Source organism: Xiphophorus maculatus, chromosome 19 (genome assembly GCF_002775205.1).
Source record: "Xiphophorus maculatus strain JP 163 A chromosome 19, X_maculatus-5.0-male, whole genome shotgun sequence".
In the NCBI taxonomy this organism is placed as follows: Eukaryota; Metazoa; Chordata; class Actinopteri; order Cyprinodontiformes; family Poeciliidae; genus Xiphophorus; species Xiphophorus maculatus.
Genome location: NC_036461.1, coordinates 13,120,538 through 13,663,069, shown reverse-complemented (window position 1 = coordinate 13,663,069; position 542,532 = coordinate 13,120,538). Strand labels below are relative to the sequence as shown.

At 38.2% G+C, this 542,532-nt stretch overlaps 15 protein-coding genes, 2 long non-coding RNA genes and 1 other non-coding gene across 32 annotated transcripts; 8 read left to right on the top strand and 10 right to left on the bottom strand.

Annotated features, from left to right (window-relative positions):
* Positions 1-14,022: 14,022 nt before the first annotated feature.
* Positions 14,023-24,250, top strand: kcnk5 (potassium two pore domain channel subfamily K member 5). The gene is made up of 5 exons (XM_005799170.2): positions 14,023-14,511; positions 19,550-19,661; positions 20,759-20,925; positions 21,010-21,178; positions 21,522-24,250. The coding sequence occupies exons 1-5, from the start codon at positions 14,326-14,328 to the stop codon at positions 22,463-22,465; spliced, it is 1,578 nt and encodes a 525-aa protein (XP_005799227.1). The 5' UTR covers positions 14,023-14,325; the 3' UTR covers positions 22,466-24,250.
* Positions 24,251-32,212: 7,962 nt separating this feature from the next.
* Positions 32,213-44,707, top strand: rab3gap2 (RAB3 GTPase activating non-catalytic protein subunit 2). Of its 3 annotated transcripts, XM_023352574.1 has the most exons (36): positions 32,213-32,387; positions 32,478-32,603; positions 33,197-33,288; positions 33,509-33,626; positions 33,719-33,800; positions 33,887-33,934; positions 34,008-34,083; positions 34,170-34,271; positions 34,372-34,471; positions 35,062-35,160; positions 35,906-36,054; positions 36,146-36,225; positions 36,502-36,594; positions 36,686-36,825; positions 36,945-37,140; positions 37,243-37,386; positions 37,588-37,670; positions 37,756-37,820; positions 37,939-38,029; positions 38,142-38,263; positions 38,338-38,551; positions 39,330-39,427; positions 39,519-39,627; positions 39,707-39,867; positions 39,961-40,135; positions 40,357-40,527; positions 40,620-40,726; positions 41,236-41,302; positions 41,412-41,482; positions 41,653-41,688; positions 41,763-41,837; positions 42,081-42,296; positions 42,372-42,461; positions 42,548-42,772; positions 43,359-43,523; positions 44,078-44,707. In XM_023352574.1, the coding sequence occupies exons 2-36, from the start codon at positions 32,495-32,497 to the stop codon at positions 44,234-44,236; spliced, it is 4,128 nt and encodes a 1,375-aa protein (XP_023208342.1). In that variant the 5' UTR covers positions 32,213-32,387; positions 32,478-32,494; the 3' UTR covers positions 44,237-44,707. The 3 variants fall into 3 exon arrangements, with proteins under 3 accessions (XP_023208342.1, XP_023208344.1, XP_023208343.1); XM_023352576.1 differs by having other exon boundaries at positions 32,213-32,603; positions 33,200-33,288; XM_023352575.1 differs by having other exon boundaries at positions 32,213-32,603; positions 38,341-38,551.
* Positions 44,586-54,753, bottom strand: iars2 (isoleucyl-tRNA synthetase 2, mitochondrial). Of its 3 annotated transcripts, none has more exons than XM_014468789.2 (24): positions 54,355-54,753; positions 53,769-53,891; positions 53,477-53,630; positions 53,244-53,392; positions 52,811-52,860; positions 52,613-52,722; positions 52,451-52,541; positions 51,818-51,933; positions 51,544-51,713; positions 51,332-51,422; positions 51,103-51,254; positions 50,842-51,002; positions 50,236-50,338; positions 49,865-49,958; positions 48,617-48,697; positions 48,062-48,170; positions 47,877-47,979; positions 47,383-47,505; positions 47,169-47,300; positions 46,969-47,075; positions 46,738-46,883; positions 46,466-46,656; positions 45,644-45,788; positions 44,586-45,363 (listed from the first exon to the last, which is right to left on the bottom strand). In XM_014468789.2, exons 1-24 carry the CDS (start codon positions 54,622-54,624, stop codon positions 45,218-45,220), a joined length of 3,117 nt encoding a protein of 1,038 aa, XP_014324275.2. In that variant the 5' UTR covers positions 54,625-54,753; the 3' UTR covers positions 44,586-45,217. The 3 variants fall into 3 exon arrangements, with proteins under 3 accessions (XP_014324275.2, XP_023208345.1, XP_023208346.1); XM_023352577.1 differs by having other exon boundaries at positions 52,451-52,538; XM_023352578.1 differs by lacking the exon at positions 48,617-48,697.
* Positions 54,754-55,708: 955 nt separating this feature from the next.
* Positions 55,709-56,547, top strand: LOC111612288. Its single transcript, XR_002754520.1, has 2 exons — positions 55,709-55,826; positions 55,968-56,547. It is a non-coding gene; the product is annotated as an uncharacterized LOC111612288 (long non-coding RNA).
* A 1,959-nt stretch (positions 56,548-58,506) lies between these two features.
* Positions 58,507-59,415, top strand: LOC111612270. The gene is made up of 2 exons (XR_002754505.1): positions 58,507-58,623; positions 58,925-59,415. It is a non-coding gene; the product is annotated as an uncharacterized LOC111612270 (long non-coding RNA).
* Positions 59,416-69,050: 9,635 nt separating this feature from the next.
* LOC111612222 (probable serine/threonine-protein kinase clkA) lies at positions 69,051-71,087 on the top strand. The gene is made up of 3 exons (XM_023352715.1): positions 69,051-69,057; positions 69,623-69,706; positions 70,096-71,087. The coding sequence occupies exons 1-3, from the start codon at positions 69,051-69,053 to the stop codon at positions 71,085-71,087; spliced, it is 1,083 nt and encodes a 360-aa protein (XP_023208483.1).
* A 6,192-nt stretch (positions 71,088-77,279) lies between these two features.
* qrsl1 (glutaminyl-tRNA synthase (glutamine-hydrolyzing)-like 1) lies at positions 77,280-85,870 on the bottom strand. The gene is made up of 11 exons (XM_005799173.2): positions 85,758-85,870; positions 84,862-85,021; positions 84,686-84,784; positions 84,511-84,607; positions 84,261-84,422; positions 84,009-84,184; positions 82,814-82,926; positions 82,177-82,369; positions 81,964-82,081; positions 81,657-81,862; positions 77,280-80,799 (listed from the first exon to the last, which is right to left on the bottom strand). The coding sequence occupies exons 1-11, from the start codon at positions 85,779-85,781 to the stop codon at positions 80,582-80,584; spliced, it is 1,566 nt and encodes a 521-aa protein (XP_005799230.1). The 5' UTR covers positions 85,782-85,870; the 3' UTR covers positions 77,280-80,581.
* A 66-nt stretch (positions 85,871-85,936) lies between these two features.
* Positions 85,937-94,384, top strand: rtn4ip1 (reticulon 4 interacting protein 1). The gene is made up of 9 exons (XM_005799124.3): positions 85,937-86,446; positions 87,146-87,297; positions 88,795-88,863; positions 89,119-89,243; positions 89,931-89,979; positions 90,546-90,682; positions 90,795-90,978; positions 93,676-93,768; positions 93,852-94,384. The coding sequence occupies exons 1-9, from the start codon at positions 86,164-86,166 to the stop codon at positions 93,969-93,971; spliced, it is 1,212 nt and encodes a 403-aa protein (XP_005799181.2). The 5' UTR covers positions 85,937-86,163; the 3' UTR covers positions 93,972-94,384.
* Positions 94,385-94,450: 66 nt separating this feature from the next.
* On the bottom strand, positions 94,451-142,774 carry crybg1 (crystallin beta-gamma domain containing 1). The gene is made up of 23 exons (XM_023352995.1): positions 142,384-142,774; positions 123,203-123,341; positions 115,233-116,560; positions 112,493-113,571; positions 106,385-111,861; positions 105,550-105,588; positions 105,351-105,469; positions 104,367-104,544; positions 103,136-103,275; positions 101,363-101,489; positions 101,249-101,284; positions 100,035-100,177; positions 99,808-99,934; positions 99,563-99,708; positions 97,783-97,909; positions 97,660-97,689; positions 97,446-97,558; positions 96,825-96,957; positions 96,601-96,740; positions 96,077-96,200; positions 95,743-95,901; positions 95,350-95,512; positions 94,451-95,081 (listed from the first exon to the last, which is right to left on the bottom strand). The coding sequence occupies exons 1-23, from the start codon at positions 142,674-142,676 to the stop codon at positions 94,993-94,995; spliced, it is 10,449 nt and encodes a 3,482-aa protein (XP_023208763.1). The 5' UTR covers positions 142,677-142,774; the 3' UTR covers positions 94,451-94,992.
* Positions 142,775-142,791: 17 nt separating this feature from the next.
* On the top strand, positions 142,792-151,442 carry LOC102234769 (C-C chemokine receptor type 6-like). 2 transcript variants are annotated; one of them, XM_023352997.1, is made up of 3 exons: positions 142,792-142,831; positions 145,707-145,785; positions 148,394-151,442. In XM_023352997.1, exon 3 carries the CDS (start codon positions 148,403-148,405, stop codon positions 149,483-149,485), a length of 1,083 nt encoding a protein of 360 aa, XP_023208765.1. In that variant the 5' UTR covers positions 142,792-142,831; positions 145,707-145,785; positions 148,394-148,402; the 3' UTR covers positions 149,486-151,442. The 2 variants fall into 2 exon arrangements, with proteins under 2 accessions (XP_023208765.1, XP_023208764.1); XM_023352996.1 differs by lacking the exon at positions 142,792-142,831 and having other exon boundaries at positions 145,634-145,785.
* A 6,150-nt stretch (positions 151,443-157,592) lies between these two features.
* Positions 157,593-205,418, bottom strand: pxdn (peroxidasin). 2 transcript variants are annotated; one of them, XM_023352892.1, is made up of 24 exons: positions 205,155-205,418; positions 197,488-197,559; positions 194,534-194,605; positions 189,646-189,717; positions 186,740-186,811; positions 186,013-186,084; positions 184,111-184,280; positions 181,232-181,349; positions 180,443-180,612; positions 178,940-179,212; positions 178,312-178,587; positions 175,086-175,361; positions 174,687-174,799; positions 174,058-174,214; positions 173,470-173,578; positions 168,860-169,017; positions 166,343-167,349; positions 165,722-166,218; positions 164,786-164,920; positions 164,473-164,681; positions 163,301-163,412; positions 163,051-163,183; positions 162,065-162,178; positions 157,593-160,699 (listed from the first exon to the last, which is right to left on the bottom strand). In XM_023352892.1, the coding sequence occupies exons 1-24, from the start codon at positions 205,337-205,339 to the stop codon at positions 160,556-160,558; spliced, it is 4,716 nt and encodes a 1,571-aa protein (XP_023208660.1). In that variant the 5' UTR covers positions 205,340-205,418; the 3' UTR covers positions 157,593-160,555. The 2 variants fall into 2 exon arrangements, with proteins under 2 accessions (XP_023208660.1, XP_023208661.1); XM_023352893.1 differs by lacking the exons at positions 186,740-186,811; positions 189,646-189,717; positions 194,534-194,605; positions 197,488-197,559; positions 205,155-205,418 and adding an exon at positions 186,407-186,482.
* A 4,820-nt stretch (positions 205,419-210,238) lies between these two features.
* Positions 210,239-335,806, bottom strand: myt1l (myelin transcription factor 1 like). 7 transcript variants are annotated; one of them, XM_023352840.1, is made up of 24 exons: positions 334,840-335,101; positions 289,334-289,447; positions 288,186-288,249; positions 280,740-280,785; positions 277,834-277,867; positions 250,092-250,531; positions 245,382-246,557; positions 240,849-240,983; positions 237,585-237,675; positions 234,846-234,953; positions 233,845-234,071; positions 232,483-232,769; positions 226,131-226,361; positions 222,582-222,703; positions 221,274-221,336; positions 218,199-218,267; positions 217,111-217,173; positions 216,939-217,022; positions 215,876-216,097; positions 214,827-214,921; positions 214,380-214,483; positions 214,135-214,278; positions 213,255-213,317; positions 212,760-212,900 (listed from the first exon to the last, which is right to left on the bottom strand). In XM_023352840.1, exons 4-24 carry the CDS (start codon positions 280,783-280,785, stop codon positions 212,760-212,762), a joined length of 3,945 nt encoding a protein of 1,314 aa, XP_023208608.1. In that variant the 5' UTR covers positions 288,186-288,249; positions 289,334-289,447; positions 334,840-335,101. The 7 variants fall into 7 exon arrangements, with proteins under 7 accessions (XP_023208605.1, XP_023208611.1, XP_023208612.1 ...); XM_023352837.1 differs by lacking the exon at positions 288,186-288,249 and having other exon boundaries at positions 210,239-212,900; positions 334,840-335,100; XM_023352843.1 differs by lacking the exon at positions 288,186-288,249 and having other exon boundaries at positions 210,239-212,900; positions 233,845-234,005; positions 334,840-335,099.
* Positions 335,807-421,112: 85,306 nt separating this feature from the next.
* eipr1 (EARP complex and GARP complex interacting protein 1) lies at positions 421,113-470,854 on the bottom strand. Its single transcript, XM_005799125.3, has 9 exons — positions 470,632-470,854; positions 470,471-470,554; positions 462,609-462,741; positions 460,051-460,207; positions 450,656-450,755; positions 442,122-442,258; positions 427,609-427,776; positions 424,564-424,731; positions 421,113-421,422 (listed from the first exon to the last, which is right to left on the bottom strand). The coding sequence occupies exons 1-9, from the start codon at positions 470,671-470,673 to the stop codon at positions 421,248-421,250; spliced, it is 1,164 nt and encodes a 387-aa protein (XP_005799182.1). The 5' UTR covers positions 470,674-470,854; the 3' UTR covers positions 421,113-421,247.
* Positions 470,855-470,915: 61 nt separating this feature from the next.
* Positions 470,916-501,099, top strand: trappc12 (trafficking protein particle complex 12). Of its 2 annotated transcripts, none has more exons than XM_023352671.1 (12): positions 470,916-470,961; positions 471,987-473,277; positions 474,095-474,211; positions 489,099-489,212; positions 489,584-489,722; positions 492,675-492,787; positions 494,483-494,555; positions 495,458-495,531; positions 496,854-496,952; positions 497,887-497,990; positions 499,070-499,157; positions 499,345-501,099. In XM_023352671.1, exons 2-12 carry the CDS (start codon positions 471,997-471,999, stop codon positions 499,585-499,587), a joined length of 2,445 nt encoding a protein of 814 aa, XP_023208439.1. In that variant the 5' UTR covers positions 470,916-470,961; positions 471,987-471,996; the 3' UTR covers positions 499,588-501,099. The 2 variants fall into 2 exon arrangements, with proteins under 2 accessions (XP_023208439.1, XP_023208440.1); XM_023352672.1 differs by having other exon boundaries at positions 470,929-470,961; positions 471,990-473,277.
* A 399-nt stretch (positions 501,100-501,498) lies between these two features.
* On the bottom strand, positions 501,499-504,705 carry adi1 (acireductone dioxygenase 1). Of its 2 annotated transcripts, none has more exons than XM_014468801.2 (4): positions 504,480-504,705; positions 504,208-504,327; positions 502,436-502,615; positions 501,499-502,052 (listed from the first exon to the last, which is right to left on the bottom strand). In XM_014468801.2, the coding sequence occupies exons 1-4, from the start codon at positions 504,651-504,653 to the stop codon at positions 501,882-501,884; spliced, it is 645 nt and encodes a 214-aa protein (XP_014324287.2). In that variant the 5' UTR covers positions 504,654-504,705; the 3' UTR covers positions 501,499-501,881. The 2 variants fall into 2 exon arrangements, with proteins under 2 accessions (XP_014324287.2, XP_023208441.1); XM_023352673.1 differs by lacking the exon at positions 501,499-502,052 and adding an exon at positions 502,945-503,225 and having other exon boundaries at positions 502,525-502,615.
* A 1,371-nt stretch (positions 504,706-506,076) lies between these two features.
* Positions 506,077-515,334, bottom strand: LOC102235552 (kelch-like protein 10). Its single transcript, XM_014468811.1, has 5 exons — positions 515,183-515,334; positions 511,720-512,203; positions 509,410-510,012; positions 508,465-508,614; positions 506,077-506,463 (listed from the first exon to the last, which is right to left on the bottom strand). The coding sequence occupies exons 1-5, from the start codon at positions 515,332-515,334 to the stop codon at positions 506,077-506,079; spliced, it is 1,776 nt and encodes a 591-aa protein (XP_014324297.1).
* A 700-nt stretch (positions 515,335-516,034) lies between these two features.
* On the bottom strand, positions 516,035-516,116 carry trnas-gcu. The gene has a single exon. It is a non-coding gene; the product is annotated as a tRNA-Ser (tRNA).
* Positions 516,117-517,724: 1,608 nt separating this feature from the next.
* LOC102222432 (MARCKS-related protein-like) lies at positions 517,725-520,547 on the bottom strand. The gene is made up of 2 exons (XM_005799127.2): positions 520,204-520,547; positions 517,725-519,126 (listed from the first exon to the last, which is right to left on the bottom strand). Exons 1-2 carry the CDS (start codon positions 520,285-520,287, stop codon positions 518,596-518,598), a joined length of 615 nt encoding a protein of 204 aa, XP_005799184.1. The 5' UTR covers positions 520,288-520,547; the 3' UTR covers positions 517,725-518,595.
* Between the last annotated feature and the right edge of the window lie 21,985 nt (positions 520,548-542,532).

Sequence of the window (542,532 nt, the reverse complement as noted above, 5' to 3'; positions counted from 1 at the left end):
GTCAAACCTCAGTTTTTGTTATTTTTTTTCCTGTCAGAAGAAAAACATCTTCTTGTCCACACATCCTCATTCCCTGCTGAACAGCTGCATTTTGCCAGTTATCCTCCTTCAGCAGTAACTGACGCACAGGATGTGCCAATAGTAAACGCCGACAGGAAACATCATTCTTGTTTATCAACATCTAACTGGGATCACAGAGACCAGAGAGGAGGACATGGATAAGCTTCAAATTCTTCCTTCAGACTGCCTTCTTTAATTATCTTCTACATGAAGACCAAAATTGCAAAGAGAAAAAAACAACAAAGGATAAATATATTAAAAAAATCACAACATGCCCACTGTTGTGCATGAGGGAGGATCTATGATGCTGTTGGCCTGTTTCTTGACAAAAGGCACCGGATATCTTAGCAGGCTGTAAGTCGTCACCTCCTTCCAGCTTCTTGATTATTGGATTTTTATTGTTTTGTCAAAGTTTGGAAAAATGTATTGTCAATCAAATAATTACCATAATCAGCCTTTTAGTTTATTTTCAAAGCATATCAGTCATTGTGAAGTGCAAAACATATCTGAAACCAAACATCCACGAAAATTGAGAGTCACTCACTTATATGAATGACGGCAAAACTTCCCTAATGAGACCATGTAAAAATCTCTCAAGGAAATCCCAAATTGACTGCAAATGAGGATAAGTAAGCTCCGATGTTCTGTTTATTTCTAAAAAAACAAAAAACATCCTCTGCATAGCATTTGTCTTAAGTGGCTTTATGGGGCCAAAAACATCTGTTGTGCATAAATTAAAAGTAAATGGACTTATGGAGTTTGAATCCTTGGAATTATGTTTTGACCGCTACATAATTGAACAGTAGTTTTACACTCACAAGTAAAATATGTACTGATGTGGGAAAAGGTGAAACTTAAAATCACAATATTTCCCCCCAATGTAAAAATATTGTAGAAACAATTGTTTGAAGTGATAGGAAGGTATTAATCCTATAATGTTGTCCTTTAATGCTGGTCAGAAGAGGAGCAGCAATTGTGACATCTAACCTTAATGCTGCCACATTAATGTTCCAAATTAGAGTTTTTGTCACTAGTGGTCATTCACTACAGCATGCATTTATACAGATCTTAAATTACATGAACCTAAATGTATTTTGGATTCTGTAACAATATCTCATGGATAATTTATAAACCTGAGAGACTAAATTTTGTGCAAATAAATCTCTCAAGTTTCTACAATGTTTAAAAAAAGCTAACTTTTTATTTGATTAAATAAACAATTATGATGGTGCCACAAGGAATCAAACTAACAAATGCTCTCCATCACTGATGTCACATAAAAGTTTTACTTATTAAAGTTACCTTTTCCTTGCAGAACAGAAAACAACATTCAAACATCAGTCATTGACTAGAAAACATTAAGGTTGACCTCAACTTGACCTGCGAGGCTGCAGTCATGAATTTCAACATTTTTCTTGAGCTGAAACAGTGGTCAGTTTACTTACCTCCTGATAACACACTATTACTACTGCGAGTCCAGCTTACTGGCCGCAGGCATCAGCAGCATATACACACAAAAAGGACCAGTCTGTGTATTTACAGAGTCTGTCTGCCCTTGGTTTTCTCTGCTTGTGACTGTGAGTGTATTTGCATGTCTGTCCCCAAGCTATCCCATATAGTCTGAAGCTAACTCATAGTAAAACAGTATAACCCTCCAGTGATGGTGGATGATTGGATTCCATGTTACTACACTAAACATGTTTTTGTTTTTGAAACTGTGAAGTCTGGAAGTCCTGACAGCTCATAACTGGGTGTGTTCTTATTGAACCTTAAACATGTTTGTCTGGCTTCCAGCAATGTGGTCTTTGTGTTTTGGGTCGTCTCCCCTGTCAAGCACAAACATTACACCTTTTGTGAACTCCTCCTTACTCCCTGCCTCTAGAGGAAGGGAATGAGTCCTCAAAAGGCTGCAAAGAATATGACACCTTTAAATCCCAAGGCAAGCAACTCTAAACTAATACAAGCACAGGGTAACTATTCACTTCTTTGTGGTCTGTTTTTGCCAACTACATTAGTGTATCAAAATGTGTGTCCATCTCACAAACTCATGCACAAACCATTTACCCAAAAAAAGCACAAACGTACGGCCCAAATGCAAAACCTACCAATAAATGACCAAAGACATAAAATGACAGCTGAGGACATTAATAATGAGAGAATCCGCAAAGAAGTGATAACTCTGGAGGAGCTGGAGAGATCTACAGCTCAGGTGGGACAATCTGTTAACAAGACAACTATTATTGGTGCATTCCACAAAACAGGCTTTTATAGAGTGGTCAGAAAACAACCATTGTAGAAAGAAAGCCAGACGGAATCCTGTTTGCTGTTTGTGATAAGCAATGTAGAGGACACAACAAACACACTGGGGGAATGTAACGTTTTGGACTAGGTGCAAAACCCTCAATGTGTAGGAGGGTTTCCTAAGTGAAGGAAATCTAGGTCTGCACATCACCCTGAACACACCATGCTCACCATAGTTATGCATGGTAGCGACAGCATAATGTTGTGGCGTTGCTTTTCTTCAGCAGAAACAAGGAAGCTGGTTCAAATGTAGATGGATTTTGCTAAACACAGGAAAAGATCAACCCTCCAGAATGACTTCTTATGTGTTTAAATTTTCTACTCGAATTGACAATCTGTGACCAGATTTAAACGTATTTGCAGACTTCCCTGTAATACAGCCGACTTTGAGATAATTACCAAAGAAGAATTGTCAAAACGTTTCTGTATGTTGATGTCCAAAGCTGGTAAAAGCATGGCCCAAAATAGTGCAGCTATAATTGGAATGGAAGGTTGATCTAAAGCAGCACTGTCAAACTCATTTACGTTTTGGGCCAAATCAAGTTCATAAATGCTCTTAAAGGGCCGGTTGTGCCATAATGTATTGATACAACCTGATAAACTGTTAAGAATATCAATGACTTCTTAAAATCAAATAATACTGAACATCTTTTCAGTTCCTCCAGAATTTCGCAATTGTTTTTGTGACTTTTTTTATAGTACAAATCAAAGTGTTTGTGGTACTAATTTGGAAATATTTGCGTTCATTTATGACGGTAAATGAAACTTTTTATTACTCTCTGTACAGATCGTGGGACTATAATCTGACATCAATTAAGGCAGCTGTTTAGTAAAAGTAATAATGTTTTTGGAGAATTTTTGAGAAAAATCTGCAATAAACTCCCAATTATGTATTAGAGCTAAAAACGTGTGAGGATTTGTTAAATTCCATGATAATTTGCAAGAAACTGAATGCAAGAAACTGAATTTGCAAGAAACTATAATTTGACAGTAAATTTTAAGCAGACTTAATGTTTAGTCTAAAATTTAGAGGGCCACATAAAAAGCTACCATGGGCTAGATTTGGCCCACGGGCCTTGAGTTTGACACATGTGACCTAAAGTATTGGCTAATACTTACAGAACTGAAATGAATAGCATACCTTTAGATTTTTATTTGTATATATTTTGAAAACCGTGTGTCATTTTTCTTATACTTTACAGTGATGCCCTTTATGTAGACAAACTGTGAAATATATTCACAGGTAATGAGAGCGTAAATCATTTGAAGCCACAAACCTGCTGCAGGTTTATGTAACTTTTTCAGCTTCAGCACTTTTCGCACTAATTTTCAAAGCACAATCTGACAGTTTTCAGAAGAGGCTTTCTCATTTGTTAAACTTTAACTCTGACCTGAGAAGCATTCAAGCATATAAAAAGGCTGCCTCCCTCTTTACACACACCCCAGTTTTTCTAGGAATTTGTCACAGCCACAAACATAGGAACAGATGTGCATGAAAAGAATACAATTTGGCTGGCAAGACACAACATGAACTTTAAAGGAGGCATTAAATAACAGTGAATGTGATGTTTGCTGCTGCCATTCTGTTTTTATATAGAGTGTCCATAGACTCTCAACTTTTACTGCTTTGAGGTTTTGAGATCCAACAAGATGAGGGGAAAAGCTAGAGTCTAAATGGTTACAAGTTCAATCAAAATGTCAAATAAGAATTAAACAACTTACAGAATAAAAGTTTATTGTTAATACACTTGCAAACTTATTTACTAGCGCTTCTGGAGAATGAGAAAGCAGCTAAACAGTTTACAGAAGAAGCACTATGGCGCCTTAACAAGTTTTCTTGCTCTAATCTTAAAAGCTACCTCAGACAATTTGTCTTGCTGCTCAGCCAGGACAAAAAGCATCCTCACACTCTCCCCCCAGGCTACTGGCTCACATGTTGGTGCCTATTACTGAATAAAGATAAATTATTTCTCAGTATGCACAGAATTACAGTAACTGTTGTCTGCCCAGTAAACTTGTGACTGTTGTCATAAGAGGCTGTAATCAATGGCTTAATGTGTCTGTGGCAAATGCCTGAATAAAGGCCTTGTATGAGTTTTTCAAGTTCTAAAAGAGAACAGAATATGTGTTTTTAGTTGCAATGACAGAGATCTTCGAGAATTGGATGAATCTAGTTTAATAGTAATCCTACTTGACCTAAAGCAAAGAATTTATGGGGGCTATTCTGATTAACATTGGCGACACAGCTCTGTTTATTTCTGAGCAATTGCAGCTTAATTATCTATTATTGCTATTCAACGATAAATGTGATGGAACCCAGTGATAAAAAATTTCTGATACTGAGGGCAAACTTTGAACCCTGATAGGAAGGGACGTTCCAGTGCTTCAGTGGCTCCAGTGCACCGGGGAACACTAATCTTTGTTTCTAGAACGGTTGTTCCAGTGAAGACACTGATGAATCATGACATTTCAGACTGGGCTGCCAGTCGATGGCATGCCTTTGCTCACCCGACAATGTTTCCTCTTTGGCTTAGAGCCTCTCCGCAGTGTAGACAACCTCGACCACGAGATTTAAGCAACCCATGGCATTTAGCCAGCAGCTAACGGTTCTATCTTTTGCTTTAACCACAGATTGTAGAAAAGTTATCAAAATGACCACATATTCCTTACAATACAAGGCTCTGGGTTTGTGTACGTAGTTGTTTCTTTCATCCGTTTCTGTGTTGCCTTGTGATTAATTGCAACTTCGCACCTATTGGCTGCTGAACCTGGGCACCAGCACAACCCCAGCAACCCTGGGTGATTAAGGTATCTATGGAAAAACCAGTCAAACAGACTTTTATCTATTTATTTTGCTAACTTCAGAAACGACTTTACCAACCAGGCAGGCAGACAGCTGTTACTTTTGTTTTCTCCCAAAACGTAGTTATCTCCAACACCCATTTCTGTGAAGTGACTGAGTATGAAGTTGTGACAGCTGTCCCGACTGTCACAAGCAGACACTGTTGGTAATGGTTTTTTGTTTCCCCTTAATATTACTTTATATATTGATTAGTGAGTAGTTTAGATTTTTATCTTTAAATTTGTTTTCATTAGTCTGACTCTTTAGTTAACTATTTGTTGTGCACCCATTTAGTTAACTTTATGTGTCAGTTCTTTGTATATTTTGTTAAATATAACAAATTAATTTCTTTCTTTTGAGTTACCAGTTTCCTCTGGACCTGTGGCTGAAAATCAGAGATGAGCTCCAGCTGATTGGTGTCCATATATGGTTGTCAAACTTCCTCAGCGGACCATTCCATTTGTTCACCAGGGGAGGGGGAAATTTGGTCTTTAGTTTAATTTTACCATTTATTTAATGTTTCTTCTTTTGGAAAGTTAGTTAAATTCTGATATTTATTTCATTTATAGATTTAGTAATATTCTGACCAATATTTGTTAGGTTTTTGTGTGTTTAATTACCCCCTAGTGTGTGTTAATGGTCTGATCAGCCACTATTTAAGTTCCCCTCATGTGTTGTTTGTTAGGTCAGTTTGTGCTTGAGTTTGTTCTGTTACTACCTGAGTTGTACTTTGTTATGTTGACCTCAGTTTGGGCCCAATTTATCATTTTTGGATTCTTTTTGTTAATAAATTAAGATTATATTTTGAATTTTCATCAACGTCTCTCTGGCTGGTTCATGCAAAACCCTCACAGAAGTCAACAAAAATCTTTTTTACTTTATGAGTAGCAGTTCTGAATTTACCAGCTGCAGCTTGAATTAGCACTGGGTGAACACGCTAATATTCGCTAAGTGGAACATGCTCAGAGTAGTAGTGTTAAAAACAGTTATACAGAACAAAACTTCTCCAAACAAAAAGAAAAAAACAACCCACAGATCACAGCAGTCATAGACACAGTTTAGCAGTCTAAACAGCTACTGGCAGTTTGGTTTCAGTCTCCCATGGTGGGGCTGAGCGCCTCGGTAAAAATTAAGAAACTCAGATTGGGTTCCAGCAAAGCCTGTAGATAGGATATTTAACTGATATTTAATATGATGTGAGTCAGAGAGCAATGAAGCTAAAGTCACTACTATGAATATGAGTACCAAGAATAGGAGGAAAAACAAAAGCACTATGACATATAAACATAAATCCAAAGATGGTTTAAGTGAAAAATTAAATATTAATGTGCAAAAAGTTCAGTATATCGTCAGGTTGGAGCTAAAATGACATGGAACAAAAAGAAGTAACAAGGCAACACGCTGTCACTTATAATGGTGCAATATGATGCATGCAGATGTAAAATAATTAAGAGGATTATTACACTTCACTCCATCCAATCATCTGCAATCCACACAAGCACACCATGTTTGTTGTTCCATGTGTAAGAACCATTTTCAACCAAGTCATTTTAAGATACTACAGTATTGCTGGATCTTTCAAATTTCAGCAAAAATTACATTCTCATTACCAGTGCCATCTTTGACTCTTTAAAATATAAATGACTTTATGATCGTAAGTGTTAATCTCAAAATTGTCTTTGTAAGACTCTAAACACATACAATAATAGCTCTAAAAATATATACCCTTAGTAAGATAGGAATTTCTATTTAAGACATGGTCTTTTCAATATGTCAAACTAACTGGTTTCTACTACTTTAGTGTATTTCACAGCCAGAGATACCATCAATGTCCCTTTATATCTTCCTTGTAAAGCCTCTAGAAACTGCTGCTGTATCTGAACTGTCAATGGTGCCTCTAAAGCCAGAACACAGTGATTATGTTACATGGCTGCACAGAAGCAGCGCTCAAATACAAGACCTCCCTTGTTACACGGGACAAAGACTGATTGTCGGTTAAATGCTTTGCCTATTCTATGAATATTATCGTTACCGTGTAATGAACCTACATGAGTTTGTCAAGTCTCACTTCAAGAAAAGGATTCTTTTGTTTGAAAATAAGGATTTGCATTATGAACTAACCAGTTCTGCAGCTTAGTTTTACTCTTCATCCAGTTCATAGAAACCTTAAACCTATCATTGAAGTCTTGCATAGATTATTTATGCAAGACTTTGCAATGACAGAACACATTCCAACTTAAATGTGATTGCAGAGTTTAAGCCCAAGATACTTAGAATCACCCATTTCACAACAAAAAGACAAAAGATTACCATATTCATGATTTGGTGTAAAAATACAAATGGCAATGAGTCCTTTGGGGTCTAAAATGAAATCTGAAACAACTGTTTATCAAAGAAAGATTTCAAGGGATTTGTACATTTGTCCTGCTAGAATCCCAGTAAACAATTCTGAGGAATACCTTCAAGCACATCACTGGGCAAGCCTAAGCTTGAACAAGCTGAAATCTTTCATCTCTGAGACAGCACTGAGAAAGAATGAGCAAATGATCATTCTGGGAAATCTTTGTCGAGTGCTTGAAGTTACTTTTACTGTTTAAATTAAAGTTTACACTTGCCAAGCTGTGTGTTCTGGATTAAAAGGAGCATCAAAACTGTTGTCAGGTACAACTTCAAAAGCAAGGCTCAGTCATGGTACGATGCTACGCAGCCCTTCAGATGAACACAGCATGAATGCAGCAACATAGCAGAGAGCAATGTGTGTTGCCTTCAAAACCAATTTTTATTTTTATTTTTTTCCAGGCATGCCCATGTGTTTAGCAGAAAATTATCTTATTGTGAGTCGGTAGATAACATGAATTGAAACTGAACTTCAATCCATTATTCAATCCATTGTTCCAGTAGGAAACAGGTACTGGAGCAACCTACCCATACTCATGTTCCCAAATCTGAGATGTGTCATTTAAAGAGTTCTGAATTTGACCAAAAAAATCTCTAGCATCTCAAAGTGTGTTTGCAGGAAAAATGGAGCAAGACGGTACATTGAACTTCTCAGTACCAAAACGTTTTAACAGACAGAAAGGTCCGAATAAATGTAATAACGTTACTTAATTTCTATTTTTTTCTTATTAAAGAATGCACTCTAACAAGACACTTTGATTTTTTTATAAACATCTATATGCATAACTAATTGTGTTTATAGAACTTCCAAGAAAAGTTGGATTTCTCTAGCGTTGCATGAGCTATTGTCTCCCCGTCATCCAGGTTTTACACTTGGAAACTCATGATGACAGACATTGAACAAATTAACTGACTGATTGTGCAAGCTTCCTTGCCAGTAAGAGGCCTGGGTGGGTTGGGGAAGATGAAAACACAGCACAAACATAATACAATGGGACAGGGAAGCATATCTTTAGTTTCACATGGTCAAGCCACTGTACACACCTACATTTGCTAAAAATATCCCATCAGAAGGGGATGACATACTTTATTATACAACAAGGGAACATATACACTTACTTTTACATTAATTGTCAATTTTATTTCTCAATTCCAAGAAAACTTAGAGTAATTGATTTAAAAAGCTTAAATTCTCTGCAATAACAAGATGAGTACTTCCTGTTTATGACAGAAATGACTCTTATGTAAAAAAAAAAATTTAAATCCAACAACCTGTTAATCTCAGCCAGAAACCAAAAGAGTTTCTGTGTTCCAGCCTTGCAATACTTATCTAACAGTTCAAGTTCAAGTCTTTCCAAGATCCCCCTACAGATCAGCCAGTCTTTGGAGACTGCTGGTCACAAAATAACACATGTGTTAATGCATCCACAGTGGCTAATCTGTTATCAGATGTGCAGCTTCCGTTGTCTTATCTGGACTCCCAGAAATACGGAAGTCGAAATCCCAACAGAGTTTTCACCAGAGACCACCATCATGGACCTAGGGCAGCAGCAGCTTCATGCATGTGTGACTTATTTGCAGCCCAGATCCAAAGAATGATCATCTCCTGCTCTGACAGCATCTTAGAAGAAATGTTGGTAGTTTATTTTTTCACAAGTTGTCATAATACTTGCTGAGACAGAGTTGCAAAGTTGGAACATAAATATCTGTAGGAGAACTTGCTACCTTATTAAATAAATGCATGAAATGCTGTAAGATACACCGAGTTTTAGCATGCATTGCTAATAGCATTTGCCTTGGCCACTATGCACTGGATGCAACTCAGAAATCAGCCAGAAGGATGGTATAAATGGATATAGAGGACACAGCAGGTATGACTTTTATGTTATATGTAATGAGATGTAAGTGAATAAATTAATTACATGAATTGAGAGATTACTGTTCCTGATCAAATGGTGAGATTAAACTTTTTTCAAGGCATGCCCTGAAAAAAATCCCAATAAACAGGAAACACTGTTGGCCTGTTGGAAAATCATAGTGAAACACATATGAATAAACTACCAAGAAACAAAGCAAAACAGGCAGAGTAGTTACTGCAGGAGGTAACCACGCCTTAAATGTGGTAAAAAGAAACTTAATGTTTGCGGGTAACCCTGACAGAAAGAAAAACTAAATGAACATGGTGGAAAGCTGGTGTTATATATTGAACTATGACAACAAAACCAAAAACCATGAAATGAAGATAAACAAAACTGAGGATACTGAAACCAAAAGTCAGAAGCATTTACATTGAAAAACATCAGCTCAACCTCGCCATACTAACACACTAAAGTCCTGTTCCAGCATAAAACCACATGTAGGAAATCAATTATTTTTGGCTTTTATTGTAATTGCCAAAATGTAATTATTAAAACAATAGGAGAGAACTGAGCAGTTACAATTTATTTAGTCAGAAAATGCAGGAATAGTCTGACTCCCATTCACCTAATGTTGGTATGTCAACAAAAATTGGTAAGACTAGTAGAAGACATTTACATTTGATTACTGAATCATAATTTGGCTAAAATACTGCAAAACTGTATAAATAAATAAAATGTTTTGAAATTACATGAAATATGTGCTGATATGAACCTTGTGTTAGATAAAGTTAATGGAAATATTTCCACTGAAACTTTCCTAAAAGTTTGTTTTCCTTCTTATATACACTCATAAAACTTATACATAAAAGCACATTTTTATGACTACACCTGGAAACCTAAACAGATCCTCTTAAAGCTTCATTTCCACAAAGCTCTTTGCATGTAAGTCTAACATGGGAGAATCTCAAATTTAAAGCTGTTTAATCATGTCCAATCCTCCCCGTGTGAAACACCAATCGGTTTGTGAATGGGATGTGCTGCTAGGGTTTTAAAACCTCAGCATGAGGATCAACCAGCAGTCCAATCATTCCTGGGATTCTTCTTTCTGTCAGGAATCGCTGTGTTCTCGGATGGCTGGTTCGCTTTATTCCAGTTTGTTCGTATCTGGAATTTGCTTTCAAGTGCTGGGCATGCTGACAGTCCAAATGATCACTGCCTTATCAACGCTTCTTTAAACAGAATTTTTTTGTAATCTTACTTTCAGGTCATTTATGACTACTGGTTTTATCATAATAATTTTAGTTTAGAAAGTGTGATTAATAATTGCTTTTCTAACTCCATATTCTGGCTATATATACTGTAGATAATAAACATGTACTTTTCAACAGATGAAATATCATAAAATCACATTCATTAATAACATGGCCTTGTTTATTTTTTTCATTTTTGTGAGTACATTTTCCACAATATTAAAAACACAAACTTGAAGACGGTGTTTCGGTCAAATTAAGCCAGAGCTAAACTTTTAGCTGTTGGCAGCATCATGCAGTGAGAATGCCATATTTCAATATTAACAGAATAGAATAGGGGGGGGAAATCAAAAGGCAGACACTTTATCTAATTAAAAGTAATTTTAAAAAAAATATAGGTTGCATGCACTGGAGCTGCAAAGTATTTTAAAAAATGCAGCATAATTTTAAAGTAGATCATCTTTCTCTCTCTCTCCTTATAGCGCAATGTGCTATAAAAAAAGAAAGAAAGATAGGAGTGAGAGAAAGACAGCCTTTTTGCACATTAATAATATCTTTGGTATGTTCAAAGAACAAGTTAACACTTGCAGTTCGAGTGCCTGTAGCATAGAGCTCCTTTGGTATTATGTCCCATCATCAGAAATGCAGTGCTTTGCCAATGAAAGCATGTGTAAGCACAATTGCTACTCTCATTTTTAACTTTCAGTCCACTCAGCAAATCTTTTCTATACATTTCTTTTCTCATCAAAGCAGCACATGGCAGACAAACAGCAAATTCCCGTCCATTCTTTTCTTTGGCAACAATTTTCCAGCACAGTCTGATTTAATGGAGAGCATCTGTAAACATCAGTTTTTAAGTATTATCACAGATTCTGGATTAGATTGAGGACCAGCTTCCTTGTCCCAGCAGAATAATAGCATGATGTCGGTGGCAGCAGCATCATGCACAATGCATGATGTACCTGCCAGTGAAGCACTGTGGGGATGATATCTTCAGGCTTTTGGTCAATGACAGTTTTTTTTTGTATGCTGCATGAATTGCAGTTTGCATGTAGACCAAAAAGTCCACACTTGGTCTCATCTGTTTAGAGCACCTTATGCCACATTTTTGCATTTTGCACACTTCTTATGACTTTCTTCTTGCCAGATTTTCATGAAGGACCGATTTGCAGATTTGGATTTCTATAGCTAATCATTTCCTGTTCTTCCACCTGAATGGTGAATTATGTCTAGTTAGGTTTGAGGTTGTGCCAGACGCTTCAGTTTTTGTTTTCTAACAAACTTCTGAGGAACAACTGATTGCACTAAATGTTGTCCAGGAGTTTCAGAGTTCTATGTATGAAAACATAAAAGTTTTGTAAATACTTCTGCAAAGTACTGCATAAATGTGAGCGTGACTGTCTAAAGCACCTAATGAGTGTTTAGCAGAGAACCATCATAAAAACAACTTCAAAAATATACACTTTATCATCCTGATTGAGGTTCTGGGGTTCTCTATATTTACTAATCCATATTTTTGTTTCATCTTTATTGTCAACTAAATAAACTCATTTAATCCAGGCTGAAGCATATTAGTGGAAGCTCACTTTTCAAACAGGCCACGCATAGGTCTTATATGTCTGACAGGTTCAGGAGAATTTCTTGAACTTTTACTCCTGCACATCCAGTGATCTTTATCTGAGGTGTCTCTGAAAAGTCAACCCTGAAAGTGAACTTTCACCTAATGAAAAAAAGTCTTATTTCAACCTTAAACCATTCTAACTCTTCCACTACTTTTATTTAACACGTAAAAACAAACCTGTGAACAATTTGCCAAAAGTTTGGTGGAGGAGTAATATTCTACATTATGGAACGATATTGAATTTTCCCTTGTCTTGTAATCCAGGTCAGATGTGTCTGGGTTCATGAAAAGTCAGTTGGTACACATGGCACATGTGATGGTGTAAGATGTCAAAACTGCAAGAATCCAGCAGATGTTATCGTAACTATTCACATCTAAAATACTGCAGAAAACACTGGTAAACCAGAAATGAATTATTTGGATGCATTCAAGCTTATGCATGAGTTTCCTGGTGCATATGTAAAAACAGAGCAGAGATTTTCCATCTTTAACAGACAGACAGCAGGATGGAGAAACTCTCTTAAAACCTGTTAATCAATCAATCAAGTAACGCACTATACTTTAAATGATCTAAGGCATCTGCTTGTAAGCAACAATCAACGATCTGACCAAAACTTTTAAACTAAGTAAATAAAACAATAATAATTATAAAACAATCACAATACAAAATGTAGCAATAGCAGCTGTAAATGAGGAAATTCCAGAGAGCGTTAAAACTAATAGAAAAACATATTTGGAATTCTTAAACAAATAGACAAAACTTTAAATTTCATTAGTGATACATTTGAAAACAATGCCATGTAAAAAAGATAAATATTTTAAAAGTTTTAATTAACCACACAGTAAAACAAGGCAAAGACAAACCTGATAAAAAATGTGATAAACAGATGAATGAAACTGACATGTTTATTTTTATCAACCTTTTGAGTTTGCTTATTTTTTTTTCTTTTTCATCTTTTTTTCGTTTTAGATAAAAAACAGCATCCGTTTGATTATAAGAAATGTTAACAGTTTGAAACTTTCATTGTTCAAGTTTTATTATTATTTTAAATTTACCATGAAACTCCAGCGTGTTGAGCTTTTTGGATTGGTGCTGCCTGTCAGATTTTCTCTCCACTAAATAAACGTTGTTTTATTATTCAAGTGGGGTTATCTTTTGTCTTATTTACTTGAAGAAACAAATGCATCTTCAATAGCAGAAATGTTTAGCTTTTTAAAAGTTTGACCAGACTGACTGAACAGCAGAACCTTAGGAGCCAATTGTTTTTCAGGCCGGGCCAGTGCCTATTCAGCTCCTCCCATTGGATCTACCACGATATTAACTCATTTCTAATGGTGCAAATATTATTTTATTAGTCCTGATAATTGATATAGCTGGATACATTATTGAAGCGCATTGTATTATTAGGGCAAAAAGAGACACTATTACATTCTACAATAAATAACTATACGTGAATTTAGGCAGGGAAAACGTTCAGATAGTTGTTTTCTATCTAAATTCGTTATACTAAGTTTATTTAATTTGATTATGATGCAGCTTAGAGCAGTGTCACATACCTAAGTGTGTTTTTGTTGTCTCTGCGAACCGTGCACCTGTGCACAAACTTCACAGCAGTCGCAGCACCGGCAGTGTTTGCCCTCCCTCGGCTTGGGGCGGGTCTCCGCCACTCCACCCTCTGCTGCTCTCTGCTTTTAGGTCGCATTTGGCCGCCGGATGCGCACGTGGGAGCATATGCAACAAGTGAATAAGTTGGCACGCGCGCTCGGTCCGGCTTTTTAAACTTTTTTTTTGCCCCGCTATTTGTCTGTCTCGAGACCGATGCTGTCAGCTGCCGCGCGCTCCTCTATCTGCTCCCAGCTCTGTCGCAACGAAGGAGAAACTCTCGTGGGCTTCAACTTTTTAGAGGTTCTGAGAATGAGCTTCGCATAACGTCGACTTTTTCTTTGTTATCTACCCCCTCCTCTTGTGTTTTCCCCGCTCTACTGCATAGAAGTATGGTAGATAAAGGCCCCTTGCTGACTTCTGCCATCATCTTCTACCTCTCCATTGGGGCAGCGATATTTCAGGTCCTGGAGGAGCCCAACTGGAAGGAGGCTGTGAAGCAGTACAGGAAGCAGAAGGAGAAAATACTTGAGGACTACCCTTGCCTGTCCAAAGATGACCTGGACAAAATATTAGAGGTATGTTATTTATATTGGTTATCAGAGAAGTAGCTGTTTATAACTTATCTCTGCTTGGTTGCAACAAAATGAATGGGCGTGCTCTCATAGAGGGGTGACACAGGATGAGTCTCAGCTGGTTTGTAAAGCTTTGGTTGAAAACTGACAGAGTTCCTGAGGAATGAGCTGGTGCGAGGCTGAGGGTCAACATATCCTCCAAAGAGGCGCCTCAAGGCCTGAATTCTCTCGAGCACTAAAACTTTTAGACGTTGCCTTATCTCCCTGTGGCTGAATGATAAGTCATTTATGACATGCAGCTCTCAGCTGACTGATGCAAATTTTCTCTCCTTTGTCTGGAGGAGTCATTGTTCGAAAGGTTGCAGCACCCAATGGAGTTCACACTTCTCACAGTTTTAGTTCTGGTTTTTGTGGGCCCTGTGCTGGAGTCTTTCAGCCAGCAGGGACTGAATTTATGAGGGATTTTTTTTTTCATGACTTTTGGTTGACATATGATTTTTTTTTTTTCCCCCAAACTTTACATTTATTTGAGATGTTCAAATATGGCAATAATTTATCTTTCTCTTAATCAGGCTCTTTGCAGCTTAACTAATTTAATTGGGGAAAGTGTTGCCTTTTCCTTTCATTTTCCAATCCCAGAGACATGTCTAAACCTGTGTGCCCTTTTTGGGTCCAGTGTCAGGGGGATTTATTATTCTCCCCATCCCCCCTTCTGCCTCTCCTCTTTGTGTCCTGGTGGGGGACTGAAAAGGGATATGCCCATGAACCCCTCCAACCCCCTATTCATAACAAATCTGCTTGTGAATGAAATCAGCGGAGTAACCTGGTCGTATAATTTTGGAAATTTCCCATTTTGGCAATTGATTATGAAACTCAACCAAAAGAAGGAGGAAACTAAAACCCTAAGTTCTCATGCACGGTAAAAAGGACTATATAAAGTCATGGCACATTTAAAAGATCTTATCATGTTACTCATTAGGCATTTCACTGTTTTTGTTTTTTTTCACAGCCGTGCAGATAGCGGTTGCCATTTGCCAAAACACCTGCTGCAAATGTGCTGGTTTAGGTTTCCCTAAAGATTGTTGTAATTTGGCAGAGGTTGTTAGATTTCCATGATGGAAACTTTGTAAGCAGTTAAAACTTATAAAGCAGCTCAACAAGGAAGGCGACACTCGTAAAAGTCAGACTTCTCTGTTTTATTAACAAGAAGTTTACTATTAACCACAGGCATCCTTGCAGTGGGCACAGTTCACAGATTGGGTTTTATAGCCCATCAGCGTTGGTGCTTGAGAGGCGTTTATGAAGTACGATGAGGGTGCTGCTGGGCAGAGGTATTATGTCTACTACAAGTAAAGCATTAAGACCTCTTTAGTGTTGTACACTAGAATCCTTTTTTTCCCTTTTTACCCCCTCATTTTTCACAAATATTTTTGTAATGGTGATCAGCAACCCAAAAATAGTCTCCATTTGTATTTCCTTGTGCAGAAGAGTTAAACTTCTGTCCTGAAGGACCAGTGTCCTGCAACTGATATGCTTTGGTGAACTTAAGCAGAGAAACATCTAACAGTTAGAGAACATTGACTCTAGAGAACTGGAGTTTGACACCTCTGCCTGGATGTAGATATTTAACTTTGAAATTTCCAGAAGCTAGCCAACATTTCTAAATCTAGCTATCACCCATGTCAGACATAAAAGCTCCAAAGAATAACTGGTTAGCTGCTATTTGTTCAATCTTCCTGCTATCCCCTGAAATTCTTGCTCTCTCACACACACACATCTTTAATGAACCACAAAAAACATAGTGTGTTTTTAAAAACTCTTAGATCACAGACGATTTCTTGGTACATCTCAAGCGACTGTCAAACAGTGCTGGGAATGAAAGAAATTTAGCCTGTGGCAGCAAATACTTTCTCTAATACAACCTTAAACTTTTTTTCCCTTCACCTCCGCTTGTGTTTCGACTCATTAACCTCCCTAATTTTAAACACGAGATGAGGCAGATAATTCAGTTTAACCATTTTGCTGCAAAAGTAGGAGTCAAGCAGGATTTCAACACCCAACAATCACATGTTTGTGGCAAAACATCCTGTTGCTGAAATATGGGGGGAATGATCAGACAAGAAAGAAGTGGTGCAGTGTTTTCAGGAGGAGCTTTTTGTCTTGTGACCTGGATCTTGACTTGCTGTTTTCTAACAGGAAAATACATCCTTCCTCATTTTGAAAGTAGAATGAATGTAGGTGCCACCCTTAAGAAATGTACTTGTTAGAGCTCTCCCAAAGGGATGTGTTCATTTAATCTTTTCAATCAGGTTCTCAATTCCTCCTTTAAACCTCTGGAAAAATTGGGCAGTAATTAAAGTTTAATTAGTTTAACTACAGTATTGATTGTCTTTAAAAAAAATTGAAGAATTTAATCCAGTACCATGATTTAAAGCAACTACAGATGTTCAGTTTTAAGAAGTCCTTTCACTCACAGCTTTCTTCTTTTATTATATCAAATAAAAAGATCTGAAGGGTTTTTCTTTCTTAATCAATGAAGCCATAGTCCTGATTATTGTTAGTGTTAGCACACTGAATGGTGTGTACACTCAGATGCTGTTTATAACCCAACTATGGGAATTAATTCATCTTGACATGGAGGAGCTTAAGTGACTCTTTTGTTTGTAACTCTGTAAATCTTACAAGCAGCTGCTGCTGCGTTGCAGTTGGAAGTGGAAAAGTACAGAGCAACTGGAGCAACTTGCTATGCAACCAGCTGTCTTGGTAACCTTTTTTTATATTTTGTTTCATTTTTATCTCCCCCAACTGTGTGTTAGGCTGTCATAGAGTGACAGTGGATGATTAGTCAGTCAGGGTGACAGAAAACCAATCTGCAGAATAAATAGGAGAATCCTACTTACAATTTTGGTTTGAAACTTTCTTTGAATACTCTGGAAATCAGTCATATTGTTAACTCACAGTACGGTTGGTACGCGATTCTCATAATTGTAAAAATTGCATCTGTGTTTTCTTTTCTTTTTTTTTTTTGCTTATTTGTCCATATATAGATGTCCTTCTGAGCAACACAAATAGATTATAAAGGTGTGTGGATCCTCGCTTCTGTTGAGGAGGAAATGACCTGACCTTTTTGTGGTCATTTTACCCTTGTCTGCTCTGTTATGAAGAGAAGCACCTCTTGTTGGTATTTGTCCTGTCAGCTCACAAGCTCCTTTTAAAGTGCTGCAAACTGACTACCAGCATAAGCCCCCACTGTGTTTTATAAATTCAGCAGTTTTTCTCAAGAAGTCAACAATCATCACTTCCTTATCTGGCAAGAAAAGTGTCACCATGTTTGACTTTCCCTTATTAGGTTAAAATTAGGTGCAAAGCTAAAAACACACTAGCACAGAAAGACCACAGATGTGATACATGGCTAGCGTTACCTAAACCGCATGCTGTAGGAACTTAGATCCTTGACTTAAGTTTGATATTCCCAAATAGTTCCCAGTAGTAAAAACCCAACATGTACAGAAAGCAAGAGCAACTTTCTGTTATCCACCGATGGTCCTGCTCTCTTTTGCAGTCTGAATGATCCCCACATCTGCGTTTTTCTCCTTCTTCATTATTAAATATTTCTGATACGGAAAGTAGCTCACTTTATCTTCACTAAAGAGTTATTTTTTCCAGTTGTACATGGAAGTACCTTGGTGTGGGAGATTCTCTGTTTGTGTGTGTTGTCAACTGGCCAGTCACATGTTGGGACTGATAAAGCTGGAAGGTCAATTTCACATGTGCTCAACTGGTTCCAAATTATTTTATTAAATTTCAAGGATACCACAGATAACGATTAAAAAGTCATTGTCCTAAGAAATGGTGTCTAGGACCTACAAAAAGTGCCTTTAATTTAATAGCATTTAATCAAGACCACACAAAATGCGGTCTGTGTTGGATCATTACTGTACAGTATTTTGAGTTGTTTTAAGTTCCACAGCTGTGTTAGCCTTGGATCCAGTGAGATTTTTTTTACTATTTATACTAAAACTGGAACACTTTAAGGTCAAATGACATTACACAGATCACTGTTTACTTTAGCTCCTTGTTTATATAATGTCACCTGCTCCACAGTGCTGAATGGACTCCCGGATTTTCTTTCAAGTTACGTCTGATCGCTTCATCATCTGTGTACATTTAACTGATGCCAAAATGTATTTTATCTTATGAATATTTCTAAAGCAAACACCATTGTGACATGCAAATCCACCAAATTCTTATTAATTTACAGTCTGTCTTGACATAAATGTGATCAACACAAAGCCTCACCAGTCCAACATAGAAGCTTTGTTTTTCATGCCAAAGAATTGCTCCCCTTTGTCTGGTAATTACAGGGCAGAGATGTCACAGACCTGTTATTATTAAACAACCAAGCTTCTTCCAGCATGTTGGAGCATATGTGAATTTTGCTAATGTGTGCACATTTCCTCAGCTACCAATACACCAGGAGAGGGAGACCTTGGGGCAATGCATTGTCCCAACACACATGGTCTGGTGTTTGCTTATTCCCAAGAGGGGGAAAGTCCAGTTTTTGTTTTGGCAGCTCAAGGACGTGTATGGTCAAGAATGATTGATTAGGAGCTGTTCGTCTCAAGCTGTGGTTATGGAAGTATGACATGCATGGGGTATTTTGAAGACAACTTTCTTGAAATTTCTTTCTTGACATTTGTCATTGTGCAACTAAAGTTTAGAGAATGTGGCACTTGCTTTCCTGTTTCTTAATGATGAAATAAGCAGCATCCCATGGTTCTGTTGGTTAATTACCTGGAGATGCAATCAGCCAGGAAGGATATGATAAAACAAATTACATCTTCACTTATCAGATTTATCAGACTCCTTTGATCTTAGCTGAATTCAAATTTTTAAATTCACCAATGTTTATTTACAAGGCCAAAGTTGATAATGTTATGTTTACAAACCAACTCTCATTCAGTCTACCGTAATTCAATCTAATTCTATAAGATTCTATTCTATGCAGTTTCTTAACAATGTTGTTTTCTTGTGTCTTCAGGTAGTGTCTGATGCTGCAGGCCAAGGGGTCACCATAACTGGCAGTAAGACATTTAACAACTGGAACTGGCCAAATGCTGTCATCTTTGCTGCTACAGTCATCACCACCATTGGTACGTGTGATTTATCTTAAAATTCAATCAGGTTTTTTTTAGAAGCAGATTAAATTACATTTCAATTTTAGGACATTTTTTGCACCAACGCCCGATGCTGTCTGTCGTTATTTGCATCATTTTGAATTGGCACCTGGGTCTCTTGTACTGTAGTTTACAATTATAGCTTCAGACAGAAATTCACAAGGGGGTGTAACAGAGAAATCAAGCTTACACTGGACAATGAGATATTAAAGAATGCTAGAATGGGTGTGTTACAAGAAAAATGGAGGCAGCTTTACCATCCTGAGAGGTATTTAATCACTAACGTCTGATAAATATAGCTAATTTGCACAAAATGCTAAAAAAAAAAAAACTGTAGGAGAATGAAGGTCAAAAAAGCCACAAGATTTTGCGTAACCACTTCTCTCTTGTTTTTCCCACAAATCATGAAGTGGGAAGTAGAAAAAATATGACAAGATTTATTTATTTTTTTTATCCCGTAAATATCTTTAAAGTTTTTATCATATTTTTAAAGATGTAAGACCTGCTCATTTTTTCCTGATATCTTAATATTGCTTTGTGGTTTCACTCAACAGCATACTTTGGATTTATAGTGTTTCTCATCAAAATCAACAGGTTGGGCTGATGGATATATTATAGACAATTAAACCAAATTAAATGTAAGACTATCATCCATCCAGCCATCAATTTTCTGTACACCCTTGTCCCTAGTAGGCTCGGGAGGGGTGCTGGAGCCTATCTCCAGCGAACGTTTCAGGCGAGAGGCGGGGTACACTCTGGACAGGTCGCCAGTCCATCGCAGATAGACTATTGAATTGAAATTTTTATGTATGTTTTATTTCAGAAATTGGCTCATTAAATTATTACAGGTAAACCAATTCTCTAGAATGGATTTACTACATTTATTTATTAATTCGTGGCATTTTTGCCACCTGATAAATGTAATGCATTCTTTGCTTTTTGTCTCTCTCTCTTTTTTTTTTTTTTAAATGATAAAATCTGATTTGCGAGTTCTGGTATCTGCTGTTCGACATATCTGTCTAATTTCCTGTTTTAAGCTCATTTTGGTTGGTTTTTTTTTTCAATCTTTAAAGGATATGGAAACATCGCCCCTAAAACCTCAGAAGGCCGGGTATTTTGCATCTTCTATGGGCTTTTCGGGGTGCCCCTTTGTCTTACCTGGATCAGTGAGCTGGGCAAGTTTTTTGGTGGCAGAGCAAAGCACCTGGGACAGTTTCTAACCAAAAAGGGGTTTTCATTGGTAAGTTGTTTTTATGTTTAGTTCTTCAATCCTTCAAGAAACATCTGGTTTTCCCCCTATATAAATATTTGTTTTATTTTCCAGAGAAAAGCCCAGTTTACCTGCACAGCCATTTTTCTTCTCTGGGGTGTGCTGGTCCATTTAGTCCTTCCACCTTTTGTGTTCATGTCCCAGGAGGGCTGGACGTACATCGAAGGGTTGTACTTCTCTTTCGTCACCTTGACCACAATTGGTTTTGGGGACTTGGTTGCAGGTGAGGAGATAACTGAAACAATAAAAAATAGATTAGAGTTTCTTTTTTTTATTTATTTATTTTTTTAAAGTCTATAAAATGTCCTAAGCACAGTAACCCTAATTTTAGACCTTAAAAGGTGTAGGCTGTAAATGACATTCAGTAAGGTTTGATCTTTCATGGCTTCTTTGATCAATTGCTCTTAAGTTAAGAACATTACTGGAAGTGTTGAGAAATGGCTGTGAGAAAACTAATCCGTGTCATACATAAGATAAAAAAAATCTTATAGTTTTAAATTTAACTTCATTTTGTTCTTTTTCACCTGTTACACAGAGAAATATCAACATTTTCTCTATTTCTGTAGGTGTGGAGCCAAATAAAGAGTATCCAACTCTCTACCGTTACTTTGTGGAAGTCTGGATTTATCTGGGGCTGGCCTGGCTGTCCTTGTTCTTCAACTGGAAAGTTCGGATGGTGATTGAAGCCCACAAGGCTTTGAAGAAACGTCGCAAGCTGCGCAAGCTGTCTCTTGAAGAGATGCGCCATTACAAAGAATCTCACAAAGCTTCTCTTCGTTTGCCGCCCACTCCCAACGATGTGAACATTTTCAGCTTCTTGTCCAAGAAGAAGGAGGGGTACAATGACTTAATAAAGCAGATTGGTAGTAATAATGAAGGTAATCACAGGACCAGTGACTCCAGCAAGAAAGCCAAAGACATAAGTCGCTCTAAGAGTTGCAATGATGCACCAGAATTCAATGGTAACACCATTCTCAGCCTGGACCGTTCACCACGCCAAAAGAGACGCTACAGTTTCAGCGACCGTGTTACTGTCGTCTTTTCAAAGTCCAAAAATTATCTGCTGGGCTCAGATAATGGTTTATTACTAACAGAAGATCAGGGAGAGGGTGACCCAGAACGAGACCAAAACCAAATGTACGAGAACCAACTTGACAAAGACGTTGATGTAGAAAGCAAGGCCGCTGGAGACTGTGGGGCAGGAGGTCGGAGGACATGGGACTCTAAAGAGTACCATCCTCTAACCATTCAGAATGCAAACATAACTTTCATAGATGAAGAAAACTTTCTGAGCAGTAACTTGGAGGAGCCGGATGGCGAGGACGCAGATGATGACTCTAAGGCAAAAATCTCCATCACAACATGTGATGAAAACATCGAAACAAACTCCAGGGAGGATCAGAGTTCTGAATGCGACGGGTCCATTTTTACAAGTGATGGTTCAGAACACGGACACTCCTATGAGAAGCTCGTGGAGGAATACGCGAAGGAAGACAACACAGAATCTTGAGCTGTGAAAGCTGACCAACTTGGTCGAGAAATCTCTTCGGTCCTCTAGTGTCGGCTGGAAGTATTTGTATTCCAATGTGAAGCATCCAAGTGCATATCAAACATCTGAGATCAACTTTGAAATGGACAATCAAACTCCACACCAATAAAGAACAATAGAGCACGAGTTGTAACCTCATGAGGAATCAACATCTGCTCAATTAAAGATTTTCGTTTTTCAGTCAGTTTGAAGAAAAATCACGTTATTTTGATATATTCAAACCAGCAGCAGTTGTTTGTGAGTGATTTTTATTCCTGCTCATAGCCTGAAGTTATATGTGGAAATTGGTTTGATTTCCCATAGTTTCAACTATTTCTCTTCACCATATTGGTGCTTTTAAAGATATTTATTAACATGAAGGACAGTGTAGCCTTTGAGTTGCCGTGTGGGTTTATGCATCTGCTGTTGCACAATTTCAGTCATATCAGGGTGTATGAAAGTCCACTCCGGGGCAGACTTGCTTTTACAACCTGAGCCAAACCTTTGTCTTAAAATTAAGGGGTGAAGAATTTTTTTTTTACTGCATTTCATTATTAAGGTAAGCTCTTGATCTTGTCAGAAATTGGTGTTTATATTATGAGCAACCCAGCTGTGATGTCTTCCATCTGAGCCCTTACACCAACCGAGAAAGAAAATTATTATAAACAGTAATAAAATGCAAGCCGAGTTGAGCCTCTTGAACACTTTTTTTAGCCATTTCTGCCCTGCTGCCGTCTGCATCCCAGATGACAGATTTGCAACTTCAGCACTTGTAATTTTTTGTGCTTAACAGGGGATAAAGCTTTCACAGCAACAACATTCTTATGTGCTGTCTCTGTAGCATTCTTTGATTTGATTGTGTTTGCCATGTAAATATTGGCCAAGAGCCAGCCAGTAGCAGGTCTGGCTTTGTGGCCAGACCCGCTTGGGACGTGGCTTTGCTGCTTGTGTTTGCCTTTGTGGGGCTTGCACCAATGTGAACAAATGAAGTGCTGCTCTTGACAGGCAGCTAAGGTTAACTCGTGGCAAATCAATAAACTCTTGACGTATGTCCTTCATATCGGTGCTCCCCGTAAGTGTCATTTGAGCACAAAACCGAGTTCTCAAACATCTCCAATTTTCAGTCTTGCAGGCCTTTTGCACACAATGTCTTGCACAAAGATTAAAAATGGTGTTAGTTGGAATGGTTTAAAAGCAGCAATCTTATGAGGGATTCTTTAGGAGTCTTCTTTTTTTTTTTTTTCTTTCAAATTCCAGTTAAAATTTGTTGAACAAGATGCTTGTAATAAGTGGTCATATTTCAGGGTTGATTTTATTTTCCACGTGAACACGTCAAATGCACATTCTGACTAATATTACTGCCTCATTATGTGAATAGCCTTAAATCCACTGCAAAGCAGAGGATGCACAAAACGGAACATCTTTTTGAATGTATTCTGAGCAACTCACTGAATAGTTGTTTTTCACACATGGTGTCATTTGTTTTTCCTTCTCTGGTAAATTTCAACACAGTCCCACCATTTTTTGTTTCCCTTATGTGAACAATCTTTTTTTCACTGGTTGTCTATGCAGCAAGGTACTGCTTTGGACTGAATTGCAAAAACTATATCTAAGATTAGATATTTTTCTCTCCATTGTGTTAAACTCCAGTATAATTGTCTGTGTAGTTCTGTGTATTTTTTATGGTTAAATTATTTGTATTTGTAAGTTTGTACATAATTTTCATGAAAACTGTATATTTCTTGTAAAATAAACTTGCATCAAATATTTCTTTGTCCTACTTGCAGTGTTTCAATAATCGGTGTTAGTGCACATTTTCACAGCAGCTTAATATATCCCAAGTTTCACTTAAGTTTACATGTAGAAACTCATCCATCTGTAAAATATTGCATAACAGTCTCTGCACACATCTTAAAATCTGTTTATTGCCCATCCTGAGTTAATGTTTGAAATATTTTAGTCACAGAAGGACACAAATCTGGAAATGAAAACCAGTGGAAAATAAGATGATTTTAATAGGCTGAAATGGCATTGAAAGTGTGCATGCCTTTCTTAGAGTTCTTGAAAATGCAAAAAATGTCATGGTAAACATGCTGGAACATTTATTTAATTAAAAAGTAAATGCCTTCCTAGTGGAAATGCAATTAGATAGGACTTCTGGGGAAGTGAGTTCCCCACAATTTTAGGGAACTCCCAGTGTTCCCTAAACAGGCTAGAACTGCCTCCACCTGAAGGGCCCCTTTGTAACTGCAGCCTATCAGATATGTATTAGTGAGATGTTTGAATGCCGAGACACTATAAAAGATCAAGTGAAATTAATTGCAAATAAAAATGCCTGCAGCAAAACAAAATGAAACCATGATTAACAATCCTTCCTTCATGACTTGTGGTGGGGGTTGAAAGCTGAAAGATTTATAAATCAAAGCATCCATATGACTGTTATGGGAATTTCAAATGATCCTTTCTATGCAACCGTTTTACTTTGAAAATGAAGATTTGCTAAAAGGTGTTGGTTGAATTCTCTAAATTATATAAAATCTGAAAACAGTTTCAGACAACACGCTTAATAACTTAGTTTCTGCTGATTCTGGCAGCATTTGCTGTAACTGCTAAAGACATCAGACAGCCTGTGTTTGGCAACTATTGTCATCTAAACAAAGTCACTGGAGTTGTCAGGATGTCATGTCTTCATGTTGGCACGCGACATTTAATTTTTAGAACCAGAACAGGATAGCCTTTTGTTTTTAAGATTAAAAGAAAGTAAATATTGCAATAATAACTAAATGAGTTAATGAGCATATGACTTCTAAAAGTGTGGCAAACTTTTGTATTGTGCAGCAGTTGTTCCAGTTATAGCATGGTTACAGCTTAGCTTTTCCTGCTAAAAGAAAAAAGCATCCATACAATGCAGCCACCATAATGTTCTTTCTACTTTGTTATTATGGACAACTTTGTGTTGCAACTTTTTGTCTATTTTACAAAATCTCTATAAAATACAAAGATTTGTGTTACATGACTGCACTGTCTGGAAACTTTTGCACAGCACTGTATCAATCCACTATTAGCATTGGAATGAATTAAAATGCATTTTTAAATTTGAAGAATTAGAATATTGCTCAGAAAATAACATAATCACAGGTCAAACTGTAAATATTTCGCAAGTGAGGGCCTGTCAGATTTACATAACACCTGAAAGTTCAAACATGAGTTCATCCACCGTTAATGATTGCATTTTTGAGATCCTATTATATGTCCTTTCAAATTTATGCCCATATTATTATTGGAATGCATCTGATCTGTTTTGTCATACTGACAGTCATTGTTATCTGCCTTTATGGATATTGCAGGTCAATCTTGAAGACACATCCAAGCCCTATATTAAAAATTCTCCTTCTGCCCCAGTTTTTTTTTTATCCAGATGTATTTGCTAAAGTGGCATCCTGAAATGAAAGAGTACCGTAAAAAAATTAATAGTTGTGTTTTTAGGAAGTATTTATTAAATAAAAAGTCAAGTGTAGATACTGAAAACTGTATTCTCTCAAGTCAAATTTTTCATTTGAATATTTATGTAAACTAAATTCCAAAAACGTACCAGAGCAACTTCTGATCTTTTACCTGCTTCCATTTCATTCCCATTAATATTTCCACTCTGTAATTGTGTCCTTACCAACTGGATATTAGTTCAAATTATTACTTGGAACAAAAGGATCTAATGTATGCAGATAATAAGGCATGCACATTCCTGATCATAATGACCTTTTTTTTTCTTGATTGGATGATGAACAAAAATGAAATTATTCTTTTTAGAAGTGTTCATTTTTAGAGTTCTAGCCTTGATGCATATATTTTTATACATCACACGGCAAATGATTACAATCTCTTAATGACATGACAAATATCTGAAGTAAAAACAAAAACAGATCAGTTCTTTTTCACACTATCTTGTTGTCTGTTCTTTTTTTTAGCATATGGTGCACAACTTTATGATATATGATAAGGAGCCTTTGACTACTTACAGTGTAACTTTTCACCATTTATAAACACACCAATAGGAGGAAACTACTAGTTATCTTGCTTTAAAAGACAAAAATAGCCAAATTTCATCCTTCAAGTGTCAGCACGTTTAAACATGGGGTTAGAACAAAAGTTAATGAAAGTAGCAAGCAACATGAATGGGAATAATATGTAAATTAAAGCCAACATGAGATTTTAAACTATTAGCAATAGAAATAAACTCATGATGATTTTGATGGCTGCTGAGCCAAGCTAAAGACAGGACCTGGTCTGAAAATGTGCTGAATGTGGTGGAAACCAGAACGTCTGCTATTACTGTGGGATTCCAGGCACAACATTTATCAGAAATCTGTGACATCTTCATTCTCCTCACTCTGCAGCATGACCCATTACGTGCAGGCAAGGGACTATCAAATGACTTTGAAATTCTGAGTCATAAGTTTACAAGAATTCTGCAGTTAAGAACTTGTATTTTTGGATGATTTTCTCTGAAAATACATTTAATTTTCCCCCACTCAGGATTTACACTTTTACACTTTGGCTGCTCCTTCGCTGACCTGAAACTGGACAAGTTTAGTCTGATTTCATATCAGACAGTGGGAATAAGGTTCTGAGTCTTATTTAGTGTATGTAAATATAAAAAGAAATAGTGCCTGGGCCCCCAGCATGCCAAAGGAGTTTTCAGGAATTTCCAACAAGAATTATCGATTGACACTGGCATCATAGTGAATCTGACTCACCATCATTCAATTTAAAGACTGACAGTAAATGAAAAGGTTTGGAATTGCCTTGCCAGAGTCCACAGCTTAATTTTTTCAGAAGATCTGTGGAGTCATTTAAAGAGACAAAAGGTGTTCTCACAATGAAAGAATCTGAGAACTTTTCTAAGGCAGAGTGAGAAATATTGTCATGTGAGAGGCGGACAAATGATCTTCTAAGAAGATTGAATGCTGAAAATGAGTAAGAAGGTACTTCAGAGAAGTACTACGGACATGGGGCCATGTCATTTCACCTTTTTTGACAATGTGCTGTGTACTCCTTGACAGGTTCTGCATAAGCCTGATTAAAGAAAGATTAAAAGAAACATTCAAAATATTAGAAATCTTCCCGTAAAACAATCCCAGAGCCTCGATTGTTAAAGAATACCTTATATGGATATTTGTAATGAGACCCGTAATGACAGAAAGTTTCAAAACAACTCTAGTTTCACCTTAAAATAATCTCAGAGAGTTTCTGTCATCAGACTCGAAGAGACGATAGAAATATTTATTTTAAATAAGCTTGTAGAGGGAACGACACACGTTTGTTTTTCTGGCTTTTAAAGGCCTCATATTATTCTGCAATAGCCACAGATGTAGCAGGACCAAAGAATCTTGTTTCTACAGCTTCACAACATTTCCAACCAATTTAACATGTCAGCAGTGATTATTTTGTTTGGTTGCAGGATTTGCATCAGGGTCAGAGATTTAGAGATACTGTTCCTCCTCTTCTTTGTGATAGCATCTTGTGTATCACTATAAAACTGCAATAAAAGTTGCTAACTTTACAATATTGTGTAAAAATTGTTCAGTTCCTTAACATGCAAACATGACCTGGCAGTTACTTCAAGATCAGAGATCAGATTTTATTTGCCATAAAACATTTGGATGTGAACTTTGGATCCAATGTTACCCCAAGTACAACACTGATTATAAGGCTTCATATTGGAAAACCCCACAGATACTAAATGGATATTAGGGAAGGCAAACTTAAATTACAGGTGCAAATAAATTATAGATCATGCATGAAAGAAGAAAAATCAGCAACGTAGGGACAACATGGAAAATTGAGCCAAAGTATGATGAGCTGCTGAAATATTGCACGCACATGCCGAACGGGAAAGTACAGCCAGTAATCATGAACCAAAGGGAGAACATCATCTCACGACCACATGCGACAATAGTCCAAAAAACAAACTTCCTGACGGTTTTATTTTAAATTCCTACTTTTGATTGTCGGTGCATCAAAGCTTTGCTCCAAATGTGTTTCCAATGGGGAGTGTCTGCACTGTTCACTTGACAGGGTGTGCAGTGATAATTTTCCTCCACACAGTGTTTTGTATGTGGGACAAAAAGCTCTTTTTTGGGGGGCACATCTAACCAGAGTTGTCACTTCTACATGTCCCATTATTTCCCTACACAGCTCGTGAAAATATACAAGCACAAAAGATGTGGTCACATTTTAAAGATGTTTGTTAGTGTTGCTATATGAAGCAACACTAACACACCACCTGCATGCTGATGTGTTTTTGAACGCCAAAAAGTTTAAAGTCGTCATGGACTTTGTCATTTCAGCTTTAATACTTATCTTTTTAGGTGTGGCACTCTTTACAGTCAACAGGAAGAATACGCTATTTTACTTGTTAAAATGATAAAGACATTTTACAGCCAATGCAGCAGCAAATAAGCTGACAGTTTATTTAACCTGTTTAGCAGAGATAACTGTTGTATTGCTGCATATCTCAGACCTGCAACACAAACAGGACTTATTCTTAGTTTTTTATTCAACATACAGTTTTTGGTTTTTTTCACCATACTTTCCCAAAAGCCAAACTGGTATAGTGCATGACAAATAGTTTCTCCCACCTGAGCTGTGTAATCTCATCACCTCCTGTTGAATTACCTGATGAGTGTTCTTCTTGCTTGGCCTGTTCTTATAGGGAGGAAAGCTGTACCCCAGTAGTTTAAACATCTCCACATCTTTCTCCCTGATCCGCCTGCTGGGTTATTTGGTCTTCATTCTGTCTACTAATTGAGCAGCTTCTCTAAGCAATTGGTTGCACTGGAATTTATTTGAGGCAATCACAGTCAAGAGAGCTGAAAACAAATGACCTCTCCACTACACTCAGACTAAATGTGTTTTATTTGTAAAAAAAAAAAAAAAACAACCAAAACCCAAATATCGTTTTTCTGTCACTTCACAATAATGTGCTAGTTTATGTTGGTCTATCACATCAAGTACATTGAAGATACGTGCATTGAACATTGTGAGCAATATGCAACAAATTGCGAAAAAGTTGAAGGGTATAAATACCTTTATGAGGCCTTGTATGTTTTTAGTCTACCTGGATCCTTCTGACGTCACATCTTCTTGTCTTGAAACCTGCAAAACAAAACCCAAGGTCTTTCAACTCCCATTAAGTTTGAACAAATCAATGCCATCCCTTTTTGTGTACCAGTGATGCGTCTATCTTGCAACCAAGCATGCCAACTCGTTTTCTTGTCAACAAAGGAAGAGGGGGAACCAGATGGAGGGTTGTTGCCTCGGCCAGTAAAACAGAAGAAACGCCAACTGTTCAATAAGCAGCGGCACAGGATGAGGAAACGTGACGAGCCCAAGGACCTCTCTGACACCCAATTGTTTCCTGAGTTTCTGTGTCCGGCCTTCCGGATCGGAAACTTTTGGGCACCCCCCAGAGGGTGTGTTTGTGTGGTCTCAGCGCATGTGTGTGTTTGTGTGTGTTTTCTTTGGATGCGAGAGCTACGTAGGTTTGTAAATGAATACATAAGGAATACACTGGCAGGTTGCCCGTTGCTTTTTTAAGAAAGGATGGGAAAGAAAGATGTGGAGCAGTGTTTAACAATACCGAAAGCAGCTGCTCATGTTTACAACATTAGGTTCTCAGGACGGAAAGTAGTAACAGTGACCTTTGAATGACAAAGAGCAATATGCTTCTCTGTGGGGTTATGGAAGTCCAAACTTCACATTAGAAGAGTTCTTTTGTGTTCTTCAAAGACATCTGCACAAAATATCATGCACCATTAGGTAAGGCACCATGGGATCAACATTATATAAGACACAGCACTCCAACATCTCCAGATGCATGTAGTCATTAAAACAAGTTGGCATTAAATATTGCTGCCAAGACTCAAGTGATTAACTGAATTATCCAAACAAGCAAGTTTGTTGAAAATATTTTTAAAACCCCGCTTTAACCCTTCCAAACAGTGTCACACTGTTGTGTGGCATAATAGGAAAATCAAAAGAAATATTTTTATTAGCTTTTTCAAAATAATATGGGCTCTTATCTTAATTTACCCATGCAATTTGTCATTATTAAGTTAGAAATTGATTCTTACAACAATTGTTGGGTTCATGAAAGTGTGAAGCAAACTGTTGAGCAACAGTGTAACTGAGTTCATTAATTAACGACTCAATTTTGACAGTCTCAATAGGTAATCTTCTGAGTGGCTAGTTCTCTGAAAAAGGCTGAGTTTTTTAATAACTTTTTTCCCATCATGTTTCTCTTTTTACTTTGAATTTTGCTTTGAATTGAACTCTGGTATATAAAGACTTTGTTTTCTCTGTGAACATAAACAGAGGCATAAGTAAATGTTTCTAGTCAAGTCAAGAATAAATTAGCCGGTGTCACTGTGATCTGCGTAGATGTAATGGTCAGTATTATACAATAATATTTCATTACTATTATTAATATTTATTTATTTGGAGTAATATTAGTAATGCTTGGTCAGGAATGCATAGGCTCTAACATTAATTATGGTTGCAGTTTTAAAATATTTTCAATTTGTGATGATAATCATAAAGCACATGAGTTAATAAATTTGGTCTTTTGATCCAACAAGTAAAAACTTATTGAAGGATATGTTTTTGGTTATTGGTCAATGGTCCCAAATAAAATGCAAATGGCTTAATGCATGTATTTGAGCTATGCACAAGATTGGATGGCAGACTACTTGTCTTTCAGCTGAATATTAGAAGAATATTTAGTCTTATGTCTGATAATCTGAGACAAACTATTTAATGAAAATGCATGGTTTGAAAATGCATCACCAAAAAGCATAAACCGAGCAAGAACACATTCGAAATACAAAAATCAGCACAGGAAAAATAAACAATCTACCAGTGAACTTGCAACAATTCAGAGTTAGCCAAACATTTCCAGGAGAGAACCATTTTCTTTTGTTTTGCACATTTATGTACGCAAAAATAAAATTGTAAATCATCAGAGACGATTTTTCAATTCCTTTTTTATAAAAAAAAAAGTAAAAAAAGAAATAAACAAAAATAATAGAATTTACAAGTCTGCAAAATTGTTGTTCTACCGCCCTCTAGAGGAGAAATGCAAACCTCTCAGTCCATGGGAACTGAAATGCAAACCATTTCAGTTTCCATGGACACGTGTATTCAGCGATATTTATCCGAGTACAATTTTGAAGCAAGATATTCTCTTAGAAATAGTTATCATACTTACTGCTACTTGAAAATTGATTCTTGTTAAACATTTCATAGATACAGAAGGCCTACTCGGCAACCTCCTATACTGAACTCGTTGCAGTTACATTTGTCTGAAAAGAAAGTAGATAATAATAATAATAATAATAATAATAATAATAATAATAATAATAATAATAATAATAATAATAATAATAATAATAATAATAATAATAATAATAATAATAATAATAATAATTTAAAATTCTTTGAATTAATTAATAGCTAATTCTAGTAGTAACTGAACATAATCGATGGACCTGGCAAAACTTTGAAAAGCTTTGAAACCTCAGACCTGAAACAAAATTAAGTTGTTTTTTATTATTTACCACTGAGTTCTAGACATTTTCTCGACCAGCCTGTATGTTTTGACATTTAATGTATAGACAAGCATTTCTCATTAAGGTTTTATTTTGAAAATCTCCTACACAGGCCCAACCCGGAAACAGAAAAGTGTTGTTATGCTAATGATGTGTCATCAACAGATTTGGGTGGAAGCAGCAGATAATGGGCAAAATAAACCCAGCGGACAGTTATTGATATTTGTCTAAGGGCTTGTGCAAGTTTAATACGGAGCATTGTGTAGTTAACAAACTGTCATAAAGTTAAACTCGGAGACGTAAGTTGATAAAAGCAGCGCTTCTCTTCTGAACTGTTAGCAGGGAAGCTAACTGACTCTCTTCCTGGACTTCTTTTCGGTTCCTGACAGGACAGGACGGGATAGGGATGTCCTGCAGCTTGTTTGAGTTTTGTCGGCTCCAAGAGCTCAAAACAGTCCGGGACTTCTTGTTCCAGAACCAGAGTAAAGAATCAGTAGAAGAGAAGACTCAAACAGGTGAGCTTACCTGTGCTAAATGTCGGTGAAGATGCTCCAGCAGCAATGAAGCGGTTATATGGACTCCTGTAAGCTTAATGCAGCTACGAGGGAGCATGAATCCGAAATGTTCCCAAGGAAATGTTTGTCCTGATGGAAATAATGACATAGGTTTGATTGTTTTGTTAAATACCGAGGAATGTCTGAAATAATGTAGCCTGCTATATGTGTCGTTCATCCAGATGTTACCAGCGTCCTAACACAGGAAAACATGGCCCTCCTTTTGTCCGAGCTTTATGCAGATGTCTCATAGAGATCCTGTGACTTTTAATATTCTCTACATAAGAAACTATCACTGATCGCAGTTCTTCAAAGAAATATGTCATGCGACGAGAGATTTCGCAGTAAACAAAGAACACATTGAAATTGAATTTATTAAACCTATTGTAGATTGCTTTAAGCGTCTATCCTGTGATGTTAATCTTTTTAGTTTTATCGCTCTAAATGTGAATATGTGACTCCATTGAGAGTTTTTCTGTTTATTACTGTTAAGTTGTTGTTTTGAATTGATTTCTGGATAATGCAGACTTGAGATCGTCTCTCATGTTTCCCAGCAGAAAACGAGCTTTCCTGGGATACCTCTGACTGGGACTCGGGATGGGATAACGAAGAAAATAAGGAGGAAGATTCTGCTTCTTCCACCAAGGTCTGTGTTTTTTTTTGTCTCTATTTTGCTCTTATGTATTTGGGTGCAAAATGTCCAGAAAAAACTGAGATATAAAGGGAGTAAATGTTAATAATTTAAAGAGAAATAACTGAAAGTGTTTCAAATTGCACACAGAAACACTTACAAGTCCCAATTCTCTGTAACCATCAGTATGTCAGGTATGTCAGATAGTATTCTTCTTCATGTCCAAACTCTGCAGGCAGAGGAGGAGCCATCGGGACAGAACCAGCCATGGCTTCAGGACTGCGTTGTGTCCTTGTCGCCCTGCGCCGACCTGCTGGTTGTGGCTCGAGAACAGAAAGCTGCTTTCCTCTCAGGTCAGAAATTAAAACTGTCACACACACACAGTTCTCTGTAGTCTCAGTATTGGGAGCGATGTCATTTAATTGCAAGCTTTGGTTTCTTCCAGCAAAGTGGCGCACAGGTGACAGTGGCAGAGAGGAGATGACCCTGGCGGTGACCTGGAGTGGACACCTCAGCACAGAAGACGGGTGAGAAAAGGTCAAAACTCTGACAATAGATCAGCTGATGACAGGATAAGTAATAATAATCCACAGAGTAATGTGTTTCTCTTCAGAGAGAGTGTCAGCAGTGTCATCGCTATCCCCCTGGCCAGTCAGAAGAGGTGAGAATTGCCTACTTGCAAGTTGCAGAAGAACGTTATGACCATATCATAACCGCATAATTCTGGACTACAGGAGCTCCACAGGGAGGCCCGACTGGACCTGCATAGTTGTGGGCTTCACATCTGGTTATGTCCGCTTCTACACAGAGGTATCTTTTAGCTTCTGCTTCCCCAACTCCTGTAGTCACAGGCAGTCTGGGTAACGGTGTTTTTTCCTGTTGTGTTTTCAAATCAGAGCGGGGTTCTTCTCCTGGCCCAGCTGCTACACGTGGACCCTGTTCTAAGGCTCAAATGTCGCACCTACGAGATCCCTCGTCATCCTGGAGTAACAGAGCAGGTAAAAGGGAATCCCAAATGCATCAGTCGCAGCTGACACGTTTCACAATCCCGGTGTTGAAGTGTTAGTTATGAGCTAACAGATAAATCTCCCTCTGCAGCACGAGGAGCTCAGCATCCTTTATCCTGTCGCTCTGGTCACCATCGACGGCTTCAGCCTCTTTCAGTCGCTGCGGGCCTGCAGGAACCAGGTGGCGAGAGGTACAGCTGCTTTACTTATTACGCATAGCAGGGAGGCGTAGTGCTAATTGTTCCTCAGAGATAATCACAGATGTGTTTTTCTCTTGCTGGCTGGGTGGATGTAGTGATTGCTGTGAGATTTTCAGGTACAACTGAGGCATAACCGTTCTTTTAATGCATTCAGGTTAGCAGCTTTTTGCTATGTAGAGATCTGCTGTTGGGATTTGAGCTCATAGTGCTCTGAGGATCAGTGCTTCTAGTAGCTGCAATGCAGATGTTTAGGGCCTCAGTTTATCTCCTTCAGCTTACATGCTCTTCTGAAGGAATCATTTTATTAAGAAGGAGCTTGATTTTGACAGAAAGGCCTTGCGTGATTCTTTTATTTGGAGTTATGAAATACAGAAAAACTATGAGCATGTGTTCACCTGCTAAGTGGTTAGCATCTGTGAGTCTCCTAGCAAAGAAGCTTCTCCTCTGTGTTTTTCTTCTTTTATGTCTTCTCTTAATAAAGCTTTGAGGGCTTTAAATGGAAGTGTGTTTACCACACCGTGTCGGTTAATGGAAATGTTTAAAACATTGAACTGAAGGTATTACTGTCTCTCACTGTGTAGCTGCAGCAGCAGGTAGTGATGTTGTCCCTCCTCCTCCTTTGGCCTACAAGAAGTGGGGTCTGCAGGAGATGGACACCATCGTGGACCACAGCAGTGTGGGTAAGATATATTTCATAACAGGTATGAGTTGATTGCTCACAATCTGTCTTTCTTTTCTGGATTGTTGTGCCTTCAAAATATTAAAATGAATTCCTAAAGCATTTGAACTACAAACATAAGAGGCTCATGTAATTGTTCTCCTCTTGGTAAAGCTTGAACCTTTTCATATTTTCACATTACAGACCTGAACCTCAATGTACTTTATAGGATTTTATGGGACAGAGCAACACAAATTAGAAGAGAAATGTGAATTTGAAGGAGTCATTTCAATATCTTCAATTAAAATATAAAAAAGTGTGATCTGCTTTGGAATCCAGCTTTTCAAAGTTAGTACTTTGGGATGTTTTCCTGTTTTTGTAATTTTTCTTTCTGCAAAATAGTTCAGTCTCAGATACATCTGACGGATATCCTTTGTGAATATCACATTTCATGTCTCCTCAGATTCTTAATTAGATTTAGGCATGGACTTTGACTGAGTCATTCTGTATCTGATTTGATCTTGCTGTAAGCTTGAGGTTGATTACCTTGAATGTGAAATTCATCTCTAGTCTTAAGTCTTTTCCTTCATCGGTCAGATTTTCCTCCTTGATCAATCTGTTTTTATCTCCATCTATCTTCCTATCACATCTGACCAGCTTCTATTCCGGTGATGAAATCTTCCTCCATTTCAGTATTCTGTGTATTGCTTTCTATACTTTGTGTTGATGACTTTAACTGTACAATTACTTCTGTCCTCTGGTTGCAGGTGTGATGACGCTGTGTGTGTTTGACCAAATGAAGAATGCGTCCATCTTGGGGGGCTTTAATGCATCAGTCAAGGGGAGCCCCCCTGCCATGAGCCAGTTTGTGACTGTAGGGACTGGGCCGTACGCTGGATTTTACTACGCAGTGGAGGTGTGTGTGAGGAGAGTAGATAAGTGTTAAAGCTGTGTAATTGTTTGTCCTGTGGAAAGCTGTATGTGACGGTCTCTCTGTGTGTCTGTAGGGAAACTCTCAGCCTCTCCTGTCCCACGTGGCTCTGGCTGTGGCCAGCAAACTCACCTCAGCCCTCTTCAACGCTGCCAGGTTCGGAGATCTGCCAGCAACAAAAAGAATCCTGACACAATGAAGTAGCGAGAAAATGATGCACAAGGCAAAAATAAATCAGTGTAGATATTGTCCAGAATATGAATTTAAAAAATAAAGAGCGTGTTTAAAAACACAAAATCATCAAGTTATCATATGTTTCTGATTGGGTTGTCTTTAGGAGTAGTAAGTTTTGCCACTTCTACTGTTTATAATCGTGCTTTAATTATCTCCTCTGTTTGTCATATTGTTTTTCTCCTGCCGTTTTGCTCTCAGTGGGTGGTTAGGGTGGAACAAGAGCAAGAATGAAGAGGAAGCAGCTCAGAAACAGAAACCTAAAGTGGAGCCGGCGACCCCCTTAGGGATCAGGTACTGTTCATGATATCTGGACGTTAACTGAATCATATTGATATTCAACACTCTTTACTTTGTCCTTAAATCTGACAACCTGGACTTCCAGATTTGGTCTGCCAGATTCCCGGCGCCACGGTGAGTCCATATGTCTGTCGCCTTGCAACACGCTTGCTGGAGTCACGGATGACTTTGGTAGAGTAACACTGCTGGATCTGGCAAGGGGTGTCGCCATCCGCATGTGGAAAGGTGAGAGGAGAAACCAACACATAGGAGGCCCAACATGAAGTGAATCAAGATGTTCTCCATTCCATCTTTAAGTGAACAAACGTGACCATGTAAAGATGTTTATTTGGTCTGAATGTCAGGCTACAGAGATGCCCAGCTGGGGTGGTTGCAAGTTCAGGAGGAGCGTGGGGATCGGGAATTCTCGCCCTCTGCCTCCCTCCCCAGACGTCACGCCCTCTTCCTCATCATTTACGCCCCCCGTAGGGGGATCCTGGAGGTGTGGGCCATGCAGCGGGGTCCTCGAGTCGGTGCATTCACTGTGGGCAAACACTGCAGGTACACTTCATCTGTTTACTTCAACCAAATCTGAGCTTGAAGTAGCTGTGACATCTATTTGTTTCTCTTTTTTTTTAATGTGTGGACTTGATTTTCTGTTAGGCTGCTTTATGCTGGCTACCATCTGATGGGAGTAAACAGTGTGACCAGTCAGGGCTGGCAGCTCCACACGCAGCAGGTGTGTCTGCTGGATCCCACCACCGGAGCTCTGAGGACCATCAACATCCCCTTCCATCTGGCCCTCAGGTTGGAACAAAGCAGGGCTGTTGATCAGATGTCGCAAAGAGATATCAGCTATTATCTGAACACATACACATCACACTAGTCAATGATGTTGGAGATCTTCTCAAGCTATCACAGCTTAAGAAAATCTACAACTTAGTTTATTTCTCTAAAGTTAAGCTCTGACACCTGACCCTGTCAGCCTTCTCTGTCTCTTTATTTCAGTGATAAAAAGAACGAGCGCGCCAGAGACATGCACCTGCTGAAGAGACTGAGCGCCATACTGAAGAGCAGAGACATGGTCTCTGGTAATGGACACGTGACTGAGAGCAGAGTGAAGACCCAGAGACGCTGAACTGTTCCTCACATGGTTTCTGTCTGGTTGGTTTGCAGATTCCTTGGAGAGAGAAGCAAAAAGTGTCTTGTTGGAAATCAAACATCCTGCCATTAAGAAGCAGGTTTGTAAATTAAAAAATCAAAGTGTAATCAAATGATTCTTTGATTCATTTGATTACATTCATTTGATTGTATTTGTTATAGTTATTATTCTTAATCTTCTCTCTGGATTCCCTTCAGGCTTTGGAGTCTCTGCTGTCAAACAGGAACGCTCCGGTCTCTTGTCTAACTAACGTTACTAGTGCCTTACATGATGCTTTGAAGCAACAAGGTAGCGCAACAAACTTCCCTCTGACGAAAGTGTTCTGTGAACAAATAAAATTAAGCATATCTCAATTAAAATCTGTTTAAAATAAAACAAATCTTGTATTTCTGTCTGACAGATGCAGATGAAGTGGAAGCATCACTACTCCAGCTCTGCTCCTCCCAGTTGAAACTGCTTCAGCTCTACTCGGACATCCAGCAGCTGCAGTCGGCTGCAGACACAGAGGCCTGCTCTGCAAATGTCTGTTGCAAAACACCTGGACTACACCAAACGCAGCGTTCCTGCCCTCTAACTCAGGCTCCTTTCCCCTTCAGCAGGACTCCCTCGAAGGCATAGAGGAGGAGTTGTCTCGTGTCGGTCCCACCTTGCAGCGCTACGCACAGCTCAGCTCCAAACCCTCGGTGTCTTTTGCCCAGGACTCTCCCGACACGCCGCTGTCCGCTCAGACTTTCCTCACTCAGCTGGAGTGTGCCGAGGACGGAGAGGTGAAGGTGAATCGCAGGTCGGATGCAGAGTGGAACCAGCTTGGTGAGAGTTTGAGGCCTTTACTCCTGAACAGACACAGTGTAATGAAAGGATGGTAGAATAATCTCACTAATAAAATAAAAATTAGACATTTGTTTCACTTATAATAATGTTTATTCTTAAATAAACCGAGACAAATTACTACTAATTAATTATTATTAGTCACATTTAATAGTGTCATCTTTCCATGGTTTCTGTTTCCAGGTTCCATATTTAAAGTTTGAAAAATTTTAACATAAATTATTACTGATGTGTCAGATTTGGCTATTTAAATGGAAATAATTTTACTAAGAATATGTGAAAACTACAGAGTTTTCACTTGTAATATATGTAGGATCCTATTTTAGGTAGTTTAAGATACATTTGTTAACTAATAGACAGTTGTGTTTGTTCATTTGTAGCGAAAAGAGGGAAATATGTCAGGTTTTTATCTTAGTCTTGTTTAATAAACACTCTCCTGTACTTGGGAAGTCATGGACACAATATTCAGCCCATTTGCTCAATTGTAAGTTGCTTAGTTTCAGAAAACCTTATAAAAAAAATATTATTTTATATGTGTTACATCACTTGTTTGATCTCTTGAAGCTGCTATTGATTTAAAATGTGTAAAAAATAAAAAAAAGTTGCCAAAAATACAAACAAGAATTTCTAAAGAACTATTGGTGTTTAAATCAGATTGACTTCCTCTTGGAAAGTTCAACCTCTTTTGTGAGTTTGTGAACACTGCTTGATCTGCTCAAATCTTATTTTTAATCCAGCCTTTGTTGTTTGTTCTTTGCAGGAAATTTTATGTTTTGGGGCTGTTTATGTGGTAAAAGTCCCACCCATAAAGTGTGTGACACACTACAGCTGGCTGGCATCAGCCCACAGCAGCTACTGGTAAGATTATGTCCCACTGAAGGAGAAGGTAGAAATGTAAGTGCCATTTACTTTTCCAGAGTTTGGTAATACCTGTTGTCTATCCCTGTAGTCTTTGTTAATGAGTGTGTGGCTGCAAAGGGAGAAGGAAGTGCTTCAGAAGCCAGTGGAAACGGTCAGAAACCTGCACACGCTGCTCATCGCACTTAGCAACTTGGACGGTGTGTGTTCTTATCAATGAGTCCAGGGGAAATGGCTTTAAAAAACAAAGGTGACATTTTTTCTTTCCTTTGTTTTTAGGTGCTGTCGAGGAGTCATGGGATCCACAGTCTGTCTCCCCCTGGTGGCAGCAGGTCCGGTTCACATGCATCCAGTCTCACAACGCTGCTGCCGCTTTACTGGCTGCTTTAGTCGCTCACCGCGCCGCCAAGGCGAGCATCACAAGCAGGGCTGACAGCAAGGTACAGCAACGCCCTGCCAATGTGAAAGCTGTGAGTTTATGAGGCGTTCGGAGAAACACTCAAGTGTTTGGGCTTTACTCTGCTGGGTTACAGCTGCAGTCAGAGTGGGAGGCCGTGTCATTGGAGCTGGAGCAGTGGGTGGTGTGTGTCCGTCAGCTGGAGGACGTTCTGGTCCTTCAAGCTCTTCTGTTGGTGCCTTCTCCTCTGGGAACAGCAGGGGGAGCTGTAGTTCAGTGCTCCATCAAAACACTGCAGGAGGGAGGCAGAGGTGACACACGCAGGAAGGGATGATGGAGTTTTTTTGTTGAATGATTTCCAGTAATTCCACCCATTCATGCTCTCATAAGAATATGTGAACTCAGAAGATATATGGCCTTATGAATGACAAATGTTTCATGGATTATTTTTCATATTCACTGCTGGGGAGGGTTCACAACTGCTTTTTTTAATATCTTGGGTTTTCCTCCTTACCTCCTTACCTCTTTTAAGGTGGTATTGCAGACAGTGTTTCCAAGTGGGTGTTCAGGCAGAACATGGCGCCTGAGCGACTGAAGAAAATGCTCCAGAGGAAAGAAACTCAAGGTACAGGTGACCAAAAGGAGAAGAAAGAGGACGGAGAAGAGACAGAGAAGTGCCAGGAGGAGGCAGACAGGACAGCAGGTGGCGATGAGGAGATATTTCACACAGATTTTAGATTTTAGATTACTTATGGATTTTCACATTATGACACTTTTTCTGTCCTTGTTTCTCAGAGCTGTTGCTGGCAGTTTGTCAACGGTTTCCAGATTCTTTGTCTCCTGACTTGCTCTTCTCCCACTGCTGCTGGGAATATGTAGTGCAATGGAACAAAGACCCAGAGGTGCACAGATACACTGACTGTTCTGATTTTAGACTAGTGTTTTTAGGGAATACCAGCTTTATTTTTGAAACATACACTTTTATAAAGGTGACACAAAATGATCTCCCCTATTTTTCAAATGATTAAAAATCACTGACTGGTAGAACTCCAAACTGTTCCCTGACAAAACTTTGATTCTAGTATTTACATTCATTCACACCTCACTGGACCTGGACATAGTTTAACTTTGAGTCGTCTTTACTCAGTGACAGAGTCTTAAAAAAAAAGAGCCCTATTGTCAGCGTGTCCTGTTTTTTTATTTGTCTCTGGCTGGTCTCAAGCAGATCATCTAACTTCTCAGTACATCCCTAATAAATTTAATTAACTGCCTGCGAGAGAACCAGAAATGTTCATTGGTCAATGTTGACGGAACAAAAATGTGTAGTCAGGCTCCCAACTGTAATAGATACAGAAAAAGGAGGATAACTCTTGTTATATTTATACATATTATCATGTTTTCCACTGTGTAGGAGGGCCGATATTTATTCTTTGCTGTGGAACATTTAAAGTCGATCACCAGTCCTCACATTCAACTAGGTCAGTATTTTTGCTTATCAATAATACAAAGGAATATTCATCAGTCATTTGATGTCCCCTGCTATATATTTCCAAACGTCTTTAATGTAAATCCAATGATTCTTTCCAGGTATTTCCACAATGATGTGGAGTACCTTCATCGTCAAGCGTTTCTCAGCAGCTGCTTTCCTCATGGAGAAGGTAAGACACAAACTTACAGGCTGCTGTAGCCTCGATATACTTTGCCTCGTTATTTGTTTCTGTGTTTGATATGATGTAAAGCACTTTGAAATGCCTTGGTGCTGAAATGTGCTATACAAATAAAATTTGATTGATTGATTGAGCCAAAATGACACGCTTTGTTTCTTAAGGTGGGGAAAGCACCAAAAGATCGCTTATGTCGACGGGTAAGTTTGTCTCAGCACAACACAGTGTTTAGTGTTTAGGTTCACAGACTCAGGAATTGTGCTTCTGTTGTCAGGATGTTGGAATCGGAGACAAAGCCATGACGTCGTTCCTGGGCTGCTGCGTCCAGCTGCTGCAAATCCTCATGGAGGTGACTGGATTACTGGTTAAGAATCAGAGCTCTTTGTCTTTTATACCTTTCTATGTAAGTAAATGAAAAGAACACGAGCGAAGCATGGAGAGTGGACAACGCCTGGCATAAGAATATTAATTAGGCCTCACAGTGAGGATGCACGTGGAGGTGTGTTGGGTTTGACGCATGTCGCTCTGCTATGAATGCGTATGGAGGCCTGGTGAAGCCGCTGGGTTTACTGAAGCGGGTGGATGCTTGCAGGCGGACTCAGCCATGGAGGAGATTCCAACTCCGGAGCTTTCCGTGGAGGAGGTGTGGAGCGGAGCCGAGGGCCCCGCTTCCATAGCTGAGCTAGCGCTGGAGCAGAGAGGCGTTCACTACCCTCTGGTGCAGCACCACTGGCTGTTGGCGTTGCTTCTGCACGCTGCCATGAGCTTCAGCGTTAAAGTCAAACCGCTCAGTCTGTTTGACAGCAAGGTGAGCGCACACATGAACGCAGCAGGTCCTTGTCTTAGATTTTGATGCATCTCAGTGTATATTTGTCTTTTTTAGGGTAAGAATGCTTTCTTCAGAGATCTGACCACCATCCAGCTGATGCCCAGTGGAGACATGGATCCTGGCTTGGTCTCACTACGACAGGAGGTGAGTGGTGGAATGAAATGTAGAGGATGATTATTATAAATTATCTTTGAAGTCTGTCATCATTCATACTTCCTGTTCTGGTTAAGTTCCTCCTGCGGGTGCTGACTGGATGGGTGCAAGCGATAGACGACCCTTCCTGCTCCTCCCCAGCGCCTGCCTCCACATCGCTGCCCTCTGATGGACCGAAAGCGGACTGGTGGCCCTCCCTGTGCATGGACCTGGGATCCCTGCTGCAGGTCAACCCAGACATCCTGCGCCGGCACCTCGTCTGCGAGCTTTACAACCAGGGCCTCGACCTGCGAGCTGAGGAGGTGAGTGATGTTTTATTATGGCAGACAGTTTTGAGTCTTCCCATATTTCTAAACGTTTGCCTTTGAAACAGCAAGATTGTCTTTTAATCTTTTTAAATTAAAGTTCAGGAAGCCACAGAAAACATTTAAAAGGTTTGTAGAGCCATCTCTGATATTAATCTAAAACCAGGGGCCCTAAACTGTTTGAGAAAATCTGGAAAAGTATGAAACTTCAGTAAAGAATTTTCCAGCTCTCGACAAGTACGTTAGATTCTTTGTCTGTCCAAACTTTATTCCATCCTTCCATCTGCACAACCCATCCGACTATCTATCCATCCATCCTTCAATACACACGAAGTCTGACTGTTATAAAAACAGTTAAATTCATTATGAACGTTTGTATTCACGTTTTAAAAATTGACCAAAAGGTCTTAGGACCCTGGACATTTGAGCCTGGTAAACATTTGAATTGTGGATGTTTAGTATCAGCTTCAGTTTTATAAACAATAACAATTCCTGCATTTATTTTCTATGTTCCTGCAAGGATATTATATAGAGAAATCACGTCGCCATCTAAAATGCATCAACACTCACTGTTGCCTTCTAGGCGATTCTGCAGGTGGAAGATAAGGAAGTTCTGGGCTCCCATCTCTTGGTTCTGACCGGTCAGAGGCTCAGCTACTCCCTGCTTCACAACCAGAACCAGACGCAGGCTGCCATGGAGCTGCTGGCCCGCCTGCCTCCAACCCTCTGCACCTGGTTGAAGGCAATGGTAAGGCAATGGCAACGGTTACGAGGGGTGCAGCTCGGGCGAGAGGCAGGGTACACCCTGCACAGGTCACCAGTGTGTGTAGTTTATGTTTGGAGTTATTTCTGCTTGCTACGGTCACGGCGGCTTGTAGAAGACTCTAAAGCAGCATATCATGAGTCCCTTTAACTAGGCTGCCCAACATTCAGCTTAAAGAGCTGAAGACTATAAGTCAGTAGGTGCTTTATAACGTTGAAGCTTGCAGTTAGAATCTTTTATGTCTGTGTGCTGAGGCTGAGCTCTATAAAACTTCACATCAATCTATGCGTCTCTCATATTGTGTCTCTTCAGCTACGTGATCAAACACACAATTATTGTAACCAAAATATGTCAATTAAAAAAAAGCCACTTTTGAATTTAATTGACCAAGTTTCACATGGTAAAGGGGAAATTAAATGCTTTAATTTCTGGCTTTACTAGTCAAATTCGGTTGGGTGTAATTATGTTTGACATCTAATAATTCTCATTACATATGAGTAACTTGAATGGAAGGCTGATCTTGATCTTGTATGCTGCAGGATCCCAGCGAGTTGAGATGCCCTCTGGTCTCTCTGTCCAAGACCACCCGACTGGTCAGCCGTCTGGTTGAAATGCTACCAGAGAACCACGCCCAGTACAGCCTGGCCCTGCACCTGCTGGAAGCTGTGGACGTCCTCTCTCTGTCCACTGAGGACTGATTTCCACTGACTCGGCACTAAAACCCCACAGCTGAACATTAGAAATCATCATCATCATCTATGTTTCATCATTTAAATCATGTTGATTCCGATTTAAGTCCAGTGTTAAGGAAAATGGCTTTTAACTTTTTTTTTTTTGTTTTGCTTTATTAGCCCATCAGGTTTCTGTGCATGTAACATAAATGGTATTAAATGTTTGTGTATTGTGTTTTCATGATGAGTTATGTTGAGGATCGGGGCATGTTATTTTTACTGCATCTCATTTTCACTAAAATCGTCAGTCCTGTGGGGCATTTCAGACCCAAACCGGTCATTATGGCTTTCGCACAGGCAACCCATGTATCATAAATGAAGCAAAGGATGTTATTTTTATTTATATATATAGACAATTCCGTATTAGCCGCGTCTTGTGTTCTGTAATTTAATGTCCAGCAGGGCTCTGATACAGAATAAATAAATTTCTCAAAAGTTGGACTAGATTAGCTTCATTTTTCACAGAACATAAACAATAACAAAACTCTCTGCAGCACATCCAAGCATTTGTAGTGCGAAAGAAGGAACTGATTTTATTATACAAAGGTGGATTTACACAGGAATTCCCCCATGCTATCTTCTCTCCAGTACACATTCCTACTATAGTCACATAGTGACACTTGTAGTGAAATATTTAGCATCAACACATTTAAACAAGAGCATCCCTTCTACGCTCATGTACCATCTTTTTTATCTCCCAACTATTTACAGTAGACTTCAGTACTTCTGGTTTGAGTTCACTGAGGAAAAGTGAGCACATGGAATAGCTACAGCTTGAGACTTTGGATTATTCTACATCTGCTATGATTGTTTGTTTATTTAATATAAAACCTTTACTGAAGGTCTGAAGTTGAAGTTTTTATAAACAGCCAGAGCAACAGTTCCCACTGGACGTGTAAAGCAACTTCTTGAGCCTGACATGCGCAGGTTGTCCTGGTAACAAACATGTCATCCGCCATGTGAGACGACAGTCTGGCACCGCGGACACAAACAGTCTGTGGACTCTGAGGTGTAGCGGCGGCATCGCGGGCAGCGCGCCGCAGAGGTGGGCATCACGGCGATGCTGTAGGGGCTGTCCTCACGAATAACGCCACCTAAAATACACACCACATTACTGCCAGGTGCAATCTAATACAGAAGCTCTGACAGAATAAATTATTTTTTATTTCCCTTTATACAATAAAGAGTGAATGTCTTCATTTTTGCATATTTGGCTTCCTGTTAGGAAAAGTTGTTTTGTTTCATTTTCATTTCATCCCAAGAAAAACTGAAAAGCCTGAAACTTCTATTGATTAACACCGCTTTACAGGCTTAAAGCCATGCAGAACAACAAGTAATGCAGCCATCAGCACTTTAGTGCTGGACTCATCTCACCTTCCAGGTTGATGAGGAAGGTGCCGTGGCTCAGCAGGGCATCGGGATGCAGGTCGCGGGGCAGTTTGCTGGTCAGGTTGACTCGCGCTGCCATCATCAGCTCAACTAGCTGGGAGTCGGTGGAGGTGGGCTCCTCCTGGAGAGACTGAGACAAAGATGAGAAACAGGTGAGTTTGTTCCAATACAGACGATTTACAGAAGTTGCAGGTGGATCAGAGGATGGCTTGGTTTAAAACTTAAATCAAGCCATTTTTAAAAATAATTATTCAATATAAAAAAAATTATGTATGGGAGATTTCTTCCTAGGACTCTTGAACAACGTAAAAATGTTTCTAAAATTACAGAGATTAAGGCATGCGGTCCTTGATGAAAGCACCGATTAACACAAATTCTACAACATTCAAACAAAATTAATAACATATCTAAAAATGTGGTCTGCCACATTGGCTATGATCACCTTTTTCCTAATCGTTTTCTTTATTCTTTATTATTTCTTATTAATATCCCCATAAATCTTTAAGAACATGGTGGCCACTAATTATCCATCCATCACTTCAATGAGTTGTAGTCTTTTACGGAAGTACAGTTCCTACTTTGATTCTTTATCATGAAGGAAGGCAAACATGACAAGTGGTACATTTTTTCTTACTGACACAAAAGGAAAACAAATATAGAATTTTTTTTTCACCTTTTTTATTAAAATTTATTTTAACTCATTCCTTACCCACATTGTTAAGGAAGAGAGGCCTGAAAAATGTTGTTCCTCTAAAGTGAGGCCTTTTAAAAATTTTTTTTACCTGAGAGACTTGCAGTGATTCTTACCTCCATGAGCTCAAACAGGAGTCCCGGTTCGATGGCAATCGTCAGATCATACTGGGTGGCATTTTTACCAGGAATCGAAGACAGGAAGGAGTCCCGAATGGCGCAGGCTCCTTCCACAGCCTCCTCCAGACCCGGGCGCCGCCACACGGAGCTGCTTTTGATCCACCCGCTTCTGAATAACGTCTCCGCTTCTGCAGCAAAAGAGCTCTTGCTTAGAAGCAAACGGATTGCTAATATTTAGACTGTTTCGCTACGAAGCCATCGACACATACTGTTGTGTCCTGGAGCGTGGAGGTAGACCTCTTCTGCTAGGTGAGGCAGGATAGGAGCAACAGATCGAGTCACGCCATCCAGGATTTCCTCTAAAGCAGTCTGACATGATCGCCTGCCCAACGAGTCCTCAGGACTGCAGTACAGCCTGAACAAAGGAGGAATCAAGAAAAGATGCAAGAATGGAAATGTGAAAATATGCAGTTATGTTGTTTAGGAACGTAATCAATCACCTGTCCTTTATGGTGCTGAAGTAAAAACTGGACAAGTCTCTGGAGATGAAGGCTTGGAGGATACGGATCACTCTGCCAGCATCAAATTCGCTGTAGGCGTCTGTAATCTGGTCAAAAAAACGAGCATCAAGACCACTTAGAATGACCACAAGCCACTGGTATGGAAGCAAAATGTCAAGAAGAGTCCGACCTCAACACACCTTCATGCTGTACTCCCGCAGCAGGTGCAGCATGTACTGATCAATATAGTACATCTGTTGGGGGTCCACGGCTTGCGTGCGTTGGTCGAAGCCCTGCAGGTTGCCGAGCAGAAACCTGAGCGAGTTCCTCAACTGGAAGATAAAACCAGTCAGAGGAATGAGGAAGAGGAGACGCAGAGAGGAAGGCTTTGACAAGGTTACGTCCCTCTGGTACCTTGCTGATGCTGTCGCGGGCCGAGTTAAGGGCGCTGGGTCCAATCTGGACTTCGGAGAAAACGTTTGATTCTGCGACCCACCAGCGCAGAACATCGGCCCCGTACGCCGGTACGCTGCCGTCCTGAGAGAGACAAAGAGATTATCCAATCTGATCATCATCAACACAAAGAAACGAGAAGAAATTTTAAAAACAAGTTAGCAATAAACTGAGTGAATAAAAAAGAAGGACAGAGTTGTGACTATATAAAAAACAAATAAATAAAAGCTAGTAAACAAAATTAATCCCAGTTTCTAATTCAGATAATTATGTCTTCATCTTCACCACTCTTGTTTTTTTTTGGTGCCTTCACTTGAAATTTATTTTCATTATCTTGATACAAATATAATTACATTTCATCCAACATCATAAACTTAAATAATTTGAAAAAGAACCAAATATATTCCGACGGAAAGTTGAATTAGATTTTTATGTTTTATTTTTTCTCAACTCACCTCCTTTCCATTAATGACTTCATCAGGATCCACAACGTTCCCCAGAGACTTGGACATCTTTTCTCCTTTCTCACTGACTGCAAAGCCATGGACCATCAGAGATCTACAACAGGTGTATTTCATTTAGAAGAGATGAAACTTGATCTCTGGAGTTCTTACTTAGATTCATTCAGCGGGACACTCACTTATAGGGCGCTTTGTTCCTGACGGCTACGCTGGTGAGCAGCGAGGACTGAAACCAGCCTCCAAGCTGGTCCTTTCCCTCCACATATGCATCCGCTCTGGGGTCCGACTCTGTGGGGAGGCAGAGGAAAGAAGCAGTTAGTTTGTTTCCCAGACGACAGAACGGTCTGCAGAGATGACAAACACCAGCTGTTGTTAGTCAGAAAGGAGGTAGTTGTGTCTTTAAGTTGTTTTTGGTTGCTCCTAATCACAAATGAAGGCCCCCAGCCAACCTGAGTCATTCTACAAAACAAAGTGACAGCAAAGAGAAGCAGTTGGGCTCAATCCTGGAAAAACAACAGTCACAGTGCTCTGGCAAAGCAAAGTAGAAAAAAACATCCTGCATGCAGACAGCTGTGAGGGCTTGAGATTCATGCCGAGCACATTAAAGAGAACTTTTTCTCCACATCTGGGTTTTAGAAACACTCATTAAAAGGACAAAAAAAAGAGAGGAAACACGCAGGCAAAATAAAACTGAACAGCCTGCAGCGCCCTCTGCAGGTAAACATCTGAATAACCTGTAACTAGAGGTTTGCGGAGCGAGTCGGCGAGCCAGCTGAGACGGGAATCAGGCTCCTCCGATGCTTCCTCCATTTCTTCTAGAATCACATCCAGACAGGCAGATAATGTCATTGTCAAAGAAACAAGCTCAAAGAAAACAATTTGTTATTTTTGCTATAATTACACATATTAGTCATTGTTTAGCAGTTTAAAAATACACATATTAACACCCCTTGAACTTCTTTTATCAGAATAAAACCACATATGTCAATGTATTTTATCAAGATTCGATTAAATGGACTATCACACAGTTTGACAGTCAAAAGGGCTAAGAAAGATGGATGCCGCTAAAACACTCCAACCCTGTAAGAAAGACAACAGTATCTTTTCTTTCTGCTCTGTATTTTTAGCTGTGAAAAGCAGTTAGTTACACATATATTATGTATGTATTAGCATGTATTGTTATGCCCTGTGGTGGAATGGTGCCCTAAATAAGTTCAGGGAATATAAACACCTTGGCAAGGAATTACGAAGTACATATTCTCCTCTTTTGGCTGTGTTTAAAACCAACTAAAACCAAGTTTTACTGATCTATTTAAAGTACACTTTATTGTATAATTTGCATCCTATTTCACAGAAATTGTAATAAAAAATAAAATATTGATTTTGTCCAAAGGTACTGGAGCAGAACTGCTCATGCAGCTTCATAGTCAGAGGACAGAGGACATGGAGGGACAAAAATCTGAAAATCAATATTAGAAAGCATCTAATAATGTTTAAATGTTAAATTCCCAAACCGTTTCTGGGTCACTGTCAACCTGTCTTTCTCCAGAGCTACAGGAGCGCTGACAGAGCTTGACTCCATAATCCTGGATGGTAACAGCAGCTACTGCGGCTAATCACACCTCACCAAAGCAGCTTACTGGTTAAGGTGGATAAATCAAGTGGCCGTAAGCAGCTTTCTGTACATTTAAGTTAATGAAAGAAGAGTTGATTAAAAGCAGTGTGAAGGCTTTCAGGCTGAGCGGCTTCACTGAAAATGAAGTGAACAGATTAGAGGCTACATTTGCTTTTATTTACATTCCAGGAAACTGAAAAAGAAAATTATTGTAGCTTTCAGCTGCTGATGACAAAAGAAGTCAGTTTGTCATAAAAAAGAAATACATGTGCTTAATTTGTCAGCTGGGTGTCTGTGCCAGATGCTTCTCATGCAGTGTTTGTCCTCAAATCCAAGTGTTGCCACAAACTGGGATATTCCCTCATACCTTCCAGCACAGCTGCCCATGATGCTCCACTGTCAAACCAGATGTCCAGAACATCATCTCCTCGAACGTAGTCGCTCACCGGTCCTGCTTTACTCTGATGAAGCAAAAAACATCCCAAGAACAACGCCTTATTTCCCAACTCAACTTTAAATAACTCGATGATTAAATTCTACTATTAAATAAAAGCCCAATCCAATTGAATTTCATTTTTTTTTCTTGTTATCTTACAAGATTGTTCTACCTTGGGGTGATGCAAAGTGGATAAACATAGTTTAGCTGCAGTGATTCTGGAAGATTGGACCTAAATTTTCTCTTTATTTAAAATATTAATAATAATATTAATATTAATATTTAATAATATTTACTCTCACCTTCTTGAGAACCTCTGGGGGCAGCAGAGCCTCAATGGGAAGCTCCCACCAACAGTCGCTGCCTTTTTCTTTGAAGAGTTTTGCTATGTGGGAGACTGTGTATCTGCATAAGATCCAGGGGTGTTAGATGAAGTTTGTCATACTTCAAACAAAAGTCAAGCAATGCTGGATAGGATATTATTGGAGTAATCAACTTTTTACATAAACAGTCAGCAAATAACAAATAACCAATTTTCCTAAAGATTCCAGTACTACTTTATTTTTAACTTCCTTGTATGTTTGTAATTTTTTTAACACCAGAAAGCCAAAAAAGTTAAGACATGCGCTAATAAATCAGAGATCTCTAGGTCAAAAACCTTAAAAATCAGTAACTTTCGGAATAAGCGACAATGCATAAACAGCTGGTGCTACTGGTACCAGCTGTCATCTTCTAAATCCTTCATTTCCTATTTGGATTCAAAACTACCTCCTCCATCAAAGAACAAGCTCTTATGCACTACAGACCTAAGAATCAACATTAAATTATTTAAAACTAGAGCTTAGTGAAAACAAAAAACTTGACAATAACACAGTAATGACATTGTTTTTGTGTGACATTTAGCATACTTGTTAATGAGAGGTTCCCCGCTCTCTTTATGGTAGAAGACTGGGATTGGGACGCCCCAGCTCCGTTGCCTGGAGATGCACCAGTACGTCCGTCTGTCCAGCATGGTCAGCAGGCTGCCTCTCGCCGACTCCGGTAGAACACGAACCTTCTGCAGCGCCTCCTACAGGCACAGAGGCAGACTTTGTTGAAACACAAATCTAGATATCACCTGAACAGATCCGTATTCTTCGACAGATTGCAGCAGAAAGCGGTGACATTACCTTTGCCTTGTCTTTCAGTGATGCAGTGTTGATGAACCATTGTTTACTGGGCCTGATGACCACAGGCTGCTTCGTCCGCCAGTCATACGGGTAGCTGTGGACGCACTGCTCCTCCAGAACCAGAGCACCGCTCTCGTTCAGCATGGAAATCACTAAAACAAGCAGCGATGTAGGTTTCAAAAGATACAAAAAACCCAGAAACATTAAGGTTAACTCTGACTCCGTCTACCTGTATCAGTTCCTTCAGTCATCACCGAGAGGTTCTGCAGCTTCGGTCCTGCCAGCTCTGTGAACCTGCCATCTTCATCCACCATACACTCCTTCAACCAAAATACATTTGTGAATGTAAAATTTAAATGTTCAAAAGCTTTATTGAGTCCATAATGCAGCAGTACATGGATTAAAACGAAGTATAAATAAATAAGTAAATAAATAACACACCACAGGCAGTTTAAACTGTGAAGCGACGCTGTAGTCGTCCATGCCATGAGCAGGTGCAGTGTGGACCAATCCCGTCCCTTTCCCCATTGTCACGTGGCTGGCTGGCAACATCGGGACTTGCTTGTCAGGAATGGTAGGATGTTTGCAGATTCCACCTTCAAGTTGTGAACCTTCAAAAAGAAAAAAAAAAGAAAGAGGAAGTAGCCATGCTTAGGTTAGTAAATGACAAAAAGAGCCTACAGCCTATCCTTCTAAATAGATACCAGAGCAGTACCTGTGAAGGTGCCAACAGTCTGCAGTTCTGTGCCCAGCAGCGCAGCGAGGCTCGCTGTGCGTTCAGTTGCCAGCAGCAGCAGCTGAGAAGAGTCAGCCCTCTTCACCACAGAGTACCTGCAAACCAGAAACAGGAAAACGATGCTGCTACTGGTACCAGCTGTCATTTATTAGGGCGCAAAGAACCTACAGAAGGTGCAACCAAATATAAGTTCAAAACAGAATATGATGACAAATCTGATGGACGTGTTATTGGTTGACAGCAAACTGTAGTCCATATGTTGAATGTTATTTCTGGTGGTGAAAAAAGTTTTGATAAAAACGTTTTCTGTTGGGGTTGTACTGTAATTTACAAAAGCCATTTCATACCATCCTTTATGTAAAATGAGCTTAAATGTGTGTTTTAGAAGGATGGAACATCATCCTTCATAAAGTGAAGGTGAGATAATCTAAATCAATATTTGTGGATCTGATTTTATTTCTTAGCATAATGGCAAAAAATATTAGTTTCAGCTCAAAAACGTGTAACAAAATTGGACCAGAACTAATAAGATCATAAAATAAAGCCCATTGATTTGAAGTTACTGCTGAGAACTTTCCAAACTGAAAGCGTTCTCTTCGCAGGTGATCTTACTGGGCGTTGGGCATGTAGCACACGGCCTGGTTGGCAGGGATGGTCCAAGGCTGGGTGGTCCAAACCAACACCGAAACATTCTCCAGACCTGCTGAAACGCACAAAGAGAGTCAGAACATCCCTCCAGGATTGATCATAACTTTATGCGGATGACTGACTCACCTTCCTCTGAGGGAATCTTTGGCGGCAGCGTCGCCAGAGGGAAGGTGGCGTAGACAGCTCTGCTCACATGCTCAGAGTTGTATTCCAGCTCAGCCTCAGCCAGGGCCGTTCTGCAAAGAAAGCAAGAGCAGAGGGAAGGTTGGCAAGACAAAGTTTACATGTCTAAAGTCGGTCGGTAGCTGCATGTTGGTCCCATACCTGGATGAAGGAGACCAGAAGACGGGTTTGTAGTCCTGATATACCAGACCCTGAAGAGCAACATAGAAGGGTGGCAGTGCCAGAAAAAGTTACTTAAAAATAATGCAATTCAAAACCAGGTATAGTTTAAGTCTGTATCCACAAAATGAACTAGTTTGTGCTCATAGCTCACAATCTAAACCCCTAAAAAGTTTGAAATGAACCAGATCATTTTTTGTAGCATTTTTTAAGAGCAAAGTAGCTAAAATCTGCAGTAATTTGCGTAAATACTGTGCTTTTAATCAGGTTTTTTATGTGTCTGCGTATTTAATAAACACACTATTTCATGCTGCAAGAGTGAGTGGCAAACCCTAACAGTTTAAATTGAAGGAAAGTAGGAAGGCAATTCCTGGTTAAAACTCTGTCTGAAACTTAAATTTTAAAGAGGACCCACCTTGCCATGCATCTCCTGGAAGACCTTTAACTGAGCAGCCTCATAAGCTCCGTCAAACGTGTAGTAGCACTGCTCCCAGTCAGCCATCACCCCCCAACGCTGGAAGGCGGCTTTCTGCCGAGCTATCGCCCTTTCAGCAAACTCCCGGGCTGGAAGGAGCAAAGCACAAAAAGCTTTTATAGCAGCTGGAAACCTCTATAAAAAAAAACAGGCATCAACCTCTCCATCCTCACCTTTCTGTCTGATCTCCAGTGGACTGAGCCCACTAGTGCCTAGTTCTCCCAAAGCTTTGAGCTCTATGGGCAGGCCGTGGCAGTCCCAGCCGGGGATGTAGTGGACCTGACGTCCTCTTAGCATCTCAAAACGGTTTCGGATGTCTTTCAGGATCTGAACAAGATTAGTAAAAGAGCTTTAAGGTTCCAAGACCTAAGTAAAATATTTTTTAAATACTAATTTCCTGCAGCAGATTTTACTAAAAGGCGCAATACAAGCAGGTAACACCTAAGACAGAATTATAATATTTACTTTGTTGAGTGCATGTCCAACGTGAGCGTCCCCGTTTGCATAAGGTGGTCCGTCATGAAGGCAGAACTCTTTCTTGGCTTTCCTTTCTCTCTGCCATGAATACAACTCTGCAAAACCACATTCCTGCAAAAACAGATTATGGAATAAAGTAATTAGTGCATTTAACAAAAACACAGTAACTGCTTTGAGTTACGGTAAATGTTTTTGCAGTTACTAAGATGTTTGTGTTAATACTTGCTCTGAAAGATGACAGGACAAAGATCCTCAAGGTACTAATCCCAAATACAAGTTATTTCAAATTGAGTTACCTTGCAAATGTATTAATGCCTCTTTCACTTTTCCATATTTTGTCACTTTACAATCAAAACCATGTATGTATCATTTGGGGATTTTATGTGATATTACAGTATAATATGGTTGTCCCCGGTCAGAAACCTGTCAGGCTAACTGAGCTGTGTAGTCTTAGTCCCTCTTAAGTATGATTTTGAATTTAAAAAAGTATGAAATTATGTACTATGGTCTAGTTTTACGTCACTAAAACCTCGCATTTAATCAGGGGTGTGTCTACATGTAACGACTGCTGTACCTGCTGGATCTGAAGTTCTCGGTCCAGCAGCTTCTGTCCGGTCAGTTTCATGGGAAACTCAGTCCGAGGAAGAAGCACCGTGTCCCGGTACATAGCCTGGGCAGAACCAGGCTCTGCGGGCTGAGCGCTGCCTTCCCCGGGACTGACACCATGACGGCGGCTGGAGCTGCAGCCGACCGCACGGCTAAGAAAAAGGCCACCTCCCGGCTGTGACCTCCGTCCCCATCTCGCCAGCGTTTGGTACACTGGCGACACCCGGGTCAGCAGCATGGAGAGGCGAGGTAACTCTGTGGACAAAATAAAATAAAATAAAATAAAATAACTGAACGTGTCTGTGTCGGCTTGCTGCTGAGTTCAGTCAATGTGTTGTCATGTTTCGTCCTTCTGGTTGACTATGTTTCTTCCGGAAGAAATTGAACAAAGGACAACTACGGTGTCCCTGTTGGGACATTTTTCATCCATATTACCCGCAAGAGTGCGCTGTTGATTTGTCGGGAAGCCGAATACTTCGCAATAACAAAAATATTCTAAAAAAATATATAAGTTCTGACAGTTCATTTTAAAAAATCTGTAAAGGCAATAGTCAATCTTATTTTCAGTAGTGCTCACTATGTTACACCAGATTCTTGTTGTAACAATCAACTTTTTGTGCAGCAGCAACTGCAAAGAAAATAGGTTTTTTTGAAAGATACAAACTGTTTCCTACAAAACAGCTTGAACATACATTTTGTAAACACTTGGGTGAGGTTTAGGAGTTGATTTTGTGGAATTCGTCACCACATCTGTGACAAATTCCACCTTCAACTCTACCTCTGGCAGAGGACGTCAGGCAATTGTTTGCTCCTCTTTTCTGATCTTGATATTTTAAAGATGAAGACTAAACAACATATAAATAAACAACGTGATTGCAAAATAACAAATTAAGATAGAAGAAAACACTTTTCCACATCAATTTTATTTTTCAATATAAAAGTCATTAAATCAACACTTACAAACAAGGAGTAATGAAAGAGCATGTCTGAATAGGGTAAAATTCCTCCAGTGACTAAATGGTTTTTACTGTCTAAGTGACTCTTAACTCTATTACTAGACAGTATTTACAGATTTAAGTTTCAAGATCTCATGTTAAATGCAAATAAACTCATTATTAGGGTTTTTTAATGCAGTTTTAGAAGACTCCTCAGATTAAAAACATTACTTTTTGCAACAGCTCTATAACGTGGTTCACATTTAAATCAAAATGTTATTCCCCCATGGTCCTTGAAGGCCACACATAGACAACAGGTGTCCTCTATTAGTTGATGGTATCACTGGTTGGTATAAAAACCTGGGAATGGGCTTTTTGGACATTCATTTCAGGACTGATCAGAAAGGTGCAGCAGACATTGGTCTGGTGTACTGCTGCCAAGATGAAGCAAGTGTATGGTGTGGTCCTTACAGCTGTCCTACTGGCTTTTCAAATTTCATCTCAGGTTTGTTTATTGAAAAATCCTTTGGTATGGTATTTTGTAAGTCAGTTTGGACAATAGGTTTCAAATGACTTTTCAGAACTTGCATGCAGGCTTATTTTTTTAATTTATTTTTTTCAGTAATGAATGTTCTGACTATTGCAGGTGGTCTGGACACAAGATGATCCAAATATGCCTACTGCCAGCAGTATTACCCCACCTACTGAAGAGACAGACTTAACCAGTGTTGCTCCAACTGCTGACAGCTCGGTCTCTGCCAGTGTCACGCCAACTGTTGGCAGTACTGCATCGGTGACCAATTCCACCTTCAACTCTACCTCTGGAAGTACTCCTAGGAGGACTGCAGGCAATCCTTTGCTGCTTCTCGCTCTGCTCTTGGTGGTTCCTGTTTATGCTTGGTGCCAGTGACTGGCCGGACTGGACTCTTGCTGTCAGTTTAAGTTGCAGCTCTTCAAAGCTGGACAATCTTGAGCACACTTGGATTTCCACTTTCTATCTTGTGTTGAGTTTTCAGTGTCTACAACAAACTAGTCCCTTTCTAATGTCCTGGTTAAACTTGTATCATGGAAGTTATGTATGAGGGAGGTGAAATTGTACTGGCTACAAGACTTAACTCAGTCTTGGGAAGCTTTGTTTTGAAATGCTTCATTTGATAAACTTTGTATATTTATAAGAATTTCTGACTTTTAGGCTGACAGAATAAAGCTGTACATTGAAAAATGTGTAACTTGAGTCCATGGTAAGTGCAGTAGATTCTAGACCATAGAAATCAATGAGTGAAGGCTGTGGCTTTGCCTTGAGTTTTATCTTCCAATTTAAGGATAACTTTACATTGGAAACCAGTAAAGCTGTTTTGAAATGGTCCCAAGACTAAAGTGGTTTCCTCTTCTCAGTAGTTGGACTATTCAATTGTCGTGAATTGATATGAGCTTTAGTGTCAAACTAGTGCAGGTCCAACTATTATTTGCACCCATTTATCCTTTGCAGGTTTATAGATGTTGTGACTCTCCATTGGGAAGTGTGTTTTTTTTTTTTTTTTTTTTTTTCTAAACATGGCCTACCACAGAAGCTGAAAGTGTTTGGACAGACTTTCTCTACAAAACATCTCCATGGACTAAGCCTGTGAAGTAGGTAGGCCACGTTACTGTAATAACCTGTGCTTGGTGGGACTAACAAATTATAAAGTACTCTAAATAAACCAGTCTCTGATATTCAGGGTTTTCACTTTTAAAATGGGTGCTATTGACCAACCATGGTCCTCAAGGTACACTGTCCTACATGTTTTAGAAGTTTCTCTGCTTTAATGTGCCTGATTCAACTGATTGCAGTTCAACAAAAGCCTGTTAATCAGTCATCAATTGAAATCAGATGGACTGAAGCAAGGAAATACCTAAAACATTCAGGGCAGTGTGCCTTGAGGACCAGGGTTGGGAAACGCTGGACTAGGTAACCTAAGTGACCAGTGTACTAGAAACCCGCAATGGAAGACAATGCAGTCTATAATGACAATGGGAGGAAAATGAAAGTGTGCACTTCTTGCCAATGGGATTAAAAATATCAAAACATGGTAAACAAAAGCAGTACTTGTGAAATAGTCAGAGTTTACATACTGAGTTAATGAGAGCACGTTGGATACTGTCTTTATAGCATTTTAAATTGAAAGTCTACAAACTCGCCTTTAGTTCTAGCAACGATTTTCAGTGCTACAAAATACACCAGTATGTTTTGCATAACTTTCTTGTGAACCATATAAGCCAACCTGTTCTTTCAAAGACAGACCTCACTCACAGCTTTTGAAATGTCTGAGCAAAACCACATTTCACAATATGATGCCAGTGTGTTTACATTCAATGTTCTTAAACCCACAGACACTAGCTTTTTGGTACCAGTTGAAATGGCCATGTGCAACTTGCAGTTTGAATCCTAAGCATTTAATTTTGGGGAAAAGGAAAAAATGTTTTTATCACATTTAAAATTCTCAGAACAAAAGAAGTACCACCTTTTCAATTCAATTAGGAAGAAAATGAATGGTTTTGAACATTTTTTACAAATCTGAAAAGTGGGGCATAAATAGAGAGAGATTTTTCTTTTGCCCCCATACCAAAATTATGGAAATCAGCGCTGATAAATCGGTTGGTCGATAAATCAGTGCACATGCACCACTAACAAAATTATTGTTCAAAATGGATAAAAATGAACATCTGGACTACATATTCCTGAGTGTAATTAATATATAAAATATGTTTTACTTCTATTAGGTATTTATTGGTGAATTTAGTTAAATGCACCTGCACTTTCTGTGTGTTTCATGTGACTCTGCCTCCTAGTAATACAATGTGTGTATTTAATGAATACACTTTAAAGACTATTTATTGTTTTATTGGAGATTTTGTAGGATAATTTTCCTGCATTTGTGATGGTCATTATTAAGTTGTTTTTTATTAGGAAAACGACACAGCTCATTCACAGTCATGTATATTATAAACTCTTGGTTTTATTTATCAACATATTTTATCTTGAAAACATTAAAGTTGCGGCTAAATATATATTATTATAATTAATATCATTTGATTTGATAATTTCCATACAAACCTTGAAGGCAGCATGGGTTAGGGTTACGCTGAGGATTGTGTTGATGATGATGGTGCTGATGTCACTTGCAGTATAAAAAGCTCAGCAGCATCTCCTGTTTGAATCACTTACGAGCAAACTTGCTGCCTGAACATCAACCAGCAAGATGAATAATTTGCCCGTCGCCTTGCTGTCAGCTCTGCTGCTGGCTTTTTGCATCTCATCCCAGGTTAGTTTTTGTTTTGTTTTTTTCTCCTTGAAAACATTTCTCCTATTTTTATTGGCGTTCTTATTCTGACGGGAATGTTTGCGTGGCATTTCTTTCAGGCTTTATTATTTTAACGGTACCCCGTTTTTAATGTGCCAGTAGTACCATCAGACCTTTCTCTGCTGATTTTACGCTGGATTTAAGTAGAGCTACTTTCTCCTCATTGATCTCGAATCGATCGGTGTTTTGGTTTATGTTTTAACTACGTGAAGCTGTGATTTGCACGGACTAAATCTTGACGCACTTGCTGCTGTTTTTGCAGATTATCCAGGCAAACGCCGCCAACGGGACCACCATCAAACCCCCTGTCACAACCAACACCGCCAGCATGAGTGGAATGACCACCGCCGTCCCGCTGCTCCTGCTCCCTTTGACTTTAGCGGCTGTCCTCCTTCACGACTGGTCCCGGGGTTGGGACTAACTTCACCCGTACTGTGGACCCAGATGGACAGCGGATGCAAAAGTCTACCGCCTCAAGATGAAGTTCCCTAAAGAACTTTTTTTTTCATCCGTTTTACGCACCAAAGCAGGACTCGCCCTTTTCTTCTCTGGACGTCCTGATCCTTTCTGGGTGTCTTATGAGCTATAAATCAGGAAGAATACTAAATCTGTGTAGAAATGTTTGTGGGTGTGGGAGAAAATGTATCTATTAAGAGGATTTTAAAATGAAAGTAGTTCTGATCAACTTCATTGCAAATATTTGTATCTATTTAAGTGCTGTGAAACTTGAAGTAAATAAAGGTGTAAAATGTCTGCCTTCATTCACTGAGATTAAATTAGACATTTCAGGTCCTGCTGCTGAAATGAGACAGCTGGCTCAAATCCTGCTAGTTAAAATTGCCACTTTGGACCCCCCCCCCCCCCCCCCCCCCCCCCCTTTCCCCTAACCTGACTCTATTGCAGTTTGCTTGTCTGAATCTCTGTTAACCATAAAACAAATTTGCCAAAGCACTAATCGCAATGTTTGACTAATGTGGTGAAATTGCAATGGTGTTTGGGGCTGAGGCACACCAAGTAAGTAGGCACTTACTGGGTGTAGGCATTCACTGGGTAAGTAGGCACCCAGTAAGTAAGCACTTACTGGGTGTAGGCATTCACTGGGTAAGTAGGCACCCAGTAAGTAGGCACTTACTGGGTGCCTACTAACCCAGTAACAAACTTAAAAAAGCTAAACATTTGTAAGTTGGTCAGCTTGCAGTCCATCTGACTCTGATTCAGTTTTATTTACCCCAGAGTGCCAATGAGAACTTGGCTGAAACTCTTGTGTATTGCTGGGGGGAGTGGACAATATTTATGGTGCATACACTACAAAAAGTCTGACATTGACTTTACCTACTTTTAAACTGCACAAGAGTCACTCGACAGACTTCCCCAACCCGCAATCTTGACTGCAACTGACAGGACCTGCACTGATGGCTCTATGCAGAAGAGGTTCAATCAGAGGCACAGAAAAAAGTGACAGTTGTTGAGGGCTATACTGGAAGTTAACCAGATAACTAGTGCCTATTGTTTGTGAAAATTGCTTTTCTTTTGTGCTGCTTGTTGGACTGCATTGAATTTTATTCCATCCCAGAATTTAATACCCTGCAATTTAGTTGTTGAGCAGGAGGGATTTGATGGAGCAGTAGTCATGCAAAAACTGCCACAGAAAAGGAGTTTATTTCAACGGTAAAACTTGTCTTGTCACCCTGACAAAGGGACCAGGTGACAATGACATGAAAACTGCATTGCATAGATTGGTCAAATGTGAACTGAGTTGTAATACAGCTGTGATGGCAGATTCTAAAACATCTTTAGCTTTGTACTCTTAAATGAGGATTCCTATTTTTCTAAACAAAACTTAAAATTTGTAATCAAGTTAATTGCTGGGTCAGCAATCACATTTAAGTCAAAATATATATATGCAAAATAAGCACAGTTTATAATAAAAAACCCAGACCCTTTTTGCAGCTAGATTATTGAAGAAATAGACATATGAGTTCAGCAAATATATTTATTTTTTAAGCTGCTATTTAAGTTATTCAACCATCAGATTGGCACAAATGTTATACCCATTCAGCTTTTGAGTGTTTCAGAAATTGCTCATCTTTGATGTAACTTCTTTGAAGAAATACTTCAATAGAAGTGTGGATTGTGGACGCTAATAATAGCATTGGGGACTGTTAGAATAGCCCTTAGCAGCTGGTTTAAAGTCTTGAAGCAGAGAAATAGTGCAGACCAACCGGGTGTTTATTCTCCAACATTTAACACTTAGACAATCCTGCTTACTACGGCTATGGGTCTCAGCAGCAACCACACCTAACCAACCTGCAATGTGGCCAACATGCAGGTTTTTATAGTTCCTGGCTGCTCTAATTAACAACCCCACCAAGAAACAGGGTAGGACAAAATATATGTACAGAAACAATCTTGACAAACAACCAAATCTTCAACACAATATTAACAAATGCTCTTCATTTTTAAGCAGCCATTTCATTTCTAAAAATACCTTTTTATAAATATAAATCTAATCATTAAACTTCTAAAATGCATCATTCTATCTCTCCCCCTCTTCCATCTGCATTGGTCTCCTCCGGAACCTTTATAAGGTGCTCAGGCCCCTGGGGACTCTTTTAGCCTGAACACCCTGCAGAGGAAGAGACAGAGGTAAGCCACATTTACATGACATTTCATTGTATTTCAAACAGTTACAAGACCCATCCATTTGTTTGTTTTATTTTAACAGGTCACCATCAGTTCCAGCTGAGATGCCACTGCACAAAAACACACAAGAAATAAAATACTTCACTCTGTATCTGTCTCTTATTCAACACACCCTTTTAAGTGTTTTCATCCCAGTGCAAGATATTTTGCACTGGTATGGTGTTTTAGACTTGAGTAGCTTCAGTGGTGGGCAAACTCTTTTCTTGAACGACATGCACACAAAAATAGTCTTTTCCAGCATTCCATTTTCCATCACATCATTTTTTTGAAAGCAAAAATGAATCCCCAAAGGACCAAGTACACCGGTGTTGTCATCCGTTGCTGTTTGTGGATGTTGCTGGTGCATAGTACTATATTTAACCTGAGTGCAGTTTCACCCCCTCCCCTCCCTTCTTCTCTAAATCAAATTAAATTGGTGTCGTGGGGCGTGCTGTGGTGGCGCAGGGGGTCAGCACGCCCCACGTTTGGAGGCCTTAGTCCTCGACGCGGCCGTCGCGGGTTCGACTCCCAGTCCCGACGACCTTTGCCGAATGTCTTCCCCCCTCTCCTCACCCTCCTTCCTGTCTGCCTACTGTCGAAAAAATACGAGCCACTAGCGCTGCAAAAACTCTTCGGAGAAAAAAGAAATTAAATTAGTGTCAAATGTTTGTCCTGGCTTTGTCCTGGCATAAAAATTGCTTGCACTGCTGTCATTTTAAAGATATTAATAAATGTTTTAAGGGTCAACCAGCCCCCAACATTTTCAAATCAAACAAATGTATCAATCAACTGTGCTATGAAAATATTTAGCTGCACAAACTTGGCACAATTGGTTGATACATTGGATTTTGTTAATGTAGAGTGACAAGTTTATCTCTGATGACTTCTGAAAACATTTTAATTAAAGTCTTAAAAATTGTACTGGTTTGCTTCACAAACCAGCACAAAGGTAGCGAAGTTTATTGACACCAAATAGCTTTGCTTGTGTAAGACTGCCTTACACTGCTTGTGTAAGGCAGTCTTACACAAGCAAGGCTAGTGTAAGACTGCCTTGCTTCTTTCAAACTGTGCCAGGAAAGCTATAGCTACAATATAGTAGCTTACTCTCATCAGTGTGTGAATGTGTGTGAATCGGTGGATGACTAAATGTGGTCAAAAGCACTTTCAGGTCATTTGGACTTGATAAAGAACTATACAAGTACAGGCAATTTACCTTTTAGAGATTGTCTTACAAATGTGTCATAGGAGGGACGACCGATTTGCTCACCTTCTCATGGGTTGTGGCTTATTATGTTATGCAAAGGTTTGGCACAAGGTCAGTAAGTCATGGAAATAGATCTCAAATGGACACTTCTCTTCAAGATATTACAATAAGTGATCTAGTGGTCAGTCTTGCATTGACTGACCACTTACTGGTCAGTCAAATCAAGAATCATTTCCAGAGATGTTGCTTTTGCACCACCCATGCCTGGGAGAAATTCTAGGCTTTATTGCAAATATCATGGAAGGGATGAAATAATCCAAAATTGAAGAATACCAAAGTCACCAAATGGTGAGAAGGAGCTATACAACTGGCCTTTGATTCCAGGCCTTGGGGTCCGGTGTCTTTCAGATTGTGTCCTTGGTCCAACACACCTGAATCAAATGGATCACCTCCTCAGTATGCAGTCAAGTTCTCCAGAGCCCTGCTAATGGCCTGATTATTTGACTCAGGTGAATTGAAGCAGATAGATGGAAAAGATGTATGACACTGGCCCTCAATCCCTGGAGTTGAAGACCTCTGGACTAAGTCTATTACTGTATGACAGTTTGACTGACAAATGTTCATGATTTTCAATAACATAAATGAAGACCTATACTCTAGAACACATGTGTCAAACTCCAGTCCTGGAGGGCCACTGCCCTGCAACTTTTAGATGTGTCTCTGCTGCACCACACCTGAATAGAATAATTAGGTCATTAGCAAGGCTCTGGAGAACTGATCTACATGTTTTTCTTACCGTCCCAAGAAGGAGGTAATTAAGCCATTTCATTCCATTGTTATGTACCTGTGGCACATCTAAAAACTGCAGGGCACTGGCCCTTGAGGACTGGAGTTTGACACCCCTGCTCTAGAAGTTATCTTTATGATCTATGTTGCTGTGATGACACTACAACTGACCGAAGTTCAATAAAATTATGCATAAGCACATAAGCTCTCAAATTTACTTTGGTTTAGACAGGGGTGGGCAATCCTGGTCCTCAAGAGCCAGTGTCCTGCAACTCTTGGATATATTAGATAGCTGAATCACCTCCTAAGTGCAGTCAAGTTCTCCAGAGTCCTGCTAATGACCTCATTATTTGACTCAGGTGTGTTGAAGTAGAGATGCATCTAAAAGTTGCAGGAGACCGGCCCTCGAGGCCTGGAGTTGCCCACCCCTGGTTTAGAATATACAGATAGTCAAATGTGTACTTTACAGTGCAAATGTTGCACTAAAGTAATGATGTAGCAAGGTATAGGGAAAAAGTTTGGGATTGAATGGGTTAGTAGTATTTCCTCATCCTGGTCCACAGGGGTTGCTGTCCTTCATATTTTAGATCTCTGTTCCAATACACCTGATGCAAATGGTAGCATTAACTGCTGGATGGATGTGGAGGAGCAGGGTTTAATATCAAAGATAACATCACTATAGACAAAACTGTCTATGATTGATTTTATGATTTTATTTAAACAGAGGAACATATCTATCCAAATCAACGTGGACCATGGCTAAACAACTAATTTCCCTTACCGTTGTCCTGGTTATGCCATATTTGGGTGCAACAATTGCTAAGATAGTAAGACTTTACTCTTTGTTGGTAGTTGAATGTGGTTGAACAACCACATGGGAGGATTTTTGATCATGAATGGTGTGTTTCTAAATTTGGTGTGGACTTGCTGGCATTTGGATCATTGTTTGCAGTACTGTTAAGCTTAAGGACACAAATTTATGGCAGGACATATTCCATCTCCTTTCTGTTAGAGAGCAGAATTTGTGGCTCCGCTGATTAAATACACACTAACATGAGTTCTCAAATGTTCGCAAATGTAAACCGTGCCCACTTGAGGCTTGCAAAGTTTATCAGAATCCTGGAAGAGATGCAGAATATTTCCATATGTAGGCTACACAGAAACATCCCTCAGTCAAATATGGAAATGAGGCCTTTCATATTAAAAGAAAAATACAGACTTTCATCCAAATGGGCTAGAATAATGCATGAAAAAACGGGTGTGGTCTCCAGCTTGGAAAACTCCCACACCGATTAAAACATTGCAGGGTCCCTTCCATTCTTCACTTGAGAACACAGAATCCTACTGGAATCATCAAGCAGATCAAGATGTTGTTCGGTTTCTTTGCAGCTGTTCTGTTCACTTTTCATCTGTCATCACAGGTTAGTTTACATTTCAGTGTTTATTATTTTTAATATTAAACAAACTTGATTAGGTGCTTCTCATTTTTGAGGGACTGGTAACTTTCATGAAATTTTAACCCTCAGTTATGAAAGGAAGACTAGCTTGTTCTAATTAGAATTCTTAAACTTTGATCTGAAATATTTTCCTCAAAGCTAATAAGCACTAAATTTTATGCTCCTGTTGTGTTTATGAGCTTGAAATGAGTGGACTATGACCTTATAGTGATCTTCCATATGGCTCAGCACCTTGTGTTATTTAGATGTTTCCCAACTTCAGCACAATTTATTCATAAAAGTACTACTAGAAGGAACATTTTAACTTGCATTTAAACCATAATGACTTATTGCAGATGGTTTGGGCAGATTCAACAACCACCTTGGCTCCAACATCCCCCACTTCAACCAATGCCACGGCTTTGAATCGCACTGCATCTTCAGCCTCAACCTTCAAATTTCCACCAGTGCTGCTTCCTCTGGCTTTTACAGCTTCCCAACTTTATGTCTGATAACACAATCTGACAATTTGGAAAGTTGTCATCTGCTCATCTAACATTATCCTCAATGGAAATCTTTCAATAAGTTTGCTTATTTAATTTTGTGGAGGGAACTACATCAAGGTTTTAATGGACTACAGCAATCCAGCAATTCTAGTTGCTCTACACAAGTCCTGATTTTTACTTGGTGCTGTCATGGACTTTAAGATGTTCTTATTCTGGAAAATTCTTATATTTCTATGTGTTGGTGGGTTAAATGTCTTAACACTTTAATATGCTTTCAGATTTTAAGCGGTGTGCCTTAAATCCTTTCAGTTGAATAAAGCTGTAATGACAATTGTTTTCTTGCTGATTTATTGTAAGATATATGTAAGTGGATGCATCAACCATTAAATAAACTGCCAGTGAAAGAAATGCATACTGTGATGTTTATCTTCTGTTGCCTCTGGGGCTCCCTGGGTTTGCTTCAACTGTTGTAATGTGAGCAAACCTTTCATTCAACACTGTGCACTGAAGTGGCAGCAGTGTGGAGTGAGAGACAGTAGTATTTAAGGTTTCCAAAATACAAGTGACCCTTTCTTTAAAATGCTGATTTGCCATCTATTAAAATAATGCTTTAAACTCATCCTTCCATTCAATGGTTGGGATTTGCAAACAAGCTGTAATATGAATGAATATTTTTGTATCTCCTAGTTACATCACATTTATCTTTCATTTTTGGAAACTTTGCATTGTTGGAAACGACTTCACTGGCTACCTGTCACATTCAGAATTTAATTTAAAATCTTGTTGTTTACACTCAGTTCACAACCTTGGCCCTCCTTACTTGTCTGATCTTCTGCACATCACCACCCATTCACGTTCCCACCGTTCTTCCTCTTCCATCCACCTCAGTGTTCTTCCTGTCGGTTGCATCACCATGGGGAAAAGAGCCTTCTCTTACTCTGCTTCCCAACTCTGGAATACTCTTCCCTCTGACATCCATAAAATTGACTCTCTTCTGACCTTCAAAGCACAACGCAATTCTCATCTGTTCAAGTTAGCCTTCTCACTTTAATTGTGTAGTTAATTTGTGTCTTTGTAGCCATTTCTTTACTGTTTAATTTGTGTTTTTTAATGTTAAGTGTCCTTGGGTGTTTTGAACGATGCTGTCAAATAAAATGCATTATTATTGGAAACTTCCAGCTTATGTGTTTCTCAGTTTTGTAAATGTGGATTGGCTGGTTGACCTTTAATATGCATTCCATGACTGCCAGATTAAATTCACAACACATGTCATCTCAAGGCACAATCACACAGACAGATTTCTAGTGAACATTCCAAATGATCCTAATTATAAACCAGTGCAGTCAAGTTCAGTGTATTCAAATTGGTTAAAAGCTTTTCTGTCTCAGAAAATCCAGCAAGTTGCGTAGTCATGGAGTTGCAGTTGCATTTACAGTGGACAGTTGCTTGCAGTGTGAGTGACCAACTAGAGGTTTGAGAAGACAGAGCAGATACACAAAAAGACACAGAAGCACTGATCCATGAGTACCAAGAAAGGTAAAAAGTTGGTGGCAGTAGTTGCACCTTTAGTGGCTTCATCTAGGAGAGAAAAACAGCTAAACAGATAAGCTGAGACAGTATATTGGATGAAAAAGAGCAGTTAATGTATACAGTTAGATGCAGTAAAATTTCAGCCAAAAGCTTTGATTAGGAGAGAGACTGTCATGATGTTGGTTGTTGAAGTGTGGACCCAAAAGCAAAGAGGCAGAGGCAGCAACTGAGTTAGATGATCTAATGAAAAAATGCTAAACACTTACAAAAATAGAAGATCATAGATAACAGCAAAAATTAAACCAAAATAACTTCCAGCCAGGAGACATGGGGTAGAAACAGGGACACAGAGAGGACTGAGGTGAGTAGACATAAGAATCAGATGAGTAATGGGAGAGAATGAGAGGCTAAAATACTGGGAGGTAGAGAGGTAGACTGGGCTGATGAGCTAATTGATTGTAGGGGAGAGTGGTAAGCAGGAGCCATGGTGAGGGGTTTGGGAGAAAGTGGCACAGGACAATTGCATACATATACAGGGGAACACAAAAGAGTGAGGAAAGTAATATAAAGGAGCTGTAACTAATTCTAACGCTAAAAGAAAACATGATAAACTAGAAAGAGAGGGGAAACTATGAAAGTACCAAGACAGAAACAAGGCTGCTCTAAAAATAATAAGAGCTAGAACAACTAGGACTAAGCAAATAAATAACCTAACTAGAATCACCAAAGAAAGATGGACATGGATATAAAGAAGAACTAAACCTAAGGTAACAAGATAAGAAAACTAGACTATGAGGGAGGCTGAAATAAGGAATAACTAGACAGACGGAGACAGTGGTAAAAAAGTAACTAAAAGACAGAGGTCAGGGCATCATTATTAGCAGTGTTTCCTCATCCTGGTTCTCAGTTGTTCACTATCCTTCATGTTTTAGATGCATCTCTGCTCCAATGCACCTGATTTAAATGACAGCATTAACTGCTGCAAAGGTGTTGAGGAGCAGTGTTTAATACTAAACATAACATCACTATAAACAAAACAGTTTTTCAATGATTTTATTTAAGCAGGAGATAAAAGCTATCCAAGTCAACTTGGACCATGAGTAAAATCAAATCAAAATCAATTAACTTTTATTTGTATAGCACATCTCAGCAACAAGGCATTTCAAAGTAAAAACACAAAAAACACAAAGTCATTCAACATAGAATCAACAATTGAATCATTACATTTACTCAAGTGCCATCTTTAAATTCTTAATCATTTATGCTTCAAAGGTTACTCTAAACAGGTGAGTTTTTAGTTTAAATTTAAAGGCACTCGGTGTTTCAGCAGTTTTGTAGTTTTCTGGAAGTTTGTCCCAGATTTGTGGTGCACAGAAGCTGAATGCTGCTTCTCTTCATTTGGTTCTGTTTCTGGGGATGCAGAGCAGACCAGAACCAGAAGGCCTGAGAGGACTGGAAGATTGATACAATAACAGCAGATCTTTAATGTATTGTGGCACTAAACTGTTCAGTGACTTATAAACTAACAGTATTTTAAAGTCTATTCTCTGAGCTACAGGGAGCCAGTGTAGGCACTTTAGAACTGGTGTGATGTATCTTCTTAGTTTTAGTGAGAACATGAGCAGTAGTGTTCTGTATCAGCTGTAGCTGCCTGATTTGTTAGGCAGACCTGTGAAGACACTGTTGCAGTAATCAATGTGACTATAGATAAACACATGGGTTTCTCTAAATCTCGCTGAGATATTAGTCCTCTATTCTGGGAAATGTTCTTCAAGTGATAGAAGGCCGACTTTGTGACTGTCTTTATTTGGCTCTGAAGGTTCAGCTCAGAGTCCATCACTACTCCCAGGTTTCGGGCCTGATCACTAGTTTTTAGTTGTAATAATTGAAGCTGTGCATTGGTTCTTGATTGTTCCTGTTTAGGTCCAAAGATAATAACTTCAGTTTGTTTCTGTTCAGCTGTAGAAAGTTTTGGCACATCCACACATTATTTGTTCTAAGCATCTGTTCAGTGAATGGATGATTCAGTCATCTGTTCAGTGACATCATAATGTAAAGCTGTGCATCATCCACGTAGTTATGGTAATTAATCTTATTTCCTGTTGTAACCTGAGCTAGTGGGTTACAACAGGAAAAACTAATTGCACTTACTGTTGCCCTGGTTGTGCCATTCATGGGTGCAACAATTGCTATGGCTTAACTCTTCCTTGGTGGTTGAAAACATACCATTCCTGGTTTTTGACCATGGATGGTGTGTTTCTAATTTTGGGGTGGACTTGCTGGTATTGTTTGGATCATTGTTCGCAGTACCTTTAAGCTTAGGGTCACAAACCTACGGCTTGCTTTACATGTTCCATCTTCTTTCTGTTAAAGAGCAGAATTTGTGGCTCCGCTGATAAAACACATACTGACATGACGATTTCTCAAACTCACCATGAGCCTCAAGTGGGCTTGAGGAAACCTGCAAAGTGTATCTGAAGTCAGTTTGAGTAAAATCTTTGTTTTTCAATTTCCTGATTTTCAATGCCATGTGTACAATTAAATACACATTTGAAAAATGTGACATTATTTTTTTACTAATTGATAATATTGACCCAATCCTTGAAGAGATGCAGAACATTTCCATATCTAGGCTACATAGAAACACCTCCCCAGTCAAATATGAGAGTATATTTGTATTCACATTAACATACAAACATACACTCATCCAGATGGCTTTGAATAATGCATGATAAAACAGGTTTGGTTTCCAGCTTGGAAAATTCCCACAGCAATTAAAACATTGCAGAGTTTCCTACATTGTTCATTGTACACAGAATCCTACTGGAATCACCAAGCTGATCAAGATGTTGTTCGGTTTCTTTGCAGCTGCTCTATTCACTTTCCATCTGTCATCACAGGTTAGTTTACATTTCAGTGTTTATTATTATTAGACAAACTTGATTATTTACTTCTCAATATTGGAATATTTTCCTCAAAGTTTATATATTCTTAATTTAAGCCCCTGTTGTATTTGTGTTTTGTTAGTTTAAAATAAGTGACCTACTGCCTTATAGTGTTCTTATATACTGCTCAGTACCTTTGATTCTTTAGACGTTTCCTAGCTCCAGCACATTTTTTTCATAAAAGTTCTATCTGCTTACAGTTAATAGGCCAAAGGAGGTATTAAAACAATGGAACAGGACACAGTCTAATGCATCCATACAAAACTAATGTCTAATCCTGAATAGAGCCCAGTGTTCATGGGGAAAATTTTAAATTGCATATAAACCATAATGTTGTATTGCAGGTGGTTTGGACACAACCAACAACTATCTCTGCTCTAACAACCATTTTGGCTCCAACAACCACCTCTGCTTCAACAACCACCTCTGCTTCAACAACCACCTCTGCTCCAACAACTACCTCTGCTTCAACAACTGCCTCTGCTCTAACAACCACTTTGGCTCCAACAACTACCTCTGCTTCAACAACTGCCTCTACTCTAACAACCACTTTGGCTCCAACAACCACCTCTACTACAACAACCACCTCTGCTCCAACAACCACCTTGGCTCCAACAACTACCTCTACTACAACAACCACCTCTGCTCCAACAACCACTTTGGCTCCAACAACTACCTCTACTACAACAACCACCTCTGCTCCAACAACCACCTTGGCTCCAACAACTACCTCTACTACAACAACCACCTCTGCTCCAACAACCACTTTGGCTCCAACAACTACCTCTACTACAACAACCACCTCTGCTCCAACAACCACCTCTACTACAACAACCACCTCTGCTCCAACAACCACCTTGGCTCCAACAACTACCTCTACTACAACAACCACCTCTGCTCCAACAACCACTTTGGCTCCAACAACTACCTCTACTACAACAACCACCTCTGCTCCAACAACCACCTTGGCTCCAACAACTACCTCTACTACAACAACCACCTCTGCTCCAACAACCACCTCTGCTCCAACAACTACCTCTACTACAACAACCACCTTGGCTACAACAACTACCTCTATTACAACAACCACCTTGGCTACAACAACCACCTCTGCTACAACAACCACCTCGGCTCCAACAACCATCTCTGCTACAACAACTACCTCGGCTCCAACAACCCCCACTTCAACCAATGCCACAGCTTTGAAGGGCACTGCATCTTCAGCCTCAACCTTCAAATTTCTACCAGTGCTGCTTCCTCTGGCTTTAACAGCTTCCCAATTTTATGCCTGATAACACAATCTGACAGTTTCGAAAGTTGTCATCTGCTCATCTAACATTATCCTCAATGGAAATCTTTCAATAAGTTTGCCTATTTAATTTTGTGGAGGGAACTACATCAAGGTTTTAATGGATTACAGCAATCTAGCAATTCTAGTTGGTGCAGCAAGCACTTGGTGCTGTCATGGACTTTAAGATGTTCTTATTCAGGAAAATTCTTATATTTCTATGTGTTGGTGGGTCAAAATGTTTTAACACTTTAATATGCTTTCAGATTTTAAGTGGTGTGCCTTAAATCCTTTCAGTTGAATAAAACTGTAATGACAATTGTTTTCTTGCTGATTTATTGTAAGATATAAGTGGATGCATCAACCATTAAATAAACTGCCAGTGAAAGAAATGCATACTGTGATGTTTATCTTCTGTTGCCTCTGGGGCTGCCTGGGTTTGCTTCAACTGTTGTAATGTGAGCAAACCTTTCATTCAACACTGTGCACTGAAGTGGCAGCAGTGTGGAGTGAGAGACAGTAGTATTTAAGGTTTCCAAAACACAAGTGACCCTTTCTTTAAAATGCTGATTTGCCATCTATTAAAATAATGCTTTTTAACTCGTCCTTCCCTTCAGTGGTTGGGATTTGCATACAAACTGTAATATGAATAAATATTGTTGTATCTCCAAGATACAGCACATCTTTGGAAAATTCCACCTTAAGTACTGTTTCTCACTTTGATTTTTCAATTTTGAGTATTCTGTCCTACATAATTTACATTTTGTGACTTGAAAACAATGAGAATTTAGTTGAAGTCATCTTTGCAATATTCCCAATAATGAGGCTGCCGAACCATTTCTCCTCCTTCACCTGTCGAGGGGGCCTCAAAGGGTCTCTCTATCTTTGAAAGAATGCTGGAATTCACCTTTTCTTTGTCCCACCTCCTCCCGGCACCCACTTCCAATCTGGGTGGGAATTGTATCCTGCTCTGATCACCACACAAAGGCTCCATTCTCCACCTCTTCTTATCTGTTGGATTCCTATCAGGACCCGTGCTTCGTGATCCATAAGCCCCCTACCCTACCCAATCCTCAGTTCCAAATCAGAAACCATAGAGACCTTTTGAACAGACATTTGTGTTCATCTTGAATTTCTGTTTCTCCCTCTGAAGTCACACATAGTGAAAGAAAAAGAGAATTGCTGAAGCCGCAGTCAGATTCCTGCAACAGTCATTTAACTTGAAGTGTATTCAGGTGTTTTTGTGCGGTTAGTGTGTAACTACTGAAAGCATCACCTCTACTTCCTCATTTCTCTTTTAGTAGGGTAGATGTGAGTTCATGAAATGCAGTGGAGGACAGATGGACACTCCAGAGCATTCAGCACTGAGTTGATTTTTTTTTTGTCTCCTATTTAAAACTTATTAATGTTCAACTCATCCTATTTCTGAAATTTAGTTCTATTCTACACGTACATCTTAAAGCAATAAGCAGATGTGTGCACTCACTTATTGTGAGTTATGTTATTCAGGAGATTTCAAAAATGTATTAGAGCCATCCATTTTAGGGGTTAAACCTAATGTGGTCCAACAGCTTAAAACAGCGCCAATTTTTGAATTATGAAGTCAGTCTTTTGGCACTTACTTTTACTGATCATTTGTTAGTTTGGAACCAGTGTGAGCTATTTATCTTCACAAACATGGTTGATTTAAAACTGAAGGAAGCCAGCATAAGCCTTCCACTTACACTCTGATATCTATTGTAGTCTAGTTTTACACTTTTAGGGAAGGTTTCACACTGACGTCAGTTTCATTACAGATCGTCAGCTATTCAAAGTACTGAGAACCAGCTTTTACTGTATCTACGTTCTGGTTGAATGAGGTAAGTAAGATGCAGTAAAACTGGTGTCAAGAACAGTTTGACACCAGTCAGGCAAGAAAATTGGTTTAAATGTTGTTACATGTTTTTTTTTTGTTGGTGCCAGATGAGCTGGTCTGAGTATTTTAGAAACAAGTGATCTGCTGGGATTTCACCAACAGCCATTTCTTAGGTGTACACACAATGCTCTGAAAGAGAGAAACTATCCAATGAGAGCAGAAAACCACACTGGTCCTCCACTTCAAGCTAACAGTGGAAAACCTAGCCTGCATTTCACAACACGTCTCCAAAACTGAAAAATAACAGGTTGGTAAATTACTGCCCAAATCTTTTAGGTAGCATGGAAACTATGGAGTTATCCTTTCTTAAATCATTTACATTGGGATAAGTTCACAGTACTCCAATGTGGTACTGTGAACCAAATATAAGTCTAACAAAGCACCTATGGGACGTGGTGGAGCAGGATATTGTGCAGCCAACAAATTTCCCACAACTGTATGATGCAAGCATTTGAATACGGAATCTCATAGGAATGTTTTAGGTACATTTCTGAGCCTAGGAATCAAAGATTTATGGCAGTTCTTAATACAAAAGTGGGTCCAAACCAAGTGAAGAAGTACATAATAGAGTAAAATTCAATTGAGAAATCTTTGTCTACTGAACTCAGTGTTCTCTTTTGGTCAATACTAGTATAGTCACAAAACACATTATTGTTTTATGTGTTCTTTATTTCTGTCCATAAACACAGACACAAAAATACAAAATGCTGAAAAAAAAACATAAACAGGAGGGACTTCTTCTTTCCAAGAGGTCCATGCCACAGCCTATTATTCATGACATTATCAGTATGCCCTATACAGATACAGAAGATTAAATTAAATAAATAAACTAACAAACTCTTATATTTTGCAAGTCTTTTATTTTTTGGAATTTTGGGTTGCAGATTAAATCTGTAGTGAATGATAGAGAATGCATTGTAAAGCAATGCATTCACTATTGTTTTTAAGTGTTGCATGAATCATCCTCTGTGATCTCAGTAGGTGGAGGAGGATACAGACTTGTCAGTAGCAGAACGATAAAGTTTGTACTATTTCAGTGATGAGTATCATTGCAGTGTCTTGGCAACAATTCTCATATTGAGGAAGTTCTATCACCACATCCTGTACAAATAAAACGGTACTCATGAAAAAGTTAAATGAGAACAAAGACTATGGCCATAATCTTGTACTCGTGGAATTATTTCTAAACCCAACTTCACAAGAAAAAAGAAAGAAAATAAAAACACCATGCCAATTTAAATGGGCTCTCTTTTTTGTCAGTTTCGTTCTCATTCGTATGCTTCACTTCATTTTCTATTGTGTGTGAACTTTTGGGAACTTCTTTCAAATACAGATCACACAACCACATCCTTACGTTGAGCTGTCAGATCAATGTGCGAGCTTGTGAATTAGAATGATTGATGCTTTTGCACATTTAAATCATTAAGTTGTGCATTTATTCTACCAGTTTGTTCTGCTGAAAGGTTTATGTGCAGTCTGGTTTAAATGGTGTCAGAGTAACCAGTTTTATCAGATCCATGACAGAGTGATGAAATTGTGCAAATTTTTGAAACATGGAGTTAGTTTTCTAAAAATATTCCCCGTGCTTGCTTCGAGCCGCTGTGTGGGATATGTTCAGAACTGCGAGTACTGAGGCACACAAATGCACATGGAGAATTGCAAAGCAGAAGTCGAGTCTGTCACAACACGCAAAGTAAAATGAGCGCACGCACACACAAAAAAAGCTATTTATTTGAATATTTCACCACACAACTAACATTTGGCTGCTGTATGCTCAAGTTAGTTAAAACTTTGGATGATTTTTCTGCTTAGTTGCTCAGTGATAATTTTCACCTCATATGTGTTTTAGCACAAAATTGCATTTAGAACAAATAAACCAAGAATCCAACCTTGTTCATTACGAAACATCTCTAACAACTGTCCAGTACAAACTTGTATAGATTATGTAAAAATCTGTTTTGCAATTCAAGTGTTAAGTAAGCAGTCAGTCTGCACAGTTTCGGTTTTTACGAAAAGGGAAACAATAGAGCAAAGAGATATGTTTAACAGAAAGGTGGATGCTGTCATACTATTAGACAATATATGTATGTCTTCTGATTTAATTACTGTGAAAAGTAACTTGAAAGGACAATGGACAAACCACATTTAGACGTTTCCCATTCAGTACTGAAAATTCTGCTTAAATTGTAATCAAGGACCTTTACTTGATTACAATTTTTAAATACACAATGCTATTATATACAATCAAACACTTTTAAACCAAAATCATCTGATGTTAAATAGTGAAGAAGCACCAACATATGACGCCCTATCGACCCCCCACTGAGGCTGGGTCTTCTCTTATGATCTTTGGTTCACCACACAACTTTTCCACTCAGTTTTCTGTGAATGCTACAGGATAATGGCCTGACCCCAATCACCAGATTATTTTTTATGAATACATAGGTCATTATCCAATGAACTATTATTGTAGAAAAATATCCTTTTATTTTAAGATTTTTACTCATCTTTTCCAAGTTTAACAATAAGGAGGTTGTATGCAGTAAGTTGCTCCTTGAAGGGATTTTGTTAACTAGAAAATATGTTCACATTACATTAAATAAGATAAATGACGTGTGTTTTATCTTCTATTGTTTTCCTTAATTGTATTTAGGTTTGTTGATTTAACCTTGGTTTTATTCTTTATTTCTCTCTTTTTTTTTGTGCTCTTGGGTGACTTTTTTTAATCTAGATTGTGTTGGACATCTGTGCTGTTTTCTTTAGTACATTGCTCACTTTGCCACATCCTTGCTCTACCTCATGCTGGTCTTGTTTCTGCCTTGTTTGGTTTCGGATTCCTGTTTTTCACTTCCTGCCTTGCAGCTTCTTTGATCTTATTCAGTTAAACTGAATTTTGCAACAGTGACTGACTGATTTCATTTGGTTATCAACTAAATTTCATTGGTATTTCATGTAGATTGGCGGATTTTAAACAGTTTGAAATGAGTTTAGAGTGATGGGTAGTAAAAGTTGTTTCATTAAGGTCACTGCTGGTAGCGTTTCTTCTTGGCATTATATTACACAAACTTGTACTTAAATTTTGATACCCCCCATTATTTGTAAAAAAAAAAATAAAATAAAAATATTGTAAAGCTGGACATTTGCTAACTGTTTCTGGTTTGCCTGGATTGTTTTTGTACTTTATTGTACATTAGAATTTAAAAATGAACTAGATTAAATTAAAACTTAAGTTGAAGAAAACAGGACGCACCTGACCACAATCTTGCATGACACAACAATAACAGTCTTTGACAGTTTTGCCCACAGTTTGAATATCAATATAAATTTTACTTATGATGTACAAAAAGTACTAGAGTTACTCTTTCCTTGCATATTTCTATTTACTCATTTGTGAACAAGGAAACAATGCACACTGACGCTTGTTTTTCAATGAGGAATATAGACTCTCTTTTAAATATAATTTACCCCTTAATGTCCAAAAAGAAATAGAGGCAAACAGTATGTATGTGAAAAATATACAACTCTGCAGATCAGTAGTTGAAAAAATGCATTACATTTAAATAGGAGAAAGTTCATGCAGGTATTTCCTGCTTCTCTTTTCTTTAAAAAGGAACTACTACTGGAACTCATCATAATCGTTCTAAAAACACGCAATGTCTCCTGTTCAGTGGTAAATTCATACATATTAATCAACCAAGGTATTAATTACTGTAACTTATTAAGCACAAAGTATTGTTCACACAGGTAAAAAACCAACAAGTACATACTAGCATAATCTCTGTTAGCATGCAGAAATAGAATTGGGCTTCATTTGATGAACGTGATGCTGCTTGATTTTTTTTTAAAACATGTATTAACAATCATTAAACTTTCTCACATTTTCACTTGATATACACAAAGTTGATTAAGTCTTCTAGGATTTTTGAGAAAGACCAGCAATAAGTAGGACGTCATTGTGACGTGAAAGGAAAATGATAAATGAGTTAGTCTGAAAAGTGTGGCATTCATAGTGCTGCTGAGGCAGTACTTTGTGGAACCATCTTTAACTTCTGCATGTCCCACGCTTTCGAACTGAAAAAGGGAAGCTGGCATTCAGTGTGTTGGCCCCCACAGCGTGGAATCAGTTGCAGTCTGAACTTAAGATGTCGGAAATGATTTCACTGGACTTATTTTGAGCAGTTCTTAAAGATAGGCAACAGGATTCTATGAAACAGTGTTATTGTTTTTAAATTGTTTTTATTGTTTTATACTTGTGCATATGTATTAATTGTTTTTATCTTGTAACCAGGTTGCTATGTATTGCAATTTTTTGCTCAGGTCCCTCTTGAAAATGAGATCTCAATGGGGTTTACCTGGATAAATAAAGGAATATATAACTGTCTCCATCTGTTTTCCACATCTGCAGACTGAAAGTTTTGCCCATTCTTCTCTACCAAATACCTTAAAAAAAAAAAAAAAAAACATGTTTCCAATGGGATCTCCTGTGCTCTGTACCTGAATTTTGATACCCCCCATTATTTTCTCAAACTGCAGTACAAGTACAGATGGTGGTCCCTCGGTTGTCTTTTGTGGTGCTCAATGAGAAATATTTGTACCACTTAATTGCAGTGTGAATATACAACTCTACAGGTCAGTAGTTGAAATATTCTTTAGATTTAAATAGGAGTAAGTTCATGCAGTTATTTGCTGCTTCTCTTTTCTTTATTTAGGAATATTAAATATTTTCTAATAATGAAGTAGATAATAGCAACACAGGACGTGATGTTTTTTCTCTGTAGATGAAACTTGATTCAGGGAATGACATCACACTTTAATTCGATGGTAAAAAAAAAAATCTATTTCATACTCTTGGTGACCAGGGTAACAATTTATAACTCCTATGGCACAAATAAGTTGTGCTAAAGCTGGCATTATTCTGAATGTTTCACTTTTCTTTACAAAATTGACCCAACGTTTGCATTGATCAGAGATGTTCAATAAGGCTGGGTTGAGTTACCAACTAGAACTCACCTGCTGGGAATACAGTACTACTGTATTCATATTTAGACAGAACTGAGACTAAAATTTTTTTTAAAAAAAGACTACATATTTACATGTCCAGCCGGCTTTCACACGTATACGGCAAAAAGGAAAGAGTACAAGTCACATGGAAAAGAACACTGGGGATTTTTTTCCTTAGGAAGCATCATGAAAATTATGTAAAATTCTCTTCTCTAGCACAAAGCGCCAGTGATCAGTTTATCTAAAGCTTCAGACATCATTTACATATGCCATGGTCAAGCCATGACAACATCCTTGTTTATGTACGAAGTGGAAAACAGGAAGTATTTAAGTAACATAAATAAACGTGTTTTTCTCTTCAGGGTTATGGATTCCAAGGTTATACTGTGGACAGAAAGGCAGTCAAACTTGATCACTAGCAACCATGCACATGTACGACTAATGTCAGCTCATGATCTGCAGTTAGGGAAGATTCTATTTTTTGGATGATGGGTGGAAACCAACAGGAAACCCAAACATACACAGTGAGAATATTTTGCATGTCTTTTTTGCATCAAGTCACGCCACAACCACAGACTTTTCTGTGGAAGTTAAGTATCAAAGAAACACAAAGCAGTGTATAATTGTAAATTTTGGAGACACTATTAAGTGCTCTTGTGAAAAGAAGACTGAATAGTTTGGTTTTTTATTCTAAAAAATGCTGTGTGTGGAGGGAAGCTATTATTAAACATGTCCTAAACACACTATCCTTATGATGAAACACAGAAAACTTAAAACTGAGACAGGACAACAAAATACACACCATATACACATTACATACAGCCAGAGATGCAATGGAATGGTATAGATTTGGTATATGGTCTAGTTAAAATCCAGATCTAAATCAAACTAAGCATCTGGGACAAGAATTAAAAATTATTTTTCACAAATGCTCTTTGTCATGGTCATTTGTGAGTATGGGCTTCATACTTTTAAAATGTTTCCTTGAAATATGTTTTGGTTCCACATCACAGCAACTATCTCATGAAATCCCTAAAAGATATATTAAAGTTTGTGCCTAAGAAAAAAAAACAAACTCAAGAGGTATGCAGATTATTGAAAGACAATGCCAACTAAAATTAGGAAAATAATTAGTTCAACAATTGAGTTACAACAGAAGCCATTAAAGGACCGTACTTCTGTCCAATCAGCTTTCAAGAAGCTCCCCTTTGCTTTTGAGATAATAAATATAGTCACGTCTGTCTCCAAATATATCATTGTGCTGTGAGACTGCTCACCACATTTCATCCCCACAACTGCAAATTAACCCTTATGTGGGCTACCATTTAAAAAGGCACTCTATTATGTTGCCTAGACACAAAAGCCTTTTCATTTTTTGTTTCAAACTGTTGTAAATGCATATCACAGAGAAGACTTTAAGCTGAAATTATTGTTAAATGTCTTTTACTTTTGGTTTCTGAATAAATATGAGAACATAGTTTGAATTTGTCACACTGAAGTTGTTGCACAACACCAACAGGAGACATCAGAACCGGCTTGAACAATATGATCATGAAGAAAATCGTTTCAGTATACTTGCTTTTCATTTCCTACTAAAAAAATAATGAAGATTAGGTGCTTTTAGATGTACGAGAATGAAAGTTAGTAAAGACAAACTGCAGTTGAGACAATACCTAAGAAGACAGGAAGGTCACACCCTTCTGCTTTGAGCTTTATATGGCAAAAACCCAAGAGCATTGCTGCTGCTAGCAGTGACATGAAAAGTGCAACACTGGATGTGTTGTGTTTAATAAAATTAGCATCCTTATTTGCTTTTACCTCATAGAAGTCATAATATTCACGACAAGTTATTTCCATGATGAAAATACTGTAGTTTCCAGTTTCCAGAGGCCTCCAGTTTTAAGGAAGCCAGTGGTGTGGCTTGACCTTTGTATTTACTGATAGGAGTTCCTGAAAGAATAAATCAGAAATCTATAATGAAGATGTTTATGTTTTACCCTTCAATGTAAAATAGTGCAAGTCTGGTTTCTACCTAGAAGAGGAAACTCCTTTTTTTCTTTATCTCTGTTTTGATTCTAATGCTTGTAATGTGGCTAAATATCATTAGTAAATTAGCTATAAATGTCCTGCTACTTTTTGTTCTTTGTAAAATGACTGCCTCATCAAAACAAGAGATTAGAAAAAAAGTTTTTAAATTCAGTTTCTATTCACATTGCTGTGTTTTAATAATCAGACACGTGATTCCCGACTAAGCTGTGCCTAAAAAATAAGTATTTAGGATTAAATCTATGTTCTCTACGTACGATATAAGTGGAGTTTCTCAAAATGAATTTCATAGTCAACGACAAAGAAAAGAGCTCTAAAGATAGACTTGTACTCTAGTATGGAAGAACTTTGGCTCTGTGAATACATACAAGCTTAACGAGAATGGCCGGCTCTTACATTATGTCCATTTAATAGGATGTGATGCAACATCCCAGTTAAACAGTAGTCAGGTTTTAACATTCTGTAGTTTATTAAATGTACTTTATAAAGCATCTGTAATTTGTGATCCAATTACTCCATATAAAACTTCCTATAAGGATATCAGGAGTTGTTTTAGTTTTGATGGTATCGAAAGCGCTCCTCAGATGGCTGAAGTCTGCTCCCTCCTGGTCACTCCTGGATCCTTCCTGCTCTCCTGAGTGTTATCGCAGTCACTGATGGATGGGAAGTTCACCCTCTGCTCGACCCACTGAGCGACACAAAGCAGTTTCTTGTCTTCCAGGGCGGGGCCGATGAGCTGTAAGCCAATGGGCAGACCCCGCCGTGATAAGGCGATCGGCACAGAGACAGCAGGGAGGCCTGTGTTAAAACATTAAAAACGATGAGATCATTTCCCATTTATAATTTTGCAACAACGTTACATTTCCAGTTACAAGTGTCCCTTAAATTTCTCCACATTTTCTCATAATTCAGCCACAAAGCAATACATTGTTGTAAAGTGGAAGAAGAGAGAAACAAACTTACCAAATTTTCTTACAAAATGAAAGACTAACAGTTTGTCAAGCATTTGTATTCAGCCGCCTGAGTCAATACTGTGTGGAACCAGCTTTTTCTCCAATTACAGATGTACCCATCAGCTGAAATTCTCTTCAACTCAGATTAATTTTCATGGCGCTGCTCAAGAAAAGTATACAATTAGCATGATGCTGCACATTTCACTGTGATTATGGCGTGTCAATGATGTGCAGTGTTTATTTTCTGCTATAGATATTGTTTTGCACATTGGCTAAATAGTTTCATCTCAGTTTCATTGGTAATATGGAACATATCGAAGAGGAGCAGCTTCTTCCACATGTTTGCTCTGCAAATGGACTGTCTCCTTATGGAGACGGTTTGCAGTTTGATGTTATCTCATACCACTTCTAGTTTTGGATGATAATCAGAGTATTTGAGAAAAGGTGGCTGAACACCAATGCATGTCACATTTTCATATTTTTAAAAATAAATTCATAACTATGTATTTTTTTTTCTTCCACTTAAGAATTAAATGCAATTGTAATATGGTTTATCACATAAAATCTGCCCATTGCTGAAAAACCTCCCACTCGTGTTTGTGTGTGTTTCCATAACGTAAAGTCTATAAGGTTTTAAATCCTCCCACACATCCTACATATGCTGCCACTTATCTAGTCTAAAGAGAAGGTATGACTCCATACCTGCTATGTTTGCAGGTTGGGTGAAGACATCTTCCTGTGCGCTGCGAGTTCGGTTGTCTTCCTGTGTGAAGTCATGGTAACAGGCCGCATCAGTCAGAGTTGTGGGAGTCAGCAGCACATCGACCCCTGATCCAAAAACATGCCGGAAGTCGTCTGCGATCAGCCGACGGACTTTTTGGGCCTTCACAAAGTAGTGCTGGTAGTTCCTGAAAGGTGTGACATCTCCTTGGTCACTTTGCGAGTAAAGTACTGATGCCAGACACTGTAGGCGCCTAAGGCTGCTTATGGAGACAGTTTGCAGCCTTACTGTTTAAGCAGGAAGTAGTTCCCGGAAAGAATCCTCCCTCTGACTACATCGTTGAAGCCCTCGTGTCGGGTTGAAGCATACATCACCTCCGTGGAGCTCTTCATCTCACTCCGGTGGCCTGGTAGAGGAGAAAAACACCAGAACCCCCAAAACTTCACCACCATTATATAATATACCTGCATCACAATTAACTCCACACGGTTACGTTTGTACCGTATTCCAGCCCATCAAATCGGGCCATGTTTGACGCCACCTCGGTGTGGCAAAGGACGTGGTAGCAGACGATGGAGTACTGAGTGTGTGGGAGGGAAACCTGCTCCACCCGGGCTCCCGCTTTCTCAAACAAGTCTGCAACACGACTCCACTGAGCCAGGGTCTCCTCAGACAGGCCGGGGGCATGGTACTCCTGACAGATGATGGCAGACACCAAGCAAAGTTACACGCTCAGGGTTGCTGAACTTTTTTTTTTCTGTTTTACATTTTGTTTGTTTATAGCTACATTTGTAGGTACTAAAATTGAACATGCAGAGATGTAAAGCTTAATGGATGACTGAATGGATGGAATGGAAGAATGACTATAGTCAGCTGTAGTGGCTCTTTCTCCAACTTCTGTAAAAGCTGTAAACTGGGACTTTTTTCTAATAGAAAATTTGAGCTTAGGGTTTAAGCATAATGCACCATGACTGTTTATGTATTTGTCTCTCTGAGTATGTTTTTCCTATGGTACAACTGTTAAGAGAAAAAACAGACCGACTTAATATTAGGTCTGTGTTGGTAATAGGTGTGTAAAGGTCTCATGCCCAGAACAGCAGTTGTAGATAAAAGCATTTAATTGACTATATTAGCTCACCTTAGGGATGCCAACACAGATGTTCTTGACATCAAAGTCTTCAGGAAGCTCTGCTAGTGCTGATGGAGCAGGAACTGTGGTCGAGTCTCTAACATCAATGCCTTGGAGGACACCTGTTTGACATGTAAACACAGTTCCAGGTTACACCTGCTCTACTTTGTTCTTGCTGTTAAAATTATAACATTTCATTATAGTTTTTCTTTTGATTCTTGTTCATGTACTATCAAATTCATATTTTTACATGATTTTATAGCTATGCGAACGAAATGTGCATATTCCGCTGCTCAACTTCAAAAGATATTGCTCCAAAAACTACGACTTTAAATAAACCTGGTTAATGTAGTTATTTTTCTCATATTTTTACAATCACAACTACAAACCTGAATGGAACAACCAGGAGTATCGTTGTAGATACGGATTAATATTTCAGCAATGCTTTTAATCACATAATTTTCATAGCTTTAAATAAATGATTATTTAAGAAAAAATATATTCCAAGACTTAAGTTACAAATACACCATTTTTTTAAGGTGGTGGTATTATATGTTCCTGACACAATGTGCTATTTTTATGGCACAATCAAGTAACTAGTGGTTATAAAATTAACAAATAAAAAGAAATTTGATTTTGTAAATTGATAAATTTCCACTTTTTAAGAAGTCAAAATTCTTACAATGTTCGTGCCTTAAAAACTTTGCAAGATTTAGTGATAACTTGTGTGTAACTCTGCAAGGATGAATGGGTATAGACAATAAATGCATGAATGGAAATGCATTCGCTCTTTGAATGCAAATAGCATATTTGGCCATTGTAGAGGAGATCTGCCGCCCACCTGGTATATATTTTGAAAGCCTAGATGCTACAGCTCACAGAATCTGGTAGAAAGTGACTTAGGATGAACCAATACTGTTTCTTAGATGCAATGTAATGTTGTAATGTAATATTGTAGTCACATGTTTCACTAAATAATATGATTATTTACTTTGCTTTGGTGTTTATGTCACGTCAGAGAAGCATGGGTAAAAATATTCCTGAAGCTATGCAAAACATATTGGAGGTTATTTGCTACAACTTCTTCTCAGATTTAATAAGATCACACCTATTTCGAATTACAGTTGTAAAAAGTGGATGCAACGTTATTTTATTTTCAGAATATGTCATCATCCTAAAAAAGAAAGAGACAAATGTCCCCTACCTAGGGCGATAGCTGCGTCACTGACGCTGCGTGTAATAATTCCAGGGACATCCATGGAATTAACTAAGGGAATGAGCCCATGCCTTGACACCAGGCCGTAAGTGGGCTTCAGGGCGAACACTCCACACAGCGCTCCGGGATTACGGGTTGAACCGCCTGTGTCTGAACCCAAAGCCCTGTCAAAACATTTGCAAATATCAGTGAATATTTTTCGACTTTTTCTTCATTGTTAGTATCACTGCGCATCCTCACAGGTAGCTTGTGCATGAGGCGACAGCTGCGGCACTTCCTCCAGAACTTCCTCCAGTGATGACCCAGTCGGAGTCAGAAGCTGCTCCCCCCTGTGTTCTGTATGAGTCTGAGTAGCTCCATGGGTTTCTGACTGGACCGAACGCCCCGTCGGTACTGCCTGCACTGAGAGGACAACACACCCACACTAATTTAACTTAAAAATAAAACCACACATTTCTAAAATATTTTCTGCATTTAGATTTAGATTTACCCCATCGCAAACTCATCCATGTTAGTCTTCCCCATCAGTACGGCCCCTTGGTCAAGAAGCTTTTGTACAACTGTAGCATTGTAGGGCGGAGTGTAGTCTATGAAAAGAAAAATATTTTAACATACCTGGACTGATTTTGACTATACTGTATATAAGAAACATTTTATGCTTTAACCTTTCAGCATCTTGGAGGCACATGTTGTCCTGATATTGGCAGTGCAGAAATTGTCCTTGACTGCAAAGGGGATCCCATCCAGGGGTCCTTTGGGGATGCCTAGAACAAAATACATGAACGTGTCAACACCTGTGACCAAAATCAAAATGAGATAAGAACCCATGTAATTCAGACACCTTGAAGCAGCCTTGCTTCCGACTGTCGAGCCTGTTTCATAGCAAATTCCTCTGTAACAGTGATGTAAGCATTCAGGCGCTGAGTTTTTTTGATGCGATTCAGACACTTCCTACAGAGCTCAGTTGGGGAGATTTTCCCCTCCCTGAATGCCAAAGACACCTGGAGGAAAGACGTAAACACCGCTTAAAGCAGGGAGTTACACAAGTAAACATTTAATTTCTATAGTGTGGTGTTTTGTTTACATTTCTAGGACTTTCTTGTATATGTACAACAGAAACACAATATATCTGAATAATTGTTACACTAGGTATGTTTTATAATTTCCCAATATAAAACGTTTTCTCAAAGGAAAGACTAAATTTGGAAACGTTTCTTGTCTTAAAAATCCCAAACAGCAACAATGTTGAAACTAAGGGAGAAAAAATTCTCAATGCTATTTTGAAAGTTAGCTTAAATAAAATAAATTAGATTATGTTATACATCTTTGAGTTATTTTTTTGCGATAGAAAATTAATTTGCATATTTTTAAATTAAAAAAAATTAGGTCATGCGTCGTTCCATTTTAATTCATGAAGTGGATATTTTATTTAATCTTCCCAAATGTATTGGTGAGATTTTGTACGCAAACCTCATGCTTCAAATTAGGTGGAGGTAAATTATACGCAATTTACCTCCACCTAATTAGGCGGAATTTACTAACCTGTGACTCAATGAGAATTAGTTTTTTAATCCAGTTTCTTTGGCCATGTCCACAAAACCCATCCCATGAAGCTCGCTGTTTTTTTGTGCCGTGCATTATAACCAGACATCTCTCATCTCTCTTTCTTACTAACGTAACATTGAAAAAAATGCCTTTTTCAATATAAAAAGATGAATCGGTAAATGAGCAACTAACCTCTTTCAATGTCAGTCCGAGCATATCTGCTGATTTTCTCCGGTCACCCTTCAAATTACCATCAACATTAGCAGAGTGTGTTCCACCTGTAAGCCGCCATGTCTGGGTCTACAATCGACTGCTAACAGCGCTGTCTGTGATTGGCTGGCTGCTGAAGAAACAGCGTTGTGATTGGTGAAGTTACTCGCCGTGTCAGGTAGCAGGAAGAAAGTTACCGAAGAATAGGACGTGGTTTTGAAATGGTTCAAATATTTTAATTCTTAAGTTTTCTGCAAATATTATGCATGTTTTATAATAACGTACAGTTTGAAAGATAAGGACATAGAATAGTTTACAGCTGCACGGATTAACTGCTTTAGCTCTCCGTTTAACAGACGAACATTTGATTTGTATCGAGTCTGTAAACATGAGTTGTGTTAGATATTTGATGCACAGAAGGTTGCTTCGACACCTCAGTAAATCCGTGTGTGAGCACAGACTCCATGGCTGGCAAAGAAACCAGAGCAGACTGATCCGGACCTCCAGCAAAGCCATGACCATCATGCCTGCTTGGGTTATTGATCAATATGGAAATAATGACGTACTGCGTTTCACAAATAACGCCAGCTTCCCCATCATCAATTACCCCAATGAAGTGATTATAAAGGTGTTTGCAGCTGGATTGAACCCGCTTGACGTCAGCATGAGAGGTCAGTTTAAATCGAGACCGATGAAAATGAATACTTGGAGGACTTCCTTAACTTGTGTTCTGTTTTAGAGAGGACATCAGAACTGAGTATCTCATGTTTCCCGTGGTTGTATTCGTCTTTTCAGTTAAGGAATCGACATCTCAGATTTAGCCACAGCTTCTAATGACAATTTGTGTTTTTGAAAAGTGGCATGACTGTGGGCTAAACTGAGAGAATCCTCAGATTGTTTGGTTAAAATGTTTACATTCGGGGTTTTTTTTTGTTTGTTTTTGTTTTTGCCTTGTTCTTTTGATTATTATATCTTTAATATACCTTTTTTTCCATTTTTTATTGTGACAGCAGAGTCATGCAAAACAGAATATCTCTGATGTTTTTTAAATACTTTTTGGTCTATAGGATTCTTTGCCAATGAAATTGATTTGTTGCTGTCTTCTTTTTGTGGAATAACTTATGTTCATTTTTGTGTCTGAATTCAGGGGTATTTTAAATCTACCCCTGAACTGAAAAATATACACATCTTAGATTTGAGCTTATGGCTTTATTTTTGCAGTGGTAATAGAAAAAATGTGGAGGAGAAAAATCTGGTTTTGAGCTACTGTACTCCTGTTCCAGATTGTTTTGGTATTGTCTTCGTGTCTCCACTGTAGTAAATAAGAGTTTTTTTTCTCTAAAGTGATAAAACGACTTTGTCCGATTTAGGTGGCTATGGCTCTGCTACGATGGCTATGAAAAGAGATCCTCTGAATATCAAACAGACAGGCAGCGAGTTTCCTCTCATTCTGGGAAGAGACGTTTCTGGTGTCATTATGGAATGTGGCCTGGATGTGAAGTACTTCAGAGAGAGAGATGAGGTAAGAAAAACAAGCTTTTGTGTTTTGGACAGAAACAAAACTTTTTATGAGAGTTCTGAATGTTAACCCAGTGTTAAATGAGTTTAGTTGTAATACATGAGTAGCTTTATCTCATTTATGTATAGGTTATTGTTCGGCATGGAAAATAGAAGAAATATAACATCTGTCCCAATACCTTGACTGTTTTTTTGTTTTGCCTGAATAGCTGAAAAAGGGGGTGATTTTTATTTATTTAGTTTTTCTTGAATGGTCACAGATAGCTTGGCTTTCCATGAGAATTCCTTCACTACAAAAACACAAAATCTTGCTAAGTAATTTTGGTCTGGTTTCTAGTGCAAATATATTGGTACACTTGAAATAAGACAAAACTAGCTTGGTAGAAGTAGGAGTTTTTTTAAACTCTGACTTCATCAATAAATCCTTAATATATATATAAAAAAAGTCTAGTTCCACTGAAAGATTATTTCACTAATAAAATGGGAAAAATGTCTTATAATACAGGAAAATTGGGTTTCTGATTACATAGTTAGTTTTTGGTAGAAGTGATGTTAGTAAGAACAGATGGAGATAGAGTTGTGTGACAAAAGAAGTACCACTTAATCGTATCACAACACCATCATGCTTTGCAAGAATGAGCCTCCTACCAGAAGTATGTCAACATGAATTGAAACCATTTTTCTAGTTCATGTGTTGCCTCACAGGAAGTTTTTGCATCTGCTAAAGTTTTTACAGCTCCATGTAGAACATGCAATAATAATAGTCAATAATGCATCATATTTTTTGAGCAAGCAGAATCCTGTAAAAGACTTTCATTAAAAGAAAATAAGAATTAACAATCTCAGGGAAATCCAACTTTAAAAAACATTTTTAAAAAGGTGGTGTATCACTCTTATTAATTGTAAAAGATTTGCAGATTGTTCAAAGTGTCAGATGCCAAAACCTAAAAGCACTACTCTCAAAATGTTGTAAGTTGGAATAGTTTTGCATGTAAATACATACTGAGTAGATGAGTTAGTAAAGATGACCAGTTTACTTTAGTGTCAGTAATCACAATTAATAATACATTTTCAGTGCCCCTGATATACGCTATGCAACAAGCAAAGCTAGTAAGCAGATGCATTTATGTGGAGTATATTCATTGTAAATCAACTCGACAACTATTTTGATTTAACAACAAAGGAAAAGCAGGAGATTTTCCATAATAAAACTATGATACAGGCATAAGTTTTTAAACCAAACGTCAAACTGACATCAGTGAAAAATCCTAGATATTTAAAATTCATTACTAGTTCTTAGTTGACTTGGACTCAAAGAAGAAAGAAAATCTTCAGGTGAAGTCTAGATTAATTAGTCATTAGTCTAGTGACTAATTTGATAGGTTACAAGAAAAAATAACTTGTCAAAAGCCAGTTATAAAGATGTTTTCAGTGACCGAAGACTTATGTGCCGTACTGCATTTCCTTGTTACTTTCTATTGTTGGTGGGTTTCTCTTTCAGGTATGGGCAGCAATCCCACCGTGGAAACAGGGCAGTTTAGCTGAGTTTGTGGTTCTTAGTGCGAATGAGGTATGAATCTAATTCCTGAAGTATTCTTGACATAAACGTATTACCTTAGTATTAAGATATTCTGACATATTGTCTAATTTTGTGAGAAATCAGTTCCCAGTTTTTTTTTTTTCTTCATGGAAGCATAAATAAGCCATAATTCAAGTATGTTAACTTATTAGAAATGTTAGTAAGTGGAGCACAGCCATCTCTTTTTAAAGTCAGTTTAACCTAGGAAGCTGCACTGAAATTAGTGTTCTTGTGTCTTCTGTTCAGATATCCCATAAACCAAAGTCAATAAGTCACACACAGGCAGCAGCCATCCCCTATGTGGCGACCACTGCTTGGTCTGCGCTGGTGAACACGGGTGGACTCAGTAAAGACAACTGTGCCAATAAACGGTGAGGAAACGTGGACACACACAAAAGCCTGGCTGTCACACGTTAGGCAAACAGAATGGTGGGTCAGGTTGCCTTATGATGCCAGGATAAATTTGATCTGTAGCAGAGTTAAAGTGAGCTAAGACCTCTCTTGTATGGTTGATTTCATTAACTTAGACAGATGCATCTGGTTCAGTCAACAGAAAAGCATCTGTGATGATCGTAAAAAGACAAAGATGACAAAAAATAATGAAAATAAGTACTGTGGGCACCAGAGAAAACAACAACAACAGTTGGTACATAATACAGGTATTATGTATTTTTCTTTAGCTTTATTTTATGTTCTACTCTTATTCAATCTTTAAAAACATACATGGAGTGTTGCTTTGATTCTTTCATGCATTTTTCTTGAATATCTTGTGGCTGCCATTCAAGGATATATGCAGCATTTTTGAATAGACTAGGTTGTGGTATGAAATGGCGCCATGTTCCTATGCTAAGCTACGTCTCTCAAAGCTAAAACCAGATTTCAAGGTTGAAAATACACAATACCACCCTTTAAGCCTTCCCTATTCAAAATCAGACCTCTGTCTTATTTAAAACTGTTTTTGCTAATAATGAAGCTTCAGTAAGGCTACAAATCCTGTCAGATATTGGTTAATCAACATTTTTATGTGTATTTTTGTCCACTCTCTCGCCTTTTTGCAGAATTTTGATCCTTGGAGGATCTGGGGGAGTTGGAACATTTGCAATCCAGGTGTGTATTTAGATGTTGATGAGGGCTAAGTTTTTATTTATTTATTTTCATTTGATTCTTATGTCAAAATATTCCAATCTTTGTGTGGATAATAATCTAATATCCAGATCGGCATCTGAATTAAAACTCCCAGTGTTTAGGATTTGTTTCTTATAAAAGTGCTTAAATTATACAGCATAGTACATTGTTTTTTTTTTTCATCAGGAAATGGTCAATATTTTCAAACAGGCATAATCATTTTCTTGTTTGTTTTGTTTGTAGACTGATTTTGAATTGTTTGTTTTGAAAAGTTTTTACTTCATAGTTGGTGGATGGATAATGGATGAATGGATGACTTAGACTTGGTTAAGTGGATATAGTTGTGGATAAAACTCCACTGTGACAATGGAGTTTCCTCCACTGCCACCTATGATGTGTCCTTGGACAAAGCATTTAATCCCATGTTGCTTTCCAATCTGGATGAAGGTGAATGAATCGGAATGCAGTGTAAAAGCACTATGAGTGATGGGAATAACTGGAAAAACCCTATAAATTCAATCCCATTTGAGGCTTAAACTTTTGTCCAGATGCTGAAGGCGTGGGGAGCTCATGTGACAGTTACCTGCTCCCACAATGCCGAGCAGTTCGTAAAAGGACTCGGGGCAGATCATGTGGTCGACTACACAGCTGGACCTGTTGAAGAGCTGCTAAGTGCGCTTGAGAAGTAAATCACTTTTGACCTACCTTTGATTTTCTGACTATCTGAACCAATTCTGTCCCACTTTTTATGATCACTCCTCACTCATTATCTCTGTCTTTGTTTCTTGCACTCTTAGATTTGACCTGGTCCTTGATAACATAGGGGGCGACACTGAGCAATGGGCCCTGGGCCTGCTTAAACCATGGACTGGAGCCAAATACGTCACTCTTGTTACACCTTTTCTTCGGAACACAGACCAGCTGGGTGTAGCTGACGGCATGCTGCAGACAGCTGCCACAGTCGCCACCAAAGTCATCAAGGTATTTCTGACACTGTGTAAACAGTCTCTACTGCACTACCTCTTTATCTGAACCGACTCCTGTCAAGAAAATAAATAAATAAAAATATTAAAAATGTTATAGTTGTATATTTACGGTAGATTAGTGATCTGCTACTACTTGATGCTACACGTTTGGCAGAAAAACAGTCATGACTGAGAAAGAGAAGTCAATTAGGATTATTCTCAAGAATATATCAGTAGGCCTGCCACAAATATTACTTGATGATAAATTGTGCCAGTAATTATTGCGATAAGTGACTGCTGTTTAGAGACCATTTTCAATTAATATATTGATAAAAGCATGATTAATCCCATTCACCCTCTTAAAAAACAAAAAAAAAACAATAATTTTGGGATTAACACTGGGACTGTACGATATTTTAAATAACCAAAATAAAACACAACAACCAAAAACAATAAATAAAACTAAAATAAAAATTGCACACAACCGAAATTATAACCGAGATGGATCATGGTGTTTGTAAACAAAATTGCCCTTAAAAAAATCTTAAGCATCAGATCATGTTTATTTTATTTTAATGTGTGATTAATTGCAGTTTACAGATGGTGTATAAAAAAGCTGTAGGGAGTATTTTGGTCATTTCCTTTCACATTGAAGAAGAAGCAGCTTTCATTTTATCTGTCCAGTTTTGGACAAATCCATATGTCTCTCTATTAAGATAAGGACTTTGCATTGACTACTATTCATTTTTTATTCTTTTTTATAGCCTACCCCATACCCTGAACCAAGCCATTACCAGTACATGCCTCACCTAACCTAACCTAAAACTCTGTTCATTTGTTAGTCCTAAACCTAACCCATTTCCCAAAACAACACTACTTTTTGTGCTCCCAGCAACGAGCGACTGCTCCCCCAAGGAGCATGTTGACTGTTCGTAGTATTTGTTGCGGGGGTGTAAAATGCTCTTTACACGGTCTTAAAAACAAGGCAACACACACACATTGACTTCCTGTCATTTTGCTCTCTGTGGTGAACATCAAACCATGCAGTTTGCATATCTGTACTTCACCGTTACGTCTCTTCTCACTCGCTGCACCACCCAGCTTAAAGCTCATCAGACGCGGGTCTCACATGTGTAGGTGTAATGTAGAACTAAAACATACAAAAGTGTCATTCTGCTAAAAATGACTTCTTTATCTGCTATCACAAGAGCAGTAAATATTTGTCTTTCCTCTGTGAAAGTAGATGTTTTAGGGAAAATTTATGTCACAAGGGAAAAAAATACTGTCTTTAATTTAAGAGTTATCACAACATATGTAAAATAAAATTCTGTATAGCCTTTACTTGTTTCTGAATTTATTGTAATCAAACTTCACTTGCACAAAACCAAATGCCTTGCTTTCATTTCTTGTTGAACTAAGTTACACAGAGCAGATTTCTGAGGCTCAATTGTCCACGGGGAACAATAATGCTAAGATGTTTCTTTAATCAAGTGAAGTTTTGCTTTTTATCTTTGTCATTGAACAATTGTAATGACATTGTATACTGCGTTGTCTGTAAACCTTTCAACAGTGATCTATGTTTATTTTTTATTACAAAACATTTCTGGACCGACAGAGTTCTGTGTAATGACTTTAAAATCATTTACACTAAATTCTTCTTTATAAGGTAACAAGGAAGGAAGACCAGAGCTGAAAGTAAGACAAGCTAGTACCAGGAAGTTGCGCAGTATTTGAAAAGGTTTCTTTGCCTGGGAGTTCTCAACAGAAAACTACACATAAGACTAAAACCTTTATAAAAGCAGGTACAAGATTGATGAAATGTTGCTACTCTTTTTTTGTTTTTTTAGATTTTTGACTTGAGCTGTTGAAAATGAGTGGAATAAACTCCCAAGAAGTATTTGAACGACTTCCGCTGGAATGAAGCTTTGTTTTTGGATTGTTTCCTCACTAACCTTTGTATTGTGATAACGACGTGTGTTGCAGGGTGGCTGGGGCAGCCCCACAGAAACATTTGGTTCTTCTCATGTTGAATCTAGACTGATTTGGCTGCATTTAAGTAAAGAGTTTTGCCCTGACATATTGATGTGTTTAGAAAATTCTGCTTTTCAATGCAAAGTATCAAGTGTGTCATTTGAAACTCATTTAGATGTGTTAGTAGTTTCATAAACAACTTTTTGTCATTTGATCTGGAGACACTTTGTGGTTCATAAATTGGACATTGCGTTCTCTCAGGGGAAGCACTGATATGGTACAGCCCCATTTGTCATGAGCACCGTAGCTATTCCGTGTCATGTGTATTGTGTACTTTCTCGTACACGATACATACATGGATTTGTCTCAAACTGGCGCCTTGCAAAACTATTCATTTTAAATCTCTCCACACCATTGTGTTGTTTTTTTTTTTACCCTTTACTTTTTTGTCTATGACATGAGATGATGTATAATATTGAAATTGAAGGAAGATGTGGCGTCGTTTTCAAAACTTCTCACTTGGTTACATTTTGCAACTGTCTATATAGGGAAACATAAGTCATGATAGAAATGTACATATTTTAAGCTTTAGCAGGAACTGAGCCCATCAAACCTTTCATATATGCATTTATAAAGATATTTTTTAAAAAGATGTTTCATTAAAAAGGTAACTCTTGACTATCTAATGATTCATTATAAGGATTTCAGTAAAAACAATCAACTCAATTCTGTTTTTCTGCAGCATTTAGTCAAAGGAGTCCATTACCGCTGGGGTTTCTTTGCACCAAGTGGTCCAGCTCTGGATGAGATAGGAAAAATGGTGGATGCAGGACAGGTATGAGGCCACGCTTTGTTCATGCCAACGTTATAAATGGAAGAACACATGACGAACATGCATGTTTCCTGCTCTCCTGTTAGATCCGTGCCGTGGTGGAGGAGATGTTCAGCTTCTCCCAAGTCCCTCAGGCCTTCAATAAGGTAGAGAAGGGCCACGCCCGAGGAAAGACTGTGGTGGAAATCAGCAAAGGGGGATCTTGATGTACAAAATGGACTCTCAACAGGAATGTGTATGTGTTTGAACAATTATGACACAAACTACTTGAAAATAAATGAAATGCTGCAGCTGGCACTACTTTTTTTTATAGCAGAAAACACAAAACCTTAAGCAAGGTCACGGTGTTTGTTGCTACTGCAGTGTGACATTTGGACAAAGAGATAAGGAAATAGGTCTGGAAAATGCCCTTCTCTAAATTTTTGCCATTGTCACTTAAATAAAATGTCATACTCTAACTTTCTGCTGCATTAACAAATATACAATTATTTTAGCTTTAAATAAAACAAAGATTTTGCAAAATCAGCTAGGTTGGTGTTTTGTAACACAATGTGACATTTTAAACATTTTGTATTTTCTCACACCATTTTAAACATTTTTAAAAAGAGTTTTGACATTAGACAAGGTTGTAAAATAGATTTTCTTCAAATTTGACTTCAGGTGAAGTTAACAGCAGATCCAAGAGAACAGTGAAAAATAATTTTTATTTTATTGTAACAGCCTGTAACATCAAACGTTTTCTCACATATTTACAACCACTAGGGGGCAATATTCTAATTGCATTTTTGTTTAAAATTGTAAATCAGTCTGTACAATCGAGGCGAATTATGTACAGTGTAATGAACAAGGCACAGTTTGTCAAAAAGTCCTAAACAGATATAAAAACTTTATACAAGATCATTTTGATCTATGCAAAGAAACCATTTCTGGAGTGTATTCTTGATGCCTTCTGCAACATCCTAAAGTAAGATATGTATACGTTCATATCCTCAGGAAAATGTGAGATATATGACTCTTGTAATGAAAAGTACCACAGGTGATAAAGTATGCAGCATCAGAACAAGGCAGAGTTTTCGCCACATGAAAAGATCATCATCATCTAAATCTAAATCATCTAAACAGCAAACACCAGCTCACAGTTTTCCTTCTCTAAAAGAATGAACAGGTAAAAATATCCACGACAGACGTGCTTAAAAGCAGCTGGCTAATTGTTTGGTCCTCATCAGATCACAGAATCTCTAAAATCCACCTCTGGATCCACTTCTTTTCATCCAAGTCGTTCAGGATGATCTGGTTCTTGTCGTACTGATGACCTCCTGCAGACAAACAGCGATATGCGTTAAACAACAACCACAATTTGAAACGCTGAGGGTTGATGCTGTAGTTAGTCATTGCTGCACTGCATTTTTAGACCAGGAGATGGTGCTGTTGGATTAAGACATAATCTAAATCACCACAACAGCACATAAGGGTCTCTGGTGAGCTTGTCTTGTTTTAAACACACACAGTACAACTATTTATTGAAAGATAAAGGGTATTATATGAACATATTGATCAAACACTCTAGAGATGGAAGTGTCTGACCTTTGACTTCCACGATGAGATTTGGGTTAAGGTGGCAGCGGACCAGTCCGTCCTGGGTGATACTCCACAACTGGTTGTCTTTGCCTCGCTCTGGAGAGATGCAGAGTCGTGTACCTGACATTACCACGCTACCTGCCGTCTCCAGGAAGCATTCCTCCATCAGCTGGGGACAGAGAGGATGGATTTGGCATAAAATTCAAAAATACAGAGCGGAGTTGCCTAAAAACAACACAAAATTAGGCATAGTTAAAATAATTGCTTCCTTGTGGAATTACTAAAACACGCCTTTGTTTCTTCTTTTTTTTTAAACTGAATTTACTGGAATCTTCCACTGATACGAATAGACGAAAGGCTTCATCAATATTTTAGTAGTTCTGGAGGATGATGATGTACCTTGCAGGATATTTGTCCATCTCGGTAGAGCCAGAGCTGCTCTTCTCCTCCCGTCTCCTCCACAGCTTGGATCCTCATCAGTTTGATGTCGTCCAGCGTTCCAGTCAGAGTCATCAGACATCCCGTCTCCCTGTTCCGCAGACGGAAGTACATTGGTTTCTGTTGGAAGAAAACATGACAATAACTGGGATGCATTTATCTGAACACAGTAATTACCCAAATTATCCCCTCCCCAAACAACTCTTATCTCAAAAACATGATTTGTGGCTGTTCTGTTCATTATCGAAGTCAGCAAAAGCCAGTTTCTGATTGGTGCATATCACTTCTTCCACACCTGCATCAGTGGACGGAGGGACCCTATTCGCTGCCAGTTGCTGTGCTTGCAAAAGTCACCCACTTCACCCGGACGGATAAACAGCTGTCGGCCTCTGTAGTTGTTTCCTTCATACAGCACCCACCTGCAGAGAATGCCAGTAGATGTGTGAGGTTAGCCTCTGTATTTATTTTAAGACTTTTCCAGACTCAGCTCTCTGAGTTATTAGTCCTTTATGTTAATTTTCAAACATTATAAAATATATCAATATAGCTCATGATAACTTTCTAGCAGATATTTCTTTAGTGGACTGGATTAAAATATAGTACCAGGAAAAAACTAAAAGGAGGGAAGTACAAAAGACGGAAGTAATGAATAAAGAGACAATAGGAAGAAAGAACAGTAGGATACAAAAAAGGAAATATGTACAGACAAAAGGGAATGACAGATCTTTAATTGCCATAACTATCTGGACCTGGAAAACAAATGTATAGGAGGAATTAATATTTACACCAACACCCAACTTAAAATCAGATTCTACGTACATTCCTCCCTCCACCAGCAGGGAGCGTATGCGTGAATCCATGCCAGTCTGCAGCAGGTTTACCGTTCCGCTCGTCAAAGCGACCCTGCGACCTTTGCAGCCCACTTTGCTGAACAAGATGATGGAGGGCAGAGAGAACTCCTGCAGATTAAATATTTACTTAATAACTGATGCATGTGAAACATTTATTAGACATTTCACTTCAGTTTTAAAGATAATACACACATGTCCAGTTGTCTGCACTGATCGAATGATGGAGTCTGACGATAAGAGGCCCATGGCCTCTGTGTTAGGGTACTCTCCTTGCTCCAGGACATACTTGTTCCCTTTGAACTTAGTCTCCTCATACGCCACCCAGCTGAAACATAACATTTATTGTTTTAGTTTTAACATTGATTTTTGGTTTTGCTACATATAACATATCGATGGAAATGCCATGGAAGAATATCAACGAGAAATATTAAGTTAAGTTGATAGTTTTCTAGAAGGAAGCCAAAGAACAAGAGGGATATTCTTACAGATGGACATGTACAGATGAGCCTATTATATGGAAAACTAACTTGTTACACTGCTTATTGCACATGTGACATATTATAAAAGGAGCTCCTTTATAGTCTGCAAAGAGGTGATCTTATGCAACAAGACCATAAAGTAATAATTGTTTTCTATTGTGGAAAATGTACATCAAATGACAAAATTTCTCACTGGAAACAACTGAGTGAACTTAAAACTATTGTTACTGAAAAAACATTAACTACCATTCCTGACTACAGTAGAGAACGTGTTACACTTTGGAATATAAAAAAAATTAAAATGATGTAGATCTCTTCATTCTGGCATGTTTACCTGCCGGCCTGGACTTTACATGACTTCGGTGTGAAATCAGCATCCAGAGCATCTGTACTGTCGAGCAGAGCCAGCAGCCTTCCCTGAAACTCTGGTTCAGAGTACAACTGGATCTGTAAAATATTCAAACAAGTTTAGCAACTGAGGGAGAAAACCATATCAATACTCTTCATGATGCCTTTTTAATAAAAATCTGTGAAAGAAGAGATAATACCTTAAACCGTGTTGTTCCCATCAGCATGTCCTGCAGAACAAAATAAAGGGCTCTATTAGAGGTTTTTGTTTAAAATAATCAACCAGAAAATGACGTTACACCCAGAAAATAATGGATCCTCACATGGAAGATGGGCTGAATGGATGAAATTCTGAAGTTCTGTGCTCCCCAGTCCTCTGGGTTTGAGTACATGCCTTTCTCTAGGACATAGAGCTCTCCGCTGAAGCCAGGTTCTTCAAACGCCACCCAGCTGCAGGTTTCCCAAACAAGACACCAATTCAGTTACACAATAACTTATTCATAAGCAGATCTGTCTTTATTTTTGCAATAAAGTAAAGTTTAGGGCTGAAGGTTAATGGTTGAAGGGGAATGGCTACAAGATAAAAAGAGTGTTAAATTTCTTCATGATCAGTATAAATGGGGAACTTTAGAGTCAAGGAGGATTGATAACAATGTTATAACTGTACAGAGACAACAAACACACAATGGATGAATAACTTCTTGCATTTATAAGTCTTAAACATTAGATTAAAATGTTGATTTTGGAGACAACAAACAGCAATTTTAAGTAGTGATGCAGAGACTGTGAGCTGCTGGGATCGGTTCTCCAAATGAATCTCTGACTTTACTGCATCATAAAAAAATAGCTCTTCATGACTGAGAGGTTGTAAAACTGCAGGTGACACAGATTTAAAGCAAACAGAAAAATATATAAAATCAGCTAAAGTTTAACCACATTCTAAGTGTGACATAGCACAGAAACAGCACACAGCTCAAGCTTAAGACTTGATTTTAGTCTTTTAAGTTCTTACAGTACAACTAATGACAATCTCTTCTTGAAAGGTGACTCATGTTAGTGTTAATTGAAAGTTGAATATGAGCTATATAAATTCTTCTGCAGAGAAAGGCTTTAGAGAGAAAGCCAGACTTTGAAAAAAAGAAGAGCTGAAGCAAAGCAGACAGGGATGTGGCCTGCAAGATGCATAGAGTTAATGGGAACGGTTGTTTCGAAATGAGATCAACATTCTGTTTGGAAATAAGCAATTTTGAATGATTTAAATCATTATAAGTAACCCACTGTACTATGTAAGAAAAGCTATGAGAAAGTTAAAATGCTTTGGGAACAGCTCCTTCAAGTTAAAAGTAAAAAAGTAACTTTTTGTGCAAACTTCAATTGGGGTGATTTACTTTGAGTTTGACACAACTAGTTTGACATCATCACCTTGTTGTCTGAACCATTGATATATGATGTGGTGCAAAATAGCTATTAATATATCAGTGGTGCACACTTTGTTTTTAATTAGATTCTGCAAAAAATCAGTTAAACAAGACAAATAACCATAGAAGGCATGCCAGTCAGAGAAAAGTGCATAGAGTTGTTGCAAGCAGCTGAACGTGGTGCTTTATGTTTAGATGGAGGCATACAAGAAATGGAAATGATAACCTAAAATGACCTAAATGTTATGTTGCCCATCTATTGTTATTGATTCACTTAGCTATGTGCAAAATAGCTATTAAGAAATATATTTTTACTTTTTGGAAACTCAAACATTTCCATCATTTCACAGGTTAAGGTAATGTAACAGAAGTACCATCTAGTCTTCTGAATTTCTTGAGTCACCAGTAGAAATACCTGCCTTCAAGGAACATTAAGAGTCTTTTAAAAATCTTTTGTATGTCCTGCCATATTAGTTAAAACAACCCATTAAAAAAAAAAAGTATTAGTATTTTTGAGCGACTAGGTGTGCATGTTTTGTCTGCAAGTGTGCATGTTTGCAAGTCTTAGTCTTGGCTGTAAGATGAGAAGCACGCCCAAATCTTTCAGAGCACACAACAGATACAGTTTCCTCCCTGTGTTGGTGAGCTGAACTTTACTGCGTTTAGCAGAAACCGGTTAACTTACACTCCTCCTGTGACGGTGACTGACTGTGTTTTAGTACTACGGCCAACTTCTTCCATGCTGATGACGGGACCCACCAAGTCCATGTGGCCCCCCCGCTCATTAAAATTAGGATCACTGAACAGTTTCAGGTGTGGCGACTGGAAATCCTGGGGAACAGCATAATATAGAATGAAATAACAAGTGTGTTCACATCAAAAGTAAATATTCACCCATGTTAAACCTGAAATTCTTCAAAAGATGCTTACTGCAAGTATAGGCCGCAGTGACTGTAGGCCATCCTCAGATCCTCCCCACTCACTGCAGTGAGGATACTCCCCCTCCTCCAGGATGTACTGCTGGCCTTCAAAGTCGGTCCCCTGATAGCCAACCCAGCTTCAAGACAAAACAAGAGCATCTTAGAGACACTATTTCAAAATTATTCGGTAACTTTAAGTATAAAATGATTGGCTGCTCACTCCAACACAGTACTTACAGACCCCCAAGGATCTTTATAGAGCCAACTGAACAAAGAGTTGTGTTCTTCCCATCTGTTTTTTGTTGCTCCAGCAAGTTGTAGACATCACCATCTAACTCCAAACACTGTCCATCAAAGTTTGGCTTTTCAAACACAAGAGCCTAGAGTAGAAAATGAGAATAGGGAGCTAAAGCTTAGTGCAAGTTGATGTTTTTTGGTTGTTTCTCATATTTGTTAAACATGTGTAATTTGGCCATATGTTTTGTACCCAATCTTGCTGAAAAGTCAAACGACAAACCATTGCCAGTTTTCTGGTAAAACTCAATATAAAATGGCTTGGTATTTTAAAAAGTCCATGATGCCATGCATTCTAATAGGGTGCCTAGTGCATTTGTGCCTTTGGTAGGGAAACAGGTCCATAACCTCACAAATCTTCCACTGCACTTAACAACAGACATGTTTTTTTTTAGGTTTGTCTGGTACTGGTAGTCTTTATTGACAGTAGATTAGACAGGAAATGGGCACAAAGAGAAAAGGGGAAGACATGCAGCAAAGATCCCAGCGTCAAAAAACAAACCTAACGGCTGCATCAAGGACTTATAGCCTCTACCTATATGCTACACTCCTCCCTGACATGGAAGTTTTGTCTGAAGTTATCTTGCACTAAGCTTCAGAGATTTGTACCTCCAACAAATGTTTATAATAGCGAAGATTTGAGCTCAAATTGAGCCGTATGTTTTCTGGTTTAGTTCTTTCATAACTTTTAATTATCTCCTGACTGATATGGGAAGTTAAGGCAAAGAACCTATTGCAAACCTATTGTTAAGTTTATTGAAGAACCTCTTGCCTAATAAGACCAAAAGAGTTCTTGTTATCAATTTTTCTCAATTCATTTTACATGTTTGGAATCATTATTTTACAGGAAAATCCCTGATTATTTATCATATGCTCTATTGTTAGGTTGTTGTTAGGCTGTTATGCATGCTTCAATAAATCACAGAGTTTCCTAACCTTCTGAATCTGAGCCAGGCCATCAGCACCGCTAAGCATCAGGCAAATATGCAGAGGCTGATTTTCAGTTATTCTGCTTATCAGCAGCAATCTTTGCCTCTAAAAGTGAGTTCTTTCAGGTATTTACAGAAAAAACCGAACAAAGACTCAACACTTCAGCATGTTTGTGGTAAAACAACAACAGGTCGAATAAGTAAGATGTGATAGAAACTGGGACGAACCTTAACATCTGTTGGATGCTCCACCTTTATTGGTCCCTGAAATTGAGACATATAATATTAACCAAACACAGCTAATACATTTTTGCAGAATTACAAATATGTAATACACTTTACCATTCGGAGCGGTCTGAGAGAGCCAATGAAAGGCTCAGGGAAACCCCAACTCTGTGGGTGGGGATACTCTCCCTCCACTAGCACTTCAAGCAGTCCATCAAATCCTGGATCAGAGTACACCAACCAGCTACACATAAAGGCAGAGATTAAATCAGACAAATGTATATAATTTTGAGTTAAAGCTCCCAAGCAAAGGCTAATGATAGTTATAACATGAACACTTGCACTGTCTAAATCATGAGGCAGCATCAACCATCAATAATCCACAGCAGTTCAACTATGACAACCACAAGCTGTGGCCTGCTGCTCGCATTCCTCCACAGACACAACACAGATGATGTTCACATAAAATTTTTTCCAATTCTCAAGAAAGATTATTCAACGTAGAGTGTTGCATTCATACCCATACAAGAATTCACACCCCTTGGACTTGTTCAAATTATCTCCCATTACCACCACAAACATCAAAGTCTTCTTATTGGGATTTTATTTGACAAGTCAACACAAAGTGGTCCATAGTTGTAAAGTGGAAAGAAAATTATGCATGGTTTTCAAATGTTTATAAGTAACAATTTGGAAAGAGTGACATGCATTCGTATACAGCCCCTTTGTGCCAAAGATTTGCAGAACCACCTTTCACTGCAACTACAAATCATTTGAGATACGTCTCTACAATATTTGCACATTGGGAGATATTTTTGCATATTCTATTTTATTTGCTGAAACTTAGTCAGATTGAATGGAGACTGTTTTTTCACATCTTGTCAAATATTCTTAGTTGGATTTATGTCTGGACTTTGGATCATTCTAACACATGAATATGCTTTGTTCTAATCAATTCCATTTCTGATCTATTTGTGTGCTAAGGCTCACTATCCTAAGAGGTGAACCACCACCCTTTCTTCCAGTATTCCCCTTTATTTAGCTCCACCCAGCTTTCTTATCCCTGCACAAAAGAAGCATTGCAATAGCAAGATTCTGTTTGGGAGGTTTTCTGTGTTAGTCCAGAACTTTATCTCTGACTTGTCTGAAAAGTTCCTTGAGTTCCTTCAGCCATATCTTTTATCCTCAAATGTTCACTCACACGAATACAAGTGGCCGAAATGGGTTTTCTCTGTAGGGTGTCTGGGCTCTCCCTTAGAGATAGGGTGAGAAGCTCGGTCATCCGGGAGGGACTCAGAGTAGAGCCGCTGCTCCTTCACGTCAAGAGGAGCCAGTTGAGGTGGCTTGGGCATCTGGTTAAGATGCCTCCTGGATGCCTCCCCAGTGAGGTGTTCCGAGCACGCCCCACCGGGAGGAGGCCCCGGGGAAGACCCAGGACATGCTGAAGGGACTGTTTCTCGGCTGGCCTGGGAACGAATTGGGATTCCAAGGGAAGAGCTGGAACAAGTGGATGGGGAGAGGGAAGTCTGGGCCTCCCTTCTTAAGCTGCTACCCCCGCGACTTGACCCCGGATAAGAGGAAGAAAATGGATGGATGGATGGATGGATGTTCACTCGCTTTTGAAGCCATCACAGAGCTGTTATTGTTTAACTGAGATTATAATACACATAGAATAATTTACTAATCAGGTGGTTTTTGCACTGAATTTTATTTATGAGTATTGGAGAGAAGGGGGCTGAAGAAATATGCCACAATTTTCAACTTTTTATTTGCCAAATTATATACATTAAAGTCTGTGGTTTAAAATTTGATCAAATGTATGCAAGGCACTGTATTTACACCCATGAAAATTTTCCCAGCACAGTGAGTTTATATGTCGTCAAAACTTACATTCCAGAGTGAATCTTAATCGAGCCAGTGGTCTGTGGGATCCCGTATGAACTGAGCTCTGGCGTGTCTTCACAATAAGATGACATCCTCCCTAACCCGTTCACCTCTGAGTACAGGTCAATCCTGGGAATGCTGTAGTCCTACAGAAAGAAAAGAAAAAGGTTTTTAAAATACAATAACTTGTGCTTTTTGTTCAAGCTTTTGGTATAATATAGGTCACATAAGCCTAGTCATGTGCCACCAGTTAAAAAACATTTATCAGCTACATTTTTTAAGACCTACTCAAAGTTAAATTCATTCAAATATAGAACATTTTCATAAACTGGTTTATTCCAATCTTAAATCAATTCTGTGCACCTATAGGTCACAGGAAACAGCCTAACAAATCGATCATATCAAATTATCAATTGAATTTAATCGACTGAAGAATTACAACATCCACAATTATTGTAATCACTGGTGAAAATGTTTTAAAAAGACGTATTATGCCAGTGTTTGCTGCAACTCTCCAACATCAAGAAGTCCAATCTTGTCACACTTCTAAGAGTGGATCTGAATATTAGGCCTCTGACTCCCCAGGCTAACATGAAGAATTACTTACAAAGGTAAAATATAAAGAACAGCTTTGCTTTTGCTGCCTTTGTTTGCATGGGTGCAAAATAAAGTACCACCATTCATCCATCCATTTTCTGTACACTTTTGTCCCTAGTGGAGTCAGGAGGGATACTGGTGCCTATCTCCAGCGAACGTTTTGGGCGAGAGGCGGGGTACACCCTGGACAGGTCGCCAGTCTGTCGCAGTGCCACCATTCATTTCGTTAGAAATTTAAACAAATGAATCTGAATTAATGTACCAGTGCTCCAATTAAATAGTACATTTTTCCAAATTTTCATTGGGAGATTTTTCTGCTGCAATAAAATATGAGTTTTAACACCGTTTACCACATAGAAGTGCTAACACTTGTGACTATAGAGTTCTGTACATTGTCACAGCACACAAAACATGACAAAGATTTTTTTGGTTTTAAATGTAGATGACTGAATATTTCTAAACTATTGACAAAAATATAAGTTCCCACACATTTAGTGAGTTGTAGAGTTTTTGATTATAGTTTGATTATCAAGACTGACTTTTCATTCCACACTCTACACCAATATAGATATCAGGACAGTGTTAATATAGAAGTAGTGAGTTGGACTGATGGAATGAGCTAAAATGAATCATGACTCACTCTGACTGCCAGCCGAAGGGAACCTACAACCATTGGTGCTGTTGGAACAGGTTGACCCAATTCATTTAGCTTCTCTGGAGTTCCCTCCTCTGGCCACATGTTCACTAGCTGGTCCATGGGACCCTCTTCCAGGGCAAGGATACGGCCCTGGAAGCCAGGCTTTTCATAGAGAAGCCAGCTGAAAACAGAGTAAGAAGATGACACTACATCATAAGTAAGAGAAAGACGTTCACAAAAAAAATCTGAATCAGTGGCACCCTACCCTGCTGACTTCAGTTGATCATTCAATTAGTTATGATGACAAATTACCATAAACATGGAGATTGAACTGGGCTACTGCTGAATAAATTTCTATGGACTTGATCGATAACTGATTCCAAGGTAAATATTTTCATCAATGTTATTAACACCTCTAGCAAGAGGTGTCTTGTCTACTGTTTTGCTATGAATAAAAGCATCATTTTGAATTAGTTTTTTGCCAAAATATTTGCAGACTTGATCAATGCTTACTGATTTTGCACACATTAAGACAAGAAAAGCATTGTCATACTGTTATTGATAGTATGTTCTAATCTGTTAGAAAGAAACACACTCAAAACAATTTTCTACAGTACTGAACATTATCTTGAATATATTTGTTTTCTTGATTTAAGTTTGATATTTTAACTACTGCAGATCCTGACAACCCTACTACAGACTCAAGTGATTTGCTCCAGTAGATCAGTTAGCAATGCCAAAGGAAATCAAACCTCAGGTACTCATCCTATTTTTGACCGGATACAACTCTGATGTGGCAAAGTATTGTGATCATGTTATACATGTCATACCATGATGTCATGGTAGCCATAATAACAGTCACAACAGTCAGCCATAATAAAACATGTCATATTAAACTATACTTTATACGTTTCCCTCTGCTTTCTCTACTCCTCTTATATTAATGAACATACATTTTTTTTTTAAACTACTAGTAGAATTCCATACCATCCTCTGATGACTTTGATCGATATCACAGGAGACAGTTTCATTGAGGTGGAATCTTCTACATCACCATAGACTTCAAATGTCTCCCCACCAAACTGAGCATGTTCGTGTATGACTATCTGCATGAACAAACAGAACCATCAGTGCAATACAGAGACAATGTCTCACAAAATGCAACTAGTAACATTTTAAATCCTACCTTTCCAGGTCTTCTGTGGTGTCCTCTAACGACAGGTTTCTGCAAGACAGATGAAGACACAATTCTTCAATTATTTTTGATGCAACTCAATCCTACAAGGAAAAGTCAACTTCAGGTTGGTAAGTTTGGATAAGGTTATGGTTATTTAATATATCTATATAGGTAGAGTTGTTCTGCAAAAAGACACCACCTACACTTCAGCACTTTATTAGAAAAGTAAGATTTTGTGGTATATTTCACTCTATTTTTTCCATTAAATTTAACAGTTGCTTGAATCACTAATATGTTGTATTTAACTTCACATGTATTAATTCATCTATGAATAAATGCGTACAAATTTAAAAGCAATCCATCTTCTTTCAATTAATTTTTTCTCTTTGCAAATTCCTTGTAGCAAAAAAATAAATGCTTGCCGCTTGTTGTGTCATACCCTTTTACTATGAATGCATTTAGTTTTCATATCAGTGTTATTTGCTTACTGATGCAAATGTTTTGCCGAGAGTCAGGAAAAGTCATGTGCACCAATGTTGCAAAATATTTCCTGTGTAGAGTGCCACCCTGAATATGTGCTCATGTTTCTTGTTCTTTCTTGCAAATGATTCACAACTTGGCAACTTGAAGTATGAAACCCCCTCATTTCACCACACACACAAAAAAAACAAAACAAAAAAAAAAAACGAACAAGATACAACCTGAGGCTTGTGTCTCCATGGGAGTAAAGCAGAAACAAATATGTGCTTTGCAGCTGTGACTTTCAGACTCATTTGTACTCAGTCAAATCAGTATGTTCCTATTGCAATTAGTAAATATGTTAGTGAAACAAAAAAGCTACTACCTTGATTTTAGTTGTTTGAAGTCCATTTTGAGATATCTCATGATTGTAGTTTGTTGTAGAAGGCAGTACTGTAGGATTCTTCGGGCCCACATCCACAATGGATATGTTTGTAATTGACAACTGTTCCATAGCAGGAGGGGTTAGGTCAGTTGTCTGTGTAAAGTCCATGGAGGCCTCTAGCTCTGGTGTGTCTTTCTTGAGCTGTTTCTCTAAATGATCAGGCAGGTTCATCTCAGAGAGTGCCGGCAGAGGAGGAACAGAGGAGGAGCTGCATGCTGACTCACTAACAGCAACTATTCCACCTTCTGTAATCAAGCTTTGATCTGTATCTTTCACGCCCCTGTTATCAGCAGGGGGAACAGGCAGAGGCAAGGCAGTAACTCCCTGCGGTCCAACGTCTTGCTGCCGGTTAGACGGGACTGTGCTGTTTGAGGCAGAGGAAGCTTCAATTCTTGTCTTCCTGGAAGTCCGAGGGGAGCTAAGCAAGTCTGTGAGGATGGACATCCTCTTGAGTCTTGACGCCACCTTCCCCGGCTCATTGTTTTGCCCCTCTGTTTTTCCCTCTTTGACTTGAGTCTCCTCTTTGACCTCATCCTGTCCTTCAGTTAGTTTATCTGCTGAGGTGCCGTTCTCTTGAGAATCAGTACTTCTGCTATTCCTGTTAGCATTTTTTTGTTTGATTACCATAGCTGGAGAAAGGTCCATGCGTCTATCATTTTTTCTTAAGCCAAAATGAAATTCCTCTGGATCAAATGTCCGCTCAAAGTGGTCCTCCCTGATGGCTGGCATAGCAAAAGGTGGGCACTGCAGTTTTTTACGAATCTGTTTCTTTCGAGGCACTGAAAAGGGTATTCCTCCTTCTCTGACACTGCTGAGAAAGTAATCAATTTCCTCTGGCTCGAGTAAGTCATCATCACTAGCTGTCTCATCTTCATTTCTTCTACGTCCCTTTTTCTTTTTGTGACGGTCTTCCACGTCCAACCAAGCGGATGGAGTCCGTTTGGGTGTAACCGGTTTCCCTGGAGCCTTAGCATTGTCAAAATCAAAGAATTGAGATGTTACTTTTTTTGAAATTTTGTGTGCCTCCTGTTTCAAACCACCACCTGCAGTGAACTTCGCCGCAGATGATTCACGTTTTTGAATACTTTCTTCAAAGATCTCATCAGTCTTCAGAGCATCATCCCTAAGTGTTACTTGAACTGAACCAATGGAATGTGCTTTCTTTTGGTCTACACAAACACTTGTGTTTGCTATATTTTGAACCACAACAGTGACATTTGCATCCTGTTTTTCTTTGGCAACAGTCAGGTTATCTGTATTTCCTACAACATTTGGTATCTTCTCATGAAGGTCTCTTGAAACAGTATCATCAGAAACATTGGAATGTATGTCTGATTTAATCTCAACTTTACCATCTTTGTCAGTTGAGATACTTTGTTCTTTTTGAGTGTCAGCTTTGTAAATTTCAATATTCTTTGCCTGATTGACTGATGGGTCAATTGGTGCTGTTTTTTCTTTAGAATGATCATGAATCTTAACTCTGTCAGTTCTGGCATTCAGCTCTTGAATTTCAGTCTTTGACTCTGCTGGTATTACTGACTCCAGTTTTTCTTTTAGGTCTGCATTTGGGGCAGATTGTGCTGACTTGTCTTGACCTGGTGTTGTACCACTATTTTGTCCTGTAGTAGTTGAGGGCTTCTCAGTCTGCTCTGTAGCTACTAGCAGTGGTTCCCTGACCTTAGCTTCACAGTCATCTTTAGGATCTTCAGTGCTATGATCCTGGATGCTGTGCTTCATCCCGGTTTCCTTTGTGCCAACTTCAGTTATTAGAGAATTTGAATCTTTGAATTCTTGATCTAGGTTTGGTAAATCTTCACCTTTTTCTCTAGTAGTTTTGGATCTTTGGACTTCTGTATTGAAAACTTCACTGATGTCTTTCAAAGTTATTGTTTCACTCGACAAACTTTCAGAAGATAAATCCTGAAGTTCTGTTTTTTCTTTCCTACCATTATAAGAGAGTAGATTGTCAGAATCTTGGGTTGCATCCATGTCATAGTTTTGTATTTTCTTCTTTTGAACTTCAGTTCTTAATGTCTCTGACTCAGACCCTGTTAACTTTTCTTGATCTGATATTGTTAAACTTTCATTTGAGTCATCAGAGATAGTGGACTTCGTGTCTTTCTTGACTTCAAGTTTCCTGGTGACATTTTCATTCACTGATTCATTTACTAAACTGTCATTTGATTGGTCCTTGCTTGTAGTCTTGTCTTTAGTTTCTTTAGCACTTTGACCCATGGTGGTCAAAGTCAAAGTAGGTTTGACCTCTGGGATTTGACTTTTTCTTGTCTCTTCTGAAGCTTTGTCTTCCAACATTTCTGGTCTTAACTTGAAGTTTGTGTCAAAGTATTTAGATTCTTGATTTGATATTTTGATTTCCTTTTCTTGCATCACATCAGTGTTTGACTTCTGAACATCTGTTGTTTCATTCACCAAATCTCCAACTGCAGTGGTACTGCAAACAGAGTGAGCATCTTGAGTATCATTTCTATCCTGAACTTCAGCATCGATATCTGATTGCTTTTCTGATTTGTGACTCAAATGTTCAGATTCCCCCAATTCATTTTCAGCTTGTTTTAATTTGTCTGCGCCTTTGTCTCTATCACTTATTGGGCTGAACTCTTGGAGACTTCCAGGGTCATTTCTTATATTAGCAGTTTCTAACTCATCCACCAAACGTTCTGTCAATGTATCTTTTGTTGCAGAGTCATCTCTATCTCTTTCACAGCCTGGTATTGGTATGTGTTCAATATGGTTTCCTGTTGTGACCTCAGGCGCTTCTGTTCTTGGCGTCTCACTTCTGGCAGATTTTGGACCTTTAACTTCTGTTGATATTCCATCTTGTTCACCAGCAGTAATTGTTGCCTGGTGCCGTTGACTGATAATTTTGTTTGTATGATCCAGAACTTCTGTCTCATTTATCAGACTTTGCAATGATGAAATCCTGATTTCGGATTTTATAAATTCAGATTCTGTTGACTTCCCTTCATAGTCACCAACAATTATTGGCTTCTGGACCTGTTTGTTGCTAACTTCACTTGAATGATCTGGAGCTGCTGTCTCATTTACAATAATTTGCATTGAGGAAGTACTTATTTCAGACTTTAGTTGTTCAGATTCTGAAGATACTGCATTCTGGTCACCAATAGTTAATATTTTCTGGACCTGTTGGTTGCTGTCTTTACTAATATGTCCTGGAGTTTCTGTCTCATTTGACAAACTTTGCAATGATGAATCAGTAATTTCAGATTTCAGATGTTCAGATTCTGATGATTCTCCATCAAGATTACCAGTCACTATCACCACTTGACCTTGTTGATTAGTCGATTTTTCAAGAACAGTTTTGATTGTCTGAACCTTTTGTTTTCCATCCTCACTTTTAACTGTTACAATTTCATTCCCAAAGCTCTCTGAGATTTCAACTTCAGGTTTTACATTGTTTTCTTCAACGTGAGTGCTCACTAATGATAATTTTACAGCTTCAGTCTCCTTTGTTTTATCTTCTTCAATTTTTGCAACATTTTGTCCATTATCTGATATATGATTTTTATATCTGCCTTGTTTTGTTATATTTCCACCTTCTTCTCCAGTTTTAGAATTAATTAATGTCTGAGCATTTTGTTCTGTTGTTTTATTCATAGTTTGGTTTTTCAGTATGATCTCTTCTTTTCCTTTGGAGCCATCTTCAGATTCAGTCTCCAGCATTTCGCTGTCAGTCGTTGATATTCCAAGACTTGTTTTTTCCTTTACAACATCATAATTTTTGCCTATTAGTTTTCTGGAGTCATCTTTCATCTTTTTACTTTTGGTTATTAGCTCTTTGGCTTCCTTTTCATTTTTCCCAAGTGGTTCAATATTTTGAGGCTTTGGTCTCTCTGTATTCATAGAGTCGCTTTGTGAAGTTTCTTGTTGTAAGTTCTGCTGTTTTGTGTCAATTATACTTGCTGTAGTTTCAACTATTATGCTCTCTGCTTCCTCACTCTTGGTTCTCTTTCCTTTCAGGACATGTGTAACTACTGCCTGTTGGTTCTTTGTAGCCTTAGGCTGCAAGCTTTTCTCTTCTGTTGAGAGATGGCCTGCTTTCCCTGAACCCGTAATTCTTCTCCTTGCAAAGTCCACAGGTCTTTCTTTGAGCTTCTCTTTACAACTGTTTTGTGACTCAGAGCTTTCCACTGCAGTGTGATTAAGCATTTCGTCTGGCTTTGAGTCTTTCTCCTTGCTTCCAGATTCGTCTAAAAGAACCTCTTTGTTTAACTGATTTTCAACATTCTTTGGCAATTCACAAACAGTTACAGTCTCTGTTTCTGCGTCCAAAGCCTCAGCTGGTTTCCAGCCAACCTCCTCTTTATTTTTCTCCCCTACATCAAAACCTTTTGCTGCTTCCACAGTTAATGTTTGCGATACTCTGTTATTTATAGCTTTAGTTGGATCTTCCAAATAGTCCGGTGAACTCACAACATCTGATCCTACGGCTAGACTCTGTGAGTCTGAGACAAGTTCAGCAGGAATATTCTTTCTTGTTTCTGATGTAGACATAACTCCCTCCTGACCAGTTTCTGTTGATGGGTCATAATGAATGCCTACATCCAGCTCAGGTTTGGCTGACTTACTAGTTACATACTTAAGGGTTGGTTTAATGTCAAAAGCCTGAACTGCAGTGTTTTTCTCTTTGGTAAATTTAAATTTAGTCTTGCTTGGCACCTCCTCTGACACATCTTTGGCTTTAACTGTGGTGGACGTTTTAAATGATGATAGTGTTTTTTGCCTATGTTTGTTGTCTTTTTGATTTTCTGGTTTTGGTTCTTTGGGTTCCAGCTTTCTTTCCTCAGTTTCTGCATTATTATCACCAGCAACCAGTGACTTAGCTGATATTTCTTTGTCTACAATGGTTACTGGGTGTGCAATCATCTGAGTTTCGTCTGTAGTTCTTGAATTCCTGATTTCCTCAGATGGAACCAAAAAAATCTCTCCACCTTTAGCATCTCCTTCCAGTGTAGTTTGATGGATTTTAGTTTGTTTTTTCGCCATTTTAATGTGTTCCTCTGCAGACTTACAATCACCGTCCTTCATAGTATCTGCTGTGACAGTCTCTTTACCATTCACAGTTGAGTCTTTAACTGTGTTGAGATTTGAATCCTCATATTTTGACGAGAGTTCTTGGATTTTGGACTTAACTTTGCTGGCGATTCTCTGATTTCTTGTGGGAAGCTTGCTCCCGGATGATGAAGTCTCGGTTAGCTCCTTCACAGGAAATTTTCCATGTTGTCTGATGTTTTCGTTTGGCTTGGTGAGCCTTGCGAACACGTTTTTCTCTTGCTTAGTTGGAGAAAAAGAAAGACCTGCTGTGTCATTCTCTTCATGACTCATGCTTCTTTTAGAGAGGTGTTTGGATGGTTTCAGTGGTGGCATACTTCCTGTTCCTGAAAAAGACAAACACAAATGTTATTCAAGGGAACTGAGGTGAAAAAATCAGAAAAGTATTCTATTACAACAATGTGCATCAAGTTGCAGTACTTTGTCGGTGTGGATATGTGATTGAGTTTTAATTATTTATGCAGTCAGACATCCTCAATTTGCAAGTTTGCTATCACAGTTTTGTAATGTAGACAGCATTTATTGTATCTATTGTGATTGAATATGGTGCAAAAGCTAAAAGCCATCCACAAAAAAACTATAAAATAAAATAAAATTTCAATTACTTTTTTAAAATAACTTTAAAAAATAGTTTTTAACAACTTGCAATTTACAAATAAATAAATGTAGTGAAATGGGAAGATTCAGAAAAGAAATTATATGGTATAATTTATTATTTTTTTAAAAACGGCCTCAACATTGACCCTTGTTAATAGAAACCAATCAATACAGTGTTTACTAACAACAAATAAAAATCACTTTACAATAATGTAGCCCTAACCCTAACCCAACAGCTTTAAGAACTACTTCTCAAATAAACATAAAATTACCTGACAAAACATTTTCAACAGCCTCAAAGTTGATCCAGACTAACTAAAAATAAAAACCTCAGCCTATAGACCATGACTGGACTCTTACCTTTCTTTGGACTTCCAGGCTGCAGCATCAGTGTTTCATTTTCAGCTTTCTCATCGATGGGAGTTACTTCTTGCTCTTCTGGCGTCTGTTTCTGGACTGCTTCACCTTTGTCTGAGTTAGTCTGACCAGGCAACACTTTTTTAAAGCTGTGGCTGCTTGTTGGTGTGATACTGATATTTGTTTTTCTTGTTGGAGATGAAACTGGCAACTTACTTTTTGATGCCAAGAAGGAACTACTCTGTTGTTGGTTCTGCTGCAGAGTGTCCCTGTCAGGATGGCTCACCTTTTTACCGGTCCTTTGCTCAAGCTCCATTCCATTGACAAAGTCTGCATACTCCTCCTCTGACTTTTCCTTATTCAGCTTTGTACCTGTTCTATACACAGATTTTGTAGGTGAAATATTTCCTGATGTGACTCTCACATTTTTGGTTTCTTCAAAGCTTGGTTTTCTGACTGATTTGGTTGGAGACTTGACAGGTTCTTTAGGTCTAGTCTGCTTTGGAAATTTGGAAACAACTGCTGACCCAGAGACATCAGGTTCTGATATTTTCTCAGATGCTTCTGGAGATTTCACATCAGTTTCTGATGTTGAAACTTTCGGAATTTTAGGCTTTACGTGACCAACACCACTTTGATCTTTTAACACTGGAAGTGCAGAAACTCGTTTCTCAGTGCTACGCTCCTTAAGTGGAGGATGATCACTGGAACTTTCTGTTTTTGTGCCTGCTGTGGACTTTCTTGAGACAGTCTTCAACTTAAGTCCAGCAGCAGATGAAGAGGTCTTTGTTCCACTTCCTGTGAAAGCATGCGAGTTGTCTACTGCTCCTTTAATTCCTTGCTTAGTAGCAGCTATGTGACTACTTTGAGCTTTTACTCCAACATCTTCATCTTGTAACTTGGGTTTGCTCATGTCTGAAGCTGCAATACTAACTTCGGAAGCAGGGGTCTCAGTTTCTTCTTCAACTATGAATTCAGTAGTATATGTAGTGTTGAACAGTGAGGACTCGTCTGTTGTTCTTGGTGCTTCGGTTTTGTTATCTTTGATTTCAATTTCATTGTCTTTTTGGAAGCTTGTCAATCTGTCAAAGAAGAAGTAGAGAGAAACAGGCTTGTTTTATAGCATATCTGTGAAACAATTATAGAAAGTACAGAGTGTACTATAGTAAATATGAAATGTTTAAACGTGAAACAGTATATAGTCTCTTTAAAAAGCGTATTTTTGATTCAGTTTCACTAGCCACACATGCCTGATTACTAACTGTCCTACAGAAACAAAAAATAGAGAACCTAACTGATATCATGATGTCAGATAAACAATCTCAAAATAAAATATCTCATGCCTCGATGTGAGAAAATTCAAGTACAGATGAAAAACAAATTTAATGACATTCATCAGTCAGGAAAGAGTTAAAGAGTAATTTCTAAGACTTTGGTACTCAGTGAACCACAGTGAGATTTATTATCCACAAATAAAGGAAACAGTGGGGAACCTCTCCAGGCCTGGCTGGCATGCCAAAATTACTTGAAGAAAGCATCAATGACTAATTCAGAAAGACACAAAAGAACCAAGAACAACATATATACCCCTGCAGACCTCACTTGCTTTAGTTAAAGTGAGCATTCAAGATTCAACATTAAGTAAGAGATTGGGCAGAAATTACATGACATTTCCATGGTGAAAAAAATGAGTAACCAGCGACACATTTTGCATTTGTCAAAAAGATGTTTTTTTTGTTGGACTAATAAAATAGCCATGGAACATTTTAGACATTGTGGCATAAACTTAATGGTACAACTACCATATTAATAGTCTGACATGGTGTACCATGTCCTAGAGGATTGAGTTGGTTTATACTGGCCCATGGGAGTTAAAATGACAAAAATCTATAAAAGAAACTGGTGTCTGTTTAGCAGCTTTGGTGTTTATCTCTTTGTTTACTCCACAATGCCATCAAGAATGATAACATGACTATCACCATAGAGGATTTTATAAATCACATCTCAAAAGATAAGAAATGATCAGATTTCTTTCAGAAACTCAGATCATCTATGTAAAACTGTAACAAAAACGAATCTGATAATATTTGCCTTAAAATACTCCTAGTGATGCTGACAATAATTCTGTCCTCTATTTGAGCAGTTCTAGACTAAATGCATTTTTACTTGAAGAGAACAGTGATGTCTGTCACAATTTGTAAAACACACTGCTTGCATAAAGTCCAAACACAAGAGATCTATTTTTGATGTTTTCACCTACTCTTGCTCATGCATCACCAACTTCAGCCAGGATGGCACATTGTTTTAAAAAAAGTAAATAAATAATCTTGGTTGGAATCTCGAAAACAGCTTCTTTTTTTTTTTTTAGATATAAAATGGTTTAGATGGCAATAAACCAAAGACACATCCATAAAGGTGAACACTTTTAAACAATCCTTGAGAAAAGTAACAATTATTACAATTATTAAACTAAATTGTTCATTACTTCCTTAATAAATTCAATTTAGGTACATTTTTAGCACAGTTCTTTCCAGCACTTCAGAGAACACACAGTATGTGGCTGATATTATCTACTGTAAATGAATATTTCAGTGCCTCTCAACCAGCTCAGCTTATTGTCTTGCTTGGCTACAAAGAAACATGGGAACTTGGATATCAGGTTGCGTGCAGGCTTTATTCTCTTCTGCTTTTTCAGTGATCAAAAGGGAAAATGACACCATAACAAAGAAAAAATAAAACTCACCCCTTTAGCTCTGCTGTCCTGGATGTCTCAGAAGCTAAATCTTTGTCGTTGTCCTCCAAACTCAGCTCTGGCTCAATAATTACTTTCTGGGCAAAAACCTTGGTTGACGGCAGACTCACAGTCTTGCGAGTCAGGCGGATTTCTCCCAGTGACTCAGGTACTGGGATCGTGCTGGTGTCGGGCTCTCCCGGCTCCTGCGGGAATGTTTGAAACTCCTCTGAAGTCGCTGCTTTGGTGATGTCGGACTCTGGCAAGCTGCCACTGGATAGCAAACTCTCCAAAGGGGTGGGTGGGGTTTCCTTCTTTGTTACCACCTCATCCTCAGGTATTACTCTGACAGGTATGGCCAGCACAGGAGGTGAGTCCACCCTAAGGCCCTCCTCCTCCTGTTTCATTACATCCGTCTCTCCCTCCTCCTCCGTCTCATCTCCCAGGTATGTTTCCACCCAGATGGCTTTATGGAGCTGAACGGGAGAATCCCTTTCGGCTGTTTGCTCTCCCTCAGGCACAGGGCTCCATGTTGCGGCTGCAGTTTTCTCAGACAAACTGCTGGAAGGTATCCTGACTTCAGAACTTCCCCTCTGTGCATCTGGGTCATTTTTTTCTTGCTGACTGCTGGTGCTATGTGATACAGATGACTGAGAGCTTAAAGTTATTCCTTTTAACACAGTGCTGTGACCTTTCTCTCCAACTTTCACCACAGTTTTCTTTGATGCCAAACATATGGAGGTTAAGTTGGGAGACTTTGGGGTGTCCAGCGTCAAGGAAAGTGGGGATTTAACTGACATCGGTGTGGTAGGGGTGACAACGTTCTCCTCACTGGAGTTCTGAATGTTGTCCAAATTAACCTGCAATCTCTTGCTAACTTCTTCCACCACTGATTCTGCAAAGCCTAAATCTGTGTCTGAGTTTGGACAAGCGGCAGATGGAAGCTCTGTACTGGTGGGCGTCACATTCCCAGAATTCTTCTGAGCTCCAGCACTGCTGACCCTGGACACACGCAGCTCCCTCACGCTGCTCCTGCCACTGCTGCCGCTGTCTGCGAACGGGAGATCTTTGTCATCCGCAATCAGAGAGGCGACGCTGGGGCTGGAGCTTTGACTGAGGGAGTCGTCGAGCTCAGTTCTAGGGGATGCATCATGTGACCCCGTTTGAGAATTGACCAGAGGCTTTAACCCATCTTCTACATGGGATACAGGGAAACGGGGAGACACAGGAGAAGTTGGTGTGCTTGAATTTGTGGCGGTGTTTGACTGATGCTGGCTGCTGCTGCTCTTTCTTCTCTGGAATAAGCTGGTGATCCGACCCAAGACTCCCTTCTTTTCCCCCTGAAAAGAAGAAGAACAAAAGAGGATGTAAAAATAAGGAAGACGTCTAGGTTTGATCTCATCAAAAATGAAAAGAAAATAAATCTGAAAAATTTCTTTTCTTTTCGGAATGCTTAATTCATTTCGGAATGCTTAATTCTACAGAATTAAGCATTCCGTAGAAAGCTTAATGTGCATTCTACGGAATGCACATTAAGCTTGAAGCTAAACCGGAAGAATGTCTGCAATTTAATTTGTTTTAGCTGCTACTTCAAGGTGCTAATCTCCCTTTAAAAATATTGGAACTAGAAATATCTCCTGTTTTGCAATTATTTAAGTTGATAAGTGCAAGTTTTAAATAACACAATAAGCATGTTGTTAAACAATATTTAATAAATTTCATAATTTGTTATACGTAATATGTAACTAGACCAACTGTCAAAAATCCTTGCCAGAATCTCAAAACAAATTTCATAATAATTTTTTTGACATTGTTAAACCTTACGTAGAATGCAAAAGAGAATAAACTGACATAGCAAAGCCTTGTAATTTAGACGTAGAAATAGCATATGTGACATGAATAATTTTTAGGTTTTCTCATGTCACATGAGCAATAACATGAATTTATATGAATAATGTATACACATGTTCTCTAAATTTATTTATATTTATTTTTGTTACAGGCTGGGATGAAAATGTTCTGTAACATTTATAGTGAATTATTTTAGTTGTCATACAAATTTGATATAACATTACTATAACAAACTCTAATCAATAATGTCTATCAACCTCTCAAGTTACTTTTACTTTTTTTTGTCCTGTGTAGGTTCGATGAAAGTACGAATAAGCATCAGTATTATTAAAAATATGAATATATAACGTTGTAATGTGTAGCATGACTTACTTCTACTTATTTGGTGTTCCAATTAAGCTTTATAGAAAATTAAACAGTTTCTTGACTAGTAAGTTGTTTTTTTTTTTCTTTAAGTAGGATTTACCATCAATCTCAAACATTCAATGTAACACCTCTTCAAATATTGATTTTTTTTATTATCACATTCACTGTCATAAATAATGACATAATCACAGAATGTGATAAACTTTTTAACCCATATTGCCATCCGTATTTCAAATGAGTCCGATATTTTAAAGGACACATCACCGATTAATCGAAAAAAAAAAAAAAAAAAAAAAAAAATCCCAATTGGCCAATACTTAGGATCTAATCAATATTTCAGGTCAAATACAAGTCAGATTTGTGTCAGATTTAATAAGAAAAGGAACAGTTAGGAACTAGTACGTGTATAAAAGTTCACATGTCATATGTGATCATAGCTGTATTTCCAGTAGTATTAAAATTAATACCTTCTAAAAAGTTCCTAGTTCAGCTTTGAAATATTCTAATTTTGCTGACTAGTGCAAGATTCAAAATCTGAGTAGATTCATGCTTTCAAGAGGCTTAAGCATGGATGCTGTAATGCATCCATGCATACAGCATGGATGCTGTAATGCATCCATGCTTAAGCTGGAATAGATCCTCTATAAAATATATATTTCTAGTATCCTTAATAGAATATGCTAAAAATGTATGAAAATAGATATATTTTCTGCTTTCACATAAAACTTTGTAACCTTGTGATATTAAATCTTAAGAAATTAAGGTTTGTACATCTGAAGGAAGTGAATTGTTTGTGAGTACTGAAAAGATTTGGATTTCTATTTTTGTCTGCATCTTTCAACATACGGCACATCACAAGACTTGAATTTAAAGGCAACACTATATAGTTTCTAAATGGTGCTCTTAAAGTGTCCTGCCCAATCCATCACTTGCAGCTTCAGTCACACACAAGGCAAATAAGATTTACTTTAAAAGCTATAAAAATAAACTAGAATAGAATCACAGCAACAGATGTCCTACATAGCAGATACAGATATTGTTATAAAAAAGCAAAAACATAAATTGTTTCAACATCTATTTGCCCCACTTTTGTGACAGTAAAAGGGCTGAAAAGCTGCAGACATGGTATGATAGGAAAATATCAATCTGAATGACTAACCAACTGATAAAAACGCCTCTCAGGCACAGATCAAAGGTCACTTTTCATTACTAGATACAATTAATAAGCAATAAATGAAGTAAAATATTTAGATCCAAAGAGGCAGCCACATGTAGCATTAATTTTAGCTGCAATCAACACCTTTTGAATATCTCCCTGACTCTGAAAGGGATTTGCGACACAATAATCTCAAGGCAGGGGATATATGTTAATTGTGCACCTGTTTCCACCATGTGTTTTTCTTTCACTAAATGTTCCATTAATGTCCTTAGAAACAGCCTTCTGTGAACAACCACCTCTTTTACAATTGACTGTTGGCTCGCCCTCCCCGTGGAGTTAATGACAGATTTCTGAACAACTGTTAAGCCATCAGTCTTCCACATGATTGAGTAGATCATAGAAAAATATTTCTCTATTTAAAAAATAGATTATTAGTCTCATGTAATATTCAAATTAAGAGAGAAACTAAATTTTGGGTTTTCATTAGCCAATATTTCATTGAATGAAATAATATTTCATCTAATATTCATCAAGGCTTGAAAGGTTGCTTTGTGTGTAATGAATCTATATGATTTACAAGTATTAATTTTTGTTATCTATCTCTTAAAATGAACTGACTTTAAGATCTTACTCATGTAGCTTTCACAATAATTTTTTTAAATTCTAAAGCAGAATTCACAGAAAAGCTAAATTAATCCATAATGTCGACACAGAGAAAAGACAGCTTACATTGCAAAATCTGCTATGGTAATGTCAAAGCAAATAAAACATGTTCGGACGAAAAACATGGACCACAAAGAGAGAACAACTGAAACCAGCGCCCCAAGCAACAACCCAGTTCCTGATCAATTTGACTTCCTGGACTTTGAGATTTGCTATGCAATAGGAACAGATACTGTTTCTATTTTCCTACCTGTAGTTGTCCTGGTTTCCAGTTGACAACTTGAAAAGAGTTAGTCTTCTTAGAAGAAAAATAGAATAGAAACAGAAAAATAGTTCTGTCTTCTACTCTGAGCTAAATGATCAGCTCACAAGTAAAGGGAAACTATGGGACATTCACATTCCCACAGATAACAGACATGTTTATTGCTACTGAGGGCAAACACACCCTTTTATTATTCTAAAGCTGCATAAAAGTAGATCAACTGTTATCTGCTGCTCTGATTATAGAGGACAAATCAGGATTGAACAGTACATTCGTAAAGCCTATGTATGAATTATACAGTTAAAAAGCTAACCATCAGTATTAAGTCAAACTGCTCAGGGACAAATGGGAATACATTCAACAGACTTTGAATGTCTAAAGTGAATGACTTTGACTTTGAATGACTTTGAAGGTGGTTAATTTACTAACCACTGACATCAAAAGTATATATTTCCACTGGGCAAACATGAGTTTGTCCGGCTTATTAAAATTGATGAGACACTCTGATCTCGTCATTTTACCTTCAAGATGATCAAATCTGTTCTACTTTACCTCCAGATTGTTTCCAGTTATTCACAAATCCACAGCGGGGAAGTTGAACAGCCTGAATGAAATATTCAGTGAGCCTTTAGGTCTTTCAATCATTACCCGTAGTCTCTAAATGAATAGCTGCCACTGTGCTGTATTAGTCCTTCTCCAGCTACCACTCACCTTTTATTTACCCAAAGCAGAAAAAAATGTTAGGTAGGTGGAGATTGTGTGCCACATCTGTGTGCATTATACGCCACTTCCTTATCGGTCAGCCAGAGCTCTGCTTCATGTCAGATTGTAATAATACAGGAATAAACACTCTGAAAAGTAATACTTTCATCCAAAAACACCTATAAAGTTAAAGGAAGATTTTTTTATGTGTAAATTTCTAAAATTCAGAACTTTGTTCTCTTCCACGTAACAGGAGTTCTTGTCAAGCACTCCCATTGACACAAATAGAACAAAGGACTGGTTTGACCGGTTTAATATTATAAAAAAATAAATTAAAAAAAACACGCCCAGGCATATTCAGAGTCTATGCAGTTATTTGGACCAAATCTTAAAGGGTATCAAGTTATTAAACATGACAGCAACAGCATAATGTGTGGCTACATATTTATGATGGCTTTCTGCCACCAAAAAGGGAAGACAGACTGAAACTGGTCTAGAGGAACACGCGACGGTCTAAAAGTGGCACAGTTCAATAAATCAGCAAATCCTTCGATGGTTACTTAAATTTGTCAGTAATTATGTTGTCTAAGTTTCAAATACCTTGATAGTCATAAAAAATATATAGTTAACTATATTGACGTTAAAAAAAATTATTTTATTTTCAACAGGCATATCATTAGATTACTTGTTAAATATTTTCATGGTTGCCTACTCCATAGTCATAGTGCCATAATGTACCATTCAAATCATTAAATAAAGAGTTACAATATATTGAAAAAAATATCCTGCTTCACTTTTCTTCATTCAAAAGTATGTTGTAACAAAATGCTCTGTGTATAACACAAATGTAATGACAGCAGCATAAGTCTAAATAAAAGTAATTTTAAGGCTGGAATAATATTGATTGGTTAAAGTTGTAGGGAGTTGAAAAGAGCTGCAAATAAATGGAATGTCCAAATTCAGTCGATAAAACTTCTACGGTGGTTTTACTTTGTGTTCTGTAGCAGGTTTCAATAAAGACCACACCCGCCATTTGGTTAATTATCGCCTCCCTCTGAGTAAATACATAGTCACAGATTTATTTCTTCAGAGACAAATCTCTGATTGTTTTGTTTTCTTTGGCTTTTATCTTTTGTATTCTGCTACCTGCTTTGTTGCCTCTGCAGTCAAAGACTCTAGTTAATTACATTTTCCACCAGTATCGGTTTGTCTGCTTTTGAATCCGCAGACATAACTTTGCTCTTCCCTGCAAAGCAGAAGCTTGTGTGTTTGAAATATTTTCGTATTTGGGATATTTTTAAGTTCCAACCTTTGCTTGGAATGCTTGTGTTGTTGAAAGTTGTGTAACTATGAATATGAAGACCCGACCTGTAGTCCCATGGTCTATATTTGACAAATTACTAAAGCAAGAATTGTAATGATGCATTTTGTTTTCTTTGTAACCCATCCTTAGTGTTTGCCCTTCTTTAAAATTGATTCAGAGACAATATTCATTCCTGTACAACAAAATAGAAAAAAAATATTACTGACAAAAATCTTGTAAATTATGTAACACTATGCCTGCAACTATCAGAACATGTTAGTCATGTTGGAAAGTTAAAAACACTATGTCATGTTTTCAGGATCTGAACATCAGGGGCTGTTAGATTGAGAGGAGAGGTGATCAAACTCAACTAATTTTGTTTCGTTGACTGATTCCTGACTTCCTGTTTCTCCTGTAAATATCCATCCATTGTACATCTATTGTCTATATCTGTTTATCATTGCAGGGCTGTGGGGATGCTGCTGCCTATCTGCTGCAATCATTGTGTGAAAGGAAAAATACACTCTGGACTGGTAACCAGCTGATCGCAGGGTAACACAGAAACACACAGGACGAACAACCATGAACGCACACACATCCAAGGACAATTAGAGAAACCAATTATCCTAACAGTCATGTTTTTGGAGTGTTGAAGGGAGCTGGAGTACCCACACATGCAGAGGGAGAACATGCAAACTCCATGCAGAAAAACCCCAGGCTCGCATAAGAACTGAAGACCTTCTTGCTGCAAGGCAACAGCACTAGAGTCTATTTTTAAATATACTTTAATTAAAGTAATGGTTCAGTGTTTGGATGGATGGATGGATGGATGGATGGATGGATGGATGGATGGATGGATGGATGGATGGATGGATGGATGACAAAGGACAGATAGATAAAGAAACAGAAGGACTGATGGATTTTAGACATTATATATTCAGAAAGGATCAATGAATTAAATTTTACAGATTTTATTTTTACGTATTTCATGTTTTCCACATTCTTCATTGCTGAGAAAATATATTCTTCATTTTATTGATTATCTCCAAGCCCAGATAACGGTTTAATTTCTGTTAGAACATCGGTTAGGATTTAATGACTAATTGACCAAATAATCATGAGACTTTTGTTTCCAATTTCCTCACACATTCCTTTTCATGCCTTCTTTGCTGATGAAACAAAATTGTTACTTCTCCCCATCATTAGGCCGGTATATTGCAGAAGTAAGCCATTTAAAACTCAAATAGATATACATTTCATAGCGCTTAAACATTTTATTTACATAGGCTGAGCCACTCTGAATATGTATCTTGCATGTGAGGAGCCAAATTTTTCTATAATTTGTTGAACACAATTTTAACCTGTGCCTTTTTTATTGTTCTCACAAGCTTACAAAGCACACCTAAGTTTGAGGTGCGTAAGATCCCTAATAATGTCTTTACACACATACAAAAGCATAACTTTGCTGCCCAAGTGACCTCAGCGCCCTGAAAAGCCACCTTTTTTTTTGCACATATCTGCAGGCACCAAATGCAAATAAAAAAAAAACCTACTGCAATCAAAATTTCTCCAAAACAAATTTCTAGTTCCCAGCTCATTGTGACAAAATCCACTTTTGCACAAGTCGCTCAGACATTAAACTTTACAAGTAAACTTTAAAAGTAGTAAAAACCCACCTTGTGTTTGGAGGGAGACATGGGGCTGGACGGAGAGTTCATATCCAAGTTGTACAGAGAGGAGTACTCAGAATTAGGGTCCCATTCCGATCCCTGCCGGAAACCGCTCTCTGTGAAAACGCTCATCTGGTCTTCGCTCCTGGTGGAGTAAAGCAGGAAGCAGGCAGAGAAGAAGAGGGGGGCGGGGAACCGAGAAACAGAGGATGTTATGTCACTTGCTTTTGTTTCCCCTCTCATTGTACAGAGTTAAGTTTATGTTTTCATCATAACTTTTGGGATAGCTCTGATGTGCAAAATGTGTTTCTTGCATCCTTTAATGCAAAAGATGATGTTTATTCAGCTACACAAGCAGCATGACCGTGAGCTGTCCCCAGAAACTAATAATCCTGTGTGTTCAGGCACTGACAGCTCTAATTGTTGTGTTTTCCTAACACCACAGTGTAAAGTTGACAACACACAAATCCGAGGCAGAAAATGGACACAGTTCACTCTGCTGCTGAGCAATTAGAGCCTTGCTGAGGACTGTAGTACGTGTGTGGGGTATTAGGAGGTGCTTCTGTTTTTGAGGAGTGGTTTTGCCGCAGCTCAATTTTCTTGCTTTGCAGATCACAATGAGACTGAAAGCCTAACAGTCATTCCAACTTATTTCAACATTGCAAGGGAGCATTTAGCGTACTTTATCTGGCAGCAGAAGAAGTGTAACATGCAGAGGCTCAACTGGGATCAGATTTTTCTGACCATGTCTACATCACAGCTGATATTTAAAACAGTGTTGCACACATTAAATTATATGAAGGTACTTCAACAAAGCAGGGTGCTGCATTGTAGTAGATTTACTTCATACACAGTACCACAATACATTCATCTTTGCAATACTGTGTTTCTCCACAAGGTGGCAGAGAATCACAGCTTTTGAGAGAGAACCCTGGCAGACCCTCAACAGCAGTAACCTGTTGAATGCAGACCTAAAACATATCCAGTACACTGTTAAAGTACTAATAAATCTTCGTAGTTTATCAACCTAAATACAGACCATGTAAAATAAAGTTTAAGAGTGCAAGATTAGGAAAGTTGTAGAGAACTCTCAGACATGTGGCTTGCATGAATGCCTTCATGCTTGCCACGCCTTACTTGTTACCATCATTTTTTATGTTCTCCCTACTGACAAAGATTTCCTGGATAAGATGTACATACTGATACAAATATGTATCAGCATTTTTATTTATGAATTCACATGACTGTGCAGATGTTTTTGTTTCTGGTTAAAAAGGGGAACAAAACAAAAGATTTAAAACTCAGCTACAAAAGTGGTCTATCACATAAAATTACCCCCAAAATGCATAGAAGTTTGTGGATGTAAAGTGACAAAATTTAAAGGTGTTGTTGGCTTTCTGTTGTGTTTTCAAGAGTTGCTGCCTTTAGGTGTCTTCTTTTTGTGGGTGGCCTATTCAAGAAGCAGCAAATGTAATAGAGAGAAGCTGCTAATCACACAATTACCTCATATGAGTCTTATTCATAAAACTTTAGTTTGTGAAGGATCCAGACCTCACCAACATTTTTAAGTGTTACTGATGAAAAAATACTTCAGGAAAGGATCAAGCTGTGCAGCACCTCTCACTTCCTGAAGCTTTTATTAGAACTAATACATACTAAGACACATAAGACAAGAAGGTGTGGTGTTTTAAACTTACAAGAAGATGGAGGAAACAAAATACTGATTTATATTTCAAATCTTTTTAAAATACAGGCTCCACTAATCAGTTGTTTTATTGAATGGGGGTCTTTAAAATAATCACTCCTTACTTTATTTTCAGTTTTTTATGTCTGATAATCATGCAGTGTTTGTTGTATGCCTGTTGTCTGCTTCTGGCCTGACCAATCTAAGTGAGGTAACACCTTTTACTTTCACAATATCTGATAAAATTTGAATCTTATTTTTTCACTTTAATGCACAATCCTTCAGATTTCCTGTGTTTCTTAAAAGTGACTAATCTTTCTCCTGAAAGCAAGTATCAACTAGTCAATTCTAATCGAATGCAGTCGTGAGAGAATGAATATTTCGCCACAGTCTGATCATGCTCATACATGACTGTCATCACCGTCCTCTGATGTCACCCTGCTTAAGGTGAGACAGTCCTGTCGCCGTGCCTCCAGCATGAGAGCTGATTTATTGTGTGCTGTTGGCTGTCATGCCTTCAGTGTAGCAGAGAACGGATATGCCCTGCAGAAGTGCAGCTGAATCTTGTGACATCCTGGTGTTTTCCCAAATCAGAATTGTGTCCGTGTTAAATCTACATAACTCGCTGTCAATCCACATGTCAAAACAATATTCCTCTTTTATTTTACAGCACAAGTAATACAATTAATGGACATTTTAACATATTTATACATTTGACGTTGCTTCTGATGATGATGGAAAATAAGCTAAAGAAAATATAAATCCATTTTAACATGATGAATCTAGTCTCAGACACTTCATAAGCATCTTAAATTTGACTTTTGTTAAATACTGCTTTTCTTTTGCGCTTCTTCCATTGTTATGTCTTTATTTTTGATTTGTTTATGAACTAAGTTTGAACATGTAAATGACTGAAAACGCCATGATCCGCAACTATTAATAGACATTAGCCGACTCAATAATAATAATAATAATAATAATAATAATAAACTATATAAAAGATCAGTTTATACATCACCAAAAGACCTATTACCTGATAACTGATTAACTTTGTACTCAAACTTGTCATCACATAGTTCCTGCAGGGTTCCTTTATTTATAATTTTCTTCCTTTTACAGAATAAAACTTCTAGATTTCTCAATTCGTTTTAGGCCATCAAATGACAAATAAAAGAGTTCCCTCTGAATTTACAAAAAAAATAAATAAAATTCTAACTGCTCAGAAATAAAAAAAAGACAGGCAGTAAGCAATGAGCAAACATGTAATGGACAAACTAACAGAAGAAGAGACAGACAAACAAATTGCCAGCCGAGCAGATAAATGGAAAAAGGAGAAGATAAAAGGATGGAAAACAATGAGGCAATTAAGAAACAACTGGACAAACAAACAGAGAAATCAATAAACAAAATGGAATAAAATAATGTTCACTGACTGTTGAAAAAGTAGTTGATGTTTTCTGACAACCACTCATCCCACTTGAGTCTGCAGAGGGGGTGGAAAAAATATGCAGGTATCTGTAGCTGAGAACCGGATGTCACATTTAAAACACAGCTAAGAGAAAATGTGACTGACGCTTCTTTTTGCACAGAAACTCCTGAAAATAACCTCCAGCATTTTTCAACTGAGGGATAACTTGTGTGGAATATGTCAACCTCAGTCTATCAGGCTGCAGGCACAAACCGGCTTCAACACGCCTGAACCTCCTAAGTTGCAGACAAAGCTCCACTGTTTTAAGGAGACTTTTAATGAGGAATGTTTGCTTCTAAGTCCCTAATACGCCATGGCAACGGACAATTCTTTAACCATATATCTTTCACAAGTTTGATCTAATTAAAAGGGTAGTGAAGAATAGCTGTGTAGCGATACAATCAGCTCAGGAAATGAAACAACAGAGGACATCGGGTTCACAAGAACAATGCTTCCTTCACAAAAGTAAAAATCTAAAGTCAAGATTTCACAAATCATGTTTCGCAAGGCATTCTCTGTAATCGATGTGAAATAATTTGACCCATCCTAGATTATTCTAAAGCACTAAAATTGCCTTTTTTGTGTTGTTCACAAACAACACAAGTATTAAAGTGTTGTTTGTGAACACAAGTGTTTAGTATTAAAAATGAGTCTAGTTATAATGAAGCTAATAGTGTTACATTTTGAACTACAGCTGATCAAAGCTAATATTCTGTTAAACTGATAAGAAGCTTTAGAGAAAAGAATTTAATGCAAATTGGTAGAATGAATTTTGATAGGAGCGGTCATCGTCTCTGGGAACTTATACAATTTTGTATCTGAGGACAAAGCTGCATTCTTCCCTCCCACCATCTGAGAAAGGAGGAGACCAGCACAGAAAATAAACTAACATGACCTCGAATTGTTTCAAATCTGACCCTCTTCTAGCATTTCACAGAACCAACACAATTCACCCAGATTCCTCTACAGCAATTTTTCAAAACTGATCAAACAAGTTGATGCAAAGGAATTGATCAACCTTCATTTCTTATGAGACAAATAGGTGAAATTAGGCAAAAATGATCCCAGTAAGCTCAGTAAGCCTGCTGCAGCCACTGTATAAACTCAAACAAGGGATGGAAGAGATTCAACCAGTGACTCAGACTCTCTTTGGTAGACCAGAGGCTTAATGAGTCACTGGGAACTGTAGATAGACGTTAGAATGTTTTAAGGAATCATAAGAAACCAAACCACACACTGCTGCGCACAATAAGACACAAACAAAGGCTGGACTTCTGCTTGTTGTTAATTCTTTCTCCAAGGTCAAATTGCTCAACACTGTGATGAAATGTAGCAAAAGGCATAATCTGGCACTTTGTTTTCTAACATTTACTCCACAGACTAGTTTGATGCAACACAAAGACACAAATAAATGTTAAGTAATAATTCTTGCAAGGAGTTCTACTGTGAATCAAAAACAGCTGCTGTTCATAAGAGCGCCTGGCGATGCATAAGGGAGTGGCGGTAAGGACTGCTGCAGGGCCCTGTTTGCCAGAGAGAGGGCGGTTCTGCAACAACCAGTAGGCTGCAGCCGTTAAGCTCCCATCTGGACCAATAACCGCAACCAGGGAGGGCAGTGCAAAACAAGCCAAGATGTTTGCAAAAGCTTTCAAGCATTCGTCTGCTCGAGTTTCAACAACCTCTCCTGAACTGGTCTGCATGGAGACAACTGTCTGCTCGGCATCCTGCAGAATGTCAGGTGCTGCAGAGGTATGCTGCGTGTCATGTTTACAATCACCCTTGGGAAGATAGGGAGTTTGCACAATACCACATGAACAAAGAAACTCCAAGTAATGACATGTTGATTTTGGAAGCACCGATAGTAGCCTTTACTGCGATTTTCTATTTTTGTCATGGGGTTCGGGTGGTGAAGTAGTGAGGCAGAGGCAGCGGACCCAGGAATGATGAATTATGATGTTTTTAATGAAAATAACTTAGTCCAAACAACGAGCAGGAGTAACACAAACTGAACACGAGGAGACTAAACATTGACGAGGACCCGACGAGGAACAAAGAACACAGGTGGAGTTAAATACACGGGAGGGTAATCACAGAGACGAGACACACCTGGGAACAATCAAGGGGAGGACAGGACAACGAAGAGACTTAAGGACACAAAAAACTCTAAATGAACACAGAAAACACAGATCCTGACAGTACCCCCCCCTCAAGGGCGGCTACCAGACGCCCAAAAAAAAAAAAAACCACAACAAGGGTGGGCGGAGGGGCGCCGGATGGGGGGCCAGAGTCCAGAAAAAACAAAAACACAACAAGGGTGGGCGGAGGGGCGCTGGACGGGGGGCCAGAGTCCAGAAAAACAAAAAACTACCCACCATCGTGGGCGGAAACACAAGAAGGGCCAAGAGTCCATAAACAAACAAAAAACTACCCACAGGGTGGGCGGAGGCAAAGGAGGCGGGAACCACGGAGGTGGTCCGGTGGTCGTCCGCGGCGGCGGGAACCACGGAGGTGGTCCGGTGGTCGTCCGCGGCGCTGGAGGCGGGAACCACGGAGGCGGTCCGGCGGCCGTCCGCGGCGCTGGAGGCGGGAATCACGGAGGCGGGAACCACGGAGGCGGTCCGGCGGCCGTCCGCGGCGCTGGAGGCGGGAACCACGGAGGCGGTCCGGCGGCCGTCCGCGGCGCTGGAGGCGGGAACCACGGAGGCGGTCCGGCGGCCGTCCGCGGCGCTGGAGGCGGGAACCACGGAGACGGGAACCCCGGAGGCGGGAACCACGGAGGCGGTCCGGCGGCCGTCCGCGGCGCTGGAGGCGGGAACCACGGAGGCGGTCCGGCGGCCGTCCGCGGCGCTGGAGGCGGGAACCACGGAGGCGGTCCGGCGGCCGTCCGCGGCGCTGGAGGTGGCGATGAGTCCCGGGGGCCGCCCACAGACGGCGACGACGAGCCCCCCGAGGCAGGGTCTCTGGTGGAGCACAGGGGGTCTCGGTCGGAACGCTGGGGGTCTCGGTCTCGGGTGGAACGCAGGGAGTCTCGGTATCGGGTGGAACGCAGGGAGTCTCGGTATCGGGTGGAACGCAGGGAGTCTCGGTCTCGGGTGGAACGCAGGGAGTCTCGGTCTCGGGTGGAACGCAGGAGGTCAGGGTCTCAGGAGGAACGCAGGAGGTCTCGGTCTCGGGTGGAACGCAGGGGGTCTCGGTCTCGGGTGGAACGCAGGGGGTCTCGGTCTCGGGTGGAACGCAGGGGGTCTCGGTCTCGGGTGGAACGCAGGGGGTCAGGGTCTCAGGAGGAACGCAGGAGGTCAGGGTCTCAGGAGGAACGCAGGAGGTCAGGGTCTCAGGAGGAACGCAGGAGGTCAGGGTCTCAGGAGGAACGCAGGAGGTCAGGGTCTCAGGAGGAACGCAGGAGGTCAGGGTCTCAGGAGGAACGCAGGAGGTCAGGGTCTCAGGAGGAACGCAGGAGGTCAGGGTCTCAGGAGGAACGCAGAAGGTCAGGGTCTCAGGAGGAACGCAGAAGGTCAGGGTCTCAGGAGGAACGCAGAGGGTCTCGGGAGTCGGGGTCTCGGAGGGAACGTAGAGGGTCTCGGGAGTCGGGGTCTCGGAAGGAACGTAGAGGGTCTGGGTCTCGGTAGGAACACAGGGAGTCTCTGGAGGAACACAGGGAGTCTGAGTCGGAGCGCTGGGGGTCTGGGTCTCGGAAGGAACACTGGGAGTCTCGGAAGGAACACTGGGAGTCTCGGAAGGAACGCCGGCTGGAACGCCGGCTGACTCGGCCTCGGGTGCGCCGGCTGGAACGCCGGCTGATTCGGCCTCGGGTGCGCCGGCTGGAACGCCGGCTGATTCGGCCTCGGGTGCGCCGGCTGGAACGCCGGCTGACTCGGCCTCGGGTGCGCCGGCTGGAACGCCGGCTGACTCGGCCTCGGGTGCGCCGGAGCGAAGCCTTGGAACCGGCCGCGGAGGCGAGCCGCAGCGAAGCCTTGGAACCGGCCGCGGAGGCGAGCCGCAGCGAAGCCTTGGAACCGGCCGCGGAGGCGAGCCGCAGCGAAGCCTTGGAACCGGCCGCGGAGGCGAGCCGCAGCGAAGCCTTGGAACCGGCCGCGGGGGCGAGCCGCAGCGAAGCCTTGGAACCGGCCGCGGGGGCGAGCCGCAGCGAAGCCTTGGAACCGGCCGCGGGGGCGAGCCGCAGCGAAGCCTTGGAACCGGCCGCGGGGGTGACAGCTCCGGAAGGCGACGAGGGGCCGGGTCCACCGGCGGCTCACGTCGCTGTCTCCGGGCTGACCGTGGAGGTGGCGGCTCCGGAAAGCGACGAGGGGCCGGGTCCGCCGGCGGCTCACGTCGCTGTCTCCGGGCTGACCGTGGAGGAGGTGTTTCCGGAAAGCGACGAAGGGCCGGCTCCACCGGCGGCTCACGTCGCTGTCTCCGGGCAGGCAGCGGAGGTGGTGTTTCCGGAAAGCGACGAGGGGCCGGCTCCACCGGCGGCTCACGTCGCTGTCTCCGGGCAGGCAGCGGAGGTGGTGTTTCCGGAAAGCGACGAGGGGCCGGCTCCACCGGCGGCTCACGTCGCTGACTACCCGGACGGAGGAACCGACGCGGGCCGAATCCGGGGGGCGCCAACACCAGTCTTGTCCCTCGGAAAAGCTCCCGCTGCAGCTCGGCGAGAGCGTCAGCCAGCGCCCTGTCCTCCCTGCCGGATCTCCGCCTCCGCACTCCAGCTGGGTCCATAATAGCAGCCTCACCTTTCGGTCTGGTCGGGTCCTACTGTCATGGGGTTCGGGTGGTGAAGTAGTGAGGCAGAGGCAGCGGACCCAGGAATGATGAATTATGATGTTTTTAATGAAAATAACTTAGTCCAAACAACGAGCAGGAGTAACACAAACTGAACACGAGGAGACTAAACATTGACGAGGACCCGACGAGGAACAAAGAACACAGGTGGAGTTAAATACACGGGAGGGTAATCACAGAGACGAGACACACCTGGGAACAATCAAGGGGAGGACAGGACAACGAAGAGACTTAAGGACACAAAAAACTCTAAATGAACACAGAAAACACAGATCCTGACAATTTTCTGTCTTTTGTTCCAATTCTTCTAAGCCTCTTGTATTTGTTGATAAAACAGTAAAAAAAATCTCTCAACTTTTAGCTCATTAATTCGTAACTGGCTTAAAGAAAACTTTTAATGAAATTATGTTAACAACTAGAAAATCTGCATAACTGAAGCAGCGTTCAAGATGCAAACACTGACTGCAAGCAACAAAATGCAAACAAAAATATCTGATTTATGTTAAAAGTGACAAATTTATACAAATAATTTACACAACTGTGGTTAATGCTACCAAGTAAAGATTGAATGCATCAACAACAGATACTTATAATGTAGTCATAATAATTATGTTTAAAAAATATTATGACCTTGAATACCTTTGGCAGCTTTTCAAAATCTTATATGTTAAATAAGAATCTGCATTTCATATGAAGACAGCTTACACTTTATTGTCACTACTGCCAATATAGAATGCTAAATAAAGTCTGTTCCAAACACTGTTTTTGTTTCTTATAAGTAATACTTTGTTTTACAGTGGCTGTAATTTCACAGACAGGTTTTAAAAACTTCTAATAGAAATACTAGTTTCTGGTCATTCACAGTAAAATGTGTATCATACGAATTTAAGTAATGTTGGTGATTATATTCTAAAGGAAAAATCAGAACCGGCTAAGACATGTACGACAGGTCAGACTTCCCAAACCTGGAGAACAGGAGTCGTCTGCAAAACCTTGCTTTGCATCATTCAAACAGTGGCAGAAACAGCAAGAATGAAATGATGTTTCACTACTCTATAAAGAATTCAATGGCAAATAGCCATTTAGCAATTTCCTCCCAAAATTTTAAGCAGTGTATAAACTTTGCTGCTCATTTACCCAACACTGTTTTTGTTATTATTTATCCTGCTAAAAGAACAAACAAGTCGAGCTAGTCCATTTACCTAACCAGTGGACATCAGAGCTCCGGCTTAAGGTCATAAAAAGACAAGTGGTCACAGGGAGTTTTCAGGGTAAATGTGTCACTACCACTTAAATGTCTGCTCCACTGTAAAATTACAATTTTGAAAGTAGTCAATTTTTTTTTTACTTTGTTCTCACTTTAATAAAACACAATTATCAAATTAGTGAAAAAGTGACAGTTTCAGGAAAAGCTGTACTGACCACTGGTCAGATCACCAATGGATTTCCAGCTCATTCAATAAAACTGATGGAATGAATGGACAAGTATGAAACTGATCTAAAAGAAACATGTCAACTGATTTCTGATAAGAACATTGATCAGTTTTATAAGTAGCTCCCTTTTGCACTGATTCTATGATAGGCATCTCAGAAAATCATTTTAGACTACAGACTAAACTTCTATACTCACATGAAAATGATTTATCAAAACATCCCTGAAAAAAAGCACTTTATAATAATGACAGACTAGTATATTTAATAATAAACCAATAATGTTTTACACAATAAATGAAATGACTCTGGGACAAATTCTCATCTTTTCCAATTCGTACCCCAATTTCACATCATTCTTATACGCGAACAAACCATTTCAAATAAAAGCATTTAAGAATTTTGTCCAACTGCCCCACTTTCTGCACACAGACATTTTCATATTCACATTTATGAAGGTTTAAAATGTTTGGATGCTGAGTAATAACCTTCAGATGTGTTTTGTTGTAAGAAAGTGACACAGGCAGACTGGGAGGTGGTGTGGATGGACTTGTTTCATCAGGTGACAGCAATTACACTGAATTAAAACATATTGTTTGCTTCAACTGTTTAAACACATTTTCAACCTGTTGGTGTCTGGATGAGAAAACAACCATAGATATTAATTAGATAGAAGATTTTTATGAAGGGAGGACAAAAGGGTGTACATGAAACCAATGATGTGGAAAAAGGAGGAGCTCACTAAGGAAGGAGAAAAGGAATGAAGAAAAGAATGACAACAAACCAATTGAGTGAGGACAGAATCAGAGACTGAAGAAAGGAAGCACATAGCATTTAGATAATGGGATATCCATACGTATCCAGACCTGGAAAATACTTCAATCAAGTTTCATTTACTTCTATAGATTTCCAGACTGTGTACTAACAATTCAACATAAGAACTTCCTACAATTAAACAGGTGAAGTTAGTCATTGATCACTAAACCTTTAAAAATAATCAAATATCATGCAAATCTAAATCTAACTTTTTTTAATCAAAACAAGTTTTTAACATTTATATTTATAGCTACAGCTTCTAAAGTTTATTAAAAATATATAGGCTACATAGATTTTTACATATTTATTAAAACTGTCAGTGTGACATGACATTGTAATATGAGACAGATAATCTGTGACAAAAATCAAGCTCTCCCACTACTACTATTGTCGTCTACAAATATACACCTCTCCCAGTCAAAAATAACCAATCTGAGCCAAGAGGAAGGTCTTAGTGCTGCCAATCATTCTTGTGTACAATGCTTTGGGATATCAGTGAACCACAGTGAGTGAGTGCCATTAATTATAAATGGAGAGAACATGGAAAAGTGGAGAACGTTCCCTGGATGGGCAGACCTACCATAATTAATCAACACAACATAAAATAACTACAGGCCCAGTTTTACTCAGTTAAGATCATTGTTTATGACTGAAAGAATGAGTCAAGACAACAATGTCATCTTTGGGAGAGTTCCAAGGCCAAAACTACTGCTGACCAAATATGACTAAAGGTCTTTTTGACATTCCTCATTGATTGTTGGTATTTCCCAAGATTTATTTTTCATAGTTTGTGAGAAATAATAGTCATCTGAGAATTTAATTAATTTACATCTGAATTATTTTTATTAGTAAAGAAAAGAGGAAGAAAGAAGCAAATGAGTTTCATATTTCAGGGAGACCAAATGATAACGTTTATAAGAGCTGTATTGAGCTCAATTCTGTGAGTGATAATGACTTTAGTTTTGTTTTTGTTAAGCTGAAGAAAGCTTCAGTACATCCATGCTTTGGTTTATTATAAGTAAGGTTGTAATGATTTATTGAATGATTCGAGTACCTTGATTATTAAGGCAATTTTCCTGCTTGAAGGCTTTATTAAAATATGTTTTACTATTTAGCACACCGTGTTCCGGGCAAGTAGTTTTAAGCAAGTCAATACTTGTGGAACATTATGGAAGACTGAACACAATGTGAAAGCTCTGAATACAATTTTACAGGAGGCAATTTCTGCAGAAGGAATTTTTTTTACCTTCAAACCTGTTTAAGGTTTCAAAAAGCAAAACATCTCCCTGTAAAGCATTCATATACCACCACGTTGCACAATCTCTGGCCTGTCCCTGGAGCGACAGGCAAGATTTCAGGTGATTTGTTTTTGCTTTCTGCAGGAAACTAATGTTCCTGGTCAGTAAGAACAGAGAAATTAACAATACTTTAAATAGACTTTTTCTAGGACACCTGTTCCTGTGACCATCAGAAAATAAAAATGCCTTATCAAGTCATAAGACTTTTTTTTAGAAATGAGGTAATATCTGCACTGCCTAAGGTTTTTTTTTTCTAGTGCTCAAGAAACTCCAGTGGCTGATATGTAGGACAGTGTTTAAAAAATGTGCTGGTTTACTGCCAAAAAACCACCAGGAATCAGGTTGTGGATTAACTGGAGCTGCTTTAGGGAATGATAGATCTGTTGATGTGTGAGAATTAGGGAATGGCATACAGATTTATGTACATTCCAGACTCTGAGAAAAAAAGGCCAATGTGGGATTTATTTCCATTCATTTATTTTCGCAGTCTGACCTGCAGATTACAATTTGGGCTATATAGAAGAAAAAATGTGCTGCAGGTTTTTGATCCAACAGAAAATGTAGGACCTGATGCCCTGAACCACACAGTTTACCAACAATTTTATTAAACACAAAAACATCTTAAAGTACACGCTGTTGGTTGGTTGACATATTTTGTGACTGCAGTGGCTGGAGTTTTGGTGTATTAAGAAAGAAAAAAAATCAGTGTCTCACCTGAGAATTACCCATCAGAGTTTTGTACTTAATTGTTGGTTGATTTACTGGTGAGTTTTGGTTCATTGTCATATAATGTTCCAGCTCTACTCAGCTACATTTTTTAGTAAATTGTCTTTCTTTTTTCCAAAGCACACTGATCAGTGCTGTAAATCATGGTGGATTTTATGAGGTTGAGCTTGACAAGTACCTGCAACAAAGCAACCCCAAACTATGATACCTCTGCCTGGGTGTACAAAATGATGCTTTGGACTGCTTTGGACTAGTCGGGTGTCATTATCTGCATGTTCCGACATAATTAAACAACAACTATTTAAATCCCACTCCCAGATCTCTTGGACTTGCATGCATTTTAACATCAACAGCGTCAAGATTTCTTTTAGTATCTTTAATTCTGCTTTTAGGTTGGACTTGCTTAAATTGTAGGCCACTTTACGTGGAGTTACTGTTTCTAAATTCTTTACAGAGATACGGATCTAAGAAGCTGTTACAATTTCCTTTGTAAAGCTCTTCTTGTAAAGCCCGTACACAGCTCTAACAAACTTTGTAAAAATAACTTAAACTTCAAAGCATCGTTGAAATAGATTTTAATTATCGTGTTCAGCAGAATACACAGTAACTAAAAATAGTTCTGCATCACTGCGAAACATGTAAGCATTAACCAATGAAAGAGCACCATTTTCACCAATCACAAACAAGACATCCATAACACAAAATGGTGTTGAAAAAGAAACGGGTGAAAATGAATTGTGGTAGTTGTACTTCACATATTTTCTGGACAAAATTACTTTTGCTCATTCAAATGACATACAGAACCTGTACTTTAGTGTGTAAAAAAAACAAACATTGACTATTGTGTGCATTAACTAAATGTCCTGTGTATAATATCCTACACATATAGTGGGATCATACACATCTGTGGGAATCCAACTCATTTCTGTTTGAATATGAATAAGTAGGTGTGAACAGGTGTGTGTATACAGCATTGAACAAAAGCTCAGATCCAACAGTCAAAAGCTTCGGAGGTCATGTTGTACACACAAACATTCAAATATGGTCTGAGCCGTTTTAATCCAGCTTTCCAGTCTGCTTTTGTGGAACTGATATTTGTAGATCTGTTGGGTTTTTTTTATCACCAGGCAACATTGTGTTGGCTCACTTGTTAAGGGAATTGTACCTCACAAGAACAAAGGGGAAAACATGCACTTTATAAAAATAAAAATATTTATAAGCATTAGTTTGGGCAGATGAATGCTGATCTGTCAAATTCACTTCTACTGCAATTGCGTGCACAGACAATGAGAAAGCAAAAGCAACATCAAGTGATTCCTCATTCGTCAACCTTAGACATCCTTAGATGTTTCCTTAGACTGTTTTGCATACGGCATAGTTTAAAGACAACTAACAAAACCTGAAAGTTGGCATTAAAGACTTCACTGGAACTGTCTTGTTTTCGGTTAGTAATTAGAAAAAGTTTAGAAGCATTTGTTTTGATGAATGAACTCTGAAGTTAATGTGCTCAGGTTTTTCACCCAACATTTCTCTGTATGGAGCCATGTTTTTAGCAACTACTTCTAGCTCACATATATTTATCATGGGAATTAACATCATATTAATATTGGGCTTTTAATAAGTTACATTAAGCTTTCTTTTTTCAGCATGTACACTCAAAAAAATGAACTTAGGGGGTTATTACATTAACAAAAGAATATAATGTACTTTTAACTAAATAATTTCATGTTTGAAACAAAAACGTGATAAAATCATGTAAGATAAACAAGAAATTCAACAACTTAACGTTTATGAAATCTAATCATATTGAGATAACATGATTCATTATAGTCAGGCTGATCTTGTGCTGAAGACGACGAGTGAGATCACGGGATGTCACGTGGGTTCACGCGCTATCCCGTCATTTTATTTAAATTAAACTAACCATAATATATTAAATTGAGCCAACACGTTTAATTTAGAATCACCCATAGAATAACCATAATAACATAAGTAGAGCCAACACAATTGCTTTACATTGGAATAACCTTGATCAATTAAGTTGACCTAACACATTTGCTTTAGATAGGAGTAACAGAATCACATGCTGCTGAAATAAAGCAAAGTAATCAGGTGGAAATCCTTTCCATGATTTTTTTATGTTCATCCAAAGAGTTATTTTTTTCAGTGTAATGATCATACAGTAAACAGCTTTGATGATTTAGGGGTAATCTGTAAAAGTTTTAGGATCTTCTGTAATGGTCAAAGTTTTACTAACAGGTTCAAAGGCTGCAAGATAAAACACATACATACAGCACTATTGCTGAATTATACATACCGGTAGACAATATTAATAGAGCCACATTTTTCTAACAGATTTCCGAGTCAAACTCCATAATCAACACCTTCAAGCATTTCCACAAGCTAAATTCCTTCTGGAGATATAGGCATAAATGTGGTAGCATCATGCTGGGGCCTGTTCAACCAAACATGCTACTACTGAAAGCATAGTTAAAATAGAGAATTACCTATTAGATATAAAATTCACATAAAATCAGCTCTTAGATCATTGAAATGCATGTTTGCTTAAAAAGAACAATGACCCCAAGCGAATCAAAACTGGTTATATAATTGGATAAAGCAAGAAACTCTTGGCATGTTTAATAGAAACATTCCTTTGTGTTAACTGTTCTGTCTTTTTTTTTTTATGTCTACCAGGAAGCTCACAGCACAGGTTTTCCCACCTAAAAACATATGTAGGTTGTCTGTCAGCTCTGAATGACAAATCAGTGATTCATCACCCATTATACAAAGGTTTTATAGTTGGAAATTTCCCCTAAAGCATAATTGTCATTTTTTATAATTTCTGGATTAAACTAATTCATAACAAGAGTTCAAGAGAAAGATTACAGCAAATCTTTCATAACATCTTTCCCAGGTAACCCAGACAGTCAGAAAGATCAGATTTGAGCTCAATAAAGTAAATTAAAAAAAAGATAATCTAAAAGAAGATTAGCAATATTAACAAAACAGATATGAATGACATGAAAGGAATATTATTTATTTATTCAGTTATACAGACAGACCATAGGAGATGTTTGCAGAAAAGGCTCAGCTTTATACAAACATTAAGCCTCCACACCCTCACCTAAAAAACCAACAGCATAACTGAAGAGCATGACTGCATTATCTGATCTACTAGTGGCTCATTTTGAAACTGTGCAAGTTTTCATACTGAAAACTTTCAGAGATCTTCAGAACGTTTTCAATATTCTGAAGAATATTGAATGAAGGCCTGCATCACCACTCAAACGCTGAACCAATGCCAATCCCTTGCTTTTATCAGAATGTTTGAACAGACTGTGCTATTCCCATGCCTTACTGCACATGCTAATGTTTTTTTGTTTAGTTTTTTTTTCCTGCAAACTGAGTAACACTGCAAAGCAACAGAGTAACTCCACAGTCTTTCATGATTTTTTTAGATTTTAACTGACAGGCACAAAACTATTCAAAACCACAGGAAAAAATTGGTTTAAAGTAATCTTTTTATTTAAGTAAAATGTTGCTACTCACTGGAAGCAATATTAGTTTGCTTCCAGTAAGAGCCATTAATATTGCCTCTGACTGGAGCAGCTAAGCCAGGGTCTCAATTTGTATCTGATGGAGAATGATACTCTCCCTGTACATACGTGGGTTCTCTCCTGAGAACCCACACATGCATGGATTAAACACTGCATGCGCATCTGGTACAGTCTTCAGTCTTCAGTCTTCTTCAAAGTTCATATGTTTACAAAAACTGAAGCCTGCTACTCAGGCTTCTTGCCAAAGTCCAAAAACATGACTGCTAGTTTACTTGTTCTTTCTAAAGTCTCCTCATTTATGACTGTGTGTATAGTTATTCATCCTATGAACTCTCTGCTGCCCTGCAAACCAGGGCAGCACAGAGTTAAGGTTATCTACTGTTAAGGTAGATCCTTGACATCTCATCTGGCAACCTGTCCAGGATGTACCCTGCCTCTTGCCCATTCACCAATGGACATAGGCACCAGCCCCCCTCGCTACCCTGAAAGGATAAGCATGTTAGATTATGGATGGGCCTAAAAGCCAATATATAACCTAGAAGATAATATATTGGAAGTCCCAAATACTTTCTTCATATAAGTCACTGTCATTCTTTACTAGATTTAGCTTAATTTAAAATATTGGCGTTTTAATCTGATAGCCTGTTCATGTCCTTCTGATGCAAATCCACTCAATTCTGATCTCCCTTCAATGCTCCATGTGGGATTTCTCTAGTTGAATTTCAACCGGGTCAATTAGTAAACAGAGGGAGGAGTTTTGAACAATTACATACATTTTCTGCCCTGTTTTAGAATGGCAGTGGAGGAAGTGAAAGACGCCACTGAGTTTATGTTGGCCTCACTTCCAAATATAGAGCAATCAAACTCTAAGCAAGAGGAATGTTTAGAACCTTTTAATGCAACTGAAATATGGTTTTCAGTTATGTGTATTAGACTAAGAACTACTGCTAAGGTAGATCCTTGACATCTCAAATGTGAGTCTGTAAATATTTTGTTGTATGTGGGATTTTTAAAAGCATCACTAACCAAAACATATTTCTTTGGAACAAAAAAGAAAGTAAATCCACACATACAGTACAGACCAAAAGTTTGGACACACCTGGTTATTCAATGGGTTTTCTTTATTTTCATGACTATTTATAAGGCAAGAAATCCCACTTATTAACCTGACATGGCACACCTATGAAGTGAAAACCATTTCAGGTGACTACCTCTTGAAGCTCATCAAGAAAATGCAGTGTGTGCAAAGCAGTAATTACAGCAAAAGGTTGCTACTTTGAAGAAACTAGAATATAAGGGGTATTTTCAGTTGTTTTACACTTTTTTGTTTAGTGCATATTTCCACATGTGTTATTCATAGTTTTGATGCCTTCAGTGTGAATCTACAATGTCAATAGTCATGAAAATAAAGGAAACTCATTAAATTAAAAGGTGTGTCCAAACTTTTGGTCTGTACTGTATATCTTATCAACAACAACCTGTTGTGTTCTTTCAACCTGAATAAACAATCCTATAACTGACTCAGTAGTTTGTTTTTCTTGCTAATAGGCAAGTGAGTATGTCATGGCTGAATATGACCTGTTTGCATATGTTGTTGTTTTTATCACTCCTGTCTCTTGCATTAGTCGTATTTACCCAGATCACCTGACACATTTCCATCCTGCCTGAGTCACATATAATTGAACTGAAAGAGGAAATGTGTCCCATCCTGTGCAGCAGGTTTTCTTTCTTTTCAATGATCTGCAGTTGTTGCTTGTGTTGACAACAAAAGCAAGACCAAGATCTCGGCCAAGGATGACGAAGATATTCCTAGATCCAGACCACTTCTAAGTTAAGCAGCCGGTTGATGCTATTTATTTTTATGTTGATCCCAAAAGCTATAAAGAATTTAATTCTCAATGCAGTCTGATTCTTGGTGCTGCAGTTGATCATGACAAATTACAAAATGGGTAAAACTGTATGGTTCTCTGTAAGATATTGCAACATCTGTTAGCATAAGCATGCTAACAACAAGCAACTTTATATTTCTGTGTCAACACATGAACGTTCAAAGTTTCAAACAGAAGTCATTGCTTTTGGTTATGAAAAGTTAGAGATCAAGGCTCAACTGGACTTAATGAAGCTAAGAGCCACAAAACATGCAGGGAACGTACTAGAAATTGTGAATCTAGGCCTAAATTAGGACTGCTTAATTTCACTGCTTAAAACATAGCCAGAATGAGTTTATTTATCTAACCAACTAAAAACTAGAACATAATGTTATTTTCAGTTGGTTACATTAGATTGTAATGGTGTCTTTACTGGTCTCTCAAATATAAAAACAAATATTCAAAAATGTTCAAATAGTTTATTCCAAAGCTCAACTTTAGGAAAATGGCCCATATCACACTAGTCTTTAAATCAACGCACTGGCTTGTGAAACAATATGTTTCAAATCATCTACAAACACTGAAAGGTGTGAGCCCAAATACATTTCAAAGCTGCTGGTAATCTGGATTCTTCAAATCAGAGATCTGTTTACTCTCGATGTTCAATGTATTAGATGTTTTCTCTAACTCATACCAGAGACAAAGTAAATGTTGATTCATTATCAAGTTCAAAAGACAGATAATTTTTGACCTTAAGTGTGACCTAATATTGGAGACTGTAAGATGCCATAAATGCAGAATATAAACGACACCTTCATGGCCCTCCACCTCAACATTTTTAAAATATAATGACTCAACAAGATGCGTGACCAAACTAGTTCAACACCAAGGCAAAGCTTTTTGATTCCACAAAATGCCAGGGGGGAAAACAGACACTGAGTGAGATTCTTTAGATGCGGTGCTTCCTTCACTATTTGAAACACTTTCCAACAGGTCTGTATGGACTGCCAGGACCCACTCGGGGACTTTCTGTTTTTACAACTTCTGCTTAGAATCATTTACATGTAGAACATTAATGAAGAAGATGAAGATGATGATGATGATGATGCGGTGATAATTTATTAAAAGTATATAGAGTAATAAAAGCATCAAGGTCACAACTTCGAGCAGCAGAAACGTATAGCCCTGTTTATCACTGCTTTATCCAGAAACACCATTAATAATCCATATCTAATTTTAAAAAATTACAAAATAGCTACAATTTGTATTTCCATATCACTTTTAACAGCTACGGTTAAAAAAAAATGTATCTCTTATATCACAAATGTCTCAGTCATTTCTGAATTGCAGTATATTTACAAAGACTGATGTTTGATGAATATTAATGAATTATAAGAATTGCAAAAAGTTTATTTTATTGTGAGCTGTGTTTCATATTCAAATTGATTAAATAATTTGTAATTTCTGGTCCCAGATCCGTAATTAGTTAGAAAAAAAAAAACACCTAACACCTGACAACTAATTTAATCATGAAGTCATAAACTGTTTTCAGCTTACATGCGGCTGCTGAAACTGTCCAGTTCCTCGAACACGTCTCCCCCTTCATCCTTTCGCTTTTTCTTCTTGACCCTCAGAGACAAGAATCGCTTTGATTTCTTTTCTTTCGGGGAACTGAGGATCCCATCCTGGGGTGGCGTCCTGCCGTCCCCGGGGCTGAGGGGTCCCGGGTCGTGGAGTCGCAGAGAGCTCGGATCATCCCGGTGGATGGTCGCGGAGCGTTTCAGCTTCTTGTTCTCCTTCTCTGTGGATTTTTGTTTGAATAAACCCTTCAGCGTGCCGGACTTACTCATGGTGCAGCCAGGGACAGACAGCACGAAGGTGTCAACATGAGGAGAGCAGTTTGTCTTAAAGCGTCCTGGGGGACTGACTCACCGGGATAACCTGCAGAGCGGGTTGGCGCGAGCGCAAAGGACGTGCCCACAAAGCCAGTGGCGCGCGCCAACAGGTGAAGAAGCGCTGCCGTATCTGGGGAGATTAAAAGATGTGACACAACTTCCGCTTTTAATACAAACACCATGGGATTTTTTTTAGCCTGATATTTATTTATAACTGTCAGAATTCCGATCACCCTTTTTATTTTTATTTTTTTGTGTGTGTGAAGGAGACGCAGATAAGCAGTCTTGTCCGGGAATAAGGAGATCTCCTTTTAAAAGTATTTTCAGACACATCTTAACTATCCGACAAAGGTATTTATTTTAGTGAAAATGCAAAACATATCCACTGTATAAACATATTTAATTAAAAGTTACTTATTTCAAAGATTTATTTTTGGTTCATTTATTCCTTATCTGAAAGAATGCCCTTACATAATGTATACTCAGTACACCTTTTGAGTCATTTTCTTAGAATTAGTGCACAATTATGGGCTAAAAATCTGTGAGATGCCGAGGAAACTCAGGTTAGAGTGGCCTACAGCTCATCTGGTTCTAGTGTCTCTACATATTCTAATGCAGCCGATGTAGTTGATGAGCTCACCTGAAAATGAGCCCAGCAACATCTCCATAAAACTTATCAGCAGACTTACACATGAAGTGTTATACAATTGTGTCTGGCTATGCTGACTTTGGACTTCATAAACTACAGTAGCAGATAACAGCAGCTCTTCAAATCATAACAGTGGTGGAAAGGTCACACAGGAAATAGAGCAACGTCTCCACTCTCAGGCTCAAGCACCTTGATTTCCGACTGAAATACATAGTTGACTAATTGGCATAAGTTTTTTTAATAGAGGGACTAACCATAATGTCTTTATAGGAAGAAACACATTAATTTATGTGAAAGATACATTTTAAATTACATATATGAGACATTTGTTTTCTTAATATTTTCATTCTAATATGTGAAAAACATATTACAATGATTACAATAACTGAATGTTCAATGGGATAAGTTTTTATATCTGTACAACATGTCATAATATTACCACCGTTAGCTGTAGTCATATTTACATCCAGTAATTGGCTATGTATAAACAGTTGCTTAATTGCCAAGGTTTTGTGCCAGAAGAATCTCCTAATGAATTAAAGAAAGAAAAATTATTGCTGCTAAACATCCAAACTGTGTTGATTACAGGCGTGTTTCTCAAGTTCTGGTTGTTTGATTGGGGCCACAATCCAAACCTGGAAATAACTGTTTGGTGTTTGTTATAAGTCTTCTGATCAAATACCCAAGATGGCATCTAAGAGTTGTTCAAGAGCAAAGAACTACTTGTAGTGAGCGTCAGAAAGACAGAACTAACAGGAATGATTATTTCAAGGAAAATCATAACAAAGATTTCTCAGAAACTTCTCTGTATAAGACTCCATTGGAGAAGAAAAAGATAGTTTAAAGTATGCTGCAGAACATTTGTAGAAATTTGTCTACAAACTACACAAACCATGTTTTGATGATGAATAGCACTGCATATCACCCCACATACAAATACAGGAAATGCAAAGGGCAACATGATCAATCAGCAGTAATGGCTGTTTATGTTGTCATGGTCAAAATAAGTATCATTTAATACATTAATAAAGACAGATAAGAAGTTTTTTCTTCCAGCAAGATAATAATCAAAACCCCCACAAAAGTCTCAGTTTATCACAAAAAAAGTAAAGTTTGTAAAATGGTTGAGTCCAATTGAAAATCTAAAGTGAGAACCGAATATCAGGTTGAATTAAACAGCTTGTTTGGAGAACTAGGTAAAAACTCCACTGGAGCATTGCAGGAAAATATATTCTTGTCAATGTCATTAGAAACAAAAGCTTTGTTACTGACTGACTACTAAATACTTTTGAGTTCAGTATTTATTCCTTGTGCCATTTCACTTTATTAAACACATGGCTTTCCACCATCAGTGTGTGAATATGTGCTTGAATGTGTGAATGACTGAATGTAGTGAAGCGTTTGGGGTCATCTGGACTTAGAAAGGCCCTACATAAGTATAGACCATTTACCATTTTTGAGTATTTGGATTGTGACAGACATCTGCTGGGGGAATAATGTCAACAGGCCCATTAGAAATTTACTTACTTACTTTCAGAAAAACTTTGACATAAATACTTATTTACCTCACTGTATAGTTAAAATGACAGCTCTATCTGCTGGTCAGGATGAGGTAGCACATAGATAAGCTTGGCTGTTTCAAAATGAATAATTTAATCAATTTTTCATGCTTTTCCTTGAACTTCTTAGCCTGACGCAAGCTGATTCAACAAGACCGTCCAAATAAACTGCAAATTTACAAAAAGACTGACAAGCAATAAAAATGAATTAGAAATTCAAAATATTAAACTAACTTTTATGAACAAAATAAATCTAGAGCAAATCAAGTCGGCAGTTTGAGGTCTGAAGAGAATGAAACATGTTTTTGCATCTGGTAAAACACTTTCAAAGACTGAAAATGAGATCAAGAGGAGGCAGCAGCTCGTTGCCACACCTTTCACAAGCATATCTCAACCAATTTTATTTTCACAATTCTCAAACATTTCAACTTTTAGGTTCCTCTTAACTGCACCTATGAGAAGACAGCAGATCTAATCTGTGTAAAAATAAGCAAACTTTAGATAACTGAAGTTTGTTTAGAAGATACAAATAAAAAAAAAACATACAGGAAAAACTGACAGGGGGTGTAGAATACAATTGTGGTTTGTTATTGGAACCATCAGATAAGAGCAGTTCAGTTTGGGGCAGCAGCTAGAGTTTAAGAAGGAAAGGTGCAAAATCAGTGTAGCAGTTCAGACAGAAGCAGGGGTGGTGAGAATGTGGTTTTAGCGTCATCTTCTTCTGCTTTTAAGATTTAGTTTCTGTCTCTCTTGACTGAAAACTGTCTTCACCCGCAGCTGTTTCTGCACCTGCATTGTCATTTTCTTACTTCTTTGAATCAACAAAGTTTAACATCGAACATCACCATTTCAGAAGGTAGGTCATCAGAAATAACAAAACCTTTTCATTTAAAAAATCAGGGCTCGACTATTTAGTTCATGATACAGTTTTTATGGTGTTCTTGCTAAATGAAAAAGTTCACAGTGAAGCGTAACTAAAGTTGAGGTATGACACTTATTTATTAAATACATTTTATTTGATAAGTGATCGTTTAGGTAAACATGTTTGACCAAATGGATAGTTTTGCAGGTTCTAAGTAGAAGGCGCTTGTTGCATAACATCACATTTTGAAAATGTATTATGTTTTACTTTTCTTATTAATAAAACTTTGGAAAACCACAAGAGATAAAGCAATAATACTGGAATCATTTAGTAAAACTGTCAGTTTTGTCAAAAACAGCATTTGGAGAACCTGAAATGATCAAATCTGGTAATCTGTCAAAAAATAGACACATGTCTATGCTTCCCTTTTTGGTTTCAGAAAAAATTCACAAATGTCTTGTATTTTCATATACCTGTTTTATGCTGCAATCCATTTTTTTTGTTGCGTTAACTGAGACGTGAAGATGCTTTACTTTATCAGGTCTCTGCCTCAAGACATAATTGGGGAAAGAAATTACATGCTGCTAAAAAATAAGCAAGAAAATTTTAATTCAAAATTGCAATAATCCACTGGCTGCATCGATGATGCTTTTATTGGTTTTCATTTGGTAAATTAAGCCTTTCATGCATATTGGTCACTACACTGGACAGCTATCTAAATTTTCTTGTGCTTCTTGTGGATATTTATCTTATAAATGCACACAGACCACTGAAGTGGACTCTAATGCATCATAAAATACACTATCAACTACTGGCCATCAGCTGCAAATGCAAGAAATTATTTTTGTTAAATCCAATATGGCCGACAGACAAAAAAGCATGCCAACCGGTAAAATAGGTTTTGGCTTCCATATTGAAAATATAATCTGATTTCACACTTCAGAAAATATTTTAAAACGATTTAAAGAAGAAGCGGGATCAGAGTTGGAAATGGATGAGATCAAACATACTGTAGGTGAATGTGAATAAATTAAGTCAGTGAAAATTTTTGTTTTTCATTTATTTTAAAAAGACTAAATCATATATTACATAGACACATGAAATGTATGGTAGACACAGAGTGATATATTTTAAGAGTTTATTTTGTACAGAAAAACGTAAGAATTCCTAATAAAGGCACAAAATGTACCCAATACCTCACACTGATAACAGCAGCTTTCCCCTATTTTGGTTATAAAACAGTAGTTTTCTTTCATGATTTTAGAATTAACAATGTAAAGTAAATATATATATATATATATCGATATATCATCAAAATAATGTCAAATTTCAAGAAAACACACATAAAAGAAGCAATCAGTAACACCTTAGTAAACACAACATTTGATATTGCCGTCTGTTGAAGGTTTTCACTCTTTTCAAAGGTTTCCTGCCCTCATAAACTCAGTAGTTTTTGAGATTCAGAAATGGAACTTTGCTGATCTGCAGAATGTATCACATTTTGTTGATCTACCTACACAACATTCTGACTAATAAACTTACTGTAAAAGATCACAGATCCTGTGTGATAACCATTGTTATCTTTTCTGAGATCAGATGAAGCACAGAGCGCGGCAACCTGCTACCTTTGTGTGCAGTCCTGAATGTCTTATTGGGCCAAAATTGGGTCAGTGAAAGAGAAAGGAAGAACGGAAGTAGAGTGTTGGTTGTTTTTTATCTTGTGAAAACATGAAAAAGAAAAAGAACTGATGAGTATTTACCAAGTATGTGCAGGTTTAGTAAAGAATTACCTGCTTTTCTTCAGGAGGGTGTAAGCTGTTTTCCCCCAAGAGCAATTCACAGCTTTTGGTTTTCTTCTTCTGGCAGATTTGTGAACTCTACTGTTACATTGAAATCAAGATAATTTAGTAAAGAATATTTAAAGTATTTGAAGGGAAGACTATTCAAATACTCTATGCTAACAAAAATGCAAAAACGTATTTATATTAAAAGAATATACTTGGCACAATATGAAATATCAATTGAGAATTAAGCAAAATTATTTACACATTGCTAGGTTGGTAAATCTTGTTATAATGTTTGATGATGGACCGATGCAAAGTAAAATTATAGATGGTTTTCAATATTTCTTTCATATAAAAATCTACAACTTGTGTCGTGAATTTATATTTAGCCCCATGTTATTTGCTAATGTTCTCTAGCAAATCGCTGAGGCTTTCACAGAACAGTTCGATTTTTACTGATATTGCACAACACACAAGTGGAGCCAATGTACTATTGATTGCAAGATTTTATTGGGAGGTTCAGTGTGAAGGGGTTGGATACAAATCTAAAAAATGTAACTCGTAAAAAAAAAAAATCAGAGAAAGAGAAAAAGAAATGAGAATCATGAGTCATTTTCCTTCCACTTCACAACCAACACAACTTTGTGTTGGTTTTTAATTTAAAATCTGAATACATTACATCAAAATTTGTAATTTTCATGTAGACCTAATTGTGCCTTCACTAAAGCTGATGATGATGTAATTAGTTTTTCAGGCCAGAAATAAAAGGAAAAATACTTTAACATTGGAAGGCTAATTTTTTATTTTTTTTTCTTCAGCTTGAAGTCATGGAGAATGTAACTTTTGACTACCCTGCCTGGACAGTAAATGATTCAGATGGGCTCTGCAACATCAGCCTTTCCCCTGAAGAGGTCCTCTCCCACACCTACATCCACTCCATCATCTGCGCCTTCGGCCTGATTGGCAACGTTCTCGTGATGATCACCTACGGTTTCTACAAGACGACCAAGACGATGACAGATGTTTATCTGTTCAATGTGGCTGTGGCAGACCTGATCTTTGTGGTGGCGTTGCCTCTTATCGCACATAATGAGCAGAATGGGTGGCCCATGGGTTCTGTGGCTTGCAAGATGTTGCGCTCGGCCTACAGCATCAATTTATACAGCGGCATGCTGTTGCTCGCCTGCATTAGCTGCGATCGATACATTGCTATTGTTCAAGCCAGGCGCTCCTTCGGTTCTCGCTCCCACGCTGTCATGTACAGCCGTCTGATCTGCTCCGCAGTTTGGGTGTTTGCACTGTTTTTGACTTTGCCTACACTTATCTACACTGAGCTCTTTGAAGAACATGATCTGATTGAGCTTAGTTCAACTTTGACATGTGAGCTCACTTTCAAACACAGAAAGACTGCAGAGCTGATGAAGGTGATGGTGCCAAGCCTGCAGATGGCTGTTGGCTTCCTTCTCCCTCTTGTAGTTATGGTTTTCTGCTACTCAAGCATTATGTGCACCTTGCTCAAAGCCCACAACAGCCAGAGGCACAAGGCCATCCGGGTGGTTTGGGCAGTTGTTGTGGTCTTCATCATGTGTCATTTTCCTTACAATGTGACTCTCCTGATCCACACGGTGTTTCTTTTTATGGAGAGAAGCTGTGAGGAGGAAAAGACCAGACTCACGGTTCTGGCCACTTCCAGGAGCATAGCTTACCTCCACTGTTGCCTCAATCCCGTCCTCTATGCGTTTATTGGAGTTAAGTTCAGGAGCCACTTCAGGAAAATATTGTCTGACCTTTGGTGCTTTGGCAAAAAGTACCTCTACTCTGCTCGCTTGTCATGTGGGACATCTGAAGTTTGCATTTCAGGCCTGAGAACCTCGGAGGGTTCAAACATCATGTCATCCTTCAGTGCCTGACAGCCATGCAAGTAACCTTTGATTTGTCTAGTCCAGTTACATGTTATTGACATGTGTCAACAACAAAAAGAAATTATATTCAATTTATCATAAAAAATGATACTTCCTGCCTGTGTATGGTAACAGGATTTTTATCAGCCAGCGAATGTGAATGTGAGCCCCATGAGGATTTTGTTTTGGCTGGATGGATAATAAGTGGGCCTGAGCTCAAACTACCACCAGTTTAAGCCCTTAAGCAGATCTTATCAGGGTATCAATTGGATATTAAGATACTAATTACATTCAGCTTAATTTCCAGTCAGTGTAGTTATATGGAGTCATTTCACAATAACTGTCCCAAGGCTAAAAAAGTTATTACCTTGAGAAATAATGACATTTGGTTAAGTATAAAGCATGCCTTACTGCCAAAAATGATTAAATGTCACAAGTCATACAAATGGAACTGATACAGAGTGACATTCATTCAGTGGTGCTAGGCTCCACTCAGCATACCCAAAGAGTGCTGTAGTGCGAGGTCTGCTTTTATCTTCTCCTCGTTCTGCACCCTCTCTAAGAGTCATATAGACATTACATAGTTATCAAACGGTACGTTAAGCTCAGTTTAATATTCAAATTAGTTTTAAAACGTTTCTGCTTAAGAAAGCCTAGCAGATTGCATCAAATCATTGACTTGCAGAATTCATTCCTTCTGGACCAGCATATGCAAAATATTTCTTGTGTTGTGCTGTTGCCTTTACTGAAGTCCCTCATAAAAACTGTGTAGAATAATTAAAGTTAACAGGTGAAATAACAGCAAATACTGCAAGTTATTACAAGTGATTTTCTGTGTTATTAAATATAATGTTCATGAGCTGACAAGTATGAAAACAAGAAACTTTTTGAATATGTTTTTTACTAGAGTTTCGAAGTAATTGTTTTGTACACCGCCTTACTGACATAGAAAGGGTTCAGCCCTGTTCTAACTGAAACAAATACGAAACCCTCTGTTGGAAACCCATAAATCCACAGCTACTTTTGTTTTTACTCAGCTCAACATTACGTAGATAATGTCATTGGTCTTTTTGAAGTTGTTTTGTATCAAACTGAGAAAGAAAGTATTATGCTTTTAGCATAAAAGGGATAATACAGCAAGGTCTATGGATGGTAGATATTTTATGGAAAATAAAGTGTTTTTCTGTATATAATTGCTGAAAACAATATATTTTTAACTTTTCTCTTAGCAATAACTATTCTTATGCTATCTTTGCATTATTATTTGCAGAAGAGGATTAGGGCCACCGGAAAAAAAAAGAATTCTGAGGTTAAAGTTAAAGTCAGAATTCTGACTTTAACTTTAACCTCAGAATTCTTACTTTAAAGTCAGACTTCTGACTTTAAACCTATATATTCAGGCCTGAAATCTGTCTTTAATTTCAGAATTCTTACTTTAATCTCAGTCAGAGATTAAAGACTTTAATCTCAGAATTCTTACTTTAAAGTCAGAATTCTGACTTTAATCTGAGACTTTAATCTCAGAATTCTGACTTTATGCTGGTTTTGCCTCTTTATGTTTATCTCAATAAGCCACTGAGTCAATGTTGGTTTTCCCCAAATGATGAAGACAGAACCTATGGACAAAAATGGACCTTTAGGGTAGTGAAAGATGATTTGTGTAAAATTTGTGAAACAATTAAACAAATAAGCAAAAAATGTAATCTCTAAGATTTTATCAAATTATGTTTGAAACTGTTTAAAGTTCATTTTCTCAGGGTGCCAGGTAATAATGTGTTTTTTTAAATGACTGCTACTCAGTACAGCTGATGATCAAATTAGAAATGATAAAAGAGCCTAAGAAAAATGTAATACAGTATGTATAAGAACTACATGTTTGTGAAGTATTTACTCCTTTCATTCTGTCATCTGTTTTTACCTAAAATATTATTTGAGTCAGTTTTTTGTTGTTGTTGTTGTTGTTGTTTTGTTGACTTCTCTCTATTTGCAATATTGCAATATATTTCTATGAATAAAAATTATATTTAAAAAACTGTGTTAATGAGTGAGTGAGTTAATTAGTTAATTAATTAATTAGTAATCCACAACAGAATTTAAATGGACATGTCCAAAGAAAAGGACACTGATACACATTTTTTAACAGCATCTAAAAAATGCTGGATATTTTGTAGATGCTAAAAAATGTCCAGCACACAGGACATTAGCCACAACGTCCTGTGTGCTAGACTCCAAATGATGATCATCATAATTTTTAAAATATTGTTCAATTGTTTTACACATATTTTAAAAACTTGTCAGTAATAAACATGTTTAGATTTCCCTGTGCTATGTAGCAAAATTCATTTTTACATGAATAAGTCTGGGACCCCTTTGTCTTTAACAAAGTTAGGAGTTTCTTCAAAACTCTGCATTATGAACATTGAACATCTACATATTTGCACATTCTACATAGTATGCAAATAATTTCCTTCTTGAATGAAATCAGTAAAGGTATGAATGCTGTTTAAACATGCTGCATATTTTTATGCAGCAACCAAAATGTGTTCTTTTAATTTGCTGTCAACGCCTGTAATGCTTCAATTACATCCAAAAATGTCCTGTGAAAACAGGGAACATTTAACTTTTTTTTTTTTATTATTTTACAATGGACATTGACAAATTAAGTGGTTAAAAACTATTCACCAAAACAAAGACAAGCAACAAGATTAAAACTTTTACCTAAATAGACAAACCTTTGCTGTCAGCATGCAAAATACCTTTTATCTGATGTCCTAAATAAAACACACGCAGAAATTACACAGAAAGCAGAAGTACGGTAATCTCTGTTTTCCAGGTCATGACTTTTTTGTGGTGCAATCTTATCTCTCTGTGGAAAAGTACACTTTTTCTCACGCGTCCTGCTTAGACAGTGTGAAGATAGCAAAACACTTCATAAAGCGCACCAAAATATGGAATACAGAAATGGGGACTTCCAGTCAGAATCAGCAGAATACCATGCTGTCAATACAGGTTTTATATCATGAACACTTCGGGCACATGTGGGTACTTTCATTTCAAAACCACACATCCCCAAAGTTGGCACTTTCCTTCCACCCACAAAGTATCTTTAAACTTATGATGCAGCTTCCTGAAAAAACAACCACAAACCTTTTGAACAATGTAGATATTGAAATCACCGGAAGTCTAATTCTTCGAAGGTAAAAGGAAAGTGGTATGAAATACTTAGACAGGCCTGTTCATCTTTCCTCATCCACTGGAGGCCCTCAGAGAGCTGCATTTAATTTAGGTCATAATTATTTTCAACCATTTAGATTAAGGCAGCAACTGACAACATTTGTTGATAGCTTGAATCTCACTTTCACAAATTTTCCACCAATTTGAAGTCAAATATTTAAATACACTCTTTAAAACCACATATAATGTTTTTTTTGATGGTTTGATATTTAATTATTGTCTATTTCTAAATGCCAGAATAATGAGAACATTTTTCTTAACTTTCTTCACAGATAAAAACCAACTGTTGAAAATGTGTATCTGGGTCACATACTAGCACCTACTGATAGTGATAGGTATGGTAGAGAATCTGTGATGCTAGGGGCCTGGATTCCTTTCCAAGGTTCTGTAATACTTGTTAAAGTTCATGAATGCATCATGCCAGCATTTAATTTACTGGATTCTGCCAGTAAAAACGGCTCACCACAAAGTATTTCTGGGGGACACAGATACCATAATTTTGATCAAATCAACACAGGAATGGTTTACAGCTAAAAGTGACTGTGATAGTGACAGCACAGAAAGGGAGTATCAGCAAGCTTGCCCCCAAGATACTGTCACCAGTAAAAGAAAAAGCCCATTTAAAATGAACTTTAAATGAACAATAATAACAACAACCAAGCACATAAACGGGTTTGTGATGTAAGGCCCAACTGCAGCAGATTTCAAGAAAATAAATAAATAAATAATAATAATAATTCCGATTCTTGATTTGTTCCTGCTGATGTTTGAAAAATTTGGGATTAAACAAACCAGTAGAGCAGCATTACCTGCCTTGATTTTGACCTGTGATCACCATTCAGGAATTTTGGTAAAATATGAGTCTTCATCTTCATGAGGGAAAACAAAACTGTAAAATAATATTAACATTGCTGATTTAAAGCCCAAATGGCCACAGGCTCATTCCAGAAAACCTTCCTTCAATTTTACCTACACTTTTTGCAACAAGGCTGCGCTGGATGCCCTTGAGAGAAAGCAGTCTGGAAGATAAGTATACCTAACGCAGACCACAAAGCTTTGTCAATAAGGGATATTTATTCCCATTAAACCATCTGAAAGTCCAAGATGAAGTCACTGCTTTTTCAGTGAAACCACAATTGCATGTGATTCACTTCCCTAAAAGTGCCAACAGTGGAAAAGCTTTACTGTAAAACCATGGCACCAATGATTCATCTGAGTCAGGGGTTACTATATTATCAGGCAGTTTTGGGATCTTCTCTTTTCTTCTAATATAAATAAAATAGAATTCATTAAGACATTTTTAGCATATGTCTGATGTTTACTCAGTATGAGCCAAACAAGCATTAAAAAACTTCAAAGCACAGGTCAGGTGTTAGATTCCAATAAAAAAGATCTAAAGGCCCTAAAAGCTGAGAGATAGCTTTTGATTTTTGTATGAGTGTGCATTTGACTGTGGACTGAGTAACTCAAAAACCAAAACAATCAATGAGTTTCGCAAAGACTTAAAAAACAAATAAGTAATTTAAATATCATTGGCTTGTTCAAATGAAAAATCAGGAGTTGATTGCAGACAGGAGATCACCTCCACCAAGTATAGGTGGGGGTTAGAATTTAGTTAGAAATCTCCAGGGAGAATCACAGCAGGACCTCTGCAGGACCTCTGGCCCACTCCAAAGCATCTACATGGTGAACGATCCCCAGCTGGCCAGGAAGGATCACATCATCATATTTCAATTAAAATGCTGCCTGGCACCAAGAGACGGGGTTCCTAAAGGAACACAACACAAATTCAAGACTACAATACCTTACCCAAACTGATTCACTAAGGAGATTATCAATTCACCACAACACGCTTTATCAGATTTTATCCACAATGGTTTACTTGCATTGTTATTCCCTCTATATCTATATTCAAAGATCCTTTAGATATTCGTCCTTTTTCATATTTTCTGTATAGAACGAGAAGTACTGTATTGCAGAGTTTACCCACTGAATGTTTTCATTGTGATTTTTAAGCAGATAACAGCAGATCCTTCCTGGAACTATCACACCCATTCTTCAATTGCTTTTGCAAACACTTGAACTGTAAAAGCTAAAAATTGTTGCATGTGTCTGAAGCAAAAGCAATAGCAGAAATCCATCTCATGAGATTAACTTCTTGGTGAGGGTCACAACTCTGTGCTGCCGCCCTTTGTGTCCTGCACTGCTAAACCTATTTCCCGGCCTCAGCGGTGCTCTAGTTCTTTCCCTTTCATCCGCCTTTCTGTGGAAATGAGAGTGACGTTCCATTAGAGAGGGGAAAGAATCCCCCACCTTGGCAAGTGAGAGCTTCAATGCTGAGAGCCAATTGACTAAATTAAATTCCAACATGTGATGAGTGGGAAGAAATAGAGTGAGGCTTGTGCAACTTCAGCCTTGTTTTGTCAAGACTTTGAAAACCACAATACTCTGTCTTTTTACCGTAAGAAACATTGTGATAGATATCTATTATGGACAGATATTTTAGTCTAATTTTGCAACATTGTTTGTACTACTTCACTAATATAAGTGTAAAAGAAAAAGTTCTCTGATCAGCTACAAAGGAAGAGCACATATTCTAGTTTAGACGTTAAGGCAGGTTCTATGCTGTGAGGACTATAATGATCTTTTCTGCTCTCTAGAAAGACTAAAGTCCCTTCATCTGTGCTCACTGGAAATTTCATTTGCTGGATCAGCTTTCCATCCAGCTGGTCTGTCCATATAATCCCTTAAAGGAACATGTTGTTACTTAATATAATTTGTAAAATATGTTTTACCTTGGATGTTTTCTGATGATTGTCTTAGGTGACTACATTATAATTTCCAAAAGTGAAACAGGGTCAAATGTCCCACATGTAGATGGTTTCCCCATATGTTTATGACATAGTATAAAATTCCAAATGTGAACATGTGGAAAAACATTTTAGATGTCAGTAAAAATTATTCCTCATGTGTCTTTGTTACTGCATAATATGATTTCCTCACATTACGCCTCAGAATTGCTTCTATATGCTTCTATCTTTCCACATTTGTCTCCTAAGTTATTATATAAAATAATTTGCAAATGTCAAAACATGAGAAAAAATCCCACATCTCATATATTATCATATAATAAAACTTCTACAAGTGACATATGTGAAAAATATTCACATTTAGATGGTTTCACCGTCCATGAGTCATGTGTCATAACATATATTTTCAAGATGTCAAAACCCAGAAAAAATATTTCACATTTCAGTCTCCCCACATTTGTTAAATATTTACCACGTGAATTGTGGGAAAAATAATTCACATATAATAGTTCCCTCTAACATTTTGCACATGTTACTATTTGGTAATTCCACACACAAAAACTCAGACAAACACTTAACCTCTGGGGGTTTTGCAGTGTTTCACATATTACCACATTAAATATTTTCCACATGGAAAATGTGAAAAATATTGAAGTTCTAGCTTTTTTCACCTTATCTGCAAGATAATACATGTATTCCCATGTGAACATACTGTAAACAACATGACACAAACTTTATAGTTCTGAACTTAGTCTCTGTCTAAACTAAATTATTTGTTAAAAGAATAAATAACAAGTAGAAAGCAGTTGTGTTTTACATATTTACATTTGACAATCGCGTGTAGTGTCACACTCACATTTGATCAGAGATGATTTAGTACATGGTTTCTCCACAAGAGCTACTATGGAACAAAAGAAACCTGAACTAAATATTTAACAGTATGATGAAAAGCACCCATGAAAAAGAAAAAAAATTGACCTCATTACATCTAAGAGTAAAAATGAGGGCATGTCTAAAATATGAGATGTGTTTTATCCGCATGAGCTAACCAGGATGAAATTTTAAGAAATCTGCCCAGATGTTAGAGACATACTTCAGTCTGGACTAAAAGAGCTGAAGCAAACATTTGGCAAACTGTGAAGTCTCCAAAGTGCATTAACATAGCAAACAGCTGGGAAGCAGAAGAAAGATCAGGACTGGAAATCAAACAGAAAAAGGTGCAGGAAAACTGAAAAGTGAATAATTCACAGCATTATGCAGCAGTGGTTGTGTTATGTAGAAATGAATCCTACAAATGAAATAAATACATTACAATTCAATCAAGTTAATATCACATTTATTTTATGTTAATTTTGTTGATTATGGCTAATGAAAACAGATTTTAATTTCGCTTATACCCGTTTCTTGTGCCCCCTTTCCTGCCAGATTTTCTCCCCTCCCTTCTTTTGTCCTAGAATTTGGTATTATTTGATGTTTGGTATCCTTTTCATATTTACTCAAGTTCTGTTTTTGATAATTATGCATGTTTGATGCTCTGAGATATTCTAGCGTGACAAAAGAGGCAAAAACAAAAGAAAGCTGAACAAAGGCAAAAACGTTTTTGCAGCACTGTTTCCTTTCTGATAATTTCAAATTACAGCCCATTTCCATTGGGCCAACTGACTTGTTTAAAAGATGATCAAACCATTATGTCTATAAATGTTCTACTTATTGTAGGTATTATTCATTAGTCTTAAAACTAAAATTTCCTGAGACAAAAAACACAAAAACGACAAAGGTGCAAAATAACCTGATGCGTTTGCACATCAAAAATTTCACACTACAGACTAGAAACATACTAGGTAATTCCCACACACACACACAAAATCTTCGGAAGATTTATAGAAGCACTTATCAAAACCACTTTATTAAGTCATTTCAGATTTTTGTAAAGAACTACCAAAAAGAGTCTCATGTGTGATGGATGAGTTCAGAATGATAAATCTCAAATTTAAACCAATGATCTCATTTGTTTTCCAGCTCTAGGCTCCTGCAAAGCACAGGGGAAAGACCAAGCGGTGACATGTCCACAGTGTAATTGAAATGTGGCTTTTTTATTATCACTGTTAAAAGGCATACATTACAGTGCAAACCATTCTTTGGCAAAAGTACAATACAACTGTCACGATGGGTTCTAGTACGTCCTCGTTGACCGCTGGGTGCCGGGACAGTGTAGGTAAACATGTCCAGTCTTGCAGGGCAGTGCATTCCATTGATGCCTGGAAAGTTTTCAAAGGGGAAAAATAAAAATGACCAAATAAGCCAGATACATTACAATGCAGACTGGTGAAGGAGTGCTTTGGCCCCTTGCCAAAAAATGCATTTAGTCTGTTGCTGCAGAAACAAAAACTGTAAACATACAAAAATGTGCAAGCATATGATACCAGTGTGACTGAAGCCACCAAGTCATCTGAAACCATTAAAATACTGGTGAGTACTATTTGTTCTCAGTGACAGATGCTTGCTTCAAAAAGAACCAATATGAAGAGGCACTTGGAAGTACAACACAATCAGACAATGCAAGCCAGTGCATGATGAATAATGAGTGGTATTTTTACATGTACAGTACATACTGTACTGGCAATTTCATCATTGTACAATTTCAATCATGAAATTGCCCCTCCCCCATCATCACCCTCACTCCCCCTCTCATATGGCTTCTATTACAGTGGAATGAGGGTCAGAGGGCTGGAGGGAGAGAGAGTCTGCACTCTACGAAGTGACGTCAGTTCAGACTCAAATCTTCAATATGGCAAAAAAAACAAGAGCGGGGTCAGCATTCCATACAGTGAAAACTGTCCTTGGAGAAAAATGAGAGAGAGAAAACAAATTTAAAGGAAAGGAGGAGTTGACGTTAAAGACTAAATAATGTATGCAAGCATGTCCTTGTAAAAACTGGCGCACCAGAGAAACAGACAGACCTTTGTAGTTATGAATAAAGATTGAATGTGTAAGAAAAAAAAACCCATAAGCAGCTGAAAAGTGAATACTGCCACAGTAAAATTAGCAGTACCAAAGGCTGCATCCAGATTTTTTTACAACATCCATACATAGTTTCATATATGCTAATTACATAATGTAAGGAATTCCGCAATACTATTTTTGGCTTTAGAAGTTGAGGAAAAGACATTGGGAGGAAGTTCGCAATTTTACAGATGTACAAGCATATATTGGTTCACTGCTTTCCAGAAGCACAAAAACAGGTGCATCTCAAAAATTTTGAATACTAATTTATCATAAGCTAAAAATGTTCAATTCGTCAATTCAAAATACAACTTGTAGATTCATTACACATTAGATGACATGTTATGAGTGTTTATTTTTGTTCACTTTGATGACTAAGGCTTAAAAGTAGAGATTGGTGATATGGATGTAAAACTGTATTGCAGTATTTTTTATTTTTTTTGTATTTTTGCTATTTATTTCAATAAAATCAAAAGTTGCAATAAAAAGTATTTCAACTTTATCACTCTTTGAGAAACCCTGGCTTCACAATCATTGTGAAGATGGTTGACCTGACAGGTGTCAGTACACACTCACAAAGATGATTAGCGACAAAAAGTCATTGCTAAACAAGCTGGCTTTTCATACAAGGCTGTATCCAAGAATATTATTTCAACATTGGGTGGAAGAAAAAAATATGATAGGAAAAGATGCATAAACTTAAGGTAATGTATTCCTTGTTCAAAGCCACTCCAGAACCAGTAACAAAGTCAAAAGCTCAATGACCTTGATATCAATGTTATTGAATAGCCTGCTGACAAATTTGATTTAAACCTCATAGAGATCCATGTGACATTCTCAAACAGAAGATGAGAGACACCAGATCTAAAAATGCAAACAATTTGAAGGTTACTCTGAAAGCCACCTGAGCCTCCTAAACACCTCAGCAGAACCGCAGATTGATCTCCTCCATACCACACCACGTCGATAATTCATGCAAACTGAGCCCCAGCCATGTAATGAGTGCATACACTGAACATCAAAATCAGGTAAGATTCTATTTTTCTGAGGAACAGAATTTTGGGTTTTTATTACCCCATGATCATAAAAATGAACAGAGATAAATGCTTCTAATGTTCCTACTGATATAAATTTACTTTTTGATGCTAATCTAATTTATTGAGACAGACCCGTAGAGTTGAAGAGGACATTGCTGCAGGAGATGAGTCGGGTTTCCTCCACAGATGAGTGCCTCCCTGCACCACCTCACCTGAGGCCCAGGAGAGAGACGAAAAAGGTATCCCACGAACGGAAGAGCAGGTATCAGTAGACATGTTTCTTTTGCATTACAAACATTTTTGCAGGGCTTCACATTATTTTCACATATAAGCATTTACATAGAAAAAAAGGGTAAAAAGCAACAATATAAAGCACCAGAGAATAAAAAGACAATTATTCAATAAAAGTCCTTGAATAAAATAATCCACTCAAGTCTGATGTATCAATAAAAGACATATTGCGTGTATATAGGTGGCTTTGTATACAAACGATAATACTTTAAGGTTCGTATTTAGAGATTATCTTGGAGTAAAAACAGGGAAATAGCACCAGTTTTTCGGCATCTCTAACCTGAGAAAAAAATTTTGAGACAACTGCTGCCTTTCCATCCACTTCCCTTTCCTGCTTGTCAATGGCAGCTGGTCCTGCATTTTCCCATTGAGAGCAAACAGCACCTCAGTGTCAGAGGACAGCTTTTCTCCATCCTGTTTATATAATCCATTAATCTATTCATTGCTACAGAAGTAAATCCATGGAGTGAGTGTTGACTTATTGCTGAACAATTTCAAACTGAACGCCAGACAAATTTGAAAACAAGAGAAAAACAAAAATTGCTCCCCTGATAAAAAACAAACAAACTGAGAGGCTGTTTTGTTTGTCGAGGTCACCCATGGCTATGAGTCAGTCCCATCTCCTCTCTTGATTTGTCTGATTTTCTGTGGATTTCAGACACTAGATTGTCAAGGTGTGAGGTTGTTGGGGAGGGTCCTGAAAGTTACTTGTGGTGGGTGTCAGCTTTTTGCCTCTTGTTGTCATCTTCTTCCTGAAGGCACACAGGGCAGCAGGCACCTTTTAGCTTGATGGGCTGTTTGCACTCCGCAGTTGGACACGACTCGATGAAGCAGGTCACCTGGGCATCCTGAGTAGAGGGGATAGTAATGAAATAGAAATAAATATATTTTTTAAAATCTGAAAAATCATTGTAATCAAATGTTTGCACATAACCTGATAAGTACAAAGAGTCCAATTTATTATCAGTATAAACCCAGCTGTTCAGTTAAGAGTGCACATCACTGACCATGCCATCCTCATTGTGACATAAGGTAGGGGCAGCATCATGCTGTGGAGGAATCACTCAGAGTTGGTGGGAAGATGAATTACGCTAACTGACATGCAACCCTGGAAGAGATTTCAGACAGGGTGGAGGTTCACCTTCCAGTAGGACTGCAATGCCATGATCTTTTTCAATTCTGTCATTATTTTTGGTCCTGTCATGCATAGTGCTCCATATTACCATTCTTATTTGTATTTCATCTTTAGCTTTTTCTTTTAAAACCTTCTATTCTCTACTTTGTTTTCCTTTAGGTTTGTTTATAGTAGTAATTTTTCTCTGAGCTTTCTCCACGTTTCCCTCATAGTCCCATCTGTGTTTACACGACCAATCAACCTCGCCAGCATTCAAGCCTCTCACTTTCTGCAGTTGGGTCCTCTTTAACCATCAAACAAGACAAAAAAAAAACCCTGAAACAAACAACAAGAGCTACAATAGTATGGTTTAGATGACAGCATACCCATGTGATGGAATGGGACAGTCAAAGTAGAAACCTAAATACAGTTGAAAATTTGAGGCATGACTTGGAAATGTAAGCTAATAGACACTCTCCATCTAATTAGACTGACCTTCAGCTGTAAAGAATGGGTAAACATCTTGGTCTCTACATGGGGAAAACTGGTAGAGACATGCTCCAAAAGATTTTAAGCTATAATCATAGCAAAGGGTGTGTTTTTTGAGGATTGACTCGGCTCGACTTTTAAGATTTCCATTTGTAAACATGAAACAAAACATGAACATCAGAAGGTTTTATTTAAGAGTAACAGTTTGCTTTCGCTTGCCTTTTGGGAGTAATCCTGAAAAGCCTCCAATTACACAAAACCATATGGGAAAATGAAATGGAGAAAAGACTTACTGGTGTGTTCGTCAGATGTGTAATGCAAAAATGAACTGAAAAGACGAAACTATAAAGAGATCAGTAGCAGTAAGATTTATCACGAGAGAGGCGTATTACAGGTGTGTGAAGTTACGGTCAGCTGGAAACAGACAAGGAATGAAAGACAGAAACGTGGCAAGAGAAAGTGCACTGGTCCCAGGAAAGTGCAAGAGGCAGAAGGTGCTTCAAAATAGGATAGACATCCCATCATCTGTTAGAGAGACACTAACAGGATCTGGTTGAGTCCCTGGTGGTGTGGGGTGTGTTCTGCCTGCTGCACATCAGTGTACACCTACTCTGCATTCACACGTCGAGCACGAGTCCTTTCTCCAGCGCTCTCTATCTATCCGCTCGCGCCCCTCGCCGTCTGTGCAGGTGGATTTGTGTAGACGAGCTTCCAGTTTCTTAATCTGCAAAAACACAAAAGACAATTGCAGTTTGCTAACGTGTCAATTTTTTGGGGGAAAAAATGAAAGTAGTAAATCAAAACCTGCAACTAATGGATAAAATGCTCTCGTGCATCAGAACAGATTTTCTTTGCAGGCAGCAAAAGTGAACAAATGTCTGCTGTAGGAAAATCTATGACCCCTTTCTGCTGGTCATTCCAGTAAATGCAATGTATGTAATAGCCAATTCAATTCTGAATACATAGGCATATTGTCTTCATGTGTAACTTTTTAATAATCCCATTGGGAAGTAATAAAAGAAAGAGTTTCTGTCTTTTGGAGGTTTCAGAGTTTTAAAATGAGGCAAAACGCAACCCAAACATGACATCTGCAGTTAAAAATCTGACAGATTTATAAAATAGTGATAGCTGAACTATGACTGGAGAATACTTTGTAAAGTCAGTTAAAACCTTATCTGTTACCATACTCGCTGTCCCAGATAAAGACTCAAAGTTGAGGTTGTCTTGTGACTTCTGTCTTGAATTAGAGTCCACATCCTCATCACTCCATTTTAGTTCAGGCATTATTTAAGTTATCATTTATGTTAGATTTTTTTGGTTTTGCTTTTATTAGCAGGACAGGGAAGATAAACATTTCAAATAATATTGTTGTGTTTTTCATGTAAGATTTTGCTGTCTTTTATGCTTTCATTAGCAGGACAAAGAGTGCAAACCAATAAGTTAGGACGAAAAGCTTAATGTTTTAATATCTGATTTTCATGTGTAATTATAAGCACAAGCAGTTGAACTCTTGTTGGATTTTCTGCATTAAGGAGGCTTGTTGCATTTGTTGCCAGATTGGAAACTCAAATAGTGTCAGTGTGTGTCCAAACACACCTGTTTCCTTAAGCTTGTGATGGTCTTCTGCATGTCTGAGACAAACTCCTGGAAGTCACCAACTGAAGGTTCACTGCTCAACTTGGAGCTCAAAGTGACATTTGAAAGACTGTTTTGAGCTTCTTCCAGAGGGCTGGAAAGATGATTGTAAATATATTAAAAAGTTATAAACTCACTTAGGTTGTCCATATCAGTGGTATTCTGGCTATGATTGAAAAATATTCAATGAAGAAGATTCAGTGTTTGCTACCTTGTGTCCTGAATGCTGCTGTCATGTTCCTCCTCCTTGTAGCTGTGCTCAGCTGATCTTCGTCCCCTGAAGTGGTATGACAGAGCATTGAACTGACCCTTGGTTCTGCAGTCTGATGGGAAACAGGTTCAACAAGCAATCAGAAGCTGAACAGACAAGTCCAGTTTTTTTATTCTATTTATGCAGCAGTATGCAATCCATTATAAATAATATAATCCTCATTGGGCCCCAAAAACACTTCCAAACCAAACAGCCTGAAGGTTTCTGACACCAAAATCTTTGTAAAAAAAAAAAGTTCTACATCTGAGGTTTTCAAGCTTCATGTTAAAAAGTCCAAATCTGATCTCCAGATAACATCAAAGTTATACAACTTTCAATGAGTAAATACCTTTATTTAAGTCTTCTTACAGTTTACAAGCAAAAGAAATGATGGATTCTTTCAGAAATTGTTTGTGAACCTAAGGTGTTCAAATTTTCACAGTGAAGTTTATTTAGTACTTTATTTTTTCATAATGAGTTTCTATAACTAAGCTTTAAAGCTACAATTATGAATTGCTAGCGTTGAAGGAGGGGCTTTGGGTCTCTTCAGTGGCTCTCTTTTACAGTAAACTGTAAAGGTTACACTGAGACAATGATTATGCCCAGAAAACCCCAGATTTCTAAGGTCTTCCCCACAAATTACAAGTTTGAAATGGTTTATGTTTTTGAACCTTGAATTGAGTGATTCCATCTGTGTTTTATACACTGGAGAAATCAAAGTGTCCTAAAAAAATAAAGCATGAATGAACTTGCCATTTGGTTCTTGTTGCTACATAAAATTTATTTTTCTAGCACAAAATATTAGTGAAAAAGCTTAAATTGAAGGAACACTGCTTGATGTGTTATTCTGTTGGAGTTCAATAGTATTGCTATTACTAGAAATACTAGTTATAGTATTGCTAGTATGTTGTACAGACTGTTACAACAGTCTGTGTGCTCTACTTAAGCGTAGACTTCAAAGGTTTGTGAACATCACAAAGCTTTGACTGCACCCTGCAGTCAGTGTCCATGATATATTTTTACGGTACTTGCCAGCACAGAATAAATCTGGCAGCTTTACCAGGATTAATTGCCTTTTCTTTTTTAGAAACATAATCAAAGAAACAGCATAAAATTGGTTTTGCTGGTCTTACCTTCACAGCAATCCTGCCACATTCGCAAGTCGATCTGAGGAACATCATCACAGTTTCCATATCCGTGGGGCAGGTCGGAAACTGCGAACACGTCCCGCTGGACCCGGGTGATATTGTCTCCATTGTCACACACAACTCGAGCTAAGGACGCTTGCTTAAGCTGTGTCAGCTGTGCAGGAGTGAACACACCTGGGTTTTCATACCAGAACCTAATCGAGACCCAAAGACATGATGTGGGACATGACGAAAATAATGAAGAAAATTCTGGTCATATTTCAGTATATCTGGAGATGTGTGCATGATACTTCCTTACCGGTCTCCATCTCGGACACGCTTGAATTGCATTGCAAGCAGACACATGAGGGTAGGACCCAATCTACTGCCAGGGACCAGATCTTCAGCCATCAGGGCTGGGAACAAGTCAATGTTGAGAGGCGTACCGTATAGCCTGTCATACAGAGAAAGCTGTCAGTGCAAGGAAAAAAAAAACAGAAGCCACCCTCACCACATAATTAGGACATTTCTGTGCATGAGTTTAAAGTAATGTTTAAAATCAACTCAGATATGTAGAAAATGCATCCTCACACATTTTAAATCCCTGGATGGATGCTGTTAAACTGAAATAGTCAAGATTGTTATGCTTGACTGGGTCTGACCATTGAAAGGCTGCTCAGAAACTATTAAATATTTTATCTTATGCTAAGAAACTGCATTCAGTAAAGGCACAATATATAAGTGGTGAGTGAAGACAACTCAGGTAACTGCTTGCACTGTCTATTTGTAAATTATTACTGTAGACCTTAAAGATAGTGTAAGTTGTGAGCTTTGCATTCATTTTTTTTCAAATATTAGTGAAATTTTGTTTAACTTTGTATCATTAGCTGCTCTTCCACACCCATCAACAATGTCATCTCTGGTCCCAGTACAGATGTTATGTGGCTCTGGTGTATATCACAATTATAATTTACCAAAAGATTATTTCTGGAAAAAAAAAAAGTTTTGTTTGCCAATTCCTAAAATTTCAGATTTTCCACTTAACAAGTGGAAGAAGGGAAAAAAACAAAAATTATTATTTTTTATTTTTTAAATGCGAGAACCCACACATGTCTTCAGTTAATTTTGCAATAGATTCCTAAACAAAAGCCAAACCATCTTCCTGTCACTCAGTAGCTCTCAGTCAATAAATATTCCAAATATAGCATAACATAAAATATACAACAATAATAAGCAGCAATTAGTTCACAGTTACCTTCGTAGTTTTTCTCTGACATCAGGGTTTTTGATTTCATTCTTCAAGTCATCAAAAGTCTGAGCGGAGGTCAGGTTACAAAATGTCCTGTAGTCATTGTATGGTGGTATGCCATGATCCCTTCCTCTCTGAACATTCATGGCAGCCAGATCCAGTGCCACAGCATGGGCCATAGAAAATAACTTCTCAGTCAGCTCAGTGTTCAGCAGTTGGGTGGAAACGCGCATCTTGCCAGCAACCCCAAACAGTCCACGAAGGAGCGGGTCGATGCCTCCCTCATTCACGATGCGGAAAGGAGAGAAGAAGGCCCGGTGCAGTGATATGTGACCCTGGGTGATAGGTTCGAAGTGCTCATTTAACCTATAGAGTATTGGGTTGATGAGGGTATGTCCAAAGCGGAAAGCTGCTGTGGCGAACGAATTGAAGATGCCAGCGTTAACATTGGGGTCATAACCGGTGTACGGCCCTAAAATCCTCATGCCTGCTTCACCGAGTATCTATAGGGAAGAAAAAAAACGCATTATCTTGTCAGTGTCATCTGACTGGTTATCAAGGAAATATGGAGATATCCATAAATGTGCTGAAAATGTCAAAATAAAAGCTTAAGGTCAGAGCAGTTACCTTTGGTAACCAATGATTGTAGGTGATGTGTTGCATCTGAGCCCCCACTATTTTTCTGGTCTCGTGGTAGATGGTGTCGCCGTCCCAGTGGGGATTCAGTCTTAGCAGTTCTGTAGCGATGCGGTTGTGCTCCCTTAACCACACAGTGTGCATAGAAGTCAAGGCAAGTTGTTCATTGGCACGGTGATCTCCAGCCAAGAAGCAAGGGATTGGACTCTCGTTCTCATCCCTCATGCACTCAGTAGGCGGTCCTGTGGCAAATGGAAGAAGTGCCTTCCCTGTTCGTTGTATGATCCCTTGACGAAGAAGCCCCCTGTGGCTGGCAATGTCACGAATCTGCTCTGATTCATGTCGTGAGCTGCCGTAGACATTAGAGGCGTCAATGTAGGAGGTGATTTGGTTGATCTGTTCTCTGGGATAAACACTATTCATGAGCAGAGATGTCATCCCGCTACCGCACACTGGGCTGGAACGGACAAAGAACATGCAGCGAGCACCGCTTCGCAGCTGCCGCTGGTCATTGGGTGGGAACTGGATTGGAAAGCACGGCGGGTCATTCGTGCAGACCTGAGCACACAGCTGGCCATCAGAAAACCGAGCCTGACTCAGGGCCACTACTGTGGAGTCCAAGTCGTGGTCCAGGAACTGACCCCACTGCATCAGCATGTGAGTGTAGCGATTATCAGGAGTGATGGTCTCTGTTCCAATCATTGTGGTGGACACCAGCCTAGGCAGGGGCAGTCGATAACCATTATGAACCCTGTCTGTGGTTCCTCTGGGCAGGTTGAAGCCATTGTCGTAAACTGGCTTCAGGAGACGTTCAAACGCAGTGAGTGAGGCACCCCACATGGGGTGTTGCAGGTTGTTGCAGGTCCCATCATGGCTACGGTACTTCTGGTGGAAGCAAATGTCTGAGCAGTTGTTGTTGCGGCGATGGGCTGTGCAGCCAGAGAGATTAGCAATCATTTCCAGAAACCGGGGTGATACCAGATCGTTGTAGCGAAATGCTGTGAAAACACAAAAATAAATTTACTAAGGAGAGAGGCTAAATGGTAAAAGGCTGCTCAACAAAAAATATATTTGTTTGCTACTGAGAATAATGTGGTTGTATATATGGTTAGAAAAGATTCTAGTGAGCAAAGGTTTTCTAATGTCTACGTAAACACAACTATAATTCAACAAACTGATCATTGAAAAATGCGTTAATCTCTCAGGCCAATATTACCGTACAATGTCATACACACATTTTGAATGACATTGGTCTGATGATTGAAATACATCATAACACATGAAAGACTGTCTACCAGTCTCATTACCGAAATGTCTGTGTCGAAAGTCAGAAAATCCAACAATTTTAGTTGTACTAATGCTTTTAACTTCTGTGGCTGGGACGAATGTAAGATCAGCCAGATGGATGGACAGACAGAATAATGTTGGGTTAGTTCTCTTTTTAAGAACAAATGCCAAGTATTTGCGACCAAGCTCAAGGTGAGATTTCCTGCATATACAATGTTCCTGAACACTGTCTGTGTACTATGTGCACTTTTGTAAAAGAAAAATAGAAGAAACTGTATTGCTGACCTATAGGATGAGGCCAAAGTAGAGGAAAAATACTGATTTGTTTCTGCGGCAATTATTGCATTAATTTAGTCTGGAGTCATCATCTAACACTTACAGCATTTAAAATGTATCTTGTATCATTACCATTTCCATAATGAGCTATTACCTCTATACTTTTCTGAAAGAAAATAATGTATATCTGCTTTCCCAGGAAATGTACTACAAAAAACCCCCAAAACAATCAATATGATACATGCTTTGTTTTCACTGCATTTCGCCTTTGACTCTATTCTCTAAAATGAATTCATCTCTTAGCCGGATGTTTTTGCTCTCAGGCACACACTAAAGAGAGCAGAGCAACAAAAATGTTTATATTTATGTGGTAAACAGTCAGTTACTGCCCCTGCTCTGCCCAAGTCTACCCACACACACCCCTACACACAGGCCTAATTAAATGTGCAATTTAATGTGCAACATGTCATGTTAAACTTTGTCCAGTACTCTGCAGTGATTAAATTTTTAAGGGTTTCACACCATGTCATGGGGCCAATAAACCTGTGTAAAGGCTGCTTGTCAATTGCTCCATAGTTACAACACTCTCTCAGGTTAAACTATTGGGGAAATAGAGATGGAAAGCTGTGACAGAGTCAACTGTTGCTCACAATAACAACAAGTCACAGTCAGGGGAGAAGAGGAAATTGGGTTTAAGACAAGCATGAGGCTGAATGGAAATGTCTTACTTACCAAAAACACAGCTTCACTGCTTTGCAAAAGTTTGTATAGCTCCATATAGCATTACAACATAAAACTTCACTGTCTTTTATGTAAGTGACAACCCAAGTAGAACAAAATGGAAGGATATACATGCATTTCAAATTATTTTTTACAAAGGAAGTACCCTCTAGCATATAGAAACAACTTTTATGAAGCAGTGGTGAAGTTTACAATCAGCCTTACCGGTACCGTTGGTGTCCACCATGAGACCCTGGTTGACGTGGTTTTGGATGAGCAGAAGAGTCTGCTCAAAGATCTCCCCGGCACGAGCCTGCTCCACCGTGTAGGGATCACGTGGATATCGGAAAAGAGCGAGCAGCTCTCCTGGAGTACGAGGCTGACTGGAGAGATGAGGGGCATGAAGATTGTGGGGAAGGCAGAAGATGAGAAGCATATATTAAAATAAAAAAACAGAATAGATCAAGAACATATCTTCTCCTAAAATTTTTCAGGTATCAGAGACAGACAGAGCTTGCTATAGTTTCTCCTTTGAAGCATTTCAACAAGAGGAAATGTGTATGCAAACAAAACCTTGCATACGCATGTGAGTCGCTTCACTGAGCTTATGAAAAGCCATTCACTGAGTTTCTGCAGCTTCCACTCACTCAAAAGTGGATATTGGCGTTATTCTAAAATCTTTTGGAGCTCTTTCAGCTCAACCTATCTTCCAAAAAACACTTATTAACTTCCCTGGCCTTTCCTAAAGAAAAGCATCCTGAAAGCATAATGTCATTTGCTTGCATTATGGGTTATGATACTATTCCACCACACATATAATAGAGCTTCTTCCACACTATTTGCTGTGTCATGACTTGTTGCAAACAGAAAATTTGAGTTAGGTTTTATTTCAACAATAAACTTTATTTGCTACTTCCGCAAGACCAGGTTTGTGGATTGCTCAACTAGTATCTTTTCTGTCAACAAATCCTTCTAGTTGAGCTGTGGATCTCTGCAGCTCCTCCATAGTTATCATAGACCTCTCAACTGGGGAGATCTTGGGACGATGGTGGCCCAAAATGGCGGCCCTAAAGTGGTAGGATGCTGCAATCACTGGGTCGCCGGTTGAATTTCCGCTCCACCCACATTGGGCAACACACTTCACCCATCTTGCCTGCTGGTGGTGGTTAGAAGGGCCGGTGTCAGACCGCCCCAGATAATGCAATCCAGTAGCTTGCGATTATCAACATATGAATGCATGTATGAATGAAAATGATTCATTTCATGAAAAACATCTTTGAGTTTTCTAATAAAGAGCTATTTAAGTCTGACATCATTAACTGCTTAGCTGCTTTTATGGTAAGATTAAATCCCACACAGGTGGAGTCTATTAGGTTACTTCTGAAAGCAATTTCCTGAACTGGATTTTATTTATGTGTACACAAGAATAAAGGAGATTCTTATGTTTAAAACCATGTATAGTTTTCCTTATACTTTACAATAATGTAATACTTTGTGTTACATATGAAGCCTGTTATTAAAATCCAGTGGTGGGCACACTTCCGATAATCTGTAATGGTAGAGCTAATTTTTCATTTAGCGCTTTAGCACTTATATTTGAAAATGTTCAGTGCACTTAGCTTCCCCTAAATTATTTTCCCAAATAAATTCTAAAGAGCTAATTTATTTCTCTGTTTTGTGACCTCTCAGTTGAATAAAGTTTGAATAAAGTTTGACGTTTATGTTGAAATTTCGATTATCAACTATTAAAAATTCTCAAAGTAGTAATACGTTTTTATTCATGCTCTTATTTTGAAGTGGGTGAAGACCGTTTATGCAGCAGTTGAGTTTCTTCTCTTTTTTCCCCCAATAACTTTATTTCAAACAAGAAACATATAAGAACAAAATAAAAAATGGACAAAGAGAACAAGATATAAATATAAATAAAATTTCTAAAGATATAAATAAATATATATATATATATACATATATATATATATATACAACAATTCAAAATTGAATTGGTTCTTGACTGTAGTCTTTCAAGGGCAGACAAAATTGAAATGGTTGGGGCATATAAATTTGATATTAAGGACTAAATATATAGTCCTGTATATAATTGGAGTTAAGAAAATCTGGAAATTGGGGTTTCGCTGTAGATATTTGGAAGTGGGAATTCGATATTTACTGTTAATATGTTAATTAAAAAAAAAAAGTTAACATTGTAAATGTTCTGTATCACTTACTCTAGGTCTCATTTTTATATTACAAATAAAACAACATAATTTGTGAAAGTAATTTAATTTATTTTCCTTTAAAAATGTTTGTTAGAACCTTCCAGAATATCTTTGTATAGAAATAATTCCAAAACAGATTCTCCTCACATTCTCCACCTGTGCTGCGGTGCAGCAAATGATGTTTATTCTGAACCCAGAATGCCCAGGCTTACATAAAACATTGCTCTTCTGTCTGTATCTTTTTAGCCATGCTGTTTAAATTCTTGTAGTGTTCTAAAAAGAGGTTCCGCAGCGTCTGGTGCAGGTCCACCAGGTTCCGAAACAGCTTTTTCCCACTTGCTATCAGACTGCTGAACTCTTAACTGGACTGCACTCAAAAACTGGTCTCCACTTTATACCTTGCACATGTACAGAGCTAAGTAACTTATATTTTACTGTCATTCCTGCACTTTATATTTTATATTTAGATGTATATTCATATTTTATACTGTATTTTATTTTATTCTGGAATAACCTCACAACATTGAAAGCTCAAAACATTGTCCTGAGCCGTATGCAACGAAATTTGGTTCTGTATACACCCTGTGCATGCAAAATGACAATAAAGTCAGTCTAAGTCTAAGTCTAAGTCTAAAATATTGATAACAAACTATTTGATAACTGAATAAATAAATAAAAAATCTATCAATGGTTTAAGTTTTTGGGAAGCAGTGTGCACCACTGTTGAAATTTCGAGGATCTGTCTTGTGTTTTTCAGCAGTCTTGTGTTGTTGAGTCAGACGAAGAAGCATCACTCGTTCCCCATCCCCGCTGGAATTCCTTTTTGTTTCTGGACGACTGACTCAGCCGAAGAGAAAGCTGCATCCTATTCTGTGATTGTAATTTAACAAAGCTGGAAATCCCCCTCATCGCAACAGCGGCTATGGCTATGCTGTGTACCGGTGTGAATTTATCATTTTCATCTGCGTGCGCACGCCTGGGTGGGCAGGAGTGTACGGAGTGAGCATGCCAAGAAAAGCACAACTGCTAACCACATCATTCAATAGGATGGAAACTTCTAAAGTGAACTGAGGTCATCTCCATTCCTCACAGTGACAGACTTCAATGCCTTTGTTATCACCTTTTGACTCTACTAAGGGCTTCACACAGACAGGAAGGAAAACAAATAAGAGACAAGTTCAAGTAAGACAAAGAAAAGCAATGAAATAGAAATTTATTTCTAGACAAATATGTCTGATGGAGGCATTTGTAAACTAGATGATCTTGAGAGGTGAAAAACAAGATTCCTGATCCATGAAGCAACATTTAAGTCATCTGGATGACTTGGGTTTACTTTTACATGTTCAGTTTTTATGCAAAAAAGTCAAGTGCCAACATGAACCGGGGCAAACTTTTGTTTTACACCCCACAATCATGTTGGCCTGCATCAGCTGTGTGTGTGACTGTGTGCTTTAGCACTTGGCCTTCATCGACTAAAAACTATTTTACATTTAATGCAGCACAGTCATTGTATACTACTATCATCTGAAATATTGAGACATGTGATTTTATTTAACTATCTAAATATACTCCAACTACTTATAATGCAGCTCTTTTAGAAAATACTGTTTTGCTTGATATACTACTTTAATATGCCACTATTATAACCTATAAAGCTTGGAGTTTTGAGTACCTGGAAAGATTTGCCACATTTTCTTAGCACAACTTCAATTAGCTTAAGCTAATACATGGCTAATAGACAGCCACGGTTTTGGGGCCTCAAGATGATTCATGAATCAGGGCACAGTTACAAGTCTTGATATTAATTTCAATTCCTTTGAAGTGACATAAAACATCTTTGAGTATACCTGTGGCTTTTTAATATCGTGACGAAAACATTTTTTTTGAAAAATAAGTTATCCAAAAAAAATGAGCAACACAAGCTTGAAAATCTTTTTCATTCCTCGATGTCTAAAGCACAGCTAAAAAAGTTTTTCATCTTTCAATAGCAGCAAGTTCTAAACTAATATTGCGATGACCGGAAAATGCTACTGTGCTGTTATGTTTTGATGGTGGTGGGTTACATTTTCTGAGATTCTTTGGATAAGATCCATGTAAGGGTGGAACTTTTGGCACATTAATATTACCTTCTGATTTGTTCTGAAATATCAACGACAATTACAGAAGAAAAAATCTTGAAAGCAGCTATTGCAAGAATTCTCAGGACATTTTCAATTGAATATCAAGCACATAATCTACATTGTGAGACATGTGGGTGGTAGCATTATGCTGTGGGGATGCATTTTTTGGACGGGAGAGCAGTTCAAAGTTGAGGTGAGATAACCCTGAAGGAAAGGAACCCTAAACATGAAGCAGGAGCTTCAATAAAAATGTAGAACACCCAAATCCATGTTTAAGCCTACAAATACTACAAACCTTTCAGATTTATAATATTTGAAAACAATATATAGTTTTCATTCCTCTTCACTATTATGCCCTTCTTTCTGTTGGTCTGTCACATAAAATCCATATGCTGTTCTTTGATTTTTGGGATTGTTAACATACCAAAATGGAAACAAGTGTGTTTGTGTGACAATGTGTGTTGTAATATGTTTGCTGTGCGAGTTTATTATGTCCTACCCGTCAAAGAGACGTCTCCTTGTGGACTCAATTGCACTGTCCACAGTACGGATGGCCTGCTCTATGGATGTGCTCACAAATGTGTCTCCCTCTCGGCTGATAGCAGGCACTGACAGAAAAAGATGAACAAATTAATGTAGAATTTAAAACAAAGAGAAGAAAATGTAACAGGAGTATTTCTTTGTCTTCTGGTTTTCTTCTCATAAATACATTTAGAAAGTAACTTTGACTGATAAAAATGTCGTGATGCTGACTTTAAAGATGTTTTTTTTTCTCAACACCGTCAGGCTTCCATGCCTCTAAAAACCATTTCACTGCACATTGATTGACTTTATGGTTCACTAGCAAAGTACTGCAGTCTGACCTCAAGCATTACACCAGGGAACACAGATACACAGAACTGACTACATAGATCTGACTAGTCAGCAGTAGCCTGTGACCAGATTACTAAAGGGCATGGTTAAAGATCATTAGCAGGAGTTACTGCTTCAACTCTGAGATTCGGTTTTTACTAAGATAAAAGTGTTATAATGGTTGTTCCATAACAAATTGCACATATATACTGTATATATATATAAACATTTTTACCTGTGACTGTAAGCACCATTCGAGCAGCCTGGTATCCAATGGGGTTCCGGGCAACACATTCATAGCGTCCAGCATCTGCAGTGCCAACATCTTTCACCTCCAGGTAACCTTCTTCACTGATGTGAAACTTGCCGCTCTCTGTTATCTGAACACCATCCTAAAAGACAAAGCAACTGAGAAGATCAGGGATCTGAGAGCTCCAAGGTCAAATAAATTCACTCTTAGGAGCAGTGGTGGTTCTTGTGTTAATGTCTTCCTTTCCTTGTTTCTGCTGTCCCTAACCAATCAAAACACATGACATTATCTATTTCTTGGGGCACGACACAAATGCAGGGCAGTGGTGCACAAGGCATGTAAAATAGTTTCCCTATTCTCAGCAAAAACCGGGCACCAACATTCAATTAACTCCACTTGCATGAACGCAATAGAAAACTGGTTCAAGCATAAAAGATGGACGAGTCATTTTTTTTATCTGGTGTGTGTGCACCCCCCTTTCTAGTGCCCTGGGCAATTGTCAAGATGGCCATTCTAAAAAACTGATACTGCTCAAGTCCAAACTCAATGTGCTGAGGGACGCCTTTGCCTGAATTCTGTTGTGATAACTAAGAAACTGTCTGAATAATCCTAACCTTGTTCCAGGTGAGGATCGGGCGCGGCTGGCCCCGAGCACTGCAGGAAATCTGCACATCCTGACCAGACTCCACAGTCAGGTCCCTTGGAGCATTTGTGAAAACAGGCGTTACTGAATAAGTTAAAACATACACACACACACATGCAAGTTAATAATTTTGCACCACAGCCCAACATAGAAAGTATATATACATATCATTTTGCAATGGACCACCACAAGGAAGAAAACAGGATTTCATGGCCACAGGCCATATTAATTAAAGTTGTACTTTTATTTCAGGGTGACGTCCAACAGATGGCTTCTGTGTATCAAAAAACCTGCTTTGAGGCAATCCTGCAAATTTTTGTGTTTTTCTTTTTTTTAATATAAGTAATATATTTTTTTAAAAGTTTCTCACCTCTTTGCTCGATGCTAAGCTGCACAGTGGTGCGGACTGTTCCCACCGTGCTCACCGCCTCACATTCATACTGGCCCTCATCGTGTGCAGCAACCCGAGTGATGCGGAGCGTACCGGAGGCCAGGATGACGTGGCGGCGGTCTGAGGGAAGAGGACTTCCACCTCGCGTCCATATGATCAGTGGTGTTGGATAACCGCTTGCCACACAGGGGAAATCCACCGTATTACCCTCCAAGACTGACTGGTCCTGTGGCGTTATGGTGAACTGGGGGGTTGCTGCATAAGAGAGAAGAAGGTAGAAATATATTATATTTAATAATATTCATGTTGTAGATAGAGAATGTGTACATGTAACAGCTTGTGGACTTTTTTTTTTACTGAGTGATGCAAAAGGTTTAGATAATTCTTGAAAATCTGATTCCCCAGAGGAGGGAGAGATTGTGACTTTTGCACAGGCTTGTAAATCATTGGTTCACTCACCACTGGAGGCTGTAGAGCATTGTTAGTCTTTGTGTCATGCTGTACTGTCTAATTTTTCGCAATCTAAACTGTCTTCATCATCCCCCCTTCACTTCTCTCATATTTCAGCAAGAGCAAATAAAAAAAACACAAAAGTACCCCCCTACACACACACACAGATGACATTTTGTACAAGCCTGACTCTAATTAGCTGAAACATATGACTCACTAAAACGAAAAGGACACAACATTTCTGCAGCTGGGAGTGTTTTATTTGATTTTCAGACCACAGCTGCACACAAACTGTTAAGACTACAGAAAAACTGAGAAGCTTAATGAGAAAATCAAAATGTGAAATTCTGTGATAATTCCCATGAGATTCACTTTCTCATCTTACTGTTGATCTCTGAGCATTGTTTGGAGCTGCACAGCTGTCATGCTCTGCCACCAGGGTTGTGGTCCAAAACACCGCCTTAAACACTGAGGAGCCATTATGCAGCATGTACTTTAAGCCATGTTAACAGCCATTACTACATGGAAAAACATGGTGTCATCTCAGGATTACAGGCTGCCACGCTTTCCTGTGTTATGTCGGGCCTGTAATTTCAGCTGCACACTCAATGAAATCATGTTCACAGGAGGCAATAAAGCTCCGCTACACATAAAACTGAATGGCTTATACTGCGAGGAAAAAAAGCCATGCAAACATAGAAGGCATTGTAGTACTGAGCAATCAAGCCCATCACTTCAGCTGAGTTTGTTTTTTTAACTAGTACGCAAACTTCTTAGGCCAACCATAAAAAGACATATGATTTCAATTGTGCACAGGATTGTAGCTCACAATAGTTAAATTCATTTCTATGCCTCAAAAAAGTATCGAAAAAAAAAAGCATGAAAGAGAAAAAGTGAGTACAAGACACTTGAGAATGAAGCCAAAACTTTCCAAAGAGTGATTACATAATGTTTGGAACATCTAACTCAGGCATTAATGCATAACATAATGGCCAACTGAAGGGAAAGTAGTAACAACAGTGTCCAGCTTAAAATCCACCTTAAATTGTCATTCGTACAGTAACGACTTACATGGGGATTTGTCGACGAGCAGGAGAAAGTCAGGAGAAATGCTCAGAGAGCTAGCAGGATGGATTAAAAGTACCGGTATTCTGTGGTGAGCCTAGCCTAGTGTTACAAAAATTTCACCAAAAGATCAATCCACCCATTGTCAATATCTGCTTCTAATTGAAGAGTCACAGGGGAGCTAGTGCCTAATTTACAAAAAGATAACTCATCAAGTTGGTCAAATTGAGGTAAACATTGTATTTTTTTTTTCTTTTTTGACAAGCATAGGTACTCTGGTGTGAACACGCAATCACGCTAGAGTGTGTTGCTCTATTCACACTCAGGTTTAATCAAAAAATTTTTCCAGCAGCTTTCATCAAAGGACTTTATCTTAGAAAACTTTGCCATAATTGTGCAAGCCTCACATTTCTATAAAGAATCACTCAATGTTTCACTTGTGTTTTAATTCCCCAAATGGTTTGTTACACTAACTAAACTCTATCAGTCAGACAGGTTAGCCCAAAATGGTATTTGGCCCTTAAAGGTTAATTCAAGGCAAACACTCAGATGGCAGCTCCAGTCAATTGCCTATGTTTATTTCAGACACATATTGAAAACATTTTGTTGCTACTACTTACTACTGAGGGAAACATGCAGGAGGAATGTTTGGATACATAAGTAACTGATTTACTTAATAAAGCAGGTAAACCTTTGAAAATATAATTTACTTGTAGCAGAACTTTACTGCCTTTTAACTTATTATATTAAATAAACGTTTATTTCCTCTAATTCCCCCGCATATATATATATATATATATATATATATTTTTTTTTTTTTTAATGAGAAAAGCTTAGGAGTACACTGACCATGGCAAACAACAAATTAGCAATAAATGGGATGCAACACTGCCAGCTCCCAAACACTCAGTGCTTAACTCTCCTCTTGTCTGAAACAATAACACAGCAACAGACTCATTAATGAAAACAATGTGTACTTTTGAAAGGTTTTTGCAACACACTTTTAACACATAACATGTAATGTTATATAAAAATAACCCTTTTGCTCCATGGGTGGTTTATGATCTTGTTGCCCAGATGCTTCTTGTGCATTATGCTTGTCATCCATACATTATTGTCGAGATGGGGTCTAAAAGTATTCTCTGGGAGAAAAATTTGACTAAAACAGCCATTTTGTATTTTGTGAATAAAAATGACCAAGATTCAGAAAGGAGATGAAGTAAGTCAATGTATGACTTTTCACAACAAATTCTTTGTGGAGAGCCCCAGGTTTAGGGCCCCCTAAGCTCTAAGGCCCAATAATGCCCAAGGCAAAAAATTAGAGGGTTGGCATGAATCCAATCAGAATGTTCTGATGGGGGCATTTACATGACACATTTTTATTCAGATAGGCTGTTTATTCTGATTACTTACGTCAAAGTAAACATGGCTATCGACAGTGAATGGAACGTTTAATAGAACGACTCCTGGATCTGAATCAAAGTTTTTCCAAAACCCAAGCCCTGCACAAACCGTAGTGGTTGGTAAGTGAGTAGTGTGCTTAAGAGTGAAAGCTGTACCTCTCTTAGATTCAGTGAAATATTTGATAAATCTCTGAGCAAACCAGATTTCTCTTTTGCATGTACACCGATGATACGGCACTGTGCCGAAGTACTATGAGCTGAGTGATCTGATCCCTTTAGTTTCTCACCTCTTTGCTCAATGTTGAGCTGCACAGTTGCGCGCACTGTCCCCACTGGACTCACTGCCTCACACTCGTACTGGCCTTCGTCATGGGTCGCAACACGAGTTATATGGAGGGTACCAGCAGGCAGAATTGCATGTCGTCGGTCAGAAGGTAGTAAATTTCCACCTCGAGTCCAGACAATCACTGGCTCTGGGTAACCGCTCGCCTCGCAGGGAATATCCACGGTGTCACCCTCCAAAACTGACTGGTCCTGTGGTGTGACGGTAAACTGGGGAGTCGCTGTTCAAAATAGGAGAAAAAATAAAACAACAATATGACATTTTCATGCAGATCATTACAACTATTAACAAAAATAAGATTTTCCAAATATTTTTAAAGATTTACAAAAAGCTAGTCCTCTGTCAAGATGACACATCTATGTTGTGTTTAGATTGTGATAAATATTTGGAATGAATTTAAGTTTATCCCATGTTTGTTTTTATAAGAATTATGATTGACTCTAATTAAATTTTGCTTAGTTTTTGTGAGATTGATAAATGTTTTTATATGAATAACACAACAGAAAACATTTAAGATTTATATAGTAAAAAAAAAATTTACACTAATAGAAATCTAAATCTAAAAGCTTTACCTTGGACAATGATGCGTGCTGTAGCATGTATGGTATCCACATTATTGGAGGCGAAGCATGTGTATAGTCCTCCATCCTCTCGGACAACATTCTGGATGTAAAGCCCCCCAGATGGAGTGATGTTGATGCGAGTGTCACTAGGCAATGGCGTGCGGTCACCCTTCGTCCATGTGACTCTTGGCTGTGGCTGACCAGTGGCGCTGCATTCCAGGGTCACGCTCTCACCCACCAGCACCTCCGTGTTCTGGGGTTGAATGACAAAACTTGGCCGGGCTGGAAGAACAAGAGAAGGGGGAGGAGTAAAGTTGAAATGAGGATCAAGATAACTTCACTAAGCCCTACAAAGTTCATCAACATTAGAAAATGTTTTCTTCTTTGCAGATGACACAACTATGTTTTGTTAGGGCAAAGTTTTTTCTGTTCCAAATACTACAAAAATCAATAGAAATCCAAATTATGACAACCTGTTACTTCACAAAGCTAAATAGCAAGCTAAATCTAGAACCAGACAGTTTTATTAATAAGGGTGTCCTGATCCAATATTGATATCGGAAATCATTGTGATATCAGCCACAATATGAGTGTCAGATAATATTGGCCTGCATTGAGCTTGAACTTTAGTACAATTTTCAGATTTCAACACTCTTCAGTGTTTAGAGTATCTATATCAAGCATCTAAATTACTGCCAGAACTTAACTCCACAGTACGACCCAAAAAAAAAATCCAACTGAAGCAAAACAAACTCAGTGTTCAAGTTTTGAAAGATAATATAAAACATTTTAAGCAACCAAACAGAGTGATGTATTTGTTGTTGGCAACAACTTTAAAAGTTCTAGAGAACTGGGTTGTAGTTCAGTTACAAAGACCACCTTTGCTTTCATTTACTCAAAACTGAAAACAACTTAACCAATACCAAACAATTTTCAATGTTTATTGAAATAAAATGCAGTGGATATGTATCCTTATTTGGTCAGTGATTACAGTGGAATGAAGAAAACATGTTTGCAGCAAGGGATATGTGGTTTACCATCACATAGACAGGAAATGCACAACATCAGTTCTCAGAAACTTCTGATGGGCTCAGTTTCAACCAAAACATGCACAAAAATATTCTGTTATCAGTTGTTTTGCTTTATATTTGTTTGTGTTTTTTTGACACAATAAGTCTCCGTATAGTTAAAACTTGCTTGGCTCACTTTGCTCTTGATAGAGGACAGAGAAGTGCTTGTTGTTTTTTTCTATTACAATTTTCAAAATATGCCTCTGTTTGGTAAATTTTGTAACATAATTAACCAGAATATGCTACAATCAAATGATCAACAAGTCATATCAAAGTAGCCATGACAACTTTAGCCAGATTTTCCGACACAAACTCACATCCCTGCATTATACTGTAGTTTGTGAAATGTAATTACTCCCAAATGAGCCTGTATTCAACCTCTATGAGAATGTGTGGGAAACTGCATAACAAGCTGGTAGAGAAAGGAAAGTAGTGGACTTACAGGGGGCTCCAAAGTATCGAAGAGTGACCTCTGAAGTCTTGACTTCCCCAGCTACATTCTTGGCCATGCATTGGTAAACTCCCTGGTCAGTCTCTCTGGTGTCTTGAATCATCAGAGTCCCATCTTCCAGGAGGTTCAGACGATTGTCATCTCGCATATTTAAAGCATTGCTGCAAACAAACAAAACAAAAAAACATGCAAATATTGTTTATTCTAAATGGTTGGATGGTTTTATACTGTGTTTTCTGTGTCCTTGTAATATTATTTGATTTACAAAAATATTCCAAAATTTTTTCGTTGTTCTCAATGGAGCAAAATATAAAAGACAGTTGAGGGAAGTGAAAGATATCAAGTATTGGATATGGTAAACATAACATACAACATGTGTTAATTCTTTGATGTAAACACCTAAATAATATTTACATTTAGTTTCAGTTGTACATTATTGTTCTAAACAAATATGAAGCCAATGGGGGCCATCACATGGCTCAAAGGTAGAACAACATTTACAGAGGCCATATTTTTCTTTCCAGCTGTCCTGAGTTTTATTCTCAACTGCAGGCTGTTCGTTGCATGTCTCCTTTTTCGTCTCAAGCTAAAAGTGCAATAAAATCTTAGACAATATGTAGACAACAGAAAGGTTTGTGAGAAACAAACACCTCAAAATTTCAATAATCCATAGAAAATAGATTAATCACTAGGATAGACTACATTTTCTTTTAAAAACTAACATGCGAAATTGGTCTCAGTTCTCTTAATTCATCTTTTTAAGGTTTTGATGAATCTTACTTGTTCCTGAGCCAGATAATCTGAGGTTTGGGGTTTCCCTCAGCCCTACAGGTGAAGTAAACAGTGTTTCCTGATGTAACATCGACATCCCGGGGCTCTGAGGTAATCCTTGGTACCTCTGCAATGAGAAAATTCAACAAGAACAATTAATGACAATCACACTAATCAAAGTCCATGCTTTGATTTCACATTTTGTTACCCTAATAATACAGTGGTATACAAAAAAGTTCAGTCAGTTTAATGGCTTTAAGCTACACAGATCTTTTGTCTCCAAACCAAACCATAAAGTTGGCGACGTGGGTGCGTTTGTACTGATATTCTGTGTTGGGTTTTCTTCATATACATAAATCTGCAATCCAGCCAAACATCTCCACTTTAAACTCTCCCATCTGAAGGACATTGTTCTCACAGTTGTGTGCAGCTCAGGTCTTTTCTTGCCATTTTCTGAGAATAATTCCTAAGTGCAGATTGACAAACCCAAAGTGTTTGGAAACAACCTCATAACCATTCGTAGGGTGAGGGGCAGGAACAACCGCATCCCCAAAATGATTGCTGATATTGTGTCAACAGGAGATAATGCATCTTGAATTAGTTTTCCATAACAACATATGGTAAACTTATTTTTTACCACAACTGTACCGAGCCTTTGTCGAACCAGACCTGTTCTTACATCCATGTTGGAAGAATCTCTAAGCTTATTCAGAGGCCAAATTCCAGAAGTTTCCGACAGGATGTACTTCCTGTACTCAGTGGTGATCTAGATTAATGGTCACCACAAGCATGTGAAATCTAAGACACACAGAAGCAACAAACAAGAACAGTTCCCATGTCCCAAAGGGAGACTCAGCCTCCCACTTTCACAGTGTCTGCTTACCAATTCAGGTCAGAAGCAACTCCTTTAAGCAGTTTCCTCCAAAGTTCTCACACAAGCAACCGCTGTGAGGACGACAGTTTTGCATCCACCAGTAGGTCAATCAATACAAACACCATAACATCTCAACTCCAAAGGGATGGAAGTTGGACTGCAGCTCTTACTAGGCAGCATACCACTCTGCTTACAGGGTCTGAAGTGAACCATGAAGGAAAAGACTGATGGAGAGAGGTGTAGCATGACTTTCACCATGTTTTCAGGAAAACATTCTTCTCCTGGAGTGGGAGGGCTACAGTAGGCAGGAGTGGGCCCGTTAAGGCCTTTAAAGTTAGTTGCTGTGATTAAACTGTGGTTAAGATACAGTTGCCTGGTTCAGACTGAGGAATTCAGAGGGAGCTGGAGAAAATACAGGTTTACAACAAGTGGATTTAGTTCTGGAGCCCGCATGGAATCAGACTGATTATGGAATTATCTGGGTTTTCTTTTCCACTTTTATCGCAAAGTAGTGTGAATAAACTTACTGTTATTATCTTATCCAAAACAGACAAATTAGAGAACAGATCATTAATCATCCAATAGCTTGCTATACTTCCGTTGTCAATTCTAGAAAGAACAGAACATCAAAAACATGTAATATTCTGCAAAATTAGCACTTGAAAAATACTCAATGCTGTGAGAGTTAATTCTTGTCTTTACTTAAGTTTGAGAATTAAAATAAAATAGAAAGGAATTGGTAGAGATTATTATTAAATAGCTTCAATGAGCAATAAATTAGCAGCAGTATAAATAATAATTGCTTTTACATTAAAGCAAAAACCATCCCTTCTCAACAAATAATTTGACATTCCTTTTGTAAGTGTGAAACTTATGCAAGTTGATTGGAAGGTTCAAATGAAGGAGCTTTTCTAATGCCTAGATTGCAGTACAGGTAGAAACAGTGGGACTTCTGTCACAAGTATGAATGCAGATGTTTCTCTATGTCAAGGGTTTCTACACATTTTCCAATTCAAGATGATTGACTTCTTCAGACTTTAATCAATTAAATATTTTTGATCTCTTTTATAACATTTTGGATATGTTTCCATTTCTTTCTTTGACAAACTTAAAAAAACATAAGCACAGTCCATGTTGTTCCAAACTTCTGACCTAGTAGGAACATTGCATGTGCTTGTTAAATTTAATATTTGTGCTGTAAACATCCTTTCTACTTAAGAAACAAAATAAGATAAACTCTTATCCCCTCTCACTGATAAAGTGAACATCTGCTTGTTGTTGCAGTGACCACAGATTGACATTTCCTCCAGCTGGGTTGATTTTTCCAGGAGCAAAACAGCTGCAGAGCTAAGACAAAGAACAGAAACATGCGCCTGAGTGTACATCTGCAGTGTGTGCATAGATTACACAGTTTATACATGACTCAACACAGGTGCTGCTAGCAGGAAGGAAGGCTAAGCTATTGTCTGTATGTATTAACAATGACTTTATTAGATGCTAAAGAAAGACAAAAACAAATTGGATGGAAGTTGCAATGAAACTTTGCATGAGAAGTTGAGTAAGCATAGACCCAATAAATTTCTGTGGACCAGCGGTATTTGGGCCCCACAAAGCACCAGTGCTTACATAAACTGCAAATATTTTTTGCACAATACACAGGAGAATATCCCTGTTTGTGTACATGACTTCATTTACCAGATTAAATTTTTTTCTTCTTAGTTTCAAAATTAAGCAAACACCGTTTTATTAACTTCTATTGGCACTCTTACTCTCCTACCTTTGCAAATCTCGATATTTATTTTTTATTTTGTAAAAATACACTGAATTTTGTGGTTGCACCATAATAAAATGTCACAAAGTTCAAGGACTGTGGATACTTTTCCCAGGTGCTATAAAATACCACTGAGGTGAAAACATTAACGCTACAAAGGGCTAGAAGCTGGTTTGAAGAAGCAACATGAAGACACTTTTAAAACAATCAAAATAAAGTGTTTATTTTTTCTTCAGTCTTTACCGCAATTGAGCTCCTCAGCAGTGAGGGTGGCCACCGATCGGCCCTGTAGTCGACTGGGATGCTCGCAGGTGGCAGCAGCCTGGGCATTTCCTGACTCGGCGTACTGCTTCAGTAGGTCGGCCAGCCACAGCAGCTCACAGTCACAACTTAAAGCGTTAGAGTCCAGCCGCCTGCAAACATGGACACAAGCAAAGAGCAAATCAAAAGACGTAAAAGGGCCCCTGGAAGCATCACAGATAAATGCATATACATCTTTAAATGACTCAAACATATGCAGGTGTTTTTTGTTCATTATTATCTAATTTCAGTTGAATTGTTTGCAGAAACTAATGCTGTTAGACCCTAATTATCAATAAAATCAAAATGGTTGAAAGTTATAAGATCATAATAGACTTCTTCGATATTTTTGATGAGCAATGGTCCGAGGGCCATGAGGAAGTATGTCCTGATGAACCAAAACAACAAATTCCCCCTTCTCACTTCTGGTACAATGCAGCAGGAGAACATCCCATCAACACCTTCTATTATTTTTTTTTTAGGCTTCCAACAAAATTAAAAGTAAAATAAGATGTTGCAGCTCATCAGTCATTATTTCCTCCTCATTCGAAGTTGTCAATTCGTAATAGTTGTTCCTCTATGTCCTGATTGTTGTGTTTACTACACAGTTGTAAATCACAAATATGACAAAAACACAATGACATGTACTGCAGCAGGAGGGGTTTCATAGGAGCTTGTCTTTGAAGGATGTGGTTGAAAATGAACGTGACCGTGCATCGATAGTTTGACATTGGCTTGACAATATATGCTAGAGCCTGAAGTTTAGATTACTGTTAGAGCAGGCTTTTGCCTGATTTCCAAACACGATGGGGCCCACTAGAAAAAACTGGAGCAGGCTGTTTGCCTGTTTAAAGGACAGGCAAATAGGCCTATATAATTTAAGTTGAGGCCTAAATCGGGGTTATGCATGTCATTAATACTGACTGAAGTCTAAAGAGGTATATGATTAGTTTCAGGTATGTTGCTCAGCGGGATACAAAACCAAATGTTTTAATTCGACTGCATCATAACAAGTCAGGCTTTATAGACAGCACACAATAAAAAAAAGACGAAAAAAATCAGAGTGAAAATTTTGTTGCCTAGTAAAAGGATCATTTGGCTCATTTGGTTCAAGACTGCATCGGTATTACAGGTGCAGAAATAATAACATCACGTGTTAGAGGCAAGAACACCTCGAAATGCAGCCTGAATAGTTTTGTTTTCAATCCAGTCACACAAGCAGCTCAGAGCTGTCGACCTGCGATCACATTAGCTGTGTGCAGCAGTGTTAAAAACACTCCTTTGTGACAGTTCATGAACTACAGTGTGTCTGGCACCACCAAATCCAGCTCAGTGCAAACAGTGGGGCCCACCAGAAAGAAACTGGGACAGATTGTTCTCACTGTGGGAACTGGTCTCACAGCCTGGACTCCTTTTCTGGTTCAGCTTTACTACAATATGTCACCTAAAAAAGATGCTTTAATTTAATTAACTCAAGAGGTTTTGATGAACAACCTTTGAGGTTTTTAATGATTTTTCACAGTCTAATATTGTTTATATGTTCCTACATAAAAAGCCAAAATCACAGCAAAGTTATTTGTGATTAAATAGGCTTTTGACTTTCTTCTTGAACTCTCATTCAAACATTAGAAGTAAATTTATGAGTGGCAAAATGAACACTTAAACAAGGGCTGAACAGCAGATTTTTTCTCAGAAGATAAAACTCAGTTATTAAAAAAGCTGGTGTCAAGATTAAAAAATGCCATATTTCAGGGGAACATAATCAGCAAAATGCTGTCATTTTAACAATATATTTCACAATGCTGCTCTAAAGATGTGTTTTTATTTAGAATTCTTTGCACTTACAATCGTTTCATGGACTGCAGATGAGCGAAGGTTCCTGGGATGAGCTGTGTTATTCTGTTATTGTGCAAAAACCTGACAGGGAGACAGAAAACAGGAAAATTAACAAGTGACCAATAAAACGGGTAGTGTGGAGACAGGATGTTGTTTTTGGTGACTTAATTTTCTGTTTTTAAAACAGGACAAATATCATTGTCCTTCCAGATAATAGTGCCATCACACATTTTTTTTCCACTGTAGACACAACAAAGCATTTTCCTGCATATGCAAGACTTTTTGATCAATTTGCCACACATTTCTGTATCCTTCCTTTCAGGAAACTAATTCAAAAATCTTTCTTGTCTCTGCTTTGACTGTGTCCATGGAAATCTTCCCCAACAGCAGCTAAACTACGCACCTGGGAATTCCTTCCTTCCCCTATTCCTCTTTTTTTTCTTCCCTGCAGGTGTTCCATCTATTTGCACAGACTCAAGGCTGCAAGTGCAAATACACCAGGTTTAAAAAATGAAACAAGAATCATTAAGTCTATGAGATACAAGAGAAGGAGGGAGTTTCATAAAACCATGCTAATTATTGCATCTAGCTAAATAAACAAACTCTTATAAACCTAGTAACAGTTAATAAAACAGTTTACTGATTCATAAGAGGAGATTTTAACTGTACTCGTATTGTGTCTGAACTAAATATGTTTTATGAATTTTGGCAAAAAGATGAGACAGAGTGCACCTACAGTCGTTCCAACTTCGGTAGATGGCTGAAGGATTCCGGTTCCAAAGAATCGATGCTGTTGAAGTGCAGGTAGCTGAAACAGAACAAAATGTACAAATAGGTATTTCAGGTTTCATGATTATAAATTGTTACATTATTCTATGGAATGGAATGGGTGGGGGCAGGGTGTGGACAGGTTGGGGTTTGGACAATAGTGTGTCAGAAATAACTATGGAGAAAACGGCACTGTGGAACTTGACAGACTGCAGGAGTCTACATGTAAGCATTTATGACATACTTATGTTTAAAATTTAAGGGTCCAATTTTAAATTCAAGGAAGTAAACGTAGAACAATTTCAAGAGAAAATGACTGAAATATGCAATTTATGTAAGGATTCTGACAAACACTTGAGACAAAGTCAACGCAACTAATTCTGGGTGCTTTCTATTTGAATTTTTTATTAGTGTGAATAATATTTAAATAGTTGTGCTCAGTAACCAGTTACTGTAAATGTTATTTTTCATTAGATTACAGAAACCTATTTCTTCTCACCCTAAAGTAACTCAAGTGAATTTTTAGCAAACTTCAGCTTTGGTTAGGGAAAAGGTTTGCTATCACTACTGCATTCATACCTGCCAGATGAGTCATGCAGACAAATGAGTAAATTCATAATTATGTTTAATTTCATTCAATTCAGTAGTATAAAGCAGTAGAACCATGTCTTATGTAAACAATATGTAAAAGAAAAAAAATCAAGTCATTTTTGTTTTGCATATTTCAAACACAAACAGCAGCTAAGGCTATTTTACATGTCAAACAGTTGCATTTTTTTTTCATATGATATGAAATCCGATTTGACCAAATTCTATTAAAATCTTCCCAAATCACCTAATACAATCCAATAATAATGTCAGATTATTGGATTCAGATCCAATATCATAAGGCCAGAGTTTGTCCCAATTAAAATGCAATAAAGTCAAATTCAGTTCATTTGTAATGTTGGTTAGTAAAATGTGATCTACTTAAAAATCTTCATGGAAAAAGGAAAAAAAAAACAAAACGTTTTTTGTTTAGAAAACTACAATATATTAAAATCAGCTTTGCATTTTATCAGATTGGAGACACAAAATATAAATCCAGGAAAAGTCAGACAGGTGGATAAAAATAATCAATAAGGTTTCAAATTGGGATTGCTTCCACCTGAGAGTCAACACTAATGCAGCAGTAAAACAAACTAAAACAACAAAGAACCTTTTAAACATCAGAGATCAGAGAATAAAGTCATGATGAATTTCTTTTAGGCCTAATTCATTAGTGGCTATAAACCATCAGGTTAGGCTGATACAAACCAAAGCCACTGCAACAGCAAATCAGACATAAGGCTTAGACACTTATGAATCACAGGAGAATCATCAACCACTGATTTGGGATTTTCCCCATTCAGAACAATGAAGTCACAATGAGACTTCATGCCTTGGCATCTGTTTTAATAGAATTACTGGGATTTACAACTTGCCACCAACACATAAAGTATTCTTTATTGGGGGAAAATTCAACCCAGCTGCTTGGTCTGACACTGAAAATGAATTTTATTACATAGGTTATTTGTTGTTGATTGAGTTAAGAAAGGGCACAGCACATCAAAATCATCGTTAAGATGACCCACTAAAATATATATTGGATTATACTGAGTTAAATTTGTTTGTGACTAAATTAAAAGGATTGTTGCATTTTACTGCACATATAATAAAAACAAATTCATTTTCTGTTTTGTCTCAAACTTTTGTGGGGGTTAAAATTTATTCATTCATGCATTTTGCATCTCAAAACAGTAATCAGTCTTCAGGTGTGGTGAATTAATTTGAACTCAGCTTTCCAAAGGGATTTAAAGTTCAATCATGATTTCACATTGTAGCCAAACATGGGGCCAAGTTGGTTAGGATGTGTTTTTATTATTATTAATGCATGGAATAACAATTCCTACTGAAACATGAATAAAAATGTACAATCTCAGGTTCCCACTGACTGCAGACAACATAAAAATTGAATTAAAGGTAAGAGTTATATATTTTTTTCCAAGCAACATCCCAGTTTGAACTTCTAGTTACTTCTCTTTTACAGCAGGCATCAAGTATTAGTCCAAGGGCCTCCAAATCCCCAAATTGTAGAGATGCACCAATCCGATATTAACAACCATATCGGTCCCGATATTGAAAGAAGTTCTAGATTGAATATGGTGAGAATGTGCCCGAGCTGTTTTTCAGTATCGGATCGGTATTGGGCGATACTGAACCTCAGATATCTGTATTAGTTTCAAAAGAGAAAAAAAGTGGATTGGTGCAACGCTACAAAACTGTGCACTGTTCAGTACTTATGAGAAACAGTTTAACTTTATCACACATTATGCATGGTTATTTAGAAAAAAATCACATACACACACACACAAAATTATAGCAAATCATACGGGAGGTGTGATTTTTGCACCAAGAAGACAGACGTAGGTCAAAGCTTTGTACTACAGTAGTCCTGGCTGCAGCACAACACGGCAACATATTAAGTTTTAAAGTTTCAGTGGGTTGGGGCAAAGCTGTCATGATCACCATGCGACTCATGCAGAGGGAGTCAAAGTGGGTCACAGCGCAACAGACAAAGGTCAGGTGCACAAATGGCATGCATAGTGGCAACAAAAAAGGGAAAGAGCCGTCGCATGTAGCAGCATAATGCCCATCTACAACCTAAGAAGCAAAGAACATGCTTTGATTTATGCACTGTATGACTCATAAGCATGTCAGCTTTGCCAGGTTTTGGGATTTATTTACAGAGATCCTCAGGAGAGGGGAGAGGGGTCAAGCCATGTACAAATGGGCATAAGAAGGCAGAATGCTGCGAGCGAATAGAAAAGGTGAATGAAGAACTCGGTCACTTACAGTTGCTCAAGAGAGACAAGGCCCTTAAATGCTTGTCTGTCAATTGATTGGATTTCATTCTTGTACAAATAGCTGAAAGGAGAGATAATCAGTGACATTAGTAACACTTACACATCTTAATTTTCCCTATTTATAGAGAAAAAGCATTGAGTCCTATAGCATGTTATAAAAATAATTTAATTTGCGACAAAAAATTAAATAGAGCAACTTTCACAACGGTTTTTACTCCTGGTGATGAATTAAAAACCTTTAAACAAATTCATCTAACCCAATATTGTTTGCCTACAATAAAAAAGCCACTATCTTTCTGTAAACATGCAAAGCATACAGCTAAAGAATAAAGAGAAATTGTAAAAGGTGATGGCCCAAGAGCTGTCCATTATCCTTGTTGATCAATTAACTATTTTTCTTGCTTGCAAATTAATAAAACAAACATTTATGGTATAAACATTTCAATGTATTTCATTAAATAGCAAGCTCTTTCCTCAGTATAAATCACCTTCCACAAGAATAGTTTGAAGTGAAAACTCAATAGTCTCCGAGTTGCACAACAGGCTCACTCAGAATAAGTAGTAAGTTGCTATATCTACATCACAAGGAAACCATTTGCTGTCTTTTCAGTGATCTAAATTGTTACCAAAATATCAAAAACAAATAAAAATGTGAGAAATGATCAAAGTAATAAAAAACATAACAAGTTTCCGTGGGTGAAATGTTTGCTGCAAGTTCCATGTAGTAACAGGCTGTAATCATGAACACAATGTTCAGGATCACCAGGCGCCCCTGAAAGGCAAACCACCCTCCTCATGTGCATATTATTCTTCTGCAATACATGTCAAAGAAATGTGAGCCTAGAAAAGCAATAGCTTCCAGCTGTTCATCCTTTCATCTCCCATCACACACTTCATGATTTTAACCCGGGACTTAATGAGAAATGCAGATCTCCAACAGGACAAGAATTAAAAAAAAAAAAAAAAAAAATCAACATTAAAACAAGAAGATTACAAAAAGCTGAATTCTTTCATAGAACAGGAAACCACCAAGACAATTTGAGCTAAACTTTGGTTGAACATAATCACTCTGTAATAAAAATCAAACAAAAGAGTTAAACAGATGCATAATAGCAAGATAAAGGACCACTGTATCATGTTTTTGAATGAGTCAGCTGCAAATAATCCCAAAGTTCATAAATCTGAGATAGACATTGGAAATTGTGAAAATGCCTGTCATTCAAGCAGCAGGCACAGTGCCACCCAGACTGCAGCACCATTGGTTAGTATAACCATCTGTGGGTAGACTAAATAGCAAGTTGTCCATTTTGGATTAAATGAGCCATTTTTGTGACTTAAACTTACAACTTTGAAAAGCACTTAAAACCACGTTTACTGTGTCTGTCCAGCCAACACATTCAACAGACTTCAACCGTATTGTTTAGACCAAATAAACAACATCTGCAAATCTAACTTCAAAATACATTCATGAATAAAGAAAATAGACAGACTGAACTTAAAGCGTGATGAGACACTATAACATCAAAACCCAAAGTTAACCAGCAACCAGCAAGAATACAAAAATACTTAGTATGAAAAATGGCCTTGTCTGTCATTCAATTAATCTTCCTTTCCATCGCTTCTAGATCTTACAACCTTTTCCTCTTTGTTGCAGGTAAACTTAAACAACTAATTAATTAACTAAAAGTGTGTTGCTCAAAGAGACCAGATTGAAATGTCTGGAGAATGTTTCAACAACTCTGATGAAATTTGTTCCTTCACCGGCATTAAATCAGAAGGCAAATTACCTTTCACAAAATTATTCCAACAATAAAGTAATTGTTTTCAAAATGTTATTTTTGAGATGTTTAACTTTTCATTTTCAATTTTTTCAGATAGTATATTTTGATAAACTACAAAAAAAATAACCAACCAAAGTGGATGCAAACACAACACACTGCTGCAACGTGTAACTTTTAAAGTTCTACATCTATGGAAAAAAGAAAACTTTTTGATTCTTTAATTAGAAACAGCATCTGTAAAAGAAAACAATCGGCAAACTCTTTGCATGTTTCCATCAGTCTGATCTGTTTATTGAGCTGGTTCTTACAGAGAAAATATAGCTAACCGTTAAGCTTTAACTGCATTGAAGATGAATCAGAGAAAGCTACATTGTTCTTCAATGAAAGTGAAGAGGTTAGATGGGAACCTCCAGCTTTAAGCTCTGACTAGCAGGAAGATGTAACCAGATACTTCCAACAATCACGAAGGTTCCTGCAGCGGTACAGTCCTCAGATCAGCTGTGTTTTGACGGGGAGGGGCTCCCTAATTAAAAGTGACTAAAACAGCTGCAGGATTTAATTGCAAATATGGGGGAGGACCGTAAGGAATCTGTAGGCTCTTGAGTGGAATCCAGTGGAGAGGAAAACAAAAAAGCTGAATTGCTCTTGTATCGAGCCTCTTGTTTGTTCCTACCTGCTGGGAAGTTGGACTCAAACATTTTTGGGAAACAGTAATTACATCTAATTTCAGTTGTTTTAGGTCAAATGGACCAAACCATTGTGTGGTTGTAGACCTAAATGTGGTCTGCTGTGGAGCCAAAACAAAATTCAGTTTTGTAATAAGTGAATGTGTTTTTTTTCACTTTTACAATTGCCATTTCTTTAATTGCATAGATTTAAGAACAAGTCCAGAAAATATATGTTTGCTCCCAGTATTTACTTAGTTTGGAGGTAATCCAAAGTATTATCTTTACCTCCCTTTGACAGGACAATACTACTAAGTGTTATCTATTAAATATATCTTTTAAAAACAAGCTGAAACCTTCGGAGAGGACCTTAACTAAAAAATGTTAAATTTAAAACATCCAAAGAACATTGTTCTTGATCTTTGCTTGAGAATTGTTTTGATTAAGGGAAACTTTACTTATTCATTCACATCAATGGAAACAGACTAAGTGGGGGACAGACTTTATCCTCTGAAGTCCTTTTCACCTTGGCAAATAACTCAGCTTGCACTGATCACTAAACAGACACAACTACTTAGCTCCAGTAAGTCTCCTACCAGAGTCAGAGCAATTTTCTGCACACTGCTAAGGCAAATAACTAATTTATACTCAGAGTTCTAAGTGTTTTCAGTTAAACACACTCAAAAAGAAGTAACAACTACTTTTTGTTACTAAGTAGCTGATGTATGACCCAGATCAACTTTACGGTCATATTTAGTAAATTAGAATAAGTATTCCAATGAGGCTTATTTGTGAGGTTTAGTTACTCCAAATAGCTACCTCTAGATCTTAATAATACTATTTACTAGGCACACATTTTTGGTTTAAAATGTTTTCAAATGGTCATATTCTAATGTTAAATCTTGGGTTTTCATCAGCTATAAGTGGAAAATTATAAGTAAGATAAAACATAACAAACAAATGCTTAAAAATAACAGTTTGTGTGTAATTAATCCATTAAATTGGTTTGACTTAGTGAATTGAGTTACTGAAATAAATTGACTTTCAGTGCTACTCTAATCAGTTGAATATGACCACATAGTTAACATAGAGAGACTTGTGTCTAGTTGGAAATGCATTAGTCGATTTATGAAGAGTGATAGCAGCATTGTGTTGATTTCCTACAGTAAGCTTTTAATACTATTTTATATGAGAAGCAGTTACAAAGTCACACACTCTATTTGGATGAAATGCAGTGGCTGCACAACACAATTTTACAAATATCCTGAAACAAAGACAATTTAATTTAGGGCTTGCATTTTAAACTCTCATCAACATCTTAGGCTAGTGATCATCACAATTAGGACTGCTAAAAACTACAAAACCTTAAACAGCAATATATGTGTGGCAATGAGAAAAACTAGATTTTACTTTGGTATTTTCAAATGTCTGCTAACACACAAAGACAAGTCAGGTCCAAAACATGAAACAGTAGAAGTACAAAATGGCTATAAGGTCTTGCTTTCTGTTGTAGCAGCTAAAGTGAGTAGCTATCTCAGTTTCAAATAGGATGTTACATTGTTAGCGCTTCCTTGACGTTCATTAAAAAAGCTTACTTATGTTAATATAGCCCAAGTTGAATCTTTTTCCAACATCCATAGATACCATATAGACATGTTCTAATAAGCAAAAAAAAAAAAAAAGAATATATATATTTATATCTATATGGTTTATTGTTTATGCAAGATTTTTTTTTCTTTAATACAATGTATAATTTGTATTCAAGATCAGATTAGGCTACATAAAAAAAAAATAGAGTTAGTGAAATTAAAATAAATATACCAAATATAATATACCAAATATAAAAACCTTCTATCTGGTACCCAATGGTGATTCTTGCATGAATGGAGCTCTGTGCGAGCCCCTCCTTCTGAGGCCCCAACCAATTAAAATGAGAAAATGAGATCCCGGGGTCCTGGAGTGCTGTTTATCACAACAGCATGCAAGCTACTCTCCTCATTACTTGCCCCAAGCAGAAGATGCTGCCACCCCATTGACTGCACATGCATAAAATGGATAGATAACATGCTCAGGACACAGCTGGCATAAGAATACTTTGAACTAAAACTCTTTTCATAAAGCTACTCCTCCCTCTAGCAACACCCTGGAGTCCTCACTGCAAGAATTTTGCTTCACTATGGGCATATAATTTCCCAAATGACATTCTGCATGATTCATAACAATACCCTCCTTCACAAACACACTCAAAAAAAAAATATGAAAGAGTCAGGCGGAATGATCACCAGGTTCTCCCAGGAGTTAATTTAGCTGTAAGATTTAATAAGAAATACTCAAAGGGTTAAGCAAAAATTGGTTTTGTGTCATTTCAGAACCAATGAATAACATCCCTCTTAAACATATAAGGAAACAAAATTAAATGCAGCAAACTTACAGATACTTGAGGTTTTCTAGGTCTTCAAACGCTCCCCTGGGAATCCTTCGTATATGATTGTTGTTGAGGAGACTGTGAAAGAAGAACAGGGAGTGAAAGTTAGTTGCTGTCAGAAGTTGCTCTGTCAGTTGCTCTTGTTGAATGTAAAGATAAACCATCAAAGACTTCAAAATGTGCCAAGAGAACCTATTCTGGACTTCAATTAAACCCAGGAAAAAGCTCATTTGATTTAATAACAGGAAAATGTGAGTTTTTTTTTCCTTCTGCATAGTACATTTCAGCATGTTCTGAAATTGCATCACCTTTTCTGACACATAGGTAACATTGACACTGCTAAGTTACAATTTTTTATGAAATCTGTTTGTTTTTTTTGTTTTGGGTTTTTTTTTTTTTTTTGCATGGTTGTTCATTCTTCCAAATGTATCCGACTTGTATGTGATTGCCTGTGTGAACTGCAAACAACCTAAAAGTGTTCTGCATGCATAGTAGAGGACAGAGAATTGAAAATATAGAATCCTTATCAATGAGGTAAGGAAATTGTAGCACCAAGAAAACTCAGCAAAACTAAAATTTGTTCTAATTTGCAAACTACATCATCACATCATTCTCCAACATCATCACACCCTGTGCAGCACTGTGCAACCATATTAGGATTAATTGACAGGTGCAATCAAAGTCATAAATGGGGTAAAATGCATAATGGCTGCAGATTATCTTGGTGTCGCAATTCTTGTATTTCCAATTCACTTTTTAGCAATGTCAAATGAACTTGTTAGGTTCAATAGTCTTGGACAATATGTTGTGTTTGAGTTCTTATACAATCACAGCATCTGTGAAGAAATATCACTAACAAAGAAAAGTGAAACACTTAAATAACAGATACAGAAAAGTCAAGGAAAGTAACAATAGTTAGGGGAGAGACACAACCAGTGTTCCATATGAGGAACTTATCTTGGTAGCTGGAGACAGAGTTTTGTTTTGTCCTGTTGAGGAACAAATCCTTGACACAGAGCAGGGGTCGACTCCCATGAGGAGCCATTGCAGAACTCAACAGAACAAGCTGAAGAAGTCGGGGAAAAAAAGAGCAAAATATTTTGTCCAGGAATTAACGCAGGGGCTTTTCTGTCTTTACAGTGGCTAAATGATCCACAATCTGGTACATTCAATATTTTTTGATAGTTTCTGAGGGGTACATTGTACTACTAGGTTTGGACACATTCACCCAGTTTACATCAAGTGTTAGCTCTGAACAGGCCCACTGAAGCTGAACAGTCTGGGGAACCCTGCAGGTGACGATGTGTCTGCTAAGAGTGGAAAATGGCTGTGCTCCAACAACTTAATCTACTTCCTGCCTTTTCAGGAAAAAAAACAACCCAACAGAAAGGATCGTTGCAATGAAGACCTGATCTGCTGGTAAAGATTTTATTTATAACACAAAAAATAAAATTATTGAAAAATAAAAAGAAATGGAAAACTTTAAATTATCTGGCAAAGGAATAGTTATTTTTCTAATTCTAAAGTTATTTTTACTACTGCTTTTAAGTGTTTAAAGCTTCACAATGACATTGCTACTGATCTGTCAATGTTCTCTAACAGACCTTTGAGCTTTGAGACCTCCCCAACATGGCTGTATTCATGCTTAAATTACAATATTCAAAAGTGAGCTAAATGGTTCACTTCTGAAGGGTAAGTGGTATTACGAATTTTGTTTAGGAGAATCATACACTCAATGAACATCTCATTGGATTGTTCATTCACAAGTGAAGTGAGACCACTTCACTTGTTAAAAACAAGTGAAGTGGTCTCACCAGGGCCCTAGGGTTTATTTTTGACCCACATTCTGGGTTTTCTCCCACTGACTTGGATTCCTTTGGTGGAATTTGTACTGGAACCAATTAATAATTTTCTTGGCCAAATGTTTGGGACTAATTTTCTTGAAAATTCAGAGCTGTTCTCTTTAGATTTTAATCAGAAATGTTTCTATTTATCCTTCCTTCGGTTATATGAAGTCAGCCAGTATGACATGCTGCAAGACAGCCCACACCATGAATCTTCTGAAAAAGTCACAACTGTACTTATTGGCTCTTGGAGAATTCCTTTGATAATTTCTTTGACTTCTCTACCAGAAATCCTATGAGAGGCGCCTCAGTGTATACGCCTTGTGGTGAAATAATGTTCTGGAATTCAGAATTATGGCTACACTGGTGCTAACAGGGATACCCAGACGTTTAGAAATGCAGCTGTAACCTTTGTCATTACTACACTGTGCAACACAAGGACTTTTTCATTAAGGTTTTTTTTCTTTTCAGTAACCAAACTCTATGCAGTACTTTAATACAAACAGATTTTAGCTGGTTTCTTGGCTTTCTCAGGCTTTTCAACATCCTTTTTATAAATACTCTATCTCAGGTGTCATTACACACTCATTCATTGAATAATTTGCAATAAATGTATTTGTATGTGTGGACAACTTCATGTGTAGGTTGTGATTTTGCTTGCTTATGAAATATATTTACCGAGAAAAGAAATGCTGGTGTGTTCAGTACTGGTTTTACCCAAAGTGTACATGGAAAGGAAATTGTTTAAAGTTTACAGTGCATGTTTTGCTTTCTTTTGGGTGTATTTCTTTTATTTCACAATATTCTTCAAGAACAGATGAAGAAACAGCTCAACTGCTCAAGCAAATATTTAGATGAGGTGGTGCTTATATAATCACCTGAAAACTGAAAAGATAACTAAAAAAGGAAACATAACAAACCAGCATTTCTTATGAATATGAGTGTGCTAAATATGTGTGTTAGTGCTAAATATAAGAGAAAAAAACACACAAATGCTGGTGGTGGTGAAAAAAAGAGTAATTCTACTAAAATTATATTCTGAACCCAGTTTGTGAAACCACAGAAGAAGAGCTTGGAAACTGTTCTTGCTTCTCATACAGAGACAGGGCGACTTACAGTGTGTTGAGGTTCGTTAATCGCCTGAAGGAGCCTGGTTGTAAATCCTTGATTTTGTTGAATCTCAGGTCTCTGAAAGAAAAAAAGAGAATGTGTTAATCGTTGAGAATATTTCACTGTGTTAGTACGATATGTGATACCCAATCGCCGTCAGGAAAATCCCAAAGTATTACAGGATGCTCATCTCACAAGAATTTCTTTGTTAGGGCTTTAATCTTCTTGGGGGATTTCAATAACGTTTGCCTTAAAGATAACAAGCACAAGGTTGTTTGCTGCAGTCAGCAGGCTTTACAATCTGTCTCCTGTTTCTCTCTAATTGAATTAGTCTGCAAAAATAGAAAACAAAGCTGACATACTATGACTTTGCATCTTATCTTTTAGAGACTGAAGTGAAATCACTCTTTATTATGTGACATTAGCAGCATTGAAAAAAACATGTGAAAAGTGTTATTTTTTTCTTTTAAGGCTTTTGTGGTACTAGTGGACTTTTGTCACAGCAACAAATTAAGGTAAGAGGAAGAATGGATGTTCAGCAAAGGTAAAAAAAAAAAAAAAGCACCTTCCCCATTATGCAATTATCCCCATTATATGCATATGCAAACTTATGAATTTAAAGTACATAAAAAAGTATTTTATCATATTATAGCATTTTATTGAACAGCTTAATTCAAATACAACCAAAATCAGGTTGCAGACTGAACTTTAATTTCTCAGAATTGAACAGACAAAACAAGACAGTCAAAAACTCTAAATGTCCCATCATGAACTTTGACATTGGACATATTAACTGAGACCTGTAGAGACTGAAAACGCTCCTGGGTTTGTTGTTGTTTTTTTGAGGATCAGAATGAACTTTCTGGGACCTTTGCGGCTAGAAAAACTGTGAGCTGTCTTCAATGTTTTTCACTTGTATATAATGACTGCCTTAGCAGAATGATAAAGTCCTAACATTTTGGATAAAAACAGTACTGCTTTGTATATCAGTGATGCAAACTGGTAATTAAACACATATTGTGAGATATGTAACAAAAAGTTAGATCACTTTCAAAAGCTTAATGTCAATCTTATGTAAACTGAACCAGACTAAAATGTTCAAATGGATCTGAGAAACCGACTACAGTTTGCAGACCTGGGCGTTCTCTAGAAAGCTCAATTGACCCTGTAAGAGTTCAGGCTGCCTCCAAGTGCTGACTTTTCACTGTAAACAATCTCTGCCTGGTTCAGAAAGACATAACATAGTTTTGCTATCTTGCAAAACTGTCAAGACATCGGCCCGATGGAAGGCTTGAGATTAAAATGTTCTAAGTTCTGTAGAAAACCAGCTTTCATTTTGCTTTTGTTTTTTATGTTTCTGCAAATAAAATATTGAAGTTGTTTTTCTCAATGGGTTATTTAAAGTTTCTTGATTCTGCATGTTTTTAGTTTACTTAACAAATAATTATAAAACAGGAAAAACTTATGCAACACTAAGTCACCTTCTTTTTACTTTTAGTGATGAAAGAAAGCATGAGTCTTGAGGCTTAACTTTATTGTTAAATAGCATATAGAATACCATCTCCGAGTAGGTAAACCTTAAGAGACAAAGCAGAAAGATATTCAAAATATATATTAAAAACAAGTGAAGTGGTCTCACCAGGGCCCTAGGGTTTATTTTTGACCAGTGAGTATTTCACAAAGAAACAACAGAAGATCTTTACAAATCCTAAAGTCTGTATTACAATGAACCAGGTCAGTTACAGATGCTTCCTCCAATTGTTTGACACAGCTTGGCTGTAGACTTTGATGGAAGACACACTGTATAATTTAAGTCTCCAATATGACACCGTTAGCAACATCAACAAACAAGGATGGTCACACTTTTTTGGAAATAAATCCCCACTTAAATGCTCCTGATTCTAGTGTCATCTTAACCCATCTTAGATGAAGTTGTCAGGATCACAGTAACCCATTAGAAGTTTTTGTTTGACTTGTACAATTTTTAAAATCAGGAAAGTTTAAACCACTCTGTGAATTAGAAAGAGTCAAGCACATTCAGAACGAGTTGTCTTGAGATACTGTTAGAGAAGGCTTCTCTGCAAGGTAGCATTGCAGGACACATTTTCCAGACATGCTGAGGCAGACACTGTCCTACCTCCTCTGGGCCTGAGGGATGAGAAGCAGGATAAATGAACAAGGCTACGTGCTGATTCAGGCAGCACCTATCAGCAGATAACACAAATAAGTGCACCAGATTTCGGGTGAGGTCATTCTTATAATGTTTTTAATGATTTTAAAAAAGACACGGTTTCACATATTACAGCTGTAAGAGATAATAGCAGGACTTTAGGTGGTTAACTGCACCTCAGATTTTCAGACAGTATTCAAACAACTCTGCTTCTTTCTACAGAAGGCTAAGTAGGGTCAGGCAGAAAGAACAAGATGGAAGGAAATGCTCAACTGATTAGAATGTCCTGAGAGTCTACAAGCTAAACTGAAAACCGACTCTGGATTATGTGTGGAATGTTTAAGTGGCAAAGTGACATCAAGGTGCCTTGGTCTTAGATTTTGTAAAGAAAAATGAAAATCTGCATTCATGTGAGATGTTGATCACTATAAAATACATTTTAAAGACAATTTGTCTTTGCTAAAGCCATGTCAACGCTCTTCTTGCAAGCATGCAACAACAAAAAAAAGTTTAATTCCATGTTACAGTGACTAAAGATTATCCACTATTATGGCAGTCTGTCATCTTACTTAGTCTTTGTTTAGGAACAACTGGAAATTAGAGAGGAAATGACTCACCTCATAGCCAGCAAAAACATAGAATAAACTATCAGGGACATTTAGCAAGCAAAACATTTTAAACTCATTTAGCAAATTAAGTGACCAAGGAACGCCGTTCCTTGGTCACTTAATGTGTGTTGTTTTAGAAAATTCCAACAATTTCATTAGATTTGTTGTGGAACTCATTAAGGAAGCATGCTAACCCAAAGTAATGAGGTTTGACAGCAAGAAAACCAGAGGGAAGTTTAAAAAATTCATGTTAACAACCCTGTGAAAGGGTTGACAGACCTGTTCTGGCTTTGCCTAAACACATGGCTGGAAAATGAACAGTCTACCAGGCTCAATTACCCACACAGGAAGATAGACCCATAATTCAAGCTGATAAAAACAAAGCCTGAAGTTATACTCCCCCGTACGGTTTTGCACTAAACTTTGACATTTTTCTCATGAAGTGATTTTGTTTACATGGGATTTTGACACAAGCTAAGTTCATGACAGTGACTTCTTTAGGTGATACAGTGATTATATGCTGTTGGCCACAGATCTTTCCTGTCAATATTCTTGAATTTGCAAAGTTGCCTGTCCATCCATCCATCCGTCTATGTTAGTGTTCCACTTTTTTTTTTACCTAGACCACTGTCTCCTAAACCTATTCCTCAAGACCTACTGCCTTACATGTTTTAAGTGTCTCTCTTAATTAATTAAGAGAAACATGTAGAACATGCCAGGATCCATTAATTTACTCTGCAAACTTTATGACATATTAAAGGATGTACCGTAAATCAGCCATTTGATTCAGATTTGCTGCAGCAGAGACACATCTAAACAGCTGTGGTTCCTGATGGCCTGTGTTGAGAAACCTAGAATTCTGTTAAAAATGTTCAAAACCAACAATCTTTTGATTGAAGATACTACACTAATACATGATAGTAGAAAACGACCAAATTTTATGTTAACCAGCTTATTCTCAAGCCAAGTGTATACAGCTGATTAGTAATCTGACTACTGCCCCAATAAACTTGCTTTTACACCAGACATATACACAAAAGCCCCGTTTACACAGAGCTGCTCCTCAATTATAAAACTGCAATATTTTTGTTGTGATCCAGCTGCTTATTTGTTGTTTCACACTGAGCACTTTGTTCATTGGCGATGGAGACGGGTTACTGTTTACAATGAGGTGGAAGCTAGTGAGGTCTAAGCTAATGGACAAAGGCACATGTGTGTTTGATGACATATTAAAGTCACAGCACCATATAGTGGCCTGCCATGACAACCCAAGCTGACTCACAGTGTCATCATCTGAAAATACCAGCGATTTCTAGACAGCGATCTCGTGCAAAGGTAGCCAAGGAGTAGTCTGCATGACAATGCTTTTGGTTTTGTTTAAGATCTTATGTGAAGAAAATTGACCTGTCTATGAAGATATGGCTTTAAGAGGAGTTACGTGAAGTTTTTCTAGATGAGGGTTAAACGAGAATGGTAATCACCCAGTAGAAATTCAAAAGTTGCCAAAATGACACTGTCACTATGTCTTGTAAAGAGTTTATAAATTTACTTATGGTTTTTATGTTGTGGTGACTCTCTTGTCTCTCTCTCAGGTCTCTCTTGTAAATAAGACAAGTCTCAAAAGATTTTCCTGTATAAATAAAGGATTATATATTGTGTGTAATCATTTCCAGCTCAAATGATTGAAGTAAGTAATTACTGCATAAATAACATTTGACCAATAGCACAACAGTAAGAAGTCCAGAGACCCGCAGAACCCAGTGAACTCCCAAGCTGGTAGCAGCAGCGGTAGTAAAGCAAACTGTTGAAGTGGAAGACCTACTTACAGCAACTGAGAATCTGCCAAATTCCCCTCACAATGGAGTGATTGATCAACAGGATGATCCACCATGTCAAAAAACAGAGGGGTGATGAGCAAGGATCTTGACCTTTGTTTAGAAGCAGAATTCTCAAACTATTCATCCATCCATACAACCATGAATACATTGTTAACAGATATTTATCCTTGCAGGGTATTGTAGGGGCTGGTGTCTATGTCCAGGTGTCATCACAGACAAACCCAATATTTCTGGTAATGTTTTACCAGAAAGCTGAGCAGCAAGCGGCTGGTTTATAAATAAAAACAGCTTACTGCTGCTAAGGATTCAGTGCAGAAAGCACTGATTCTTGAGAATTAATATATTTACCATTGAAAAATAAATGAGCTTACAATAAGCAATGAAAAATAAATCTGATGCAGCATAAATGATTCGCCTTCCAAGTTCTTGCAGACTGAGTGACAAAAAGTCTTTCTCAGAACTCCCCAGCTGTTCTGCTTTAGCAATTCGTGGGAGTAAGGCCAAAGGAGCTCCCATCAACAACTGTCTTGGGTCCTATTTCTGTGTGCAAATGAGTAAAGCTTTGGGGATTTCTGCCTTTGCATTCCATAAAGCTGCAGAGACTGACCTCCTCACACAACCTGACTGCAGCACATTCCAACAGAACAGACACCACTGACTCTTCCTGATTCACTCTGTCTGTCTCTCAGGCACACCAGGCCAATGTTTATGGTAAATTAGTGGAAAAGAATGGTTGACCTGAAGTAATGGAACATTAATTACTATTGTAATGATGTGAAGCAAGATCATTGTCATTGAAGCAAAAGTATTAAAATAAGAACCTGTTAAATCTGACACACCCAACCGTGTAAATAGTCTTCTTTAAAGGCAATTAACATGTGCCCATTTTAAAATGGGCACATGTTTTTTTCCCCCAAGTAGTTCTTGACATGTTGTCCTGTGGTGTAGACAGAGATGACTTTTGAAGGCTTTTTCCTAAGTCGGCCATAAACGGCGTGTTGGATACTGGCTAGAAAAAGGAGACGGTGACCCAGTAACAAACAATATATCCTTTTTTTTCTGATTCTGGTTATTTACTCATCTCATTTTTGAATATGCAAACACAAACGTTCACAAACAGTGCTTTGTCACTGGTTACTACCAATTCCCAAATTATAACAGAAGGCAGGTTATTTACATAAATATTGGCTATGATGCCTATGGCTCAGTAGTCTTCATTTTGTCCTTTTTAGAGTGCCATAAGAAAAATCTGATTCACAATGTGCACACTACATTAGTTCACAAAAATGAAATCCAGACTTTTCAAGCCTACCATTTCCAAGATGGAAAGCAAGTGACAGAAAAGGTTCAAATCATATGCTGACAAAAACATCTACCAAACCTTGCCTGAACTGTTAACAAATCTGTGAGAAGGAATACAGCGGGGTCATTACAGCATTACAGAGAGGGAACGTAATATTCTGTCGCCCCTCAAACAGACAGTCCAAAGAGAAAACAGCTGAATCATTATGATGTAGGCCAGAAGTAATGCAAAAGCCAAAGAGTGGAGGAGGGGGACTTTAAACGAGCTCTTGGCGCAAAACGTATTCATTGTTTTTTTATGTTTTTGTGCTACAAGACAATGAAACACTGAGTTTTAAGAGTTTAACAAGCATAACGAAAAAGATACAAAAATCTAATAACAGAGCTAATTATCTTGAAGGTATAATCTAGCACCCAAAGAGTGAAATAGTTTATGTTTAACAGTGAAGGAAAATAAAGTCTATCTTTAGTTTTTTTTCTTTAGATTCCCCACAACGGTGTCCTGCTTGTCAGAAAATTGAAAACAGTCCTGATCTTTTCGGAGAATATCCCAGGTCAAGTGTCACTATTGCACAAAAGTTTGAAAGAACCTAAAGCTGGAGGATTTCAGACACTGCATTTTCACTTTGACTACAAGTGTCAAACATACAACTTTTTAATGTGATTCCATAAATTGCAGCACATAAAAAGGCTTCCTCGCAGTCTCACCCAGGAGAACTGCAGTTCTGTAGTTCTCCGGGTCGCTCAAGGAACATTTCAAATGGCAGACTAAAAGAAGTCACGTCCTGACATGACGTCCCAGAGAAGTGAAGAGAAGAGTGGGGGGAGCAACAAGTGGCTGCAGCTTCAAAGCCCACAGACATAAAAGCTAGTGGGAAACCAGTTTGCTCTCCTGTGCTGTAAAATACAGACCCTTCCTATCGTAGGATTTTCATCTTCCCTTTGAGGGGAATCCGGGCAAACCTCTGTCCACTGCTGTGGACTGACCACAGATATTAGAGGACAGAACTTATTCTGAGTGTGTGGCAAGGGTAACTTGTCCATTTACTGCCATAGAATGTGGCTATTTATAGGGCTACGTTTTTATAGACTGCATTCTGGAGATTTCAGACTGGCACATATCTTGAGGGATTGGCCAGATGTTGAGCTTTGTGTCCAGACAGTCTGTGAAAGGAAACTGTTTAGCACACTCGTGACAAGGAGGCGCCATTCACAAGTGCTTGTTGAGGTAGAAGAATTTCCTTCCTTTCATCTGAGAAGGTCAAACATAGACAACAAAACTAATCAGGGGTTTATTGTCTACACGTTCAACAAATACTCATGCTGGAAATTTTGTCCAGTAAGTAACTTATTATTTGGCTGAACAAGAATTGCTAATTGAATCATATGTGCATACGTGAAATGCTATTGGCTTATGCTGAACTCAGTTGAGGAACCTTATTTTGCAGCTCTGATCCTCCTCAATGAACTCCAACAATCAGGTGAAAACATATTGAGATGTTTGTATTAACCTCTGTTCTAAGATCCCCACATGCCTTTCTACATGGTAAATGTTTGTGTTAGGACCCACTTTACTGCAATTCTTTATAAATCAATGTGACAAAATACCAGAAGTCCCAAGGCTCAATTTATTTTTATTTTTTCCATGAATGCATTAGATTCTCGGTTTATCCGGTAGCGGGTTCCCGTTAGTAAGTAGAGAGAAGGAGGGGAGAGGGGCAGGGGGGGAAAAACCCCCAATAAAACACTACTTACAGAATGGTTGTCTGCGGAGACACAGCCGGCACGGTTTCCAGGTTCAAATGCATACATCTCACCGTGGTTCGGAAACACAAGCAGCGGCTCGGACAGCAAAGCGCAGACTGCGGTCCGCAGGCGATAAGCGCGAAAAGCGCCAGCAGGAGACGCGGAGAACGGAGCTGGCCAGCCCGGATCGCCATTTCCAGCAGTGAGAACCGAGCAGAGAGCTGAGAGCGCCAGCTGCCCCGCTCCAGCACACACACACCCACACCCACACACACGCCGGGAGAGGCGGACTCACGCGCGCACACACCGAGACACGCAGCAAGTGGGGCAGGGTTACAATCCTGACAAAGTCCACCCGAAAGCTGGACGGGGAAAAAAAATGCAGATTGCTGAAGTTAATTCATATTAGCTACAGCTTTCTGACCACACAAAGCGAATGCTTTACTTTACTTTACTTTAATCTATCTATCTATCTATCTATCTATCTATCTATCTATCTATCTATCTATCTATCTATCTATCTATCTATCTATCTATCTATCTATCTATCTATCTATCTATCTATCTATCTATCTATCTATCTATCTATCTATCTATCTATCTATCTATCTATCTATCTATCTATCTATCTGTCTGTCTGTCTGTCTGTCTGTCTGTCTGTCTGTCTGTCTGTCTGTCTGTCTGTCTGTCTGTCTGTCTGTCTGTCTGTCTGTCATAGCAAATGTTTACCACTTTACAATTTCCAAACAATGTACGGTCAGCAGATCGTCCAGTTGAAGCAGGAGCTCAACCTGCAGCATGCAGCCAGAATGCAGCAGATGACTGAGCAACATCAGGCTGAGATCGGGCTTCTAAAAGCACAACATCGTGTGTAAAATCATAAGTAAACTTTGATAAATCACATTTAATGGAAAGTTGACTTCCGCTTCACTGGAGCAGAGCAGTAGAATCAAGTTATATCAAACCTATCTGATAACACAAAGTTGGCCAAAAGGAACACAGTGCCCCAATCTAAAAGGAAAAAAACAAAAACTATAAATAAACTCCTTGACATCAAGCATTCTAAAAAAGTGTTACATAACCTCGGAGATTCTGGAGAACCACAGTGAGAGCCATCATCCACTGTTCCAAAAGGTGAAAGAGTGGTGAACTTTCACAGCTGTGGCTGGCTTACCAAAATTACTCCAAGGGTTATTTGATGACTTTCACAGGAGGTCATAAAAGAACTCAGAACAACATCTAAAGTTCTGTCAGCGTCACTTGCCTTGGTTTAGATAAAAGTTCATGATTCAGCAATAACAAAGAGTGTAGAACAAAATGGGAACCATAGGAACATTCCAAAAACCACAAACATCCATCTCAATTTACCCTAAAAACCTGCAGTAATTAAGTTTTTAAGGTAAATTCTGCTATAATATTATACAAAAAAATCTTGAAGGACAATTTGTCATCAATTTGCGACCTTAACATTAGGCACTGTTGAGTTTTCTTTCACAATGATCTGAAGCACAAAAACAAGAAGGTTTGGAGGAGTGGTTATGTGAACTTTACTTCAGTTGGGTTGCCATGACATAACCTTGAATAGGTTGTTCAAGCTTCAAAACCTCCGTTGTGGCTGAACTAAACCAGCTCTGTAAGAAAAGTGTGGTATAATTCTTCCACAGAATATATTAAACACATACTACCCGTTCACACAAAAACTAGATGGCAGTTGTTGCCACCAAGTCTGCTAGAGGAAGCCCACCAAGTGCATCAAGTTTCTGACTTAACAGCAGTCCCTCCTCCAGAACATGTGGTGGTAATGAAAATTTATGACTTTTAATGAAAGAGGCATTTGTTTAATTAAATTAAATTAACATAATTTTCTAATTCCAAAGGACAATAAAATATGAATGATTAAACAGTAGTTAACTTACATCTCATAATAGGTCAACACTTTTAAAAGAGAAGAAGCATTGACCATTCCTTGCTTCTTTGCGTCACAGACTTCATGTTTTCAAAGTTTGGGCTTGCTGCCATCTGCTGGAAGATATGAAAATAATATCTTCCAGCAGAAGCATAGATCTTAGCCAAAGATCTGTGCTATAATATTTTGGGCCTGATCTACAAAGATTCCAAATAAGGAGTGCAAAAAAAACCTCAAAAATCTTGCACGCAATCTGCAAACCTTGCGACTGTAATTGATTCTTGTCCGTACAATTTTGTGGAACATGAAGCAGAAAAATCTGATCTGCATCATTGTTTCTCCATACCATAACGCACTGTTATGTCTTGATGCATGCCAAAACAGCACCAGCAATCTGGTTCTGGTTCAGTAACTTGCATTGCAGGTCATTACATTTGCATATCCTTCTCCCAGAATTTTGCATCCTGACTATAAGCACAGTATTTGCATATTCATCAAGATAGGCACTTAATTTTTTGCGCCTCCTTTTCTTCTCATTGTATGTTGTTTGTAGATCAGATTTGCATGTGATTCGAGTTTGCACCTGTTTTTGTACACGCAAATCCTTAAAGATCAGGTCCTTTGAGTACAAATAACATAACATCTAATTTATAAATAATTTTAAAAATACTGTTGTAATTTTAAAGGACATTAAAGGAGTAGGTATGTAGGGTTAGTGTACTGACTAAATGTGGCTTTGACCATCTCCACTCACCCTTCACTTTAAAAAACAAAGTGCTTCCAGGTTAAGTTCGTTAGTTGATCTTCGGTCAACTTCTGTCTCAAACTGGAGTCAAGAATTCTCTTTGTTCCTCTTTCTTGTTGTTTTGGGAGTTTATAGGTCAGAGGCAGTTGTATATGTTGTTGTTGGCAAGTCAAACTGTCATTATCAGCTTTTCCTACTAACAATACATTTCCATTTGCTATTGTTTCAGCTTCCTTTTGCTGACGGTCTACAGGCACTGCACTGATTAGCGTTGGCTTTGTTTGAGCTCCTCATGGTTTCAGCATAAGCCATGAAACAATAATTTATGACTGCTCTTTGTTGCCAATTAAATAGAGAAGTCCTGTGCTATTTAGGCAGGAGGAAGTCAACTTTCAGGCTTAATAGTCAACAGTGCACCCAAAACCAAATGAACTGTTGTCTACATCACTGGCCCTCTCCTCCCTGTTCTGTCAGAGGTGACATTTATTTTTAGCTAATTGGGTATAAAACACCAATTGCTTCATTAGTTCAAATCATGCTGCTATCTAATCAAAGAGGGTCTGGCAGCAGTACAGAAAATTGAGACAATAGTGAGTCCAGCATATCAGTTCAGCTCAACCAAACAAAAGAAACAAAAAAGTCCTAAGATATATTCAGAAATATGACACCTATAAAAACCCAACTCAACAAAATATATAAAATACTAAACCCACAAAATCTTTCTTGTGATGGGCTGGCATCCTGCTCAGGGTGTACTCCATTTTTCACACAGTGACAAATGAAAATATTGTAATATAAATGAATTTGTGATTTATATTATAAATTGTGATCTTAGTCTTTTTTATATCCTCAAATATCCTCAAACATTGTTGAGCTAATCACATTTTTTTCAGGGTACTTGATCAAATCGATTAGTCTCTACACCTTATATACAGAAGGGTGCCAAATAAATATGAGGAGTTCCAGCTTCACAATTCCACCGTCATGTACTGAGTACTAGAAGCATTTCTTCTGAAACATTACGACTTCAGTCTGTCACACATTCAAATTTTAACATTTGAAAACAAACAAAAACATAGAATACAGAATTGATTTGTGTTTGCTTTCCAGTTGTTGTTTTTTTTTACAGCTCATGATAAAAATGTGTGTGAAAAGAAAGCAACTGCTATTCCATCTGCCTTCAGCTGGGGGCATAATTAATTAAAACGTGCACAATGGTGGCATCTAGTGGTAAATGCGCAGATTGTAGCTAAACTGAGTGCCCCTCTCACTGAAGCTTTGACTGCATTGAAGAAACATGACAGATTAATAGGATGTAATTCATTTTAATTCATCAAACAGATCCAGCTAATGTTTATCTTTGTAGATAGACTTAACTGGACAGCACTGAAGACAGGTGGATTTGTGAGTGATGTGGAATAGAGTACACATCACTCACAAATGTGTATTTGTGAGTGAACCACCATTTGAACATCATATATATATATATATATATATATATATATATATATATATATTTATTTTTAAATCCCCATCTTAATTTTGGCACATATCCTTCTCAACTCTACTGAAAAAGAAAATTAAAAGAAAAAAAATTAGGAAAAATTAAAACATACAACAACCTGAATCTGTAAGCAAACACAATAATACTAATACTTTGTGATTAGAGTGGGCAACGTCCACATTGAGATGTGGGATACTGACAAGTCTATCGTCAAAGAAGAATGAATTACATTTTCAAATGATTAGCTGCTATTTTAATGTATTAGTATACTTTAAGTCTACCAGGTGAAACACTCTTTTGTTCACAGAGTTTATAAAGTAACTTCACACATTTTCTATCATCTGTAAGTTTGGCTAGGCCATTATTATTGATTTTCTTCTGGTGAAGTGAATTATGCTTAGATGTACTGGACTGATGAGAAATTAAGCCTTTATTAGCTTTTGTTCCGAGACCATAGTGACAATACCGGACACATTGTTGTTGTTTGCAGTCAAACACATCCAGTTCTTGTCAGAAACTCTGATAGCCCCCCTTCAGAAGTGTTGCTGGTCTCAATGCCATCTTCAATCAATTTAGGAGAAATGTCCAGCTTATGCATGTCGATTTAACATATTTTCTCCAAATATAATTAGCTCGGTATCATTGTATATGTATAGAACACAGTGGGATTTTTAAAATCACTTTCTCCTGACTTTCATGTACATTAAGCACAGCAAGATCCTTTTGCTCATTTATAAACCTTCTTCAAATTACAGCAATTCCATTCAAATGATCAAACATCTACTGAAATAGCTGAATTTTACGCCAAGTTCATCCATTTCACTATAGCTGAACACATTTTATCAAAGCATCCGTAGCAGTATTTGTGGTGTGCACACCTGCACAACTACAGGATGCCCTTAAAATGATTTTTCATAATGAAGACACAAAGGAAAGTATTTTACAGGCCTCTGGCAACACATTTTTTTTTTCTTTATTCTGAGTAAGATGTGTCAACATCCAGCATGACAAAAATTGTACAAAGTTCACAATTTATAAATGAAATATCACAGCAACTTGTGATCTCACACATTTATAGCAAAATTAAAATGTCAACAAATCCATGCTGTGTAGTACAAAAATAAATCAAACTTCAGTTCCACAGAGAGAGCACAATAGTTTATACAAAATCCTGTCTTTGTTAATGGCGACTGAACTCAACCTCAAAATGAACCGGCTTGAAGAAAGTAATAAACTCTAAAGAATTCACAATAATTTATATGAAAATTCAGCATTCTAAATAAGTGACAAACCTCTTGTGTGTCCCTATAGATAGTCACAGATAACTCTTTTCAGATTTATTATTTATGCACCAACGTCTGATGAGCAGCTGGTTTGTGCTTTAAAGTCCCTTTGTCCATTTTTCACCGTTAATGAGAATTAATTCAAAAACTGGTACTAGCTATAACTCTACTGAAGCATTACTATATTGGCAAAAGCTGCAGACACGATGCTGTGGAGAAAAAGGCGTATGCAGTCATGGATGATGGGTAGTAGAGTCCTGAGTGGGGACCCATAAAGTACAATAGATGAGATTCAATCAGGTGAACCACGAGCACCTTTTTGCATTAGCTCTCGAAAAGGCAAATTCTGAACATGATCGCTAACAACTACGGTGACGGAATGGAGGGCTGCCTACTTTTAGTCTGTGAAGGTCTCCAAGCTTTCACCTCCTCTGCTTATTTTGTTTTTCTTTTTCAAACCTTGAACTGATTGACTATTTAATTCTTTGTACAGTGATTAGATATAAAGTGCTGCTGAGGGGGGGGGATAACTTCATCTTCCTAAAACGTAGCAAAAAAATGAAAGAATTTTAATGTTTTTACAATTGATAACAGCCTAAAATATAACTGCTAAGGTTATAATCCTTCTGTCAGATTTCAGAGTCCTTGTTCCTTCTCTCTTTTTGCTCTCAGTGGGAGGAAATCCACACCTGCAGTGGCTCCAAGCGGTTGGTTGCTCCAATCGTGTGCCGAAGAGGTCACCTGGAAAAATTGCACGCCGCCATATGTAAGGATAATATTTTCAAGGAGAAGTGCAAATAGTCTTACTGGCACATAAGTGGGGACAGCGACCCTGTAAGTCCCGCTCTCTATAAATACTCTCTACAAAACCTTTTCTCCTCCGGCTCTCGGGTAACTGCGTTTAGCTTCTGTAACAACATCAAAACATGGAAACGAAGGTGTCCCTGTGCAAAGTCGTACAGAAAAAAAAAGTTCAACTCATATACTTTTTGCTCCTAAAACACAATGTCCAGGTTCCCTCCTCTTTTTTAAAAAGACATTTTGTATTAAAAGATTTGTATAAAAATCAATATTTTACATAGGCTATATTAAAAAGATTCATGTTACCCCGCTATGCTTATAAACAAGAGATTGCATATACCCAACCTTTTTTTTTTCTTTTGCAGATTGCATCGCATATACCTCTTTTTTAAACAAATGATTTTGTTTTTTTTTTAAATATTGCTGAGACATTTCATGATCCTAGCAACATAGCACTGATCAGATTTGATTCTTAAAAAAGGCTAAAATCTTGCCTCTAAAGGTCATTGTCTTTACACATCTTTTCTACCTCCAACTAATTTAGGAATGAGCATGAGAACATGCAAATTGGCTCTGCTAGATACAGTAATGAGGGAGGAGGGGATTTCCACCATCGGGTTTCCGTGTAATGATGTTTACAATATAACTTCATACATTCATACAGACATCAGGTAATTCTCTTTCCCAGAATTCATTTACAGCACCGATTAAAAATGGCCCCACTTACAGTGACACATCTTTACTCTTCATCATAACAAAGCACAAATGATTCTCAAGCATTGTGTAGAAAATAAAGCAATTCGCAAACCAGTTCTTGCTATTTGACAATCTACACGCAGGAAGAAGAAGATAAAGAAGGAGGGGGGAATCATCTCAGTTCATTAAGTCCAGAATCATCCACTAAAAATAAAAAGCTTCTTCCTTGCTTGTAGTTTTTTCTTGTTTTTCGTCGTTACTTTTTTTTTTTGTCTGAAATGCTTTGTTTTCTCGAGCAATAAAAAGAACCTCTGTTTTCGTTAGCTTACTGTTCAGAAATATACACTAAAAATGTGCATACATGAGCAGCTAGAAACATTACATGACACTATGTCAGCTCATATGAAAACGTACAAAATGTAAATGTCCTCAAAAACTATTTTGCGATTTACTCCTTTACGCTCTTCCTCAAAAGCAAGACTCAAAAACAAAAAAAAAGAGAAAAAAGAAATTATCTTGAGGTATTTTTAAGCATAATACCTCTTTTTTTCTCCAAAGAACAGAATTCAGAATATATATAACACTATATCAAATTACTGCACTGAACTTAGGAGGTCAAACCGTCACTGCCTGTGTCTCTTTCTGTTGCGGAGAACCAACGTGTTCCTTTGCCGAGATGTTACACTTGAATCCCTTGAACTGCTTGCTTGATGTTTTCGAGCAAAGCTTTATTTTCCACACTCTGGTACTGGTCTTGGTTTGTGTAGATATCCGTAAGAGTGGTGACGTAGGCGTCAAAGTTCTGCTCACTTAATGACTCCTGCATGATCAAAGACAAAAAATCGTTAGTGACGCTAAAAGTTTCGTTAGACTTTTAAAAACACCCTTTTTGCAATTCCAGGGTTTTGCAAACCAGAACATAAAATAAATATTGTGTTGTTTACCAGGCCCTCACTAGCACTTAGTTGACAGTTAAACTTTGTTTTATCACTTAAGATTAAACAAAAATATTTTAAAGTTTGTGGTTCTAACATGACGAAATGTGAAAATGCTCATGGACTATGAATACATTTTCATGTGTTCTTGGTTTTTCTGTTGAAGAAAAAGATACAAAGTAGAACATTCAATTTCACAACAGGAAAAAGCTTCTTACACGGCCACACGAGATACTTACTTGCTGGTGCATCTGTAAGCAGCTGTTATTCCTCAGAGGAAGCTCTTTTTCTGTCAGGGGTTTCTGCAGGCAGTCAAGAAAGAGAAATTTCTTTAAGCAGGACAAGTTCAAACAAGATGCTATTCCTAAAATCAAACACTAGATGGCAGTATCTATTAACCAGCCAAATGCTATTGATCTAAAGCAAAAAAAATGCAACTTGAACATAGACAAAAAGCCGTGCGAGGAATCAGGACAAAGCCTTATAGTGATTTAAGGGAGATTAAAAATACTTTTTTTTTACTTCTTTCATCTGCACACCTCCAGAGATCTAAAAGCAACACAAAATAAGAAAAATGGCCTGCACATTTCAAACAACGTTTGAATCTGTACTTTGTCAGTGATAGATCTATTACGCAAGAGATGATCATAAAAAGAATGGCAGTGTAAGGGACAAAGCGGGACAAAATTGTCTGTGATTGCTTTAAAAACTCTGCAACAAAATGAGCAACAAAAATCGAACGACAGAGAACAGAACAAAATGTCAAAGGAGATAGAAAAGTTGGGATCATATCTTTCAAAAACATCTTCAGCGTGAAATAAAATGACTGCAAAGGCAGATTCTAAGAATTCAACCACTAAAATAACAGTCCTTTAATCATAGCTCCCCTGTAAACGTAAACAAAACCTCAACATATTGTTTTGTTTATGCTGAATTTCAGTTCTCACAGTTGCTGCAACTCGTTTCACAACTCCCCCTCAGCCTTTGGAAAGACAAGCGATGCTCCACACTTTAGAGTAAGCATGCACAGAAAGCCGTGGGAAAATATACCACAGAGAAACGCTACGGTTCACTATGTTCTGTGACTTTCTGGCTCGCCCGTTTCCTGGTGGCCCTTACCATATGAGGGAGCTGGACATTAGCTAAACTGTTAATCAGTGAGTGGCTGAGGTTGGCCAGCTCATGCAGCAGAGATTCATTTTGCTGTTCAATCACCTTGTTTTCCTCCTCTATGCACTTCAAGTTGGTCTCCATTGTTGTGATCTGCAGAGAGGAGGGTGGGGTCACAGTGCGTTACATGTTTCCACTTGCCGATTCAAAAAAACGACTTCAACGTGGAAGATGGGTGCGGGTGTATGACTCACCTGTGTTCTGAGTTTGATCATGTCAGCCTCCACCTGTGAATTCGATTCACTTAAATCTTTGATTTCATCGTCCAGTTGCTTGATCTCTTCGTCATGATCCAGCCCTGGAGATGATCAGCAGTATTAGTCCCAACGTTATTGTCAGATTTTAAAATCTTTAGAAATGACAAATGTGGTTAAGTTTTTTGGGGAGGTGTTTTGGACGTGTGTGGCGCAACTGGATGATAAAATTATAGCTTCTCTCAAATCTGCACAATTTATTTCAACCTGTTCCTCCAGATTGGATCCATTCAAATTATTACCCTTGAGTGGCTGTTCATTTGCTGCCTCCCCTCACCCTACACACACAGCACTTTGATTGGTTTATTATCTGTAACTGGAACTCCGCTCTGTAAACCCTTCCATATTCCTTGTTCCTGATTGGCTGCATTGTGTGGCGGAGCTTACCGTTGCTGGCACGTTGGTGCTTTATTGTTAGCATTTCCACTCCCGAGAGCCTGGCTTTCCTCATGGCGGAGGTGGCGCGTGGACAACCCGACAGACTGCAGGCGGCAACCAGAAGCAAGCTTTGTTTCATATGTTGTTCCACATCAAAATACACTGAAAATTGTTAATACAGACTGCCTATATTGTACTTTACATGAATTTAAAGAGACATTCTTCATTGGTGCTTGGGAAATCAGCATCTTTTTAAATAACAGAGTTTTTTTCCGAGAGTAAAAAATATATATAATTGTTGTATATACTTCTATTTTTTCTCTTCACCTGTATTGTTTCTTAGTTGGTTATAAGTAGAGTGAAAATTTTCAAGACTGTAATTTTGATGATTAAGTTTGCAGTGAATGAAAAAAAAAAACTGCATCTGGAAAATGACCTAAAAACAGGAAATGTTTGATGTTGTCGTGGAAAAAATACTATTTCCAAGCACTGTTCAGGTAAAATCACTCAATCAGGTTTATTCATATATTGCGCACAATACAGAGAGCTTGTAAGACAATCAGTAATGAAACAGGTCTAGGAAAAGCTCTGTCAGGCAGAGACAACACATGAGTTTTATACCAAGGATAAAGAATTAACAACAAGGGGCGAGACAGTCTGGTTCTGATGCAGCTGTAGAAAACAACTTCCAACCTTCTACATGTAACCCAAATAGTTCTTTTGGTGAGGGTCATAAGCACTTCATATAACATGACTAGCAGATGTGACCTTAAATGTAATTTTTCCATCACAACGTTAAAAAATTTTGTCTTTTTATTTTATTTTTTTAGGTTTTATTGGCTCTGGTGGCCTTTATTTGATAGTGAATTGACAGGAAAGTGGGGAAGACACTGAGAGAAGGGGAAAGATATGCGGCAAAGGTCGCCAGGCCGGGAATTGAACCTGCGACAGCTGCATCGAGGACTAAGGCCTCCATATGTGGGTTGTGCTTAACCCCTGCTTTATTAAATCTAACAAAGCTCATGCAGCTGTACTTGATGTACAGCTCTATGACTTACCTCCTATGTGTCAGGAAGCTGCCACTGACATGTCCTGAGCCGTCGCAGCCTGGTGTCGGGCAGGACATGCCCTCTGTTTTTCCAGACTTCCATGTGAACTGGATTCCGTTCAGGTAGCCATCTTTTTGTCTCTTGGCTGCAATGGGGCAACCTGAAGCACTTCTGTGGGATGCATATTTCCCCGTCACGTGTCCCTGACCATCACAACCTGGGACCGGACACCTGAGAGGGGATGGAGTGAGACTCAGAAATCCTCCCTTTATCATCTAAAAGGTTGGCTGTTTGTAAATTAGAGCGTGACATTTTGTACCAGAGTTCTTGATTTATATCTTTTGGCCAGCTTTCACCAAAATATATTTTCATGCCTTCATTCCCACAAAACCTTTAAAAATATCTAACAAATAATTTGTTTTCAGCAACAGTCTGTTTTAGATTGTTGTTATATTTCCAGATGCCTATCTTTATATGAACACTGTATCCAAAGAGGGTTCGCTATGACAAACTGAATCCAACAGAATGACAAGCTTACGAATGAACAGAGTGTGTTGTTTGTGCTCTGCGCCACCAGAGAAATCAATGCAGCTGCAGGGATGAGGCCACAGAAGCCCATTGTGGGATTTAGGCAGAGTCAATCAATCTCTCTCTGCCTCCATCTTCACTTCTGCTCGCCCGTTTCTTTACTTACATGAGGGTCTCCAGGAATTCGCCAGAGACCACAGAACCACCTCTCTGTAAACTCCTACAACCTTGCACTTCTGAAGGTTCTCCTACACCTTGATACTAGTATTAAAACTTTATACTCTTGGTACATTTGTCTTGTTAGAACTAATTCTGATTTATTCCTGCTTACGGGGATGTGTGCGGTCGAAAGGGAGGATAAGCATGGACTGCACAAGATTTGGTGGGACTGATTATGAATCACATCAAATCTGTTTTGAAGCAGGAAATGAAAAGTCATATGTCACAGGCAGTAGAGGGTGAGCAGCGTTGGTGGCAGGAGGAAGTTCCAGCCTCAGGGTTTAGCGGTCGGACAAAAAACTTATGATCTGTGCCTGCACTATACCTGATGGGCTCCTGGTCCTCCTTATTCTCTTTACTGTGGATGATCTTTATCCCACTTTTCCTGGCCCGCGGACACCCTGAAAGACTGCAGACAAATGACAGTGTTACAAAGCTGAAATGGTCAGGAAGAGAGAAGAGTTTGTCACGATGTATCTGCAGACTGTGAGCTGTACCTTCTGTGGGAAGCGTAGTTACCAGTGATATGTCCCGAACCATCACACCCTGGTGTCGGACACCTGGGGCACAAAACATATAGAGGGCTCAGGGCCTAACACAGCTCCCCAGTGTCTTAATGATGCTTATTTAAAAAAAACAACTGTTTTTTAAAACCCCTGACAGATTTGCACTTAGAGTAATCTTTTAATAATATCATCACGTTTCTTTTTACTGGTCGTAATATTAATGTTTTGGGTGGCCCTACCAGAGTTCCAACTTGAATTTGATAAAGAATCTATCAGCATAGCTAGAGACTAGAATAATGGAAAGGAGGTCACTCTAAGTTGTGGAACTCCTTGTAAAAGATAAATCAAAATAAATTGGAAACTTACAAGAAGCTAGTCGATAATGTGCACAGAGTACAATTGCTGGCAAACATTGGGAATGGCAAACATACTTTTTTTGTCTAAATGTAAATTAAAACAGACCAATTTTTTAATTTGTGCCTCTGCCTACACATTTCCATTTTATTGTTATGTCCCATTTTATAAATTTCTTGGTTAAATGAATATAATTTAAAATCTAAATCAGCCCTTGGTAAGAATCATTTTATCCAACTCTCATTGTTAAGATATGGAACATTTCTTAAAATAAATAGTCTTTTTATTGCAGTTGTATAACCACATATTAAAAATGTCCAACCTTCAATTTGAGTACATTTGTAGTTGGGGAAATAATCACATGATAGCATACATATTCCTATTTACCTGACATCCCATGTACTACATTGTACAAACAAACAAAAAAACATTGCCAGTAGTATAGCAATTAGTTTTCCAATACAACAAAAAAGATCACTCAGGCCTGTGGAGACAAACTCCAAAATTGAATCTTGAAATTTTATTTCATTGCACATAAGAAAAACTTCTGAGTGTTTATTTATACTACAAATGCCCATAACAGGGTTCATAAGTAGTCTGGAAAAGTATGCAATTTAAATGAGTATTTCATTAATAAGTATGGAAATAGAAAATCAATCAATCAATCAATCCAAAAGAAGAAGTCAAAGAAAACACAAATATCAATTAGTCATCTAAAACCTTACTTGAGTTCTTGTGCATTGTTGGCTAGCATGCTTCGAATGCTTTTATCAGCCAAAGGACAACCTGAGAGACTGAAAAATACAGCAGCAGAATACCAGATTACTCTAAATGAACAACTATGATTAAAAGACACTGCAGCCACTCTGAAAAACACATGCATGAGTAAAATATCAACCAGGAAATGTAAGGAAGCCATGATGCAAGTGCAAAAAGTTGAATAATAGAAAACAAAAAGAGAAATGTTAACCCTCTGAATATCTAAAAGTAAACAAATTGAAGCTGTTTTTAAAAAATAAAATTACAATGTTTAACACGTCAGAACTTTTTTGGGAATTGAGAGGCTGTACAAGTCTCAGGATCCATGCAGACTCATCTCACTCTGCAACACTCAGCAGTTCTGCTCAAACCTTTTGAATGGTAAATGCACAGTCTGCACTGGACTGTGAGAAGGTGCCTGGAGGACTAAATAACATCAGCTTAGAAGGCTTTAAACGTGGCCCACTGAGGAAAAACTTAATCCAGGGCTTTACCCCAAAATAAGCATCTGCTCAATATTTAATTATTGGGGCCTGCCATGCAAAGCAATGGCAGGAACCTATTGCTATTCTCCCAAGAAAAGTTTCTTCAATGGCAGGAACCTATTGCTATTCTCCCAAGAAAAGTTTCTTTATTATTATTATTCTTTATTTTTCATCCGTAACCGTTAATGCGGCTCATACCGCTGCGTGCACACCTACAAAAGAGGTATCAAAACGTGCAGAAAATTCACGCCATTCCAGCTATTACTTTTGGTGGGATTCGGGATTAACATGGCGACATAATTCGCAAAAAACTACGAAAAAAACCCCATTATAACTCAATGGGAAAAATCCTAGAAATACCCTATTTTTGAGGATTTGCTGTGTCGTCACAAATTCACCTAGAAATGCCATTCAAATTTCATTTTGTAGATACGTCTGTGATCTCTTCGAAAGTGAAGACGGCTCGTCGATACCAGTTATGGTTTGTCCACAATTTGCCTCTAAGCGACCCAAAGTTTCTCATTTTTGCTCATATTAGAGTGACAGCCGACCTCGGTTCATATCTGGGCACAACATTTCTTTCTCTCATCACTGTAAATGCTCTGAGTGAGGTACAGATATGAATCTCGGGACTATCGCAGAAGACACATTGAACTGTCATACGCTTAAAACGCTTTTCGAATATGTATTACGGTTCCCGAACAAGAAGGATTTGTTTCCAATGCTTTTTTTCAGTAAAGTGTGTTTGCTCAAACACACTTGTGTGTTTGAGAGCTCACAGCTCAGAGCTCACACCTGCTGAGACCATTATTTGCCATAGCAACGGAACTCAAGAGGCTATTGGCTGCTGGTTAGGACTACGAATACGCATCGTTGTAGTTCTATCTATCCTCAGTTGAAACAGATCAGGACTGAGAACTGGCCTTTACAACTACTTGCTGCTTTGGGCTGTATATAACTGATTTAACTCAGTAACTGTTACACATGGGATTAGTTTTACACTTTAAAATTAAGCATATTGAAAATTTCACAATAAAAGCCCTGAATATTTTTACATGACGTAATTGCTCTTTTTTGGCTTTATTTGACTTTTTCATCCAAAGCACTGTTACACATGGTATTAGTTTGGCCCTTTAAAATGAAGCTTAACAAAAATTTCAAAATAAAAGCCTTGAATATTTTTACATCAGCTACTTGTGTTTTGAGCATTATATAACTATTTTAACCGAAGGACTATTACGCATGGGATTAGTTTGGCCCTTTGAAATGAAGCATCCTGCAAATTTCAAAATAAAAGCCTTGAATATTTTTACATGACATAATTGCTCTTTTTGGCTTTATTTGACTTTTTCATCCAAAGCACTGTTACACATGGTATTAGTTCAGAACTTTAAAATGAAGCATACTGAAAATTTCAAAATAAAAGCCTTGAATATTTTTACATCATGTAATTGCTCTTTTTGGCTTTATTTGACTTTTTCATCCAAAGCACTGTTACACATGGTATTAGTTTGGAACTTTAAAATGGAGCATAATAATAATTTCAAAATAAAAGCCTTGAATATTTTTACATCATGTAATTGCTGTTTTTGGCTTTGTATGACTTTTTCATCCAAAGCACTGTTACACATGGGATTAGTTCGGAACTTTAAAATGAAACATACTGAAAATTTCAAAATAAAAGCCTTGAATATTTTTACATCATGTAATTGCTCTTTTTGGCTTTATTTGACTTTTTCATCCAAAGCACTGTTACACATGGGATTAGTTTGGCCCTTTGAAATGAAGCATACTGAAAATTTTAAAATAAAAGCCTTGAATATTTTTACATGACGTAATTGCTGTTTGTGGCTTTATGTGACTTTTTCATCCAAAGCACTGTTACACATGGGATTAGTTTGGAACTTTAAAATTAAGCATACTGAAAATTTCAAAATAAAAGCCTTGAAGATTTTACATGACGTAATTGCTTTTTTTGGCCGTATATGACTTTTTCATGCAAAGCACTGTTACACATGGGATTAGTTCGGAACTTTAAAATGGAGCATACTGAAAATTTCAAAATAAAAGCCTTGAATATTTTTACATCAGCTACTTGTGTTTTCAGCATTATATAACTATTTTAACCCAAGGACTATTACGCATGGGATTAGTTTGGCCCTTTGAAATGAAGTTTAACAAAACTTCCAAAATAAAAGCCTTGACAACATTTTAAATCGTACTGAATGGTGCACGTCCGCCTCGCTTAACGTTCTTGCGGTTCTCCGCGTGCCACTGATTACGTTGCGGCGTTCTTTAGCGTCGACGCCGATTTGTGGCGTGACGACGCCGGGCCCAAGCCCGACGGGCGCGCCTTGGCAGGCCCCGGCTAAATTTCTTCAGAAATTTTGTTTTTCTAGTTTTTTTTTTATGTCTTGCTTCTGTACCTCAATATTCAAAGGGCTAACGGAAAACAGTGAAACCCTGCCTACAGACGGTTGACAGCATCGTCGAGGTAAGCTGAAAACAATAAAGAAAAATAGACTTAGAATCCACAAGGAGAAAAGGAAGTCACACCTTCGATGTGAGGTGAAATTGCTCGTCAAGTGACCACTTCCATCACACCCCGGTGTGGGACATCTGCCACCGGAAAAATAGATAGATTTTTTAAGTCCAAGGGGAAGGAAAGGAAAATGTGAAAATCACAGGAAGAAAGGGGGATTTTTATTTTTTATGGTTTTCATTGTTTCCAGTTTAGCTTCACTGTCTGTGATTAACCTAGTGCTACCTGAGATAGGCTAGTCTTGATGTGGAATGATACTGACAGCTTGAAATGTCTCACACAGATAGTCATTAAATAAAAGTCATATAGCAAGCCAGCAACACAATGTGGGCAGGAAGAGAGCAAAACAGTGGATCACTGAGGTTAACTGAACAGAATGAAGGAAGAAACTACAGGTGCATGTCAATAAATTGGAATATCATAGAAATGTTAATTTATTTCTGTAATTCAATAATAATAATAAAAATGTTCTACACTGTTGGGTCTGGTGTCTCTCATCGTGTTCAATCGCTCACAGATTGACTTTGCACAGTAATTCCATGGTTACTAAAGTTTGGTACCTTTAGCAGTGTGGGTAGGTGCCAAGACCTATGGAAACAAAATCAGCATCACCATAAAGTTTGTCACCAGAGAAATGCATGGCGTGCTCAAAGATTTTGTATTAGATGGTTGTACAGACCATCTCTCTTTCCAAATCATCAGTTACTGTAGAGGCTTCACACTGGACCATAACTTGGATTCTGTGCCTCTTCACTCTCCCTCCAGACTCTCAGATCTTGATTTCCAAATCAAATAAAAAAAACAATTTTAATCTCAAAAAAGAACATTGGTTGGGCCACTGAGTCTTTCCCTGTAACCCAATTAAGATGCTTCTGACATTGTTTCTGGTTTCAGAGAGGCTTTTTATAACAAATACTGTAGTATCAGTTCAGCTGCTTTTGCATATTTTCTGCCACACATTTCCTTCCACTTAAATGTCCATTAATATGCTTGGATACAGCACTTTGTGAACAGCCAGCTTTTTCAGTAGCACTGACCTCTAATGAACTTGCTTGTGGAGATTATAGGCCATAACATTTTCATTACTTGTAATGCATGATAATCAACAAAATACAGAAATAAAAGCCTGAAATCTTTTACTCAGCAGGTAGTGAATATATGCAACATACGGGCTTCATTTCCAAGTAAATTATAGAAAGAAATTTTCTTCTAGATAATATCCTGATCTATTGAGATGCACCTGTAAATGAAGTGAAAAAAAGCAGAGCATGAGTGGAACGAAGCAAGTGGGACTCAGGCAGGAAAAGGACGGGACTCCTTACGTTATCAGGTCCTTCTTACTCTCCTTGCACTGGACGTACTTGGGCTTGGGGCTTGGCATGTTAACATCTGTGGTGAAGGATCGATCCTCCAGCAGATCGTGGAAGGGATCCAGATCATCAGGCTGAAGAGAGGAGAAACACACAACGTGTTTTCACTAATGTTCACCACAAAAACTGTGCTTCTCTGGTTGTATGTACTCAATAATCTGAAAATGAAAGCTCTTGTTCTGCAGTGAATCGTTCTGTCACCTTTCTTACCTCTTTGTCTACGTTCCACACCCACATACATCAAATGCATTTTCAGGCTACGGAGTTTTGTCAGTTTGGATGCAAATTGGTGAGCCAGTGTGACTATTGAGCCAGTTTAACAGTGCAGTAAAATGGAACAGTAGAGAGGAAATAATGCCGAACAAATGGTGTGAGCGGCCTTACTTGTGATTATGCCCGTGCTTGTAGAGCTAGTGTGTAGGTATGGAGTATTCTGGGAGTCGCCTATTGTAATGAATCAACTTGCCACTAGATGGCACTGTGGTGTGGGACCATACCACTGTTGGGGTTTGCAGTTTGGGGCTATGCTTTTGTCTGCAGTGCATGCAACCAGGGCACGATGCAAGTTGATGCAAATCCATTTTACCTTTCTATCATATTTTACAGTGTGGGTACAGTAATGGTCATAAAGACAGAAGTCCAAATAAAGACAAAATTGCTCAGCTGAAACCAGTGTCTCCTGGTTTAATGGCACAGAAATGAGATTGATGCATGCATGCAGACAGAGGACACAGAACACAAAAAAGTAGGCTACAAGAATGGGACTTACAAACTCACTCTGACACCCTCCCAAAGAGACAAGGGTTCAGCAGACACGCTCTTATGAATATTCACACACAGGAAAGCAGGCGTGTGCACTTGCAAACGCACGCGCATCAGCGCTCCGACAGGCGCACCCAGCAGTGGTGCATTGATTTCCAGCGGTTCTTTGATGAGATGAGCTATTCCGACTCCCTCCCAAGGTGCTACTTTGCATAATTCATTTTGGAGAGGAGAGAAATGTAAAAACAGAAAGCCAGCATGCAGGGAGCATGGAACAAACAGGGCAGATGACTCTTGTGCATGGGGATGTTGACATCAGTTAATAGACAGATCCATTAGGTTTACCTAAAATTTAAAAATAAAAGCCTTTTTATGACTTTCTACTGATTCTGCACCAAAGAGTGAGTCAGACCAGAAGGTAGGAGACCAAGAAAACAATGCAAATGTTTAACTTGGAGACTGTGTTTAATCAATGGCTGCAGGGAGATAACCAGACAGTATATTCTCTCAGTTTCGGGAACGGCAACTGCTGCTATATAATTATCATCAGTGACAAAACTGCTCGCTGTTTGTGCTCCATTCTATTCTACCCTCCGCTGCTTGTTATCATTTCTGTCTCCTCACTCAGTCACAAAGATTTCTGAGAAGACAGGTTGTCCGTGCTGGAGCACCAGCATGAGCCAAACAGGAGAGTCTACAAAACCGAACATACAAAATCATTAGCAAAATTATTATGAATTTCTTTATGTTTCACTTCCAGTTAGCAAAAGAATTCTACTAAATCTTTTAAAAGGTCTTGAACAGTTCTCTCTGTTTTCTGGAGCTCTGTCTTAGTTTTACATTGGCAACTATTTAATTCATTCTCTAGCCAGAACTCAAGTTTCTTATGAGTGAATACACAAAGAATTGGTATGTTTTCACTCAATACTCTGGTAGATCTGCTTGGGCCTGTTTGAAAACACAAACAGTGAATGAGACAATCGGCAGCAGCCTAATGCATTTACGCATCTACAGTAGAGTTGATAAACATGTTTTGTTGAAGTTCAAACAGAGCACAAGAATGGGTCAAGAAAATCTTAGTTCCTTTAATACAAAGTATGTTTGATGGCTGGTTGTTTACGACCATGTTCATAAGAATAGGAGCACTGTTATGATAATGTCCTGAAGGTGGAGTGTTGGAAAGAGCAGTAGATTCTTAAAGAATCAAAGCATGAAATAGCAATGTCAAATTTATTTTAAGCTATGTGTGATATATACAGCATTCATATCAGCTGAAAATGCATTAAGCTATGTGTGATATATACAGCATTCATATCAACTGATGGTAAGAATTAATTGAATGTAATGCCATAAAATGCCACTTTGAGTCATATCTGGAGTTGCTTGACTTGGTTTTGTTTATTTCTGTTATTTTGGTTAGCTCTGTCTTGTTCCTGTTTTCCTTTAGTTAATTTCTTCTTATTGTTTCTAGCTATTTTTATTTCTTATAGTTATTCTTTGTTTACTTCTATTATGTATCCTTATTCTGGTTATTCTTTATTGTTATTTCCTGATCCCCTGTCTACTCTCTCTCGTCCCCTGTGCCACTTTCTCTCTCCGTCTGCTCAGTCTGCTTCTTCCACTTGCACCTCATCAGCTCATCAGCCTAGGTCTTTTGTTCAGCATTCAACCTCCTAAGAATGTAGGCTTTTCATTTTCAGTCACTACTTCCCTGATCCCATCACTTCCTTACTACAACCCCATGTTCTTCTTGTGTTCCTTTGCTGATTTCCTTATTGAGTATTTTTTAGTTCTTGTTTTCTGACCTGGTTTTCCACATATCCTCATGTGTATTTTGTTGCACATGAGTATAACACAATACTCCCTTTTTCATTGAAGGGACTATTTTATTCATTAAATCTTCAAACTAATTCCCCCGCCTCCGTTGCTGCTTTTGGGTCCAACATCAACCACTACCCATCATGACACTGTCATACATAATATACCTTCTTAATGCACTTTACTATCCAGTTATTAAATGGAAAATCCAAAAAAATAATCAAAACATTAATCTAACAGAAAGGGCTGAGCTTTTCACATTTTATGTTAGAAGTTTTTTTTTCTTTTTTTGCCGTAGATGATCAATTACGCAGTAATACAATGCTATGTTTTTGCATTTTAGCCAATAATGTAAAAACATTATCTTAAAAGAGAATTGAATTGTTTGCATCTTTTAATGTATTTCTAATGCATAAAGTGTCTTAAGTGGTCAGATTAAAAATCAGAAAATGTGACAATTTGTTGATTAATCAATCCTTTATCAGAATAATTGATTGCTAAAAATATCACCAGCTAATGTACTGCACATAAGAACTTTTTTATGCAATAGCTCATTAGAAATCAGAGTTTCAGTAAAGAATTAGTCTACATCTATTATGTGTTAACATTGGTATTTTCCACTTAAAAAGGCATTAAAAATAAAAAAATATATATAATAATACAGATCTAATACAGTGCTTAAACAGCGATAAACAGCTATGCCCTGCCAGTAATCAGATACCCTGCTGGAGTAATTAGCTGGCCAAAGGAGGAGATAAAAGCCACGGATATACTGTATATATATCTATCTATATATATATATATATATATATATATATGTTATTTTAAAATACTTAATAAAGTTTGTTTGCATTAGTGGGTTCACAAACCTGTAGTTAATCAAATTTTCCAGAGCCACCCTTGAACATTTTCTCTGTTTACCTCTTTCTCATCCTCGTCTATGTGTTTGATCTTGGTGTAGTCTACAGGAAGGTCCCAGCAGTCTGCAGCATCACCCATGCCGTAACAGCGGGAGCCCAGCAGGGCCGCTTGCCTCTGGGGGGACATGGGCTCTAGTGGGGTGAGTACCGAGTCCCCTGCGCCGCCACCGCACAGACTCTTGCTCATACTCAGGTCCAACGTACCGTTCTCATCAACATCTAGACTGGGGCTCTGGAAGGCATGCATAGGTATGGGGGGAGGGAGGTGTTATGCGTTTATATGTCCAGATTAAGTGAGGAGAAGTGGAAGCAGGTTGGATGATTATGGGGAAGGAGAGGATGATGCATAGAACATAAGGAAGGAGAGATGAAGAGAAGGAGATAAAAGACAGAGCGAGGCTCCGATTAATTAGCAATCAAACATGTTCATCTTTACATGGGCAAAGCAGTGCATGATTTTTCCTATGAAAATACATGAAAAGCTCTAAAATCTTCTAAATATTAACTTATTGGGAGAATAAAGTGGTTTAATCACACTTGTAACCTAAATTCCTACTTTTGTTTTAGCCCAAGACTTTGTACAAAAATAAATAAATAAAAAATGACAACAGAATCTTGCGGTGTTGAGTAACAATGTTTGCTCCTAAAAAGGTCAACAGAAGAGGAGGTTCATCAGTTCTCAAGGACGACTGCATCCCTGTGCGAAGCCCTCCTCTATGCCTCTCTTGTCTTTCTCTTTCATTCCACGCCTCCATGCTCTGCGCTTTGCAGTCTGAACTGTGTGCGTGTGTTGGGCATGTGTGAACGTAATGTGAGTGGACATCACAAGGGGAGCAAGGCACAAAGGTTAGGGGTGGGGTTGTGAGCAGTGATGAGCAGAAGCAGCAACAACTCGAACTAGACTACTGCAAACCCAAAAATAGAGATAGAACTCTACAGTGTTCTGGAACAAAGTGGGCCACATCTTCAAGAGCGAAGCGTTCACTTTCCCTACCCACAGTTTAAGTTTCTATTCTAAACTGCACACATTTGTTTGATTTTAAATAAACACTTTAGTTTACTCCCCTCTATAATGAATATATAAGCTTTTTTAGGTAAAGTATTTATGACACATCTATATCTTATTGGTAGTAGAAAGAAATCAGCGTTAACCCAGTTTGAAGAATCAAGGAGACGCTCTCATGGGAGAGTCAAGTTAACTGTAACTCATAGCGGGCAAAAATCAAGAAAGACTTTTCTTGACTTCATCCCATTGTAAAACTGACCTTTCTTACCTGTCTTGATTAAAATAATGAGTGACATCTTCACCAAAAATCCACTCTCTAATTGGATGATTAATGTCAATGTTCAAGATGAAGCCAACTTCCCCAACACTGTCAACCCAAAGTCAAGACTGAATCAATTGATCTTATCTAGAAGTTTCTCTTGAAAATTTAACCAAAATATGTGCATGTAAACTCACAAACATGTATTTGAAGAAAAAAATAGCTTTATTTGGAAGTAGTTAGGTTAAACTTTAAACTTTGATGGCTGAACCCATTTCCCACAACCCTTGCCTTTGCCCTGTCTCTTAATTCTTCAAATGGGACCTACATCATTCAATGTGATGACCACTTGCTATGTCAATAAGTAATTAAGAAACTGGCTGTGCAAATTATGCATTTTTTTCACTCTGTTTTTTTCTTTTTTTTACTTTTTGCCATCCCAAAATGAATGTCACCCTGGTCAGTGAGCCATCTGTTTGAGATCCACAATCACTATGGTAAAATCTTCTCAACCAACAAGCCTCTGTATTTTTACACATATTTCTGACCCTGGCGAATACTGAATGTGTCCGTCGCCTAACAAACCCTTGGACTTTATTCCACTGATCTGGCACCCAGACAACTTTTGCAGTAATTAAAATGACTAAAAATGTTTTCCAAGGAGATTGAACAATAACTGATGGTTCGAGTGAAGGGAAACTGATGGACCATTGATTGCCAGAATATTTCAGCAGCCAAAATGCACACATATAATGGAGCAATAAATAATTTATTGAGTTAACTAGCGACAGCGGTTATAAGCGAAAACCTCATGTTGCAATAATTTTAACAAAGGTTGAACTCTCAGAAGAGCTTCCGTTTTAGTCTGGTTAATTAGTAGCCATTCCCTCATTATTTGCCTCTGATCAAATAATGATCAGGAAAAGCTACTAGCTTCCCTCCACCATTAAAATTTGTACAAACATTGTCCAAATTTAGATTTGGAAAAATGATACAGACTCCTCAAAACTACTCCATACAATCACACCTAAAGAAAAAAAAGCCGTCTCTTTCAGGTTCATGTTTCAGTAGGATGTTCGTGCATGCATTCCTGGATGTTACTGTGCCTTCTTTGCCTCTGACTCCTTCTGCTTATCTCCTCTCTCCTCCTTGTTTTCCCCAACCCCATTTTTCCAGTTTTGTGAAGAGGAAAGCCCGTTATAATTCTGATTCCAGTTGACAGAGTACCCAAGGGTGGATTCTCCTGGTGTCCAAAGCTAAACTCTGTGATGCACTCTGACTCAAATACACAAGGTGATAGATTTACAACTGGACATGAATACTGCAATAAATGTGGTGCAAAAATAAGGCTGGGGATCACTGTTAAAGTAGAAAACAAAGAAAACTTGCTGGATGCTGTTCAAGAACATTAAAAGGTGAGCTAAATAGATCAAGAAGCTAAACATAGTACTACTTGATGTCAAATTGAACTTTCAACATTTTTGCGCAGGTCTGTAAAAATTCCAGAGTCAAATTGGAAACTAATGACACTTAAACAGGAATACAAAAAAGATAAAAGCAGAGGACAAGCATAAAATGAAGGAGAAGGCAAGAAGGACATTTTGTTGAACAAAGGTCATATTTCTGCAGAGATCCTCACTGGGTGAGGCAGTTACCGATCTTGTTTTTATTAATGTGTGCAGTACATCGGCCTCTTCTTGTTAGCTGTTTTACTGTGTATCACTGTCACATTAACATGGCCCACCCCTTCATATCAAATTACCAAAGATAATGTGAGAGGACACTGCATCCCTCACTCTCATTACTAGCTGATTCTTTCTACTTTTGCCCTCTGGTAACCCTTGACCTTTGGTCTAAAGGGGGTTTGGATGAGGTTTCCCACTAAAGCGAATCCAGCTTATTTTAATCTGTGTGCTGTGTACATGAGAAGATCTGATTTTGGCTCTTGTGGCAGCAAGTATTCCAGATGGGTTTGGTATGAAAAAAGGAGTGAATCTATCAGTTTTTATGGTGAAGGATCTGATATGCTGTGACCCTGTTTCTCTCCTGGGAACCTTATTATATGTGTGGCATCATGGACTCTTTGAAATATCAACTTAAGCAAAAAACTGGTGGCCTGCATCACAAAACCTGCTGAAAGACAATAAGCCTTTCAGCAGGATAAAGATTTGGACTATATCTCCAAAATAAAGAAATGATTCACCAGATGCTAAATCAACTGTATTTTATGGTCATCTCAGTCAGGAAAATCTCAGACAAAATTATTGACTCTGACCACATAAAATGTTATAGAAAAATTCTGGTGGCTGAAAGCTTTTTGCACATCTTTGCAAGGAGGCTGTAAGGAGGACCGTTAAAAACTAATATATACTGTGGCTGTTTGTTTAGTTTACACTGGACTCTGAGCAATCTGAACTGTATCAAAACTGGTGATGAAGTTGAGTAAAATTGCGATTCATGACAAAAGTCACATTTTCGCAAAATAAATGAACAAAAAATATAGTGTGTCAAAGTTTTATATTGCAAACTGTTGCTGAACAGTTTGCTTGATTAGAATAACCAAATGTTTTAGCAAGCACAAGGAACTCTCACTTGACCGCTCCCACCTTTGATTTACTCTGAGCCAGAATTTCTCAGGACCTGCTGCCCTGCATATTTTAGATGTTTCTTTGCCTCAACACATCTGATTCAAATGACGCTTCATTAACAAGCATCTGCTGAACCTCATGACCTGCTGAGGAGATAATTCAGTCAGGCACGTTAAAGCAGAGAAGCATGCCAGTGGGAAGGCCTGAACAAGCTCATAGGGGTCGCCAGCAACAAAGGTTCCCGCGGAAACAACAATCCTGCGCAAAATACAATACGTTTTAGACCTTCAGCGACAAATCCAATGAAGTGATTGAGAGAAACAGGCGGATAGACTGGGTGTAGAAAAAAATGAACGAGGTGAGAAAACAAGGTGAGAAAAAGGTGTGCGTGTAAGGCTTCATTCAGACTCAGAAAAAGAACAGCGTGAGCCACGAGGTGAGGTGTTGAGATGAAAGAGGAGGAAGGAAAACAGAATCCTCTGAAGTTTCATATTCTGTCCTGAGAGTTTCCTGCTCATCTCGGCCCAAAGCAGGGGGAGGCGGCTGAGGGTGCACACAACGAAATGAGGGGAAACTACAAAAAAAAGAAAAAGAAAAAAAAAAAACAGTCCTGACTGCTTCTGAGCTTGTCCCGCCGAGTTTATTTTGTCTTGAAAATAAGCTTTTTTTGGCCGTTTTCCTTCCCTATCCTCATTGTTGTTTTGCTCTGTTTTCTCCTCCTTCGCTGTGACATTTACAAATCTCTCCCCCTGAGCTCCCTTTCTTTCTATCAGTCTTTATTCTTAACTCCCTCGCTCTGATTTTCCAGCAGTCTCCTCTGTCAACATAAGCCAACGTTACACCTCCACTGTGCACTTCCACTCTGGCCTCCATTTTCCAGCTTAGCATCTGGGCACAGATAATACAGGAGCACTGTCACCTTATCTCCTCAGAAGTGACACACCGGACTCACGCCGTGTCAAACTGCGCTTCGTCCCAGCTCCTATCTGATTCCCAGACGGAAAATAAAGAAAGTGCCTTGCCGAGCCCTGAGTGTAAGACACAGCTCTGGGTCGTTCACAAGTCATGTGCACGCTGGTGCGGTTATATGCAACTCACATCTCCTTATCTTTGTCAGTTTTCTATGCCAGAATTAGCATAATGAAGGGAGGAAAGGGGTAATCTGGATGTGGATATTTCTGCACCTGCAGCAGGAGGCCACAGCATTACAGAGAACTATTCAGTACATCTTTGTAAGACTCTTAGAAGTCATATGTGCTTCAGAGTCAAATCAGAAAATGCATCATGATTTCGCTATTGAAATTCATTAGAAAAATTTGTCCATATCCATGAAAAAAAAAATCCTATTTATTTATTTATTGATTTCAGGAAATCATTTCTCAGTTTCAAAGTAGTATGTTGGAGAAAAAGGATTTGCTGCAGTGACCCTTGAAAGAAAAAGCCAAACAAGAGGAGAAGTTTCAAAGTAATTTGTTGTAAATAATGCTGGGAAGCTTACAAGTGTCTCCCTTTTTCCTCAAAATGTATCCACGGTCAATATGGCCAAACACTGGCTTTTGACCTGGGACACAGAACGTGTCTCCTTCCTGAGTAGTTTGATAATTGGACATTTCTGTTTAGGTTATAACAGATGCATGCAGCACATTCAAGCAACTGGAAACTGATGAACCAGATGTGCAACTCTTCAATTCTCTTCCAGATAATCTTGGCTGACTTTTTTTGAATTTTTTATCATGTCAAACAAGAAAGCAGTTCTTGGTGTGGCCTTAAAATACATCCTCAGGACTGCCTCCAGTTAACTCATATGTGTCAGCTAACCTATCAGACTTTTCCAAAGCCAAGACATTAACATCGTTATCCCTCATTATTGTAATAGAGTAATCATTCTGTAAGTAAAAAAAAATTGAAGACATAAATAAATAAATACACCTCTCACATATTCCTTCTCTTATTATTGTGATATTTAGGAAATAGAAATAATTTTGGTAACTAACTGACCTAAAACAAGAGACATTTGGTCTTATTTTACTGTAGACAGTGAGAAAAAAGGTCCATATGCCTTTACATTTGGTGTAAACCTCTGGTTTCAACTGTATGTTCAATCGTGAAAGTTAAAAGCATTATGCATGCAGGGAGTGGGACTTTCAAATGGCTCCAATTGTTAAAAGCTGCTTCAAGAAGCATGAGATTCATAGACTTTCCATCACAGTGAAGGTCTTAACCCCACTGAAGATCTTTGGGATGTTGCAGGAAAAAAAACTTGAATAGCAATCCGACTCTCCCATCATCTCTATGAGATTGTGGCAAAGTAGCAACCAATCACTGAAATAAATATAGCAACGTTGCCATAGCTTTTCAAAACAATGCCACAGTAAATGTGTGTTGCAATCAAAGCTGGAGGTTGGAATATTAGAGTTGTCTTTTTTACAGTCATTTTTATAGTAATTAATTCAACTAGTAAATTTTTGAGTGCATTTAAACCCTGCCCCTCTGCTCCCACCTGTGAACACAAGTCTTGGGGTTTTCCGCCCATGCCATGGGGCATCTCCCGGCAGCGCGTGGAAAGGTTGAGGATTGCGGTCGCTGCCATGTGGGCAGCTTCCATGTCATGGCTGTAGTCGAAGCTGCTCTTGCTGCATGTGCTGCTGGCGCTACTGCCCCCTCCACCTCTGCCTCCTCCCGCGCCCCTTCCACCACCCCCACAGCTCAGACTGCTGTTGCTGCTGCTGGGGGCGTAGGTGCTGGTGGTGCTGCTGGCTGAGCTGGAGTTCTTGCAATATCGTTTGGCTGCAGGGACACACAATTAACCAACTTTTTTTTTAATTTTTTGCACATCCTGCAATATTTGACCAAACACAATAACTTTTAATGCAAGTGTAATATAATAAAAGTATGATTCACAGAAAAGTGCAAAACATATGAACAAAATTTCTAAATAAGATGAATTTCAGAAATTAAAAAGTCTACAATAATTAACAAATTTTTGTTTGCAAGAAGGCAGTCAAATTCATGTATGAGCAGGAAATGGGCTGTAAAATGATTCCCAGAAGGGATTGTGCTTGGGTTACATATTGGCCATAATACTTGGTAAGTGTGATGCAGAACAACTCTGGTTAAAAAGAAAGACCCAAAATTATATTTAACTGTAAGTTAGAACTCAAATTCTTAACAGCAAATTGAAACCCTTCTAAGATCTATATCAGGTCCCTAGCTGATCTTGCCAATATAGATTGTGTGCCCAAGTGGGCCTCGTATAGGACAACATTATGAGCCCAGGACGATTCAGTAAAATCCACAAACACATCTTGGCTGGATTTTGTGTTATGTTTTGAAGGGTCTTTCTGTGAGAATGGATCATTCTCACAGAAATTTTACTTAAAACATAAATCTATCTGCCTTGAAAGATAATCCAGTTTTCCATGTCTCATAGAGGCGTTTGTATATTATTAACCAAATAATATCTGGAACATTTGCTGGATAGAGCTGAGTATCATCTGCATAATGATGGAAGTGAGATGATATTGATCAAATAAAGCATGTACAGAGAGAGCAGACCTAGTCAAGAAACTGTGTAACGTCATAAGTAAAAATGGTAACTATGGTGACAAATCCAATTAACTAAAATCTTTCAGGCAGATATGACTAAGACCACCTCACGATTACAAATAAATTAAGATCAAGTAAAGATATTTTGCAAAGTCCTGAAAGTTTCAGGTTTTTTTTTTTTTCAAACTTTTGGGAGAAGTCTTCTTGGACAGAAGTAGAGGAAATTCTGAGATAATTCCCTGCATAGATATGTGAAAGAAATCTGACATATTACGATAATCTTTTTAAAGAGTCTTATTCTGCTTTAAAATAGTACCATCATATCCTTTGGGGGATGTGTCCCTGTGCCCGTGAACTTTGGGTGCAATGGCCCGCTTTCCATACACTTGGTGGTTGTTGCTGCCATCAAAAGCGCTGTAGTCGAAGCTGGTCTTGGAGTACTTCTCCAGTTCCTTGGCCAGGTTGGAGCGGGGCGTGCTGGTGGAGACATTGTTCTTGTAACCATACTGTGGATAGTCCAGTTGTTTGACAAAGCACATAGGCCTGGAAAATAAATGACGAGGGGGTGGAAGTTGGACCGAGGCACTGAACATTGCCCAGGGGGAGGAGAAGAAACCTGGTTTTTGGTTAAAAAAAGAAAAATGTGTGGAATGGAGGGAAGAAGAGAACGAGCAGGCTGCTGTGGGAAAATTAATACATGGAGGATGATAGAAGATGGAAAATGACTGAAGGTGCAGGGCTGTTCTGCTCTTCTTTAAGAAAACGAAACTGCTTAGAGTATTTTTAAGTAAATGCAATAAAAGAAAAAAATTGAATCAAGCAATTCTTTTATTTCTCTTTTATGTGCTTTTATCATTTGATGTGCATTTACAGCCTCAATTTAGGCTTGGGAAGAAAACTGTGCCTGATATTCTGTTTGATACGGATATAAAAATTCACAACTACTTATGACTTTTCATCACAGCATTTTCATGTCTATCAAAGACACTCATTCAAAACGCAAGGCCTGAACGATGATAAATGAGGCATATTTTGTTCAACTCTAAAGCGATTTGCCTTCAACAAGCAGAGAAGTGAACGTGCAGTCTCTTGTGTGTATTCTCAGGGGACAGCAGAACTTAAAAATGAAACAAAAAAGGGGAGACATCAAATCTCAATTACAGGATGTACGAGGAAAAAGAAAGAAAGAAATCCCACATGATATGAGTGTTTTTTTTTTTTCTGGGTTTATCTCAGTGCATCATGTCACAACAAATTTCACAGCTTTGTGAAAATTTCAAATTGGACATGAGAAGGAAAGATCTGAATGAATACTACCTTAAGACTCTGTCAGAGGCTTGGTTGGACTTTGGGCCATTGCAGCTCTGATGCTTCTCTTGGGCTTTTGCCAACTTTTCAGCAGCAGCAATCGGGCATCCAGATAGACTGAAATGAGAAAGGAAATTTAGATTCTACATAGAGCGAACATAATATCAAATGTTTGGCTTGTTAGAAATGCTTGTCATCCTGTCTGTCGAGCTGCCGGAGCGACTGACTGTACATCTGCCTGTCAGCCAGTTTGAAATCCGACTGAAAGCACCTAACTACAGTTCAGGAAGTCTCTGCTTAAAATATGCAGAAATAAAAGATGCAAACTCATTAATTTTCATCACTTTTAACACTTTTGATAACAACGCAGTTGGCAACAGCTTGCATGTTTCTGGTTGAGCAGCTTAAGATAATTCTCAGAATAGATTCTCCCATATGGACAAATCTTACATTTTTTATATACATTCTACAGCTTGTTGCCTTCAAAGACCAGGAGCTGACAGGAAAACCCATACATGTGGGATGTGTTGTGCAAACCCAATTTTATAAAGAAGAAAAAATGGGGAAGGTTTTCTTCTAATTAGGATTTTGTGCAATTCTAATTTGTTCTGCAACATAGTAATTAATATATTTGGAGTAAATAACTATTAGTGAGAATTTTGAGGATTTAAACTGATGGCCAAACTTATGTAAGCAAGGCCCAATAGTATGGTGGAAGATTATCTTATTAGCAGCATAATTGGTGATAGGTGGGTAACAATACTGGATACGAGAGATTCACCAACAAAGGCATTATCATTCAGAGCAGAGACAGGTCATGCAGCATTTATTTAAGCCAAAATGAAACATCAGCTAACTACAAAACAGTCCCAAAATAATAATAAAAAATAAAAAAATAAAAAGAGAAAAATGATAGATATGCAACATCCCATGCATTTCTGACTATGTCAATGCAATTTGATGCTGTTTTTTGAAATCAATATTTTGTGTCTGACCAGAGAAGATGCTGTTACATTAAAACATCAAAGGCTTCCACAGCAGAGGACTCATCTAAAACCAGGGCAGAAGAAAAATACAAGGTCTTAAAATAGAAAAGTTTTAATTAGTCTAACAAAAGTAATTTTTTAAATCTTGTTTTGTTTTTTGGGCCTGATGTTATTCACGTTTTGAGAAAGGAGTCTTAGGCTTTCATTTTCAATTTAATTTGTTTTCTTAATATTAAATAAGAATATTCATGGGAAAAAAATGTGTATTTTATCGGCTCTGATGGCAAGTTCTATTTTGTGTATGTGGGTGTGTAAGTGAGGTTCGTTTCTTTTTGCACTCGTCATACTCCTTTTTGCCACAAGAGGCACTCAGGTGAAATATGACTTTTGACTGACTTCTAGCAGACAGAACTAGATATTGAGAGGTCAGGAGCCAGAGACAAGTCACTTGTCGAGTCCTGCTGTACAACAAAATCCAAAAATAATGTTTTTCTAAAGATTAATTTATATGCACCGCCAGCCTTCTTTTGATGTGAATGTGCATGTCTAGTTGATGTTTACCAAACATAAATATACATGCTGGAAAGATTCTAGAGAGTCTTGTATTTACTCCCGTTGAGCTGGTTCTCTCTCTCTTCAACGTGTATGGATTGGATTTTTGTAACAGATCAACGTAGAAGTGGAACCAGCATGATAAGTGGCCAACATTTTAAATCCAAATAAAAGTCTCAAAAATAATTTGTTATATGATATTTATTAAGTGATAGAGCAAAACAGGTTGAATTTAAATTAATATTTGTTTGAAACACTACTTTCTTTAGGTTTATTGCATAAAAACCTTAAAATCTACATGGGTTCGTGGGTTTTACATGCCAAAAATATGGAGAAGGTCAAGGGACATGAGTACTTTTGCAAGACGTTGTGTAATGGGAATGCATTTAGTTAATCTTAGATATATTTTCTTGCTAACCCGTCATTTTGCTATCTTTAACCTCTATTATTTTCCATCTTGACTGTCAAATGTATCGTGTGAAAAAAATTATTTGTGACAATGGCCTGGAGCCAGTTGTCTTCACGCGCACCTGCCGTGATGAGCACATGCATGGATGAGATTGTGGAAAAAGTGTGAAGTAGTATGTGGAGGTTTATAGCAGATCTTTCGTGCAGAAGTGAAAGTTTACTGCCGCAGTTTGTCACCGAGCTCAGCATGGAGTCACCCGTTCTTGGTCCTCCCAGGTCTGCACCTCTCCTGTCACCCTGGCTGAGTGGCAGCAAGGTGCTAATGGCTGCCGCTATGCCCGAATCCCTGAGCATCTGCTGCGGGTGACACTCTTTTTTTTTTTTTTTTTTTGCTGTCACCTCACCCCCGTCTGACAGCAGCGCCAAGCAGCTATTTCAGTTCCTACCTCCAAACCTGCACCTGATAGATGGCTTTTTTTTTTTTGCCTGGAGCTGATGAATGATTTATGCTGTGGGAAGTGTGTCTCACTGCATTCAAACCAGCCTTAGCTAAATTTTGTGATTGTGAAGCAGCTGAAGTGTTTTGATCATTTCTAGCGTCCACACACGCGCACACAGACATAAAACGTTAAAAAGAATGAATTTACTTACAATAAAATCTAAAAAAAAAAAAAACATTGAAAAAAAAAAAAATAACTGATGAAAAAAAGAATACCTCAAAGAGGGATGATCAAAAATAATCCCACAGGAAAAAAATGGAAAAAAGGGACAAATACGAGCTTCACACAAGATGAGCTCTTACCTTCTATGAGAGTTTCTGTTGCTATTGACATGGCCGCGCCCCGTGCAGCCAGGCGTAGGACACTTAAGAACATTCTCATACATTGCCACAACTTCGCATAGACAGGAGACAGGAGTGAAAGACAGGGAAGGTTAGGAGCCCTTTACAATCACCCATGAGCGCTATTAGTGTGTGAGGAACCTGGCATTATAAACATCATTAAGAAATGAACCCAAATGACCTCTTTTTCATTTTAATGAACACAAGTTTGAAAGGGCAGGCGAGGTTTCCCACCATATTGCTTCCACTTATCTAGCTCTTTCAAATTAGTATTCATGGAATGAGGGACATTCATGAATAAAAAGATGTCATTTGGGTTTGACAGGACAAAGCCAGTGACAGACAGGAATAGAGGGAATTTTTTGGCGCATGCAAACAGCTTACACTCATGCAAAACAGGAGCCTTAAAATCAATATTGGACACAAACAGATGGGATGCAGCTTCTTGACAGTGTGCTTTCTTATCATCCATGCATTATTAGGGCACAAAGTGCAGTCTTCAACACCGTTTACCGTTAAAACAGTCTATAACGCTCTCACATCAGCTCAGCAACTAGCCAATTAGATTAATGATCTATGGATGTCCAAGAAGAGCCGTCAGCGCAGCAGGCTTGGGGGAAGAGGAGGAGTCTCCATACTGGTGGCGTGTGGGGCCAAACCCATCGGCATCAGCTTCATCATTATCGCCCCCTTAAACTTTAACCCCACATCATCCTCCTTCCCCTACATACTAATTGGTGTTTGGTGCAGGTAATTGGACAAAGCACCCCCAACTCTCAACGTGGCACAAGACAATACATTATGCATATTCCTAGTTTGCGCTGGCCTTCTGTTAGGGGGCAGGAAGTGTACCAAAAAATTCAAGCTCTACTCTGAAGAGAAGCCTAAAGTGAATAATGTAATGAATCCAAAGCATGCAGCACAGGATGGTTCGAATAATATTTAGGCTATTTTTGATGTATGCTTGATAGCTTCACCTCTATAACAAAAATTGACACTCATGGATAGTTTACTTTTCTGGTAGTAGGAGTCTGTTACAAGATCTTTCAGCATAAAAATGCCACAGCATTTCTTGTCAAAGTGTACAAAGGATTTGTAAGCATTGTAAGAATGTCAGCTATGTGCTAATAAAACAAAAGTTAGCATCTGCTTTTGAGCCTCTTTTTAACTGAGTCTGGGCCCAGCTAGATCTAGTTCAAAATGTAAAATTTAAACCTGTAAAAATAATTTTCTAAAAACAGATAATCTGATTTACAATTCAAGATTCATAAAATCAGTCTTCTTTTGTGGGAAAATAAAAAACAGGAGTGGTTTCAAATGCTTTTTGTTATTAGGATCATTTAATAATCATAAAAAGCAACCAGTAACAAACTAGTTGAACCTTAAATTAAGTTATTTTACACTTTTTAAAGATTGTTTAAAACAGTGCTTGTCATTTTTGATGACTCTTACTGTGTTTGTGTAAACAAAAAAATTTGAAAAATATTGTTAAAATATGGTCATTTTATTTTCATGAACCCTGTATGGTGTACTGTGTCATTTTGTGAGATAGAAGTATTGTTATTCTCTTACTCACTTAATCTGGCCCATTTGTAATCTAATCTGGGCTTAAGTTTTAGGATTTTTATTTCGAGTCTCTCAGTTTATTGGCTTATTGTCTTGGATAAAGAATACAATTTTATTCAGGATTAAAACACTTTCCCATTGGTTATAGGAAAATCACCTTTTACTCTTTTTTTTCTTTTTAGATTTAATGCTTGCAATAAAACAAAAAGTGAAGATTTAAAAACTGGATCACAACTGCATCACAAAATACAGTTTTCTTCTACTTAAAAAAAACAGAGCAAATAGGCAGAAAGAAATACTCCGAGAACTAATTTAATCGTCATTTTTCACAAGTATAGTCGAACTGCACTTTGTGATTTCCCAATTACATAAAGTCACTGAATTAATAATACATGCTCCATTCATAACAGAAAATGTCTTAATGGGAAAGAGTAGGAAAGGCTCAACCCTTCAGGCTATCAGATGTAATATATACTACTATTTACCTTCAACTGTCCTCCTGATGACTGAAAATTCTAAGTCTTGAATTATTCACTTTTACATATTTTTTTTTATTTGGAGGATTAAGAACAGAAGAAGCAGCTGTTTTGATTACCCTGCTCAGAGTTTTCTAAAAGGCAGACTGACAGTAGTGGTGGACAGCAGATGGAAAATCTCAATCTAAGCATCTTCAGTTCAGTCTATTCATGACCTTTCCAAGATCTGTTTAAAATCTCCTGGTTCAGGATACCTGCTCTGAGTTATTTTGCAATTTGTTTGGGGTCAAAAACCACACTTGTGTGTGGTCTAGCTCTTTAATAGTTTCTGTTTTTTTGAAACTTTAAAAAAACACAGCTTATGTCTGGGTCATGGCACATCCTAACTTAATTTTCATTCCGTCGTTAATGAAAAATACACACGAGACTAGATGAGTGCGCAGCGTGAAAGAGACTGAATCAGCACGCTGAATGCTCTAAAGGGAAAACTCATTTTTCATTCAAGGCTAATGTTTATTGCCACCTCTCTTGATCTGTGGCTTACAGATATGAGACTGCCGTCCTATTCAACAGAATTCAATTGAGCGAGGAATACAAATAAATGAACAGGGTTTATGCCATGGATGACTGAAGCACGCTCAGTGTTATCAAGGTCTGCGAGCATTTTCAAGTTTCAAGAAAATGAAAAAAATTATGACTCTATTAACAGAAAAAAAAGCTCCAGAAATGAACGGAGAGCAAACTGTTTAACCTTTCTTTCCCCTCAGACATGCGCTGACATGCAGTGAGAAAACACACAACCCGACCAGGACTCCGTTCACAATGAGGAAGTGGGATTATCTTATTCTCTCTGTCACTGTCAGTCAGTGCAGCTGTGTCAAGCAGGCCAGTGAATCTATAACTGACAGCTCTCGACTGTCCTGCCAATTACCGAAACCTCATTTCCCACCTCATCAACAACGGCACCCTTGGCAGACAATCAGAAAACAAAACCACGACCCCGTGCAAAATGTCAGAGGAAGGGTGCAGCTGTAACCCATCCGACCTCTCACAATAAAACAGGTACACAGCGACGTAGCACCAGACATGGCGGCAAGCACAGAGTACATGCTGAGTCCTGAATATCGAAGAACAGGGAGGACACTGGCTGAGACTGAGTGTTATGTGTAGCTGATTTACTCACTTTCTGGCGGCACTCTGTCTTTGTGCGGACAGCCTGACAGGCTGCGGTGGTGGGGGTACAGGCCTGTCACATGACCCGTTCCGTCACAGCCCGGCGTCGGACATCGGCTCTCCTTCTTGTCTGCGCGGGAAACATCTGTAGACAGAAAGCTTCATGAGACTTTATGAAACTATTGGCTTCACAAAATGACAATTACTCTAAATTTGTTAACTAGTTTAAAAATCTTTTAGACATTGAGACCAGAGATCAAAATGCATTTTAATTCTGGTCAGTGTTTCTCCAGCTAGAATCACACTCTCTGAAAATGTATGTTTTTTTAATACTAATTAAGCAAAGGATAATCATGACTAAATAAAAGCAACAACCAGACCTAACATTGAAATAACAGATGTTACTGGTTACATGTGAGATTTATGTAATATTAAGAATACAAATATAGGGTAAAAGTAAAAGTATATAACCACAGATTAATGCTTACGTGAATGTGAATGATGTAGGCAACTTGTGCTGCCGGTGTGTTGCCTTTTTGTATAGTGTCTGTTTGAACTCGGTTTAAATTCAACATATATTGCAACGATCTGTAATAAAAAAAGGTCTCCTCATGATGTCTACAACCAAATGAAATCCATTCTAGACCCAGCTCTATTGTGTTTTAATGTTTTTAATATGTGCTATTTTTCTAGACTTTACTGTGTTGATAGAACTATGGGCAGGAGCCTGTGACAGCCCCTGGAAAAGTAAAGATAGGTAACCCTGAGTAACCTTCTGTCTAACAGAGGACATTTTCTCATCATTTGAAGCAATCTAAGTGCAGAGAGATGTGGAGGTAAGAATCAGCAGGAATCAAACACCTCGTCTTAGTGAACAAATTCTATCCTCCATGATACTCGCTCCTTCATAGCAGGCTTTATCAGAGGCTAGTTTCAGAATTTGTGAAAGTAGATGACATGCCCGTTTCCGGGCCGGAAAACCTGTGGGATGAACTTGGGTGTGCTTTTGGGGCCAGACTGAAAAATGCTATATTTACAAAAAAAATCATTTCAAATCAATCATCCATACATTCCAAATTGATCCTGGTTATCAAACAGTACTGCACAAGCTCAAGTAATTATTCAAAGTAATTTAAAAAGTTTCCAAGGAAATCCAGTGGACTACACTGGACATTGACTTGCAGCCTTCACTCCTCCTAGACAAGCACATAGCGACAGCAGAAAATCTCCTGCATTGTGTTATTGACTTTGCAGTGATCCCTTATACTGAGCAAGCATGTAGCAACAGTGGAGAGGAAACCTTGAGCAGAATCTGGCACGAAACAAGCAGTCATTTGTCACGACTGACTGTGTATTTGAGGAGATGGAGCAAAATGCACAAAAAACACACAAAATTATTTTCTGTGTTCATGAAAGTAAAAAGTTAATAGCAGGAGAGGGAGACAGTCTAATGAAAAGTCTACTAAAATCAAAACTGCAAATCAAGTATAATCTGTTAGATTTTCTAAGGGGTGAAATTAAAGCTTAGAAACTCAAAAGCAATATTTATCTGACCTTATCATTTTGAATGTTTTCTTTAGCAAATCTGCCTCTATGAGCACGGGTTGTGCTGTGGAGGAAAAGGGGAATAAACAGGATTTCAGACTAGATTGAAATATAGTAGAAAAGTAAGTCTCTTTCTCTATGTTTATCTTAACCGGCTTCTGACATTCTACACAGAATCAGAGAGGGAAATTATTTTTTGATATTTTAAATGTTTCGTTATTTTTGTCAAAAAACGTTAGCTTTTTGAGTGCCGAGGACACTCAAAATTACCAAATTATTTTTAATGACCTTCAAATCCACTTTTTTATGTCTTTGTTCGACCAATATCTATTTCTGCATTCGTGTGTGGAACCAGAATGAAATGACTAAAACAAAGACATGCATTTGCTGAATTAAAATCTCTATTTTCTTATCTGCGTTACGGGTCTCACAACATCAAAAGCACTTTTTGAGACATTCTATTCCACACAAGAAATGAGATTGTCTTTCTCCCCCTAAATCCTGCTTCTTATATTTCCTTGAAACTAGATCAGATATGGTTCCAACCAAAATGCATTTAACTGTGCTGATTATTTATTTCATGTTCTGAATGGAATTATAGAAATAAATATAATTTTTAATGATATTTCAATATACTCAGATGTAACTGTGGAAATGTTGACGTAACAAGGGGAGGAAAGATACACAGTTCTTTCATGTCTTAGACCATTTTCTAATTCACTTCACGTGAACAGATACAAGCCCCTCAGTTGGGTTGCAGTGTTAAAATCAATCGAGTGAAGCAGAAGGGAAGAGTTTGGAAACGACAAAACCGAGAGGTGGCATAGGGCACACGTAATCATACATTTACAAATGAGTCACCAAACTAAATTCCATGTCCCATTCATCAGAAAAGAAGCACCTCATTATCCTTTGGGGCCATCATCCATCTATGCCACATTAGGCCCATGTGAGTTGGGATAAAACTGCAATGTCATGTCTGGCTCCTTTGTCTGGCACCAACACAATCAGGAAGCAAAGTTTTATGTTGATAGGGAACTTGAGCTGCAAGTGAAATGCAGCTTCTTTGTATAATGGCTTCATTATACAATGTTCGCTGTTAATGTTTCAGCAGCACATTGGAAATAATTCTCCATTTCCATACATGTGAGTGCAAGCAGACGTGATGCTCATGCATCCCGCCTGCATCACTTCTATTGTGGAGAGCGGAGGCAGCCAAGTGGAAGGCATATTAGAAAGCAGGGGATATTGATTGTGGCTGGGGACGGGCTGCGCTTTGCATAGCAAATGGCCCCCATTACCATACCATCTCTAGATAATTAATGTGCAGTCAGTGGGCCTGTCGTTCGTTATCGGTCATTTTGATACTGTTCAATTTTCATCTCAACCTCATGCTTCTCTTAGGGAGCCTTGCTTCTCCGCTAGTTTTTATAAATCACACACCGAAACCCTGGTCAACGAGTGTCTGTTACTATCTTGCCTGGGGAAAGATGCTATCGCCTTGCAGCCGTCTTGCATCCTCTCATTATTCCAACATTATCCAGACAACAAAGGCCAGGGAAGACTCTTGAAATTAGCATTTGTGTGGCATTTAAGTAGCAATATAAACCTGCTGTGAGTTGTGTGGCATTTGAGGTGTAAAATCATCCCTCTGTGAATTGCCATGCTCTTATTTGTTGCTCTCATTTGATATTATCTATACAGGTGACAATAACTTATCCACTTCAGTCTGTGTATTACTGGTGCAAATGATGAGAAGAATAAAGAAATTATGATCTGTATTTTCCATAGTGTTGTGCTGTTAAGAAGTGGCCTTGTATTGCAGATTCTAAAAACAGAGGACACTTGTTTCATGGCTTTTCCCCCAAACTGTTTGCCTATAGGTTTAAAAATAGGCTGCTTTACCCTGAGCTGCATCACAGGAATGAGATTTGCGGTCCTAACAGGCCATGCAGATTGCCATTACTTATGCCTGACAAGCCTACCCTCTGATGTTTCCATACTGGCCTATTTTACAATATAAGCTGCTGCTGCTGCTGCTCACGCTGGTGCCGGGATTCGAATTTCCAAATTGGCTGAAAAAAAGCTTGTCCCGAGGTTATACTGAGGTTCTCGGAATGCACACGTGTTTGTCTGGCCTCTTCTGCAGAGGAAATGAAATGCAGAATACTGAAAAAGCAAATATTTTACCTGAGCCTGTCTATTGAGGAAAGCCCTACTGTTGTTTGTAGATATGCTTTTTGCAGTATAAAACAAAACCTGGATCTTGGCCTTTGGTCTTTTGGAGCATCTTATTTTTTATGCTTTCTTTAGCCTATAAGCTGGATTATTTGGACTGAATTAACTCTTAGATGAGTAAAAATAAAGCATTTTCTCAAGATAATTTGCTAATCAATCAAAATATATATTTTCAGCAACTGTTACTGTTACAGTTTTTTTTATACAAAGCCACCTGCAGACTCAGATGATGATCTGAGACAAAAACAATTATAAACATTGACATTTTATTTTACTTTAACTAAAATAATAAAAAAATATTCTTCCAATAGTTCAATAGTGCATGTTCATTATGCCAGTATTCTAAAGGTGAAAATTATTTCCCTTGAAATTATTCTGTTTAAAATAAACAGAAATTATTCTGTTTAAAATAAACGTTTAAAATAAACGCTCATACAATAAACGTTCAAAACAAAGGTTTTCAGAATTTCAGAAGACCGTCAAAACATTTGTCATTTAAAAGTCAAACTTAGATTTTTTTATTACTAAAATTCTTTTTATCAGCTTAACGTCCAATACATTCAGTAATGAGTGAAGCAGAATTTTAAAGTAGCAAGTAGACAATAATTATTGCATGCAATTATCAGGAACCTACTGGGAAGGTGTAAATAATGCTTTTAAATAAATAACTGTTTTTAATAAATCACAAGACTAGTTAGATTTTGACAAAAACATGAGACTGGGTTACAAACATAAATCATTTCTAATGGAATCCACTTACCTTTATGGAAGAAAGGCTTCTTCATGCCATCAGGAAGCCGGGCTTTGCGCTCAACACTGTAACCATGACGTGGGCCGTGCTCTTCATGGGTGTACCTCACCCCGTCTCTTCTGGCTGCCTCAGCAGCCATTTTATCCCGCATTGCTTTGGCACGCTCCGACTCTAGTGCAATAGCTTTCTCTAGCAGGGACAGATTCCCCTTTGTCATGTCAAACACTTCCTCCGATCGGTCTGACGTCACCGAGGCCGTGTCCTCGTCAAAGTCCCGGTGGCTGTTGGTGTGATATCGCTCATCGTGTGCACAGCTAGAGAAGGCCTTGGAGCGTGGGCTCAGCTGCTCCTCAAGCTTCATGAGATTGTCCATGTCAGAATAGTTCCTATCAAGAGTCCGTCTGTCGTCTTGGCTGCTGTGGTAATCTCCATAGCCGTGATGCTGGGGTTGCTGATTGGGGTCCCCGCACGAGTAATGATTTTGCTGAGTTGGGCCATTTCGTTCATTGGGCTTTGTTTCACTAAGTTTTCGAGCCAAGTCGAAGCACTGGTTCCTTAGGCACTCCAGACTGCTTAAACACACTTCCTCATCACTGTTTTCTATTTGTCCATTACTGGAGGTCCTTATTTGACCACCATTATGTGCATTTCCACCATTGTGAGAACAGTCAGTGTCATCTCCGTTGCCGGACATTCTGTTCTCAAACTCCTGTCCATCTAAGCTGTCGGACAGAACCGCACCATGACCCTGTGCCAACAGTTTGAGAGAGTCCACCGTTTCTCGAACCACATCGCTGTCAACATCCAAACTCAGATCTTCTCGTTGTGTTTCATCCCCTTCCTCCTCCTCTTCTTCCTCATCCTCTTCCTCCTCTTCGTCATCTTCCTCTTCATCCTCCTCCTCCTCTTCTTCTTCCTCGTCTTCTTCTTCCTCCTCTTCTTCCTCCTCATCATCTTCAGCACTGTGGGACGAGTTGCTGTTCATCTCAGACTCTGTCATGGCGCGATTGGCGGCATCTTCTGCGATCTTCCCCAAGTTAAGGAGGGACTTGGCCACAAGTTCGTCATAGTTTTCATACTCATCATTGTTGTTGTCATCCTTCTCTGTTGCAGGACCGGATTTTCCAACACCACCGCCTCCACCATTGTCTTCGTCCCCCTCACCAGTGCTCATCTGATCTTCCTCTGTTGGGAAGAAAGAAAAAGCATCTTGTAATTCCATTTCCGTCATTCTATTTTACAGCTAAATCGGATTTCTGGGCTTGGACCATCTAAATTGGATAAGGAACTCTTTGCTTCCCCTTAATAATTTACTTTGAGAGTCTTAACAGCAGCTTGTGTTCTAAATTGTGAATCACTACAGGAAGTTAAATGCAGTGGTTTAGGAAAGTTCCAGGCAAAGATGCTCTATGAATCATGTTTTTACAGTAGGCCCCTGATTCGTTCTGCGCTATTCAGTACTGTGCAAAAGTCATAACTCATTTCATGAAAAAAATATTTCCAGTGAGGGAAGGATGTTGTAGTCTTTTAAATGGTTTACCTACTTAATCATATATTTTCACGTATATCAAAAGATCTAAAGCGTGTTTAACTGTGAAAACAGTTTCCTCATCACAATATCTCAAGATAACTGTTTTTAATCAGTGAGAATTAAAAATAGAAATTTCTTGTTTACATTTGAAGTTTGTATAAACTTTAAAAAATGGCTATTTTTGAAGTTTATACAAAGTGTGATTATGTTATAGAATAGAATATAAGTACTTTATTCATCCCAGCAGGGAAATTACTTCGCAGTTACAGCATAGAGACAAGACACAATAACAACTACCACTGAGTAGTAGTTGTAGATAAAATAAAAATAAAAAATAAAATATAAAATGCTATAAATTGTAAAAATATGAAATGCTGTTAATATAAAAAGCAACAATTTTGCACACTATGTAGTCATCCCATTTAACATACAATCCAACTGGAACTTGACACATGCCTATTCAGTCTATTATTTTCAATTGAAAAGGTAAATTCAAAGTCATAACATGATGTTCAAACAGTGACATGTTGAACTTCAGTCAGCAGCTATTTATCATTTGCTTGTAAAGTTCTTTATTTTCATTAAATCATCAGTATCTTTACAATTTCTTTCAGTGCCTAATTGATTCTGGCAGACTGCAAAGGTTACTGAACCTCTTCTGTCAGTAATTTCAAGCACTCACTCCTGGAGCACTTCCAATCTCTCCTTTCACGTTTCCGACCTGTGCCGTTGAGAGCACATTGCTCATATTGGCACCACATTTGCCTTTTACATTCCTGTAGAGAAAACGCACCCGGAGGTCCCCAATAACATGTAGCAAAAGGAACAAAAGTTTGCATCACCTTTGGTAACTTCAAAACCAGACAGAAATGATGTTAATGAAAAAAAAAATAATTTTACTACCATGACAAAACACAAAGATGCTTGAATATTTCTTGTGAAAATGGTCCTTGTTCTACAAAAGCTTTGTCATCTTTACACACATTTCTGCACATCCAAATTTAATGAGAGCAACACAGCTTTGCTGCCTGGCGGGTGAGGGCTTTAGAGCAGGAAGAGGGAACTGTCACGAATGACCAAGCACATATTTTGACAGCGAAAGGCTTCTTACAGCAACCTCGAGCACTAGGGGTTTAATTTTTGATGGTATGAAACATGGCACAGGAAAGCAATTTGAAGAGCAATCAAGGTACACAAAAGGGATATAGAAGCGACACAGATTAAGGAGGGAACAGAGGGATTGCCCTGCCCTGAACTGACGTTGTAGTAGCGACAATGGGTGTGCATGTGAATGAAAAACACAGAAAAGCTCCTGAATTTCGCCTGGAGATTGGTAACTGTGGGCCATCAGTAAATGGGGACAGCAAAGATGATGCATACCGGAAGAGGTCATACATCAAATCCAATGCTCCTCTTTCAATGTTTAATAATTACAGAACGCTAACAAAGTAAGGGTGTTCAGAATTCTTTCTGGCAACAGCAATCTTGTACAACACTTATAAAGGGTAGGTACAGACAACTTGCCTTCGATAGAAGCAGAGTGAGGTCAAAGAGATAGTGGCACAGTCTCAGTGTTCAAGATAAAATCTCAGCCATGGGCTCTAATGAAAAGTAGTCTGAAAAGATGTTTTCACATGTCTGCAAGAAAATAGGAGCACAGCGGCGGCGGTGATGCCACATCAACACTTTGGGTAGATGGAGCTGCACGCCAAACAGGGTTAACACACTTCTCTCTCTGAGCTTCACTCTTAATTGGACTTGAAGGCACTGTCAGGTCCAATCGTGATGCGTGGGTGCAAAGCCGAATCTGTTGGAGAGAAACCTGCCAGATCTGCTGTTTGGTGCATCACTGGGGGAAGGGGAGATAACAAACATATGGGGCAGGAGCTTCTGAAATCCCATTGCCAAAACTGGGTGGAATTTTGCAGTGTGTCTTCATGAGACATATATTCAAACTTGAGTGGCTAAAGACTCAATTCTTATTATGTTAGAAGTTTGGTGATATTTCCTCAGGTAGGTTAAGATTTGTTCAGTGTAGAATGATCAAGTAAAGTTTCTACTACTCAAATAAATTTCAAGTTTTGAGTAGAGATTATTAAATACAATTCAGATTTCTTTGAAAATTATGCCTTTCAGGTTAGTGTCATGTTGAAAATGTCAACCCTGATATTTAGTTCATATCTTTAGAAAGTAGTTGAGTATGACAATATTTTTTCACAGGTCTTACACTGGGCACAGAGTGGGTGCCCACTCTCCACTGTCTGAACATGCAGCTATGAAATTCAAAACTCATCAATAAAAAGCTGCAAAAAAAACTTTGATGGCAGTCAGTATGAAACAAATGATAGATATTATTTCAGCTATAACTGCAGATGTTCTTCACTGTCTCACTTCATAGTTTGTAATCTTGTTGTCAGACATTTCTCCAACCCTTTAAAAAGATCCATGTCAGACATTTTTGAGAAGATAGTTTAAAAATATTTTAAAAGTATTTGATGCTATGAATGAAAACACAAGTTCTCAAATTAAAATGAAATTGTACTGTGCACATTTAACCTAAAAATGGATATATGATAGCTTCTATTCTCATAAACTGGATTGATCTTAAGTGAATTTGCACTTGATTGATTTCTGTACAACGGCATATGGAATGAATCGGTTTTATCTGCTGTAATCTGGTATTATATAAACAAACTGAGCTGAAGTGATACTGAATTCAATTATGTGGTTCCAGAGTAATGAGATTTAAGCTTTCTGTGAACATGGTGGCATGCCAGGCTATCTCTGCTGCTGATCATACCAATAAAATCCTTGAGCTCATAACTCAAATGAAAAAGCAATTCTGGTTGCTTGAATACATTCATCATGGGCCTTTTGATATGGACCCACACAATCGGCTATATAAACTATAGTATATTGTTACAACTTCCTACCGTTGCTACCATTGGTTACACAAACTACATGAACACTTGTACAAAATAAAAGTTTTAGAATAATAATCTCAGAGAATCATGAGCCAGAGCACACAAAAAACAGTAAAACATTTTCTTCTGTTTAGGGGGCCTTAAAGCCTATTCTTCGTTTTTGAAAACCTTCTTCTATAGGGATTTGTACAACCATGAAAAAAATTCACAAAATGCACCAAAATTGCTGAATTTATTTCTAACATTGTCCTTTAGTACTCTTACCTTGTGGCTGATTCTGCTCTCCGTCTTCCTCCTCTCCTTCATAGTCCACTTCCTCTATAGCTTCCTCGTCGTCCTCTTCTGCCTCCACCCTCACTTCGTTTTCCTCCTCTTCGTCTTGCTCCACCTCTACCTCCTCTTCTTCCTCTCCCTCATCTCCCTCTCCTCTATCCTCATCCTCCCCGTCTTCATGCTCCATTTGTTCGACATTATAGTCCATGTAACCCTCCACGTCTTCCTCTTCAACTTCTCCCTCTTCCTCCACGGCCCCCTCATCATCTTCCTCTTCCCTGTCGTCCATCTCCTCTGTCCCGTCTGTCTCATAGCACTCCTCCATGGTGGAGTTGTCCATGTCATCCAGGTAGGTGCTCCTCTTCGGAGAGGTTTCCAGAGTTTGCCTGTCTAGACCCTTCCTCTTCTTGGCCAAAGGACAGCCGTACACACTGCCGAAGACAAATGAGAGTACCTGTTAACAATGGTAGCTAAATATAGTGACCTACAAAGATTATATCCCTTAATTTTCTTAAGCTGTTACATTAGAAATGCAATTTTTTCTAAATTAAGTTTTTGTGATAAACCAACACTTGATAGACCAGTTACAACATAATTGTGAGTTTAACAACAATTAAACAGTTAGAAATCAATTGTTAAACTAAAGCTAACAGAAGTCTTGCTTCATGTTTGCCTTAATTTATGCAGGGGAGACAGAAATCACAGTAAAACATGGTGGTGACAGAATCTTGCTGTGGGAAAACCTTTTCCTTCGTAGGGACAGAAAAGCTGCTCAGAGTTAATGGGAATATAGATAGAACTTAATGTAGGGCAGTACTTGAAAATAACTGTTAGAAATCTAGCTAAAAGACTTAAAACTGGGTTGGAGGTTTACCTTCCTCCAGGACAATGACCCCAAACATTCAACGTGGGCTAAAATCTAGTGGTTTATATAAGAGCATAGTCATCTTCTAGTCAACATGTAAACATATAACACAATTGGGAATCTGTGGAAAAACTTGAAAACTAATGCTCACAGATTCCTTCCATTCATTGTGACTGAGCTTGAGCTATATTACAAAAATGTTATTCTTGAGATGTGCAAAGCTGGAAGAGGGATACCTCCAAATACTTGCAATCGCAGTGAAATGCAGATCTGCAAAGTATTGACTCACGAGGAACCCAAAGGAGTAAATGACACTTTTTTTTAAATTTCTCCAAGAAAAATATAAAATTAAAAAATGTGTCTTTTTCATTCCAATCCCCCCAAAATACATAAACATTTGTAGTGATGAAATGCCAAAGTGTGAAAAGCATTCAAGTGGTACAAATACGTTCATGAAGTACTGCAAATATCATTGCTCATGTTAACCTTTATTTTGTAAAGTTTATTTGCAACATTTTGAAAGGAGTTCAATATTGCAGGGTCACAGATGGAAAACAGAGCATCTCAAGTTGTTCTGCCGAGACAGATATCAGGCTTTAATTAGATGCGCTCATTAGCTATTGAGTTGTTATGCTAACGTGATCTTTTTTTTCTTACATTCCCTCACACATGAAGCCCTAAATGAACCAAAGCAAAAGATTTAACATCAGTTTATCCTTAGGCGAAAGAACACCACAATGCCTGCCCTGCAAACACCTCCAAACTCAATTTAGAGTTGTGAAACTTGTTGTGAAAATCTGTGTATTTGCTCAGGCTGTTGATCAGAGGTATCTTATTCCATTTGATTCATCAAACCTGAGAGAGTCCTGAAGCATGTGCCTGATTTCAGAAATCACCCACACAGTCAGTGTTTTGAGCTTTTTGAGCTGTCAAATGAACCCAAAAGGCTCTGGTCACATTCACTCAGCTATGAAATATCCCCAGCTTCTTTTCTGTGCACAACGTCAACACTAAAACAAGAAACTTTAAGTGAATGGTGAGATTTGAACTGAAATAACAACAGCAAACTGATAAGTCTACACCACCTACTTTTCTCATATTCCAATCCAGTTCTATTCAATAGCCTATCCATACTCAGTCAGTCAAGGCTAAATCTCGCCCATTCTGGGGATTCCTTAATGGTCTGACCCCCTGCACCACCCGCGACCAGGGGCCTCATTTCATTAATCTAAGCCTACATGGAAACTCATTCCCTGCCTGACAAACTCTCCCCCCCAGGGCAGCGAGAGGGTTTGTGGGACAGTGAGGGAGGGGGGGGGGGGTTGAGACTGAGCTGCAGCACAGTGATCAATAGTGCTTGTGACCAAACATCTCGAAAGCACATTAAAATGCCACTCATCCTGGCTCCTCTGTTCCATGGCCCTCTCCAAATAAATCAAGGGCCAGTCCCAGCAGGCAGGTGGGCAAGCAGGAGAGGAGGGGCAGAAAGAGAGAGAAGTGGTGTGAAAGGTAGATAGACACGGGTTCTCACTCCCTCCTCTCCTGCTTTGTCACCTGGCCTTGCTTTTCTACCTGTTTTTTTTTTAACAATAAAACAGTCTGAAGGCAATGTTTCTTGTCAAGCTTTGAGCTGCAATGTGGCTCTGTGCCTGACAGGTCTTAATGCAACTACATCCAAAAATAAAAAATAAAAAAAGGCCATGTTGTTGAACTGAATAATTGCTGCAACATCAGCTAATGGACAGCAAATAATATGAGGTGGGCTGTGTATTTTTTCATTAAAAGGAGTCAAGTACGCATTATTATTTTAGGGGCAGGCTTGTACAACCACTGGAAGTGTACCACCTTAATGCGCAAATGAATTTTAATTGCAGTGGTGACAGGACAGTGCAATGTGGCCTTCCTTTGTCAGATTAATAGTTTCCCCAACAATATCAGCTTGTTCTTGTAGAACCACAGAAGGTGAATTTTTATTCCCAGAGGGAGGTTTTTGGGATCTCTAAAAACGAGAAGCATTTGATGGGTTCTTGTTGTGCTCAGTACATATTTTGTGACATGTCTGTCGCATATTCTAGAATGATTAGTTGTTGTTGGCTATTTTAGAAATGAAGAAAGCTTTCAAATGTCATGCTAGGTGTATTAATACTGTTATCTATAGCATTAATTGTTGATAGCTAATATGTTGAACTTTCAGTATGGGTCTCTTTTATCCAAATAAATTATTACAGGTTTTGAAAAAGGTGAAAGTGAAGGCCATCACAGATGGATATGATATGATAGGCTGTTATAGATTGTTTACATTTTTAAAAACTAGACCTCTAGCATGTGAAAAAAATGCTTTATAAACATAGTAAAATTTTTCTAATGCAACATAGCTCTTATCTTACCAAAGTCAATTTATGACTGGTTGACGAAGTTTAACTATAGAGATATCAACTTTCAGATTGCCAGCTACTACGGTATCAGCATGGATACCACGGGCTAATCAGAGAATGTGGTGAGATGCCAGTTGAATCGATCGCGTGCAATACCCGGCTGGGTCTGGCTTGTACCACCCAAGAAGTGGTTCTAAAGATGGGGAGGAATCTGACAAGATCTCTGAATGGAGACAAATCTGACTGGGGAAGAACTGATTAAAGCCATGTTTGTTGTGCATCCCTCCAACGTATGCACCAGAACGAATGCTGCAACCTCAGTATAAAATTCTGCCCAACAAAACCATTTTTTTGTTGGGCAACATATTTTTTTAACAAATCTAAAATGGTATCTGATAGGTGCAGGATAGGTACTGCAGTTCTCACACCCCATGTATACTATTCCTATGCCCAAAATCTAACACATTTAACAAACAGTTTCTCAGATATTAAAGCAAATACCCTAAGATTACATCAGGAAATCTCATACTGCATTTTACTAACCGTCTGTCTGATTATACATCAATACATTGACAAACAAAGCAAAATAGACACAGCGTGATAACAGCATCATTAACATAATTTTCTTTGGTTTGAGAAAACTTTATAAACTGCTGTTCAATCTTAGATTTTTACAGTTAATTTTATGTTGAGTGTTGTTTAATTGTCAATTTTAGTATTCTAAATAAAAGCCAGCAATACAACAAAGATTGCTTTGTGGATAGGCATGATCATGAGGCAAACTTATTTGATAAATTAGAAACCGATTGGTTCATGAACAGTGCTATAATTCACAACAGCTTATTATCGCTGTAAGAGCTGAGCTCTTAAGTCTCCTTTAGATGTCGGGCTGTTGCTATATGATGAAAAGGTATGTTTGCCTTGCTCCTAGCGAGCCCCATGATGACTAAACCTGCAGGAAGCCTCCGCAGCTTCCCACGTTCTTCCAATCCTGCCACAGAGTGACCTTGTCGGCAATGTTCCTCATCACAGGCCTTGCATCCCACTCACTGCACTTAGCAATTAAAATTCCTCAAGTAATTAAATGGTATTTTACTTGAAAAGAGGACTAATTCAGCTGGAAATGTGAAGAAAAAACAAGACAATGAGAAAATACTGCACCATTCTAAGTTGCTTTAACCCCCCCCGTGCCCCCCTCCTGGCAGAATGACAAAAATCTTCCGAGAGGCGTGTGCAGGATGGGAGGCAGCAATCAAGAGCAGAAAAGAGCTTCAGACCACAAAAAGACCACTTGATTTTCTATAAAGTGGGCATCCTTAGCATTACAAGATGGAACAAATTCTATTACAGTGTGAACAAGAGGCCCCCTTAATGCAGAATAGCCCCGTCAGGAGGCATTGTACTGAACGGGCTCCAGTTCCTGGAGAATTAACGTGAAACAGGGGAGAGGAGTGGCAGGAGACAGAGAGCTCCTGTTTGGCTAATTTCAGTCGACAGTTGAGCGACTGCTGGAATGCGACACCGTTCCACGGTGCCTTTATTAGCAGTCATATTAGCGGCTGTTCGCAGCGGGGGCAAAAGCTTTAGCCAGTCATTAGCATCACACACTATTTGTCTCCCTGATGCACGGATGAAGGTGCTGTAGCTGCTCCCCCTGCCTCCTTTCTCCTTCATCTTTTCTTTCTGCCATCTTTATGTTAGCCATTCCTACATTCCTCTGCATTATTTCAATATTTTAAGATTTTCAAGCGTAAATTGGTCTCTGCATTACTATTCGTGCCATTTTTCCCTAGTTTCTCTAACACTGCTACTGTCTTCATTGCACTTATTCCTCCACAGAGCAGACTAGAGACAGAGGGAATGCACCACCTCCGACTGTGCTCCCTATCCAGCAAGAGGATCTATAGACACGTGTGGCAGAGCCCCGTCTCCATGGTGATACCCTCCAGAAACCCACGAGGGATTCGCCATCCTCACAGCCAGTCAGCCAGCCAGTGAGGAAAAATGAGAGAGAACGGCAGGCAGGGAGAGAAAATGAGGGGTGGGGAGGGAAATTAGAGGCTATAGGAGGTGAGACAGATGGGAGAATGTATGCTTTTTTGTGCATTTCTGTATGGAGGCCTCTTTCATGTGTGCACAAACCTGGGAAATATAGGGTATAGGAGGGATAAAGAAAAGGAAGGTTTTGCGTGTAAAAGAGGAGTGAGGATCATTTCAGAGCTGTCAGGCTTCTCCCAGTAGCAGAGGAGAACAAAAGGCAGTGTCTTGGTGCAGGAGGCTCAGTAAGTGCATGGCAGACGCCACGATTTGGGGCGTTTGCTGGCAGCTCAGTCTCCAGCTTGCATATTTGCTGTTTTGGTCCATTCATGAGCACAGGAATGACAACCAGACTCATAAAATATCACCTCAAATAGCCTTAGTCTTGACATAATTCCCATCTACGAAGCTCAAATGATGCTTGCGTATAATAATGTGTCTTCCTGGATTTACAAAGCCAACATTTGACAAATGACACTCTTCCTTGATCAATGGTGCTGAAATAACAGACATGCTTTTCACTGCAATGGCATAACAACTGCTGGTTTGGGTAATTTACAAAAGGCCAAAAACTGATGTGAGTGATGTCTTAAATTTATACCTCATGTCATGATTTGAATATTAGTTGTGCTCACCCTTAGTCAATGCTTAAAGAGATGCACCCAGTAGAGTTTCATTGCTACTTCTGAATAGAAATGAAAATTAAAATATGAACTTAATTTTCTGGTCAGTGAATGCAACATGCTAAAGTAAAATTGGGCAGTGCCAACAAAAACACAGTTGAAGTTGTTACTAAGTGAAATGGCTATATTTTTAGTACTCACAGGGTGTTAGAAATGAAATACAAAAAAAAGCTGTTAGAAGTTAGAAGCTACGGTTTGTACCTTTTTCTTTTCTTTGTAAGCATGTTCATTGTTTAATTAGGCTACTGATTAACCTAAGCCAGTAAAGATATATCAGTGTACAGCATGAAAGCTTTATATTGACCCAAAGTTATCCTAGTTTATCATCTTGAGAAGTCCATTTCTCAACATGCTGGCTTTTTATCTTTTGGCAGTCTTTTGAAATTATAATGGTAAAGTTGTACTCAGCAGGAAACACACATTATGTGTGTTTTTTATAGAAAGTCATAATACTTGTGCTAATGGACCATATACGATCAATGCTAAATACACAGAAACATAAGGACGGAGCCTTCTGTCTATCTTTTGTGTTCCTTTCTTGCATTTTTTAGTTCTTCGTCAAGGAGTTTGGGGATGAATACCCAAACACAACAAAGAAATCAATACTACTGATAATTGTGGGGCAGTTTAGCACAACAGAGCTCACATTTTATCAGCAAAAGAAACAAAGAAAAAGACAATGACAGAAATGGTTCCACCTGTCATTCCACGATCTGTACTGGATGCACAATCCGTACCATCAGCTTATTTCTGCTGAATTGGACAAAGCTATTGATTTGAGTGGAATTTGTAGAAAAATATATAATGCAAAAATAGAAAGAAATTCTAGAAGATTTGAAAAACGGTAGTGAACAATAATCTGTCTTGTCAAAGAATAAATTTACAGATCTTAAAAAGAAATCAGAAAAACATCTAAAATTAGAATCAGCGAGAACTTCCCTAGAACCTTTTTTTTCCCCCCACACAGCAAGTTCTAAAGTTCCCACAAAGCTCCAACTTCTTGTCCCCGTATGGTCAGTTCTGGCTCCAAAAAGGATGACAGGCAAATGCAAAATATAATTCTTGAAGTTCACAAACCTATCAATAATATAAACTTGGTTCCTTTCATTTTTGTACAGTCTTCTACTCCTCTTCTCAACTTATCTGTACATGTTTCTGCCCAAGCACAGCACAATGACAAGCAACCTTTCCAGTTGGCAAGTTCCATGTGTTTAGGAAAATCTTCCAACATTTATCCACTAAACCCACCCAACGTGTTGGCTGCTCATTTTTTCTGCCTTGTGTGCTAATTACCAAACCAAAGTGTTTTTGTTGCTTAGTTAGAGGTTTTTCTCTATGGTGGAGAGCAAATTGGAACCACTGAAGATAGGAGGGATGAATCAGGATTGCACAGATCATTTATGTTTCACCAGGGATTTCACCAGAGATGCCAAAATTTTGATTCTGATTTGCAAAGGGAAAGGGACGTAGTTTACAATGTTTTCTTCATTCAATGTTAAGCTGGATTTAATTCTTGTTTAGATATTCTTTTGACTCCATTTTGTCTTACATCTTCACATAAAGTACCTTTTGCTTAAATATGTTTGCCATCTTTATTGGTGGCTGCCAAAGAAATGAAGGGATATTGAAGTGACAACATTTCACAGAATGCAGTCTGCGAACAAGTTTTCTGTGTTTTAATCTGAATAAGACCCAGTAAAACACATTTATTTATTTAAATAGTCATATTTAATAAATTGGAATATTATGGAAAACAACATGTATTTCAGTAACTCAAAGTAAAACACATTACATAGATTATTCATACACAGATATTTTAACTAATTCGCATTACGTTCCGCTTACAACTAATGAAATCACAACATTTTAGATTAGAATGTTACATTGGCACAATAAAAGTGTTTAGTACAGAAATGTTGCTAAGGAAAAGTATGTTTATTATCTGATTAAGGGTTGTTACATAAGCCTCATCAACACATGTTCAGATTTTTTTTAATATGATGGGATTTTTGGTAAAGAGAAATCCATACTAATTTTTATTAATCTTTATATTTTTGTTTCCTGTATATTTTCCAGAAGACTGTGCAGCTCTCGTTTCCAACTGGAGACTGGCCATGTCAATCCCCCCATCCCAAAAGAAATAGTCTTGACTGGTGTAGACCAAGTGAGAGACACCGCTCAACATTTGTCAGAAAACTGTATAGTTATATTTTGATATTTTATTAAATAATCGGTGTATTTACAGCAATAAGTGTTTAAGTAAAAAAAAAAAATCATAGTCCTAAACTTTGAAATGTATCTCTTTGTAAACATGTTGTTTATGTCACAGATGCATACAACTTTAAGACAGCTGCATTATCAACTAAAAGAATATTAGTATTTATTATACAAGCTATTTTACATAATTCACTTGAGGAAGTCCTGGGGAGGAGAGCTCATCGAGCAGCTGATTCTAGACTGTAATGTGGCTATCTGTCATCCTGCTACTAAAATCACTCCCGGATTAGCCAGGTAAGGAGTCTTTCCACCAGCGTAATGACTTCAATCAATCACCTCGACTCTCAGATGCATAAGGAAAGAACAGCTAGGTAGCTGCTTGCCCATCAGCCATTTTCTGAGGAGGACTTCCCTCTTCTTTTTTTTTTTTCATCTGTCTACCAAAGCCACTGAGGAGGCTGTCACAGTAGCTGTTTGTTTGGAAGAACTGATGGAGTGATGAAGCAATCTTTGGCTTTGATGAACCACCTGAGTGAAGATATATTAGCTGTGTTTCTATTTTGTTTATTTCTTACCTGCTGTGGAACATAATCATTACCTGATTAGAGCCAATAAAATACATTACAAATTCTTCTCACTAAGTGCCTTATCGGAGTTCTTCACATTCTGTTTGCATGTAAGAAAACCAGAGTGATTTGCCAATTATCAATTGTAAAGTAATGATTACAATACAGGCGGTAGAATAAAATTAAAGGGATATAAAGGAAACTGAATCAATATTTTTAAAGAATTTAAGAAAAGTGCTGAAAATAAAAATAATTAAATCGCAACGGGAAAACTTCCCCTTTTGTTCTATTAGCAATTGATTTATATTTTTTCTGGCCGAGTCCATTTGTATTAGCATGGTAAAAATATAGCCCCTTGTTCTGCACTTCTACTGTTGAGAAATGATTGCTTCCTGGATTTTGTTGAAGGATTTTGTTGCAGTTTTAAACTTTACCCAATTGCTAATGTTTGGCTGTGATGTATGTAATGCACCAGTTTGATGCTTTGAAGCTTACTGGAAATCTCTCTTCCTACACTGCAAAGAGAGAACTGCCAAGCCAAACGAAATGGCTGGAAATGTTAATTCAATATTTTTGGAAATTTGGTCAACATGGACTAAATGACTGTATTCACTTCCTCCGTTGCCATTGACAAACTACAGCTCTATATAAGCAGAATACAGTGAAGAAAACCAATATCAATGTACTTAACTTCTGTTCACTGATTGGACTGGTTGAAATTCAAATGGAGAAATTAAAATGGAGCACTGAACGAACATGGGAATTGAATATTGTGTTACACATTTTTCTGTGACTTTTTAACTTATCTGCAAAGAGCTTTCAAGTAAGATACAATTGCTGGAAATTCTGATGGTGACACTGACTATTAAGTGTCACCATCTGGAAAAAAATGTACTACTGGAAAGTAGTAACTTATTGGTTTAAAAATTTTATACCATTATTATTATTCAATTATTTGCTTTATCTCATTTGGAATGTCCAAAATTACCAAGTAACACCTGTTACATTATTGGTTTCAACAAGGTATGGTAAGTACGGTTTGATTCCCTAAGAAAATTATTATTGAATTGATGAGTGTTTTTCTAGATTTTTATCAAAATGAAAAGTAGACAAAAAGGGCAATACTCAGAAGGTGTACATCTTTTCATGTGATTTGTTAATTATAACCATCACAACCAGCCTTGGTGGTTACAGTAGTTCCTCAATAACATAACAGAGTAAAGACTCTTCCTTTTATGAGGCCAATTCTGTTTCATATTTGCTAAGCCTCGTCTTGACACCAGTGGAGGAGGGCTTTATGACACTGATGTAATTCTGTTGGCAGCTGCTGTGGAAGGGAAGGCATGCCGGAAGGAGGAGGAAGAAAGATCCAGAAATGGGTATGAAATGGGTTCAGAGGTTAGGGGTCAGGATGAACCTGAGCCTGGAGGTGGCCCTGAGTCGCTAACCCATTCAGAAAGCGCCACCTCCCCTCTCCACTGCCAAGGTCCCACCCACCCCCAAGTCCCCACGGCACGCTCGGCACTAACCGTACATGATCTGCCATTCCCTTTGATGTTGTTCCACCGGGAGGCAGTTATAAAAATAAAAAAGAAAAAAAGCAGGGATAGGAGAAAAAAAAGCATAAACACCACCTGTTTATCTGACGTCAGGTAATGTCAGAAAGGCAGTTTGCAGGCTTGTCATAAAGCACAGAAGGCAAATGAGGGGGAGCATTTACAAAGGGAAAAAATAAACAAATACGTGCACGCCACTGTAAATTTGGCAGCCGTACTGTTGAAGGGCTTTCAAAGCCTGCTTTAAACTGTGTTAGAGGACAGAATATGCAGCAGAACAAATAAATAAATTAATTAAGTTCTAGCAGGCGAAGAAAGAGACTCGGTGATGTAGAGTAGACAATATAATAGTGTTTTAGTGAACTGTCATTACAGCAGTGATTGTATTTGAGCAGACCAATCTGTGTCCGGCTCAGTCGTGCTGCTGAAGTGATAACAGCTGAATCAGAGCTAAACTGAAATGAACCCCGAGGCACCATGCACAGTCTGAAGTGTATAAACTAATGACAGAGCTGACAGATCCAACCAGCTCAGTTCCTTTCACCCCCAGCCCACACACTTTCGTTTTTTTTTGTGATATAAAGCTTTCCCATTAAATATGGAAATTTCTGTTTCGGTGACAGATACTTCACGGAGGGGGGCTGATGGCATGCACTGTGTTTTTTGGAACGGGAAGTGGCAGATTTTGATTAATGCGACCTTATCTGGTGCTGCACATGGAGACAGAGGGCTTCCTGAGCTTGGTGGGGGTGGATGGATGCCTGTTCTTTCCTTACCAGCCATCTCTCTCTTCAATTTGATATTACTCTGCATTTCTTCTGTTTTCATTTTGCTTTTGTTTTTCCTTTGCCGTTGTCATCCGAATTCTTGCTTTACTGCATGCTTTTCTAGGCCATCTGGTGATACTACATGACTCCTCTGTGGACTCCCTATCATTGCATCTCAGTCAATTAGAATATATGTTACTCAATCAGGAGGAAGAGTTCCCACTTATCAGTTGTCCATCAAACAGTAACTCACCTCCATAAGGAGGGTAAGTCACTAAAGACCATTGCTAAAACATTCAGGAATGAATGAAGAAGTGGTTAATGTTGGAACAGAGATTGTTCCAACATTGAGTGGTTTATAAAGCAAAGCTCATTCAAGACTTTTGTAGATACACACAAGGTGAACATTGCCACTACAGACACATATAACTGTTCCATTGCTTGTGCTAAACCACTCCAGAATCAATGGAGTGATTTCTGGCCAATCAACTAACTTGCCTGACCCAAACCTCAAATGTATGGAGGAAGATGAGAGACACCAGACACAATATTGTAGATATGCTACAGGCTGATATTAAAGCAACCTGGGCTTTTCTTAACATGCTCTGTGCCACACTGTAATGTAAAGTACCAACCAAGTATGTGTGCGTGCACTGTACATCTCAGGGACATACCAATATGTTTCAGTACAAAAATATTTTTGTATAAAAATAATCTTATTAAATCGGTATTAAGCAATATTAGAATTAGAAGCCATAATAAAAATAATAAAAATGATTAGGAATTAAGCCTTGAAATAGCCATATAATTTGGTAATATATCATAAAAGTTTCACTTTTTGAATCAAATGACTGAATTAAGTAAATTTTTAGTGATATTCTTATTTACTGAGATACACATATAGATGTATTTGGGCTGCTTAATTCCAACTATAGTTTCCAAATCCTCCTCCTTCTCTCCTTGTCCCTGCCAGAGACTGAGGTGCAGTGGTGCCGCTTCCCTCTGTCGCTCCATCACTCCCTGGCCCACTTCCAATGCTTTTAGTGAGAGCTATCTGTCAAGTTATGAATAATACAGGCCCAAGGCTGGTGTTAGCTTGCTAGCTAGCTATGTGGAATCCAAATGAGGTCTACAGCAGGAAGAGAGCACTTGACTTTTAGCTCGCTACCACGCTCTCCCTACCAAGACAGGCAATTACTCAGCCCACAGCCCCAGCTGCAGCCGTGGCAATCATAAACGTAACCCCTCACATCCCTGTCTGCATACACGTTCTGAAGCTGGGCACATTTTGCATGTATAAGCACACACTCCAATCCCCAGGTTCCAACAGTGCTACAATTGTCTATGCACAGACACAAAACAAAGCTCACTCGACTTACATGACAGTAAATCCATATCTATTCTGGGGGTTGGAGGGGCGAAAATACAGTGTGCATTTAGAAATTTTCCATAAAGTGCAGAGTGATAAATGAGCCGAGCACTTTTGAAATTGTTTTTCATGGAGGACAACGAGAAACTGAAGGAACTGTGTCTGTCACTCTGCTGTCGGGAGTTTGAGACATGAGCTCCAAAAATCTATTAATCAATGGCGGAGTTCCTTCATCATGTCTTATCTGTTAATTAACAGAAGACGCAGCGTCCACCTTTATCGTGCTCATTCCACAGGGCTATCACGTGTATCAGGTATATGACACATGCATGGTTGCATAATTAGCTTTGCACCTAGGCATCTTTAGGTGACAGTGTTAACCCATCCATCACTGCTTCTAATCATCTGCTGGAGAAGAAGTGTGGGATGTAATTACAGAGTGCTAGGCAACGACAGGCTTCACAGGTAAAAATAGTCACGCAGGATGAGAGACCTCGGTATGTGTTTGGCATGTGGGGTGTGTGTGTGTAGTATGCATGCCTGTGAGTATTGAGGTAATGAGATCTAGTTAGTGATGCTCCAGAGTGTCTTATTAACAAATAATAACAGCACTCCTTTGTTTTTTACTTCTCCTCCCATCTATTATTCACACCTCACAGATTTACTCATGATTCATTTATAGGAGCATCTTGTGCAACCTAGAAACTAAATGTCACCCAAAACATTCCCTGTTAGGTGCATCTGAGAGCATGTACATTATGTTTCTCCATCTAAGATGCGTACAAAGACACAATTCTCAACTAGGTTTAAGCATGTGGGTTGAATCTAGCTGTCGCAATCCAACAAGATTGTGGGGGGGGGGAAATGGGATCCAGTTTTGCCTGCATGTGCACACACACATAAGAACCAGTGACAGAGTGCTATTGAACCAGATGAGTTGGATCTTGCCGGATCAGTAACGAGGGCTGTAGTGAGGCCATTCTGCCATTCAAGCCCCCTGTTGCGAAATCAGCATGAGGCCCTGTGTACTTTAGTTGGATTTTCTTTCCGCTGAAATTGCCAGGTTGGAGAGCGGCACTCAGCTGGGAATGCTGCTCTACATGTGAAGTAGGTTGTGTGTGCGCGTACATGTGTGTGTGAGCATGTCTACATTTGTGTCATCATGTTGAGAGGTCTTTCGTAAGCGTGGATGTGCAGCATGTGTGAGTGTGTATCTCTATCTGCTCTCTTTCTCCAGGTGAAGAGTCTATTCGGGGGGCGCCGCTTCAGTCGAGAGCCCTTCATGTCAGCCTGGCAGCACTTTACTCAGGAAGAGGTGGACTTAAAGTTCACCATCTGTCTTGGCTGCAAACACTCAATGAACCGTCTCAGTGCAACTACAAGTAGTTTCAAACCTATGTCTACATATAAATACATTTAAACCTGGAAAATAATCTTAAGGCAATGTTTGACTGAATTTATTTATTTGGTTCATGTGCAGGATTGTCAATGGCTAATTTCTGTTGGTAGTCTCCAGAGGAGGTCTAGCACAAATTGCTAATAAAATAGAGGATAAATTCAAAATAAAACCTAAAGAGAAATATACAGAGCTAAAGAAGAAGAAATGTCATTCTGTAGAATTTCTAATACAATTTCATGTAACACAGAAAACAAAAAAGTAGAGATGCTCTAATCCAGAATTTTCACTGCCAATGATACCCATATCACAGCTTGCTTTATTGTTTACCAAAATTGCTAAATGCATGTTTGCATTATACTGTAAAACTACTAAGTCTGTATTCAGATTGCCGAGACTCGGGACAGGGTATATGATATAATGAGCTTTAAAGAAGGTCATTAATTATTTATGAATGCGGCCATAACTGCTCAGTGTGTACAGTCGTGTGTAACCTGCCAAGGGACTACATTTGCAAATTAGTTTTAGCTACAATCTTGAACTAGATCTGCTGCAGGTTTCTCCCTTTAAAATTGAGCTTCCCTTTTCCTGCCATGCTACATACATGCCCAGTATGAGGGACTGCTGCAAAGTCATTGACACATTGAAAGAAACTGTTCACTGTCACTATAAGTTCGTCCAGGAGGAGTGAATTATGAAAGACAATAACTTGATGCAATCTGCTTGGTTTCCTTAGACAGAAAACTTTTTCACCAGTTTGAATGATAAACTGAACTTGACTGCTTTGTTTGATCAACTAGGATCAACTGGAATGTATGTATGATTGAATTGAATTGACAATTTTTAGAAAGTGCTTAGAGATGACATTTTGTAAATGGTGCAATGTAAATAATCTGAACTGAATTGATGGGTTTACTTTACATCATTTTTTCTATTAGCAAAATTAGCACTGACTTACATCTTTAATCTGAACAACAACCTCAACAGTGTAATTTATAGCTTGTAAATAGTTCTGTGAACTATCATATCTAAAAATATATTTTTTTGATATATTTATCTCTACAATATAAAAGATTAATATGTACATTTTGAATAAGTGTGCAAAAACTTCGATTCAAAAATGTATTCTATGGTGGTTCCTGTGTTTAAGTATTGAAGAAGCAAATACAGTACAATTTGACATTTTAACTATTGAAACACACTTGAAGCAGTACGGATCAACAGTACGATGACTTGGACCCATTCATAGCACTGATTCAGAAAATGTTTTTAAGCAAATCTGCTTGGATATGCCAGTCAAGTACAAGGGGGGCTAAATTTAGGAAACTTTCAAATATTTCTGAAAGACATGAAACCATTTCATAGAAAACAATACCACGGCTTAAATTATAGACTTCTTTCCAAGATGTATCTTAAAAAGACAAATAAATTAAAAGGTCGTAAAGAACGTAAAAAAAAACATCAGAAGTTGACCAACAATTTTCTGTTCTACCATTACAAATGTAAGAATTTTCATAAAAATTTAGCAAAAATTTGGCGTGCTGTGGTGACATAGGGGATAGCGCGACCCACGATTGGAGACACTGAGTCCTCGACGCGGCTGTCGTGGGTTCGATTCCCGGACCCGGTGACATTTGCATATTTGCAATGCCAAGATATGTAATCTTTGCATTACATATCTTCCCCCTTTCCTGTCAGCCTACTTTCATATAAGGGACACTAGAGCCCACAAAAAATAATCCCTGGAGGGGAGGAAAAAAATTAGCAAAAATATCTCATTTATTTGTCATTAACCTAAAACATGTACAAAGCCACAGTTACAAAGTCTTGCATAGCACTAATAAAACTTATGTCTGCTAAATTCTGTTTGAGCTATTACTATGATGAGCACTTCAAGCAAGACACCCTCCTGAATCTGTTTGATATTTATTTTTCAGTAAACTGAAGGACTGTCAGAGTTTGACATTTCCATTTCTGAAACTATCAGACCAGCACATCTGGCACAAGTCATTTAAAACCTTGTTTGTGTTGATGTTCAGTTTGATCTACAGTAAATTATTGTAACCACATCTAAATTCCTAAATAAATAAGTTACTGGCACTTGACTGATTGTCTCCATTATAAGCAATTTAACAGGTGTACCTAGCAGAGAGACCACTAAGTGTGTCCAGTGTGCACGTTTGTTTTTTTCCTCAGTTCTGCAGTTCCTGCAGCTGATATATGTGTGTTTGAAGTGTTTATAACAGCTTCTGGATCAAGGAGGTATTTGGAGGTAAACCAGAAGCTATTGTAGTTCACAGTGTAAAAACTCTCACAATGCTTGCAAACGTGGCCAACTCGTGGATAGTTTTGATCCTTTTATTACCTTTGTTGACAAAAATGAATGTACAGCCCACTTTGGGAGGCATACTTTTTGACTAAAAGAGGATTGATGTGAGAGCAGTTTCTATTAAGATGATGTCCACCAGTTACGTTTATCCCTACAATGATCTGTCACTCTTCTTGTCCACTTCCTGCTGCTGAACTCGTTGAGTCATTGTGCCACTCTGCTGGTTACTAGCTGCTCGCATATCAGTCTGAGTGCTTTCAGTGCATGACAAAGTGGAGGGAGTAGAGATGATGGTGTGTGTGTGTGTGTGTGTGTGTGTGTGTGTGTGTGCGTGTGCGTGCGAGGGAGTAAAGAGTATCCCGGCTGCAGAAATGGCATTTAAGTGTCTCTCCCCTTGCACTCCAATAGTACTGCAGACCCATTACCTCAGTGCATGCCTCCATGTGCAGCTACAAATGTGTTCCCGAGCTATTCCTCCAATCATCTTGGTGCTCCCGTGCAACTCACCCGTCTACCTTTCTGTTCCGATCTTTTTCTCATTCATCATGCTTCCCTTCCTGTCCTCCTGTCAGAGGTCTTTACTAAGGTGTAATTTAGCCCCCGCTGTTCTCTAATTTCTGCCGTAGTCGGGAGGGGCGTGGCTGGCCACCTGACACCAGGGATACAATCTGTCAATCATTACCCACAGCCAGGAAATTGCGTTCAAAGTGAGAGTAATTATCAAGCGTGCCCCGTGTGGGCCAAATTGAACACCTTCTCGGTTTGGCACGCAGAGAGAAATATGTCTTCAGTGGCAAGGCCAGGTGGATTTGTGAGGCTTTTATTGTTGCTGAGAGCAAGGTGAGCGCTCTTCGTCTCTCGCTGCATCTTATCCTTGGGTTCTGTCCTCATTCTTCATTTATCATTATCAAATCCTTAAATATTCTTTTAATGTGCTCTCCCCTGGCCCACCTCCGATGTCTAGCAAACCAAACAAAGGAAACATATAAAATGACTAGTTATTAGAAAAACACCACATCTCTGTAGTCCAGTGAAGATGTCTCCAAAGCAAAAGTATAATGACAGCAGTGTAATAATATAGTTAAGAAAATCATGACAATATAAGAAGGTTGTGCGAACAAAAGAAGCATTTTGAATTTCTATTTGTAAAACCTGGAAAGACAATGTGGAACAAACCCTCCATAAATACATTTCAGCATATTGTACTCAAAGTAGCTGTAAACTGCCTCTTCACCTCCTGTGGGCTTTAGAAAATTTACCAGTAGATAATAAACTTTGACCAATTACAGGTCTCTTGCTTTTTTCCACAATTTCTTTCATGTTTTTGGCAACACTTAGCAAACAACTGTGAATTATTTCTAAAGTGACTGATCTGGAGTTATAGTGACAAACTTTTTCATACAAATTACCAGCAGTGTTAGAGCAACAACAATGAAGAAGACATTAAAAGTATTATGTTCAAATCCTCAGTGTTGGTGGTTTTGAATGTTGGCTCCAAACCTCCAACACTGAGACCAAATAACCAAAAGGCTTGTGGTTACTAGACAAAATACAAGGAACTAAAGCAATTTATAAACAGCTACAATATTTAGCTGTGATGTAACAAAATATTGTAATATCTTATAACACTGAATTATATTCTATCTGTGAAATATTGTTCAACTATATACCCAACAGGACTTTGCCATCCAAGAATAACAATAACGAGACATTGGTTTAATGTTCCCTAACACACAGAGAATCAGTCTGCATGACTTCTGAGGTGCAAAAAAAAAGACAGAGTTTGCCCGGAAAAATTTTAAAGTAATGTGATAAGAACTGAGAAGGGTGAAAAAAGGAAAACAGCAGCTGAATTGACATCACTGTTACCAGATTTGGAACCCTCCAGCTTTATATTCTCTCTCTATGATTATCTTGATCTTTAACAATTTAAACTTAAGCTTAATACCAAAACCACCTTTGTGTGAACTGTGTGAATTTTGCTTACTTTGCATATGAAATTTCAGACACAAAATTTAAATCATATTCAGGACATGAGCTCCAGCGTTTGCTTTACCGTCTCGTGGCCGTGGCCGTGGCCTTTTTAATTAACGTCAGACACTGAAGCCTGTCATAAGCATCTTAGTCAATCACCGGCATCAGTGTCGACTCATCTGCAGCCCACTGCTAACCAAACCTTGTTAGAACAAGAACTGCATGGCTGACCTATTAACCTCATAATTAACAATGTGTCTCTTCTGCTGTAAATTGGAAAGTTAGAAGTGGCTCGATGAGTTAGACTGCAGCATTGCACTGCTTGTATCTGTATAACTACAAATACACAGTGGATACTCTCTGCCTGCAGCAGGCTTATGCAGAATAATAACAGAACCAGGGGGCAGATACAATTCAGTCTAATATATTGGTTTATATGGTTAGGATAGGAGCCTTTGTTTATATTGATATATTGTAGGGAAGAAAGAGTGATATATTATCAATAATGAGTCAGTCTCCACAAAGATGGATCTCTGTGTGCAACTGCTGACTCACATTAAACAGCTATCAAATGGGAATAGCAATTTGCAAATATGATTTTTTCAGCTTTCCTGCTTAAAGGTTGCCAGGTCAGGGTGCCCTAAATGTTTCGACTGTGTTCAATCTTTTTTTTGAATGAAGCACATTTTATCTCTTCCAGTAACAGCAGTGCCAGAAGGAATGCCATCATTAAGTTGAAAGTTACCTAAAGACGTTAACATCGCTCCTTTGTGGTTGTGCAAACTGCTGGCTGTGACTCGGTGACATCACTCATATCATTGTGCTCTTTTTAGGCTTCCACTACAGTTTATTCCACTTTTGTTTTGAAGGAATTTATCCTTCACATTTATCCATCTTGTCACAATAAAAGAAAATAATAAACATTATTGTCAATTTTGGTGGTTTAAATGTAAAAAACTTGCTTCAATAAATTTGCACACATGAAAAAGGGCTGACAAAAGGCGATATCCTCCAATGAATTGAAGCACACTTCCAGAATTTGCCTGTAAGCATGTTTAGGAATTGAAAATAATACATTAGAAGAACACTTTCATTTGATAAGTGCCAGATATTTATTTTGTTGACCCTTACTTGGATCCTATTTTTCCATTTCTAATTGCAGTATTGATATTGAGTACATATATTTGGTGACACATTTTTTATCTTGAAATTTGTTGCTGGTCCTATTCAATAATTTTTTTTTTTTTTTTTTTTTTCAAATGCATTTGTATTGTATTTTTTGTAACCAACTGTTTTAACTGCATGATTGCCCGGACACTTGTAAAAGAAATCTTTGATCTCAAGGAGCTCTATCCCGACTAAATAAAGGTTGAGGAAGAAAAAGAAGATACCTAGAAATGTTTCACACTTCTGCTAAAGTATGCTATGGAAATAAAAGTAGATAACTGTTATTGAGAACAGAACCGGAAGCTGCAGTTCGGTCCATTCAGTTAGAAAGACCATCTGGCGTTTCTATAACTATAAACTAACAAATTTACACAGATTGATGGAAAAACATGTAAAGACAACTCATTTTTTCAAACTTTTCTTCTTCCTTAGACTACAAAAATACACACACAGCTCTGAAAATTGCATCGGTTTTTTCAACTTATGTTACATTTATTCATAGAGAAAATCTTAATGTTTTATTCCTAGGAAATAAACTATGTGCACACATCTAGTTTAAAAGCTTGACATACTTGCTAGGATTCGGGTGTGTCCATCAAGATATTACTCTACTTAAGAGTATTTGCACTGTAGCTGATATTACACTCAGCTCACTTAATTCATTTGGATTGGTGATGACAACTAACTTTTATGAGTTCAGTTAACTTAAAATGTAAGTTTTCATCTGAAATGAAAACTTATTTTACTTAGTACTGTTTTACTTTTTACTTTCAGACTTAGTAAAACAATTAAGTTTACTGCAGCTTTAATACCCTACGTCACACATTATGATATAAACTTTGCTTGACATTCACAGAACATAAATCCCACAGTACCAATGACAGTCCAACCGCCATTTCTCTTGAGAATCGACTGCTGGCAGCATTAAAAGTTCGGAGTGTGCATTTTCTTTATTTAAGAGGAGTTGTGTTACTTATGAGTACTCAATATCTCTCAGATGTTAACTTTCTGACACAGAGCCAAGCAATTCTAATGGCTACTTAGAAGGCAGTGATGACTAAAGTAAAGTTTTCATAATTCAAAACAAGTCTGACTTCAAACATCAGTAATTTTGAACTGCATATTTAAAGCTGCACAACGTCACTGACAACAACCAGTCCACATTATAATTTTGGCACCAATATGATTTAGCATTTTTTGTGTTTAAGAAAATATTGTAAATTAATATGTAAAGTAAACATTCACATAAAGTTTCCTTGTAAGGTTAAAGCTGTTTGATAAACTGCAGCTGTTGCCTATAAAAAAAGAAAGAAATCAATACTACTTCACTCTACAATCTAGAAAACTACTCCTTAAACCAAGAAGTATTCATAATCATTCACAACCCTAGGCATGTAGAAAAGCAACATTCCTTATGAAGTTGTCAAAGAAATATTTAGTGAGTAGGCTTTAATGCAAGCAACGCATCAAGAACTTCACATAACTAAAAATTGGTTTCAAGTTGTGTCAAATATTTGAGGATATTGGAGATATTTCATCCTTTTAATGCGAGTAAAGTTTTGAACATGTTGCAACTGGTCCAAGCATCATCTATTTTTGTGAAATATGAAAATATGTTTTTTGTTGACCATGAAAATAAAAGTGCTTTAGCAGCGATGCCATCCTGGATATTTCTTAAAGCAAAATATGGAGCATGTACAATACATCATCACGCAAATACGTCACACGTTACTGGAACTGATAAGCGGGATCGTTAAGCAATCAGCTTAACAATTTCAAGGAACTGAATTACTGAGAACCGGTTCTCGATTCCCATCCTAATCCTATTTGGAAAACTAAAACAACTTGCAAAAGCACGCCTATAAAATAATTTATGTTAATATATATTTTTCAAAATGAGTCATAATGTACATTTGGAAAATTATATTATTGATGTGAAAAAACTTAAAACTTTGATTTGATTCAATTCAGTCTCTATTTGAAAGAAACTAAATGATTTGAGTATGTGTGACTTAAATTTGTCCAGGCTAACAAGTAAACTTAAAGCAATTACTTGTTACTAATTAAAGCATTTTTAAGTTGGATCAACTATTGTCTTTTGTCAGTGTAGGACCAGTACAGATTATTTGAAACTGTGCAACCAGATTATATCTTGCTGCAAAATGGAAGACGTGTGTGTAGTCTACATAAAGACATTATGAATGCACCGTTACTACAACATGTTAATGTCTGCAGAGTCTTCTGGCATTTTCAGGACCTGAAATCTAAATGTGAAGTGCAGAGAGAGGTGGAGAATATGGATGCACCAATGTTAAAGGCTCCAAAATTGGGGCGGAGGAGGGGGGGAAGAGAACGAAGGAGCTAATTAACATATTAATGACCCCACCTTCCTACAGCTTCTGTCGGATAGTCCAAATACTTTGATAAGTATGCAAATGAGAGCTGCACCATCTGAAGAGGGAATTAGCTCTGCCTGAGACAGCCGAAGGAAGAGGAGGAGGGGGTAAGCGGAGAAAAGCACGGAAGAAAGAAAGGAAGGAAGGGAGGAAGAGAGCGTTAGAAGGGGTAGGAAAACCAAAAAAGGGCAGGAAGGAGAAGAGAAGAGGAGTGAGAGAAACCAAATCCAGAGAGAGTGAGATGGGAGGGCATCTCAGGCAAAGTGATGAACTGATATCTTCTTGTTTGTTTTAGCTCTCTTTAATTATCTGATCTGCTCGTCAGTTTGCGTGCGTGTGTTGGTGTAGAGGCGGTGATGGAGAACAGGGGAAAAAAGCTTTTCATTCCTGCTCTCAAATCAATATGACAGTGTCCGTCAGAGCTGCAGCGACAGGTTTAAGTTTCGCAGGCAAGACTGAGGCTGATGATGTGAAGAAATGACCATGAACAGAGCAAAGCAAGGTAATATAACATTCTGCAAAAAGCAAGAGCAGAGAAGCAAAAACCTAAAGTAGTAAAATATAGTACGCATGTATGAATGGTGCACAAACACCCAGAGTAGACCCAATTTTGTTTAATTAAAATATGTTTTATTATAACGGGCAGTGACTACAGATTACATCAAGTAAAAAGATATAAATCTTTAGCAGTGATCTGCTTTATCTAATCACAAAGAAAATAAATAAATAAAGCCAAAGAACATGAGATAAATGATGTAATGTATATATTCCAAAGAGGAAACTTACTGAAATCTTTAAAACTGACAGTTTCACTACCCATGTATATCAAGGGAATTAACTATTTACCTCCTTTAAGTATGCAAATGAGAGGTGCACCACTGTGGTGACTGTGACTGTGGTGTTGAGACATTCACCAGTGTGTAATTTTCTGAAGAATATTTTGAATAATGTGCAGGAAAATTAAGAAACACTACAGTCCTGCATAATTGGAGGTTCAGATCTATTTCAGTCTAAATGTTACAGCTCCGCTTCCTGAGCTGCACAGAAATATCTGCACAAATCTTGGCCTTTGTTAAAAAAAATACAACCCCCCCCCCCCCCCCCCCAAAAAAAACGAAGGGAATTCTTCACTGAGCATTAGCACCATAATTAGCAAGACCCTGTTCTGTCCTAGTTATGTAAGATGGCTGTTTTGTCTTTTGAAATTGGATTACCGCAGGAGAAACCATTTATTTCCAGAAATGGGGAAATTTTTCTTTTCATCCTAGCGACTTCACTATAAAGTCTCCGGTATAAAGATATCCTTTGCTATTCAACTCAGGCGCCATACTTACACACCCCAATAAACATGATTAGCATGGCAGACTGTAAATATGCAAATGAGAGGGAAGATGTGTGGAGAATGTTTATACAGTAGTTGGAGCTTTGAGTGTCGCACAAACTCTCCACCCTGCCCATTGTCTGAAAACCAAGATGAGGTTAAAAAGGGGGCCTCTGTTAAATTTACCCTTATTTTTATTCTTTCATAAAAGTAATTCATCCATATAGTTTTTAATACAAAGGAATGCATTATTATCAACCTTTTCCCTACTTTAACTGGAACAACAAAATATGATACATTAGCTAGTGAACTCCAACATACTTCAAGAGTCAAAATGGTGGGTTGGTGAGTAAAAAGTCTGACATGAACCCAAAAGCCAAGAGAGTTGTAACTGGTCCATTACTGACTAATATATAATGTATGACACTGAATTAAAAAGTTAATCAGAGTATAGAAAATGGACTGCAGGGCTCAACTGACAAACTTGTGTATGAACACAAGCAATGCAAGCTGAAAACCTCAGGAAAACCTTCTTAAATCTGCAGCTAAGTTGTTGAAATCATAGTCCAAAGTTTATTCATCTGAATATATTTCTGTTGCTTACTGGAACAGAATTCTGCAATACCTAAAAACTGAGGTCCACTTGGATCAAAAGTACCTTTTTATGGTAGTTCTAGGCATTTCTTTGTAGAAAGTACATCAATGAATAACCTACTTATTTTATAATTGAATAATTAGACATGTTGCTGGATTGTATTTTATTTTATGGCATGGACAAAAAAAAAAACAGAAAATCATACAACTGAAAACATTTGTATTACAATGTTTTATGTTATTTTTAATCAGGCTTTTCTAGACCAGATTATCTTTTATTTGACTACGTTTTGATCCAGACCTTAATGATTTTATCATCTATATGGCAAACAGTGACCGTACTTATATCAGTGAATATTGCATTGGTTGACCCATTGCATGACTATGTTATGACCCCACTATGACCATGTTGTGACCCTGCTATGAATATATTATCTTCCTATGTCACTACCATAAATATGCTATGACACTCCTAAGAATTGTAACAATGTGATGACCACACAGCCATGATACAAACATGATGTTGCTATGACCTTACTATGATTATGGCTAGTCCTACTTTCTGGACACTGACCTATGGCCCTAAAACTGTTAGAAACTTTCACAATGGAGAGTTAAGAAAACTTCAAATAATTAATTCAATTAATTCAAACATGCGTCTCCTCATGTTTAGTGAAATGGACATTTTTTCCTGGCTTTTAGTTTTGTTCTATATGTAACAAAAGAGAAACGAGGCAATGAAAGATGAGGTAGATATAGTCTGAAATGACAGATCAAAGCCTTTTTAGAAAAATGTATTGCACTTAAAATTATAGTATATAAAGCACTCAAACAGCAAAAATGTTAATTTCTTGACTATACAACACAGAATTTGTGTGGATTTGAATAGGACCTAGCATACAAACATAGGTCAAGATTAACTAGACACATTTTTTCCAAAAAAAAAAACTCTGTACACACTGAGTCAGCACTACAACTGCAATTTAAATATGCAAGAAGGGAAATTAATTCTCCTTTTAGAACAATTCCTTACAAAAACATAATTCCTATTTAATTCCCAAACAAACAAAGAAAAACAGAATGTCATATTTAAGCACATTAAGACATTTACAGCTCTGAACATGATGCAAAGTCGGGCATGTTTGCCCTGAAGACTAGCAGCTCTTTGGGGAGAGAGGCCATCGAGCAGTGTTATCGACATTATAGACGCCCCAGCCTGGAGATAGGCTTCACATCGATCCCCTGATTAATTACTATCTGCAGGCACCAGCACGGTGAGGAGAAGAAGGTGAGACAGGCGGGAGGATAGGAAGAAAAGTGAGAGAATGATGGAAAATGAGGATAGGGTGTGAGAGGAGGGTGGATGAAGGATTGGAAGAGTCCGGCTTGTATTATCTATGAATATCAGCTAAAGGCTACACAGTAATCTTCGAGGTGGAATATTATTTATTGATACATGGGTAGGCTGGGAAGCTTATCTAAGCTGCAACCACCTCCGAACACCGCCAAGGACAAAATAAAATTTACACATTACTGGGGTGGAAACAACTTGCAAAGACAAGTAGAGGGCACTGAAGAATCCAACCATGAATTCCCAACTGGGTTATACACCCTCTGTAAATACCAGTGAAAATAACAACATGTGAAATACAGACATGTACTCCAACCTCTTTTAGCATGCAGAACAAACTATCAAACACTGAATTGTTGATAAGCACCTTGAATAGAAAGCTTCAATGATCATTGGGTAGTCAGTAAAAAGCTAAAGTCCTAGCGTTAGTCTTCCATTTGAGTCTAGCTTAAGACTGGGCTGTATATTTAAATAATGTGCGGGAAAGAGTCCATTTCATGTTCTCATTAAATCATATAAAGTTAATCCATGTCTAAATAAAAGAATAAGTCGAACAGAGGTAGCGCAGTCCATCCCCTCAGACAGTAAACAGGGTTGAAGGTGCGTCAAAGCAGCATCTGGCCGCAGTATAAAAATATCATATAATATACAATATAATGATAAATTATTATGGTACTGCTCAGTATGTGTTTGCAGTGTTTGCTTTTGTGCTAAATACAAATTAAAAGTTTACATAAAATAGTGCACAACAGTAAGAACACCTGCTTTCGTAACAGAGTCATTAATAAAATCCCCTATGAGATCTTCCAAGAGCTCAGACAGACAGAATGAATCAGATCACGCTGCCAAAATCACAGCAATTATGTTCTTGGGAAAAAAAAGTTAACTAAGACCTTAGTTTTGTCAAACTAGAATCCAAAAACACTTCTGTAGAATATTTTAAAAAGAAAGGAGACACACACCCTTTATCAGACTAAACAAAGATGCTGGCAAAGGATCTCCTCCATCCTGCCAGACCTATAAATATTTAGAAGCATCGGAGCTTTAAACAGTAACAAATACTCTCCAGCCTTCTGTAAAAAGGCTAGAGAGAAGATGCAGGTAGACGCTGCAGGGACTGTTCACTGTTTGCTACTAACTCCACTTCACCGGACTAGAGCTGGCTGCTACTTGTGTGCTCACTGACATTTTCCATGCATCCCAAACTGCAGCAAAACAACACACAGGAGACCAACAATAGTCTTAAGTGACTTGACAGAAGGCAGAAATCTTATAATGCTCCAAATACATCAGGAAGAGCAGTAGTTGTACTTTAAATAAAATCCTTGTTTTAGTGTGACAATAGCTCTATTTTATGTTTTTTCAGGTCTTAAATAATATTATGCAAACATAACCAGCTTAAACATTTAGTTTGGAAATTATATTCATTATTGTCCAAACCAGCCTGGCCCTCTATAAAGAAAAGTAATTGATGCACTTCTTAAATCATTATTTAACTACAATTATCTACATTTTTGTGTTCACTTTCATGAACCAGACCAAAGACAAATTACTATCTAACTTGTAACTGTAACTGTCAGCTAAGATTTTCAATAGCAGCATAATGTGAAATCTAAGGAAATTCAAGAATTCTTTCAAATTTTTAGCATCTTTGTAGAGAGGATCACCAAGATGTTTCTAAGGCTTTCCAATGCGAGAGAACCACAGTGTGAGCTTTTATCAACAGATAGAGAAAACATGCCAGAGTGGTGAACCTTTCCAGGAGGCTCCGGCTTACCAAAATTATTTCAAGAGTGCACTGAATAGTAGGAGGTTACAAAAATATCCTAACTTAATATCTAATCTGAATATGCATACTTGCTGAAGAAAAACTTAAGATTTAATGATTCAACAATAAAAGCGAGTGAGCAAAATTGGTTTCCATAGAAAAGTTCCCAGAAAAAATTGTAAATGGCTTTACTCAAATTTGCCACAGAATAGCAAAAAGTTATGATCTCCAAGACTTTTGGAAAAATGTTCTGTGGATTACTGAGAACAAATAGGAAGGAGGACTTTCCCCCTTCTCCCCATTACATTTGGTTCAAACTAACCCAGAGACTCAAAGAAGAAGAGTCCAACATGGTGGTAGTAGTAGTAGCTGGATGACTTCAATGAATTTGAATTCTTAACCACGAATTCTGCTTGATACCAGAAAATCTTGTTGGCGAATATTCAACTCTCAGACAAAGGCAGTGATACTTAACCCGCCAGTAAGTCCATCTACAAATGGCATAAAAAAAATTCCTCGATAGTGAGGTGGAACACATATTGCCAATTATCATAAATGCATAAGGGTGGCCAAGGGTGGTCGCAGCAACTGCAGCATTACTTTTTTTAACGCAGAGTTGGCTTGGATAGCTTTTTCCCTTTTTAAAGCTAATCATCACATTTTTGGCAAAACGTGCAACAAATTGTGGCTTATTTTGTCAGTTTTCTTCCAATCATGTGTTCAGACAATGAAGATGCCTAAAGACAGGGAAAGAAACTGTCACTGCACAAAACTGGCTTGAAGAGAAAAATAAAGAGGAACGAAAAAAAAGGTAGATCAGACCTCTGTCACACATGTGAGGACAAACAGTGAAGAGAAAGAGGAAACATCTCATTTTGGTAATAAGGTGACTGGTACTCTCTACCTCTCTGAGCTGAGACAACAATAGGCAAATTGTGTGCGGGTGTGCGCAGGCGTGTGTGTGTGTACAGGAGCGCCATGCACTTTTCCATTCTCACTGACCTGAAAAGTTCTGTTAATGCTGGATCCACAGGCACTGAGGGAGAAACAGAGAGACGGAGAGAATCATTATGAAACGACACCGGCTCCAGCTGAACACACAAGCCATAACACACATAAAGGGAACCTGCTGAAATGTTGATCTCTGTGACTTTCCGTCTGCGTAGGTTTGCCATAAAATAAATTAACCATGAAACACTTGAAACACTTAAAGCTGGAAACATGTGGGAATAAGTCAGTCAGCATCTAATAAAATGTGTTTTATTTTGATGTTAAAAAGTATATTTTCATTATTTCTGTTCACAAATATAAATGTATTGTGTTTAATATTTTTAAATGGCTTAGATTAAATAACTTTGCATATATTAGCATATACTACATGCAAAATTATACAAAAAAATTTTCTTCATTTATTTTTTAAATACATTTTTCAAATGTTTTTTTTTTCATCCAAATAGATGACACACAGCATCTATCTATTTATATAACTTTTCAAGGCGAGAGGTTTTGACCACCCACAAGCATAACTTGGTGGGTTACATAAAAGTAGAATTTTGGCAAAATTGACAAATTTAGTGAGAAATTTAAGCAAATGCATTTGATAAAAGATTGTTCATCTTGGGCACCTCATCTAACAAGCAATATACAAATCATCTCATACAGTTTCAGAGAGATATGGTGACATTTTTAATTGACGCACATCACAGATGTTTGACGTTTAAGAACAAGTCATTTGATCAATAGCAATCCATTGAGCAACAGTTGCGCCGTCAATGCTGAAGCTGCACAAAGACTTCATTTTTTACATAGCTTTGCCTTAGACCTTGGGATTTTTTTTCTAACATCAAATAATTTTGTCTTTGTAATTTCATTTATGTCATGCACAAAAAACAGATTTTTTTTTTCTAACTATGATTTGTGGATTCTAAGGATGGTCAGACACTTTTCATGGCAACACTTTGTGGTAAGCTATTATACATGCGAATTTTACTGGTAAAAATTTAGATGACACAACACTGTCAGAATATATCTGGATGATTATTGGGGACACAGATTTGCTTGTATTTGTAAAATAAAAATTTACAATACTCTGCATTTCAAAGTGATAGGGTTGTAATTATGAGATCAGTCCCTTTATGTTCGTGTTTGTTTTTACCTGCCGAATATTGGCTTATTCACATTAATAATTAAACCTCCAAAACAGATTTGAATGTCAAATAAATGTCGACTTTCATACCAAAAAGCCGGTGCAATGTGATCTTAAATGTACAACCACAGTCAAGAATTTGCTTAGGCACATTCTGTCTACACATCCAAACCAAAAAGGAGTTACATTATTTATAAAAGTGAAGTTTCAGTGAATGTCAGTCATGTTCATCTAAATCAAGATTGAGCCTTCTAAACAATGTCTACATTGAACCAAGATAAGCAAAAGATCCAAGCTGTCAACTGTGTTTTACAAGACTAATATCTCCTCCCATTGAACTAACTGTCTGTACATGCTGGATAGATTTTTGCCATTTTTGATAATTGAAAAGTATTTTGTGTTGTAATTTTGCCCAATGCAGTATGTTATTCTTATAATTTTTTACGTTAACCATGCCTGACTGACGTATCACTTTGCTAATGTTACACCTGAATTCCCCCACAGTGGGAAAGTAAAGGATATATATTTTTTGTCTAAGTCTGTAAGTTCATGTATGTCCTTACTTGTTGGAAATTAAGGTTAAAATTAATTATACTAAATGCAACTTTTTCATGATATCCAAGGGGCATCTTTGTGGTAAGAGCACAACTCATATTTCAGTGAGTTAATTGCCAAAGGAAATAGCCTGAGTGTAAGTCAATCTGCAGTCATGTGTGGCAGTTTGGTTGGAGGACATGTGTAGTGATGAACAGCTGCGATTTATTTAATGATTTTTTTCTTTGCAAATACAAATTCAACTCTATACCTCATTATATCATGGAGGCATTTTGTTGTCAATAAACAACCATTGCAACGCAACTCAAATTTTCAATGGCACTTTAGATGAAACAAATGTGCTGCTTCAGCTGCCAGTAGAAATCTAATATTTGGACATTACTTTTGACTTAATATTAAAAGTTGCTTGTATAAAGACCATGAATCACAAAGTCATATCTAAAGGGTGGCCTTGAAAATTAAAGAACATTTAGTTATGTTTCTATGGGAAGTTATACAGTTTAACAAAAGAAAGGAAACACTGTAGCTTATATAGTCCCAAATAGAATAGAATTCAACTTTATTGTCATTGCACTGTCACAAGTACAAACAACGAGATGTAGTTTGCATCCGTCCAGAAGTGCTCTACAAGATATAAATATATGATGAAATAAATGACCTGTAATATCAGAAAACTTTATGAGCTAACATCTTGTTGGAGGAGTGCATAACTTTTGAGATTTTCATAAAAAATTTTGAATTTAAATTAATAATTTTTTTCCCTTTTTGGAAAACAATGTTAGGTACTTCAACACATGTATTAAAAGATGAACCAAAAGGAGCATCATCTCACCTTTCATTTAATTTTATTCACTTAGAAAACACAGGTCCTCAGCTTTGTCAACAACATAAAAGGGAGCCATTGTTTTGCGAACTGAAAATGAGAGGCATCTATTCAATGAAACCCTCCGTTTATTCTGATTTGTGTTCCATGCCACTGCGATTTCTGCCAATGTTTTATTTTGAGGCGTTGAGAAGGTGGACTTCTGTTGCTGTTAGATACATATAAAGTGAAGATAGAGGAGTGAACAGCGAGAGAAAGCAACTGGAGTGTAACTGCTCAGGATCTATGTGCCTGTGTGTGTGTGTGCATATATGCGTCTGTGTTGGGAGAGTGAAGGTCACCCTGAATAGAGGTGTGTGTTTCTGTGTGTATCTGTGCAGATACCTTTGGAGCGTGTGCGATGGCGCTTATCGTCTGCATCCACCTCCATCTGCAAAAAAGGCACAAACAAGCTGTTCAACACAACAGACAGACCGGTGAAATTATCTTTAATTTGGATACATGTTCTCTCAGGTTCAGAGTGCTATTTCCACCCTGTCAGGCATTTCAGTTCGCACCGGATGTGCCAGAAGGTTTCATGTAGATGACTGATGGGCAGCATTAGTGTGAATGATTAAAGTGATTTAGAGACTGCACAGTCGATTTTTCTTATTTTATTTTCTTACTGGATAGATGTAACCCGAAAAGCCTTTTTGTGAGCCCATCTGATGAATTGACATGAACCCAGTATGCGTTATATATGATTCAATGTAGCCTGTAGTTGCAGTTCTCACTACATCCCAGCTCTTACTAATATAAGGTATTTACATTAACAAGCAATAAGATGTAAGATAATTAACTCAAACAAGTAAATCGGTCAAAATAAAAGTGCCAGCAATCATTTCGAAACAGAATTTCAATAATAATAGATTTTATTTATAATGCCAAGTTTATCTTGAGATTTCAAAGGGTCATACATAAAACAAGCAATTATAATTTTAACCCAGTCAAGGTGTAAATATAAAATATGTCCTGCCAATATTTAAAAGTACCTTTGGTTACTGCAGTGAACTTTTCCATAGTCTGTCAAGTTACTAAATACTTAGTTTTCAAGCTTATGTTATCTCATAAACCTCGGAGTGCTTCAAAGAGCTGCTGGATTCAAACCGACTTTAAATTAAACTCGGATGGACTCTACTAAATAGATAACTTCTGAAGGCAATTAGTAGTACCAGATTGTATTTGCAGTTTTCCATTAACGGCATACCACACTCATCATATTTTTATTTTAAGAAAAGAAATGCAAATCAATTTATCATATGCACAACTTTGTTGTTCTGTCACATAAAGTCACAATAAACATATTGAACATTTGGTTCTAACACAAGAAAATGGGGAAAATGTCAGGGCTGAACAAAGATTTTGCGAACTGAGCTACATTACAGATCCCACAGCATGATCAAGAAGATGTCCTTAGCTTATATGCAACCTTATTCATTCAGGTCATTCTTGGCAAATCACATATCATTTAAACAGAATTTGTTCACTTTTATTCTTAAAGTGAGTTTAAAGGTTTTGTAAAAGCCTTTTAAATCTAAAAATGTTTTCTTGAAACCATCAATACCACTGGGTGCCAAACATCTCTCTTTCACTCAAAAAGTATCAGTTTCTCTCCAAAAAGTCAATAAATTATTCCCCAAAGTCTCTGTGGTGTCATTAGGAAGATCCAATCCTTCTGATCGACAAGGCAGCCTTCTTTTAAATATACTTCTCCAGTTAAGTATGTTGACCTCCTGTGTCCCAGTGGAAACATTTTGGAAATGACTGGTCCAGCTGAGATTTATCTTCTCTCACAGCTTTCTTGAGAAAGCAAGCACTCTAGAGATTTCTTGTTTCTAAATATTATGTGATTAAGTATTCTGACTAATTTTAAAGTGATATATTTTTGGAGTACACATCCATTTTCAACACACACTTTTTCCAGGGTTTTTTTTTCTTGTTGCTTTTTTAGCTTTCAATATCTGTTATGCTGAAGTGATGACATTTGAAACAGCCTTTCGTATTCTTTAAGGTACGGTCGGCCAAGGTAGGAATCTTCTTTCTTCTGATTATGCATACATTGCCTGCTCTTCGAAACCAGGTTTATTGCCTGAGAGATAGCTCAAGACAACCTAAATCACTCTACGCAGTTATGCAGTTACAGGCTTAGGCTGCTGGAGACACAATATCCACTTTTTCTCACTCTGCTACATTCTCCTACTACTCTCCAATTTTGAATTACAAGTGTTACTCCAGCCTCCAGCTGTATGTTCTCCCTCTGCTTTTTTTCTTCATAAAAGCTAAATCGTGTCTATTGTTCTGTTTAGCTGTGATACCTTCCTGAAGTAGGACATCGGTAGTGATATTTTTTATTCAATAAGTAGGGAAACCGGCATATACCTAGCTATGTTTCTGTCCAAGAAAATGCCACTGAAAGACCTTCTACTGCCTTTCTGTTAACACAGAAAGTATGTTAAACAAAAGTGTTTCTGTGTTGTTTCTTTTGTATAGGTGTTGTCTTCTCAAATCCACAGACTGATGGCCGTTCACACAGTCAAGTTCTGTTGGGCTTTCCTCCTGTTAAATAGGAGTTTTTCCTATCCACTGTTGCTACATGCATGCTCATTCTGGCCTGTTAATGTCCTGTACTTGTATGGTGCTCCAAAGCACTTCACATTACATTCAGTCATTCCACCATTCACCCACACCCCCACACACTGATGATGGCAAGCTACTGAATAGTAGCCTCAGCTGCCCTGAGACAGTCTTACTATATGAGGGATGACAAAGTAAATGTATCACAATGTATGTGATTGTCTACTGTCACTGCATTCGACGAGTGAATGCTGTAAGTGTGTCATTTGACACACTTACACTGTAAGACAACCTGCTGAGATTACTTAGAATTTCTGTAAACAGTTCGAATAAACTTATTGAAAAAAATCCAGTAGGATCCACTGTAATCTATGTACTTAACTTTTCAGGATAAACTTGAAGACTATAAAATGATTTTGATGAGGATTCGTTTTTACTAATAATTTTTTCAATTTATATTATATTTCACATTTTCCATTCCAAATATAAAATTACTTCTTTTTTGTATCTAGATTTCAGTTCTTTATAATGCTGTAATTATATGATGCAAAAGCATCATGTAATTACAGTGACTATGTTTCTTATGCGGTCTGTGATTACAATGATTGAATTGCCAGGGGTGAATTGTTTTTCTTGGAAATTACTCAAAATCAACATAAATTCCACAGAGACTCATATTTTTGCCAGAACTGATGAACTGACTAATAGATAAGTTTGGAAATTGCCTTCAAAATCTTCACTGTTAACCCTATTCCAAAAAGGCTCTAGGATATGTTTAATGAATATTCATATTTTGCCATTTTTCTTGCTTTTTGACTGAAATAATGCCAGAAATTTTATTGTGAATTTTATTTAGCATCTTTTGTCCTTGTGTCCAAGAAATCGTCAGACTGTTTGTATATTCATTTTGCAGTTGTGTTGATTTTTCCTCTAAAAACTGGTTTATGACACAGAATGTTCAAGCTGTTTTTACACCAAAGTAAGCATTTTCCTGGCTTTCTTTTACAGCTATCAGACATACATATCTCTTTCCTATATAGCTTTATCACCTCAACAACAGATCAGAAATTGTGAAGGAACTTGAATGCCAATGAACATTCTTCTGTTATTTCCAGATGCCTCTAAATGTTCCTGCTTGCCAGGATTGGAAGATGACGGGGGCCGTGTTTGGATGTCTCGTTTTATTCAACATGATTTATTAACAGCCTGCTTGCTTTACTGTAGAGCCTCTCAGTACTAATGGTGTGCTTCTTTATGAACGCCTATAAATGTTTCAACGGGAGAAAAATAAAAAGATGAAACACAAAGATAGCTTATAAATCTTCTCAGTGTAGAAAAGAAGGAAGCAACATATGGGATTTTGGTTATGGCAAAGAATCTGTGGATGAGGAAGTGAAACACTAATTTTAACTAATGTACAGTTAAGGAGGAAAAAAAGTTTTCATGACTTTTAATATTATTGTGGGTTAAAATAAGTAAATCCCATTATTCAATAGTTTGTTCTGCCTTTGCCTGTAATAACATGAAGACTTAATCTGTCTCTCAAAATATAGTCTAGACATTTTTGAGTTTACTTTTTGTAGTAAATTTGCTTCATGTCAGTGATATTTTATTTGGTATTTGTTTCTGCAACAGCATTTTAATCAGGTTGAGGTTTTGACTTTGACTGGGCCACTGAAAAAAATATTTTTATTTTATTTTATTTATTTTTCTTAGTCATTGTGTCCTACATTTTTACATTTCAATCTAGGTCTTGTGATTTCTAGATATACAATTGCAGACCAAAATAGTGATGCTACATACATTAGAGAGAAAACATCCTTTCTCCAGAAAGCCATTGCATACAAGCCATTTTTTCATCCATTTTCCATCTGAGCTTTAACATTTTGCATGCTAATTGATGCATGTAGCGATTAAGATTGAGTTATTGGGTTACTTGCAATTTTCCTCACCACTATTTAGTTTGACCTTGGAGAGGTAGCTGTTTTGAATGTATACCTCTTGTGAAAAATCTATTATGCTATTGAATGATGGACTTCAACACTGTCTGTTCCAATTCAAGAACATTTATAATCCTCCTTTAGGAAAAAAAAAATATTCCAGTGGGGAGGTGAGATTGTGCCTTTTTAGCATTTATTTATGCCACAGAACAAAAAAAATATGTATCAATGTGATGCAATTCTTTTAAAGCTCTGTTTTATTACCAGGATCACTTGTGACACATTATAGGAAGACAAAATTTTGCTTTAATTAAATTTTTCCTAATTAAGTAAATTAAATGATCAAGCAGCGCCTTCATTAAAAAAAAAAAAAGACAATGTTATAGCTGTATTTCGAACTTTTGCTCCAAATGGTAAATAAAAGGCAACAGCTGCGTTTTAAAAGAGAAACTTGTTAGAAAATTACTACTGGTCTAAGAAAACATCTACTTTATCTGATGGTCTTGAAGGGTAGTCCAAAGGGATAATTCATAGTGTGGAAAATTTAATTTTGTGAATTACTGCTCCATTTTCAAAATAAGTCAAGGATAAAGTAGAATATGTTGAAGAGGAACATTATGATGTGCTTGGCATACCATCCTCCAAACTTATCTGTTCCTGATCAAATTCAGTGATCAACAGCTGCCAGCTAGCTGAATCCAAGGCTTAGGAATGTTTTTTCAGACATCAGTGGCTCACATCACAGTGAAGATGTATTGGTATTAACTCTGGTTTTGCTTGAAATACATTTATGTTCCTATTACTTGAGACTTGACTTGGCAGCACAGTAATATAACAAGAAGAAAAGAGAAGAATCTAAGAGACGACTTTAAGTCAGCTGCAAGATTTGAACATATTAGCTGTTGGTTTTAATCATTAAGACCTGATGCAATATTTGGGTTCAACAGTTCCTAGGGATCGAATTAATTAAAATGAAAAGCAGGTAAAAAGAAATAAATAAATAGTCTAAGCCTTTAGATAGAAGAACAAGACTTGCTTTGGATTTAAATAAAAATTTGGAAAGTCCACCCCCACATACCAGTTCTGACTTTTTAACTAGGTCTTTAACACTATATCCAAAGGAATAGTCGAAAACAACAGCGATAATAACAGCAGCAAATTCTTCGCCTCCACTTTCTCGTCAGAGCTGAGCCCAGGAAACCTGCAGGCCTCTGACGTACCGCACGCCACTGTGGCTCACCGTATGTCGCAGCCCTTCATACCCTGTCTGGCTTTTATGGTCTCTTAGGACCCCAGGAAAAAATGTCACAGCTGTAATGAAGGTTAGTCTGCTTATTGAGGATTAGTTGAAGCCCGCTCCTCCCCCATCTGTGTCTCAATTAGACCCCTGGATCAATGGCTTTATATTCTGAGACAAATAAACACACAGTTATGTTGATCCCACGGCTTCAAGAGTGATAGAGATGATCAAATCTGTACCATTTTGTATGTTTCTCACAATGAGCTTTGGTTATTTTTCTACAGTTTGGTAAAATAAGTAAATAAATAAACAGAATAATTATTTTATTTTTAAGGTAATAAATAAAAATGTATTATTTTGTAGAAAAAAAAGCTTTGGCCACTTTTCTACGTTTTGGTAAAAATAAATAAAATAACCACCTCTTTCAAAAAAATGTTTTAGGCAAAAATAAATAAAGGCAAAAAATGACTAGGGCCATTATTTTAGGAAGAGGCTCAAGAATACATTTTAAAATAAATAAAAGCCTGATATTAATTTATTGTGAAGAGTTTTCGAAAACATACTTTTTAAATAATATTTGACTTGTGCAATCATCGGTTTATTCTTTCAATGGGATTATTTGCCTTTTCATTCCCTCCTCTTCAGTAATTTAAACCTGCAGCAAGCAGAATTAAAAAAACTCCAGGACAATGTATTCAACTTGACTTTTTAGTTTTTACAGTGGTCGGAATGTTGTTACGAGTTTTTTATTTGCATACATGTATATTTTTTTTCCATAAAGTCATATCGTGTAGTACTTGTTTCACAAAGATTTTTCACTTTCTAGAGTCTCAGAAAGTGCTCTACTTTAAAAAGTGTCATCTAGAGGGAGGTAAAATAAACTTTTAATTCCACAAAGATATTGCAAACAGCAGAGGTTTAAATAGCGTGTGTGTTGGCACTGATCGAAGACTGCATCAATAGAAAGCAAAATGTAAATTAAAATGGCTTTGCTTGTTATTAGAAGGTCTTCACTGTTTGCAAGGAATGTCTTTTTGTCTTCCTCAAAAAGTTTTTAGTTTGATGGAAGAGAATGGATTTTACAAGAAATACAACTTTATTATTATCACTGCAATATGATGCATGGTAGAAGTATTTCCTATTGGGTAGTGAGGGAGTTGGGGCTCTCAGACATCAGTCTTAGCAAGTTGTGTCATTGTCAGTTTTGAGAGAATGTGCTTCAGTCATGTGGCTCCCAGCTCCACCTTAAGTCACACACATGCTCACATTCACAGGCTGCTGTTCTGCACAGAGCTGCAGTGCAAAGCTGCACAGGCATTATCGAATTTCACTTCAAACACATATTTACACCATGCATCGTGTAGTGACAGCAAACATGTGTGCCTGAGCGATGCTAAGTGCATCTGAATTAGTGTGAAGGGTTGTGGCGATAGCATCAGAGTGGCTGCTGAGCGAAAAAGAGGGTGAAAGCAACGGAGGCAGACGGGCCAAAATTTGGCACCGATTCCTAAATACTGTGGAAAATGGCTGTGGTTGGTTGGGTAAGGGCAGCTGTGCAGCACTCAAAAGCGGTTAGAGCGAGAAAAGCTGTGATTTGAGCACAATAAAACTATTTATCAGCTGGCCTGGTGATGCCAAAATGCAGCTGTAGTGAAGGCTTTTCTGCACAGAATGCATAGAGGTCCTTCCACAAGTGTTTACAACACTTTTTCCACATTTATCCTGTAACAACCACAAACTTCAATGTACTGTACTGTACTTTGTAGGAACTTTATGTAATATACCAACACAAAGTAGCCCAGTTGTGAAGTGGAAAAAAACGATACAAGCTAGCTGGAAAGAGAGCATCTGTGAAGAGCACAATATTTTTAGAGTAACAGAGTTCCCAAACAGTCCAGAAGATATTATGTTTTTCCTCCCTTACGCCCTTATGTTCTTCTTTCCTAACTACTTTGCACCATTTCTTCCTTCCTACCTAGTATGTACCTCTTCTTCTTTCTTTCCAATTATGTGTCCTTCTCATCCTTTCGTTCCTACCTTTTTTCCTTCCTTTCCATCTGTCCTTCATAACTTTCCATTGCTGTGTTGTCCTCTCTTCTTCCTGTAAAGAAAACCTTACTAAGAGGTTTACTTTCTTACTAATGACATTCCTTCCATCCTTCCTCTCTCCACTGTTTTTTTCTACTCTTGTCGTATCTCTATATTTCTTTACTTGGTTTAGTCCTTTCATATATATATGAATCTTTACAGAAGAAAATATCTGGCTAAATAATTTTTTTTGGTGCAGATCTACTTTAGTGGATGTTGATTTGAGGGTCTTCGTATCCGAAAGTGTCATAATACGTGTGTTGGTTTATTGTTAACCAACTTGTTTCTACAGTGTCCTTGGCTGTTCTGAAAGGTGCTTTATATAAAATCTATTGTAATATTATTATCAAGTGTTTGGCATTAGCCCATTTTGAACTTTAATTCCTTTCATGAACTGTTCTAATTTATTTCGACAGAATTCCACTACAAAAAAATGCATTGAACATCTGCAGAACTCTTACTTTAAATGCAAATTTTAAGCCAGTACTAAGAAAATTTTAAATGACTTTAAGTGATTTTTTTGTAATTGAAAGTCAATCTTGCATCTTTGTGTCATATCAAATAGTTGTAATCCAGCAGGCAGACAAAACAGAACTGTTTTTGAAACTTTATCAAACTAAACAAAAAAAAAAAAAATCACAGAAAAATCCTAAAAAAAGGAGAAAAAAATCAAAATGAATTTTATCAGCAGACCCAGTGCTCTCAATAATGGCACCTGCTGTAAGCCATTTACAGAGCTGGAAATCTATTCCTCCTCGTCACGAGAAACAAACTAAAAAAAAGTAAAAGTAAAATAAGGATGACTGATCATGAAAAAGTTGGGTTTTGGTGAACAAACAGCACACATAGTACCTTAGAACCAAGTGTCTTATTTCACTTTTTTCTAAGCTTTTTTCCCCATAATTTCCAAAATTATTTTTACAATTATTATCGTCAACAAAGGCAAGGCTGTTGTACTGATATGTTTTAGATTTGTCTGAATTTCTTTGAGAACAATATAAACAGTAGAGTTTGATCGTTGAATGAACCTGAGAAATGTGATAGTGTGTGAACTGTGGAAGCTGAAGCAGATCACGTGTGAAGACAGAAAGATCTACCTGAAATGTTTTGGACTTCAGACAGCTCTTTGGTCCCGACTCCTTCTGCCACCGTGATGTACTGACGTTCAGCTATAGATGAACGGCTCACCACGTCTCCTCCAAACTCATTTTCTACACATGGGGGAGAAGGAGGAGGAAGAAGAGGGAGAGCATGCATCATTAAAATCATTTCCAGAACAATCACATTCAGGCACAGCCATGACAGAATTTGAAATTTCCTCTACTCCTTTGACTCCAGGCTCATGAATAGTCATATAGCGTCAGCTATGCGGCACGCGGCAGAGCGAACACTGATTTCCGCCATAACGACGGTCGCAAGTCGTGTGCGATAGGCTTGGCAACATGGGGTAATTAGCTAGATCTATCATCTGCAGCAGGAAGTGGGGACAAATATAGCTAATGATCCGTGCCTGCCTCCATGATTTCTCTCCTCAGCTCTCCATCCTTGGCTGAGCTGAAGGAGCAAATAGGAAGCACAAAAAAAAGAGGTGGGGGTCGATTGCTGTAAAGATAAAATAACCTAAAGCTCCAAAAGAGATAAAGATGGAAGAGATGAAGGTGTTAGTACTGAGCATGCTGGAGCACTGTCTTCCTTTCTTTCTTTCTGCTTTTTTTTCTCTTTTCCACTGCTGCTAATTGAGAAGATGTACAGCAGGGAACAGATGAGGTGTTGATGGTGAACAGGGAGAATCACAAAGAAGAAGGAGGGCCCCCACAGGGAGACCGCCAGACGGACGGTAACGCACACACACATTCACACAGTCATTCCCCACCTATCTCAAAGCAGCTTAAATCAAAACAAAAGCCGGTCCCTCAGGACAAACGCAAGCTCCGGCTGAGCTCAAGTCAGGCGTTATGTAAAAGGCTGTGCTTACGTACACACACGGACTTTACTTTCAACCGGCAGGGGTTCCTCCTCTGCTCTTCATCATGCCACACACCTCTGCTTTCCTCTCCCTTTGTAGTGTACATAATAAGCGTGGAAACAGAGAGAGCGGCTTGTAAGGGGACAGCGCAAACAACTTTCAAAATGGCTATTAACAGGAAGCCCTAATGGGAAACAATGGGACACTCGTGCTATATTTTCATTTACTACTGCAGCCCTGCTGTCTTTTGTTTCATGAAAAATGTATCAAAGGCTGGTTTGTATTTGATTACAGCCTCTGGAGCGCCCCAAAAGCATTTTTATGAAGAAAAAAAATGCAATAAAACAAACGTAAAGTGGATTTGGTTACTGGTATGTGCTACCTTGTGAATATAAAATATGTATAACTTCAGATAAAAAGAGTGTCTCTAGTGGTAAAACACACCTAGTTTCTAAACTGTATTTGACAAAATCTATTGGAGCTTAGATAACTTCTGGCAAAATAAATCCCATTCCTGTCAAACTTTGAAAGAACTAGTTCAAAGTTCAGTTCACAAAGATTAAACATTTATTTATTCTTGTTTATCATTTACTATTTAAAATTCACAACTTGGTTTACACTCTCATAGTTCAGGTACATTAATATTTCATAAGATAAAGTCTTATAAAAATTATTTCAAAAGTTGGGAATGTCATGTGATGATTAGCATATTATTCATTAATTTCTTCTCTGCCAACTTCCTACATTGAACTACTTCTTTCTTCCTTTTGCTCACATATATTTTATCATAGTATGGTCAAATTTTAAAGTTTTTATGATGCCATTTCAGTCAAAAACTGGCTGAAAAAGATCCCAATAAAACCCATGTATCATGAAAGTTTTGTTTATTCTCTTCACTTACTGGTGTAAGCATAATCCAAAAAAGCCCCGCACTCCTTCGTAGGAATGGGACAGTTGTTGGTAGCAAGGCATAGTGAAATTCATTGGTTCTAGCTAAAATGTTTGTTGTGCTAATCTCCAAGCACTAATCAATAGTATTTCCACAAACACACTATATCAGTATAGTTTTTAGATATTTAGTGGAAGCAATTGTTAAAGCACTAAAACAATAACTTCAATGTCAATGATCAAATGTGTACAATTTAATTACAGTAGCTGCAAGGAAATTATTTGTTTTTATATATAGTGAGATACATTTTTTAAATAACTGGTAAGCAGTATAGCTAAATTTCTTCATATTTTAATCTGCACACCTGCAGACATGTCTTTCGCCGCTTGGACATGTTCAAACATAAATACATGTTCAGTTGTTTGTTGCCTTGCTGTTATTCAGATGAAGGTTAACCTGTGGCTTCAGCTAGCGTCTGTAAAAGATGGATAAATTCTGCAGTCAGAGGATAAATTTCCAAATGATCAGAAATCAAGAAAAATGTGGATGAAAAATCTCAATTTAAACCACCCATCCCAAAGATGTTATTTTAATAAATCTTAGGGAAGATGAAAATCCTTTTCCAACTGTTTGGGCTGAGTCAACTAACCAAGAAGAAATTGACTTCTGACAAGGATTAACAGTCATGATGAAAACAGATCTGGTATGCAGCAAATATAAAATTTATAACTAACAAAAAGCGTATTCTACAGCCTAAATGCAAGGCACACAAACAGCAGACAAAGAGCTCCTTCAGTTGTCCAACTGAAGTACGGGCAACTCTCTTCTGCTTACAGTAGCCAAAGTATATTCAAAAAGTCTCAATTACTGAGCCCCACCAAGGTGAACCACACTCAGTCCACATTCATTAGCAAAATACAACCTCCGTCAGTTCAAAGTTCACAGATAATATGAACCCAGCCAATGTGCAGCACTGCTTCCACCTCATAAAATACAACACACACAAGCACACACATCGCTGGCCTCTCTGTCTTTATAATCAGAGTGTAAGTGATGGGTCTGTCCTCTGATGAAGGTCTTCATGTGGAGGCTGATGACAAATCACAGCTCTCTGACGCTTCATCAGGACACAGCCTACATTCCTCTTTTGTGTGTGTGGACCAGAAAAAAAACATGAGGGAGGTGAGAGGAGAAAAGCAAGAAAGAGTGATAGAAAGACAGAAATAAAAGGAAAAAATAGATTAAACCAGACAGTGTTCAAAAGCATCAACGCAATGTGTGCCCCTGTAAATACTGGTGGTGCTTACAGCGTATGGGTCTGTTCAGCTTCTTTCTAGTCTGCAGGTTTAAGCACCAAGGACAGCGACAGACAGGAAGAATTGGCCTTCAGCTGTAATGGGAACACACACACACACATACCGACATGGATATTCTTCACATTTGTTAGAAAGGACTGCAGGAACTCTCCTCAGACCCAGAATCCCAGGTGTGTGTCTTTAAAGTATGATTTTGTCATAGTCTTTTCCTCTGAGAAAACAGGTTACGTCTGGCCTTTATTGAGCTTCTTTGTCTATCAAAGCAAGACTCTGACACACCACAATGAAACCCAGTGTATGAAAATGTACAGCAACGCAGCATGGCATGATTAGCACACACACACACACACCCACCCACCCGCCCACACACAATAAATGCAAATCTTATATACTGAAAGACAAATGATAAAGATAAGGGAGTGCTTACATATAGGCACTTATTACAAGAGAGAAACATGCTTTATTCATGCGATGTGTGTGCGCACACAGCACACAGCTAGCTACTTCTCTCAGGCTTTGAGACTGACTGGGGCTGCCTGACCTACATTCAAGAAGATGAAATCTCTCTTTCTGCTGCTCTCCAGTCTGTGTTCTCCTCAGACGCTTGTTCACGCAGCCAAGATGAAGAAGCAGCTGTGATTTCTCAAGCCCGAAATGTACCCTCGGACTGGGGACGGACAGAGCAACAGCAATGTGCGTTTGATGGATTTCAGAGGGAGGTGATGGAAGGCTCTCTACTGCATATCAGAGATCCCTTCATCTATCCTCTGCTCTTTATCCATGTACATACATTATTTACATCCCCATGAGGTCACCAAATTCAGCTCAGAGGAGGGGACAGAGATTAAATATGTCACATTTCACATCAAGTATGTGGTGAGAAGGGCCCGAAACTAGGAACAAAATGGACTGGAATTTTTGACACCACAATGCAAAATGTTATGTTTTTACTTCAGAGCATCTCCTTAAATGTAATTTAATTACAAATGTGGCAGCAGGAAAAATGGCTGAAACATTTGTCTTGCTCTTAGTATTAGCAACAATAACCAATCTTAGCTTCTCATCTGACTGCTGTGTTTCATGATGGAGATGCAGAAAACTTGAAAATGCAGTAAATATGCTACGCAAAAACGTAACTTGACTTTACTAAAGAAGACTCCCAATTAATCCACAAGTGAGTATTTTTAGTCTCTAAGCAAATGTAAAATGTTTTGTGAAGGCCTGAAACGTTTGATGGAGAACACGAGTAGAGAAAAATCATCATGGAGACCAAAGAACAGAGCCACTTCGGACATCCCACACAGAACTGTTCAAGTCATCTTCTGAAAATGGAAAAAGTAAGACACATAAACCAACAAGTGGAGAATAAGAGACGCGGTCAAGAGGCTTCTGGTAATTCTGCAGGAACTGCAGCCCATAGCTCAGGAAGCAGAGCTACCAGAGCTGAGCAACGATGGCTTTGCTTTGTGCCGTTGTTTTGTTCAGATGAGGACATGATAAATATGTGCCTGTTTACTCTGCATCCTCACAGTCCTCTCTGTAAAACATAGTGTTGGCAGCACCATGCTCTGGGTGGGGTCGATACAAATGCATGTCACATGTTTCAGATTTTAATTTTCTTTGTGTTTGTCACAGAAATCCAATAAAAGTTTATTGCAATTTGGATTTTTAACAAAAAAGCATGCATTATTTTTCCAAACGATTGCAGAAAATCAACTGATCATCTTTTGAATATAAAATGATTTTTCCACAGTTATCCATGTACCTTCACAGTGGTCAACATAATGTGCCATATGCTTTCTAGCTACACATTTTAGGCATTTGATTTTCTCATGTGTCAAACACAGTCAAGAGGTTTATGGTAATTCTGGAGGAGCTGCTGCCATTTTAACCTGAATAAAACAAAAAATATGCTGAACCTGACAGTTTAAATCTCTTTTATTAGAACGTGTTGCTTTTTACCATCCATCTAAGAGACAAACTTGTTGTCCCACAGCATGATGTTGCCATTACCATGATTTAGCGTAGAGATGACATGTTCAGGGAGTACTATAAGCAAAAGAGAAGGAAATATAGCACTTCCAGATAACCGTTATTTTCACTTCTCTTGTTCAGAGCTGTATCAATGCTGAGACGGTATTCGAAGCTCAGCTTATCTATAAAACGATTTTTGAATTTTCTAGGTCTTGTAGGGTGAAAGAAAATGAGTTAGATGTGTTTTTTAACACCCAATCATAAAGCTTTCTAAACTTCAGCCAATTATATTGTATTACCTAAGTACCGGTAATGCCTAGCTTTAACGTTTTAATTTCTGGAGCAAATTACAGAGTGTTAACTGTCCTCAGACAGCTGTATTGAAAATAACTGTTTTACTGAGATTTTTATTGGTTGTGAACCATGTTGCTCCTGGTGTGCTACTTTTAAAATATTCTTCCAAAATCTTTGGACTTTTGTTTTATTTCATATTATATTAAGATTTCTGTTTTTCTTCTTAGTTTTAATCTAAACTAGTACAATTAATCTAGTTTTGTACATCACATTTGCATGTTCAACTTGACAAGAACTTCTGGATAAAGAGGTCCTGTTTCTCAGAGGGACTTTTCCGGTAGAAATTAATACAGATATATGCAGAGGATTTTCAGGGCAATATTCGCCAACAGATCAGCAGCTGAATAGTCAGCTTTAGATGTGAGGGGGCCAACAGATGCCAGTGTTCTTCTAAAAAGCATAAAATGTGAAAAATAATCAAAGTAACAAGACAAATGCAGAAAACTCTCTCTTTGTCTTCTACGCTTACATTCCCCCACCTCAAAGTCAGTCTTTGTCTATGATCCATCTCCTTTTAAAAGCAGAACAAAGAAGATTTACTAACATCAACACCGACATAAATGACAGTAACCTGTATTACTTTTCTGGAATGGGCATCAATAAGTAAATAGACAAGAATATTGACATGTTTCCACAGTTCAGCTGCAGAAACATGTCTCATCCTTTCTGTACTTGGGTTTAATTGCTTATATCTGAGCACTGCACAATTATAGCTCCTGTTTTTGTTTAATTTTGATGCAGCTGCCGTTTTATGTGCAATGATTGCTGGAAACATGCAGCTGTGATGCAGTACAACGATTTAACAATTGATTTCAAGAGCAACCACAAATGTGCTTAATGTGCACGACTTGTGACAACAGGTCACAAATGAATGCATGCCGGTGTGCATTCTTTGCAATATTTTTGCAGAATATGAGATCATCTTGACAAGAATATCAGCTGACTTTTTAGATCCATAACCCTTTCATACCTTGTTATGGAGTGGGATTAGTTTCTCTTTGTTCAGCCACAGAGAGAGCAGAGCCACTGTCTTGATTCATATTCACATTAGAATGTGTTTGTTGTTGTTATTTTAGGAGTGAGGCAGCTCAGAAGGGAGCTCCCTGTGCCCAGACTGCTCCGAGTTTATTTATTCAGAAGGTTCTCACTGTAAAAAAAAGAAAAAAAAGAAAAAAGAGGCTGATCCACTATATCTCTAAACTAAACCACCAAAATCCTCCAAATCCCAGTGAAGCATTACGTTGACCACACTGTCAAAACTGTAATGCAGCAGAAACCAGTCGAGGAAATCCCATGACCCTAATTCAAGACAACTTTAATATTACAGGAGGCTTGTTCCTCTTAAAAAAATAACTTGTAGATTGAAACTATAGAGTAAGAAGTGCAAAGCAGAGGGAAAACCATTTTTATCCATGAACTCTTGTTAGTAAAAAGTACAAATTTAACAGATACACAATAGCTCATTTTATTGACCTGACTCTTGTAATCAACATTTTTATTTATTAATGCATTTTTTGCTATTTTTTTTCTTATGTATTATTACATTAGGGATCTGGGCTTTAATCATATCTTTACTACTCTATTTTGTTTGGATAATTTCATATTAGACTGACATGTGAGGCTGCCGTGATAGTCGTTATAATTGACTAATAATAAAAATAAAGAATCAACATTTTTGGTGATAAGATTTTTCATGAATTTGTCTAGCTTCATTTTTTTTTTTACATTATGCATTTTTAAATGAGATCTAAACTGAGGGAGTTCTTCAAGTGGGATAAGATTTAATGGAGGGAATTAGGGAATCTCAAAGATTTTGTTGTGAGTTGCAGCAGTACAAGCACAATGCATGATGAACAACTGATGAGTGCTAATTTAGGCCCATGATCTATCTACTATATATCTTTGTGAATACATTTTTGAGGAAACTGTAAGCCCTCCATTAGGCTGATTGTCCCTGTGTTAGTGTGCAAGGTTTGCGTAGATGACCAAATAGTTTAATTTTGATCCCTTTTCACTGTGCAGATGGTAATATCTCAATGCATAAAATTTAAAACAAAAACTTACCAAAGACATAATGCTAATAAATACAATTCATTTTGAAAAAAATGTTTTTTTTGTTTTAACAGATTTGTGTAATGGGAAATTATATTCAAGTGATTCATGCCAGCTTGTAAAAGTGAATGTGTGTGATTGCCTATTTTTCACGACATAAAGTAAAAAATAGAGCTCCAGATATCAGCTCACAAAAAATGTCTCACAACACAATGTTTTTTTCATTTTTTAAAAGCATTGATCAGTGGAGAGTTGCTGCTGCAAAGCAGGTCAGGTTTCGAGATCAGATTTGCAATAATGAAACTGAATATACCACTCTTGAAGAGCAATCCAGCCCTTTGCTCCTTTTTGCAGATCACCACACCTACTCAACACTGAGCTGTTATGTCTTCAGAAAATACACTATTATTTTAATGTTTGTTCTCAGATTCTCACTTTTGTCTGTTGCTTCTTTTTCATGTCTGGTCTACATCTTAATTTTATGTTACAACACTGTGTCGTGACTTCTTGGTGTATGTTTCTGGAATGCCTGTCTTTGCAGCGCCCTTGGTGTTTTTCCTGATGTAATAAAGTATTTTTAGTTTGTCACCTGTCTGCACCGCCTGTTGCAGACCTGCATTTGGGTCCTGGAACCATTCATCACATCTCGGACATGTGAGGCAGAGCTCCTACAAAGTAGGTGAAACCGGAGTCACATTAAAAGAGAAGTTTGCTCTGTGAAAGCAAGCTTCTGGATGTCACATACTCAATATAATTGATTAACTGATAATTTTTTCTGAAATTGTGAATAAAATTATCTGTTCATAAGTTATAAAACTAAAGTAAAAAAAAAAAAAAAAAGAATTGTAATGCCTATGTTTGTGTCCTGAATCATATCACTTATCGTTTTTTCTTCAAATGTACTTTAGCTGATCTTACTGAAGTCATGAATGCAGATAAAAACCGCTCATCTATAAAGAGTCCACCACTTAAAGTCCCCTATAATAAATCAACACATAAAATAATTTATCTGGATTGTAATCTATTGCTGGAATGCTTAAAATACATGAATTAATTGCTTTTCAGATTAACCCTATTTCAGGAAATACCTTCAGACACAGCTGGGATATCGGAGGATCTCTGTTTTAAGGGTTAAAGATGCTATCATGTAGTGAAGCGGACCGGCTCTTTTTGACGTCCGAGGCTCCTATTAAGGAGAAAAACTGATCCAAGGCAAAAGTAGTGTCTGACACACTTTTCTTCTCAAGGACATGAGAGATGGAACTGACCGCGAGCTTGACCCACCGAGCTTTGCCATGCTTGCAAACAGAAACAGATACACATGCAAGCCAGCAGTCTGTGGGAGTCTATAAAGAAATATATAAAATGCACCCAGGAGCACATGCAGCACACTCGTTATTAGCTCTGCCCTCCCGATAAGACACAAATGCGCGCACACACAAAGCAAAAAAAAAAGAAAGAAACTGCACTCCCACTCTTCTTTCTCAAGGGAGGCGTCTGCTCTTCGAATGCAGAGAGTGGGGGAAATAACATCGGGCAAACAGCCGCCGCAATTACCCACAGTGGGGTAATCACCAGCACAATGCACTATGCCTCGGCTGCCTCGGAGAGAGAGCGAAATACTCAGGTGAGAAAAGAAGCCAGACAGCAATCAGCCCAACAGGAAGATGAGGAGAGAGACAGAGGAGAGAGACAGAACAGAGCAAAGGGCCATTCCTTTAATTTCCAAGGGAGAGCCAGGGCCTTAATTACTTGATGAGTCTCCTCTTGCTTTCTCTCTCAGCTCTGCGGCTGTAAAAAGGTGCGTGTCTGGGAGAAAAAGAGAGGCTTGTGTACATGTGGCCCATTATCAGAGCGGGAAGACTCCAATCACCTCTTAGCACTGATAGCAAGTGAAGAGAACAACATTGCGGAGAGAGCGCAGGGGAAGGGTGGACGGGGGGACAGAGTGGTAGAGAGGGGTGATTTACGCCTTTAGAAGTGTTAACACCATCTCTCATTCCCAGCAGCTATAGAACACCAAGGTCGAGGAGTGACACAACTGAGACAGGAAAACAAAGAGCCCAGTGCCGCCTCTGCCTATAGGAAAAAAAGCATGATGTTTGTTACATTGGATGCATTCAATAGTTCAGTTTGCAACATGAGTAGTGATCATTCGTCATCATGTTAATGACATTCCAAAATGAAGAACAACATGTGTGCATCTGTGAATTAGAATTGTATGTAGAAATGTGAGTCTTCTGAAAAGTGTCTCCATATCCCATACTGTATCTGCAGTTGGGTCTCTTTGTGCATTTCTTGCATCAATTCAGTGTGGCATTGAGGGGATTAGTCTACAGCTCTGCTGATGTGTTTCTGAAGCCCAGGTTGATTTAATAGCAGCCTTTAGCTGCAGCCTCGGCTCCCATATCTCTCATTTTTCTCTTGACAATACTCCATAGGTTCTCTGTGGAGTTCGGGTTTGATTGATGAATAATCAAGCATTCTGGATCCATACTCTTTAATGGTACTGGGATTTTTGTTATTGTTTGTCACGCAGTTGACCAATACCAGCAGATAACATGGTTCCACAAAGCATCTCTGACTGTGGAAACTTCAGTCTGCACCTGAAGCAATATGGATTCTGTGCCTCTTTGTTTTCACTTCAGTCTCTGGTACCTTGATTTTCAAATAGAATTGAAAAATTGACTTTCATCTGAAGACAGGAGTAGTCTAACACATTTGCTACCTAGCCTTAGTAAGCTTAGTTAAGCTTCTGATCTTGTCTCTAGAATCATCTAGGAAAAGGACAAGGACTTGCTTGCTTACTTATAAGTGCTCTGCAGTACAGGGTGCTTTTCATGCAGCACCCCCAGTTTTTCATCAGTTGTGAATATATTGTTACGTGAAGTTAAGCAGTGACATCAGTCAAATCCTCAAATTCCTGTAGTAAAGCCATTAGCAGTCACATCAAAAAAGTTAATCCACAGATGACTACATTTGTTTTTGTTCAGGTAATGCTGTGTATTACTGAGAAGAAAGGATGCACAGTGGCTCCGGCATCTCCAAAAGGCAAAGAAAACCTGAACAATCCACCAAAAATATCATCAATGAGGCCTCAAGCTGATTGGGAAAAGATTTAGACATCCCTTCAACTACATCCGATCCATCTTACATTGTAATTTAATGAACTCAAATTTATTACAGCAATTGTCTTTTGGGCTCATTATTTCATGTATGCAATATCCAGGATGGCACGTTCTAATTGCTACAATTGCATTTCTGCCCCCAAACCCAGTTAGATATGCTGCTAAAACCTGGAAAGACTGTTCTGTTTCTTTGGGTTTTTGACACAGACACCCAAAAGTACAAATAAACTATTACACTTTTTATGTTTTAAAAGGTTTGTTGGAAACCCTATTTTGTATAATTACCTATTAAGTAGCAACTAAAGATAATACATAAGTAGAAATGTACCAAGAAATCATTCAGATACTAGAATGAGCCCATTTGCCCTTCACTGGACCTGTTCAGTGGAAACACTAAATAGAGTATAACTTTATTTTCTTATTCGCTTAAAAGCATTCAATGAAACTAAGAACTCCCAACACTTTATCTCCATCATTCCATCAACCAACAGCATCCATTTATTACTATGAAGTGTATTAAAGAACCAACTTTTTCTTTTTTTCACGTGGTATTCTATTTAAGAAAGAAAAAAGTCAGAAAATGTCAAAAGGAATATCATCAGGCCAGTTTTAAAAGGACACAAGTAATCTCATCGGCCAGCGAAAGCCTGATCAGTGGATCTTCGCAAAAATAAATAGTGATTATAAGTTAAATACAAAATACTAAAATTATAATTGAATCAAGGAGGCATATTTCTTTTTTCCACTCCAATACAGCCAATAAGGCAACCCAATGTTACCTTATTGTTTTGCATAAGGTAATATTATGCAAAACATAATAAACTTCACATTAGCAGATTTGGTTCTTTTTGTTGTCATGTAGCATTTACTTGACAGAATCGTGTTTTTCCGAAAATAAACTGAAAGCTAAACTTAAACACTAGGTAAGTGATTTGAATGCGTTTACAGAAAGTAACATAAAATGTGTATAAAAGCTCAATAAAAGCAGCATTTCACTTGTGAGAGTGAAAAAGATTGGTGGCCTATTTAGAGATCTTCATAATAATATGTAATCAAGATTTGCAGCTGGTTTTATAAAAATAAATAAATAAATAAAAAAAATCAACCCTTGGATGGACGATCTATATGAAGTATCACCGTGTCTTTTTTTTTAACCAGCCAGCATACATGAGCTCTGGTTCAGACTTGATAAAATGCTAGCAAACCTCTTTGAAAAGCACCAAGATGATATTTGCCAAGATACTTCAGTGAAATTCACAATTTCTTAGTTAAGTCAGTGACCTCAAGTTAAACAGACAATGATGTAAACCTCAAAAAAATATAATCCAGCCCTAAAATTTAAGCAGAATTATATTTCTAGTCAGCATCTATTGCTTCACTTTTACTCAGACATTTCAGAATAAGCAAATCTGAATGTATTGCTGAGAAACGATATTAGATCCTAGGCCTGATACCCCTGCACAATGCTGTTTGTCAGTGCAGGCTGAATCCTTATTTACAGAGTAGTATATGATCCCTCCTCAGGAGACAGACGGAGGGATCAATCTTTGGAAGTAGATCTACGCAGGAAAATGGATGGCAAAGCGTCTTTGAAGGTTAGCAGTCTTTTATCACATCAGATTGGAGTTTAACCCTGGGCAATGTAAAAAACTGACGCTGTGTTTGCTGCTCTCGGTCGTACCGTTTTTAGTGTTGCTCTAGCATGGTGTTAGTCATTGTGGTATTCCCCATGTTATTATAAGTAGACTGAGTTTACTTATGTGTCAATCTGATACCAATTAGTGTGCGTCTGCGAGCAGGCTTACAGAATAGAGCGCTTGCATGTCATTTTGTTCTGCTTGGAAAAAAATGCAACTCCTCGTGGGTGAAAACAATGCCGCAAATGTAACTATGGCAAACTGGAAATAGAAATAGTAATCAATACTTAAAAAATTGCTCAACTGCATTTTTGGACAAGAAAGAAAAAGACAAAAAAGCTCTTGTTTGGCATTCAAACGATAGAACAAATTACCAAAGACATTTGTATTTTCAGGCTACTTGAAGACAGGGTTGTAGACTGTTGAACCAGGTAAGTCATAATGAACATGCCAATAATCACCAATCAGTCTCCATGGTCAATACCAGCTCCCAGTTTTGTTTGAGGTCTGACTCAAGATTCCAACGTTATTTTTTTCTAGTCAATTCATTGGAGCTGCTCATGTACTTTAAAAGAGGCAAACAGAATAAACATTTTTATATCTAGTACTATTTAGCAATTATGGTATACTAACAATAATGTAGAAGTTTTCTTTTTACGTCGGACAAAACTGTACCCCATAAAGTAGCATAGGAAACTGCATAAACGATCTGTGTTCTGCGGTATCTTCCACCAAAAAAGGGGGAAGCTTTACAATCTTCTTTTATTAAAAACAAATTGATCCATTTCTACCCCTCAGAGTAAAGATGTTCTTAGATATTGTATTTGCTGTTTAGGCGTGTACATACGTTGATGTTGGGTAGACAGTTTTGAAGGGTACTATGCCTGTGGCCAAATATTTTGTATAGAAGTCAAGAGAAACTGTAAAATGTTATTTTACTGACACCTTAAACAACACAGATCCTCTTCTCTTCATGATGGGCTAAAATTTGATGGATCACTTTTTCAAATTCTGACAAAAAATGCTTCTTTATGGCCAGTGATCAGAAAAACTATGTTTATATATCCAAACTTAAAAGGTCACATGAAAAGTTGATATTTATTATGGAAGTAACATTTTCGTTTTGCACCATAACTGTCATTTATTTTTTCTTTTCATAGATAAATTAATGGTTACAATTTCCAAACTACACTGTGTTCCAAATTATTATGCAAATTGGATTAAAGTGTCATAAAGATTACATTTTTTGTTGTGTTATTAAATTTATAGATGGTATTGTGTGTCAGGGCTCTTTGAATCACTATAATTAATTTCAGAGAGCTGGGTTGATTAGTTTGTCTGGTGAGCTCAATAAAAGGAAATATACTTAAGAAGGATGTTCCACATTATTAAGCAGGCCACAGCTTTCAAGCGATATGTGAAAGACAAAGAATCTCTCTGCTGACGAAAATCATCAGATAGTGTAGTGCCGTATGACAAGGTATGAAAACATTAGATATTTAACAAAAACTGAAGCGTTATCATCGTACTGTGAAGAGATTTGTGGCTGATTCAGAAAAAAGATGGGTTTGTACAGATAAAGGCATAATGATGAAGGCTTCTGTTAGACACATTAATTTGATTAAGAGAGCTGCTGTTAAAATGCCCTTTCAAAGCAACAAACTGTTATTTGAAGCTGCTGGTGCCTCTGGAACCTCAAGGTGGAGGATCCTCCAGAGGCTTGCGGTGCATGAACCTACTATTCAGCCACCCCTAACCAGAGCTCACAAGCAGAAACGGTGGCAGTGGGCCCAGCTGTACATGAAGATTAATTTTCAAACAGACTTGTTCATTGATGACTGCTGTGCAACCCTGGATGGTCCAGATGGATGCAGTAGTGGATTGGTGGTGGATGGCCACCACATCCCAACACGGCTGTGACGTCAGCTAGGAGGTGGTGGAGTCATTATTTAGCCCGAATATATGGGGAGAGAATAATTGGTCGACCCCTTCAGAGTCCCTTAAGGTGTGAAAATGACCTCAGCAAAGTATATGGACTTTCTGATTGATCACTTTCTTTTATGGTTCAAAAAGAAGAGCCGGACCTTCAGTAGCAAAATCATCTTCATGCATGACAATGAATGCTGTAAGGAATACCACTGTGTCATTGGCTGCAATGGGCAAGAAAGGGGAGAAATTCATGGTGTGGTCACCATCCTCCTCTGACCTCAACCCTATTGAGAACCTTTGGAGTTTCCTCAAGCAGAAGATCTGAGGGTGGAATGCAGTTCATATCAAGACAGCAGCTCTGGGAAGATATTCTGACATCCTGCAAAGAAATTCAAGCAGAAACTCCACAAACTCACAATTTCAATGGATGCAAGAATTGTGCAGGTGATGTCAAAAAACAGGTCCTATGTTAACATGTAACTCTGTCTGTTAAGATGTTTTGATTGAAATAGCTTTTGATTTTAGTACATGTGACCACTTAATGCTGCACATTCAAAGAATGACTTTTTGCAGTTCTTTATAATCCATAAAATGTTTAGAAAACCTGCTGTGCAAAATAATTTGGAACAGCGCATTTTGAGTTTTTTTATTTTTGAAAAAAAATACTGTTCTCATTGGGAGATTTGTTCAGTAAAATTTGATTTATACTGTAATAGTTCATGACTTGAAAATTATACTGATCATGATTTGCATTGACCATTTAGGAAAATCTGAGAAAATATCACTTGCATAATAATTTGGAACATGGTGTTTAAACTGAAGGATATTTGAGTCAAGATCAAATGCAGTCCAGACCTATTATTTAACACTGAAATAACTTTCAGTTTTGTTTGTGCCTAACAGACAGTAGAAGTATTTTGAACTTTAGACTAGAAATGCAGTCCAGACAATTGAACGTTTGTTTAGCCCAGATAAGAATCTATGAAGCTTTAGCATGGTTAGAGGCTAACCGCTAGCTAGTTGTTCACACTGAATGAAAATAATTCATATCTTGTCTGTCACTTGGTACCAGTCTTTGTCACAGACAAGGATTCACCTTAACATTTGACGCTGATAAAAACGTTTCCTTATGTCAACACACAAAGTTAACAACATACAACAAATAGATAGTACTACACTAAGTGAAACAGATTTAACTTTTTGATGAAGAATACTAGGGAGTTAAAATACTGTGCAACAATATACTGCCACATCAATCACGAAGGGAGTTTTCTTAGATTTGTGCTCAAATGAGTTGCAGGTGGCATTTAAATCACCACTTACTGCCCATACATGGAGAGTTTGCTTTCTTCTATTAGAATTTTAGCATTCCTCTCTTGATACAGATTTTTGCTTCAAATGGGTGAAAAATATCCAGAATAATGCGGTTTCCCTATGCAGTCTAAGACCTGTCTTGATTTTGATGACTGATTGCGAGTGTCGCTGTTTTCATCTGATTGCTCCCTATTCTCAATTAACTGATGAGCTCCATTGTTATTTTCTCTACGTTCTCTCATTCTGTCTCTGTCTTCCTAACACCCACCACACATACACACACACCCATGCACTTCTACCCTGTCTCCCTCTTGCCAACCCACCCCCAGCCCCTGCTTGACTGCAAGTGTGTACCCAGAATACCAATGATGCAGGCTGCAGATAGATAGGGCTGTCTGTCACATGACCCTATATGTCCTGGGGCTTTACCCCAGGATGACAGCAGGCAGACACACACACGCACGCACGCCCGCCCGCATACGCACACTGAGGTACCCCCAGCATGGCACGCTGTATCTCACCGAAGCATGGCAGTGAGGCAAACACAGACGCACATATTCAGGCAAGCTAATGGGCATGCACACACTGAATCACCGCAGGGGAGTGAGCCAGGCAGAGAGAGAGAGAGAGAAAGAGAGCACTGCCACTGTTCACACATTCTTGCTCTCCCTCTTACTGTCCTGCAGGCAAGGTAGAAAAACACTGAATATCTCCCTTTCCTCCCGCTCCATCCATTTCAAACATGCATGCACGTCTTCCTGTGGGAAGGCACCCCACCAATGTTTCTCACACAAACACATTCGTCACTGACAAACCTCCACACAGTCAATGGGTATCCTGTGGCACCAAAAATAGCAGCCTAATGGAAAAAATGTCCCCTCACTTTTCCCCCATCAAATAAGGTCTATATTTCCAGTGTGGGAGTCAAAAAGTGCCGGCCAACGTAAGACAGAATTTGTTTAGACTTGAATGAATCACACGGTAATTCAGAAAAGCCGAGGGAGAGCCGAGGAGCATGCAGACACATACACACATGCAGGAATAATGTGCCCTCTTGACAGCCTGAAGCCCTGTCTGCAAGCTCCAGGCTGGAAACTTGCAGAGAATGTTGACAAAGATAGAAAGGTTGCTGATATCTGCAGTACATCCCTGATTGCATCACTATTTCTGATTCTCTATATTTTTAGTCAGTTCACTTGATGTGTTTTTCCTTTTGTTTTGTGTGTGTGTGTCTAAGAATAGAAGTGCCTTCAAACAGAAGTAACCGGTCTCATATTAAATATATAATACAAACTAAGTTAACTGTGACTAAATTTAAATTAGACATACAACTTTAAACCTGTTGTTGCATATAGACAAGTTTAATGAGTCGGTGTTCCTAACTCCACCTTTGAGTAAAACGTGCCAGATGTTTGTGGTCCTATTTATTATGAAATTAGAATGAAAGCCAAACAAAGCATTAATAATAAAAGAATTTGTGTTGTACATAAGATTTCAATTTAAATAAAATGCTAACTTGTTGGTGAAAATCCTGCCCTTAATCAAATAGGTCCCATTCTTTTGTGCTGACAGGACAAATTTGTACCAATTGTAAATTGCCATAACGGGTCTCAGTTAGGACACCTTATCCAGGGAGAATGAGTAGTGGCAAAAAATAAGGGGAAATAAAATTTAATAGATGTTAATAAAATCAAATTTAGAAAATGGACAATTTAATATTTACTTTTGTCTTTCACAAGACAAAAATAAATGAAGAAACATAGCAGTAAATCAACAACAGCATATTTTGTAAATGCACCAACAATACAAAATAAAAGTTTTTTGCTTTTTTAATTAACTGCAAATTATTTAAGGTTAGTTTGGTTTTATACTTCTACATTTACTTTAAATTATTTTTACTTTCTCAGCAGCACTTCTGTTATTCCAAGCAAGACCAGCCAAAAGCCCAAGCTAAGGTGCGGGGAAAATCTTTGACCAAGTGTTGTAATCCATTTGATGTTGGAACAGCCCACTGGAGTGGGAGGGTTTATTTGACTCATATGGGCCATCTTTTACCTGTATGCTGCAGGGTAGGTGCTAGTTGTGGGAGTTAGGTGGTCTGGGTTAAAAAATAAAAATGAATAAATGCCCTAAGCAGAAGAAAATATTCAACAGGTAAAAACAGAATTTTGAAGGGGCAGTACAGCTATTTTAATTAAAAACTATGCTAACAATTCCACTGTCAGGCAAAAAAATAGATTTTAGATTCTGTGAAAGCCATATTACTTGAACTTGAAACATACTTAAATAAATGAAGGACAAGATCTGCATTGAAAATAAGGTGGATTCCATTCCTGAGGTACTGCAGTAGTGGTAGAGGGCGTCCACATCCTTCATGAAACAACTGACTAATTACCAAATCATAGAGTTAATAAATGTCACCAAAATTAACAAATCCTTCCTCTAAAATGTAAGATTCCTATAGCAACAGGAAAAAAAAATTGTGTGTCCTTTTCTAGTAAAAGCTTGACGCTGGCGCTCCCTGTGTTCGGTCTGTGATAAATTGGGGACAACCCCCATAAAGCAGCACTTATCTAGACATTCCAGCTGGTACACCTTGTTTCTCTTTATTCCAAGAATATAAACCTTTGCCACTGTCCCTGAAACAAATACATCGAATCTTTATAAATGTGGCAACAAATTTGGACTCTGAGATTCTGCCAGAGTTTTGCCAGCGACAGCAAGTTGCCCGCTCATTTCAATAATTATTGAGTTGGCAGTCGCTATACCAGGCTCACATGCCCACACTGAAATACAAGCTGAAAAACAATCTTCTGTGTATGTGTGCGTGTGCCGGCGTGTGTGTGTCTGTGGAAGTGCAGGTTTGCGTGTGCTCGGCATCTTCTGCAGCATCCTTTTGTTTCCCTCATACTTCTCCAACACCTGTTCTGAAATATGTATCTGTGCATTTCTGGATTCTTGTTGGGAAACTTGTTATGTTGATATCACACTGCGTGTTGCAGCAACATCAAGGTGACAGCTTGAAAAAAAGTGGGATGTTTTTTATGCAAATGAAGCTAGGAATGAAGCTGAAAGAGGGAAAGCACGGCCTGTACAGGTATGCGCCGAGCGTTTGAGGTGCTGGGGTAGTTTCTGCATGTGCCTGTGGGAATTCGAGAGCAGTTGTGTCTGTGTCTGTGTGTGTGCGTGTGGGCGTGCGTGTGTGTGTGTGTGTGTGTGTGTGTGTGTGTGTGTGTGTGTGTGTGTGTGTGTGTGTGTGTGTGTGTGTGTGTGTGTGTGTGTGTGTAAGGGGGGGGATGCACTTGTGCATATGTGAGTGGGCTCAGGTGGGTTGTGAACTCGGCAGATGGACATTTGGAGCAGCTTTGCACCCTGAAGCAAAACACACACGAGCACAAACACATTCACACTCCCACGCACGCCTGTAACATTAACCTCGTGTAACTCTAGCCAAGTGAAAGCCAGAGGAAAAAAAAAATAAAAACCTCCTCAGCACCTCAAATCACATATCGACATACTTATCCGGTATTTCAACTGTCCAAACACAGGGTAAGTCAAAACCACCATAATAATCTAACATTTCCTCTGTGTCCTGAAAAAACCTCCACAGGCTTTAGAGATGGTTCCTGGGAGCATCAAAGCATTTTCAGCTGGCCTGTCTGGAAATATGAGCATGAAATGAGTAACTGCTATACTCAGCTCTGTTAAACAAAGTAAATCAATTCGTTTCAATAAGGCCATTTTAGTTTATTTTACCCTGATTGTCTCTAAACTCTTTCATTAATCCCAAAATAGAAATTGTTTTTGCTTCATTTGGCTCTGACTGCTCTTTTTATTGGCTATGTTCCGCTCATTCATATTGAAGCTGATTGGTAAAGTATATCTTGCTCCAGACTTAAATTTTCAGAGTAATAACAGTGAGATTAATGCAAAAATGAAGGAGTTAAATTAGGCTGGAGATGAGCACCAGAAAAGTGCAATTTCTAGTTTTTACCTTTGGCTTTAGAGATGTACAAAAAAAATCATGTTGAGCTGTATCAGAAGTTTACAGCTTGAATGGCTAGTTTAGAATTCAACAATCAGATCTTTTTCCTTTTTTTATCAGTGAACACATCATACATAAGCACGACCACATTCCACTGGCAACAACACTTTAGTACAGAAGAAGATTAGGGTCTCTGGAAAAAAAAGAAAGAATTCGTATCCTTTGTTCAGGATTCTGAGAACGAAAAAAATCAAATCTAAATTATGACTGCTATGTACTGTCTCAGCTGAAGAATCCCAAAGTAAACCCCAAAAATTCACAAAAAAATAATCTTTTTTATACATATGTAATTTTATTATTAAATCTTCTACCTTGAATTGTTATAGGAGTTTAAAGTAATTTCATATCTTCCTGTAACAAAGACAAGTGATTTGATTTTACAAGACTGGTTACACCGGATAACTATAGTCTGTGTCCAAGTCTATAATGTTGTTTCAATTGATAAAAATACAAAAGTCTTCATTAATGTGAGGATTTTTTTTTTAATTTGGTTTCAGAAATTCTCTCAGACTGTTCTTCAAAGAAGAAAAAGGAAGGATTTTCATAAATTCCTGTACAAAAATAAAAGTGAAAAACTTTCATTCCTGTTTCTCAGTGATGACACGGCTGTTTGCTGCTATGAATCCTCTTTTTTTTGTTCTATATTTGCCATCTCTCATCCCGCCATGCCACTGTTTGCGAAAAGTCCCTCCCCTTCCATGCACATCTTTCCAAACCCAGCTGGGTGATGGAGGGATGAAGGGCTTGGGGGATGTAGATGGAGGCTGTTCTCTCCCCGAGGAGCCTCTTCTGCCAACCCTGTGCCACAGATCAACAGTCAGCCAGCCAGCCGTGCACTGACCTCATCCCTCTCCCTCTCACTCCCACTATTTCTGTCTCCTCCTATCTCGCTCTGCCTCTCTGCCAGAGGCCATTGCCGTCCCCATGTCTCCTTCCTACGCCAACTGCCTGCTCGCTACCAACAGTGCATGTCTGTCTGGCAACCTCTCCGCCTGCCTGTCTGCTGCTCTGTGCACCCGTCTCTCCTCTTAGGCTTTCTGTTATTCTTCCAGTCCTACTGTCTGTCGGTCTGTCTACGTCCCTGTCTCTCTGCCAGTCGCTTCCTCCGTCCAATATCCCTCCACCGGAAAGCGGCCAGCCTGTCAGCCGCTCTGCCAATCTGCCCGACTATCTGCCTGTCTATTTGTCATCTGTGTGCGTCTCTATTTGTTTGCCTGCACGTCTATCTGCTGGTTTACCTGTCTGTCCATCCATCTGTTTATTAGCTCTTCTTACTGTTCAGATTAAATTAAAATGCCAAACAACCTCTAACCCCATTCCATACAAGAAAGATTTTTATTTGAATTTCTGAAAGATAAACTGACATGCAAGATAAAAGATGTAGTAGTATGATTTATTCAATTATATGTTTTAATTCATAGAGCTTTTGAATTAAATATCTGTGCAAGGTTGAGTGGAAACATTGTTATTTTGTCTATTAGAAGGCAACTCCTGTAAAACAAAAGCAGTGTAGGATTTAACACCTTGTTATTTACATGAGTGCGCTCTGTCTTTTGCTTCCTCTCAATCTCCTCCACATGAGACTGGAAATAAAGACTGAAACTGATTCATGATTATATTAGCAACTACCGTAATGTGTTTTACATACTTTGTATTTTAGTCACAGCTTATGTTTATGTTTTATTCCTCAATACCACGGCCATAGATAGGTGTTGCAAAATAACTTTGGCTATGCATGGCATCCTTTGGATTACATTTGAAGCAAGGCTCATTGCATTTGTTCAACTATTAAATACACTAATAAAACAAAATAAAAAAAATAATGGATGTGTCCTCATGAAAGGTCTTCTTTCATTTCAAAAGAACAGTTTGTTTGTGGTTTCTCAAAACTTTTTACAAAACATAGCTCCGTAACTGTATCAGGCCTGTACGTGGCACTGCGACACCGACATGTGAAAACAAAAAGAACAGAGAACAAGTCATGGAGCATGATAATAACAATGTGTGTTTGACATGTATTAGAAGTTGAAGCTCAGATCTGGGATGAAATCAGCAATCCATTGGGATTTACTGTTTGCAACAGCCAGACCTACTGCTACGTGTCAGAGAGTAAGAGTAAGAGAGTAAGAGTAAGAACGCTGCAGGCTTTTGTTTCAGTTTCTAAAACTCTCAAAAAACACCAGAAAAGTTGGTTGAATTGTTACTCGCTGCTTTCTCACAAGAAACTAAGAACTAGAAAGGTCTGAATGTTTGCTAAACATGGCAACAATGTAAATACGCCGCTTATTTTTATGGTAAGGGTAGAGCCAGCTTGTATGTTGCATGTTAACATTTTGATCCCTTCGAAAACAAAGCATTTAGCATTAGGTCTTGAGACAGCAAGAACTTGACATCACTTTAAGCAACTGTGTATTCAGAGGCAGACTTACCATGTAGGCAAAGTCGTCTGCTATTTGGGGTTCCCAAACATTAAGCACCACCTCTCTTTGGTGGCCTCCAACATTGCCCATGTATTATTAATGTATGTTCAAAAGGAAATAACTATAGTTTAAAATGAAAACAATAACAAAAAAGTAACACAATGCACAATCATCTTCTGCGCTCTCCCCCACATCTTTCCACAAACTTAAATGTCAACAACAACAAAAAAAAGAAAACTTCCTGTACATGCAGCATTAAGCTTAAATGAGAAGCAGGATGGCACAGACACAGGAAAGATTGAATTAGATGACCATCAATGGATTTAGTTAAATTCACTTCACTTAAAATGGAACCAACTCAAACCAGTTGAAGTCCCTGCTGGCATGACAACTTCTTGAATAGTAGAAAACCAGCACTAATAAAAGAAAAGTCTTAAACACAACTTTGTACACAATTTCACACCTGACATTTTACAATGAGGCGCAAACTTCCGGAGCCTAAAGGCTTTCTTGAGTTCATCTCTTCTCATCCAGGGAATGACGCATCACAGTTTTTGAAGGTTTCTTTCTTGGCACATAATAATTCCTCATTCACTGTCTTTCTAAACAGAATGCCCGAAGCTTCCCCATCTCCCAATGCTTAGTCATCACACCAACTTCCTGTTAATCTTCCTCGTTCACAGCTCGTTCATAGCTCTTTGTGGCTTTAAGAAGATGTTAGCTGAATTAAAATGCAGACTCTCCAACCTCATTCATTCCATCCAATCCATCTCTATCCCTCTATGTCCTCTCCTATTCTTGTTTCAACAGGAGAGTGGGAGAACATTTGACTGGCTCCTCTCAAGCAAAGACTGCACTGCATGCTCGCTCGGCAGTCAAGGACAACTCTAATAGAGGTAGAACAAAAGAAAAGGGGAGAGGGGCAGAAAGAGACCCATAAAAAAACAAGCTTGCTGTGTTGGAAGTGGTTTTTGAAACATATTGCGAGATAATAATTGGATGTACATCACTTTTCCATGGTGCTGACTTCTGTCGTGAAACACTATCCACAGTTAGGAAAGAAGATTATGATCTGCCAGACATCACAATCTGCAAATTTCCTCTTGATGCAACCTGATTGGTGACTAGCATTTATATTCTTAAGACAAACTAGGGACTCCTTCCAATTTGTATTCCAATTCATCAACCAGTAGTGTGCATTTTGATTTGCTTAAAAAAATCTCATCCAAAGCAAGACCTGTGTCTACATTTTTACCACAAAGTTAAAGTGGTTCGCAGACCAGGGTTTCCTCTTTTCATCATCTTCTGAAGGGTGTGCCTGCCTGGACAGGATCTCAAAGTGCAGTCGTGGAAAAGAGAATGTTAAGATTGGGAAGCTTGTGGTCTCATGTTTGGTTTTGCAGATGATGTGGTTCTATTGATATCTGTAACTCCTGATCTTCAGTGTGCACTGGAGCAGTTTTCAGCCAAGTGCAAGGTGAGTGGAATGGGAGTCAGTCATATTTCTTAACTGGAAAATGATGGATTGCTCAAATGGATGAGTGCCTTGTCCATGAGAAATGGTAAGATGTGGAAGAAGACTGATTGGGGCGTTGTCTGCAGTAAGGCAGGCATTTCTTCTGTCTGTTCGGATCAAGAAAGAGCTGAGGCAAAGAGCAAAGCCCTCACTTTAACAATCTGTATAGTTCCAAACCTCAATTACGGCAATTTGGTATGAATCATGGCAAAAAAAATCCCAAAAATAATATTCTGAAATGAAATTCAGACTCGTACTCAGCCTTAGACACAAAGTGAGGGGCTTGGAGTGGAGCTGCGGCTTCTCTGGACCAAAAGGAGTCAGCTAAGGTGGTTCCAACATGTGACCAGGTTTTCCCTTGATATGCTTTTCCCCTGGACATGTTTCTTTTAAGGCATCTCCCAAAGCTACGAGACCCAGAATGACTACAAATCTCCTCTGCTTTATAGGACAACCTGGCAATGGCCTAAAGAGTGTGGCCCCAGTGACCCAATCACATGGGTGGGTTGAAGAGTGACATACTGTATGTTCACGCAAAAATGGGCACATCTTTAAATTATTTTCTTTTCTTTTGGGTTTACAACCATTACCCATAGCATATGGCTTTTTCTCTTTTATGTGTTATACTCACAACACAGGTTTATCAACACATTGGTGATAAATTCCACCAGTGTCTTTGAAAAGGTCTATTTTGTCATCATAAACTGTTTTCCAACATTTGTCTGTATTCAATAGAATCCCAGGAACATTTTTCTGCATTAAATGTTAAACAGCTACTTTTATGTGATGGTGCTATATTGCAGTCTCTTTGTAACCCTTCTCCTCTGTAGTACTCAAATTATACGTGACATCCCTTTAAAAAAAAAAAAAAAAAGTAGAAACAATGAAGTATACGGTGCGCTTCCTGATTTCTTTCTTCTCCGTGACACCTTGGTGTTTGTGTTTACCATCATTCCCACAGTAAGAACGGAGCTCGCTGTGAGCACATTTAAATGCTTCTGCAGCTCCACAGTTAATCCCTGTTGTGGATTGGCCCAGTTAGTAGTTTCCAGCTTCTGAAAATGAAAACTGAGGATGAGTTTGGAGGAGTGGGGGGTTGTTGGGTATATATCTCTCCATTTATAATGATAAACCCAGCCCATGTTTCTGCTGTGCTGATAGATGTTATCTATGTCAGCCTTTGTTTCCTTCTCTCTCCTCCTCTTCCTTCTTCCATTCTGTTCCCTCTGTTTCAGTCTCCTGTTCATTCCCCGTTCTTCCTCTTGTTCTCCTCCCTCTTCTTTCAATCTGGTGCCCAGATGCAGCGAAGGCAGCTGTGCTGCTCTTTAAAGTGTGCCCGCTTTACTGTTGGCATAAAAAAAATAAAAAAACAACCCCCACCCCCATAGGCATCCATCTTTCCTTCCTCTGAAATGAGATGAAAGACAGTGTGCTGTGCTTTTAGAAAGGAAAGGGTTAACCAGCGCCAAAGCTCCTCACTAATAACCACCAATTATCGAACTGTACAAGAAAAGAAAAATAAAAAATGACCCTCTCTCTGTCAGCCAAGCCTTGTTAGCCCAGAGGTAAATAGCTAGCTAGTTTCTCAACAAGAGTAGTCCAAATTAGGTCCCTACAGGTTTGTAATTCCACTGTTTGCTAGACATGATATAGAAACCTCCTGATCACGCTAACAAGCTAAACGTGCTGGGTGGCTGTTGGGCAGCTCATCTCCAGACTGTCAGCTGAGAGAATGACGGTATAGACAGCTAGCTGGGGATCTCATTTGAGCCGGTTAATCAGACGCCGCTGAGCTTTGCGCTTAGGTGGAGTCCCCCTGAGACAAAAGCCTGGGAGACGAGGGAAGTGCAACATCTGACTCTGCCAGGGAAGATGCACCCAAACATGGGGGCTGAGGGAGAAGCTGGCAATCTGTGGGAGTCGGGGCTGTAATTAGGTGCCCTGAGCCTGACACCCACAAGCTTCGAACGAGACTGCCTTCCTACCCTCTGCAAACAGTCGCCTGGACACCTACACAACTACACACACATGTACACTCACAAGTATTTACAGGTACATAATGTATGAAATGTTTGTTAATGAACACGCAACTGGACAGATTATTCTCAGGAGTGCTTACAAATAGTGAAAAAAAAACCCCTAATCTTTCAAAACCCAAAGTGAGGAACATCTTATGATAATGAAATGCTACAATGCTTCTCACCAAAGGAAAGTGTTTCTCCTTTGCTGTAATCTTGTCAGGTACAGTAAATGGAAGCCTTTTCTATGAGCCATTGATGTGATGGTGTGTCTTTTAAGCTTGAAAATGCATAAAGAAATCTTTACTTCTACAAAGAAGATGCTAACTAGCTAAGCTTTCTATGAAGTTTCCAATGTATGCTAATCATGAAGAGTGTGCTTCATTGTTGTACACTGAACAGTAATCCTGTAAAACAGTTTAAAATTTGTTTATTGTAAATGTGAAAACACCACCAAATAAAAATACATATTTTTTGGTATTATGATTACCCTACAATTATAATTTTAAAAGAAATAAGCAGAAAAATGACAAGAGCTAGTTCAATCTAAACTGAATTAAACTACAATGACTATGATTCTTTAAATTTAAGCACCATTTTTTGATTAGTAAAACCTTTTTTCTCTATTTGTCAAAAGAACTGTAATTTTTGGCTTCTTGAAATTTTTATTTAAATTTTTCCATTTTTTTATCACCTGAGCTGGAGTTACAGTGACATCTCTATGATGCAATGCCTTTTAGGCAAGGAACTGCATCGAATAAGCTCAGTGTACGAAGTAGCTGTGTAACATAAACAATAAAACAGTTATTTTTTAACATGCTTTCACCACCAATTACAAAAATAGGTCAGACTTCTGTCCTGCCACGTAGAGATTCAAAGGCATTTGATTTTAAAAGAGTATTGATATGATACTGCTTCAATTTTTTAAATAAAAGAAAGCAAGTTTTGATCATTTTTATATAAAATTGAGTATTTGAACATATTGTTCATTTTAGTTATTTGTAAGAAGATAAAGAATGGTGAACTATCACAATAAATTGTCCACATATAACTGATCTGTGAGAGATGACAAAAAAAGCTAAATGGAGCTAAAGAACTTTGCTAAAAATATTTTTAGCAGAGGAAGTATTCCCATAGCGTTATTTTCACTCCTCCACAAAAAAGGCCTGCTGTATTGGCTTTCATCATCATCTTTAACTGATTACTATTCTGTTTTAAAAACTATATACAAGAACACCATTATAGTTTTTTTTCCCCAAGTCTACCCATATTGAGTGGTAATAAATTATTCATATTAGCAGCAAAGGCGACGTCATGTTTGCTGTTTAAAAGAGCAAGTCATGCAAGATCGAGTTCTACGAGTATTTTATAACAAAAGACGAAATGATTACAAAGTTGACATTTTCATCTGTGATTTGTGCCTTTTATGTGCAATTAGGACGGTTAACACAGCTAGCAACTAAAACAACAGCTTCTATGTGATTTCCATGCTGAATATAGATCCATACCATATTTCTGAATGTTGGCAAAAAAAATTTATCTAGCATGCTCCATAACATATAGAGCTTAAAAACGCAACATAGCTATATATACCATCCTATATTTTGTCCAGCCTTCCTGTCTCAGATTTTCTCAGCCTGAATGAACTGCATACATATCCCGACACATCATGTAAAACAGATTTCTTTTAAAAGCTTTTCTTTTCCTTTTCACATTCCGACTCTAATGTAAAACATCTCACTGAAAATATTAAAATTTAGTCTTCTTCACTCAGCAACTGGGTCCACACTGAAGAGTGGTGTTGCTGATGCGGTCTTGTAGTACTTACGGTAAGTATAGAGCATTTTAGATCCCCTGCACCTCCCAAAAGAAATTTATTTTCTGATTATCTAGTCGTCAGTTTGGGTCAACTTAAGATCGGACATTCTGTGCCACCAACTGATTTTTCTGTGTATCTCTGATTTAATTTTCATTCCAAGCATTTGCTTTGTATGCTGCAAAAGCTTTCTTTGTATGGTAAAGCCCGACACTTCTTAAGGTTGTGATATGATAAGTAAGCATTCATAGCAGATTGAATGACTACCCCTTAAGAACGTCTCCCCGATTCTTCAAACTTGGATCAACTGGACTTTCATCTGCTGAAGGTAACATATTGACTGCCCTAACTACACAACCTCACCTTCAAAAAAGGCTCAACTACCTACTTGGATGAAAAATTTCTATTTCATAAGTAGGGTTGTGTTAAGTATTTCTAAATAAGTGTTCATGTCGGTACACATACAGGAAGTTGCACTAAGGATGCAGCGGCCAAAACATAAGCTTACTTGCCAATAACCTTTCTGCTGTGGACAAAAATAGAAACCAAAAATTCATTCCCGTGAGTCACACAGAGAAAAAAAGACCTTGCTATCTCCACTGCAGAGCCTGTCTCCCCATCTCCCCTGGTCCATGAGAGCAGAACACACTGGAGCGCTGGCTTTTGACCACGGCAATTTTAATCAGTCTTTTTCACACTTCATTGGGAATTCATCGCCGCCTTCCCCCTTCAAACATTGTTTGGGAGAGTTATCAGCAGCAGGCAGCATATCCGGTAATTATACATGCAAGGTAACGCTGGGAGCTGGGCTGAATTTTTCAGCCAAGTGTATGTGCTGCTGAGAACACCGGAAGGTATGACTGCTTCATAATGCTGGGAGTGCAGTGGTCATGACAGAAGAACGCTCTCTGGCAGTCACATCACGAGACCACCTTTTTAGTGGATAAGATAGTAGGGAAAAATAAGTTAAATTCAACTTGATTTGCATTACACTAAGATGTTCCATTAGAATGCCAAAGGTGATATTCGTTAATGTAAATCCAGTTGAATGAATTAAAGCAGATTGCTGTGATACAAAGACAAGCCCACAGCAGATGGAGAGTGTGAGTGTTTCAGCACATTACATATTTGAAAGTGTTGCAGAGGCATGGTGCAAACACTACTCGAGACTAGATTGCTAAAAATTTTGATGGTTCAATGTGATTGTTTACTGTGTGAGTAAGAGGCCAGCTGTTAATATGTTCAGAATACAGAGCCAGGAAAATACAAAAAAATAAAATAAAATAATGCACACAAACAGAACAACACATGCACCAAGTCCACCAGTCAGACACAAGTGGGTGCTCCAGGGGAACACAGCGGTGGAGGCACAACAGTGACTCATCCAAACGGTCACACACGCACGCACATCCTCCGTGGCAGTCAGACTGTCAGATAGCATCACCGCCGCGCCTTTGGAGTACTGTTGACAGGTGTGGCCCGCCAGTCACGCATGCACACACCAGCCAGCCACGTCCTCCAACCCCTCGCCTGACAGGAAGCCACATGTAATAATGCACCCCATTCTCAGACCCCGTGCATTCAACAGAGGCAAAAATGAAAGCCTGTATGTTTTGCCCAGGTGTATGTATGTTTATGTACGCTACATGCATGAAATAATCTGAGGTGTGTCTATGGCATGTCAAGGCCAATCTGTGACGAGGATACAAATATGGAGCTTTGAATAGTGGGCAGAAAGACATTGAGACAGCTCAGGCAATACAGTGAGATGAATACAAGAACACAGAGACTGAGTAATTCTCTCTTTACTTTGTGTGGGTTGTACAATATGGAGTTATATAGGTGTATTATGTATTTTTCTTATTAGAAAATGTCTTAAGAGTGGGGTAGAGCTATTGACACTGCACTCTATGGCTGTATAGAGAGGCTATATATGCAAAGCAAATTTTAAACCAAAGAACTGAGCTTCTGCAAGTGTGAAAACATACAATGCCTTTCAAAGTTACTAAGTCTCCTTGAACTTTTTCACACTTTGGCAAATTATAAATTTGAATATAAGTGTTTTATTGGAATTTATGTCAAAACCTACTAAAAGTTGCACATAATTGTGAAGATTAAAAAAAAGAGAAAAGTCTAGCCTATATATTCAGCCCGTCCTCAGTAAATATGTCTCCTCCAGCTTTGCACATGTACACTACATTTTTGCCCATTCTTTTTTTTGCTAAATCGTTCAGAATCAGATTAAATGGGAAGTATCTGTAAATATCAGTTTTCAAATTAAACCACAGATTCTACAATAGATTTCGGCCTGGACTTTGACTGAGCCATTCTAAGCCATTTCACTATTCAGTTCAAGCTTTATGTATAGGACATGGAATTCTGATGCCAGTCAAAAAGTAAGTGAGCATGTTTTAGATTTCCTCTTGGTTCAACAGACCTAAACCAAATGAACAGTGTTGTTGCGCAACACCCCCCCCCTCCTTTCTGTCTCTACTCTCTCACTCTCGTACTTCCTCTTCTGAGAGGGGAGATGTGCTACCAGCTCTCCATCTAACGGGTTAATTGAGTTTCCTAAATCTGCCGGGATTTACCCTGTCCAGAACTGAAGTAAACTCTGTTTAAGCTGGTTTCGAGAAACGATTCACCTGATTTTTAACGGCCTACATCCAGGTGTCTCACCCTTCTTCCCTCTGTGAATTAGCCAGACTGAGCAGCCTACAGCCAACTAGTTTCACAGAGCACACCTGTTAACGGTCGCTCGTTCTCTTATTTTACAACTTGCATTTGTTATTGAACCAGGTAGGTTTTAGTGACTCGGGCGAGTCCCAAGGATGACGTTTTAAATTTGGGCTACCAGCAACTTAAAAACATTTTAAACTTTTTCCTCTCCAGAATCAAACATCACAGCTATTTTACAACCATCAAAGAACTTTAAGGTGACTCATTAACTGAATGTCCACAACATCTTTTAGATTTTCTTTATGCTAAATATTTTATTAGTAAGGCATTTTTGCAAGGGTCAGTACAGCTTAATTCAGTAGCAGAAATAATCAAATAAGTAAAATCAGTCATCTAGTCTGTCTTTCCCTACTGCTGACTGAGAACTAAAAAAAAGGAACCTTTGAGAGAGACGGACGGAGCTTGACGCCTCGAACCCCAGACCTGGCACGACGACGAAGAAGGTGCTGCAGCAGGAGGAAGACGCCGATCGATGAAGGCCAGGATCTCCGCAGGTCTGATGATGAAGAAGGTGTTGCAGCAGGAGGAAGACGCCGATCGATGAAGGCCAGGATCTCCGCAGGTCTGATGATGAAGAAGGTGTTGCAGCAGGAGGAAGACGCCGATCGATGAAGGCCAGGATCTCCGCAGGTCTGATGATGAAGAAGGTGTTGCAGCAGGAGGAAGACGCCGATCGATGAAGGCCAGGATCTCCGCAGGTCTGATGATGAAGAAGGTGTTGCAGCAGGAGGAAGACGCCGATCGATGAAGGCCAGGATCTCTGTAGGTCTGATGAGCCTCCTCTCCGCATGGATGGTGAGGTCACACAGGACTTGGTGCTGGCAGGAAGGAAGGCACCAGTTCTTCTTCTTTGTCTTTGCCTTTGTCTTCATCTTTGTCTTTGGGGTCTGAACCCAGCCGATGAGAGAAGTGCGATTTGAAGCCACAGGTTGTGGGGCTGACGGGTTGGTCCCCATGGCCGGACAGTCTTCGGCTCCGTGGCCCCGGCTCTTCTTCAGCTGCAGAGTTCTTTGTCCATCTCGATCTTGGCTCGAAGCTGCCCGGAGGATCCAACGAACGGTTCCTCTTTTGCACTCACCTTTTATAGGGTTTCTGACTGCTCAGACAGATGATCTCATATCCATCACTGTCTTACAGACATTTCCTGATGTCTGTGCTAATGTCTCAGGGTTGCTCAACCTCCTATGTCCATTGCCTGCACAACCTTTCACCTACTCTCTAAATAAGGCGTTGATCATCTCTGCTCTCCTGTTAGTTCCTTGCCTTTCACCTTTCACCTACTCTCTACCTCCAACATATCAGTGATGTTTAATTGCAGTTACACCTTTTACACCATTTCAAGTTCAATGTCAAAATCACATTTATATCACATTTATTTTCTTTAGCTTCTTTGATTTAGCATTCATTTATAATTTTATAACCATAACTTATATCACATTTATTTTCTTCAGCTTCTCTGATTTATCATTCATTTATGATTTTATAACCATAACTTATTAATTATACTTATTATAATCTTAATGTGAGTTATTACAGATGTTTTTCTGAAAAGAAACCAAGAATAATACATGATTCTAATTATTTGATGCCAAAGTTACAGTTACTTGTTTTTCTTGTAACTGTTCCCACAAATGTTCGTGTAAATATTATTACAAGTAAACCAATATTAATATAAGTATTTTACTTTGAATCTTATCAAATTACCCAAAATGTTTTAGATTTCATTCTTTAAAACTTTCATGATTTAAAATAAGAAATAGTCTCAGCTATTTTTTATAAATCTGCAGGCTGGAACTTACTTCCTCTTTTTCCAGGAAACCTGCTTTTCTTGCTTCATGACTCTCTCTGACTGACTATGATTTCTTATGATTAAATAGAGAAAAGTAGAATTAAAGCAAAGTTTGCATGAGACAAAAACAACACACACAACCAGATTTATTTTATTGACACTTAAGTCTACTGTTGGGCCTAGATATCACTTGAGTGATTCATTTTAAAGATAACTTTATTTATTATTACTGTTAAACTAAAATCTCCAGCATGGGGAAGTGGGATGAGCTCGGATTTTCTTGACAACAGGTATTGAGCCCTAATATGAGACATCTGCCTAACTTGATGACTTGAGATAATTCAGCTGTAGTGCAGCAGGAACATGACTGTAACACAAAGGACACAGACTTTTGAGGACTGGATAAGGTCAGCCCATGTAACTGTCTGCTAAGAGATGAACCTCTGTTCTGGTCTCAAGTATTTTGCATCATCTTAAGGCTTTTCGTCCTGGATTGCCCTGCAATTAGAGCCATACATCTTCATATCATCTCTGACTAACAGCATGATTCTTTCATAACTTTGTTTTACTGGTTTGGGTCTGACCTGACTATTCTTATTATCCAAGACCTTGCTGTGTCCACTACCTGACTTGAATCAAACTGCAAATGTAACCTCTTATGGCTTTCCATTGACAATTCTCAGTTTATTAATGGATTTTATTTAGGGGTATCAGAGTAAATACATATGTGAGCCACATTTTTTTAGATTTTTACATGTGAACTTTAAATGTGGCTGTAACCTCTCAAATTGTGAGAAAGTTCTAAAGGTATGAATGCTTTTACAACGCATCGTACAGCAAAGCAGCACATCAAAGCAGGAGGCCAGTACCATAAACGGAGCTTGAAAGTCTGAATGAGCTTGCTACCTGTATCACTATTCATTGCTCACTCCTAATTAGAGGTCCATATGTTTGGAGGGAGACACAATAGCGTGTAAACACTCACAAAGGCGCATGCAACACATCCAAACACATGAACAGATGGACAAAACGCACACACACAGACATTCAAACACAGACAACAGCCACCCACACCCGTGCACAGCCCTCAGAACACACACACACGCCCGCACACACACAGACGTATACAGCCCACTCTTCTGCCTTTAAGTAGTCTCGTCCAGTTACTACAAAGCCCACCAGGAACTCTTTGCAGATCAAATAATCATGCCTTCCATCTGTTTCCATTTCTCTGCATTAGCTTAGCAAAAGGCACCCCATAGAACATGTTAAGAAGTGCTGCAGCCATTGGTAAAATAATGATTTCTTTCTCAGCCCACAGCTCCTCACAATCTCCATCCAGAGCCGATCCAGCGACAAGGAGTAGATATGTTCAGTCCTTACAGCCTTCTACAATGTCATCTCGACGCAATATATCGTAGGGCTCAACACTTAAATGAGCTTTTAATAGCATATGAATAGTTATTTTGATGCTGTTATGAAATACACTTTAGGTTATGGAGCAAAGTTACATCTCATAAATGTTTTCATGAATCCTTTTGGGACCTCTTTGATTTAGCTTCGCTGCTTTTGCAGTGAGAAAAGGAATCACTTCCTATTCCTGTATCTTTTCTTCTTTGACTAAGCAAGGGTGTATAATCTATTAATTTGACATGTTCAATTACTAAGACGGCCTGAAAAGACATAATGCACAAACTGTGGGATAAAAATGAGTAAGTGAAAATGATAATTTCACCATCTTCCTCACACAGCGAGGTGGGAAGACGAGATTCAGCCTGCGAGAGAGTAAGTGCCATCTCGCCATTGAGCCGAGGCAGAGTGGCGGTGGTGATGTCGTTCAGAGGGTGAAGGGGGGGAGATGTTTGGTCTCTGTTATGCAAGATGGAAATGAGTTTGCCACGGTCTGCTGTAGCCAAGCTATTCTGGAGCGACTCACATCGGAAAACGCTGGGCCGAGCAGGAAAATTAGGTCACATACACGGGGCAAGGCAGAGCTGTCTTACTGGGAGGGGGGAGCGAGCTAGCGAGCAAAACGGCGGCGAGGGCTAAGACTAAAGAAGCAAAACGTGTTGCACTATTTATTCAGGGCAAGGGGCTGCTCAGATTTGAGTAAAACGAACAAGATGCTGGAGCTTAGAGAGGAGAAACCAAAGAAGCGTTTTAACAGAGACCTGGCAATGACCTGAATACATAGCAGCAATGGAAGGGGGAAGCGAAGAGCTGGCTCTGAGTGCTTAGCTTCATATTTCTCCTGCATTTTGCAGCAGATCACACTATATTCTATGACTCTGTTGCCTGTGTAAAGAAAGCGATGCTGACACAGAGGATCTGATTTATTATGCATGATACTGTGGGGCACAATTGGTGAGGAAGAATGAGAAGCGATGGCATCCTCCTTGTTAACAGTAAATATGCGGTCCATCCATCTCGTTAACCACTGAACTGAGATAAAGAAGGGAGGGAAAAAAACTTACACTGACATCCTTTCCTCCCTCCTCACTGTTATATTTGGACTAATCATACAATTGAACAGGGAAAATCCTGGTACAGGGAATTGGTTAGGAATGAAGAGGGAGATGCAATGCAGTTAGAACTAGAGCGAAAGAATTGACAAGGAGGGTACAAAGGGAGACAATGAGGCAAAGGAGGAGCTGCAGAGAGAATATGTGAGCGTGCAGGGCCAGAAACAAGACAGACATGCTATGATAAAGGTAAGACAGTGGGAGCAGAGGACAAGCAGTCATGGGAGAGCATTCCCAGCTGTAACTAGAAGACCCAGAGGTGCACTGTCAGCACTTTCAGGAGACCACTTCTGAGGCGACCTGCAGGTGGAAGGTGGAAATGCCCTACTTTCAGGAGTGCCTACGAACAAACTCACACCTTCCAAGCATCCACAGGAGACTCGTGTACTTAGCTTACAAATGAACACACTACGATTATGATACATGTTCCAAACCACCTTGTTTCTACACTAATTTTATCTCTAACAATCTTGGTGAGGTTACATGAGCGATTTGGAAAGTTAAAAGAGTGCTGTTTAATACCATACTGTGGGTCACTACAATTTTGATTTGCTGAATTCTTTATTATAGTACAATTCTTAATGGGGTATGGTAACCAACAAATTCAGAACATTTTGGAAATGACCTACACTGATTAATCTTCTGCTGTTCCGGAAATCCTTTCCAGGTGGGCAGTGAAGCTGTTATTTTAGGAGGTAGGTCATTTCAGTATGATGAATGTGCCGATTCATCCTCACAGAGCACATAAGAAACTGAAGCTGGAGATTTTAATAATAAAACTACAGCAACAGTTGCACTGTTCATATATTAGAGATTTAGTACGATAAAACATGACTTATTACTAAAGAAGCTTTCATCATGGAGTGGAATTATTGCCGAAATTATCATGGTCCTGCAACTAACAGGGAAAGCTACAGAAGCACATCTTTTATATTAAGAAGCACTGTTACAGCCTACTTTATTGATTGTTATTACTAAGAGCATGAAGCCTTGTGGGCTGATTACAGATGGTTTATTTTTTTTATTCACCTCAACAGTAACACAGACACTGAGAAAATGTTGGCATCTTTATTATTAGACTGTGACTCTTCCAATCCTCTGCCCAATCCTTTGTGACGAGTAGAGTGTGTGTAATTACCTAATAAGCTTGTATTATGGAGATTCAATGTTTATTCTAATGAAAATTTGGCATTTCTAAAATACATTTTCTTTGCTTAGAGGGCAATAAACAGCTTCTTAACACATTACGGCCTCCTGTCAAAATGCCCAATATATATACTGTTTGAAATTAGTTAACTGGGCTAACCTTAAAATAATGAAGTTACCACTGACTGAAAAATGCAACACTGATTTACTCAAAACCCTGTAGGGTTACGGAAATCTTTTTTATGGCAGTTTTAGATAGAGTAGTCCTTTACTTAGCAGATAAAATATTGATAGTTTGACTTTTTGGGTCAATATCCCGTGGAAAAGACCAGGACTGTGCTCATCAGAAATGGCAGCTAATTTTCAAGCTTAAATTGACCAAAAATGTGTTGAAAAGGTAATTGACCGTAAGCTGCTCAACCTCCTTTGACTTACACCTGGATCATTTGTGTTTTAACACCTTCCAGATTGGTACTGGCATAGTTAGCATACAGAACAAGTTACACATAAAATCAGATCAAATTTTGTAGCATCAACAATGTAACACCAAGACCTCAATGTTTGTTCATCGGTTCCTGAAACATATGTGAAACACAAATGTGACTCTTCTGAGTACTCCTCTGTCTATTTAGAAAGATGTTGTCCTATATGTGGCCATCATTTCAGAAACTGTGTGCTCCAAGTCCTTCATAAAAAGTACTAATACTAGTCTTGGCTTGTGGGGTTTAGGCACCCAAAAGACTTTTTATAGTGGAGCGCCCTTATCCAAATGATTAACAGGTGAAAGGTCAACTGCATGACAGCTCTTCTTCATTTTAGGTATCATTTCTAAACACTCTATAGTTAAATTAGTTGAATTTTTCCAACTTGCTGGTTCTAACCTCTAAATATTGTTTACACTTTTGGATATCAGCTATTCTTTTTAATAGATGTATCTAGTAAAATTATTAAAAATCTGTGCTTTGTGTATTTAAAAAGGATGTACTTAAAAGGGGTGCATTTTTTTAACCAAGATTTTATGTATTATTTTACAAAGTCTACTACACAAAGCTAATGTACAGAATGCAACCCAGATGCAACATTATCACCGCTTATGTTAGCATTAACAACTAGATTGCAGATTTTTAAGAATTCTTTTCAAGACACTTTCACACATTTCTTCCCTAAAAGTATGAGAACAAATCTTATTGCGTTCTGAGTAAGATAGTCCTTTATTCCTTCCCACGGCTGCAGTCTAAAAGATGGAAGAGCTCATATCTTTGCATTACCGTAATAATCACAATATGAGTACCTACTGAATAAAATTTAATTTCTAATTTGACTGGTTGCATGTTGCTGCCCACCTTTAGTCTGAGCTCTTTTCAGTGAAGAATCAAATCAATATGGACAATTCTAACAGCACATAAACCTGTGAAATTATAAGGTTAGAGATCAGCACTTAGCTAGACTCAATGAGGCTAATAACCACAGAGCATGCCAGAAACCTAGGTGTCATAAAGGACTTAGATCTACATTTAAATAACCAATAACATTGATAAATCAACCCTTGATTGTCTTAGAAATATTTTCAGAATATTTTTAAGACAGGATAAAAAGACAACTGCATGTTTTTATTTTAAGTAGTTTAGATGTGATTGTAACTAGTCTTTACCAGCCTCTGTAATAAAATCAATCAGGCTGCTGCTGCTCATCAAAAATGCTGCTGCCGGAGTCCTGACCCACACCAAGGAAATTGATCATGTCACACCAGTGCACTTTCTGTGTTTTTAAGAAGGAAAGACTTTAAAAACACTCTATAAGACATTGAATGGTATTGGGCAACAACAGATTTCAGAGCTATGTAGTTTTGACCATAAAGTCATTAGGAATCTCCTTAATGAGTTCACCATGACAAGAAGAGAAAGTAGCATTTAATCTTCAACTCTGGAACAAACTTTCTGAAAATGTGCATTTTGCTGGAGTTTTAGTTAATTTATCCTTGGACTGAAAATATTAATGCAGCTTTTCCATGAAGATAACTTAATTTTATCAGTTCATTTTGAAGCAGTCACTCTTTGTTTTCTTTTTATGCTTAAATTTTTTTAATGAAATGAATGTCATTATTGTCTTTAATGTACTTTATTTTTCTTTCGTTTATTTTCCTGTAAAGCACTTTAAATTACTTTGTATGAATGGGGCTATACAAATAAATTTGCTATGCCTAATTAATTTACTGTCGACTGCATCTCTGACAAATAGTTGACAACAAAGAACGTGCTTTTAGTAGGAGCCCATTTTATCCAAACTTACAGGGCTTTTTACATTCAGAAAGGCCTCAAACAATGAAAATAAATCAAAAGTTAGCGCTTGACAAAATCCTGTTCACATTCGAGTTTGATTTTCTAAGCTGGTCAAAGCTCGGCATAAACACTAAGTGGTCAAATTGAATCTAAATCATTGTTGCCCAAACAAAAGCTGTATGTTCACGAAGCAAAGCTATTGATCTGGGCTGTGTTTCCCATGGGTCTCTGTGGAAGTCTGCCTGCGTGTCAATATTTATGCATTTATGTCTGTTTATGTTCCAACTGTTGCCAGCGCTTGGTTCAACTTGAATATTTGCATGCATTTATGTGAAGTTGCCTGCGCTCCACGAGCCCATTTGTCAATATGTGTGTTTGCGTGCGCGCGTGCAATGCGCAGTCAGTCCTAAAGAGGGGCCGCGCTGCTGTCATGCGATGACACCTCTCATTTGCTGCTGTCCCGTGAAGCGGAGCTGAAGGCAGAGGTCAGGCCACCCTCACAGAGACACTGCAGCTCAGAGCACATCATGTCTGCCTGCCTCGCGGAGCCGCGCGCGAGCGCTAGCGCGCACGTATTCTTGCACTTAACGATCACAAGACCCTCATTTGCATACACACGAGCACAGATGTGTGCTTGTTCGAGCTCCACAAATCATTTAGATTTTCAATTAACTGCGCTTCTTTGACCTTCAACACACACCCCCAAAACTCCACAATGATAACATACTATTTTGTCATAAAAAATATGTTTTTCTATCATCACTTTGAGCATGCTCAATGTAAGCATAACCTTGTATTAGTAACTCTCTGGAATCTTCTTTATAAATGAAATGCAATATACAGTGCCTCAATCGGTAATAAACCTCTGTCCCAACACAACCAGCCTTCTCCCCCTTCCCACTCCTGTAAGCCATCCATTTGTCTTGACCGGTGTCACATGTCGTCATCAATTCCCCATTAGACAGAATAATATTCACCCAATATTGCCCGCGTGTGACTGGGAGATTTCAGAGTGATCAAAACCGACAAATCGGATTTACGGTGCTCGCATAAATGAACAGACTGAGCCCTCCCTCATTGCCCTGTTGAATAATGGATGCCTGTTTGGTAATCATTTTCCAATATCGCAGCGCTTTTACACAAGCTCGGCCTGTCCTGTTCTTTTGGTTTTAGTTTCCTTTCTTTTGTTTCTCTATGGTGGATCTGTGTGCCTCTTTGACCTGATGAGTCTGGGGACGAGTTGAACTCTCAGTGATGACGCTCAGCTGATAGCGTCATTACTGAGGAGGCGGGTGTTGTTATCACTGAAACATCTCCTTTTATGATTCATGTTATCATTGTCTAGAGAAACAAAAGGTCAGATGGTTCTGATGCTACATCTGATTCAATCGCAAAACTTTTTCCAGACTTTTTGCTAAAAGTACAAATCCATTTGGACATACCGGAATCACATTTAGAGAAAACCAAATAAAACAACCTGAAGACACTTAGCAAGTATGCACGATAAACAAAAACAACACCACAGTAGGCTAACATTAATTTCCTTCTTATGTGTTGTTATGATATTTTTAAAATAAATTATATAATTCTAAATGATCAGGTTAATTCCGACATCAAAAGTGCAACAAAATAAACAAGACACTGATATTTGGTAGGCCTAATAATAAATTCATATCACAAGACACCTTGTCACAAAGTTATTTGATATTTTTGCCTTTTATTTCTTACATAGATGTTATTATAAAGGTAAGACAGTGAAAAGATGATTATTCAGGATCCTAATATAATAAATGCAGCAGTATTTCTAGTCAAAGTGAAATCTCCTTAAGCATCATGTCAATTTGTTTATCAAAATAAATAAAAGCCAGTGTTAGTAACTGGAGGAGAGTATTTTAAGCTGGATGTCTGTTATCTGTTTTTGAGACTTTTACATTAAAGAAAGATAGTTGCCTTACTGTACTGACCGATGAGTGTTAAACTGAACAGTTAAGCTTTGTGAACAACTAACGTTCTATTGTGGAAATGCATAAACAACTTCTGCATAGATTCCAGATTCTTTAAAACACTGTTTATTATTTTTGACATCGTCTTGACTTTTTTTTTTTTTTTCAAAACACTTCATCAGCAACTGATTTTCCGGGTATGTTTGTGATTTAGAAAACTGAAGTCTGACTTCAGCATATAATCGGCCACAGCAAGCATTAAAAAAAATACTGGCTTTTCTAGTGTTGCCCCAATCAGTGAGTAAGTGATTGAAACCAGACTATTTTCCCTTGGTTGGTAATTTGATAGAACAAATGTTGAAAATTCTGTTTTTCAATGTACTATGTGGTTCTTTATTTGAAACTACCGTTGCTATAAAAAAAATAATTACTATATTTCAATTGTTCCTTGATTGGATATACATTTAAGATTCAATATTGAGTATTCAAAGAACATTTTAAACATTTCTATGCATTAGTTTGGAATATGTCAAATCGCAATCATAACCATATTAGTGAGCACAACATCACAATAGCAAACAATAACTGCAATCTAATATTTGAGAATGTATTATTTTTTTAAGTCGCGCATTCACATTTTGCACATTTGTAATACATTTACCAAATGGATGAATTCAACTACCCATATTTCCCACGTCAGATTTATATTTTTTGTGTCTAAGAAATTGTATAAGAAAGCTAAAAACTTCCCCAAAAATGTAAGTTAATCGTAATCGATTTCACAATTTTTAACGAAAGTAAGGAAATTGAATTTCACTGATATCAGTATAGAAAGTGATAAATTAGCTCAGTTTTATACTTCTTGTAAAATCTGATTAAAATGGTACAACTCTGCCCCCTGCTGACCATATAACTCAGGTGTGCCTTCAGTGAACATTAGTAAGTGTGTACAGTCTCTTGTTTCAGACGAAACAAGGTCAACATTTTTCGCAGATGTTTTTCTTTTTTTTTTCCTCCTAATATTTGCAAATGGCTAGCATTGTTCCGTTTCATTTTCTATCATTTATGATTATGCAACCTTGAGGTTATATTAAATGTTGTGCTAAACCTTAATGTAATCCTATGACACCAACGCAATCAGACTCGTGTTCCCTGCTCTGATGATATCATAGCACCGTTCTGCTCAGCTTCTCCTGAGCTCGTAATTTTCTTCAAGGCACAGTTGTGCTGCTAATGGGAAGAGGCCAAAGCAGGTTATGAAAATCTTTATTTACAGCTAGCTGCCAGGCTGTGTGAAGTAGGTCACAGCATCTCCTGAAATGGAACGAACCTTGCTCACACCGTTTAATACTTTTCTTCTGGCGGCTCGCAGCTTCTCAAAGGCTCCAAAGGGAAAGACACAAATGCTTTTCAGTCCAACTCAGCAAGGGCATCTTGTGTCTACTTGTAATATATATATAAAAAAACATGCTCATCTGCAGAAAACACAGGGTTTTTTTCAAAGATAATAAAAACACGAGAAATTTGTGAATTTCTCTGTTGCTCTAAATACTTAGTATTCAACTGGTTGGGTTTCCACAGCAGGTGAACAACGTATCCCCTGAATGTTATCAAACCATAAAAAGGAGCTGAGCTGCACAGCCTGGTATTAATCAGGATGCTGCCATACATCAAATGATCTCCATGGCCTGCAGATAAGGCAGGTTAATATAAAGCTACTGGAGCCTCGTCGGGGCACTTTATGCTCATCATCACACAGTCAGACATCTGCAACTTATACAACATGTCAGACGCTCCTGGAAAGGTGTGTAGCCAGTGAAGTCCCCCTGTGGTGATGGATGCCTGTGGGAGGCTGTTATGCCACAAGGTGAAAATGTCCATTAATCAGCTCCACTTCCTTCACTGCCTTGGCTTTCCCATTACCAGCACACTCCAAGCACCCTGATTGGTTTTTAATTGGCCTGCCCGCCAGGAGATAGATCACGTTTTCCCCGAGGAAAAGAACAAAAACGAGTGTGTTTGTGTGTATGTGTGAGAGACGGGGGCACCTGTGATTTTTCTGGAGGAATACCCTCATAGAAAGAACAGTCAATCCATTACTTATTGTATACAAATAAAAGCTTAAATCAAGGCATTGGCTGGTAGCTGGTATAAGGGTATGTCAATGTTGTTAACTACAACAGTTACACAGCTGTTGTAGTTCTACAACTACAATCTTAAAATTGTTGGAACTTCTTTTGATAAAATGTCAAAGAAAATCCTGAGGTAAACAGAGGGTTTTTTTCTTTCGTTATTCACAGTTTAAAGAGTTAGGCAGTGTTTCCCCTCCATGACACGTCACTGTGCATTGCTAGCTTAAAGAAGGCTCCAGAGGGTTTTCTGCACTTACAAGAACAACAAATTCAGTTGCTTGGATACTTTTCGTAAAAGTGTCACGATGTGGGAATCATTTTCATTATGTTAACTATGTTTTAAAACACAGTAGCATCTTTGTTAAGCAGTAGAGTGCAGACTGGCTATGCAAATAAATAACCCATCTATTTGCTTATGTTTGAGAATATTTTTGATAATGAAAAACACAAAAAGTAATGCTGTGGGAACTAAAAGAAAAGTAGCGGAAGTAGCTTCTTTTAAGCATCCAGCTGCAGGCTAGGTGCCGGAGCAGGTGGCCTTACTAATTAGCTAACTAATATGGGCTTTGTCTTCAAAAGGGTATGCTATTCTGTACAATAAGCACTTAAACATCAATGAATTTTTTAAAAAGTGTTTCATTTATATTTTTGGACAGGTCTGGGTTCAAATCAAATTAACAGACTTTCAGATATTGCTCTAATGGCAAAAATCAAAAGTTATTTATCAGCACATGTAGAATAATGGTTGTTTAATTTTAAAATGTTTATTTTTTTATTTGAAATCTTGAAACCATGGTGTTTTTTTATCAATATCATCGTTAACAGGAATATCATACTGGCCCACACCTAAGTTAATTCATTAGTATTTATCATTAAAATGGAAGGAAAGACTCTGTTTCAAAATTACCTAATTATTGTTTTTTCAACTACTTCAATCCAAATCAAGAGCTTGGATCAGAATAAGGAATATACCATAATTAATAATGTGTATACTGGCAGGCGCAGCAGGAGTGTATGTGTGAAGGACGCAGGAGCAGCTACATCTTACACTGAGTAGATGTCAGTATTGACAATATGTCTGCTCAAATAGATCATTCTTCTCTACACCCTAGCGTGACCATGTCACTGAGACTGATTGGAAGACCACATTGATTCCCTTCAGTATCTCCACATGCACATTTACAAAGTCGGTGTAACGACAAGCAGGTCCTACTGGCCTTCGCAAAATTACTCATAAAAACAAAAATGAGTATTTAAACCTCTACAAATATTATTTTAAAGGAAAAATAACTACAGAGGGGTAAAGTAGAATATAAGCCATCCCACAGCAAGGAGCCAGGATCATCAGCTCTGCACTAGAGTGATTCAGTGGTGTGGAGCTGAAAGAAGCACAGTCTGGAACTGCATCTAGTACCAGCAAGTCTTACTCTAAGGGACTAGGAAGTTTTCCACTGCATCTAAGGTTTATTTCAGACTAAATAACATTTTGTTTGTCTTTTACAGAAATTATTTTGTAAAGCTAATAAACTGTATATGTAAATAAGTCTCTTCAATTTTGAATATGTCAGCTATTAGATGTTACATCACAATGATCATTAAAAAGAAAGTGTACGGGGATTAGAGATCCACCAATCTGACTTTTCCTGACCTCTACTGATTTCAGGTTTTCTTGTCTGAAGCCCTTTTCCGGCTTTAAATAAACTAAAAAAAAAGTTAACTAAAGTACATGTTGTTGGTTGATGCTCCCACCAGAAACCGTAGTTTTGGTGCATTCAACAAACATGGAAAAAAAAAAAGATTTTTCAGAAGTAGACCTGATGTCCATTCGGGAGGGAAAAGTGGCCAAATCTGATAATCAATTCTCTGGCAGATTGATTGGCACATCACTAATGAGGATCACACTCATCTTAAATGATGGTCTTCTTCCAACCAAACCGATGCTAATCAAACAAAAAAGGAAAAAATGTCCCAGTGGCTTCCCCTTCATTTACTTTTGGTGTAATTTACAGTTTAAAGAAATTGAAAATGTACTTTTCTTATAATAATATCATTCATTAACACTGATTGCATGCAGCAGCGGTTCAGAATATTCAGAAAATTTATGTTGTTGAAGAACAGTCTTTCATGCTTTATTTTATCATGTATTTACAGTCACATTAAGTTGAAGTGCTCAGGCATGCCAGACAAGTAGACTTATAATGTTTCTCACCATCTGACCCATCCTTGTCAGTTGCATAAAGGGGATCCCCACGAGGCTTTTTACTGCTAAAGGACTCTGCACTTTTCCTCACAGTAAGAGTGAACAGTGCATCTTATAACCCAATGGTTCAATCTTGCACCGAGTTTCTTCCTGGCTCCAGCTCTAACCAGACCGTTATGATTAACAGGGGCTGGGTCCGTTTGCTGTTATTCCACAGCAAGGGAGAGAAAGAGAGATGAGCAGAAACGGCAGGGAGGGAGTTCCTGCGACGTTGGACCTGGTAAGACCCAGGTAGCGTGCTTTCCCACTATAATTTAATCACATTCAGCTGTCTGCCTGTCCTTGGCTCAGCTCAGCATAGCACATCAGGCACTGCGGTGGCACAAACACGAGCATTCCCAATAACAAGCAAGACATCGCCTTCCTCTCGCATCTTTAAGAAGATCCCGGAGAACACGGCTTCACATCCCGCCGACCAGCTCATGTCAGTCTTTGTACACACATGGAGGGAAACTGAACTAAATACACCAACAATCATTGTTACAGTCTGATGAAACAGCGATGAAAACATTACCTCAACATATAAAGCGTCTTCCCTACAATTTAATGGACACTCCGGGTAAAATATTACTGAAAACCGTGACGAAAGGATAAAATTCTTTGTGTATCGCCAGAAGTCTCCAACCTCTTGATTATGCTGTTTGTTGACATGAAGAGCACTTAGTTGGGCGCACTTTGCGCTCAAGCATTGTTATGTGTCCTGATAGAAAAGAGGCAAGTTGTATTGCATCGCTGTAAATACCACCCACGGGAGCACACACAACATCAGCACTGTACTTTCCTTAAGACTAACTCCCAAAACAAGCACAAAACAGAGACAAAATGGACTTGTGCATGAGCTATGCCAGCCATGTAACTCAAATACAGAACCTACCGTTATTTGAAGCCAAATGGTTTCATCTAAACTTTTTTTTTTTTTTACAGTTTCCTCCTTGTCCAACTTTTTAGTTTATCTCCATTACTTCAGATGCATAGGCTTGCACTTAAAGTGACTGAAAACTTAAGGAATTTGCACAATTTTAAACAATCAAATGTTCTAAAACACAAACATTTGTATGTTGGTATTTTATTAGTTCTTAGCAGAATTTTAAGAGCTTGATGACAAGAAAAGCTCATTCTAAGTTTGGATTGCCAGAATTACCCGCACCAGAAGAAGAAAAACTTCTAGAACTTCTCTTTAAATTAGCACTAGTATCATCAGAATTTGACTGCCACAGATTGAAGAAGACATTTTCTGTTTTTAGAGCACAAATCACTGTCAGGAGCTGACTGTTCCCATGAACTACAAGAAACCACATACAACAATCCCAGTCTAACAGACAGCACATGGAAGGACAAAGTGTGGCAAGCGGAGTCCAGTATCAGCCAACAACAATGGAAAAGACGCAAAATGCCATGAGCAAAGCAGAAGGTACCTACCAACTGCAGTCGTGTCTTTAAACTTTTCCTCCTCCTCTGCTATTATTTCCCTTTATTTCACTCCCAATGAATTCCCTTACTGAGCTCACTGCAAAGTTCTGCTCTCCTCTTGCATGCAAATCATTTTTCACGACTTGAGAGATGACTGTGGGAAGGAGAGAGAGCAGGAGAGAGAGAGAGAGAGAGAGAGAGAGAGAAGAAGAGAGTGTGAGCGGAGGCAGAAAGGATGACAGAGGGGCGGAGGAGTGGAGATAATGGTTGGGAGGCAGACGACCAATGGGCCTGGAGCCTAATGGGGAGGAAAAGAGAAAAAAAAAAAAAAAAAAAAAAACAGGAATCAGGACACACCAATGAGGCGCAGCCTGGAGAGGGAGCACAGTCCGGAGGAGAGGAGACTGAGAGAAAGAGGGAGCTCGCATGGAGAGATAGAGATGGAGGGAGGGAGAGAGAGAAGAACCATGCATAGAGGATGAGCACGGCAGGAGGAGAGAGGCAAGAATCCCAGGCGAGATGGAGAGGCTGCAGATCAGAAAGAACAAAAAGAAAAAGACAGAGAGAGGAAGGAAGGAGCTGACTTACCCGGGTACAGCCAGTGGCATCCTTCACACACTGCCTTCCAGACTCCACACACACATTCACCCACCCGGTGATAGAGGCGCACGCCGTGCTGCCGCTGAGACCAACCAATAGCAAAAACAACAAAGGAGAGGACTGCCAGAGCCGACTGGTATACCCTAAAGCAATTGTTCCTGTGCGCGTGTGTATGTGTGTGTGTCAGGGGGAGAAACTGGGGGGGTGTACGAGCATGTGTTTGTGCAGAGAGAGAGAGACAGCTGAAGGAAGCTGTATCGCTCCGTTCTTGGTCCTATACAAGCTGAACTGCTTCCCTCCTCTCTATCTAATGTGTATCTGGCTCTTCTCTGTATACTCGGCATGTATGTATCCTCCAACACCCTCCCGCCCCTGCGCTCCCTCTGCCTGCTAATGCACCCTCCCTTCCCCTTCTTATACATTTATTCAGGGCTGCAGACTGTCTGCTCTCAGAGTCAGATCTTCCCACGGGGAAGAGATGGAGGGGAGGAAGGGTAGAGAGTGAGGGAGAACAGAGCAGGGCTGGAGCCATGTGGAACATCTTCGGTGCATTCATTTTAAATGCACACATTTGTGTGAGAAATCAGGTTCAGTTCAGCTAAAGTGCATAATGTTAAGACCAGAGTGAAGAATCCTCTGGAAGCAGCCCAGGAAAAGAGAAAATGTAAGAACTTGCAGGGAAGACAACTTCCAAAAGGAAAAAAACGTATCTAGTGTAGACAAGGCACAAATGACACAGAAAGATGCCGGAGCAATGATCTAAGGCAGAGTTGGCTATAGGCACAAGCAGTAAAATGCTATCAAAAGTGTTCCTTGCGCCTTTTTATATTTTCTCATGTAACGAACACAAACACATAAATTACAACTATAACTTTTGATGGAACAACAGAAAATCCTTGTGATATGTGAAAGTTAAAGTATATATGATTTTAAGTTTTTAAAACAATTTAAAGTGTGATGTGCATATATTCAGTCCCCTGCTAATAGAGTTTGCAGAACCACTTTTCATGACAATTAACAGTGTAAGACCTTTATGTTTTCATTTTTGCTCAATCTTCTATTCAAAATAGCTGGCACTTAGTCAGATTTAATGGATAGCTTCTCTTTACATGAATTTTCAAGGGGGTTTTTTGCCCTGTATTTAGCTCCATCCATCTTCCTTTCAGCTGTCCTGCTTGTTGTCCTGCTGAAGGAAGTCGTCCTCACAATATGATCCTGCAATTAGCAGTTTCTCAGTGGGCATGGTGTGTTAAGGGTGCTGATTTTCCATGTCACATACCATTTTGCATGCAGGCCCACAATTTTAATTTTTGTTGTTCCACATGTTTGCTGTGCCCCTTACATAAAGTGTGGCAATTCCTAACATTTAACAATCTTATTTAAATTAATTGTCCATATAGGATATATCTGAGGAGTACAACTAATAATTGTCCTGTGAACAAATTCTTCCATGTGAGCTGTGAATCTGTGCAGTTACAGTAGTTTTACCGTGGAGCTGCTTCGTTTTAAGTTACACTTGTCTGGCCTTTCAGCTTAGGTGATAGCAACAAATAACACATATAATATTTTACCATACAAATTATTACATGTGGTAAAAAGGTGACTATGCACATCATTTTGCTACCTTTAGGATGAAACATGGTGTTGGGAGTATCATGCTGTGGAGAGGCTCTTCTTCAGAATAGATGGGAGGCAGGCCAGAGTTAATGGGAAAATGAAATACAGGACAATCATAAAAAAAATGCTCTTGGAGAATTAAAAAAAACTGAGAACAGAATGGAAATTCACCAAATTGTCGTCAACCCGTTGCCATTTGCGTGAACAACAAACATTAAAAATATTTGGCAAGCTGTTTTATTTCTTTTAAAAGCAACTGATGACAATAAAAAGCAGGCATTGGGGTAACTAAATGATGGGGGAAGCACAAAAACATTAACTAACCCAGGTACCATGTGAGAATAAAACTACCAACTAACCAACCCTATAAAACCCACTGACTGTGACATATTTGGCTTCATTCAGGCTGCTGAGAGAGATACAAGATGTAAACCTAAAGAAAGTCTCCAGTTGATTGCTGGCTTGCTGTTAATTAACGCCCTCCCTCACCAGCTTCTTAACTTCGAGGCTGGCTGAGCACCAGAATTGAAGAGTAGAGAAGATGAATGAGTATTGAAACAGGCTATCTGCAGCCATGTGTACAGCGATGAGCCCCGCTCACAAAGCAGGGGACGCTGTTTACAATATAATCATGCTCAAACCATAAAGAGAGTGACATTCATGTGCAGTCTCATGTGAACGAAAATGGGAATAACGATGCAATAATTTCCATATTTACTCCGATTTGCAAACACAGGGAATGCTAATTTGATCCCTGAGACATCGTCATAATTAGATTATAAATTAGGTTCATTTCTTACCGGACAAGAGGTGCTAATTCATTCATTTTCTCGTAGTGAGATGGGTACTACTGAAAATGCAAAAGCCCTCCAGGCAGCGGTGCATATTTGGGACTCCTTACTCGGTTCAGATAAGTAATAACATTTTCAAATGAAGCCACATAAATATTCAGATTTGAATCCAAAAACATGGGCATATGCTCCTCATACCGATAATATGAAGCATATTGTTTTGATGTTCATCATAACAGTAAACAAATCAAATGCCACCCAGCAATGTTTTACAGAACCAACAAGCTCTGCTCTCTCCAGGAACACTGCCAGGCAGCTGAAGAAGGCATGATAAGTACTCCTGTGGGTTGGGACACAGGCACCCTCAGGGCATTCAATATTACCAAATTCAAATTTTTATTTGGCTATGTTAATGCCAATCAAACACAATTAATTTGCCCTACTATCTTAAATAAACAATTGGGAGGAATGGGCACAACCCAACAAACAGGGAATACTATGGTTAATCTGTATACATTTGGAGATACCAGCTGGAAATAAGAGTCTATTCAGAACCAGAGGTATGAATAATACAGCAGGGAAGAGCTAACTGTTAGAAATGTAAAGGTAGCTTTTCATTTTCAGGTGCAAAAGTAATTATAGAGTGAACAAAAGCTGCAGTATGTACCTTTTACAAAAATATGTTGTTTACATATTTGTTAAAACTGTCACCATGTGGTAATTGTATGGGACAGGTGATCTGTAAAAAAAAAAAAAAAAGAACGCTTGTTGTACACACTGCTGTAAACACCATCATATTTGAGCTCTTCACAAGAAGTATGCAAAAGTAATAAAACTAAATAACACGGAGACCTTAAGGAACACAGCCATATTTTTCTAAAAGCAACAACTTTGAACCTGAGAACTGTCAGCTGAACTCAAACTCTGACACCAGAGCTCCCCTACCTTTAAGCTATGGGGCTTGTTGTGCTTCGGAAGCAAAAAGCCCGGGCCGTAATCTCCCCAGTTACTTGGTCTCTAACGACAATAAACACACATAATATACTTGAAAATAAACACAAAATAAGGTAAAAACATTGCCCGTTAGAAGTGATTAAAATTTAGATACTTAAATAGCACATTTTTATAAGAAATTCTCTGAGAATATTGCCTACTAGCATAAGCTAAAGTTAATGTTGGCCACAAAGTTTAATGAAAGTAAAACTCACCTTCAAATATATAACGAGGCCTACATCTTAAAACCGTTCTCCAGCTTACTTGTTGGGGCTTTGGATCGAGGTACATCATTAGCATTACCTTGGGCAAGCCCTGAAGGCACCTAGTGTAAAATGCCATTTTCTATAGACCGGAAGCGACCGAGCCCCTTATCCCCGAACACGGAAGCTGACGTGCAAAGGGGCCCCTTGTTCTTCTTCTTCTTTCTGATATAGCCGGTGTCGTCTAACGTTAGGATGTATTATCGCCATCTGCTGGAGTGTGAACCAGAGTATCTCCCTTTTTGAACCTAAAAAAAATACACATTCTGATATTCCATCCATCCATCTGTGTATATATATATTTGTTATTGCAAGCTTGTAACCAGCACACTCAAACCCTTCACTTCAACTGAGTACACACTTCATAGAGAGGCATAGAGTGTAGTGTAAGTATTAGGACCAGGCTTATGTGTGACAGCAGGACCATAGGGGAAGCCAGAGGAGCTTGACTTTTTTTAAGATTATCTGGCTTATAGTTTGCTGTCACAACATTGTGATCATATTAACAAATATGTAAAAAAAAAAAAAACCAAATAAAACAAGCATATTTTTTTAATAAAAGTTACTGCATTCGTGACTTTTAAAAATCCTATGTTGGTATTGTGGAACTTTGTGAATGTATTAACCTTTTCTGTACTTTATAGTAGTTATTTGGAGACTTTGGGAGGATTGATAAGATAACTATATTTTCCACCAATGGAAATCCATTTTGGTCAAGCAGATTTGCAAATAGGTGAGAGCTGAAATCCATCCTGCAAATACAACAGGCAGAATAAATGGCTACTAGAAAAATCTGAATGTTAAGGAAAATTTTTCAACCAACATAATTGTTTGGAAAAAATCAAATTAAATACCCTTATGATTTAGGTTGGAATGAAAGTTATTTTGGTATGTTTTGGTATATGGTAGGCCACATTAAAACTAATAACTTTTTACAACTCATCAAAAATTGTTTGAACAATCTATGCTTTAAATGTGGTTGTAAGCTAAATTGTATATCTAAAATCGTTCAAATTCAACTGAGAGCAAAGGCCAAAAGGGAGGAACTGAAGCAAGCGTCGAAGCTGCAATGAGAATGGGAGGAGCAGCGCTTGTTGTTGAGTTTAGAGGTGTTGATGTTGCAGAGTGGAAGCAAGCGAGCACTAGGGAGCTAAAAGAGTGGGGGAGGAAGACGCCTGTTGTGTGTTGAGACTTGAGATGATAGCATGGAGAAGGTGAGGGCCTGTTGTTCAGTGGGACTGAGGGAGGAGAGCAGGTGGGCCGACGGGGAGGAGAGGGAGAGACGTGTGTAAGGGGGAGAAGAGGTAGTATTGCTGGTGTATTGGGAGTAAGAAAATGAAGGAACAACAAGCTTCAGCTTACTTATGTACAGTGTACTCATGTGTCATTGAGAGAGAGAGTGAGAGACAGAGAGAGAGAGGGAGAGAGAAAGAAAGAGAGAGAGAAAGAGATGCTTGGGTCTTCGCTATGGGATGACAAATGTGCCAGACATAAAAGACCATAGAGCAAAGAAATCCACAGGGAGCCTCTGTACCTGTACACAAGCACATCTGCACACAGTAGCAGCAGCAGACGACAGAGGCTTCAGGGGATAAACACACCAACACATGCATACAGACTGTGCAGGACTACATTTGCACTCACAAAATCAAATTTCTCCATTTGAAATTTACACTTATACTCCTTTCTATGCTTGTAAGTATCTAATTCTGGAGCATCCAAAGCAGTTTCTTTAGTGCTTTTATTTGGAAAAAAAGTTACTTTTCTGAAGAAGGCAGAATGGCTGCAACTTCTGTTAACTTTTTATGTGATTATCTTGAGATTCCAGGTTAACTGATAAGTAATTTCAACATAACTAAAAAGGTTATCTCTTTTATACAGAAAAAATAACTAAACAAAATTTACTTCCCAATGATCAGGAGATGATCAGTGCTAAGACGATGGTTCTTGTGTCACTTCAGTTTAATCACAATCTTGGCTCGCAATGTTTGATCAATGATAAATATTCCTTGATGTGACATTTTCAGTTTGAATCCATGCATGCACAAGCATAAAATGCAAACCCAGGCCAAAATTTTAACCCAGGATCTTTTTGTTGAAAACCAACAGCAGTAAGAAATCCACTAATGTTCAACCCTAACCTTATACATCTAAAATATTTTATTTTCAAGAACCTAGAAATAGATTTTGTTTGTATTTGTTGAGTTTTTTCCCCCTTTAAATCTTGACCAGGTTGAAAAATCTACAAATTATCTACAGCTCAGAGTCAATTAAAGTTTTTTGTTTGTTTTGTTGTGTTTGGTTCAGTGTTTTTAAAGGGTCCATTTCAAATAAAAGGATGCAAAAAGTTTCCATCATTTATCTTCACCAGTGTGGCAAGGGCTTTTGAAACTGCAGCGCATCCAGCAGGTGAGCGTCCATCTATCCATTAGCTACACCCACTTACCCTGAAGAGGGTCGGGGGTTACAGCCTGTTCCTGCTGACACTGTGCGAGAGGCGGACAGCACCCTGGACACATTTCTGGTCCCTCACAGGACTAACATGCATTCAGTCAGCCATGTACACTCACATCTAATTTAGAAGTTTGAGACTGTGGGGGAGAAATAAACCCACACAGGTGCATTAAAAGGGCCATAATTTGTTTTAAGCAATCCATTGAACCACTGTGTTGTCTGCAGACAAGAAGTATTCAACAACTCTATTTTTCATCATACAAATGCTTGCAAAAACAGTGTGTTTTCTAGAAGAAAACAAGTGTTTCTGTTTCTCAAGGGTTGGAAAGCTCATCAAAAGCATGCAGTGTTGGTGGTTTGATTTAAACAAAGTTTCACAGAAGAAGGTTTAATTCTTTGTCTTGGCCTGCTGAATGTGGCAAAGACAAGATTGAGACAAAACTGACTTTCCATTAAATCACAATGAAATGGTTTCTCAGTATCTGTTAAGACACAGCATACTATAAATATGCATAAATCCTGATGTGAGAACCCCAGCACACTGTGGGAAATGCACTGCTTTCTGTATCTATGTATATATTGACTTTTGTATGTATTTAACCCTTTAATATGCCAGACAAACCTGGTTATCTGGTAATACCAAATATTTTATATCCATGTGAAAAAATGCTGCAGCATGAGTGCTGCGGATCTCACATATCAAACATTTTAAGGTTGAAAGTATGTTTTTCTTTAAAAATCTAAAAGAATTTATTAAAAACCTTTCTAAAAACATTTCTGCATCTTTTTTAACTAGTCTGATAAAGATTACAGGTAGGAGTCCCAGAAAACAAAGCTCTTTCACTTTCCCATCTTTTTTGTCACTGGGAGGCCTTAAAAACACATGGACAGGTTTAGAAACACTCTTAAGCCTCGGAGTATTACGCATAAAACTAAACAAAATGTGCTTCTCAAAGTGGCTTACAAATGAGACCTCGCCATCGAAGGTGGCTACCTCAGCTTCCATACCAAGTACTTTTGGGGTAAGTGCCTTGCCCAAGGACACTTGGACATGTGATGTGAAATGAGATTAAATATCAAGACTCAGGAATATCAGAAAACACATTCAAGCACCTGAATTCCAGCTGCACAAACACTTTACCTTCAAAGTCGGCCTTATTTTAAGGTCCATAACTATTTTCACAACATCTGGGCCCACAAGAACACACCCACATACATTTTCTGATGTGAAAATATGCAGTCACACATGCAATCACAATGGCAGTTGCAAATACACACACAGGCACAGCCACATGCTTATGTTAATTTGAAATCATCAGCACGAGAACAAAGGCATGGCAAGAGGGCATACATAAACATTACATGTCCGCAGATTATGCAGACACATGCACACATCTAAGCTCTGATAAACACTCAAACACACACATCCACCCCATTTGCCTCATTCACAGAGGTAAGACCACGCATCATTTCACCCTCTCACTCTCTTTCTCTCTCAAGTCCCCAAATCCATGGCATATGACCTTCTGTGAGACAGATAAAGAATGTGCTTATCAGTCATGCAAATGAGGCTGAATTCATTTTCCACAACAGATGGCCCCATAGATAATGATGATGGAGGAGAGAAAATTAAATGTCTCTCGCTCGGTGACCATGGCAACCGCGCCTCTGCGGCGTAATATCAATAATAAGTGTGCCGCATAATAAGGTTGTCAGTCCTGTGAATCAAAACCTCCCATGATGGGACAGACCGAAAGGAGTGGGGGGTGTCTTGAAAAGTTTGGCTGACACTCTACAGAGGTCTGGTCAAGTCAGATCATTTCAACTTTTTCTCTCTTTCAAATATATCCGCCTCTTTTTATGCTAATAGTTCTGGCAAAAGTTTAAAAAGTGATAAGCAAAGCTTTATTTGTTGCGTATTATTTCACTGTTACTGCTACTGTTATGATTGCTATACTAGAAATGAGCATGCACAGAAAACAGCTAGATATTCCAAGGACCCTTTAATTTTTTCAGTTGTTTAACTGAAATACTGCATCAGCAGGAAGTCTTCAAACCCCCAAATCCCAAAACACTGGGGACCTGCATGCTAGAGGAAACCATGAAAGGACTGATTGCAATCATGATTGTAAGAATCTGGCAATATGCAAATGGGAACCAGGAGAATATACAGGATTGCAATAACAAATTAAATTTGGGTGTGCAAATTACAAACTGAGAACAGGAGAAAAAATAAAAAACAGGGCTTGTGGAGGTGGGAAGTTCATAGAATTGGCACTGGAGCTTGTTGAGGGGTTGGAACTGTTTCATTGTGGAGTTCCTCTGATTTGTTGGCTCATTTGGACCATGGGAATTTTTTTTTGGTGGGGGGGGGGTCTATGGAAGGGGTCAGTCTCTCAGCCGGGGTTTATGGGCTCCAGCCCAGAATTAAGGGGGGGCACCTCTTGGGACCAGGGGCTGATTGCTCCCCTGGGGTATCATTACATGGACCTGGGAGTATAGCTTGTGTATGGTGTCCATTTTTGTTTGTGTTTACATTGAGGGTGTGTGTGTGTGTGAGTGTAAGTGTTTATGGGGATGAGGTTAGTAACATGTGATTCTGTCTGTGTGTGCTTGTTTATCTATCAGGCTGGGTCTTGGGCTGCCCCCTTTCCAACTTGGGTCTCCTATCATATGTGGGGTCTATTTTCCCCTGTTGCATTTCTTGCCAGTAGTGGCTGATGCCTCTGCCTGCCGGTGTGTTTATTGGTTCTCAGTAACCAGGGCTGGCTGCTCTGGTATTTACCAGCTCACTCCTGGTGACTCCTTCACAAGGACTTTGCATTGACTTCCATTCACTTTTTCCTATGATTCACATGTGCATACTCTAAAAATAGGGTTAAAGTCTACAGCTAGGTTTTATGTAAGTCTTCAGAGTAAGGTCAATTTTTTTATTTACGTACTTAGCAGTAGATTATACCTATTCTTAGAAAGTGTATTTATCCACAAATTAGATGTTTTTAGATATCTTCACCCCCAAATGCTCACAAGAAAAAAATCATAACAGAAAAACACAAAAGCCAAGACAAACGCAACAAGCATCAGAAGGTCTTTTACTTTTGCATTGCAAAAGTCTGAAAATTTATTTGAGGAATATTGGTAAAATCTAATTGTTTTACACCTACTTGTGAATATTACCTAGGAAATGATTTTTAGTTGTGGGTATGCAAATTAGAAATTATTTGACTGCTTATATATGAGTCATACCATTTCATGAAGCACTCTCAGTATGTAATCGGGACAAATTGTTACCAGGGCTGAGTTACTGCTGAAGTTTTACTTTCCCCAAAAAATTGAGAAAAAGTGCATGAATTGATGGATTTTGTACGCTAACATTATAAATCTTAATAGCGAACACTGAGAAAAATGTACAAGTCTTAGAGATAAAGTGGACAAGTCAGCTTATTAAATGCTGTTTTTAAACTCTATCCTCCTCACTGCTGCCAAATCAACTTTGTGTTTGTTTGATAGCACCAATGCATTCCCTATGTCACTTTGTACATGTATTTCACATAGATGCTTCTCCAATATACCCAAATGGTCTAATGTCCTGGGTTTGAGGTTATAGATTACAAAGCAACAAAACAATCTTAGTTCAGAACCATACTTGATTTGTTAAAATATGCAAATTTTCAACAGTGAGAGCTCCAGTGTTTTTGCTTAACCGTTAGTCTAATTACAGAGCTGATTTATTTTCCCCATTATTTCATCTCAAGCCCCAGCATTGCCAATCCTGATAAAAACAGTGATTATTACACAAGCATGAACATGAATGGAAATTTGAGCTTACACTACACTAGTCTAACTAGCCTAATCAAGAATTGTTAAAAAAAATAGTGATAAACATTAGGTTGATTTTTGCTCTGCATGAAATTGCATTAGTTGGCTCTCTTGTCCAGCAATTTCACTTTACTGGTCAGCTATTTATGCCAACTTTGTAGTTTCACTTAAACTTGGATGCATGATACACAAATATGGAACAATTACTTCAACAACTAGCCTTTCACATTCACATTCACATTACAGACACACAACAAACACAACATTTTATAACAGCAACAAAACAAAAATGTTTTTCTTGTCCAGAAGGTATACGTGTGGTTTATAATCTTTCAGCAGTTGACCATCAAACAACTCTTGGGAAGGGAATTGCCAGTTTGAGCACTTGGTCTCAATATATTTGCAAAAGGTGCATTTAGTGTCATTGGTAATCATTGATGACAATGGTCTTTTTTGCTGCTTACGCAATAGGTCCCAAAACATACTCACCATTTTCTCATCTAGACAAAAGTATATCGGCCTTCATATGGTTTCAGAAACATTGCTAGACATTCAAGATTCAAAAACAACAGTCTCTTTTGTCCTCATGCTGTATTCATACTTGAAGCTGTAAAGAATCCATTCTGTTATCCAGTGGATAAACATTGTCACAGCAATGGTAAAAGTTGTTTGCTTCAGATCTGCTGCAAACTGTGTACTGCTTACAACTTTTAGACTTAGACATATATTTTTTATACTGTTTGCACTAAATTCATGTTGGAGTAGTCACACAAAGAACCAATTAAAATGTAGATTGAATAAACATGAAAATCAGTTAAACTTTTTTTTTGTCTTTCAGAATAAAAGGTGAAGAATAGGAACCAATGTGACCCTGCAAAGATAAGGGGGTACAGATGATGGATGTTTTTGTGTGATGTTTGATTATTTCAATGTTCTTTACTTCAAATCTGTAAAGCTCTGTCAGATACTGTGGAGGGATGTCAGCTCTTCTACTATGTGTGTGTTCAGATTTAGTTAGTCCAAGTATTATAGAATTTGAACTACTATGATCAAACATCGTCTATAAAGGGAAACAAAACAATAAAATAGGATGCTAACACTGAAAGCAGCTGGGAACTCAAGCATCATTCGCAGCTAATGGTAAATGACCTGTACCTGTATAGTGTTTTATCAAGTCCAGAGGACCCCAAAGCGCTTCACACTACCTTCAGTCACTCACGCATTCATGCACACATTCACACGCTGATGGTGGAAAGCTACTGGATTGTAGCCATAGCTGCGTTCATCGACACCATCGGGCCCTCTGACCACCACAAGCCAGCAAAGCCAGTGAAGTGTCTTGCCCAAGGACACAACGACAGATGGAACCGGCAATCCACCATTTACAGAATAAGAATCAACCACTGTCGCCACCATTACCACTGGTTAGCCTGTTGTGGTATTCTCACAGTGCGTATGTGTAACTTTTCTGTCACCTGGTTCCCAAAAAAGAGATAGAAAGCAATTTTATAAGAGTTCTAGGTGCAAAAACATATGTTTCCTTCAACATGCTCTAAAATATTCAGATCCGCCAACTATAAACTCCATTGACTTAGAATGTGCACTTCTATGATACAAAGACCACCTCAAGATGACAGCTATCATGTGTCTTCCTTTAGAATCCTGAAATAACAGCTTTGTGAGTTCTGAGTGAGAGGTTCAATGACTCAGGCTGAGGAGTTTCACAAATCCTTTGTACATGCAAAAAGCCACAAAAGGTCAGTTCCATAATTTTGCCACCATCTGTAGCAGTGTTAAGACGTCTGACTCTTCTGTCTCGCTGCACCAAAGAACACCAAATAACAAGATGAAGGGCACTTTCAGACTGACCCCAGTCCTCTGGGGATAATATGTACTTGAACGTCATAGGTGTTACTCGCAAAAGAAAACCTTACTGCTTAGACATCAAACTAGTACTGCTATGTTTCCAATGCATGCAAGTACACTTTTGCTGGGGGTTTTTTACAGCTGAATTTTTATTTATGGTCTAGATGAAAACAAGACTGCACAATAACCTTGCAAAGTTATAAAATCCTATCTTAAAGCCCCCCCAAGCCTTTTACCACCTAGTTGATGTTCCTCTGTGGTCCTTTAAGCACTGCAGCCTCACCAAGGCTACCGTAATTTTGGAGCCAGATACCTTTTTTTATTTAAGCCCATGAACAACCATTTAATTTGTGGAAGCATTTTACCTTTTAAAACCACACACAATTGACAACTGATATCAAAAAGCAAGACAAAACTTTATATGAAAAAAATTAACAGGATCACACTCATTTTTTATTCAAAAATATTTTCAAAAGATAAAACTGATCATTCACTTTTGGATTTAACTTTTTCTTGCTGGTTTAATCAACTTCTTAACTAGGTTCAAGAAACCTTAAAGAGACCTTGGTTATATAAGCATGTAAACAGGCTCTTTTTGCACCCTGGGATGAATCAGCTTTTACAATCTAGCCTCCAGTTGAAGCATCTACTGTCCCCAAAGGGAGACAATACATGCTAGAATGGATGCCGCAGAGATGTAAATGTTGTCATCAAACACCACAAACTACTCAACTAACGATTCACTCCAGCTGCTGCCACATCCGCCTCCAACTTGTAAAGGCGAGCAGCTTGGGGCTTTTTTTTGTTGTTTTTTTTAAATATGAACTTTAAAATAAAAAGAAGAGATGACTTTCTGTTTCTCTGGGCTCTGGGTCTTGTGCTCCTTCAACCTGTTGGAGATCTTTAGTTTTAGATCTTTAATTTAGTTCAGATGCAAGCAGGAGTCAGAGGTTTTGAGGGATTTATAGAACTGCCAAATCACTGTAATGATCTCCCACTGTGCAAGTATCTGTCATAGGTCAAAGCTAAAAAAAAGTATGGTAAAAAACATATTTAAAACAACACACTTTCTAGTAGATTTAGATGTATTGATACTTCTTTTCATTTATTTTGCACAAAGTTTTTGGTAACTTTGCAACAATACTGAAATCTTTATTCACAGTGCCAGGTAGAATTTATAGCACCGGTAAGTTGTTACATTTTGTCAGATTGCAAACACAAACTTTGATGTATTTCATTGTTATTAAATGTGATTGACCAACACAATGTATTGCATAGCTGTGAAGTGAGAGAAAAAAGTATACATGATAAACAGGAAATTAATACAATATGCCACATACTAAGACATGGCAAGCACTCTTAGTGTCCCAGAAGTTATATATTTTAACTCCATTTCGTTAATGTTTTCATCACGTGCTATGTATACTCAAAGGCTACTCTCATTTTATCTTTTTTTCATATTACTGATATGTAAAGTTTAACTTGTTTTCACATATATTTGCTAATGAGTTGATAGAAGGCAAAATAGTTCAATAAAATATGCATGTATTTATTTAACATTTATAGTTTTTAGGAGCAGATGTATTATTGCAGGTTTTAATGCATTATCTAACTCTTTCCTTGCTCTGCATGTCATCCACTCCATCTGTCTCTCTTTCTCTTCTCCTGCCTCATCATGCACTCTCGCCCCCTCTTTTTCCTCTGTGTCTACCAACCAGACGCTCTCAATATAGCCCCGCTCATAAACACAAAGAGAGACGGAGGCAGAGATGGAGAGACGGTAATAAAAACGAGAGCGGGACAGGCGAGAGACTGAGATTGGGGGTGAATGAGTAGGAGGAGAGCAGCAGGAAGGAGAGGACAGGCTCATGTATCGCAGCCTACGTGTGTGCATATCAGCATGTATGATTGAAAGAGCAAGAATGGAGGTGGGGCAGGCAAACCAAGCAGGATGGTGAAGTCAATGAGCAAGACAGTTGGAGAGAGAGAAATGAAAAGGAAAGGGAAAAATGCAAGAAATGATGCAAGACAGCAGGAGAAAGGAAGCTGAGAAAATTAGAGGCTATGATAAAGTGAAGGAAGGAAGAATGAATCAGAAACAGAAGCGATTGAACTGAAGGCCGCACTGTTCTACTTTTTGTGAATAATGAATATTCTCTGAGCATGGGTCTGCAACCTGCGGCTCCAGGGCCACGTGTTTTGGCCCCTCCACCGTGGCTCTTATAAAACCTTTGTTGGTAACATTACATAGGTAAAAAAAAAGTAAAGCAAATAAAACCATAAAGATGACATTTCAAATTACATAAGTTTTCTTCTTCCTCCTCTTAACCTGGTCCCTTCCTGTGAAGTCCGCAGTCCACAGGAAGCTATAATTACAGGAAGTGAAGTAGCACTTCCTCCTTTTGCTCCTGCAACACAAGTAAGATTAGTTTACAAACTTAGTACATTGAAGATTAATGTTTCTAAATAAATACAATGTTAACGTAACAAAACTTGTCAGAGTTGATTTAGACCAAGACGTTATCTTGAATAATCTGTAAAAGTGAAAAAAACCATAAATGTAGCTAAACAAAAATGTTAACTGAAAAACCTTTATTAAATGTGTTCTTGTCCACTTGACAAAAAACTTTTAAGAGTAAGTTAATGTTATTTTTTAGCTTCAAACAATGTAAAAATAAATGTAAATTTATTTTAATTTTCTTAGCCACAAAATAAATCAGTTAATACATGTTAATAGGATATATGTTTTCATATAGGTCCAGACAAATATTATTTAGTAGCAGAAGGGGCAAAAGTGACTCTTTGAATTGAGAATTTGCTGACAATGCAGTAGACAAGAAACATTCCTTAATTACAATACACTCTAACTGGAATTGATGGATGTACAAACATCTCAGAGTATTTAAGTTTTAAAGCTTAACACCATTCATGTAAAAACAGTATAGCTGTGTCTTTTCAGCCACACAGACAGTTGTCTGCCTGTATGTGTCATGTGAATGTAAGTCTTTATTTAGCAGATTGCCTCCAACTTCCCATTAACCTTGAGCACACAGGCTTGTAAGACAGAAATGTGTGAATGGCTGGCAGAGAGAGAGAAAGATTGAGACTGTGAGAGAGAGAGAAAGAGAGAGAGAGGGAGAACACAACATTGTAATTACCGGCTACATGCTGGCTGGCAATCATAGCCACTCTCCTCCTCACTTGTGTTTCTTCCCTTCTCCTACCTCCATCCTCATCTTCTGCAGACCTCCGACGTCTTTTCCACTCTCCCTCTCTCTTCTTTTCTGTTGCACTTGCTGGGGGTCTGAACAGGCCTCTGCAGGCAGGGTGCCGCTTTTTGCATGGGTACCTGCTGAGCAGCCATCGATGTAGATGTACACTTTAGTTATCGAACATCTACTTTCTGCTTTGCAGAAAATTGCACAGACTGAGGATGGGAGCTTGGAATAATTACAGCCATCACCATCCCTGTGTATGTAGATGATGCATCAGTCCCATGGTGGTCTTTGTCTCCTGCAGGTATGCATAATGCTTGCTCGGCTAATGGCTCCATTAGGGCACTGTCATGTCAGGAAAGAAAGCTTGGAAGCTGCATACTTTTAGACTTTCCAAGTTATGTAGTTACTGACATCACAATGTGTGCTTGTTATGGTAATCTTTTTTTTTTCTTTTAACACTTTAGATTTCTAACACGTTCATCATTAATTAAACTGAAAAAACTTCACACATTGGTGGGGTAAAACAGCAACTAGTGTTGTTCCAGTCTCTAAATCTTTGGATTCTTCCTGATTTTTCTTGACTTGGTCTTTTTATCAAGCACTGCAACTCCTGAAATATCCTGTTTTTATGACTACCTGCTAGCTGAATGGACATTGCAGAGGATCTACTCTGCTTTTACAGCAGCACTGTTGGTAGAAAGATATTTTCTTGCCAGGTTTTCAGACAAACACATCTACCCAGACAAAATAGTTTGGAGCATCACTTGCAGTTGAGAGGCTTTTAAAGCTGTGACTAATACTCTCATCACACTATTGCAGATCTGCCTTGAATTTGGATAGCATAGGACATTTGCTGCCTTATGTAAATAACGCTACAACAGCACCTTGTTACACATCTGATTTTGCATCAAAAACCCACAGATCACCAGCAAAGAAAGTCTATTTACTTCATCATACATGTAAAAAAAATTCCTAACCTAAAAAAAACTGCACAAAAACCCTAATGCTTAAAGATGTACTAATAAAGATTGACTGAACTCTGCATGTTAAACGCTTGAAGCAGTGCTAACTAATGGTAGCCTGGCCTATTTTCAAATTAATTCAGCTAAGAATTATGTGAACACTTGGAGGCACTAAGAGTATTGAACTTTCATTCTCAGATGCTTAGTTATTTGGTAATTATTTAAAATAAAATGGCAAAAGTAACACACTGTCCCAAAGAAGCTGGGTACTCTGAATTTTATCTACTTTATCCCAATCCAAACACTTTATACTAAACAGGCAACACATGAAAGTGACATATTTTGTTACATTGACATGGTTTTTTGTCATGCAAATATATTGCACTAGAGGTGAAACAGTTTAAAAACAATTCAAAATAAGGTTTTACAAGGTTAGCCACTTAGTTAAAAAGGCATTTTCCAACTTCTTGTTTTTGTTCAAGCTTTGTTACGTATACATTCAAATTAAAATGTGATTCGAGAAAGTGATTCAGAAAAATCATACATTCTCTAACCAAGCTGTTTAAAGATGACAAATAAGATTGCTTTGACTGCTTACCTGGGCGTGGTTTGAACTCCCACAGCTCTTGAGTGCAACATTATATCTTAAAGAGTTTCTGTGGCTCTGTAACAATTCTTTTGGCTAAGAATTGTATAAGGTTTGCATTTGGTGCCTTATTGACAAAGGTCTTAACAAACATAAGGCCACTGCAGGTATGCAGGATAAGCCAGAAGGAGTCTGCTGTATATCTGCTCTAAGTAAAGTTTGATCCTAGATACACCGCCTTGTGCTGTTCTGAGGTATTCAACTATTCATGAGTGCAGGAGCCTCCTGCTCCCCCTCTCTGAAAATGTGAGCTGAGACAGACGGTTAGCAGGGGGAGAGAAGGATGCTGCTGCGTTTTTTGCTGCAGAGTTTGGAGCTAGAGAAGGACAAGTTTCTCTCTGCAGCTGCAGCAGAGGTTAGAAACATCAACTCTCTGTGTGGTGTCAGACAGAATCAGCAGTAGAGAAATCTCAGAGGACAGATCAGGGGATATACTGCACTGCAAGTGCTCTCACAACAAACTGTGAATCACCTGAGAGTGTTAATGAGGTTATCATGTCTGTGTTGGTTCTGCTCTGGGAAAAGCTGGGGATTAAACTGTACTTTTATAGCTTTAGATTCACTGTAATCTACACCATGGAGAGGAGGGAAATCAGGTAATAGTCTCAGACTGTTATTTTGCTGGTTATTGTACAAGTTGGGTTACCAACACCAGTTAAAACAGTTAAACCCAAATTCTTTGCATTGGAACAAGGGCAATGTTTAGGCCACCCCTTATTTATCCATATTCAGCCAGCAAGATTAAACATTTTCAATGATGGAAGGATGAGTTTTCCATTTAGTAACATTAGTTTTGGTTTCAATTTAATGTTAAACTAAAATTTCATTTAGGCTCAAATGACACTGCAGTTTTAGGACTAATCAACTGCAGTGTGTCTGGCTGGACAAACTTGTAACAAAAGTAATGGGTCACAGCTGAGTTAACCAAATTAGTTTAGTTTTGTGATTTATGATTTGGCTTCATAAGAATATGTTCACAATGAGAACAAAGATTCCCAACTCATTCCTGGACGTGAAAAACTGCTCTAATAAACCTGTCAGAACAGATTAATGTTATTAATCTAAATGAATTATTTTATTTTGTTCACTGGTCAAGTGATCATAGATCATAGTAGTGGGTCACAGCTTCTTGTTTATCTGAGTCACTGTTATCCTAAATACTTGAGTAGAAGCCAATTTGAGCTTCTCCTTTGTTTCTGCATCTTATTCCCAAAGTGGATGAGGGAGTGTAAAGTAGATGGCTGAAAGAAACAACCACATTACAAACACATGGCGCAACAAAGAAAAGCTAGCTCTTAAGGTCAAGAGGCAGCTTTTCTTAAATGACACATTGGTTTTGAAAGAGAAACAATTTGAACAAAACAGAGGACTGGAGGGATTCATCTGACTGTTCCAACTATGTCTCCCTGACTCTGTTATGGTTGGATCAGTTATTTTTGAACCTGTAATAATATGTACATAATTGTACAGAGAAAATTTCTTCAATCATTACTTTTATTAAATGTTTTAAAACTTCCATTGGTGAGCTATAGGTGCCACGTCTGTCATAAAGCTGACTGCATGCAGTTGGGTTATCTAAGCCCAACTGTATGCTAACTGGGTTTACATGAAACCCAGCTAGCATACAGTTTTGCTAGCTTGGTTTTATGTAAATAAATGAGTTCAGATTGGGAAAAGAGCAGCTGGTGATTACATATTTTTTTTTCCTTTCTGAAGCTTTTCCTTACTTCTCGTAAATTTGTACAGTATGTAGTGAAGTTATATTTTACTTTTACATTTGATTAAAAACCTTACTAAGGATTAAAGACAGATGAAAAAAGCAGTAACCGACAGAAAACTGGCTGAGCTGACAACATAACACTGATTGTTATAATGTGCTAAACTATAAAGTGGGGCAGAGAAGTGGAGCTGTAAGTATGAATTTTACTGCAACAGAGATGTAGCAAAAGTTAGATTTCTATCCTGAAGCCTTAAAGTTAACTCTAAAACAAACCCCCACAAACAGCAGGAATCTTGCCTCCACCTACGCGAATGCACAAACAGAAAGCCAATAAGTAAAAAAAAAAAAAAGAACCATGAGTTTTCCAATAAACTTAAGTGTCAGAGGTCCCCACTCAGGCACATTTGACATTTGAATACAAACAGTGAAATATTCTACTTTTTCCGCACACACATTGCAATTTGCTGTCCCACCCAGTACACGTATAAACAGGAATATGTTGTTTCTGAGGCCGAATGAACTTACATAAACTCTGATGTGTCCTGAGCCTCAAACTCACTGTGTGATTGTTGATGCTGTGATGAAAAATTTAATGAAGCATTTACTGAAAAAAGAAAAGGTTCTTTGCACACTTTTCAAATACAACAAAAACATTTGGTTCTTGGAGCTTGGCAGTGTCTGTCTTTTTTCTTGATAAAACTCTGAGTTCTAGAAGACTACATAGGCTTGTTTGCCTGAGGTTTATTTTTACATGAGTTCTACTCTCTATAATTTGATTAATCTGAGGTCTCTTCTTTGCCAATGACTGGAAACAGACCAAAACTGTACGGTTCAGGAAGAGCTTGAGAACTAGAAGGTCTCCTGCAGGATTCAAACGCAGAGTACTGATGGAACATCACTGATCAGAATAAAAAACAGTTTCAAATAACTGAAATCTACATCTGCCCAGATGGACTAGTCAGAAAACCTTTGGAGGTCAAATACGACACAGTGACAAAAATGATGTTTAGAGAAGTCATAGTGAGGATAAGAAAACTTTTCAAATAAGAACACTTGCCAACTGACTGATTCATGTAAGCTTTTTATTGCAATTAAAGAATTTAATGAGAAAAAGTTTAAGATCATCATGTCACTTGTAATTAGTGTTCATTTGACCTCCTTTCTTTGTTTCACTTAAACATTTGCACCTTTAAACAGTCTAAAAACATTTATGTAATAGATCTTATTATCCATGACAGACTGAACAGAAAAGGCACTTAGATCATGCAACAGAAAAAGCTAAGTCAGTCTTATGTCAGCCAGTGATGAAGGTAAACAAGCAGTGAAATATAAGTAAAAACACGCTTTATTTTGCTGTGTTATCCACAGAGGAGCTACTCACAGCTGAATAATGCTATCTGTCACAATGATTTATGTTGTTACCGTGTGTGTATGAACACGCTTGTGGTTGACCCTTTGTCCATATTTGTAGATGTGCGCCGATTCTACAGTGTGTGTGCAAGTGATTGTGTGTGAGACTGTGTCAGAGGAAATGAGGTGACCTGCTGCAAGCGACCACGTTCTGACAGAGTGCCTCGTCAGATGTCTGGGGACAGTCGGCCAATCGGATCTCTTGTCTGTCTGCAGGGCTAAATGAACACAAACAACAGCCATGTGAGCGGAGACATGCAGTAAGGATAAAAGAAAAAAGAACACACACAAGAGCTGTGTGAGCCCATGGAACACACTGTGACTAATGTGCACACGCACGCACACACACACACACACACATCCACAGCATTTGAATCAATTCACTGCCATCAGTCTATCTATGCTGTGTGAGTGCGTGGGGGGGGTGCGCACGTACATGTGTGTGTGTATGTCTGTGAACATCAAAAAGATTCCTTAAGCAAGTCGTCTGTAATCCATGTCTGTTGAAATATATTTATTCAAATTATGCCCTTAAAGCATTTGGAAACACTGGATAGGCATCATTTACACTCAAGCATGTTGCAGGTAGGCGGAATCTGCAGATTTTTTAAATGCCACATCAGCTGGCATACACACCGGATGTCCCACTCAGATCTAGCAGTGAGAGAGCTAACGCCTACCTCAACCATATGGCTGATACAAAAAATGGAAACTATTTTGAATTAATGACTAGAGTCAGTCAATCTTTAGGAAACTGAATTTGGGGAAGCAAGCATTTATTTTTCTGTTGCATGTGTGCCTTGTCAAGTAGCTGAGGTTGACATTTGTTTCCATCAATTTAAAGGATAAACATAACTCTCACTGCTTCTCATAACTTCTGGCCATAGTGTTTGCTAGTTATGCTGTAATGAGATCAACCACACTTTGGATTAGTGCCCAGCTCAAACTATTACTGAGACTACACTAAAACTGTCTTCCAATGGCAGTTACACATAGTATATTTCCTCCTCTTTCAAATTATTGCATGAGATGTAAAATAAAAGTTGATGAAATACATCAATATTGCTTTTCAATACAACAAAATGGAACTGGTGTTGACTGAGAAATGATGCAGCTAAATTTAAATATAGTGCAGCTGGATGTCCCCCCAAGTTTCTCAAAGATGTGTATCCTTTTCCTAAAAAGGCTTCCTCAGTTCTGATTAGGGATGGAAAGTTTGTGCCATGATCATTGGTTGTTTGAGTTATTTGGGTTCCTTTGTATACAAGTTGAAAGAAATCAGGTGAGGTTGTGTTGGCTTCTTTGTAAAATACCTCCTAAGCACGCTTCTTTTGGAGCGCTAGATTGAAGGACAATATCTCCCTTCCAAAATGAGCATTGTCACTGGGAAAAGGTATGTCTGGTATTCCCTTAGCCCTTTTTGCAGTGTAGTCTCCCAATGTTACCTATAGCATATATTCATTGTTCTTCTGATTATGATTTCCCAAAAGAAAGTACTAACATGGATATTTTAGAATAAAAAGTAAACATTCTTACTTTGCAGATTGTTATGCCTTTTTGGGGGGTCTTTTGTAGCAGCTATGCAAGGATACTCAACTTGTATTAGACGGTTGATTAGACTATCAGTGCTTCTGCTGATAGTCTAATCAGCACTAGACTCAGACGCGACTCAGAATATTATAAATTTGGCCTTCATTGCTTCCCCTATTAAGCCAGCATAATGCCAGCAGAGGGATATTCAACATGTACCAAGAATTATCCTTGAAACAATTTGCTGCCATCTAGTGGCTTCTCGAAGTAAGCTAACTTTGCTAATATAATTATTTGAAGCTATTTTACATCAATTGTATGCGCTTTTTTTTTTTTTACAAAATAACAATCTGCCTGATTTATCACAGTCAACAAATAACTGATTTTGGGTTACATCCATTAAACTTGGGTTAAGGTATTTTTAAAGTTTTTTATTTCTGAAACTACTTAACTGCTATAGGAGGATAATAATGACCAGGTAGACAAATGAGCTACAACTTGCTTTCAACACTGAGTTGTTGTTAAGAGTAATTAAAACTCAGTACTAAGATCTGGTAATAATGTAAAAAGAATAATTAATTAAAGGTGCAAAAAAGCTCATCAGGCAGGTGGTACTATTCAGGTAATTCATTTTAAGTACCAGTCACATGTCTGTGCCTGTTGACCACAGCAGCTTTAAATATTTTACAAGGCAGCTGCCTTTTCCACAGAGTGATGCATCTCAACTGTAGCTTTTTTCTATCAGTTACACTGATTTTACCAGTCAAGGACTGATTTAAACAAAAGTCTGACTTTAAAATCTACATGGATTATGCTTTTAAGGACACAAAATGCTAGTGCTTATAATTTATATTCAGTTTAAATGGAAATAAAATCACGAGAGAAATTGTTACAGATAGAACAACAACAACAAGAACAAAAACAATTTATGAGTTTATGTTTTTGTTTGTTGGGCACGGATGACTCTGTGGGCGGGCAATGCCCCCCAATGCCCGCCCATGCCGCCGGGCCTGCACCGGTGGCCCCTATCTCAGTCCGCTGATGCTTTGGGGTCATTTTGATTCATTTAATTGTGGCATGTTTGGCTTTATGCTGCAGTTCTAATTATTGCTACAGTATTTTCGCTGATGTTTATTTTTTGAACTCCAATTGCTATGGGCCGAATCTTCCTTTAACACTTGAGATTCTGCAATAACTTCTATGTACAGCCGCTCATCTCCAGCCCAGATCCCGTCAGCAGCGACTTTGACCCGCCTGGTAGGAACGTAAAGGAGAAGCAGAGTGAACAGTCAGCAGGTGGTACCAGGTGGTACCGGGTCTAGACAGACGTTCTTTATATCTGTCGGTGGGACCGACTCAGACTGCCTGTAGCGAACCAGGCATTTAGCAGAAAGATAAAGCTAAAGTCAGAAGTTTTTTCTGCTGCCGAAGCATTTCTGGGTTTTTTCCCGCTATTGCGAGGACAATTATGAAAATATAAATAGAAACAGTTTTTCTACGTCAGACCTACGTCAGTGAACTGCTCCCCCACAGTTCAAATAGTTTTTTTGTTGTTTTTTTTACTTTTTTGATGTGTCTAAATGACCATGTCAGTTAATCAGTTTGAATAGGCTAAGTCCAAGAGGAAAACATATATGACCATATATTTTTTAGAAGGTATTTTTGTATTATGTAGCCTTCTTCTACAAAGCATGACTTATCATTTCATTTACATGGATTCTGATATAAACTGCAAACTTGCATTTTTGTGTGTTTTTAAAAACATTGTGTGTATGCGTGGGCTTTTGAGGGGGGAGGGGGTATTTGACAGAAAGAGTGATCAGCAGCCAGGCGTTTGCAGTGGTAGATTGTAACACTGGTATTTTGAACAATGTATGCATCTATACCCACACACCAACATACACACAGATAGGAGAATCAGTATCTTGGCAACAGCCATGGTCAGGTCATACTCAGGGGTGCCAGACGGCTGCAGGGACAAACGAGTCGAAAGCTTCCACATGCTGACACACACACAGAGCTGATTTATCTCTGTGTAAGTGTACTCTGTTTGCATGTACAAAAGACTGGAATAAAAAAAGTACCAAAGGGTTGTAAATAGATAAAATATAGAATAACAGGCTGAACAACAGGAAGAAAATAAAACGGAAATTTAAAAAAAGTTAATGCTACATTGTTATGGTATAAAAATAATTTTATTTAAAAATTACAGTCATACTCATGACATTATGGTCAGTACTTTTGCGTATTGTGGTGAGCAATGGTTATTTTCTATTCAGTGCAAGTCTTCAAAGAAAAGCCTGAAATAAAAACACCTTTGAAAATGTGTAGCTATGGTAAGAAAAAAAATAGTTCATATACTGCAGGTATGCACATTTATTGTGTTTTCTTTTCCAGAAAGCACAAAAAATAAAAATAAAAATCTAATTTAGACCAGAAATATTAAAAAATGATATCACAGTCACATTGTACCTTTGAAAAGTATTCTACTCCTTGAACCTTTTTTACAATTTCTCAAATTACAGCCATAATATTGCATCTAGCTTATGGGGATTCTATGTGACAGACCAAAGAAAAGTTGTACACTATTGTGAATCAGATAGAAAATGATCATTTATCCTTTGTTTTGTTTTGTTTTGGGTTTTTTTTTAACTGGTGCAATTCTGAAATGCCATGCTTAAGTATTCAGGTTGCTGATTTAATATTTTAAAAACATTTTTTTACTGCAGTTGCAGCTGCACATCTTCGAAGTACATCTCTTCCTGCTTTGCACATCTATTTTTTTGCATTGATTAATATTATTATGAAAATTAAATGACTTAATGTAGAAAATATTATTATGGAAATTAAATGACATAATGTAGAAAATTTTGGCAATTTTGGCCTTGGTACTAAGTACAATGTGTTTTATTTCCTGGTCACAAGAAAAATATTTTTAGTGCAATCCAAGCCAATCTGCTCCAATTTTTGCTACCATTATTCCCCCTTTAGCTGCACAGAGACACTATGAGGTCAGGATTATAGCTTGACCTGGTCTGTAAAGTACACAGCAGTACGATTACTGTGACCGCCTCTCAGAACGCTTTGAAGAGATATGTCATTCCATTTTATTTCCCCTCCAACTCTCTCAAACCATATCCTATCAAGCGCTCAGCGGTTTACCAGGCTTCAGGGTCGGAAACTGAGACTCCGGCAGTTCGTTGAGGGGGTTTAAGATTAGACCAAGAGAAGCTATGACACATGCAGAAACATAAAACCTGCCAGGGAATTAGAGCAGATTGAGAAAAATTTCACTGAAAAGAATCTAAAAAAGAAAAGTTATGGAAAAGCGACTGGTCACACTGCGGCAGTTTGGGGGGGAATGTCTTTCTATTAAATAACATTTGCAGGAATGTCTGTGTTGTACAGAATGAGATCAGTATGAGGATGTTTCTGGATGTGCTTCTGAGAACTTATTGCTGCACAACTGATGGAAAAAGCCTATTGTCATCTGATACAGAATATTTTCTTCCAATTTTTACCAACGGTTTTTACAATTGTGTGTCTTTTTGTAGTTATTAGCAAGTCCGTCTGTATTTTCCATCTACCCGGTGCCTCTTTAAAAAACTGCTAAATATGCGTCTCTTTTTGACAATTTTTGAAGGTCAACCCTTGTTTTGTTTCATGCTTTTTTTGTTTGACCTTATACCAGGACACCAGCATCTTCCTGCCACTCCAGTGCTGTTCTGCAGAGTTACAGGGAACACACAGCTGTCACTATAGAAAGGATGTTTTTAAAAGAAAACCTTTTAGATGCTGCAAAAGACTTAAGAATGGACTCCATTCTTAATGGAATGCTGGTTCACTGACCAGTAGACAATTGATGACATTCAGAGCCACAATGACATACATTAGGTCAAAGTTACAATTTAAATTCATTTTAGATTTTTCAGACAAAGGCCTACGGTGGACTGACGACCTGTCCCACCTCTCATCCGTTGACTGCTGGAGATAGGCAACAGCTGCCCTGGCCACCCTGTAAGGTTAAGTATGTTAGATCATGGATGGATGGATGAATTTTTCTGAAAAAGTTAAAAACTGATATTCACAGTTGCCTTCATGCAATCTGATTGATCTTAAGCTATTTTGCAAAGAAGAATGGCCAAATATTTTAGGCTCCCGAGGCTCATAGCAATATATACAAAAAAATATGCAGCTGTAACTCAAAAGAAAGAGTTTTACAATTGATCAGTTTAGACAGGCTGATTACAAAAGTACGCTTTCACATTTCTACTGATAAAGAAATGTGAAAACTATTTGTCCTTTACCTTCAATTCACAGGTATTCATTACTTCGTTTCTGTCTTTTGAATGAATCCTGATAAAATAGTTTGAAGTTTAAGGTTGCAATGTGGCAAAATTTGAAATGTTTCATGTAGTTTTTAAGATTAGCAATGTATGGGATCATCTAAAAGTAGAAGAATGTCTTATCTGGCTTTTGCTGAAGACCTGAAATGTAGGGAAGTTAAACAGTGGTAAAAGGGCATGTGACAAACTCACAATAGTGTGATTTTGATTTCAAAGAACTAATGGTGTAAATTCAAATGTAGAGGGGATTTTCATCATAAAATGATTTATGACTTTGAACAGATGAATAAAAATATATATTTTTCTGAATCTGAAACAGAAAATCTAGAAAAGGTGAGCAAGTCTGGAGTGCATGCGCAATCACACAGAGCCAAAAATAAACAAATCATCTCAAATGCACACAAACACACGACTGCTGAAGGACAGTCAAACAAAACACAGAGGCAGCTTGGTGGCAAATAGATCAGTCGTACTGTGGCGTGCGCGTGCACCCCTGTATGTGTGTGTGTGTGTGTGTGTTGGCGTGTACATGCGTGTGGGAGAATGAGTGGGCATGCATGTGCAGTTTTAAAATGGTGCCAGTAACCGAAACCAGGGCAAAGCTATTTATTCTTTCTATAACCCATGCTCACACATTGCCCTGTACAAACATCTACACAGGTCATCTTGTTTACCTTTATACAATGCTTTTGCATTCAAAGTCCATCACAGTTACTGTCTTTCATGCCAACAGACTTAGATCCAGATGGACAAAAAAAGAAACAATTTAAGGTTTAAAAACACCGAAGGAGGTTTTTAAAGGAGGCGTATAACAGGACTATGATGGGATGAAATCACGATTCTCCAAATATTCCAGATATTCTGTCTTTCCAAAACATATCATGGTATTCTTTTATTGTTAAAGGCCTGTTTCTTGTGACCCAATTGCTTAAACACAGTACAAATTGCCAGGCAGTTTTAAAAGGTTCCTTGTGAAAACATAATAGTAACGAGATCTCATGTTTCTTTGCGGCCGTAAGAGATTTTTATGGAGGTGAAAATGTGTTAACTGGTTATAGGATAGTGGGATAAGTAGAAGACTGAGAATCCCAGAGCGGCAGAACCAGATGGTGGACAGGTAGGTATAAGTAAATATTAGTTTTTGCCAGACATCCTAACACATTTCATTTTTTATGTAAAATCATCTTTCCTTTACAGGCTCAGCTTTTCAGAATTATCTGTGCTTTAAAATATAATGCAATGAAGTTTCCTAGAACTTTAAGGCAGATAAGGCACAGAAGGACAGAGGAAGGAAACAAGGAAGGAAGAAGAAAAGACAGAAGGAAGGAATTAAGGAAGAAAGAAAGGAAGGAAGGAAGGAAGGAAAAAAGGAAGGAAGAGAGGAAAGAAGGAAGGAACGATGGAAGACACAAATAAAAAGGAACGCATGGATGAAAAGTTGACATGCTACAATTACAATCTTTAAATAGTTCATTGTTATTATAACCATTATTATTAAACATTATTGTGTACATTTGTGTTCAATTTTTGTGCTTTTTGTCCAAAATTATAAATGCAAGTAAAATACAAAATCTACAAGCACAAAAAGTCCGTTATGCATTTTATGGTTTTCCTTTCTTTTGCGAGAAAACACTTTATTATCTGCATAAGTTTAGCTTTGGCTGTTTTTAATTCTATATTTCTTTGTTAGAATTTCCCCCAAAGTTATCAATGTACACTATTGTGAAGACCATATGCTGTCAAGTCTTGTAAAAACAAACAAAAAAAACTTTAAAAAAACCGTAGTCATCTTTTGAGCACCCTAGGTGGTTGGGAGAGCTGCGGTTTGGTGTGGAAAGGTTACATTCAGAGAGCTGCTGTAGTGCTCTCTGTGTGAAGTGCACTAAACAGGACAAATTATTTAGGACAAAGTGAGAAGAGAGAAGAGCGCCCCCTCCCTTTTTTTGACTCTATGATCTTCTCAAAATGGGTAGAGCAAGAGAGAGCAAGCAGGGGGAGGTGTGGAGCAAGGTAGATGCCATTTATCTACACCCTACCCCTCCTGGTGACCTAATCCAACATCCAAGTGGGACAGTGAAGCACAAGGTGAGACTGGGCCAAACCTGCTGCCTATAATTATCAGGATCAAACCTTTTGCCATCCTCTGTCTCTTCCATTTACTCATTTTGAGCTTTAGCACCAAAGCAGAATAACCTTCAGATTTAAGCTCAGTCAACACACAAACACATAACTCTATCCTTACACCTGTGCTACTCCTCTAGTTTGAGCTGAGATGGGGTGAGATGAGCAGACTCTGCAGCAGACTCCCTCACTTGAACCGTCAACAACAATTAGCACAAATATTAACGGCTGACAAGCCACAATGTGGGCACAGATTTTAGTGAAAGCTTTGTCGAAAGTCGGAAAAAACATTACCTAATGAATACAATCACATGCAATGACCTCCACAGACCGTAGTTTTTAACTGTGTTTCTCCAACAATACATCAGTGGTTTAAGAGAGAGACAAGGTTGAGCTTGAACAAACTAAAAACTGAAAATGTGCATTTGGACTACTGCAAGTGAAGTAACAAAAAACACGAAAAGGTGATGCCAGTAAATTCAAGTAGACAAGGACGTAAAGATGGATACTTTTTTTGCATGTTAGTTGTTGAGGGAATTGAAATGTTCTGACAAGTCAAGGACTAGTTTCCAACAGTTGTAGCACAATAAGTGCCTAAAAAAAATCTGAAGCTTGCTTGGTGATAAAGAAAAACATTCATACTGTTTGGTAGGCATACATATAATATCGAAATACATGTGGGTCATACAAAGAAACAGTCAGAGATAGACAGGAATTTAACCCACATTGGACTCTGAGAGTCTCTAGTCTGAGAAAATCTAGTTTTATATAATTCTAGTCACTCTAAAATTGTGTATTGTTTTGTCTTGTGAGCAGGATTTATCATCACACCTCTACAATGAGATTCCTGCATCTTATGCATTCAAACACTGTTCCAACATTTGGACTAATGGAGGTTTTCTGTGATGGATTTAATGGGACACAAACTCTCAGAAGTGCAAATAAACAGTTTATGACCAGAGATATCTTTGGATTTATGCACATGATTGCTGTAGTGGATTTTAAGGTCATGGCTGATGTGAAACCTCTGTTTTTACAAGTCATAAATCTGACGATACCGATGGCACAGGTACAGGGTGGTGGTGGGGAAGGGGAGTTCCTTATGACTGGACCAACCTTCCAGTGAAGTTTTAAAACCTCAAACACATTTGACATCTTGTCTGACTGAAAGAACTACTCCACAATACTGCTCTGACAGATTTCTGTGTTAGCTGAAGAAGACACGTGTCAGTTTGTGTGTGAGTATGTAAGGACAATTACAATGATGAGCTGAATTCTGACACTGTTCTTACAATTTTACTGGTGCCCTTCAGTCTAACATCATAGATCAGAGAAGAGAACAATGGAAACTTCATTTCATGCATTTATCAAACACTTTAAAAATGCTCCCTTCTCCTTAAGAAATGTTAGATCAAACTATTTCATTTTTTCTATTTCACCATTATTTAATCCCTTGAGATAAAATCTATTTTTGAGGGAGACCTGGTCTAGAGGCACAGGTTTTGTGTTCACCCCTTACTGGAGACACAAGATGACTCAAGTATAGGGGTTGCTTGCCCAACACATCCTTCTACTGTAAATGCATGCAAGCCAGTGTTGTTGCCTCCTTTGTTTTGTTGAAGGCCACGAGAGCAAGGCATAAAGTTCACAGTGGTGAGTTCTGAAGGCTGTGTTTGTGATGAAACAGATGAAACAGTGAAATATTGTATCCAGACAATGAAGAACTGTGGAAGCTGCATTTGTGTAGACAATGTCCCTATAGTGCAACACATTCAGGAAAGTTGTTTGTATAAGTTTTTTCTAACATCCAGCTTCAGACTTCAATATGAAAAGCCACTCTCAACTTTGAGCTTTATCAACAAATGTTCTACATGAGGTGAGCAAGACCATTTATCATCGATCCATATGGTAAAATATACTGCTCAAAAAAATAAAGGGAACACTTTAAGTGTTAAACACCTGTTTAAGTGTTCCCTTTATTTTTTTTGAGCAGTGTATTTGAAAGCTGAGATCCTCATTTTTTTTCAAAATGCTTTATTGCTCTATGTATATAGAACACATTTTTGAGATGATCATAAAATTGGTCTACTTTGATTTAGGAGCAATTGACTTCAATTGACAGTGAAATCTGAAGCTGATTGAAAACAATCTAAAGTTTGGCTGCAATGACCAAAAATTGTAATTGGCCACATATCATAATTCATACATTTTAGTTAGATATCTATATTCATTCCAATGTCGAAAGGATTCAAGAATTTTCCAAAAATGCATGGAAGAACCAAAGGAATACTCCAGGTTTGTTCATGATGAGGGAACAACATCATAACATGATGTAAAGTTCAAAATTTGATTGATTTAGTTCCCAGACCCTTTAAAAAAAGTCAGCACACTTCCCAGTAAGCCTAGTAACTCAATTAAAACACAAAAATAAAGGAAATATATCAAGTACACTTGACATATTTGCTCCCATTCTGACCAGAGTTGCTGCTCTAATGAGCGTCGACATTCACTTTTCTCCCAGCAAATGTTTTATTGCAATAGGTTTTTTTCACTTTGATGAATAAGTGAATTAGTTTTACTTTGCAAAGTCAAAAAATCCAATGGTTACTTGAGAAAAACACTTCCTTTCATTTGTCAGCCATAGCCAGTCATCATGGGAAAACCGATTTATTATATGTAGGTAAGGAACACATAAAAGTAAGAAAAAAAAGAATAGTGAAAGAAAGCAGCATGGTAACTCATACAAGTTATGTACACAACACCAGCTGCTCAGTGGTCTGGCTGTTGACGGCCTTCCCTAGTTTGCTTATGTACTGTTGCTGTAAGGAACTGTTTCACTGTTATGTCCTCAGAAGTTGTGTGCAGGAGAGTGGATATGTGTATGTTATTACGCTCTCATCTTTCTTATCCGTCAGGTGCAACCGGCAGGTGTGGTTTCAACTTAAACCTCATCAGGAGTAATCACAATGCGCTTAAAAGAGGAGCGGGTTGTGGAGTCAGATGCCAGTTGCTCCCCCTTGCAGGCCTTCTCCCTGTGGTTGACTCATTCCTGGTTTGCTGGCTCTTCCTTCCTCATCACCTCCCTCAGCTCTGTGCATCCCCTCCTGGCTTACCGCTTCACCAACTGCTCTCCTGGAACCACCTACCTGGAAACCATGCCAATCACTCACACGCCTATTCACCCTTCAACGTTCCATCACTGCTGCTCCATCCTGGCAAGAGAAGTAGCTGCACAGTCACCAGTCGCTTTGCTCACCCTTCCCCTGCCAAACACTTCCTTTGAGGATAAACTAACATTCTTTTGGCCCTCCGTCTTCCTCTGGATCCATAACAAATAGTACATTCCATGGAAATCATCTTAAACATCACCCATTCATATCTTTAACAACCAACATTAACCACCATATCCTCAATCTCCACCTCCTCCCCTGCTAATAAACCTATTACTAGTATTTTGCATTGTAAGTTTGCAATTTTTGCTTGGACCCAGAGTCTTAATACATATCTTTATTTTGTGGGTTGTCCTATTCCTTAACTCCAAGATTCCAACTATTTGATCATCTTGTGTTAAATCATCCAAAACAGAGAGAATATTTTTTATGCGGAATGGAAAAGCCCATTCTCTTTCCCTATTTGCTTCCACAGAGCTAACACACATTGGTTGCAGTAGTGATCTTTGTTGCAAATGACTTATATCCTTTAATTTTTGTTGCCTACACATCTATTCGAGAAGGTCCTGCTATAAATGTGTTTTTCAGTCAAGAAAACAGTTTACAAACATACCCAATGGCATCAACATCCATAGATTGAAATGTTAAAAAAACCCAAAAAACTATTTACTTCAAAAACAATGGAATAGCTGACAGTGATATTTGTATTCAACATTATTAGGCGCTATAGCTCTTAAAGATGATTATATTTTGCATTTAACAACATCCTCAGATAGGATCATTGAGGAAACAGCTGGGGCACTGCTGCCAATGATTATATGTAAAATGCCTGACTCTGTGGTGACTGTGCTGCACTCACAACCTTGAATTTTCTGTCACCTCGTTAGGAAAGAAGCACAGGCAAGGTGACTTGCAGCAACTATTGTCAGATGGTCCTTGCTTTTTCTTCAGCAAAGCGTGAAAGTGAAACGACCCACTGAATTCTTCGAGTCCCTCGGCACTAAATTGAAAACATCACGATGCGCGGGCTGCCACCTTGAAATTAAACACCACTGAGGAATGGGAGAGGAAAAATGAAACTATTGTGGAATACTTTTGCAAAATGTGTGTGCATAAAAAGGGAAAAACACCTGAAACCTTAATGCTGAAGCCTAAAATGGAAAATTGTGGTAGATTCACTGACTTATTGGTCGTACCAGGAGTCCCGAAGGGCCGACAAATTGTACTAATGAATACTGGTTGCTCATTCGATTCTAATATCCCATAAGATGTCATATATATTAGAATTAGCTGATGAAATACACAGTAAACTGTCTCAGGAAAGCACCATTTCCCCACTGAGCCATTTAAGCTCGTTGAAATAACTGCAGCAGACAGGAAATCCCCTGATCCTTCTACACTATTTTCCTACATGTCTACATATCTGTTCCTGTGCTTTGCAGGTCAGCGTCAGCCTTGGTTCCAAGTATGCTTTTGCAGTGTTATATCCTCATTTGTTTGCTTGTTTGTTTGTGCATTTGCTGTGCTCCGCAGCTGTGCTAACAAGGCGCCATTTTGCCCGTGCTGGTGATATGGTCCAATTAAAGCGTGTGATCAGCCAGAACGCTTTAATGATGGTTGTGGAGCCGAAGTTGACCGGTTTACAAGGAGAGGCAGAGCGGGAGAGACGGATGGCGTGCTGTGAGGTGGTGTCTGCAGCATAGCAGTGTTGTGGCTCAGTGATTCCACTGCAGACAGCAGGCAGGGTAAAATTAGCCCTCCTCTTGCGTTTGTCAGAGGGAAGACAAAAGGCCAGCCAACTGTGGGCAACGCCTGAAAATTAATGTTAGAGACTGAACAAGGTTTAAGCATCTAAACTGTTTTACATTTATTTGTTGCTACTGGCATTTACGTAATAATTTATTCAACACTGGATATCTAAAACAAACAAATCCATCAATGTTTAAGGTTTTTAACCCAATGCTACCTGGCATCGTATCAAAGCAACAGAAAGTGTGCTCCAGCTACAGTAATTAGAATGGACTCTTGAGATGCAATGCATGTTGACATGTGGGTTGCTGCTGCCATTGTGTGGGCTCACAAAAATAACTGAACCTTCGGCAACATTTAACATGAAGCAGATATTAAGTGTTTCACAAAGCTTCGACAATAATCAATGAAATGTCAGACATGAGGCAAAAAGATATAGTGCAGTGAAAAAGTATTCTTCTCCTCATCCTCTGACTTTGGTTTCTCAAAATATTTCAGCTTATCAGAGAAAGTTTAATATCAAAGACAACTGAAGTCAATACAAAAATCAGTTCTATAATGAGCATTTTATTTGGGGACTTGAATCCGATTTACATGCTGTGATATGACCTTAAACAACTGGTCCATGGAGTAAAACCCCTCCAAAATGTCTTCTGCCAAGGAGAGTGGGCCTAAATATCTCTTCAGCAAATGCAGTTGATGCCAACAAAGATGTCACATTAAGATATTAGGTTTAAAGGGTACAGGTTTGTTTGGATAGCTTTTAACCCATAATAAATGGAATCATCACTGGAAAAACGTATTTGTATTTACTGAGGTTATAATTATATACTACTTATTAAACCACTTTGGAGGAGAGTAACTGCCAAGGAGTAGGGAAAGAGCTTGGGCTAAGGATAATAAACTGATCAGTCAGTCTTCAGTCCAAAGACAGATAGTGTGTCCTCATGCTTCAAAATGAAAAGTATTTTCTTATGCAATGCTTGTTAGGAAGTTTGCATGTGGTACCAATTGCAACCATCATTCTAAATGGCATCATACATCGTAATGTATCTCTTAATAATAACATGTTTTTGACTGAGAGTATACTTGCTATTTGAATTTTGACAGCTTTCAGCCATCTTGCCTGCTATTCTTGTGATCCAACCCCTTCATTTGTACTGTGTCCATAAAAAAAAAACACTCGCAGGTGAATACAGCACTACTATTTTACTCATTAAGATTAGATTAATACTATTAAACTATTAAAGCAATTCTGCAAAGACAAGAAGACTCATTTGTTGCTACTGAAGGTGGTTCTACAAGCTGCTAAGTCACAAAATGTCCAGATTTTATTTCACCCCACTTCTAGAAGTTGTCTTAGATTTTGCTGAATGAATTATATAAAGTAAATACTGGTATCATATATTGACCTTATTTCATTCCCTGGTAGGGAACACGTTTTTTAATGTAACATGAAAAACCTCAGAACTAAAACGTGTCTACTGTTTTTCATTTTGTTTGTGTTATTTATGCTCTACTTTGTGTGTCTTTTTTTGGTGAGCGTTCGTGGTTTATATGGAAGTGTATGTGTGTGTCTACATCATCCAACCCTTGGCTCTCAGCAGATGCCAGCGTCTGTTGTGGAGCCCTCTAATGGACGCCCAGCTGGAGTCAGACGCACAGTCGGGCAGCCAAGGTCACAGCCACTGCCTCTCAGGACCCCATCATTTGGCAGACGTCTGCAGCTTGCAGTCTGTAGATGATGGTTCTGACTGTCTGCATGTTCATAAAGAAATAATGTGTGTTTTTATGAACCACTAAAAACACATTGCCTGCTGAGAAAAAAATAAATAAATAAACCCTGCTCCTAACTATCTGTGGACAAAACAATAGGCCTTTTTTCCAAACCTAAAAATCTTGAATGTGTAAAACAAAATACACATCAGCATTTCTATTGCCCTCAAAGCATGAAAATAATTTCAAAACATATTTTTCCAAAAGAAAAACAGCCCTATGAGTAATTCCTTAAAAGCCAAAGACAGGATCCTACATCAGAAATTAAATGCTGCCGCCAACCACCTTAAAGCTTGTCAGTCTCTAGGAGGGTAAATGGATTACAGATCGTTTTCTTTTTTACAAAAGGACATTTTTAACAGAAATATGTTGCTATAAATGGGTATGTGACTGCTTATTGAAAACATAGAAAACTGATATAACAAGCATTTTTGCCACAAGGATAACCTATGCAGAAAACGTGGGTGTTCTCCTTTGACGGGAAGGGAGTTTGAAGTTCTCCCCACAAAATGAAACACATAAAGTAGAAATGAAACTATTTGTCAGCAAACATTTTGGCACACAATTATGAAACAATTGCAATCTTGGTTTAAGGGTAAGAGAAGAGAATTCAACAGCATCACAGGTAAGACGGACAGATTCAGCTACGAATCAACAAACAGTCCGCAGAGGTGACAAGTAGGCATTTGAAAACATAATTTTAATCAGATTTTTGTGTCCTTTGTCATGAAATAGCTAGTGATATTTGCAACTTCGGTTAAAACACCTACTTAGCCACGACAACCAACTTCACCTACAGCTGCAAAATAAAAGAGACAGTGCATTTGACTGCAGCTTGACTCTTGATGGACTAAAAGTACATGACACTTTTCCAATTAAACTGGCCTTTTAAAATGATTTACATTAGAGTCACATTCACACTTTGTACACAAAACATAGACCAGTGAAAAGCTTGGGGTCAACAAGTAACAGAAGAAACTGGAATTGAACAAACAACATTTTGACTTTAAGTCAATCAGACTTGTGTCCATGCTGCTCACACTCTTCCTTCTATAGCGCGTACAAACTCAAGATTGCTGATTTGCTGCAGCTGTTCTAATGGAGGAGACACAACCAAACATTACAGAAAAACTGTTTATCCACCATCATTGATGGCTGTGTTCACCAGCCTGTGCATTCATGGCAGGCTCTGCTGAGGGAAAGGAGCTGTATACACAAGCATGATTGACAAAGCTAAGACTCTCCTTCTTGCTCTGACTGGTTGTTTCTTACGGGGAGTGGTGTATTTCTGCAGATGGCAGTATGACCACAGGAAGGAGGCAGAGGAGCTAGATTTTTTTCACAGATTATCTCATGTTATATTGTCACAACACTTTAACAGATATGTAAAAAGCAAATGTGAGGGCAGCGATTTTTATCCTGTGCAGCACCAAAAAGGTCTGACTTCCAGAGACACAAACAATGATTACCAACAATGTGTGCGTGTCTTGTGGGGTTCACTGTTTTGATCGGCCATGCAGGCTGCAGTACTCCTCTGCAAATCATCAAACAGAATGCCACAGATAGGAGCAGTACTTCTGTGTGAATAAACCATACTGCAACAAAGAGGATTGCTGCTGCTCGAGCTGTGTTTGATGCAAAACTGGAAACGCTTTGGTTGCAGCCTTTTGTGTCTTTCACAGTCAAAAACAGAACGAAGAAAGCATTTGCTGCAACAAATTGAACAAGAAGATGCCTACGGAGGAATGTCTCATGAACATAATGAGAATCAGTCCGGATCAGAATGTGTCCACCTGCTGATTCTTCCACAGAAAGAGGGAAAATAAATTTGATCAAATTTACAGAACGGGTACACGATGCAGGAAGCTCAACAAACAAAAGTGGGGGTTTTTTTATGCGTGACTCCAGTTTCACGGTGAAGCATCAAAGAAGAAGATGAAGTGAGGCGTACTTCAAACAAAATGTTATGAGCTACACTATCAGAGAAACTCACAAATGTAAGTATTTCAATCCAAGATCCCAGACTTCAATAAGCAGGTGCGAAAAAAAGATGGAATGAAAAATAGATTTTGTTGAAATAGAAAGCTATGACCATGCTAGTCAATCAAAAAGTCTGCCTTTGTAGAAGCAAGTGATAACAAATGATGGCCTATTGACTTCCTGAACTGGTGTCCCTAATAAATGGCAACATTTTAAGGATTGCCCCTCATGTCTTTATAAGCAAGAGCAGGAAAAGAGTGAAAATCAAAAAAGGAGGCTTGTCAAAGCCATAAAAAAAGATATAACCCGATCAACTAGAAACAAACTGCAAATATCGCTCAGGGAAAGTATTTGTAACACATATTTTTTTCACTTTATCACAAGTGACATATTTATGTATTTTTGGGACTTTATGTAATGAACCAACATAGTTGTAAGGTGAAGAAAAAAAGTACCTTGCAGTACTAAAAAAATGTGCAAAAATGTTTATATAATAGTGTGGAATATTTATTCTGTCTTCAGGCAAAACTGAAGAGACATCTTTGGATTGACTGTAGCTTTAGTTGTGTTAGAGTTGCTGTCCGGCTAAAAGGTGAACCTCAATCAAGTTTTTTCCAGCCTCCAACATTTTCTTTCAGGACTGCCTCACTTTTATTCAATTCATGTTGGAATCAACTGTGACCAGCTTCCCTACTGCTGTATTTTTGAACATGCCTGTGTACGATTCAAGAGTTTTGTCTGACTTGTAGGATATGTTTGTTACTGGTTCCTCAAATTGTTGACTGTATTATGTTTTGGGATTTTTTATTTTTATGATGTAAAGCACTTTGAACTGTCTTGCTGCTGAAATGTGCTATGCAAATAAACTTGGTTGATTGACTTGTAAATAGTTTTGCATAAAGGTTAATTTCATAAAAGGAAATGCATCAAAAAGATGAATCTCTTCACCACTCGTTGCTTTGACATCTTTGAATTTCCACAATTTTTGTTAGTTGTTAAAACGTCTGCACAGCAGCAGCAGCAGCAATATAACAATTTTACATTTAAGCATAGACTGTCTGAGATAGTTAAACCCTTTAATGGTTTAACAGGGCCCAACAGTCCCTGTACAGAAGGTTAGACACCTGCAGCTATAGGAATATTAAAGGTGAGGGTCGTTAGACTGAAGGTAGGTGGGGCAGGCGGTGCTAGGATTAGGGTTTAGATTCGCAGCATAAAGCAGAATAACAACCATGCTGCTCTGTCCTTTAACAACCTTTACCACCAGTGCAGAATGATCTGTATTCTGACTGCGCAAGTCTTTTGAAAGATCAGTGGACGGGAACGACAGGTACGATATCAACCAAAGCTTCGTGTGTAATGAAGTGCATCAGTTTGTACCAAAATGTAAACACGCCCTATGTACAGGCACACAGGTGGATGAACATCACTTTAGAAATTTCTCCATGCATATATTTACAGTGTGTATGAGCATGTAACCTTGAGCAAAAACAATGATCACTCTACATATGTCACAACTTTTTACATGCATGATGCGTTGTTTTTGAGCAAGCTCTCTTAAGTGTGTGTGTATTTGTAGCAGAGAATTAATTTCTACTCTCTGAACAACACTGATAGATACTTGAATAGAGACCAATCCCAAGTAGTGCATAGTTTTAAAGTGGATGGAAAATGATGAATGAATTTCAAATTTGCATAATACTGTAACCACTGTGGTTTAGTGTGTTGATGGTGGATTTGGGATGATATACTGTGCCCTTATACTTTAACAATGTCCTCTTCCATAATGGACAGATTTTTGAAGTGCATGACTAAAAGTACTCCTGCCAACAGATTGTCCCCTCATGATCTGTGGATCTCTGCAGCTCCTCCAGAGCTCCACTGCTTTCCTATTTAACGACTAGCCTATCTTTTTAACTGATGGCCAAGTATTTGCAAATTTGCTATTTGGTTCATGTTTTCATGGTAATCTATAATATAGCATTTTAAACATATTCACAACATAATTTCTGTTTGTTCACTTCTGTTTAAGAAATCATTTAGACTTTTAGACAACAGTTGTAAAGGGTTTGAATTACACACAGAAGTATCCAGTTTTTATTGAGGGGCACTGGAGTAAATGTGGCTGATCCCAAATTCTTGCTGCACTCAGATTTTTAGAAATACAAATAAAAACATGTTTGTTTTTCCCCCCACTAAGTAATAGTATCCAAAAGATAACACAATAAATGGCAATTCGTTTCATTGTTACGCTGATGATTGTCAGATTTATTTGCCCCTGAAGCAAAAGGATGTACATTCTATCAAACATCTCCTGGCATGTCTAGGTGATATTAAAGCTTGGTTGGCCTTGAACTTTTTAAATTTTAATGAAAACAAAACAGAGGTGATGGTGTTTGGACCCAGTGGCTCCTGTGAGTCCTCCTCTGTTGACCTGGGACCCTTGGAGGTTTATTTTAAACCTGTTATTACAGATCTTGGTTTTAAGGTGGACAGTGATTTTAAATTGGATAGCCAAATCAGAGCCGTGGTTAAGTCCAGCTTTTATCATTTAAGGCGATTGGCGTCAGTGAAATCTTTTCTTTCCAGGCAGCATTTTGAAACAGTGATCCATGCTTTTATTTCAACTCGATTGGATTACTGTAACGCACTTTATCTGGGAGTTAGTCAGTCGCTGCTCTCACGTCTGCAGCTAGTACAGAATGCTGCTGCACGACTGCTGACAGGAACTCGAAAGAGGGAACACGTGACCCCTGTCCTGGCCTCACTTCACTGGCTGCCGGTATATTTTAGGATTCATTTTAAAATTCTTATGTTTGTTTTTAAATCACTACATAATCTTGCCCCGGCTTACCTCTCTGAGCTTCTTCACCCATACATACCATATCGGTCTCTTAGGTCCGCAGATCAGCTGCTTTTGGAGGTACCGAGATCAAGAAGGAAGCTCAGAGGGGACAGGGCTTTCTCTGTCATGGGCCCCAAATTATGGAACAACTTGCCTTTGCAGGTCAGGGAGGCCCCTTCACTGTCCACTTTTAAAGCTCGTCTTAAAACCCATCTATTTTATTTGGCTTTTAACTCTAGCGGGATCTAGTTTTAAATTGTATGTTTTTTGTTTTTAAACTGTAGGTTTTTTTTTTTTTTTTTTTTTTATTGTTATGTTGTGTTTTGATGTACAGCACTTTGTATCAGCTGTGGTTGTTTTAAAGTGCTTTATAAATAAAGTTGGTATGGTATGGTATGGCTACAAAACTACGTCTAAACTATTTTTATCGGCTTTATTTCTTCTAGTTCCTGAGCTGCATTTAGAATACTTTGTCACTGAATGATGCTGAAAACCAGATGTGATTCTAGCATCAAAAAATATCACCTGGGCGTGCCGTGGTGGCGTAGTGGTTAGCGCGACCCGTATTTGGAGGCCTTCAGTCCTCGATGCGGCCGTCGCGGGTTCGACTCCCGGACCCAACGATATTTGCCGCATGTCTTCCCCCCTCTCCTTCCCTGTTTCCTGTCAGCCCACTGTCATATAAGGGACACTAGAGCCCACAAAAATACCCCCTGGAGGGGTTAAAAAAAAAAATAAAACAAATAATAATAAAAAGAAAAAAAATATCACTTGGGTTTCAAGTGAGGTCAACACATAATCATATATTGAGTTGTATCAACAAATCATTCAAAAGAACAGTTAAACATTGCATCTTATTTTTCTAACGTCTTATGCTTTTCTATGTTGCCAAACTAGGATAAGAAGGAAAAAGATCCAAACTGACAGTTAAAAAGTAAGCACAAGTATCCTGTCTGTGTTGCCTGTGAGGAACCATATAATAAATAAATGAGTATATGTCCAGAGTTGCACTGTAGGAACTATGCATAGAATCAGTCAATAAAAAAAAAACTTTACAGGTCTGTGGTTCAGACAGACCAGTCATGTGCAGTGGATGTGGTCCCATAGCAGACTGGACTTTTTCTGTCACTGTCAGCACTCTTCCATCCAGCCTGTGGGCTTTGAGATGTTCCTGTGCTCATTGTTTGACTTTCTGCTGGGACACAAGTGCACCGAGTGCAGTTTCCATCGCTGGTGAGCAATGGAACATTTCTGATCAAACAACTGTTGGCACGCAGGGTGGGAGAACTGCGTGTGTATGTCCCTTTTTTTTTTTTTCCACAGCTAACTTTTGTCTAACGGACACTGGCATGCAAGCTGTTGAGTTTGTGCTCTGTGTGTTTGCAGGTGAGCCTGTGGGCATCTGCACAAGCGCTGTGCATTCCTAAACCTGCACTCTCAGCTGGCGATGTATGCATGCTCTGTCTGCATGCATGAATATGATGGTGAGCAGGCCAGTGTGTGTTTGAGAAAAGTCAATATCATCTTTCAGGTCTTTTTTGATGCTGTTTGGTGCTCTCTGATCCAAGGACTCCTCCTGTACATCCAGCAGGGCTACCAGGCGTGAGAATAAATGCCAGGTTCACTCCATGTGCCCTTTAACAATCGCCTGTTGGGGATGCAGCGGAAAAGGCTGTGACACATTTGAGTGATTCTCCAGCAGGCATTATTTTTTTTGTGCACATGTGCATACACGACTTTCTGACCCATTGTTGTGCTGGCAATGTAACCACGAGTTGGAACATTTTACATAAAAATGCATTTTTAAGAAGATTCAAAATTGGAGTAGAGAAAAGAATAAAAATTCTATCAGCTCCAAATGTTTTTAAACAGATATTTAATGGACAGCACAACAATATTTAATGTGAGCTTTCTAATTTTATGTCTTGACAAAAAATAAACTGGATGGAAATACAGACATTAAAGCAATTAGATTCAACAAGACGGTGCAGTTTATTTTCCTTACTTTGATTACTCACAACAACAAAAGTTTTAGAAAGTTTTTCAAATGTTTTTATCGAATGTTAGGCTTTAACTATGGTTTTAACTGTGGCTCTGAGCTGCTTTATCAATGCCTTTAAAACCACATCATTTGTAGAAGAAAATGGAAAACACACATTGTGCATACATTCTAAATTTTAGGCTTAGGAGGAAAAAGGTACAGCTATTTGATTGGCCTGCCTGCAGTCCTGACCTGTCTCTAGCAAAGTATACTTGGAAACCTGACCGTGAACCTGACAAGGTTCCACGAAGAATATTACAAAAGCCGAATCTCTTCATCATACAATACCTTTAGTTCCAGAATATTTTCACTGTCTTCCCAACATTAAAAAGTGGCTTAATGTTCTTGTACGGATGGAATATACTGCACTCTGAAATTCACAAAAGTATTCTTATGAACAAATAAAAAAACATTTTCTGCTCTTAAAAAAACATTCATAACAGATTTTCAAGCTTCAACAGATTTTTCCTCCTGATGTTAATAAGCTGACCATACCTTTTTAACTTTTTTCTCTGTCAGCTTGTAACGCTTGGGTTGTGTTTAAGGGAGGAGAGGAGGCGGCAGCCTCGTCAGGGCGATCAAAAACGCACAACCACACTGGTACTGGTAATTCCACAGTGTTGTCTTTTAATAAACACGCTCTTCACCAACCTTACAAGCCCGGTTGAACGGCTGCTATATTATCAGACATGAAAATTAGCAAAGTCCAAACAACCCGCAACATTACTAAAGAAAGTTAGGGAGCTAACGTGTCCGTCTAGCACATTTCTCCCACGCTCTCTACAGAGAAGCCGTGGCGCATACTTGTGACGTCATTAGCAATACTAGAGTATCTTAAAGAGACACTACACAATTACGGCTGTTACAAGCTCCAGTGGAGCTCAGAGGAAACAATTGAATTAGCTATCAAATAATCAAACTCATTGAAAGCCATGTTGTCAAAATATGTTTCGATGTAAAGCTCTGAATTTAATATCCACCATCCATTCATCTGACTCTGGTCAGCTTACCAGTCTGTCAAGTGGCTATAGATTAAAGTCAGAGTTCTTAAATATAAAAGATAATCATTGCTGTTAGTTTAGTGATATTTTTTTCTTGGTTGATTTTTGTGTTTCGTGTTATTTCACTCTTCAGGGAGAGAGAGTTTTTGCATTGCATTACATTTTTTCATTCCTAAGGTCAACAAAAGATTGACCTCAGGAATGCATTTTTTTTTCATGTTTTTCAGTTCTTAGTGGGAGTACAGTAATTTACCTGGTTTATGTTTGGAAATGCATGCATGTGCTCAGATTGTATTGGATACATAGCAGCTAAACTAGACACTCTGTGTCTGTTCTGGTCTGTGTCTCCAGTTTTCCAGTGTCCTGGTGTCCTTCAGACTGTGTAACCTATTCCTGTCCCCTGGGCTTGGTCCGCTGAGGCCGCGAGGCAAAGACAGAGACAGAGCACTATGAAATGACAGTGTGACTACCTCCACTGCTGAGCCACAGTCAAACACACACTGCAGCACATTTGAAGGCAGTGGATTAACCCGTTCATTTGACCATATCTAACTTATGACAATTTTCAGCTCACAATGTAAATATGACAAAGTTAAATGACAGCAAAAACAAAAAATATCAGGTAGCATTTTTAATTTTTTGGCAGAGGGGTCAAAATAATTTCTAGAATTAATTATTCATGTCTCTTTGACAAGCAGATTCATCCAAGAAGGAGAACAACTGTGAATGAAATAAATAAATACCTTGTAAATATGTTAAAGACCAAAAACAGGTAGAATCTATTGTGGTACAAAAGGTACACATTTGACCACTGTAGAATCTTCAATGTAAAGAAAAATCTATCAAAAACAACAAATACAAATAATACAAGTAACTTGAATCGGTCTTCTCTATAAAATGAAAGCTTAAGGAGTTCAACCAAAGAAAGACAAAAATAATCAGTTTTAATAAATTATCATACAATAATATGGCATATTTAGTGAGGTGTTAATGAAATGATCCCAGGCATAACTTTATTATTAGATGTTGAGCTTTTATGCACTTTTCCTTTAATACCATGAATCTTCAACATCTGCAGGTATTTGTCCCCACAGTTATAAGCTGGGATCATATGAGCTTCAATCAATATGTTGCAATATGAAATCCAGACAGTCCACTGTTGCTAAATGCTTATCCAGGAGGAGTGGTCAGCACACACCAAAAACCTGATGCAATCTGCTGGGTTCCATTAAAAAGCTTTTTAGCACATTTGACTGATAAACAAAACTTGTTCTGCATTGTTTGAAAACCTGGATCAATTTAGAATGGATGGAATTTCCTTGAAATCTAAGATTGGACAAAATGTACTATTTTTGATGGTAAAGTTGTGTATTATGTTAGGAACTGGTGCTATATAAGTAAATGGAAGTGCTTCTGATTAATACTGCCTTTGTCTAGCACATGCTACCCCATTTGTTGCACAGAATTTTGTTGAGGGGTATCAGAAAGAAGGGGGCAGAATCCACATGCATATGACTTTTTTTTTCTTTTTTACACCTGTACACCATGCATCATTTTAACTATACTTCTTAGCTACAATACCTTGTGTTGGTCTATTCTAGTAGAACCCTTAAATGTGCATTAACGTTTGCTGTTGGAATGTGACAGCATGTGAAAAAGTTCAAGGGGTATGAAAACTAGGAAGCAGTACATCTCAATTTTATGACCTCTTAATTCTAGGAGAGTGAAGCTGAGTTTTTTTAGCTCCCTGTAGGCCGCTCAGAGAAAAACTCACTTGTCCAACAGGATTGACTTCATACTTGCTTAGAGCGGCAATTAAAAAAAAGAGCATTTGCCCTGTTGGTATTTTGAGAAGGATTGGATTATGAGAAAAAGTAGCACATTTTTAAATCAGAGAAACCTATTTAAAGGGTTTTTGTGGCATGCAAAGACAGACTGACTAAAAAATATCGGATTAATTCAAATGTGTTCAGTGGGTTGAACTCATTTTAGGCTAAAAGGCAAACAAGTTGCATTCTCTGATAGACTCACTGATTGTGGTATCAAGCAATACTACAATCTGCAAGAAAGAAAGCTTACTGAATAATTGTTCCACAAAGAACAGGAAAGAAATGGCATCAATAATCAATTTATAGCATGCTACAGAGACCAGAAGGTGTCACAAAAAGAAAAGCTTAGATGAAGAACATATGAGAGGAGGCAAAGATGAGCCCTGAAAAAGAAAACGGATGAACGAGATGAAAGATGGACGAGGGTGGAAGCCCCTAATTCGGTGGCCAGGCAGGCAGGCGTGGAAGAAGGGATTTGGACTGAGCTGCGGTCCAGATCCCTGCCTGTTAGACTGACACAGCAACAACCCTGCCACCGGCCTAATCCTCCAAATCACCCCTCCAACACGGGAGCGGAGACAAGCAAGGATTGGAGGGAATCAAACGGATGAGCGAAGAAGGCAAGGGGAAGGAGAAGGAGGGATGAACAGGCAGATAACAGAGAGCAAAGAAAGTCTGGAAAGGAGGGATGTCCAGAATCAAATGGACGGAAGATGAGGGAAAGCAAACAGAGAATGAATAGAGAGAGGAAAGGGAAGGAAACAACAGAGGGCCAAATTGGCTGAGAGGGATGGAGTGAAGATGGAGAGAGCACTGAGACGAGCAGGAGGGGGGCCGGGAGATGCTGCTTTGAGCCGGTGTTTCAGCTTCATCCAACAGTGGCTCTGCCTGGCACTAATGAGTGTTGCTGCTCTTGGGTACAGAGACACAGATAGTGTGTGTTGATGCTGCAAGGGTGAGGAGGTGGTGGAGGGCGAACAGAGCAGGGTGTTTGGTTGGCACAACCAAATCACCCCACCGCCGTCACCCTTTTTCTCCCTGCTTTACTGCCTCCTCTTTCATCCATCGCTTCGTCTCCTCTCTCCTCCCTCCCTTTGCTCATTAGTATGATTGAATGCCCCCCTCCCTCTTTCGCTTACTATCTGCCAGGGTCAGCGAGCATGCCGAGCATTTCTAAACCCTCTGCAACAACCACCCTCCTCCCAACTATCCATATCTTTCTCCCTGCAAAACAAGCTTGAGGCTGGTCTTACTCCCTGCATCCAAGGAGCTAAGAGGTGGTGGCCTCAAGTAACCCACCTCACGGTTCTTTTCAGTACTTCCCAAAAAGAAGAACTCACTTTTATATGCTCTGCTTCTCCACCACATGCTCTCTCCCTCTTTTATATTTATTTATTTTTTTTTTTTTTCCCAGAGGCTGTCCTCCTCAAACCAGGTCCAGCATTGATTGTGAATGGGTGTGAAAGGGCAATCAATGAGGTTTTACCGGTGATCGTGGAAACTATGGAGTCTATATAGAGCAACAAGCAGGTCTAAATCAGGCTGGAGGTGTTGTATAGTCTGGTACATCGGAAGAAGAGAATAGAAGGGTTTGTGTTGTAGAAACGGATTGAGTATGACTCGACACACAGTCACACACAGAAGCGCATTGCCCTTCCCACCCCCTGACGAGGGCCCTCTTTAAAAATTCATTCAGTCAATAATGACCCTTCGCCCTCCCAGTCTCTCTTAGGAGCTCGCATAGCTGCCTCCTCCCACACTGCTCCTCTTTCTCCATCCCTCTTTCAATCCCTCAGTCTTTCAGATAATTGCCACACACACAAATACACGCCCTCTCGAACACTCTCAAAGGCCCCAAGCACACAAGCTCTCCTGTGCCCTCCTGGCCTTAATGTCAGCGCTGTAGCCGCGGCATCGTCACACAAATGGCAACAGTACCTGCCCACTGCAGTCACACACCTCATGCTAATTATTGCAGTATCTTCTACTCCTCCAGGTCCAGAGTCAGTTTTCCCTAAAACGACAGGAGGAAAGAGTCACCTTCTGACTTCGCCAGTGGCTCAACAAATTAGCAGCGCTATCTTGTGGCGAGGATAGCACAGATAAGTGTCATTGTTTACAGAGTGACATGGTATCTGGAACTCCTTTGACATGGATGATCTTAAATAAGCAAAAAAAAAAAATGAAGGAGAAAGTTTATATTTACAGAAAATTGGAGAAGATCCAAGACCTGGTTAAAAAGTAATAAATTGGATGGAGTTAAAATCTGGGCTTAGAGCCAAACTCTTTCTCTTACTCGTAGTTTGTCAGTGAGTTTATTTTGTGTTTGCTATATTTTAACATCACTGACTTTCATGCAGACTGGTACTGCTGAGATTGGCTTCTTACTTAAATTTCAAGATAAAAAAAACAACAACTTGTAATTGGTTTTGCAAAGAAACGTACCTTTCACAACAAAATTTGGTCTTCGGAATATTTGATATGGGTTTCCTTAAAGTGTTTGGCTCTGAGAAATGTGACTCAGACCTGGACTCTAGCTCCACCTAAGTCACAAAATCAAACAACAAAAAGGTGGACTTTGACCTGCACTCTCCAATCATGTCTCTTGGAGAGATCAGACCCAGAACTAAAGGTTTGATCAGAGATTTATTTATTTTTTTTCATTTATTACCACAGTTTCCTGGAGGGCTTTCTTTTTCATCTGACAACTTTTCAGTTCCACCTTCATGTTCTGCAGTTTGCTTTCGGTGCTCTATCTTCAGTGCTACTGTTGACTTATTTTAATGTTGCTTTTAGCTTCATGATTGACAGGTAATGTTCTGCAAAGGAATGACACAGTGGAAAAGCGGACTAAGCAGCTGCTGTGGGTCTCCATAAATGCTTCATTTTAACACAGACCATAGATCTAGAATTTTAACATTTGTTTATTTGAGTTACTAAGTTAAAGCAAAGATATATTAAAATATTTTGCATTGCTTACCATTTAAAGTTAAGACTTAATTAGCAGGTTTACTTTGTAAAAGTACTAAGAATAATCTTCATAGTTTGATTGTTGTGTTACCATCACTACAATCAGATGCTGAGTATTTCTTTGTGTTTGAGCAAGTTTTTTTTTTTTTTACAAATACATCTCAGTAACCTTGGGCTAACCCTGCTTGCTCCTCCACTAGGTAAACCACTGGCCCAACAGCACATTGGAAAATCCCCAGTATGCCAGTCCTCCCCTGATCGCCTGCACCCACTGAGAAAATCTTTATTTTAGCCAACAGCAATTTGACTTAAACACTGGAGGAAAAATAATTGACTTGGACCTGCCCCTCATCACTTCAAATTTGGAACAAATGGATGATTAAAGACTTCTAAATGCTGTTTTTTGTTTTTAGCTTTCATTATTGTAGCAGCACAAATACAACTAGGAAAGATGAACACAATTTTGTGCCCTCTAAAAACAAATCTGCAAGTTTCCTTTTTTAGCAGAGTACACAATATTTGGGATTATTTACTAAAGACCAGGAGGATCAATGTCCTCATGTTGTAACACTGGCTAATATTATCTCCATGGTTATTTGCGGTGCAGAAGAAAGTAGCCAGATTGTGTACAATAAAAATATGCACAGTAATTGAGATCTGTAATAAAATATCCTGTTTTTTCTATGCTGGCGAGATGTATAGAGCTAAGTCTGAATGCATTAGAAACTTTCATGGTCGATTGAACTTAAAAAAAGGATTGATAATATTTTCTAGACTTTATTATTGAAAAAAATGTCAAAAGATACATTGCTTTCCATAAAGGTTGTTCTAGTCTGTATAAATGTCATAACTGAGCCAATAATAATTGTAACAAAAGTAATCCTAATAGAAAGAGAAATTACTAGTGCATTGTCTATAAATTAGTTTGTTGTCCAGTCTAAAACAGAAGTTTTAAAGGTACAAAGTGCTTATAGAAAATGTCCATTTGATAAAGATTTGCTTCTGGATTTCAGTTGTCTATACATTGCAGTTTCTCTGAACATACAAGCTTCAACTTCCCTGCAGACGAAACAAACCAGAACGAGCACTGGGTGCAAAGCAATACACTTTGTACAAAAAGAAAAAAAAAGTATTGCTTTGTATGCTGGATGTATTGTTTCATTTATTGTGCTAGAGCCTATCGCCAGCGGACAAACTCCTTCCTGTTTGTGTTTCCAGAGACATAACGTTTGAATCCCGCTGTTAACAACAGCAATCGCAATACCACAAACCTTACTCTAATGACAAGAGACTTTGTTGTTCAAAACAAGCTATTTCAAATACAACAGAAAAAACATGTCTTACTGCTTTCAGTGCATTTTATTTTAATTGTACAAGTTTTTTTTCCTCTACATTTATCTTCAGTGTGAAGAGGTACAGTAAGTCCTACCCAAATTCAGACGTCAGAGCTGCTTTGAAACATTTTTCCTCATACCCTCATGCTCAACTATCTACAACTATTACATCAACACAAAATATGTGGGAATGCTGACCTAAAAAAAGTGTAGTCACCTTTGCCCCACCTGTGTCTCTCCCCATTACCACCCATTAACACCCATTACAACATTCACAGTTTCAAGAAGAAGTCTCTGGTGGCACCCTGTTCCCGGTGTGCTCACGGAGGCAACACACCAACGTCACCCCACTCTCCTTCATTCATTCATCCATCATCAGCAGCTTGCTAAATGGAGCACAGCGCATTGCTTCTGACCCCTTTCAATGAGCCGTAGGGTCTTCTAGGGGTGCTAGGCTCTTGCCATCCTGGGGGGCCCGAATTTGGGTGAACCCACTCACATTGGTAATGTCCTGTGGAGTTCAGGATGCATTAAGGCTCTGGAAATAACCTCCATCTACTCTGACTCTCCCGTTCTGTCAGATCCAGACCTCTTTTTTCCTCCTGCTAAATTCTCTGTTACATTTTCGAGTTAGGCAACAAAAATTGCATATAAGCCTGCATGGGATTTATGAATCTGAAAGGGGCCTGTACACACATCTCTATATAAAGGACATATGTAACTATTTTTTCTTATTTTACAAATTACTGTTAGTGTGTTGGAGTGTTAAATATGACTGTTTACCTCCCACTCTGTATCCTCCTGTAGTTCCATTATCTATCAACTGCTTGTGCATCTCTGCCTTAAACACTTCACTCAACCCGTCTACCACCTGTCTATCGCATCAACAACTCATCCTATTTCACCATTCCTCCTGTCACCGGTCTATCCTCTTGTCATTTTCCATCCATCAATGCATTTTCTCCTCTCTCCATGCCTTTAGCACTTCTGCACTTTCCTATCCATTACCGAATCTCTACTTCCATCAGACCATTCTACCTTTCCTTCCATTTATTCTGCATTGTACTTACCTTCCTTTCTTCCTGTCACTTTCTGTCCAGAACCTATTTGATTCTTCTGACCCAAAGACTCAATGAGAATGGTGCGGCGAGCACAACCACTGGTGGCTGTTCTCTCGCAGCCCACATGATACTTGTGGACCATCTAAAATAAAACAACATCGTACAGAGTAGGTTAAATTCTCTTTTTACAAATAGAAAACTGTAAGGTGTGGTATAAATTTGCAGAAAAAATAGTTATGTATTTTCATAAAATATAACAATTTAAAATAGAAATGTAATTCTTTAAGTCTTGTGTGCATAAATAACATTTTAGGGCTCTTTGTAATTTAGAAGAAAGGAAAATGGACTTCAGTTGCATTGGCAAAAAACAGAAATTCTCTTCTGCGTGATTAAATCTAACAGTTATCCACCCCTTTCTTGTATTGTTGTTATTTGCTGATTGGATAAATATAATTTCAAGTTAAATACAAATAACCATAGCTCTTGCAGTGCAGGTAGAGCATTGTAAGCAAGCTAAGTTGTAAAAAAAAAAAGGGAAAAAAAAGAAGAGCTCTCACTAACTGAGGCTGGAGTCCTTAAAAGATTCAAATTACCTGTGATTGTCTCGTCACAACCCTCACTTCTCTCGACAGGTAGGCTATGACAGAGAAGGTCGGCAGACATATAAAAAAAAACCAGAAGACACAAACAAGAGACAAACTTTAGCTTTGCAATTTATTGAACTACTTTTAAACCTCTAAACTCTATCTAATTTATATATTTCCCCAAAATATAAATCCTATGCATTATTGAAGGATGAATAGGATTGAAGGATGTTGCACTGGACTATAGTGAGAATCACAGAAAAAAAGAAAAAAAAAACATTTTTATGCAACAGATTGAGATTCCATCCAGTTCAGCCTCTCATTATTTTTAACTCCTTTAATTTACTTTTACTCATAATTACTTTACCTAAGAATAATACAGTGATGTGGTAGCAAAACAACACATTTGTCTATTCTATAATTCAATAAATTTGCTACCCTTCTCTTATTATTCTGACATGTTTATGTTATTCCTGAAAAACCATAACTTTTTTTGAGCAAACACATAATTAACACAATAACCTTTCTTTTGTGATGTAGAAAGGTGACGTTTTCATTGCATAAAGCCATAAAAAATGTATACCTATTCACAGAAGACGTTGCAAAAAGTGCAAAGCCTTCAATAATCATTTCCAGGCAGGTGTTTGATGTTTTTCTTAATGGAGAAACATACCAGAATCAAATAACCAATCAAAGGAAATTATCTTTAGGTATGTTTCACAACTGTCTGGTGGGAATTTTTAAGCCCCGGTTGCTGATGGTTAAAATATTCTTCAAATAAGACCTGAGACAAGAAAACATTGGATGGGTGTATCCATTTCTGACCATAACAAAATTGTGTTCAGTGTGTAATTCCTCCTTAAACAACAAAGCATCATCTTAATATTGTTATCAATTACATTTTAGGACCTCACTTTACTATTCATCTCCACAGCAGGTGCAGTGAAGTATGTACATATTTATATATATTTATATACCCTATAAAATACTGAAGCATTCCTGCAAGGACATCTAGGAAGCACAGCAACAATTACTACCAGTCAAGACCTGAAGATGTGTGGCTTTGTTTAAATAATTTCCCTTCTCCGATTAATCAGTCCCAGCCAAACAGAATTTTTTGACAAGAATCCAGCACCTGGATTCTTATCCACATCCGCCGATGCACAAAGTCAAAGAGCAAAAACAAAGTGTCTCCATCATCAGCCTGCAATTGAATCCTCCATTGTAATTCCCCAGTTTTTAATCAAGGCATATAATTAGTCCCTATAATATAGCATTAGTACTCATACTCTAAATTATGATTGCACAGAGGAACTGTGATTATTATTATTTTTTTGGGCTTCTAACCCTTTCTATGCCGGGATCATTATGACCATATAGCTCTCAGTGACAGCAGGACTTCGGCCCTCATGCCAGGCTTTTTCGTACCTTGTTCCACGGGTGTCCGCGACAGTTCGTAACAAATGTACCTCTGCAGCACCTCACAGAGTGCGAATGGCGCCAGATGAATGTAGCAATCAGTGCTTGCTGGGTATGAAAGAGTCATAGAGGCTGATTGCACGGTGGGAGCCACAGAGCAGTGGCTCCTCAGACTCTCTCCATGCTTGGAATAACAAGCTCCATCGCCCACAGTGTGAAACAACAGACTGCTAATTGGAATCAGCATGCTTCTCCTTGGGCTTATTCTAATATCTGCTGGCTCCGGTTTGTGGTATAGGTAACGTATGGGGGTGTAGTTCTGCAGCTGGTGTCCACGTTTGTCCACGTTTTTTCAGTGGTGACATTTTTCTTTTTGTCGTGTGTTGTACTGGAATGTCCCCGTAAGAGAAGACTTGTTTTACACAAATCTGCCATTGATGTCCTTGAATTCAAACATTTCTACATCATAGAATTCAGTGCAATTGAATTTTCACTTTCCAAAGTGAAAATTTGGAGAGTCTCATTCTCTCATTCATCTTTTAGAATGAGAGAATTAAAAGAGAAAAAAGTTCTTGGATAGGATTTTTCATGTTAACGGAACCTAAGAGAATTTTTTGGAGGGAAACTTTAGTTACCAAATAGCTAAGCAACATAAATAAAATTCCTGAAATTCTTTGAAGATGAACACTTTTCGTATTACTTTTATATATCAAAACGCTGCTTATTTCTTTATTATATATCAAACCCTTTGCCAAAACAACAAGAAAGTAATGCAGAATGGTTATAAAAAACACTTTTCAAATAAGAATATGAAATCCTGTCTTGCCACAAATTCTCAAGATTTAGATCTAGACTTTGACTGGACCATTCCACAACACATATAAGCTTTGATTATTATGCCCTTTGGTGGACAGATGGACAGACAGGTGAGTGGATGGATGGGTGGACTGTATAGGATCACTATAAGTGCACAACTGCACTGTGGCACACTTGCTGTACATATATTTACATATACATACTGTATCTGAATTTTTTGAATCTTTGCAAGGACTGCTCTAAGCTGCTTTTTATATTGACAGCATGTTATATTTTATTTTTATTTTGTCTACAATTGCTACTCAGTGGTGGTTGTTGTGTGTCTTGTCTCTATGCTGTAACTGCGAAATAATTTCCCTGCTGGGATGAATAAAGTAATTCTATTCTATTCTATTCTATTCTATTCTATTCTATAATACTATAAGGCCCAACAAGTTTAAGCATTCCCTGTTTTTAGTTTCATCCTAAAAATATCCACATGGAAATGATGGGACAATGAAAAGTATTAACTCCTTCATCCATGTCTCTTCTTCACTTCACAAAGGTTATCAGAAGAGTTTTGTAATTCCACTTCTGTATTTTTAGCCTGTTTTTCTTTTCTGAAGTGTTCCAATAAACACGTGTACTCAAAGTATGCATGAGTCCAGAGACTCCTATTACGATGAAACTGATTCCTCATTAAAGCGCTCTGCTAAAAATACAACCTGATGCTGTTTTGTTGAAGGAGCACAAACTCTGTCACCCACCCAAGGAAAAAAGATGCAAACTCTACGCATGCTGAGGCGCACACCTCCACAGATAAAAATATAAAAACCACACACGTACACACCTGGCTCAGGGCTGCATGCACATACCTGTAGGCATTCACGACAAACATGACTCATGTTCACAACTCATACAGAATCCACCCTTTGTGTTACCATATCCGCTGTTTTCTTTTTTTATTCCCCCCCTTAATCTCCCATCCCTTCACCTCACCCCTATTTAATTAAAGCATGCAGTAAGTGTGAAATTAACTCTCTCTTACACCAGGCCTGACAGCTCTGAGTGGGAGGAGGGAGAATCAGACGCCTTTGTCTCCACACATAATTAGAGCGATGGAGGGAACGAGATGGGGCTGAGGGAGGAAGAAAGAGGACTGGTCGGTCGGCTGCGGCGAGAAACCAGCAGAGAGATGGAAGAGATAAAAGAAAGACAGACTGAGGAGAGAGATGGGGATACAGAGGGTGGAGGGAAGATGTTAACGATAGAGAAAGATGGAGAAGAGGATCAAGCCAGGAACAGATTCTTGAGATTAGAAGAGTTGTAGGGTAAGAGATTGAAAGGGCAAAGATGGAAAGAAAACATGCGTGGCGCTGCAGTCATTACCATGTATAAAAAAATAAAAAAAGCTCACGCCTGAGGATAATTTGACAATCTGCAGAGGCACTGCCTCGCTCTGCAGCGAGAACGACAAGAGAGGAAACCACGGAGCAGAAGAACTGAGAGAAGGAAGCAAGAGGCAGTGGAGTAGTGCCACACTTGATAGATGGTACAATTTGGGGAAGGAGAGAGGCTGGGAGTCTTATGAGTTTAAGAATTGATGAAGACAAAATGGGCCTTGGTAGCAGGGGTAATAACTTGTGGGGCTCCGTGCTGCTCCTTATGGGCCATGTCACCAGCTCAGCCTGCCTCTGATAAGCAGTTTCCCAACCTTCCTCCCTCCGTTTGAACCTCCTCACAGCAGCTGGTATGAACAAAGAAAGAGCGTGATGTTGGTGTAAAGGAGGGAATAGTTTAAGAAAGATAATCAGACACGGCGCTGAAATCACGCACCATCACAATTTTAATTGTAAATAACATTACTTATGAACTTCTGACTTAAAGTGGAAGAAGGTGTTCTGTTGCCGATGACACCAAAATGTAATTCTGGACTACATGTAAAGGTGTTTGTGTGACAGAAAACTAACACCTGGAACACACCACACCATATAAAACACAATGGTGGTGTTAAAAGCAGCATCACCAGGCTGGACAAACATGCAGGCTCAATGCCTGTTTAAACAAGAGAACATTCTCAAAAGATTAGGTTTTAAAATTGATTAATCTTCTCATGTGTAAAATAACACCTATGCCTCTTAGCTAGGACTCCTTCGAAAAAGAGCTATTTTGTTTATCCTGATGGAATAAAATATAGTATAGCAGAAACAATAAAATAACCACATGATGCAACAGCAACAAAATGTCCCATAAACATTTTTTTAGAGGTTATTCCTACAATATTATTCATACAGAGAAGACCTGATTCAGTCTTGTGAAATCCAGGTTGCAGAGAATAGGAGCATCTCTTTCCACGGTCATCACAAACAGGTGATTCAGACTGTTTTGGCTCACAGTGAAACTCTATTTTTAACCAGACCCAGTTTTGAAAGAGATCACTCCCTGCTGGCAGTAGTTACACTCATAAATACTAGGAGTGCTATGTCAACACCTGGAAACTGACTGTGGCTTCTTTCTTCTTACAGACTTCAGCAGTGCCCTTGTGGTCTTTTGTGAAATGTCCTGAGTTTTTACTAATTTTGCCCACAAAATTCTAACCCAGCGCACCTGAATTATTCCTGTGCTCACAACCTTCATAGAAACTGTTCAGTAGCAGAGATGGTATTGCTTAAGTCTCTATAAAGTAGTTGAATATTTATATTTATCTAATTAAACTCCCAAGTTTTGAATAAAGTCCTGATTAAGTCATTTTTATTCCAGTATGTATAAACTGAACTTCAACTAGATTCTCTTTTGTTTATGAGCCAAAATAGGTCAAAGTTAAACTTTCCAGATTTCGGACCTATATAAACATTTTTACAGGACTGCTTTCAGTTCCTGGCTGTTGAGTTTTATTGGATTTTCTGTGTGTGGATTATTTTTAGGCTTTCTGCATCAGTGGGAAAATCATTCGTTGGATGACAATCTCTCAGGTTGACGCTGAACTTTTTTCTTGTGATGCCACATTTTCCTGCTATTCTGTTGCCACTGTACAATAATAATTAATAAAAACACATTTATTTAATAGTATCCTTTTTATCTTGATATCTCAAAGAGCTAAAGACAGGTCAAGCAATTGCAATGAATAAAAGAAATTTAAAAAGAAATGTAAAATTAATATCCAAGAAAATGAAACATTTTTTCCCCTTAAAACAAACACCTTAGACATTTTTTAAAGCAGTAAATTAATTGTGGTGTCCTCACAGTGTCAGGTAGGGCATGCCATAGAAGTTGGATGGCAGCACAGAAGTCCCTGTTCCCTGCGATCCTCAGTTTGGTCCTGGGTATATGGAGAAGGTATGAGTGGGTGGAGCGGAGAGAGCAAAACAAATATGACAATCTGGCACTGCTGATGAATCTTACTGCTGCTTGGTAATATTGGATACAGGTGACAAATGCATCCATCTGCAAACAAAGCAAGTTTCAGTCTGTAAGTCATCCTCTAACAGTATCCAAAAGGTGTTTTATGTAGCTATAGAGAATATAATGGAAATTTTTAATTGAGAGTAAACTTTTTTTTTCACATCCAGTGTAGATTAGATGAGGCCTTATTTAAATATGACAGCTCTGTGAACATTTTCTATTGTGAGCTGAGCCCATTACAGTATCTATATCATTGTGGTTGTGATGCTGTATCTGAAGCAGTGCTGTAACCCCACAAATATACAGGTGATGCAGCAACACAATTGTCATGAATTAGACAGAATAGGGGCACACCTTGTATTTGGTTGCCACACACACACAAGCAAGCACACTCACAAAGTGGTTTGCCAGTCTCTCTCTGAGAGCTGTGAAGGATAAAAGTGGGAGGAATGGATGTCATGTGGTGGCAGGGAGGGAAGCAGAGAGAAAGAGAAGATGTCAACGGTAATCCCAAGTGGATTTCTCACCCCTGAGGGCATCTTACCCTGCGGCTAGAGAGAGACAGAGGCTGAGACACCTTCACACTGCTGTACCAGTGGAGTAACACAATCAACAAGCAGCTCAGCTATTCAGCACAAAATCTGGTACCTAAAATCTGGAACATAATAGACGTGAAAAGTACTGACACATGTATAAATGCTTTGCATCCCACACATAAACAGTTTTTTTTTTTAGCAGAGTGGGGTTTTTTTTGCAGTTATTCACTAAGTTAAGAATCAGATTGTAATTACCCCACAGCCCTTTAAGGATAAACATATATACGTGATGTATAGATGTATAAATTATATGTACTACTTAATAAGTCAAGCATTAAAAAAAAAAGAATTGTCGCACATGTCAATTCACATCAAAGCAGGAAAACATACCACTTTGAGTACCAACCATGAAGTTTGGCAATAAATGTGATTTTTGAATTACTGTGAAGCCCAACTCTTATGTGTAAAACAGTGGATGATTTAACATCCGACTTGAAATGGGAAACAAAGTTTTATATATTTATCTAACAGTCACAAGACTGTTTTGTGTGCCTACTGACAGGAAATTCACACTAGATATAGGTAGCAACACAACCAATAAACACTCACAGAGACATCATTGCTCAGAGCTCCATAATTTATTTGCAATAAAGTGGAATAACATGGAGAGAATGTTTTAAACATGCTTACTGAGATTTCTTTATTAGTTAGTTGAAAAGCCTTTGCTGGTAATGAAAAATTCACACGGTGTCCTGTGTAAAGAAACTGTCTCCATGCATTGCTCAGATGTGATTTGAAATCATTCTTCCACACACTTTACTTTTTATTGAAATCATGTCAGTTGATTGAATGGGCCTTTAGTTTCTTTATTTGGAACTTTTCTTTTAGGATTCTTTTGGTGTGGGTTTGCATTATAATACCTCCTTAAATCATTGAGTGTAAACTGACTTCTAAAGAATTTAACTCTGCTTTCATCCGACCAGACTAGTCTCCAGTTTGTTTTTATCTTCCAAAGGTAAAGCAGCACCCTCAGAAGAAAGTCTTATCATTTTATTTCTTTTCTGTGGAGGAGATTTGTGCAATGAGAGTTCATGGACTCTATTGTGATTATTGTTCTTGCAAACTTGTAAATTTCAGATTGTTCTAAAGCTCCATGTAAATGGTCCCTGGATTTTGAACAAGTTTTCAGGTTACTGTTTTGACCTCCCTGTCAAAATACTTGGAAAGCAGCACCCACTCATGAATTGTTAGCTTGTGATATAATGTTCCTTTCCTTTCTGGACTATTGCCTCAGAAGTGCTAACTAAACTATCGAGAAGTTTAGAAATAGGTTTGTAACCAATGCTGTCGATATGTTTTGCAAAAACAAGGTTCTCGAGAGAGCTCTTTGCTTGTACCCATGATGAGATGCTTCCTGTCTGACTCCTTGGTGTTTGCAGATCTTTCTCTTTAACTGTTTAGATTATTTCCTGAATCGTTTGACTTTCCTTGGGTGGAGGAGAGGTTTTGTGGCTCATTGGAAAGGGTAATAGTCCAGAAATCAAAAAAATTATCGATTTAATTCCAGCTTTTTCCACCTCCACATCTCATTGCACCCTTGGGCATGGCACTTAACACTAGTTTGCCTACCAATTTGCATTTAGTTTAGTATAAAGTATTAAACACATTTCTCTGGTTGACATAATGTTTAAATTTTATGTCCCCTGGTAAGCTTTGACTCTCTATAGGAAAGTTTTATACAATGCTGTTCATTTATGAAACCATTTTTATATATTTTTATATTATTTTCCTTCTGCTTCACCTAAACTGAAATTGAAGAGCTTAAAAATGGGATGGTCCTCATAAAATGCTTTTTATTAAACAATAAAAGTGGGTTTGATTGACTTTCTTGCAAAACATCTGCTCAAGAAGGTCTTTTTGTTTCTTTTCATTCCCTATCATGATGATCTTTAACCAAGAACCAAATTGACATTTATATAATTTACTATTTTTTTCTGGATCTGTGTAACCTGTGAAATGATGATAAAAAAAATTATTTTCATTCTAAACATAGAAAAGCAACAATAATTCTTCACCCTGTGAGTAAATTTCAAAATCAAAGAACAAAAAAATGGCATTTTTAGTTGTATAAAAGTAATTCATTAATAATGTTTCTTACATTACTTTTGAGCGGGGAAAACTAAAACATGTTCAAATGTTTTATTCTCTTGGTAAAAAGGGTTTTCAACTCAAATGCAAAATGCCACACAAACAAAATCAAGGAGCAGAATTTTATGAAATGGTTCACTGTGAATAGGTGTTAAGTCGAAAAAATACATTGTCCAAGAAAACAATAAACAAACAATAATGTGGGAGCATCTGAAATTATGGTGCTATAGATTTAGGCTGGTGGGAAATAAACAGTATCTACTATTTTCTCACATTCATTTATTTGTTTTTCATTATTTTAGTGGAAGGTATCCACTAAAATAATTAAAGGATTTTAATCTGACGTATTACAGTATAATAATAGTAATCATTATTAGTAGTAGTACTATTATTATTATTACTTGAACATTGACTAAATGATTTTTTTTTTTTTTCGAAAAAATTAACAGTACTCGGATCAATTTGTCTTCTTTGATATTGCATTTGTTCTCAACTGATCCCATATGGACAAATCACAATATATTGTTAGCTACAGTATATCCCTTTGCAAATAAGAGATGAACTGCCTTTCATTACATTTGCCACTCATGTTACATTTGATCCATTATGTAGCCATGTTATTGAAGTAATGAACAAAAAAATCAAACTGAATAATTGGTGGCCCAGCTTGATCAATGATCTGTGGAGCTTTTAAAACTGTTTTTTTTCTTCATAATAACGAAAATGACTATTTAATACAAACACCCTCCACACTTAGCCAGAAATATGATAACAGTCATTATCAACCATTTAATGGATGTAATTAGACATTTTGCTCATAAGTTGGCAGTTTTATGGAAAATTTATTGTCGTTTATGAAGATTGTTTATGAATGAATCTTTCTGGGCCCTTTGTTTCAGAGTAATGGGCGCACTAATAAACAGTCATGATATTTGCCATGACAGAAACTTTGTGAAACAAAAGCGTCTAAATGATTCAAGGCTATGAAAGAAAACATATTCTTGGCCAACTTTTTGATCTATTCTGAACCAGCCACTTAAACTGTCTAAAGTGTGAAAGGAGACCTGTCAAAGTAATGTGAAGATAATCAACCAGTGGCTGCTCTGTCATTGATCCCGCAGTCTGTCTGTCCAACCCTACAAACCTCTCTCTGTCATGTTTATAACATCTCAGCCCTCGGTGTCAACAATAGCTGCCAATAGCTGCCTGTCTGAGCCGTCCATCAAAACGCCTGCTTGGCTCCACCCCTTTTCTCCTCCATTAGTTGTAGACAAACCCTCCATCCCCCTCCCAGGACCAGACAGCCCGCCTCTGCCTCTGGCTCCGACTATTGACTGGTTCTTACGGTAATGGGCATCTGTCTCCCCATTGTCTAATTGGCTAAGTGATGGGATTGATCCTTAGATTGTTCTCTAAGTTCATTTGGTGTGAGACCAGCAAGAGGCCTGCACTGTATAAGCTCCGAGCTGCTGGGAGCTGTGGAGCACATTCTCTGTAATGGCTCTGTAATTGATCAGCTGCAACAAAAGGTGGGTTGGGCTGGATGCATTAGAGCTGCAGGATGTTAGCAGAATGTTGATCAAGACTCATTATGGCCATATTATGTTATAATAAGCTTAGGGGTATGTTGTTTAGTTTGCCCTTCTGAGAGAAATCTTTAAGAAAATATTTTTCACAGATTTTGAAAAAGCAGGAGGAAAAACCTCAATAGTTTTCTGTAATAATAAATGATTAAAAGATGAGTAAAATTTCAACTACAAATCTGCCAGAAAAAGAAAAATCTCTTGATTGGCTGATGCTTAAGTAATAAACTCAAAGAGTCCTTCAATTGCCTTTTAGCAAACCAGAGTTGGTTTGCCATGGTTTGCTATGGGAGCGCCTTTGGTATGGCCACTCTACCATACAGGCCTAATCAGTGGATTGCTGCAGAGATGTTGATCCTTCTAGAAGGTTACCCTCTGTCCACAAAAGAACGCTGGAGTTCTGACAGAGTGACCATCAGGTTCTTGGTCAAATCCATGCCCAGAAGTCTCAACCTCGTTGAACTTGATGGTTCCAAACTTCTTACATTTACCGACAATGGAGGCCATTGAGCTCATTGAGACCTTCAAAGCAGCAGATACATTTTTGTATTCTTCCCCAGATTTGAGCCTTAAGACGATCCTGTTTCAGAGACCTATAGATAATGCTTTTAATTTTATGTGTGGTGTTGGTGCTCTGACCAACACCACACACCGCACTGTGGGATCTTATATAGGCAGCCTTTCCAAACCAACCCCAATTAACTGAATTTTCCACAAGTGGACTCAATTTAAGGCATAAAGATATCACAAGGATGATCAGCAGAAACAATTTGGCTCAGTTTTCAACTTCATTGGCAAAGGCTGTGAATACATATGTAAATGTTTATTCTATTTTTTAAGCAATTGTAACACACAAAAAAATCACATTGTCATAATGATAATTAATTATTTTTGTGTAGTTTTATTTAGGACATAGATTAGTTTAATGCTATTTGACATAAAACTTTAACATGACAAAATGTAGAAAAAGGGAAGGACTGTGAATAGTTTCCAGATGCATTTTAATTCACACTTGGAAAACAGCAGATCTCTCCTCACTGCATTTCTTTAAAACATGCTGTGTTGTTGTTGTTTTTCTTCCTCTACTCACGTTCTGACCCTCCATTTTGTTTTGTTTTTAAATACGATACTTGTTTGGCACACCACTCTCACTGAGGTTATTACTTTCTCTGCTGGCATACACAATCAACATGTCCACAGTGTCCCCTATTGGGGACGATAGGGGACACAGCGTGTGCATGTCACCTGATGCAATCTGTAGTCCAGATTTCATCAGTTTTAAATTAGACATTACAACAAAACAACATGGTTGAGATTTGCTTGAGCAACATTTTTGTGGAGCTATTTTGATTGATTAGCTTACAGGTGTAGCTCAATATAAAAGAGGTAAGAAAGAATGTATGTACATGGCATATACATACAGTAGTGTTTGACTGCTGTGCACAGCCTCAGTGCACAGATTTAACCTATGAAACTGCATCCATCAGTTGCACCGTATACATTTTTTTTATCTTAAACACTTTTGACTCAGTAAAGGTGTACCCTCGCTACTTTGGTTTGTGAGTTAGATTCTGAATTGACCACTTCAGTTATGACTTTCATATTATGAATTACACAGAATGGTGTCAGTCGGAATAATGTAGTCAAGGAGGAATTAAATCATGTATTATCATATTTGGTTATTTCTGAATGGCAAGTTCTAAAAACTGTCAACAGAGCCCTGGACTTCAGCTGCCTGTGATAAACATCACATCCTCCACTGCAGATGAAACTGTGTTGCAATGTTTGATGCAAAACAAATTAATTGAGCATTTTTCCCCAACTGAATAGGTAATGAATGCACCAATTGAATTTAGCAAAGCAGAGATTGTCCAAGTTTGACTCGACACTTCAGTCTGCTCTAGACTTCTGACTGTCAAGTTATGCAAACAATTTCCCCCTGATTTCTTTACCTTGTGACATGAGACCAGTGAAGTTTTTGAGATCTTGTCTTTGCAGCTAAAGTTTCATTTTTCATTTAACTGATCGTGTTGAGCACCATCTGATCTTTTCTTTGCAGCTCTAAATTAAGCTCATTCATCATGTTTGTAAGATTGGTTAAAAATGTAACATTGAGGAGCTACTGATTGTCATTAAGTTGCTTGTATTCTGCATGTTTAATTACAAAGAGGAACTACTTTGAAACATATGCAAGAATCTCCTGTTATTAAACCATGTCTTTTTAGTGTATAGCCAGAATCTAGTAGTTCCAATCAGCCCCCTCCAGACATGCATGAAGCTGGTATCTTTAAAGACATCTTGTTTGTCCATGATTAATTTCCATTTACAGTTTGAAAGGACCTCTGTACTTTCTCTTCTTAATGACAGCAACTCTAAACCGAAAAAAGTGATCAAATAGATTCTCTGATGTGTTGAGATACAAATATTGAAAAAAGGAGTGGACAAGCAAAGGACGTTTATGGTGGACACATAACTGTAAACTCTCAACTCAGGAAAAAGAGGAACTGAAAATAAATAATAAATTGATTTCTTGATGGCAATCAAATCAAGATTTTTGTGATTCATAAGAAGCAAATAATCCAGGTGTTTATATCTCATAAAAAGAGTGAATAAAGTCAGAACTTCATCATCTGAGTCAATAAGTCAACAAACCTTTCTGATCATATCATCTAAGTTCACTGAGTTTTTGATGATTCTGCAAACTAGTAACCAAATCGGCTGAACCTGCTATGTTTTAATAGAAAAATTCAAATCATTAACCCAGTTAAATAATATACAAATACTGTAATGTGTAAACAAACTGTGACAGCCTTATCCTCCTGTTTTGTTCAACAAAAACATCTTGAACTTTTCGATAATAGTGGTGCACAGAGGGGAACTAGTGGTGGGGAGTAGCAAAATGTTATGTCATTAATAGATTAGCACCAAACCTTTCTGATTCATAATCAAATCACATCAAGTACTGGCAAAGACTTCCACCTCTAATCTAATACTCTGATTTGTAGATTTGCTGCTGGGTGCTTCCTTTTTCTCATTGGTCCAAACCAAATGTCATAATGGTTATAGGTTTATGACTGCCTTGTGAGATTTAACAGGGTGTTAAATTGATGGGTCAATTTACATCCCAATCCATGTCAGAATCTTCAGTTGATCACACATACAGACAAACACATGCATGTTAAAGAACGAAAGGATGGCCTTTTAAAGGCTGTGGTTAATGTGGCATTTCTGAATATAACGCCACAGAGTCAATTTATTTTATTTTTAATTTTCCAAAGTTAATCCTAGTCCAGGTGGTTCAATCAGTCATTGATGAAGGATTCATTGCCACACAAGGCCTTGAACATCAAAGTTACCTGACCGAGGATCGGACCGCCAGGGCCCCCTCCCTCGGCTGCCACCCATCACACATTGCACCCAGCCCCTCTGGCCCCTCTCATAGGTGGAGGGCCCATGGGAGGTGGGACCCATGTCTCCTCTTCGGGCTGAGCCCAGCCGGGCTCCATGGGTAAAAGCCCGGCCACCAGTCGCTCGCCATTGTGCTCCCCCTCTATGCCTGGTTCAAGAGTGGGGCCTCAGTGACCTGCATCCAGGCAAGGGAACACCAAGTCCAAAGTTCTTGTCCATCATAAGGGGTCTCGGGCTACACTTTGTCTGGTCCCTCACCTAGGACTTGTCTGCCTTGGGTGACCCTACCAGGGGCATGAGGCCAAACAGCATAGCTCCTAGGACCATTGGGGCACTCAAACCCCTCCATCACGATAAGTCTAAATATGGTCTAAATATGAGATGTGCTTGTACTTTAGTGGTAATCACAAATTTCTTTCTTCCCAGCATCATTTGCAATGCTTCACAGGGCTAAAATGCAGAAACCAATTTTCATTTATAAATTAAATAAAAGTCAGAGTGAAAATATTTAAGTAGCAGTAACAGATTTCTTTTAATCTGAGGCCAGCAAGCGAGTGCAGGCTGGTGATGGCGTGCAGCCTCTGAATCTTGTCCCAGTAGTAATAACACATCCTTAATTCCATGTCTGAGTTTCACCTTGCTCACTCCTACTCCTTTTTTTCCCCCTCATCCTATTTACAGAGAGCAAAGCACAGAGAGAGCAAGCTGCAGAGATACCAAGAGAGAGAGAAACATAGAATCTGCACTGCTGCCAGCATCAGCATCAGCACAACAGTCATTGATTAACACAGGATTAACACCTCTGAGTGCACACACGCCCGTCATCACACATGTGCACTTGCCGGCAGCATGAACAGCCCTCCACTGCCACGGCTATGTGTTATCTCCTTCCCATATGTGTACCTCAGGGCCCTTCCCAGTCTCTGTAATAGACTGTCACACTCAGTACCACGCTAGAGGGGGTGCAGTGTGTGTGTGAGGGTGCTCGTGTGTGTGTGAGAGAATGGTTTTTATCATGCCGTGTCACTCTCCCATAAAACAATTAAATCCAAAATCCTACCCCGCCCAGCTGTACTGCAGTATCCTGCAGTGACTGCGACAGACACGTTTGAGTGTGTGTGTTTGTGAATATGGAGGACGCTGAATCCCATTTACACCAGCTATTGTGTTTTATGTGCCTCTGCCATTAGCTTTCCCTTCAATCAACCTCATTAAGATTCACTGAAACGCTCTCTGAATGAGCTTTGTTCAAAATCAGGTGCACACCGCATGTCCCGTATGACTGCACTCTTTCTGGAGTGTTTTATTGATTTTTGTGTTGTGATATATACTTGGTCTTGATTGTTTTCGTTCTTAATATTACATAAATTGCTTAATTGGTATTTTATGCTGTTCTTCTGACGTCTGTTATCAGTATTGATCACATCTGATTTGTATCAAGCCATTCCACACAAACTGTATGGGTTATTGTTTTTCTTCTTGTTAAATTTGGTGGTTCCAAAAAGTGTACTTGGGTTGAATGAGAAATCAACCAGACTTTTTACTATCATTATTGTTATTTTCCTCATTTAGTCTTTGGTAGGATTTTGCTACTTTGAAAGAAATGTGATTTTAATGACGTGTCAAAGAATGTTGAGCATTTTTGCTGAATGTATACCTAAAAAATTGTCTACATGGTTCATAAACATTGAAGCTAAAACAAGTATATGTTTATTCTGAAAATAAAGTTTCTTCAAATTTGTTTTAGACAATTAGATGATTAAATGTAGACCTCTTTTGGTCGAGAAAGAAGCATAAGAAAAATAGCAGAGTAGAGATCAAGCTCAAGAACTATTACTACTGCAATATTTGTACTCAATGAGCTACACCATCATGCATTTTGGAAAGTGCAAATAGTCAAATAGACTTTTTTTATGTGTGCCAGTCATTAATTTTTAATTAGTAACTTGTATGTATCAGTATATTCCCCACTTCATTCCTTCTCATCCTGTATTTGGCTCCTTTTTGTTTTGGCTCACAACAGCTGGTTGCTTCACAAGGATGGTGGGCTAGGATGACAATCACAGACAGACTGCAGCCTTTATCAGTCAAACTGAAGGGTGAGGGGAAAATATGAAAGATCTGGGAAGGAAAAGGAAGGTAAGATAAGATGAGATGCAGAATAAGTAGAGGAGATTGTGAGGAAGGTGGAAGCCAAAATAGATGATGCGGTGATGTGGAGTGATATGTTGTCACAGAGGAAAAAAGGTTAATCCATTTAATGTGCAGCATATGATCCCATAAGCTGAGCAGTGATGATAATATCTCCACAATACTCCACGTACCCTTTAGGCAACATCACTGGAACTGCACACAATTACCCTTTAGAATGCATTGTCAAAAGTCAGGCTTATAATGAGTCACATTATTACAACATGTAGGTTCCTGCCTAGGTCAGCAAGAACAAAAGATCATGAGACCGGAGCATTACCATAATTAGATTAAAAGCCCTTTAATGGCTATTGTTTAAGTTAAAATCAGCCTGATAGTAGTTCAGAATAGCACAAACAGCTGCAGTACTGATTAGAAGAAGGTACAGCTGATTTCCCAAGACAAGGTGAAACCGTGAGGGTTAATGGTGACCCACCGTTTGTCCCGATATGTGTGCTCTCAGTCTAGCCGCACAAAGCAACAGGAATGGTATCTATAGGTCATTACTGTGATTCAGACCGTTGCTGCTTCCTATGTGTTTAATGGGTGTTTGCACCATTAGTCTGCTTCTTTACAGCCATCTGCTCCTCTGAAGAAGCCTGCTGGAACATTCGAACACCGCACATCATTATGTGGCCTCGGCTGAACCGAACAGCTAGTGCGGAGCGAGGCTTGTGTGGAAGTGAAGAAAGCCGAGGTTAGCTCCCGGTCGATGATAGAATCTGCAAATGGACACCGCCTTTTGCAGCAGGACAAGTCATTTTAGCGGCCTAATGGAATTTTGCAGCGCTGAAATACAGTGTAGAGGGAGATATCACTTTGTGCAATAGGAAGCTCTGCGTGCTGTGGTGAATCCTGATATTTCTATTTATTCACTCCTGGTGGAAGATGAAACTTATTTTCAGTTGAGGTTAACACAGATGAGATTGCCAATATCTCAGGCAGAGTCCACCAGAAGACTTTACATTCTTAAAGGGAAGGACCTTGCCATGCTAGCTCACAAAGCTTATTGGTGAATTTGCTTTTCTCTCAGAGAACTGATTTATAACCGCTCCTTATATCTAAGTTTTGCTTTTATCCAAGAAGAAAAGGTTTCAATAAACCCTTTTCTGTTAGTGAAAGATTTTCCAAATGAAATGTAGGTGTATTTATTTGTTGGAATTTTTAAGGAGGGTTTTGGAAAGAGCAAAGAGACCCATAGGCTTTTTTTTTAAATATGCATCTTCTGCACAACATAATTTAATTGAGGCTTTTTTGAAATATTCTGACAGATTTAATCATGGAAGCTATGAACAACAATGTTTAAAAAAAGTTCCACACACAATAAAAAATCAGGTGAGCAACATTTTGAGCAAAAAATCTCTTTCTCATCATGGCTGCTGAATTTACAATAAACCATCAGCTACAAGCTACAGAAAACACACACCATGCTACAGTTTAATGCCAAAGCTACAGCAAACATAACAATATATGTGTATCAAAAATTTAGTTCTCCGTGCACTAAAATTCCTGGCAAGTATAATTTTAAGAAAACTCAAGACATGATGTGATATTGTTTCCGTTTAACTTTAACAACTCCTGAATCAAAACACTTGTTAAATAGCTGATGCTGCCTAAATATTGCTTGTGTTTAGTCTGTTGAATGAATGAAAACAATAAGAGCAGCAGAAGCGCTTTCAAATTGCCTTTTGTTAAGACTAAAACGTACACAACTTATGTGAAATGATGTACAAATCCAGTGCCCTGAAAAATATTCATACACATAGAAACACAATAATGTTTTTCTTTTTTATTTTATTTTATTTGTCACAGTTGCAATTGGTAGCTCTGTTGCCTTGCAACCAGAAGGTCCTGGGTTCAAATCCTTGGAGTCTTCTCTACATGGAGTTTGTCTGTTTAACACTTGCATGTGTTGGTTCCCTCGACTTTCTCCCACAGTCCAAAAACATAACTGTTAGATTAGTTGGTTGATCTTATTAGGACTTAGTTATGAATAAATTTCTGTGATGGATAGGCAGCTTCTACCCAGCTGATGGAGATTTGGACCAGTCTACCCTGAGTATGGCAAAACTGTGAACCATCCCAGATGTGGCCATACACTGAAGATTGTATAATCACAGCAACCACAAAGATCCACAGTTTTGGTGGGAAAATATGTAGACAAGATCCACTATTAGATGTGCTCTCCACAAATGTTTTATGAAAAAGTGTCAAAAAGAAAGATATAAAATGTCCTGTTTTCAATTTACCAGTCATGCAGTGGACACAGCAACTATGTGGAAGTAAGTGCTCTGGTAAAAACAAACAAACAAACAAACAAAAAAACAACAACCCTAAACTGAACCTTTTGGCCAACAACCAAAACACTAGGCGTAACAAAAAGCAAACTTCTCACATGACTTTTCACATCACAATTGTGACTCACATTGTGTTAATTTAATTTGTGAAAGAAATCTAGTTTTGTGTAAGTAGCGTGACAAAATTTTAAGGCCCTATATATGAAACAAATATTTCTAATGATGCTTTGCTGATTTAACTTACAAACCTTAGTTGTTTTGAAACTGATAATCAAACTTAAATCTATGAAGATAAATCAACAAATAAGAAGGGGTACTGGGGCTTTATTATTTTAAAATGATCATCTTTTTAAAGTTATGTCTTCACTTGGAGAAAAAAAAGCAGATCCAGAGCATGGCTGCATGTAGATATCTGTCTGCACTCAAGTGAAGGACTTTAGCTTGATCAGAAAGACACTATGAGCTGATTTATTTCAAAACTAGCTATCCACCATGCTTGTGCACAATGCATGTGTTTACCACAAGTTGAGAGCACCTCTTCAGGTGGCCAAATGATGATCACAAGCTCAGTCTCTGAAGAGGACCAGAAAGCAGAAGTCTTTTATCTACTTAGCAACAAGCTGCTTTAGAAAGCTTTCAGGGAGGAGAAGCAGGCTGCAGAGAAGCTGTGCATACAAAGTATTTAGACAGAGATAAACAGGGAGGAGGAGAGTTTTAATATCTCCTCTTTGCTCCAAGTTGCTTCAAAAACATATAGGAAAATTTTATTTTAATCATATATTTATTCAGTGCATTTTCCTTTTTGTATTTTTTTTAAATGGTCACTTTTTTGCTGCTGCAGGCTTTAGTGATGCATTGATATTAAAGAAGCGTACTATGATAATAGGTGTGTGTTACTGGTCTTTTTGTATAACCAAAAAGTCCAGAAGTTGCTTGGGTTTGATGGTGAAACTTGTTCCGAGTCATCCATCATTGCTGGTGGGGGGGACTCCCCTCCTCCGGTGGGACAGCTGTCTGGGCAGCGACACGAGCGTACCAGCTGTGTTTCCTTCTATCTGCAGCCGGGTTGGTGTCAAGAGGGTCATCTGCGGCTTTGTACGCTACAATGGATGGTGAATCAGCATCTGCTGCAGGACGCTGCAGATAGAGGGACACAAAACACGGGGTCAGAGGGCTGCAAGTGATATTTTAGGAGGAAATGAGTTCAGGATCAGAGCTGATTTCATATCAGACTGCAGTTTTGCCTTTCCAGAAAAAAACACACACACACACCACAGCTGGTTGATCAAAGTACACTGTATTTTGTTAGAGTGGGTTTCGTCTGTTACATACATTTAATGATGAATCTTAATAACAACCCTGTAATGAAGGCTTTAAATAAATAATAATATCCCTCTCAGCTTTCCATATTTTTCTTTACTTTTTAACATTGCTAAATGTGTTTTCATATTCTGAACTGACTCCTTAAATGTATTATCTTTTTTTCTTTTGATTCTGGCAGTGATATGCCCTGAGGTTGACACTCTGTCTGTAGATTTGATTGGCAGGATTGTTCGAGGGCACACAGTTTAGGAGGAGACAGGGAACTTTTGCATCTCTTACTTCCTGGATAACTATTCATAAACACTCTCAAATACCGTCAATGGTTTTATCAGGGTATATAATGTGAGACAATAATTACAGCATAGCACAGGTAAGTAAGTCAGGATGGAATTAAACCTAAATGCTGAAAAATATGGACTAATTTTATCCATCCATTCACACTTGTTAAAATCCGACATTTCAGTTTCTGATGTCAAAACACACGAGAAACCGTTTTTCTCTTGGTCACTGTGGGAAATGATGTGTAAAATGCAAATGAATTTAAGTGTATTTATAAAAGCACCTCATATAAAGCTGGCTGAGAGAGGTGTAAAACATACATTTGATAACCAAAAAAATGTACAACATCTGCTATTCTTCTTTGTAACACTGAATAAAAAGCAAAGTGGCAGCTGACTGAGGTGACTTCAAGAACCAATAGGAACAAAACAGAAATGACAACACTCATTTGATTTAACAAGTATGTAGACAGACGTTGAGATAGGCTATGTCATAAAATACCACAGCCAAGAGTGTGTTTTCATTCTTCCATCAGGTCAAATTAAAGTGATCTTTTTAAGATTCTCTGTGGTGAGATTACTCCTTTTCTGCCTTTGGACTACATTTACTCAGACCTACTCAGTGTACATGTCAGTTTTACAGAGATAGAAACAACACTGAAAGCAGAGGACGTTCCTTTAATGGTAATATTCATGTCCTTTTTGCACAAGAATCTCACACTTCCTTTGGTCCTAATGAAATGTCAGATGCGTATTTTAGTGATAGCATTACAGTACTGCAGAACTTTCTACATTTTTTTTTGTTTTGTTTCCATTTTCTGATGAAAATTGCATTCTTCTTGCTATTTCAGTTTTACATTTTGTTCTTTGTTTTCTGGCGTTCTCATTAGCAATAGCGCATTTCTGGATGGAGGTTCTGGCGGAGGTTTATTCCTGTTAAAGGGGATTTTTCCTTCCGCCTGTTGCTGCATGCATGCTAAGTGTGAGGGATTGCTGCAAAGTCAACAACACAATGAAGTGACTGTACACTTTTGCTATGCTTGTCCAGGAATTTTGGATGCTGTCCTCATCTGGAGCACTTTGTTAGCATGCTTACTCTGAGTTTTTGATGTGTCTCGTGGATAATTTCCCTCCCGACACAATTCTGTGTATTTTTAGTTAACTGCGTGCAAAATATTAAAAAGAAAAGGTTTTACTGCTTCACAAACTCAACACTTTGCTTTGACCATCCTGTTAATCTGAGCTTAGCTTGCAAAAAATTCCAGATGAAGCAGTGTTTCTTCCATTATCAATGTTTTTGTAAAGGTTGGATTTTGTGTTTTAGGGAAAATGAATCTAAAAGTCTGAAAAAAAAAAGAAAGCAAGCAGATAAACATAGTTTTAAAAACTCAGAGTAAATCACAGACTACAGACAAGTAAACCATAGTCATGACCTTCATCGGTACAAATGCATGTAGGAAAACTGCAGAGATGATGCCAAGTCATCTGTTCGAAATCAAACCTCATGTCTTTCACCCCAAGTTTCTGAATGAAATTAATATTCTCTCGTTGAGTGCCTGCCATCTACTCTGTTACCTACGCTGTATTGTTGAAGGTAATGAATTCAGAGTATTGTCCTTATGCCTAATTTAACTTGTGAATATAAATGATCCTTAGTTTTCATTCAATTTAACACGAACAAACAATCACTAACAGCCATGAATTATTATAAAAATTAATGAGGTATTGTTCTCTACTAAAAATATAATTATTACACTATTTTCAAAGAAAGCATTTAAAGTTGAATTGCTGAATGTTTCTCAATGAATCAAATAGGTGACTTTTATTTGAGCCAACTATTACAAGTCTTTATAAAATGTGAGCTTAATAGCAGAGATAAAACTTAATTGCACTAACATATTTTAAGTTTTAAGGCTTTAAAGCATGAATCTAAGTCAACTCTGAAGTTTTTGTTTTCATGACTCAAGGGTTGCTTGAGTCTAAGTTGCAGACTCGAGTCCCCAAACACCAGCCTTTTTTTCACAAGTTAATATTGGATATAGCAAAATAATTGATTTCCTGCCTCAGAAGTTTATGAATGTGGACTATTTGCAAGCAAAAGGAATTGTGGATAAACATATGTATTTCATTGCGTAAATAGAAGGCAACAACTGGACTTCTTCTTTTTTCGTGAAGAATTGTCACTAGTAACTCCAAAGGCTTTAAGATTCTGATCATGGGTACTATCAACATAGAGATATAATTACTCCATGATGTAACACAGAGTCAGATATTTCCATACCTTTGCTAAACAAAGGTGACAAGAGTTGTGTAAGACTGCCAAATATGTTCTGAAGCAAAAATAAAAGTAAATGATGCGTAATATGTTTCACTGCAAACAAACCAAAGCTACAAATGCAGGAGAGGGCTCTAGTCAGCATAAGGTGGTCAAAGACGGGCGAGTGAAGAAAAAGTGATGCTGTAAACACCAAGAGGGAGAGGAAGGATGAAGTAATTCTGGAGTTCAAACCCACACGCACACCCCGAAGAGCCGAAGGGAGATGAGGATGCTGCTGCTACTCTTCTCCTCAACTGCTCCACCCCAGCAAGCTTCTCCTCTCACCTCCCCTGCTGAGCAGTCGGCTTTCATGTTCTTTTCAAAGTCTCAGGTAGTATTACCCAGGGCAACCTTGACAGAGCCTGGGGCAAAGGCAGCGCGCGGCTCTGTAGCTAACACATGAACTGCAACACATGCACACCGTTATTCAGGCATCAATGTTCCCTCATGCTATACCCACCCACGCACTGTCTTCACACACATGCACACACACACGCACACACACACACACACCCCTACCCACTCTTTGATTGTCTCAACGCCGTGGCTGTCATTAAGGCTCATTAAGGGGGATGGTTTTATTGAAGGCGGTCGTGTTCAGGCATCCGCTGAATTATTCATGCGCTCCTCCAACTTTCTCTTTCTCTCACGCACACACATGGTTGAGATGCAGGAAGCTAGTGCAGACTAGAGCGAGAGGGAGAGAGGGTGAGAGAGAGAGAGAGAGATGTGCAGCCTATGTAGGTCACTTCCTCCTCCACCCGCATCTCCCGGAGAAGTGGAACTGGAAGGCTGGCGGGAGGGAGCAGAGACAGAGGCTTATTATAGCAGGCAGACACACAATAACACACGCACACACAGGCCACAGCGGATAAAGGAGCATGCACCTCTGAGAATAGATTGTCACAGCTATGAATGAGGCTCCCGGCGGCTTGAATGTGATGCTAATTCACCGCTGAGCGGACCGGCGGAAAGACTCAGCGCTCGGGTGTGACGGCATGAAGGCCGGCACATTTCCAGATTCCAAAGATTTCATCACACGAGACCCCCCTCTGCACAAACATACAGAGCATGCATGGCATGGAAGCACATTTAAATTTAGTTTGATCATATATTCCATCAAATATTCATTGCACCCAGTCAGGGTTAAATATGCACAGTCACGTGGCGGCAACAGCAAGAAGAAAAGGTTGCTAAATGTTGTGGGTAAATGCACACTGGAGGCTAACAATATCAAATTGTTATGCTGATTAAGGTTAATTACAGCTGGGTCTTCATTTTTGTTGCTCCAGACATTATTTTGTCCTTTACGTTGTGATTTGCAAGTGGCAAAAATGTCACCTTATTTTCATACTCCAAGAGTACAGAAGGAGAAATCACAAGCTCAATTAAATCAGTAAGGAGTGATAAACGACTCTCACACTTCGATGGCACTCTGGACTTTATCACAACTGAGGTCTTTAAGCACCACCACCTCATTGTGTTCACACATTGGATCTTATAAAGTGTGCATTGTCAGCTGGTGGTACTTTTTGTGAGCCTTGAAAATGGTGTTAGCTATTATTCTGCTAATTTTGAAGCAGTAAATTGATGAATGAAATTTGTCCTCATTTTTGGGAGAGTTACATCATTAGGAATCAGAGTTATATCATCTTGTTGTCTGTTATGTGACATAGTTGTTGACGCAGTGTAGAGAGTTACAGGTAGATATTGCCAAGTAAAGCTTGACTTCCTGTCATCACCATGTAGTTTTGCTTGGGATCAGATCTGAATCAATATTTGCAAGCTTGGTATGACTTAGAGTTTCGCCAGCTATTTTGAAATGACCGTTGAAGTTTTAGGTCTGTTCATACCCAAACCTATTGGTGAAAACCCGTGAAAAAACTTTTTCATACTGTCACTTTGAAACTCCCACAGAGATCCCAGCTCGAGTTTTGACTCGGACTAGAGTCACACTTCAGTGGAAAACAATAACTTCAGATTTCAACTTTGATTTGAGCTCTAAAACGTCTCACTTGACTTAGTCTGGCTTTCTGAGACTAGAATTTCATTAATATTTTTTTGTCATGTAATCAGAAGTGAAAGCAGTTTTCTACATGAGCAACAATTCTGCGTAAAGCATAAAGTGTAAAACACATTCTTCATAAAACAGATCTAAGGATTTTCCATTTATAGGGTGCTTTGGACTAACTCCAAAATTATGCCCCCAGACATAGGTTCAAAATTAGAAGAGTTTTGTGGACTGTCAGGCCATGATGGGAAAATCATTTATTTTTAAGCAGGAAAAGGTTCAATGATACCTTACTGGAAGACAACACTCTATCAGTCAGTCATTTTCCTCAGTAACTTACAGCAGCAATTGAATTATTTTTATAAAGACTAAAACAGTCAGAAAAACCCAACTTGTATTTGCAAAAATGATCTCTCGCTGAGCTCCCTTTTCAGTACGTAATCATGAATGACACTGTAGGTGCTGGAAATAATACCCAGCAATCAAGTCAAACCACCAAAGTTTTGAAAATCCATCATTAATTCACCATGGGTTGACTGTTCGTGGACCTCTGAGCTGTGGCGCTCTGGCTAAATTGGTTTTAATGGGTTGCATGGGGCGCTGTTCGTGGGCTGTTGATTGACAAAGATTGACATGTTCGCCAGCTGCAGGTTAGTCTGCCGTTCAAAATTTACTACCATGAGCTCAATGAACCTTTTTCCACCAACTCTCAGAAACATGAGCAAAAGCACCTGCAAAAGACAAGTCACTAAAACTTTTATTTTTAAATAAATGTACTATACTGTATGGAGCAATTTACAATATTAAGTAACGGGGAATAAAAATAAACAGTTACATTTTAAAATAACCTGCTTGTTTCTACGTTTCAGGCAGCTTCAGACAATTCTCTGAAAAGAACGATTTCTAATTAGTATCCCGCTGTATGTATTGGTGTAGTCCTTCTTATTGTTCATTGGAAATTTTTGAGCAAACCAAAAATTTGCTGCCTCTGTAACAGATGAGCAGCAAACCAAAACTACATTTGTAGTACTATATAGTATGTGTTAGGAAATTATTCCTTATAATGTATCAAATAAAAAGCCACACACACACACACAGTGTGTTTTTCTATCTTTGCAAAGACTTTGCATTGACTTCCATTAATTTTTATAGCCTAACTCTGACTCTTATCTCAACTGAACTATTACCAGTACATATAAACTAAAACCAGATGTTCATGTTATGGAGCTCGGACTTCAGGCCCCATTAGAAGCAGTCGGTCCCCACAATGTACTACGTGCTAGAAAAATGGTCTTTACACTGTATCAAATACAACGCACGCACACACATCCCTAAGGGGAATTTTAAGAGTATTCAATAAACCTAACTGTCAAGTTTTTAGACTGTGGGAGGAGGCCACAGAAATCAGAGAGAACTCATGCATGCAAGCACCATACACAAAGACCGCAGGGTGGATTTTGAACCCAGGACCTGCTTCCTTTTTGCTGCGAGGTGACAGTGCTACTCACTGCTCCTCCATGCACCCTCGGATCTGAGTTCAGAGTTTGAAAATTGCTGCTATAAAGTACGGAAAAAGTACTTCTGGCTTTTTAGCAGTCTTAATTTTCAATCCCTTTTATAGACTTGATACTTTCCAGTCTATGTTTCAGTTCTTCAGGTTGAATATTGGTAAACTAAAGAACAGCATGTATCCAAAGACACCCGCTCCCCCCTTGATCAAAGTTGTGGGAGAGAAGCACCTCAAAATTAAGTCACTCACTAGTTTTCAAAGCTGAGAAGTGACCACCTCAATTCCTGGTCACTTGACAGGCTAATTCAGAGTGGAGATGTGTGTGTGTGTGTCCACTATGTGTGTGTGTTGTGTTCAGGGGTTCACTAGGGCAATATCACGGCAAAGGTTCACTGCTTCTCCTTGTCACCTGAGCTCCTCTGTCCTCACCTGATGTCTTGTCAGCGACCCAAATGTCAAGTGCATCTGTGGCTGACTGTGTGTGTGTGGTCAGCTGGGCAAAGGAGGAGACAGATCTGGGTCAGGCAGCTCCCATGAGTGTGTCCGAGCACGCTGCGCCGGATGACAAGTCTGATGTGAGCGAATGAGCAAAGAGGAGAGGGGTGAAGAATCAGCGGATGAGTGAGCGAGCAGCATGACAGAAGAACAGCGAGGGGTCAGGAGAGGACAGGAAAACTGCAGGGAAACACTCACATAGAAAGCAAAAAAAAAAAAACCCATACAAAACAGGTAGTTTTCAGATCACTCTTCTAGACTCTGGTGACTATACAAATCATGTCACTGTGATTACAGATTATTAATTTTAAATCAATTTAAAATTAATACATTTTAAATGGATTAATTTTAATAAATTTAACTCCCATGTGTGCAGAAGAAGACTGATATCGCACATTTTTATTTTCTTGCAGACACATAGTTTGGTAAAAAAAAAAAAAAAAAAGTATAAGAAATCCTACAACAATGAGTTTTTCTGTAACTATACATGCAGACATTTTAAAAAGTTCACATAAGAACATGAAACCAAACATGCAAATATGACATAATTTGGTTGAATATGTAAGTTCTCTGACCATATATCTCATCAATATTTGATTTTTATGGACTGATCATTAATTAGAGCACAGACATTGACAAAGGAGTGAGACGTGCAACAAGCAGTTCAACAGAAAGACCATTCATCATCCAGATTCCCTTCCTTTTCTCAGCTACGTCTTCCAGAAAACATTCCCAGGCAAGCTGTGAAATACTCTTCTTTTTGGTTTCTTTTTTCGCATCCTTAGTAAACTCTTAGCTCCCTTCACAGACAGGACCAACCAGTTCTCCACTTTCCAGCTGCCAACTAATGCCTACAATCTTGGAGACTAATTCTCACCTCGTCTGTTTCAGACTTCAAAACGTCAAACTGCTTCAGTGGCTGCTGGTGGCTTCCTTCAGCTAAGGCAACTCCAAACTCTTTAAACAGGAAATTATTCAATATTTCAGAGAGATTGCACAATGGCATTGCATCTGAAGTTCCTCATTAATGTTGGAACCAAAAAAATGTGGTGTTTCATTATTTCTCTCAGGTTTAGACTTTCAGACCAGACCTTATAGACCATCAGAGTTCTGTAAACATTTGAAAGATGCCTATTTTCTTCTTTCCTCTCTTTCTCACATGTGCTCCATCACTCTTTGACTTAAGACAATTGTGCATTGTCATTTGTTTCTGATGTGATCATATGACTGTCCAAATGACTAAATATTACATTGGTGTGTTAAATGTATGTTCAGAACACTTGGAATATATTAGCCAACAATTATTGCACTCCAAATAGTCCTCTGTGATATGAATAATGTACACACTGATATTGTGACAATTATATATTTGTGATACATTGTGCAACCTTTTTAAATACACTGTGTCTTTTAACTACAGTATGGGAAAACATCCAAAGAGACATTTGGACAACTTTGGTTCATCCTTGTGCACTATTTCCAAGTACCGGCAGTGCCAAGTAAAAAAATAACTGGAATGTTCGACCAATATATTAGTGAAACTCTCAGGAAGGACATAGGTACTGTGTCCCTAGATTAACCTATTTTGGTGCAAAAATTTATACATCAACTTCAAATCAAATGTCTTTCACGTCACAAAAGTGAAAGATCTTGTGAAGTGAGTTAAAGCTGGTCGGAGAAAGTCATTATGAGACACACATTATGAGTGCAGAATCACATAGAGGAAGAAGCCATTACTCCAAAAGCAACTTAAAATGCCAAATCAAAGTTTGGAAATACTCTCCAGGACAAAACTTTAACGTTTTAAAGTAATAATAATAACCACTGTCACGTGTTTTGTTGCAGGAGGGACTAGCGCACTTAATAGCATTGATGGCATTATGATAAAATTAAATATTCATATGAACAGTAACTCAAATTAGGAGGCTTGAGGATATAAAGGCCAGTGATTTGTAGTGAACATCACAAAGGCCTGAGTTAAATCCCATGTAATATTGGTTTGAATGGCTGAGAAGATGCATGGAAAAAAATAGCGTGAAAGCTTAACTCCAAACAGTTCTGTGATGAGGGAGGGGATAAATTCCAGTAAATTTTCATGAGAAGGTCGTCAAAGGACACCTAAAAACAAGTTCTACAGTTTAAAAGGTAATTAGAGCAAATAGTGAGCATATTTTATAGATTACGTAATTATTTGTTTTCAGCTGAATGCCTTGGGAACTTCCATTATTAACATTCAACAAAGCTGCACTCCAACAAATAAGAAACATCAAAACAACACTAAAGAAACAGAAAGAGTGTAAAGGGCACATATTTCCAGAAGAATTAAAAAAAACGCCTCCGACAGTGAGCTCTTTTTACCATATAATACTTAATGACGCCTCAAACTCTAAAAAAATATATATATAATATATTCAGCCAAAAACTCAAAGCTCCAAAGTTTTGAAAACCATCATTAATTCACCATGGACTGGAGAGGAGCTCCGAGCTGTGCAGTTCTTGCTAAATTGGTTTTAATGGATTTCATGGTGAGCCATTCGCTGGCTGGTGATTGACAAAAAGGTTTGAGAGTCGCTACGGCCCCTGCTCCTGCTCTGTCCCCCAGCCACGCACCAATGATCAAACACATACAGTCTGTCAGTCTGCATCGCTGGGACGCCGGTGACGGGCTCAGCGTTTATTTCCGTCACTGGCCGATCACGTTCCAAAAGCCTGAGACACAAATGCTGACTCTTTCTGCAAATTGGAATGTTAAATCACCAAAACTACACAATATGTTGATCAAGCAGTTCTAAATTATTTCTTTAAACTTGTTATGTACTGCATCCCAATGACCAATCTGATCCACAATGTCTCTCTGTGGCAATTGGCTCTCAAAATCTGAACCGAAACAGTAGGAGGGCAACTGGGTGGCGGGTGTCTAAGGTGGATGTGAGAAATGAGCACAATTATGGCTTTGGAGAGGTAATTATAAGTGTGTTGTGGTAGCAAAGGCTCATAAATAACACTGATAGACTCTGTGCTTGTTCCATAATTGAGAAACAATAAGTCCAGGGAAAGAAGGTAGACATAACGTGATAGAGTCTTGTTCACCGAACCTTCTTTTCTCACTTATTCGGCAGGAAGGGATGGTTGATTTCAGACGAATGACATCGGCTACAAATATTAAAATTTATTTATCCCTTAAACACCTTAAAGAAATTCAAAGAGTTGTGAGGTTTTCGGGACCAATAAAATTGTGGCCAAAGGCTGGGTAAGAAAAAAGGATGTAAAAAATTAGAACAATGAAAATAAAATCCAAGTCTGCCCAAAAATCTTTTTTTATTTTTTTTAAATATGCATGCCAAATATGAAGCACAGGGGTGTTGACATCATGGCTTGGGTTTATTTGACTGATGAGTGTAGCCATTGTTTCACCATTATGTATTGCTTTTTTTTTTCTTGGGGGGGATCTTTTTCTTACCAATAATAATAAAAAATAAAAAAAAACACCGTGGAAGACAGAATAGCAAACACAGATCACACATTCCAGTAAATCTACAATGGGTTCAAAGAAAACTAAGATATTTGGAAGGAATTGGCAGCTTTACCCCAAAGTTTTAATCCATTTATGATGATAAGGAAAACTTAAAACAAGCAAAATATATGGAAACCCTCTCATAGAGCACAAACAGTTGATGTCCAAAGTCAGGCTTGCCGACCATCAGAATGATTCTGTGCAGCTCATAGCTGAAGAATGGCACAGATTTTGTTCCCCAGCTCAGAAGGTTGAGGCAGATTTTTAGGGCAAGATTTCTACTGATAAAAAAATTTCTTTATGAAAAAAGGGAAATGTCACATGCAACACAAAGTATTCATATTTTATTAAATATAGTTGGTACTTTTATTTTAATTTCATAGTAAATTGTACCCCAAGCATCCAGCACTCAAAAGCTGACCTGGATGCACCAACTCATTAGACTCATGACCAGCATTTTTCAAGGAACAGTGGCCCATTTCCTGTTTCTAAAAGGACTCTAAAAGGTTTACTAGACTAAGAAAAAAATAAAGTTGTATGCTTCTTGTTAACAACAAAACTTTGTGGTGAAATATTCATGCTGTGAGCCTACAGATCTGTTCAATGCAACAGTCAGACTGCTTTGTTTGGTTCATTTGAATATTGCATGTTTACTCTTGAGTAGGTAAAATGTAAAGCCACAATATTATTTTTGTGTTTTTATGCATACATGAATAAATAAACTAATAAATAAACAAATAAATGAATAAATACATATTGTGGTGTCGTATTTCTCTCATCCTTGTATAAATTGTAGGTAGAAAAACTTGATATGGCTTAGAGACATGGAAAGAACATTTCACAGCTTTGGCAAAGGCCGTTCAATTTTCTTCGCAAACATAACCCCAAAAAACAGACAGAGGCTCCTCCTGTAACATCAGGGATGGCTTCATGTTCTCTCCCGTCCTAAAGTAGTTTATCTCCTCGGGTAATAAATAAGTAGCTTACGGCGCACAGAAGATTCCCCCCCCCACCGACTACAGGCTGCTTGTCAGTGTTAAGTAGTCATCCTTGCACGCGCCAAGCCAACATCAAACGTGATGGGACTGTGTTTCATCCAGGCTTCCTCTGCTCCGGAGTTGAGAGCCTGAGAACGCTCCAACAAAGAACGCTCTGCGGCTCGGGTGCAACTAGGTTAACAGCTAACTGATTTTATGCCAGGCCAATTCTCCTGTACGGTAAATTCCTGCCTGTTTCACAGGCTTTGTTTTCTTTTAGTTTTCCACAGGTTTCTGATCCTGTAAATGTTCATGTTTGGAGTCCCTTCCAGCTCTGGAATCACTGTATTCTCATAAAAACTAACAGACACTTAAGAACGGACACAAAATGATGGATTTGCATGAATCTGGATGTCATTAACTCATCATTTACCCTGTCTCTTCTCTCCTTCACACAATCCTCAACATACATTTGCAGTTCGTCTTCTCCCATGGGAGTCTTCTCACTACCAGCCACTTTCTCTTCTTTGTCTTTCTCCCTCCTCTTTCTGCAGAGAGCGGCCTGTTTGTGAATAATTTTCATTTCAAGGGGGTCACATAAACTCCCCTCCATGCAAATGAGTCAAATTCTCAAAGGTAATAATCACCTGAAGCCCCCCTCCCACTCCCACACAAACATACACACACCCCAGGTGGCTCCATATTGCTTAGCCGACATGAATAAATAATTAAATGAAATCTAATTTTTTTCTATTTCATTTCCACAGCCGCTGAATCCAATTCCGCCTCCACCCTCTGAGAACGACACCCGGGCGACCCTCAGGTGCAATTACCTCCATTCAAGATGCTACGCAGAGACTCACTTCTTAGTGATATGATTCATATGGTGGGTGTCATGTCCCAGAGACAGTAAAAATATTTACTGAAAGACACAATGAACAGAAGTTTATATATATATATATATATATATATATATATATATATATATATATATATATATATATATATATATATAAATATATAAAACACCAGTTTTATGCTAATATGGCAATTTTCTCAATTTAGCCCAGAATGTATACAGAGAAGTACTTTAATTTGTAGTGTTGTTCATTTTGTCTGCACCAAAAAGTGTTTTTTTAAGGAAGTGAGTGTACATGCTCATCATTTCCTCTTTGCTACAGTGGGTCAAAGATTAAAGACAGTAGGACGGTTGCCTCATTTTTGCATTAACTCATGGCGTACAGTAAATAGATATCTCAAGTGTTTTTGAGTGCTACGTTCTAGATCTGTAGCTTAACATATGGAAATCTGAACTTCCTTTTGGTGAACCAAAACACTCATTGATTTAAACAACTTCATAGTTGTATGGAAAACTCTATGATGTTCTATTTGTAGAGTTTTCCTCTACGCGTAACGTTTTGCATGCAGAAAAAACGCATGCAAAGCTATATCTGACCAGAGCAGCTCTTCCATGTTTTCTGTTTAACAACCCAACTCCACTTGTTCACCAATGTCCTCTCTGAGTCCATCAGCTATAATCTTGGCTTTGCTTACTGATTTGTTGACTTAAGAAACTGATAGCACTGAATCTTATTTAAGGGCTGAAAACACATGCGCTCAATACTTCTTTAAATAATAAAAAAAAACATTTGAAAAAGAACATAGCTTCTCTTTCACATTACACTTATGTGGTACTTTGTGTTAATGTGTTAAATTAAAACTTAACGAATGCATAGAAATTTATAATTGCAATGTGACAAAGGATAGAAAGTCTAAAGGAATGGGGATACTTTGCCAAGGCATTTTACTGATTAAAATCCTCCAGTGACATTAGAAGACTAAGCAAAAATTTTGAAATGACTAATTTAAATCCCATATGTGGATGCCAGGTTTTGGTTTCCAGCTCTATTGGTGCCCTGGAAGAATATTTAAACTGCCTTCAATAATGTACCCAAATCTCCCCATTGACAATCGATGCGTCATAGTTAATGTAATTTGTCCAGGGAAAGGCTTTCAGGCATGCTAAAGAGATGCTCTCATTGATTCAAATGCAAAAACTCGGCTGTTATTAGTAGACGGATCGACGATCGGTCACAAAGCTGAGCTCATATCAGCTGCTGGAAGTTCCTTATGAAGGAAAGCTCTGACTCTCCTTCACGCACACTGTTTATACATGTGCAGAAAGATTCACATGTTGTTCTCTGTCAGGTTTTTTCACACTCTGGTACAGATTAAAAACAACATGACATATTGCTGCACTTCTACTCGGATCTCTGACTGCAGGGTAATAGCAGCTCGCTGTGAGCCGGTTCTGTGGTCAGTCAGAGAAACAGATTCAGGATTCAGCCACAGAACTGATGATAATGAAGTGTCCATGTCCCTCCCTCCCTTCTCTTGTGTGTGAGAGCATGTGAAAGTGTGATCCCTGAAGTCAAGCTGCAATTAAGAGGCCTGTCGATGATGTCCGCTATCACAGAGGCTCGGACTGTCACTATCGACCAGCCGCAGCACCTACAGACTCAGAGGAGGCGGGCATGTGGATGGCAGGAGGGAGATGAGCGAAAATGAAGCGAGATACAGATGGTGCAAAACAGACAGAATAATAACATACCATGTTCAATTCATGAAAAGACAGAAGAAAAAAACCCATAGCAAATCATTTCTATCACCTGTAAGTAAACGTGCATCATAGCTTTGTTAAGTTTGAATTTACAGCAGCATTTAAGTCTGTATTGGACAGAAGCACTCCCAGTAAAATCAATAAAACTATTTGAAAGTTAATTCAAAAATCAATAGACACAAAATCAACAGCAATTTTGAGATCTGAGTAATGAATTAAGCTGCCTCTCCCTGAAGCCTTTTAGAGTTGTGTGGCTGCATTTGTTATAAAATCAAGACTGAGACACTGGTTGGCGGTAAGGTGTTGTACAGCACACTCCACACCTATAGGCAGCAATGGTGAAGACGGGTAGAAAGCCTGGCATAAATTCATCTCACATCAAAAATCAAACCTTTCACTTGAGTACAATAATACAGTGGGGGAGAAACAGATTAAAAAAAATAACATTTTATTTGTACCTTCAGCAATTCTCATAAGATAAAATGAGAATTTATCTGACATTGACATTCTTAAAACTTGTGCTTTACTTCCTGGGTTTCCTCAACTCTAAACATGTTTAGGATTTAGATTGTTTTGGTAAAATGAGACTAAAATTGATCTTTGCAGTAACAAACTATGAGGTTCTGATGTATAGTGGGTCTCAACAGTTTGCACGTAGCTGTTAAAATACCAGGTTTTTCTTCCAAAATGTAAGTCTTTGATAAATCATTTCATCTTTTTCCTCAATATGTCAATTATAAATGAAAACAAACATTTTTTAGAAAACAATATTAAAAAATGCACCACAAGAATATCAGTGTGATGACCTTAAGAGGTCTGTGGAAAAGAAACGTTTAAAAGTGTAGTTGTTTACCTAACCAGGCCAATGTAGCTATAAAAAAAATTCCAGAGTTAAAAAGGACAAATGTCACTCTTAAAACTGAATATCTCCTAGTTTTGGATCTATGTAATATGCGTCACACTGTAAATTAGTTCATCTAAAATCTGAGAGCCTCAGACTCATTACAAAAGGCTAGCATCAATTATTTTTGTTTTGTTTTCCCATCAACCAGAAAGAGTACTTTGTCTGCATCTTACACAAGTAAACTTTCTAAATTAAAAAAAGAAAACGATAAACTTAATTTCAGGAGTCAAGGGAATATTTTTAACTTTACAATCTGTGGGTTGACAACACGAAGTCTTCATGAAATTAGGACATCAATTTGCTGAAAATCTACAAAAAATAATCACGACGGGTAAGCATGAATTAAAGATTACAGCTTATGAAACACATTTAATCCTTATTTGCTCCAGGAAACTAACAGGTACGAGTACGGCTCATTAGGTGAGGATGCAAGAGTGCAAAACTTGTTTAAAATTGAGTGCTGGACCAGTTTTAGCTAAGAAAATACTTTAACTACATTTCCATTTATTTAACACTAAATTCTCACTGAATATTTATTATTTAACTCATTGTTTTGATTATGTGGGAGTGAGACTGTCAACTCTCTGTGGCGGAGTGACACAAAAGAATATTAAGTTTTGTTCTTTTTTAATTATGCTTCTTACACATAAACTTATAATAATCATATGAATATATATATATATATATATATATATATATATATATATATATATATATATATATATAGTACAGACTTTATTAGAAATTGCTTTGTAGTCACATCTAATGCAAGGTAAACATGCATCTGCTACTATACGTGCAAAAAGATAGAAAAAAATAGAGAACCAAGAAACCACGAAACTAAAAGTAATACAGATATAGCAATAATAATGTCACTGAAAAGAACATGGTAATAATATGAGATGTATAACAATAATAACTCATTAGCTGTTACAAACCAAATTGCGCCCCGTCAAATTCAATTCTTGATTGGGGAACAGGTTAATGAATTACCTTTTATTTTAGGTGAAAGAAACTGACCGAAATAAAAAATATGTGGCATTGATCATTGACCAGAGTTACTCTTTGCACTTTTCCCGACAATTCCTTCATGTGTGTCAAGTTTGTTCTTATTTGTGAATAAATTGGTCCGAAATCAGATGATTTTCTTCTTGTTTTTGCTTTCTTGTATAATTAATGTTCTCTAATGGAGGGGTTGTAAATAATTTAGGCAAAATCTATTTACGGTTGTATTCTTGGTCTTTTTATATTTTTCTATCAGAGTGTCATTGTTCTTTTTACCAAATAAATACATACAAATCTAAAAAATGTGGTTTCTTTGTAAGCCTATTATAAACCAATGTGAAACTAAGAGCAGTTTAATTTGCCAGAACTTTCTCATATTTCAGTACAATGAAAAAATAATGTAAAAGTGCTCCTTTTTCCCTCTCACATTTATTGCAGACAGTGGTTATGGCAAAATTATAACCATTATGTTTTTCTGACATTATGTAAGTTTGAATCAACCAAGTACATTGTGATAATTTAAGACGAGCATCAGTAGTGCTTTAGGAAGGTCGTCCTCTAAGAGATGGAAAAATTAAGTCTCCAATTACCCTAAATAGTTTATGGTAATTGGTATTTCTATGGTAGACTTTGAGAAATTGCATAGTATTTGTTTGTTTTAATTAAATTTCTCAGGTATTTAAAAACGTGACACTGAAATATATAAAATTAGGCAATTCTTTGTTCAAATGTTACGTCTTGTTGGGCATTTTAAATCAGTTGCATTGGAACAGAAATGCAAGCAAAACTGGAATGTGTTAGGACACAGTTTTGGTCTGCAGATAAAACTTTAAGAGCTCAAATATTAGGCACACTTTGATTCAAAGACTTTACTTTAATGGTAATTAGCAAGATATTTCCTTCGTTACAATGCTACAACATCCAGACTTAGATATTTACAGAACATCAGACAAAGTTTTAGAGTCACACTTGTGGGGTAGCTCTCTTTCTCACAGAAGGATGCGGTATTTAAGAGCTCGGGGAACCCTGTTGATGACCAGGCGCCCATCATAGCTAAGCGATGCAAACAGCCATGGGTCAGCCGACGACCACTCTGCTGCGTATACACTGTCCTCATGCTCCTCGTAGGTGGACACCACGCTGTCTTTTAGGGGCTCCTTACTCCTGCAGTACAAAAACACATTACAGAAATATCTAAGACACTGAAAAGGAGTGCTTCATGATTTGCTATCTGTCAAAGTAGAATTCTGTAGATTGAGTTTGTGAAAATGTCTCGAGTATTAAATGGTATTCATAAAATCAAGTCTCAACAGCACCATTAGCAAGGGGAAGAACAGCAAATTTACTATTTTATTTTATTCCCTTTATTTCCACAAAACTTTCAGAAGTTAAATTGAACTATCAAACATTAAATTTGGGTATTAAATTATGAGTAATATAATAAAAAATCTGCCAACCAATAACGTGTTAGAGTGCTTACACATTTCTGCTGCTGCTACAATACTGAGACAATAAATAACAATTCAAGAATATGATCCAGTATCACTGCCAGCTCAAATTCCCCTCAAACCCCCGGGCTGTAAGCGTTCCTGAGGGGAAAACAATGATTTAAACATTTGGATTTATTTTACACATTTACGTTTTTACTCTGACAGTAGCTGCTCCCTCTGGATGGTGGCCTAAAATAAAATCGCTCTTAAATGTGTCACTTGTATACATTTAGTGAGAAAGAACAGAAAGAGAGAGCACAAGTGGGAGCTCTTGAGTGATCCTAACAAATACTGGGCTTGGTCTCAGTTACACCAGGGATTGAGAGCTTTTAGGGATAATGTGGCTGCACAGTTTAACCACCGACAAACTGCCATAGATCACACGGCTGGGGTCACATATTTAGGAATCTTTAAGTGAAAACTTGTAATTGAAAATTTGTTTAAAGGAGCCGTAATAATAATAATAAAAAAAAAACAGCCTTGGGCTAGTATATAAAATCAAAGTTTTATAAGTTAAAAGGAACAAGGCAGTTTTTCATTTTATCCAACGAGGAGGACTTGCTTTGATAAAAGTGATGAAAATACTTATTTTTTAAAGATAATTCCCTGCCCCTCTCCACTATTTCTCTCTAAGTGTCCTCTCTTTCTCCCTCTTTTCTCACCAGAGTACAAACTTCTGGTTTTCAGACTTCTTGTGATTTTTATATGAGGTCAAATATCCAGAACAACTACAAATGAGCAACTCCCTTCAAGTAGATTTACCTAAAATTTACAAGAAAAAGATATTACACTTTCTGATTACAATTGATTGTGATGAAATCTTAAATTAGCTTATCGCACTGAATCCTACAAAAGGATTCTTCTTTTTTTTTCCTTTAAAAAAAATCTTTATCCCAGATGTTCTGGCTGCAGGTGGTGGATTGGACGCTGTGTTAAGGTACTGTTGAGTAGGACACATGGACAGTAGGTCAACAACAGCTACAGAGAAAGGGTTAAAAGTAAAACTGAGTGCTGGTAATTAGGAAGAAGAGTTGATAATTGTGGATGAGAGTTGGCCATTGAGTGTAAGAGCTGGTAGTTATGGCTGAGAGGGGGACCATAATGGATGTTAGACTGCAGCAAATTTGGACAGCAGTGAACAGTAACAATTACAGAGGATTTTCCTGACTTTTTCAAATCAACTCTGCTAACTCTACAGCGATAAAAAAAAAAAGTCTCCTGAATTGTTTTGACAGTAACACATTTTTAATATTTTCCTTTTTATCACTGAGAGTTTCAAAGTGTTGTGAGACAGAGGGGTTCTGGCTGTCAGCTTTAATCTTAGGAGGACCATTATCAAAGGAAAAAGTTCAAATATACACTGAATATTTCCTTACAGTCTTGAGTATCTCAGTTTGTTTCATTAGACCCTTTGCACAACTAAAGACAGAAAAGCAGAGAAAATATTTTTCTTAATCCTGATGAAGACTTGTGTCTGTGCAATAACTACCCTTCTACCCTTTGGGAAGGATTAAAGCAGATCAGACCCAAAAGGTTAAACCTCTCGATTGTCAGCCCCAAAATGTTCACTTGTTACCCAATAGGTCCATGAGGACCTCGGTGTCCTCATGAGAATTAAGGAAACCAACCAGAAAGAAAAAAACCCCACAAAAAACAACTGTTAGCTTAAGACAAACAAGCCAAAAAAAAAAAAACTGAGAAAGAAACTTAGTACACCGGATGATTTCAGTGACTTGTAAAAGCACATCTTTTTGTGCTTTTATATTTGACATGACTATCTGCCTTTCACAATGTAGAGGAAATTGTGGGGTTCCTCTTAGTTACCCCCCCCCAAAGCTCCAGATCAGCATTTTGATCAAGTTGAGACCTGGAGATTGACCAGAGCCTTGCAACATCTGTTATACTTCTACAGCTGTGGCTACAATCTACTAGATGATTCTGGATCACATGAGTAAGCATTCTAATAAAACGGTTGTCAGAAAAATATAGGAAGACCAATCGCTTCAGGCATCAAAGAAATAATGCCAGTCAGAACCAGAGCACAAACTGCAACATCTACTAGAATACTTAGATAGTTTAAGCGGTTCAAACTATTTTGTCGTAAGTAGTCTGCTGATACTCTGGTGAATCACAGGTTCAACACAAAGTGCATTTAAAATCACTCAGTAGGGTGCCGGTTTAAGTCTCAAAGAAACTTATTTTCACTACGTTCCTCCTATCTGGATACAATATAATTTTTTATTTTTGTTTCATAAACTTGACTTCTAGCTGGAGACTTAACTATAATTATCTTTGTCTATATCTATGCTACAAAGTGATGCACAAATATGGCATTATGAAAATAATCTCATAAATTTGGTAGCATTCCTCTGCTCCTTCTTTTCCTTTCATCCATTTTTACATATTTCTTGGTCTTGGAAATTCATATTAATATAACCATTGTGAGCTACAATACTGAATAGAACTAAAAAGGAAATGTAAAAATGATGGTATTTGCTGACTGCTTAAATATAATTTGATTTCATCAGCTTTTAATCTGATAATGGTGCCCAGCACATCAACAAGTCTACCAATAAAGGAAAGGTTACGGCTTCCTTCAAAAAGGCTCATTTTGAGTGTCAGATGTTATTAATTCATTGATGTCACTCAATTTCTTTCATTTCTGTTACTTAAGTTTACTTTAATAAGCTTCTTATTAAAAATAAAATCCCATGTTCCTTCCTTCTAAAAACCCACCAACCACCAGCATAAACCAGGCTGCTCAGGAAAGGTGCCGCTGCTAATGAGTTGTTAAAACTCCCAGAATTGTTCTTACTTGTCCTCCTGGTGGTTGTCCTCCCCCTCGCTGAGCTCCTCATCGTCCACCAAGTGTCCGAATGGCTCAGAGGAGATGGACACCATATTGGAGAGGATGAGACGGCTGTCGCTGCTGGCTGTCAACACCAGCTGGTCGTGGCTGTGGTTGTAGCGGACGCTCCACACCCTGGGACACACATTATTCATTCAGAGTTAGACGGCGCCGCAATGTGGGGAGCACTTTTTCTTTTTACATTTATGCATATGACGAAAATGATTGTGAAGAAAGCCGTGTGTGGGTGAAGAGCCCCGCAGCAAGCTCTGGATGCTGAGATAGTTTGTTGACGGTATGTATGAGCAGACCGCACATGCACACTCTCAGCCACCCACACACATCATGCAGAAAATTTAGTGCTCTCACGCAGGCGTTAAAATAGCTCTGTTTGAGTATTTAGATGCCAGTAATAAGGATTTGGAAGCCTGCAGTCTATATTTGAGCTCAGTTCACATGTTCTGATGATCATAATGAAAAACTCCATAATCCTTACTTTATTTCTTTCTCAATTTCCTCATCTCCCTTCCATAACTCTCTCCATTTTGTCCCTTCGTTCCCTTAGTTGCTTCCCTTTTTTCCTCTTTTTTTGTGCACTCGATCTTTGTGTGTTTGTGTGCCTTTGTGAGCCCGAGGCGCAGCTCAGAGTGCGGTCCCAGTTCCCTCACAGGGAGGGATTGAGGGATAACCGAGGCTGTTGACAGAAAAATCAGCCTCGGCCACGCCGTTCCCTGCGCTCTGCTAATCCGCTTCCCTGCTAAAAAATAGTCCCTAATACCCCCAGCAGCCCCGAGGCCATATCCTGGCTGCGCTCCGACAAATGAGCGCGCACGACAAACACCCACACATAAACGCAGCGCACAGAAGAAGATGGGTGCTCATACAGGCGAATACAAATGAGAATGTGCTTTATAGAAATGTGGGGAGGGAAGGCACACAAACGCATGTGGCCACACAGATAAAAAGAGAGCTCTGCAAAAACACAGATTAGATGATAGTGAACACACACACACGTCACCTATCTCCCATCAGAAGACATCCCATCTGCTGCAATCTACAGTTATGGATATGTTTGCCGAGCCTGCCTCTCTTTCAGAGATAACGTCTGCTCCTGTGCGGGTGTGTGCACGTCGACAAAGTGTGTGGCTGCTCCGCTGTTGGGGTGTGTGGGTGTGTGCGCTGCAGCTGGATCCCAGTTTGGCTCATGCTGATCATCTATTCAGCTCACAGAAGAGACGGAGCGTGTCTCCTACACCGACACATCTGCAGTCGGCTGTTCAGCTTAGAGCGACGCCTGAAGCCTCAGTAGAAGACAACCCGGGGCTCGACTCACCTCCACTCCTCAATAACCAAAGGACTGGCAGTGGATTTAATTAGTAATGAGTTTATTACTGCCTTTTATTACATCAAGAGAAGTCAGGGTATTTCATTAGTTATGAGATAAAGCAATTAATGTAACAGGAAACCAATCACAAGTCCAGCAAATGAGTTATCTTATTTATTGCTATTGTGGGTGTGCTTTGCTCAACATGCCTGAGTATCTGTCCTCCACACTGTCGATCTTACTTCTGCTTCTTATGCAGTCACTGTTTCCCAAATCAAAATGTTACATTTACCCGAAGATTAATCGCTATTTGCTTTAGGAATGAATGCAATTTTAAAGTGAATATTTTGTAAACTTTATTTAAAAAAAAAAAGATGGCCGAGAACAACACATAAAAAGAAACCCTGTTTTAGTTACATTTTTATGAACTGAATCACAAGGTGAGCACAGAATGACGGCAGCTGGTTTCCTCTCCATAGAAGCTACACCTGGTGTTCTGTTTGGCTGTGATACCTTCCTGGAGGGCAGCGCCGGCTGAAATAATGCCACCAACTAAGCATTCTCTCTATTTTGCTATTAACTTTTTGCTTTTTTTAATAACATATAAAGTACTCCTTAATCAGTTCTCCTGTTTCTTTTTTGTGCATTCTGCTCTGTCTTCTCAAACTCCCAGTCGGTCGTAGCAGATGGCCGCTTGTACTGAGCCAGGTTATGCTGGAGGTTTCTTCTTATTAAGGGGGCGTTTTATTTTTGTCTCCACTGTCACTACATGTATTCTCAAAATGTGGGATTGGTGTAAACAGCACAAGCAAGAGACTGTCTGTTTTCAATACATGTCCATCCAGGAGGAGTAAATGCTGCAAGTCAATGACTTGATGCAATCTGCTGGGTTTCCTTAGATAGAAAACTTCTTAAACTAATTTGAATAATGAACTGATATAAGTGTACCTTTTGATAACCAGGATCAATTGGAATGCATGTGTGACTGAATTAAAATAACTTGTTCATTTTCTTTATGTTGTTGCTACAGAAATAAAATGAGTTGAACTTCATTTCTTAGGGGTAAGTAGATTGCACCTAAACCATTGCATATCAGTTTATTTTTCTTTGTCGTAAGGAATTATTCTGAATTATAAAGATAAACGCATATAAAAACGCTCAGGTTTAACATATCATTTTAATGTGTATCATTTTTAATACTGATAGTACCATATCCATTTATTTTTGTTCCAATTCAGTATGGGTCAGTTTACTCTGATAAAATATGATCCATTAGAACCCATGATCAAGCCAAAACAACTAAATGAGCTCCTGCTTGTAGATATTTATTGTGGTCATAAAACCCAATTTCCTTAAAATGTATAGAAATAGCAATGGAAAACTGACCTGCACCCCACTTTAAGGAATGCCGCTGAAAGTGAAATACACCTCCATTAAGGATACAATGTTTCTGCAAGACTCTGAATCTCTTGTCAAGAAAAGACAACATAGATGAAAAACATCCATAATAATTTATATAAGAATACTAAAGATCAGAGCATATACAGTTAAATTCCAACTCTTAATTTAAAAAGGTAATGAATTTGCCTGTGTGCATCGTTGACTTACAAAGCAACTTTCGACCAATATGGGAATTAATTATCTCCCTTTCAAGGACCTCCAAGGATTTCCACTTGTGGTCTACCCACCAGTGTGAGTGCTCCTCCAAGACTTTCACAGGCTCTTGGACATTACGGACGTCCCAGAACTTGACCTTGCAGTCGTCTCCGCAACTGGCCAGGTAGTACTGCCGGTTGGGATTGAAGTCCAGGTCACGCACCAGCTGACCATGGGCATTTTCTATGCAGTAGATCTGACTGGATAAAAGAAGATCAAAAAAAGAAGTGATTAGAATTGAGGCAGAAGATGCAAGGCATGAAAAAAAAGATGAAGAAGTGAAGCACAAAGCGGAACTGGCACAGAGAGAGAAGACGATATAAACGAACAACAAACAAGTGAAAGCATTCCTTAGGTTAATCAAAGCTTTTCTGTGTCTGTCTGTTCAGTGAAGGCCAGACACAAAAATGAAGCTGACGCTGGGCAGAGGTAAATGATGAAGGCAAGTCTCATAAGTGAACAGCCTTGAGTTTCAGACACAGTGAAGCTGACAGAGTGACATGATAAGGAAAAGATGTTCTGCTTAATGGGGTTCTATTTATCTCTCCGAGTCCTACTGTTATCTCCCTGTAAGTTTCTCAGATATTCTTTCTCTGAATATTCTACTATGTATTTGGCTCTCTCATCTTCCATTGCATCTCTAAGTACGCTGTTTGTTTCAAGAGCTGCAACAAGTGCATATGAATGACTATTAATCTTAAAATCTGCACTGATAAAAGTTTTTTTTTTATTAACCACAGGACTATTGGAGAAAACAGAAGAGACCAAAGTGGAGATGCTTGGCTTTAATGTACACCACCATGTGTGGTGGACACCAAAAAGTGCAAATCAACACAAACGCTTCATACTAGCAGTCAAGCCTGGTGGTGGTGTTGTAATAATTTGGAGTCACAGTTGTAAAACAATTATTTTACATTGATCTAAGGGAGTTTTGTTTGTTCCAAATTTGTGGTGCATAGATGCTGAAAGCTGCTTCTCCTCGTTTGGTTCTGGTTCTGGGGATGCAGAGCAGATCAGAACCAGAAGACCTGAGAGGTCTGGAAGGTTGATACAATAACAGCAGATCTTTAATGTATTGTGGTGCTAAGCGGTTCTGTGATTTATAAACTAACAACAGTATTTTAAAGTCTATTCTTTGAGCTACAGAGAGCCAGTGTAGGGACTTTAAAACTGGTGTTATGTGCTCTATCTTCCTGGTTTTAGTGAGAACACAAGCAGCAGCATTCTGGATCAGCTGCAGCTGTTTGATTGATTTATTGGACATACCTGTGGAGACACTGTTGCAATAATCAATATGACTGAAGATGAACGCATGGATGAGTTTCTCTAGATCTGGCTGAGACATTAGTCCTTTAATCCTGGAAATGTTCTTCAGGTGATAGAAGGCCGACTTTGTAACTGTCTTTATGTGGCTCTGGAGGTTCAGGTCAGAGTCCATCACTACTCCTAGGTTTCCGGCCTGATCGCTGGTTTTTAGTTGTAATAACTGAAGCTGTGCATTGACTCTAGTTAAAAGTGATTCTAAAACCCATTTGAATCATGAAATTAGTTTTTATACAGAACCTTTACAATTTTGGTTTTGTTTTTATGTAATAAATAATGCAAAATGCTAAATTGGATTTACAATAAATTAAATGGATCTAATGAGGCAAAACACAATCTCCCCTGAATTTAACTTTAATAAAACTGAAAGTGACTTGGACTGCATATTACTTTGAATTTCCCAACAGATCCAAACTTTTTATGAAATGGGATTAGAAGTTTATATGACCTACTCCGATGAAGATGAATGGCATATAAGGTGGCTGGGATTTGCTGACATTATCTGTAGATTTGTGTATAAAAATCTGTTTACATCAATTTCTTTATTAACCATGTCATTTTTATGATTTCATCTGTTAATTTTCTTCTCATTGTGAAAAAAGTCACAACAGTGTTTCTGCAAAGATCTGTACATATGCAGAGCATCTCCTGTCTGCATAATTAAAATCATTGCAGCTTTTAAAAATGCTCTAAAGTTTTGAAGTTCGGCGACAGTAAATGGAGGTTTGGCACTCTGTAATGGATGGCAGCAAAGTACCATCCATCAAAAGCTGCAGAGACAAACATGGGGACTGCTGACGAGCCAGGAATAAAGAGCTGTAAGGTGTTTTTAAGCTTTTAAATGTACTCTGGTATTAGAAGTTGTCTCTCTGCTTTGTTTTTGGATTTTGGTGTATGTTTGACTACTATGCGGCCTGTCTATGTTAACCTGAAGACTAATCTTCCTTCTTCTTGTTTTATTCCGATTTCATTGCATAGATAATTTAACAGCTAAAAAGATAAAATTCAGACAATAAAAATTCTTAAATAATGCATAGTAAGTACACAATAATAATAATATCCAAAATTCTGAAAACTTTATTTGTAAATGTATAAATATATTTAGATTGGAGGGGGCATTTTCTACACTTTATACCTCAAATGCAAAACTTTATCACTTTATTTTGTGGGGTTCAAAACTGAGAAAGTTTTTTATTTTTCCAAAATAAAATAAATAAATAAATAGTAAATAATGAAAAAATAATAAGGCAATAAATGTAACCCCCACAAAAAGGTGTAATTAATAGCAACCCTAATGTCTGGTGTTCAGACACCAATAAAATACTAAGCAGCTCAGCCACACATTGTGTTCAGAAGTATTTCTAAAGAAAGGGGAAAAAAAGACATAAGGCTCTTTTGTCAAATTCTTATCAGTATGAATCTGATCTACAGTCTTTTGAACAGCCTAAGTTCCAGACATGATCTCTCTCTAAGCCCAAAGAATAACGTGTGCTTCCAGTTGAGTTTTCCTTGTTATCTGACGTTTTTTATCTAACAGGCAAACAGTGAAGCAATGGTCCAGGAGCACAGCCAGCATGAACACACTCATATTTAAATACACACAGTCCCTGAAAACCCCTGAGTCTTCCTGACCTAAATGAAGCCCAGCGGCCTGCCTCAGGTCATTCTCTTATACCTCCCTTATTTTAATGAGATTTTTAATTAGCATGTTAATTGCCTAACGCAATCAGCAGGGTGACTAGCTTGCTGGCTAGCGACTGCTGGCACCCAACTGGGCCATAACACTGAGGCTTTCCACTCTGCCGAGCAAAACCATGCAGAGCTTTGCTGTTCAAGGCTAGCCTGCAGAGGAAATGGTGTTAAAGAAAACAAGCAGCGATTTTTCTACACACTCACGCTGCCTTTATGGTGAAGGCAGAGTTCCAGATCTAATTAACTCGCAGTTTGTTCTTTTCTCTGACCAACAGTTTTTGCTGTTCTTGCTTTCTTCTGCTGTTCTGAAAAAAAAAAAGCTTCGGGAGATAACAAAGACCATGAACCAATGTAAAACTAAAGTCACATATGAGTTATAGTATGTACAGAGCCTTGAAAAAGCATCTACAAACTACAAATCAGTTGGGGAATTAATGAAAACTTGATCAGTTTGTATCACATATACAACAACAAAAAATTATGTTGCACACACCGGCTGGTTTGCATATAAAATTAGTGACACTGAGCATGCTGACAGTAGAATCTAAAGATTTTCACTCTACTTGTCTTGAGCTATATTTTCAGGGAAAAATATTGCTCAAATTGGGAGGTATTACCTTCAGCTTTCCGGTACCTTTCTAGTGTGATCAACTTCCACTTCACAAATTCAAGACTGGCTAGAATAGTTTTGTTAATCTAGCTCCACCAACTTGCCAAATTATTGTCATTTGCCATTTCTCATTACATTCCACAGTTAAAGGCTGATCGCTGCCCTCCTTATTCTGCTTTTATCTGATATTTTCTATCAAAATTCACCTTATCCATTTATACATATATGATCTGATGTTAATTACACCAGTTTGTCTTGTACCAATTTGCTACTTGCTTAGCTTCAGCAAAGGTAATAAGGGCATGCTTTAATTTCTTGGTTGCTTAGGTGATGCGTTTGTCCCTAGGTAACTGTAACGTCCCTTTGATGAAAAACTCTGAGGGCCAGAATATTGTTCAAAAATAATATCAGTACTTGACAACGGCATTTAAAATATTGACTGAGTTGGAATAGACTCACTGCATTCCTTCTCAGCAACAGTAGACAATTGCCAGAATTGTGTTGAATGTATTTGTAAAGAAAGTATTTTTTTATACACAAACGGCTGAGTGCTTTTTCACAGATTTTAAATCTGCTGTGATTGAACCTTAAAGGATCATGTTGAACTGGACACAACCTGCTTGTAGACTATTCCTTACTACGGTCCTGTTTTACTTGCATGGGCCTGTATCACAAAGGGGCATTTGTTTAGAGAACTGCAAAATGTCCCACCTCTCAATCAATCAATGCTCTTAGAAAATGAAATGAAATAAATAAATCAATCAATCAATCAATCAATCAATCAACAGCAGTGCTCAAGTTAAATTTTTACTACTTACTTTCACCCCAAAAGTAAAAACATAAATAAATAAATTCTGCCCATGATTTAGCACATCAAATCTTAACTACAGCAAGTATATTACTTTACATGTTCTTAAGGATGGAATTCGCATTGATAAGAAAAAAGACGGGACATATAAATATTTCAAAGTTGCTTCTATCAAATAGCAGCATTCTGATCTGAGTCGACTTGAAACTTTTAGTGAACTTCAATTTCACTCAAAATAGCAATTTCCTGTGTAATTTTGAGCTGGGGCCCCATGATTTATTTAAACTGAGCCCCCAACCCCCACCCCTACTCTCTGGCGTGTGGCTCAGAGGTAAAAGGCGTGACCTCGGGCTGTAGGGTGGCTGGTGTTCAGCCCGGCCCGCTGTGGAATGGGACGCAGCCGCCGCGTGAAAAGGAAATGGAGCAGGAAATTGGGTTAGTTTCGCTCGTTCCCCCTTCTTGTGTCTCTGAGCAATCCCCCTCCAAACATGCACGCTCACACAGTCATTCAGAAACACGCATAAACTCCCTTGGCCCTGGCTAATAGTGGAGAGACCTGGGACCTTATATATGTGTGCCAGTGTGTGTTTACGTTTGTTTGAGTGCAGAGGATTAGAGTTGTGGTCGGCCTAAGCCACCAAACACTCAATCTAAAGTCATCCAGCCAGCTAGAGAGTGTGTGATGGGGGACTGATGAGGGGACAGGGGACCTATTACACACACTGTTGGGCGCAAGCAGATAAAAATATATATATAAAATAGGGAAAACACACATCCTCGCATACTGTTCCTGTGTGTAAATAGAGAAGATGATAAAGGTGTGCACACAGGAAACTACAAAGGCAGACAGGGAAGCACACATTTGGCCATCACACACAACCTCCTAACTTAGTCTGGGTGATAAATCTCTCCACTGAGGGAATCGACTGGAACACAGATGCTTGTGGTAGCACACAAAATCTCTCACTCTCTTTCTCTCTCTCACACACACACACTCCTCTGTTTCTATGACAACTATGGGGGGTGGGGAGCATGAGAAAAGAAGAATTGAAAGAGGTGGGCAATCATTTCATCGCTGATCAAAATTAAAGCCTGGCTTTGAGATGGAGCCAGCAGTGAAAGATGGATGTAAAAACAGGTTGAAGGAGGGAAGGCAAGATAGGGAGAGTCTGCCCATTAAAGAGAGATATCAATATATCAAACAGAATATGCTGTAAAAAAGTCCTAGATTGCTACTCATTTTATTAAATTTTATGAACAAGAATCTAAACTTGGTCATCACTGGCCATGTTTTTAATGACAGATCACACAGAAAATGAACTTTTTTTGGAACGTGACTAATTTTTCACTCATTTTCAATTCGGTTCCTGTAACCTTACTATGTAGAGAGCAATGTTTTCTTTGGCTTCTTCACCAAATCACTTAATATTGTGATTTCATGAGACAGACTTACACGAGCTAGAGCTACACCTGCACCTTTTTATTAAACGTTGCCCATAGAGACACATATTTACCCAGTTTTAGGCTCAGCCAAATTGGATCCAGAGCATAATCAATTTTCAAGTATTGCCACAAATTCTCAGTTTTAGTATTACACCTGGACATTAACTCAGCCATACTAATGCATGAGTTAACCTCAATTTAACCATTCCATCGCAGAAATGGCTATATGTTTAGGGTCAAGTCATGCATGGCATATTTCAGCAACAAGGCAATTCAAAGTGCTTTACATCATAAAAGCATCATACAATCGCCAATCGTGAAACAAACAATAAACATTAAATTTTGTCAAATGTCATAAAAACCATCAATATACATCAAATATGTCAATTAAAGGCAACTGTAAACAAGCTCTAGCTTTAATTTCAAGCAACTCAGTGTTTCAACTAGAACATAATGAAGATAAACATTTGTCTTTTGAAGCCTCTATGCTTTCTTACAGCTGCCATAGATGTAGCAACATCTCAACATATCAATTTTCCCTGTCCTTAATTTGTCAAATGCATTCCCACATCATGATACTGAGACCACTGTGGTTAACCACAGAGTGTTCTCAAGATTGATGGTGTTTAAATATTTGTTTTCTGTAGGCCAAAATGTATATTTTTGATCTCATTTACTTCAGTTGTTAGCTTAGTCCTGAAAATAAGGCTTTGTACGGAACAAAGCCATTGTTTTTAAACAATGGCTTTGTTCTTGTTACTCTTTCATAAAGGCAACATTTGTTGAGTATTTGACTGATAGCTTTTCCGTTAATGAAGCAGTATTATGAGTTCCTCAGCTCCTAAGTAGCTTGTATAATAGGCTCAGTAGATGCACGGTTCCACCAGGTATTTGCTAATTTTTTTTTTTCCAAGGAGTTTTTGAGGCGCTAGTGGCTCGTATTTTTCAACAGTAGGCAGACAGGAAGGAGGGTGAGGAGAGGGGGGAAGACATGCGGCAAAGGTCGTCGGGACCAGGAGTCGAACCTGCGACGTCCGCGTCGAGGACTAAGGCCTCCAAACGTGGGGCGTGCTAACCCCCTGTGCCACCACAGCACGTCCGCCGCTGGCTAGTAAGAGCTGATTGAGGGAGTCAGGAGGGAGGGGGCTGCTCTTGGATACACTGACTTGTCTGCTGTTGCATTTGGTCTCCATGATTTCCAGAATACCCACAGAATCTGATCCACTTGAGAGAATTACAAAAACAAAGTCTGGCTGCTTCAAAACAAAGATAAATAAATTGGGGACAGCTCAAAATCATTGTACAGTACTTTACAAGTACTTAGAGTAAGGTTTTCTGAAAAATTAATCACCGTAAATTTCCAAGACAATCTAAACCATCTTTGCCACCATGTATGGTCTTTGATTTAGAATATCTGTATGCAAAATGCTTAGTAGGCGGTGTTTCTTTAAGCCTTTTGGATTAACTGTAAGGTTACCTGCCGCAATCGGCAAATCTTGTGTCTGGCTAATTATCTCACAGTACTGCAGGCGTTTGTTTTCCTTTCAAGGACAACAACAGACGATCATTAACTAGTTAGATAAAGGAGAAAAAAAGTACAAGCTCAGTTCTGCTTGTGATTTATTTTACTTTTAAAATTTTTTATGAAGACTAACCAGTTTGAAACTGGAACAGAGGGATGCTTTGAGGTGTGTTGTGGGCGGCTCTGCCTCTCATGTAACTTTGTGGAATCAGTATGACATGTGGTAAGGTATCCATGGAAACAGTAATCACAGTGCACATGGACATATTGAGCTTTCAATCATTATTTTTTCCTCCGTTTACACCAGCAGTTTTGAATGAAATTGGCTACATTGGACTCAAAATGGATCCAAATCCATTTTGGATTCATCAAACCACATCATGTTAATATTTATTATTGTGCGTGTCTGGTCATATATGTCATCACTTTCAAATTAGCCACCAATAAACAACAACCACCATTTAATTTTTAGTAAATTTCTTATTAGACAACCAAAGTGATAGAGTATATAATAATATTGCATCCTCTAGTGATTTGACATTCAGGCTGCAAGAAGGCATGGTGACAAACATTCCCAGTCAAATAAACTATCCCACAAGGAACATTATGGCCACTTACTGGACTGGAGTTTATGAATGTTCACAGATTAGGCAAAAAGGCAGTCTTAAAGGCAGACAGAAATTGGGCCAAAGACAGAGTGCTTTTTCCGACACTGCCGGAAGAAGCAGAGTGTGATGCATATGATGTGATAATATGCATCACATCATTGCAATAATATGTTTCCCTTTTCGTCGTTTGCAATTGTTCTTAGGAGTGTTGGACTGAAAAATAGTTTGCATGAGAAGCTCAGTAGACTGGGTGTTTGTTCATTGCTGCTGCCACTAGTCTGTAGGGAGCTTAGCATGAGCAAGTGTTTAGGCACCACCCGAATGGTTGCCATGGGAGATTCAAGGATTTCTCAAACATGAATGAAAAAATCAAAGCAACACTCCAAGTATGTTTCTGATGAAGGAATAACATTATAATATGAAATACAGCTAAAAAAAAATACAACCGCATTTATAATTTAAAATGAGGGGAAATTTTGACAGAGGTGCCCCAAAAACAGCATCAACCATGTGCACATCTTCATAGTTCAATATGCAGATGGTTACCTGAATCATGTGGAAGTCCTGCTTTCTGGCACAAAATGACATATGGCTGCTTTAAAAGATGTTTTTTAGTTTTTGTTCTTTAAAAAAATGACGGAAATGTTAACGTACAAACAGCAAGAAAAAAACTGCTGCTGTTTACAAAACAAATAATCCCTATTTTTCGTTTAATCAAGAATAAACTATTTTAAAATATTCCACTTAGCCATAACAGTAGGAAAATAAGCATAGAAAATACAACACAGCAATGTTGTGTTTATAAATCCATTTTACTTTAATTTCATTTAGTTATTTTAAGGTACTAAATGAAGTCTTGACCACACTGCTCTGAGAGAAGCAGTATGGTGCTGTGTCTTCTGAAAGGGAGCAGGGACATGAAAAGGTCACAGATGATCAGCTTGACATCAGCTGGGTTCAAAAGGTCGCCCTCAAATCAACAGTGGCATATGGAAATCTACAGTTCTAAACAAAACAGCTTATGTCTTCAGCATAATGACCTGGTTTAAATTTTGATATACGAGATTTTTAAAAGGAAGTTTGGTTGAATATCACAAAAGACAGTAGACAGTGTTTTCTGTCTGGAGTTTTAACGTCGCCTCCTTGTCTTTCCACCAACAGAAAGCTGGCGTTTAGCCTGGGCTGTGAGGGACCAACAGCATATCCATCAATCATTTCAGCCTCTTTTCTGCTCGATAGGCTTACAGTCTCTTTACACACACAAATGCACAGCAGAGGACAAGAGTAAAATCCATACTTCTCTGCAACATTGCTATGCTATTCAGTATGCATCGGGCTGCAGTGCATGGCAAGGCTGCAGGCTTGACAGCCATTACACAGCTCAGTGTGTCTGTGCGACTGCTTCATCCCCTCACTGCAAACTTGGGGTCTAAAAGGGAGCTCGGGAAAATGCGGTGAAATAGCACGCCAGCTACAAACTTCTCTGTCTGTTGCACAAGCACAGAAAGACAAAGAAATCTATTATTAATACTTATATGCTCAATTTATTTTCCAAACTTCTCTCCATTGAGACAATTTACATTTCTGAAAAAATAAGTAAGAGAGAAAGTAGAAATCGCCCCATTTGTGGATACTCTCAGGACTGTAGGTTATAGAGGAGGATCCTCATCAAATCAGACAAGAATTAATTGTACAACTATAAATTTATTTACCATTAAAAATGTTAGATAAAAAGCTGCTAAAAGGCCATTATTACATCCATGAACAGATCAAAGACGCACTCCAGGTATTTTTTTTTTATAAGAGAACATAACATTATGGAAAAGTCAATTTTACATAACACTGTCCCTGTAATTTCTGCACACATTTAAGATAACAAAAATGTAGTGGCAGACAAAGTTTGAATGTAGAAAGAAATTTGAGATCAAATTCATTTATCATGATGCAAGCTTCATAATACCTAGTTTAATGTAAAACTTCAGTCACAAGATGGGTAGATTTTCAACACTGATTTTTTTTTTACTTTTTAATTATTTGTTTGGTTACAAAAAATATGTAACTTGTGACATCAAAATTTGAACATATCAAAGGAACTTTTATTAATGAAATGCCAGTATAATGTCTAAAAACCGCATAAAAAACAGAAAAAAAGTCTAAACTGCAGCTCTTTACAACTGGGAGCAGTCCCCTGAATAATGTAACAGCCAGAGTACACTGAGGCATCATGCAGAAGTGAAAATGTGTCACGGCTTTCTATTAAACACCACTTTCTGTCCCCAGTATTGGAGCAGAGTAGTTCATAATTTACATAATGTTGCATATTACATCAGTACAAAGTAGAACAGGATCTATATATGTTTTATAAGAAGTGTTATCTTTGTTTTTTTGTGTGACTGGGAGACAGTCTGTTCCTCTCCAGGGTGTTAGATAACTTAGATAAGGCATCTCATACTCCTGGGCTGCACTCGCTGTGCCTGTTACTGAACATGGCAGCCAGATTTGGGCTAGCAAAATCAGTGACAAGCCACAGGTCGGAGTGTGTCCAACTGTAGGGGTGTGTGTGTTCTCCTATATCTGCTTTTTTGTTGCATTTGCAGGTGTGAAAGAACACCTCAAAGGTCATCGGAGGAGGCATTGGAGCGTGCTGAGAGCCTGCCATCGTACAGCTGCCACGCCAACTGGGCACCAAACACACACACGAAACCACACCGACTCCCACGCTGACAACCAGGTTGCTAAAACCAAACACACACAGAGATACAGGGAGGTACCTACAGCAAAGAGCAAACACTTGTCACAAGCAGGTCACTCACTCAGACAGGCAAACGCGTCTCGCTACTCATTCACACTTGCAAGCTTTACTCTTGCAACCACTTCACACTTGTGCACCCCTGCACATGCATGAACACACACACACATATAATGTGGTGCCCTTGGTTGCAATCTGTGTTTGTCTAAAACCTTGGACTAAGAGTCAAACAGCTACAGAGATTTAATCAGTTAATCTTTCTCACAAACAAATGGCAAGGAAACCATAGAAACCACAGACCTTTAATTCAGAACCCAAACATCACCTAAAGCTACTCAAATATTTGGGGATTTCATGGATTTTAGCTTTTCAAAACTTTTTTTTCTTTTAGGAAAATTTCAAATATTTTCCACCAATATCAGCTAAATTGCTTAATTTCAGGATTTATTATGGAAGAAAGTTTAAATTTTTACATTTAAAAGACTATAGTTAAATTTGTTTTGAACGGTTTTTCAACTCGTTCATGATTACATCCTCTATGTGCTTGTTACTGCTGTTTCTCAGTGACACCTGATGCATTTGTTTTACTTTTTCTCTAAATGCACTGTTGGCTACACATTAATTTCTGTCTGCTTAATGGTTCATTCAAATGTAAATTTCCAAACCTAAATCATGCTCTGTTTAGAGAGAAGAGGTTATCACTTTTCTGAAGACACCATCTGGAGTTTTGTCACAAGACCACTATTGGTTGGTCCTGGTAACTTCAAGATAATGCTCATGATAGGAAAATAAGTTAAATTAGACAGCATTTCCAGTCAAATGTTCTCTATTTTATTTGGCTGAGACACAAAGAAAAAAATTCTACAATAACTTAATGATAATATATCTATATTATCCAGTATTTAGTTTAATATTTATGTATGTCCATATATGTTTAAAATCAGATTTTTAATATTTCATGCATGCACTTTCTTCCAATAACTGAACTGTTAGAAAAAGGTGGAAGCAGATGTTACTCCCTCTACTGGTTGAAGATGTCCCATAGGAAAAAAAATATGTTTTCATAGTCCTTTAAAATCCCAAATATGAGTCTAGGGTCTAAGCTTTGCACTTTACCTATTCCTTCCCTTTGTGAAAATGGTTAAATCAGCTGGAGAAAGCAGCACAAACAGAGCGTGCAGGAACTCTTTAATTTGTTATAGGGAGTGGAGTGAAATCAATGATTCAACTATCTTATCTAGCCCTGTGATACGCATCTTGTAAATACATTCTCACTTTCTCGCAACCCCCCCCCCCCGACTCCCTCACGTAGCTCCCCTCTCAATCTCTTTGGCACTTTGCTGTTATCACGGCGATCAATAGCGAGGTGATTATTATTCTTCTAGCACAGCCCACACGTACACACACGCTGACCTCCCTCATCAAGTAGCTAAGAAACGCAGAGCACACAAACAAAGCATACACTTGCAATGCAGACACACAACGAGGGGTTGTGAGGTGTGCTGCTGATAACCTGCAGTTACAAGGTTAATGTGTGGTACTACACATGCTCCATGTCAAGCAGGAACATTACGGTTCCACCACTCCCACTTCATTATGTGTAGAGGTGAAAAAAAAGCACTTTCTTCTGCTTGTGAACAATGGATTTTAAGCAAAACGTCACAAGTAGACACACAAGTGTCCTAAAACTGATGGAGAATGCAACCAGATCATCAATATACTGTATATGAATGCATTTAAATAAAATAGTACACATAAATAGATAAACTAAAAGCACAAAACTAAAGCTGTCTATTTTTTTTCTAGCTTCATATGCATTTTATATTTCCTCTGACCTAATTTTAAACAATGAAGTGATCTTTTTCTAGTAACAACTTCCACACGAAAGAAGATTGTTGTCAGTGTGACATGCTAGAAATTACAAAGGGTGCTTCTTTTTTTTTTTTTAACAGCATCCTGACTATCAAAAAGACATTCATAAGCTTGAGTGAAATCTGTGCACTCATAATGTTCTATAAAAAGCATTTACAGAATATTAGAAAAATCTGTCCAGTCACAATCTTTTCATATATATTTTCAATCTCTACAAAAGTTTCCACATTGTATCATCTTAAAGCAAGACAGTTGCGAAGACATATATAAAAATATCCATTTTTAAAGAAAATTAATATAATGTCTTCATTCCAAAAGCCTTTTGTTGCAGTCATGAAAAAGGATGTGTTTATTTAGTGTAATTTAAAGTAGTTATTTATGGTTAACTTTCCAAATCTCATCTCAACAAAAATGTTTAGCGGTTGTAAAATAATACAGACATATTTACATCATGCAAGCTTAATGTGATGCTAAGAAAAACAGTGAACTAGATGGCAGAGACGAGCAGAGCTAAAACTGAATGAACAAAATGCATAAATATGATCTAATCAGAGATCTTCAAGACTGTGTTTCAGTTTCTGTTGGTGCCAGCATGAAAACCGTCAAGACAGAAGAACCTTTTCAAGGCAATGTACTGTTATTAAATTACAACAGATATTTGTCTCATTTGTCTTCCAAACTCATTGAGTAATGGTTTTAAATAATAATGATTTTAGGACAGAACAAAATAATTGTGAGCATTTTTTTTTTTTCAATTAACGGGTAGCCATAGATCATGTCATATTTTCACACCAGGGAAATTTAAAGTTCCTAACATTTAGAAAGGCTTTCTTCCCACAGTCAATAACACTGCTAAACATTGTAATACGCAGAAAGTAAAAAATTCTTTAAAACTGCTGTTTTGGTCAACAGCACTGATTTCATTTCTACCTTAATGTATTATTTTAGCTAAATAATAGATTTATCCAAGTCTGTTAATTGTTTACTATGTATCTTTGATAGTTTTGTATACTTTTATTTGAATATTTTTATTGAATTTTCAGCAAAAAAAATACCCTACCAATACATTCAATTGTATATATTTTTAACTCGTTGTAGATTGTAATTTTAATACTGATTGTATTTTTGGACATCTTTTGCAATTTTACGATAGACTTCAGGTCAACTGAAACACACTTTCATTCTTCATTTAGAAAATACAAAGTGACAATCAAAATATCTTGATTAAACCTGAACTAGTATGTAGAAAAATTATTAAAGTACTTCTTAAGTTATTACTGATTGTTGACTTAAATTGGGGCAAAAATGTCAAACAAAGCATATAGAAGTAAAATTAAGCACTTTTGTTTGCATAAGAAATTCTAATTATTTGAAAAGAAAGTTGTTCTAAAACATGCTCAGCATGACGAGTATAATTAAAAACACATTTCTGTGTGCAGCACTGAAACATCTTGTAAAGCCATGTAAATACCTTCTGAAACCATTAAGCTCTGACAATTTAACTTACACGACACTTAAATGACTCATTTCTGTCAGATTTAAAAGTATCCCACTCAAACATCCAACTGGCTTTAAGTCAGGTGATAGCAGACAGCTCTTGTGTAAGAAATCATGGCTCAACACTGAGTGGCAAGGAATTAAAAGTGTTATGCTGTGAGATTTTCAACATCAAGGTCTCGAAGTCAAACTTTGATGTTTTATTTGGTAAATAGAGCAAATTCCATAAACTTTATAGTGAAACAGTTGATATAAAGAAACTGTAAAAGCCATGTGATTTTTGAAATAACATATTGCAACTTGTCTTTCTCTAAACAATAAACAATTGAAGTATTTGAAATAAATAAAATAAATACATGTAAGGCATAAGGTTTTATAGGAATTTTACATTTTCAGACCTGCCTCTGGTGATGGAGCTCACCTCATAGTGCGAAGATCCCAGCCTCGGATGGTCGTGTCATTTGCCGTGGCGAGTTGGCTGCAGTTGTGGTGGGGGCTCCATTTTCCAGAGGTGAACTTCAGCTGACCTTTACCTTCGAGGGTGGCAGTGCTGGAAACCTGCAGCACGCCGGAAGACCTTTATTAACTTGTCAGAGCATCCATAGAAGTTTCACTTAAATACATGTGACAAGTTCAGCAAGAACAGTGCATTCAGTCAGAATAATAATCACATTAAGAAGCTTTTTCTCTCGGCCTTAATCAAGATTAAAATATATTCATAAAGGAACCATTTTAGGGTTTACTTTTGGACGCTGTATTTCATTGTTTAGCCGATGCCAGTAAAAGCAAAATATCTGTTTATAGTATCAAGGTATGTGGTTTCAAAACTGTCATACCATTGTTAGTTTAAAACTTTTCAAATTGCACACCTTTGAAACAGAAGCTTTCTCCAGCTGTAAGGAGCCGAGATGCTTCAGAACCCCATCGGTCACCTGCTGACCACTACCTCACACTTTTCTTGCAAGAAATTGAGCGTCGGCTGTTTAGCCGTTTAGGTAAACTAAAGGAGTGATACCGTTGCTATTATTGAGCCAAATACTTTTTGACATACAAAAGCTTAGAGTAACTGATGAAGTGTAAGGAGTAACACACAATGAACATATTAATACAAAAAATCCCTTTATTTCTTAGTCTTGTGTGATATTATACTTTCCTAGAAAAATGAACATCAAAAACATCAACCTTTGTAAGGTAGCTGATTTTAGGACAGGTATCAGACCACACAGCTCAAGTAATTAACCAGCAAAAGTAACTTTTTTCACTCCCCCCATCGCTCTATCAAGATCAGAACAACAAAAAGTGACAATACTTTGCCCAATAAGGTTTTTAACTTAACTGTTACTATATCGAGTAACAGATTTTAAAGCAATATACTCTTCTCGCTAACACTGACTTCAATTTTTATCTCACTGCTTGTAGCTGAGGCAGTTTTATAAAAATGTCATTAGCTGGATTGAACCAACTTGTAAAGAAGTATTTTGGCTTAAATTGGGACAAAAATGTCAAACAAAGCATAAATATGTAAAATTAAGCATTTTTGTTTGCATAAGAAATTCTAGTTATTTGAAACTTTTGGGTACATGACTTATTTTTTAAGAGTGATTTTCAATAAAAGTGTACATATAATCAAAATAATGTTGAATTTTTTTAGCAGCAACTGAAATAACCATTGCATTTATGTATTACATAAAATGAGTTGGATCATATTATGAATTTCTGTTGAAATCTTAGTATTAATAACATAATATTGTGGTATTTTTACTCACAAATTTCATATTGTGAAAATGTCATACCAGCAGAAGCTTATTTGACACCTTGGTCTTTTAAAAGTTTCCAGTAATAAGTGGATTTAATTAAGAACTATAGAAACCGTGCGCCCTCAATGAGTAGCAGATTTGCAATCGGTGTACTTTATTTTACTCACATAATTCACCAGGTCCACCAGCAAATAAGACCATATGTTTACTGGGAAAAAATGCTCACTAACACATGAAGTTAACTGATTTTTTATATTAAAAAGGACTTCTATTTGAAAAAATAGAAGTCTTCATGATCACTATTTCTGTTACAGAATATGTATGTCTTTTTTTTTTACTATTTTACTTTGTAACTATTTTACAACTAATTCAAAGCAGAACCTCTTCAATTATGTTTTTGCTATGGCTTATCTTTCACTCATAGTTTATCTGTACAGCTCTTCAATTTCAATAAACTTGCGGGGGATTCTTCACTTTTGTAGTTGTTCTATGTATATATTTACATCCTTGACTTTGAATAACACGCTTTTTGAAGCATTGACCTTTTTTAGAAGACCTTCCCTTTGAAAGCTTCCACTTTCCAGGCAGGAAACTCAACTCTGATTAACTGAATACTTGAGGACATCCAGCAAGTTTTTTAGTGTTTTCTTAGTGATATTCTTTCAGGTTTTTTCAAGTTAAGCCTGTGCAGTTTGCGAAAAGCTCTTACTCAGGCTAGGGTTGTTTTCTGTATTCTGTGACCTATAATCCAAATTCAAGACTCAAAAACACTTTGAAAGGTTTTTGCTACTTCATTGTGCTCGAGAGTAGAGCTGGTATTGGTTTTGAAAGAGACAAAAAGTTTAATGTTTGCACTGAAGAGACTGATTTTATTCCTCCTGGCTTAGTAATGATTTAGTTACCTTTTATCAAACCTGCAATGGATTTCCATTTGTCTTTCAAATAAATGATGTGTAGTAGGTGGAGATTAGAGCTGCAGGAAATTTTCATTAATCAATAGTTTCCTCTAAATTTGTACGAGTTAACGTGATTGAGGTAGTTTTTTGCTTTGCTGGAGGTGATTTACACACAAGATCATTTATTTTGGAAAAGATCTGCTCAGCTTTGAGAACGTTTAAAACTGATTAGTGTGAAGTATTGAATCAAAGCTCTGTAGGTTGGTTGATGATCACTGGAATGTATTATGTCATTCATTTTTCAAACATCACTTGGTGTAGAAATTAAGTAGTACAGTGAAGGCCGATTAAACTGGAGCATTTGAGGTTTCTCAAACAGGATAGCATGCTTGTCCCTGGATATTTATTCAGATAGACTTCAAATAAAAACAATGATGGTGAATTTAATGAAAGCCAAAATGCTTCAAGCCCTCTGATTTATAAAGTAAATTGCTTCATAGGACTTTTCTTGAAAAATAGAATCCAATTAATGCAGCAGACCAGCTTTGGATAATATCTTTCCCTAAAACTTGTGATGCATCTAACAATTCCAAAAAGCAGAACCACACTACTCCATTTTTCTTTGCTCCCTGACTATCTGCAGGTTTTTGTCCTCATCCTTCTCCCTATCCCATTTCTCCAGCCCTCCCTCTTTCTCTCCCATCTCTAGCTGCTGGAGCAAAGATCATCGATCGGTCCGTCACCACACTGTTCCCTGGTACATTCTCATTATTTCAGCTAGGGAGGACAGAGGGGGGGAGACGGTAAGCGGCCCATGGAGAAGGAGAGAGGAGAAAAGGAAGGGAATAAAGCAAGAGGGATTAAAGGAAGAAGAATTGTACAGGTGCAGAAAACAGGAAATGGTAGATATTTGTCAGTCGTTTAGTTGGACTGCAAGGTTTCAAGATAAAACACTAAAATTGCACACTTTTTCAGACTCAAATGTTCTGGTTTCACTGTCAAGCATAAATATCTATGTTTACCAGGTTTTTATAGTAGGTGCACCGACAAATCGGTCCTGATTTAAGAAATTTAGGAGATCGGTGATTGGCCGATACTTACATGTGAACCCGATCTTATCTACCTCGGCAAAGGTCAAAAAATCAATGACTGTCCTCTTTCACTCTGCTTTGAGAGAGGTTTGACTGGCACACAAGGTCATGTCTTCATGTATGCAGTTATTAATAGTCACCCCACTGTTGCCAACGCAGCAACTTTCTTGCTACATTTAGTAATGTTTCAGATTTTAAAAAATCAGTGTCTGTCCATCCAGACATTTTGCACAGCTGAATGACTCCCACAGGAGCTTAAAAATTTCTCAAATATGTAATGAAAGAATCAAAGAATCACTCCAGGTATGTTTGTGATGAGGTAATAACATTATAACATTATGTAAAGCTAAAAAAAAGTTGATTGTAACCCTATCAACCCAAATTCAAAATTTTTTAGGACATTTTACTTATTTCACGGGTCTGCATTCAAAAGATTTCCTACAAATTTCAGATGTAGGAAAACAACATTGAGATCCATAAAACCCACTCACCAGAGACAGAGATATGCTTTCTAACCTAAACATAATATGAAATTTAATCTTTAGTGAGTCATCATTTCAAAACTACTTACACAGCTTTGATTCAATACTCCTCTTCTTATTTAACTTTAATTAGATTTTTTGCAACTAAGCTGTTTTTGAAGATGTTTTAACCACCTAAAATAAGGGCAATAAATGCTGGACAGTTAGTCTAGTAATTACCGAAGGGTCCATTCAAAAGGTAAACCAGATTAGGTTTATCATCTATAAATATGGTTTTAAGGTGTCAAAGGACACATGCACACACATATATAAATGTCTTTTCATGTAACTTAAGGATAGACACAGCCTGTATTCGACAGAGAAGTAGGAGCTCCCCTCCCCTCCTCAGAGAACATGAGCTTTCTTAAGCACCAGTAAGAAAACTTCTGCAGGAATCCTGCTCCACTAATGGTTCAACAGCAAAGCTGGAGCTTCGTGCATCCCAGCTTCCCAGCTTTATTAGTGCGCTAACCAAATTAGGGGCCCTAACAAGGCAGTACACACAACACTAGGGGACGCATTCATTTAGGAGGCAAGCAGCTCTAATGCAGAGCTTTCTATCAAATCACCATGCAGTCATGGTTTCTTCACACCCCGATGGTTCAGTGTGTGCGCATTAGTTTGTGTGAGAGCAGATGTGCGGGACAAGGTGTGTAGGTGTCCTCAATTCCACCAGCGAATCCAACTGATGAGTGCTGCAAACACACATCATGGGCACAAAAACAATGCACACTGGCATGCTTAAACCCACAATGCTCTCCTATAAATGCATACACACTACCACATCTAACTCATAGAGCCACTAATCCAGGCCAGACCTGAGAGACAGAGAGAGAGAGAGAGAGAAAGAAAGAGGGTGAAGAGGGACAAAGAGAGAAAGAGAGACAGAGAGAAAGAGACAGAAAGAAAGAAAAGAGAGAGAGATCTATGCTGTGCTGGACATGACTAGAGATGAACACATCACCCTCTGACAGACTGAAGAGGAGAGCAGAGTGCGATGAAAAAAAGGAAGCAGGGAGGGAGGTAAAAAGATTAGCATTCTCATCAGCAGTGGAGGAATTCGTCTTGGCTGCCTAGCTCTCCCTCCTTTTTTACATTCCCCTTCTCCTCATCAGCTCCACACTCTTTCCTTATCCCGGCTCAGTCTTCCTCCATTCTTATATATATTTTTGCAATCGTGTCGATTGCAAAAATCGACACGATTTTTGCAATCAACACGTTTTTCCTTCCTCCTTCTTCCTCCTTCCTTCTTATCATATTTCTTCCATTCACATGCATGCCCATGCATCCCTGTTTACCTCAAAGCATGAATATCAATTGTTCTCTTCAGTGTCTGTTTCACAGACGTGGATCACCTCCGTGGTCCACTCGTTTACATGCTGGACTGACCTACACAGTTTTGTGCAAATTATTACTAACCTTCCCACATTGTCGCACTTCAGCCACACTTGATGTGTTTTAGTTGGATTTTATGTGCCAAAACAACTCAAGGTCACTAATTATTGTAGAATCGAAGGAAAAATAATACACAACCTTCACTGAAAAGTGCAGTGTGTATTTGTGCCCAGCTCCCTTGGGCCAACCCTATGTTTAAACACACTTTGTTGCAATTACAGCTGTTCAATAGCTCAATATTTGGAAGTGTGGCCAACATGGACTGAATGGCTTTGTTCCTCTGCTGCCATTATTAAACTAATATATTTATATATAGTACAGACCAAACGTTTGGACACACCATTCTAATTCAATGGGTTTTCTTTATTTTCATGACTATTCATAAGGCAAGAAATCCCACTTATTAACCTGACAGGGCACACCTATGAAGTGAAAACCATTTCAGGTGACTGCCTCTTGAAGCTCATCAAGAAAATGCAGTGTGTGCAAAGCAGTAATCACAGCAAAAGGTTGCTACTTTGAAGAAACTAGAATATAAGGGGTATTTTCAGTTGTTTTACACTTTTTTGTTTAGTGCATATTTCCACATGTGTTGTTCATAGTTTTGATGCCTTCAGTGTGAATCTACAATGTCAATAGTCATGAAAATAAAGGAAACTCATTGAATTAAAAGGTGTGTCCAAACTTTTGGTCTGTACTGTATATTTGTTTTGGGACACAAACTGAAGATGAGCAGGTGATGTAAAATAATTACCTTTTTTCCCTTTCCTTTTTAATAATAAAATGACCTAGAACTCAGCATAAATAACCCTGGCAAATATTCAGACAGAGTGAGAGGTCTTGGCCTTCCATTTATCTGAACTACAATAAAAAAGAGTCCAACAGACTTTTAGACTCCAAGACTGACTTGTGCTTGTGTGTGAGCTTGCTGCCCTTTATGTGAATCTACATAAACCACTAATGAGTCATACACTTCATATTTCTCACCACATCTGGCTTCTAATGGATCCCCACAAACACAAACACAAACACACACGCACACACACCCCCATATCTACAAAAGCCGGCTGACACATCCCAACTCGATTAGTTCTTCCCCAAATGCATTCACACATGACACACGCCATTATTTTGTGGCTTTGAATACACATAATGGCCTTTCTAAGTGCAAAGCTGGCAAGTTGGAGACGGTGAATTTACAGTGAAGAGCCTCTTCACCTTGCATTACGAAGGACACAACCACAGGCAAATTGACCACAAGTATTTACACTCAATTTAGTTACATAGCTTTTTCTCTGTATTAAGAGTCATTAATGTGTATTTCTGCCAGCAAGGGGCGACTCTGACAGGCAGCGTTGAGCAATATTTGGGGTTTGTCCCACTCTTATTTCAATCTCATAATACTTTCATAAAGAACTTTCTACAGCCCTCAATTTAGTATTTGGCCAACATAATTTTTTTCTGTTAATTTTTAGACAAAACACAGTCCATTGCAAATGCATTCCCATGGCTTAACTTCTGTACACTTTGCTATGATGTTAAAATAAATCAAAAGTTTCTAAATATTTCATTTGGATGTTATGTTCTTATTGATATAAAAGGGGTTTAAATTGTGAAAGGACCGGATGGTTTTGGATTATTTTTATAAATAGAAATCTGATAAGTGTGGGAGGCATTTGAAATAACTCCTTCTAACTTTGATACCCCAAAATAAAAGTCAACTGAATGTCTGTAAATATCACTCAATCAAGTATTATAGCCCACAAGTGGAAAATTATTTTCTAAGTGCAAATGCAGCTTTTCCGTGAAGAGCTGAGAGGTTTGTAAGAGGATATACCACAATAAACTGCATGATGAAGACCAATGAACACATCAGACAGGTAAGGCATAAAGTTGTGGAGAAGTTTATATCTGAAGTTATAAAACAATATCTAAAGCTTCGGTCATGTCATGAAGCACCATTTGGTCCCTCTAACAATTGGAAGAGCTAATTACCACCAAGAGAAGCAGCCATAAGGGAGTAAAGAGACACTAAAGGAGGAACAGAGAACGGCAGGAGAGTCTATCGACCGGTCAGCTACTAACTATGTTAGCTGCATCTGTCTTGCCTACATGGAAAACCTGAGAATGGAGTTGTTCAAAAAAAGGCGATAGGACCATTTGTTTGAAGTTTCATTAACTCATGAATGGAACACACAGCTAACGTGGAATAATAGCTGTTTTGTGCTCAGATGACATCAAAAATAAGCATTTTGACTTAAAACCTGTCAGAAGTTGCTAAACTGGGCAGAAGCTCACCGTCCAGCATGTGAATAGCATACAACCGAAGTTATATTTTGTTTTGGGTTTTTTTTGGGGGGGTGGGATTATTTTATAAAGCATATTCATACAGTATATTTAAACGGCCCAGTCAAAATCCAGATCTAAATAAAAATTTATTGTTCATAGATTCTCTCTTTCTTGTTTGATTAATCTGCAGGTATTTTTCAAAGATTGAACAGACATTTTCGTTTCAAGACATGCCAAGCATGTAGACACACCTGAAAAGACTTGCAGCTTTCATTGTAGTAAAAGGCATTTCAACAAAGCATTCCGTCAAAATGGAATAAAAATGCAAAAACCTCTGTGAGGTCCTAACATGTGAAACTAGAGTGACTTCAATTTAGAGATGCTGGCTTCATGTTCATTAAGATCAGTTTCATTCATGAACACTCTTTTATCACCATACAATTTGAATTATATTCTTTTTTTAAGTTTCTTTCTTCTCACACATTTTAAACACAACATGAATACAGCTGTGCACAGAGAGAGGAAAAGTTCATAACTCGTTTTGTGCAAGCCACATGACTGCGTCCTGTTCATCGCCATGTCTTACGAGGACAATTATTTCTGCTGCACAGCATGATTTCACCACATTATATGCAATAGAGTCAGACAGCACATAATTCTTATAAAAATATCACAAAGTTTCTGTATGTTTTAAATGAGAAAAACATTGTACAATTAAACGAACCACGCTTCGGGCGAATAATGCAGCGATGGACTGATTTCTCAGTTATGACAAGACTCCTACTATCAGCATGGAGAAAAAGTGTGGCTATTACAGGAGCTCTAACGTAGATCTTTGCAAATACTTTTTATGAACATGTGTGAATAGTGTAAGCAGCTGTTTTGTCAGTGAAAATATGTTTCAGTTAAAACCAAGAAAAAAAAATAAAAACTTGGTTCTCAAATAATAAGTCTGCTACTATGTAATCTGTGTGAATGTGATTTTCAGTTTGTGTGCGTCTCATACCGTGGCTTGTGTGGAGCTCTCCTGGAGGTCCCAGAGCAGCGCATGGTTATCAGCCAATGAAATCACACGCTTGCCATCGCCCATGGGCTCCCACAACACGCTGTAAATGCAGAAGGACACACATGCAGCTTATAAACACTCAGAAGACCTGAGTCATGGTCAATAAGAGCACAGAGTTTGGATATATTTACATGTAATCCACACAGTGTAACAGAAAGCTGTGATCTACCACATTGAGGTAATGGCCTACTACGCACACAGTGGCCTACTGAACGCACATTATTATTATCACTTTATAAATTGCTAAATTACACAATAGAACCATTCAAATTAAAACATAAATAGACTGCTTTTAATTCACATTTGCAACTGGGGGTCAACAGTTTTATCACTAATGAAAACACAGCAAGAGTATAAAACTTCTGGAAAGAGGTTCCGCAGCGTCCGGTGCAGGTCCACCAGGTTCCGAAACAGCTTTTTCCCACTTGCTATCAGACTGCTGAACTCTTAACTGGACTGCACTTAAAATCTGGTCTCCACTTTATACCTTGCACATGTACAGAGCTAAGTAACTTCCTTTTTACTGTCAGTCCTGCACTTTATATTGTATATTTATATTCATATTTTATACTGTATTTTATTTTATTCTGGAGTAACCTCACAACATTGAAAGCTCAAAACATTGTCCTGAGCCGTATGCAACGAAATTTCGTTCTGTATACACCCTGTGCATGCAAAATGACAATAAAGTCAGTCTAAGTCTAAGTCTAAGTCTAAAAAAGAAGTTTTCAGTAAAGTCTGTCACTTTTATTAGCTATAAATTATATTTCAACAGATCATGAAAAAACACTTTGAAATCCCATTTGAGGTGCCTTATTTGCTTTTTAGTCTCTCATCAATTCACAGGAAATGTAAAATAGTGTAATGCAATGTTATTCAAGAATGACATTGTTCCCCCGGAAATCTTGGTAAGCCCTGTTGTAGGGGCACTAGAGCAACAGCCCACTGTGTTTTTGTGTAAAAAAAAAAAAAAAAAAGTTAACAAGAAATTTAAGAATAACAAAATAATTATACGATATTGGAAGACATTATTGAGAATACTTAAGCACTAACTATAGAAGAATAGAATAATTATTTGTAAACATGAAGGGTCCGCATGCAACCTGAATTTAAACCGTCACCGGTTGCTATGGTTACCTGCTGTTATCTCGCTGTTTTAGGATTAGCTAGCATATTGTCAGCAAACAACTGTTTATCACAGAGTGATCAAATAAGTTATGCTAACAAACTGATTAGTGAATGGGATACAATGACCCAAATGTGTTACAAGCCAGTGAGTGAAATAATGAAAAAAATGCCCTGAATTTTAGAGGCCAGACGTTAATTACTTAGAATATTTCAAACAATTTTGTTATGGTGATATCATCTGCTCCTAATGAAATGCAGTGAGTCTCTCTATATAGACAAACTAATCCATTGTGGGCAAGGATGCTGAGGGTTTTCCTAAAACTGTAAATTTTCCTAGAAAATAGGGGTCACGTTTATTGTGAAAGGGGTAAATGAAATACGATCATTTCTACCTATTTTGGTCACAATTAGAGACTGAATGCAATTTCATGCTAGTCCAGTAAAAAAATGTATGGCCAGGCAAAATAAAAATAGATTCTGCTTCTGAAAGACCATCGCAGTGATTGGTCACCCTTAAAGAAAAATCTCATGACTTTTACAAATGTGTACACTATGTACCACATAAAAATGAACATAGTTGCAGCCATCAAGGCAGGTGCTGGACTAAGCCATCAGAAATCAAAAGTGCAGCAGGCTGAACGGGAGGCAGTGCCAAGTGCAGAAGTTCTGACATCTTCAACAGATGGCACAAAGCTGTAGGGAGTTGCGCCAGGCAGAGGTGATCCTTCAAAATCGTCCATTTTGAGTGAACGATGATGTGCATAATCTACAGTGAGTAACAAAAAAATTCAGAGATGCATGACTAGCACGTAAGTCTAGTCATGCACAGGGGAATGGATGGCACATACACTCTCCCACAGTTAAATGCCAAAGTAGGTAACTTTTATAAAAATGTATGTTTTATATATTTGTTAACATATTGCAGCACTATAGTATGAAGGTATAATATAGTATGAAAATATAATATGATGAAAATTGATTTCCCCTGCCTCCTCTCTGTGGTCCTACTGCCATGTGTACAAATATATACCACTTGGTCAGAAACAACCAATTAGAGCCAGAAGGGGGGCCTTAGCGCTCTCAATCAATCCCATGTATGTGCTGCTCCCACCCTCCTCATTGCTCTCTGCAGGGCTACAGTTTCTTTCCACATCAAAGCCTAAAATGAAAGTTCAAATTAGTAAAAGGGGGATGGGGTTGACTGACCTGGGGCCTATGCATATTTTACCCAGTTCCAAGTAGAACAGTCCAGATCAGATTTGTGTTGCTGGCTATTATGCTTCTCACCTGCTGCAGTCTTCAGTCTTCTGCTGCAGTCTTCACTGATTATAGTGTAGGAGAAGTAAATTCATTGCCAATAAAAGTGACAACCTTGTATAAATGAGAGACTACTCATTGGCAAATCCTGCAGCCCAATTCTGTCAATCTAATGCCACAAGAGTGGGACACGTGGCTGCTTCACCGTAGCTAAAAAATAGTTTTTACTGCATACTTTACTTTGATCGCTCCCTGCATACAACCGTCTGCAGAGTATTGATTCTTTATTGCATGCCTCGTGGAGCCGCGAGTCCTCACTGTGCTCTACTTAAAGCATATATTATGAGCACAGGGCCACTTGCTGAGTTTTTCATTGCTCCCTTGTTGGCGACTGGATCACATCTGTACTTTTCTTCATTTCTCTTAGTTCAGATAGCTAAATAAAGATGGAAACAGTGACAAGACAGAAGAACTCAACAGACAAAGCAGCTCTTTAACTCCCAGTCTTACCATGACCGAGACCTTCAAACGAGTCAAATATAACTATAGTCATAAAAATGCTCCTATTTCCAGTGTTAATTTAATGTTATAATTTTTATTTTAAAAGATAATTATATTTCAATCTGGGCTGAATGCAGTGTAAATTTGGATTACTTGTAGGTTTGGTCGTCTAATTCTGACACAGCTATAAAACCAGAGTCGTGAGACGCTTAGTAAATGATGCCATTTATTTAGGAAGTTCATCAATTAGACACTTCATTTTCTTGAACTCATTTGTCAACCTGGAGAAGCCACAACAATGCTCATGTCTGAGAGACGAGGAGAGTGTTTGAGAGAGATAAAACAAATGACCAAGTTAGAGTTTGGTGTTGGACTGAATCCAAGTTTCAAATATAGATAGCGCCATTAGAAGAGGCGAAGCAGAGCGCTGGAGGGATTGGGAGAAGTAGAGGAGGGGCAACGGAGCTGTGTTTATTAGGACTGTAAATCTAAGGCTGCAGAGGGACAGCTTTTACTGCCCTCCTGAGGAGCAAACAGTCATGGACTCTGGATGCAAAAACACAGACGTAAACACACCCAGCATGCAAACTTATTCGCCTTTAGGGCTGTATCACATTTACTTTAATTCATTTTCAGAAGACAAAGGAATATTTATGCCAAGACTCAACCCCAAAAATATTTTATTAGCAAAAACCAGTAGTTAATATTAGTTTTAAAACTAGGATTTCAGGAGCCAGAACTTAATCTGAAACAAACTGTTGGGGTCAAACCTGCCAATTTCAAAGAAGGGGTTTGTTTGGGAAACAGACTGGTTAAAGATGGACACAGACATTCATTGTTAAAATAAAATTATTAATGTAGTTGTTTTTTCATTATGTTTAAAGAACAAGTCCATGTATAATGAGAATAAATTACTCACAGATAGATTTACCTTTATCAGTGACACCCAGACTTTTTATGGTTTTATTTGAAAAAGAAAAGAAAGCTTGGTTTTCTTTCCACTACACATTAAAGTCGTGCAGCACTTTGTGGTGGTCTAAAAGAAAATTCAAAAAGACAGATATGGGTTGTGTATATACAGTATGCGACTGGCAATAAGTACATAGAAATTTGTGAAGTTTTTAAGATTCTTCTGGTAAAATGGATTCTTACTGTAACTCACTGAAGGTGAACATTGGAGAAAGAATAGCACAAGCCCAACACCTACAGCCCCATCTTAAAAACGGAACAGCATGTGCCAAACAAGCAAGGAATGAGCCTATGTGCAAACAACTGCTAACACAGAAACCTTAAAATAAGACAACAGATTGCTACCTTCTCCCTGACACTGATGCAAAAACACACATTCATCAGGACACCATAGGGCCAATTAAAACATACTCACCACTTTGGGATTTGCACATCACATTTTTCCCCAAAGTATCAATTATCGTATGCAATAGCAGAGCTTCGGAGACAATTACTGAGCAGTGTCTAATATCGGCTTTCTTTCTTATTGAACATTGTAAGTTACATGCATTTGACCTTGAGTGTTGCAACAAGCTAGCTTCTGAAGCAGTATGTAAATACTGTCAGGGAAAGCTGTGGGGGTTTCACAGCCCCATACATCTAAGTCGAGGAAAGGGATGGAGTTTTCTCTCTCTCTTTGTCTTTCTATACGTCTCCTGCTCTTCAGATTGTTCTCCTTTTATGCATGCATACAAGTTAAATCCCAGTATGTACAAGACAAACACATCGGGTGTGGCTCTCCTCCTTCTGGACAGGATTTAACAGGCATAGCAAGTAAAAAAATGCTAAACTAAGTGACACCTTTTGCAAGTATGAAGTTCATGAAAACTACTATGTGTGGCTCTTATTTTCTTAATTTCCTTTTCTCAAGATTTTGTGAATCAAGTTCCTGAAAAATAAAATTGCATTATTGTAGCAGAGTTTGAAGGTTATCAGACAGAACATTTTCTATCTCATGAGAATTGAGATGAGAAGGTCAAATCCAAACATAACAAGCTCGTTGTATTCATTCAGGAACACTGAAGGGTTTGGATTTTGGTAGCACTGTTGAGCTCTTTGTATGGTGGAAAAGTCAGAATTATTGCAAGAATTTTATACTTTATGAAATAAATAATTTAACTTATTTAAACAGTTATGGCTCCTATTAACAGAGCTTGGATGATAATTTACTCAGAGACAATTCCAGTGTTGCCTAAGGAGGTCAACACCTTATATCAAGGTGTTCATAATTATTAGGCAGAATCTTTCCTTAAGGCAAAATAGGCCTAAGCAAAGGTTTAACTGAGTTTGAAAATTAAAAAAGAAAAAACTATTAAATATCAGAAGAGCTACCAGGAACCCCTAAAAATTCCAATTCTGCCATAACTACAACATATCTGTAGTACATATAACAAGAAGATGTTCTGAACTCATAGAAATGGCAAAGGTAAGGAAAGCTGAAACCCGACCACCATTAAACAAGGCACACTAATGCATGCAAGAAATATGTGAAGACAGGTTTTTCACAAGTTTTGTGGACTGATGGGAGTAAGTCAAAAATAGTAACCAATTTTTAAAAAAAAATGAAGACAAGGTGAATATGTTGTAAATAACCTGGTTAAAAAAACCTATGTTCTCTACACAACAGCAGAAATTGGATATTGTTAAGAAAACTCTGGTTTTGTTAATACAATAATGCGTCCTACTTTATGCAATACACTCTTGTGCATGACAAGGAATAAAGACACACCAAAACTTGTGATCTTTTTGCAAAAAAAAGTATTAAAAGAAGGCCAAGACAAGTACAACCAAAGAGAAATAACTTTTGCTCAAAAACGAGAACACATGTTTCTATGACCAAATACACAGTTGTACCATAGCCATCTTCTTCCATCTTTAGAATTATTTTTATTTTTTTTACGCTCTGCCATTCCCTCCTAGCGTGCTGATTGGCTCAAATGGCTCCACATGAATCAATTTGGTCAACTGGCAAGGCTCCCAATCGAAACTAAGTGCACAAAGAGGAATAAGAGGGCAAAAACCGCCATGGAGAACGCATAAACACACACACACAAAATTTTGCCAGCATTTTTATTCGGCACACGCTTCACAACGGAGCACAGGCTCAAATGTTTGCTCGCCCAAACAATGAGGGGATTTTTGAGGAAGGAGAAAGGGTTATTGTTAGCGGGAGTGAAGGGACAGCACGCGTGAGCTAAACAGGCAGACACGCTACAGTGGATGCAAACACACATGGAGCAGGTGGACAAACATGCACGCAAAAATAAAGTAAAAATAAAACTCCCTAAAACACAAACTCTTTGTCTTTTCACACACAAGCATGCACAGATTGGTGCGAGCTGCCAGTATTATCAGAACAAGAGAGGATGTGTGCATGTTGTAGAGAAATGGAGGAGGCGGGCGGCACACCAAAGCCATCCATCTAGGGAAGCCAATAGTGCACAGCATAGGGTGCAGGCTTCACAGCATCCAATTCACAGCCCAACAAAACAGAAACACACACATATAGACCGCATGTGCACAGTGTGATGCCCTTGTGAGGGTTATAGCTCTCAGGGCGCTGAGATGGTGGTGCCCACAACCATCAATCTTTACCCCCACAGCGTCATCTGACCTGGTCTCTCACACATAAACACAAAGATAATTAGGTTTTCTGATCCCTAGCAAAAGTAAAATATTTGTAACTTTAATTTTAACCCTAAAAAACACAACTCTTTACCCTGAAATAGAACTTAAAAGGAATGATTAAGAAACACGCTCAAAAAAAAAGCAAAAAGCAAAAATTTTACATCTCTGCATTTTTCTCTCAGCTTCTCCTCCCTCCCTCCCAATCTTTATCTCTACCTTGCAGACACCTGCTACAGTACGCTAACTGATTGTCGCGTCTAAAAATGATAGCAATCATGAGGCAGACGATGAACGGTGGAGTAAAAAGCGGAATGACCATCGATTTTCATTCTCATAGGCAGTGAGTTATGGCGAACAGCTCTGACTGTAAGACAAAAGGATCGAGCCGTGACTAAAATCCAAGATGTGGGCCAGTCAATAGTCAGATCCAGAGAAAAATAATAACACACGCGCACAAAAGCAGCCGAGATGAAGACGAGATGCATTTCAGAGTATAATGGAGTATGTGGCTGGTTCACTTTCTGAGGAACTAAAGGCTTGTCAATCTGTCTTCTAAGTTCTTCTAAACTTAAGGGCCAAATGTCATATTTTAGAGCGTAAAAATCTAAAAGGTTTAAAACATAAATATGTCAAAATTGGCCTTTTCTTTGTTTCACATTGTTTTTTTTTTATTTTAAAAAGACACCTTTCTTAAAGGCCCTCCTTCAGAATCAGACATGAACTTTCATATTTAGTTGAAGACATTGCATATGATGCTGTATCACCAGAAAAAATACATCAATCAAAATGGATTGATTTCTTGATAGAAAATAACTGTTTAGTGGTAAAATTTCAAATAGATGTGTAGAAAATTATCAGTGACAAAAAAGAAGTAGAGAGATCAGTTTTGCAACAAAGATTAATTTCACTGCAAGCAATGAAATTGCTTAGTGAACTGACTGAACAGTCAGTTCACTAAGACTGTTCACTTAGTCTTAGTGAACAGACTAAGAAAACAAATTTCTCCTGACATGAAATCAAACTGGAGACTGGAAACTGGAGACAATGTCCTTGTTGGAAACACCTTTGGCCTCTGGATTTTGAAACAAGTTTGATCTAGGACTTAAGAGTAATATATAAAAAAGCAAAAATATACACTCAAATGATTTATGCTCAATAGTATTATCATTGTATGACTTGAATCAAGGAAACATATTTGTGTTTAATGTGTTTCTGCACTTGATGCAGTTAACCATCATTTTTGCTCCTGCTCAGGAGCTCTGCTCCATCCAACAAATGGGCATCAGCTGCTTCCTGCACATTAGTTATGATTAGAGCTCAGTGATGACTTTGCTTTGAGATTTATTCAACTACGACAGCTCAACACATAACTGACACTCATAGAATAAGAGAAGATTGTGGTTAAAAATCGACTTATGAACCATTCCTGCCCAAACAGTATTTAAGAATGTTGAATGTTTTCCTAATAAACCGATGAGCTTGTTTTACTGTGTGAGCCATCAGCCATAGAGGTTAAACATTGAGCATTTCTTCCAGGGGGTATAATGGTGACACATCCATGTTGACTTTATGTGATTAAATAGGGACCAAATTTGGAAAGGTTCACCCTTGACATTGGAAAAGTCACCCTTCTCTTGGAGAAAACTTTTAGATCAATGACACAAAAATATCTGATGTGTATGTGAATGTCTGTTGCGAAACAACTCTTTTTGCGACAGTGAAGAAGAGCATAACATCTGGCTCCTCAACATTCAGTGACACTTACCTTTAGTGCAGGACATCTCAAACTTGAACCTCAATGAAAACAAGGCTGTTTCGGTATTTGCCTATTGGATAAGTCTATTTATATACTTCACGGGTTGACATAGTTCGAAAATATCCTCTGTGATTGTGTTTCAACGAATAATACGCAAGTTTCACGGCATCTGATAACAGCAGAACTGGATGTGTTGCTCCATTGCTGCAGAGGGCTCTGCAATGCACTGTATATGTTTTACAGTGAGTGAGACAGTTGGAGCTTCGTTATAACACACAAAAAGCTGGTTCAGAGTAATTTGACATTCTTTTTCCACTGCAGTAAACTATCCGACTGATGGTATCGTGTTGAAATGAGCCAACTTCTCTTTATGAATCAGACCATGGACATACACAATGAGGAGAACAAACCAATTCTGAGGTAGATGAAAAATGGACTAAATTTTGCAATTATTTCGAATATTTATATTTACTTGCTAGTTACCAAAAACATATAGAGAAGAACCGAAAGCTTTTTCAATCTGACTTACTGTAGGCAGTGATCACATTTTTGAGGGGCAAGCGTTTTTAGTTTTATTTGTGGATTTTCTTTTTTGCAATTTTTCCAATATGTCTATGACCTGTCATCCACAAGGGGGTGCTGCAACCCACTCAGCACTACTGCTTTCTTGTAGATAACTATCTGGATTAATGGGATTTCTGAGAATACGATCATGATTTTACATGACTTTTGGTTGTAAATTGTATGTGTAATATCTTCAAAAAAAAAAAAAGACAAACCGTGTTGAAGAGAAGGAATGACTTTCTAACTACACAACTAAAAGAATAAATGAGCTCTGTCGACAGTAAAGAACAAGAATTGAGACCAATATCTTTTTAGAAATGTAGTCTTTTTAGAAAGACTAAGCCAAATTGTGGTAGAAAATACTTTACGCCTTAAAAGAACAGACATATTAAAAAAAAGTCATTAAGTAACGAATGAGAGCAAATATAGTTTACCTTTTAATCACAAGAAGAATTTGATTTAAAAAACTTTCTCCGTTCAAGGTGAGACCTACCAGGCAGCATTTCTATGGGCACTATCGTCTAGATGACAGAGCAGCTCCAGAGTTTGAGGGTTGTGGGCAGAGTCATCAGGTGACTCGTGGCTTTCCGAGTCCCAGTTGGAGGGCATCCGCCATACTGCAGCACAGGACACCACCCTGCTGTCACTGGCTACAGGAAGACAACACAGAGACACAGATCTGATATTAAAGCTCAAAAACACACCTGAATGTGAGGATCAGAAAGAGAGACAGACCGCTGTTAATATGCTGTAATGTGGACATGCTTTCCTGCTAATCACACATCTAAAATGAGTTATATTGGCACATCCATGCCAGTGCTGGAGCTGCTAATTGGAAGCAGGAGAGTAAATGTAGAACTGGTGCAGTAATTGGAGTAAAAGTTTCAAGCTGGAGTGTAAAAACCAATCACAAGCACAGACAGAGAGCGAACCAGCCTAATTTCTTTTTGGTGTAGATATTGACAGTGTGTAGGCGGCTTCTGGGCTAAAAAACACTGGCATTAAGCCTATTTGTCAAATTAAAAAGAAACACGTGGCTGATGCTCTTGAGTGGTTTTAGACAACCTTGCTTTTGGAGTAATGGGCCAAGCAATCATTATAGAGAAAAGCCTGCTCACACGTTTTTGGTTGCCGCTGAAAGGCTGTATGGAAATGGTACAGTGACGCTCATGTGTATGCGAGCTCATGATTAAATATATTTTATGCGAGTGGGTGGTGTGTGCAGCAGCGCGTGTTTGGCTGTCCAGAGCGGCTGTCACCCTGTGAGCTGAAGCGTGCCGAACTCGGCTGACACAGAGTGAAAGACGACTCTCCTTCCCAGAGGTACCCACCCCGTGTCCCACCTTCTTCTACCCCATGTCCCTGTTTGACATGGCTGTCTTCTCCAGTATGATGCTTGCACAGAACTCTGTGTTTAGCCTTGAAAAGGCAGTAATTGAGATGTTTATTTTCTGAATCTAAAAATATTAGCTTAGCATTACTCTTTTAAAAAAAAAAGCTAGGATACGTGTCATCATCATGTTTAAACTATAATTACTGATGATGGAAACTACATTTGTACCACTGTTCAGCTTGAATGAATTAAGTAAAAATTGCTTAAAAAAGCTGTGAATTGACAGAAATAAAACATTTAAAACTATTACTTATTTATTCACATTGTTCCCAGTCATTTTAAAAGCAGTTTTAAGGTATAAACACAAGGAATATTATCAGATTTTCTTGGTCTATGTCCCTTTTAATTAAGAACCCACAAAAGAGAGAAACTGGACGGATACATTTTAAGGGAATGTAAGTTCCACTAAATCTTCTTTATTTCCTTGTGTTTTTATTTATATATATATACATATATACTGTATATACAGTACAGACCAAAAGTTTGGACACACCTTTTAATTCAATGAGTTTCCTTTATTTTCATGACTATTGACATTGTAGATTCACACTGAATGCATCAAAACTATGAATAACACATGTGGAAATATTATAATATAATATAATATAAATATTATAATATATAATATAACTAAACAAAAAAGTGTAAAACAACTGAAAATACCCCTTATATTCTAGTTTCTTCAAAGTAGCAACCTTTTGCTGTGATTACTGCTTTGGACACACTCTGCATTTTCTTGATGAGCTTCAAGAGGTAGTCACCTGAAATGGTTTTCACTTCATAGGTGCCCTGTCAGGTTAATAAGTGAGATTTCTTGCCTTATAAATAGTCATAAAAATAAAGAAAACCCATTGAATTAGAAGGTGTGTCCAAACTTTTGGTCTGTACTGTATATATACAGTATATATATATATACAGTATATATATACATATATATATATATATATATGGTAATGGTAATGGTAATGGCGAACCAACCAGACATTGTCGTAGTGGATAAACAACAGAGGAAAGCCGTTGTGGTAGATGTAGCAATACCAAGCGACTGCAACATCAGGAAAAAGGAGCACGAGGAACTAGAGAAATACCAGGGCCTCAGGGAGGAACTGGAGAGGGCCTGGAAGGTGAAGACCACAGTGGTGCCTGTGGTCATCGGGGCCCTCGGGGCAGTCACCCCCAAACTGGACCAATGGCTACAACAGATCCCAGGAACAACATCAGACATCTGAGTCCAGAAATGTGCAGTCCTTGGCACAGCCAAGATACTGCGCAGAACCCTCAAGCTCCCAGGCCTCTGGTAGAGGACCCGAGCTCAGAGGATAAGAACCACCCGCGGTGGGTGAGAAGGGAATTTTTTTTTTTACATATGTATAAGATCCATGTTGTTTTCAAAATGCCATACATGGAAAGACAAGAAACATTGCAACAGCAGCTTTAAGAAAAAAATTTAGGTTTAAAGGCATAGAACATCTCCTGCACTTGAATAGGTCCTGTTTATTGTTGAGTTGTTGCTAGCTCGACTCATAACACAGCTAAAAGAGCAACTTGGCTCCAACACACATGTATTACAGATAACTGAGGTCATGCAATATAAGATTAACACAATAAGAAGAGCATGAATGAAGCAAAAAGTAACAGACTGAAACCATAGAACTCACTTTTGTTATAGCAGGAGGTAAGTACAGCCTTATCAGCAGGACTAGCAGCAATGTGCCATATCTCTCCAGCTTGGTGCAGGAGGACATTCTTATTGATGATGTTATTCTCATCATCAAAATCAATGATGTGGATCTGAAACAGAGGCAGAGGTGAGAGATGGGCTCAGTGACAAAAAAACATTGGCTTCACACCGACCTAAATGTCATTCACCATCTATAATTCCAAAAAAATGTCCTGTTTGATGCAATGGATGTCATTTTATTAGTTGGTTTTTTTCCCCTAATACATTTTAGAAGTAATACTGCATTTGAGACAGTAATATGCATGCTTTTGATGTTACAGAATCAAGGTGCACCAAAAAGAAATTTGCAAAAAACTCATTAGTTGTTGGTTTTATTCCATAATATGTTATTTAAATGGGCTGCTAACAACTTCTCTGTAAGAGGTCTTTAAATTTACACTTGAATTAGGACATGTATTGTAATTAAACCTCAAGAGCAGATGATGTTCTAGCTTTAATGGCACCATTATTTTATACGTCTAATTTGCTCCGTTTTGTAGCAAAGCTTTTATTTATCTGGTCATTTATGTCATTAAGAAAACCATTTTATGGTTATTATGGAAGGATAAACAATTTTTTAATGTCTCTGAAATCACCATCTACTGCATGGGATATGGGATAACTTCTTCAAAAAAAACCTCCAAGCTGGTTAATGACATCACCAAAATTCTGTTATTTTTTCTCACTTGAGATTGACACAACTGCTTCAAATTAATCAAACTTGATAAATTTCCCAACTGAAAATGTATTGTTTTCCAATTTCCTCTGCTTAACTACTGTCCCTAAAGGCAAGTGATATGATGATTTTTGGCTTCATGATTCACTGCAATGCCAAATTCTGTTCAATTCAGCATATTTACATAAGGACAATTCACAACATCTCATCTTTACGCAAGACATGGGTCCAACTAATTTCCAGCACAGAAAAATGCTATAAGTCAAAATCCTGTCAACATAATTAAATCACATAAGCAGATTACATTCAACAAAACAGTGAAATTCAAATCTAAATACAGATCAATTGAATCCAGTTCATAATGCCTGTTGGACAGAAATGACCTATATAAAGAAGTCCAAGCTAACTGCATCAAACCACTGACTTTGATATTGATATGAACTATGTTTAAAAACAAATTTATGTGTGATTTCACTAAAACCAAACGACGACCAAATAGTTTATATAAAAGTTTGACCAAATACCTTTTGAGTCAATTTTTAAATCAAAAAGAATGTGTAATAGTTACACATTTTAAAGGAATGCAAATATCTTCCAGTTATTTTGTTATCACTAACACACTTCTTGCTTGCATTATTTAACAAATATAGCTAAGACAATGACCAGATATTTCTATAAAAAAAAAGTGTTTCCTAAAATCCCACACGCTTAGAGGGATATGTGGGTGGGCACATCTTGTTATTTGCTTCTCTATTGTCTTAATGTATTAATGTTTTAATAACTTAGTAACAACAATTTCTGGGTAGTTTGAGAACTTTTGTTTTTCCCTTCTAACCATAACAACATGTTTGCATATATTTCCAAAACCTAAAGCAGACAAAATAATTAGAATATTTTACAAACTTCCTGTAAACATTCTAATTAAGAACTTCTGACCTCAGATCTCTCCTTGAAGAGAGAGATTAGAATGCTTCTTACATAATTACCCTGGAGAAGCATTCTGAAGCATCCCACAAAATCCTCTCCACCAAAGCTTTGACCAATATAAAACTCAGCTCCACTTCAGAGGGTTTAACAGATCAAGCCATTCTGAATGGGACACTTCGCTCCATCTTTTATGAGCCCTGCAATGTTACTCGCATGGAAGAACTCCCATAAACTCATCCAGTCATGAGAGAAGCTAATGACTCAGTAGCTAGTAGAACAACCTTTAGCAGCAATAACTTTTAAGTAATCCTTTTCGGTGTGACTTTTTCAGTCTCTCACATCATTGTAGAGGAAATTTTGGTCCACTTTTATGTACTACGTTGCTTCAGTTCATTGAAGTTTGCAGACATTTGTTCCTGTCAAAAATATCTTAAAGTCCCACCACATCATTTCAGTCAGGTGGTCTATAGTAAGTGACTGCAAACTTTTCCAAGCCATGGCCCCCTCAATACAGAATTAGCTTTAGGCTGTGTACCTGTTTTGCAAACACAAAGACAATTTCACAAAACATTTAAAGAAAGATGAGTATTTCAATAAATTATTGTAACTGGTAAAACATTGAAAAACATTATATTTTATGATAAAAATTACAATACAACATATTAAAGCATATGTCCATACTACATCTCATTTTTAATTAATTCAAAAAAGTACATCAAATTAAATGCTGATGTGAAGGGTGAATAATATCTCTCAAATAAATCGTCATCACAGTATCAGTGTTTGCATTTTTTATATCACAAAGAACAATTTGGAGTGAAATATTGTCAGCTAGTAATATATTCCAAGTCTTATGAACTTTACTTTCCCATGCTAATCTAATATTTAGCCAGTTTCACAGAGTTTCTTGGAAGCAGATATTCAGCCAGGACACAAATGGCATTGCCCATAACGCTAAAGGTCACAAAGTGTTGGAAGCACAGAGAAACAGAGAGGATAAAAGAAGATAGGAACATGTCTGCAACTGACTTTGTCACCATTTTGTTTACTAATAACATGCAAGAGTTTTCAATCTCATGCAGCCCTAGCTGATCTATGTCTTTGACAAATACAGTGGAAAGTCTTATTTTGGATGCATTTATTGAAAATATTGGAAAATATAAATTCAAATATTTCAGCTGTGCTGATAAGCAACCAAAGATGATCAAGGGGAAATAGAGTTCTCTGTGCTATTCTTTTCTTTTTCAGCCATTTTATTGTAGATTTCGGCCTTGATGTACAGATGAGTTCATGTTCAACACAGAGACGGCAAGCTGTGGCTATATATGAAGGACATGTCATCAGCCCTTTGTCATCATGCTTAACAGTCATATTGATTTTACACTGGGCTGTCCTAGACAAGCCATATTTGTTCAGTCTTTCTAATAACTGAGACCTATACAGGGCTCTGTTAAGAGTTTCTCTGACAATGCAATTAAACGCACAACCAAAATACATACCAGCCCTGGGAAGATTGGCAGCTGTCTTAAATGCTTCATGAATAATATAACACTCTATAGGATGGTGGACTTAAAAACATTCAAATGTGATCTGACAACCTTTCAGATGTTGATGAACAGCAAAAGCAGTTTCTAAAAGATCTTCATAGGCATTGAGTCAATGCGAGACCGCTCAGTTTGATCACCAGCATCTAGCTGCAACTTTGCCTCTTAAAAATCTAAGGAAGTACCAAGAGTATACTTAGATTAATGTTTTAATTTTGTTCTGATGATTGTAAAAAGTGAGATTTTCCAAATAATTTGTTCTAAAATCCACTTAAGTTCTACTGGTATTTTGTTGTGACATTTTTCTTTTTGCCCTTCTTGCTGGGATTTAAGAAATCCTCGAGAGTTTTTTATTCTTATTATATCAATATGATATAATAAGAATCTTATGGATATAATAGCCATGCTATTGTGGCTAGCATGCAGAACTACGTTAGTTCTTGCACGTAATTTGTTTTCAGCTTTAGTTTAAATGCCTAAGTTACTTTAACTGTACAACAAATAAGTATTACTGCAAGAACTGCAAATTAATAATTTTCTACCTTATAATCCAAAACAGCATACATGAACTGAGGTCTCTCCTTGATCAAGAGTTTCCTTGACCTGAGGGGTTTAGCTGCACAAGCTCCACAAACTAAACTTTTATTCATAAGCAGTTAATGGGAACTCTTCTTTACTGAGCTATTTTCATTAGATGCAAATCTATTCTGTGAGGTCCCTCAAGATTGTATACGGTTCAGGGCCCAAAATGCAGTAAAACAGTGAGGGTCTCAAGGTTTGATCAGAGACTTAATGACAGTCTCGCCTATGAGAATGACACTTACAACACTTTGGGGGACCATTAATAGGGTTGCAGTGGACAATAACTCCTTGCAGGCACTTCCACTCCCCAATGTCTGCGCTACTTTTACGGGCTAAACAAGAGGAGGTAGATGGGGAGTAAGAGGGGAGGACAAGAGCACTGGAGCGCCGGCATCCTTCAGCCTCCTCAAAGTCAGCTAGGCAGCTATTAACCTTGGATTGGACTGCATCAAGCAAGAAATTATTACGGCAAGTTATAATTTTATGGTGGTGGGGGAGAAGCACAAATAAATTCAGGCCGGTGGGACAGGGTAATTGGAGGGCCTGGTAATAGGGTCCCCCCCAAATGAACCTAGGTGTAAGAGGAGAGAAGTTCCAGTCCTCCTCCCCCAGGTGATTTATCCTCATTCTTCCAAGCCTGGGGAGTGACTCATAGCCTTCAGCCACTTGGGCACTGAGCCCAGCACTTTTTAATTATGTGCCAGTGGTGGGAGGAATTAAAGCAAGGAGAAGGAGAGAAGGGAGATTTGTAAGAGGAGGGGGCAATGGAGGGATGAAGCCAAGTCGGCTTGTGGCTCCCACTTCACGGGCTTCACCACTAAAGCTCTTTAGCCGCACAGATGACAGTAAGCAGGACAGAGGAGTAGCGAGCGGGTGAGAGGTGCCAAGCTCGGCCGCTTTATCTCGTTAGCAGCCTTAAATGCCATGCCGAGGCGCCCTCCGATCTGTCATTTTCGACTATTGGTCTCTGAGGGATTTGAGAGGTGCTCAGCGAGTTAAGAGAGACATTTCCACCCTGCATTACGCTTAATGGGAGGTGGAGAGGCCAGCAGGCTTATGGATGCAGCAGAAGCTATCAGGGCTGAAATGCCAATTGAAAAAACATTTTTCATGCGAGTTCAAACTCACCTAAGTGAGCTAACCAGTGTTGGCCAGAAAACTTATGCAGAATGGAAAAGAAAATGAGCTTCATGAATAAAACAAGCTGCAGAGACTGGGCCCACGATTCAGCAGTAGGGTCATCTGAAAGAAGATGACCTCAAGGATGAATAATGATCCCCCTCAGCTTTTCAAGCTCAGAATGCCCTTTGACATCAGACACATTTAAATACATATTAATGACTGGTGGGTTTCTGCAAAACAACATATTGTAGATGGGAGAAAATAGAGCATCAAGTAACATCACTCTTTAAAATTTCTTCATCATAGAGTTAATGAAATGTTGACCATTGTTTGCATTAGACTACCGGTACCTTAGTTTTTGCCGGTGGCAGAATTTGAGGAATGTCACAGACTATATGTTGACTTGTCAATGTGACAAAGAAATCATGAATGTTAAATAAAGTAAGGACATTACTGTATGCTATTTACTGTAAGCCAAAATTCGTAGGAACTTTAAGTTGTAACACATTTAATGAAAAGGAAAAAAATGTATATGCTTTTTTTTAGGAACTAATCTAACAATCACTACAGATCAAACAAAAATAGTAGTCTTCTTTAAAGTTTTCTTAGAAGTAGTTCTCAGTTTCAAGATTACTTCCTGTGACCAATGCTAGCTCAAAACAGAGACGGCTATTAACAGCTTTTATTTTCTCATCAATTCCTGTTCGCATTGTTGCATGCTAATAATCTGTTGCTAATCAGTTAAAGCCTTAGTTATGTGTCACTTGTTAAATAGTTTGCAGGATTTTGACTAAGAAGAACTTACTGATTTGAGCTTAAGGAAGACACTGAGAGGAAATATATGAAGCTACCGACAATGTGTAACAGGAAATCACACAGAGAGACTAGGACACATTGTCACCATTCCCAAAAGGCTCCGTATTAGTGTCGCTACACAGAACTTGGACTGAACCATGAAGGCATTCAGTGCCAGACTGTTTTTCACACTGAAGTCGGCCAGAAAATAGGCTCCCTCTTTTTAAGGCACACATAACGCTTCCTCTTACTCAGAGAGCTAATTATTTCTTCTCCTGTTTAGAGCCAACTGTTACTGTCATCTGTCTCCGTAATGACCTCTGCAAGATGTGCATGTACGCACATGCACCCTTTCATTCTGTTTCCTTTACACACTTTTAGACACACCAACGGGTTTACAGCCCCAACAATCAAACAGAAAAAAAAAAAAAAACAGATGAATGAACACAAAGGATCCTTTAGATCGTCTTTTACTGTAGACAGCATATCTGAAAAATTGGGTGCACATATTAAGACAAACTGAAATAAATTATTTAAATAAATGGCATCAATTTCAATCAATACAGGACTAATTTATTGATTAACTATTTAGATGGGCATAAATTTAAAATCAAATTGCTTCCCAAAAAGATCATCAATAACTGTAGAAGTTCTAAATATTTGGTTTTCTTATCAATTGTACTTTCCTCCTGTTTTGTCCCTGTAAAGAAATTATTTATACACAATTTGACATAAACTGGATTTTAACAATGTAATTTATTAAGAGTGAAATTAGGCTAAAATTCACGTCTGCTGTCTTAGTTTCTCTTTTTTTTTTTTGCCTGAGCTTTAATGTTTTCTTAAATTTAACATGAATCTTTGCAAATTATCATTTCTACACCACAAAAAAAGAGAGCTGCAGTTCCACTGCAACAAAATTTCTTCCATTATACCCTTCCTACAGTAAACCCTATTTCCACTGGCTGCGTGGAACACTGAGTCATGGAGCAATACCTGTCCCCTACTTAGTGTTGCAAACTGCCGGTCAGCTGCCTGACGGAAAACCAGCATACAAGAAATATGTCTGTTTGGAAATACTGACTGTTGTGAAAAATGCAGAATACAAAAATGTGTAAACTACAAGAGTACCTCTCATTCTAGGTGGAAATGGGCCATTAAAGTGGTGCAGGACATGTATGAAAACTCTGAGACACCAGTGAGGTGTGCTGTAGGAGTGACAGAGGTGTTCAAGGAGGAAGTGGGACTTTATCAAGGATCTGCTCTATGTTCATTCTTGTTTTCTTATGTCATGAACAGACTAACAGATGAGGTTAAACAGGAGTCTCGGTGATTATGATGTTTACAGATGACATTGTGATCTACAGAAAAAGAAGACATATGTAGAGGAACAGCTAGAGAAGTGGAGGTATGTATTGGAAAAGAGAAGAATGAAAATTATATCTATGTTTAATTAATATCAAAATTAATAAAAAACTTCACAGATATTTTTTAATTTAAACAAAACCATGCAACAACCCTGTCTTGTATGAATGGACAAGGTTGATGGTGGTAGTTTAATGGTGAGGAGAATGTGCTTTTGTCATTGTTAGGGTTCCTTAGATGCTTACTGACATACCACAGCCCATTTTCTGATGGCCATGTTAACCAAAATAATGCCTCATGTCAGAGCTCAAACAATCTCAAACTGGTTTCTTGAACATGCTTCAACAGTCACTAGCTCTTAATCAAAAAGAGCACCTTTGGATATGCAGCTGACAAATATGTAGTAATGGGACATCTCAGAGAAATGTTTCAAACATCTTGTTGACTATCTCACAAAGAAGTAAAGCAGCTTTATGGGAGTAAGAATTAAGGGGAAATGAGTGTTCAACCTTTTACTAAACTTGTGTATCTAATAAACTAAGAGAATATCTCTGAGAAACAGACAGAAGAGAAAAAGTCATTCCATAAGTACAAGAACGATTTATGGGGTCAAACACAAGGCATACGACTGGACTTTAAGACCCAAGATGACGCCAAATTACTTTGTCCAAATACATAAAGCAGTGTATAGGTCTTATAATTGCTGCGTGTATCAGCAATACATTTAGTTTCCATTGGAGAAAATTTACTTTATGCCAAGCTTTCCATAAAAATGTAAAATTATATTCTTACTTGATTGTCAAATTTTAGAGACTGTGTACCCACGAGGAAGCGAATAGCATCAGTCTCAGCCGTTTGGGCCGTAAGTGCACGAGCCTGCAAAAACAATAATAATCATGTGTCAATGAATAGAGACGAGTAGAATTAAGCGACAGAAATCAGGTTTTACCTACCTGAAACTCGAGACCATATATGACAGGGGCGTCGTCTTCCATCTTTCACCTTGTCGCCAATCGTTTCTTATCCTTTGAAAACCGATTCAATGAATAATTACCTTAAAAATAACTGCATTTGAGCGGTGCAGCTAAAAACAAACGACAGTAGCATCACTTCCGTGATTTAAGACAAGCGTATAGTTACATTTCGTAAAAACAGCCTGACAATGTTGCTCCGCGCTTTTCATTTTACGTAAAACAATTTCAAGAATAGTACTGCGTCATCTATGACGATGCTTTTCTGCGCGGCGCATGCGCATTACGTTTTCATCCGTCAGGGGCAGTGAGGTAAGAATATAGCAATGTGTTTTAGCTTTCGGTTTATTTTTCTGTAATTTAGTCTTGTCGGACTACAAATGCAATTTGTTGCGTTAATTGAAAAAGAGCCGGTGGCCGTCAGCTAGGCACCAGGTAGCCGTTAAGTGAGGGTAGAATATGGTGAATAGCCGGCTAATGTAGCATTAGCCCAATTGCTATGTCAAGAGAGTAACACTTTGAATCATACCCGCATAACAACATAAAACAACGTACACTAAATTTACTTCTGTATCTGTATGTCAGTGGCAATGATATGTTTTGTAGCTATTAGAGTTTGTACTGACAGGAAGTCAAGGTTTTCAACTTCCTGAAAGGAAAATAGGGAACACAAGACAAGGGAGCCTTGGGTTTCCTACCCACATCATTAATAATCTAGAAACTAGGCATATTCCATGTAGACGTACTTCTCAGTAAATTCAAAGATTGTCAGAAAGCATATTTCCGCAAAATTGGAAAAAACACATATTGCATATCTCGCATACAGAGCGATACATTTCAAACATTTTATTTATTTATTTATTGTCATTTTTCTGATGATTGTGGTTGAAAGCAAATGAAAACTTCCAAGTTCTGTTTTTCTGAAAATTAGAACATTATAAGATAAATACAAAAAGGACAATTTTTATTAAGAAATGTCACCATACACAGTTTTGGAAAAGACTGTTGACCACAATCAAAGACAAGGAGGTTAGAACATAGTTGTTTTGAAAGAAGCAAGCTTGTCACCTTGTGCTTTCTCCATGATTATTAGATGAACAACCATTTAAGATTCAGAAAAAGTCATCCTTATTGGCTTGTTTCTTACTATTATTTCCATGCCTTTAGAATCAATTGGATCAGGATTTCAAACGGGTTTTGTGGTTATTAAACTGTGCAGAGCTAAAACTTTAATTTTTGTATTCTTTAATAAACTGAACAAAAACTTATTTTAACATAGATATTGTGATATAGGGACAAGCCAACTTTAAAATTGTAATAAGTTTGTGTTTCTTCAGAAGCATTAAGATGGACAAAGGGGAAGCTCATGCCCAGCGGCCCGTGTCTTTGGGCATCACGGTTGATGATGAAGCTGCAGTTTCAGAGCCTGCTGCAGAAGCCTCCAGTCAGATTCCCTCCATAGATGGCATCCTTCCCCAAGAAGACAGCATCGATCTGGGCGGCACAGACTTTGTCACACCCCCGGGAGACAGCATCATCACACCCACTGAGAGCTTGATGGACAGACTAAATGATCAGATGATGGAGAGCGTCATGATTTCCGACTCACCTAACAACAGTGAGGAGGACGACGTGGCTCCTATCGACTCCTATCTGGATGGTGGGGAGCCGGAAAAAGCAACCCCTGGAAACATAGAGGGGGACAGTGAGATTGGACAGAACACGACAGAGATTAAAGTTTCAGTGGACCAACTGGAACAGGAATGCTCTGAAGAGGAAATAACAGAGGAGGAGGCCACACACCAGCAAGTCCCAGCTTCTGTCTCACCTCAAGACGATACTTTGAGTCCAGCTGCTAATGATGTACCAGTCAGAGGGATTAGTCCTAAAGATGAGCCTGTGCCAGTGTGCACCATATTTAGCCAGAGCACCCTGCCGAAGTCGTTGGTGCCCGATGGCTTCCAGCCTACCCTGATCAAGTCCCCCAGCTTTACTATGGGAAGTGCAGGTGGAAGTGATGAAGCTGTGACCCCCAGTAAGCTAACTGCTCCCCTAGTTTGTCAGCCCAGCCCTAGCCTCAGTAAGTTCTTTGCTGACAATGGACAAGCCAATCCAGCCTCTGACTTCTTTGATTCTTTTACTGCTCCATCATCCTTTATTTCTGTTTCTAACCCCAACGCTGACCTTTCTCCTGGGGCTGGCCCGCCACCCATGCCTCTTACCCCTGAGCGCCAGCTCTCTTCAGCCTCCTCTATTTCCACCCCAGGAGCACTTTTAGACTCTGCATCTCCCACGCCGAGCCCAGTGTTTGGCCCTGCTCCCACTGAACCAAACACCAACTCCCAACCGCTTCCACCCCAGACTGTCCCAGCTCCAAGTCCGGCCCCAGTCCCCATTCCAGCCACACAGGCACAGCCCTTCAACCAGCTCCAAGCTGTGTTCTCAGGGAGCGATGACACGTTTGCGATTGCTCTGAGCTTGAGTGAGGTGGACAGGCGACATGATGCCTGGCTGCCTTGTGAGGAGACGAGGAAAGTCTTGATATCTGTTGCCACCCATCAGTACAGCCCTGCATATGTAGAGAGCAACAAACTCACAATGCCTGGGCTGAAATTTGACAACCTGCAGGTAAGACAGCAGCTGTCTTCACATTGATTAGTGCAAAAATTTGTAAAGGATCAGTCATTATTATTATCAGTCTCACATTTAATGACATTAACATTCCTTAAAATTATTTATCTTGCAAAAGCATTCATACCCCTTGATCACATTTCCTCACATCACAGTTACTAACCTCAATATTTTGGGATTTTCTACAGCAGAACTGTGAAATGTTTGTTGTCTTTTTCTTAAGAGCTCTGGATGTACTCACCCTTCAGCAGTTCACACACTATTTTTTACCTTCACAGTACCATTTTTGCCCCCTTTCCTACAATGATTTTGTACATGTAAACAAACCTTTTTCTTAACAATGAACTTAAAGCATGGTTCATTTATTTATTTTTCAGGTATTTTCACAAATTATGGCACTCCTGCATATAATTTTATGTAATTGTTTAATGTTTTCTAAAACATTTTATTACACCAGTTTCATTCATTTTAGTTCTGACACCTAGAAAAGGACAGATTACATCCATGTATTGAACCAAAGTAGCTAAACATTCTACTGCTGGTAGTTTTATGCATTGGAAATACAGTTAAGACAATTATTTTAATAACTTTTTGATTGATATGGATTCATGCTTTGTCGAGTCAAAAACCTGATCAAGTAGTAGAACCATGGTATTTTTTTGCAAACAATTGGATGGACTCTAGATGCCCTTAAAGCCCACAGTAGATATTTTTAGTAGATGAGATATTAATGCTCGGGGTGTTGGGAACATAATGTAATGGTAAAAATAAGACATTGTGGGTTAACTGTAATCAGTATTGTTTTTTGATGCAGGGAGATGCCGTAAAAGACCTCATGCTTCGTTTCTTGGGAGAGCAGGCAGCCATGAGGCGTCAGGTCCTCACCGCCAACTCTGTGGAGCAGTCCTTCATCGGCCTCAAGCAGCTCATTGTAAGTGGTTTACAATATTTTTGTTTATGAACAAACTGTGAAGTGTCAAGTCTAAAAAAGCTGAGCATTGTAAAAAGGTTTCAAATCATAGAGTTTTGCACTTTTCCCTTGCTTGAAATAGTTTAAATATACAGTGCCTTGCAAAAGTATGTATACCCCTTGAATTGTGATAAAACAACACAAAGCAGTGTATAATAGTGAAGTGGAAAGACAAAATCTTCTGTCAAAAATATTCTTATTTATAAGGTATCTGCAAAGTGTTGTGCAAGACAAAATGGTGCTGTTGGGAAAAAAGCTTGTTGTTTTACCACAAGTCACATAAGGGACAAACACAAGGAAGAAGGTGCCCTGGTTTCCTAAACAAAACTCCAGGTCACACTCAACGCACTTTTGCCATGATGCAGAATGGTGGTGGCAGCATCATACTGTGGGGATGGTTTTTGTCAGTCAGGATAGGCAATTATGTCAGAGTTTATTGGACGTTGAGTGGCACAAATACTTTAGATGGAAGCAGAGCAACATCTTCTAAATGTGCAGCTAGAAAAAGATGGAATGGTTTAGCTCAAAGTACATACATATGATGAAATGGCGCTGTCAAAGTCCTGACCCAAATTGAGATTCAGTGGCAAGACTGAAAGAATTATGTTCACAGATGCTCCCGTTTAATCTGCTCTCATTCTGTTTCGCAAAACTGTCAGTTTCTAGATAGATCAGGTAGAGACAAACCCCGAAAGACATAAAGGTATAATTTCATTGAATGGTGGCTCTAAAAGTATTGACTTAAGCTAGCTTAAGTCAATATTCTTTTCTATCCATTTCAGGATAATGAACTGCCTTGTGTTGGTTGATCAGAAAAAAATTTCAGATAAAAATAAAAAATGTTAACATTTTATCAACTCTCTTATTCTGCAGGTATACCTGCCTGTCTGGAAAGTAAAAATATTTTGCATTTTATTCAGAACTAATTTCGAGGCTGAAGTCTAATTATTTTAATAGACAGTGACAATATTATTATCCTCCAAAACATTTATGTTCCAGAATGCAGGATATTCTATAGAATCTCGTTTTTATTTGAAGGGCACCTTGAATTTTAATGATGTAATGAGATGCCCACCTCATCCATCATATAAATTGTTAGCCAAAGAGACAAAGCTAGATTGGACTTTGAAAAGTTTTGTTCCATGCTGCAGACTTCAGATGTTTGATTTGGAGAATATGCAAGTCTTGCGTAAGGCTCCTCAATGAGTCCCGGTGCTAAACATCATTACTCAAGCACAGGCCCTGTCATCGAGCTGCACTTCACTTTCTGGAGGTAAATGACAAAGCTGCAGTAAGTTACTACAGCTTGGCATTCTGTGGCATCTACAGACTGTCTGACCTTTGGACACTCAGCCTGTAAACGTCAGTGATCCTGCTGAAACTGCCACCAGGTTTGGTCTCAGCTGACTGAAAACAGTGAATCATTCACCTCCTTTCAGTTCAGATTATAGTTCTTCATCTGCTGAGCATAAAAATACGTGACTTTCTGTGTGACCGTGCAGTCTCACCTCATTCCTTTTTCCTGCTGCCGTCTATCCATTTTCCCACCGCCACCCCAGCCTTGATGCGTTCCCTCCATCACAATTCATGACCCACACATGACCCTGAGAGACAGTTGTTATTTAAGACATATGCACAGCAGCTTCAGCAGACAGTGTTATAGACTGGGAAGGGAGGGGTGGAGTGAGGAGATGGAGAGGCAGAGATCCACTCGGCTCACAAGTTCTTTTCTCCTGCTGTGCCCATGTATTATGCATGGGACTGCTGTGCATATTTCAAGGGCCTTCTGGACTCGGTGTATATATAAACACACACAAGCTGGTACTTTCAGTTTCCCTTCCACTGCACTATATGGTGTAGGTGAGTGCATGTGTTTGAGTGTATGTGTGAGAAGATGATATGCCGTCTGCTGATTGGTGTGGGTGGCTCCCTGGAGCACCGACTGAGCGAAAGGGGAGAACTGGGGAGCCGGTAAGGTAATGCAGCCCTACAGCAGAGACGGCAAAGAAGGAGAAAGAAAGTAGTGGTGTGTGTGAGTGAGATGTATAGAGACGAAGGAGGGCTTCACCTGGCCTTAAGCATAAACAGAGGTTGTACCCTACATTATATATGTAGGGCTTATTGGACACTTTGATACTACTTTATCCTAAAAGAAACTGATGGAAGTTTGCCGTTTTAAAAACTAGGGCAACTGTTGGAACTGTAAGATATATCATTAGCAAAATGTCAATGTAGCAGGGGACTGCTTGAAACTCTGAGGCCTTACTGGTACTGATTTTAAAAGACATGCAGGTTGACTTTATTTAGTATTTCTGAAGGTAATAGGTTGCATTGCATTTTATGCTGGGCTGTCATCCTAAAGGTCTGAATACAAATTGGAAGGTAAAACATGCATCATTCTCTTTCGGCTTAACAATTATGCACCACTTGGAAATAACCTGTCATATGAAATCCAAATGTAATTGTGGTTGTCAACGTGACAAAGTCATGTTGAAAGAAACATAAATATTTTTGCAAGACACTTCAAGTTGTCACAACTTGTTTTGTCAGGTTTAACATCTAATGTATGATTTAATGATACTTTGCAGCCTGCATAGATGAAAAAGTAGTGTTTTTTAAATGTTTATAAAAATTGAAAATACATTAGTGAAAATTCTTCTCAACTACTTTATACTACTCAGTTTTTAAATTGAATCTGTTGGTGTTGAACTATGGCATGGTATTAGCTGCTAGCTAATAATTGACTCCTAGTTTGAAACATTTCTTTCACAGTTTTAGTCTAACTTTACCTTTGAACATCAAATCTAAATTGTGTTGTGTTTTAGGCTACTAATTTGATTCGGCATTGCTTTGTGGCAGGCTTTTTACCCTTATTTGCCCACTAAGCTCTACACATTAATAAAACAGCAGTATTCTGGAGAGAATTCTGTTTTCTAAAAACAAGGGAATTCTATGTTTTCAGTAGAATTGTTAGTATTAGTAAAAGCCACAGAAATAACTGAGAAAATGAGCTTGAAACTTTGAAAGTTTAAAAGTTATTAAATTAATTATGAGTCAAAGTGACTGTTTGAAAAGTTTCTATGGCTGATGCCCATAGAAAAAATAAAGTCCAGATATTTGATGTTGATTAGTTTTACTCTGTAAAATTTATATTGTTTTTAATAAGTCATTTTTGTGGCATTAGGATTATGCTAAGACATCAATTGTATGGTAGGTGGTAATGAGATGAATGGAGGAGCTCCAGAGGAGAAAGAGCCTCCAGTCCAGATGATATCATGGGACCGAATTGCTGAGATCTTTCACTGTTTTGAAATTATTGCTGACTAAGCTACAACTAATTCAAGGCTCTCTATGAAACGTCTGTTTGAGAAATATTGCCATATCCTAACGAAAGCATAATGTTTTGTTGCTGAGTTGTCAGGTTAGCAACTGCTTGCTGTTTTTAAATTGTAAACTGTTGAACCTCAAAAAGTGTGCTTTTGTTGATTGTCACTTTCCTTTTTGGGCTGATTGCCCAATCTGCTTCTGATTGGCTTAGATGTTTTCTGGTCTCTCTCTCTCTCTCTCTCTCTCTCTCTCTCTCTCTCTCTCTCTCTCTCTCTCTCTATATATATATATATATATATATATATATATATATATATATATATATATATATATATATATACACATTGGTTTTGAATCTGTAACAAGCTGACTGTGGCATGTAGCCAAATTTCATCCATTTTGCCCAAATAAAAAAAAACAACTTGGAAACACCATGGAATGCTGGTGTTCCATTTTTTTTCTTTTTTTTTTAGATTCTTCAGCATCATGCACTGATCTACTCTAACTTTTTTTCACTCTAGAGTTGTGCATACTTACCACTTTGACTGTTGAACGTAACTTGAAAGCATTTGATTAACGTGATTTTGTGCAATTATTTATCTTCCCTATCTTCCCTGCTTATCTCCCTCATTTTGTAACCTGATCATGCACCCATGGCTTTTACTGACATATATTTTTTGAAATGCACAGGAAAAGGGTCTGTATAAAACACATATACATAGTTTCGTTGTTGATCCTCTAATCAAAATCACTTTTACCGATGTATGGATCAGACAGCCTCTTCTCCGTTTCCTGCCTTCTCTTTTTGAATTCTACTGATTTACTTGCTAATAAATTATGAAATTTCTAAACTTCTGAGATCAAACAAGCTCGTAGATCAAAGCTGCCGAAGGTGATGTATCTCAAAGAGCTGGGAGGGAAGGTTAAAAATGAGAATATGAGAGGATGTGCACAAGCAAGCAGAACATGCACCCACACACACCATTACTCATATGCAGACAGGGAAATGAACATGTCAGAATGCTGCTGGCCGTTAAAAGCAGATTATGGGTCAAGACGTCCAATCAGTCATATAGTGCGGAAACACCCCTTCTTGTACCTTCTACCTGCTCTTCAGATGTCTGATTGGACATCCACATTCCTGTGTCTGACCTGTATTTGCTTCATGACATTATACATTGTGTGATGTTTGCTGTCAACTGTGATCCTCCTTAGTTTATGGCATTTTGCTCTGGTGACATTAGTGCTCCTTTAATAGGGCTGCTTTCATGTGCGTTCGTTGCAGAGCCCCGCTATGAGCTGGCAGAATGAGTCATGCTGCAGAGCCTTGGAGTGACTGCACCCTATGGCACCATCAATGCTCCCTTTATTCATACATGAACTCACATGTTTATAGCATACACAAAAATGTCCTAAAAACAGCCAAATGTAAAAAAAACTGTAAAGAATAGTCAATTTTCTCTTTGAATAAATGTAGAGGCCTGATTTCATAGACACAGTCAGTTTTCTTGCAGATAAAATTTACACTGGAGAAAAACTTTACCACTACTTTACAGATCTGATGAGATGTCTTTGATGCACCTGCTTAAAGAAAAAATAACTTCCTTTGGACTAAAAAAAAGCTTAAAAATATCACTACTGTTTAACTCTGGAGATGTTTTAAAGAATTTCTTTCTTACTTGCTTGCTTTCTTTATGACCCTTCTTCTTATAGTCTTGTTTCCTTCCTTCTTTTTTCTTTCTCATGTCCTTCTTTCTCATGTCCTACTCTCCTTCTTTAGGTCATAAACCCTCTCTGTCCTCCAATCATTTCCCTGTTCTCTGCCTTCTTCCTTTCTGTTTTTTTTCAGTTCCTCATTCTTTCATTTCTCTGCTTTTTCCTTCCTTCCTTCGACACCCTTCTTATACCCTTCTTCTGTTTTTCTGTCCCTCCTTGTTTCCGTCCTTATTTCCTTTTGTCCTTCCTTCCATTTGTCCCACCTCCATTCCTAGTATTCTTCTTTCCTTTCTTTTGTTCTACCTCCCTTCCATCTCTATCTGCCTTCTTGCTATTGTTCTATTTGTTTTTTGTGTTTTCTTCCTTATTAAAAGGAAGCAAAGGTATGTATTTCCATCTTTCCTTCCTTCTTTGTGTATTTCATGATCTCCTTCCATACATCTTTCCTTGTACCCTACCTATTTCCTTCTGACCTTCCTTGTGTCCTACACCCCCTTTCTGTACTTCTTCCTTTCAACCTTTTCCTTTTTTCTTTTTCATTTCCTCTCTTTCCTTTGTTCTTTTTGCTTCTCGTGTCTTCTTTGTTTTATTTTTCCTCTCCACTTTTCCATCCTTTAATTCTTCTTTTTTTATTTTCTTCATTTCTTGTACCTGTACTGTACTTCTTCTCTGCCTTTGTTATTGACCTTCCTCTCTTCTTTCTTTCCTTTATGCCCTGTCTCCATTTTTTCCTAGCTTCCTACCGTCTTTCTTTGTTTCATTCCTTCCTTCCATCTTGCATTCATCTATGCATTCAATTGCACACTTTGCCCACTGTAGAAATATATATCTTTAATTTGTAGTCAGTCTTCACAGTGGAGTCTGTAGTGAGGTTTAAACAACTGAATCAGGAAACTTAAAGAACTTTTGCATGAAGCATTTTGTTGGAACCCTGTTATACATTTGGTCCTTAATGTATAATTCAGATATTAGAAGAACTGTGATTACAAAACTATGCACTCAATTGTTTAATGTCTATAAGAAATCATTAAGCAAAGTTTATATAAGCAAAATTATCTAACTCTCTGACCAGTAAGTGATTAAAAAAAAGAACTCTTAAGTGCATGTTTATTTGGTCCTTAAAAGAACCATAGCTGTTGATGACACTGGATAATCTATGCATAATTCGGGACTGCTTCTCTAGCCTTCTCTCTTTGTCTTCCAGTGACCTCAGTCTCCTCTCTTGTCTCGACTGTGGCGTGGTCAGCAGTGAGCTTGTCTCTGGCTCAGCACCACCCAGGGCTGGCCTCATCTGTCCCCTTCATTAGCAATCACCCACCTCTTCTCTTTCTCATCCCCTCTTTCTCCTACGTCTTTGTCTCTCTCCTTCTTTCTTCTTTACTGCCCGCCAGAGAATCTAACCTCTCCTTCCTCCCACAGTTTGACTCCGTCTGGGCCGGAGGCCAGCATGTATGTTTGTGTGTGTCATTGCGTGTGCAAGAAGAGAGAGAGAAAGAGACCCACCTCGGCTCGTTCAGACAGCCTCCTCATAATGACTCCAACGACCCAGCTGCTACATTGCACTTTGATATCATTGCCCTAACCTTTACTTGTCATTATCATAACCTTTCTACATAGCTGTCATTTCCACCACTAGTTACTCTCACAGACTGGGGTCTGAGAAACGCACTGTCAGCTTTTGTTGCGCTGAAGGGCATGTTTAAACCTTAGCAGAAGTTGTTCTCACCTTGCACTATGTACAGTGACTGTGGCCATATGATCCTTGTTGCAAAGTGCAGGTAAACTTCACCCTGTTGCTTACCAACATAGTGCCTTCTGACATCTCAGGAGTGACACAGACAGAAATGGTTTAGGAAATGTTGAAGTAGAATATGACACTTTATGGCGGTATGTCACTGCCAGTATGCCGGTGTATGGGACTTACAGCCAGTGCTTCACATTTAGTCCCCCTGGCACAGACTACTGCACAATAGTACATTGGTTGAGATGACTGACAGAGAAGTCTGCAGCCTCAATAATATGGTGCAAAATTTTAAGTCGGCCTATTGCTGTATTTTAACATCTTCCTCACACTGATTTCAATATGGTGATAAATGGCCCGTTTTAATAGAATAAAGAACGATGGTAGTTATTTATTGTTATGATGCATTTGCATCATACCACCACAAATCACGTCTGTTCTGTATGTAATTGCACATTTCAATCTGGAGAGGCTCAGACGGAGATGAGAAGACAATTAGAAGAGTTTATTGACAAACAGAATTTAAAGTCTTTGGCGCTCGGGCCCCGGCTGGGGATAACGGTTATCGCAGCGTTAGCGATAGGCTTCAGATGAGCATCCCCGATGCTGTTAGGAACGTCATCCCCCGGGGCCCGGCACTGGTGGTGGAGGTTGAAGAAGGGTGCGGGCCTCAGGACCGAGCGAATGGAGGAGAAGGGGTGGTGGTGGGTTGAGCTCGGCTGGAGAGCGAAGGACGCCATGAATGAAGGTCCTTATCAGCTGCGACTTGGTCGATGATTGGACGTGACGTGGCTTGGTCCGGCATTGATAGGTCGACAATTGTGGGCTGGTCGCTTCAATTAACGGGTCCCGGTGGGGATAAAAGAGTCTTCCAGTTTGAATTTGCGCCTCGGCTTCATTTCAGCTATTTTTATTACTCATTTTAGTGTACTGCCTTGCGAAGCAAGGTTGTACATTTAAATCAATCTTTTGTAAAATAAGAATTTAAGCTATTTTTTTTTATCTCAGGCTAGTGCACTAACTTGTGGAAGTGTCCTTACTTTTTAGGTAGTGTATGATCAAACCAACAACTAATTTAATAATGATTAGATTGTGTTTTAAGTTGTACAACATTCTTATGGTTTATACCTTATAATATTTGCATCCTTTTATCAAGTAGGCTTTGTGTACATCTTAAAATTACATGTTACAAAATGTTGACAGAAATCATAACATTTAAGCAAATCCTAGTATAAATGAAATTATGTAGTTTTTTTGCTCATTTTGAAGGATTCTTATAGTAGGTTCATTGAATTTCTAATGACGCACCTCATGGAAAATTATTGCTACCTCCTAACATTTTCTATACTTTTTATGTTATAAACATACCTCATTCATATCTATAATTTATGTGGATTTTATTTGAAATAAAGTTGTGCATAGTTATTATATACATTTAAATGATGAAGTTCTTAAACATTCTGCTATTTATAACAACTCAAGCTTTGCCTGATTGGATTAAGTTCATTTGTAAATATCCATCTGCAAAGGTAAAATAAAGTGCATAGTTATCTTCACAACCCTTTGGAGTACCCTTGAATGTACTCCAAAGGGTTCATGAACAGAATTTTGTTTAATTTATGTATGCTTTTTCATCATACATAAATTTTTGGTGATTTTTCAGTTGAGAGTAATTTACTGTGTTTTGTTTGATTATGTAGAATACTTTGAAATTTATTGAAGTCTGAAGCCTTAATGTGATAAAAATGTAAAACAAAAGAAAAGGTTCAACAGTTATAAATAACTTTCTCTCACTAGATTTTCAGTTTTAGTTTCCATGTCAACTACCATCTTCACCTCTGTGTTGTGCGCTACGAATAAAGACTTGCCTACTTTGGGAGCGTTGATTGCAGATCAGGGTGGGCACACAGCTCTGAAAGCTGTCCTCCGTAGCACTCTCTGAGGGGAATAAGAAATGGCGTTACTGTTGACAAGCAAACCGTCAGGCTTTATCCAGTTGCCCACAACTCAATCAGTGGTTGATGTTACCCAGAGGAACCTCACTTACAACATGAAGCAGTGTTGAGCCAACTTGGGGAGTATTATTGGGAGTTTTCTTGCAAGCTATGTGCAAGTATAGTGTATGAACGTGGTGTTTTATGTTGCCTTGTGTCTCACCATCTCTCTGTGATATTGTTTGAAGAGTCAGAGTGATTGCCTGTGGGAGACAAAACGACTGCTTTGTGAACTGCATATCAGCACAGTAACCGTCCCTCAGCTGGGGGGCAATATCTGTCCCCTGGTTCAAGTGTCCGCAGGCCAACAACAGAGGCATCAAAGTGGAGCTAGCCAATGACTGGCATACACTTTTAGGATATTACTATATTTTCCTACAGCCTCAGTGTAATCCAAAATGCAGAAGCTTAATTGAAGTAGCACTGGAGCTCCCTCTGTTAACCAGGGCTGGTGTGAGGAAGCCCTTTTAAGTTTGATTCGCCTGGAGGCCCCTGGTCTTGTGAGAGAGAGCAAGTGGGCGTTCGTTTGTTCATCAGGCTTTGTTATGCAGAGGTTTTTTTCAAACTCACCAAAGGATAGACATACTGAACTTCCGATCTTCAACACAATTAAGAAGCATCACCCCTTTTAACTGGCAAAGAAACTAATTATGTGTGTTTGTGTGTCTGAGGGAGTGAAGGACATTATCTGTGCACATTTTTATTGCATACATTTGCATGGGTGTGTGTCAGAGTTTGGGTGAACCACTTTTAGTCAGACTTGTTAATTACTAATTGGCTTGTTATGTGTAGCTTTAAACATACTGAACGCATTTACTCTGCAAAATATTTTAAGTAGCTATGCTACTTTTCAATTCCTTAATAGCCTTTCTTCATGTCCTTCATCTTTGTAGTGTTTTAAACTAATGCAAACATATAGGAGCCATTAAAACAAGATGAAAAATGTAACTTTCCTGCACTGTCTGAGACATGACAAAAAGAATCCCAACACACATATTGAGCTTCTTATTTGATAAGACTGGCAATAAATCACCATGGTAATGCCTCCTTATTTCTTTTGGGATGGAGCTGATTATAAATTATTGCTAAGTCATTTAAGCTGTGCTAAATTATTAATCACCATCAGTCTATTGCTTAGATTTTTTTATCCCACCACTGATTTTGTGTTAATTGAAATTATTCAAGCCTTTGATTCACAAAGGTCAAAACAAAGAGGGAAGTGATGGGACAAGGAATTCTTTCTTCTTTGTTATTTTTTGTTTCAAATGAAATTTAGTCAACAGACGGTCATGTCTGCTTCTGAGATTTCTTAAACTATCCTACAGGGTTTTTGGAGATTTTCCACTTCAAAGGTAAATGTATATTACCTTTGAAATATACAATGTATATTTCACCTGTAAGGATCAGAGTTTAACAAACTATCAGGATGGTATTTTCATAAACTATACTGCTCTATTCAGAAGGCAGAACATTTGAGAACACTTTGTATCAGTCTATATTTTTGCTTAGGACACTGTTGGAGTCTTGTTTACATCTATTTGCCTGACATCTGACAGTATTGTGAATGGAGGGATATCACATTCAGGATTTGTTCAATTGAAGCTGGATCATTTTCTGTTGCTGTATTATTTACACTTTTAGGGGTGTTCCGTAGGGCTCAGTCCTTGGCACAGCATTATTTTCTATAAATATGAATAATATTGCTTACATTTCTGAGAAAAAAAATACTGATTATCAGAACTTCAATACCTCTACAGATGGCTCTTTGTTCTTTTTACGTAATAAAAATATGTTTGAACCATCTTTTTGACACTAAAGGCAGTTTCTTGCTATAATTTTTTGTCCACCTTCATTCACTCTTCTAGTATTTAATGCAGTCTTTCTGTGTGTGATGTTATCAGTCATCTGCCACTCTCTAGTTACAGAGTCTGTTATAAATACCACATGCATAAACATGGGGTAACACAATGTGTTTCCAATTCTTGTTTGCTACTCATCATTGCATTTTTGCATAACCCAAATTCCTTATCTAACTACCAGCTTGTTTGCGTTGCCTGTTGACAGCTGCAACTTTATTGCTGCTAATCATGTTTTGTAGATGATTATTACCTGAAGGAATTTTGTTTAAATTACCTTACAAACTACATTTTGCTCAGTTTGTAAGGTCGTTTAAAGCTGTAGCTGGAATCCTTTAAAAATGTACAAATTCACCTGGACAGTAGCTGATATTTTCCCCCCCTCATATTCATGGGGCTGCATAGCATCAGGAAATCTTCTGATAGCGATAATATTGGTAAACATTGTGATGATATCTGATACGATATGATCTGTACCTCTTATTCTCCTTTTCACTCTTTCTCATCGTCGCATCCTTCAAATTTTGACCTTTAGCGTTTTAGGTAATCTCATCTGTCTCCAGGGTGAGCATCGGTTGCCATGAGACTCTGACTGGCTAAGCATTACATTAGCATGTACTATATATGTTCATAAAACTTGGAAGGTCTTAGGCAACAGTGTTTTGCAATATGAATGTTTCGCATACTCATGTTGTCAATGCATTTGTAACATATTGGGCAGCCTAACTTATTCAGATTGCATGAGAGCAGTGGGGGACGTCTTAAATGTTTCTAAAATATATGCTGCTGTTTGTAAAGACCCATAATGGTTTCTTTTTCTTCAGTTGGCTAAACAAAGATTAAATTGGAAATATATAACAAAAATACTGCAGCTTAGAACTGCTCCTCAGAAGGCCTGCAGCAGCAGGTTCATAGACTAATGGACCTCATTCATCCTTTAGTCGGCAGCAAAACAAGAAAATGCACAATCTCAGGAAATAAAAGTACTCCCTATAAATTTTTTTCTTCATAACTTTATCTAGATTTGTTCTTTTAATTTTATTCTTAGTGTTGGACAAATTATTTCTCAGATTGGACAATCTTCTATAATCAATAAAGACAACTTGTGTGCTAATAGAGAAAGTCAGTGTGGCTTAAACCCTGCTCTCTGGCTGAGTTTCAGTGAGTCTGACCTCAAAGATAAAGCGGGCTATGTCAGGCAGGTAGAATAAGGCTAGCCGACCAAATTGGCCTTGAGAAATTGAAAAGATAAAACATGTTATATCTGACATTGTAATGAATACTGGCAGCATGAGCAAAGACCCTTTATGTTCTAAATGTTAGATTAGCATCTGGATACAGTCCCGCCTATGATTGTTCACATAGTTTCTTTTCATCAGTGAGGTCAGACCTCGGTCTGCTCAAATTTAAATCACAGTGAGCCTCAGATGTCTGTTATTATCCCACTCGAAGGGCGCTCACATTACATCTTCAGCGGAGTCCTGACCCTGTCACCTTGCCACTCGAACAATGCAGGCCGTTAGCTTGCTTCTCAAATCACCACCTCCTTTTTCGGCTCTAATGTTTGGTTTGGTTCAAGACCTAAAATTACAGGGTGGTGTAAGATAATATCAGAGCACTGAGTTATGCAAGGGTGTGATGCTGCATCGTTGCATAAGGACTGAGCTGAAGTTCACTTATTGAGGCTTTGGCACTTTTTTTTTTCTTTTTTTGACTATCCGCTTTGCATAAACTGTCTCCTCCACATTTTGCTGTCTGCTCCGCTGGCCACTGTCTCTAGACTCTGAGATCCTGTTTCAATTTTTATAGTTTTGCTTGTTTCCCTCCTGTAGCCAGCTTTAAAGCCTTTATTGTTCCTCTATTAATGTCGGCCAGATTTCTTTCATCCACATCCCATTCGTGCACCTCTGAAGCCCTTTATCCTTTTCTGTCCCGTCTCCACTGTGCGTCTGTGTGTGTATGTTGAGGAATGCAGCTATCGCACAACAATCAGCCTAAATCCCAGCCTCACGAAGACACTTAGAGACAAACGCTTGCACACCTGTCTTGTTTTTATGCCCTGTGGCAGGGCAGCGGTGTACTGTAGTAGGATGTGCTTGTGTGTGAGTGAGTGCAGCTGCTTTTGGCCATCCATGCTGCCTCCTCGTTTTCAGCTTCATTTCCCCCCCTAATGAAGATTCAGAGGCAGTGCAGCTACTGGCGCAGGGCAGGAGAACTGAGCGGAGGAGGGCGGGACGAGGAAAGAGCGAAGCACGAGGAAATGACAGCAGGAGGAAGAGGGAGGGAAAAATTAGACCGTGATGAAAGGGAGAGGAAGTGGGAAGATGGAGGGAAAACAAATGTAGGAGAAACATGAAAAAAGAAAGGAAGAAAGGATGAAGTTGAAAGAGAGCATCTACAACAGAGAGGGACAAAGAGAACGCTGATGAGTTTTGCGATAAAGATGACTAGAAAGAAAGTTACCCCCTCTATTTCGCTGTCTCCTAATTAGCTCTCTGGCTGTGATGAATGGCGCGGCACTTAGGACCCAATCGGCAAGCCGACCTTGTCATGTGTGCTGATGGGGTGGGGTGACTCTCACACCTCCGCCTCCTCTTTCCTCTTCTCTCTATTGTACCACCTCCTGTGGAAGCAGATGCTGCTAATATCTGGGTCTGTGTGTGTTTGTATGCATATTCACTCCTTCTCTGGGTTTTAGTGCGCTCGTACGTCTTGTACATCGGCATACATGAAAACGCAGCCTTTGTTTAATTTGCTGTGTTTTCTATATTTCAGGCTTAGATGTAGTGATATTATCATTGACGTTTGCATATATCTAAATGAGTACATCCTCAAAATCAGCGAATTCCTGTGAGTTTCAGAAATAAGTCTATTCCTATCAGCACGTGTGGTTATTGTGATGATCTGCTCTAGGTGCAACAAAAAAATAGAAAGAAATTTATAATACTGCTGCGCTCCTCTGTAGCTTGCTGCATCCGTTCCACAAAAAAATAAATTGAACTTTGAATATTAGTTTGATGCTAATTTTTCAGTTTGCCTTATTTAATTATTCTTGGTGTGGAATAATGAAATTAAAATTTCACGCCAAGTCTCTGAAAGTAACCCAGGTACTTTGGGTTATCTTTGGAAGTGATCTTTGGAGTGTAAATAAAATTGGGGTTTACTTACATTTTTATTAGTACCATGATTACCATCTTCATTACAAGATACAATTTAGGATATTTTAAGCTTTGTAATTAATTTTCACCTTATATTACCTAGACACAAAGAAACAGCAGTTTTGAGCTGGAATGAGATCACCAAATAAACTTATATGCGAATATAAATATATAAGAACTCCAAGTTCATAGAGTTATAGTAATATTTTTTGAGAAACAAAAATATAAGTGTGGAAATGAAAAGAAGACTTTTGGAAAAAAAGTGGCTATCCAGGCTTTATTTCTCACCCCAAAGTAAATGCTTTATCCCTCCTACATTATACACTTACTTTTTTCCTTCCTTCAGTGTTTCCTTCTTTTTTTATTTCTGAATATCTGATTGATTAGACACCTTTTCTTAAAACCACCATATGATAAATGTATTTTTTGACTACTGACTAGACCAAAGGGGTAAAACATTAAATTAGCCAAATCCATTTTCAAGAAAAAAAACTAATTGAGCTCCACTTTTGCCTCTTTTTAGATTAAAATTGGATTCATTTTGCTGTTTTTGCTCTTTCTTTAATACGGTCAACTTGATTTTGTTTATTTATACAGACACAAATCCACATATTGTGATAAACCTCCAATTGTCAGGTATATAATTAGCCTTAGCTAAAAAAAAAACCCTCCAGGATAACTTTGAGCTAAAAGTTCAGTTTGTTTCACATCTCTACTCCTTGCATAGGAGATCTTTTCCTCTATTTCAACATCTTTTAGATTTCAACATCTAAAAGCTCTGGACCTCCTGTTGGTCTTTTCCATAACAAATAAGCAGTAGAAACAAGGATTGAAGTTTTTCATTCTGCATTCATATTTCTAGAACTTTAAAAATTCATGTGTGAATGAGAGAAAGAGCCTTAAAAAAGATCAGATTGCAATGCAGAATTATTGAACTACAGAACTGTCATTAGAGGAAAGCAGAAATGTTGCTTCAGACAAAATGCATGATTCATAGCAGAGTCAGTCAATCAGTGTGGCGTCCCCCTGACATGTTGCGACTCTTCTTCCCCGCAGAGCACTAAGAACTGGCGGGCTGCCGTGGATCTGACAGGACGGTTGTTGACAGCTCACGGTCAGGGATACGGAAAGGCCGGCCAGCCAACCTCTCACACCACTGACTCACTGCAGGTAGTGACTTCTTTTCATTCATCCATTCCTCTGTTTGTACCCATCGATTGCTGTGTTTCTGTTTGTTGCAGAAATGATAGGAAAAATGTTCTAAGTCACTGCAATCTAATTAGTCTTTAGCAGCCAATAAAACCCATTTAGTATTTAGCATTAGTACTGTTAATGTTAGATTTCTTCTTCTGATGTACATCTGCAAAGGTTGAATTGCATTTTATTACAGATAATGTTTAAGTGGCACTGCTCAGAATGAAGTGTATAATAATTGATCTCAAATGAAAAGATAAAAACATTGCTTTAGGTTGATAAAAAAAAGAGTTGTTTTATCTATTAAATCACATTAGTTTGATAAATTTGTTTGTTTTATGCTCCAGCTCTGGTTTGTGCGGCTGTCTCTTCTCACCAAGTTGAACCTTTTCCAAAATGCTGAACTGGAGATTGAACCCTTTGGCAACCTCGACCAACCAGATCTGTACTATGAGTACTATCCAACTGTTTACCCTGGGAGGAGAGGTACGAGCATATTCACCACATTATTTTCTGGCATTAACATTCTACAGTACTTTTAGTTTTGACCACACAGGTCAGATGCTCAAAGTTAAGTACTCCTCAGCCGAACAACCATGATTTTTTTTTTTCTTCAAAATTACTTTTCTATTTTATTTGTCCAAAAGCTTTTCCATGAAAATTGCTTACAGAGAACTTGAAGTTTAATAGTATTTTTAATAAGAGCTCTGAAAAACTGAAAGCATGCTCTCGAAGAAGATTCTGCATTTTAACCAAGTTCTTTGGAAACACAAGCACACCACCACTGTCCTATTAAATATTCAAAGAAAAGTTCTGCCACAAGCTTGATATTAGACTGTATCATTGAGAAGCTCCAACAGCTCTACTTGTCTCCAGCAGTTCTTTGGTTTTGTTTTTCCTCTTTTTTCCTCTGCATGAATTGCTCTCTAATGTATTCCCATTACTTTGGATCTGCTTCGCCCCTCGGGCTACCACAGTGAAGGCAGCAGCAGAGACACAGCTGCACATACACAACATTTGAAGATTCACTGCACAGCCTTCTAAAGAGAGCACCGATTGACTTTCCATTGCTCAATATTAAACGCTTTATGCCCTACTAGGTGTTCAGAGACAAACTGGCGTGAGTTGTTGCCTGGCATCAGAATTCGAACATGTCTTTACTCCGGCTCTTGCATCGAATATCTATTACCCGCGATCACATTCTGTGTATGCCTTAAGTCACGACTGCCCCATATATCTCTCTTCTAAAGGATTGAGATCGACCAAGCACTCAAATAAAACAAAAAGTCGATGTTTGTTTGTTATTATTTTGTTTATAAAATGAAAACTTGGAGACAGTGGTAACTTCACTCTTTCAGTGGAAGCGCTTAGGTAGGGGTGGGCAATAAAACAGTAATGATATCTGTCGCAATAGACTTGTGATCAATTTTAACAGAAAATATGTCCAATAGGATGTAGAATTTCATTAATCGCCAATGTTTAATGAAACATTAAACATCTTGCATTTTGGGAGATGTAGGCAGAGAAAAGGCCTTAGTCAGTCAACAAGGTTGATGTGATCAACAACCACTCTTAAATAAACTAGCAAAAGCCTAATGGGTAACATCCGCAGTAGCAGTTTCATGTTGTTCCCAACATATTCAGACATTTTTTACTCCTCAAAGTTCTGCGCCCTTGGTTTACTCAAAGCTTTATGCTTTTATCACAAATATGAAAAATCTTAGTTCTTTGAAATAGATCATTACCATTTATTTTGACTCACCCAAATGGATTTTGTGTAAAATGTTTTTTTGTTTTTTTTTTCAGATATGTTAAAACCAGCAAGCAGAGACAAAATTATCTTTGGCTTCTAAAGTTTGTAAGAAGAGGCTTTTTTTTGCCTTGGTGTTGTGTTTTTGTTAACATTCATTGCACTCAGAAATTGAATGAACAGAATTTTAACTGTAGATGACACTGTGACGTGGCACTAAAGAAAAATATTACCAAAACTTCACATCATCATTCTATTGCTTTTCTGCTGTCTTTCTGCCTTTCACATGGGAATTGTTGACATATGGTTGGTATGAAATTTTCCATGTTCTTTTTTGTGTCCTCTAAAGCCTAGAATGAGAAGACTCCATAAGTACAAAATGCTAAAGAATCTAAAGGACCAAAATTATTTTTATAGAAAAGTTTGTAATCTGTTGTCTTTCTGTCAACCTAACCATCAGAATCAGACTCTATTGTCATTGTACAGAATCGCAATGGAAATGTTTCTGATTCTTAGTATCTAGCCTCCATAGAAAGCTGTGTGACTGAGACTAAAACTAGAGCTTTTTCCAACGCAGTAATATGGTTTCAGTAAGGAAGGTTGATGGGAGAGTCTGCCAACCTGTTTCTTTAGCATTGTAAAGAACTGGCAAGCACATAATAAGCAACAACCACAGTGACCTGCTTGTAAATGTTGAAAAGACAGGATCCCTGGTGTTATGAGGACTACAGAGTTAAGACATGTTCTAGTTACAGCAGCTATTCATTCACAAAAGAAGCATGCCTAGATTATTTTATTTTAATGAAATAACTATCCATACTGCCAAAGAAACTTTCAAAAAACACCAAATTCTAGCTAACAAAAGTTCTGGCCGAGAAGTAAAAATGAAATTTTAATCTGATTCCAACTACAAGAGCCCAAAAAGACTGAAGTGAGTAATGAATCACTTCAGAAGATAAAACTGTGTAAAACAGGACAGAATCGCAGACGGTATGTGTTATGGGGGAAAACAAGAGTGTATCATGGCCTCCATTTTTAGATGGCGAACACCAGCGGATAGAGAATATAGATAGAAATTGAGATACACACTGGCAGAAGCAGCAGCCAAAGATGGAGTAGCTCGCAGAGTTTCAGATCAGATGACAGTATCAAAGAGACCCTGATCAAAGCCTGGGGACTCACCTGAACACAGGCTTTTGCTCAGGGGTGTGTGTGTCTGTCTGTCTGCATACTGTGTGTGTGTGTGTGTGTGTGTGTGTGTGTGTGTGTGTGTGTGTGTGTGTGTGTGTGTGTGTGTGTGTGTGTGTGTGTGTGTGTGTGTGTGTGTGTGTGTGTGTGTGTGTGTGTGTGTGTGTAAGAGTGTGAATGATGTAGAGGCAGGCAGAGGGATGAGGCAGGCAGATGAGTGATGGAGCTGTGCGGCACACAGAGATGGAGAGATGAGAGGCTTTAATAAGCAGCCATACGTAGCTCGGTGCCATCTGTAGGTTCCTGCCTCCAGGGCTGTGTACAGTCTGTGTGTGGGTGGATGGCTTTATATTCTCATCTTTCTGTCTCCACTCTCCTGCTTCGTTCCCATCCCACCCCGTTCCATATTGTCCCCTCTTCCTCACACATTCTCTCCCTCCCGTTCCTGTCTTCCCTCCACCCATCTCCACCCTTTTTTGTTGTTGTTGTTTTTCATCCAGGCTCAATGGTGCCTTTCTCCATGCGGCTGCTGCACGCCGAGCTTCCCCAGTACCTATCCAAACCCCAGGAGGCTCTGGACCGCCTGCACAACCTCAAAACTGTCTGCCTTGCTGTTAGTGAACGCACACGTCCACACACACACAAACACACAGCCTCAAGATGAAGTTTTTAGTCTCCTAACAATCTTCGAAGTCCCTAAACTTCCCTAAAATGTTGATATTTTAATTAATCTGGAATGCACCCTGTGTCTTGAAAAATATGTATTTTAGGTCTGAACAAGTACAGAAATAAGAAACATGATGTATATAAAAACTTTTTTTTTCTTGCAAAAGCAAGAAAGATTCATTTCTGCAAAAAAAAAACAATTTAGTATCTGACACAATCATTTATGGATTTCAAGTTTCTATTTTGCTTATTGACATTCATTCAAACATTTATAAAAGTAGCATAATTGCATAACATTTCTGAGTGGTTAAATAAGCCTCTAAGCTGTTGGAAATTCTAAAATGAACATGAGATTTTCTTAAAGATTTTAAGATTATTCCATTTTCTCAAAGATTGTGTTTAACAATAGCAGACTTAATATTTTAATAATAATGAAGTTTTAAGTTAGCATAACATTAATGAGCATTAAAAACTATTTAACACAGGAATTTGAAAATAATAATAAAAAATAATTATGCCTTAAAGAATCTTGGTCCTAAACCTGGCTACGTAAATGTTCTGACAGAGTAGGATTTGGACAGAAAAGATACTTTAATTTAATTTAATTAGAATTACTGTAATTATTTAACTTTTGAAAGATGAAAATCTTAAAAAATAACTTCAGCTTTAATTAACTGAAATTTCTTTTTAGCTACTTAGCTGATGCTATACAACCACATATCTTTCTTAAATATAGAATGGATATGTTCACTGGATTTATATACAAAGAAGTTACATAGAAATAGTAGATATTAAAAACTGACCTCAAAAATTTTCCAAAGAAAATAATAAAGTGGCATTAACTGTATTAAATATTATACTAAAAGTTTTTGAACTAATAAATGTACACCTCGAAATATATACATACATATATATATATATGTAGAAAAAATATGTTTTTTGGCCACCCCAGGTAGAGAAATGAAAAAGTCTTAAAAACTAAACTTACAGCCAGATAAAATTAGTTTTTTGTCCAGAAAATAAAAATAGGGAGAAATCGGCCAAGACACTGATGAACTGAAAATATCAATATCGATGTAATTTATTTTACATGAATTATTAGGGGGTACGAGTAAGTGTGGCATTGAATGAGTATTATAAAATAAAATATGTGTGTGTTACATTTTTTAGACTATATTTAGTTAAACCTTAATTTTAATATTGCTTTTCTTGTTATAATAAAGTTTCTGCTACTCAAAGACACTTTTTTAATGTTTTAGCAGTTGAAATGTAAATGCATTATTTTGTTTAAAAGTATGTATTAAACAAGATTTGGCTTGAAATGAAGATTTCCGTATTTGACTTAAACCTGTTGTCTGTAATTGTTATGAAGTAAGCTGAATGATAGAAGGTGTAAAAGTTCAACTCAGCTCAAAATTATTTGATTTGGTTTGTAGCTTATTCTTTACAATTATTGTTGAAAATTAAATTTAAACAGTAATGGTGTTGAAAAGGTTTTTTTATTATTATTATTATTTGTTGAGACTTGCAGAAACCCTGACTTAAAAAAAAGCCTAAATATAATCTGAGAACTCATTTTATTTGTTAACATGCTTGTGCTATTTAAAATGCAGGCACTAATTTAAATCCCCTGCCTGCACAGATACTGGAAAACCTGGAGAAAGGCTTGGCAGAGGATGGCAGCATGATCACCCTAGCACAGGAGAACAGGCAAGGTAAGCAAACACACCGCAGAGAATCCGACCTGGCTGCGTTCCCAGACTGCATCGCATCGTGGGAGGAAAGTCAGGTCACGGGCCTGAACAGTTAATCCAGATGCACACCTGGCGCAGGACTGCAGCATACCTCAGCCACACATACAACCACCCAGTCTCAAGCACACACCTATGCAGTAAAAGTGTTTAGCCCCTCACTACTCCGCTGCTCTCACTGAATGTTAAATGTTCTCTACAGCTCTTCACGCCATTTGGATCAATACGGATCAATCCTGCCAATCCACTCACATCTGCACTGGAGTGTGCGAGGGAAATTTACCCAGATCCGCCTCCACGCAACTTGAATCTGACCTAGAATCGGGGCCATGTAGCTTCTAAATACTTCTTCAGCATCTGTTTATCAGTTCGAAAATGTGCCCACCGATAGCTTCAGCTGAGCTAAATACTGGAAAATTAGCTGGGTGACTCATGTATGACTGTATCCGTGAGGGCGCCTCGGTTCAGCCGGTTTCTCCTAACAAAAGCAGCGTAATGGCTGTGTCCTCTTTCTCTCCTACCCACACAGACAGTCGATAACGCAGGGCCTTGCCTTCACACATCAGAACCCCACTGAGTGATTAGCTCTTCCCTCAGCTCCGTCTCCCACAAACACAGTGATGAATAGTAACAGGCTCTTCCCACAGCAGACAAAGAGGAAATGTGCCGCAGTGTCTTCCTCAGCACCTCGCCTTAAAATAACCCAGGTGCTACAGCTGGTTGTAATGAAAGGGACGGAGGAGTGAAGAGTGTGGAGGCTTTTCAGAAAACTAGGATATCTCAGGAATACCCAAAAAGCGATAGGAGAGAAAATAGAAAGTCATTGAACCCCTCCCTTTTTCACCGTGTCTCTTTCCTGTTTATAGCATCCCTAAAGCTGTGGAGGTCTCGTCTCAGTCGGGTCATGTACTCCATGGCCAACTGCCTGCTGCTGATGAAGGTGGGTGCGTGTGTTTGTGTGTCACTGTGGGTGTGAGTCTCCGAGATCTCTGATGCCAGGCTGGTGGTGGATTCACAGTGAAATCCCCACAGACTGACCACTAATTGGATTCTTGGTCAGAGAAAGAACGAGCGGAGAGCAAAGAGGGGGGAGGTGATAGTGGTGTGGGTTCAGATCAGGCTGAAGAGAGAAACACAGTGCCATCTACTGCAGAGACATGAGATTACAGTCAGTGCAGTTTCATTCCGGACCTGGATTCTGATCCCCAGCATCCCGGTTCTGCATTTTAGGATTGCAAAATCCTAAAATTTGTGAAAAATAGCCAAAATATGCAAATAGCATTTAAATGACCTTTCAGAAACCTGAAGAATTTTAGATCAAGAACCTCGCAAAGTAAATTCAGCATTTTTTGGAATCAAAATGTAAATACTTCTCCTTCAAAAGATCACAAAAACCCAAACAAAAATCTGCTTTTTTTTTTTTTTTTACAATTTAGGATTTATATGAGGGATTTTTTTCCCATAATGTTGCTCTGTAAGTTTTTAGTTTTGTCTTATTTTTCTTTGCTTCACAACAGTTCGAGTCCTTCTAGGTTTTCCTGATGATCAGTTCTCCAGGCATCCTGAAGAAGAAGATAATTATAATAAAAGTAATGATAATGTAGAAGTAGTTTTTTAAGCAAATGACAAACATCCTGTAAATCCAACAGAATTTTTTAATAATTTTTTTTTATTATTAAAAAATTGAGTTTAGAATGCTTTTTATGCAAGACCCATGACTCAGAGATGGGTGAAACATACAAAAAACTGTACAAAGAAATGTTAAGAAAATTTGTGAAAAATAGCCAAAATATACAAATAGCATTTAAAGGACCTTTCAGAAACCTGAAGAATTTTAGATAAAGAACCTCGTCAAGTAAATTCTGCCTTTTCTGGAATCAAAATGTAAAGAAATGAAGGTTCTGTCCACATTAAACTCAATTTAAAGGCAAAGTCAAAAGTTTGAGTGCATTCATATGCACATGCATGTTCAGTACACTCCTCCCGTGCCCCCTCTCTCAGCTCGGTACACACCGAGTCCACACACACCCCTGTCTGACCTCTTTGCATCTTGTCGCTCAGCTTTCAAGTCACCAAGTGAGCGATGCGTCGCAGCACATCGTCGGCGTGGGTGGAGGGTCTCAATGTCCTGCTAACTGTCTGACTATGCTCTTTCCAAACTCTGCTCTGTTTATCTCTCTCCACCCTTGTATTTTGTTTCACTCCTTTTCCACTCATTGTTCCCACTCACTGAATGCAATCTTGGAACCTATTTGTCCTCAGGACTATGTTCTGGCAGTGGAGACCTATCACTCCATCATCCAGTATGAACCCCAGCAGAGAGTGCAGCTGCTCAGTGGAATCGGACGCATCTTCTTGCAGGTCTGTGCATCACCAGATGGACGAATGGACTATAAGACTCCCTGGACACAGAATTAATTATCCTAGCTTTGCACAGTATGCCTTATGCTCCAATAGACCAAAAATAAAAACCCCTTTATTTTCTCTTAAAGAGGTTTTGATTAATGTTGTGCAAATGCAAGACTGTAAACCAGCAATCCATATTTTTCTTTTTAAAGGCAGGAATGGTTTGACTTATTTTTTATGTTAGAGGATTATTTTTCTTTTGACATGCAATAAATATATTTTTTAAAGTGTTAATGTCTTTCAGCTTTGGGTTCATGCTAAACAAAACCCCCTGAAAACAAGAGGTCTATGCAGCTCTTTCTCAGCAACAACATTTTATTGAAAAATGTTGACCCTGCTATTTTTGGCAGTCAAGCAACTTAGTTGTACTTGCTTAATGACTTTACCATAATGCCACCTTTTTAATATTTGTGCTGCATTAAACAAGTGCCACCACATATATTACAGGCATAGAGAGCCTGAATGCATGGTACTTTAAAAATTAGAAAACACTTATTGCAGTCCAAGCTGAGTGGTATTGTGATTACCATAAATTTGTGAGAGTAAAGTTACAAAGAGCATTTTGTTCCAGATGCAACTTTCATTTGTCTTTCATCTAACAGATGTTTTATGTACATATAAAACACTGCTAAACGTTTATATGTTGCAACTACTCTAGCAAAAATGTTCTGTTGAATTTGTATGTAATATTGTGGTTTGTTGCTGCTGGAAGCAGATTGAATAACTTAGAGAATGAATGGGTTTCTATTCCAAAACAGTGTTTAGATCTTTTTTTCTGCAAGGATGTTTCTTCCTTGCAGATTTTTCTTCCTTCCCTGTTTTCTTTAGGTTTTTTTTTCAGGCAGACATAGATCAGCAGTTAATGTACAGCTGCTTTGTTATTTCCCAGATTGGAGATGTGAAAACTGCAGAAAGATACTTCCTGGACGTGGAGAAAGCCTACGAGACAAAAGGGAGTAACCTCAGTCACGCTACATGCGTTCTAATGAACAGGTACATGCAGATCAAATGTTTCGCACCTATGGGGTAAAGTTTGTGCTGATCTGGGACAGAATACACAAATTTGTGCCTGATTTTCTAAACAGGAGGTAGCATCTTTGCTCTCTAGCCTGAGGTGGTGGAGAGTATTAAATAACACCAGCATGTGTTAATGATTACTTCAGTAAAAGGTCTGAACTTTGGGTGATTGCGACAATGTTTTTTCCCCTTTTTTTGGTGTTCTGTTGTGGATTTGCTGCTGTTTATTGAGTTAATTGGGAGGAAAGTTCATATCATCAGAACTACAGAGATAATCTGAAGCAATGTTTTTAAAATATTAAAATAAAAATTTAAAATGCTAATTCATCCTCTGGATTACAGTGAAAAAAAACTAGTCTGTGCCGTGTGACCAGCAGGTGGCAGTGTGGATCATGTTGCAAATTAAACGGAATTGGTTAACTAGAATGAAACTCTGAAGTAAGATGCACAAAATTACAGAGTAATTTTTACAGGAATTTATTTGAACTATAGTGATTTGTTTTTTCATGCCAATGGCTGTTATGTGTTTTATGTACCCTGAAATACTAATGGAAGTACGTTAACATCTAAGAGAAATGCAGGGGACAACTACTGTTCTGTAACTCAATCCTGAACTAAAAGAAATTCCATTGTTGGGAAAAACTTGACATTTCATGTTTTACCTGAATATAATTATTATGAATTGGTCAACATGAAATTGTGATAAGAACTTGAGTTTTTTCTTTTGTTTGTTTTGCTTTGTATTTAGACATATTTAAAAAAAAACAACTATACAGATAACTTGATCTAAGTGCCTTCGTGTTAAATTAATTAATCAAGTTCTGCTGTGTTAGCTAGCCTGCAGACCACTGCTCCCCAGAAGCATAATTGTAAAACAGCACTACCTGTGAAAGAGAGATCGATGGTGCTGTCTTTAGTTTGTCTTTAGCCAGCTGATCTGCAGTGTGCAGCAACAAAGTGGACATGGGCAGTGGATGAATAAAACGATTGGCTTTTCTGTTTCTTAATTTGTGAGTATAATATCCGAGTGTAACATATTTCTACCTGTTTTTCAGGGCCTTTGTCTACCTCAGTCAGAATAATTACGCTGAAGCACACGCAACTTTCCTTGAAGTTTTAAAAATTGACCCAAAAAATCCAGTTGTAAGTATAACTATATAAGTATTAGAGTCTACACATTAGAAGCTTTAATTGGTGTGGTTGGATTTTCTGTTTTTTACCCAGGGGAAAATACAACATTTCAAATATCTTTGAAATGTCCAACTAATTTCTATGGAACGGGCTTTTTTTTTTTTTTTTTTTTTGTTTGCTTGTTTTTTTGTTTTTACAGGCAAATAACAACGCTGCAGTGTGTCTCCTCTACTTGGGCCGGCTAAAGGAGTCCTTGGGCCAGCTGGAGGGCCTGGTTCAGCAGGACCCCACCCAGTACCTCCATGAGAGCGTCCTCTTCAACCTGACCACCATGTATGAACTGGAGTCGTCGCGCAGCACGCAGAAGAAGCAGGCGCTGCTGGACGCTGTGGCCTGCAGGGAGGGAGACAGCTTCAATGCGCAGTGCCTCAAATTGGTCTGAGAGGAAGGACAACTGGGAGAGAACTGTGGTGCTGCTGCTGCCCCGTGTTAACGACGGGTACTGCAGCTCTGTGTTCAGAGAGGAACTAAGCCGTCCTCCTGTGGGACAGTAAAACCAATGCTTGCTGTTCAGTTTCAGAGATGTTAAAAGGGGACGTTTGAGATCGGCTTTTATCGCACTAAAGTGGTCCAGCGCTCCTGCCATGTGAGCAGCGACCCAGAAACAGTCCTCACACTTACAGCATTTTGAGACTGAAAGAATTTGTGGTGAATGTGCTTATTTGTTTTGTTGTTTGTGCTGCAGCTCTGCATAAATACTGAGGGAGTGAATGCCTGGGTTCAAGGCAAAAACTAATAATAGTAATAATCCAACTATGTAACACGTGAGCTTTTTAGACCACTTTGAAATCTGGAGTAATGTAAAAAAAATTACATTAGGGTCATGTGAGGGCATCGCTGCATTAATCTGGCTGTATTAATGCAGCCAGATTAATGCTTCTTGTGTTTCACTGATACACAAGAAGACTTGACTTTTAAACCAGCGTTTCTTTTTGTCACTACATACTTCTCTCCTGTGTAAACAGGGTTCCTACCCATATTTCCAGACTTTATGCAGACTCAAAATATTCCGAATCCTCAGTTCTTTTTAAGACAGGTTTTAAAGGTATAAATAATAAAAACTTACATTTCCAAATTGGTCTGGATTTAATGCAGAAGTTTAAACAGAAGACAGAAACAAATGAAACATGGACAGATGGACGGACAAAAATACAAGAAAGACAAGATGAAACACTGAAAGAAGGATGGAAATGCATAATGATGGAGCCGACATACTGGCAAAAAGATGGAAGAATGAATGTATGGTTGAACAGATGGAAGGAAAAGACTCTTAGTGAACAGAATAAGGAACGAGTCTGGTAATATTAATGTTCTTTCCTCACCCAAACCTAAAAAGCCTCTTAAATAAAATGCATCAGTTTTCCAGACTGCTTAGGAACTGTGTGCAAAAAGCTTTTCTACATCCAGACACTGATCAGACTGAACCCTCAGTTTTATCAACTTAAAGTTGTTTCTTTGATGGTTCATTCTGACCTGAATACAGTAATGTTAGGTTTCCTTTAGCTGTGCTCCAACCATCAGGTTGCATGTGTGCAACACGACTCAAAATCTTCTGGATGGATCTGCGCTTAAATTTGAACTAAATCTGGGATAAAGCTTGATCCACATCAGTGATTTTTTTCTCTCTCTCTCTCTCTTTGCCCCGCTGGAATGTGGCTCTCTTTGGGCCCGTCTATTTAAGCCGTCACATGACCCTCTGCTCAAAGATCATTACAGCAAGACCAACCATGAAAACAGCCCCATCTTCTGTAGTCAATTCAAAAAGACACGACAGGCTGCTCTCTAACATCAATAAACACGTTTCCCAAACATTCCTCTCAGTAAATATATTTTAACTGAGAAATTCAAAATTACGAAAAAAAAAAAAATAAAAATAATGTATATGATCAGTGTTCAGAAACTTTTAGTCAGGAGGACGTGTTGTTACACTACAGGAGCTGCTGGCTCACAGTGAGACCAGGCCTGGGCATTATCCTGAGCTTCAGACTCCTTAAACTTTTTAATGCAGCTACTACAGGACTACCACTAGATTTCATCACTCCCGCAGTGAAAATTAACAAGCCCCTCAGATTGCATCGGTTTCATTCCCACTGAATGGAAATGTAAAAAATATTCAAAACCCAAAGTTGTACATATCTGAAGTGTTGTCTGAATTACCTTATCGATTTGTTTTGCTTTTTCTTCTGCTGTTGTCTTTATGTTTATCATATTTATGTATAAAAAGAGCTGTTTTATCCTGAATAAATCTATTGTGTCACAGTAACATGCTGGAATTAATAAAAATAGAATAAAAGACATTAGCAGCAGATTTATTTCTAGTGTAATAAAAATGTACATTGATTTGACATGAACGCCATTTTGTTTATTTTCTGAGCTTGGAATTAGAAATTAGACTCATGCTTTATTTATTACAAATGAAGGCACTCATCTTTTGTTGCTGGCAAAGAAGTCACCTTTTAGTGAAATTACTTCAAACTTCTTCACCTCAAACCCAGGTAAAATAAAAAGCATAAGTATCTAAAGAAACTAATAAGTAACCCCTTAAAAAGCACTATGCAATCTTTTAAACAGTACAGCACAAATGAGTAATCTGATGCCTTCCACTTGAAGATCTCATTCATCACAAATTATCAGTGTACGTCTTTCCTCATCAGTCTTCTTATGAACCTGCTGAGGTCAAACTGAAGGAGGTGGTTTTAGTGTATTAGTTGGGAGGGAATCTGCAGCCTTTAAGGATCCCTGCAGCGAGGCCACATATTTCTGCCGGATGTCGAAGTCATCTGCCGGCCGGTTGTAGGCCTTCCACACCGGCTCCCCGACAAACAGCCGCATGGCTTTGGTGAAGTTCTGCAGAAAAAAAACATTCTCAGAAAAGCCTGACTGACGTCCCAGTTTATTGTCTACATAAACAAAACTGCATGTCATCAACAACTTATCCAGTTCACACATATTAATTAGGTTCTGTGTAATGATTAAGGGAAATCGTCAAAAACACGCTAGCAAACATGTACTTAGAACTTTGGACAAATGCCTCTGTTGGCTACGGCTTCAAGACGCCTCCTTCAGGTGTCGTTTTGGTCCATTCTTCAAACCCTGAAGGTTTTGTAGGCCTCTTCTATAAACTCTAATCTTTAGTTCTTTCAGTAAATTTCTGACTCATTTAATGCTTTTGCCCGCTTTGTATATTACTAAATTATTGAGTTATCAGGTGTGTTAAATCTGCGATGTACCGTCTCATCCAGGGTGAAGCGGTGGTAGATGCCTGCCGGCAGGGTGATCAAGTCTCCCTTTTTCATGGCGATTCGGATCCATCGGTCCTCCTTGTCCCGGACATCAAAGTAGGCCTGCCCGTCCAGGATGTAGCGGATCTCATCATCCAAATGTAAATGCTCCTCATAGAACATCTTCAGCTGAAGCATAAGGTATAGTAGTAGAATTAGTATTTGAGACAATAGTAGTGCTACTAATGATGCTGCCTACATATGTCTATATCAGTAAGAATTGCAGTATGTATTGCCAGAGGGTTTGCCACCCATCCTGTTGGAAAAATGATCTAAGTTTATTAAAATTATGAGTTTGTATGTTTTCATATTATTATTCTTTTGTGTTTCTTCTTTGATCCCTTTTCTTTTATGGCACATTATTAGCTGTTCTTTGGATGTTTGCTTGAAGATTAGAAACCCTACACGCTCTTCTTGTTTTATCAATGTTTGTTTGGAGATTAGAAATGCTCACTCACTCTTCTGGTGTTATCAAACTGCCTGTCTTAGACGAGTCAGCTTTGTGTATTGTAATAGTGTCCCAGGACATCCTGTGGCAGAGTTCTCTGATGAAACTATCTGGGTGACTATGTGAAGCAAGCCAACCCTCTTTTCCTTGACGTGATAATAAAAAGCAGCTGAGAGGTGAGAGCCGGTGGAGTTGATGCCAGACAGTTGTTTGACTGCGGTTCTCCGTGTCTGGCTTCTCTCCCCTCTTCGGCAAAAGAGTAACTTGTGTCTCTGGTTGATTCCTTGCAGGCTGGGAACGAAAATAGACCCAACACATCCAAACTCATTACTAAAGCACATATAAAAACCTGCAAGCTTTAAAATAACCTGTTTCAATATGTGAGTTTGTCTTTGTGTTCCTTAGTAGTACTGTCAAATTTCTTCACAGCTTCTATTGATTTCTTTTTTTGTTTGTTCGCTTGGTTCCATGAAGATACTGATGCGGGTCTTTTCAGAATTTTTCATTGTTGAAGTGCCACTTTCAGCAGCGGGTTTGGGATTATTAAAAGAGTCGAGATTATGGATTGATGGATTGATTGACAAGCCTGAAGAAATATTAAGCTAAGAATGCTGGATCACTTATTCTCCCATTAATTAATAATGTTAGAAAGAAATTAAATATGTGGTCAATTTAATATTCTGATTTTTTTTCTGAATATAATGTATATTTATTCCTTTATTTTGTTTTTCATTTAAAAGAAGCAAATACAGTAAATACTACTTCAAATCTATAAAATATACAGATAGGTGTAATGCATAGAGGTTTTGAGCCAAATATGATTTAAACCCCAATCTCCGGTTAGGCTTTTAAGGATTTTAATATTAAATGTTTATAACATACTTATTTCAACAACTTATGTTGTCCACTCATGTTCAAAAAGAACATTTAAATTTTTTGTATCTGTAAAGATGAATTAAACTTTGAAAAATAAATCTGGAATATGGTCATAACTCATGCATTAAGAGAGAGCATAAATAAATATGACATTAAAAAATACAATTAACTGCAGTTTACTGGTGTAGTTAAGTATGATTGAAAAGTTGTTGATTTCTTCTGCTTGCAGGGCTTCGACTACAATGTCTTATCGATATCTTTGTCCTTATTACAACAAATCCTGCTAAATGTCATTACATCTCCTAATTGCCCATCCTGATGGAGTACTCAAAAGTTGTACTCAAGAAATTGCACAACTTCCAAAATATCTTTAGACAAGTGGAAGTAAAAGAGTTACCTTTTCCTCATAGTTGGGTAGTCTGTCCCTTTCAATTGTAATAATGTCCATGTAGGAGTATCCTTGCTCTTTGCGGATCTTTTCCAGCTCTGGATCTGTTTCATAGGTATCGGCGTTCAGCTGCAGGGACACAGTAAGCAAACGCAGAGCTGCTCAGAACGGTTTGATTTGTGTAATTAAGACGCTGTGAGAGATAAAGTGGCTGCATGATTATGAGGGATGCACTTCTGTCTACTGGTGTCGAGCAGCAGCTGAGGAATGCGTGTATTTACTTTCCAGTAGAAAACTCCGAGCTTCCTCAATTCGTCCAGGGAGACGGACTGATTCGGGTTCAGTCTATGGGGCTTCCTCTGGTCCTCGTCCGAGCAGTTCATGTACCAGGCTTCTAAACCCATACTAAACGAAGGAGATCTGCGATAGATCCTTGATATCTGACAAATGTGCATTTAGGACTAAAACTCATGTGACTGACGCAGTACTGCGTCTGCTTTTTCTTCTTTTTTTTATTTTTATGGCGGTTGGCAAACAGCTTATAGGTGCATTACCGCCACCTTCCAGATTGGAGTATGAATCAGACGTTTACCTATTATAATCTCCCCATAATGCCCGTTCTTCTTAGAAAACAAAAAAAAAAACTGCTAAAAACTACATCCCCAGATGATCTCTGAAATAATTCCCTAATATCTAATTTATTTTTATCCCTACTTAAATTTCTAAGTAACACCTCTCTTTCCTGAACATATTTATTACATTCTAAAAAAAAATTGTTGGACTGTTTCTGATTTTCCACAATAGTTACAACAACCTTTACTATACTTATTAATTATTTTAAGACTAATCCTGTATGTCCAAATCTTATTCTAGATATAACATCTTTTTCTTTTTTAATTCTATTACATTTCCTTAATTCTCCAACTTTTTTGGATACTATAATAAAACCTAGCATTGCCTCCTCTATCCTACTGTTTTTGACATTTCTTCTTGATATACATTTTAATAATATTCTTTACCTCATTTTCACTTATTTTAATCAACAATATTCTTTTTTGCAGCACTCTTAGCAAAACTATCAGCCAAGTCATTTCCTACCACACCAATGTGGGCAGGAATCCAAACTAGTTTAACATAAGAACCATAATTTTTAATCCTAAATATTGAGTGATTTATATCCAATATAATGCACTACTTGAATCAACTGACGCAGTACGTCTTGTTGTCACGGATTAAACCAATCACAGTGAGATGTCCCGCCCAGTTGTCTTTGATCGATCCAATCACAGAATGAACAAATGCTACGTTCAATTATATCTGAAAAGTCAGTATTACATAACTCTGACAAGGAGCAATATAACTGAATTTATCTTCAGATGTGAACATGTACTATTTCCATATTCACTACATAATTAAAATTAGAAATTCAGACATTTGGTCAATTTAATATTAATTTCACTCAAAACGTCACTTCTAAGTGTAGAAGCGTATGTTTAAGGGGCGGAACATAAAGCTGCATATGAAATCAGTGTGTCAGGGTTTAAAATAAAAGTCCCACCAACTAAGAGCATTCATATCATCAGTATATGTAAGCCTCTGACCTCAATTGCATTTATGAACTTAGTCTGATTCAGATGTTACAAGTACAACCACATGGTATACAAAATAAAAACAAGGTATACTTTCTCAGTTATGAATTAACAACAACACAGAGACAAAAATGGCCTGTTTTAAAGACCTTTGAAACAAACACACTTATACAAATATTCATGTAAAAAGAAATCAATACTACACAACTGTAGTTTAATGCTCTGAGTGGTTTATTAATTGAGTAATGTATTTGTGCTTGTCGTAGTTAATGGCACTGGAAATGATGAATCAATGTCCAGCTTCCATCTCTTCCTCCTCTTCCTCTTCTTCCTCCTCTTCTCCCTCCTCCTCCTCATCCTCCAGCAGAGCATCACGAGAGACCATGTAATCAGCCATGTTTGGGAGTCCGGTTATCACGCAGCAGCTAAGGGCGCTACGGAAGATTTCCATGTCGCAGGCCTCAGTCCACACATCTGTTAGGTTGTTGTAACACTCAACGTTGTAGCAAGTGGTATAGCCATTGAAGCCCCCAACAACAAAGAGCCTATCTTCAATCACTTCAATGCCAAAGTTGCTGCGGGTGGTAATCATGGATCCCACGTTCATCCAGAGATTAGTCTCAGGGTTGTAGGCCTCAGCAGTGCGCAGACGCCTGTTGCCATCAAAGCCACCAACCTGTTAGAGAGAAGGAAAGTGTGCCGGTTCAGGTCTTCAAGCAAGTTAGTACCTCATTAAATACCAGGATACACAAGGAACAGCAGTATAAAAAAAGCAACAACTAAGACCAAAAATACACACAATCTGAAATTCTAAATTTAGTAGGTTTTGATATTAAGATGAGCAACTCAACCCAAGTAATTGCTTTGCCATGGTCATTGGCTTAGGTCTGGATTTTGTTGATAAATTCAAGGGCATATCTTTAAAAGGATTAATAATCATTTAGCAATGAAAAAAGAATGAAATAACATTGGGAGATTGGACAGAGTTTAATTCTTTGTCAAGAAAAACATTTGTCTGAAAAATTGAGATGTTTCCAAGATTACTGGCATGGTACAGTAATCCCACAGGAGGTGGCTCAGTGAGAGAGAGGATGAATTATGATCTGGGACTTTTGTCCTTTTAGGGAGCTTCAGTTTGTGCATGGTCGTCACACCACGGATAATACAGACCATACAGGTAATACAGTAATCGTCCCTCTTGACTGAGGGTCCCAGTGTTTTCTGTGTTCACCATTTTAACAGGGCAGCAAGGCACGTTACCACATCCATCAGAAAAGTTACTTCTTCCAGGAGAATACCCTCGTTTTAAGCCATCCTACCTGTTCTCCTGATCCAAATCCCACTAAAAACATTTTAAGGTCTGGGTTTACATAAACAGACATTAGTTCCTTAAAAAAGCTTTTACAGTGATAAACAAGAAAATTGGGTCTACTCACCGCTGACTTCTTTTTAACCCATTTATTCTCATTCTCTATTTTTCAAACTCCCTAAATCTATATATTAGTTTGTCTTTTGCCCCTGTTTCTTTCATTTAAATTCTGAGGTTCTATTTACCACGCTGGATCATACCAGGGTTTTTTCCTGCTGATCCTTAAAATTTTTATGACGAGTGTATATCAGCATTATACGATAGCTTTGTAAAACTTTTTACAGGGGTGCCATGGTGTTTTATTTGCAAAGGACACAACTAATGTCAGAAAAACAAACACCTAAAAAAGGTCCAAGCAATGCACAACATAGGCAAGAAAGATTTTAGTTATTTTCTTTTATTTCAGATTTCAGTCACAGCTGCAGAATATTGATAACATTGTTTATTATATTAACATAATTTTATAATTACCTTTTGTCCAATAGATTTAAAGGTTTTTGCATATAAAAGTACAATTTAATTAACATAGACTCGAAGAATCTAAAACGGAACGTCAAATTTTACCCCTTCAGTTTTTGCACACAGCATGACATGATAAAGCAACACTACAAAATTAATTTATCTCCTGTTGTTCACTTCAGATACTTCCTGACATACTCTTGTAATGTTTTGAAATTTTTAATTGTGAACTTAATGACATAATATTTCTCCCAAACATTAGATCTAGAAGACAACATCTCATGCATGTGGTAAATACCAAATGTTACCACAACACCACTAGTTAATTAAAGTACTAGTTATGATGAAGGCAAATATCTGATTTGTCATATTACTTTGATTGCTTGGAGAAAAGCTAACTTCATTATTGAGTGCAATTCTGCATGTTGGTTTTGACTCGACAAGCAGTGCACACACAGACAGCGATCTACATCCCAGAACATTTATATCGCTTTACCCCCATCAAAGTCTTGAGGTCCTGTGATTGAGACCCGTTCATTATTGATCCCTGCTCAAAACTAAAGGAGATAGTTTCAGTGGCTCCAAGACTCTGGACCTCACTTCTCTGACTTTCAGGCCAGCTAAAAACTTTTTTTTTTAAATCTGCTTTTTTTTAAAGTTACTTTGTGTATTCTTTTATTCTGCTTGTTGATTTTTATCTTAAAAAGCACTGTATAAGTAAAGTTTTACTTACTTACTTACCCTCCCTGCATCTGATCAGATTAGAAACAAGCAATGATGGAAGCCCTCACACATTGTAAGTGAGGTTTCAACATCTATCTGTGCTTCAGCACTGTTTCCTGTACTTACTGCAAAAACATGACCTGCATAAGCAATGACTCCTATTCCACTGCGCCGGCTGTTCATGGGGGCAATCAGTGTCCACTGGTTGGTCTCTGGGGTGTAAAATTCAGCTGTCTGCAGGCACTCTGTTCCATTGAATCCCCCACAAATATAAATCTAAAAAAATAAATAAAATAGTCTTAAAGGATCTAACTGTTTATATCACAGACATCATGAAAGTATGTAGTGAAATTTCTTCTTTTTTTTTTTTTAAAGTCACGAGTTGGGCTTTTGCTTTTTACTTTTTTTTTTTTTTTTAAATGACAGGATAGTAATTGATTGTAACTTTTTGGGCATAAGGATACTTGGTCATACAGCAATGACATGATTGCCAGGAGTTTCCTTCAGCTCTTACACCTCTTTGCAAACCAGCTACAAGGGCTTCAGTGTCAGCAGAACAATCAAATCATCTTTTGAAAGGAACTCTTCTAGGAGGTACGTGAAACGTTGTCGCAGCTTTCAACACAAGCATAAAAGCAGTGCCCCCTTTATAGTGCCTTTGCCAAAGTACAAGTATGTAAAATATTCAGCTCTATTCATCATATTTTCTATTGATCATATTTTCTGTAATCTGCTGAAGGAAAGCATCCCCACAGAATAATGCTGCGACCACTATATTTTACCATTTGGATATTCTTGCTTAGGGAGAGGCGCTGTGTACATTTTCTGCCAAATATGGCATTTTTTGTACTGGCCAAAAAGGTTTTTTGTTTTTGTTGTTTTTTTTGTTTGTTTGTTTGATTTTTTTTTTTTCAATTTTTCAATTTTTTTTCAATTTTGTTAGGTTATATTAACCAGTTGAACAATTCAATTTGTATTCTGAAATTTTCTTGGCAGTTTGGTTCCATTTATGTTTTTAAGCCTTTAATTACCACAGTAGTTTCAAAATAGCACAAAACTCAGTTGACCCACCTTATTGTGAAGAGTGGTGCAGCTTGCATCACTCCTTTGCTCGTGCATGGGAGCAATCAAGTTCCACTGGTTTGTCTCCGGCTTATAGAACTCTGCTGTGTTCAGTCGCCCGTGTCCATTATAACCTCCCATGGCGTAAATACACCCATTCAGCACAGTCACACTCACGTAGCAGCGCCTGTGGTGCATGGGAGCCACCTCATGCCAGGTGTATGCAATGGGGTCAAACTTGCGAACGCTGTTGAAATGCTCCACCCTGTTGAAACCTCCGATGCAATAGACGTAGCCATTGAGGAAGGCGGCACCATGATAGGCACAAGGCCGCTCAAGGTTGTTGCCAACATTGGTCCAGCGGTCATAACGAACATCATATGCCTCAATGGCATTGGTTGGATCTCCACCACTCCACCCACCGATGGCTAGTAGGATAGTATTAGGCCGACGAGGGCGACCGAAGTTGCTGGTCAAATGGGTTCTAAATAATATAAGTTGACTCATGGTTCCCATTGCTTCAGACAGGAGGCCCACACAATGTTTTTTCACCAGCACATTTGGCAGCAGCTTGTCTTTGAAATATTCTATATTGAACAGGGCCAGTCGGATCTAGACAGAGATGACAGGAGAAAATGTATTTCTCTGCATTTTTCTGAATCTCATAAATGGTTGCAACATGTTCACCAAAGGTTTTTCAGCACTGTGTTTTGTTTTTCACAGTGTGTGAAAAACTACAGATCCTTTACAAAAAATCCTCAAAAGGAAATGTATACATATATTTAAATTTACATTTATATAAATGTATAAATTTTAGGCATAGTTAAATGGCATCCTTATAACAAAATGTATTATTCTAATTGAACTATTTTTGTCGTTTTTATGACTTAAAGCAAACTAAAAATGTCTATGTCAATGGTAGTAGTTTCTGCAGTTGCACGTGAAAAACTGTTTGATTCTGTCTTTCAAATGGACTTCTAGTTCTGTGAATCCACTATGTTAAATAGGGCACACTTGAATGCAAAGAGTACCGGTAGTTCTTGTCTAAGGGAAGCATGCTTCACAAAGTGCCATCAAGTTGCTTGCTAATTTGACTTTTGTCACACATTTATGCTGTACTTACGAAGTAAAGAAGCCAGAAGCCCATTAAAATGCTGTCTACATCGTTTTAAACTGTGTGATTGTGAGCGTGAGTGGGAATAAAAATAGCAACAGGTATTTTGTTCCATATAACACAGTAAGTAGGAGTGTAACAGGTAAACCTTTTATGGATGCAAATTCGACTAAAACCCCACCTGTTTAGGATTGTATTTGAAACGTAATCAATTACAAATTTATTGATGGAACCTGACTTAATGTCGTGTTTTGATTGTTGATTCTATGTTGCATTGTGTTTTTGTGTTTGATATGATGTAAAGCACTTTGAAATGCCTTGCTGCTGAAATGTGCTATACAAATAAAATTTGATTGATTGATTGATAAAAATAAACTGCCCATGTGTAGGACTACTGCTTGGTGATGCTTTTAAAGAAATTTGTTACCATTGCATTTGTTTTATGTTGTCTGCTTTTGATTTATTTGTATTCTTAATGTATACTGTATGTTTAAATATAGAAAATGTATCATTTTAAATTCTTAATGTGTTACTATCAAATATCATAGATTTACAACAAAAGCAGTATGAAGAAAATAATACTAATAGTTAAGAGGTTAGTTTTTAAAGTTTCAATTGAAACATGTACAAATGACAACTATCATGGGAATCCAACGAAAAATGTATTTTTTTACTAAAATTTACTTTTTTACTGCTTTAGATATATAATGAAAATAATACACGGTACCTTTTTTCAACAAGTTTCCTGCAAAATCAATGTCATAAAAGTTTTTGATCATTATACAAGTTAATTGTTGTTGCTTTTTTAAATATCTGAAGATTATTATCTTCAAATAATGTTTGATTTAATTAAATTATTATATTTACTGTCTTTAGGGTGTTTTTTTTTTCTGTTGACATTATTTTTTATTTTGCAGTATCAAAACAAGCTGTATATCTTGAAGAACTTCATTCAAACTTTGTCTTCCCACCTTGGGGGAGGTAATGTACACACTTTGAGTTAAAATTATTTACTAAAACTTGCTATAGTCAATTTCTGTAAAAAGTGTTTTAGCAATATACTGTTAAATGTACTCCAGTAAACTCAGCAAACTTCCTAATTAATTTTTTTTGCTCTGCTTTCATAGCACAGCCTGAATAACATTGGCAAAGAAATAACGAAATAATAAACATGTGAGTATTTAAACTCAATCTAATGACTACACCTTAGTCATGAGAAGTTGGAAGTATGACTCTCGCTCTGGAAGATCATGAGAAGTCCACTTCAAAAGGGCCTCATACACCTTATTTTCCTTTGTCACATTCAGGTTATCTTTTTCTATGATCTCAGCTAGCTCGTTTGCAGAGAGCTGCAGGAACTCATCACACAAAACAATCTCCTCAAAGTGTTGCAGGATGTATTCAAAGGCATTCCAACGCAGCTCAGTGTGCACACAGATTGTTGCGTACCTCCAGATGCCGATGCAGTTGTCTGGCCTCATGAGACGCTTGAGGAACAGGCAGCAGACATGCACTACCTCATGCACATTCAGCTGATCTGCTGCTTGAAGAAGCTCTTGCACGTTAGCCTCAGTGACAGTGAGAGAGTTTGTGTATGCATAGTCGAGGATGAGCCGCATCATTGCAGATGATATTCCTGGTATGTGAAACACCTTTTGTTCTGCGCTGGACCATCGTGTGAAGAGAGCACTGAGGAGGAAGCACATCATAGAGTTTCATTAAGACACAACCATGTTTTATTTAATATTATACATATGTTCCACTCCATAACTTCTGTAAAAAGGTTAAAACTGATTAGAGTTTACCTACTTCTGACTTACTGTAAAGTCTGCAGTGAAAATTTCTAAAACATAAAATAGAGCTATTGAGCTGATTGTAATTATTTTCTCTTAAGTACAATATGGTAACAATCTATCAATGAAACTAATTGTGTTTATATATGACAAAGTCTTAACATTTATTTTGCTTTTAGACAGAAGCAAAATAGTTTTTATGTCTCTTCAGACATACCTGGCATGTTTTGACGTTTTACTTCTGTCTTAGTCAGAGCAGGTGTCACAGCTTTTGTTGAAGACGGAAGTAGAACGTCGAAACATGTTAGGTATGTCTGAAGAGACATTAAAAATAAAGAAAGAAACTTTAAACTTTGGGAACAATGTAGCTCTGTAAGACCACTTGTTTAAAAAGATATGGAGTAAAAGGTTTGATAAACCAAGTTTATGACAGGGAATCGATCTGAAAATGGGTAAGCTTAATATAGCCATTCAGTTTCTGAATGGCTATATTATAGATATATACATTAAGATATGTAAAATATATAATTCCATGATCATCCTTGACCTTTTTCACTTTTCACAAAGAGCTGCATTGACAAATATACTCATGTAAATATCTTGTCAATTAAAAATATTGTATAGGTGGGTGTCGCATGGCTCAGTGGCTAGACTGGCTGTCTAACTGAAATGCATCACCGTTTATTTTTTATCTGTACAAAAACTCTCAAATGTACTACTAGTAGAAAAAGAAACTTATTGGAACATAAATGAATATGCATATGAAATGCTGATATAAGTACAGTCGCTTTAAAAAATATTAACTCCCTTTTTGTAATTTTGCAACAATTACAATCCCGCCCCATTGTCAAAGTGAAAAATTATTTCTACAAAATAATGACAAGTACAAAAGTAACATAAAATATGTTATTGTATAAATATTAACTCAGTTTAAAATGACTGACCTAATTCAAAAAAGGTCCAGCCATTTGCTGCTAGTTGTCTCACAGTGAATGGAATGGAGAACACCTGAGTGCTGTGACTGTGTCGCAGGTGATTGTAGCATAAAGACACTCATTTCTGGACATTAGTTCAATAATTAATCAATAACCATTACTTCCATTAAAGCATGAAGACCAAAGTAAACTCCAAGCAAATTACAGAAAAGGTTATTGAAAAATATAAGTCAGTTTAGTTCCATCAAAAAGAAATGGAAGCAATATGGTACGTCCATATTGCCATCCTCCCAAAAAATGAGTGACCGTGCAAGAAGGAAACTAGTGAGAAAGGCCACCAAGACACATCTGACAACATTGAAGGAGTTTATCAGCTGAGATGGGAGAGACTCTGCTTATAACTGTTGAATGAAAAAGCCACTGTTGAAGAAAACTCATATCAAGGCTCATATCATAAAATTTACCAAAAGGCATATAGGAGACTCAATGGTCAAGTGGAAAAAAGTCTTTTGTTCTGACAGGACCAAAAAGGAGCTTTTTAGCATTCAAACAAGACACTATGTTTGGAGGACACCCAAAACCATACATCACCTCCACTGTGAAACATGGCAGTGGCAGAATTATGTTGTGGGGATGCTTCTCTACAGCAAACCCTGGGAAGCTCTTAATGGTAGAAGATTAAAAAAAAGCGATCTGGAGGATTAAACACCAAATGTTCAGTACTTGTATAACACTTTAAGAAGTCCAGAAGTACTCCATACTTCAATCATTCACCCATTCACTCAAACTCACAATTGATGGTTGTTAGCTCACATCAATATAGCTAATGACCAATTGACGTTGTTAGCTACCAACTGATGGTAGCTACCAACTGATGGTAGCTAACAACCAATTGAAGTCATTAGCTACCATCAATTGGTAGTTAGCTATCATCAGTTGGTAGCTAATGACATCAATTGGTTGTTAGCAACCATCAGTTGGTAGCTAACAATGTTAATTGGTCATTAGCTACCAATTGTTGGTAGCTAATGACCATCAATTGGTAGTTAACTACCATCAATTGGTAGCTAACTACCAACTGACGGTAGCTAAGCATCAATTGGTAGCTAACGACAATCAATTGGTCGTTGGCTAACAGTGAGGCTGTCCTGGGACAGAAGCAAGGCTGTGAATACTTTTTATAGGCTCTGTACAACACAGGACTGTACATGACTTCTTGAAAATGCTGTGTACCAAACCTCTTGTCTCTCTCCATTCCTACAAATGTCTTCTTCTTTCTCCAATGCCAGCATCCTGCCACTAATATCAAATTGTTCAAATCAAGCATCACAGAAATATGTTCAGTCAAGTGAGGCCTCATCAGCCTTACTCGGATGAAATGCTTCATGTGCTGTTAAATTAGTCCCGCTTTCATTTACCACTATTAAAAATTAGGTTTGTGGTTTTAATGTTGTGTTTTAGTCAATGGTTACTAGTTAATGTGGATGTGACTAAAGTATTTGAAGTCAAAACGAGTTGATGAACTAACATCCAAAGGAAATTAGCATTATGGTGATTGCTTTTAGTGATGTTATGAAAAACATTTATGCTAAACAGGAGATAGTCGCAAAACTCTAATATTTATGTTTCTAAATACTAGAGTTTCTAAATATTTATGTTGCATGTTTCTAATATTTATGTCTTTCTTACAATGTTTTACAATTAAATTATGTGACTTTCCCTCTGGGATTAAGAAAGTATATTAATTCATTCACTCATTCATACTTGTAAAACTGCCCTTTTGTTCTCTTTGGTTCGCCTTTCACACATGATTCAACAATACCTTTCAGTTTACTCATTATGACTACCGATTATCACCTTAAATCCTCAACTAAAAACAAAATATAGTATCTTTACCTGTTTATAAAAACACAGAAAGTAATCCAGTTTGACCAACTCACCAAAAATATGGGGTGCAGTTACAGAGGATGATCTTGTGAACTGGAAACTCCACTCCCTCAGCTATGATTATGGCGTCAGTTAATTTCCCCTCCAGGCGGAGTTGGTCACTCAAGCTGCGTGGCTTTTCTGTAGTCTGGACTTGTTCATTCATTTTTAACTCTGAAAAAAAAAATTATTTGTTTGCTCTGACTTTGTTTTTGCTTCCACTCACTCAGCTTAGGAAGAGTGGAATTCTGGACATACTGCTTTGTTATCACCGAGTCTTTAGAACGGTAGCTCCATACATCACAATGACTCAGAAACTGCTGATTCCATTGTTTATTTTTAAAACGTATTTAGCTTGTAATAGGTGCTTGCTACAAATGTGCTAATTTCATTATATCAAATTTGATTATAGTTCTGTTCCACAGAGACAAAACACAATGATAATAACAATACTGCCTTGGAATTAATGGTGGGGAGAATAGATTTTGCAGTTTGCTTACTATTTCGATGTTTGCTTTTTTTTTTGTAGGGTTAAAGGTGAATGTGCCTAAAGTTCATACATATAGATCGACATTTTGTTTCCTTAAACTATTTTGTACAGGTATTTAAATTGTAACTGGCCCCGAAATCAATTTTGTTTTTTTTCCTGATAAACTGTCTAATAATTTATGGTTCTATCTTATATTTCTGGAACTAATTTGTTCTATGCTATCTAATATTTTTTAAGGTTGGTATGACTGAGGAAGATAACTCTGAACCAAGGTATTTCCCAGAGTAGTAAATGGTTTATTAATGTTTACCATGATCACATGTTAGGAGTTCGATAAGAAACGCATAACGTTATTCAAAGAATGTAGAAAACGTTTCGACGAGGATGGGATTCGAACCCACGCGTGCAGAGCACAATGAATTAGCAGTCCATCGCCTTAACCACTCGGCCACCTCGTCTGACAAAATCACATCTGTAACGTGTCCGAATTTTTCCAAACTGCAACAGAGTTGCATCACTAATATTTGGTTGTGCATATAATGTCTTGATTAAACACGTGAGGTGTTTTACACAGCTCTGTGCCATTCGGGAGAAATTGCAAAAACAAAGTGAACGTTACGGTGCAGTTCTTGTTTACCCCACCAGGTGGAGCCAAAGACTGACTCTTTGACGAGCTTCAGGGATGTTTACGCATGACTTGTTAATTTATTTCAGTTAGTCAGTTTAAAAAGCAAAACTAATCAATCCAGTCCAGCTCTATTCTCGAAGCTATTCACATTAGAGCTGAATGGCTTCATCCACAGGAATTAGTACGTGTTTCAAGCCTTTCTTTATTGTAATTTTTTATAAAAGTGCTCATACATAACAAAATTCTGTTTTGGAAAATTTAGAAATTGTGTAAGATTAATTTTTAAAAATTATATTTGAACAAACATTTCAAGCTTTCAAATAGCATGTCAATTTTTATGCTCTCAATACTTGAATAGGCCTCCTTTTACACTGTATTACTGTGTTAATGCAGCTTGGGAAAGAGTTGGTCCACCTCTGACTGATGCATTGAGGAACCCCCCGTTTCTTTGTCAGCAGCCTTCATGTGCATTGCTGGATATTGTGTCTCATTTTCCTCTTCAAAATGTTCCATAGATTATCTGTGGTTTACAAGGTCAGGTGACTTTTCTGGCCCACTAGTACCGTGGTCATTAAACCAAGTGTTGATATTTTGTAGGCTCCAAGACACATGGTTCAGAGAGACAAGGATGTGGTACTGTAAGGTCCTCATAAACCACAAGAGGAAAACAAGCAGATGGCATGGTTCCTCAACCATGAAACATGGTTCCTCACATTATGTGTTGTGAAGTTTCCACAAGGAAACTTCACAACCTCAAGCAACTTGAATTGTGTACATCTCCACTTTATCTCCATACTCTGGGACTCTGTTTTGCATAAGTAATGGAAAATTACATTCATCTGAAAACTGGGACAGTGGGCCACAGAGAAACACTGCCCTCCCAATTTTCTCCTTGGCTCCAGTAAAACATTTGTTATTCTCTCTGGTTCAGAAATAGCTTCACACACCCAATCTGAGAGTACAGGTCTGTGTGATGGCGCTCTTGAAGACTTCTGGTCCACGCCTTTTGAACCCACCACTCAAACTTATGAATGGGCTTTGCCTCACAATCCTCTCAAAGGATTGCTTGAAAGGCTGCTGTTATCCCTTTAGATTATTTTCTACCTCATTTTCCTTCCATATAACTTTCCATCAATATGCTTTTATAGACCACACTCTGAACGAGCCTCTAACAATGTCTTTTTGTGGCTTACCCTCTTCTTTCAGGGTGTTAGAAAAGTGTCAAGTCAGCAGTCTTGCCTACACTTTAAATATATCATCTTAGGAGTACAAATTTTGTTGAATTAGCACTTCTCTGTGCTGATATTCACTCACAAGATTCATTTTCAGAATGTATTGTGCAACATACTCCAGAATATGTCTTTCTATCCTGGAAAAATTTTAGCGACCATCCTAGCCAGTGTATGTGTGTTTAGAGTGTTAAATCACAAGGCAGAAGTCAGAGAGAGGGGATTGAACATTTATTTTTACCCTTATTAAAAGTTACAATAAAACCATTAACATCTTCAAACAATAGCAAAATAAAAAGAACCAAGAATGTTGGCCAAAACATATTTACAGAGACAGTTTGCAGATAAAAAGCTCACATTTGTACACAACCCAACCCACCCCCCCTCCCCCACGAATTATAAACTCTGAAATGTGAACACTGCAATGCTCGAGAAGCTTGAACGTGGTTTTAGCCAGAAAAAAAAAAAAAAGCACGAACAAAGACATAGCTCATTTCCAATCTCCCCTCCTGGATTATCACTTTTCTATACATGACAAAATACTTGGAATTCAGAGGGAGGGGGTAAAGCATAGGAATGTAAAATCTAAAAATTAATCAGATCATTTGAAAGATTTATGTGTCCATATAACAGTCTTTTAGAGTGAGAGAGATGGTCTGCTCCAGCTCTGCAAACAGTGGAAATTTTTTTTTTAGATCCCAAAAGAAAGAAATTGATGTTATAGGGTAGCCACGCTGTTAAAAAAAAAAGATGCTTTTTCCATGAATTGGGAAAAATAAGTCAGTATTCCTAATTCGCTCTGCGTCCAAGCCGTTAACTTTGCCACTCGCCAGTCCCTGTGTGTACCATGAGGGGGAGGGTGGAGAGACGCAAGCTGACGCGTTCATCATGAGAGGGCCCGGTGAGATTCCGTCTGTCGAAGAACTAATAAAAGGCAGTGAACTGGTGGTTGAATCAGCAAACGTGATATATCCTTTGTCGTCTTCTTTTGTAGTTTTGTTTATAACTTTGAGAACGTGGCACAAGTCTCTCATATATATATTTATATACTTTAATCTTGGAAAATCAGTTCTGGTGCAGTCACTCTGCTTTGGCCTCACCCTCAGAGGCTGCAGGTGTTGTGCCCTCAGCGGGGGCAGCTGCCTCCTCGGCAGGGGCAGCATCTGTTGGTGGGGCCTCTTCTGCAGCCTTGGTTGCCTCGCCCTCAGCTGCAGGGGCAGCGGCGGCCTCGCCCTCTTTGGCCTCTTCAGCCGGCGTCTCCTCTTTGGTCTCCTTGGCCGTGTGGCCGTTCTCCTCTGGCTTGTCCTCGGTTGTGGGAGAGGTGGCCTCCTCCTTGCCCTCCTCGCTGCCCTTCTTGCTCTTCTTCAGTGAGATGCCCTTGAACTTGAAGGAATTCTTCAGAGAGAACTTCTTCTTCTTCTTGGCATCCTTGCTGGCCTCGCCCTCCGCCTTGGAAGCCTCGCCCTCGGTGGCTGGAGCGGCCTCAATGGCGTCCCCTGCGCCGGCCTCACCCTCCTTGGCTGGTTCGGCAGTTCCATTTCCATCGGCAGTGGCCACTTCACCATCGGGTTTGGCAGAAACATCGCCGTTGGTCTTCACGTGGCCGTTCTCCTGCAGAGGGACCAAAACCAAACTGCATGAGTCATAAAATTATTAAGTTTAAAAGAGATGAATGGCTGAGAATATTTCTTGACCAGCACATAAAAATATGCAGCGCTAAACGTTGCGCTGCAAATAGAGAGAGAGCCTGTCACGTCGGTGATAGAGGGCTTTGCTGTTGCATGCAAGACACTGAACGGACACAGGGGGGCAGCAGTGCGTCATGAAAACGTCACCATGGAGCGCAAGTTTGGGAACAAAGGAATTCCCACCAAAGCTGGTTGCTGCTCTCATCCAAAAACTGAATCGACACGGTGAGCTCTTATCCCAGATAGTTGCAGCAGATAAAACCTTCTATTAAACAATATATTTAAATATATATAAAGAGAGAGTGGGCCACCGCATAGCACAACCGGGAAATGATTTTAAAATGTAGAATCTAATCTGGTGCTGAATCTTGTCATTTTAATCATGACTGAACAGTTGCTTTCGATAAAGTTTTCAAATAAAGCTATATAAACTACGGGTTTGAGACAAGCTTGAAAGTATGCGGCTTTGGGGGAAAGGGGGTTTGATCTGGCGCCTCTTCGCGCTTTGTTTGCAAGTCCGCAAAATGCGCCTCCAGCAGAGCGCATTTGCATCATTTGCACCGCTGCGCCTCGCATCCTTTGTTCGACACTAAAAGCCGCAGTCTCACCCAAAACCACCGAGTCATGAGAGAGAACACGCAGCAAACGCCAATTTCGACAAGAATCGGAGACGTTTAAAGTCAGTTCCCTGGTATAAAGCCCCCCTCCCCACACACACACACACACACACACCCGCAGACAGAATTAACAAAGACTTGAGCTGGGTGCGCGCTAAGCGGGAACGCGCGAGACTAACTCGACAGTTTATCTGTTGCCATTATTTTGAAATTCGGTATCATTTGTTTCCCCAAACAGAATTCTAAGTGGGGGTTTAGTCTGAAGGGGAAACCGGGCGCAGGAGTGGCTCTGAGCCCCACGGTGGCACCCATGCTGCCAGTGGGCGTTGGGTTGCCATGTGGCTCCCCGCTGATGCGCCTCCATCTGGGCCTCTTTCACTCACCTGGCCGTTGGCTTTGGCAGCAGCAGGGTCGGCGGAGGCCTTCCCCTCCACCTCCACTCCACCCTTGGACAACTGGGCTCCCATTGTCTTTTTCCTTCGCAACAAAAATGAAAAAGAAAACTCGAAAAAGAAAAAAACCCGAGGAGGCTTTTAGAGATAAAAGAAAATCCAACTCCGGGATGGATTAAAAAAAAAGGTCAGGCCCCGGGGTGGTGTAAAAAAATCCTATCGGATCTCCTTTTTTTCCCCCCTCAGAAGATGCAGAATTAGAAGACCCCCCTCTCTGTGTGTTTGAGTGCGAAGCCCACGGCGGCTGAGCTCAAATTAAAGGATGGCAGGCAGGCAGCCTGTGTGTACTTCAACCGCGCCTCAAAAATCGACCGGAGTCTCCTCCTCCGGGCGTGGCAGCCGAGCGTTGTCCAATCTGCAGCGAGAGGACGGGCCTGATAACAGCTGCTCCACCAGAGGACCTGCAAGACTTTGTTTTGGACTGCTGAAGACATTCGGAAACTTATAAATGTTTGGTGCCAAAGACGTTTAAAAGAATTTAAATAAAATCAGTAGACCCATTGAGAAACTGAGAGTAGATAACACAAATCTAAATTCTACCATTTTATTAGGAATCCTTGCTTTTCCTTCCTACTTTAAATAAAATACACTTATTCCTGCTTAGTATCTATTTCTAACAGTTTCATTGGAAAAGTTCTCTACGCATATAGAATACCAATTAAAGAAACAATATTCTATTCAAAAGTTGATTTATTTCACACCGTTCATTCAGTAAATTTAGATGATTATGTTTTACATCGAATGAAACTCACAATCAATTTATCTGAAAATATTAATATTATACAAGACCAATATGTAATATTGCTACCATGTTATGGTTATTATGCAGTGCAGAGAGACTTTTCAGTTGGCAGACAAACAGGTCAAATAAATGTTTTTTTTTAATAGTCATATCTGTATTATTTTTATTTTTATTATTTTTTTTATTTTCTGAGAAATAATATACAGATGTTTTGCATGAGCTTAAAGTCATACTAACGCAAATTAATAAACACAAAGTGATTTAGGTATATTACTGTGTAATCAATAATGTATTATAATGCCTTTTTTAATTTCATTGCAAACATAGATTAACCTTTTACTAATAGCTAACACTACATTAATTTTCTTTACGCTGTAGTAAAAGGATACTCATATTCTATGAGAAAGAAACATTTTAACGGCCTTCACCAGATTTTAAGTGACAGGATCAGCTTTCTGACAGTAAACTGGTTACATAACATCAAGCACTTGGAGATGGCAGAGAAACTCCGTTTGTCACCGACACAGACGGGGAGACAGACTGTCAGACAGTAACAACATCTTCTCAGCCAGGCAAATACCAGAACAGTAGATTGTGTTTGCCTGTTTTTTGGGGAGCCCACATTTTGATGTAGTCTTCCTTGTCACACCATGCTTCAAGCTTAAAGAGCTTGTCATTCTCCACTTTGCTCTTTATCCAACAAGAACCAATTGTTTTCCCACAAATAAAACCCTGCGGGAATGTTGCATTGTCTTGCAAGACCTACTCATTTCCCCTTTCTTCTGAGTCATATTTTTGGTACATCCATCTCCCTCCATCTCTTGTCCCTTCGTCCCTGACAGCATACACATCTCCCCACCACATGCGCACATCAGCATGTCACAGCCATGGTATGTGAGGCATGCAAAGCCACGCAGAGAACAGTCTCCAGCCCATTCAGCGGTTGAATGTACCCCGAGGGCTTTAAATTTGACTCCCCCACCACTATCACTATATACATTCCCCCTGAACTGAGTCAGTAAAACGAATCACACCAAGCATTTTGGAAGCCCCATTCTCACCGTCTCAAGCTTGGTTTGACATTCTTTGCAGGTCTCAGATGAGGACTCCTGGGTTGACTCTGGGGATGTCTGTATGCTAAGGTGAGTTTCAAATGATTCAACCCAGGCTGATCAGAGTTAAGTTCACAAGTCTGTGCTATTCAGACACTTGCAGAGATGCTATCATATACTCTGAGCTATTGGGACCCACTGTAAGGATTTTAGAACTATCTAAAATTTGGAACTCACCAACTATCATCCTGGTTTTGGTGAGAACGTGAGCAGCAGGGTTTGGGATCAGCTGCAACTGTCTCATTGATTTTTTAGGAGGACTTATTGCAGTAATAAATGCAGCTAAAGATAAAAGCACATATAAGTTTATTACAATATCATGATAATAGAACTTTGGAGGACTAGGGCAATGTTTTTAATTCAGAGCAATTATTACAATCCAACAACATACCTGAAAGTTGGTCAAGCGATATCAAGGTAAAAATGTGATTATAGGAAAACAATCTAAGAAAAAATATTTTACTGTAAAACCATATCAGTGCACCACACAAGTGCGATGTCCATCTTGTGCAAACGAAAAAGACTTACCTTTACAATTTGAAGCATTTAACATGGCCACAGTAACTTTCCTTTGACCGAGAAACATCTTGCATCATTCGCAAAGTGTGTTGTCATGGTTGACAGGTAAACAGTGCACAACAAACCTCAATGACTGTTTGAGGCCTGTGTTAATAAAGCCAGTGTATTAAAAGAATACAACGTTGTACATTTATAGCATTGAAGACATAAAATATTTCATGAAGGGGATCTCCTGTCTTCAAATCTACTTGTAAAGGAAATATTTCCAAAAAGAGAACAAGTTATGTTCTGTGAAAAGACATACTTTGCATAGCTGACAACACCTTCCCAACTGCATAGCATGGGGGTGGCAGCATCATGCTGTGTGGGTGTTTTTGCTGTAGAAGGACAGACTTTATTGTGTTTTTTTTTGCAACAAACCTCTGTGGCCTTCACAGAACAACTTTGTACAGAGAATGATTTATACACAGGTGAACTTTATTTAATAACACCATTTCTGATAGATACAAATACATGCAAAAAAGTTCAGTTTTTAAGTTGTAAATAATTAGCAACACCATACATAATTTTCTTATTACTTCACAACTATGTGCCATTTTACCATTTTAAATCACAAGAAAATTACAGTGAGATTTATTTGTAAATTCAAAGGGTTTGACTAATGTATATATACTTTTACAAAAAAGTATATCTAAAGAGCTTTTTTCATTATTACGTACATTTTTGGCACAAACATTATGGATATTTCAAGTGCAGAATATCTTAAGAAATAACTCAAATACTTGCTGTGGAACTTCCTGTGTCCTCTTGCTTGTTAATTTCTTTCATATTGAGCATGATGCTGCTTCTCCTCTTCACACTCTTCCTTCGCCTTCCCTCTGAGCAACTCAATGCCCCCATTTGTGCAGTTGCCCATTTTTCATGCTCTTACACAGGATGAGCCCTCAAACGCTCAGTAAAAAGCCTCCATTGTCCAAGTCTCAAGGAGCCCACTGATGAGCATCCCAAGTAGAAGAGAAGTAGGGGGGTTAAGAGCAAAGAGAAGTGGAATGAGGGAATCAGAAATGTCAAAAGGTTTCTTTTGACACAGCAAGGACAAATGTTCAGACAGTCACCTTGAGCAGATTGCAAAAGTGCACCAGCGTGATGATTATGGTAATTTCCCAAATTTGCTCTGTTTGGAAGTAGATCATGCATATAATCACTAAAAAAAGTGCAAGATGTTTCCTGTGTGCTTTTAAATGACACTCTCAAAAGGTGGTACATTTGTTTCACAGCTTAGTGGAAACCCCCCCCTATAAAATCCTGAGGCATGTCAGTATTACACGACAAGTTACACCAATAACACTACTTAATACTATTTTATTTTTTTTTGCTCAAACTGCTGTATCCTCTGAGTGGGCTGAGTCTAGAAAACCTTAAATCAAGAGGTTTTCTTTTGGGATTTTGGGCTTAAGACATTATTGCAGACAACGATCTTATACATCCACCCCTCTTCCTTTTCGTCCTACTGTCATTTATGTACAAAATGCTGCCCAAAGGGAGAAATCTATTGTTTTTTTCAGTTGAGATCCAGTCAAAAGTCTGACTTGGAGAAGCCAGACTTCTCCACAGCATGCTTTGCTGTGAACCAAAAAGCAAAGAGGAGACCCTGGGGTTCTTAAACCAGCCACCTTTCTTTCTACAACTATTCTTAGACATCTTTTCTGGCCTTATAAACAGGATACTTGTTTATATGCAGGAAATGCAAATAATGCTCTTGCTTTCGATATTGAAGAACCAGATAGCCCTAAAAACCGACCCAGGCACCCAACCCTACAGGAGCACCCCTCATATTATACCTTTTAAGAGGTGTGGCTATAGGTTTTCTCCACATCTACAAACACCCTCTGGAATTCCCTGAAGGTAAAGATATGAGACATTGTCTTCACAGTTCTTTCTAAAGCTAGAAATCCCCTCCAATACCCTAAAAATTCCTAGGAATCCTGAAAAGGATGATTACTCAATAGTTGAAAACCCTTTCTTTAAAATTTGGACCTAGCTCTAGTCCCTATTCCACAGTATGAGGATATGAATATAGAATATGAGAACTATAATTCCACAGTTCTCCATGCTGCATTACACCAATTATCTTTTTTTTACTTGAGCCTAGGCTATAAGCTATATACACTAAAACATTAATTATTGCTCAAAAATGGTAAATAATTTTAAAAACCAATAGGTGTCCATTTCAAGTATTTTAAACAGCCTTAATATAACTCTCTGCAGTTTGTTGTATTTTGGGTCAGCAAAACTTGAAAGCAGCTTTATTTGCACTTCAAGATGTCAATTTGATTGTATGTATCTGATCTAGTTAGGCCTAAGCACAACATTTGCATTGTCAAGCACCTAATTACAAGAAAAAATCAGGTGCAGAGCCCTCTTCACTACCATGAAGTGGGGAGTGTGGACTTAAAAGAAAGCCTTTTGTAATGCTAATTAATTCAATCAACTGCCTTATTGACTGCAAAAAGGCCCTCACCATCAGGCGACCACAAAGCTGCACACGGCAGACATCTTGGCTGGGAGGGCAGACGTATCTTTCTGTCGGGGTCTGGCAGCAGCTCTCAGAGGTAGATGATGAGGGATGCAAACTCACACATCTGTGACTTAAGCTGGCCTGCATATTTAGACTCACCCCACTGATAAAAAATAACCACTCACATCACAGGAGAGCTCAGAAAATGGAGGGAAAACAACAGCAATTGTCCAAAATGCATAGACTTGCTCCTGGTGTCGTGCCTCCTCAGGTGGTAGACATGTCGCGACAACTGTCCCCCCTCCCACCAACACCAGACATTTCTGTGAGCATGCAGACATGCTACAGAGCCAGTTACCATAGCAACTGCCTCATCTCTCAACCTGTATAAGGGTGATGGTTACGGAGAGACCATGGTTTTATTGGGATGCCAGTTACTAGGAGGAAAACAGAGGACTCATCTTGTTTATGTGAAATGAAAATGCGTATTTTGCAGTTTCACTGGAATTGTAAAAATTTTTCTTTTTTTTTTCTTGCTCATTTGCCTGACCATATGGCAGAGTAATGTCCTTTTTGCTTGTTTGGTATTTTTTATGTACGAGCTCTAACCTATGAATCATCTAGGTTGAAACATTTTTGCAGCAATAAGGGGATTTCTCAAAGAACTACTATGAAAATGTTTCATGTGGTAATGATCGACTGAGGAATTAAGAATCTCTCTTGCATTGTTGGAGCTTTGCTGAATTCTTACTGTTTCATAAATTTATAGCTTTTTTTTTCTAGGCAATATGCTGCTGTGTTCAAGTAATCACTGGCCCGGAACCAAAGCTCAAAGAAAAACCACAGAAGACTCCAAGAAAGCATGCAGAATTGTTTCACATCTTGCTGCTTTGGAAGAAAAATACGAAGAAATGAAGAAATTTGATTCTGGTTTAAAACTTTTGGGAAACCTCTTTGCCTATCTTTTCATCGGGGCTTGTGCAAGCAGTGACTTTGTTTCTCTCCGTTGTCATAACATGCAGATCAGGTATGAAGGCAGCAAGGGATTTGAGGCGATACGCGTATGAGGAAAAGGTGAGCAGGTTAAGGTGTGGAGGTAGGAAGAGTAAAGCCAAAGAAGCAGCACGGGATATATGCCATGCATGTGTGTGTATGTTTCAGACAGAGGTACACAGTAGTAGGCCAGCTCATCCCCACTGGCAACAGCACTGCAGCGTTAGTGTGTCAGTGTGCCATCATCTCACTCATCATTACCATAGTCTACTCTCCCTCTCTGTTTCTATCGCTCACACTCAATGTAGCACTACACCGAACATTTATACACACACTTGACAACAGATGTGTCAAATAATAACATCTTATAAATAAAACCAAAGTAGGATGTCAAGAGATTGAAAAAAGAGGAACTATTCATGCCAATGTTTTAAACTGACTGGACTTGAGTTTATTCCAAACTTAGCGCTTGATTAAGACCAGGAACCCAGAGTTTCTGAGTTCAGTTTTTAGAGGTGGGCTGCTTTATTAATTGATTCGAGGTTGTTGTTTTTTTTTTATATGCAAATCCCTTTAATCGATTTGTGCAATGCTTTTTCTCTTGTTAGTTTACTGCTTTGGGAGTTTCTACCTGGTAAAGTAACACTGGATGGATGGGGGAGGAGAAGCTCCGTTACTTTATGCTCCACACAGGTGGAAATAACATTGATCACTGCAGCTTTTTCTTCGACGTCTCATTAATGGACTTTAAATTGTCAAAATGAGTTGATAAAAATTTTCAATTTATCATTTAATTTTGGCAAACAATGTTCGTGGAATTTTGTCAGTTGAACCCCTGTTGTCCATGGCAATTTGTCCTTTTGACAATTTGTACCAGCAGATAATCTGTTACTAGCAGCTGCATTCCTATTTCTCCCTTCCCTACAGCTATTTAATACTTAAACAAAAACCATTGTGTACTCAAGCTCTTATAACACAATGCACTCATTGATTTGTGCTTGCTGCTAACAATTTCCTTAAATTATAGGTTCATAAAGGTATTCAAATGTATGGAAGCCCATTTCCGCCACTGTTAAAAAAAAAAAAAATCTCATAATGAGATAGTATGTCATTATTTTGAGTTACTATCTCATTATAATGAGATATATATATATATATATATATATATATATTTTTTTTTTTTTTTTTTTTTTTCAGAGTGGCAGAAACGGGCTTCCATACAAATGTCATGTATAATTTAATTCAACTGGATATAATTATTAGCTATCTAAAAACTTTGCATTACACCATTTATTTTTTAATCCTGTTCTGACCAGTGGACAAAATATGGTAAATTATGACCTCAGGTCAAACTGAATTTCTTCCGAATGGTAAATGTTCCTATTAGGAGTTTTCTGGTCAGAATACAGAAAATTGCCAACTGACAAATCAGATATGAAAAGTTCCCCTGGATGCACGTGTGGTATGAAACATTCTCTAGTAGATGGCACCATATTGTGTCCAAAACAAGACTTGATCCTAAGAGGGTCCAAATAGAGAAAGAGGAAACTTATCAGCAGTTATTGTAAAACATAAATAATAACAAAAAACATTATACTTTGGATAGTCTGTAGTTACATATTGTTTTTTCTGTAAAGTTTATTTCTATTATTTATTCAGACAAATAAATAGCGTCTACTCTCGTGCAAGCATATGCAAATGTACCTTATGGTTGTTTTTTTTGGCCAGTCTGTGAAATCATCACTCTCTCTAAGCCCGCTTCAGTTTATTTTCCTTTCCACTGGCTCCTTGAATCGCTCAGCCTCCTGCACCTCCTCTCTAATCATCATTGTAATGCAGATTTAGAGATCGGATGGGGGATGGAAACTGGGGGGAGGGGATGGGGAGTGAGTTGGTTTGTAGAAAGGCTGTGGTTGGTGTTGAGTATGACCCGGCTGGCCTGCTGTGTCCCAGCAGGCGGTCCGGCGTAGACAGAGGGGGGGAGGGGAGCCTGAGTGAAAGAGAGGGCTTTCAGGGTTATCCTTGAGCCTGTTTACATGACTCAGACATCAGATATCATCATGATGTCAGTCTCATTTTGACAAAAGATGGCAGACACCCCCCCACCCCCCGACCTCCCTCTAGGTCCTCATACAGCAGTAATCTCACCCAGGGTTAGGCAGGAAAAATAAGATGTTCTATGGTGTTTTGTGATGTCTAGACATAATGAGCTTAATGTCATTCAGGTCATGTTGTTGTTCTCTCATTTATAGCCTAATACTACATAAAACAAACTGGACAAGCATCCCTTACAAAAGACCTCATTCTCTTTAATGAATTATTTGGATCTCAATAATATGTCCTCAGAAACTCTTGGTACATTGTGCATCATGAATTATTGCTGTATGTTTATTTATCAAATGTCCCGTGCGTATGTCGCCTCAGTCTGAATATATGCTTTTGGGGTGTTAGCTGTTTTTCGTTCTGTAGCTTAGTCTGCATTCTCCCTGGCTGTAGCATTTTCATTCAAAGACAACAAGTCAAATCTGTACTTGCCTGCATGTCTCGTACCCAACAGGCTAACAAGTACACAAACACACCAAAATGCAGGACAGAGATGCTGGAAAGCAGAGATATAGGCCTGCTGTTGCGATGTGATTTATTTTGCCTGCAACAGCAAAAATAAAATATCTAGGATACACTATTGCTTTGCATCTCTTATTCTTAGTTGTTGAATTCTTACTCAGTGTTTGATTTTGATTTATGCTGGCAACAGACAAGCACAATGCAGTCCAATTAGAACTCTAAATATGCAGGCAGAAATGTGATAAATGCAATAATTAACCAATAATGTGCAGCATCATGTGCAAGTGTAAGTGATTCGAAATCCCTTCATCTGGAGGTTTGTTCAGCTTGCATTGTTTTGGTGGGGTTTTGTTATTGGGTTGTCATTTTGCTCTATTTTTCCAATTCATCCATCTGCCTCTGCAGATGGGTTGTCATGGAGCATCGCTGGAGTTTGACCTATTTATAACCCATTCCCTCCTATCTGCTGCCCCCAATTTCCTCTTTGGTCCTTCTCAGGTTTATCACAACAGTTACATAAAAAAGGCTGAATTATTCACAAGGTGAGGTTATGTGTTGCATCTGTATTATTTAACTTCCACTCCAGAGTGATATTTTTAGCTCTGGAGTGGCAGGAAAGTAATATAGGTTTGTTTAAGCTTCTAACTTTTGCATCTCTTTCCATACAACCATCTGGCAAACTAAAATTGTAAGTGATTTTACTAACATTGATTTAACCTGTACCATCTGCTTTACCCTCCATCCAGCTTGGATCCATTTTAGCATGTCTGGCTGCAGTCTGACAGTGATTGGAAGTGATTGATTAGGAATTGATTGGTCAAAACAGGGAGATGGGGAGGGAGGTGTCGTGGAGTTAGAGTGTGGTGGCTGTGGGCAGTTATTTACATCTGTGTCTCATTGGAAAATGAGCACAGGCAGGTTTGGCAAAGAAGAACATTTACTGCCTAATTTTATTTCCCCATGCATTCACTCCATGTCAAAGACAAAGACAACATCCATTTTCGGTATACCCCTGTCCCCTAGTGCGGTGGGGAGGGATGCTGGTGCCTATCTCCAGTTAATGTTCTGGGCGAGAGGAGGGGTTCACCCTGGACAGGTCGTCAGTCTGTTGCAGGGCAACACAGAGACAGACAAGACAAACAACCATGCACACACACACTCTCACCTAGGAAGAATTTAGAGAGACCAATTAACCTAACAGTCATGTTTTTGGACTGTGGGAGGAAGTCAGAGTATCCGGAGAGAACCCACCCACAGGGAGAACATGCAAACTCCATGCAGAAAGACCCCGGGCCGGGAATTGTGGAAAACACCTGCTTGGACAGGAGCACTTCAATGGGTCCAAACAGAACCTGACTCTTTGTATTTGTCTTCCTCTTGGGACTAACTAACATCATGGGTGATGTGATGGAACTGGTAAAGAATGGAAAGAATGTCTTTAAAAAAAAAAAAAACATTTGTTTTTTGTTCTTTTTTTAATAAAAAAAAAGAGACATTCAAAAAAATGTTTGGACAGACTGATTCTTAGGTTTTATTTCAGAGGTTATTAAACCTCACAATGAGCAGGAAAAATGCAAAATGCAGGTTATACAAATCTGTTCTCCAGTTTAAGAAAAATTGAACGAAGATTCATACAATCTTGACATCGTAACATTTTGTGGTTTAACTATACATCCAGCTCATAGCAACACAGTATACATCCCTAACTTTTGTTTTCAGAAACAGAAAAACAAAGGTTTCACATATTGCATTTGTGAGGTCTGATAAATTTAGATATCTGTTTTTTTCTTCAGTAATTTAAACAACTAAGAGGTCAAAAATTGCTGAGATGATTCATTCTTGTGCTCTCGCAACTAATTTTTGATATATTTTAAACTGTTTTAAAAAATATCTTTGTGTGGAGTTATCAAATTCAGGTTTAACCAGTTTAGGTTATTACATTTTTCAGAGTTGAACTAGTGTATATATACCTTTATTTTGATTATTGGTTTGAAATGAAGAAAAGACAGAGGTATCCCATACATAAATTTGTAATATGCCTTTGTTGCCACTGCCATCAATACATTTGATGATATTTCATAGAGCAAATAGAAGGTTAGGTGGTACTTTGTTGATAAAGAGGAAAGAAAACAGTCTTTAAGGGATACTTTGGTAACATCTTGTTTGCAGCAGATTAATTTATTTTCATTTACTGTGAATCCAAATTAGCTAGTTTTTGAGGCTGAAGTTAACTGCTTACAGAGACATTTACCATTTAAAATGACATAAAATGCCACAAAACACGCATTTTAACATTGTTTTATAAATGCTTACGCCATAATATTTTTTTAAGAAGACGATGACAATTTACATTGAAAAGAGATAGAAGACAACATGCCACCAGTGATCTGTGTGAATTATGCAGTGAGAGCAGATCATACAAAGCATTTGCAGTCAGAAAATCTGACAAAAAAGCAGTAAAGTGCAGTTGAAGTGATTACAATTTTACTGAATTTTTCTAATACCTTAAATTTCTATTCTATAGTTACCTTGACTGTAAATGTGTTACGTGTTCCCTTCTCAGTCCATGTTTCACACATGGTGATCACCAAATGGTGGTTCATTTGTCAAGAAAATAATGATCAGTTTCTCAATAAAAAAAATCCACAATGTAAACATGACGATGGTTTCAAAGTTCAGAAAATGGTGTGAGAGTTTTCTTTTAACAGGGTAAAGATCCACTGCAGAAGGGGCTTCTCTCAGAGTGACAGCTAGCATCATCATCCCAAATTACTTGTAAGCTAGATTTGTAATAAATGAAGGCACTAAGAGTGTTATCTACTGTGGGATACTATTGATTTTGCCTATAAATTTTTATCATCCAAGTTTATGACAAACTCACTTCAAAAGTCCTTAAGCAGAACATTAATTATTCTCTTCAAATATCCCCCTTTCAGAAGCTCCACATAAACGACTGTGGTATTACAAATTGGTTTCCTAAAATAGAATAAACCATTTCAACTCCTATTTTTGTTTCTCCTCTTGGCCTTTGTCATTCTCTGTAGTAAACAGCAGATGCAAGACATTTTAATGTAGTCAGGTCTGTGTAATGTGTGTAAAATATAGTGTCCTCTTCCCCCTCCACAATTCTTGTACTTGCAGCCTTCTTTTTTAGACTTGCATTTTTCACACAGTAATAATTTCCTGATTTGGGAGACACTGATGAGGATCCCTTGTATGTGTCAGAAGGATTCTCCACTATTATTATGCGATTGCAGAGTTGGTATTTGGGCCAAGTATGGAGTAGTTCTCAGAAGGTTGTTTACCATATGATCAGGTGCTCCAGCGTGACATCCTCAAATACCCGACATGTAAGCCGATCAGGCACCATTCAGGTCTATGTGGGGGATAATCTGCTTGAAATCAAGAGTAATGGTTTAGATACATAGATGAAAGTCCATCATTTGATGAGATTGTCAACTCTTTATTAATGTTAGAGTGGGATTTAAGTATATAGATGTGCAACATGCGCATATAGCACTCAGTGACGGAGATGACCAAATCGATGCACACTGAAGCAATTTGATCATTGGTCACTGTTGCCATGTTTCGGGTTTGGGGGCATTTTTTGCTTTCTGAAGTTTCACTCTGACGAGCAGACAGTGGTCAAGTTGATCTGTTGTCATGAATTAGACTCTGGGGCATACATAAAAGAAGTCATAAAAAGGGTCTGAATCCTTGTCTATTGAGAAACCACTTCTTGCTAACATTTGCCCATGATGTAATGCATCAGTTCAACGCTATAAAGCTAGCCGGAAATTTTCTACAGTATAAACAGCCATCCCTCACTGCGAAGAAAGAAGTACTGAGCCTAATGAAAACAGACAGAGCAGCTTCATTCACTTCCACCTCTGCATTTGCTGAAACTACAGATTACAACTCTAAAACAGCATAGAAATTGGACAACATTGTTCAAAACTTCTTCTGTTTGTTGATTGGTTGAAAGTCTCCCAGAGAAATCAAGCTTAATGAGAGAAATCCAAGATGGAATACAGAGAGGAGATGAGAATAGAGAGGAATTGTATAGGAAGGCAATGACCCAGCTAATATTTTGGAAAAAAGCAACAAAAAAAGCAGCTGTTTTGGAAGTGGGTGGAAAATTAAGATGGTCTCAGAATTCCCATTATCCTCAGTTCCAAGTTCCAGTCCCACTAAACATTACTAGAGTTTTGGATGCTCTCTGCAAGTTTTCAGTTGATCTTTGAAGGAGATTTATGGGGACGTCATGGGAAAGTTGTCTGGCTGGATTCAGGTTGTTCCTCCTAATTGGTTGCGTGACCCCAGCTGGACCCCCTCAAGGTTACCATGATTTGAGTAATTAACGAGCAGCAGCGAAGTGCTTTGACCGGCTTCTTTATCTTGGCCTCAGCGCTATCATTAAAGCACTTAAACCTTCAGATAGTCTGGCACTATTCTGAGTCAACACAACAGCGCACTACACACCTGTGCATGCACCAGCCACACAACCCCTGAAGTCAAGGTTGTCCTCAGCTTGATCGATGGGCATGTCACATGTGTGAATGTTCCCAAAGTTGCTGTGTCATGGACTAACAGGAGTCTTTCAGACAAATAATGGCTTGGCTGTGTGCAGAAGCAAAGCCTAATGAGGAGAATGTAGAGCCACTCAGACCTGTACACAAACAAGAACTTCATATGTCCTATACTATACACTCATCTCTTTCGGTTCTCATCCAACCAGGGACTGAACTACCTAATAAGGTCTGAAAGCCTCACACAGTTCTGCGTTAAGGCAGCATGTGTTTTTCCTGATGTATGGTCTCGTTATTCCAAATACAGGAGAAGGAAACGGCCGATTATTGATATCTGCTAAGCGCCCTGGAAGAGTAATGTGGCTGTCAGAGCGAGCGGCTGTTCACTAAGCTTTGGCAGGTAGAGAAAATCAATAGCAAGACGCACCTTTCGGATGAGGATAACGTATGAGAGGAGAGCACTGTAATGGAAAGATACCTGTCTTTGCTTTGGCCCAGGCCTCCACTGCAATTACAAGGACGACAATGTGACAACAGTGATGAAGGCCAGCACAGCCGCTGTTGGAGTTCAAACGTTATGTGTTTAAAGAAGCCGTGTAAGTGATACTGCTGAGGATTGGGACCAGACTATCGCAGATTCACCTTTTGAGGTTTCCACTCTAAAATCCTTGTTCACCAGTTAGTTTTTTTTTTCTCGTCCAGAGAGTGCAGAGTATAGAGTAAGACATCTCTCATCTTTAAATGTGTACACCCTGCAGGGATAAAACTAATTCCCTCTTTGAAAGCCTCCTTTCACTTTATATCAGCTCGTATCATTAAATGTCACACATCATCCCATGTGGCTCTGCCAGTTTTTGCTGAAGCAGAAAGAGACATAGTGAGCTAATTTTCCTATTAATTTATTGTGGAATATACAGTGTCCTCCTATTGTTTTTTTTGTCTCACATAATGGTTTCTGATCAAACAACTTTTAAAATCAAACAAAGACAAGCTCAATAAATACAAATTATGTTTTCCCTTATTAACAGAAAAAAAGATTTCCAAACCCATCTTCCCCTAAAGAAAAATATGACCGATTACTTGTTAAATCATGAATTAACAACATTTTTACGAGGTGCAGTTTCATTGCCACAGCCAGGAAATGACTTAGATCGAAACTAACAACACAAAACAGGCCTAAAGATCTTGACATCAAAATAAACTGAAGAACACGTAACAACAGAAACAAAGTCAGAAACATAATTTAGCCTGAAAATAATTTCTAATGGCTATAAAACTCCAGCAAACAGCCGTGTTTTCTACAAATGGAGAAAACATTGGATAGTGGAGATGCTTTTCAGAATCAGCATCCAGAACTGATCTAAATGCACCACAATGAATCCTCACTGAAACCAAGAACAGCATCTAAGCAGTGAAGGTTGCTGTTCATAATTCAAGAACAAGAAAGAGAGTAAGTTTGTACCTATTGGTTAGTTGACCAGACAACTGACCAATAGACAAAAGACATTGCTGATCAAAAAAAATATTTATATCTTGTGGAAAATTAACAACATTTAAGAAAGAGAACTAGCTTGATGGATCCATGACTTCGGGACTTCAACATAAAATCCCAAAGAAGGATGTCAGGCTATGAGCTTGTAACTGTTAGCTCAAGCACACTTGGATCTTAAAGCACAACAATTGTTTAATTTTCTGAAGTATATTAAATAAGTCCACCCCTGAAAGACAAAAGAAGGAAAATAAATATTCAAGTCATTCATGTAGTACCGGGTTGGTTTGTGTATTTTTGTCCCTTGAATTAAGTCACAACTTGAAAACTGCTTTTCCTGTTGGCTACATAGGCTACATTTGTCTCATATTAAAGTTTCTCTATGGTCTCAAAAATAAATCTAACAAAAAAGGCAAAAAACAAAACATCTGCAACAGGCTAAACATTTTTTAACATTCTAGGTGCTCTTGCTTGGCTTTAGGTGTTAAATCGTTATTTCTCTTGTTGGTCTCTGGCTGATCCTGTCTTGCCTGTCCTGTCGTGCAAATGCATTAGTCTTGTAGCTCAGAGTCTGAGGGGAGATTAAAGTGGTATGTTTGGATCATGGTGTGGTGAAATATGCATGTGTGTGTTTGTGTACCCGGATTTGACATAGGGTATGAAAGTGGGAAAATAAAAGAAAAAGAGAAGTGAGGAGTATAAACTTAGCAGGATTTTCTGACGAAGAAATATGCTTCATTTTTAATGTGTTTACCACACTGTGTCATGACAAAACTAAAAAGAAGAGTCAAGCTTTTATGTCATCAGCTTCAGATCAAATCTGTGATTGGAATATCTTCTGCCCTCTCAGGCAAATGTTGCCTGCAAAGAGCCCCGAAATAGAGTCAGATCCATTAATTAACCATGTACCTGCTGTGTGTCCCAGCTTTTTCCTCAATATTCCTGCGGGATAGACATAGAAGAGGATAGTTACAACCATATGAATGAGGAAAAAAAATTATTGGTGATATTTAAGAAAACATTTCCTCCAAAGCATTTTTGACTTTTGATTTTCTTTGTTTGATCTGTTTTTACCACGTTTTAATGTTCAACTTCACTCTAGCTTTCCCTGCTGATAACGCAACTGCATTGTTAGGAGGAATCTTAGTGACAAAATTCTTCTGTGATAAAGCAAATATAAAGGAGGGAACTTGAATCTGAAGAACTTTATACATTCAATCCTAGTGCGGCTGGAGAAGGTGAAAATATCCAGTTGACACCACATATTTACATCCACTTTAAAATGCAACATGTATTATCTGAAAGTAAGTTAGGCTAAATTGTAATGGTTTTAGTTTAGATTTACACAATTACTTCTATTTCCAAAATGCCAAAAATAATGACAATAATGGTGATTTTTATGACAATATGTTATAAATGTATATAAATTCAGAGGTTTGAATAAATACACAAAAAGTTTTAAATTTTTAAATATTTTACGGAAATTTGGAGGATGGAACCATGGCTTTGTAAACATGAAGGAAGCCAGTGATTATCATAAACCTTGTTTTTGTTTTTCAAATTCATTTCCTATTACTTCTCCTATTATGTCTTTGTTTAAAATTCTCAGTATATTATGATTTATTTTGAGAACTTGTTTTTTATTCTTTGCTTGTTTCCTGTTGCTTCTGTGTTCTCTTGTCACCATTTGGGATTGAATCTTGATCATTTCTCCAGTTGGGTTGTCTCACTTCTGTCTGATTTTGTTACATTTCTGTTTCCTTGTTTCACATGTTTCATGTGTATGCTATCAGCCATTTATCTTATTTCCTCAATTCAACATCATTTATTTGTTTTGTCTTAAAGAAACAATAAAAACTTGTCTAAGAAAAGAAGAAAAATCCTTACAATAAGTTATAAAATTTATAATTTTTTTTTCTTTGCAATCTAAACAAGAGCAAAAGTGGCTCCACTTTTAGAAAAAGCTGTGGTATTTAAAAGTTTTGAAAATCTCCCCACTCACCATTCTTCTGGAGCCTCCTGTGGATAAACTATCATTGGGAGGTCAGAGTGGGCGGGAACAGCAATATCACATTGGATCCATCATGGCTGCCGCAGGCCCCAGCTGCTACCAGCTGTTGTACATTAAGCAAAGTGCAGCAGGCGGATTTGGCTGAGCCAGTTATGGGATAACTCAATAACATTACCGTGTTAGAGGCGGCTTTGAGCTCTTTATTTCATAACGCTCTGTGGCTTTTACCGCCAGGAGTTTTTGCTAACTTCTGCACTGATTATGCTTCTTTGTGGTAATTTGGGGATTACTACCAGCCTCTGCTCATTTGTCAAGTCCTACTGCTCTATCCAGTCTTCTTCATAAGAGAAAACCATGCTTTCAAGCAAACCAAATTCATTTCTTTGCATCTAAGAAAAGTCTAGAGAAGTATGGAATTTAAGTTTAGCATTTTTCCGTGTCAGGGTAAGCATGAAAGAAAAATATTTGGATTGGGAAAAATGTTTGATTTTACTCCTTAGTCCAGTACTTAAAAATAAAATAAAAAATTGTCAAAGCATTTGATTTTATGTTCATCTATTTTGTGATGAGTTACTTTTACTTTTACTTGCCACCTCAGAAATTAAGTTTTGTTCAACCTTAAGCCATTTCTGGTTTTTTACCTTTTTTTTCCTGCCATCTAGTCTCTCTTAGTAGAAGTTCTAAAAACTAGGTCTGATTTGAATGCCAGATAAAGAGGTGGTGCTGGTAGTGTGCGTTGTTAGATGTGTGGAAATTAAAACCCCCAAATAGTTAGAATTTTCTGTTCAAATGTCTGGAATTTTTCAAGAACTGCAAAATGTTATTTTTCATTTTGAGAAAAGAAAATTATTTTTTTTAATGGAAACTTTTTAGGAACTCTTGTCTTAAAAGCCACATGTAGGCTTGTGAATTTAAACAGTGGTGGTGATTTATTTTATTTTATTTATTTATTAAGTTTATTTGATAGGGACAGACACATAATAACATAGACAAACTGAATAATACAGAAGTCCCATGACTGTATCGTGGTGCTTAAAATGTGAGCTAATTTGCCTAGATGGGCTTTTATAAACAATATACCTAAGATACTACTAAGAAATGGACTAGTAAAAAAACCCCAATAAAATTGTTTAATTAAATGATGATTAGTTCTTCAGGCTTTCTGTATCTCCTTCAATGTTTTTGGATTATGTGATAGTCTACTCATTTGCCACTGAACTCTTAATTCATCTGAAACTGATTAGGTACCAGATTAAAAATGGAGCAAAATGTGAAAAAATGATATGATGGTAGCTTAGGGAGCTACTGGTTAAGTCTGCAAAAGAAATTACAGACTGTTTGGAAGGAAAATATATGGAAGAGAGAAATGATTCAAGACTTTTACACAATACTAAGTGACCACAGGAGCTTGACTCAAGTGACCAGCTATCTGATCAGCTATTTTTTTTGGCCCATGTCTCACACAGTTGCCATGACTAAGGCTTTAATGCTTTTCTGGAAGTAGGTTAAGTGCTTCATGCCAGCATGTTGCCACACAGCAATCTGGCGTTAATGGAGACCACCACAAGTGCCACACAAGAGCTCCTCTGTGAATTGCTGAAGTTTTCCGAAACTCTCCTCGACAACGGAGAGAAAGGGAGTTTTAAAAGTCAGCAGTTTCTAAAAAAAAAAAAAGAAGAGGAAAAAAAGTGTGGTTGTTTCTAAGAAACCACAACATCTTTCAGTCCCTCGTGGATTTGCTGTTGGTCTGTGTGTGTTTAATCTGTGTGCATGTGCAGGGCAGAGAAAAGAGAGTGTAATATGTAGCAGGGCAGTTTGACAGTAATTGTCTGGGATGGAGGTGGCAGCTGTGGGAGAGCTGCAGGGCAGAAAGGTGATCCCTTCCCCCTAATGCCCTTTGCCCCATCTCAAAGCTTAGCCAAAACCATATCACTCTGAGACACATATTTGAAACAGCATCTTTTTCTCTTTGATTTGGCCTCCATCCACAATAAAATTGACTTCTGCCACCACTACAACCTTTTTCAAAACTCTCTTTAGTGAATGTGTACAAAGAACTCGGTTCAAATTGAACAGAAATTAAAATAAACCTTCTTATATAATATTCTATTGAATGAATGTGTAGCAGCTAAAAGTTGTATTTTTAATAAAGGTTATTATTCCTTGTAAATTTTCAACAACATTACTGTGTTAGAGGCAGCTTTGATTTATACAATATTGAACCTATAGAATCCACTGTATGACCAGAAATATCTAACAAAAAAACACAACAATTTTATCAAGTTAAATATGCATGTTTTTAATTTAATATATCATAGAAATAATTTATGGCCCTTCCTTGAAAGGAAGTTGAGGTTAGTTTAGAGAAGGAGCAAAACATCTGGTTTCTAAGAAACAGTTCCTTACATATTTAACATCAGCTGACAGATCCGAAGCTCTGGGTCTGTTTCTACAAATATTTCTGTAATGTCTGTGAAGCTTTACTTGGAGAAAAGGTAAGAGAGCATGACGAGCATTATAATAAAAATATGTGCCAAGTGTTGAACTAGCTTTTGTATCATTCCTGTTGCTTTGCAAGTAAATTGTTTTTTCCAATAGTGCTTGGGTTTAAGGAAAACATAGTTCCTAAATCTAACTGCCAAGCCAAAGAGTAACTCCAGTCAGTAATCACAGGTTCTGGTCAGTGTTTGGGCCATAAAGCCTCCATTAATGGTTCAGACTTCTTCTCCTGAAATGGTCTGACTCAGCAGGAAACATAGCAATTAAGTTATGTCTAATTTGTCCAAAGGTCCCCATCAAAAAGCAGTTTTGCTCTAGCAATTTCTGCACCTCCACTGTGTTGGCCGTAATTATAAATCATTTCTCTTGAAGAGTATATACATATAATTTCACATAACTGAAATACTAAAATAAGATGAAATTCTTGGAGAACCATCCCTTCCAGACATTGACAGACTTAATGTGCCCGTAATGTCTGGTTTTGCTTAAAGCCATCTTAAAATGCCCCACTATCTTTTGATCTTATGCTTTATATCTCTTGTCCATTGACTGTTATTTGTCTCATATTAGGGGTGCAAATACCTTCAATGGGCCTCCATCCAACAGTCTTCTTATGCTTCATCCTGTCCTTCACATCCTTCCTGTAGCTCGATTCCTTTTCTGTCTGCTTTCCTTCCGATCATGTCTATTTGTTCAAGTTGGAGGTTGGGCCTAAGATAACTATCAGGAAATATATATATAAATTTGCTACACAGCAGGTTCGAGTGAGCACATAAACATAGGAAGAACAAGACAGAATTAGCGTTCAAAAACGTAGCAACATGTGAGAAAGTCATTAGTGTCTGCTGTTCAGTGTGACAACTTCACAGTGATGGACTCAGTCTAAGCGAGGGTCAGAAAAGCGCATGCAGACCCTCAGGCTATTCGCTGAATGGAAGGGTAGGGGGTTGGCGTATATGATCTGATTTGGTGGTTGTTGTAATCTGGGTCAATCAGAGGCTGAAAGACAACCAGACAGTCCTTCAACTGCATGACCTCATTGCTATTGCACTGTCATTATTTTCTCCCTTGTGTCTCTATACCCCAGGATTTGGGTAGAGTCAGAACGAGGAAGTACATCCGATTCACCCCCCGGCACCCTCCTTAAATAGTAAATATGTTCACATACGCATGTGCTTATTTATCCAGGGAAAAGGAAATGGAGCTGCAACAGTCCTGAACTTAGAGGGCAAAGGTTACAATTACAAATGGCCCAGTCTCACGTTCAAACCATCCAGCAGACAAACTAATCCCACACAAACAAAATTCAAAAGTTTTGAGTTAAGACTAAAAACTAAATTTGACACATTAACATAATTTTTTGTGTATCTTTTGTACAATGTTCAGTCTGACATGTAGCAAAAATGTTTTCTACTGTGGATTATTTTGACTCATTATCCCACAGAAAATGTAAAAATGCATTAATCTTTTAAAAAGACATAAAGCACCGGTAAAATTTCTGAATAAACCAATCAGGAAGTTCTTTTATTTTAAAGAAATAGAAGTATCTTTATAATAGCCTCCAAGCGATAGGATAAGTTAGATAACTTTTTTGCTTTGCTTTGTTTTGAAATGACACAAGCTTATTTAATTCAAAGCTTAGTTTGAGGAATATCCATGTGGGTTTTATTTTGAGCATGGAAAGGTTGTTAGAACCTAACAATAAGCCACGGTCCATAGAGATTCTGGATTAATAAATAGAGCGCTCCATTTAATCAGCAAATATGCACATCTTGTGGTAAAAACTCATTTGATGATAGCACTAAACAGGTACAGAGGAACTTGAAGGCTGTTGTTAACCTGTTCTGCTGGCATAGAACCCATACAACTATGCATGTAAAATTTTGCCATGCCACTCAGTCATTTGTATACAGTGCACCTTGATAAGGCTGACTTACTCATATTAGATAAAGATATTCCAGTGCCAGTCCTTGAGTATGATCCTGTTAATAAGCCCAGACACTGCCACTTTCAAGTCATAAAGAGCCTGAGCCGAGTCTTAATTTTATGTTTTAGCAACTTAAGTGCAACTCGAGTTTAGGTTGCACTTTGAGCCCAAATGAAGAATCTTTGCAAGGCTTTCAGCAAACCAAACTAGCTTTTGGTCAGATTCAATGTCAAACATTTCAAGAGATCATAAAAGTCTGTATGCCTCGTTTAAATTAAAATAATAAAAAAATAAGTAAGCTTTGAACTTTTTCACACTTTTTTAAGTGAATCTGAACTGCTTTCTCTTTCCTCATTGGGCCAATGCATATTTCCACGGACAAAGCTTTTAATTACCTCATCATTCAAATGGTTTCCTCTATAATCTGTACACAAAAGCTATCGGGGAGAAAAGAAAGAGCGTGACACCTTTGCGCCTGAATATCTGCTTAAATCTCTGAGGCACAAACGAGCCGCTCATTCATCTTTCACCACCTCTCTGGCTCTCTCCTCATTTCACTTCTTGCTTCATTTCTCCCGAGCCCCTCTCTCCCTCTTGAGCCGTGAACTCCTGCCAGTAACTGTTAAAGGAATCTGATTTGCAATGATTACATTAACATTCTCCAGATGTTCATAGTTGAGTATCTGACACATCTGTCCCATAACTGCCTCGGTTGGGGTATGGAAGACACGAGGCTACGCAGCGCTGGAATGAGCACCGTCTTTTGGTGGAGCGGAGATGAAGTTGGAGGCTGCTCAAACAAAATAAGACTTGAACTTTAAAGAGAAATATTGCTGAGGTAGACAGGAATGAAAGCAAAGAGAGGAGGCCATGAGTGATGAATAAAGCAAATGAACTTGATGAAAAAAGGGCACGAGATGAACATAAGGATTGAGCGATGGTCGGAAATGAATTTGAGTTTAGAGGAAATGCTGCCTGGTCCATCTGTCTGGGTTTGTCTTTATGTAATTTATGCTTGCCGCATGGCCACAGGAAGTTGTCTGCCCCTTCGTGTGTTTAATGGAGAATACGATCCTGTTAAGAAGCCCAGACACCGCCACCTGAATCCAAAGCTCCCTGGGGTTCACTTTTGGCCTCAGTTTGGCCTTTAAGTGAGCTGAGTTTGTCAACACCCACAGGGGAGCCAAACGCTTCCTCATAAACAGAGCAAACACTTAAACATCACAAGCTGCAGAACATGTTTCATCAGCATGGCTACCAGAGAGTCAATGTCCAGTGGCACTCACTGCCAACACCAACTATCTTCAGGTCAGAGTGATCCCTCAAACCCAAGTTGTATTGTTGATTTTTGTTGAT

Excerpts from the sequence above, each read along its gene's own strand:
- rab3gap2 (XM_023352574.1), top strand. The coding sequence starts at position 32,495 with ATGTCCTGCAGCTTGTTTGAGTTTTGTCGGCTCCAAGAGCTCAAAACA. Across the intron at positions 32,604-33,196 it reads AGAAGAGAAGACTCAAACAG|CAGAAAACGAGCTTTCCTGG; the intron begins GTGAGCTTACCT and ends CATGTTTCCCAG. Across the intron at positions 43,524-44,077 it reads GCACCTGGTTGAAGGCAATG|GATCCCAGCGAGTTGAGATG; the intron begins GTAAGGCAATGG and ends TGTATGCTGCAG.
- iars2 (XM_014468789.2), bottom strand. The coding sequence starts at position 54,624 with ATGCTGCTGACCCGGGTGTCGCCAGTGTACCAAACGCTGGCGAGATGG. Across the intron at positions 51,934-52,450 it reads TGCTACATGCCCAACGCCCA|GTACTCTGTGGTGAAGAGGG; the intron begins GTAAGATCACCT and ends TCTGGTTTGCAG. Across the intron at positions 51,714-51,817 it reads GACTGTTGGCACCTTCACAG|GTTCACAACTTGAAGGTGGA; the intron begins GTACTGCTCTGG and ends TTCTTTTTGAAG.
- kcnk5 (XM_005799170.2), top strand. The coding sequence starts at position 14,326 with ATGGTAGATAAAGGCCCCTTGCTGACTTCTGCCATCATCTTCTACCTC. Across the intron at positions 14,512-19,549 it reads ACCTGGACAAAATATTAGAG|GTAGTGTCTGATGCTGCAGG; the intron begins GTATGTTATTTA and ends TTGTGTCTTCAG. Across the intron at positions 20,926-21,009 it reads CCAAAAAGGGGTTTTCATTG|AGAAAAGCCCAGTTTACCTG; the intron begins GTAAGTTGTTTT and ends TTTATTTTCCAG.
- myt1l (XM_023352838.1), bottom strand. The coding sequence starts at position 280,785 with ATGGAGGTGGATGCAGACGATAAGCGCCATCGCACACGCTCCAAAG. Across the intron at positions 240,984-245,381 it reads GAAGCCTTTCTTCCATAAAG|ATGTTTCCCGCGCAGACAAG; the intron begins GTAAGTGGATTC and ends TTCTGTCTACAG. Across the intron at positions 218,268-221,273 it reads AATTTCACCTCACATCGAAG|TCTCTCAGGTTGTCCTTTGG; the intron begins GTGTGACTTCCT and ends TGTATTTTTCAG.
- pxdn (XM_023352892.1), bottom strand. The coding sequence starts at position 205,339 with ATGGCGATCCGGGCTGGCCAGCTCCGTTCTCCGCGTCTCCTGCTGGCG. Across the intron at positions 179,213-180,442 it reads TCGATACTTTGGAGCCCCCT|CCCGGCCAAGTTTTGTCATT; the intron begins GTAAGTCCACTA and ends TTGTTCTTCCAG. Across the intron at positions 173,579-174,057 it reads AATGGTGCTTACAGTCACAG|TGCCTGCTATCAGCCGAGAG; the intron begins GTAAAAATGTTT and ends TTTTTCTGTCAG.
- rtn4ip1 (XM_005799124.3), top strand. The coding sequence starts at position 86,164 with ATGAGTTGTGTTAGATATTTGATGCACAGAAGGTTGCTTCGACACCTC. Across the intron at positions 87,298-88,794 it reads ACTTCAGAGAGAGAGATGAG|GTATGGGCAGCAATCCCACC; the intron begins GTAAGAAAAACA and ends TTTCTCTTTCAG. Across the intron at positions 90,683-90,794 it reads CTGCTAAGTGCGCTTGAGAA|ATTTGACCTGGTCCTTGATA; the intron begins GTAAATCACTTT and ends TTGCACTCTTAG.
- LOC111612222 (XM_023352715.1), top strand. Across the intron at positions 69,707-70,095 it reads CTTTCCATCTGTCATCACAG|GTGGTTTGGACACAACCAAC; the intron begins GTTAGTTTACAT and ends GTTGTATTGCAG.
- crybg1 (XM_023352995.1), bottom strand. The coding sequence starts at position 142,676 with ATGAGTAAGTCCGGCACGCTGAAGGGTTTATTCAAACAAAAATCCACA. Across the intron at positions 116,561-123,202 it reads TGTCTCCCTCCAAACACAAG|GGGGAAAAGAAGGGAGTCTT; the intron begins GTGGGTTTTTAC and ends TCTTCTTTTCAG. Across the intron at positions 104,545-105,350 it reads ATCAAAGTCATCAGAGGATG|CTGGCTTCTCTATGAAAAGC; the intron begins GTATGGAATTCT and ends CTCTGTTTTCAG.
- LOC102234769 (XM_023352997.1), top strand. The coding sequence starts at position 148,403 with ATGGAGAATGTAACTTTTGACTACCCTGCCTGGACAGTAAATGATTCA.
- adi1 (XM_014468801.2), bottom strand. The coding sequence starts at position 504,653 with ATGCACATTTGTCAGATATCAAGGATCTATCGCAGATCTCCTTCGTTT. Across the intron at positions 504,328-504,479 it reads TCGGAGTTTTCTACTGGAAA|CTGAACGCCGATACCTATGA; the intron begins GTAAATACACGC and ends GTGTCCCTGCAG. Across the intron at positions 502,053-502,435 it reads GCTTCACCCTGGATGAGACG|AACTTCACCAAAGCCATGCG; the intron begins GTACATCGCAGA and ends TTTTTTCTGCAG.
- eipr1 (XM_005799125.3), bottom strand. The coding sequence starts at position 470,673 with ATGGAAGACGACGCCCCTGTCATATATGGTCTCGAGTTTCAG. Across the intron at positions 450,756-460,050 it reads GCCCATAGAAATGCTGCCTG|CGTGTTGTGGGAGCCCATGG; the intron begins GTAGGTCTCACC and ends CTGCATTTACAG. Across the intron at positions 421,423-424,563 it reads GACAACCACCAGGAGGACAA|GAGTAAGGAGCCCCTAAAAG; the intron begins GTAAGAACAATT and ends TTTGTACTGCAG.
- LOC102235552 (XM_014468811.1), bottom strand. The coding sequence starts at position 515,334 with ATGAATGAACAAGTCCAGACTACAGAAAAGCCACGCAGCTTGAGTGAC. Across the intron at positions 510,013-511,719 it reads TCCAACTTCTCATGACTAAG|ATCCGACTGGCCCTGTTCAA; the intron begins GTGTAGTCATTA and ends ATCTCTGTCTAG. Across the intron at positions 506,464-508,464 it reads ATGCAGGTCATGTTTTTGCA|GTTGGTGGCTTTGATGGCAA; the intron begins GTAAGTACAGGA and ends TCTCTCTAACAG.
- qrsl1 (XM_005799173.2), bottom strand. The coding sequence starts at position 85,781 with ATGCTCGGACTGACATTGAAAGAG. Across the intron at positions 84,185-84,260 it reads GCCTCATGCACAAGCTACCT|GGCTTTGGGTTCAGACACAG; the intron begins GTGAGGATGCGC and ends ATGTTTTGACAG. Across the intron at positions 82,927-84,008 it reads TGACGCAGCTATCGCCCTAG|GTGTCCTCCAAGGCATTGAT; the intron begins GTAGGGGACATT and ends CATGTCAAACAG.
- trappc12 (XM_023352671.1), top strand. The coding sequence starts at position 471,997 with ATGGACAAAGGGGAAGCTCATGCCCAGCGGCCCGTGTCTTTGGGCATC. Across the intron at positions 494,556-495,457 it reads AGCACAGGAGAACAGGCAAG|CATCCCTAAAGCTGTGGAGG; the intron begins GTAAGCAAACAC and ends TCCTGTTTATAG. Across the intron at positions 495,532-496,853 it reads ACTGCCTGCTGCTGATGAAG|GACTATGTTCTGGCAGTGGA; the intron begins GTGGGTGCGTGT and ends ATTTGTCCTCAG.
- LOC102222432 (XM_005799127.2), bottom strand. The coding sequence starts at position 520,287 with ATGGGAGCCCAGTTGTCCAAGGGTGGAGTGGAGGTGGAGGGGAAGGCC. Across the intron at positions 519,127-520,203 it reads CTGCCAAAGCCAACGGCCAG|GAGAACGGCCACGTGAAGAC; the intron begins GTGAGTGAAAGA and ends GTCCCTCTGCAG.